At 38.6% G+C, this 513,727-nt stretch overlaps 1 protein-coding gene, 1 long non-coding RNA gene and 1 other non-coding gene across 9 annotated transcripts; 1 reads left to right on the top strand and 2 right to left on the bottom strand.

The window, feature by feature from the left end:
- The first annotated feature begins 89,387 nt into the window (after window positions 1–89,387).
- LOC136286856 (uncharacterized) lies at window positions 89,388–95,611 on the top strand. Its single transcript, XR_010720013.1, has 2 exons — window positions 89,388–89,961; window positions 93,544–95,611. It is a non-coding gene; the product is annotated as an uncharacterized lncRNA (long non-coding RNA).
- Window positions 95,612–135,737: 40,126 nt separating this feature from the next.
- On the bottom strand, window positions 135,738–485,244 carry UTRN (utrophin). 7 transcript variants are annotated; one of them, XM_066178907.1, is made up of 76 exons: window positions 485,022–485,244; window positions 483,957–484,114; window positions 427,118–427,179; window positions 412,070–412,162; window positions 410,583–410,660; window positions 408,768–408,860; window positions 407,734–407,906; window positions 404,236–404,351; window positions 403,067–403,230; window positions 402,250–402,453; window positions 401,088–401,269; window positions 400,227–400,377; window positions 398,692–398,811; window positions 397,871–397,972; window positions 394,864–394,971; window positions 394,108–394,287; window positions 392,658–392,824; window positions 390,214–390,337; window positions 388,373–388,460; window positions 386,404–386,639; window positions 385,953–386,133; window positions 383,214–383,359; window positions 382,481–382,693; window positions 378,541–378,654; window positions 377,522–377,677; window positions 376,476–376,646; window positions 374,010–374,189; window positions 372,331–372,465; window positions 371,695–371,844; window positions 370,153–370,314; window positions 369,685–369,813; window positions 369,075–369,248; window positions 368,368–368,523; window positions 366,839–367,009; window positions 364,770–364,949; window positions 362,986–363,114; window positions 362,666–362,836; window positions 361,986–362,135; window positions 360,710–360,847; window positions 359,753–359,905; window positions 354,732–354,923; window positions 352,720–352,892; window positions 348,594–348,744; window positions 347,097–347,272; window positions 346,093–346,228; window positions 344,929–345,078; window positions 343,662–343,746; window positions 341,932–342,137; window positions 340,663–340,780; window positions 337,307–337,512; window positions 335,587–335,741; window positions 330,045–330,234; window positions 254,863–255,035; window positions 249,365–249,521; window positions 225,475–225,604; window positions 213,332–213,600; window positions 211,135–211,281; window positions 209,658–209,736; window positions 204,675–204,735; window positions 195,115–195,176; window positions 194,032–194,106; window positions 188,066–188,267; window positions 181,036–181,121; window positions 174,435–174,592; window positions 171,845–172,011; window positions 169,321–169,432; window positions 162,891–163,027; window positions 161,218–161,256; window positions 160,914–160,979; window positions 157,416–157,481; window positions 149,701–149,859; window positions 149,065–149,308; window positions 142,713–142,821; window positions 141,169–141,255; window positions 138,470–138,492; window positions 135,738–137,875 (listed from the first exon to the last, which is right to left on the bottom strand). In XM_066178907.1, exons 2-76 carry the CDS (start codon window positions 484,033–484,035, stop codon window positions 137,867–137,869), a joined length of 10,434 nt encoding a protein of 3,477 aa, XP_066035004.1. In that variant the 5' UTR covers window positions 484,036–484,114; window positions 485,022–485,244; the 3' UTR covers window positions 135,738–137,866. The 7 variants fall into 7 exon arrangements, with proteins under 7 accessions (XP_066035004.1, XP_066035003.1, XP_066035006.1 ...); XM_066178906.1 differs by lacking the exons at window positions 483,957–484,114; window positions 485,022–485,244 and adding an exon at window positions 450,763–450,868 and having other exon boundaries at window positions 385,953–386,130; XM_066178909.1 differs by lacking the exons at window positions 483,957–484,114; window positions 485,022–485,244 and adding an exon at window positions 450,763–450,868 and having other exon boundaries at window positions 337,466–337,512.
- A 25,779-nt stretch (window positions 485,245–511,023) lies between these two features.
- On the bottom strand, window positions 511,024–511,106 carry TRNAL-UAA (transfer RNA leucine (anticodon UAA)). Its single transcript has one exon. It is a non-coding gene; the product is annotated as a tRNA-Leu (tRNA).
- Window positions 511,107–513,727: the final 2,621 nt, after the last annotated feature.

The following is a 513,727-nucleotide window of genomic DNA, read 5'->3' on the forward strand; positions in this document are numbered from 1 at the left end:
AGGAAGGGTGTCGTGAGGGCCAGCACTGCAGCAACTTTTCTTCCTTTTTCTGCTCCTGAGAAGGCTTTTTCTCCCCCTTTTTTTTGAGGTTACTTCAAGTAGTCAGAGGGACCCCTGACTGTCCTTTGAAGGTCTCCCCATCCTTCTGGTGCAGGCTGCGGGAGAGACAGAAGAGGATCAAAGGATTTTGTGGGCAGTCCGAGCCCAGGCTGAATTCAGGCAGACTGCAAGATGAAATCCAGGTGCCAGGGATCCTGGCACGGAAGTCCAGCCTCCCTGGCACAGCATATTTGCAGCTCTGACCATCTGGACTTTCTTACACAGGCAGTTTCATCCACCACCTGCTTCATGCCCCAGTTTCTTTTCTGAGGTTGGTCCCATCTGGTTTTAGCTCCTTTTCCTGCACTGTAGGAACAGCACAACACTCTAGCCAGACAGTATGCACGTTTTTACACAGGCACCATCCATTCCCTTAGGAAGAGTAATATTATTTACAGTTAAAATGTTTTCTAATTCATTCTTCACCAAGGAATTGCAAATGTGGAAAATAATGGGCACCATTACTCTCCCACTAAAACCACGCCTCTCTTTACCAGCTCCCATTTACAGCTTTGGAAATATTAAAATTGAAGTTGACCCTGCAGAGATAAGTACATGGTAATATTGTGGTTATGCAGATATCAGTGTTATGTTAATGCCCCAGTACAACAAAAAGCTGATTGGCATTTTCATTGCTCCATGTATAGTTGTTTATTAACATGGAAAGAGGCAGTCCAGGACTATGAACAACATCCTTTTCTCACAGCCACTCTTTCAGAGCACTCAGCCATCTGCTGGCTTGTCTACCTGTGATAATCACTCCTTCTCCCTGCCAAATTTTATGCTGCACCATGCATGACATTTCAAATTATTTGATGGACTAATTTGCATTTTTCAAATAATTTCGCATGCCAATTAATTTCAGTTTATGGTTAATCTGCCCTTCCACAAACAACCTTGTGGAAAGACACAGAAAAACACAAACTTTGCCTGTTCTGAGTACATCAGAGAGGGAGGCCAGGGCTGCTGGGGAAAGTGTGTGGGTAGGGGGGTTGGAGAGGTATGCATGAGGGGTATCTGAACTCGATTGTGATAGCAGCCGGGTATCCAGGAGTATTATGCTTTGTGTGCATGGCTGTCAGGCAGCAGGGCAGGACAGGAGCATGCTGTAACCATGCTGTGCTCTTTTCTGCGGTGCTGGCCTGCCCAGGAGAGCTGAGGTAGCAGCACAGGCTTTTCAGGCAGTGGAAACTGGGAGATTTGCTTTCCCCCGAGACAAGCCTTTGTAAAACCCATCCTTTTTACCTGTCCTGCCCACCTTTCATCTGCTGCCCCGACTGGGTGCCTGTGTCCCATCAAAGGCAGCAAAGGGCAGATGGGAGATCAGCAGTGGGGTATCCAGATGTAGCAGTTTCTGCCAGGAGCTGAGCAAAAATTAAAGGGCATAAAGTCTGAAGTATGACATTCCTGTCCCTAGACATAACTTCAAATTAAATAAATATTAGGTGAGAAAGGCAGAAAGACATCTCTCCCCCATTTTTCAATGTCATTTATACTATGGAACAGTAGATACTCAAATCTGTATGAACTGGACCACTCGGAGCTCAGCTGTTATGAAGAAGCCTTTCTTCGTGAAGAGTACTTCCAAATGATGCAATTAAACCTTCTTATTATGAATTTTCAACAGATTGAAATAGTAAATTGCGTGTCTGGGGGAAACCCCACCAGCCAAAATTCTCCAGCTTCAGACACTATGGATGCTCCAAAAGATTTCCTTTTCTCAGCAGCAACCCTGACCAACACCATGTCTTCCACACCACAAATATTGCAGCCTCTTCTGATTCCATGGGACAGGTGGCAGGCTGTAGGGAAAGCTTCCCAAAATGTTACAGGGGATTTGCAATGGGAAATACAATAACTAATGCACAAAATAGTGCATGTCTGCAGTATCTACAATGTCTTTGGGAAGCTATTGCTGTCTTAACTTTCTGTGATTATAAACATCTTAGAGTTGCTCTGTGCAAAGCTAATTTTGCGGGTTACCTAAACACCTATTTTTATCCACTGTGTTAAAATGTCTGGCTAAAATTAAGGATATATTCTCAAGGTTGGAAGATTCAAATATGACGTATTTTCTGTGTGGAATACACTTCAAAGCCCTTGCACATGCTATACTTATTGATTTTTATCAAGATCAATTTCTTTTTATTTCATCAGTCGACCTGAAAAACAAAGTGTTTGTTTGTGTGATGAAAAAGATATTGCTTTATGAAAATATTTAGTTTATTAGTAGTCTTCCATATGTTCATTAGAGAAAAATGGCATAAACATAATCTACCATAAAGTTCTGAGAAACATCGACCTTGTCCTCTTTCATTTTTCTTAGTTTTAAAAATGAAAATCAGCTGCACTTATCAACATCTCTACACTGAGAGAAGTGGTTATGTGAGGGTCCTTTGTTCACACTGGGGTTTTTTCAGATACCATATGCAAATGGTTGGTGGCTCTGACCACTTGCAATATCTAACAACTTCTGTACATCAGATGAGTGCCAGGCATCTTGAGCAATCACATCTATAGAAATTTATAGCAATCTCCCAGAGCGAATTAAATCATGATTAAATTTTTTATTAATTTAGAGGAAAGCTGGAATTCCTCCATTTTTTCCTTAAGGGGAAACATACATGGCACTGCAGGTTAGAACAAGGATTTAAACATTATGTGTTGGGTTTTAAGCCTTCAGCAGTGAGGCAAGGAGAAACCCTACTGTTCATAAATCCATCTGTTTCCATGGGACTAGTTTATCTCTCATAAAAATGTGAAGCCAAATTAAAAATCCCTTAAGGTATTGGACAAAGACCAGTAGCCTCTAAGTAACATTAACAAGAATTTGTCCCCAAAATGTGACCTCCATCAATACCCTGAAGCCCCTTTATTCATTTGAAGTCCTTAGAGCAATTGCAAAAATTAATATTCATATAAAGTATATAAGGATTTGGAGTGACACCCATGGTATTTTTCTGGATTTCACATTCTTCATGTATTTTTAGGAGGAAAGAAAATCAGGAGACTCAAATATGTGACATGTATACTCATTCAGAATATGAATGATGTTTACAAAATGTTCTTCTTACTAACAGAATAAACAGCCCTATTTAATGCCAAAGGAAATCTAAATCACTCTAATAACCTTCCCTGAGCTGCAGAAACTTGGGTCTTCTCCATCCCATCAGATTGTGGCATATTTCTGTAGTTATGCATGAGGAATATGTAAATGCAACTACTCTATGAAAGAAAAGGGAATATATGCTAAACAAAGCGATTGAAAACATTTCTGCTTAATGCTGCTGGAAAACTGTTAGGTTTTGGGGATAAGAGTAATAAACTGGGGATAAGAGAAATAAATCATGTTTGTTTCTAAAGCACTCACAGTACCATAAAGATGTAGTGACAGAGCCCTTTAAAACCCAGAATGTATTCATCCTTACAACAATTCCGTGAGCAAAGAAAACCACCTTTCTCATTCCATACTGAATGGAAGTACAGAGAAACACCACTATTTACACAGAGTCACATGATGACATTGTGCCTCAAAAAGATTCAAGGAGCAGTCTAGTTGCTCTCCCTTCTTCCCTCCCTTATCAAGAAAACCACACTTCTTTTTCCAGTCAGTAATACATTAATAGAATGTAAGCACAGAAAGAAGACTTTACACGGAGAGCATACCAATGAAATTGAGGGACTGGATCTTTTTGAAATTCTTCTCTAAGTTTCTTAAAAATTTTTGGGACCTTATGCAACCTCTAGGATTGCCTACTAGCATTGCTAAAACCACTGTCCCTGCAGAGTTTTGTAAATTATATGATGAAGCTATCTGTAAAATAGTAAGCAGCCACTCCTGTTAGGACTAATTTTTTCCAAATGCAGCTGGAATTGTGGTAGGAGCAGATAGGGTGCAGAGGAATGAGGCTCAAAGACAGAAAGATGAAAGTGAGTGGAAGGCTTGAAGACCTTGAGCAAAATTGGGAACAAACAGACCAATAATAGGAGGGTTAAAAATCAGAATAGCTATGGACAAAGCAGCAGAAATAATGAAGCAGCAGAGGAATGGTTCAGTGGAGAGGAAACCCCTGAGACAGCAAGAAGACCCTTTCTGCCAGGAGCAGGGAAAGATTCCAAGGAAGTAGGGGAAAAAAACCAGGGAAGAAAATGGGCTAAGTCCAGGCCAGTATTGGACAGAAGAGCCCTCATTGAATATAATTGGAGAAGAGGAGTTTAGTATTGAAAACTTCTTTGATGGCAGGAGGTTGTTTGGATAAAGGGGCCTTCCAGAAGGCAGGAATGTCCTCTCTTCCTGTTGCTGGTTGCCTCTGAGGAGAAACTCACCCCCACCTGGCTACAGCCTCCTTTTGGGTAGATGTAGAGAGTGATAAGGTCACCCCAAGCCTCCTTTTTTCTCCAGGTTAAGCACCCCCAGTTCCCACAGCCACTCCTCACAAGACTTGTGCTTCATGTCTTCCCCAGCTCTGTTGCCCTTCTCTGGACCTGCCCCTGCACCTTCATGTCTTTCTTGCAGTGCAGGGGCTCAGACCTGGACACAGGATTCAAGGTGTGACCTCATCAGTGCCAAGTACAGGGAAACAATCTCTTCCCTGGTCCTGTTGGCCACACTATTTGTGATACAAGCCAGAATGCCACTGGCCTTCTTTCCCCTGCTTTTAAACAGATCTCTTAATTTGCTATTCTTATGCTTCTTTTTTTTTCTGTACTGTAAGCTACTTTCACAATAACGTGGAGACTTCTCAGCTTTCTTAAGCTCATCCTAAGTCACTGCACACATCATTTATTCTGCTCTTCTCATATAATTCAAACTCTATATTAAAATCATCTGTAGAATAGCTTTGTAGAATGGCAAATATCTTTGGTACCTCTATGTTTGGATTTATTTGCCTTTAATATATGAAGGATGGTAGAAGTAAAATTAATCCTTAATATGTGTGTACCTATATCTTTTTTAATAACTTAGCACCATTACTGCCTTTCCTCCAATACCTCTTTCCAATTCACATGTGTTATGATTAGGTTTAATTTAAGCCTGACAGAATTGTCCTGCTGAGGTTCATATCCATACTTACGTGACAGAATACGACTTTTATTGATTTTACAGTATCACACTTCTAGTCAGCTTCAGAGTTGTACAGACTTTTCAGATCTTTTGCCAACATTATTAGTGTACATTCAACATCCACCTAATGGAACATTTTTAGTGCAACTGTCTAACCATGGCCAGCTGTGGGCATGGCACTGCACTTCTGGAAACTGGATACGTGTATTTTCCACCCTTATTCATCACCATCCACACTAAGATGGTATCTCTCTTCTGATTTTTTTTTTTTTAGTGTCTTACACAGTTCTTTTTCAGGAATGCAACATGAATTCTTGGCCCTTTCTGTGAAAGAAAGAGAAATCTGATGCATCTGTTTCCTAGAAATAGCTGTGTACACTCTGCTGAACTTTATACTTAACTGATGCAAATAAGTGAATGTTGTGGCCTCACTTCTACAAAACTTTATAGTGTCTTGAACAGAACAGTTGGAAACAAACAGTTGGAAACAAACAGATCTAAGCAGAAATGTGGTTCTTCTAACCCAGTTTTCTTAACAACATGTAGGGATGCATCCACAAGAGCTATGGAGATGTTTGCCTGTATGTGTGGAGAAGTGAGATACTTTTCAGGGAGGTACCTTATATTTTAAGTTCTCCCTCTTCATTTACTATGGGTCAAGAATAGAGAGATTAATTTTTATATGACTGTAGCCTTAAGAATCATTTTTATATGGCTATAGCTAATATCTGGGGGTTAGGATTTTTTATCCCTTGGTAGAACCCTACCTTCTCATCCTATAATGAGGCAATAAATTGGTTTGAAGGAGGTTCTTACTCGGCATGTTTCCCATTCTCTCTATGAACAGCAGCAAACCAGAGCTTGAGTGTACCAATGATCAGCAGCAATTGTGAAACATCCTAGGAGCCTTTAGAAATACGGATCTAAGGAGCAAATTCCTCTGTTTTGTGCCTCCACCACAGTTGGTAAATATTATAAGAAAACATATTTGATCTTTGATTCCAACACAAGCTGTACCTAGGCATGAGGATTTTTGGAGAAACTCTATTACACTTCTTCACCCTGCTGTTTCCCTGCTGATTGATGAACACTTTTTGAAAGCTATCACTTTCCCAAAATACTGTATCTTCAACAAACCCTATGCAACTGTTGCAGAAACTGTATTTTAACTAGCCAGACATGAATGCCTAAATGAAAAAAAAAAAAAAAAAACAACAAAAAACAGCAAACAAAGCAAACCAAATACAACACTGAAAAACTGACCCCTCTGTGGAGGTTTGGACACCACAATATAAAAAAGATATTAAAATATTGGGAAACATACAACAGAGGGCCACAAGGATGGTAAATCACCTTGAGGGGAAGCTGTATGGCTGAGGGCACTTGGTCTATTCATCCTGGAGGAGATTGAGGGGAGACTTCATCACAGTCTTCAACTTCTTGTGAGGCAAACAGGAGAAGTAGGCACTGATCTCTTCACTCTGTTTTCCAGTGACAGGCCCCAGGGGAATGGCCTGTGTCAGGAGAGGGTTAGGCTGGATATTGGAAAAATATTCTTCACCCCGAGCATGGCTGGGCACTGGCTCCCCAGGGAAGTGGTCACAGCGCCAAGCCTGACAGAACCCAAATGTTTGGACAATGCTCACAGCACATGATGTGACTTTTGGGGTGTTGTACACAGGGTTAGGAGTTGGACTCGATTATCCTTGAAGGTCCCTTCCAACTCAGCTTATTTTATGATTCTCTGATTCTGTTATGAATGTCTCTCATGTCTTTGTCAGTCCCTTTAATCAACTTGTATTGCTGGACTTACCCTGTGTGCACAGAGCTAAGCCTCAGAGTACCATTAAGTGACAAACTGGGACCTGGCCTTGCAGCCCTGCTCCATGCAGGCCTGTGCTGTGTTCACATCAGTCCCTCTGAAAACAAGAAATTTCTGCCTGCTAGTTCATGGTCAATTACAGGACTTGTAATGACCCTGATCTTTCCAGATCTTAATTTTTTTTCCGAGGAATAAAAATAGTAAAGGTATTTCTTGCCTTGTTAACTGACACTGGAACATTTCAAGTAAGATTATATTTTGGAGTGTGCATGATCATGTATTCAATCACTGCTTGAAACATCTCCAAGTGTCTGGGTGCTGACCAGCATGGAAGTCAACAACAATTAAATAATTCAGTAAGTCAAAATAGCAAGTTCATAATAGTAGGAAATATTTTCAAGTGAAAAAAAGAAAAGTGATTTTTTGGCTTATTACATTGCAAAACAGTCCTACTTTTGCTGCATTCTGATTGACATGGGATTGTTTACTGAGCACAAATTGAAATTAATTGTTTAAGTCCTACTTACAAAAAGCACACTGGAACATGTCTTGCAAGGCCTTTTACCTACACTTTATCACGTGCACATATCTAGAAACCTGATCACAGTTTTGGAGTATCTGGTAACCTCTGTCCAAGCCTCCTCAGTGTATCCTTTTTCCTTGCCCTTTTGAGCAAACATGGAAACATAGAACTGAGTCGTTGGAAGTGGCCTCTAAAATCACTGAGGCCCACCACTAACCCAGCCCTGCCATATTTACCACTAAACTATGTCCCCAGGTGCCACATTACATGTCTTTTGAGCACTTCCAGGGTGATATGCCCATCAACAAATACCAGCTTAAATAACCATACTATTTAAATTTGGAGTTTTTTCCACAATCTTGCCATCTCCATGGAGCTAGTAGCAGCTGACAGCATGATTAGTAGGTTGTGCAGTTTTGATTAGCACCAAGGATATTTTAATAGATAAGTCACAAGCAATCTGGAAATGTTTGTTGATAAAGATAATTGGGAATATAAATTCAAGCATGACTGAAGAGAACATGTGATTATCAAAAGTATGCTCTATGTACTCAATTTTAAATTATTCCATGCACTCTTGTAAAACTAATCACATGCAAACATTGCCCAGACTGAAGCTGCTTAAATGATCTGTGACTCCAGAGTGTTTACAATACAGTTCACCTTCTAGCTGAGGAAATGTCATTGAAAATGCCAAGTGAAGCTGAAAGCTTAATAGGTTTGATACACTGATAGTATTAATTTCCAGCATTTTCCCACTATTGTCAAGTCTTTTCAAGTGTTCAGTGACATCATCCCTCCTTCATCCTTTTTAGTCTTCCAGTGCATTTTCAGTTCTTGCAGGGAAGAGCAGTTACAACTCCGTTTTCTCCAATGTTGAATTTGGCTCACAGAGCTTGGCAGTATTCACAGTGCACTGCTTCTGAGGGCACTGTTTGTTCCGAGTATTTTCTTGATTGGGATGTTACAGGGCAGGATGCTGATTTCCTGCTCAATCCTGCATTACAAAAAACACAGGGTCCTTCTTCTGCAATCTTTCACATTTGTTATCTGTCAATAAACACCTTTAAAAAGCTTCCTTCTGAAGGCATAGACACCGGTAAGTTCCACTTCCAAGACTACTTCCAGTTCAATGACTTACTCTCACAGATACAGCTAGTCTTCTTTTCACAAATGCAATAATTGTTTTACAGAGTAACTGGACAGAAATGGCAAACAAGAAATACATTGAAGACAGTCACAAAACCCTGAGCCAATTTGTTTGAAAAAGTGAAAGGAAACTGAGTCCTGGTTGGAATTCCCCCCAGTATGAGCAAGGGGTTAAACTAGGTGACAGAGCTCTTTTCATTACTACTTATTTTATGTTCCTCTATTTTGGCAGCTAGGTAACTTCAGCTCCCAATGGCATTGTGTGCCTAGCATCCCTACTTTCATTTGGCTGTACAACAGTGCTGTACAACAGTCTCTTGTCACCTCAAGAGCACAATCATGCTATACCAAAATGAGTAGTTAGGGCTTCCAATAAAGATTCTGGATTAGGTTTAGAGAGTTGGTATGTGTCACTTTTGGGGACTCTATATGAACTTTTGATGAACTGATTTTTTAATATTTCATGGCTTAAGCGATTTATTCCCTTTTACTTGTTTTAATCTTTTGAACCACACAATCCTTTTCAAAGCTGTCTGATTATCTTATTTGTATACAATATAAAAAAGATAATTGGTCAGATTTCCCCCCCCGAATTAAAACAACTCACAAAATCAATCTGCTTTTGGAGCAATACATCAATGGTTTCTACCAAGCTCAGAATACAAGGAACCATCCATATAAATTTTGTGACTTGCTTGTTTTCTTCTGGTTTGCTTTTTGTTTATTTTAATTTATTCAGAATTGTTAAATGTCAGGTTGAATGAACTAAATTTACATGAGTGCCAAGAAAACAGAAGGGAAAAGTCTTATAGCTAGGATGCAGTTTTTGTCATGGTGTAATAAGTTGACTTATCCTCCCTTCAATAACACTACTCCCAGTTCTTTCAGACCTGCTCCTATGTGTGGACTCTGGCTTGATGCTTCTCTCACTAACATGACTGCAAAGCAGCACAGATATCTGTAAAGTCAATGAAAACTTGAAAGTCTCAAAGTGAGAGTAAAAGTAAAATAGTTCCCTTATTCTTAGCAGTGTATTTGTTTAAACACCCTGGAGAAAAGCCACGAGACATTTCACACTCTAACAAGCCTGTTATTAATACAGATCCTGAGGCTGTTGATACCTCAGTAAAATATTTTCAGCTGTTTATAGCACCAGGATCATTTCATTTGAGAAGAATGTTCTAGTCCCAGTAAATATATTGGTTTATTGTGTTCTCTGTTTTCATATATTTATAGGAACTGCATAATGGAAAACCTTCCTAGAAGTAAAATAGGAAACTAAGAAATGAGCTTTTTAAAATCACCAATCAAAATGAAAAACATCTTCAGTGAAGGAGGATGAGAACAGGTATTTATTATACCACATTTTTGTCTGACTTATGAAGTGACATTGCAGATCTATAATATTTTTCAATGTCTTTTCTGGTCAGGGCTCAAGTTTGCTGGGGACATAGATCTTCCTTTCCCTCTCATAAAATACAAAAGATAGTGGACTTAAATGTCCATCTTTGTAATTGCAACTTGAAAGGAATTTTTTTAGGATCACTCAGCTGGTGGGTCACCATTTTCAGCAATCTAGCAGGCAGAAGAGAGGTGGGATGGAGAGAATGGGCCAAAAGGCAGACTGTCCCAAAAAGACTTTCCTCCTCATATTTTTTGGCACTGAGTGGCAAAGTAGCCTGTGTTTTTGCCAGGGAGTCTCTGGGACAAATAGATTGTGCCCTGAGCCAGAGAGGGGCAACTGGCTGGAAGCCAGAGCAGAGGCCACAGGGACACAAAGAGCATAAGGGAAGCATACGTACATAAATTAATGTGCTTTTGTGAGGATTTAATTACCAGGGAGCTTTGCTCTGAATAGAAGCCTCAAAATGGATAGAAGGTCATTTTAACCTGTGAAATGGTAAAACAATTAAGTGAAATCAGAACATCTTTGACTTTTACTGGGAGTAGCTACCTAGAGATTTTGAAAAAGAGGGACACTGGACATTTTGAAAAATGCTCACTTGGTGATCATTTGCATCTGACTTAAATTTTGTCCATAGATAAATAGTCACAGAATTTCCTCTGCAGCTGATGTCATTAAAGATCAATAGAGATATCGAGATGTCAACCGAGGCATCCACATGCAAGCAATTGCAGCAAATTCCAGTACCGAAAGGGGGTTATGAGAGGGCTGGAGAGGGACTTTTTACAATGTCATGCAGTGATAGGACAAGGGGTAATGGCTTCAAACTCAAAGAGAGTAGATTGGGTATTAGGAAGAAGTACTTTACTGTGACGGTGGTGAGGCAAAGGAATAGGTTGCCCGGAGAAGTTGTGCATGCCCAGTCCCTGGAATTCACCAAAGCCAAGCTGGATGGGTCTTTAAGCAACCTGGTCCAGTGGAAGGTGACCCTGTCCATGGCAGGGGGGTTGAAACTAGATGATCTTAAAGGTCTCTTCTTATCTAAATCATTGTATGATTCTATCAATGCATAGTCAGTGCAGCTGTCAACAGTAAGGCAGTGGTGTGGCTCCCATTTTGCCCTTTCCATAATTTTATATATTTACTCTTTATTCATCCTTCTCTTTTTTGGCATTTTTCAGCATGGGACTGCCATGCATAGTTGGGGCCTCATACTCATCCTCACCTCTCATAACTGTGGGGTGACACAGTTATGAGGGGGAGTCAGTAACCAGTTTGTTTTATATAACATAACATGGCATTTTAAAGCCTTTCACACGTCCTAGTACTGTAGTTAGGAAGTCTAGCAGGCAGTTTCAGCAGGATCTTTGTTGAAATCCACTAAGTCAAACATGATTTAAATAACTTTCTTAGCTTTCTCCATGGTTTGATTGCTTTTGTCACCATAATACTATTCAAAATGTGAGCAATAATGGCAAAAGCAAATTCCTGGAAAGAGATGCTTAGTGGAAAGGGAAATTGAGGGTAAAGGGTACTGCCTAGATCAGTGATTCTACTTATTAGTAACCAGAGGAAATCTAGAAAGTACAAATGTGGCATACATAACTAAGCTGAAACCTGATATGAGAGCTGTCTCACTTCAGATACAGCAGTTCTGTGTCCTGGTTCTGAGCCTACCATGTGATTAACTTCACATATTCAGGGCATGTCAAACAAGATTCATATCTCTAAAAGCAAAAATTTGATAGTCTACATCGCTGGATACAGAGATAATATTAGGTACTGATATAAGATGTTTTGAGTCCACCAGAAGTTCTTCACAGAATTCTTTGTGTTCTTCTTCTCTGGTCGTGTAGGGCTGAAAACAATTTTCTCTGGACCATTTCATTCTCCTGTCAGTGTATGCTTGTAGGTCTGCTAATTCATAAACCAGTAACTGATTTATGGTGCATGACATTACCAGTGCAAGATGAAAGAATAAAGTGGAGAGGTTCTTTGTATCATACTAGGATTAAAATTCTTACAGCAGAGTCAACACTGCTCCTATGCAATTTTTGTCCTCTCTTGCATTGGTAAGTTTAGCTGATGTTTACACAGCACATAAAGTTGCCTGAAAAATTAATCAAAAGTAGAATTCTCATTAATTTTTTTTTTTTTTTTTGCATAAGGTTCACGTAGAATTACCAACTATGATAAAATTACACAGCCTTTTGTTTTCTGGGTATAAAGAGATCACTCTTACTGCTGATATTTGGGTCAGTGAATATTGCATTGTTCATGCAATAAGAAATCCCAAAAGTTTTTAATAAACTATCAGTCTGACATCCTGCTGTATACAGACCACAGAATTTCAAGCAAAAATTTCTGTCTCAAGCATCTAGTTTTTCACTGAGTTACAATGCATTGTCTGGGAAAGATCAGAAGATGTTAGCCACCTTCTTCTAGTGCCATACTAAAAAGTGTCTCAAAAGTACTTAAACAATATCACTGAAGAATTTTTACTACTTTTTTTAAAAAGCTCAAAGTTTTAGAAGACTGAGGCTGACTTAACTTCTGAAGAAACTGCAGAACCAGAAAGACAACGTTTCTAAAGTAAATTAGACACTAAATACTAACTGTTTGTTGTAGCTCCCAATTTACTGTGGGAATATGGAAATTCTTTGCCCAGAGTGCAGAAACAGTGAGAACTAGTCTTGCTTGTGGCACCTTGAAGGTCAATGAGACATATGCCCTACAACACATAATTGCTTCTGAATAAAGAGAATTTTAAAATAGCAATGTCTAGTGAATAATGGATTTTCTAATGCAGAGGGATGAGGTACCAGATTCACATCAAGATTTGAGGTTGATCTGCTTGTATTTCAGTTATAGACCTACATCAAAATCCTTCTCAAAGACTTTGTAACAGTAAAGAGAACTTAAAATTTGACTAAAATGCCATTGATAAAATATAATCTACTGCTATTTCACTGAAGAAGATAGAGAATTAAGCTGCAGGCAGTGGAAATCCACATTACTTACACTTTCTAATGTACATCTGAGAAAGGAGCTGCCCCTTTGCTGAAGCCAGAAGAAGTCTTCATTAAATCAAATTGAAAGAATTGAAGAGTTTAATCCAAAAAGTGCAGGAAACACAGGAATGTAAACAAAGCTGATCAGAGAAGTGAAATACCATATGTGCCGAACTGAAGAGGGAATAATCATAAAGCAATATGAGTAGGAGCATCGTTAAAATTTCTAATGTAGGGGGAATAAACAGACATAAGAAGTGATTAAAATGACGTAGATTGATTTTTCCTGAAAATTTAAGGATAACAAGTAGCGTTGTTGTAAAAAAGCTAAATACTTTGCCTGCACATTTTGGAATTTTGAATAATGTTATCAATGGTTAGGAATTTGAAGACTTAATATTTACGGTTTAAAATAGATGTAGTAATAATAAAAAGAAATTGAATAGTTAATCTGAAGTGCTAACCAACAGCTTCTTTCTATCTAATCAGAAGAACATTTCTTTCAGAGAGAATTTAGCCATGAACTTCATTTAGCAATGAACTTCTTTAGCAGTGAATCTCATTGAGAGGTATCTTATTTCAGAAAATATCTCTTATAGTATCACGTTTCAATTCCTCTGTCTTCAGTTTTGATGACTTTGATTTCTTCCAGTGAATGAAAAAACTCCAGGAGAACCTACAGTCCTATAGGCAAGCTATAACTGTGGGAAGCAGAAGAAAGTGTTTTTCTTGTGTCTTTCTTGTGTCTTTCTTGTACTGGTATCACAGGTGACATTATTGACAGCCAAAGCCTACTTGACTATATTGAATATTTTGGGTTTATGTCTATTCCCAGCTATCATGGAAAGGTAAAGGTAAAAACAATTCCTTAGTGTTTCCAAGCTAGTTCCAGCTGGACATGAAGATTCTGGTCGTATCTTCATGCTGTCCTTCCAGATGACGAAACTGTTCTGTTTGCCAGTAATAACACACAACAGACACACACCAGTGCTACATTTGAGGTATCACCTCAAATCTTGCTTCAACTCATTCATCCTTCCTATTCCTCCTTTCATATTCTGATCAGCAGTCAAACAGAAAACCCCATAAACTGAAATCCCAATTCCTTTTTAATAATCTTATCCCTATGGAGAGCTGTTAGAGTCAGAGAGGGATTTGGAAGAAATGATCGTTAATCAGAATAGAAACTTTCAGTGCTTTCCTACCCTTTGGCAACCCTCTAGGGATACGTTCCAAGGCTTATTAGGGGTATGAAAAACACCTCCCAGTTTTATTTCCATTTTTCTAGAAATGAACTAGAAAAAAATTATAAGAATGTAACTTTATTTTGTATGTGCTTTTCTCTTCTATGCCAATTTAATTCTTTATTCCCCATTGCAGATGATCTTGAATCTAAGTACACCTGATCTGTTGCTCTTGAGGTATCTGCTACATGGTTGTTACATAAGCCTGATATAAACCAAGAGGTTACAGATATTAGCTGGGGAGAAGAGAAAGAAGTTGTACATTAGCCTAGAGAATTATGGAATTTAATACACAAAACTTGCTGAAAGATTCTAATGAATAGAATTATCTAGAATGAAAAACTGGGATCCCATGCCACCTTAGGGTTAAATAGCTTCCAGACCATTTTTCGATAACTACTGTATGTTTTGTTCAGACATCACAGTTTAGCAAAACTTAAAACCACAGCATTTTCATCAGGCACCAGATGTTCATTGCTTCTGAAAAATCTCATTCATTCTGCTTATGCAAAAGCCTGTCTCATCGAATATGTATGTCTTTTCAATGTTAACTTGATGTGTACTGTCTCCAGTGAAGGCTTCAAATAAGTTCTGAGTGTTCCTGTGTGCTGTACAGGTTGCTTTCCCAGTCCCAATAAGGATGGTCACCTGAGAAGGGAATAAGTGACTACAAAATTTTCACAGTGAAATACATCACTAAGCTGAACAGCAGGAGAAAATATAGCTAAGCCAAATGCTTCAGTAGAAGGAACTTCAATTATACTCTCCAGAGGTGATTTTAGAGGTGAGCCATACCATAAGTTACAAATAAAGTTCAGAGTTTACACAGAACAGCTACTCATTTAAAAAAAATAAAAGTCTTTCCATTGCTTTCAGAAAAAAACAAAGCTCTCTTGGGGAACATGACCCTTGGGCAAGACCTCCAGACACAGTAACAGAGAAAACCTTCATTGCATCAGCTGATGACTTGACTCCTGAGTTCTCAAGGTGTTTTAGATATTGGGGAATCACTTAATTCCTCCAGAACAGCTCAGCCTTTCCTGTGGGCAGAATGTTGCAGCTGAAATGCACAGCTGGCAGATGCACAAAACACAATTATGCCAGTCGTGTTGTGGGTGACCAGTGTGCTCAAAAATTTCTTTTGCCAAGTACTGGGTTTTCCCTGACAACTGTGTCCTCACAGACAGATAGTATCATAGAGCATCATACATTCCTCAAATGTGTGAACAGGAGATTCCTCTGACCCTAGAAAACATTTCACAAATGTTGCCACATAGCCATATAGTAGACTCTGAACTTGATCTGTTTGTAAAAGAATGATTTTTGCATAGCAAGAAGTTTTCTTAAAAACACTTTGGTTCCTCTCTGGTAAGTCAAGCAGCCCTCTGACCCTTCCCTTTAGAGGGAGAAGCAGTGTTACCAACTCTCCAAGTCTTTCAGCAATGGAGTTATTCTGTGTTTTTCTTATGTTGATGCCAGGTGGAGGAGGAATTTTTCTTATCAGGTAGCAATTTACTTCTAATTATAAAACATCTTTTTGGATAATTTGATTACTTTCAGTTTGTCTAGGTTTGCAAACTAATTTCCTTCAGATTTCCAGCAGTTTATACATAAGAGATAAATCATAAAACTGTTAATTTAATGGGGCTTTGAAGTAAACAAATAATTACAAGGGTAACATGTTCTGCAGAGATAGATAAATCTTAATATAAATTATAACTCTACATTCTCAAAAAGTCTGTCCCAACTTCTAAGGTAAATCTTCATTGCATGATTACCCATTTTCATAGAATCACTGAATATGCTGGGCTGGAAAGGACCCATCAGTATCACTGAGTCCAACTCAATGTCCTGATGCAAAAGCCTGACCTTGCCTATAATTTTACCAGTGAAATTTAAACCAAGGTAAGATCTGAATAGGATTTTTCAGTGTTCTGTGGTCTCCCAATATCCTACTATTTCAATGCCTGTAATTGCCCATCCCACTATTCACACAATTGTTTTGCAGCTTTAGCACCAGGCTGGTTTTAAACACTGTTTCCCTACCTGCAATTTATTTCATTTAAGCTCCTCCATTACACACTCTCCAGCTCATCCCATCTAAATGATACTGGATGCCCAGTGATCACAGTGATCCCAAAGAATTTAATCAGATTACAGAAAAGAAATATGAATTTGGGAACCACATCAGAAGGAGGACCAGGATGGAGCTATCAGACAGCATTCTGAGAAACAGGATCTGCTGGGTGACTGGCTAGAGTTGGGCATATATGAAAAATTTTTAGTTGGACTTAAGTGCAGCATCTGCCAGGCATTCATTCTGTTTTGTACAGCAAAAGAGATTAATTTTCTTGTTATCTATTCTCCTAATTATTCCAGTTCATTGAGCAAACTCCACTTTTAAGGATCTCCTAGAGATTAATAAGAGTATGTTCAGTGAAACACTAGCTCTGGCCTAGGGTACGATAGCTACATTACCATCGAGTTCCACCAGGGCTCGTTATTGTCTTAACAGTTCAATTTATTCTGGGCACAGCACAACTCTGCTTTTACTCCTGCTTTTAGCTCCATTACTAACTTGGCTGTCTTTCAGCATTACTGGACTACAAAGCACAGACAGGCCCTAAGTACTTTCCACAATTCTTCTGCCTTGTTAGTGAGATGTGTGAACAGAGAAATCCACCTTTTCCTTCCCTCACAACTCCTCCCTCACTGCAGGAAAATTAGTCTATGGGTCTCTCTTAATGTGTCTCCACCTTCTCCTCTTCCCTTCACCTGCTGAACTCTGCGTGGCCTGGGCTGTGCTCACTTTGTGCCCAAAGCAGACCATCACAGCTTGAGAAACATCACAGGTCGTTCCTGGGCTCAGAATAAGGAAGCCATAATGAGACAGGATGAAATGAATGCAATAGGTGGAGGTGCTTCAGGAAGACAGATATCAAAGAGTAATTTAACTGCTTCAAATAATCTACATTTGTAGCCAATTTCGATGCACTGAAGGTACTGGGCCCCTTAGGAAACTGGTGCCATTGGACTAAAATTTATTCTTTGTCAGTAATCCTTCAGTAAGGCAATGCATCTCCTTTTGCCTTGAATGACAGCTTGTATTTTATATGAATACCTTTCTCCACAGAATTCTGTTCTAATTCTTGCACAGTCAACCATGAAACAAGACTACTGTTGACAGACCTCAGATCTCCTTGGCACATCATTCAGAACCCTTGGACATGGTTTTGTAACCAGATGGGGTAGAAGCCAGCTCTGACTAAATAAAAGATTAGCTGTTGGCAATCGTCCCTATAATTTGAAATCTCTTGCTGAATTTCAGTTTGCTGTGCTTTTGTTCTGCTGAGCATTTCAGCCTAGCTGCTACAGTTCTCAGACTATGAGGCAGAAAGAATTTCTTTTGATATGTTGTGCAAAAGTTAATCTTAAAATAAAATAAAAAATACTACAAAAGACAAAAAAAAATTAAGTTTGGGTTTTTTTTCCAAAGCATGGAAAAAACATCTCGTAAATGTTTTAACTTATGTCTTCACATGTCAGCAAAACTAGCAGTAGGAAATTTCTCCCCACATGGCTGCAAGCATGCAAGGCACCAGCTATGTAAACTCCAAGTCTTATTTAGGTAATTGGCAAGAAGGAGTAGTTACAGAATTCCCCAGCAAATACTTATTCACTGGAAAGTCCAGAATAACCCAGTTTAAATTCCATATACTTTCTTTCAGAAGGCATCTTCTGAGCTGTTGGCCCCTTACAGCTCAGTTCAGAGGAAAAATGAAGGCAAATGCACAAAATGCAGTAGCACTGCAGATGTCAGAGTGATGGCCACACAATCTCTAGCAATTGTTACTAGGGCTGAGCTCATCTTCAGTCAAATCACAGTACCAGACAGTGTGTGCATCTCTCAGTCTCCCTGCTACTCTGACTGCAGCTTAAATGCATGACCTTACACAACCTCTTCCACGAGCTAAGCAAACACTTTTCGTCTTGCAGCAGGCTCAATATAATGATGTCTGCAAGACCTGTGACTGCAGAGGTGGCTTGCTGAACCCACTCAGTCACTGCATGGTCACTTGCCTGTATCAAATGGCTTATCTGCACAATAAATATTTTCTGGAGCAGTGGTTTCTCATTGACTTTCTGCATGAACACCTTTGTAAAGATTGTCTATGTAGTTGATCTAATTTAAAATTAAATCAGGTTGCAGCAATATGGATTATATTATATGAATTATACCAGATCAACCTTATTTTTAAAAAGGTGCTTCTGTCTTAAAAACATTGAAACATAGATTTAGAAACCATCCTTCTTCAAATGCTGCTCAAAGAATGACTGTCATCACTGTTCATCTTCTACTGCTCTTCTGTAAAATAAAAGCACATATTATGTTAGTGAGAAAACACATACGTTTAAAAAAGCAACTAGTTTTTCTCATTAACATAATTCATATTAGTGAGAAAAATCTATTCTCCTTACAATAACCTTATTTTAAGAATTTTTCTATATAGAAAAATATTGAACAGAGAAATCATACCTTGTTCAGCCAATAGGGCTCATACCATAATCAGGATTTTGCTTGGGAGTCTAGTTTAAAAATTAATGGTATGATGTTCTCATGGAATTCTTTCTGCAGAGGAGACATGAAGCTACTGTACTTCCCTCATGTCGTGTATATATGAATTTATGTTCTTCTTTTAAGTCACATGAGAGTTTTTGAAGTATAGTCAGCACAGCAATGTGCACAGAGATGTTTATGCACCCTGCCTGCCTTGCAGGTGTGAATTACAGGTTAATGGCTTTTGCTATGATGGAGTATTTACAGCTGTTCCTTGTGGTACTAATAGTTGAGTTACTTTATGTTTTGGTAGTAATAGTTGTGGTTTAATTTCCTTCCGGAACCATGATCAACAAAAAACAACAAAAAAAAAGTAACAGTAAGACAGTGAGAGGGAGATTTGAGTGGTGCCATATCTTGGCCTATTTTCCAGCAGGAAATAGGCACAGGAAATGAATTAACCATTTCTGAAGACCAAAGATTGCTCAAACAGACAAGGGAGAAGTAGAGAACACATGCAGAGACTCAAACAGTTCTTTCTTTATGCCATTCCTCATAATCTGCTCTATGCTTTCAGTGAAATTTAGTAGAATCCTTTTCTGGGAGTGGTTTGTGAGTTGTAACAATAAGTCCTTGGGATTTTGGCACTGTAATTTGCTGCTGTGGCAGTCACAGGGATATTACAAAATAAGCTCCTACAAGGGCTCCATGCCTCTAGACAAGAGTCAGTGAAAGAAAAGGGACAAGAAATTATCTATGAAACTTTGGAGAAAATATGACTTTTCTTTCAAACCATCAGTAAAATAGGTTTTGATGATGTGCTAGCTAAAATCTGTGGGAGTTTTGTCACTGATATCAACAGGAGCAGAATCAAGCACAGTTTGTTATGGAGATTGTTATGCAAAAACAAGAGATGTGAGCAGCAAAACAACTCTATAATCCCTTATAAAAAATCCTTTCCTGCCACTTGAATGTGTTGGCTGTTGTTGACACATTCCTACATGAAAAAGAGAAGAGCTAAATATCATCAGTAAGATGATACTGTTTGTAATCTCTAAAGGATATCATTCTGCTTTCAGTAAGACAGATTAGACTGTTCTCCTCGATTGAGGAAGTCAGATGGTCCCAGAAAGGCTTTGCTTGCAATTATGCTCTCGGCTAAGACAAAGGTTAAAACAGCTGAGTGCCAAGTCATATTAACTCTTTCAAAGGGCTGGAGACCAGATCCTCAGGCTCTCACTCACATAGACAAGTTTGGGAAAGGACCTTTTTCATGCTTAAAATTGAAGGATTAGGCTGTAAAAGAATGAAACTAATCCCAAGAGTCAGCAATTATTTCCCAGTCTTTTTAAGTTAATAATTGAAAAGAAAATTAAATCCTACTCATTGAATGGCACAGCCAACTTCAAGGCAGTCAGAGTCAGGGGATGTTAGAGCACTTAGGATATTTATCTTTTACAGCAAGGGATTATTAGCCTGAAAATAGAGAAGCTCTTATAAAACCACTCATGAAAAATGGCCTGTATATTACACTCCTGCTGCAGGAAGGGAAAGGAAGGCACACAGATATAAACAAGGCTTTCAACATTAAACCGTAGGGGACTGACTCTGTTAAAATACCATGAATACCAGAGCATGTCTCTGAACATCCAGTACACCATGTATGAACAAGAATTGCCTGAAGAGCACCCTGCTCATTAGACATACTTTTGGCATCCAGCGCATTGAAAGAGAAGTCCCAGAACTAGAGGAAACAAAAGCTGACAAGATATTTCATTTCAGTAAGAGGGGAAGCTTGGGTTTGTGCATATGTGTTCTTCCAAAGGAGTCATTGTTATTGTACAGATGAACATGCTGTCTTCTTCCTCACAAACAAAGCCATCAGAACCCTCGAGTTCCGCGTGCACCCCTCACAGTGAGGTTGGTTCTGCAATGAGCACACAACACCAACATAAAGGCAATCCTTGCTCAGCTTTGAGAGCAGATTTTTGCCATCAGTGTTTTAATCAAGTTACAAGTGAAGATATATATCCTATAGCTTTGGCTGTTTCCCAGGTCTGTGGCAGATATTCTATACAGGTTTACAGGGCACTTTGCCATTGTTGTGCCCATTTCTCGCATTTTATATTCCTATACATCATCTTTATTTCAGTAAAGCTTCTGCTGTCTGTATATGATGCTTCTTTCATTCTCAGAAAGAAAATAACAAACTGTAATTTCAAAAAAACACAGAGAACAAACAGGAAGAAAAATGTTTGCAAGGAAAATAGACCAAACCTTAAAGAGAAAAAGAAATAATTATAACCGTTAAAGTTCGGAGACCAGTAAAACATTCTCTATGTTTATCAATTTTGTACAATAGTGAAATAAATCTAAGATCAGAAAGCTCTGTAAAAGATGTGAGAACAAGTACCTAATGTGGAGGAATCCTTGTTATCATTAGGCTTAGAATGTTTGGGGTTTTTTCACCATTACAGAAATATGATACATTAATTTTAAAACTCTTGCTGACCTAATTAATGGAATTTTTTTTCTTATCAAAAATCATACAGCCCTTTTGAGTTGTTTGTAAAGTGAAGAAATGTGTTTAAGTATCAGTTATGTCCATTACTTTGTTTTCTAGGTTGAAAGTTGGTGCTTATTGTTTCTCCACCCTCAGGGCTCCCATCTGTAGGGTTTCCCAGTGCTCCACAGTTCCTTCATACTGGGAACAAGCACAAATCTTTTTCACAAATCTTTAATGCTACAAGTCATTAAAAGTAAGCCACTGATGATGATAATGATGATCAGTATTATTATTTCTAACCATTATTTTTTAAAACTGCAACCTGAAATTCCTGGTCATATTATCTCCACATAGGAACGAGCAGATACTGAATATATTATATTTAGAATGCTCCACCTCACTGAAGTCCATAAGAAATTTAATGAGCGTAGGGCACAATGGTAATCTCTTTCTATGTACCTTTATTTCCATAGTGTTGACATCTTATGAGTAGTGCAGGTTCTGTAGTCAACTGATATTTTAGAAATTAGCATACAGGTGCAGGCTTAGATTTCCAATGCTATACATTACAAGTTTTTCTCATCAGAATCACCTAGAGAAAAATACTTTATATATATTTTTTATTTCCAATTTTAATGTTATTTTATCAGTTAATTACCTGATTTTCTTCCATATCAGGAATTCATTATTTCTACTCTCTTTTCAGGATGATAATTGGGAGTGAAGGGTAAGCCTTTCCTTTGGGTTCAAATTCAGTATAAATAAGAACATTTTCCTCCCCCAAAAAATAACAAACCCCAAGCAAACCCAGAGAAAAGCAAACAGCCGGATGACTCATCTTGCTGAGGATAAATGTTCTGCTAGAAATACTGTGTGGGTGGATCTGATATGCTGTAGTGGGTCTATGGTGCATTGAATAAAAAAACAAGCAAACAAAACTTTTGGCTCCTGATTCACAATGTTACACGAAAAAATACAATAGTAGTCATACGGCACAATGAACGAAAAAGAAGTCAAGACCATTGCAAATTTTGGAACAAAACCTGATTAATAAAGTGGCCCATGACTGGTGCTCTCCACAGAGCAGCAACCATAAATTTCCAACGGACCCCTCCTGAGGCCTGGCACTGACGATACAGAGAATAAAATCTAGACAGGCACAAACTGTTCACAAAGAAACTTTTAGTGTCTTACAGAGAAAAAGACTGACAATAAAATACAAAACATCAGTTAAACTGAACATTACCCAATGTTGCTCTGAATGAGCTCTCAGTTATTTCTCACTCAACATCTCTCAGCTATCAGCGTGTCTAGGAGGCTTCTAAAATTCCTAAATTTCTAAGGCTTTTTATTTTTTCTGGGTTGTGAGAGAATCTCTCCACTTCTGATCTTTCAAGGAAAGGGGTCTTGTGAAGAAGCTAGGGTAAGAATCAGCTGTATAAGAAGCCATGAAAACAAAGTGAAGAGTTGTTTAATGCTCCTCCAGTGCTCAAAATGGAAATGGTAATTCCAAAGTTATTCCTTTTCAACTGTATTGTTTGCACTTTCTGTTACAAACTGCTGGCCATGACTGAGTTGGGGTTTTATTATTCCATGGAAATAACAAACAGTGGAAGCATTCTACGTCTTAAAATAACTCTTTTTATCATTCAAGATGATCAGCTCCAATAAGAATCAAATAATCTGTCTGATTGTCAGATTTTGTCACCTTCCATGCTGACTCTCTTTAACAGAAGTTTTTCTTACCCCACAAAAAACTCTGTAAATCTGGCCAACAACTGTTAAATATTTAATGGGTTTTCCATAATAAAAAATATCCTGCATCTGCCATAAAATTTTTTTTAAAGGCTCATAATCAATCAGACTCAGGTAGCTGTGAACTCAGAGACTGCAATCAATGGCAGAACACCTTATTTATGTACTGGGTTTCATAATAGACCTCTAAATGGATTCAACAATGCATTAAGTTGTTTAAATATTCATACCTGTTCCCCTACAAACAAGATTTAATATGTTAAATTTGAAGGGATAGTCAAATTTATAAACTCCACCCCAAGATCAAGCAGCAGGCCATTACCACATCCTCCTAAGGTAATGTTAGCAGCTCCATGCTATCATTCTGCCAGATGTATTAGCCAGATGTAAGTTAATTATTGGCTTGGAGAAAATTTATTATATGCTATAAAGCTTTGCATGAAATGTTGCTTGGGGAAGTGAAAAATGAAAGAAAAAAGAAAGAGGAGATGGAATAAGTAAACATTAAGCCTTGGGCATTGAATTTACATTTATGAGATTCTCTACGATTTACTGCTCCAGCTTGTTTTCCTAAAAATGCCCTGGGTTTGTTTCAGATAAAATACACTATAATGCTTATAACATTAATTTGTTTAAAGTGTCCTTTACTCTGGGAGTATTCAAGAACAAAAGCGAGTGCCCCACAGCAAAACTCAAGTCATAGTCACAGCTTAGATACAACCCAAGGCAGCTAGAAAACCCATATGTGTACAATCCCTTACCCATCCCCATTCATCAAAATCTGCCCCAAGTCACCATCATAGCCAGAACTGCCTGGTTTTCTCACAGTATCATTTTTAAGTCAGGACTCCATCATACCCTTGCAAGAAGGAGGAAGCCCTGGCACTTTCAGACCTGGACACTCAATACTAGTGTAGCCACATGGTCCCCACTGTGGTGGCTCAAGGGCAGAAAGTTCTGGATAACATTGATCATTCACCTCTGATTTCAGCAATGGTGTGTTAATAAGACTGCTTATAAATCAGAAGTAAAGGTAATGTATCAGTAGCTGACTGACACTGAGATCTCCTGCCTGCCAACACAACAGTCCTTCCCATCTTTCACCACTTCAGTATTCCCTGGCAAGTAGTAACTGCTGGTGAATGTTGACCCCTGTGCACCATATGATATGGGGGAATAACTCCACTATTCCTGTGCTAGCTTCAGAGATCCTGTCTGCTTGGCTCAGTGCCAACTCATAACCTATAAGAGGCAGCAATTTTTAATGTAATTTCTTGTCATCCGTATGCTCTCTCTTCAGAACGAGAAGAAATGGAATGGATTAAGCAGTGATACATGTAAAAAAGATGAATAAATAAAATGGAAAAGGCTTTGTCAGAAGAAGTTATGTGCATGTTTTAAGTTGACAGGAAAGTGCTGACTTAGAGAATTACTGCAAAGCATTCTATAAACAAATATCAAAGAAACAAGAATTTTTCACAATGTTCATATTATTTTAAATTTTAAGGGGAGTGGATCTAACTAAAGAGAGTAGAAGCTCCAAATGACAATTAAATACAAAAATTCATCTGCAAAGAAGCGTTACTTTCCATAACATTCCCATCAGCCTCACTGAGTTACATTTTTGGTACAACTTGTTTTTGACCAGTTCTCATAAATACATAAGAAAACTGGGTTTAGAATTCGAAATTTTTTCTATATTTGTATACAATATTTGCATAAAAAGTGTTTTATTCAAGTGAATGGGGAGGGACAAGCTAGTTTCAGAAACCAGCACGTGAATACAGTGAAACAAAATGGAAAGCGCTTTGAAACAGAATTACAGAGTTTATTGGAACTTGGATAACTCCCTTCTGAGACAGGTTTTTAAAAGACCTTAAAGTGGCAAAGGACTACTGATTTTTTTCCATGAGTAATACTCATAAACTGTGAACTGATGTTGCTAGAGTGAAATCATAAGGAGAACAATTTTGAAAGTGGTGTCATGGGAACTACATACGTAAATCCTGTTGTTTCCTAACAGGATTTGTTAACAGAAGTCCCCATACACTACGTTACAGATTGAGCTCTGAGAGGATTAAACCAGGCTGAGTTTTTCTTTTTCAAACCTCTTTATTTTATTGCTTTTCTTTCTCCCCAGTATTCAAGAGGACACCATCATCACAGCTAGAGGGAGCTGGATTGTTACAAGGTCCCTGTCAGCTGTAGTTTATAGATTGCAGGAAATCAGAGTGTTTTTCTGGAGCTCTGTTGATTCAATGAAGAAAAACAGAAGGCTATCAATGACTGTCGGTTACTGAGTGAAAAAGAGCAATCTAGAACGAGGTGAAACCAGCGAGAGAAAGGAGTTGATCTGGATCTCCATCTGAGTCCCTGGTGGAGCAAAGCTGTCCTCCCTCCTCTGGAGCACAGTGACAGGAGGAGGGAGGAAGGGATGTGAAAAGGGTTCCTTCCAGCAAATGTCCCAGCACCAAGTGTGTGCAGATGGGTAGGGGTTACTTCAGTCACACGTGTTTGCAAAAATATGCCTGTTCACCACCTTGCAAAAAAAGTACAAACCAGTGAGTAATTATTTAGCAATACTTTGATGACCTACCTGATTTTAAAGAAAATGTAACACATCCATTAGTAGCCCTGAGTGCCTTACAACATTTGAAAAATGTTTTATAAATCAAGAGTTGAAGGAGAAAGTAGAATTGGCCCATCTGCCAAAGGCTAGTGCAAAGTCAACATACCATTAACTTTCCCAAAATGAGCTTAAGGGACCCCTACAGTTCCATGCTGGCCTTTCCCAAAAATACAAGCTTCAAGAGCATTCAAATGGAAAATAATCACCTTAAAAATGTATACTCTGATAGAGAAAAAGGAGAGGTTTCTTGATGGGATGAAATATATAAAACCCCCAGCTCATATTACAGAAATAAATGTCTGCAGAGAGTTAAAAAGAGAGGCAGCATGTTTTTGCAACACCACATCCAGGAAATTGTTAGTTTGAAAGAGATGCTATATTCTAAGCAGAAAGGGCCCTGTATATTTTTTAAAAAATGGCAATCTAAACATCATAAACTCCTTTGAAATGTAATTTAATATTTCTTCAGTAATTCCAGGGGAAATAAAAGATTCATTTTAAATTCTCTTTCTAAATACCAGCTAGCTGTTTCCATGATAGCTGCTTAAAGAAGAAAGAGGCAGAAATAATGCTACAATGCTACTGAGAACTTTTTATTCTTAAATGCTGCCCAGCCTTTGGGCGATTTGCCCTTGCTCTTGTCCTCATGTACTTATTTCCATGAAAGAAAAATGCTACTGCTCCAAACTAGAAAGATCTTACATCAGTTTAGAATCTCTATAAAGGACTGTTTCGCAAGGTGTCAGGTTGACAAAGGATCCCAGACAGCAAAAGCCAATCAAGGCTACAAAATACAGCAGAAGCAGATAAGTTATTTTAATTGAATCAGGCTAAATGCTAATGGCACCCTCTTCATTATTGTCATTTCATGTGCATATATATATATAAATATGTATGCATGTTTCAGGAAGCTTTTATGTTAGACCAACAGCTTGAAAGGGGCGTTCAAGTATGTTTGGCAGATTCTTCATCTGCGCAGTGTCATCTATTCAATTAGTCATACTTTGAGGGATGGTTGCTGGTTTTAGTCTGCTTTTATTGACTGCATTTTCAAATAATTATCACAGGCACGTCTCTAAAGTTTTTATAGAAGAACTCCAAACATATAAATAATAGATCTTTCACTTGATTCCAAATGGTAACACATTACCCACCAGGGTCTTACTTGTCTTTCTTTAGAACTTACGGAAACTAACTTCCAGAAAGTTGTGAGAGTACAGATGCACAAGTGAACAGCATTCTGAAGTGATTCTACACAAGGATGCACTTCTAGGCTCTGACACAGACTCACAACCCCTTGCTATGTCACAGAGCTACCACAGCATTTAACTGCATGAAATAGCAGAAGAGGGAAAACAGTGCAAAAAAACCCAAAAGGTTTCAAAGCCAAGCTGTAGCTGCATGAATGTTTGGTAGCAACATAAAATATGGATTGTGAGAGCTGAAAACCTCTGAATTAATTTCTAAATGGTCTCCAGACATTTAAAACTGGATTGGAGACGTAATACTAGTCCAGTCAGCAGTTTTCAAGATTCACACTTAGAAAACTATTGTGGACAAGTTATAAGAATAAACACCTGCAGGACAAAATTAAAATTTTAGAAGTATACATGTAAGATGACCTCCTTTTATCTCAAGTTTGCAATTTCTACATAGCTTAAATATTTGGGTGTCTGCATTTTTTTCTCTATTATTTTACTAGTAATACAAAAGAAAGGAAAAAAAATATGAACTCTAGAATGCATGGGAAATATCATAATACTAGTTCCAGTTTAGAAGCTAATGGCTTTGCTGTTACAAATGGCACTGACCAATTATGCCTCATACCTGACAAGACTATGCAGAGCCACAACAATACAAAGATTATTATAAAGTAGGCCATGAACCTTGTTAGACATAATAGCTCAAACAAAATTGAAACCCACAAACGTCTATTTGAAATTTACCTAAACATTTTTATATTTGACATATCACTGGTCATGTAATTAATATAAGCTTTATTTTTAGATTTTGGATACTGAATAGAGCCTTTCTGATCAGAAAACCACAGGAAAAACCCTTTTCACACAATATTTTGACATGATTTTTATTTTCAGTCTGGCAGATAATAGGAATCTGTCAGTAGAAAATAAAAAGATAGTGTTATCTGTCTCCAAAATAAAGTGTGTGTGCAACGTGTGATTCAAGTTTTTTCCTGTGTCTCTGAACCTGTTTGGGTCTCTACATCACTGTCTTGACATCTAGTGAACAGAAATTCCTTTTTCAAATTTTGTTTTGCCCACTTACGAGGTCAAACATTTCTATCTGGTATATATCTCTCACTTAAAGCTATGGTGGCACAGCTTTGTGTACAGCTATATATTCTACACAAGCACAAGGAACTCAGGGCCATAGGTTCATACGAAAGATCTGATTTAAAACTACTCATAGCTTTAAAAGAAAAGGAGTGACAAGTGCCAGGAAGTGTTTGCCATGGCTGGTTGACAACACCAGGGCCGAGTGTTCCATGCCAATATCCTAGGGAGGCAAAGATCCTCTACCCATTCCCTGACTCAGCAAGCTACATATTACTTTCAGAAATAGGAGAGGCAGGAGTCCATAGGTCTGATGGAGTAAGTATATTAATAGAAGAAAAGTCACCTTGAAAAACTCAGTGGAAGGACTCATGTTCTTATAGCAAAACAAGTTGCTGACAATTTTTTAAAAATACATCGTGCTCAAGGTACGGTCTTGTGGATAATGCTTCTACTTGAAATAAAAGTCAGTACAAGACAGTTTAAGGATAGCAACCATTCTGCAAGCATGGGATGCAGGCAGTGTTACTGCACACAGTACTCAGAAGAAACTAGAGGCTTGTTTATAAGACCATTTTCAGAAAGATTTGCCATGGTGAGCCATCATAGATGCAACTCCTGCTCTTGTGGCTAAACAGAGTTATCTCCCACTTGAAATTTTCAAAAAGAGTGCAAAAGTGAAATACGATTTGTAGCTCAAATATTGTTGTAAAAGAAAAAAATCCAGGCAGGATGTCCACTCACAAAACCATCCTTATCTTTTTTTGGGAGAGGAAAGGTTCATCAGAAGAGTTGTGGGGGTACTCCCTTCCCTTAACAAACTGCCAAGAGTAGGAAGCAGGTGACCCCCCACGTCTTGTTACATCTACTCTGTCAGAGAAGCACTCCTTAAGTCAGTCTAACAAAACACATCCTTTGTAATCTTTTTTTCTCCAAGGTTTTTAATCTGTTTATTTTGTCCCAAGCTGCACCGTCCTCTGCCATTACATTTGGGAAAGTACTCCATGGTCTTATGGATCTCATCTTCAGGCATCTAACCATTCATACTATGGCATTAGTGCAAATATTCAGTAGCAAATTCCTATCTGATTTGAGATTAGGAAACAAAACAGCTTATGGGTCTTTATCCCTTTAATAATAATAGTGTTTACCTCAATAATCCCCTCACAAAGCAACAGAGGATGGAGCCCTAAGAGAAAGATTGTCTTCATTAAACTCTGTGTAAATGTTCCAGCAATATACAAAATCACAGATATCGTCTTTCTATTTAATTTCAGCTTGGAAAACAATTTCAGCATGTGCAGAAGCATTTACAGCTGACTAAATATCCCTGGGCACAGGATGAGACTGTAGAATCTGAGTACACCTCAAAACCACCTGGATTTCAGCCACTTAGTAGGCGGGCATGTGTTGAGCTCCTTTATGGTGAAATGAAACCCTCACTCACAGAGTTATGATTTTTTCCAGGTGCAGCATGTCTGAACATGTCTCACACTTTTGCAGGTGACATTGTAGCCCAGCACCTCATGCTTAAAATAGAGAATCTGAGGTATTGTGCCTGCTCCAATTCATTCCTCTCTCACTTTGAGATTTAAGCCATTCCTGGTAGACAGATCATCTGGGAAGTCTAACACGTTTGTAAAGTGTGGACATCTCTCAGCAGAGCTTAGGCTTTAATCATGAGATGCTATCAGCAGCCTTCTAGGACTGCTGTTGCATTTCAACAAGCACACTTCAGGTGCATCCCTGAAGGTTCATGAAGTAAAATCCTGAGGTCCAAAGGAAAGCCTCTTCTCAAAAATGGGTGAAATTTGACCTTAATAACTCCCATCCAGCTGGAACATTATCAGGTTGCAGTTTGGATGGTGCAGGACCACTCTCTTCACTCCTATTTTCATCTCACCCAGCTGACAGTGACACTAATTCCAAGAGAATTGTTGTAAGATGTAACTATTAATATACTGTATATTTAAATACTGGTTTGTATCCAAGAGCAGCTTTTGACTTTCTTTGACAGGCACGTTCTGGCATGTATTGCTGTACTACAAGAGACAGGATCCACACATATTAATGCATGCACATTTTCTTATCTATAAAAGCTAACACAAATTGAGCTAAATAAAAACCGACTTCACAGTAAGGTAGAGAGGTCATTATTAATTAGAGTATGCAAATTAATATTAGCCCTAAACGATGCAGAAATTTGCCCTTTAATATTTGAATAAATTAAAAATTAATTATACAAATATACTACATGAAATAAGGTCACTTTTTTTCCAGAGGAAAAAGAGGAAAACTTTCCTGTTTAAAAAAATCATGCAAATGGTTTGTTGTTTACAAGGTAACTATTTTGCTTTCATTTTCTATTTTCTTCAACCTGAGAAGGTTTTCTTGCAGAAATACCAATTACTGTTTTATTTGGTGACATCTTATTTAGCAACACCTGGTATACAGCATGCAGGAAGTAAAAATCTTGTTTATAAAAAATCATTACTCCATGTCACAACACTTACGTAGGACGTATACAAGGGATTATCATTTGAGCTGCAGCATCCTCCATCTTTCTGTTTTTAGGAGACCTGAGACTGGCAAAAGGCAAGAGAATCATGCAGGGCAAGAGGAGAGGTTATGATAGAGGTGTAATTTGAATTTGGGAGTTACTGTTTAGTACTCTATTCCTATTCTTTTCCAGAAAATAAATAATGTAAATAACTTTTGAACATTTAGCGATGTCCCAAACAAACAATAAATTCCAAGCAAATTCTGAAACTTTTTTGTTTGTTTGTTTTGAAAGGGTACATATTGTAAGTCTTTGAACACCAGAGATTTAAAGTAATGAAGGTTTTTCTAAGAGATATTCTTGCAGACTGTGGCAGAATTTTATTTAAAAGTTCCTTCCTCTAGCAGACACTCTTCAAATTCTTTTTATTAACTCAACATTTTTGTCCTTATATGAGTAAGTAATGCATTAAAATACATTCTTTTCTTTATAATTGCAAAGTTCCCCATTGAGTTTCCTACCTTTCCAATTCAACATTTACAGATTTCTTAATCTGAATGAAACGAAACATTACCAGTGGAAAGACCCGAAGAAAGAATTATGATGGAGAGAGAAGGCCTACCTGCCTACCTCCACACTTGCTAACACTGTGTTCCTGACCTTGCTTCAGGGGCTGGTCTTAAATGTTAGAAATAGATTTGCTGAATTAATAGGATGCTTTGACTTTGTTAATTATCTGCCTTAGGTAGGCTCCACTAAGGACAAGTCACTTGCTCTAAATCATGGCCTGGACCATATGTGCAGGGACCTTCCACTACATGTTTTTCTCGGAGTGAAAACCCTATGTGGAGATTATATATTCAACCAATAGTTAAAAATGGCAGATTTTTTTTTGTACCCAAGCTAAGGGTGCCAATAACTAATTATGTCTGATTTTGATGGAGAGGTACTCGATAAAATGTATTAAGAGATAACTTCTGAGAATGCCAAGTGCAGAACTATTCAAAGCCTGTGCTGATGTTGCAACAAAAAACGATGCGATAGCAGAATGAGTCCAAGCCAAGTCTGTAGAGGGAGTACTGTGAACAAACGGCAGGAAGCTGAAATCACACCGTATTCATAAGATGTGCTGCTGTTAAATAAAGGCATCACACCGAACAGCTCCCATCTGGACATTGAATTGTAGGCGTAAATGGTTCAAATTGCACATGTTCACCTAGGATTGTCATAGAGATTTTTCTTCAATAAAGATAACTTATAGCTTGAAATAAGGTGAGTTTCACCTACAGCTATCTTTAAGGCTGTTTACTTTTGCAAAAATAACTGTGTTCTTTTCTATTTTCTCTACCAGTCAGTTTGCTCTTGCTCTTTCCTACTTCTTCCAACTCATGCCTTCCTTGCTCTGTTTCCCTGAACAACTCCTTCATCAACATTGCTCCTTCTTGTCTTCTTGTGCTTAAAGGCACAATGTTGTAGAGACTTTATTGATTAACCCTTTCCCTGCAGCATTCCCTTTAGGCTGCTTTTGTTTTTCTTCCTCTTCATAAATAGGGCAGAAACAAACTAGAAGTATTCCTGGAGGTCATGTGTAGGTATCTAGATACTTCTTTGCAATCCAGAGCTTAGATGTAGCTGGAAGCACCAACTAAAGAGCCATCTGATCCTGTAGGTTATCAAAATATTAGACAAAATCTTAAAAACAAAAATAATAAACAGTGCCCTGTATGTATCACATTAATAAATCAGAGTAATAAGAATAGGGAAAAAAAATCACTGTTGCTTTTTTCTTCTGAATTCTATACCAATGTGACCCTAAATGGGACAGCAAAAAGTTTTCTGTCTCTAGGTATTCCTCTATCTCACAGCTAATTTGGGAAGTTGAGAGAATGTAGGATCCAGCTCCTCTTCCTGGTTTAGTCACCAACATCATATTTGTTGCAACTTGTTGACTTTCTTGCCAGATGTGTTTAAACCCAGGCAAAGCAAAGATGTTTCATGCACAGGGACTAAGGGGAAACCACAGAAAATCTGGTGTATCCAAAGTGATACTGCGTCCTGTATTCCCTGAGAAGGGGAAACACTGTTTACCAGCTGTGATTTCTCAGGATGTGGGGGAAGTATTCTCAGCCGCCAGAGTTGGGATACCATTTGTCCAGATGCTGGATCTCAGTCCCCTGCAAACACCTCACAGAGCTCATCTCACTGCTCTGGTGCAGTTATGGCTCTCTTATCTTCTGCACTTCTGTGTAGATCTAGTTTCCTTTAATGTCATGCAAATTAGCTGATTCAAATGCAATTGCCACCTCTCTGCAGAGTATTGAATTATGCTAATAAGAACATATTCTTGTTTTTCTAGTGCTTTATTCAGGATATAAACTAGAAATTCAAATCTTCCTCCTGACTTGTTTTATTTATCAGTGAGGTCATTCTATTCATTGCAAATTTTATACTGTAACTATAATAATATTTTAACCTCTTTTAAAGCTTCCCAATGAACTGGAATTCACCTGTAAGGACAAAACTAATAAAGAAAGTGCAAATTACATTGGTGACCTCTAGAAACCATAAAAAGTTTCAGCTGGAATCAGTGGGAAGTCAATTATGTGACTGTAAAAAATGAAGTACTTTGGTGTAACAGCATATTGATTTCCCCTAGTATTTAGTAATGTATATTGATATCAAATAATGAAATTCATGCTCGTAACAAGAGTTAACTTCCTAGATATATTCAAAAAGATTATTCTAAAGAGAGAAATAATGATAACTGAATACTAAGGTGGAGGAATGTAATATTTCTATTTGATGTTTTTTAATTCCTTTAATGAATATTTTACTAATGTATTGAATTTGACATTAAAAAATCAAAACTAATTATGGTAAAGCTGTTGCTGAGTATCAGAATGTAAAAACAAAGAACCAAACAAATGAATACTACAGATATATTCAGGACTAAGCACCAAAATAATTTCATTAACTTCCAGTTCTATGATTCTGATTCTCTTGTGGGACTTTCCAATGTGATCCACATCTCTAGAAAAATTCGAATCCAAAGTTCAAACCCCATAACTGGGGTAAGTTTGTGGGTCTCTGCAATAAGTAGCTTCCCAAAAAGCAAACATTACATTGATAGAAAACTTGTATCATTATTTTGTCAGATATTTAAAAGAATTGATCATTTAAATAAAGTCTTTCTATAAAATGTCATAATTATTTGCTTTTCTCACTTAAAAGAAAGGCATGACATGAAGTGACAAACTGGCCCAGATAATACAAAAAGGAGATGGAGCCTTTCACTCCATCTACCTGGGTTACCCAAATTCTCAGCTGTGCCTAAGAAAAGCCATATGTTCCTGAGGGAAATCAAAAGCACAAAATTGAAGTGAATGCTGTAAACACAATCTATAGTGAGCTGTGCCACTATAATACAATATTACAATTTATCAATGCTTTCATTCATTGCAAGTGATTTTTCCTTTCTTCTCCTTTTTGTCTTAATAGCTATATAATAGCTATTTTCAATGTGTTAACAGTTTTAGCCACGTTTGTCAGAGAAAGGTGCTGGCAAGAAGGCTGTGCTCATTTGTCCCTCCCATAGGCTTTGTAAGACGTGGATGTCTCATTGCTGAGCTTCATTCAGATATAAAACTGAAGCCCTACTTGCAAATCTCCACATGTGATAGGATTCCTAGTTACTCCTGCCGTATTTTTTGCTCCCTATAAACAAAGGACTTTATGTATCTCAGGACAAAGTGGAACTTTAAATATTCATCTCTGATTATTTTGTTCATTTCTGGCATCTGTGTATGCTATGGGAAACTTTATGGGTGGAGGCAGAAGAAAACAGCAAAAAAAAAAGCCAGCTATAATCTTCTCCTCTGAAAAATACAGCCAACATTCTACGTGCGATCAGTTATTTATGCTAGTCAAAAAGAGCAAAGGGACAATAGCCATTTTGTCTTTGACTCTCACAGACACCCTAAATTCATAGACAAATAACACACACAAGACAAACGAGGCTCAGACAACAAAGAATACAAATTCATAACAATTAATGCCCTATTCTCTTTCAAATAGGTTGTTAAACCTATCTGTTTGCCAAGCATAAGTACTGAAGTTTGCATGCTGTATATATGTTGCCATTGGGACCTTGGGCATACAGAATTTGACAAATAGGGAAAATAAATCAAGGATTTACAACACAAACTCGTAGTGCATACCCTATGAAACACTGCTGCTATGCCATCACAGAAAGTCTATTACAGTTTATATTAAGCAGGATACAGAATGTAAAGATATGAATTCATCAATGCAGGGTCATGAGAAACTGCTCTAGAGTGGAAGCCATTTGAATGCCTAGTAAGAAAATAAGACTGTCAAGGTAAGCACAGTAAGACGTCTGATATTCTTTTCCATGAGCTAACCTCCAGGCCTTTACAGACAGTAATGAATTAGACATCCAGGTAAGGCATGGTTTTCTTCAATTCAGAGTAGAGTACCAAAAGCACAGGAAGCTTTAAACCTTCCTCCTTCATTAACAGTGAAGGTATTCACATTTTCATGCTCTGTACCACAACTTCTGTTGCCTGAAAAAGAAACTGTGACTTTAATTTACAAATTACCCCCATTTCACAGAGTTCTAGCTCTCCTTTCCTTGTTATGTCTAAACCCTCGGCTACACTAATTTATCTGGAAAAACCTTGCAATAAAAAGTTCCATGACTTCCTTCATTGTACCTCTCAGGTATGATTTGACCAAAACTCAGTTGTGAATGAGTGAAAAGAATGGGGAAAAGAAAGTGACAGAAAACACTAGTTTCTATATCAGTGCTAAGAAACCTTAGCTCATTTGTATTTCCCACCCTCAACAGACAGTTTTGGAGACTGATAACATAATTTTCCTAGAAGAAGATGGCAGATATGGCAAATCAACATTCTTTGGATCACAAAGGACACAATAGTATCCAGGATCTTGCAAGAAATTCTAATGCTGTTGTTTCAGAAGAAAATTCTAATTCTGCTCTGCAATGTGAGTGTAAGGAAACAAAAATATCTTCACTTACGGCTTCTGATGCCCATTTTACTTTAGGTAACAGACAACATGAAGGAGCTGGCAGCTGAGACTGGGCAGTGACAGAAGTCATAGCTGTGACTACCAAGAAGTATTAAAGAGAGAGTGCTGCACTAATGGGTGCCCACTGTCCACAAGCACCAGTGCAGTGCGGAGTTTACCCCAGACAAGCTTACACGTAAAATGAGATCTGATTACTATATTTCTAAAGTCTGTCAGTCATCTGTATATTCTAGGTGGGAAATGTTTCACTCACTCCTTGGACAAGAGTGTTAGGAGCGTGCCAGACCTTGATTTGCAGGAATTATGCGAAGAATAAGTCAATACTGATATCACAGTTCGTCTTTGGCCTCACACATGAAAAAGCCCCAACTGAAACAAATCCTAAAACAAAACAAGGAGCTGATAGTTTTAAGGTGGGAGTTCCCAGGAATTAGCATCCATAACCTGAAATTTCTTAGTTCTGCACATGGGCAGTCAATGTGTCAGAATAATCTTGATGTTCTTGTATTCTCTTCACCGTATCTGTACACTTCATTGCTAGTCACACTTCCCTGTTCGGCCTTGCCTTAAGTAGAAGGGAACAAGATTCGTGTCTGCCTTTCAGCTCATTCCATCTCTAGCAGACATCTTGCAACAAACATCAGCTTTGGTTCACTGGCTTAATTTTTAGGAAGCAATTTCTTCTTCTACAACTACAACAGCAGTTTCAGACTAGCCACAGCCCTAACCCCCCCCCCCCCCCACCCCCTTCAAGGAGTCTGGGAGCAACCAGCAGGGCTGGTTCAGAATGAAACACTAATCCATTCTTTGTTCAACAGGAAGGAAACCAAAGTCTGCATACCAAAGCTTTATTTCAGAAGACCAAATATCAGCAGTTTTACCATGATCTTTAATTTCCCATTTGGTTCAAGAAAAAAAAAAAAAAGAAAATGATCAAAAACAATTATTGCCCAGAACAAAGCTCTCAAAGGGCTTTGCATCTCTGAAACAGCCTTGTTAATGACCCATTTGCAGTGGTCTGTCCTTCTTTCCTTTACAACTCTCCTGCACACTCATTTTCAATTAAATTAAACCTTCCTACTTGGTTTTGGGTTTTTTTACTGTCATTTATTGGTACAAGAAATACCAGGAAAATTTTTAAAGAGACTCTGGAAGCTTTACTCTTCATCTGAGTCGCCATTCTTCATGGGACACCCTGAGCTGCATTTTCAGGAGCTGGCTGCAGGCACCCAGGCTCCCTCTCCTCCTTCCTGGCTGAGGTTCTGTGACATTCCAGCTTTGCAGTACTTGTGGAGGTGCTGATTACAGGTACCACACGCCTTTCTGAGTCCTTCAATTCCATTTCCAAAAGACTGGCATAGACCTTGTAGAGTACAGAAAAGTGTCAGGAAAATGTTTATAGCCAAACTCCCATGTTGCTTGTAATACCTCAACAAACATTTTATTGTTTACTGCTTTAAGGCCCACTGGTACATTTAAAACATGTTCCCTTGGGCAGCTGAAGCAATGAAGCCTGACTTCCTGCAGCAGCATCCCTTCTTTAAATTCACTGGTACCCTCTAACAGTGAAGGCACAAAGGGAACCCATGGTCTTTACTTCTCTTTCGTTGCATAAAATTTGTAGAAAGTGGTTTCTTTTGAGACAACTGCTGCACAAATTTGAATACAATTCTTGTAAGTTTGGGGGTAGAGGCTTGGTACATATATGGATAGCATGATACTGATTTTATCTCCTTTGAATAGAGACTAAAATAGTTCTCTGGTACTTCAGACATCCTACCTGGGACAACCAAAGGGTGAAGAAGCTAAGCTGTTACCCAGCACACCATTCAGTGCCAGAGATGACACAGAATAAAAAGAAAATATTCCAGGCTGGAAAGAAAAATAGACAGGACCAGGCCACACTTGCTAAGAGAATACGTCAATGTTTAACACTGAGGATGAATCATAAGTTGTACTGCTTACTGTCAATAGATGAAGCTAAGAAATTGGGTGTTCAGTGGAGCAAATCAGGACCTCTGTAATCAGAGTGCATAATCTAAAACATGTCACTGCAAAGTGGGGAGGGGGACGTGACTAACCCAAGAAGATGGACATTGTTCATTTCAGCTGTCAGGGTGAGTAAGTAAAGATAAAATAAGCTTTTAGATTCACGATAAGCTCTTTCAAGCTCCCGACTAAAGGAAGAAGCATTTTGTTACTTGGATTCTGCCTTTTCAGGGTCTTGCCTCAATTTCACTTGCATGAGCAGGCTGAAGAAGAATTTCAAAAGCTTCAGGCAATTTTGTATATCTGTCTTTTATAAGCATTGCTCATTAATTTTTTCAGGGAAAAGCTGAAGGGTCCTTACATTACTCCTTGATTGAACATTTAATGTCTGCTAATTTGGTAATGCATTACTGCTATAAGTGATTACTTGCGTGGCAGTGGAGAGATGGGTCTGAAATGTCTGCCTGTTCTTATAGCCTTCGCATCCTGTATGCTCATACAGGATTATTAATCTTTGTCAGGAAGGTCAGGAAGCATCACATAGTGATTAATGATAAGTTGCAGGGGTTTCTGATAACTGAGCTCCAGGGATTGTGGTTGAAACCTGTTAGATGGCTATTAATACCTCCCTTGCCCTTCCTGTAATTCGCTGTGACTGCAGATGAATGGTGAAGAATTGCTGGGTTTTCAGCTTGCAAGGACACTCACCACCCATCTCTTTCCTCAGCAGGGTCAACATTTGTAGGCCTTCTGCATTGCCAGTTGGGCACTAATGAGGAAACATCAATGGATCAAGAACAGCTGCAACCACATTTCTTTCCCTGTTCACAGTTCACCATGGTAGGCACTGCCCTCTGAAACAAGCTCATAAATAGCAGGCTCGAGCATGAAAAAGGGTAAGATAAAACATTCCACGTCAAAGATGTGCAAAAAAGTACGAAGACTCTTACTTAGTGAAATCTGCACAGGAAGGGATTTTTGGCGTCAAGTAATTTTAATCCCATTCTTAGAGACTTCATCTGAGACTGCCTACCTGAAAAAAAGAGCCAACCAAAAACATGGAAAAGAAAAAGAAAAGCAAAACCAAACGCAAAGCCAACAAAAAACCCAAACCAAACCAAACAAACAAACAAAACAAAAACCACCCTTTTTTTAAACTCCAAGCTCTGCTCAAAACAGGGTCAGGAAAACTCTGGCAGGCAAACTTGTAGAAGAACTCCAGTGTGGATGCTCATCTTGCTAAGATAGGAAGGAAACCAAACCATATCTTCTGTCTTTGGGAAATGTTTCTGGTGATTCTGAACCCTTGTTCTTTACACTAGAGCACTGACTCTCTGCTGCTTCCAAACCACAGGTAGGGTTTCACAGTAGGAATGCATGGCAAGGTCAGTTAACCTCTCTATCCTCTCTGGTCAGAATGCCCATGCCAGGAGTAGAGAGAGTCTCGCAGGTTGTGCTGGGTGTGTGGAACAAGTTCTTCAAAATACAGTCAGGGGAGAAATAGTGGCTAGAGATTTAAGGAGATATCTTGCTTGGATATTTGAGGATGCCTCAGTGTATAATCTCTGTTCATTATGGTGTAATTTAGGTACAGAAGTGCTTTGAATTCTTTCATGACTGTCTATGTCATTTTTAGATACCCAAATAGATTCTAAAATTTAACTCTAACAGGCTACATGAGGCAAAAGACCTTTCAGCTACGTCTTTATATGATTGTGCCTCTTGTTAATTACTCTCTGTTCCCACATTAAATTGAAACCATAAATTTATAGCTGGTGCAAGCAAAAGTGTGTGCTTGTGTAATCCATAATGTATCTGATTTTAAAATAGTAAATGCAGAGACAAAAGCGTATGTAAATCTTTGGTGAAAATTGCTGTGAAAATGCATAATCTGTAACGGGTCTTTTTTAGGACATCCCTTACTGTGTCCTCTAAACTGTGTCATAAATGCTCTCCTGGAAAACCATTACATCTTCACATAAATAGTCCTTGTGGAAGGATGCTCTAAGTAGTATCAAATTAGCTACCGTAGAATTTGGCCACTTAGTGCTTTTGCTGTCAATGTCACACCTCCTGCTGAGTCACTGTTAAATGATTGAGCTGATATAAGTGAATGCATTGACTAAGTCATTTATTTACATCTTGTTGCCACAAGTCTAAGAAAACTGCTAAATGCATTAAATAATCGATTCACTCAGCAGCTGATGATGCAGTAGTAGAAATGTAGTCTTGTTAGGTTTGGATTATTGTCAGAGATGCTCTTTGGATGCTCTGAAAGTGTAAGCAAAAGGGTAACAATCATAGCTCACATTTAGAAAAGCCTGCATGACTTTTAAAAGAAAAGACGTAATCCAAAGAAACTGGGAAGATAATAGTATAAGATTGTTTGTTTGGGTCTGCTGCATCCTGTAAGACCACTGTACAGGTTTGAAGCTGTGGACTACAGCATGTGTCTGGACTACAGTATGTGTCTGATTGTTAAATACTTAATGCATTAATGGTACAGGATAGTCTATAGGTTACAAATTTTTCACTGACAGAGATATGTGGACAGCATCATTCTGTATTATTTTTTACAGTCACGTGAGTATGCAATATAGATAACTCAAAAATGTCAAAAAATGGTACATTAGGGAGAAGGTAATGCAAGACTCACCAGAATTGCTAAAGACCAAAGGAATCAAAGCATTCAATGACCCATGAAGTTTTGTTATATGCATATTTCAATTCTGTGACTCTTTTAACTTCATCAAAGGTAAGAACATTAAAATCATAAATGCTAGTTACAACCACCATTATTTAATTTTTATGTTAGTTATACTTGCCTGGTGTAAGGCTTAGGTCAATGTCACATCCAGAGTTATTTTCTATGTTAATTCTGAACTGGACCCTGTAAAAGCAAAGATAAAGATGTTTGGGGGATAACAATGCAACATATATCTGATTTTCTGGTTACTCATAGCCAGAGGACAAAACCATGAAGATTCATTATTGTGCCTCTGTTCCACCTGCACACAGGCATAGACAGTTATACAAAATAATATAGAATATAGGCTCAGTGTCCTCTGTACAGGAGGATATTGATATCACACACTGACATCTTGTCAAGAAACTTGACTTTACAGAAGTCACCGCAAAACTCCTATTGATGAAAAAGGGGACAGGTTTCACTTTGAGAGGTTTACTCTCTTTTCTCCTCTCTCATGGTAATAATGCATGTAACGAAGCCCACTCTGAACAAAAAAGTTTTAAAGGTTGGGCTGATATCTTACTTTGGAATAGTGTTTAGGAAATGAGCATTATCATAAACAGCCTGGTTAGATGGAAAATTTATTGTTATTCATAGAGCTGATAAAATAATATCAGAAAGCAAAGCAAAAAAATCTCCTGAAATATTTAATATAATTGGGGTTTTTTGTGAGAAAATTAGTGCATGCTCTTTAAAATATGTCATTTGAAAGTAGTAGCAACACTCCTGTTTCTAATAAAGTGTAGGCGGAATGAAAACACCAGCAAAACAGCACTACTATGGTAAATCTAAAGGGTTTGCCAAAGATGTGCATATTTGATCCTATGATTTAAACAAGAGAAATAGCAAAACAAGAGTATTACAGAGACTTGCAGAAAGGCTAAAAATAACCTGATACAGGAAATATTAAACATCTAGTTCAGAAAGAATTGCGTAATATATCATACCACTTTATGAAGGCCTATAAAAAAGTGAAGCAACCAGTTAGAAACATAAGAGGACATAGAAGAAAGCAAACAAGGTGAAAATCTAGGTCATAATTTAGAAAATATAAAGACATCAGGATGAATGATTAATCAAATTAAACTGAATAGCAAATACAATAATAAAAACATATTTATTATTGTGGAGAGGGACTGTTTAGGTCACTACAGCATGAACAATTCAGCACAGATGGTCTAGAGGGATCGTCTTTACTGCAGCAATATTCCTGTACTAGTTTTGTTTACAAAAATAGTTTCATAAAATGGTTTCATAGAGGGCAAAGAAGAAATTATTCTTCACATGGAATTAGTTTCTCCTGGGTTTGGATGTTATATAACAACAATGAAAGACATGCAAAACATGTATCAGTACTTTTTATTTTTCCAGACAGACAGCTACTGCATGGGATTCCCATTACCACGAGGTGTCCCAAAGCATAGAATGAGCTGACCTCACAAACATGAAAGTTTAAAAAGCAGCCCATGTATTGCAAATAAGACAAGATAAAGGTCAACAAAGTAATTTCCTTTACAAAGCTCCTTAGGCTGGAAGAAAGTTTGGGGCTTGTTTTTCAGCATTGCACTTATCAATGAGAATTAGAACTTTCATGAAATCTCCTTTTTCCCTTGGTTAAAAACATCAACATAAATAGAGTGAAATTTTTCTGATAAGAATTAAAATCTCCAAGAAACAACCATTCATCCCCATTACATTAAATCCCCAGCTGCCGGAAGATGCTTTTTTGTACCATAGACAGCTCCCATTGCTCTCAAATTGCTTTACTGCACTGCTTTAGTCTGTTGATTCACTACAGATTTAAAGGTAATGAGTCTGGCACTGCCCAAAGCATGCCATGATATTTCCTCATATTCAGCTAAACACAATTATACTGGAGAAAGCCAATGCCATTGAGTTCTCGTGGTGATTAGTGTCAGCCTGAAAGAGTCAAGATGAAAAGAGAGCCTCAAAGGGGGCCTTGGCTAAGCCAAATAACCAAGGTGGTTGTAAAGAATTAGCTCCTTATTGCCAGAGTCAAAATTCAACGACACTAAGAGCCTGCTTAAAGCACAATTGCTGAGAAAACTTCCCACGAGAATGCTACAAAGAATCTACCAAGACTCACCTGTCACAGGAAACAGATGATAAGCAATAGAGAAAGGGAGGAAAAACGAGTGCTAATGAGAACATAATAGATTGTGAATGCAAAGAAAGAACTTAGAATTATAGTTTAAAATAGAGTTATGTAACTATATAAATAAACTATAAATAGTTTATGAATGTAGTTTAATATATATCAAAAATATAAGTTTTCTTGAGTTGCCTTTACTATTACCAATGCTCTTCTATCACTTGTTATTGCCTGGGACCCTGATTTGTCACCTCTGTTGATTTTGGCTGTTGGTTCCCAGAGTTTGATTGATTATTGTGAGCAGCAAGAGAATTCTCTGGTGAAAAACTGCCACATCCCAGAACTTATCAAAACAAACAATTGGCAGGATTGGGGATTTACACTTTCTGTGTACAGTGCAGGAATCTAAAGTAAGTATGAAACCCAGCTTTATAGGTTGTTTCTTTAAACTGGGTCAAGGAAAGATTATGGTTACATCATTCAGTTTGCTGCACAGTCAAGCAGATGAGGAAACTGCTCATTTATTTGATATTTTTTAATAACTATGTAAATCTCAACATCAGGCCATGCTTACTGTCAGAGTCTCCAGGATTTCACAACAGAGATTATACTGCACTGAAGTCAGTAGAGGGCTGAATATAAACACTATAGGTGTAGACATAAGGGAGATAGTTACATAAAATTAACAGCAAAAAAACGTCTTTGTAGTCCCTGAAGCAAGCAACAGAAGTGTCTTTGTGAGTGGGGTTCTACACACATTGCTGTTGCCAGCCTCTTGGGCTATGACCTAGAACTTAGCCAACTATAAAACAAACAATAAACTACAGAGAGAGCAACTCTTCACACTGATGATAAGTATTCAGAGGCTAGATCATAAAAAGCATAAAGTTTTTGGTTTATCTTATAACAGGATTATTTCATTATTCTTGATTTTGCTAATATGGACAAAATTAAGGACTGTTAAAAAAAACCCCACCTAATCTGCTTTTATCTAAAGCCTTTGTATGATGAACAATCCAAGAACAGCAGGGTTTGTGAATTCTGGAGCAAGGCTGATACAGAAGATCTGTTTTAATGGTAAAATCACAGCTGCATTGCCTTCATGAACACAGAAGGTTTTCAAGGGGGATCTGAGTACATAGTTGGTTTTTATATGCAAGTGTGATGGGATATGAGAATCTGTTGTAGGTCTGTCCTTTCCAATTACTGAGTTTATGTTCGAGCTCAGACTTTCAGTATAACCACCATAAAAGTGGGGCTCATTCCTGGGTCACTGCATAATTTCTCTGCTGTTGCAGCTGATGATCAAGTACTGCATTGCATGTTCCCTGCATTTATGTCAGCTTTTTCTTTATTTTGCTGCTAATCTCTAGTTGAGAGCTTACACAGTCCAGGAACAGTGTCATACTGCTTGTCCTTTGAAATTCATCTTTTGTTGTTTCTTATAGCCATGCAAAATGGATCACACGGAACTGTTCAGAGCAAGATGATATTTAAAGCTCCTTTTCTCCTTCCAACAGAAGGTTTCTAATCCTGAAGTGCCATCCCACTGAGGTATTCAAGGAAATATGGGAGTAATGGGTATCAGATGCATAACTTTCTGTGGAACATTAAACCCCTAGTAGAACAAGGTTAAATCCAGAAAAGCCAGTTACAACTCTGCGTCTTGCAGACAGAGTCTAGGTTACTCTTTCAGGCTACCTGTGACTGCTCATAAATTTGGAAATCACAACCAAGAGATGTTAAGCACTTCCCTACTCTTCATCAGTGAGAGCTGGCATCAGGCTTTTTGGAGCTCATCCATGGGTTAAAGTGAAAAGCCTTTCCTTTTTCTGTCCAACTCTACTGTGACTTGCAAAACTGCATAACAATCCCAGAGATGCCCATGGGGCCTGATTGTTCACCCCTAAAACCAGCTTTGCAACCAGTCACTATTGCTTGTCTGGCTGTCCCTCTTAAGGACCCAGGGGCAGAGAATGATGTTCCAGTACACTGTGATAAAACATAAAGAAAAAAAATTCCAATAGCTTTTGTATGACCAAAATATTTTGCTGTTTGCAGAGAGCCCTGAGTAGCATACCAACAAAAGCATGACCTTCCTGCAGAAATAATGACATATGGAAAGGCAGCTCCTTCTGCAGGGCAGTGGGAACAGTAGGTTATGAGTGATGAAAGTCTTCAAGGGCACTTTGCTTGAAACGGTGCTCTGTACTTTCTCTGCCCTAGTGCAGACACACCACTTATCACTCTAATTGAATCAGTGACTTATTCTTATAGACAAACATACACATTGGCATTCCTGGAAGGCTGTGAAAGATGCAGGGATAAAGACAAGTAGGTCTGTACTGTCTGGAGCCTTAAGTCAGTGTCATTTCATGTACGTGTTACACTAACACCCATGCTATGGTAGCACACTGAGACAAAGTGACATTCTGATGTATCTAGACGTGTTGCCTCCCACATGAAAGAACCATTTTCTTCTTTATGGGACATAACTTCAGCATGTACAAGAATACATTTCTCACTGGGCTCAGAGATCCATAGTAATTCCCAAAACCTGAACATTTGACCACCATTGTTCTTGTTTTCCTTTATCACTTTTATGTTTTTGACAGCTTTGCATAAACGGCCTGCACATCTCAATGTCTCAGTTCATTGCAATGGCCAAGGGATTATTCTCTTTTAGTGTAGGATACCTGAAGCTCACCATGCAGCATGGCTCAAACTTCAGCAGGGAGAGAAACTGGTGCCCACTCTCTGCCAGCACACCCAGTATTTGGTCATTCAGCCCCTTCTGGGCTGAGAAAAACTTGGCACCTACTTCCCCCTCTAGCAGCATTAAGGTATTTTCAATGATGACTATGTACAGAGCACAAGAATTTCATCTTCTGTCAGGTCCCTGAGTGCCAGGATGGGAAAAAGTTCCAACATACCTTGACAGGTATCCTTTCTCGCTGGTAAGCAGCTCAGTGTGCCACCAGCTCTGTCTCTGTCAAGAAGCACCCAACACTCTGCTGCTGCATACAACACTCTTGTGTGTGTGAAAGCCTTAGTGCCTGACCTGGGTGTCCTAGATCATCACATAGGGACAGCTGCCACGTTGTTAGCTAGTGTAACATTTCGTGCCAGCGCCAGGCCATAGCCTCTCTGCTCCTCCCAGATAAAAGAATCATTTATTAGTAGCTTAGTGTCTCGCTTTTCTTAGACTACTTGTATTTTGAGGTCCTGAGTTTTGAAAATTCAAGGCCAACAGTAATTTGAATATTTACTGATCGAAATATGAGCTATATATATTGAACACAGTGATTTATTTCAGATTCTTAATCAAAACTGCTGTGGAGTATTTTTCCTTGTAGATGGCCTGCAGTCTTCTAAAATCCACAGATGTGCTGCTCAGTGAGTTCAGTTGGTAGAATACTGACGAAAAATAATAAATTTTAATTTAAATAAACTTCTCCCTGCAAAGAATGATAAGTTGTAAGAGAAAATTCTTGTATAATGCTTGGTTATTTTAAACCATTATTTTTTGACAGTCACCCTAATCTGATTTTCCAATGCATTGTTTCCCTCTCAGCCTATTATCATTTATTACAGACATATAAACCCAGCAATTTTTATAGCAGTGTTTTTATTAGTCCATTTCAATTATGTTGTTTGTTTTGCTGACTGTAATGACTTCAATCCTTGTTTAAATACATAAAAAATGCATAATCCAATACCTAATTATTGGAATATGTGGGAAATTATAAATAATTACCCTCTAAAGAGCCATTTTTTCTCATGTAGATATCTATTGTGTATCTACTAAGTATTTTAAAGATAGTGATGAAAAAGCCTTTTGAGAGAACAAGGATAATGCAAATGAGAATTCCTCTTCATTGCAGCTTTGACACCATAATTATCTCACTTTTCTCCCAAAAAGATGATGAGAGGGGCACGTGGGAAAAACATGTTATCTAAGTAGCAATGACTAATAAAAAGAATAGTGAAATAGTGACAGCTTTTTCTGATTCAGAGAGAACTATTAGTAAAAAGTCCTGCTGCTGCACCCCCAGCAGCGGGACTCCAATATTTTTCACTTGCATGCAATCAGAACATGACTAATACCAAAAAAAAAAAAAAAAAAAAAAAAAAAAAAAAAAAAAAAAAAAAAAAAATTTCATTATAATTCTAGAGCAAATTTTCGTAAATTGCCACCAGCTGCTTTCAGACTGCAATTGTACCACTATACCATAAAATTGCACAATAAAATTTTCAGAACAATGTTTGAAATTACTAGATGTGGGAAAACTTGGAATTTTAACAGGAATATTTTCCTCTTCTTTCCTGCCCAAAAGTCTCGTTTCTTTTTCTAGTACCTATAATACCACCAAAGAAATAAAAAAGTAGATTACCTTCAGAGATTAGCAAAATCTTTTGTAAGTCAAACAAATATTTCAGTAGTAATTTCAGTGTGTTTTTTATACCTGGAAACAAAAATAGGTTCGCCAACCCAAAGCAAGGAAATGCAAAAGCTACACTTGTTCAGTCAGAAACAGTTAAACCCTTAAAAGCAGACCAAGACACAACCCAGAGCTTCTTTTCCAGATATTTTTCTGTTTCATTATGAAATATTATTTCTAATGAGCAACAAGGAAGTAAGCCAGCAAGGTATAACAAAGCAGTCAAAACATTTGGATTGTAAACTCTTATGATTTTATTTATAAGTTAACAGGCAAGAAAATATTCTGAGTTTAGCTTTCTGTAGGAATCCTACTATTCCTGCTCGAATATTGAATTTGTTTACAAATATTTACCCCTATGAACACCTGATTTATAACATCTTTCCCGGGTGGGGAAATTCCAGCAAGCCCTTCTGTGAAAAATAGCATATTTTCTTTTATCAAAGTGTGTACCAAGGGCCCAACACATGTATCTCAGATTCATTCTAAATGCTTTTGTCTTTGTTGGATATTATCATATTGGTGGGAATTGCTCTACTCCTGAATCTAATGGCTGCAGGGAAGGAACGAAAATAGCATGTCTCTATACTATGCTGTAACTCTTAGGTAAGACCATGGATCACAGGTAAGATGGAGAGGGAACTGAAATCCTTCTACAGAAAAGCAAGAAATTATTTTGAGGCCTGAATGCTCCTTTAATTCACCCTTCCTAAAATGTACTTTTTCTGGGGAAATTGTCCTCAGGAGGTCTTGTTTGTCTGGACAGCACAGAGACTAACCAGCCATGAAATGATGCTTTCTTCCCTACTCATCCCTACATATGTTCATTATTCAGCCTCCTGGCCTCAGCTCTCTAGGAGGGGAAGAGGGGATGCTCCTGCCTCCACAGGCAAGTGATCAGGGCAATCCATTTGCTCCACATGGTGTCAGTGGCGTGATGTGTGGTAGGAACCTTTCCCTTAAACATCCACCCCAGCACTGGTAGTCGAGGTGCCAGAAGCAGCTGTGCTTCAGTACCAATCACCTCTGAGGTAGCTTGAACTCCTTCATAGGCGGCTAAGATTTCCTTCTCTGTGGGAGTGTAGTTGGCTTCGGATCCTCTGCAGCTTCGGCTCCAGAATCCCAGTGGTCGTCCCCGAGTCTCACCCGGCACCTTCTGCCAAAAGCTCCATGACAGACCGTGGCTCCCGGCTGCAGAACAAAGCACATTCTTCACCTCTGATCCCGTCTTGACTGGGCCAAGGGCTACTACATGAGCGATTTCCTGCTTGATCTGGGCGAAAGCTTGCTGCTGTTCTGGGCCCCAGTGGAAATCGTTCTTCTTGTGGGTAACCAGGTAGAGAGGGCTCACGATTTGGCTATACTTGGGAATGTGCATCCTCCAGAAGCCTAATGCACCTAGGAAAGCTTGTGTTTCCTTCTTGTTGGTTGGTGGAGACATTGCAGTGATCTTATGATCTTATGGTCTTATCTTGATGACCTCGGTGGGAATCTGATGCCGTCCATCTTGCCACTTCACTCCTAGGAACTGGATCTCTCGAGCAGGTCCCTTGACTTTGCTTCTCTTGATGGCGAAGCCGGCTTTCAGGAGAATCTGAATGATCTTCTCTCCCTTCTCAAAGACTTCTGTTGCTGTGTTTCCCCACACAATAATGTTGTCAATGTATTGCAGGTGTTCTGGAGCCTCACCCTTTTCCAGTGCAGCCTGGATCAGTCCATGGCAAATGGTGGGACTGTGCTTCCACCCCTGGGGCAGTCGGTTCCAGGTGTACTGCACGCCCCTCCAGGTGAAGGCAAACTGAGGCCTGCATTCTGCTGCCAGAGGAATGGAGAAAAAGGCATTTGCAATATCAATGGTCGCATACCATTTTGCTGCCTTGGATTCCAGCTCATACTGAAGCTCCAACATGTCTGGTACGGCAGCGCTCAGTGGTGGTGTGACTTCATTCAGGCCACGGTAATCCACTGTCAGTCTCCATTCTCCACTGGACTTACGCACTGGCCATATAGGGCTATTAAAGGGTGAACGAGCCTTGCTGACCACCCCTTGGCTCTCTAGCTCACGAATCATCTTATGGATGGGGACCACAGAGTCTCTGTCGGTGCGATATTGCCGACGGTGCACTGTTGTTCTGGTGATCGGCACCTGTTGTTCTTCAACTTTCAGTAGTCCCACAGCAGAGGGGTCGTCTGAGAGTCCAGGCAAGGTACTCAGTTGTCTGATGCCTTCTGTCTCTAGAGCAGCAATGCCAAAAGCCCAGTGGTATCCTTTTGGGTCTTTGAAATACCCATTTCTGAGATAGTCTATGCCCAAAATGCATGGGGCCTCTGGACCAGTCACAATGGGGTGTTTTTGCCATTCATTCCCAGTTAGACTTACTTCAGCTTCCAGTGCAGTCAGCTCCTGGGATCCTCCTGTCACCCCAGAAATGGAAATGGGTTCCGCTCCCACATACCTTGATGGCATCAGAGTACACTGAGCACTGGTGTCAACCAGAGCCGTATATCTTTGTGGGTCAGATGTGCCAGGCCATGAGATCCACACGGTCCAATAGTTGCAGTTATCCCTTTCCTCTACCTGGCTAGAGGCAGGGCCCCTCTAATTCTGGTCATGGTGTACATTGCTCTCCTCCGGTGAATATCCTCCTGAGGTCCCTTCAAGAGGATCAGTCATATTACCATTCCTATACCTTCTGGTGTTTTGTCCTTGAGAGACTGGAGCAGCATTGACTCCAGCTGGGCTTCTTGTGGTAGTTGTCTCTCTTTTTAGTTCACGAACCCAGGCTGCTAAGGAGGAGGTGGGTTTTCCATCCCACTTCCTCATGTCTTCTCCATGCTCTCGAAGGAAAGACCAGAGGTTACCTCGTGGAGTGTACCCTCTCTCCCTGATTGGGGAACGCCTGCTCCTGATGGTAGACACTCTTGTTGGTTCTGGAGAGATGTGGCAAATTCCTTCCTGAAGTTCTTTTTTCAGTTTCGGATGGCTCTCTTCAATCAAGCTCCGGACTTGCTCAGCCAGCTGTGTCTCCACAGATGAGACATGGGTACGAAACGGGGTGGTGACAGGGTCCTCGTAGATTCTTAGTTTATTGACCAAGACAGCCACTCTGTCCTCGCCTTCCCTCCATTGCAGCGTTGCCAGGTAACAGGAGTACATCCCTGCTCTAAGACATGCGAATTTCAGTCATATTTGTGATGTACACTGGACATCATCTGGACTTTTAGGAAATCTCTCATTTTCTGAGAAAATGATCTCCAGCAAGGCCAGTTCCCTCAGGCATCGGATACCTTGTTCCATTGTGCCCCACACTGGGCGCCAAAATATGTACTAGTTTGAAATCAAACCAGTGGGAGATTGTAAGTCAGAATTATAATTTTATAGGGAAAAAAATTAAAAGAAATAAATAAATGCAGTAGTACAAGAACACTGACAAAGACAGAATACAATCTGACACCCTATGGTGGTAGCAGTCCAAGCAGAGTGGTTCTGTTGAAGCGGTGATCCTGTAGAAATAATGGGTCTGAAGATCCAGCAGTAGCTCTTGTTGTCTGGGAGTCCAGTAGGTAAGCGCTGCTCTGGTGTTCAGAGTCTCAGCTTATATCCAGGCTGGAATGCTTGGTTCCTCCCTCTGGGCGGAGCATCTCACAATGGGATGGTGAGTCATGTGATAAGCCCTGATGGGCCCATTAACAGGAGATAGTCCAGGAGGGAGTTATCTGTGAGTCATGTGGCAAGGTGCTGATGGGCCCATTAACAGAAGATAATCCAGAGTGGGGGAGGCAGGGAGCACTGCCTCACCTGGTTTCAACAGTTCATGAAGGTGGTGATAAAATATACTTCAACCCAGGACATGCCCATATGACTTTGTCCACGGTACACTTACTCTGGAAGTTTATTAGTAGTACTACTGTTCACTCAGCTGTGTCATGGTCAAGTAAATAGTAGTAGTATAGAAAATGGTATGATCAGTTTAAAAAAGAAATTCAAATAAGCAATGTTCAGAGACAAACTGAGAGCACACTAGTACACTAGTGTCACCGGTAGTTACACAAAAGAACCACACTCACTCAGGTTCAGAGGCGAGCAGAGAAAGAGGAAGTTTATTTTCATTTGGGATTTAAATAGGATTTGGGGTTTGATCAAAGATTGGTAGATGAGAGGAACACCTTTCTGACCCTACTGGTCAGTTCACCAGTCCATCACAGACTGGAATGAAAACAATCTACTTGTTTATGTTACATTTGTGAGAGACTCCACTAGAAATATGTGAACAGTCATCAGAAGGCTAAAGAATCAGGGCAACACACTAGCACACATGAATTGAACAGCAACAGCTGGAATTACTTCCATTCTTCTATGTCTACTCCCAGTTTCTGTCCTTACAGCAAGAAGAGCTGAGTGGCACAGAGGATGATTCTGGAATCACCACAGTATTTTTGTCAGTATAGCCAAGCTTATCCATGCCTTTTTCTGAGGCACCTTCACATGTCAGGCTGCGGACAGCAATGGTACAGAATCTGTATCTTGCATGGTGCAGCTTCCAGGAGGTCAGGTTGGACAGCTTGAAATTGTCACATTTTTAGATTTTCTGGTTCAATCCAGCTGTGTCCAGGAGATGATACCTGTGCTCAACCTAAATTAAAAAAAATGTTCAGTCCAGTAAATTGAGATATTCATGTGATGAACATTGAGAAGAGAGACAGGAATAAGGGAGGATCAACTGCTTCAAAGTCATGCTTGAGTCAGAGACATTAGAGAAAAAATATGAAGTGTGCTTAATTTGCCTGCTTAAGTGAGAGAGAATTATGCACACAGAGTACCCTCTAATGAAAAAAAAAAAAAAAAAAAAGAAATCATGTCAGGATTGCAGGTACCTGAAGTAAGGATACAAACTGTAGGAGGAATCTAAGTATCTTAAACATCAGAACTGCATGATTGAGCCAGAGGGGAAAAGAAAATGATAATGAATAAATGATGATTATAATGATAAATTCACAAACACAAAAGAAAAAAATCACATGTTAAGTGTATCCCAAGAGGAAGAAAGAGGAAGAAGTGTTCCCTCTATGCAAACTTTCAATAATGTAAAAAAAAAATTTGAGCTTTTTCCCAGCATATGCAAGGTCTACAGTGCAAACTTCCTTGGTTACCTACTGGAGGGCTGGGGAAAAAAAGTAATACTTGCAAAAATTCCTTGGGTGCACTGACAGGCTAGAGTAACACTATAACAAACAAACAAACAAACAAACAAAAAACCAAACCACTTCCCTCTCCCAAAACCCCAACTCAACAGCTGTGGGCAGCAGGCATGAAAATAACCAGAGCTAAAAGCTAACAATAGATCAGCAACAGGTTCAGCCTCTGCCTAGAATAGAACTCCCAGGCTCAGAGTTCTTCACCCCAGAGCTTCAGAGAGAGCAGAAAAGGCATTGTGCAACACTCTGCAGAACAAGCCTCCACCACAGCAGCGAGATTTGGCTCTTTCATGGACAGACAAAGCCACACTACAAGCAAATAAACCAGGCAATATTTCACACCACTCATGGGTCATAAGCCCAAAATTAAGATATAACCAGTGTCTGAAAAACCTGGGATATAGAAGACGGAGCAGAAGTGCAGAAACTGAATGCAAAAGAGCTAGAAACAGAGCATAGAAAACCAGCCAAAATAGTGTCATAAAGTATGGTTTAGACTTTCCACAGTAGCTTCATTTAAAGTGAAACTTCTTTCTCCCGTGCTTCAGGTAGGAGGACCAGAAGGCCATCAAAGGGGTAGGATTTTCATTTCCACCCCACTGTCACAGAGTTCTGTTTCTTAGTGGACAAAAACGATCTCCATGAGGGATTTTCCCATGCATGAAATGGGTTTGAAAACAAATAGTATCACAAGAGTAGCTGTTTAGAAGATTGTGTCCCCCTGATGGGGTCTTCCTATGTTATCACATTTTTATTCCTTTGCAGCCTCAAGTAGTAAAATATAGAAAATGATGTTTATATATAATTCCTATATATTTTTCTAGTATTCATACTGTTCAAGGTATTCTTACCTACTCTACATATCTTGGCAAAATATGCTGAAATGTACAGGTAGTCATCTTTTACTGCTTGGTTATGACCATTAACCAAATGCATTAGGCAGCCTACCTGAAGTAATTTTCTTTCACTGCAGCATTATTAAGAGCAAAGAGTGTTATATTGAGTGATAAAATTAGTTTAGGAGTATAACTTCAGCCAGATAAGAATTTTGCAAAGCTCTAAAGCACCTAGACTCCTATATTTTTAGTGATACATTTAGTTTATCATTCTCCATGCTTCATGAACAACCAGTATTGCCTTCAGAGTCCTTCTGAGAAACAACATCCCATGAGTAGTAAAACAGTAAAATGCATTGCATCTCTCCCTGGGCTCCAGTTGGGAAGCAGATTGCTTGCATCAGAATTATTTCAGAGATGTTATACTTTCCACTCATGTACATGAAACTTTATTCACATGAACTACCTAAAAATAACATTTTTGGTGACATTTTTCTCCTGTATCACTGGCAAAAGAATCTAAATTTATGCAGGAATAAAATGAATGCAGCTCATTTACATCAGTAAATTGGGGTTGGTGGATTACATTTTGTGTTGATGTACAAAAGTATTACTAGACATATTACAAATTTTCCAGACACTAATGCTGATGATCTTCAAAATGTTGGGGGTTTTTTGGGGTTTTTTTTTCCACAATAAATATTTCTGAAGGTTTCTATTGACATTTGTATCGACAAAGCAATGTTTAAATTATTATTAATAGGATGAGATTTTTAAAAAATTGACAGGATGTTTTTAAAAAGGGAATTATAGTTTTAAAACAAACTAATCTTAGTTCTTTGAAAACTATCTAGATGTTAATTTAAAATGTTAGTTTGCCTATTTTGGGACAAGATTAAAGTATTTTAAGTGTTGATTTACAATATTTTAGGCACAAATCAAGATAAAATGTTGTACTGCATTCAACTAAACCCAAATCTTCAGCAGTTAATTGCTGTTAAAAAAGTTGAAAAAGTTAGACGATCCTTTCTGAATAGAGAAAGACAGTGCTCAAAAAGTTATACAGGAAAAGATGATTGCTGTAAATTCTCAGACAGAAACCTGTTTTGACATAACATCTGGTGGAATAGAGTTTCTAATTAGAAGAAGTCCAAATGAGTGTCAGAGTCAACTAATTATTTCATCAGCCAATTAGGGGAACCAGTGATTTTACAGAGAGATTACAAAATCAATGAAGGGGGAACGAAAACATTTTGATTTAAAGTGTTTCTAATGTTAATTGAAGGGCACATTTGTCACTGGCTACGTATTGTTAGGCAGCCCTTCGTGGTTCCCTTCATTCTCTGTATGAGCATGGCCACAGTCGGGCTCCTCTGAATGAACAGGTACCAGAGGCTCTCTGCTACTCACAGTCTTTCTGTCCTCCTTGACATTAACTACATGTGCTAAACTCCAGGATTTTTCTTGCTAGATGCTCACCTAGCACAACAAAAGAGAAATAGAGGAATTTTTTTTTTCTGAGTTCAAAGCTGAAGGAAAGAAAAATTAACAAGACCACATTTTGCCTTGAATGCCCACAGAAGTGAGCACAAGAAGATGAACACACATAAAGCAGTTAGAAGCCACTACTTATTTTGGACCAAGACTTTGCTGTTTTGTAGCAGTGCTACAAGACTCAATACAGCATTATTTGCTCATGGGTAATTCTCCATGCACAAGCAAATCCTCTGATATGTTGAACTCATGGTCCTCAGATACAAGTCCCCCAAAGTGACTCATGTCCCTTCTCTATCAGCTTCTGATTGCATACCTTATTACAATAAATCAAGCTACTGAAGCAGGAAATCAGATGGCAAACACACACCTCATATTAGCTTTAGAGTCCACCAACTTAAAATGTGCATCCCAGATGTCCCAGACAAGAATGTCTCTAACCTCTCACTGCACTTAGCCCCCCTGCCCCTGTGACAGCATGCAGTTATGCAATTCCTGTGGGTTAGGTCAGTGCTATATATAGAGGCTCTGCCAGTATGCCAAGACTTGAGCTTATGTCCAGACTCCTCTGAGGTGGGTCCATTCATCATGGGAACTTTTTTCCCAATGTTCCAGTAGCAGCTTCCAGCTACCAGTAGAATGTTCACATATCTACTCACAGCTGGGACATGTGCAGTTGGGCTGATGAACAACACCACCTGTGTTCATCTATTTTGATACACTGGAATGGTCATGATCTCATGGGGGTGATAATGTCTGAAAATATAACAGCATGCTGTGTTATGTCAAGCACATGTCCCACATACTCCCTTTATGCCAGTAGAGACTTGTGACTCAAATCCACTCACAGTTCAGAAGAGAATGTAATATCAAGAATTATAAATTATGTAGATAGTCAGTTTAAAAATGTCTGTAATTTCTTTTAAATAAGACCAAAAGTTTGGGCACTGATCTAAGATTTTACCAAATCTCTCCAAGGGTAGTCATAATTTCTGTTTTGATCCATTTGACTTGTTGATTTCCTGTATTTTCCAGAGCTTCATTTCCGCTTAGAATATGAGCTTTATTCTCATCTAGTTTTGATAATATGAATTCAAAATAAACTCACAGAAGCAAAGTTTGAGTTAGGCACAAAGACCATAAAATAGAGAAATGGAAATATAATTGGAAAAGTTGATCAATAAAAAGTAAAAAAAAAAAAAACAGCTGTGAAATTCTAACATACATTTTCAGTTAAAATCAATTTTTATTTAAACTAATCTCATTTCCCATTAATAGAAGTGTTTTCATTATGAACAGCCTAGTATTGGGGATAGCATCCAGATAGAAAAAGTATTTCTTCCTATTGGAAAAGCAAGTGCAACCCTAGAGAGTATCACAAGCTGTAACTGACACAGAGTGCATGTGAACAAATGAGCATTGTGGCGTCATTGTAGCCTTAGTGAACACCTTCATTCACCTTCTTTTCTGGGGGCCAGGATTTCAGAAGCCAGTGCAGAACCCAAGCTGTTATTGGGATGCTACAATTGGTGCTGAGTGGCACACGAGGGCCCGATGGGAACCCCTGCGCTACTGCGAGTCTACTGTGCTGTACATGTAAAATTTAGGTGATGTTGCCAGACCATCTTAAGAGGCAAGAGAGACAAAAAAAAGCATCTCTAGGAGCTGACTTGTGTGTCTTTTGCAAGTGTAAAGGGTAAATGGACCCCTGGAGCTGTTTCTCTCTTCACTGATTAGACCTCTTGAGTACATTATGACTGCCTGGACCTCCAAGTTACACTGAATTAGCATCCACATCATACAGGGGGGTAAATATTTTTATTTATGTTTACATGTTGACTTCACATGAATGAGTGGCAAAAATATGCTGAACCTGAGTGGAAAAAATGCTAATGTTTTCAATATGAGGAACAAATGTTTAGTTACAGAAAAGATGTTTTCTTATTTCGGAAAATGTGTGTTCCCATTTCCCTGTTGCAAAACTTCCTATCCACTCAAGAAAACAGAAGGATTCAATCTGTAGGAGCAAGACCTTCACCTTTGGCTTATGAACAAATGGCAAATTCAGACACAGACATTTTTCCAGATGGATGCCAATGGTAGAATTTGACAGATGCATTCCTCACGACTGCCCCACCATTGACTCAAGGTTCAGAGCGCAGGCACTCAAAGTACAGAGAAAATTTTAAAGGGGATTCTAAAATCTGCCCTTTCAAAATTGTTCAGTTTATTTTGTAGAATGTCTATAAAGCCCATGATAAGGGACTCACATTTAAATCTGGCGCCATTATTTTTTTGCTACTGCAGTACATATTAGAACCTCAATCATTGCCATTGGCAAGTTTTTAGTGCTGTTTCATTAAAGAGATGATAGAACTGTGAATGATTTTAAGAGAATCTTTTTATTAGTAAGACTTCTTATATGTCAAATAATAAAATGCTTAGGTACCCCATACTGAAGAGAGGAAAACTCTAACAAAGTTAATTTTATTGACTTACACTTGGCTGCATCATCACATAGGCTGGTGGATTTCAATCTACACTCAAGGGACCCCTGGGGGCTTCATGACCTTCTTTCACAAGAAGCATATGGTTTCTGCACATCATTCCATAAATCTAATGGAAATATATTGACAGCTGTAAATTAAACCCCATTTCATTAGACAGAGCTGCAGAAGCAGTAGTTTAAAGCCTCAAATGATTGTAATGACCTTCTGGCTGTGGGCTCAATGATCCCAACATTGAACACTGAGCAGAACCCAGTTTGCTGTGCTGTGGGGAACAGTGCCACACAAGTCACTTTGTATTTTTCCTGCAAAATAATCAGTATTGACACTGCTTAATGAAAATTAAGGGACTGGATACATCTGTCATTTGCCTCTTTTCCATGAATAAATGCCTTCTAATTCTGAGCTGGGCTGGTATGGTCTTCTGCCTAAGATAAAATAAACTTAAAAAATATGGGTGAATGCAAGGAAGAACAGACCAGGGTATCATTACCAGAGTACAGACCACTAGTAAATAAAAAACTCCGTGGTATACACAGAAAAGCCTTCCCATCAATCTCCAGTATCCACCATCTTTTTAGTACTTTTAGAGCTCTACTTATGCTTTTTTCATTTTGGTTTTGCTCAGAAAAAGCTGAAAACCAATTTTAAATAAGAATCAGTTGGGGTTTTTGCATCAATGCTCAACTCTTGGTAAAGTAAGGAATAAAAGATTTTTGCAACTCTGCATATAATTTTCAGTGTATTTTCATAGTCTTGCCGCAGTCTTATTTCACTGAGCTTAAGGCCAATACTAGTTGATGCTGCTAGTCTTGCATCAACTAGTATTCCTTCTTATAAGCCACTGCATTTCATCAATTTCTTCCTCCATTGAACCTGTCACTTTGCATCTTTTAGTGTGTATTTTATGTATTTCAGAAAGCCAATTACTGTTGATTTTAAGACATAAAAGAGACCATCCAGCAGGGTTTTTTTTCCTAATTCTTAAGCATCCTCACCATTAAATTATTTTCTCCTTCCTCAATTTCTGAACAGAAGCCAAAAAGCAGCTCTTAGCTATGCTGATTCTTTGTAGACATTAAAGAACCTTTTGATACTCAGTGTCCACTTAATCAAATTACTTTGATGTTATTGATAAACTAAGCAAATTCACATGATCCAGTCCTTTCCCTCTCCTGCCTTAGCCCTCCACACACCCTCCCCAGGACTGCAAAGCCAGCACAAGCAACCAGACCAACCCTTCTGGTCACCTTCTGTCCCTCAGCTGCTTTCTCTTTTCTGCCTGCATGGCATTTAGGTACCTGGGTGGTGAGTCAGTCTAAAATACCCTGGTCCAAAAGAAAAGCAAGAATTAAGGGAGGAAACAATGCAGATCTGAAAAGGGTAGGCTTGCCATTTTTAGGCAGTGCTCTGGTTTAAGCCAGCTTCATGTGCTTGTGCAATGATGGTATAAAGCACTCTGTTCAGCTCAACAGGGTTTTTTTTGTTTGTTTGTTTGTTTGTTTGTTTGTTTTCTTTTGTTTAGGTTTTTGGTTTTTTGGGTTGGGTTTGTTTTGTTTTTTTGTTTTCTTTTGTTTGGTTGGTTTTGGTTTGTTTGTGTTTTTGTTTTTGTTTTCCCTAATTTCTCATGTGAGATATTTCAAAATCACTCTTCAAGTATGGGCTCAGGAGGTAAAGGTCATCTAAGAGTGTCAATTCTGCTAGTGGCACTTGCCTAAGCAAAACCACCTGCCAACTGGTATTCATTATTCTTATATTCGTTATTCTCCTCCTTACATGGCCACAGTTCTCATTCACCTTTTCCACAGGACAAGGACTCAGGTGGAATAGCTTTCACATTGTGATGTTTAAATGGTTTTCAAGGTTACCTGTCTTTTCAAGATACTCTTCCCTCCACCAGTGGAATTTTCTAAATTACCTAGCAAACGTGAGCATATCCCTTATAAAGAGAAATGTATGTTCATAATTCTCATACAGCATGATTTCATAGGTGTGGACATGTATAAAGTTTAGTCCCACTCTCACAGATGTAGTTTAATACAATTGATGTAGGGAATCATTTCTTGTCTCAATATATATATATTTGAAATATTTCATTTTCCTTTTAATCATTTTCATGTGCAGAAATGGAAAATTAAATGTCATAGAAAGCTAGGTTTCTTTTGTGGAGAAATCATTGCACCACACCTGAATATGAAAAGTATTTCTTTCCCCTACATTTTATTGCTTCTGTCCTTTTTGAAAACGGTTTCTCATGTGTTTGAATGATGAATTTTCCCTACTGCACATGGAGAGGAATCTGCAGATAATATTTTCGCAGAAAATATCCATACCATCCTTGAAACTGCACATACTGTTAGGAATGCAGAGTACAATTTTTGTAGACAGACTTGGAAAGAAACTGCCAAGAAGGCTTACACAGACCAACACAGCACCCCCAAGGATGGAGATAAAGGGCAGTTTCTCCTATGTCTTCAGTTATATCAGGCATTCAAACATGCTGGTGAAGAAACCAAAGTGATTGTTTTGTGCTCCACTTCCACAGCGAATGAAAGGAAAAAAAAAAAGAGCAGTGTCATTGCATAAGAAATGACAGGTGTTGCTCTTATAATTAATGTCAAAATACCTTTAAATCAAGGTACTTATAGACCTCTAGAGTTTATGATTTGGCTTTTTACTGGGTTTGTTTTTGTCTCTTCCCCACACTACTCTATAACAACTGACATTTCTAAATAATCTATCTTATTAATTATTACTCAGGTTTATAGGACTCCCTCTAAGTAGACATTCTCTGATTAAAAGCTCTTTTGGTGGTCTTAATTTTTATACATGGAAGCTTTTTAAAAGGCAAACCTGTGCCTAAATGTTATGTAAAATAGACTAGTATAAGTTACTGAAAGAAGCATTTTTATGGGTGTTTTTTAGTCTTACAACAAACCTCAGAGAGGCAATCAAGCGTTATGCATAATTGACATGAAAAGTTTATGTCTGTTGGTGCTACCTGCTACCATATTTAAACAAAACCCACAAATGAAACCTGGTTCAGAAAAGTTCCATCAAAGGACCAGGGTTGTCTGAGCAAAAGGAAAACGCTGCCATGAAGCTGGTAAGAATGGAACTATTCCTCCTGTTTAGTCCCTATCTCACAGGTGTCCCCAGCAGGAGATATGGCTTTTCTTGGAAGTGACCTCAGAACTGTCTTACCATTTCGTCCAGCCAAGGATTCCCTTTTTGTACAAAGGAGTATGAACTGCTTCTCCCTGATAAGAAAAATCCTTCACTCTTCAGGACTAAAAAGAAATTTTATCAGTAGGGGATTTAAGACAAAAAGCAGATGAGAAGCACTGGTACAACTATGTGAGGATTTCATACTGCTTCCTATTGAAGTAATGAAACAGGATTTGTAGAGAGAAAGTGTCTTTTCTTTAGGCAAATTGATAATAAGCAGGAAAAAAAGACAGATAAGAATGAGACCTTTCTTATCTAAAGAGTTTATTGAACTCTAAAGAGTTTATTATCTAGTGGCTCTGCAAATTTTCCTTCTTTCTTTTTTTCCCCCCGAAAACCTCCATCATCCCATCCACATGGAAGAAAATTCCGCAGATCCCCAAAATCAATGACTAAATCTCTGAGCAACATACTGAAGTGTCTCATAGTAACACACGGTTGAAGCCAGACTTTTCAGGGATTAACATTTCGTGTCTCATAGGCTTTGGAATAGAGGGGTGGATGAATATCCTGTTGTGGTGAAAAGACTTCCCAAAGCTTTACTGTACTCTTTAAAAATAGTTCCACATTTCTCCTTCTCATACAATGACAGGAGACAGAGAAAAAAGAAATCAGGTTTTGTTGTTTTCTGATGGATCATAGCTTTAATTTGAAATTAGGAAATAATTTTAATAAAAGACAGTTGCATACTAAATGGAGCAAATAATGACTAGCCCTAAGAGTGGAAATTTATCTATGCAGAGTAGGGCTTGCTGTCTCCATTAACCACCATTACATGAAAGCAAATTCCTGTAATGTTTTTAGTATAGCCATACAGTTTCAAAACAACATGAAAAAAACCCTTGCTTTTATGTGGACTCCCCTGCCAATCTCCCAGACTACAGATACATCAACAACGTGCATTGCTTCCTGGCATGCTCAGCAGTTTGAAGCCTGGGATAGACATTACCGCATTCTCACACAACTCTGCTCATTTGGGACTTGAGGCAAGACATGCAAATAACTTCCACGAGAAGGATTTTCAACTAAAGATGAATTACTGGGAGTACTGAAGTCCACTCTTCTAATTGCTGCTAGGCATTAGGAATGTTCTGAAAATAAGGACGTCAGAACAACAATGTCTTTTCAATGGAAGTTTTATATTTGAATATCTTTGACTTGGATTAGCTGGGAAATTCTGCAAGCATTTTGCATGAAACTTAGGTTTTATACACAAAGTCCAAACCTACTGTGAAATATACATGCATCTCAGGCTATAGGTTTCTTTTTCAGAAAATCATTGTATCAAAATACCCAATCAAATGTCATTTCAGCACTTCATGAATTACACATTTCTCAATTTCATAGATAGGTACATACATAAACACTAGAATTTTTTAAGCCAGTCAAGGGTGGTGATTGTCCCAATCTGCTCTGCACCACCATGGCCTTCCCTTGAGTCCTTGGGGCAGTTTTGGGCACTACAATGTAAGAAAGATATAAAGCTATTTATTAGAAAGTGTTCAAAGGAGGACAATAAAAATGGTGAAGGGTTGGAGGTGATGCTGTATGAAGAGCAGCTGAGGTCATTTGGTCTGTTCAGCCTGGAGGAGACTGAGGGAAGGTCTCATCAAGTCTGCAACTTCCTTGTGAAGGGAAGAGCGGGGGCTGGTACAGATTTCTTCCCTTTGGTGACCAGCAACAGGACTTGAGGTACTGGCCTGAAGTTATGTCAGAGGAGGTTTAGATTGGAGGTATCAGGAGAAGGTTCTTCACACAGAGGGTGGTTGGGCACTGCAACAGGCACCCCAAGCAGGTGGTCAGAGCACCAGCCTGACCGAGTTCAGGAAATGTTTGGACAATGCTCTCAGGCGCTTGCTCTTGGGGCTGTCCTGTACAAGCCCAGGAACTTGACTCCGATTATCCTGATGAGTCCCTTCTAGCTCAGAATATTCTGTAATTCTGTGATTCTAAGTATTTTTGGCGCAACAGAACTCTTGCTCATTTTTGTATCCAAAATTTGCCAACTAGTCTGTAATCATGATTTATAAGGTAAGAAAAGAAACTTTGCATATTACAAAAGAGGAAAAGAGAATGTAAAGGTATTACCTGCAAAATAGCAAGGAATCAGTGAGAGGAAGTAATTATTCACCTTTCACAAAGATGACTTTTACAGAACTACTGGGCGTCTGTTACAAGTAAATACAGAATTGCTGAAATTTTTTTCAGTGACTGCTTATGCTCTCTGATTTTCCTTTCTGCTGTTTTCAGCACAGTAGGTCAAAATCCATGGAAGCTGTCCCATTAACACAGCTTACATGTTATGAAGCGATCTGAAGGAAAATATTGCCATAAAGGCAAAAAAATTAGAAAGCAATAGCTAAAAGCCAGTGAAAGGGGAAGCTCTGTGGGACACAGTGTTACACTGAATATTACAATATATACTCTGAAAGCATTGGACTTTTTTAGCAGCACTTGTGAAACTAAGTGCTCTTTTCAGGTGACTTATTTTATATGATAAGAAATGCTCTAATAACTTGTGCTCTTGAACAAGGTTGGAAGCATGACCTTCTGTGTGCATAGAACTGGATAATGTCACTGACAGAGACAGATGTGGATAAAACTCTGCCAAAAGTCATCCTGAAGAAACTGGGACACACAGAAAGTTTTGTGATAAGGAGAATTATTTCAGTGACAAAGAGTATCTCTCTTTCCATAGATATATAGAAATGCTATAATGCAGATAGCAGATGAATTTCTCTCCTTCCATGGGCTTGGATAGGGTTAGTAACCTGTACCCAAGCATTTCAGTTACTGGCATTACATGGAGTGAAGTGCTAGCTGATGCTAGGGAAGGGATGTTGTAACTGAAGACTTTGAGTTTCTCAGTTGCACATTTGAAGCCCAAAACTCAGGAACTGAATTCGGAATTGCACCCCTGCATTCCACCTGTATGCACTACTGTAATTTTAAGTACCAGTTCATGTATTACTTCCTTAACACTTTTTTCAGTGATGTAACAATTCTGTATTTACTCGTTAACGACCTATGATTTCTGAAGACTGTGCCTGCCATTTCTCATGCTTGCAGTAGTTCCATTGTTACCATAATCACACACATGGTTTTAGTTGCTATTGAAACTTTTGCTACTGGAAATTCTCCCCTCACTAAGGTATGCACTTTATCCATTTGCCCTCCTTTCAAGTGCAAAGGATTTTTGGGTTGATATACATAAATTCAAATCTTAAAATAAACAACAACAAAACAAACAAAAAGCATCACAGGGAAGTTTTCTTAAAAGCCAGGGACAGAACCTGAAAGAAAGAGAAGTTCCACAGTTCTCGCTTCTCTCTGCTCCATTGCAAAGCTTTTCTCTAGAACCTAACCTAGCACAGAGAAGCTTGAGTGTGTGCCTTGATAAAGACTTGCTTGTACTCATTTCAGCTGCAGGCACTGTAGCACCCCCCCCTCCTATCAGAGCTCCACAGCTCCCTCTGGGCAGTTACATCCTGGCACAAGGTCTTGATACTGGGGTACAAAGGTTTGCAAACGGGAATGGATAAAAAGATTAATTCTAAGGCATTCAGCAGTAAGCAGTGAATTGATAGGTTAAGATAGTGATGTAAATGGACTTTGGATTTCATTTCAGATTTTTGTGCAGGATGAACCTAAAAGTGACACAGGTTTTTTAAAAATTACAATTTCTTAAGTTGTTTTGAAAGTGGCCTTAAAGGAGATTTTCCATGGTTACTTCTTCCCCTTCATGACACATTAAAATTAAAAAAAAAAACAAACAAACAAAAAAAAACCAACCAAACACAAACAGACAAAAACTCTGTTAATTTGAAGAACAGTTATATCTCCAGAAAAAAATTCTTTCAGTATAAAGGAACCCATTTGTAAAAATTCTTTTCAACACCAGATAAAGCTTGGATCTACCTGCAGACTGTGGAATACACATAAAAAAGAAGACATTCTGGAAAATTCCCAGTTTACTAATGTTCTTCATCAGTAGATTTCTTCCCCACTTCATATCAATCAAAAGCATTCTGGGATGTTAGAAGGGCCTGTGAGGATTCATTTTGGCTAGAGGTGGGCTGGAGTTTTCCAAACTCTAAAGATTAAATATTGAAATAACATCCCAGCTGTCTTCAAATTTACAGGATGTTGATACAGATAAACAGCATGACAAAGTGAGAAATTAGTTCAAGACAGACACTATTCCTGCCAGCAGGATTGCAGTCTGCTTACAGTAGGATGCCTAAACAGAGGGAAGTTAGAAATAACATAATCAGTTGCCTAGCAGACCTAGGAACCAGAGTAAGTCTGATAGGACTACTGTCAGAATTGCTATGCTTGGGGAATTTAACAGCGGTTTTGTGCCTATGAATGATTACTGTAAAAAAATTTCTGAGCAGCTCTTCACTCTCACTTGGCTTTAATGTGGTAAACCACAGCCTGAATATGAACAGGGATTAGATTTCAAATTAAACCAAAATGAAGACAAAAAGCTGACACATTGAGATGAGACAGTTTTCAATAATCAAGACCTGGCCAAAAGAGACATCCTCTGCTGCTGCAACAGTCCCTCAGCTCCCCATGAATGTTTGACAAGAAACAAATAGACACCTCTGCGTGGTGTCACTGGAAAACGCACTGTGGAATCAATATGTCATGAGTCACAAACAACTGCTAAAATGAGCAGATTTCCAGACAAGAACCATTTCTGTCCAGCGGAGCCTGAGTCCCTGAGGTAGCTAGGAGCTTAGGGGAGGCTGCGACAGTCATGCTAAACCACATTTCTTTTCCCTGTTATTCCCTGGGTTGCTAGAGCATGTCCTACTGGGGGGTAGGAGCAAAACTTACAATTGGATTCTGTATTTGGCAGGTCACCAAGGCAGAGAGCCATGAGCTACTCATAGGGAGCCTTGTTTTCTGAGAGATATTCAAATAGTCTTGAATTTTCCTTTTTCTCCATCCCCTTATGGTATTTGAGAACATCAATGTCCTACAGGATTAGCACTGGTAATCTTACCTGAAGTCTTATCAGGTTTTTACAAGACCTATCAGGATTTTAAAAGTGTCAATTTTTGTTCCAAAGGAAATTTAATCTTTCACACATTTAGGTGGTAAAAACTATTAATTATTTTTAATACCTATGGACAAATAGATAAATGTCATTCAGACTTTTTTTTTTTCACACACATTTAAAGTGACAGGTGGTCAACCACTGACCAAAGTAATACACCATGGACTTTGTGCAAATAAACAGAAATTCTTCATCTTAAGTTCTAAAAAAATCTGGGTTTTTATTTTAATCAGATGACAAGGAGACATATAGGGTCTAGTGTGACCTATAATTTGTCAAATATCTTAACAACAATAAAAGCTGCCTCTTAAAGAGACAGCCTTTTAACACAAATAAATACGTTACTTAAAATCTGAGATGAAGATTCCCAGCAAACTTCTTTTACTTTAGATCCCTGATCTACAAAGGTACTACTATTTTGAACAAAATCTAATGCCTGAGGGGTGCTTCAAAAGTGCCCACTTTAGTACGGGGTAAGGAAAAGGAAAAGGCAGTTGAGGAAGGCTGTACCCTTCTGACAAGAAAGTCCAGCAGCTGTTGATATGCCTGTGGTCTGACTTCATTGCTCACACACATAGGGGTCATGCCAGCAGGGGAAGAGCACAGTTCTGCTTGTTTCTGCCAGCCTGCCACTATGGTGCATCACTCTAGCAGTTGGGAGCCTCTGACAAGAGATTTTTGGTAGCTTGTTTACAAAATGGAGGGAAACGTCTGAGGTACAGGCTGCTTGTTTGTACGCCAGCCTTGTCTGCTCTTTCTGAAGGCAATACCTCAGAGCTATCTCTAAGGAACACAGAGAGGAAATGACTTGTTCTCTTTACTGCTCTTTCCCTTTTTCTCTGACCACTGTCATCTTGCTACATTATTTCTCATTTCTAGGGTTTAAGTTCTTCCACACTGTTTCATTTCTTACCTTTCCCCAAATAAACTTAGATTATTTCATGCTCCTGTTAAGCCACTGGATATGTTTAAGCATAGACATGGACAGCCATAGACATAGCTGAATTTCTTCAAGGCAAGAAAGATTAATTGTAGCCTCAAGGACTTTATAAGTATTAACTTTAGTGAAAACACTAATTCAGATAAGGCCTGATTATTTTATTTCTGTGGTTTGGATAAATTTGTGACTTGATGAAAACACACAGAGGCTGTATTCCTTTTTATCACCAACCATCATTGGGATCTAGCTCTTGTTTTTAGAGTTTGGTTTTGGGTTTTCTTCTTTACTTGCTTTTTTACAGTAAGTAATCATGGCCATCAATTCACTAGTGTAGTCAAGACTAAATGGCACTGGAGAGGATAATCACTGGCTTTTGTTGATAGTTTATTTAAAGAGAAACCTACTGTCAGGTAAGATGTATTCACACAATTGGGAGTGCTCCAGTTCTGTTGCTACAGTGTGTTGAGTACAACTATATTAACTATCTTGTATTTCCCTGTGTTGAATTATCTACAGAAGTGTTTACTACATTTCTCTGGCCCAGGAAGAGTTGGGATGCTGTAGGCAATATCATATCTCTCCTTTATCTGGATTCACCACTTTAGATAGTAAATAAACAGAACTGCGACAGGGATTGCTGTTGAGGACCATCAGACAAGCACAAAACATGAACAGAGGTTCAATAAGTAGTAATGACACAAACAAAAAAACCCAAAAAAACCCCAACATAATGAAAGTCCCCATATACGTTAGAAGAGTATTCAGCTTGAAAAAACAGAAGGAGGAAGTTTTAGAAATTAAGCTAGACTATGCGGGACTCTTCATCCCTTGTGCATCTGCACTGTGATGTAGCTTTAATTAAATTACCATATTTTATTGTTTCCTGTCTCATTCAATGATCAAGGAGTTACTCAGTCTGTACATATCATTGCTATTCATGGTATAGCCTCTGGTCTTATTCTCCACACATCAGTTAAGTCTAGACGGACTAGAGAAATGAATAATTTCTGTATGGATGCCTTCTGCAGTTTAAACAAGCTGTTCAAAATGTATCACAATCATCGATAAATACTATGTTTCTGAGAGTAGGCATCACATCCATTTTACAGGTAGGTAAAGGAGCCATAAAGAAATTAACACTCATTCTATTTTATTTTAATTCGTTTAAATTACAGCTTCAAATTATTCTATCAACTTGTATCAGAAAATTTAATTCTAATTCTACATACCTTGCAAATATTTCTTTTTGGAATATTAAAACCCCATTAACGAGGCATTTTTTGCACGCAATTTTCCAGATTAAAAACTGTGAGAAAAAACCAGAACTGTTATCACCTAGCATCATGCTGACATCATGCTGTCATCAGCAAGGTATGACAGTTTGGATCTCCTTCACAGACCTATGCCTCTGCACCTAGCAGAGTATCTTACATGAACAGCAAGTATCTTTCTCTGCATGGGCCTACATTAGAGGAGGCTGGCAAACGTCATCATCAGGGCTTTCTACATGAGACTGTCTGAAGTGCTTTATAAATATGGATGAGTTTCTCTTGTGAAATTAGGCAGTGTGAATCACCGTAGCCAAGTAACTGGAATGCAGAGACATGGATTTTAAACTCCTCAAATTATTGAAAGTGCCCGTTAAGTTTGCAAGTCCAGCCTTAATTTTCCAGAGCACATAGCTTTTTTTTTTTGCCTTTTTTTTTTTTTTAAATTCTTTCTTGGTCTGAAAGATGCTCACACTGAAGTTAGCTGTCAGCATGTCCACTTGATCTGCTCTCAGAACTGTCTCTTAGGGCACTTGAAAGATTTTGGGGTGCTCACCAGAAACCACTTATGCCATAGATGTCATATAAAAAAATCCATGACCAAGGACGTGAAAGAGACCAGTTCTATGGTGTGACATTTGGCAACTTTGGTCATGAGGCCTCAAGATGTGCCTCTGTCAGAGACATTTATTCCACCCCTACACCATCCAGTGGCAATAGGAATCTCTCCTGGATGCTCTAAGAATAATTTTAAATTTTTGGTCTGGGAGCACTTCTGCCCTTCTGAACATTAATTTCACTGGACACAAACTGTGGGAGGGGTGTCCCTGTTTCAGCACCCACTGTCTACTTTGTACTATGTCTTCCTTTGAAAAGATAAAAACGTACCACAGGCAGAAATGTGCCACAGTATGTTCCAGTCAGGTCCCCTGCCTGGACAAGAGGATCCGACCCTCTCCCTCTCAGACTAGGCAGGGACAGCAATAGCCCTTAGTTAGGAGGTTATGGAAGTTATAGAGAACCCACAGACTCTAATCTCTTCACAGAGATGTTAGGGTACCTGACATTAAGCTCCAGCAAGAGGCTGCCTTTCATCCTAGTGAAACCCAAGTGGGGTTGCATATAAATAAGTAGAAGTGGCCAAACCTGGACCCATCATGAAACAACAGGCCTGTTGGAAACAAGAGCAGAAAGAGCTATGAAGAGGAGACTGTATTGGCTCATTCCCTAAGAATTCCCTCCAACAGCCAGTGTAGATTGGATGAAATTGCTGAAACTTTTCAGAGAGGGGTAAATGGCACATTTGCATAATCGTACGTACAGAGACACAGTTTGATCCTTCAGTACACTCATTGGGGGTTTATATATCTCTGGCACTACAGGAATTTTTATCTAATCATTTTAAACTTATTTCTTCATGTTCTCTACTCTCTGGTCTCTGTTGCTGATTCTCACCTGGATATTATTAAAGAGTGAAAGCTGACAGAAGTTGCCAGCCACTGCTGTTACATTACTTACCACAGGGGGTGTCTAAAAAGGAACACTTTGTAACTTTGAAGATCCTTAAAGAAGATGGATGCTATGAATCTCTAAGCACCATGTTACAACTTTCATGGTCAAGTCAGAGTCTTCTCAGGGCTGGTGAGAGCACTCTGACATCTTCCAAAGGTCTCTCTGATGGCTTCTGGCTTCTGTTTTCAGATACAGTCTCCTTGCTAGCCATAGCAAGCTGTCCTGAAGGTTGATATTTCTTCTTTCATTCAACCATCCACCCTGAATGCCAGCATTTAGTCTAGGTATATCTTCCCCATTTAGAAATATCTCACATTTTGGTTTTGACAAAGGCTTGAGTTCATTATAAAATGAAACACCAATTTGATGTGGATATGATCTTTTACTTAAAAAAAATACTAATATCTTTCCTATGACTTTTAAGTTCTGACTTTGAAAGGATGCAAGATTGATCTTCACAATATTTTAAAAAGAACAGTGACAAAGAAAGGTTGAAAGTTCTCTTTGAGAATTGATTATATATTTAAAATAAATCATATTAGAGATGAAAGGCTTTCTTAACGCACACATTTGAGGCAAAATTCTCACTCCTTTTAAGCCCTGTTGAGTAAAAGGACTCATTGGAGAATGGACAGAAGAAAAGAAAAAGAAAAAATTAATGTTAATGATATTTTGAGATATTTCAGGAAAAAATCAAATAACATAACAAAGTTAAAGAGAAACACTATCTTCTTGTTTATAAGCTTAAATAAATACAATAAACCAAAATAATTTCTTGAAATAAGTTGATAAAAATGAAATTAATTATTCCAACTGGATTTAAATCTAATCACGCTTCTAATAATAAACTCATGAAAAAATGAGTTGACTCAGCCTAATCAGAGAAAGCAAAAGCATACTCAACCCATCCCCTTGATCAGTCAACATTCATCATAGCTCTTCCTGCTCATGTCTACTCACAACAGCACCAATAGGAAAAGAGAAAAAAACAGCAGCAAATATATGCGTCCATCTCACCTAGAACTGTTTTCTAATCAGCCTGAAGAAATTGGCTGGAACACTACCGAATGATTGCATTTTTTATTTTTATTTTTATATGAAAAGAGTGACAGGCTGTTGTAGCTTCACACATTAGTGGTTTGTCCTGGTATGTAATGGGTTATGTACTGCAGAAGGTTAGATAGCCTGCATTAACAGAAAGAAGTGGAACTGAATGTGAACTTCTCTGGAAGTTTAACCTTACTGAATATTTGCTGTTTTGCTGTCTCAATAGACCTGCCTGAATTACATACTACACCCAGACAGTGTAATTTTTTTTATTATTATTTTTTTTTTTTTTTCCCCCGATTTCACAGAACCCCAGTAAGACCAATATCCTTATGGTAACCCTTTAGGATATTTTTCATTTATTAGCAGCAGAGGCAGGACCCTCTTTGCAACCATTTTGTCCAGCTATAGCTCTTCAGCTAGGCTTTTATTGACGAGGACAGGGCTTTCTGTATATGTGAATACTGATTTGGGGATATTTTACTCCATTTACAAGCAAAATATAAACCCAAAAGTGGAACCTGACTGCGAAATTTTCCATGTCTTCAAAGAAAAAATTTACTTTTCTTTTCTGGAGTTTCTAATATCTTCAGGTTTGTGCTTCTGTGCAGGAAGACCTGTGGCTGTAGGCCTTGAAGGCTCACTCAGCAAAGCATCATTACCATTAGGACTTGGTTTTCACTGAGATGCAAAGGAGTATTTTAGACCATCTTCCTCCTTTTCTCAGGCCTTCTGCCTGATTTTTTCTTCAACACTCTTCCTTAGAAATAATATTTTTTTTCTTTTAATTCAAAAGTACTGAACAAGGTTAGCTTCAGTTCTTGCCAGGCATCAGTCTGATGTTTTGTACTTGCAATTTATCATCTGAGTCACTTGCCAGCAGGGACAAGAGTCCCTGAAACTAACCTCTACACATCAGGCTAAATTTCATTACACTATTTTTCCAGTAAAGATTTGCTTCTTAAGAGGAGGAGAAGAAAAGGTTATAAATAGGTTAGACACATCTCAGGCCCTTGAGGGTCATTGTCACAAACTTAGTTATTTCTTTAATCCTGCCTAGCAAATAGCATTTATCATTCTTCACATTCTGCATATTTTAACTAAGTACCTGACTTCAAAATTATTTAATCACAATTTTATTGCTATGAGCATTAGTATCACTCCTAATTAACTACAAAAATAACTGAAATATTCTCACTATAAAACCTTGGGAAGTCTAAGTGAAAAATTTTGTTTAGCACACAAGATTTCTAAATCTTCTAGGTCTGAAAAACTGGCCTAGAAGACTCAGATGAAAAGATTTTTTTCTAATAATTTTATCCTTCCTTCCCAAACAGAAATAGCTACCCTCCTGATGTTCATTCATTTCTGTCCTATGTCCTCAGCAGGTCTAGAGAATTTTGCAGAAAAAATAACTAGAAAGAACAAAAATTGATCACATTTTCCCAAATGCCTTGGAGCACTGGCTTGGTATTTAGTCAGACCAGGTGGATGGCAATATAATATTCCTGCCTGCGGAGGTAAGTAAACAAGAGGCAGTTATCTCTTAATTTAGTAAGTCTTAGCTATTGAGCAGAGGGGCCCAGTTCTTCAACTCAGATGGAAATATGACAGAGCACTGGAGCAGGAATATGGTACAACTTTCTACAGAGACAGCATAAAATAGATAAACTACATTTTTATTTTTGCTTTCTAAGGTCAAATCGGGGAAGTATCAACAAAATGGGAATGACAAAATGTATGATGAAAGGCCTGGATTGCTGTCCTCTGTAGAGGTCTAGCCTGGGTCCTCAAAGCCTTCATTTACAGAGTGAGTTGTCTCCTCACTATATTTTTCTCAAGAGCGATCACTCATGTTTTTAAGGTGAGGATTATACTGTCTCCTAGAAAAACGCAATCTGAAGTCGCTTTTATGAAATAAAAGCTGCCATGGAGAGTTACTGTTTTCTATGATTTTTCTCAGTCAAAGGAAACCCTTCGATGTAACTTTTGAAACTAATGGAATTTTCATACTAGTTCTATCACAATTTAAAAACTCATATACAGCTGCTATCATATGTGGTAGTATAATGCTCTCAGAATTAGCCCCAGAGAGGGGAATAGATAACACCTGCAAATTTTACCTGTAAGCACTACTGAAGATTAAACACATTAAATTTCTTTATCATTACCTTCCTGTCACTCTCATGCATACAGCTGCTCACAGCTGCTCAGGACCACAGCTCGATGCCAGCTGGGTCAGCTGGCCTATAGTATGTCCTCATGTCACATAGTCCTAGGCGTCTGCCATGTAGATACTGAAATACCTGAGAAGCATGTTAAAATCACTTCTGTGATTTTTTTATTCACTGCTAAAAAGGCTTTTTTACTACTTAAATCCTCTTTGGCTGTGTAAATAATATGTGCTGAATTTTGCAATTTCTTAAAACAACTATCCCATTTAAGACAATGTCTGTTTTGGTATCATAAGCTTTTAAATTTGTACAACTATTCAGTGATTAATTATTATGATAGAATGATGCAGTCTTTCATTATGTTTGGTAAACATTAACATCTTGATATAAAATGGAACTGCAGGTTATGTTAACATACAGCATCTGTGTGTTGTATCAGATAACTCTGCAAAAAAGCACATTTTTCATGTGCAACTATGGGACACTGACATATGACCAGCAAGTGTCCTATTATGCTACTGTCATGAAATATATTTTTTCTGCATGTCTAAAGCAATCTGGAAGTATATTTATTTAGCTCTAGGCTCTGTTCTCCTTCATCATAGAGAAGTTCATACTGCTATTGGTCCCCTGCTCTTGGCAACATCACATTGTTGTGCAGATGTACTGACATGATGCTGGAGATCAAACCTTTCCAAAACCTGCTTGTAGTGACGCAGAACTGAAGGTATCCACAGCTACTGTCCCGAAAAGAACAGCTACAACAAAAATACCAACCCTGGGAGCACTTAACCTCAGAAACTACAGCTAGATAAGGCTGATGAAGCTGATTAGAAGAATATTAAGAAGCAGTAGTTAAATGGGTAAAATTCTCCCAGTGCATTTAGTTTTATGTTGTCTTTTACAATATATGTATTACAACTATTAGAAAAGACCACTATGGAAAGCATTCCATTCCCCTGTTCTTCAACATCAGTATGTTTAAGCAGAGGAATTAGTGAGACTTACAAAAGAAAAGTAGCATCTGAGCAGGGAAAGGTGAAAGTAAGTTGCATGTTCCACAGTTTGGCTGTTGGATATGTTTTGAAGCTGGATAAAGGAAAACCAAATGTGATTGCCAGTGGTCTACCAAAATGATGGTGGGGTGATAGATGACCAGTTTTTAGAAAAAATAAGGTAAAATGAGAGCAATAGAGGGGAAATGGCTTTCAGCTATGCTAACATCTGGAGTTTTTCACCCAAAATCTGAGGAAATTAAAATATATGATTGCTAAACCTAATTGCTGTGTGTGGTGTATCATTTCAGTTAACCTTGGTGCTGAAAGGATGGAATGTGCCAAATTTGACAATTTTTAAAGAGGGGGCTCAGGAGAAATCCACGAATTACAGACCAGTAAATTTGATGATGCGGATGGGCAAAATGACAGCAAGCAAAGCTGAAAAAGCCAACAGTGGACACAGCAACACCCACTGCGAAGAGGAAAGACACAGCATCTCTCATACAGTAAAGAGGGCTGTCTGCCCATTCCTGCCAGCTCTCTCTCAGTGTATGACTATGTTATTCTTATGTATCCCATTCTATGTCTCACTGTTGGTAAAATTTGTCTGCTCCTGATTCTTGATTGTAACTAATGTCATTCACATTTTGACAGTTTTGATGGGCTATTCATGTTCCTTCTATTCCCTCTAGGTGCAAATGACACAAATCCAGATGACAAATTCATTTTCCCTCTAAGAGAAAATAAATACAATTCTCTTGCACCCAAGAGACCACAGCTGCATGTTTTTCATTCTAATAATTCAAAGATTTTCTGTGTTCCTCAGCCAAGGAAAAAGCTATTCTTTCTGAGCTTAAACTGTTCCAACTAACTAATTTAGGAATATTTGGTGTTCTACAGCATTTTGCAGTTGCCCTCAAAGAGCAGCTGAAATGCAAACTTTTATTTTAAGTTTGGAAATTTATGCATCTATAAAAAATGACATCGAAAATAATGGTTTAGACACATTCAAGAGCAGTTCACGCATTTGCTATACTCAGAAAAAAAGGAGCCATAAACTATAAAAAGCTGGAAGTAATTTCAAATTATTTTTTTTAGTATGTATCAAATTCTTCTGAAAGTGAAATCCTGTCTTCAACAGGAAAAAAAACCAAAAATTTGAGATTTTTTTTGAATTTAAAATTTTAGTCTACCAGTCTTCTGACACAAGACTTTCACAGAAAATGTCTTTTCTCCTAAAGAAAAGTGTTTTGTCTTGAAATTCTTGAGCATTTTAATTATGTTTGGAATTTTTACTGAAATTTTCGTCCATCTATTTAGTGAAAATATTAACATCTTCATAAATAAAATTTACATGGAGATTTTTTGAGTCACTTCCCACATGTTTTTCCTATCTATTATTACTGTCATCTCAACAGTAAAATAAAAAGCTTATTTTTTTATAATGCATATGTAAATACGTTTTGCACTGCTGGTGTTTAATTCTTTATTCAGTTAATGAATAGTATCCATTGCTATCTCTGTGAATGTTGAAATGAGAAGATTTTGAAAAGCCAAACAGGTGGTGAGATACTGTAACTTCTTTGCTTTGAATTTATCTTAATATTCCAAGCCTTGTTTTATTCTCTGTATAAAGAACTAGCATGATTTACTTCTTATAACTTCAAGAAAATAGAATCCCACAACACAGCATTTCTATTCATAGTGTACAGGATGCATGTACCAAAACTACTAGAGACAGAGAAATCATTGAGGGAGAAGAACAGAATGGGAAAAAATAATATACACATATATATATATGTATATACATATATAATCTACATATATCCTACAGAACTCTTTCACTGCCAGTCTGAACTGCTTGGAACAGTCAGAGAGCTGCCTTTGTAATCCTATTCTGTCAGCCCTTGGTGATCTTGGCCATTTCCTCTGCCACACAAGTCGACTGTGAACGAAAAAAGGGGACACAGCTTCCCTGAGTTCAGTTTTACTGTGCCACAGATACTAAGGAGATTCTCAGCCTGACTGAAGAACCAGTGCTAATATTCCAAAATGAGGGGAATTGCAGGTTCTTTCTTTTGAAAATATCTTCCAGAATAAAGAAGGGAAGCTTACCACAAATGACTGCATGGAATTAAATCCATCGGCTACAGAAGGACAGAGAATTTAGCAACACCTTCTGAGACTGGAATAAATGACACGCAATACAAAACTAGATCCCTTAATATGAAGTTGTAGCAGCAGGAAAAATTATATAGAATCAGTAGTGTACCAAATTAAGTATATCAAATTAAATGTGACCTCTCATCTCACAATCAACTTAGATTATCTAATTAATGATGAGAGTATTGAAAAAGCCTTAGGCTGCAAGTAGGAAAAGACATTTTTAACATCAGTAAATACAATCCTTCTGCAAAGACAGGAACAGAGCAGTTGTGTGCACCAGTCCCCAGCCAGAGAGAGCCTCTGCTCCTGAAACCATGATGAGGCCAAAGGGCTGCAACCATGCAGCTAAGAGAGAGCAGAATGGTGTTCAAACACTGAAACACTGTGAAAGATAGTGGAAGAAAAAAAAATAGATAATTGAGAGAAAACATTGATTTGGCTTGCAAAGCATAGACATATATGGCAGTATGTGTACTTCATTGAAACTAAGTAGAGGTATCAAGGGTAAAGTCCAGTGATTTGTCTCAGTGGATAAGAAAAATGTTATTTAAGCAACATAAACTGTAAAATTGAAGGAAAGATTGGCACATCTTTTGGAGACAAGCTAAACAGGCCTCTACTCAGGGGCCCAATGATCAATAAATGCCTTTCCTGTGTGATGTTGCTTACAACTTAGTGAGCCTTCAAAAATTGTTTCTGCAAAATCTTTCTCAAAGACATTGTGGGATGCAACTTCTTTTATAGCAGGAGTTTTGGAAACGCAGATGCGCCCAACAATATTTTCTGTTAGTTCTCAGCTTTTATTTTGAGTACTTCACCTACATATAAACACAGTGTGCTAAGTTCCCATTAGTGTAAATGATGAATGAAATTCTTTTTTCATAGTGTTTCATACCAATCTTTCCTAGGTAAAAATGATCAGAGAGGTTTCAAATCAGTCAAAAATCAGCCTCAATTTATTCTGTTTTAAAATGTCCCCAGGGACCTTTTCAGTCACTGCCTTTAACACTAGTTCCCCTGCTCTGTCTGCTTCTCTGTAATTCCCTCTTTTTAATAAACATCTTCGTTATCAAAATTGGCTTAGCCTGAAAAAAAATGCAAGTTTTCCTTGGGGACCAAGAAGAATTTTTCTGCCAAGCATAAAGCACATTGCCTAAGCTGTTTCAGAGCTAAAGATCATTAAAAATAAATTACTCATTTTGAATATTTTAAAAGCCATTGCTATAAAGATTAGAGGTAGCTATATGGCTTGCTACAATTTGGAAATCACCACTAAAATGGAGAAATAGAAATAACTGAAAGCAAATGAAGACTTGTTTATAGTTCATGAAAGATTAGTTTGACACATTTAAGTTAACGTGCCGTTTGCATAACATGTTAGTAAGTATTTTGTATGGGTTTGTTTTTTTTTTTACTTGTCTTTTGAGGGGTTTTCTTAGTTTGTTTATGACAGAGAAAAATGGAAATAAAACCAGGAGTTAATTTTTGGTGTACTTGAGCAAAAACCTTTTTTTCTTGGTGAAGTCAATTAATGAGGAAGAATGGCGGGAAAGTATTTTCTCTTCAAAAGTGACCCTCCTTCACTGCTCCATTCCACTCAGGATCATGACTAACTTGTGAAAATAACAGAAATATTCACATGAGTCTAAACCTTCCCTTGGTCATTCCCTCCCCATGCCTGCCCACCTGGGTAAGTTCCCAACAAGCTAATGGTGTCTATCTCCAAATTATTTTGGAGAAATGAACTGACTCAGCCGTACTTGGGATAGTTTTGGCTAGTGAGCATCACTTGCTGGAAAAAAAACTTGAGAAACACACAAAAAAAGTCGTCACTGCCTCCTTCATCTTTCTCTCAATCAAGGCATAGTAAAGAGCCTGTCAGGGATCTGCAGAGGCACTGGTCCTGCTGGGCAGGGATATCTCAGCCTCACACAGCCTGATCCTGCAGTCTGGACTGGGCAGGCAGCTGTGGGAGACACACCTTGCCCGCCCATATATGTTGGAGAAGACACAAGAAGGAAAATATTTGTTTGGTTTGCAACTGGATTGTTTTCCAAGGAAGCAAGACTTGTCAGAAAAATACAAAGAGATGTAGAGAGACAAATAAGGGGCCAAAATTCTTCCCTGCTTTCTTGCCTACCCTTGAATGGAAATAAAAGTGCAGAGACCATTTTGCTCCTCTGCACATTTGAAGGTAATAAACAAGCTGCAATTAGTGAGCTGAATGACAAAACTTCTGACCATCTAACCCTTTTTCCAACAGTCTTACACAAGCTCACTGCCTTTGAACAGTTTATGGTGAGAAGGCTCCAGCCTCGGGCCTTTAAAAACACCAGTGATAGGCACCAAAATTAAAAATACTCATTTCCCAGTTTAATTGCACTTCAGTGGTTCTATTACCTTTCTTCAAGGAATACACTGGCAACATATAAATCAAACTTTAGCTGACTACTTTTCTGGTGTAAACCTTTTTTGTCAATGAGAAAACAAACACAAAGGAAAGATTTAAAGGCCATTTCTTGAGGCATAAATAATGCTTAGACTCATAGTCTATGTAAAATTAAAAGTCACAGAGTTTAAATCACATCAGTGGTCCTCATGAATGCTATGTGAGCTTGTGCTCTAATATGAATGAAGAACCAGATTTCCTTCAGAAAATGTAGCCAGCTAGACAGACAGGACAAGTTTCCTCACTACCCACATAAGGAATGATCATTTTCTGGTAATTGTGGGATTTAAGACTCCAAACAACATCCGTTGACAGCTAGAAGATGCACACAGCTGCCCAGTTCTGCCTCATTCTCTCCCTACCTGCACTGATAACAAGACTTCAGATATTCAGCTTTGTGGTATACCGTTGGGCATCTCTGATGTAGAAAAAAAGCACTGATTCTCCCAGGTTTCTCTTTAGCTTGGCCTTATCCATCAAAGGAAGCCCTTTTAAGCTCATGCCAAATTTGCTGGTGTAACTTTTTTTTCTTTTCTCCTCTGTCCAATGCTCTTCTCCTCCGAGACTAAAAAATGAGTGAGCAATATGAAAAAAGTGGCCCTAGCACCTTTTGTTTCCAATATAATAGTTTCCTTATATGAGTTTTCTTTTATAAAATTGGAAAGTCTGACAATGCAAGTGACCAAAATCTGAAGGTAGGTTTTTTTCTCAAAATTTGAGTTTGATAAGCTTACTTGAGGTTAAAAGGGCAAAGGAGAAATTCAAGTGCAGTTGTATAACTGCTGCAAATAGAAACCCATATATGTATGGGGAAATGTATAGCTGTACAAAACACAGTATAAAACCTGATGATGGGCAAAATATTTTTGCAAGTTTATGCCTTTCTAGCTGTAAGCCTCCAGTTTACTTTGTGAAAGAAAATCTTCAGTTTGCACTACAGCTCTAGGTTAGTGATTAGTAGAAAATTGTTATTTCACATGCCACTTGTTATTAATGATTATAGTATTTGTTTAATGACTAGTCTATTTTTTCCCATGTTGCCATGACAGCAATTATCACATTGTTTTAGGTATTGTGACTAAGGATGGTAATTTTAAAGGGTGTAATTTGCTTCTGATTGCTATACTGTGTCCCATGAATAGCTATACTCCATTATGGTGTACACCATTGTGGCAAAAAAGAAGAAAAGAGAGCCTTGCCTGAGGTCTGGTGAAGGGGAAGGAAATTAATTAAAGAAAGCTTCTGTGTAAACACACAATTGTTTGCTTGGAATACAGCACTCTCAGATGGTCACTGTGTAGTTTAGATAAAGACAAACTGAAGAGAGTGTGGAATCATGTGTCTTCATAAAAATTTTCTTTTAATCCTTGAAAATGAGAAAATTCTAACAGATTTCCTGTTGCTAAAGTTGCCTACCTACAGAAGTAACTAGAGTAATATATGTTTACTTACATAAAGTAATACAGGCAATGCTGTTTGACGACAGTAAACTATTACAGCCCTGTGTGAGGCATCTGAGTTACTCTTATATGTGAAATTTTTTTATTTCCTATCATAAAACATATAACATCATAGGCTAACAAGAACTACAATTCTTTATACCCTCCTATATTATATAGGTGATGTTACAGATGGCTACATTGTATACTCCATTATCCTAAAACATTAATTATAAAAGTTGAGAAGTTTCTGAAGCAGCTATTTCCCTTGTACAACACGGTCTCTTCAGCAAGTCTTTTCGACTTCTGCCAGTCATGTATGTAATGACAAAATGAATTTTTTGTCATTGTATTTACTCCAGCAGTGAATAAGAAGGAGCAAACTTGGAACCCTGTCACCTTTCTCTCTTCCAGCTGTAACCTGGAACAGTAAAGAAAAACCTCAAAATAATATAGATATTCTACAGCCTTGGGACGCAGTCTAGTGACCCTTTCTCTTCAAGTAGTGGAACAGTCACAACAGTAATGACACACTTCCTTTGTTAATACTGGAGCACTTCCTTCGGAGCGCTCCAAAACTGCAGCAGTCTGCCATAAAATTGCCACCTGACCTAGCAAGGCACCCATTATCTGAGGACATTTTGTACATACAACTTTCAGCAGACTGCTTCAGCACTAGAGCAAAATGAAAAAAATAACTTGGATCTTAGTGCTTTCCAAAAAAAGTTTTAAAGCATCTTTTTCTCCAAGCCCAATCCTTCAAGCTGATGAGCTGTTGGCTAAGAATGTGTAAGATGAAAAATCAAATTCCAGTGAAGGTCACAGAAAAAGTTGCTAGATCTTTTGGAACATTAAGAGATAATGAAGAAATACACTGAAGAGTAAAATAATCAATAGGGCAAAAAATTTCATGTTTTGCTCTTTCTTTTAAGACTCATACAGCTCTTGACATGCAGTTGGTGTGTGTGGCTGCCTGCTACCTCCATATTATGAAACGTTATGTGTCCCCCAAAGGCCCTTCAGCAGGAAAAGCTGCTAACTTTCATGCAGAGACAGCAAGAGGTACCACCATATCACTTAATGGACTTTGAAAACACAAGTACCACAAACATCTGACTTGCTCACTGCTGAAGTTTGAATTAAAGAAACATCCTGTTGATGGGAACAAAGGAACCACCTATTTTTTGCTATTTCAGGTCCAAGATGGGGATAAAATCAGAAGCCTAAGTAATGGATTCCCACAATCACCAGAGAACATAATGTCAGGGCAACCTGGCAATGAGAAAAGAATCAGACGTGCTCATTTCTTAAAATTTTTACACTTCAAGTTTCCTGCCACACATTTCAGGCATTTATCAGTGACGAAAAATTATGAAGAAAGACAAAGTCTCAGAGAAGAGAGGCAGAAAAATATAAGAGATTGATTGAGTAGCTTGAAAAACATTGACAATGGCTGAAGGAAAAGGGTGAATCGTAAACCCCAAATTCCATAACTGTTCTGTGAGGTATTGCCAAACACTTTGACACACAGGCAAAGCAGCTACTGCCAAACTACTCTATAGAAATTTCCTTTCCTGCTATAATTGTGGGATGGGATATTTATCCACATCTCAGTAAAGTCTGCAGAATACAGTTATGGTGTGTACACAGGATACATATCGAGATTATTTTCTTAGTACTAGAACTTTCTAACAAGAGGCCTTGACCAGTGCAGCAATGTCACTTTTAAAAGTTGACCAAATTAGTCTACAACTAGTGCCAAGCTATGTCCTTTAGTTTAGGATTTTACTTGCTTGATATTTTTCATGAAAAACTGAGATTACTGAATCAAGGTTTTTGCGTTTTTTCCTTCTTTCATAGAAAGACATCTGGTTTCTAATTATTAAATCTCAGCAAATGGAAATGGGTGGGAACTTTGGATGGCATTTTTTTCAAGAATAGGACACTGAAATTCTTGTTCAGGTTCAAGCTCCCATTACAATTCATAAAGATGCAGGTCTCAGTTCAGATGCCTAAATGTGGACCTCTAGTACTCTTTGAGTTATGTTGTGGCATCCAAAATAGCCACTCCAGGGTTGCACGTGAGAATAGTTAACGGAGTTTAGCAAGTAATTCATGTTTCTCTAAAGCTCACAGCTAAGACTGCAGTCAGTTGTTTGGACAAGGACACACGAAGTGCCATTTCAGAAGACCCAGGTTACCCCTCCCAGCCTTCAGTCAGCTCTGCAGAGGGCCTCTGGTCATTCATAGTTCTCACATCATATCTGACTATGTGAATGTCCGGGAAACTCTAGGACAACTCAAAAAGTACACAGCACCCTTGTCAGGACAACTGTCTTGAATGCAACATCTCCATTGACTACAGTGGGAGCATAGATAAATCCCTTGCATGTAGACATCCAAATAACAGAGGCTTTTTTAGGCATCATAGTCACAAATAGATTCCCATCCTTTGAAGATGTGAGTGGAAAAATCTTTAACTCACATAAGTTCAAGGTTCCTCAAGCACAACACTGGTGGTGTGGTCACACTTGGTCAAATTTGGTTTCCTCTTTTTCCTCTTGTCTTGTTATCTGGAACACAAAATAATTGGTAAATGGTGTTACCAGCACTATTTTTCAGTAAAGCTCATAAGTGGGTTTGGGGTTTAAGCTGAGTTATCCAAATTGAATATTTGAAGAAATGGCAATATTATTCACCTGGTGTCTCTCAAACTTAGCTTTTGCATGATTTCTGGAATAGCTTAACTGAAGTAAGTCTTGGCTTTTTTTTTTCTTTTGTTTATTTTTTTTCTAATAAATAAAAAAAAAAAAAAAGGTGGGAATCCTAGGGTTTATTCCTCCGCAGTAAGAAAATCTGTCCTTAGAAGACTTATCAGTGTCCAGACAACAGCCATTTGTGTCCAAGCAACAGCCTCACTCATCCTGCTCTTTGCCCTCTTCCTCTTAAGTGACTGGAAATGTTCAAACAATGACAAATAGAAACATTGTAAATTCCCTAAAAAAGGCTGACATTGGCGAAGATGAAGCTCACAGTGTGAAGGTCACAGAGCATATGAGACTAAACGTACCTCAGGCAATAATTCTGGCTCTCACAGCGCTAACATCAACCATGGCATTAACAAGACAGCTGCAAAATAAATCTTGTATCCAGCAACAAATGATAACACAAATACCTAAGGACAGGTTGTGGGAGCCTCTTTTCTGGGATGGCTGTTAGCAGAGGCTTCAGTGCCCTAAGTACCCTCATCCAGTGTCTGCTACTGCAGCTCTCCACAGTGAAGATCTACCTGACCTGCAGTCTCAGTCAGAGTTCATGTCTCTCACACTATTCAGACAAAGTATTGAGGCTTCAAGTACATTACTGGGGTTTTCTTTGTGGATTTCTCACCCTTCCTGGCTAATGTCTTTTGCTTGAATAGTAGAGAAACAAGTTTTTGGAATGATGCTGTGTCAATGACTCTTCTAGTCTTAAAGTCACCAATACCATCCACCTCAATCCACTTCAAACTGCAATTTGGGATGGTGTGGAACTGTTAAGCAGCTGCTCAGTTCTATTTGATGTTGCACTAAACATTCCAGGAGCACACAGACTTGGGTTTAGCAGATGGAGCACTGTTAGGCAGATACAACAAGCATGTCTAGTACCTAGGATAATCACAGGACGGCAGTGCTGTAAGCCAGTTGAGTTGGTCAGCTGGTCTCTTCCTCATTTTCTGTTTCTCTCAGGATGAAATTACTTTCATATCAGCTTCATTTCAAAAATCTTGAGTTCTGCTCCTTCCGTATCACGTGTTCAGGGAAAGGAAAAAATATCTAGTAGCAGAGTTATCATTTGAGTAAAGTTCCTCTTATACAAACCAACTGAAAATAGTGAAGTGGATGGCTTAACTTTGGAAATCCACCAATAGAACTGAACCCATTAAAAAACAGGATTGGAATTAGTATAATTCAAGTTATACATCTAAACATTTCTCTGTATTTCTATATATGAAGAGTGGTAAGTCCCAAGGAATTTAATGGTGTGTACTTTAAATGGTTTCCATTAGTTATTTTTCCCTACAGGTTGTGCTAAATGGCTTTACTAACAAAAGATTACAGTTGCTGCATCTTTTACAGTTCAGAAAAGGGCTGTGGTTAATTAACATGTTGTCTTAGTCATATTTTTAATTTGCTTATTTTATTTTATTTTATTTTATTTTATTTTATTTTATTTTATTTTATTTTATTTTATTTTATTTTATTTTATGGTTTCAGTCAAATTATGGAAGAGAAAAAGCATCATACATGTTTATAAAACTGTTAAAATAAACATTTGATGAATGACTAACCCATGCTACACAATGGATACCTAGAAATAGAAACATGCAGAATAAAAAATGTTACATGAACTATTTGCAAACAGAAAAAATGGAATTCTGCCAGCCCAGATGTTAGAAGATAATACCGTTTAATTTGGCATTGATGAGGCACATTTCATTTAAGTTACTCCTATTTATAGAAATGGGATGACATCACAGAATCATAGAGTTTCTATTTTCAAATACAGAGCACATGAATATTCTTGTCTCTACCATTGTGCTATTTTTTAGTATTTAAATAATTTGGAACAATCTGAACATCAAGACTACTCTTGTAATTCACCAGTGTGTTGTTCTCCTTTCGAGCTTCTACAAAAAAATCAAATACTTGTAGGCACTTCTTCTCAGGAAAGACTTATTTTCTAATTAAAAAAATAAATCTGTCCAACATTACCCCCTCTGTGTTTCTGGAGCCACTACTTAAAAACAGTTCGTTCACAATGCTTGATATTTAACCACGGGATAGCTCTTTTGCAAAAAATTCATTCCTTTCCTCGGTGACATAGCACTCAAAAGTCTCTGGTTTCATTACACTAGATCTTGAAGCTGGCTTTCCATCATACAGTATATCCTAACTATTAGAGAAGAATTGCACGAAAACCAATCTTTAGAAAGAAACAGAGGCAAAGAAATGGAAGAAGCTGTTTCCCAAAAGGTAATTGAAACCAGAAAGGAATCATAATTTAAAAATGCTTATAATAATCTGCAAACCTACTGCAAAATATCTGTCCTTTCTCCTCCAGAATATCCCAAGTAAAAGTAAATTATCATTTTAGCTAATGATGCCAGATCAAACTTAGAATTTTGTATTCGTAACAATGCTCTTCTGACGTATAAAACAGGTGAGGCTTGTAAGGAGAAGTAGTGGGAAGCATATCTTATGAAAACTGAGAATATTTTGGGAAGTTGGACAAGGTTTTTATCACTCAGAAAGTAGATGAAGAGGATAACAGATTTTACTTACCTTAATAGAGACTTGCTTCTCCTTCTATAGTGTGTCATTTTCCTGGTATTCTCTTCTTGATTTTTCCACTCAGCTTGAGCACCATAAACAATTAAATCCAGAAACTGTTAAACCTCAAAAAAAGTTTTTCAAGTTCTTATTTTTTACTAGTTGGAGCTGGTTCAAGGAAGTACATCACTATAGCAATATGAAAAAAAAATCTTTGAGTAAATGTACCTTTAATTAATGCACAGGGACACAAAGGGAAAGAGGAAAGCTATAAATACTGAAATGCCACATCATGTTATCATTAAGTGACTAAACAAGATGTGTGAAGGAATAAAGGTCTTTTTAAGTCATGTTACTGAATTGTCTCCTGGGGTCTGTCACAAAAGGGTGCTGCCTACTTCAAGAAATCCGTGACTAAGAGAGCAAATGGAATTCTGGATTCCAGCATATAGAAATATTTGTACCTCACAACTAGATCAAGAAATGTCCATGGGTGAGAACAACAGCAGAATAAATTAGAACAAACAGCAAAAACTAGGTGGTAATTCACTCTACAATCACTTTCTCTCTAGGCGAGAACTGCTGAAGGAGTTACTACTTCTATCAAAGCATAAATCACTTTTGAAGTCTGCCCTGCTCAGCCTTTTCAATTCCTGGTTCCCTTACATTCTCTAAAGGATCCAGGAACATTTAAAGCTTTTCAGAAAATACCAAAGGTCGTCCTGTGAGCAACTATCATAAAAACAGTTTGGTGAAACTTTGATACATGTTTAATATTTTAATATGTCCCTCCCCCTTTTGTTAGTATAGTTGCAAGTAGGGGAAATAAGGGATTGCGTACAATGTAGGTCTTTATTTTGCTTGAAATCATTTTTGTCCCATCGTCTGAGGAGTTATGATGCTTAATGTAACAGGTCACATTTTAAGAAGAGCTAGTTAAGACAGGCAGAAAACCCCCGCCTCCATGGACATGGCCTACTGTTGCATCACCAGTTTAACTTTTATTGGTTGCAGCCAGAATCAGAAGGTCTCATATGCAAAACACTGCCCTTGCATGAGGCTCATCCTTTAGCTTTATGCTTGATCCTGTAGTGTCAGCAATCACCCAAGACACAGCCTCACCTTGCACAATGCAGTCAACATATCACACCCATCCTATTTTCCAGCCATCATACCACTCACATTGGTCTGGAGGAAGTGTCTGAATTAAAAAGGACTTCAGCCTTATCAAGGGGAAATCACTTATTCACTTAATAATAACCAAGATTATGCAATCAATATCTTGAACCCATACAATTGTTTAAAATTTAGTATGCAAGAGATTGATCTGAAATTGGGAGTCAGATCCAATTTAAACACAGCACAATACTTCTGTTCTCTTTGAAACAGAAAATTCTTCAGCTTGACCATTCAGTGTTGACCAGGAAATATCAAGGAATCATGAATTTTTACTTACACCCAATTTCCCTAAGATACTTATAACACCTCCACCCACAGAATTTTGGGAAGTTGCTTGCTGCTATGCATAAAGAGTGTAAGATGCAGCCCTCCTGAATTGGTGAATTTACAAATGTGGATGCTTCTGCAAAAAAGAAAGACAGTAGAGAATGAGAATCTTGTAAATCTTCAAGGCCATGAGATGCCACAGCTTCATAATTCTTCTTCTGATATGGAATCATAACAAAGCAACTTTTCTCATCACATCTCAGCAAGCACAGAAAAAGGAATCTCTTCAGAAACTTTTCTTTCCGAAATATCTTTCAAATGGAGAACGTGTTTCCTGAGGTTTTGTCATCATTAGCTGATTGTACTTGCATTTTCAGCTGGCATTTTCAGTTGGCTATGTAGAATGGATATATTACTGTTAAGAAAGAAGGTCTGCCTTTACTTCAAGAACAAATTATTCTCAATACAATGTCTTTAGAGTTTTGCCATTAGATTGTTTCATTCAGTTTCTGCAAGATCATCCAAGCTCCACGGATTTAGTTTAAAAAGGATGACTTAAGAATAAATATAAAGATTCTAAAATGACTTTTCCATTAAGAACTCTAAATTTCCTGTTTTTGAGAAAATTCTCTTAGATGAATGTCTGCTTTTTAAAGCATACATCATTTTCCCAATACCTTTGTCAATGGTCATTAAAAAAATGGCAAGAAGGCAAAAAATGGACAGTTAAAGGACAAACTTGCCAATAAACATTACTATGAAAATAATTCGTTTTAAAGCCAGTTGAAAATAAGAACAAACAGCCAAAAAAACTATCAGAAATGAAAGCTGATACATGAAATCTCTCCCACTGAGTGCAAATATTTTGGCTGATTTCAAGTCCTGAATAAGAAATAAAAAAAATCAATCAAACACTATACTGGTCAGCCATTTTTCTTTTAGTGGCATCCTGGATTTCATGCAAAATGAATAAGTCCAAACCCCAGGAGACTGTATTTATGGTTCCTGCCAACTCAGAAACACCCCATGTGGGGAAAGCAAGAATAACATTAGGGAGACTTTCTAGAGTAAATATTTGTGTGATATTGCCATAGCTTGTTGTCAGGAGGCAAGAAAGTACACAGAAATGTTGGTATTATCATGTAGGAACACTTACTTGGCAGGTTTTCCAGGTCAGCTCTGAGATCACTTGTGATCACTTGTATTTGCATAGATAGCTCTCCATGTCCATTTCTACAAGCTGAAACTCTCTAAATGGATTTGTCTTTCATTGCTCCATGCACAAGTGTTGCCCCTTTAACTGTGTGCCAGAATTTAGAAGTTTTGTGGCAGAAAGGAGAAATCTGTGATAAAAAACCCCCACATTTAGGTTCCCACTTAAATAGATGCCAGTCTGTACTCTGCAGACTGCACACAGCCAAATGCCCACTCTGACTGCTGTCAAAACAATGTCCAGATCCTGGGAAGCATCCCATTGCAGAAACTGCCCCTTCACATCTGGAGTAGGGAGCAAGCACTCAAGAGTGATGCCTTGCAGTATTTCTTTATCCCAGGCAAAATGTAACATACTGCTTCTCAAAGCGCATGACAGAAAACTAACAATGCAGGTTGGTTTTTTTGAACACCTCTACTGAGGTACTTGCTCCCACTAGGAAGCTTGAAAGCACGGAGAAGAGTAAACATTTAGGGATAGACAAGGACTTCAGTCAATGGTAGCAATAAAAGAGAATGAATCCTGTCTATGTAGCAGGTTCATATAAACTTTTTCCTGTTGGCTTTAAGCTCTTCCCCATTAAATAATTTACATATAAGAAAAAAAAAATTAAAAAAAAAAGGTGAAGAAACATAGTTGCCTTAGGAGGCAATAGTAAGAGTTCATTTCTAGGCAATGGGTGATGTTGCTTGACAGTGCCACCCTAAAAATAAATCCATAGGGAAGTAGCCATCATTCCAATTTGCAGTTACATTTGTAAATAAATGTTATATTTTGAGTTCCCTCAAATTCTTCGTAAGTTATTGAGTCTAGTGCCAGTTCCTACTCTTCCTGTCTTTCTAAGGCCCACAGAAGTAAGTAAAGTTCAGTTTAAAAGAATGTATGATCTGAAGAAAGTTGCTTTTGGAAGATGTGTGAAGCAGTTTCCAAATGACCTTTTCATGTCAGGCACTAACAAAAACTACCAGTAGTAATTTAAAGCAATGGTGAAGAATGTGCTGTAACTGGTGGACAGAAGCAGCTCCAATTGTTCTCTATCTCCTCCACAGTCCCATCAGCAGGTACAGAGGCAGCTGTGCCCCTGAGGAAAGTGAAATTCACTGTATGGGCCATTCACACCTGGTAAGTGCCCCAATGGAAGATGTTGGAGCCAACTGTAGCATGAAGTAACACCAGTTCCTCCAGCTGACCAAAGGTAAAATCAAGAATCTGTGAGGAGCACAAACAGGGCTTGCAGAACTTTGTTCTTGGTTATACTGCATGATGAGAAAATATAATCATAAAGATAATCAAAGTTCTACCAATTGAAAGGAGGAAATTCCATTTGCATTCAGGAACTCTGCTTTATCTACCTCTGCACACTAATAACTGCATGCTAAAAATATGAGAAAAATACCAAAAGAAATATCATTTTCCAGCAAAAACATATTCCTTATTGTTGAGTGACTACTTGATTTTTTCTCCCTGCAGCGTAATACAATTATTGGAAATTGCAAAGCAATAACAAAGGCTCTTTTCCTCATAAAATGGTTAGAGGACAAGAAATCAAAGTCATGAAAAGAGTAACTGCTTGAAGCATAGGTCATCTGTTGTGCTGTAGAATTGTGTTCCAACTGTAGAAATGTGTCCTAACTACATTAACTTCATTGTAAACCTGAAACTTCTAATTGCAAATAAGGCCAGATGTGAGTTTCCTTAAACTTAGGTGAATTCAGAGCACTGTCAAAGAATTTTCTTTAAAAAAGAGGATGTGAGAAGACAGAAAGTCCACAATACTACTAAGAAATGGTTTTCCATTTTCGATTATCTGTTTTTCATTTTTCACATTTGAGCAAAAATGCTGTTATGATAGACAACACCTGCATCCCTGGGAAGTCATTCTTGGATGTTTCCTCCTGTGATCCTCTCCTCTACCAAACAGCTACTGTTTAACTCAGTGCTGCCCTGCATTTCAATGGCCATTTATGTCTGTGCAGTCTGGCTGGAAAATATTAAAAATACCATGAGGGAAAGAATGAAGGATTATCATTTGGCAGTGATTTGTCTACCTTTGTGCCTGATGTAGCTCATGGAGGAAAGGGAAGAAAGGGGCTGTGGCAGTGCTTTGTCAATTTTTTGGATGCTGCTACTGCTGTTATCCACCCCTGCACTTTGCAGAAATGAAGATTGTTACTGATATGTTTGTTCATTAAATCCAGGATATGGGTGACAAGTTAAGTGATAAAGGTAGTCTCGCATAATTTGCGGTTGTAAGCAATATTTTCCAGGAAGTCAGCGATTCTGAGTCTTGAAACGCGGCAGGGGAAGAGCAGACCCCAGCAACAGAGACGCACATGCGCAGAGTACTATTCAAGGAAGTCACGCACGCCGGAAACCGGACTGTATAAGAGGAAGAACTAAAACCCTGACTGGCGCGGCAGTGGCGGGACAATGGTCCCCCTGTCGCCCAGCGCTGCATTACCTTATTGTTACGCTTGCTGTAATTAATAAAATCCTTGATTGGGACAAGCAACGGTGTCAGACTATTCCGTGCAAAATTTCCTCTATAACAATTTGGTGCCGTGACTCGGATAAGAATACGGATCCGACAGAGGGACTAGGGGAGGCGCCCCGCCTGTACAGGCGGCCTCTGGTTCTGAAGTCGGGATCTTGCTCTTACCGACGAACCCAAATTTGTAACAATAAGGTAAGGAAAACCCTATAAGCTCGGTGCACTCGAGGTCCGGACGAAGACGCAGGAGACGCGTAAGTAACTGCCCATTGTGCAGGGGAATCCGTCCGGGCTGGGTTGGGATCCTGGAATACAACGTGTGTACGTGTGAGTGAGAGGAGAACTGGCAGCCAGATTCTCCAAGTGAGTGCGGACCCTTAAGTAGTGCGTTTCCCATCGCCCGCGAGGGACTGGGCCACGAAAAAGGGGAAGTGAGTGAGTACACACACGGCTGAAAGAGGGTATTCCAGAAGATGGGACAGGGGAAAAGCAAGCCCCCTCCACCCATGAGACCCCCTTCGGTTCTTAGGGATTCACCGCTGGGGTTTATGTTAGAGAATTGGAAATATTATCCCACCACGGGGGACAAGGACAAAGTTAAGATGATACACTTTTGTGTAGAAGTCTGGGGAGGACAAATCTCCAAGGCAGTTTGGTGGCCCAGGTTTGGGTCATCAGAATTATGGGTTCAGAGATTTTTGAATCAGTGGGTACGTAGGTAGGTCCCCTTTAATCAGGAAGAGGCTGATTATGCTGCAGTATGGGTTACCCGCCCAGGGGACCAGGGAGTAGCAATATTCAATCTCTCCCAAATGGAGTTTGGGCATAAAGATAAAAAGACTGAAAAATTGCAGGAGGAGGAGGATGCTCCCCTAATACCACCCCCGTATGCACTTCCCCCATTACCACCGGCGCCTCAGATATTACCTCCTCCTACACCCCCTCCCTCCCCTGGAGATGAAGGTATCGGAGCCGCAGTCAGAAGGAGGAGAAGGGAGCAAAGAGAACATGAGTTACTCCCCTTAAGGGAAGTGCCAATAGGAGGAGCCCAGCCACAACTAGGATTTGTATCTGTCCCTTTGAACTCAAATACTGTTAAGAAATACAGTCTATTTTGAGGATTTTGTTTACTGCAGAAGAAAGGACACATGAAAAGAGACTGCAGACAGAGGATAAAGGATGAGGCGGCATTCAAAGAAGATTAGGGGGGTCAGGGGCTCTATGTATTGGGGACCCGTACGAACAAAGAGCCCTTGATAAAACTGAAACTAGGTCCCCAGTCACAGGAGGTAGAATTTTTGGTAGACTCAGGAGCTGAGAGGTCTACCCTCCAGCAAATACCCCCTGGGTGCAAATTATCTAAAGATACTGCCCATGTGGTTGGAGCAAAGGGAAAACCCTTCAAGGTAGGGATTATACAACAAGTTTTAATAGAAACAGAATCTAAATTAGGTATGGGAAATTTTCTCTTAGTCCCAGAAGCCGATTTTAATCTTTTGGGAAGGGATTTGATGGTAGAATTAGGAGTAGGTTTGGAAGTTAAAAAAGGGGAGCTGGGAATTAAAATATGTGCCCTTAGGGTTGAAGATGAACAAGAAATTAATCCCGAAGTCTGGTATACCCCTGAGACCGTGGGCAGACTAAACATCTCGCCATTTAAAGTAACCCTCAAGAACCCGGAGAACCCCGTCCAAATTAAGCAATATTCTATGTCTATAGAAGGGCGGAAGGGGTTGAAACCCGAAGTTGAGAGATTAATATCTCAGGGACTATTAGAACCATGTATGTCCCCATTTAATACCCCAATTTTACCAGTAAAGAAACCCAATGGCACTTATCGACTAGTGCACGATTTAAGAGAAATCAATAAGCGCACTATGTCCAGATTCCCAGTAGTAGCAAACCCCTATACCCTTTTGAGTAAATTGGGGCCAGAAAATTTGTGGTACAGTGTAATAGACTTAAAGGATGCTTTTTGGGCTTGCCCTTTAGACGAAAGCTGTAGAGACTATTTTGCATTTGAATGGGAAGACCCTGACACAGGGCGCAAACAACAATTGAGGTGGACCATGCTTCCACAGGGGTTTACAGAAAGCCCTAATTTGTTTGGACAAGCCCTAGAACAGATTCTTCAAGATTTTACCCCAGACCCAGAAATTACTCTGATTCAGTATGTGGATGACCTATTGATAGCAGGAAAAATGGAAAATCAAGTCAGAAAAGAAAGCATAAAACTTTTAAATTTTCTGGGGCTTAAGGGGCTGAAGGTATCAAAATCTAAATTACAATTTGTAGAAGAAAAGGTAAAGTATTTAGGACACTACATTGAGAAGGGAGAGAAGACAATTGACCCGGAACAGGTACAGGGAATTTTATCTTTACCCCCTCCAGCAAGTAAAAAAACAGGTTAGACAATGGTTAGGACTATTGGGATATTGCCGCTTATGGATTGAAAACTACAGTAGTAAAGTTAAATTTTTATATGCCAAGCTCACCGAGTCTAATCGTATAAGTTGGGGAAAGACAGATGAAGAGCAACTCTGGGCATTAAGGAGAGAATTGGCAAATGCACCAGTTTTAAGTTTGCCAGACTTAAATCGACCATTTTATCTATTCGCCAACATAGAGAATGGGACAGCATATGGAGTATTAACCCAAGATTGGGCAGGGAAAAAGAAGCCCATAGGATACTTGTCTAAATTATTAGACCCTGTGAGTAGGGGCTGGCCCACATGTTTACAGGCCATTGTTGGATGTGCCTTAATGACAGAGGAGGCTCGAAAAATAACCTTCAATAGTACCATTAAGGTATTATCCCCCCACAATGTGAGGAGTGTTTTGCAGCAAAAAGCTGAAAAATGGATCTCTGATTCCAGATTATTAAAATATGAGGGAATCTTGCTGGAGGCCCCGAATTTAACATTAGAAACTACATCTTTACAAAACCCTGCTCAGTTTTTATTTGGGGAACCAAAACCATCAGAAGAACTGGCCCACGATTGCCTCCGAACTATTGAGGAACAGACTAAGATTAGGCCCGATTTAGAGGAGGAGGGGCTCTCAGAGGGAGAAGTAATTTTTGTGGATGGCTCATCCCGGATAGTGGATGGAAGACGTAGATCAGGGTATGCACTAGTAGCAGGGAAGGATTATGAGGTATTAGAAGCAGGACCCTTGAGTCCGTCATGGTCAGCCCAAGCATGTGAATTATACGCCATCTTGCGGGCTCTTAAAAAGAAAAAAAAAAAAATTTCACTGAACTTCCCAAGGTGGGAAGATACAAGTATGTGTTAGTACTAATAGACCACCTCACCCACTTCGTAGAGGCATTTCCAACCGCAAGGGCCACTGCACACACGGTGGCCAAAGTGTTACTAGAACAAATTGTGCCCAGGTATGGAGTAGCTGAAAGTATAGACTCAGACCAAGGGCCACACTTTGTATCAAAAGTTATTAAGGCCTTGTCAGAAGCCCTTGGAATAAGATGGGAAGAACATACCCCGTGGCACCCTCAAAGTTCGGGGTTAGTAGAGAGAGTTAATGGAGAATTAAAGAAACAGCTAACCAAGTTAACTTTAGAAACCAAACTTAATTGGATTAAGTGTCTCCCCTTGGCCTTGTTAAATCTCAGAACTCTGCCCCGATCTGATGTGGGGATATCTCCTTTTGAAATGCTGTATGGGATGCCGTATGATGCAGGTATGCCTCGAGACCATCCCGGAATAATAGATAAGCAAATGAAAGCATTTATAACTGAGATGATGGCCTTTAGGAAGAAGTTATGGGAAAAAGGGCAGATATTGCAGAGACCACCCTTAAATATTACTCTACATCAGGTGCAACCGGGAGACTGGGTCTTAATCCGAACTCGGAAAGAAACTACTCTCCAGCCCCATTGGGATGGTCCATATCTGGTGCTCCTCACAACAAATACAGCAGTACGAACAGCAGAGCGGGGATGGACTCACGCCAGTCGTATAAAAGGACCAGTGCCCGAGCCTAGGTGGAAGGTCATCAGCCCAGCCGGAGACTTAAAGTTGAAACTCACTCGGGGAACTGCAACAGGAAATTAAGAAAGGACATTCTTGATGAATAGAAAATATTGGTATAAAACTTTTAGGATAGAATATCAACTAGAGCGTGAAAGAGATCATAAGGGAAATATATATGCTGATTGTGTTTGTATTAAATGTAATGATTCTTATTGTAATGGGAATTGTTACCCCTTTGTATGTTACCAATGTTTAGTTTGTGAAAACAGGTGGTGGACCCATTGTCACAGAGGCAGGCCCCCGAGAGGTGTTTGCTGCCTCTGTCTAGAAATTCAGCGGGAGCTTACTGATTTGGTATTGGCTCAGAAAGTAGCTCAAGGGGAATTACAAGTAGACTCTAAAGAGTGGTGGGACATATTTGCAGAAGGCATAAATCCCGAACTATATTGTTACCATTCCAATGAACCAGTCCTTTTTGTGGCACAAATAATAGCTGGAGTGTGTCGCCGTCGGGTAAAAGAAGTAAGGTGTGACGCTCCTCAGGTTAAAGACCACAACTGGAACACCTATATCCAGAGATCCTTAAAGAAAGGGCGAAAGTCCCCTCCTGAAGAATATCCCTGCTGCCGAGAAGATGGGTCTCCCCGTGGCTCGCAGCAACCGAGTCGACGGGCGAGGCAGAGGGAGAGAAAACTGTGGAGGAAGTCGCCCTGGGATAGGTGGAACCAGGAGGTCATGGAAAATGAAATGTCCAAGGACTGGGACTAAAATCAGGGAAGAAGAAAATGAGATGGGAACAAGCCACTGTTACAATGAAAAAGCCACCTGTAGACAACTGTTACTGTCACTACTATTATTATCCCTATGGGTAAGGCAGACAGGAGGTCAAACACACCAGCCTTTCAAATGGTCCTTGATTCGTATGAATGACTACAAAATTTTAGACTCCCTTGTGACCAGTCAGACCCCAGCCTTTAAGGCTGGGTTATGCAACATGACAAACATAGAATAGTGCGGGAGAGTTTTGAATTTAACTGGGTTTTATATGTGTCCGGCCTCAAATCCTGGAAAGAGCTACTGTAATTACCCAGGGGAGTATTACTGTGGGTATTGGGGCTGTGAGACTATTGCTTCCGATTGGACTCCAGGGGGAGGTGCAGATCAATTTATTAGAGCAGGATTTGGTCCCACAGGGTGTGCAAAGCATTGGTTAGGACCATCTGGAGAAATTTCTTACTTAGGAACTTGTGAATATGTGTATATAAATCCAGAGAGCCCTGACTGGGTATTAGGAAAATATTGGGGAATTAGACATTGGGAACCTGGGCGTGATAGAGGGAACCTAATAGTGATAAAGAAAGAACCCGCCCCAGCTGATACCTATGGTATGGGACCGAATAGAGTTTTAGAGGAGGATGAAGAGCTAACACCGGTTACAAATTACCCTGAGGCTACAGGCTCCCCACTAACCATATCCAGTCAGCAGAAAGCACCCTTGCATAACTAAGTCAGTACGCTCATTATCAGAAGTAGTTTTACAAAACAGACGGGGCCTGGATTTATTATTTTGGCAACAGGGAGGACTTTGTGTAGCCTTAAAAGAAGAGTGTTGCACCTATATAGATCAAACGGGAATAGTCTTTGACACCCTAGGAGAACTAAGAAAACAACTAGAAAAAAAAAGGGAAAGAGAAAGAGAATCCCATCAGAGTTGGTATGAGAGTTGGTTCAATCATTCCCCATGGTTGACTACCTTACTGTCCACCATAGCTGGACCAATATTTTTACTAGTTCTTGTATTAACTTTTGGTCCCTGTATTTTTAACAAACTTATTACAATAGTAAAAGCGCGACTGGAAGCTGCCCACTTGCTGCTGGTACAAGCAAAATATGAGGACTTAGAAAATAGAAAGGGAGAAACGGGAGATGGATTGGAATGGAGCAGACAAGAGCTTAAGTGATTTAATGCACAACATAAATTAACCTAAAGACAAAGGGGGGATATTGTTACTGATATGTTTGTTCATTAAATCCAGGATATGGGTGACAAGTTAAGTGATAAAGGTAGTCTCGCATAATTTGCGGTTGTAAGCAATATTTTCCAGGAAGTCAGCGATTCTGAGTCTTGAAACGCGGCAGGGGAAGAGCAGACCCCAGCAACAGAGACGCACATGCGCAGAGTACTATTCAAGGAAGTCACGCACGCCGGAAACCGGACTGTATAAGAGGAAGAACTAAAACCCTGACTGGCGCGGCAGTGGCGGGACAATGGTCCCCCTGTCGCCCAGCGCTGCATTACCTTATTGTTACGCTTGCTGTAATTAATAAAATCCTTGATTGGGACAAGCAACGGTGTCAGACTATTCCGTGCAAAATTTCCTCTATAACAAAGATGACTAGGCAAGCCACATTGAACATCAGAACGTAAGTCAAGAACCATAAGATAAAAGGAATTGAATGTTCTGTCGGGAAGTATTGAGATGTTGAATTACTCAGACTGGAATGTAGTTTCTGTATTTGACATACCTGTCTGTTGATGTTCAGACTTACTGCCTTTGGCAAGAGCACTAATGAAAAATACAAGTATACTTAGATGGAAAATGAATGTTTCTGCAGGTTTGGGGTTTTGTTTTTCTCTAGTAAGCTGTTATATTTGCCTTTAAGCTATTAACAGTGAAAACTTAACAAACTGCTCTTTCTGAAGTGCCTGAAACAGCTCACCATTATTAGCATGCATGACATCAGCAACCCTTTTGATGCTATTTCTTATTTTGTCTTCTAGTTTACTGAGTAGCAAAAGGCCACATCAACAAGGCAGCCATGAAGAATGGAGGGGTGAGACAGTGAAAAAGTGAAGGAGTGAGTGAGCACAAAAAGGCAGATACTGGGAAAGTAAATCTTAGCTTTGTGAATTCCACCAGTTTATTTGCACTTGCTTTCATACACAGATCCAAAATTTATGTTGCAGAAGGAATGAGCAAAACCACCATAAAGAAAAGACACCATTGGATTTAATCCTATAAAAAATTGTTCTTGGGTGAGGTTCAAACAGACCTTTGCAAAGATATTAATCTTAGTAGCTCCTAAGAGCCTAAAAATACCATCACTCTAATCAACGAGATGTTGTTAAGCCATGTCAGCCAAAGCTGAAAATTTTAATTGCCTAAATTTCTTCTCTTTAGGCAACTTCACAGAGCACTCGGCCATTCCTAATGCCAGGGACAGGTTTGTTTGCACACCTTGCCCATCATTCCCTATGAAAAACATGTGGGTGTCCCATGCCCCCATGCCTTTTAGTCTGGTAATTCTGTGTGTCCCCTGTGAAGCTTTAATTCATTCTTCAGAACTTAGGACTTCAAATCACTAGAGTAATTCAAAGTATAGTCAAGGAGCTGTTTCAATCCATTGATAAAAATAACTGAGATAGCAATTTCTAAGCTCTTACAGTCCTGTGAGACCTCTAAATTCCTACTGGAACTGACTCTGGTTGGAGCTGACACCATTGGCACTGCTGCAGATCAAAGGTGCACATTATCAGAGAATTTTGCATTGAATACTTAATCTACTTAGCCTATACTTTTAACTCCCTCAATGCATCGCACAAAGTCCTTCTGAGAGAATATTAGAAACTTACATTTCCACTGGCTCTTCTCTATGGATTCTTTGGGTTAAAGGCAACTAAAGAAACTAACAACAGACTATATATGAGAGCATACAAACTCACAGGCATTGCTTTAATTAAATAAGCTGCTTAGTCTGCCTTTTGTTATCTTTTCTACGGAACACAATCAGAGTTTTTTAACTGTGCAAGTGGGAGTTCACTTTAGCATATGCTCCAGTAAGTGGCTGTGTTTCCATTTCAACTCAAATACTAGTAGCAGCCAAAGTTAATTTCACCTTTCAGTAATGTTTTCAAATAGTTTAGGATTTACTCTGGACAAGCTTTTTCCCTGAGCAGTGGAACGTACTATTCTTTTTATAAAGCTTGGACCACATTCTGCAGTCATTTCAAAAGACAATTTTCATTTATTTCTCTTATGTTTTAAAAAAAATATATATCTTTAAATTGTATATTCCTAACAATTTATAGACACTGACACTGCTCTGACCAGCCTGGTTTATTTTGTAGACTGGACTGACAATTAAGAAATTTTTGTAGGCTACACTGACAATGTGGAAAACTACGCAGAGGGTGTAAAAAAATGTGAATGACAGAATATGTTTCATGATTGTCCAGGAGATTCTGCCAGTTGTGGTTGTACATCAACAGTTTTGTATTGGATGTTCCTTTGATGCTGTTTTTCAGGTATACATATCTGGAAGGCTCTCCAGGGCAGAGCATTTTCTTACAACCATTGATCCAAAACACAGCCCCAGAGAGAAACAAGTCTTTGCTCTCTTTTAGAGTCCTGATCTGGCTCCAGAATCACCCTCAAAGGTGATTCATTCCTTACAGATCTGGATAAGATTGTCCAAATCACCAGAAGAAACTGACTGGATAAGGGTTAAAACTAATGCTCTGTTAAGAGCTCAAGCCTTGAATAAAGTCCTGAGTTGCTTTTCAGGATTTTCAGTAGTGACTTACCAGCACAAATTTGCTTTAATCTTCTAATCATTCAGTAAAGCATTTCCTGTCATTCTTATGTATTGTTACTGGTTTTTGTTTGCTGGCAGCTTATTTTTACAGCTTCCCTTCTCAGATGGTCTTCCCGGGAGGAGAAGATGATTCTGAACAAGCTACTAGGATCTGCATTCTTGGCACTGAAGTGACAGCAATATGTTCTCTGAAATATATAGTTGCCACTTGCAAGTCTTTCTCAAGCTCATACTCTTAAAGAAAAACGAAAATATCAGAAAATATCCTCTTTGAACTGATCAGTTATTGTATTAAATTTTCCCTTTTGTTGCACTCATAATGTTATCAATTTCATTTAAAACAAACAATTGTATTTACGCACAGAAGTGAATATGTTTCTGAAGGAAGTATTAAAAAAAGCTGCAAGTTTATTGTACTTTCTTCTTTTTATACCTTTACCAAAGAAATACTTTATAAATAATTCAAAATTAGAATTAGTCTCAAAAGATACAGAGTTGAATAACACATAAGAAGGGGATTATTTTCTGGGTGACTCTGATACTGACCCCTCAGGGGAGTTGCTAAAAATTAAAATACTGCAATCTTTGGAAAAGTTGGAATAGGGTATTCTGTATTTTTACAGATTGTGTCTTTCTACTTGGTTAACCCAAATTAATCTGCCCTTGGTATAAACACTTAATAGGGGAAACCTTAAAAACTCTTACTTTTTTGTTTTGGGTTTAGATCACAAGTTTTGAAATAGTTACGTGTACGAGAGTTGACCCAAGATGAAAAAGATGAAAAGCAAATTCTACATGGGAGATCAGATATTAATTTCTCCCAAGACTCAAGCCATTTGTTTGCAAAAGTAAAAGGGAGAATGTGTTTGATTTTCCCATTCTGTAGGTAGAGTGTTTAGGTAATGACACTCCAGTGGTCTGAACCACAGAAAAGGTAGGTGCTTACAAGTTTGTAGCACACTACTGTGAGTGACATTCGCAGAGGCAACCTTCATGCCCTCCTCACCTTCCTTTTGATAGGATCATGCCCCTTACCATTCTCAAAACTCCTCTATTTCAATGAAATATAACTGACCAAGTTCCAAAAAGAAGAAGAAAAAATCCCTAGACCTCTAAAATAGAACAGGCCAGGGAACAATCAGAGCCCCTCTGCTACTATTTAAAATTAATGTTTTGCTCAGAGAGGAGATAAGAGTTGGAGCTTATCAACCCAGGGGTAACTTAAAAGACTTTCCCTTCTTTGATCTTAACAAGAACTGATTTATGCTTCTGTGAATCATCAGTAAATTTCCTGGAAGATCCATAGCTACTGTCATTGAAGGAGCGACTGATGTTTAAAATTCAAAGTTCACCTTCATTACTAAGTGTCACTGCAGCAAATATACTAAACTTATGGTAACATTGCTTAGAAAGACAACATCAGTTGGTTGCTGGAGGTATGCTATAATACTGATTTGTAATTCAGAACAAAAATGTTTCCAGCACTGTGTGGTAACAGCAATGTCACTAATCCTCAAAAATGTAGGGAGTTTTTTTTTTTTTTCTCATCAGCTGCATAAGTTTGAACCATTACCTTGTATAGTAGGTCTGAAGTTTGAACTGAGAAGTTATCTCAAGATACACTGCTAAAAGTATGCTCAGCCACCTGCATGCTGCTTTTGTTATCTCTTTATTTTTATATGATATAATACAATGAAAGAAGGGGAATATCAAAAGAATAGAAAGAGAAAAAAAGAAAAAAATACCAAGCAAAACATGTGTGGTGGGTGGGAGGAGGGACAGAACCCCAGAATAACCAAAATCAAACACATCCCAGAAGATTCAGCAGCTTATCAGAAGATTTTTAAGGGAAATGGGCATGTGCCTGAGAAGGCATGGAACTGTTCTCTCGTAAGTATATCTGCAATAAGAATCTCTGTTTCAGAGCAAAAAGGAATTTTCAGAGCAAAGCAACTGTGCCATGAAGGTTATCATCATTTCTTGACTTCAATGCAGTGATTTGTATCAGTGACAAATTGATTCCAGACAGGAGACATGCATGGTTATTGTGCCCCAAGGTCGTTACAAGAGCCAAGTTAATTATTAAAGAATTTGAGTTTAACTGATAGCTAAGTATTCCAAATGTCATGCAAAAGATTTGTGGATAAATTTGTTCATTTGATAATTGGGTTCATCTGATAACTGAGTTCTACAAGCATAACTAAGGCCAAACTCTCCAGCACTATCGACAAAATAGCAGTACATTTTACATCTCTTGGCCATCTTCTGCCAAAAAAAAAAAAAAAAAAAAAAAAGTGCAAGCATGAAAAGGATTAGAAATTACTGGGAATATTTTCTTTTTGGTTTTCTTCTTTGAATTAACTTAGAGCATTAACTGTGGCTCTTCATTTCTTCTTAAATAATTATGTGACTTCTTGGTATAGCCTGCTTTTTTTGAACTTAATAAAAATAGCAGATATAAATGAAACCTGCTCTAATCATGATCTATCAGATAGCTGACAGGCATGAAATTAAGAGAGCAGAATGATGGTTTCACAGTTTCCAACAGATCACACTATTGGTAAGTATGTTGTGAACTTCAATGAGTATTGAATTTCTACCAGTTTTTTAGAGTGCCTTTTGCACTGTGGTCCTTTCACTGTGGAAGCTAGAGTAAAAACAAAAAGCCAAAGGGCTAAGAAACATTTTAAACTTCAGTTTAGCAAGCCAAGTTTTGGAAATTTCTTGCACTGTTCCCTTGGCAGTTACAATGTCCAGATGAACTTACACTCAACATATCTTAGTCTGACATGTTTTTAGTTGATTTTACATTAGAAGAACTCCAGAGAGAACTTATCCAATATTACTGCAAGTGAGATAAGAAGCCTGTCTTCATGGACCTTAGTCAAACATCAAGAGCAGCAAGATGTCTACACTTGAACTACAGCTAAATTGTTTTCATGATGGATTGTACTACTTGAATTAATTTTCATGTCTAAGCAGGATTTAACTAGGGTCATATTTGCAACTATCATCCAATTTAGAAATCACCAAAGAATTCAGAAATGCAGTATTTCACAGAATCGCAGAATCACAGAATCGCAGAATCACAGAATCACAGAATCACAGAATTACAGAATGTTTTGTGTTGGAAAGGATCTTACCATCTAGTTCCAACCCCTCTGACATGGGCAGGGACATCTTCCGCTAACCAGGTTGCTCAAAGGCCCATCCAACCTGGGTTGGAACGCTTCAAGGGATGGGGCATCCACAAGTTCTCTGGGCAACCTGATCCGGAGCCTCTCCACTCTCACAAATAAGAATTTCTTCCTAATACCTAGTCTAAACCAGCCATCTTTCTGTTTGAAGCCATTGTCCCTTGTCCTATCTCTGCATGCCTTTGGAAGTGTTTCCTGTATTTTAACTGACAGACTGTAGATGGAAAAATTCAAAAGCGACTTATTAATTTTGCTTGAATGACAAATCTAATGTCTCAGTAGACTGGGGAAGTCTCTTTTTCTCCACCCCAGACAAAGGTTATTGTTACAATATTTATATGTATTGACATTGAGAACCTACCCATATGTTTTGCATTCTCTGGAAAGCAGTCATACATATAAAACTTTTTATGTTTTACTCAGCATAAACAAAAATCTCCCACTATGGCTGAGTGGTACATTTTTATTCTCAGCAGAAAGGTCACAGACTTCACTAGCCAATACTGTGAGCAGTAGACTCTCCAAAATCATGGTTCATTGGGTAATTTTTCTGTTCTGTAGGTGGGATTGGTTGGCAGACTTTGAAATATATTATGCTTTCTCTAGCAATTATTTCTCTTTTCAGAGCTGTCAGACTCCAGCTTTTAACAGGTCCTAAATACATATCCCAAAATATTTTACAATTAAGGAATTTTCTAAAAACTTATTTTTTTTTCTTTAACCTCAAAGTCTGGAATAACAACTTACAAACCATTCCTTGACTTGTTTTTATTGTAGCATCACATAAAACTGCCTTTGTATAGAAGGCAAAGCCTTCCTAAAGACCTCTGGGAATCTTCCAACATGGTCCAGTTGAGGAGTAATCAGAGGGCTGAAAGTGATTAAAGAGACAAACCTAGGTAAAGGAGAAAGAAAGGTTCTTGAGAGTAATTTTTGCTTGTCTGAAAGGGAAGAGAAAGGTTTAACAAACACAAAAGTTGTGCTAAGTGATACAGTGGAAAGAAAACCTAACTACACTGTGAGGAGTGCAGTTAAATGTCTTGAGTATGCTCCAAGATTATACCTTGCCAATTATCATTCAAGCTGATAATACACAGAACTCCTGTTCACCAGAGGTCCCATTCACCTCACTATCCTATTTTCCTTATCTCTGGGCCAAGAAGGACAAAGATTTCCGAAAACATACATGCTAACAAGGTCACAGGACAATCAGTGATAAGTGCGATAATCACTGTTTGCAAAACTGGATTTGAAGGAGCTGAAATTACCGTAGAAATGGCAGATCCGTTTGTATCACCTCTTCTGTTTTATTCATTGAAAACCAGAAATTAAGTTTTTCAAGTTCTTTAGTACAATCAGATTTAAAAAATTCTTGCAATAATCAGCCAGGTTATGACGATAAGACAATTCTGCACCTGTCTGAGAAAGTAAAATATTAGAAAGTCTACAAGTAAACATCATTATACAATGATTTGCTGCTTCCAGGTGTGACAGTGTATTAACCTGGTTATCTAGTAAACTAATCTGATTTAAAATCTGTGTATTTTATAATGCAAAAAGTTGGAAAAAATACTGCAGATATAGTGAACAAAACAGATTTATTTCTTCATCATTCAGTAAATTAATTTGACAAGAAAGCATTCCTATTACTTTAAGAACTAAGGCATCCTTTAGTCTGAAGATGTATAAAGCATTTCCATAATGATTTCATGTGTATGTATTTATATCCAACAATACTTTTAAACTACTTGGGGTGTAACAAATAATTCTTAGAGGAAGGAGAAAAAGTCAAAAAAGAAGGATCCTTGAGTTGAATGTAACCAGAAATACACAACAGTGGACCACACTGTAGGTATAGAAACTAGTCAGATAGAGAAGGGGTATTTCATGTACATATCATGGAAGATGTCTCTGCTGCAAGCATATCTTGAACTGTTTTTTTTTAAAGGATACCTTTCTGAAAGAAAAGACCTGATTGGATATTAGCCTTGTTAATGAGTATATGATTAGAAAGACACACAGAAAACAAGTAAGAATCAAAGTTGGGCCTTTCCACAGTCAGAAAGTCAGATCAAGCAGAAGGAGCAGTAACTTAAATGCATTTTCCCCAATCACAGTAGAGTAGAAGAAAGATAGTTTTGACAATAAAACACTTTGTGTTTTCAAAGGCATTTCACTTTGTTTGTTTGGAGGTATATACATGTGTAAAGTACAAAAGCAACTGTCAAGAGAATTGTGCTACACCTTGTTCCTTCTGAGCTGCAGAACTATCCTATGGTCAGCCACCAGAGCAAGCTGAACTGAGTTTCTCATGAGCGGATAGGTGAGAAATGGCTGACAGTCTCACAGGTAAAATTTCCTTCTCAGTAACTTTAAGAAAGAGCAATTCAATTGCCTGAGAACATTAGTAGAAGGGACATAAATATGAAGTTGTAAGAGCACTGGTTTTCTCTTTTAGCCTTAGAATTCAGGTTTAAACCAACTAAAGTCCAACTCCAAGGGCTACTCAAAGCTAAGATGGCAAGCAAGTATTAAGAACCAACCAGCACTATGAGATATTGATATCTCAAGAGGTCTTTGCACAGTCATATTGATCATGGTATCCAACACAAAAGACAACAGTCAATTTTTTTGACAGCTTCAGATCCACATTATTTAGAGTGAGACCCAAATTAGAGTGAGATCCAGATAACCAAATTCACAGGAAAGGTTAAAGAGAAATAATGCTTAGTGAAAAGGAAGATTTCCATAAGAGCAGGAGCTCAGAAGACTAACAATCACCTGTGTATAAAGCAGACAAAACTATATTCAACAGCCAAATGACCATAATCAGATTCAAAATCAAACATTCATCTGCATCTACTATTTCATATTTTTAAATGTGCAGTACAGAAAGCATATGAGGCAGATGACAAAGTTGAAAGTTGATGGGATAACTATTTCATTTGTCTTTTTAACATACAGTCAATGAAGGGTTTGCTTCAGAGAAAAACATAGACAAAGAGAGTTTTTCCATTTCTAATAATGGAATCACAAGGGAGCTACTGTAATTTTAAATGCTGACCTTGGTTAGAATACTCTACACCTCTCCAATTTACATTTTTAATATTAAATAAAAATATTCTTCCTTCTAAATCAATTGTTATATGGCTTATTTTTCCACTACACACAAAGACTATGAATCATATAAATTTCAATTCAAAATTTTCATTAAGTCACTACAGATATAAAAAGATAATAACCCCAGTGCTATGGCCTTCTCATTCACAGATTTGTATTGCTCTCACAATTCTTAGTGCATTAGGGAACAATATAAGATCTTTCCTGTAATTAAATTATTCAGTGGATAATTTTAAATTCCTAAATGTCTGCACATTTTCTTATTGGATACTTCTTCATTTAATAAATAAAATAACAGCATTATAACAGGAACTAATAGACTTATATGACCAACATTTATATGAAATATTTGGCAGATACTTTCTCTAAGTTTTTTGTGTATTAGTATGTCTTATCTTTCAAAAAAACAAAAAGCTAAGGAATTTAATTCATTATTGCTAGGCATTCTGATGACACCTTTTGAAGTAAAAGGCACATTGAATATTCATTTGGTAGTAAACAGGCCTTTTTAAAATGTTATATTAAAATCTTGATAAAGTTAGTAAAAATCTTAAAATAGATCTTTTGCTTAGTTAGAATATACCCTCCAGACAGGTCACCTTAATAGATCAAAAATACAAATTAGTATTTATAATCATTTGCTTTGGTCTATAAAATTCATACACCTTTACAACACAAAACTGGCTGAAACAAAGTTTCAAATTCATGAACTTTGTAGGCTTAAAAATGAAGTAATTTTAATTCGTTTTAAACTCTTATCACCTAGATGTGCCTTCTTTTCCTCAAAAATGGAAGAAGCCATGCTTCAGAAAGAGTCACAAGAAAATGCCCAGTGCAAAAAGCTTTTGAGTTGGCTACATCCATCCTTCAACAGCAGCCTGCTCTCCAACCTGCCAGGTAACCTGGCATGGATTTTCTGAGCATTTATGAAACCTGATAAAGCAGGAAAAAACCCCAAAGCCTCAAGAGGCTTTATTTTTCAACTTTCCCAGTACAATATAATAAGGGCAGACTATATTTTATACACTGCTGGGAAGTAACTTCCACTGCACTTTTGGCTCTATGAGGTTTAGGCATGATCTCTGTGTTTAACTTTCTGCTCATGTCTTTCCTCCATTAACACAGGGGAGTGCTTTTTCACTTACAAAAAAGCCCTGTTTTTATAAAGAGAGAGTCATTCAATATTAGACTCTCTTATCTCTAGCACTGATAACTGTAGCAGAACCCAATATTTCTAGTGCATAAATGTAAATATAGGAATAAACTTTGGAGTTAATAATAACAAATAAATCTATGTGAAAGTTAGTGTTTGCTTCAAAGATTGGGAGCAATATCATAACTCCAATGAAGCCAGCATATGGTCAAAACATAATCCAACACCTGAGCAATACATTATTCTGGGAAAAGAAGCATTTGACAATGTAATGAAATTGATACAGCCGGAACAAACAAGATTGTCCTCATGGCACTTCCACAGGGAAATAGGAGAACTGTTGTAAGCACATTGGTAAGGAGTCTTTTAGGATTTCTTTCTTGACTTTTGCAAATCCTAGATAATAGAGAAATTTCAAAACCATCCTGAGCAGTAGGGGGTTCTTTATCTTTAGCTGAAATTGTGACTTCTGCAGGCAATTTTAAGCTTGGTAATTTAAGAAACATATGAAAAATTACATAGAATGGAAAGGTCAAGAAATAGTTTCCCACCAGGCAAAACACAAGACTAAAGAGGAAAGGAGGTAGATCTAAATAACTAGATAAACCATTCAGGAGGGAACATCACAGACTAACATTTCCTCTGAGTTTACATAACAACATAAAAGCAACTATTCCCAGGTAAAGAAAAAGGAAGAAGAAGGAGCCACAGATGGAAAATACATCATTTCATATGCAAAGGACAAATCATTTGGGATTTCAAATACTGTTAGAGAGGCTTGATCCTGCATAGTACTATGTGCGAGGCCATCAGGATGCATGACTTAAATTATTTTTCCTGTTTTTTTCTATCCATGAATTGACTTCATTCTGCTTGTCAGGGTCCCGAGGATGCTCCCAGCCCCCATGGGCCTGACCCAGCTTCCTTGGGGATCTCCACATGCTCTGCCCCCATGTCCAGCAGTGAGGGGAGAGTGGCCTGTGCTGGGGTCACCTCAGCTGGCCTGCTCTACTCCAGCTGGCCCTCACCATGCCCTGGTACCTGCCTTTCCTCAGACCTGGTCTTCAAACAGGGTCAGATGTCCTACAGGAAAGCAAGTCAGGCCAAGAGCAATCCAGGAAGCACAACCCAGCTCAGCTCTCATCAGTGAAGTTCTGCCACTGGGGGCCGAAGAGCCAGGATTTCACCTTGGGTTTAATAATCCACATACACCCAAAACAAGCTGATGTTCACAGAGTTGGGTGCACCATACTCACATCTCTGCACTCCACACCCCAAAAAAGGCTGCCACTCCCACATTGCTTTTGTGAGCTCCTCACGAGTTCATGCAAGCAGGACGCTTCAAATTTGTCATATATTTTTGTTGCAGACTAGTCATATCTTTCCTAGAAAGATTAAAACAAGTCTAGAAAAAGAGTGTATCACTCTAAACATTTTCACACTACATCAAAAATATGTCTCTAGCTGAATGGCTTCCCACCCAGAGGGCTGAAAAGCACGCAATGTATCAATAAGTTTCCTGACAACTTAAAATTGAAACACCTAGGCTTCCCTGCTACTTTAATATTTTTCTTTTTTTTTTCCTTAAGTTATGAAATGATAATTACATTTGTTTTGCCTCAAAACCCATGACTATATCTCTTTAATTTTAATGATGTTATTGGAGCTCTTCAATTATAGGGTTAAGCCTTTCCTCTAGCCCAAGGCATCTCATAATTACCTTAACAGAATGCCAATCAGAATGTTCATAAAATGTTAAACATCAAAATGTTGCAGTATTGACGCAGGACTCAAATCTCCACAAAAATATCTCAATACAATATATATTCCTAAGTGGTGTCTCTCCTAGGACCTACAAGCTAACACTACACCTCCTCAGAATTGGCACAAGCTAAGGCAGCCCCGAACTGCCCCAAGATGTCCAAGAGATTCTGTAATTCCATCACAGTAACAGTGAGGTCTATGCAAATGAAGGCTTTTCAAATGAATCAGATATTAAGGCCATTATGTTCTGACTATTAAGGCAATGTTGAATTTATTTTAAAGTCTGGCATATAAATGAAACAGATGCATTTTTCTGTGCTTTCATTAAACCAGAAAAAGCACAAGAGCAAAACCAAGTAGTTTTTAGTTTTTACTCTGAGATGCAGGACTCTCTTTAGAATATAGGATTTAGATCCCTAGAATCCCATCTTTATCAAATTCCGAAGTCTATTGACATTGAAAGATTTGCCAAAACAGATTTGGCGAGAAGATTTTTTGCAACAAGAAATTGTCTCTTCCTGATTTACTTTATAAAAAATCCTGACCAGCTCTACACTACCTGCCCATATGCAGAGTAGCAAATATGCCAAAAATATAACAGTCAGATTCTGCCCATGGGTATGCAGGTATCTGTGGAAAAATGATAAAAAACTCCATAGCACTCAGGAGCAGAATGTTTTTAAAGTTACACTTACTAGCTTTAAGATCAACAGAAAGGCATCCTAATCTCGCCTTACTCTTCTGAGTGATGATGAGACAATCACTTCCCATTCTTAAAGTAAGGACAATAACTGCACTTCTTTGCAAATAGCTGCAGGATCTATTACTGCAACACACAATATTTGACTTAAGTATCAGAGCACTTTACTCCAGATGCACATCTCCAGAAATCACAGTTCACACTGGGAGTAAAGTGAACTGTGAACATTAAAGAAATTGTCAGCACTGATTATGGAACAACGGGCAGCTCTGAAGATCTTAGGTCTTCCAGGGCTTTTATGAGACCAAGGTACACAGAAGGGGTGGTTTGTAGCATCTTAGACATTGACATGGACTGCGTATGTAGGTTATGTTTTGCTGTGTCTGGTGGGCAGAACAGGGCTTGAGTCTCCCTTAATAAAATCTGTGACACTTTCACCTCTCAATATTGGACCGCACAACACAGGGAGAGGGTGAGTGCAGCCAAGAAAACAGCACTGGGAGTACAGGATTGACTTGGAAGTTGCTGCTTCTGAAATGGTTCCCTGGGAGGCTTACCAGCTAGCTCCCTTTCCAGTCATTCTGTCTCAGTAAGTTCAGGGCCCATAATTATCCATTTCTGACAGTGCATTAAGGCAGACAGCCATGTAATGTTTTGGATTCCCTCTCCATATTTGCGTGCCATGTTTCCTGACTACTTCAAGGCTGCTTGCTGCAGTAGACAGCTTCCAAGCCCTTGGTGCAGTCTACATGTCCTTTATTCCCTCTGTCTATACTGAGATCAGCATAGGTACCTGTCTCAAAGACATTTGCTAAAACTGGATTTCTGAGTCATGCCAGATGGCTGCCCTTGTGTAGCTGATCCTTCTTGGACTTTGTTCAGATGAAATAGAGGGGAAAATATGACGTTATAGTCCGTGGAGAAGGCATTGGCTTCATCAGAGCCATTAACTCTCTACACACATCTCATCTCCTTACAGCATCCTGCCAGAGACAGCAGCAACCTAAGCCCAGCAGGGCCAGCTTTCTGTGGTGGGAGGCCTAGGCTGAGGCACAGTGACAGCTGGGGCATTGTGTGGGACACAGGAGACCTACTCGGACACCTTTGAAGGACTAGGACCAGCAGGGCACAGTCAGACCTGGCAGAAGGAAAATCTATACTGTATCCATGTTCAGGACCCCAGCATGCCCTGTGTGCTGGCCCTCACTCAGATTTCCTGTGATAAAGAAGCACCTCCTTGTCACAAGGCTGGGACCCAGACATGGATCAGTGTGTCACACACACAGCACGTGGGATGATCCAACAAGCTCAGAAGCACACAGGTGCTCAGCCATGGGGGATCTGTATCAGCACCTGGGCTGCTGTGAGAAGGGACAGCATCTACAGCTGCCTCTCTGGCAGAATCTGCAGGAAGAAGACTGTACTGAGATTCCAATATATGTGCAAGGGACAGAGGAGGGGAGGGGAGGGGAGGGGAGGGGAGGGGAGGGGAGGGGAGGGGAGGGGAGAGGAGAGGAGAGGAGAGGAGAGGAGAGGAGAGGAGAGGAGAGGAGAGGAGAGGAGAGGAGAGGAGAGGAGAGGAGAGGAGAGGAGAGGAGAGGAGAGGAGAGGAGAGGAAAAGTCTTTGTGGTGTACGTTGAAGTGTAGTTTTGGAGATCTTAATGGCTTCTCTGAGCTCCTCTCAACTATTAGGAAAGTTTATTTCAGAAAGAGAGCCCTGGGGGCTATAAACCAGGTGTTCACATTTACTGTTGTTTTTACAAAATAAATCATTGTCATTTAATGCCTCTGATTGCATCAGATGGAGGAGACATTACCCCCATTTTGAACATAGTTCTAATGTCAAACGACTCCTGGTGTCCATGAAAAACAGTCAGGTGGTTGACTAAGAATTAAGTGCTGGGAATTGGAGCAGAAAAAGAATATTTCAAATCATCCAGGTTTTCACAGATAAACTCCATTTATTGCAAAAGAGAACTTTCTAACAGTAGCAAAGGAATTTTTATTCATAAATAAGTTCACAGGATCATTCTTTCATCATCTGCATAGGTCAGTCTAGTGCTTTCTCTGAATTCCTTGGGGCAGTTTTAATTTTCAATGAATGCAGAGTCATTACCACAACAGCCATGCAGTGGAGGACTGAATCCTATATATTGAGCAGAATCAGCTAAACTGGAGGAGGAGTTTTTCCATTGATTTTTAGAATCTGAGAGTAAGTTGTGCAATAAAATGACTTTTACTTCATCTTTCTCTTGCAATACGGGTACTCCCGTGGCTTCAGTAATTAGACTGCTGGATAAAATGTAATTACAAATTTAAAATTAACTAGCTGAAAACTGTGGCACCATACAAATGAGTTTCTCATAATTTCAGTTACACCTGTTCAGTAATAAATATTAATGAGTGCTCAGCTTGGAAGATACAAAAGCCTGAAGAACTTTTTTCACTTACTAGTAAGTGTTGGTTCTGCAGCAGCATAGAGTTCTGTAAAACCAAAACACATACAGCTTCTGTGGTGGGAGAGTATTTTATATAGATAAGATTTTATATGTGAAGATAATTTTACATGTTTGGGCACAAATGATTTGAGAGATAAGGCCTTAAACCATTCCTACCACAGACAATGGAAAGACCCCCATCTGGCTCCCAAAGACCCAGCACAGCCTGCATGGATTGACAGAGCCCTGACCTTAAGGGAAATGGCAAAGACTCACCTGATGAAATGAGGATCCCTCCTGAGCCATCCAGGAGTGCTTCTGTTGGAGCAATGTTACTTCACCAAGGAAACTGATTGTATACTCTCTCTTTTGGCATTTAATTTTTTTTTATAGTTCCAATCCCAGTGAAGCCATTTAGACACAATTTCTAGGCACCATAAGAAATCTAAATTACTGGGTAACTTCAGGTCCCTCACCATTAGCAAGGCTCACTCTGGTTTTGCATGAGCTAAGACAAATTGGAAAATCACCCCTCGAGGGAAGAAAGTGTGTCAGTGAAAAACATGTCCAAGTGGCACCAGGACTGGCTTGTGTAAGCTTTCCCACCCATAGATTAGTACAGGTAGTCTATCCTCAGTGTTTCCCTCCATCTGCTGTTCTTGTTTGTGAACAATATTGCTTCTGGGCTCTGTGAAATACCAAAGTGAAATCAGGTGCATCTCAGTCAAAGTGACAAAGGCATCTTGCCACACAAACAACAGTAGCCTGGGGTATCACACATATTTGTCACAAAAAAAAACTGAAATGGAAAGCAAAATTAACTTCTTTTTTTTAAAATTAAGACTATTGTTTCACCCACAAAAAAAAAAATTATTAACCACAAAATGCTAACAAGTGTTAACAAAATATTTTCCAGTAGTTTAGTATAAAAAGTATAGAATGTCATAACCCATGGAATTAATCTTGAAGAAATTAAACATTTCTAATTTTTGATTCAAAGTAGTTATAATTTTTTTTGAGAGATCTCCAAGCTTCATACCTGATAATTTTTGCTTGGTAAAATTAGATGGACAGACTTATGATCAAAATTGCTTATGCATCTTTATTCAATTTGAATCCAGAATATGGCAGAAAAAGAATCTTTTCCCCATTGAATTTTTTTCTAGAAGAAGACCAAAAGTCATACAAAAATTTTGGGTTTTTTAGCATTCAAGAAATTTCAGTTAAAAATCATTTTAGGCCAGTTAGGAAATCCATTCTCATTTTATCTGAGTGATTTTAGGCAGAGATGTCTAAAGGTCATTTTGACTTAAAAGGATCTCTGGGAACAGTTCATTTATCAGTAGGGCCCAGAAGGGAAGATGAAATCACAAGTGTACGCCTCTTACTTGTGTCTGCAATTAGACAATATCCCTTTCATGCCCATTAAGGAACCACTCTGTAAGGCAGCTGGACAGAGCCCTTACCAGGCCAAGGGCTACTTGTGAGAAAAATTCATACCTGTGTTTATGCACATTAAAAAAAATAACGAGTTCAGTTTTCATGGAATCTTGCAGCTCGGTTATGATGATCAGGCCCTCATGAAATGATGAGTATCCTTAACAGAGCTGTTTGCTGACCTTTGTAAAATAAGCCGAGAACGCATGATTGTACGCTGCTTTTTACATATAGCTGGTAGAGTGTGAGTAGCAGCAGCAATCCCTGAGTGGGTCACCCACTTCTTCCCACTTCCCTGTTTTCCTCATCTCACTCCCACACTATCAACAGTTCTTATGGCAAGAACCTGCCATGAAGTCCTTTCAGACTCCCCTGGTTTTCCTACTTTTTCTAAATTACTCTGAATGGCAGCTTCTTTCTCTCAACACCATGGTACTGGGTTGGCTACTGGATGCCCTGCAGGCATTAAAGGGTATTTCCTTACCGGCAGCAGTAACTACCAGGAGGGAGATGACAGCAAGAAAGCCCAGTGCTGACCTGTTGAAAACCTGAGCCAGAATGTGTCCCTCATTTCACAGAGATGGGCTGTTGTCTGACAGGTCAGGGCAGAGCAACAAAGGTGCTTGTCCTACACAAAGGATTGAAACAAATCAATGGCTGTTGTCAGCCAGGAACCACTTAGGGCAAAGCGAGCAAGGCTGCATGGAGGGGGCTAATTTATACTTTTCATTCACTGTCTTAGACACAGATGGAATTTACTGAAACTTTCTTCATCGTATTTTTCCCTTACACATCAGCTTAAGGGATGCAGGTATAATTATCTGTGGGCACTTTGACATGTGCCTTGCCATCTTAAATAGGAACTCTGTGAAGGAGAAGAGAGAACAAATTTTTCTCATGGTTATTAACCACTGCACCCACCTACTCTCTTACCTCATTTCCATGCCTGCTTTCTCCCTAAAAATACAATTAATTGATTCATCTCTAATGAATCCACAAGGTGACCTGTAGCTACAGGACAGCTTATTTACCTGAGAGTGAAGGCTATCTGAAAAATAAGGTTCCTTATCAGAAACTGGGGGTGAGATCAAGAAAATATGATACTGAAACAAAAAATTAACATACTTGGGGCAACAGGAGCTTGCAATTAATGTTCTATGTGCTATAAATACCCACTTGTTTGAAAAGTTTCTTTTAAACTCGACTAACAAAGCCCAACTGTGTTGAAAGTATGCTGACCTATTTGCTGCAGCTTTGGTTCACACAGTAAGTCCCATGATGAGTTTCAGTCTTCAGGCTAAACACTTTCTCATTTACTGTCTCTTGTTTCACCAGCTGGACTTCCACATTCACTAGTACATGACATGAAAGTAATTAATGGCACTTTAAGAATTCATAAACCACTTTCTGCACCTAGTATCCTGTGCAAGGTCATAAGAAATGTCTAAAAAAAATGATTATATAATTTTGTAGCAAAGAAAGTAAGAGTTGAACTTTGGTATTTGAAGTCTCAGGTTTTTTATTCTGAGTTTTGAGACTTGGAAGGTGTCTTCCTAGCAAATGGAAGCTGTGATACTCACCTAATCTGAAGATTTAAGGGCTAAATTGAAAAATCTGAAGAAAAATCACCAGAAAAAAAAAATCTCACTCCAGGTAGCATTATGGTTACGGACCTAACTGCAGCTCTTCTGTCCACAGGGTCTGAGACCTTGGACTGCATGCCCTGCCATGGAAGACAGCACAGTAACTGCATGGAGAAAGGCTCTTCTCCCCTACTACAGGGGAAAAGGAGCACTATTTTAAAGGTAGCAAAAAACTTGTAAATAGTTTTAAGGCAAGTTAAGAGCTCCAGTCTCCCAACAAAAGCACCATGTGTTTTGTCAGTGACTTGCTGGAGCATGGTGGACAGCCAGGAGTTCACCAGGGCAAAGGCTCAGTCTGCCATCTGCCCTGTATCCTCCACTATGAAGTGTAAGCTCTCACCCAGGAGGGGTGCAGAGGGTGCCTCCAGGTGAGTGTCAGGACATGGGCTTTATTCCTCTCTGCACTGCTTGGGGCAGTTACAAGTGTCAATCACTTAAGTTCCCATCTGACCTGCCTTTTAGGAGCAGCCAGCCCTCCCTGCACCCTGACACACAGCTCAGCAGTACAACAAGAAGTGTGAGGTGGTTGTGATGCCTTGGGAAGGCTGACCTGAAGAGATTGGACAGAGCTAGAGAATAATAGGTATTTATTGAAAGGCCTCCAGGATCCACTTTGGGCAGGACAGGAGCCTGACCAGGCTACACCCAGGATGGACTAAGAATGGTCATGAGGTCTTACATTTTTATAAGTTTTGGTCCATTTGCATATTGGGGTTTAATTGTCCAGTTACAGCTTCAGATTGTGAGGTCTCATCCTTTGTGTTCCTCCCTTCAGTCCACCATTGTTTATGTTTTTGGCCTGAAAGTTGTCCTCGATCTTCAGCAGGAAAATGATTTGTTTGTCTACCTACTCTGTGAAGCGAGCTCACTAGCACTTAATATGAGGCTCAGAACTACATCCCTAGGCAGCACAGAATCTGAAAATATGAAAGCTAAACCTTTAGGCATCAGTTGACTACACATAGAGGATGTTGGCTTCTAGGGTGAAGGAGATCAGAGCTCTGGTGCCAGGATGACAGTGGTACCCATCCATGGGCCAAGCAGCTCAGCAAGGCTTCAGCCATGTGTGTCTCTACTACCTCTGCTCTGTAGGGTTGCTTGGGAACACATTATGCCCCCCACATCATCTGCCATGTACTCCTTCCCTGCATGCCATGTATTCCTTCCCTGAGTGCCTAGCCATGTCCACAGGAGCCAATCCACCCAGGGCATTGGGTTTAGGAAGGACGTTGAGACACTTGAACACGTCCAGAGGAGGGTAACAAGGCTGGTGAGAGGTTTGGAACACAAAACCTGTGAGGAACAACTGAGGGAGCTGGGGTTGTTTAGCCTGGAGAAAAGGAGACTCAGAGGTGACCTTACCACTCTCTACAGCTCCCTGAAAGGTGGCTGTAGCCAGCTGGGGGTTGGTCTCATTCTCCAGGCAGCAACTGACAGAACAAGAGGACACAGTCCCAAGCTGCGCCAAGGGAAATAAAGGTTGCATATTAGGAAAAAGTTTTTCACAGAAAGAGTAATAAAGTAGTGGAATGATCTGCCTGGAGACGTGGTGGAGTCACCATCCCTGGATTGTTTAAAAAAGGACTGGATGTGGCACTCGGTGCCTTGGTTTAGTTGAGGTGTTAGGGCATTGGTTGGACTCGATGATCTTGGAGGTCTCTTCCAACCTAATGATTCTGTGATTCTGTGATTCCGTGACATATTCATGAATTCTGCTGCTGCAAAACCCATGCTCCTTAAAAGTTGCTGTGGCATGACAGTCAGCACAGATATGCCTAAATGGCTGTGAGCATCTGGCATTTAGGTGATAATGCAAGTGAGAATATGACTTAATTTGGAAGAAAATCAGAGGGATCAAGCAGAAAATTATTGACACACAAAGACTTATTAGTGCTTGTGATGAAACATTCATGAAAAAAGACTTATACATCAATGTGTCAAGCTTTTCTGCTAATCTAGGACACACCATTAGGATTTGCTGTAAACAGATGTCAGTTTTTCTATCAACAGTTTTCCTCCTCAATTATTGGTAGCACATCCATGATCAAATATTAACACCCCAGACACCAGGGCAAAATGAAAGTTCAGTTATAATTGCACAGGAATTTTCCTGTCTTCCGAAAAGGAAACCAAGAGGCAGTATGTGCTCAGAATCAACAGAGGGTCTTGTTAAAATAGTTGAGATTCCCTGAATTCCTGTGTTAATTATTTCTTAATTAACAGTCAGAAGCTTCATATTGATGTCATATCAGGCTCACTAGAGGCCCCATTAGCAAAAAGCAAAATCCAGAGTTCTTCAATATGTTGAGGAGTGAACTACAAAAGACAGAGAAGAGGGGTCTGAAAATATCTCCATCTGCCCTGCAGAAAAGCTTCCTTCAGCAAAGAAACAGGAAAATAAACAGACCAAAGCTTGTTCCTTCCATAACCTTTGGTGGCAAACATGGTTTTGCCCAGAATAAATTAACAGCAAATCATTAGCAGTAATTTAGATCAATTGCTAACAGCATCAGTTCAAATGACTTTTTAAACTTACCTGAAATTTCTCCACTTGTATTAAGAGTCTGAATTAATCTTATGCTTCCCCAGCATGTCTGTATGTTTAATTTGAAGTCAGGTATCACACAGAATTTGTGTGTCTGCACTTGGATTTTTTGGTAGTTTTCTCAGCATGTAAGTCACTGTTTACTGGCTGCTTAATCTCCTCAGTGAAACAAAAATCAACTGGGAGATTGAATAGCACTTTTGTTTTGGGATAAACCAATGAATAAACAAGACAAGGCCATCTCAGAGAGGCTGCCACTCAGTTTAACTTTAGGAAGCACCATCTAACCCAATACCATGTATATCAGCAGTTTCCATGTGAGGACTTCAGAAAACAGAGAATATGCTGCTATAGTTTATTTCAGTGATCAGTCATGTCCTCTGGTAAAAATAACAGTGCATCCTAGGCTCAACACAAGCCACAGAGAACCAAGAAAATAGTGTCACATTGTGCATTCTTTGTGACATGCATTTGTGAAAGTATTTTGATATGGTCCAGCATTGTTAAGAGATTGATAAACAGAGTAATACACTAAAAATAATGAAATCCTTAAAATTCCAAGAGTTATAGAACATTTTGAGAGAAGAATAAAACTCTTGCTAGCAAACCAGATAGCTACAAAATAATATTACTGCAACCTTTAAATCTGTGGCAAACGTTGCCAGTGTTTAGAAAGATCTTCAGAGTAAGCAGAGAAATGAAATCAGGTCTAGGGTTTGATGGATTTTTAAGGCAGTGTGAAAATTTTTCACCAACTTCCTGGAACAAACAACTCTACTGAACATACTCTATACAATTCATAAGTGCATTCCCATCAATCAAAGTCTTTGTTGTAAGCCTAGCAATTGAAGATATGAACTGAATAAAATGCACTCCAACTCCTTCATGTTAATACTTGTGTGCTTGCAATTATTTATAGATATGAAAATTCAGGTCAATTTGAAAAACATCAAAATGAATCTCTGGTGAGCCTTTGCATGTGGCAGTCACTAACAGTAGCCAGGTCAGCATGTGGTGATCAAAATCTGTTTTCCCAGGTAACTATAGTAAATACAGCTGTCAGCTGTTGTAATGTTACTGGATTCAGGAATACTTTCTTTACTGTACTTACTTAAGACTTGTTAAACAGAAAAACACACTTCACATAATAGAGAAAAAATTATTATTTTATGATGGCTGTTAAGAGACACAAAATTCATCCCTAAATTATATATATTGCTTATATGTATATACTTATAAAGTAGGCTTACAGATGGGCACTGTGGGGAATGAATTGCAGAAGAAGGTGTTTCAGAAGTTAAAGGTTATAAATTGAGTTGGTGATCAGAATTAATTCATAAGCTACGGAAAGAACTATCACTTCGGGTAATTCTGAGCAATTCAAAATTGCACCCTTCTGAAGTCTCTCCATTAACAGAGCAATGGGAGAAGATTCTTGCTCGAAAAATCTGTTGCAAGACCATGCAGTGACATGTGATTATGAATAATTTACTACAAATGCTTGTACTGCCTCTATAGATTAAAACAGATTTTAATTTGCCCCTCATCACAGTATTCTTGTTATAAAGATTCAAAGATACTTGATTGCCTCAGATCTGCATTCCCACATCTTATTTCCTCCCACCATTGCAGTGGATTAGGTCTCTTGTAGGAATGTTCTGCATTACTAATGACTGTGATGTTTGAGGTGTCCTGTGTGCTGGCAGCGCCCTGAGATGGTGCTGTGGGAAGAACCTGGCTGTGCTGCAAAGCGGGAGGGACAGAACTGTACATTGACTTGTCTCATTTCTCCCTGCTGGCATTAAAGATAATTGTTTCTCTTGAATGGCTGCCTGCATTAACAGCCTGAGTACACACCAGGCAGTTTCCTCCTCCATTGCACCAAATGTGTCATTGGAAAGCAAAAGGATTTTATGATTTTATTTTGAAAATGTCCTAGAGCAGAAGTGCATTCTTTGCTCGCGGACAAGAGCTCCTAAGTCACAGGGTACTGAGTGCACTGGACAAGAGCCCCTGCTTTTCTCAGCATCCTTGACATACAAACATCGAGAGGCAGCACTGGGGTTTACTAAGCATGTTCACCAGCAGCAGATCTTCACCTGAAGGCTTCCTCCAGTGGCCTTTTTGATAGAGACCACCACTTCCACTGACCCAGAACTTCAGTCTCTCCTCTTCCCATACATGAAGACAGCTGACTGACTAAAGAGCCACTTTTATGCATATTGCAATAAGCAATTTCACACTGAGCTAATAAATTTTGGGGGGTTTTCCCCTCTGGATTCCTCCAGCTGTATTTTTTGCCCTACTCCATAACTGGCTTTTTGAAATTGGGTAAGCATACCTTGAGACACAGGGATAATCTGTTGTGTACAAGGTGATCAAAGTCCTGTCAGAAGCAAACCAGCAAGACAGGTTTGTTTATTGGGCAGACCTTTGCTTATTCTTCTTTCAGGAGAAGAAAAAAAAAAAAAAAAAAAAAAAAAGCAGGGTTCAGGTGTGAGGCTTAGAGCACATTTTTCTGGTAAAAAAATATTAATAGCTAGTCTCTGGGAATACAATCCAATCTTAAATCTCTCTCCAGACTTAACTCTGATGGTTGTCTTGTTTGTAGTAAACAAAACCCAGCAGAGCACTTCTGCTGGCACCAAGACATGCAGGGACACCTTTTGTAGTACTTTTACAGTCAAGCAGGTTACAGACCAGCTTTATAGGCGAGACAGTTTTGATGCAGAGATGTAACCTGATTTCAAGGAACAAAACTTGCTGCACTGATATTTAGTGTTTAATCACCACCATCTTCTCAGTGCCACTGCAAAAGCCTGAGCATCCAAACCCATATCAGTGGCTGATCACATTTGTGGGAAGGAACTTCCCTCAGTTACTCTCTGCCTGGGAAGAGGTACCATAGCTTAAATCTCACTATTGCAAACATCCCGTTTACAAAGGTGAGAGGCAGATTTTCAACTAGGACTAGTTTTACTAAGCTAGTGAAACCAGGACAAGACTCTGAGCTTGGACTTCTTCCACAGTGCCATGGTAGCAACCATGTTCCCATACGGAGCAAAAGCTGTTTCCTGGACACCTCTGACAAATGTAACGTCAAGTAAACAAAAACTAAAAAACAACTGTTAGAAGTTTCATATCCGATGTATCTACTGGCTGAAGGAAATCATACTCTGGTCAGAAGTGCAATTGACTCTAAGTCACAGAAATAGTCAGCAATGTGAGGTACTGTAACAAGAATGAATATAAAACTGTACCAGTCCATATGAATGTTAATGACAGAAGAAATTACAGGAGAATAAGAAAAACAAGTCAAACTTCAAAATTCAGTAAACCTAGCATCTTAGCTCTAAATGTTCAATTCCCCTGATTTCATTGCCTTGCAACATTATCTCAGTTACAGCTTGCATTAATTTGCCGATCAATTAAAATATGAAGTGAAACTATCATGGAAAATGTTTTGAAGTTGAACTGAGAGGCCAAAGCAATTCTAATTTGAGGAGATACTTTCTAAATACATACCAGTAATTGGAACAAAATTGCCTGAAATTAAGCTTATGTTGGACATTCTTCACAAGTTTGACTTGCTTTAAGAACAATTACCTTTTTTTTTTACTTTTTATGGTAATTATACAACTCTTCTGTAGCTATCATTTCAGTCAAAATAATCTCTACAGGAACACTGTTTAAAGAAGAAACATTTAATTATATTAACTTGTAAATCTAATTTGCAGTCTCTCTCTACGAAACCAGGAAGGTAGAACCTTTATCATATGCAAGTGGCAATTTGCATTAACCCTGTGGGTCATCAGACTCTTTAACACTTCAGTTCACCAGACACAGCAACAACAGTGGCTTGAACAGCCTACTAATTTTTATAGCTCATGCTCTGTTAATTCACCTGCCTTTATTGCCCTTGTACGCAGCAGTGATGCCTGAAGATGCTTAAATTAAGTAATTGGCAATCAATATAACCCTCAACTATATCTGATTTTAAAGGTATTTTCTCACAACTCCTTCTGTACAGGCACAGTATGAAAATATATAGAAGAGGGAAGTGACTGACACACACAGCAGCTCTCTAACAGTCCTGTGAGCATTAGCACAGTTGTCACTGCTGATTTATAAGTATTGGTGCAGTCTCACAGCAGAGGGTTCCCAGGAAATGGCAAAACGCTGTCCAAAGCAGAGATGAAATCTCTCAGCTATCCAACCACATCATCCTTAAACTAAAAACCAGGAGTAATGAGAGTCCTCTCTCTGTAGTCATTGCATACAAATAGTGGCTCCAAAAGAGGTTCCTGTGTTAGTTCTTTGAATGCAGAGGGAGTGATACCCTTATCCTATTTACAAAAGCTTATTGACAGAGATCATCAAGCATCTCAAGGGAGCAGAGTATTTGTAACACGTCAGCAGGGAGCCAAACGAACACAGTTTCTCCAAGAAGGATATGGCTTAACTCTGCTGCTCACTGAGCAAGCAGGACTCCTATCATAAACACTACTAATGGTCTTATGACTTCTATTACTAAGTAGAGACAGCACTAACAAGAAATTCAAAACAAGAATTTTGCTCTAGACTGTTTCTTCACTTGGTATCTGGGAAGATGATATATGTGTATAGTGAAACCATGTAAAAATCTTGGGACATCTAACTAAAATTTGGGTTTTACCAGAAAATACCACATCTGGCTTCCTGTTGAAGTCACTGTGAACAATACTACTGGAGCACCTGAGGACTCCAGGTAACATGCAGCTGTTGCTTTGCCTGATACTTTAATTTGGTTTTGTGACATTTTCTGACACCCCCTAGCAGGACAAAACTATGCTGAAGGGGGTGCATGAGATTTGCAGACTTCAAAATAATTTTTAAAAAATCACATGGGATTCTTGTCTGTACTTACACTGGTACAAAAACCTCCCTAAAAATTAAAAATGCAATGCAATTATGTATTGACACGCAGATGACTTCTACTGGCAGTGTGACTAATTGCCACTCTCTGGCAGTTTTGCACTGCTGACTCAAGAGAATACAAGAGATGACTTTCTTCCCACTTCCCTCCCTGAGCTTGCAGAGAAGTAGGACGTCTGTCTGTGCAGGGCAGGCACTGTGAAAGCAAGGAGCAACAGTGCTGGGATCGTCTAATCAGGATGAGACTGACAAACTGCTCTGCTGCAGGCAGGTACTGCTGACATTGGTAATAGAGGCACTGGAGGTCTGGCTGCAGCAAGTCTCTGTTCCAGATCCTCCTTTGCACAGTCTCTACTGCACTTTGGCTGTTTGGGCTTTGATTCCTGAGATGTCAGTACCTGCCAGGCTAACGTGTTGGAGCCCTGGATCTCTGCTTTCCACAGACCAACCCTGCTCTGCCCTGCTGGGTACAGGCCTGGGCACAGAGACCTTGTGGCATGACCATCAATGCATGTCTCCAGAGCCATGCTGAATGCTGAAGCACCAAGCACTGCCTTGCTCTCAGCAAGGAAGTAAACTCCTTTCAAGCACACAGCTGGTCTCCTTGCTGTCTGCTCTTATGTAGAGTACTTGTCCACACTCACCACTCAGGAATTTCTCATTGTAACTACAAAACCTGCATAAATCTTTGACCAGTCCATTTGCAAAATGTAGTATTTCCAGATAAGAGCATTTTAGGCATCAGCAGGCTCCCAGTTTTAAGAGTCTAGGATGAACCACAGGTAAGAACATATTGTTCATGCACAGTAAATAATCAAGATAGAAAGAGGTAATGAATGTTCACCAATTACAACCTGACAGCTCTGCAGTTCTTTCTCTTTGTTCTCTTTTAACTAATCAAAAAGTTTCTTCTACCTAAATTTCAACACGTATCTAATACAATATCTAGCATAAATACCTATTACACCTATGTGAGGAATCCTTGAATAATGGGGTTTATAAATTAAGACACTGACCTAAACTTATCTCTATCTGTCCTACAAGAGCATCTCATCAATGCAGAACAATAATTCCAGCTCTAAATTTTCAGCTGGGGAGGTTTTTTAAGCTAAGGAGAAAATAATTCACAGAAAATGAGAAGCCTTTACTTACACAGCGGAGCGCGGAGTGGTACTCCTTTCTAAACTTTATTGCTTTTGAAAAAAAAATTACACAAAGTGCATTGCCATCCATTAATCCTGCAGGGCAGCTATTTGGAACAGCATGGAACAGCTAGTTATACCTAGCAGGGGGACCTACTACTTTGGAAAAGACAGGGTTGTTTTTTTTTCCCAAGCTATAGTACGTACTTTCAGCTCTGGAGTGACAGGAATAGTGTGCTTTAAGTTCTCAGACCTGTGCAGTCTGCTGGGCCGCATCTGGTTCCTTGCATATACTTCTGGCTTCTGAGCTCCTGCAGAGCATGAAACAAGCACAGCAGACCAGCTCATCTGAGAGCTTCTGAAAATATTAAACCAGCACTTTATTCCAGATTTAGAATAGCTCATCAGATCAGCCTTACCCTGTTCAGAACATTTCTGTAGCATTTTTGACACATCTGAGGGTTTTCTGGCCTGGTGTCACCCAAGGAAGAGTGAAGAAACAATAAACAGCCCCTGGGATGTTTCACATCCCCATGGATGTGAAAATATTACAATGCGAATATTTTTTCTGCAATGTATGTCAGATGTAGTTTACATGATGATAGGGATGACATGTTTTCTTGGAACTTTTTTCAGATTAACTCTGTAATTTTTATTCATTTCTTCACTGCAGGGATTCACCTTTACTCTGCAGCTCAGCCACCAGCTCTCCCTTCCCTCAAAAAACAATGAAGTTGTGCCAGGAACACACAGGTGTCATGGTTTAGGAATGATATTCTCCAATCGAATAACCCCACTAAAACCAGGCCCAGTGCTTGTTCAGTTGGAAGCACAAAAGGTGAAGGTCATGGGTTGAGATAAGAACAATATACTAGGAACACCAATGAGATCAGAAAATTAATAGTATCAATATTAACAAGAGAAGGAACACTGTTCTCCCTGGAAGCTACAGTGAGTCCCCTTCCTCTGCCATGGCAATTGATGAGGTCATACTAAAAAAAATCTGGGTCCTGGCCACACCGCCACAGTCAGGTCCTCTCCTGGCTACTGCAAAAAAATTTTACCCTGTCCTGACTGAAACCAGGACAACAGGAAACAAAATTTTGTTAGAGAAGAGCAAAGATGGAACCAGTACTGCCAGCAGACAAGAGGTGTTGAGGCTCAAACAAGTCCTGAGTGAGAGCAGCTGGCCTGAGCCCAGCTGGGACGGCCCAACTCTTGCCCAGCTGTGCCTGGTGGAGCAGCAATTAGGCTTCACTGGCTCAGTTGGCTCTGTCTGCTCTGGTTCCTACATAAGCTTCCCCTCTAGGGGAATGGAATTGATGATGGTTTTAAGATGGGTCTTTATTGTACTGTGTGTTGGGGAGGATGATAGCCATGGAGTCTGTAGGACTGGGGAAGATAGAGGGGAGCAGCCCAGTCTGGAATAGGATCAGGAGGGATTCAGTGGCTGAAAGAGAAGTTGTGTCCCTGTGGCAGCAACTCTCCCCTTTGTCTTCAAGAGAGAGCAGGTAAGTACTGCCTGCTGTTCTGTCCCTCATTTAAAACGCTTAAGTCAAAGCTGAAAATAATCTCTCACTGCAGTAAGTTCATGCTGTTTGTCACAATGGCTGTTGGAACTTTGTAGTTTTAGATGCCACCACCATTAATGGTTTGCAAGGTTCAAGAATGTACAAAGGGGCTCTGTTTCTGGTAGCTGCCTGATCTCTCACACGATGAAGTCACAAAAGTAGATGATAAACATTACAGGTATCCAGAGATTTTCTGCTGCTGCAGGGCAAAAGCTGATTCCTTTCAGGCTTTTACTAGCAATAGATAGAATAAATAGACTGTACCTAGATCAAATTGTGTTAGATTTATAGGTAGGAGTTGGGATTTGATAATAAATCTAGTGTTTTAAGAATATTGTATTTTTCTCAAAAACGTCCAAACAAACCCAAATCAAAAACCCTCTGACTTGAAAAAAAGAGGTGGTAAGAGCTACTCCTCTGAGTCTGACATTCTTGAAACCAAAGCCACCTGGGAGCACTCACAGCTGTGAACTTTTAATGGTGTGAAAGCCGAGAGACTGTCTCTAATTTACAGTAAGTAAAAGTACTGTAACAATCAGGTCTGAACCCTCTTAAAATTCCCAGGACAGTCAAAGAGTGCTGGGTTTTACCTCCTTTCCATTTTGAATGTGGATATTTGCAGTGCAGGTTCTTCAGTGATGATTCTCAGTTTGCACTAAAGTGGCTGGGGAGTAGCCTTTTCAGTGGACTCTTTTGTGGTTTTGTTATCTTTATCTAAAAGAGCTGCAGCTCACAACTGGCAAATCTGGCAATGCCTGAGGCTTAACGTCATATTAGGTTTCCCAAGAGGACAGCAGAAGTGCAAGCTGAAGAACGTTTTCTCACAGTTTTTTACTAAGTGGTCCTCCAGGGTTTGGCTTGTTTTTGGTCAGCCAGGGAGAAGAGTAGGAGGAACTGAAGGGGTGCTCGTGACTTAAAATGGAATATTTTAATTTATAACACCTTTGGAAAGCAACAGCTCTGTGTGCATGGTGCTGTTATTTCCCCCTTGCCATTTCAATAGAATTCACTGTGAGCTGCATCTTGGTCGTAAGCTGGAGACAGGGTGCTAAGATACAGCCCAGCTGGGCCATTGCAAAGGAAGATTTTCTGCTGAAGAGTTGTCTGGTGCTGTGGAGCCCAGGTGAAAAGGAGACCCTCAAAGTACTTCGTTTTTTCCAGCTGAGCTGGGCATTGCACAAAGCTGCTGGCTTCCCCAGGCTTTGTCCTGATACTGCCTTGAAATGCCTCCCTCCCTCCCTCCTAGGAGTGTCCATATGGCAGTGATCTGGCTTTGGAAGAGAAACTGCTTGAGGGAGGGGCTTGACTGAAAAATAATCTTAGTTTCATTCTACATCAGCACAGTGCATGCATATAGATTTGATACTGAAACACAAAACTGCCAATGTAGATGTTGGAGTCGGAACTGAGGCTTTTATTCAGATTTTATACTTTTATTATCTTGCTTGTAGAGACTTTCTCAAAAACTGGAAGCGTTTTAGGTTTTTTTGTATTGCTATCCCTCTTATATAGTCCTGAATCATTACCAGAGGAGTGACTCTGGAGGAGTGGGTCCAGGAGCTCCAACTGCACCAGGAATGGCTGAGGGACAGGCGGCTGGAAGAGTGTGACTTACTATCGCTAGTGGTGAAATATGTGTATGTGACATAGCAAGCCACCAGCTGGATGGCTGAGCAGCTCTTGAGAACAAAAGGAAAAATAAATCTGAGTCAAGCTCTCCATGCCAAATACAAATGGGTATATGAAAATTATACCGGCAATTTTGTAACTTTGGAAACTGGCTCTCTAGGATGCTGCCTCCTTCCCAGCATAGACTGATGTTCAGGATCTGCTCTAGTGAAAAGGAAGGCAAAGACTTCCCGTGACTAAAGAGCAAGAAAGACAAGGGTTGAAAAGCTGTTGTTTCCTGCTCTATGAAGTCAGGAAGTTAAGATGAAGGAGATTTATTAGAAATCTGGTGCAGTAATTCCAATAGCTGGAGAAAGGTCTGCCTGCCTCTTTCTAGGAGGCACTTCATTGACCAAGGTGATTTTTTCATATTTCGCTATTTTTTAACTGTGTACAAAGGCTTATTTGTAGCATAAAGCCTTCCAATAGTCTAAATAGTAAAGTTTTTAATCTTAAGACACTTTCACAGACTCATGGAGTGGTTGAGGTTGGACTTCTGGAGTTCATCTTATCCAGCATTCCCTCTCCACTCAAACAGTGCCACCCAGAGCTAGTTACTTGTACAGCTTTTAGTATCTCCAGGGATGGAGACTTCACAACCTTTTTGGGCAGCCTCTGCCAGCACTTGGAGACTCTCATGATAAGGACATTTTTCCTGATGCTCTGAGGGGATCTTCTGTTTTTTAGCTTGTGCCCATTGATCTTTGTGTTGTCACTGAGTATCAGTGAAAACAACCTGGCTCTGTCCTTTTGGACCCTCCCATCAGGGATTTATATACATTGGTGCCCTTCTTCTCAAGGCTGAAAAATCCCAGCTCTCAGCGTTTCCTTGTAGGAGAGATGCTCCAGTCCTTTAATTATCTTCTTGTTCCTTGGTAGTATACAGTTAGAAAAGCCACCATGGATGGCAACTCCGGCATCTGATTCAGATTATGTATGTGAGACATACAAACTAGGGAGCAATTAACTTATAGAAGGACTAATGAAGAGAGCTTTAAATCAATGCAGACAAGAAGTGATTGTTTAGTGGACAGTAGGGGACTCTTGGCTGAAGTGGGATTAATTTTTTTTTTTATATAGAAAGTCTGAGCTCTTCAGTCTATGCATTTGATGGATTTTTGGCTTAAGTCTTGCTTTTTGAATTAAGTGACTTTTCCCAGAAGTTGTTTCTATTAGGAAAGAATGCCTGATGGTTGTTGATGTTTAGAGTGATGATTATTTTGTCATTTAAATGTCGTTTATGTTTATATTTATATATTTTAATGGCATTGGGGAATTTCTGAAAACGGACTATAGGAAAATAGCTAGTAGAAAATTTTGCTATATTTAGCAAAGTCTTAAATTATTATCATTCATTTCTTTAAGTTGCTTGGTTAAGCCTTTACCTAGTTGCCTGCTGTATGATTAAGTACTTACTCATGAAATATCCTGTAAATGCTTTATGTAGATTGCTAACCCTGGACAGGAGTGTGTCATTGTAATAAGAATAAAAAAAATCTTTCAAAAGGATAGAGGTGATAATTACTGTCAAAGATCCATTTGTAGTTGCAGCATAAGAAAAAAACTGGAAATATAAAGCTTCTGAGATTAATTCCTTAAGAAAATCTTTTAAGTGCCACCAATTTTGGAGAGAACACCAGAAGTATGAACACACTACCAATGAGAAGGGGATCATTAACAGGTATAAACACTCACAGAGCTTTTACAAAAGATAGGGCAAAGTGTGTAAAAAGCTGAGGGTTAGAGCAAACCACAAGCAGGATTAGTATTGCATTCTCTAGACTTTTCTTTGTTCAACCTTTTCTCTTTCCTGACATGAATATGTCTATACTGTGATATGCATCTTAATTTCTAGATGCTGGCAAAGGTAGAGTGTTTGAGGACCACAGTTTTAGAGTCCGGGCCCTACACTGCTGATTATTTAATCTTGTCATTATAGTTCTTGGTGTGGACTTTCTGTATGTTTGGGGGTTTTTTGGGGGGCTGTTTTGGGGTTTTGGGGTTTTTTTGGGTTTTTTGGGGGTGTTTTGGGGTTTTTTTGTTTTTTTTTTTTCTTTATTATTTCTATGTAAATGTTTTAAGTTGAGAAATTCAATACCTAAGAACTTAATTTACCATTAAGAAGTCCAGTGCCCTTACAGGAAACCTGCAGCCACAGAAGGCAAGTTCTTAATGCCTGAGTACCCAGGACCCACAGCCAGACTGATAGTCTGCTTTTAGAGTCCTTGCAGAAATATCATCTCTCAGAAGTCTGTCCTTCTAATGTCATATCAATGCCATTGATTTACCTTAAATTCAACCTGATTTTTTTTTTTTTCTTAGAGATCCTATTATTTTTCTTGTCTGTTTACAACAAAGACAATTTTCTGGCCTAGAATGTATAGCCTACTCACTGGCTCTCTAGTTTGCTGAAATTTGTCTTTTGCTGACACCTTTGCAGATACATTCGTTCTAAATCTGCTTGAGCCTATTGCAAATGTCATAGGGAGACAGTGGGTTGGCAAATCTATTCCCTGGCTCTGACTAAAGGTATTTGCAGTATAATATAGTGCTGGTGAAATACCAGAGGGAAGGAGGGGAAGTCATTCCATGGCACACACTTGGACTGGCACAGAGTGAGTGTGTTCTCCCCTATATACACTGCAGAAGAGAGGAAGTGGGAGGAGATGCCCATCTATTCCCAAAACATTTTTAGGGCTTCCTGGGGGGGAAGGATAGCAGTAAGGAAACTTTTAGAAAAATTCACTATTCCAGTACATGTTGAAGCTCCTTGCTGTAACTCTAAAACCAGTAGTTTATCAACTATACTAACACTTACATTAAATTTGCCTTCACCCTGCCAAATCAAGGTGTGATAGATGTGGTGTATAAATTCTCATATAAAATATTGTACGTGGTAAATTTATAAATTGTCATTGAAAGTTTGGACTCTCAAAAGCTGCTCAAGGGTGTATCCGAAATTCCAAGGCCCATTGTGCAGCTGTGAAACCACAAAATTTGCAACAGAAATAAGGCTGAACGGGAGATGGCCCGTTCATCAAGGGTGGACCTCCACTTCATGGCTAATCAAGACCTGATATCAATCTTGGTGGAGGATCCGAGAGGATGATCAAATCAGCGCCCCAAAAGGAGGATTCTTGGGACGTCTTTCGTCCTATCAGGAAACCCTTACAAAACCTCACTTGGAAATAAAGAAATACATGAATATTCAGACCTTCAATGGGCATTACCTCCGGGCAGAAAAACTATCTAAAATCCGTACACTGAGATCCAGAATTTGTGGACAAGGTTAGACAGCACCGTTGCTGCTACTCCTCTGTCCACCCAACGTTCGATCGATGTCGTCCAATTTTATTGTGCCTTTCTCAAATTGATTTTGGAAATTGCTAAATAAATTCTTTAATATTGGATTGACTATTGATCATTTATAACAAAGGTGTTTGGGGAACTGAAAGGGCAATTAATTCCATGACAGACCCTGTGCTTATATGTACAAAAGATGGTTTGTGATAACACAAAAATGCTTTTTACAAGTCTGCGCTCACATAGGCACAAATACTGATTGTACTGACTTTATGTATTTGTATGTGTGTTGCAGTAACTCAGGGATAAATTTTCCTAATGCAGATTCAGTTCCTATATGGCACTCTAAATACTAAGCTGAAGGCTGAACATAAATGTTTGCAATCTTCAATCAAGAAACTTCAATGGTGTTGTGGGAATAGGTAATAGGCCAAATTATTTACTGACTTTGATATGAATGCTTATTCAGTGCTTGCTTCCCTGGAGCTAAAGCAGGAGATAATTGCCCCAGCCTTCAGCCTCTGCTCTTTCTCAAGCTCTAAGATAAGAGCACATTTTTAAGGTGATTATTACTTAATTACTGCCATTATGCTGCTAATACCCACCAGATAAACACAGCTTTCCTTTCGAGTGTTGCTGAACTAGAATATTAAGTGGTCCCAGGTTGGGGATGGGGAGCATAAACTGGGATATCCTTCCTGCCTTGCTCCGTGGTGGGGAGGACAAGGCCTTAGAGTGCCTGATGGGGTGGGAGCCTCCAGAGGGGAGACTGCCCTTGTTGGGGAGGGATGGGCCCCAGGGGGAGGCCGAGGCATATGGTGAAGGAGCCAGCTGTGATTTTTTTTCTTTTTTTACATTTAATTTTATTTTTCATAAGTGTTTATTAAACTTTCACTGGTATAATCCTGTCCTTTTATACACAGTTGTCTCCAGTGTGTGTATATATAAAAAAGCATAATATATGTGTATATATAAATGAAATAATGCCATGTTATCTTCAGTGTTGCTATTTGAGGCACTTCTTATTGGAAGGGCACTCCTCAGGACTGATTTTTTACATCTGCCTCATTACAGTATTTTTTTTGTTTGTTTGTTTTTGACCTTTTCATTTCTGCCAGTCTAGGAAGGAAGGTAGATGGGTGTGGAATACCTTGGTTTTAATCACATCATGTAACTAACTAGGTACATTTTGTTTGAGAGGGGCATAATACTACTATTAGAAGCTAGAAAAAAAAAAAAAACAACTCTTTTTCTTAAGCATTTATTTATATCAGCTATCGAAGCAAAAACAGATTAAGAAAAAATACTCTCATTAACTAAACTGCCATACTTTATCCAATCTCTGTGGAAACAGATGTGCTATAAACTTCTCTTTCCTTTGTAACTGGGTTAAAAGCTAATAAATAAATGCAGTGACTGCAGACAAGGCTGACAGGCTTAAGCTTCTGTATGTACAGTGATGTTTTTTTCAAAGATCCTTGAAAGGTGTGATGGATTTTTTTTTTTCTGGATTAGTTTATATAAACCTTAAAGAGTCCTAAAATCAGCAGTGTCAAGAAGATGTGACATTTGAGGGCGTTTGTAATCAGCATTTAAGAAGTGTAACTTGGTTGTGTGTAATGGCATTGTCCCATTCATCAAGCTGCTATTTTAAGTCAAACTTTCCAAGAAGCTTTCTGTGGGAGCCTTGCTTTGGGCAGAGAAATGGAAAGGGTACTGGTTTTGTCCACTCAGCAGTAATTTCTAAGGTACAGGAGATGCCATAAATAATAAAGTGAGCAACAACATTGACAAGCTTATATAACTTTTAATTAGAACACTAGGTGTGGCTTGGTTTTCTGTCTTTTTAATGTTCAAAGGTTGACTGTCTCTAGACATGTGGATGAAAGAAGTCAATCAAACCTACATATGAACCAATGCCTGGGAAAGCAAGGCGTTCTTCTGCAAAAAGAGCAGCTCAATGAAAGTGGCATGTTAGGAAATATTTATCTCCTAATCCCCTTTTTCTAAATAGTGCTACAAGTACTGTGATTTGCAAGAAAAGAGAACCAAACTGCCTGCCGTAACAAGAACGTGGATAGTTATCAGAAGAATTTCTTTGCCAAATGCTTCCAAACTCTGAGTTAAGTGGGTACACCTGGAAGGCAGCAGCCTCATCTGTCACCTACTGCTTTTTCCATGTATGGTCCTTTGTTGTCCCAAGGCAGAGTTCTCAGGCAGCAAAGGGACATCTGCATATCAAAGGGAGTGACTATACCCTTTCATCTGAGGATACTGGGGCTGCGGTCTTGGGTCCAACTTTGGACACCCAGTTCATCAAATGGGTAGCACAATCTGCACTTCGAGAAATCAGATGAAAGCAAAAATAATTCTCTTCTGCTAAAGCTGTCACTAATTTTCCTGTCACAGCAAGCAAGCAGACATTTTAGGGAGGAAGAAATTCCAAGTCTAGGCAGCAGACTGACAAATAATGTGGTGTATCTTTTGCTTGTGTATAAAGTCTGGCTTGTATTTCATAATAAACTCAACTGTTATACTGATAGTTTACTGTTATTTCACTGGTTTTACTTTTCAGCCTGCAAGCACCATCTTTGCAGGAACTGGGATTTAGGGGATGAAATGACAATTGTTATTCTGCTCATGTTTCAGCCACTTGGGTTTTCTATTTGTTCATGTCTGTACTTTTATAGAAAATTGATAAGTGCTGTAATTATGGTATGTTGAAAGCAAGTAGGTCAGAGCTATACTTCCCATTCCAGAGGGGTTGCTGGCACTGGAGAGATAGAAATACAGCTGGATGTTTTTATTTGTCTGGGTGTTGCTGCCATTCATTAGACTTCTCACAACTGCTCACCAAAATACTTTTAGATGTGCTAAACAAAATCAACCAAAGCATCTGTGTTTAAAAGGTCCTCTACTCCTGTATTGCAATTCTCTGGCAAAAGAATTTTTCAGGACATCATTCAAGAATTATACTAACTGTTGAGGGAAAAATTCTTTGAGTGTTCTGGTGACAATTTCTTGATGTAAATGACTGAGAATCTGGTGAGAGGAGAGATCTTGCTGGACCTCCTATTCACAAAGGAAGAGTGGGTAAGGGATGTGAAAGTTAAGGGTTGCTGTAGCTACAGTGACCATGAGGTGACAATGCTCAGGATTCTGAAGGGATTGAGGGCAAAAGCAGTATTGCATCCCTGGGCCTCAGGAGAGCCAGCTTCAGCCTGTTTGGGGACTAGGAAGAACAGATATATTGCCCAGTTCTGCAGGATAGGGGTAGGAGAGCCAAGGCCTGATATGGGATACAGATGGTATAAAGAATTACTTTGAGTACAGCAGCAGAAAAAAGCAGGCTGGGGAAAACATGAGCCCACTGGTGAAGAGGACCTGGTGACAAAGGGCACAGGAGTGTCTGAGGTACTGAATCCCTTCTTTATCTCAGTCTTTAGTAGTAAGACTGGCCAGAAGTCTGGAGCGAGGGAGATGTACTCCTCCTTGGTGAAGAAGAATCAGATTAGGGAACACTTAAACAAACTGGAGGTACTGAGCAAAAACTGCCCATGGGATGTGTTGGGACATACCCAGAAGTGGCTGGTATCATTGCAAGGCTGCTCTTAATTATCTTTGGAAGGCCATGGGAAACAGAGGAAGATCCTGAGGACTGAAAGAAGGTAAATGTCACTTTGATCTTCAAGAATGAGGATCTAGGTAACCCTTAACTTTCCTAATTTCTGTCTGCATTTAAATCAGTGATGTGGATTGTCAGTGGCAGTTACTATTGTACCTTGTCTCTTCTCTTATTTATTAATGTATGCAACTTCATTTGTGGGTTAGGTGTGTGATCTCTCTCATGTCCTTAACTCATGAGCTTTCATTATATTTTTTCTCCCAGGTCCAGCTGAGGAAGGCAGTGATAGAGAGGCTTTGGTGGACACCAGGCATTCAGTCAGGGTTAACCCACCTCCATCAGAAAAACAGACATTTTCAGTATTTATCTGACTCCATAAAGATAGTGACTAACAAGAACATGAATAGTTAATCTGTAAATACAGATTCAGAGATGACTATGAGAGGACGAATAGCAAAGCATAGACACTAAAATGGTGTTTGAGGTTTTTCCATTTTTTTCTCCTGTCTAATGTACTGAAGACTAGCACAGCTAGCAATTCTATGCAGCTCTCCTGGATTCTCACTTTTAATAAGCATACTAATGTAGAGCAGATTTCAATTTAAATGATACCTTTGTGTTTGCTGCAGCGCTGAGATGCCTGGGAAAAGGAGCTGAGCCAGCCCATTCTTGGTGTCTCAGAGGTGTTGAGAAAAGCAGCTGATGAAAACTCTACCTACTACTTTCTGAAGGTGGCTGCTGCACTTGCATGCAGCTGTTCTTTCTTATGTATTAATTTAAGTTGTAAGGAGTGTAATTTTTGCTGGCACATCATGGAAGTGGCACTAAAGACAGAAGATCCCCAATGTTACATAAGCTAAGAATGATATCACCTTTTCCAGCCTCAAGACCATTGTTTGAGGAAAGCAGCAGCTGATGACTACTGAGAAGCAAAAAAGCTCTAAGATGCAAGACCTCTCTTCCTGCTAAAATATTCTTTTCCCCTCTAAAAGTTGGTTTGTTTTTTTTTTTCATACCCCACTGTTATTAATTTACACCTTGCCAGGATTTGTAAGACTGATTTTATTGCTGTTGTTGTGGGAACAGAATTTTCAGCCATATGGCATGACATCTTCATTTCTGCGTGACAGGAGACAGGATCCATTTTTCAGTTTTGCAGTGCTGCAAATAATGCCTTTATGAAGGTTTTACTTAGGGAAACTCTATATTAAAGTAGAGAACAATATATATATATATATATATATAATGAACAAATTCTTTCTCAAGGAATAATTTGTACTGGAAATGCTTAAAAGAATATTTTGGTCTTCTGCATAAATCCAAAACTTGACCATGTACAGTAATACGTTTTTAAATTGGCTGAACTTAGGATGGTTTGGGTTTTAGATGTTGTTGTTTGGTGGGCTTTTTGGAGTTGTTTCTTGGTTGGTTGTGTTGTTGGTTTTTTCCAACTGTAGAAATAAAAGAAGAGAGGACAGAACCCCTGACCCAGGACAGGGAGGTGCCACAGATTGTCATGGCATACTGATGGTGTGTGTCCAGTATTTCTGACCTAGCAGGGCTGCTGTCTCATAATCTAACCATCTTGGTTTTGAACATGTGACGAGCCTTCTCTCAGTCCAAAAAAAATAATACCACCCATTCGAAGATGATTGTTTCACTGTGAAAGTTCCCCTGATGATGAAACCCCAATTGCAGAAGGGTTCCTACTCTCTGATTTTAATTAGATGCATCAATCTTGCATCTTCTCTGAGAAAATGAACTGACATGTTAATACTACAGCTTAAGGGTGTTTTCTAATTAGAATTTAAACTGATTTGCTATCAACCAATGCCATTCATTCTGGGCTGTGCAGGAGGGTATTCCTCCTAATGTTTTGTACAGATGTGTATTTTGGACTGAGACATAATCCTTCTCATGGAAAGTATCAGGTTGGCTTTATTGGGCCTGACAAAATAACAGCACAAGAGGCTGGTTAGTGCTTAAAGGTAAAGGTTGGGTGGAGAAGGGGGGGAGTCCTCACCATTGCATTGTGCGTGGAGGACCAGGGGTGGCCACACACTGTCCCCAACAGCCCTGAGGAAAGCTCTGTCGTTGGTTAGAAATGGGGGCCATTCTCTCTCAACAGCCAGGACCTTCGTGGCACAGCACTGAAGAATGATTATTAAGCTGCACAGAACTCTGGCGCCTGCTGTCTTGGCAATAAATGTACAGAGGGTGCAACTTGTAGATAGGAGCACTTCCGTAAATCATTCCCTGTCAGACTCTGGTACTGATCCATACCTCTCTCTTCTGCTGTCTCCTACTCTACAAACATAACTAAAATGTTTACTATTTTTTTTTTAATGACAGGTTGCATGGTTTAATGCACACTTTAATCTAGTAGTATCTTCCTCTTAAGACATCTTTCTTGTTCTAAATACAGAACTTGATTTGATATATTGCTATTTCTCTAGTTAAAGTCCTTGATAACTGCTGAATTATTTAAATAATGATGTTTCCCTACAACTTATTTGTTAACCATCCTTTCACAAATTGAGGGAAAAGGTCATCCCTTTGACACTTACGTTTGACATTTGTTAGAGTTTAAAAAAAACCCAAACAAAACGCAATAACTAAACATTAAACCAGTGCCAACTGTTATGATAAGGAAACAATTGTTAAGCCTTTGGACTTCTTTATCTATTTTAAGTGTAGCAATGCTAACACAGTCATTAACATAGTTTGCATTAATGCAAATACCTGAAACCAGAGCAAGGTAGAAAATACACTTTCTGACTGAATACCTAATGCTGTGGTTCAGCTATGCATGTTGACTGAAAGCCACCAAAAACCTGAAGACTAATTTACAGTTCTCCTATTTGACAGGGCTTCATGCATTACTGCTGTTCTGTAATACATACACAGAAGATTTTAAAAAAAGCAGTCTGTTTCTCAGTGATCGGGTTTACTATCTGTCATGAAACGGAGCAGGATTCTAGACTAAAATCACTAAAAATGGAAAACTAGAGAAAATATGTAAAATTTATGAAGAAAAAACCCACTGCTTAATCTTATTTATATAAACTCAAACCACACAGAGAAAAAGCTAGGACATAGAAATTGACTATCACAGCTTGCTCATGTTAATCTTCAGAATGAAATGTTCAGCATTTAGCAATGACATGTGCCATCCTTGAAGAAGCCCACAAAATTTGGAAGAACTCCATACTTTTTCTCATGTTACTGCAATATATTCCTTTTATTTATTATTGTCTCAGAGGAAGAATGTTACAATGTAGTGTTTGAAGCAGCATTTACTTGGCAGCAGAGGACAAAAGGATGCATACAAACACAGGCAGAAAAACAACTTTATACATAACCTCATATTCAGAACAAAAATAAAACCCACCAAATTCACTACTGATTTCTTTTTATACTTATGTTGGGAATATTTTAGAAGATTCTTTCCTAGAGAATTATGTAGCTTGATAAAAGACAAGTACTTTGCAGAGAACAGAATATAAAGCTATTTCCAATACTACTTATGAAGATAGGTCTGAGGTAGAAAGGTGGTCATGGCTTTCCTCTTCTGTAAAATGTGGGGTTTTTTCTTCTCAGAATAACTACATTACATTTTAATAGGAGCCAGCATCTTGTCTTCTCATCTTGACAACTTTGCTCCACTTATTCAAGACTAATACTTAGCATTTCTACAGAGCTTTTCAGACACTAAGTCCTACATCACCTTTGAGAGGTAAGCACTATCATCCCCATTTTACAGATGGGAAAACAGAGGCAGAGTGGTTAAATAATTTGCCAAAGGGTTCAGAAAGAACTGGCACTGGTGCCAACAGTTGAAGGTAATCAACACTGTGCCTGAATCACTCCTCGAGCAGCAGCAGTTCAGGAGTAAATACTGTGGGTGCAGGACAGTCTGGTTGGCAAAACTTCACAAAACCACTAGAAATTCCTGACCTGCTCTTCTAATGTCCCCTAGCATTTTTTTTAGTAGCAGTAGAGAATTTTACACCTCTTTCAATACCATTTTGAAATACGGGTTTTTTTCCTTCAGTGATAATTAAGAACAACACAGCTTTTTTTCTCTTTACTATACATGAAAGATATTGCATGCAGTTTTACCAATTACAGGTATGTCCTAGAATTAAAGCAAGTGTCCATGCAGCATTGTAAACTCTGTGAAGGCATTAAAATCTCTTATGGTAATCTTTAAACTAGAGATCAGCTGATCAGTGAAATAACTTGCCCATAATTATCCTTATCAAAAGTACATAAATAAATTATTTCAAAGATAAGGATGATCTGCAAGATTACAATGCCAAATAATATCTAAGTGCATCGTAGTTCTGGAGGAAGTTTTTTTGCTAATAGTATTGGAAAGGGCTTTCTAATTGTCTCTTCATCTCCACGAGGCAGACAAAAGAAAGGGATCTCACAGAAATGAGCTTTACTTCATAGACTACAAATTCCAAATCTTGAAGCAAGTTTGGCCCAGCAGGGAACAGCAAAGCTTTGTCTCTGAACATAGCTGGGAAAGATTACACTAACTTAGATGGTAGCTTAACTTGGTTTTAGTAGGAACTAAGTTCTCTTTTTAGCTATCTCCTGATTCAAAGTAAAGTAAGGCTTAAAAAAATAATCCTCCAAATGGAGTGTTGGCTGGAAATAATGAAAAGAAAGTTAAAAATACCACTTAGGTACATGAGAATGCTCCTTACGACTTGAAATGAGAGTTTACCTTGTTTAATTGAATTAAAATACTGTATCTTGCACCCAATGACAGTTGTTGTTAACCAGTAACAATAATGCAGATTATGGGAACTTCATATGCCAATACTGAAAATAATGCAAGGATATTCTGAAATCTGTGTGGTCAGATGGTTAGCATATAAATAATCAGTACAGAATATTACATGTGTGAGAATATAACTAAGAGTACTTTACAATGCAAAAGCAAAGAGCTGAAAGGAATGTATAAATGTAACGTCTTGCTCCAAACTCCTTATGCAGTTCTTCTCTTTACGATTATCAAAAAGAACGTATATAAAGCCCCTGCCCCTTTTCCCCTGGCTGTATATTTATACAAATCAGTGACAAATATTCCACTGCTCGTTAATTTACAGTTGCATAGAAAGGGAAGAAGGAGAAAAAAAAAAAAAAAAAAAGACACTATAAAAACAACATCCTGGTCTTTGGGTATTCAGTGTTGAACTGTTTCAAGTCGAACACGCGGTCGGAGTGCACGGTGTGTCCCGTGCAGGTTTCTGATGAGGCGGACGCGCAGCCGGCGGGTTGCAGGACGGGGCTGCACTGCACGCCAGGAAGCACTGGCTGACATCCCAACGGACACTTCACATGGCCTGTTGTGATGGGAAACAACATCGTTACCACATGTTAGCACACACAGACTGCTCTGGGCTCAGTCAGCTCACCACTGTGATGTCATCTTACAAAGCGCTATATTTAAAAAATTTACATGTATTGTAAATTACCTGAGACCCAGCAAATAACTGAGGTATATAGTTAAATCTAAGTTTACAATACTGCAGTGTTTAATCTAATGCCTAAGGTGCTGTGTGGCTCCTGATGCCCACAGCTCCTGAAAGTGGAGCTGTGGGCCCAAGGACGTATGGAAGTCTTTGCAAGAACCAGCTTTGCTCTTGCAAGCTGATGCTGGCTTGAAACTAATTGGCCCAAGTAAATGCAAGCTGGTTCCATCTGGATAGTAACACAGACCTGCAGAACCATAATAGGCGTGGCAGTGCCTGACCTAGTAGAAATTTCCTATTACCTATGAAATTGTGGAACCTGGCCTTTCTGTTGCACCAGCCTAGCTCCCACCTCTAGAGAAAAATGTAGACAAAAACCACCCAAGCCCCTTTGCTTTAATGGAACTTTTCACTTGCTCCACTTTGTTTCCAATGCCTAGGCAAGTATGTACAGATGTCTCATACCTGTGGTCTGCCAGTGAAACTTGCTGCAAATAGGAAAAAAAAAAAAAAAGGTTAGAAATTAACATGATTCTTCATCTTGAGAGTTTTAAAACAAAGTTATTATCAGGAAAATACATACTACAGAAGCAAAAAAAGACTTATCTTCAAAAGACTAAATATTTAACTAGAAATGTGTTGTAATGGCTTAATTCTTCACAAATTTACTTTTAACAAATTTATAGCATTATAATTATATAGTTAATATGAACCGTTTCATTTTCACCATTTGAAGCCATAGAAACCCATGAGTGATGTATTACACTATCATATGTTTAAAATGCTCTGTTCTAGACATCACTCAGACGTACAGACAAGACTTCAGCACAGTGTTGTACACCTGCCTACTTCTGAGGACCAATGACATAAAGAAGGAAAAAGGGTTATTATATCCATGATCAGTGGATCTGAAGGACAAAAACAAACAGAACACAAAAAAATAAAATCCACCATTAAAAGCATTGCTGGCCTTACTATATGAATAATTGCTTCATAAAGGATATTTGACATAAATAGAAAGACTGATTTCAAGATGAATTATAACCTGAAAACAAATAAAGCAAGTAAGACAACTATCTCTGTTAAACAGTCAAAATGGGATAAAAATTATCTGCATAAGGCTCAGATGCTAGTAACACCTTGATAGAGCTGTGGCCATAGCAGAGGAGACAAGTAAAGATGAGATTGTGAAGGAGGGAAGGGTTTTTTTGTTGGTTTTTTTTTTGTTGTTGTTTTTGGGTTTTTTTGGTTTTGTTTTTTTTTTTTAAATTGGCCACGAGACGTGGCACAGACTGTTTTGATGAAATTGAGCTTGGGTATAATAAAGAGGCTAAGGATGTTATTCTTTAAGGTTCGGAATACTGTGATGCCTAGAGATTCTGTGGAATCTACATCATTTCAAGTCTAACAGAACAGATCTAACAATTGCCCATCCCTCTCAAATGGCCACAGGAACAGATGATGGAGTTAGACAGTCTGTCATGGTCTTCTTTAGCAAAACTCAGACTCTAATGCCTTTTATTGGGAAGGCCAGACTAATAATCCTCATTCCAGGCTTCTAAAACATTTAAGATATGAATCTGACTGTCAAAAAAATTTACTCCCAAGCAAAAGATGTTATAGAATAACTGAATGAGAGCAAACATAAGTAGTACCTACTAACTGGGGCAAGGTGGTTTAGCCTGACAGTGGGGGAAAATCACGTGAAATTTGGAACTGTGGCTTCTTTTAATCTTAAATGCTCAGATAGACTTCACAATATGAAGGGCCCATGGTTTTTCACTTGGAGTATTCTCCTCTCTCATTCAAGGTGTTTTTCCATGGAATCAGAGAATTTTTTTCTGTTTTCCAGGTCTGGAGAACAGCTGTCATTACCAAGCTTGTGCTGACACAACGCAATTTGCTTTAAATCCATTTGGGCCAAATGACCATGTAGCTATATAGTCACATAGCAAGATAGTAATTTGCAAAACCAAGAACAAATGGATGAGTTGCATTTTATACTGATTTGTATATACACACACCCTGTGTGTGTATGCAAAGGTGTGCTGAGCAACGCCAGTAGCTGTTGACTTCAAATGAGATGCTCCTCAGAATCAAATTCATTAATTTGCAGAACAAGGGGCTCCAAATTGTTGAACTCATCAAAAATCAAAAAAGACAGCTGAAACAAGACTTTTTTGCTAGAACCTGATTTGCTTTTCGTAAATACTCAAGGTGCATCTTCTGCGATGCAGCTTGTCACAGCCAAACAATGTATGTTCAAGAGATAAAAGGGGTATTTTAACAGGGTTCACAAAGTTTATGAAATAGCATAGAGTTGAGTCTTGATGCTTCCAAAAGGACTGGGCATAAACAGCCGCTCTCAGTTTTAAAACTGACCATTATGATTACATTGCATTTGAAACTTTCAACAATTTTGAGAATATATCAAAGTTTTCACTACTGTTTTTCCAAGGCAAAAGAGCTGAATTATATATGGCGATGTATATATGTATAAATGTATTTTACAAAACCCACCAAAATACACGAGACAGCTCCTCATTTTTTCAAGTGCAGTGACACTGGAAGGAGGAGGATCAGTGGAAATCTATGTCAGCTGATACAAGACATGCATAGGAACAAGCTGGTTTTCCTTTTGATCTCTCTTTAATAGACACTGAATAAAATATCAACTTCCAAAGCATTTAAGCAGGGAGAGGTGTGACGTGCTGCATTCACAGATGTCCTCTGGTCTATTTAATAACTAGTTCAGTAATTAGTCTAAGGACTAATTGTCCAAGACTTTTTTTTTCAAGCTTCATTACAAGAACTGCATTCAGAAATTCTGAATCTACATTCACTTAAGTTCTTCTACAAAAGGTTTTTATCAGCAGCTAGTGAGATTCTAGATGTCTTTCCCCTAATGTGGGCACTGCTGAAAATTCCACATTGAGCTACAGGCTTTTCCTACAGTTCTGCTCAAAACAAGAACATTTATCTACCTTCAAAAATAATTTGTAAAGAGGAATTTTAAGGGATAGAATTATATAGCTTACATATCTACACAAGAATTCTCCTCAGACATTTATTTTCCTAGTCAATACCACAAGAGTGATTTTTTTTCTTCAAAAGACCACCTCAAATTCAGTATGATTCTCAGAGACATATTTTGTTAAACTTACAGCAGCAAGCTGGAAATGTGTTGTTGATTTGCTCCATAACATCTGTTAGATCTGTGTTGGTATCATGAGGTGGAACTAACAAGTCATCTGCAGATATGACAACAACAACAAAAGAAATTGTAACAAAAGGAGGAAAAAAAGGACAACATTCCAAAAGCACTCTTAGCCAACCTTCCAGTTAAATACTCTTTTATATTTCAAGGGAAAACAGTACCTGAAGCCTTTGTAATGTGCAGGAACTATCATTTATAATTGCCAACCTTGGGAGAGGATGTGAAACTTACATTCTTGATTTGCAGTCAAACTAATTTCTCTTTTATTAAAACTTAACTATTGCATCCAGGATTTAATTAGAAGTTGCCAGCAAGAAACAGTATATAAAAATCTACAGTTAAAATAAATAAAATAACAAGATGAGGGAATTAAACTCTGTAGCTACTCAATTAAAATTCTGTTCCAGCTGCAGATTTGTCATGTAACTTTCAGAGTGAATACACCATCCTTTCTCTGAAAAAATCCCAACATTTATCTTTTACATGGTCTTTATTCAATATGTACCAGCCATTTCAGTAGTGCTAAAATCCTCCTTGCCATCTCTTTGAAAAATGATGCTTAAAATTAGTCAAGAGAATGGTTAGGGAACATAACTGGCTGTGTTGTTGGCAGTTTTATTGGACAGCATCTTTCATATTGCATCTTTTACTCCATGAAATCAGACTCGAAGAAGTTCCATGTTTTTCCAGATAAAATAAAAACATATGCTAATACTGAATGAAAAATGTTCAGTATGCAAGAGAATATTTTTCCTGTTTTCTACAGAAACAAAATAATATTTAATCTATAACACAAGGCTTAAAAACAAAAACAGGAGGAACTTGTACCTAAGATAATTTGAGAAAAATATTTTCCCTTTTCACCTACTTTTGACCATGTCTGTAGCTATTTCTGCCAACTCCCAGTGAAATTAATGAGTTCTGATACTGGAGAATTTAAAATAATCTTTCAAGAGAGAAATCCCTTTATGTGCAGAGCCTATAGCCATGAATATTGAATTATTCCTAAAGACGTTGTTTCAGACGTGAACCTTTTAGAAGTAGGAATCAAAATACCAGGATAAGAAGAGGCTGCACAAGAATTTTTAAAGCAGATAGCAAGGGTAGATTACATGATTTGGACATTAGTCCTATATCTGACAGATTACTTGGGTCCATGTGTGTACTGTAGGACAAACAGCTCTTGGCCACTTCAGTCCAATGAAGTCTGGTTTCCCTTTCAGTGAGGATGGATTTGCCCAGTAAATTGATCTGGTCAGAACAGATGGAGCCAAGGAGTCTATTGACAAAAGTCTGTAATTCGGAGTCACATGGATCCTTAGGATACCACAGCTCTTCACAAGCATGAGGAACAACACCTCCTACTGCACTAAGCAGAAGCATCACAAAGATCTGCTCCTTTTATTTACAAATCTTTCCAGAAGGTGCCAACAAACCTATCCAGTAGGCACCTATGGCCTCATGAGCACATTATCTGATCAGAACACTCACCTGTCTGATGGAACTGTAAGCTTGTGTCCTGCTCCAGGGGGAAGCCAAGGGCAGAGTGCTGGGGCGAAGCACAGGGGGAGGCACCATTGACCCGGGAGTCTGAGTCGGGCTACATTAAAGACAAGAAGACACAAATTCATGTTACTTGTATCCACAGAATTTAATTGTAGGCTTGCCAGCAGCCATCTTGTTTCTTTCCCTTTTTAGGTGCTCTTTCTTGTTTGTTCTCCAAGCTACTGAAAGTTGGCTTAGGTCTATGCAACTGATGAGGGGTAAAAAAAAAAAAACAAACAACAAAAAAACAAACCAAGAACTTGTTAAAAGAAAATTTAGACTTAAGAATAGCTATTACAAGACTCCAGTTGATGGTCTAGTTAAAAACTATATTCTGTTGCATCACAAAAAAACAGTGTAACGTACAACACCCACAGTATGCCAAGGTTCCTGGTCCAGCTCTGCAGAAAGACTACACAATGGGAGTATCTGGGTCGTATTTATCTGCATGGGTATATACACAGACAAATAGGACATTCACTTAGGGGCCCATAAAAAGCTTTACAAGGATGACTAAGCATGCTCAGAAACAACTGTTCAATCATTAACGGATTTGTGGAACTCTAGAATCAAGTGATGAATCAAGACAGATTCAAAACAACTCCATTAAATCTAAAAAGTGGTAGCCAGCCATCACTCCTGCTGATGCTAGCTGCTTCTCAACCATGTGGAAGACACCAAATTTGCAGGAATTTGTACTATGCAAAAATTTGTACTACATGAACTCCTGAAAATTATGAGAAATAACTTATGTACTTTGAAAAGAAGTTTTTCAAAGCTCTTAAATTCACTTGAAGAATCACTGAAATCGATATTTCATTTAGCTGCAAACATATGTGTGTTTGAGATTAAGTGTACCTATATAGACAGAAAATAAGAAAAGGCCGTAACAGCTCAGAAATATTGAAAGGGACCTTATCCAGGCATTTTTTCCTTCCTTTCCTTCTCTTCCTTCCCTTCCTTCCTTCTTTTAAAAATTCCCTCAAGGAAGACACTAATAATACAGTATTTGAACTCCAGAAGTGACTGTTCTAAAAAACACAGAAATAAGTGAAATAATATTTACATCCGAGGTAGATATATCTGGAATTGTTGCTGCTATCACTTATCTTTTTGATTTCAAATCATGAAATTACTTCTGAACAGCTTAAGGAGCAGGTTATTTAGGTAAATCTATCAAAACCAGATACTGAAGTAATACAAAAATCATTGCTTTTAAGGTCTTTTTGAAACTGAGCAAGCATCTAGAACAGCTACAAGACTTGATGAAGAGTTAGAATACAGAATGGCTGCTAATTTGTGCACAAGTTTGCTCCTTTGAACTTCGCAGCCCTCACTGAAATACTCTATTTCTTGAGATAGCTTCCAACTTAACAAAAACAATCTTCAATAAAATTCCTCTAAATGTCATCTCTTTCAGCATGACAATACTAAAGGCCAGCTTTGACTAAAAGAATGAACTAAGAAATATCAGTCTGCATAGGACACAAAAGAAATGGAAATGTATTCAAGCCAGAGAAGGATCTCACTGTCAAGACACTTCTATGAACAGTGAATTACTATCAAGTAGTTAAGTAATTTCGCTGCTCAGTACCAAGCTTCAATCCAGCTAAAGAATCTAAGTAAAATGAGTGTGGTGATTTTCAATCAGAGAAACCTGGGACAACTTAACCCAGGCAATTCTGTATTTTCAGGAACCACTGTTTGAGATGTTAGACCTGTAATGGTAAAGAGAATAAGGAAATTCTCCAAAGGTTAGGAGTACATTCAGTACAGAACAATAAAACTAATTCCAGCAGCAGAGTCACTGCTTGTCATCCCCACAAATAGGTGAACAGAGAGAATGTGAATCATCCAAAAGGCAAACTTGCACCTGGAGTAAATCTCTGCCTCTGGCCCTGTTCAAGCAGGAACTATGAATAAATTGTGCTCAGATGAATGAGAGTAAATGAGAAGATCTGTGCTGAATGTACAAAACTGCAGCACAGCAACACATAGGCTCAGTCAAGCATAGTGAGGCACTGCATAGTCAAGAGTTAATTTTGATAGACAGAAACTAAATGCCTACAAACTCAGGTGATGAGTTAGTCAAGGCCCCACTTAATAGTTCTATTGTAAGTGATAAAAGAGCACCACAGAGCACAAGGACTATCAGTGGATAAACTGAGAGAAAACAAAACATACTTGGAATACCTTACATTGATGTACCATATATTGCTGCAGCAGTCAGAATGAAATATTGCAACTGGGTTTAAAAACAAGTCAAAACCCTCAAACCCACTAACTTCTAATCAGATGGCAACACCTGATTACTTCATTTTCATTTAAACATACTGATAAATGTTACACTGCGTAGGTCCAGCGACTGCAATAACAAGAAAAGTCTAAACAAACCAAACTCTTCTCGCAAATTAAGGACAATACTGTTAAGCAGCTGAAGAGTGAGGTTTGGAGCAGAAAGTGAAGGTTTGTGGTAGCGGTATAATTGCCTTAATATAATAATCACATACTGGAAAACGTTAAATGCAAGCCAGTTGAAGATACAGATATATCAGCATGTATTTGCATCATTTAACAATTTTATTGTTAGAGAACTTGAGAAAAATAACAGTAGAAAATCACATTCTACTGGACTCCAATTACATAACACCTACAAAATATGAGCACTTCCATCCTGTCCCACTTCAAGCACCATTTATTCATGTTCTCTTATTCAAAACAACTCAGCAGACAACCCCTAAGCCAGAAACCAAAAGCAAATAGCTCTAGATGTGATTATACATCTGCTGCTGCTTCTTGAAGGAAATAAAAGCAAGGATACTGAGCATGCCTCTGTAGGGATGAGGGAGAGATTTCCAACTCCAGTATTAGGGAGTTTTGAAACTTCTTTTTAGGTAAAACCAAGCAAAGATATGACGGGACAAATAAGTCCTTCTCCAGAAAACCCCCAAACTGTGGTTTTGTTTCTGTATTATAGCAATTTTTAAAGCATGTCCAAGGAGATATTTATTTCAACCAGTTTTAATCTACAGTGCCTTATTTCACTATGCCTCCTGCTGGTGTCTTTCCCAAAGAAGAGCCTGAAGTGCTCTGTAGCTTAATGGATAGCTAAGACATGTCTGCTCTTTCCTCGACTTCTGCTGCTTTTGGTAAAAACCAAACTAAACTTCAGTGTCCCCAATCGGAATCACAAGAAACTTCAAAAATGCTGATTTTACTACCACATTCATTACAGACGTTTCTTCTTGCTCCAGAATTTTTCTCCCAGCTACAAAAGAAACAAGCTCTCCTGCACTCCTCTGATAAAGCTCCTCTGCTTTCAGCTGGAGAGGGAGTTCCAGCCCCTATTTACTCCCTGTCTGATCATATAGCTGTTGACAGATGATTTTAGCTCCCACTAACTTCAATATCAAATCCAATATGAAGCCTCTATTTAGTAGCTCAGAGAAAACAGAAAAATTCAAACAGACTTTAAATGCCCTTCATAATAGGTCTCACTTTGACTTTGCAAATGCAGTATCTATAAAGGCTGAAGAAAGAAAAATGAGAATGGATTCTTTGTTTTTTCTCTATCTGATTAACATGTTGGTATCAAAGCTGTCACATGCCAGTTCTGTTTCACCTTCCTCTTTGGCACCCTAATCAATCAGGCAGACAAAATGACAACTTTCAGTGACAGCTACCAATCCTTTGGGCTTGCTAAAATAAAAATAGTATGGCAACCTCAGAATTGTGACCTGAAGTAGACAAATGTGCAGTGAGGATGCATGCATATTTCTGCTAAAGGTGCTCTCTTAAGAATGTCCTAGAATGCTCTCATCTAGATTAGGCAGTTACTACATGAAAGTTTCTAAATTTCATTAACTCTCTACCCCAATATCTGTGTGTAGACAGACTCATTCTAGTCTTTTGGAGAAAAAAAAAAAAAGTCCAAGTATTTTATATTCAGTGGTATAAAACACCAGTCAGGAGGCTGGTGGAGAAGAGGAATGGGGAGACTTGCTGTTGATAGAATAGACAAACAGAGGTGGCATGAAATGCCAGCCATGGGAAATATATAGCTGTAAGATAGTTGTGCCCTTTAATACAAGTAATTATACTGTTGTTATATATTTTGAGATTGGGACCAATGAGTATCTTTCTTGCAAATCATCCAGCGTATTAATAAGAAAAGGTATTCCTTTTATCCACTAAAAATAACTGGGACAGCCAGTAATAGCAAAAGAAAGAAAGAAATATAAATAGCTTCCTATAAAGTCCTTCCCCAAACAGTGAAAGAAATAAAGGCTGTCCTAAAAGGTAGTGGCCAAGCTGATGGAACAGCAAACGGGCTAAAGAGTAGTCGGTTTTTTCAGAAAGGGAGCAGTAACAGAAATCAGTGCTGCTTCGCAATTCTATCAATGTCAAAATAAATTTCAAAGAACATTACTAAAAATTTAAATTATTTATAATTTCTGAATTCCCATCAGGGGAGTAGCTTCAACATTCTGGAAATAGCTTGTAAAACAGCCAGTAAATTAAGTAATGATATGTATAGGAAGGCTTATTGAAAAGCCACAGATAAATTACAAAAGAAATAACGCAGATCTTCTCATATACTTGACTCTGTATGAGCCACTTTATTAAATGACAGAGGAGAAACAAAGACCTTAGGAAATAATACTTGGAACAATCAGAAGCACGGCATGACTCCCACAGAGACAGGACAATGCGGACAGAAAGCAAAAGAGCAACAGTGTACAGTAAATGAGGTGCAAACAGTCAGAAATATTGAAAAAGGTCACCTCTATGCTACTTTACCCTATCTGAACCCAAAAGCTGCAGAATGCCTAAAAAATTCCGAAGGCAGAAATAAGAAAGAACTACTGTTCCTTCTGCCCATTTTATCACAACAGAAATCTATAAGCTAGAGGTGTTACTAAGAATGATATAGTGTTTCCAAAAAGATTACAAAATTGTGAGATAATCCTCAGCTACATTAGGGAAAATAAAAAAAAAAAAGTTTTAAGGGGTGAACAAGTTTCTGCTCTAAGCACTAGGCTGCAAGTGACCATGGGTTTGGCAGAACTCTGTTTTCTATTCAACCACATTTCCTTGCAGATTTTAAACCCTTCTTTGAAAGACTAAGTATTGGCCACTAATCCCAAGATCCTTACTTAATAAATTATTATTAACAGTGCACCAGTTGCTATCTTCCCTGTGAAATATTACAGCTACTCAAATACTGATTAAAATGTTAGAATAACAGTAGCAACGAAAAAATTTACTCTGCTAAAGGGGCAGGGAACAGATCATTGAACAGATACACCTAAATCCTATTCAACCAAAACTGCCTAGAAAAAACGACAAAGTCAGTCAGTGAAACAAACAGCAAATACCTTAATCCCTGTAATGAGAGTATCATCTACAGCAGGAACTTAGGCCATTTTAATACCTGGTTTATGTAGCCTCTTTCTTGGCTTAGTTAAATCCCCTACTACATCTGACTCATGGAAGGCAGGAAACACTTGTCTTATTGTGCTCTGACCTAATGGTAATGACTAGTAAGAAGAAAACATTCATACAAATTTATCTTCATTACTCAATCTTCTCCACAGGATATAGTACAAACTACCATCTCTAACAACACCTGGTATATGTAGCCCCTGTTATTTCCATAAGCCAGGTGTGCATATGCTGACTTCCAAAGCAATCAGTGTTCCTTCTGCAAACAAGGAAACCCTACAATCTCCAGCTACTGGCACTTGCTAAAAACCTCTTACCTCCAGCATTTACTTGTGTGAAAGACCACTTTGCTGTAGCTTATTGGTCTAAATATGCTACTCAAGAGGAACTGGATTTTTAATGTAATTAATTGCTCCTTTGTATTTCAGACACATCTTTGGCCATCTGTCTCTGGCATACTAGGAGAGGCTTGACAACAAAGAAACATATTAAGGAAAGTGTCTGGGAAAATTGAAGTCAAACATGGGATGTGGCTGGCATCATTATTTGGAGTAGGGTATATATTTTCTTCCCATGCGTTTTAATTAATGCAAACCTATTGCTCTTGTTTGTGTTATTCTCAGTGTTTCCCAAGTTCCCATGATCACTCCAGGACTTGCAATCATTTTCTGCTCATTTGACATTAACCATGGGTTATACTAGTGGGTAAGAAAAAAAAAATATCCTGTTAGAAATGATTGATTGCAACAGACCAAGAGAGCATGGTGAAAATACCTGCAGTAAAATGTCAATACCTTTGCTCCACCAAGAAATCCATTGTGGAGAAACAATATGGGGCAAAGTGTACAAGTACCTGCTCAAGGAGCTGCCGTAGCCGGTGAAGCTGAGACTCCAATTGCTTATTGTGATCTTCCAATATTTGCATCCTTGCTTCCAGGCGACCTTTATGTTGCCTCAGGAGTTTAGCTTCAGCAATGAGCTCAGCATCTTCAGAAGCGTGCTGAGGTGACACAACAGAGTCAGGAGGTGATGCAAGAGGGTTTATTCCTCTCCGAAGATGTTGCTCCTTTAGTTGCTCGTATTCTATCTGCAGACTCCTGGGATATTGAAAAGTGGAGGAGAATGATGACTTAATCAAGTAAATGAAAATAAAAGACTTTTTAGATCGAACATCTCCAACTAACAACACAAATAGCTCAAACAAAGACAGTGTCTTTGTGTTTTATAGGGGATTGAAGACTTGTGATTTATGGGGGATTGAAAAAAAGGTGGTGAAGTAAAAGTGAAACTAATTTATCTTTTACAGACACTCCCTGTTCCATCTAACAGAGCCAGGTTATGTGCAACATATGCCTTGATTGTGGATGGTTGTTTGGGGTTTTTATTCTAAAATCATGACTTCTAGGTGTTTCTCGTCTTCAGGATCGTACATGCATGGCTCAAACAGCAACAATTGACAAATCAGACACCATTAGGATGATTACGAGACCTTTGCTCTTCCTCAAGGTCAGCAATGATACGCTCCAACTCTCCCCGCTCTTCTTTCTCCACTGACTTGAGTATCTGAGCAGGACTCTGTGGCTGACTCACAGGTGACTCTCCTCCCAGTGTCTGACAATACTGCTGGATAAGGGCATGCTCATCCTCTCTGAAACAATAAAATAACACAGATAAAGACAGAGCAGTAAAACATTTATTATGTGAGCAAACATCTCTTGTCAAGCTGAGGGATTTTGTTTGTTTATGGAAAAAGACTATGTGAGATGAAATCAAGCCTAAAAAACATATTGAAAGGAAACCATATAAACATACAGTGCAAAGAAAAAAAAAGATTAATCTCTAGTAAAGGATCAGTTTAGTTTAATCTATGCAAAAAGAACAAATGCTGCTAGCGGTTTGAAAAGAAAGAGTGAAAACAAGAATCAGTCAGCAACCGAAAATGACTGATTTGAAATGCCTTAAAAATAAATAAAACTAACAAGCATCTTCTAGATCCATTTTTTAACAATACGTGATATTTTTTAAATTTTTAGGAAACAATTTGGTTTGCTCAATTTACCCAATAAAATTAGAGAAAAGAAAGGTCCCATTAAACTTAGAGAAAAAAAGTTCAATTTTTATCTCTCTATTTTGATATACACATACAATACCTTGAAATTCTGCATTGGTTATAGATTTCCTTCTTAGAGATTCAGGGACAGAAATAAATTATAACACTGTCCTCCTCCTGACTCACATGAAATTACCTTCTGGTAAGGAGATACAGAAGTCCTGACACTTTCAATTATGCTTTAATACTCAAGGGAATTTGGTTTTTTATAGATGTGCCTTACTTTCCAAGTTGCTGACTTTTCTCCATAAATAAAGTCAGATGGATAGAAAGTGAAAGATACTACATCATAAAACTAGTTTGCTTGCTTGGTTACTCAAGAAAGATGAATCAACAACAGAAAAACATATACTATTCATTTTTAAAGAGAGAAATTGCTGCAGCAGTATAAATGCTGAAGAAAACCCTCCTTAAATTATCTCCTTTAATTAACTACAAACCAGATACCGCATACCTTATGATACCATGAAGTATTGGTACAAACCTTACCCTAAGGATCTCCTACAGTTAAAACATGGTCAGATCAGAGAGACACACACATCAGCAGTATATACACATATATTCAGATATTATTTAGAAAACAAACTTTTTCAAATTAAAAATATTTTGTGTGCTTTCTTCCTCCTATTGCTGGAAAATAGCCGCTGAGAATTCTGCTATCCACTGGTTATAGAATGAAAAATATCCTCAAGGACTGCCTTTGAAAGCATATGCCAAAAATCAGAAGTTCATTATATGCAAAGTATTTATTTTCCAAATAAAATTGTAATGGAGATTTTCAAGATGCTTTTAAAAATTTCTTGTTAGTCAATTTAACATCTTTCATCACAGAATTTCCAAATGTACCATCTCATTTGAATGATAGTTATTTAGAAAAGTATACCCTGGAAGAAATAGCAGTTACTTCTGTGGTGAGAGATAGTCCATAGGTAAATGCATGTACAAGTAAAACACATTAGGTGTCTTACAGGCCATGCATATGGATTGGGGATTTCCTCAGAAATAAGTTCAAATTCTTGGGACAAAAGGAGAAAATACACATGACAGGAACAGATGAGAGTTGCATAAATACTGTTTGTGTAAAGAAAAAACATATTTTATTCTGTTGAACCAAGATTTTTTGTTACCTCAGGATATCAGTATCAATTTAAAAGCATTATTAGTATCAGAAGCAACACAAAATAGCCAAAGATTAAATAAATTCAGATTCCTGATGTGTCTCTCTTGGATAAGTACTTTTATCATTTAGCAAAATGATTTGGTTCTTTGTAGCACTGCTTAAGACAAAATTTGTACTGAAGATTAACCTCATGGTAGAACAACACCAAATTATTTATTCTCCAGGATAACTATTCACTGTCTATCCAAAGCTATGGGACTTCCACTTTCCAACCCATCACAGAGACTTGAAAATTTAGACTCGTGCAATCAAAGAAATGTACATCAAGTAGCGCTATACCTGCTGAAAAAAATCCAAACAAGAAAAATATAGCCTGTGTCAATTCTGTCCACTGGATAAAAAGCCTAATTATTGAGTTTTACTTTGAAAAATGAGTAGAAAATTCAAAGAAAATAATATACATTCACTTATTTCTTAGCTGTCTTGGCTGTTGTCAGTACTACATTCATGGGAAGAAATGACAACATGGATCTTCTCTGCAAATGAATAAAACTAATGAATTTTTCATTAAATACATATATATTTAGAGAGAGTTAAATATAATTGGGATTGCATGTACATTTAAGTCCTTAAAAACAATAGCAACGTCCAAGAGTGCTAGCTGAAAAAGAAACAGAAAGAAACAGAACAATGTTCCTTTTTCGCCCCTTATCTACAAAACAAAAATAAAAAGCCTTTAACTGCCTCATCTTCACTACTTGAGTTATCTCAGGGAAATTCATAATCACTATTGTTTTGCATTAATACTTCATGTCTACCTGCTACTAAAACAAAGGCGAGTGCAGGTAATGGAGTTTGGATCAGGTCCCAGTGCAATAATTAAAACCTCACTGTACTTCTCTACCCGTTAGTCATCCTGACAAAAATACCCTATCCCTTACAACAAAATTTTTGCCAAAGTGAGGTAAACCCTCTGGGGGCTTCAAACTCTGCAGGGCACAGGCCTCCAAAAGGTGCAAAGTACCCCGTGACTGAAATGGCCCCAGCAAGCCAAGAGCGCCAGCAGTTCAATGTCACACCTTGGGCGAGCACAAAAACAGAATTAAAGTAGGCAGTCGAGAGAACATAGCTTTATTATCCAGGCTTTGAAACACTGCTTACATGTGAATTTAGGTGATACTGTGTGACTGCACATACAGAGTTTTGTGCAAGGGTGTTGATGTCACGGAATATTCACTTGATCTAGTTCACTCTGGTTATTTTAATTAGGCATCAAAAAGCTGCTGTCTACATTTTGAAATGGTGAAATAGTTTATAAGCAAAATTTAGGACACCTAAACTGGATCTTTTTTTAAAATAGAGCTCTGTAAACTGGATTTATTATATTTATTGGAATTTGTTAAATCTGAGATTCTGTCAAGATTTTGCATTAGGTGTAACCTCATTTTTAATGAAACCTATAAATGCTTTAAAAAAAGTTTTCACAGTAAATGCTTACATACTCTTGACTGTGTTGTGATCCAGTAGATGAGATCAAAACAGCTAAATACAGGTAATTTTATATTTTGGTCTCAAAGTTATTCAGTCTACAAAACCTTCATTTCCCTTCTCTCCCACTCGTTCAGAGCCTCAGAAAGCCTACTGGAGAGGCTGTGAATATTGATTGCTCTTTTTTTAGGCATCACATGTTGCAACTGACAGCACGTTTTTTCACAGGCACTTGATAAAGGAAGTCTTCTGAAGCAAAAGTGTATTTTTACCATGTATTCTACCTGCGGTCTGTCCTGCAAAATTACTAGTTTGAAAAAAACACAGTCTTGAACCTGCACCAACAAACCTCATGACTGTAATTAGGACAGATTCATTAATAGCACAGAAGTCCCAGAACAGGGCTTCAAATGACCTGCAACATAAGGTCATTGTTCAATGCCAGGCAAATACTTTCATTTTGAGAATCTGGGACATTGTTCTGTAGAACTGGCAGGAGACGGCAATCAGCAATCAAAATAAAAGCATCATGCAAAATTTAATTGCTCACTCTTTCTTGGTGGTTATTTTATTGAATACCCTATGCGCTTTGAGAAACAACAAGAAGTACACAAAGTCCTTCGACAGCAGAGGCTGTAGTTCCTATTCTGCATTTCACTACAGTAAAAAGGAGGAAACAAGATAACCAGAAGGCCAGACTAGAAAGAAGTACATCTCAGAGGAAAAGAACACCCCAAAAAAGAAGCCCGGGGAAAACAGCCTTTGAAGTATCCTATTCTCCTTGTGGACATGTATTTTCAAGATGTCTATTCCAAAACATGCATTGTATATAGAGGAACCAAGAGGCAAACAAAGCTGCATATAACTTCCCTTTTATTAGACTATGCTGTAGAAAGAAAAATTCAGATTTCTTGATCACCACTTTCATCAGTTAATTACTTTATAATTATATCTGATTAAGAAAACTGATTGCTAGATTGGATTTAATATAGGAAGATGTGGCTATTTGTGAACTTACTTCATTGACAATTTTCATTTTTGCTGTAGCTCTCATACTAAGCACTATGTGTTCTAGTCCAAATAAAGTGTACCTTGACCTACTGATGCTGTGAAACATACTAGAATAAGGATGAAAAAGGTACTCAAAAATCCTTAGTCTAATTTTGTTGTTCTTCTCCTAATTTTACCATCACATGAAACAAATTTCTTATTGTGAAAAAATACCTTTTAAACACTTATGTCACAGTACTTAGTTACTACATACTGGGGCTCCAGTTTGGCTTATACCACATCAAGTAGCAGCGCCAGGTAAAAGTATCAATGGCCTGCATTTCTGAATCTGTTACTACTTCTGAACCTGAGTGCAGAGTTCCCTAACAAATAAAATTTCAGGTATGTTCCAACTCTGCCTTAGGATAAACGTGAAATAGCATTAACAATGCAATGGATGGGAAGATAAGTGGTAGTAAATGTAGAAAATAGCAATTGAGCATCTGTGTTTATTCTGAAAGTACTTATACTTTCAGAAGTATAATAATATAATTCAGAAGTATAATAATATAATTGCCCAGTGCAATTCACTTCAGTATGGGCTGGATTGGATTGCTCATACATTACAGGAATAGGAGAGTTACACTCTTGTCCTATTTCTCTAACAATTTTTATTTTCATTCTACTACACCATGATTTCTCAAATTGTGAGGCATAGCTTTCTGTCAGGAACACTTTATCATTCTTTGTTGTAAAGACTTATTTTTTTCCTTATGCTCATCTTCATTTGTGAATAGGTAAGTCTGCTTTAAAGATGGAGAAGCTTTTGCATGAATTAAAGCCAAACAAAATCCATCACAACATTCTAGCCTAAACATTTAGAACTGTCTAATCCAAAGAGAAGGCAACATGAAGGGAAAATATTTCTATTCAATGAATGTATTTGCACCAGAAAATTCATGCATGAGAGCATTAGAATTTTTTTTAAAAGGCTGGACAAACTACAGTAGAGACCATGCCATTTATTTTGCTATCTAAAACTGGGGATTTTATTAAGGAAAATGCATTTTTTAATGAAATTCACACATCTTTTGAAAAGGGGAGGGTAAGCAAATCTTAGTCAGAGAGCTAGAAGTCACAATGACATTCAAGAAAACAGGTTAGTTAAAACCCAAGAATTATCTTTGATGAGCGCTTTCTTAATCAAATGGCATATTGCAAAATATTCCTGAGAATAAACTCATTATGTTTAACTAAGAGCAGAAGTTTTCTTATTCAAATGTACATGACTTCTTACATATAATCTCTGAAGCATGAAGAGTGTTAAAAGTATTGTTGCTGAGCTTGTGAACCTGACAAGACCAAAGAAGTAACTTGCAAAATCAAGTACAACACTGCCTCTGTTCTATATTCACAGTAAACTGAAGGACTCTTTAGGACCAATAAAAAAGATCATGAAACAGAAATCCAATTATGAGAAGCACAGAATTTGGTTTCCAAACTAGTAATTGTTTCCTGAATGTTTGAAATAATACTGTATAAAAAAGGAAGTTTGGCTGAGGGATTTACATCTGAACTGAAAAAGCATGTATTCACATTTCAAACTGCTCCTTTGAAATCCATCCATATCAGAATGATTACACCATCCCCATTTCTATGTTAAATGGCATTTAAAAAAATAAGAAGGGATCTGAATGATAATCTTAATTTCCCAATGTTTCAGCAACTTCTGATCCAAACTGGGATACAAACTTCACAGCTCTGTATTTCCCTGGAAAAACCTCTTCATCAAAAAGGGCTGTCAAGCCCTGGAGCAGGTAGCCCAGGGCAGTGGTTTAGTCACCATCGCTGCACATGTTTAAGGGAGGTAGATGTGGCACTTGGGAACATGGTTAATCATGGACTTGGGCAGTTGGATTAATGATAGTACAAGTCTTTTCCAACCTAAATGATTCTATGACAATAGTTAAAACCTTAAAACACAGGCCTTCAGAATTTTGAACACTTCAGTACTTACGCCTTAATGAGAACATGCATTGTAATCAGAAAATAAAACAGAAGGTGCCACTGTGTACAAGGATACTTTCTTACCCTTATTTGTTTGTGTAACAGTCCCCTGACTGAGACCCAAATTCAGAGGTACCTATCACATGCTGGTACACAAGTTTATATGATGATAATTCTTTTTCTAAGGAAAAGGAATGCAGGGAAATTGCTTTAAAATCAACAGCTGATTTGCCAGTAAAAATTAAGCATACATCCCTCCCCTTTACCACTGGGATGGATGGCTGTTCTGTCTTTGTATATGAGTAGGCTCATTAACTTCTAAATACACAATTCAAGTGTATGAGCATTTAGCTGCCTTCAAGTTTCCAGCTTTCCTGCCAAATGACTGTATGTTTGCTCTTCTTTTTTTGTGGAAGGTAAATCAAAAGGGAATATTCTGGCTGCATTTCTCTGACTGGTGAGTGTGCCAATGGCAGAAACACATTAAAACTGTTCGCATGAAAAAAGATTTTATTTGGCATGTAAATAGACTTAATTAATCAGGAAAGAGGCAATATTTAAAGGGGGTCACATGTGCTTCTTTCAAGCAAAGTATTTTTAAATCTCAAGCTGTTAGTACACTCATGGATGGAGTAATTTCACTATTATTTCACCATATTTAAAACAGTAAATGAAACTATTACTGAGACCAGCAGCATTTTCTAACTAAAGCTGAACAAGAACAATTTCAGTTTTCCTCGTTAAAAATGCTGATGGTATTTGTAAATAACTTAGAAGAGGCAGAGTGCTACAATGCTGATTTAATTAACTGAACTAATGATAAAGTGAGGCTAAAACATTTGTTTCTACATTAAAAAAAAGTATTTAGTTCATCAGCAATTCAAGAGGTTCTATGTTTTCCAAGTATAGAACCAATGCATTTTAATTGAGGTTTTTTACAATAAAAGTGACACATAATTTAAAAAAAAAAGAAAATTGGTAAAATTAATGTAGGACTATGTATATTGCATAGGACAATTCCAGGTATAAACAGATGGATCAGCAGCCAGAAAACTTAAATATAAACAAGAAGTAGCAACACTGTTCTGGCTCTGAAAAATCTTCAAAGTACAGATGATTTTTTATTTTAAGAAGTTGTCTAGGGTCTAGCAAAAGCCTAAAAAAGGATTTGTTTTCTTTTATACTATGATAAAAGCAGAAAAGGAATAGAAAGTAGAACGAACAGGGCTGTGGCCTTTTACTAGTCACATGAAATATCCTCATGTTGAAGCAGAATGGCTGACAAACATAGAGTTCCCACACATCGTCAAGTGAACATCTCCAATTTCCACAACTGTGCCTGGAAAAATTAAACTTATGAAGGCATCCTTGGGCTTCTACTTAGTAGCTGCTCTCACTGGGACTGAGTCCTGAGCTAGAACTGCTGAAGATTATACCATAAATCTGTAACCAAACCTCCTGAGAGGTGTAATGAGTCTGAGTTACTTACACGCTCCCGGTGGTGGAGCTGCCATCCATGAGGAAGGAGCCGTTGGTCCTCTCCATCTGTGCCAGCCTGAAAGGCAGGGAAAGACCACAACTTTCAGACAACATGCTGCACAATCTAAACAGAGGCAGTGCGAAAATCAATTCTAGTTCCTAACTGCTCAGATATGGCAATCTTTGTATACACGGTTAGGAATAAACTCCTAGATTTTGTAACAAAAACCCTATAATCCAGAGGACTTTTATGAGAAACTTGTGCTATGATTAATTAATTCTACTTGCCAAACAACAACAAAATCGTATTTTCTAACTCTAGTATAATTATCATTAGCATCACCACAACTCTCATGGCAAAATTAGTTAAAGAGATGTTTTCACAGATGGTTTTCTTTTTGAATTTTCTGAAGCTGGACTAACAAAAGAGGATGAATCCTTTTTAAATATAGCACATGCAACATCTGAAATTATGCTTGGCAAATAATACCACACTGTGGACAGACAAGTCCTGTAAAACAGCACAAAAAGCAGTATAATTACAGGGAATCATTGCCTACAGTTCCTCATTTTGGAAGCAATTAATCTAAAAAGACCAGATTATTAGACCGTGTATACGAGGTCTTACAGTTCTTTAAAACTAAAGCAGAAATTTTCTATCTATTCAAGTTTCCAGGAAAGATGTACCTTATGTACATAAGAGACGTAAATAAAAATTGAGGAACATTTAATGCTTTACACATATATTCAACTGCACCAAATATGACTATTTTCTTCACAATAAAGATATCTTAATTTCACATATATTTTTGCAAGTGCAGTATGCATTACTATAGACATCTTCAAACTTCCTTTTGAAGGGAGTGTGCAAGGCCCTAAAGAAGAGGAAACTGGTGACTTCTTTTAGAATGGAGCAAGTTTGCCCTCCTGTACATTTGTTACTAGTCCTGAGGGTCAAAGAAGAAGAACAAATGAAGGCACACACTGGATGTCATCTTGATTGTCTATTCCACCATAGCAGGGGTAGGACACTGTGATCCAACATCACCCCTGAAGGGAAGAGAATCTCTGAAGTGACTCAGGACAAAACAGATCATCTCTGCTCTAGGGCATCTCAAACAAATCTATTTCACAGTGAGCAACATGCTTACAAGTCACCTTTATAAAGCTGCTAAGCTCAGCATCTTTAAATCTTTTGATGAAACAATTTTACAAATTAATCTTCATAGTCCCTTTGTCACAAAGGGAAGTAGTACAAGCCCCCTTACTCTTAAGAGAGAAGGGCTTGCCCTGAATCCCATAGTGAATTCCAACTCACAAATGCAGATTACAGCATTATTATCACATTTAGGATCTCCATCATTTATGAGGATTTCCTTGGGATAGTATATGGAACCAGCAGATGGCCCTAATCAGGGAGCACAGAGAGAACGGGAAGGGACGCTAGAGCTGCAAAGAGCCTTCATGGTAGGATGAAAACTGAAAGCTGAGGAAGGAAATTAGAAACAACTCAGAGGTGACACAGCACAATAGAACAGGGAGATGGTACCTGATTCCAAGCAGGGGATTTAGTAAACAGAAAAGTGAGAGTTGAATGTTCTCCAAACTGTGACAGTGAAGGCTTTAAGCCCTAATATACTGTTTTTGCTGGGCACTATCTTACTAGGGAAGCCCTGATAATATTTCTTTAAAGATGTTTAGCTGAAAAGACCAGAACAATAAGAAAGATTTACTATTTCATATGCAACATATGCATAACAGATTCAACTAGAAAGGACACAATAGAATTTATATGGAAGACACAGAATGATGTCTTCTTTTGTTTGATTTTATTGCTGGAAGAAAAACAATCCTGAGTAGTTTTAGACAGATTACCTATGAGGCAATTAGCAGTAAGCTTTTGATTTTGCTAAGCAATGTTTGCACATAGCAGGTACAGATTTAAGTTTATGTCCTGAATGATAGTCGAGTAGCACACAGTCTACCTTCAGCCAATCTCATCCTAAGCAGAACTGGCAAGAGGTGAGGGGGAGGAGAGGGAAAACAGCTATTGCACCTAGGATCTCCACTGATCCTCAGTGGGAGTCCAGAGTTGCAGCTTCATCTGGGTACAAAAAGCCACAGTATTGTGGAACCACAGGCTGAAAAAAGGACATAGGTAGACAGAAAATTCTTCCATCTCTCTAGAGAAATTTAATTTGTCTCGTTCGGGGTTTTAATTGATTACAACATGGCCTAAGTTATAGATTCAAAGAAATGTTGGGTGATTTATATGAATGACCTGTTTCAAATAACTGAAAAGATCTATAATGACTTTGTATTTCATTGTGCCATACTACTAATAAAGGATGAAAATATTTGCTGTTGAGGGACAAAAAAAAAAAAAATTGGCTGACTGTAGGTAGCCCTTCAGCTTTATTTCCTGCCCTATTTTCTCTTGCTGCAAAGATCATGTGCAGCATATCCTAGGCATTTAAAAAACTGGTCTGAAGATTTTTAAGGTGCCCATTAATAAGAATGCTATTAATCTAAACATGCACTCTGAATTTTCATTCAAAGAAATGAAAAAGTTAAAATTGTTTTCCAGTTGTGGAGATCAGATACAACAACAAAAACATCCAAAGCAAAACCCAGTCAGTTCCTATGACTTATATTTTGAGAGGGTGCCTCCGGTTAATGTTTCACCATCATGACGCTCTTAACTCCAGAGGAGAGGAAATGGCCTCGAGTTGTGCCAGGGGTGGTTTAGGTTAGATATTACAAAAAGTTTCTTCTGTGAAAAGGTGGTTTGGTATTGGAATAGGCTGCCCAAGGAAGAATTGGAACTACCTTCCCTGGAAGTGTTCAAAAGGCATGTGGGGGTGGGCGGCACTTGGGGACATGGTTTAGTGGTAAACACAGTCATGCAGAGTTAATGGCTGGGCTTGATGAGTTTAGAGGCCTTTTCCAACCTTAATGATTCTGTGATTACCAGCTCTGAATGTACAGAAGTGAGTTAACAAAACACAGAAACACTGAGATGGACCTGGCACAACAGACATTTTATCACAACAGGACTTGGGTGACCCCACAAAAGCCACAACATAAAATATTCATAATTACAATCTACTCTGCTAAAAGCCAACAGTAATGCAGAGTGTCAGCCTATCACAGAAGAAAAAAAAAACCCTGGATCTAATATCCTACTGGGAAACCCTATATATAGAAGTCGTCCAGTTTATTTCAAAGGTTAAAGATGAAGAAAGAAGCCAATAATGGTACATTTCAGAAATAATACAGTTTTGCAACAGCTTCTATTCTGTATGAGAGATGATAGATTTAACACATGTATTTTTACATTTAATTTGGCCACAATCAGAAGCTAATGATTAAAAAACATTCTACTTACTTCTAAGTACAGAGAATGATATCTTTTTAAAAAATAATATCCAACCAGTAGTATGTATTAAAAACTGCAGAAATCAACCACAAAATGCAATGGACTAGTGAGAAACCATGTTTCTCTTACCTAGTAGCATACTGTTCTATCCTGGAGTGTGTGTCATCATGAAACAGCTGTGGAGACTGGGAAGGACTAGTTCAAAAATAATAATAAAATAAATTAGTGGTGTCTAAAGCAATTCATGATATAGACAACATTATTTTTAAATCAAGTTAGACTGATAACAAATAAATACATGTACAGTATTCCTTGTTATTGCTTTGGGTCAGCCATGCCCTATAGTTCAGGGACATCAGATTCGCTGCAACCGAGCTAAAAGAAAACAACTGGCAAATGAGGCTTTCCAGATAAAGGGGTTCTGCATACTCACTCATATTGCTCTGGCCACATACTGATGAGAGTGATAGGACTGTAAGGAAGACGACGACAAAAAAAAAAAAAAAAAAAAAAAAAGAGAGAGAGAGAGAGAGAGAAAGAATGAAACCATGAAACCAAAACTTTAGTACCATTTAAGCAAGAGAAAGCTGGAGAAACACAAAATATTTTAAACAGCAACCCACCCTGAACCAGTAACAATTTATGTAGAAAAGAGACAGCAACAAATACTGCCACTTGTCATGGAGAGACAGAAGACTGACCTACATATTTAATTTTGTTACATAAAAATCAATTCAAAGAAAAATCCAAATCAGAGTTACTGATTGAACTGCAGTTCATAAACCATAATCAATTAATTTAAATTCTGCTCAAGTACTGGAACTTTCATTTTAAAGTTACTAATAAATGTATTTAAAAAAAAAGTGGGGTGCAAAAACCCCACCAATAACAACCCCCCACATAAGTCATAGCAATGCTTCTTCTCCTTATGCATAAAAATAATGAGGTAAATACATATTGTATTACATTCTCACACTAGAATAACTATAAAAGATTTTTTATTTTCTTTATTTTATTTATTAAAAGGAATGTATTACTGTATTATTGCCACCTACAGGTTGGAGAACTGATGCCAAGAGTTTTCTCAGCATGGTGCTGACAATTTATCTGTATATTTCCCACATGACTAGACCGACAGAATTTTATCCTGACTTGTGATTATAGTTTTATCATTCCAATTTCTGTCAGCACTGGCAAACTTTCATCACATTAAAGCAGCTTTGCTTTCCTGTGTTGGTGGCAGCTGAAGACTGCTCTGGTAGGTAACATTTGAATGTACTTTGCTTCCTTAGAAGCCAGTCAATCAATCAAGCAGTTTTCAGATTACTTCCTCCTCTATCTTAAACTGGTAACGAGGAGGTTTTGTTTACTTATTGCAGGCACAGCCCTATAGCCATGAAAGCCCTCAGACCTTGGGCACTAGCACTGAGCTGCTGTGTGAATGCAGTGTCTTTGCTGAAGCCTCACCTGGGCTGTTGTTAAGTGGTGCTGTGTTCAGCCAATGCAGGAGTGCCACAGACTCCAAGATGGGAGGGACAGTCAAGCCATGAAACTAATTCTAGCATCCTGTCAACACATCTTAATTTTTGCTCTCGTAAGAGTGTCTTTTGCTGACAACTGCCAAGTGAGTAAACAAAGTGGAGCACTTGTGTCAGTGCCATAAATAATACCAATGAGATACTGAGAGTGCTCTCTCTGATTAAGTCACCAATATTTCTGAAGCCTGTAGGATCCTAATTAAGTCAGACATTTCTAATTCCAGGAATTTTGACATAATCAAATAAGCAGTGCAGTTCCAAAAATCCAGTCTCCTCAAAAGGACTCTGTAAAACAGCTATTCAGTGCCCACCAAAATTACCTGCTTTGACCATTACCACGGACATCGTAAAGTCCATAGCTTTATAATACAATGCTGATAAAAACCTAAGCATAAAATACGCTACTTTAAAAATAATAGAGATGATCTGCAAATAATGTGAAACAATACAGAATAATATAGCACAAGGCTCTGCAACTTTTGTTGGCCATCTTTTGAGTTTCAGCTTTTTGTTTCTGAAAGAATAGACCAGTGACTCCAGGAGCAGCTGGTCTATAAACCAAGCTTACGTCTCCAGGTTGTCACCCTCCAATACCGTCTGCACAGGTAAGTAGCCAAGTCGGGGATGCTTTGCAAAATACTTCTTTGACCGGAATTTATTCTTCAGCACCTTCGTGAAGTCCCGTACATCCTCACCAGATGTTGTCTTAAAAATAAAAAAGAAACAAAACTCAACATTGCTAAATAGTACTGATTTAATGTCAGTATTATTGATTAATACCGCTGGTACTGTTCTGAAAAAGAATACAAGGAAGAACTTTGAAATTTCGATGATGCTAAAACTGCCTTTTAAGTATCGTGAGATACAGTACAATAATAATGCTAATGCACCTAAAAATTCTCTTCTACTGGAAAATAATAGCAAGGTTTCAAATTCCCAGCAATAAATGCATTTACCAATTACTTTATAAATTAGAGAAAAATTGTCACAGGTTCAAGTATTAAGCTAAGCATTTATATCCAGTCTCTATATTCATCCAGTGCTCTATATTCACAAAGTTTGACAAAATACTCACTGCCTCCCATTCTAGACCTACAACAGAAAACTCTACCACAAGATGGTAACTCTGCCACTATGTATAATATTCCAGAGTCAAAATAATGCACAGATGAAGTGGTGGCCAGTGTACAGGCACTATTCAAAAGCACAGGCAGGCCTGATAAGAACAATTAGTGCCTGAAGTAACAAACTCAGACTGATTCAGTGGTGTCCTTACTACCATGAAGTAAGATTAGGACATAGATTAGCCACAAGATTCCACAAGTCTAAATTTACAAGTTACAATCAATATCTTCCATCCCTCTCCGCAACTTTTTTACTGGTCGTGACTGATGCAGCCTCTTCCAAAACTGCTAAGTGCTTAGCCCCATCCCTCTCTGCTCCCTCCCCGCCCACCACCCTATCCCTGAGAACAAAATTAAAATTTATTCAACTGCTTTTAAAAATCCCTTTAACCGGTGAAAATCACAGCAATAATGGTAGTATTACTTTGGTAATACTATTTGGCTAACTTCTGCTATAAAGCAGGGATACATACAGGCATAAAATACAAGGCAAAAATGGCAATAAAGAGATCTGCAGGAAGAAACAATACTATAGAGTCTGCCTTTAAAGTGTATGAGCTCAGACTGTACTGCGTATTTCAACAGAACATCCCCTTCCAACCAGTACTATTAAGCATTTTCTCTTGCAACAGCAGTAAAGAAAACGTGGCCATTCACCTCCAGAATTACCTGAAGATTTGCAACAGCTTTTACAGACTTCCAGTCCAGCCTTTGTAACAAACTACAAATTGCATTCCTGTACCCTCTGCTTTGGGAGAAGTCTGTTAGCATCATAAGATGCCAAAGCCAAAGGACAACCACATGGGAAATAGAGAGGAAGACTGCAGTTTTGTAATCTTTTTCCTGATGTACTACAAAGAGACCTAAGGGCAGGTCAGGCAAACTATTCTCTGCTGTCAAAACATAAAAAACCTTCCATATTCATCTATATATTTTAATGTATGTATAATATATGCAGTTACAAACTCTGTAATGCACATCAGACAAGCAATAAAAACAGTAAAACAAACTGGCGTTGATAGGAGTTTCTCATATGTGGCTTTAAAAAGTAGAAAACCAACAGAGCAAATTTGTGACCAAGGGTTGTTTGAACCCCTGAATTTTAATAAAAGTGAATCCAGGGAGGGTTCACAAAATCCTTCTCAGTAAGCATCTCTCCAACCGCTGCACCATCCAAAGAAGTAGCATGAGGCAATGCAAAGGGCTGCTTATTCACATGCAATAGTAACTCCAACAGATGGAACTCTGTCTCAAGGCCGAGGAATGAAAATTTTAATACCTACACATTGTAGAAATAAATGTCTACTGAGCTACCAGACTTTTCCTCTGGTGTATTCTTTATTTGGTATGACAACTTGATTCTCAGAAAGAGGACTAACATGACTGTGTTCTGACTGAGCACTGCAAATACTAACCAGTGAAATTTGACCAAATTTGAAAGAACTATTTTGATTTACATGCAGTTAAGGTGCAATTCTTAAAAATGTCTTCTATTTTTTTTTCCTTTGGGCATATAACCACAAAACACATTCCAATCCAAAATCATGCAAGGGAGATGTACTATAACATTTTCCTTTTACAAAAAGAATAGCCAGGCACTGTTGTGAAGAATCTATCCTCTAAATTAAAACTAGCAGGTACCTTGGACACTTCCTCACATCAAGACATCTTGACTATTTCCACACAAATCAATAGGACAAATAGCACCATTGTTACAGAACTACTTCAAAGGCAAAGAAAAAAATACTTTCCTTCACTGAAAATTCAGTCTAAAGACCACGCTTTTGAATTCAATTTAAAATCTCAGTTCCTAGAGTACGACAAAGTTCAGCTGCCACACACAACTAAAAAACCATTGGTAGCAAGACATCTCAAGATGTCACTAGCTATAATCTGTAACAATTGACAAACTGCATCAGCGCTGCACAAAGACAGTTATAAGCAACAAAGATACAATTACTTGTAAACTAAGATACAATTACTTGTAACCCAACAAAAATTTAAGAAACCAGGATTTCACGGAAAGCAGTGAAAAAAAAATGAGCATGGTGAAATATGTTTTCCATATCTTAAAAACCCAGTTGGTATATGCTTTCAATCTACTGGAAATAGAACAAGCCTTCATTAGTAAAAAGTAATACCAAGATTGTAAGAAACTAATTGCAGGGCTTCAGTAAAATTTAATATAAAAATTACAACAAATATATGAAACGTTAATAAATAGTATAGAATAGTCATAATACATACACATTATATATATTCAATTTTATTTATTTCTCACTATTCTCTTTTTCAAAGAAAGAGTAATAATGGAAGCCCATGTTCTTATCCCTTTCACTTCACCGACCTATGTAAAATGATGACTAGTCTCCACCTAAGATATCATTCTCTTGATTACATTTATTATGTCCAACACAAAACCAATTTGCTGTTTTAATACACACAGAAAAACTGATTCCCAGAAGAGATGTGAACTTCACTAATGAATGCTGTCATTAAGCTCAGCCACATTAATAAAACACAAGTGCCACAGGATTTCCATTCAAAAAATCTTAAAAATAAAGGCAGTTATGTAGGACTATTACCAAATTAGATGCTAGGAAAAACTAAGAATATTTTTACATATCTGTATAAAATTCTATATTAAATATCTTATTTTCCCATCTTATCAGAAAAAGAATATGTAAAGGTGAAAAACAAACTAGAAAAACTTTGCATTTCTAGTATTTAAGAGGCAATTATGCTTTCAGATGCTTCTCATACTGATCTCTAAATTCTGGATGAAAGAAAAGACATAACTCATTATAATGGATTTTTTTTAATTTTTTTTTTTTTATTTTCATGACCAAGAAAACGAAATTGCAAGGTAGGAAAGTGCAAAATGGCATTACAGATTAAAATGCACTAGCTACATATAGCTATGTGGGGTAAATGGTCCTAATCTGAAATTAAGAAAAAATCTTACCTAATACAAATATCACAAAACTCATTAAAATGGAGAACATGTTCCTTAACCCAATCTCCACATTATTTTAAATTTGATAAGAACTTACTGTGCTTCTGAAAAATCCCTTTATATTATATGCTGAACTGCTCACCTGAAGACAACTAAATGGTCTTCCCTCCATCTGTGACTAAGCTCCAGTTCTAAATGTCAGCTTAAGTAATGGAAGCATTTTTTTAACCTATTTATTGTGAGTATTCTTGATAAAAATGTATTAATATGCATTAGCAGTAAGAAAGTGAAGCTAGATTTTATTAATGCAGTTTGATGAGTACATGCATTTATACTCTGCTTTTCAACACTGGCCAAGAAAGCAACATTTTAACATCAACAGCCTTTGAATTTAATTGAAAAGGCAGAGTGGATTCCTGTTCAAGCTATTTGTACTGTAATATAATGGATTCTAATGAACAATTCAGTGGCCTTTGGTACTTTTATTTCACAGACCCAGGTCTATGTTATTTTTCAGGCATTATTCCATTTAAACATATAAGCCATTCTACTAACTGCAAAAAATTTTGCGGTTCTTGGCTACTGCATTGCATTTAATGAGTTCAATATGTAGAGAGGTTTAGCAACAAATTGTATACCAACCACAGTGAATTATTACAAATAGTAAGAATAAACAATACAGGATTCTTTTTGTGAAATCAATTCTTCATTCCTAGACCAAATAATACTAGTTAAAATAGATTGCATGTGGGTACTGATTATGGAAGTCTAACAGGCGTCTAGGTCTGTTCATATAATGGGTCATTTCTTTTTACAGAAATGGAGGTAGCAGAGTGTACTCACAGGATCCAAATAAAATGCCAGCTCTCATCTTCAGCTTCCAAATTAACAGAGGTTGATGCTGAATCTCTAGTTTTATGCATCACCTAAATTATACTCCATTTCTTTTATTCTGCTCTACTTAAAACTTTCCCAAGTTCCTTCCTTTTCCCTCTTTTACACTGGCCCTTATCAAGAATGTAACTTTACTCCCCTTATTATCCCATAGTGGATTCACCTCACTCCTCCTATATTTCATGGAAAGAAGTGACTTTTGCCTTATGTTACCTTACTTTACACCTAATATTGCTTTAAAACTACATTCTTTCTGCAGCAGTAACAGAAATTTTCATTATAATACAAGCTATCTCTATTCCCAGGGACAGAGAGGATTCCAGCCATTTCCAGAATATATTTTTCAGTTTGTCAGCCTTCACTTGTAAATGGGATGGCTCACAGTTACATAATGTGAACCTGTTTAACAAGAACTGAAAATTTATCTTAGATATCAAATCTGCTGCCTCAGACAAAACCTGGAATTCATCAGAAATACACCATCATGTTCTAGGAAAAGTACAACACCCCATGTCAGATGTAATCTGTATTTGACTAACTCAATAGGAAGGATATCTTATCCTGCAGACCAGCAGCATTATCTATTTCAACACTCCTTACATCTCAATTTCTGAATTTTCTGCATATTACAGGCAGTAACAAAGAACATTTCTGTTCCACTAAAGATGAGGCTTATAAGGAGAAAAAAAAAAAGTGAATGTTTAATGATGTCTACTCATAGACCTACAAATCCTGAGGTTAGAATGGTCATGTGATAAAATACAATAAACATTAAACCAGCTGAAAAAACAAATCTGCTTAAAAAATATTCTTCAGAGTATACCCTGACATGCCAATTTATCAATAAAATCCTAACATTTGGTTAGAGAACTAATGAAAATACATTAACATTACTCATGTTTTTTTCTGACCATAATGAAGGAAAACCATAACTTAATAGAATTCGAATTCCGTTAGAGAAGACATGCCAGACAAAAAAAGAGAGGGAAAACGCAGGTAGTAAGTCCAACAACTACAGCAAAAGAGTCAAGTAACTCAAGGAATTTTTGCTACGATAAGAACCCACAGTATTGTGCGACACTATTGAAAAATTTCCTCTATTGAATCAGCTCTAGTTACAATCTGGCCTGAATTTTTATGAGCATGCAGACCTTTCACCACTGTCGTATAGAACACATACCAAGTATCCTATTAATTTATTTGTGGCTGAGTTAAAATCTGTGAATGTAAACAAGAATCTGATAAAAAAAAGTGAGAGTTCTATTTGCATGTAGCAACCCAGCCACTCCTTCCATTAAGAAAGACTCCTAGGAATCTCCTTTAAAAATTGCGTTTGAAACATCATTAGGAAAATACAGTGTTATGAAATTACGTGAGTAATGTTAATGCATTCGTCAGCTACTGCTGGTAAATATCTCACACCATTTCTGGTTAGAATCTCTACACCATTTCTCATTAAAAACTATCAATTTTGTTTATTTTTTTCCAGCTACACATCAACTTTTATATATCCCAGTATAGCAATTACAGAACAGAATGAAACACAACCTATTTCTAATCACATTTTCATGAAGCAAGGAAATGCTGGTCTTGAAAACAAAGATAGATGACACCCCCCTAAAAATATGAATATGCATTATTAGAATATTAAATAGTCTTTGCCATAGTATTGCAAGAGTAAAGGGAGTCCTATTTCTCTGACATGTTCTTACCCTTATCATGTGTGTATATATAAGAACAGCAGTTACATTTAATATTCAAACTTTGTTTCACCAATCAGAAGTGAAATTTAAGTTTTCTCAGAGGTGGATACTGCTACCCATTTCTATAGAATCCAAATGCTCCCCACATAAAATCAGCAAAACCCGAAAAGTTCCTGATGCCTTCAAGAGAAAGGTGGGAAGATAAGCCATATTAAACATATGAAAAAGAAATCCTGCCTAGGTAACAACGATTATGAAAGAAATTTAGACCTCAAATCTGGGTTGTTCTCCATTAGAAACACTGAGTAAATTGGTACTCACAGGTATACAATACTCCACCATTGGATAATGCAATTTATGCCCCTTTGCTGTACGGCCAGAAAAGAAACAGCTCTGACAGACATCATAGTTGAAATGTTTTAAGCTCCGGTACCTGTGGGGACATTAAACAAAGTGATTAGAGGTTTACTTCTAATTAAGCCTCACAAAGCAAATTATTCTCTGAAATGGTGCCACCTGCTTTTCAGCAGCAGCAACACAAGGACACAGTGAGTTTGTTGGGATTAGCCCCAAGAGAACTCTGAAGTGTGTGAGTGTGCACAACCAGAACATGGCATGTCCAACACTCATCATGGCTGCAGGCCCAGGGACACCAGTGCCACTGCAGCAGCTGCAGGGGACACAGCAAACCTGCAGCCCTCTCAGTCCACAGAACCTTCCTACTCTACACACCTCACTGAGTATTTAAAAGCTCCTGTCTCCATATCAATGCAGAGAGCCATTGTCAACCACCTGCTGCCCAAGCAGCTTTGATGCAGAAAAATCTTACAGGCATCAGCTTCATTGATAGACTGGGAAGAATTTATAATTTTAAAGTTTTTACTGACTTTAAATTATATTATTTTTGTTTTTCTTCTCCTCTATTTACTATTCGTGTGTTATCTCAAAGAAACTTTTATAAACCAGACTGGTTTATTTTAGTTTTTACACTCAAGAGTTAAATTAAAGGTTTGTAAACCATTTTGATGCTCAGAAATTCTACACACATTTTCATTTCTTGAGAAATTAAATTCTCAATAACTCATGAATTCTAAGAATAGTTTAAAATTCAGTTAAAATATATAATTATTTGTTTACTTTTGGTTGTTTTTTCAAGAGAATGTATGTATAAATAGGATAACAAACTTCTACAGTATCCCTTGTACTAAATGTAATCACCAGGAGCATGATCTATTTCTTTATTTAGCCTAAATCAACAATTCAACTCCAGATTCCACCCACTGTTTCTATGCTATGGTTGTTCTGACTGGATGAGGTTATATCATTTGTATGAAACTAAAATGAGCTAACTGAACCAAACTGAATAGCTACTGAATAGTTAAAGTTTAAATTAAATTGTTTCCTGAGAGTAGTTTTCAGTACCCATCCACAATTTTCCCCTGTTGAGTTTTATGTTTTGTTTTGCAAGAGAGTATGTATCTATAAATGTAAAGGTTCACTTCAAAAGATGCTGATCCAAATTGTTTAAAATTATTTATAATCTTTTCTCAGAGCTGTGCATTAAATGGCTACATTTACCTTCTGTTAAGATGCTAGATGCTCTTGTTGCAGATCTTTAACTTCATTGTATAAATTATTTAAAATGACCCATTCTAAATGGGTCTTTGTCTTCTTTTCTGTCTCTCTGCCCTCCTGCACATAGTATAACATAGCTGAGCTAGAGTTTTGTCTCCCTATGCTTCCTCAAATGATAATAAAGCAGGAACACTTAGAGAGTTTCATCTTCTCTTAAGACAGGCAACAAAGTTTGATCAGATTATTACTTCTGCAAAAACTCACATACGTACATTTATAATAAAAAAAGAAAAAGAGGGTTGCTAGCTCAATCCCGTAAGATTGACTAAAGCCAGCATTCCTAAAACTAAGCAAGATGAATCTGACCTCAGGATTCATTTTATTATCCTCTAAAAAAGAAAGATGGAGAACAGAAAGCACAATGAACAAAAATTACTCATCTGCCTAGATACCTGAAGAAAGATCTTAGAAACACTTACATGATAGACTGCTTTATCTTTTTCCTAGACAATACATTAGACTCCCTGACCACAGCAGAGGAAAAAGCCAGTTTCACTGAACTTTAACTCTAGTCTCTACTGTAGATTTTGGAGATGGGGGTTGCATCACTTTATACACTGCAGCAATCTTTTTAAAAATGCATGTTAATCACAGTAATACTTACTAAGGGTACCAACTACAGTTTAGGAGAATAATATGGAGAATATTCCCCATGTAATATTTTCTTCTAGAATTTACACCTTTCTTTGAAAAGACAAAAGTTAGATTATATTCAGGGACATAGACAGGGACTTTGCAAGTCTCATCACAGCAATGCATCACTGTTTGTTTTCAGCAAGGCAAGACTGATGCTGAAGGGTGTTTTATACTGCCTGGCATAAGTTAGTTTCCAAAGCCTTATGCAGGAGAGCAGACAGACCGTCCACATTTTTTTTACTGATCACCTCCTTTTTGATCTTGTGTTCACAGAACACATGGGGTGTTTATACTTCATTTATAAATTTATACTTCATTTGCTATCTCTTGGATCCACCAATCCAAACCTACATGTACCTCTGTCAGCCACAGGACTACTGGGTGTCTAACAGAGGCACTGCATGACCCAGAACTGCACCAGCTCAGGCCACACTGTGGCCTCACTGTGGGTGACAGATCCCATCTTAAAGAAGCAAAACAGAGGAAGAACAGACAGAAAGAACTTCATTTGTTGGAAGACTTAAGAATGTGGATATTTTCAGAGAAACATTGCACCTAAAACCTCTCCTCTTACCTAAATCCAACAATTGGACACTCTTTACAGATGTTGCACTTGGCCTGATGTTTTGCTGTTTCTGCAGCTGCCACACGGTGTAGAACTGGTAACCACACCATAGACTGTGGTTCTAAGCGCATCCAATCTATAAATTGCTTTACACTTATTTCTGGCTTATTGTGGTTCTGTGGAGAGAAAAACCCATATCCAAATTTTAAAAAAAGCAAACCAAATACCAAAAAAAACCAACCATCCAACAAAAAAGCCCCCACAAACCAAAACAACAGACGCCCACACGTAGATTTTCCATAGGATTCTATGGAAAAAAGACCCCAACAATGTGCACGAATTCTTTTTATGACAGTTTAATCCAAAAACATTTAGAGGATACAAGAACTAGCCTCAATGAAAAAGAAAATAAAGACAAGTCAGTAAGACTTTAGAAGATTAAACAGCTGTGATAGAATAGACAGATGGTAGCAAAGATGGAGGCCATAGTAAAGAAGTAACAGAGTGCATAGTACAGCCATCTTTCAACTGAAAGCTCTTGAAAAATAAGTATGGGCATAAAAGGGAAGCACATTCTGCAGTTTAGACATACTGAAGACATGGCTGTCTTCTGACTTAAGATTGACGACAAAATCCTAAAAGTCAGTAGTGTTTGCATGTCTGTACTGATTGCCCCAAGACTCATGATTTTTTTATTGTGTTATAAGCCCATGGAGTTCTTTGTATTGAGCACATTAAACACAACACACGCATGTAACAAACAAACAGCAAAGTAAAGAGCAAGAAAGGAATCTGCCATTTATAGGCAATCACTAAGGAATGTAGCAGAGCTAATATATTAACACGAGTGTTTTAAGAAGCAAACAAATACATTTCCACATTTTTTGAGTTGTGACCACCAGAGGAGCCTAGCTATAAAGGTATTACATTCATCAACTTCATTAGCAATAACAGAGGTCATATTTCTGAGCTCAATGGAAGGAATAAAATAAAGATTAAAATGAAAGTTATTCTTAAATGGTAGCACATGATGGAAAGCAATGCTTAAGCTTCTTAACCTATTCATGGTCCAAGTCCATTTTTGGCATTAAGAGGGAGAAGCATGAAAAGAAAGGTGTTTCTTCCTCACCAATTTGTTTTTAATGGGTTGAGATAACTGACATGCAGCTACAGCTAGACATTTTCTCTACGCTCTCCTAATGACCAGGGACTGATCTATTCATGTGAGATGAGGGATGCAGCCTCATCATCAGTATAATCGTAATAACACATCACATATTTAAACCCTGTCTGGCTAGTACCCCTCACCCATAATTGAATAGCATGGGAGATGGGGCAGATCCTTGAGGAACATAAAGATCATTCCTCTGTCACACAGAAAGTCTTTGAATAACAAATGAATTATTTATTTCAGCATAACTCAAACCTCTGAAGGCCAGTGATAGATATGTCAAGCACCATCCCTTATTGTCTGAAGCAGCAATGTTAAAACATCAGGGGAAGCTTTACATGGTTAATTGGTCAAACCAACTTCCATGAGTATCTACCAAATTATTCATGACCTGTAAAACACTCTTCCAATCCTAATTGCCTGAATCCAGAAATTAATCCAATAGCTCCGGAAAAAAAAGCCAGCACAATTGCATTTTTCAAAGAACTGGACAAAAAAGTAGAAATCTCTATGAAAGACTGGCAAAAGAAAATCCTCTGAAAGTTCACTAAAATCTTTTATGTTCAATTCAATAAAATCAGAAATATCCAAGTCAGTAATTTTATATAAGCCATGGTATATTTTTAAACCATATACAATTTCTGACAATGCTCAAATCAGCTGCTTTCAGAAAAATAATACACCAAAGCAGCATAGCTATCACTAGCTAACATTTGGAGCCTTAGGCATCCTTGAAAAAGTCAGAGTTAGTTGTGTTCCATTACAACATCCTATTTTTAATTCTCATCTTCTTTAAACAGACAGACACTCCTTGCAGCCTCATTAACCCCCTGCATGTAGTGTGGAGCTGCACAGCAGGCTGCAAGAGCTTTATTCCATGTTCTGATGTGCTGCATAAAGCCTTGTAATATCAAGAATACACTTGAAGTTTCATGCAACTGCAAGGTCTTTTGTCAGTAACATAATGCTAAATAATTTCCTTGTGCACAAGGTCAAAACTTATTATCAACATCATTTTCTTGTTCTGTTGAGATCATGCCTTATTCCAGCTGGAAAAAGCATGTTGTTCTCAGAGCATCAGGTTACTTTCAACAATGCAAAGCAGGATGATTGGCTGCTACATTTTTTACAGCTTTTAGAGCAGCAAACATACCACGGTCAGAATCATGAAGATTTATATATTCTGTTGGCTAAACATAATCTCCAATTTGATCCTCTCCTAAACCGTAAACCATCTTTTACAGCTGCATTTTCACATGAATTTCTCATACTTAGTTGCAGGAGCATATTTATTTCTATTCAAAACTCAGTGGATGTTTTTATATTCTTCTCTTCTTTTTACATCATTGTGTATAAGTGAAACTGGAGACATCAGAGAGGGTTTGGTTTTGTTTTGTTTTGTTCTTCACATGAAGGTCTTTACCTTACCTGTTGGAAGCAGCTGCGCACGCTGGGTTCAATGTTGCTGCCACCGAAGGCTGCCACTTCCCCAAGCTGTCGTGGGATCTGGATAGCATCGTGAAGCAGAAGGCCCAGCTGCCTCTGGTCACACATTTCTGTAGGGCCTGCCACCTCCTTGAAGAGGTCTGCAACATCAACATAAGACACCATCTCATTCCATTTCCATGTACACCTCCTTTCCTTCAATAATGCTGCAGCTCAAGCTTTTAATTTCTGTGTTATTGTCATGATTACAAATGGTCACAGTCCCATTTACAAGAGTTTATCCTCATCTAATCTCAATTTATAACCATAAATAAGAGAAAAGTAAGGTCAAATAAATAAGGTCAAATAAATCTTTTCACCATCAAAAAGTCACTTAACATCCCCAACATCCTTCTCTCTAAATTCAAGAGAGATGGATTTGATGGGTGGGCTGCTGGATGGATAAGAAATTGGTTGGATGGCCACAGCTCAGAGTCCCAATGGACAACAATGACTAGTCAAGTCCCCCAAGGGATTGTAGCGGGACCAGTGTTATTTACTATCATTAATAAAACAGATTAAGGGATCGAGTGCAACCTCAGCAGGTCTGCAAGTGACACTAAGCCAAGTGGTGTGGCAGACACACCCAGAGGACAGGATGCCATCTACACCTGGACAAACTCGAGAAGTGGGTCCCTGGGAACCTCATGGAGTTCAAGGCCAAGTGCAAGGTAGCAAGGTGCTGTACCTGAGTCATGGCAACTCCCAGCATCAGATCAGGCTGGGGCATGAAGGGACTGAGAGCAGCCCTGTGGAGAAGGACTTGGGGGTGCTGGTAGCTGAAAAGCTGGACATGTGCACTTGTAGCCCAGAAGGTCAACCTGGACTGCATCAGAAACACCTGGCCAGCAAAATGAGGGAGGTGATTCTGCACACTCTGCTACTGTGAGACCCCACCTGGAGTACTGAGTCCAGCTCTGGGGTCGTCAGCACAGGAAAGATGTGGAGCTGTAAGAACAGGACCAGACGAAGGCCAAAAAACTCATCATAGGAGAGATGTTCCATCACTCTGAAGAAAGGCTGAGAAAGCTGGGGTTGTTCAGCCTGAAGACTCCAGGGAAACCTTATTGTGGCTTTTCAGTACTCAAAGGGGACTTATAAGAAAGCTGAGAACAAAGTTTTTAGCAGGGCTTGTTGCAATAGGACAAGTAGCAAAGTTTTTAAACTAAAAGAAGGCAGATTTAGACTTGTTATTAAGGAAGAAATTTTTTTACAATGAGGGTAGCAAAACACTAGAACAAGTTGTCCAGAAAGATGATAGATGTTCTATCCCAGGAAACATTCAAGACCCAATTGGACAGGCTCTGAGCAACCTGCTCAAGCAGAAGATAACTCTGCTCATTGCAAGGTGGTTGGTCCAGATGACCTTTAAAAGCCCCTTCCAAACCAAACAATTTTATGATTCCATGAAGAATGAAATAATATTTCAGGTGCTAATGAGTATCAGCATCTTATGCTAAAAAACTATGTCATAGTTCAGTTGGTTAGGGACAGAAGCACAATCACTCTGAACTGAGACCGGAAGTTACCACAAGTCACAATGTGAAATAGCTTAAAGCAAGAGCATCGGACAGAAGGACAACTTGAGCTTAGCAAGCTTAACTTAACAATAATCATATTTTCTTCCTGGATAACCATGTCTACTTCCATGTATTTTTCCTTCACTGATTCCATTTTCCTAAGGTAGGTGTCAAGCCCTGCAGTATAAATGGATGAACAACAATGACTGTAACAATGGAAAAAATTGATGCTGAAAGAGATCAAGAAAATTTTTCCAGATACAGGCACTGGGAAGGAAGATACAGCTTGTTCCTACATTCACAGTAAAGCACCTAGTTGATAGGCCTGTCAGCAGAGTAGTTATTATTTCTGAAGTGCTTTCTTAGCATATTTCTTTGATCGGACAATTTTAACTGTTAAAATTCTCAGCTAATAACGTTAATGTTTCTGCCAATAATTTTGATTTCTGAACTCTGCAGCTGTGTACATAAGCATTTAGTCACCAGATTAATCTTTTCTGAAAATATCTTAAATGCTGAGTTTATCTAAGAAATATTTCTTAATTCGGTGATTTGTACAGATTACAGAAGAAGTGGAATCAAATTCTTATGTTCATTCCAGCTGGTTTTTGCAATCTCCTTTTGCACTCAATGGCTGGCTTGGATTAAAGCTCCAAGTAATCTTAAAAGGAAAAGAATCCATTTATATTATGCTCTTACTTTTTCATGTTTCCCATCAGAACAACCACTAATAAATTAGAAATACATGAAATTTGAAAATTCAGTCTTACTGCACTTCTGATAGAGAAAAGGACAACCTTTGTTCAGAAACACTCATAAGTAACTCTTATTACATGGTGTAAATTGTTTTGCCCTTCATATAGAGCAACTGACAAGCTTTGTCAGTGTGCCTCAGACAGTCTGGGCACATTTTTTTCCTTCTCAAAGGAGGTGGAAGCAGAAGAAACAATCTTCACAAAATAAAAATCCAGATGACTGAACTAACTTTTACATTTTATTGTATTTTTCTCACCCTTCCTTGCCTAGTCAAACAGCAGCTACAGCATCTTGTCCACTCAGTGATGAGAAAAAAAAAAAAAAAAAACCAACACAGACAATAGAGGGGACAGTATTAATATTGTAGAGCTGCAGGCTCCTCTTGGCAATCCCAGATTCTGGCTATCTTCTTCAGCTGAGGATGGGACAGTTTCTCAATTTCTAAGAGTCGGTTTAAAAAAAACTGTTAGTGTTACAAAAATAAAAAATTGTCTTATTCTTTCTGTTTGCATCAGTCTGCAGTGGAAACAGGCCATAAAAGAACAATTCATTAGCTGCTGGAGCTGGGAGACAGATGAAGCAATTTCTTATGCCTTAAAACTTCAGTTGATTGCAGAGCTGGTAAATAGCAGAAAACGATGTGACAGGAGAGGGAATAGTGATCAGCTAGGAGAAAACTAGAAAATACCTTTGAAGAGCTCAAACTCCTCCAAATTATTTGTTTCTTAACACTGGAACCTGTGCCACAACAAAAGACTGTCCAGGTGCAAGGAGTTTTCTTTTCCCAAACCCCTCAATGCCTTCAGTGTGGCACATAGTAGGAGAAGCTCCTAAACTGAAGGCATGGAAAGCAAGGATGCTCCTGTTTTCTGACCTACCTACCCCAAATAACCCATGAGCTATTCCCAGGCAAAGGAGGCATGGCAAGAGCATCTCTCAAATGGGAGATGGAGGAGAGTCTGTTTCAGCTCTGACAGGGAGCACCCAGGCACCCTACTCACCACCAGTGGGAAAGGGGACTCCACATATCACCCACCAGCAATCTCAAAAGTCACAACCTCTTTTTAAAGGAGTTTGTTAACATGTACACACACAGTAAAGGAGTTTCAACATTGCTATAAAGGTTAAACTGTATAAGAGACTCTACCAAATGACAAGAAGAATGACTGAGGAATTGTCTGTGGCATTGTCACAAACAGAATGCACATTCTAATTTTTTTTTTTTTTAGTTAGTTTCAAATGGTTTGAAGATTTACAACATAAACATAAAAGTAAAAAAAATTAAAACCCAACACATACCAAAGATACTGTACATCACTTGAAAACTGAACTGCTTAGAAGATGAGATTTATTAAGTAGCCCTTCTTTTCCATCTCAAATCATGAAGATTTTACTCATTAAATGATATGACCCAAAAGCTACACACTGTAAAAAACTTCATATGAGGTTTTTTTCTGTTTCTGCTGCCAGTCTGGGCTTTGGGTGTTAGAAATGAGTGCAGGTAAGAGTGAAGTGCACACAAACGCATTCTTATGTAGCTCACAAGTGACCCTCCTTGTCAGTAGAGAAAGCAGAGAATAATACGCGTATGGCCAGACCAGGACACTGGCCTCATCAACAGCTTAGAAGCCTGAGACTTCTCGCCCTAAAGCATAGATGTAAGCAGCTCACAACTACTGAATTACTCTTGAAGGTCCATTTTCATTGTCATGAACATTCAGACATGTGCTTGAAGTTAAGCATGTTTTAAACATTTTCAAGAACAGGCATTCTTTAATTGAGGCTTCAATGTTTCCCCTAAAGCAATTGGAACTTTTAAATAAAGATCCATTCTCATGTCAATCCTGAAGTCTAGAATCTTAAAAAGAAGCTTAATTAAATTAAAAAACAAAAATCACAGAAATTTCTGTCAAAACATTTTTTAAAAACAGGTCAAGTGAAAAGATCCTACCTATACTGGAAACGAACATAGAGTCTCTAGGAAGGCTGAACATTTGAGCAGAAAGCATTCCAGTCAAGAGTTTCACAAAAGAATTAAGGATTTATGCAAAAGTTTTTAAAACAAGAAACTTGCTTATTTTACCACCAACTAGTCTAAGAAGCGTGTGCCTCTCCAGGGCTAGTGCATTGAAGGCACAGTCTGTGCTCTGCTGAGGGCTCTAACCACAACCATCCAATGACTGCCACTCTCAGAGCAGCCTGTGACTGCCAACACCTCAGAAATGCTTAGAAGAAACAGCCAAAAGGAGAAGCAAACTCCAAGAACTGGTTCAAGAAAGGGAAAAATCAAAAGGCAGGTAATTAGTATTAAGCACTCATGTTTGGGGATCCTATTTTTTTTTCCAAGTGACTGACTTTCTTGAAAACACTCAGAAATTCCATCACAATTTTCACTCAAGGACTGAAAACTCAGTATATATGACAAACTTTCTCTCAATAAGAGATGATTAGTAGGGTATGACAAAATCAAAGGAGCTCATATCAAAGAGGAGTCTATGACAGCTTGTGCCAGAGGACCCCAGAATGCTGACTTCAAAGCCACTGCAAGCCAAGAACAGTACCTGACACACACTTCCTTCGTTAGCAAAATTTCTTTTGAATTGAGGAGTTCTTCTGTGACAATTTTAAGGTTCATAAGGACAATAAAGCTAACAAAGATATCAAAGCCTGGTACATTGATCAGGGCAGGAGTTACAACAAAAAGGATGCATTATCTGACTATTAATTCTCTGCTTTGAGAATGCAAGCAACTATTTTAATTTCAGACGTATTTCAGGTTGAAGTTACGATCACTTGGTAAAAAAGTCCTCGGAAACTTATTCTATACTAATTTTTTTAGGACTTCTGACAGCATCCTTCAGAGTAAAAGTCCATCTTGTTGACATAAATGATGTAAAATCAAAATGTAGCCACTATAAGCTGCCATTTTAATTTTATTACTAAATGCAAAGAAACAAAATAAATATGAAGCTGACTAGTAATTTCCTTATTCTGCTTCAGTGCCTGTATTTGACAACTATATACTAATGTATTACCAATAGCAATTTAATGGGAGTATTCTCAGGTTTCAGAGCTTTTTTGAAACCATCTTTTCCTAGGGTTATCAGTTTATCATCTACAGCCTAACTCCTACACTTTATGAAAGCTTTTTATTTCACACAGAACAGCAGATTACCTTCTGAATTGTCATTATGGAACAAAGGTATGTCCATCAAGCTCTTTTTTAGTTATGGAATACTTTACATATACTTCACATACATGTCAAAAGTCAGAAGGAAACTAAACACCCCAAAGTCTCAATATGTCATTCAGATGTCAAAGTATGTCCCAATGCATAAAACACCTCTACTTTCGTTCAATGTTAATGACTAAGTTTACAAGATTGCTTAAAAATGTTTTTAAGGAAAGCAGAAATTTTTGCAGAGCTCCAAAGGTACATGGAGCAAATTCAGTCTCTCTATAATCTTTTTCATGTGTTTCCAAAATGAGTCAAGGAACTACTGTAAAGAACAGAAAATTTAAGATTAAGTGCATAATATGTAAATGTCCATCATCTCGAATGCTCTAATATAGCACTTCATCTTTTTCTTCTGTATTTGTCAGAGGTTTTTTTCCAGAAAATTACTCAATTCTCTCCTGGTCCTGCATTTATTTTTTAAAAATATTTTTATATTACTCAGCATTTCTCAAGCTTGTGAGAGTACTAAATTCAACATAATTTAAACTTTCATTGTGCAATTCTGGCAGAAAGCACATACACTGAAAAACCATTTTCAGAGTTCAGACAGTCTTTGTTGTAGACCACTAAATACAATTGCTGGATTTTGATGTATTTCCTTGCTTTATCAGGCATGTCAATCTGATGCGATCAGCACTAACTTGCTTGACTTTTCCCTAAACAATACATATACAAGAGAGAACAGAATCAAATATAATACTTCTCCATCTTCCACACAGCTATATTCTCCTTTTCTTTTAGGGACTGCAGTACTGGGACTTCTGACAATTCAGAATGGACAGTAACACATTCCAGCCAAGATATAAATCCTACTTTAACCATTGCCACTAGTGATAATGAGAAGAATTCTCTTTCACTTACTCAAAAGAAAACTGCCTTGGAAAAGGCCGGAGAAATGTTTTACTACAAATTTTGCTAGGTGCTTTGTCATTATACATGATTTAATTATATAGAGTAGTTTGTAAAAGAAGTTCTTCCTTACATCTGCACTAATGATATAGAATAGTTTGTAAAAGAAGTTCTTCCTTACATCTGTACTTCTCTTCCAGAAGGCCCTTAGAAAGAGACATCAAGCCAATTTTCAGGGACTGCACTCGAATTTTTCCAGTTCGGCCACTGAAATGATAAAGACAGGACAATTTAATACAGTTTCATTTTATTTCATTCCAACTCAAGTCTATTAAAGACATTAGGGAGTGATATTTCAAATATACTTCAGATCTAAAAAAAACCATTAACACTGAAAATCACATAAAGAATTCTTCCCATAAAAAAGCTCAGCTTGCCTTCCAAGTGGTTTTACATGTCAAAACAGCTTGTATTACTACAAAAGAATAGACATTTAGTTCTGCAAAGTTCTGAAAGTGATTTATTAATGTAATATACATAGAAAAAAATACACGAGCACACAGCAGGAAGGCCTATTACGCAGTGTGAAACACAAGGACTGCAAAATAAAACCAAGTTTTTTATATCACAGTAATTAAATATTTTTCCTTTGTTTTGATTATTGTTTTGTTTTGTTTTGTTCATTTGTTTGGGGGTTTTTTGTTTCTCGTTTTATGTTCAAAATGTTCTGACATCCACAATATTGGGACATAAATAAGCAATCACATGCACTAATTTAGTGATTTGGAGGTGTCATTCTTTTTAAGCAATGTCACTCCAGGCTCATCTAGTCCAGCATGAAAAAAAGTATGTTCAAACATAAAGAGCAACTTGAGAACCAATAAGTAGGTTCCAAAGCAAGCAATGTTAAGACTGCAGGGTAAATGCTCTTCAAAAAGATACTAAAACAACAAACCCAGCTTACATGGAAAAGGACAATTTTAAAGTTCAGAAGATCAATGCAGAAACATATTCTTAAAAATTCTTTCTTCTTTCAAACATGAAACACAATTCGACTTTAAATGAGATGTTGAAAAAAAAATCTTCAGAAGAGTTAAACTGTATCTATGACACACATAAGGTTAGTTGGGTCTTTCACCAACAAGTAAGATAACACTAAATTTAATATCACCTCAAACCTTACTTTGGTCCTTTCTGCCACACTGAAGTTATATATACACTTTAATTACTTCTGAAATGGTTATTACACATCTCTTTCTATCCTATCCATTCAGCATATGGTCTGCTGTCTGATTTACATCATAAATGTTGTGCTGAATACAAAATTATTAATTTACTCCTGGTTTCTTGATAAATTAGCTAAGCAACTTACAAATATTAATGCATTTGTCTTCACAACATCATCTAATCTAGTAACACTAGACAGTAGTATCTTCATTCCCTAAGATGGAACAGAGGTACAGAGAAATTATTGCTAAATTAATCAAAAACATCTATTACTTTTACTGCCTAGTTGGAAAATCAGGACCCAATTTTCCAGAATGTTATAAAAGTGTCACCTTTTTATATATTCAAGCTTAGCTTCAAATTACCTCTTTCAATCACAGACACTACATCATTATGGCATACCTTGCCGTCTAAATGGCTCATTTTACACCCTGATAAAGTTATTTCCCTATTCCTTCCTGTGTGTGGTTGTTTGTGTTTTAAATTCATATTCATCAGAAAAAAAGTGAACATTTATTTGGGTTTGATTTAACTCAGGATAGACAACATAATTTGCTTATTAAAGACAGAAACTGAGACTTTGCAGCTAAAAGATCAGGGCACAAAGGTCAAGGCTTCAAGGTTCTCCTGATTTCAGGAGATTTCTGTAGGGTCTTTGAAAAACTTCCTTCACACAAAAAGCATTTTCCCAATAAATTAGATAAATAATTACAAAGCCTGCAACATTTTTCAAAAGAGCAACATATTCACCCCTAGTCTCTTTCCTGGAAACAGATAAATATTACCACTGTAATGACATACATACAGTAATAAAAACCCAACACACAAAAACCAAATGCCACACACACTCCTTCTCTCCCCCCAAACCCATAGACTTTGCAGTCCTGACATTTCCAAGCCAATGGTTTAAGTTTTCCCAACGTAGTGAGTCACAAGACCACTGAAATTAGGAAAGGCCTTCAGCAATCAATGCCCCTGCTCAGTCAGGGAGAGCAGGTTTTCCTGGATCATATCCCATCACTTTAGCATCTTCAAGGATGGAGACTGAACAGCTTCTCTGAGTAACCTGTGGCACTGTTTGGTCACTCTTACATTAAAAACATTGTGTTTCATATGTTTAAGCAAAATTTCCTGGTTTTCAGGTTGTTCCTGCTGCCTCCTGTCCTGTCACTGCACACCACTGAGAAAAGCCTGGCTCCATCTTCTCTTCCGCTCCCATTGGGTATTTATGCACATTGATAAGATCCCCCTGAAACTTCTCCAGGTTGAAAAGTCCCATCTCTCTCAGCCTCTACTGATACATCAGTTACTCCAAGTCCTTAATTGTCTTCATGGTACTTCACTGGACTCATGCCAGTGTGTCCACATCTCTTTCATCTGGGGGGAGCCCAGGACTGGACCCAGGACTTCAGATGTGCCTCACCAATGCTGAGCAGAAGCGCATGATCACCTCTCTCAACCTGCTGGGAGACTATTAGGCTACTTTGCCACAAATCTCTTTTGCAAGGTGCCTCTGAATGGCAGCACAACCATCTAATTGTCCAACGTGTACAAACACCTAAGAATCAAGGCCTTATAGTGGGGAGGTTCAAGAAACTTTTTAATTTCTGAATTCATAAAAATTTATGGGTCATACATGCCACAAATATCAGCACATTATCCAGACTCATTACAACAATATGAGCATGCTTATCATTACAAAATCAATTGATAAGGCTACTTTAAGCAGCTCAGATATTTTTTGCTCTGATCCTGATGAAGGGTAGCCTGAATCTATTTGTTTCTCTAAATAACTTCCTAACACAGAGTTAGGATCCAAAACTTCTTGACAGGAAAACAGTCTAAACCGTAGTCAAAACAAAGGCCTGTGAAACCTGTAAATTATAAATGTACTGATCAGGATATCATTAATACTAAATTGTTGAATGTAAATATAAAAACTATTGTTTACCAACAATGGTATGCAAATATTCTGTAGTACCGTGATGGCACAGACATAATACATAAAAGCATTTTATCTAAGTATGTGAAAGCTGAAAGGACCACCAGAGATGGGCACAGCTGCATACAGGAGTTAGCCAGATTAAAATAAAAAAAAAGCGTAGACAGGCAACAAGATTAAGTATAAGAGATTGCAAACAGAAATACATAATAAAAAATCTTGGAAAACAAAATTATAACATGAAGTCTAGAGGAGCCCTATGACCCTAGAGGAGGAGGGACAATAGCATAAAAACAGCTACCTGCAAGGAAAACTAGAGAATGAGAAGAGCCCAGAGCCATTCACCCTTCTGTTGTCCAAGAGCTCTCAAGCCTAGACAACACTGGCACTGCAGCTGAGGACTACCAGGGACTGCAGCTATCAGTTATCTGCACAGCCCAGCAACAGGAGGCAGCCTGGTAGATCAATGAAGGTCAGCACAGACACCTCCCCTTGATCATCCACAGACAAGTCAGACAAAGGAGCTCATTTTCCTGCCTTACAGAGGGCCAGAACCTTCCCAGAGCATTCTTGCTGCTATCACAGCCTGCTAAGCTGCTCCCACGGAGTGCTCTATGAATCCAAACAGCCATCATAAACACAGGGGATGCAATTGGAGTGCATGCAGAAAACTTCCATCACCTACTGTCAAAACCAGGGCATAAAGCTAAGGCTGACTGAGCAGGTCTCTCATCCTCATTCCTCAGAAGTTCAGATTTTACTGAAACGAACACACTGGTAAGGCCTGGGATATTAACAGCCTGATGTTAGAAGCTGCCAGGTGTATGAGTGCAACAATAAATAACAAAGTTGTGATTCTTCAGGGGAAAATTGGGCCGCAGAGAATGATCATGAAAGACAGCTTTGATCATATGGAAAATGTCAGCATAGATACTACAGATACCCTTCTCAGACTAATGTAGCAAAGAAATTCAATTTAAAAGAAGGCATTACCAAAAGTATCCTAGCATTAAGAAAAAAAAAAAAAAAAGAAAATTTAAAAGTTGAAATACAGAAAGTCAGATAAACATTGCAAAATATTTAAACAGTGCACATGAAAGTTTCTTTATGGGTAATTCTAATTGAAATGAGTCATCACCCTGAATCAGTACATATAGAAACAACTCATTTCAAGGGGTGTTAAGCTTTTCCATTAGTACTGAAAGCTATCAGTCCCTTTTTATATAAATGATGTCTGGAGATTTCAGCAAATTTGACAGTATATAGCTGAAAAGAAAAACCACCAGCTATTGCTCTTGGATGCTTTAAACACAGGCCTAACCAAAGTATTTTAAAGAGCAAAAAATCTCCTTCACAGTTCTCATTGTGTATCAAGATATTTATCCCTAATGTCATTTAAAAAAAGTCTTTGACTAGCCAAAAAAAAAAAAAAAAAAAACCACAAGAAAACCCCAAACCAACTTTAAGTTTGGAAAGTGTTTATAAGAGCAGATGTTGATGTCTGGAACAACCTTTGAGTCCTTGATGTAGCAAAAGTCACCGAGTAATTTTAGTGCTTCTCTCCTCTGCTCAGAATGAATCATTCCTAATGTGTCAGAAAATACCAGAACATAACGGACCTTTTCTAAAAATAAATTGGTTCTTTTTAAGAGCCAAAGACATCTGCAGGTTAAGTCAGGAGAACTATTCAGTTTGCCATTAATCTGTGAATCTGTAATTAAATCTCAGGTTAGCAGAATGTGACTAACAGATGCTTTTTGTTGGCAGTTTAACAACTTGACACATTTTACATGCATTACACCAATGCAATATACACAATGGAAATGCCAAGACACAAATTAGCTCTTTTGTAAAGGCCAGTTTAGAAAACAAAATCAAAAATTTCAGCTTAGAATTGGTGCCTGATCTTTTAGCATTTCTTTTTCTTCCTGGAGTGAATTTGAAAGGGGAACAAGGAAACACACTGTGAAACATAATTTTCTCCTAATAAACCTTCATCCTTGATTTTTCAAAGTTTGAATAACGACTCAATTTAATGGGCTTGAAGAATTTTCTACACTAAGTTTTCAACATAACCGTCAAGGGGAAATGGGAGAAATGGAAACATTGAAAGAAAGGTTTGCTGGTTACTAAATGCATTTTAAATACAAACAGATTAAACAACTGACTTCTAACTGAAGTTAAGATGCAAAGGAAAGCTGAAGAAAATGCAGTAGATTTGTGTTCAGTCTGAAAGAAAACAAAAACCAGCCAGTAACTACAAAAAAAATTTCTGCCATTATTATGTCTCTTATTGTAGATTGCCAATAACATTTAAGTCAAGCAACTCACTTGATCTACTGCTCTCTTTGCAAGTGGTGTGTTTACTTACAATACAGAACTCTTCAAAATAAAAATAAATACAGGAAGAAATCCTAGTCAATATTGACGGACCCTCTAATTTTTCAGCAGTAAGGGGGAGAAGTCCAACTAACAGAAATGTCACAATATTTAAAAGCAATGTTTGAATACCAGTAGCCGGAACATAAATGACAAATGGTTCTATGCACTCTGTTCCCTCCTTCCCTCCCCACTAAAACCAAAATAAAGTAAAATATCCATGAAGTATAGGAGAACTGGTATGTAATCCTCTGAGGGGAAAAAAGCAAAAAGCTATGAACTGTTAGAATTTGGCACTGAGTGAACATATTGAAGATAATGCACACACCTACAAGTAAAAGCTCCCATTTGCAAAGCCAGGTATAAGAATTTTTATTGTTATTCGAGAAATACTTTTGCTCTTTTCAACTTCAAATGGGGAGAAAGAAAATAAATTTTGTAACCACTCTCATGGAGCTTAGAAATTCTGATTTGCAATTCTGTTTATAGCTCTGAACTAAAGCACATATTCAATCAAACACACTGAAGCAATCACAACCTGTACTGCACTACTGAGTCTTTAGTCAGCTCCAAAAGAGTCCTGAAATGCCTTTGTTGAAGCAATGTGAGGAGACACATTTTAGGGCATGGAGGAGCTGATGGAAACCAAGTCTTTCCCCAGTTTTTACTACACAAGGGAGACAAGAATAGTGAATGCCACTAAGAAAAATAAGCAACAAGCTCATGCCTCAAAAGCACAACTAAATAAAAGAAGATTGCTTGCAGGTCATGCAGGCTGACATAGGGCAGGGCAGAGGGCAGAGTTCAATTTCCAGCAGAAGAAAGAAAGGATGAGAAGCTCAGAAAGAAGAACTGGCCCCAACCACAAGGGGCTGCTGGAGTGGATGTTTTCTCTCTCTCCCTCTCTCTCTTTTTTTTTTTTTTTTTTTTTTTTTTTTGTTGTTGTTGTTGTTGTTGTTGTTGTTGTGACTTAGTTCTCTCTCCAGAAACAGCAAACGTGTATTTAAATAAACCCACAAGTTCTTACTGTAAGCATCCCAAAGCATTCTTGAGGCAAACTCAATGCCCTTGGGAAATACAGCCTTGCTGCCAGGACAAGGGCAGGTGGACCATGTAATACCAGCCCTCAGAACTGATCCACTGCAGCTGTATGTCCTGGAATTTAGCCAGAACCAGGACACTGCTGACCCTCCAGAATCAGATAGGCTTTAGCGATGAGATCACAACAACCTCCATTCAACAGAGGACTCAGGGCAGGGAGCTCAGCCAGGATGATGAGTGCAAGTAACTAAGGATAAAATACGTGAAAAAACTGTCCCCAACTATGCCACAAATAGAATCTGATATGAAAGGCAATCAATCTGGGAAACTTGGAATATTCACAGGAGAAACACAGCTAAAGCAGTGTCCGAGCTCTCTACACACACACACACATATTTCTTGAAATCCTTTCAATGTTTCTTTGGTAGTAGTACAAAAGCAGTGTAATCTTAGTTCAGTACTGAGCAGGACAGCATAAGAAACATCTTATTGCATGCAACTTGACTTTCATTATGGAGACAAAAACATCAGAAGATAACTTTTTACTAAAGACATTTTTCAGGCTTTATAGTTTTTAATTCCTGGGGGTATACACAGTGACAAAAACCAACATTTTTCTTACCTATCATACACGTTGAGTAGCCAGTTAAGACACATGTCTACACAGAGAGGAACGTTCACCATATCTTTGTGCTTCTCTTCAAGTCCACTGTAGATGGTAGTGAGACAGCTGATCACATCCTGGACACCAATCAGCTGATCATTTTGACTCAACTTGTGCTGTTTGAAAACTTCGCTTGTTGTGTTCAGGTCCAACAGGTCCACTAATAACAGATTTTAAAAAAACAATAGGATTAAAAAAATAAAATAAAATAAAAATAAGTGTGAATACAGATGCCTGAACATAACATTGACACTAATTGTTCATGTGCAAAAAGTAGCAAACACTGCAAACAACTAGCCCAGTGGCCTTCATTTAGTAACATTATAGTGACAAACCATTCTCTGTGACAAGTCAACAGCATTTTGGCACTACTTATTAAAAAAATAGAATACAAACATCATGATGACACTGCACAGCTCAGAACAACATTAAAATAGCTGCTAAAGTAGTCTTTGTAATTAGAGGACCCTAACTTTAGATGCACACACTAAATTCACTAGGCTCATAGAATTCTTCATATTTACTATAAAGCAGAATCCTATGAAATGACTATCACTTTTGATAAAATGTAAAGCAAAGCAAATTCTTAGGTAAGAATTCTTTCTTAAAGGTAGTAAAAATGTACTGAGGCCTGATTAACTGGACAGCAGTTGCTAAATTAGGGCCTAAAAGAAAGCAGGGAGAGAGACAAAGGAAGGTTATTTATTGTAATTTTCCAGAACACTAAATGCTATGTTTTCTTGAAAAATATTTTTATCTGCTGAATTATAGCTTTCTATAAGGAGTTGGTGATTCAATTGATATTCTACAGGGGAAAAAAGGGTTTTGCTCTCAAAACCATTCAAATGTGATTGTGAAAATCTGGGGTTTGCATGGTGAAAATGAAAGGCCTTCAAAAAGCTCCTCTAACTCCTTTTGCAAAAGGAAGTGGAAAAGACAAAATATAAATGGCAAAATCCTCAGTGACTTTTTTTACAGAAGCAGGACTTTAATTAAAAAAAAAAAAAATTGCAACGTATTAGTATGCTTGCTACAATATACATACCATGCAGTTGAAGTATATTAAAAGCTCATACTGAGCTGTTTGTGAAGAGTCAGTAACACATTTACACTATAAATGTCATCTATCAAATGAAAAAAAGTCCACATGACAATCTCTGACATGTTGTGAAGCATCCACAATTTCTCTGGGCAATCTGTGTCAGTGTCTCACCATCCTCACAGTGAATAATTTTTTCCTAATACCAAACCTAAATGTCTTATCTCTTAGTTTAGAACTGTTTCTCTTTGTCCTATCAAAATCTGTCCTTTCAAAAAAGTTATTCTCCCTATTTTTTATAAGCCTCCCTTAGATACTGAAAGGCTGCTCTAAGGTCTCCCTGGAGCCTTCACTTCTCCAGGATGAACAAGGTCAGCTCTCAGCCTTTCCTCATAGGAGAGGTGCTCCATCCCGCAACCATCCTCACTGCTCGCCTCTTGGCTGCTCCAACAGGTCCATATCTTTCCTGTGCTGAGGACACCAGATTTGGATGCACTATTCCAGGTGGGGTCTCACAAGAGCAGAGGGGGAGAAAAGCAGTGTTAAATAAGGACCCCACATTTGCAGCCTGTGTAAATGGGGTAATTCTATCTGGACTGGAAAAACAAGAACAAAAAAAGAAGCAATACCAAGACAACATTAACTACTGTGAGCAATTATGTCAGGAACTCAATGATCATCTACCAAAAGAAGGTTACATTCCCAAGCCCTTTTCCCCTATCTACCCTTCCTCACATCTTCATTAAGTGAGAAACAATACCTCACACCTTGCCTTTCCTCTCCTGCACTATAATCGGTACATTCTGTTCTGACCTCATAGCATCGGATTTGCAGGGGTTTACATTTGTTTGGTTTTCATTTTGTTTTTTGTTTGTCTGGGGATATTTTAAGCCCTTCTCTTGGGCTTGCAAACAAATGCCAGCCATGTATTTATCAAAGAGGCAGACTGGTAATTGCAGCAAAACACCTTGCCACTAGTTTGATCTGAGGTAGCCAAACTGTTTGGCAATACACTCACTGCAGCATAATCTTCTACAATAGTGATAAAGGATGTGGATACACTGGAAAAGGCTCACAGGCGTATTTTAAAACAACATGAACTCACAAAAAGTTCACAGTGTAACCCTGACTACTTTTTGAGCTGTGGAGGGAGTGGAGTGAAGCCAAGTGAGGTTAACCTGCGATCCAATGACATACATATTGAACTTAGGAAATGGCTACTTTTCATGCCTTCTTTTCATGACTTCAAAAACCTTCATGAGAAAGAAAACTGTCTAAAAATTAATGCAACCAGTTTGCTGTTTTTGTTTTGGGGTTAGTTTTTATTTTAGGTTTGGGTTGTGGGAGTTTTGGCATGTTTGTTTGTGGGGCTTTATGTTTTCTGGTTATTTTGCAGCCTGTTTCTGCAAGGTACTTAATGGCTGGCTAAAAGCATGTAATTAGCTTCATAAAACAGACTGACAGCACATGAAATCTGCCCTTTTTAAAGCTTTGAGATGCCAGGAAGTCGTAGCTTTTGGGTTTGGCTTAACATTACCATCCTTGCACTGAAAAAAAGCAATTCAACAGACACTAAGCCTGCTAACTTCACATTTTGATCGGCTGGCATCAAGATCCCTCATACACATTTCTGCCAAACCATTCCACAAAGACCTGGAAGAGGTACTCCCAGTATTTTTGTACTAAGAAACACAACAACTCTGATGCTATACTAATGCGAATTAAGCTAAACTTACAGTTTTGGATGGCACTATCCATGGAGAACCAGAGGAAATTACTTCCATTCCTGCTTACTTCAGCACTTACCTGGCTGAATAAAATTTAGGATAGACACTTATCCTATCATGCCATTTCTGGCACGATGCCTACACAGGTTGCAGTACATTTTTGCAGTACCATTCTGCATCTGGTTAAACATGCTGAATGACCAATCCTGCTTTTAACCAACCAATGGGCAACAAAGCCTATTTCTCCCCTTTCTGCAGCAAGGTGACTTTCCCAAAGAAAAAGAGAAACCATATTATCCAGCACTTTTAAAGCAGGTATGAGTGACTGACTCAGGAGCAAGTAACTACATGCAGCTCCTAATGGCAAAATTGAGGCTACTCTAACCCCATGGAAAATAGTCAGATTTGTTTTTGTGGAGTTTTTTATTAAAAAGACCTTGCAAATGATAGCAATTCCTGCAGAGAGACTGCACTCTCCCCTCAAAGAGGGAAATGCTTACAGCTCTCTTAGTCCCTGATGTCTAAATATTCCATTTTTTTTCCCTTGTGTGGTTGATATTCCTATTAACATGCTTAAATTTTAAATCACCTAAAGGAACTCAGCAACCGAATTCTGAATATACATGGTGATTTTGTTCCCTTTTTGCCTTTCAGTACTATACTTCAGTATCAGGGGCATTATAAGTTCCTGAAAATGAGCTGAATGCTGCTCAAGAATAAAACTGGTGCTACACAGTTGCCCAGTACATCTCAAACACAGGATACTCTCTGCCCCCATACTTCTGCTACAGTGGGAAAGCACTCTCACTACATCTGCCCCACAAAATCCAAGACGGAGAGGCTAAGAATTTGCTATTTCCAACTTGCAACATTTCTTATATTCTTGCAAAATACATACACATATATATGAAAATGTATGTCTCTGCAGGAATCGACCTGTCAAAAAACAAAACAAGAAAAAACACAACTCTCTCTTTTAAAAGGAGAATGAGGAAAATTTGAGTAAGTTTCCTAGATCTGAGGTTTTTTGACACTTAACAAGAAGAGAGATGGCATTAGCAAAGTTTTCTAAAGTACAGTTCTCAAATGAAGGCTCTAAAGTGCAATTGGTCCTGAATCTGCTTGTAAAGCCCTTACACTGCAAAGTCAAAATTTATCAGGTGCAAATAGAACTGTGCATCCAGCTCTAGCTGTGCTTTTGGGAGCTCCCACCAAAAATGCCTTTGACGTTATACACACACCATGTCAGTGACATCAATTTGTCACATTTTACAGTGATCACAGTTTTTGATGATTTATTTTGCCATTTTCTTTGCCTTAGCACATATGAGCCTTTCTGCATCCAAACACCCTTAAAATGCATCTCCAATTAAAATAACAGGAAATGCAACAGAAAACTAAAGTAACTCAGACCAAAAAATGAATGGCAGTAGCACAGAAGATGACTCTTTCTCCACCTAAAAATAAAACCAATTCTTTATCAAGTACACATATGGAACAAAGATTTTTTGGCTGCTGTCTCTTCCCATGTAGGCCAGAGATGGGATAAACAAACAGCTTCATAGATAATAAGGTAGTTTAGACCTGTAGAGATGAGTTTCACTCCTAGCTCTTTCAAAGTGGAGTATTCTCTTTACTTCTTACTATTTCCTTCTGTCCTCCCTTCCAAACTCCCTCCTCTGAAACTGGAGATAACAGGAGGACACTTCTGAAATCTGTGAATGAGGAGGGCTAACCATGGCAGTTATTACAGAAATTGATTTATTTTGCAGTAAAAGCAAGAGGAGAAAGTATGTCCCTCTTCAAAGCTTATTAGAAGTAATAAAAGTGAGGCTTGATCTATACAGGTCACTAGAAAAGCTGTATGTCTGACAGAAACAGGCAGCGAGATCAGAATCTGTCACATGTAGTCTGGTTTTTCCCACTCTTCCCTGAGGAGGAGCTCACACAAGGAGAAATTTACTCTGCTTTCTGATCTCTTGCTTTGCTTTTTGTTTTTAGGTACATGTTGATGAATACCTTATACCCTGTACACTGATAAACTAAAAGCTCATAATGTTCTTTCGTCTTGCTGGGAGATGAAGCTGTAGTCCTTGGTGGGACCACACCTTATGAAGAACTGGCAATAGGTACTGGGAAGAGCCTGTGCTGTGCACAGATACAGGCCAGCTTTCTGGAGTAGCTAGCTACAATCTCAGGCATAGCTTCCTTTAGTGACGCATATCTGAAGTCCAGCTAAGATCAGACTGCTGTCTTCTAGGCTGGAAAGAAAACCACCTGGAGGGAGGGAAGGGATCCCTCCTTGTGCAAGTCCTCTTGTGCTTGCACCCCTAGGAGGGCTTTGCACTTCTTGTGTTCCTACTCAGACTGCAGCACTGTGCACCCTTTTAGGGCTGAAAAGTCCTTCCATGTCAAGGACTCCTAATTTGTAAGAAGAAAATTTAGTAACATCATACAACTTTCTACCATCTGTTGCCAATATGTTTCAAAAGGTCTTAAATCTACAACCTTTACTCTCATTCACATCTCACATCTTCTTCCAAAAGTGTCTAGTCTCATTTTGCTTTTTCTATTTCACCCTATTTTTTTTTTTTGTTAGATGTGTGTTCTTATGTTTTTCATCTTCCATAGTTTTTAAAATTCAGTTTGCTTTGCACAGGACACTCAACAAGAGCACAGATTCCCCAGTGTGGTACTTGCTGCGTGACTTGGAGAAGTCCCAAGTCCACAGGCCAGGACAAGACCTCCTGATCTATCACTTCGGAGGCTGCTAAAATTTGAATGAACATGGTAGTCATGCAACTTGCTGCTGTATTAAACCATAGTTGTGATATAATAGGAAATGCTTTTAAAATACCTAGCAATATAAATAAATAAATGTATAAGTAAATAGATTTACCTATAGAACAGAAAATTTGAGATACAAACAATTCTTAGTAGGGTTACCATTTCAACTTATCTGCAGCACCTCTCTTTTATTAATTTATTTTATTTATTTGCAACAATGACGCCTACTGTTGGCAATTCTTCTTGTCATTTTGTTGGTTTGACAGTGTGTCAAGGATGTCTCTGGTCAACAGTTAGTGTCGTTAGATTGATGCTGACCCTCCCTTCCCCAAGTAAGCAGAGAAACCATTTCCCTGAAAGGCCCAACTCACAGCACAGTGCTTTCTGCAGCCGGCGGATTTTGATGGCCGTGCGGTAGGCGGAGAAGCGCACGTTGTTCAAGTCAGCTGAAACAGCAGAACAGAAACATGAGCAGCCCTAAAAGCAGAGCCCATTACTTTCCTTTACATATAAATCTTCATATTTTGGAAGAAGTGTGAGATCCCTTCTCTTCTCTGCAATGAATTAATAGGATATATCAGAACAAATTTAAAAACCTGACAAGTTGGGACCTCAGTCCAGTTCGCCTTTGGGGAAAGCCTCCTGACTCTGACAGACCAGGACCCTAAAGAGAGAGGCCCTCCAGAAATGCTGACCCTATCCTGGCACGTGTAATACATACATATATACAGGAGAGTTTTATCTACATTTTAAGCACTGGTACATAGTTCCCAGACGATTGCTCAAATACTGTAAGTTTCTCAAATACTTTACAACTCCATCAGATAACACACATGAAACAGAGGGCAGCAAATTTCACAGTAACAGGAAAAAATGGCTTAAATTATAACTTAAATGCCATGACTTGGCAAACTGTGCTTTAAAAGGGACAGTAACACAGTTGTAAGCTCTATTTTAGAAACTGATTGGTACAGTAACATTTTTTTTTCCTCACTTAACAGTAATTTTACCCCTCCTATCTTTAGAATGGGAGATTTCACAGTAAATGTTGATGCTAACAGGGCATGTTGAACTAGTTGTAGCATAATACAGTGTAGCTTTTACTGAAAAGATAGCTGCTCTATTTTATTACCAAAATTAGTTCCTTGCAGATCAGTGCCCTGGTTTATACATGCAGAGAGCCTGTATCATTGGACAATTCCTTGTGAAGTTAAAAAAGAAAAAAAACACAAGGTACTGCATTAAGGCATATGGTCAGGGTATATGGTTCAGAATTAATATTGCCAAGACAATACATGATGTGACCAAAGCAGGTGGTTTTGGGCAAAGTGTGTCTCATCACAAAGCAGGAAATGCTGTTACACTCAGCTCATGAGAACTCAAACATATTCAGTATCCAAACACAGCTTTTACTCATGGAATAGAAATCACAATGTTTTTACGAATGCACTCACCTAAGGACTGGAAGAGATCAGTCATTTTAGGATGATCCCAACAAGTTGTCTGTGTCTCATGACTACAAAGGAAGAAAGTAATTAAAGTTTCAGGAAACACATATATGCACTTTCAAAGAATAAAATCTTAAAGATATTCTGATTTTTTGCATTAAGGGGCAAGAAATCCCTCAGCCCTAATTAAAATGCATAATCTGTACCATCCAGCTACTTGATTTTATAATCACAAAGTTAGTCAGACAATAGCCCACCCATATTTAACAATATTTACTTTTGATTCTCATTGTGATAGTAAGAGCTGGACTCTGACCCTGCAGCTAAGACGTACATTAACATGGTAAAATACAAAATTTCCTGTGCTGTAAAACAATAAATACAGTTGTAAAAACAATTTGAAAATAAAAATCTTGAGATTTTATTTCAATCTTATTTGCATATCTGAGCACATGCATCAGAACACAGACAATGATGTTAAGCTTCACCTGTAATATTTATTTAATATGTAACATCATCATTTAGGTTGGAAAGGACCTTTAAGATCCTGGAGTCCAATGGGAAGCCTGATCACCATTCACACAACCTATCAATACATCTCTTCATTTAGGGAACATGCTCTACATTACAGTTCACAGAACAGAGACTCCCTTAACCTACTGTTAAGTGTAGTTTCCAATTTATCAGGGTTTCAAGTAGGCAGCCATAGAGGTCAAAACATGCATTATGTCAGGTTCACTGAAATCTCCAACTCCCTTCTACAAGCCACATTTTACTTGTATTTATCAATATTAAATGCTGGAATGATTGCACATTCTTGTCTTACAAAGTATTTACATTTGAATTAGATTTGCAAGGTAATTAATCAGAGAAGTCATGTTAAAAGGATCATAGGATTCCCTTGAAAAGTTAATGAAAATGAAATTATGTTATGTTAGCAAATTTAACAGTAATGCTCAGAGAATGCTAATTTCACATTTGTTTCTATTTAAAAATTCTTAATATACCCATTTTTTTCGTGAATAGAGGGATATTTGGTTGTTAATAATGACTTTTAAAAGGCCACTTTGGCATTAAACAGTGAACTGTACCATCATTTATTATATATAAGCGGATGTACCTCAGTGAGCGCTCAGTAATTTATCATCAATGTTTATTTTTTTTTACCAAGAAACCAACCAAGAATGGACCCTTTTATGCTACATGGTACAAAAAAAAAAAAAAAAAAAAAATTGTAGAGAAAGTCCTTGCTCCAAAGAACTGCAGAAACAGGACATGTACCATAAATGAAGGCAAACTTCTAACAAAGTGCTGAGGACCTTTTTGTGTATGCATTAGCCTCAAACATATACCAGTGGAAAAAGCATGAAATGGGTATCTGTGCATGGGACATGGTCCTCATTTTGTGGTCCATCCACCAGGATAACCCTTTCAGCTTAGAGTCTAGCCTATGTATTCAGAGACAGCTTCTCCCCATCATCACTCTTCACACACTGCCATGGATGTCATTTGTCTATCTGGCACTATCACAGCTTTGTGAGGTGTTTTTCATGGAAGTCCAGAGGCAAAATATGTATTTCCTATTAATACAGTAGGTACAAATCTTCTTTTCCCTCTTTGCGATTACTCCCTAGTCACTGACTGAACATGACTACATTTAAACAAGAGAGATTTATACAATAATCAAAAAAACTTCTATCACACTTTGATTGACTCTCCTCAATTCAGAAGAAAACATTTAAATACATCTTCCTGAATAGAAGCTTTTATTTGATTTCACTTTGATATCATTATCACATGAATTGCATCCATGTTTCAAATTTCCAGTAAGGTGGTTGAGGCTCTGGTAATGCTAAACTCCAAAGCTAATGCACGCCACTAAATCAGTGGGTTTGCACTTTTTAGAAAGACACTTCTAAAACAGCACTATGCTTATCTCTGTCCAGAAGAGTAATTTTGAAAACAAGTAAATTGACAATCATTTTCCCGTAAAAGGCACACCAATAAATCATCATGAAGCCATCAACAAGGAAGAATATATTTAGATTTTATGCTTTGCCATGGTAAAGGCCAGTGACTGTCCAGCATTCTCACCCTGGTGTCAAAAGACTACAGTATATCAGAAAAAAAGAACACATACAGCTTCAGTAAACACTGAAGTAAATAGGAAAAGCGAATAAAATATAATAGTTCATACTGCTCAGCTTATTTAATTATCTCAAAACTACTCTGGAAGCTGCCAAATGTCTGCACTATCATGTTAACAGGATGCCATAAATATCATGTTGTCCATTTAGAATTGTTGACTAAACCCACTGCAACTGCCCACAGAAATGAATACAATATGTGATCAGTTTGATAAAGCTTGTTTTAAGCACATGGCTTTAACTCAAATTCCCTAAGCAGCCACATCCAAAAACAAAAAACCCTAAATCAACTGGTGATTTTACTGTCAACATTCTAAGTGAAAAGGATCTTAGGATATTCTGAGAAAAAAAAAGCCTTAATAAGACACATTTAAACTTTTATATTAAATGTAAAGGTATGTGGAAGCACTGTGACAGACGCTGTAAATACATGTATACAAAGAAATATATTTCCCTCTATTTTAGATGTTGAAATATCAATGCAAACACTGCATGTAAACTACATGCAATTTAGCTGAGTCAAATCCTGTTTACTGCCTTAGAAATTATGATGTCAAAACTAGCTGTGATCATGGGGACTATGTTGAATTGCAGCTAATATTACCAAATTCCCTGTTTTCTGGCATTAAACATATGGTTCCATGAATAAATGTATTTCTGACTGGTGGGAAATATTGTGAGGATATTCCTGAGAGCTGCAGCAGAAGTGCAAAGTTTATTTAGCTAGGTCCAGAGACCTTTTCTCTTTTTTCCTTTCTTTTTTTTTTTTTTAATTGCTAAAAATATAGGGGGGAAAAAAGTACTTAAATACTTGTATAAATCCTTGTCTTTTTTTTTTTATTCCCCCTCTGGAAATATATTCCATTACACATTTGCAATACTTAATTAGGATGTGGCTATAGTTAATTGCAATTTAGATTCCAGCTTGTAAGTAATTTATAAACCCATATGCAATGAATAAGAGCTGATTTTACCAATCAAATGTTATCCCTTAAATCAAGTTTCCAAGAATTAAGAGGAAACAACAGTTTCCTTATTGAAATTGTATACTCTAAATACAGAGTTTAAGTACAGTTTTATCTGAAAGACAAAAATCACTTTAATAGTGACAACATGACATACAAAAAAATACCTTTTTCCTATTTTGTGTTCACTTAACATGAAGCAGAAAAAATGAATGAGATATCAAAAACTTCTGTGTCCTGCACTGTAATCTTGTTTCTCCATTTGATGCAGTAAATACCTGAACAGCTAAACTTTCTCTTTACAGAAAAACACAGAACATGAAATTTATGCCTAATAAAATAATCACCATAAAATATTTTTCTGTTCCCATTTTATTTGCAAAAGAAATACATTTATGCCAAATCACATGAAGATCAAGGGGCTTTTAAAACTTATCACTCAGTTTCTTTCTATGCCACACAGAATTTGTGAGAAAGGAGGCCAAGAAAACATCATCTGGTGCAACTGAAAAAAGGCAAAAGAGAATCCCCTCCAACACCCTAAAGTCACTACTACCTGACAGCTGCTAAGGGACGACAGAGGGTGAACATGACTGTGCCAGCCTAATCCCAGAACACCCAGCAAGAAAACACTGGCAACAGCCAAGCAATTCCGTACAAGGATCCTGCAGAGAAGAGGAATGGGCTCAGAGTGAATGAATCACCAGCTCAACAGGCTGTTCAGGTCAAGGGAGGCAGCAGCTTCACTGTCACGGGCAGTGCTGCTACCATCACCAAATATATCCCATGGGGAAGTTCATTTAGGCACCAAAGCCAGACTTTTCTGGACAAAGCCATGGAAAAACCACATAATTGTAAATTTAATAAGAGCTATAAAAAAATCACCTCACTGAACTTCTGAAAAGATTTAAATTAAGCACTTTACCAAGAGCAGAGAAACCTGCAGAGTCTTCTGTGAGTCTGTTACATCTACCATGGTACTTTTGTCCCAGGTCACAGTGATGACTGTGCAAAAAGCACCTTCTCTTGCAAGTACTCTGCTAATGCCAAGAACTACTCATAGAGAGAGGTGATATTAACTTTGATTGAAGGTGAACAACTGGGCCCATTATTCATCTTGCTTGTAGATGGCACCAAAAAAAAAAAGTTTTTCAAAGTGTACAGGAGCCCAGGGTACAAGATTGCATTCTGTTCGGTGGGTGGCATAAGGAGGGATTTTTGCTGTTACAGAAGTGAGCTGCTCTACAGGGCAGTAACACAAGTTGTATGAACATATTACATATTTTTTCATGGTTTAGTCAGGAAAGAATTAAAAGCATTTCACTGAGAAATTATTTTGTTGTTCTTGTTCCTATCAAAAGAATGAGATATTCAGAGCAAGTCTTCTAAATATCTTCTGCCAAACTTATGGACCCAATATGAGCCACACAGAAAAACATGCATCCGTGAATATATTACTTGACAAAGCAATGTAATTTAAAAAGTCTAAATGCATTTGTGTAAATTTCACTAACAAAAAACCATGATAACCATGAAATACTCCAAACTACAAATCCCCCACATATTAATGAAGTGCTCTAAATCTTACATGACAAACATTTGCCCTTACAATCTGTTTCTCATCCATTATGCTTGCTGGCAGCTTTCTAATTATAATTGGCAAAGATAATCCATTTTAAAAACACTTCCTGATTGTAAATAAAAAGCTGAGAAACAGTTAGCATGTCATTTAATTTCTGCTCTAGAAATAAAAGAGCAGTCTTATTGAAATGAATGGATTAAGTTCAACATCTCCAGGCATTTCAGGATGCTCCTGGAGTTGTGAAAAAAATTCATTTGTTCTTTTTCAGCTTTTTTGTACAAGAAAGAAAACTAGAAACATGTTATGGGTATTTTTTCTCATTTCTTACCATGGACAAGGCCTCTGTTGATAACCACTGGTGAACACCTGAAGAAACAGCACTCTGACATGATGTTAAGTACCTTTCTGTTCCTATAGTAATTTGCACAAAACATTACCCAAAACCAAACTGATCGTCAATGAATTGACAGCACTCAGAACTCTGATTTTGCTACCCTTGCCAAATTTCAAATGGCATAACATCCCCACTTTACATCATGATGTTTTATCTAGATACTGCATATTTTCTTTTCTTTTTTTTTTTTCTTTGTTAAAAGCCCATTAGAAAATACTGTTTTGTGGTGAAAAGAGTTGGCGTAATGCATCATAAGAGTATTGTACCTCAGAGGTTGGTAGAACAATTTATATGCAGATATTTTGCAATCACTCCAGAGAAATGTGCTACTGCATTTCTTTAATTGAAAACAAAGACGAACACAGGAGCTGGTAATTGAAGAAACTCTCAAACCTTCAAACCTGTATTACCTCCTTCTGTAAATTAGATTTTGTTTTCCCTTCTGAGGGAAACATCTAATACTTCTAAGAATAAGATTATGGATATAATTATAATAAGAAAAAAGAATTTTTTTCTCTCACTTCCATTACTTCTCCCCCTCTTCCCCATACAGGCATAAACCAAACCTCAGCAAAGACTTTCTGAAGAGCCTCAAAAAATAGAGAAGCAGAAAGCATTTTATTCCTGTCTCCATAAAGCTGAATAAAATATAGGAGTTGATAAAATAGGATTTCTAAGACACTGGTGATGCCAGCCACTTTGCAGGATTACAGAAAAGGCAAGGCAACCATGGAGTTTGGTATCGATCAATTTAATGGTTGCAACAAGAAATTGCTCTCCCTATGTAATGCCCTGCATGAGATTAAACTCACTGCAACCTCTTCTGTATTACCCTTTTGTTTCTTCTGCACAGCACAAATATCTAATAATTTATGGCATTGAAAGGTACATGACTGAAGAACACTTAAATTATAGTTAAAAAGACAAACAGTGAGAAATGCTAGGTAATTATGCTTTCTGCATATTCATCATGTTACCCTCATGGATGTTTAATGATCATAGTATTTCATTTATTATTTTGTTTCTCTTTAGAATATTTTTATTGAAAGCCCATGTAATATAGGCTTTATTTTTTTCATTTACTGTAATGGAGGCCAACGATATCTTATTTGTATGATCCAAATTGTTATAAATGAACAACAACAGAAATTTTTCCCTATTACATCTCAAATCATTACAAACCAACCTATGAAAAGCGTATTCAATGGCAAGTTTGCCAAACCTTTTGTCCAAACCTCACATATTTATTACCTAAAGTGCACTGGTAAATATTGTGCCTTTTGTGCTGCATTCCATTCCATATGCTCATTAGCTCAATTTAAAAAGTATGAGAGACAGTGCAAGTTTTTTTCCCAGCAGCCTCAAGATTTTGCAGATTAAGTTTTTCATTGAATTTTACTGTGACAGAGAAGACACAGACTACAAAAGTAAAAAATTTTCTATAACTAGAATTCACTTTCTGAATATTTTACATTTCTCATTCAAGGACACTGACAAAAAGCTATCAAAATGAAGTAAAGTTATGAAATCATGGTTGTCTAAAAAAGGTGTTCTTATTCAGAATTTAAGTAATCTGATTTCAATTAGCATTTATTTCCCTTTCAAAATTAATTTTTGAAACTCCTCATTTTTCAGCCACCAATCATTGCATCATACTTCTATTATCCTTTTTCTGCTATACCATAAAATGAACAACTGGTATCATACATCTTCCCTCTGAACATAGAAGTCTCACTGTAAATACAGTCAGTTGCTCTCAAATAATAAAGTTTTTGAGACTTATTGCTGCTGCTCCTTCTACTCATGCTGTACTTTACATCAAAGGCAACTTGAAAGACATTAGTATAATTTAAAAAAAAGAAAATTAAGTCAGTTTCTCCCTCTTTCCTAGCTTTTCTTTCTATATAAAGAAGCCATCATTAAATCTTACTGACTGTTCTCTTGAATTGTCTTACTCATGTAATCACTCCAAACAAGTAAGTTTTTCATGTCAGTATTGTTTTTCTCTGTTCTTTAAATTGTGTCTGAAATTAAGTAACAGACAAAGATTTAAAAGCAAAGAGAACTCTCCAGCCTGATCATAACAAAGCAAATGAAGTTCAGAATCAGCTATTTTCTGATTTATCTTCCACAACCCTCTGATTTATCTAGGTGCTGCTGAAAACAATGTTTAGATCAGTAAGAAATAAAAAATGTAGGAAACTGCAAAGGTCAGTCTGCTTTCTAGACAGTGAAGCTACTGAAATCATCAAGCTTTTTTTAAAAAACAAACCCTACTAGTTACATGTACTTTTTCAAGACACAAGAATCAAGACATTGCTTTAGCAGCATGTATTATGTTGAAAGATTACTGGAAAAGTCTTATTTGAGATGCAGTAGTTAATTCTGTTGACTTCATTAAAGCCATCCTGAAAATAAAACAGTGGTCTCTGCGACTATAAAGACCTCAATCCTACACTTCAGCCCCCCTACCAAACCTTCTCTGAAAGACCATTAAAAACAATTTCTAAGAGATGTTGGGGTTTGTTTCTGAGCCCCAACTGGTTTCATTCCACAATCTAGCTCTAGGGCCACCAACACACTACCGTGGGAGCAAGGCCACTGTACCAGGGGATACTCTGCCACCAACTGGTGTGCTTGAACGATTGCACCTAGTGCACATGCTGGGAAGATTTTCTTCTGAACCACCAATGAAAAAAAAATCTCAAAAACAGAACTTTTGCTGAGCTAGGGTAAAAGAGAGCCTCAGAAACTCAGAAGAGTGTATTAGATAAGAAAAAAAAAAAAAGGATATACATATGAAATATTCAAGTTTAAAATCCTTGCTTTGCCCAGCACAGATCAGAAGGTACATCTTAGTTTGCTCCATCTGTTCCTATCTTTGTTCCCCAGTTCTGAATGAACTGGTGAACTCCACAGAAACCTCTGAGGGCAACTCATGCCCCCAGCTCCAGCTATTGACTCTGATAAGGTAGAACAGGAACATGAATCTTCCAGCATCCACTAAGGACATATCCACAAGAAAAGATGTCAAGTTTAGAGTAGTTTTCCCCTTGCTTTCTGTAGTTTGCCACTTCAGCATTTTCCTTGAATTACTGCTGCAGGTGTGATCATTTTAACAGTGCTTCTGCCTGAGTCTGAGCAGGGAGCGTGCCTCCACATCCAACTTCTACATCCTCTCTTCCTCCATTGGGAGGGAGGCAGCAACCTCTTATCCAGTGTGTCACAGATTTTGCTGCCTCTTACAAAACTTTCTAGCAGAAGCACAAATGCTTTTATAGAGAATTCAAGGATGCTCATAGCAGGTTTTTGCTTTTTCTAGTTACCTACTCAGAGCCTTTAAAGAAATTAATCTTGGTATGGCAACTTAGAAACAACTGCCACATCTCAAGAATGCAAACAGATTTGATCGACAGATTTATTGCTACCTGCTTTTCAAAGCTTTCAAGTACTTGTAAATCATTTGAAGCACAAAAAGTGGCTCTCAGAGTTTTGAGCAATATGCAATAGCAAAAAATCCTCACTTACATTTTTTTTTAAAATGAACTATCTTCAGAACCAATTCACAGTCACCCTACAGACTTAAAAACCCTACTGTTTTCCCAAACCCAAACTGATAACATTTTAAACACAGATTCCCTACAGCCTAAAATGAACTACTCTGGATCTTGTTTATACACTGTACCTTCTTAAAATTTCATTTACCTTTCTAGTAAAGACATATCCTCCTCTCAAAGCTGCAATATTTGACCTTAAAAGTACAGGAAAACAAAATAAACACTGGTAGAGTAAGAAAAGCAAAGATAGGGATCGTTCTTTGTAGAACACATCAAGATCTCCACACCTCTGTAACTTAGGCATTCCTTATTATTTTAAAAATAAGTTTCTCAACCATTTCTCCTGGTAATCAAGGTATTTAAAATTTTTTATAAATATTCACATCACAGTAAAATTTACCTTAATATCAATCACTATAAAAACTTCCATAAAGTAAAGAAGATGACAAAAGGACAGTCAAGGCATGCCTATTTTCAAAGGAATTTTGGCCAAAATGATGAATGGGCTCAATAGATATTAGTCACCACTGTTCCGCTCTAGGTTATGAACTTTGTAATTTTAACTATATTATTTACTCAGGGTTTTTTTCCCTCTACACTTTATACTCTGAATGATCCACATACACAAGAACAAGTCCAGTTTGAACACTGACAGTGTATTACACTGGAGTGCCTTTGCCGTTTCTTATGTGAGTGAGGCGTTTAATTAGTGTCTGTCAGTGACTTATTTTTACATATTTCTAAATTACAAAGAACACAAAGCAATAAACATGACTTTATAGTATAGGCAGCATAACACTACATGGAGAAAGTCTCAATAGCATTTCTGGCAACGACTTAGTACTTATGTTTTTCTGCTAGGTTATGGTGAGAGGACCCTCTGTTATACTTAAGAAAAAAAAGGAATGAAGGCAAACTTACTTGATATAATAGGGCACTTTGTTATGTGAAACAGATCTCTGCCATGGAAACTGTACTGAGGCTGAGGAAATAAAGAGAAGATTGTTATTAGAAAGTACCTGTCATATTTAAAAAATCTAACTATCCTTTATTTATTTTACAATTAATATGGTTATAATAAATTAAATAGAAACAATTAATATTTCCCAGACTACTTTCAGCAATTAGAAAAGCAGCTGAAGAAAATTATGGCAATCTATCAGGATGATTACAGGCATCTTTTTGATGTCATGCTGGAAATAAAACAAATGTGATGATTCTACTTCAAAGAAGGATGATAAATTCTGAGCAAGCAAGCTATCCATTTAGGGAAACTGCAGACACTTGTTTACCTACCTCTATAGGATTATTATCAGTTTATGCTTTTACAATAAATTATTCCACTAGTATAAATAATGTTCTGCAACAGAACAAGAAGAAATATCAATCTTGTTTTTTATTAGTTGCAACACTTAGTTCCTATTTGCAACTCAAATTAATATTGATTAACACTGTGCGGCCAAAAAAAAAACCAAACCAACCAATTAAAACCTGTCTTAGCACTTCTTGCTAAAGAACCGTAATCTTTGCAGAATTTATCAGATATCATCCACAATATCAGGAAGGCTTCTGCACACTGAGTTGAAAAAGGCATGAAGTTATACATGACACGGCAACTCTGCTGATCTAAAGATCCCAAGGGATAAAAGATAAAAAGTGTTTGGGCCAACAAGACTGTTGGTGCTAAACTTAAAAATAGCTATTTACTGAAAAACCATAGGGACACATATCAGAAATTACTGGACTAAAGGCTGGGTAATTAGGGTTTTAGTATGGAAAAAACTCCTTGAACTAGATTCCCTGTGGAAGTGGAGACTGAAAGAACAGGCAGGAAAAAGTGGTCACCACAATGAGATGAATTTACATTGCACACATATGTCAGTGCTTCTGACACAGAGTGCCTGCTCTTGGGTCCTAACAGCCCCCATTTAGAACCCTGGTAAAATGAGACATCTTTGATCCACACTGGATCTCAAGTAATTAAACTCTCAGTTAATGTAATTTTCTGCAAGCTTGGCCCACTTTCGGATTCATCCCTCTCTAGGAAAAAAAAAAAAATCCACTTGAAAGTAACTCTCTTCCCTTCCCTAGAGACCTCTCAAAATTGCAGTGAAGCCTTACAAGCTGTATAAGCCCCATAGGCTGTTGCAGCTACAGACAGAGATAGGTCTTGCCCAGTGACCAGCTGGCTGGTGCCCAAAGGTTTCATGGATGTGACCTCTACCTAAACCACACAAATTATTATGGTTCATAATTTCAGAAATATTCATGTCTTGAACAACAGATTAACTGGGAAGAATATTTGGGAAATTACAGGAATAAAGTAAACCACTTTTTTACCAGAAAAAAAAAAGGAGAAAATTCCATCTTTATTTGAAGAAGATAACATTTGCAACAAAGATGTAGGTAAAGAAAAAACATAGTAAAGGCTAAATGCTCACATAGACATAGCTTGCTAAAAAAGTAATCCTTAGGCCTTCATGAATCTGAAAAAAACAGTAAAATCAACCTGAAAGGTGAAGGTGACCATCAGCTTCAGAGTTTAATTCTCTAGTGTTGCAATTTGGCACCTATGGTGGCTCCTGCAGGATCCTGTTCACATGAATTATGGCAGCTAAGTAAGAATTTGCTTAACTACAATTTATTTGCTATGACAGATGGAGATATTCTGCACTGATATAAATATGAACTAAACAATGTAATCAATTAAATTACCAATTATTATGGAACAAGTAATATTCTTTTTATTTGGGAGCAACCTTCGTAAAACTCTCTGCTGTATAAAAGTCTGGAAAATGAGATTACCATTTTCTTTTAAAAATCACTGATGAAAACTGAACATTGTAGTTATCAACTTGGTATTCACTAGCAGGCCTGCAGATATTAGCACGGCTGACTTATTAGATGCTTTGAGCAGGCCACTGGAGACATAAGCTGTTTGTTAGGGAACATGTAGAATCAGTGCTCTGTGGATGTCCGTGGATTCGTCTTAGAAAGCATACAAGAAACACAACAGAGTAGTGGATCAGACAGTTTTGGAAAATAAATCACTTACAGAAAAATCAAGTTACTATTTCTAAAGGCAGGAGGCAGCAAAAAGCAATCTTTTTGCAAAGGATAATGGATTATAAGGATTTCCCACCTTTTTCTGTGTTAGGGATGCATAAAATTTACTGAGCAGTAAATAACTTGAAAAATGCTTACCTTCCATCTCAAAACCATTGAAAAGCAAATCAACCAAATTCTGCCTCCCAATGAAGGGAGGGGACAAAGAGCTCAGCAAAAAGGGGGATTGTAGATTGCAATGGCCTCCTAATACAGCTTTACCTCAGACTCCTAACGCAGAACATTTTACAAAGGGCTAATATATTGTTTGGTAGTCTTCAAAAAGATCTTCAAGTCCTTTCATAGCGATACACGAATCCATGCAATTGGTGTTCCAAGAAGTCAGACACTAGTATCAAATGCTGCACTGTGTCTTTTTAGTAAAGAAACATTTCTAGCCACTGCCGAGATGAAATCACTGGACTAACAGGGCTGGAACCAGGGTGCTGGATAATCTCATCTAGGCTCCCTTTCCTATAAAAGGTTGGACAACATGATCTTTTGAGGTCAGTCCCTTTCAAACAGGGCTATTCTGTCATTCTTTGAATCTGATGAACAGGCAGAAATAGGTGTTTTGCTAGCAAAAATTCCTGATTATATGGTAACTGGGATCTAGTCAGTTGAAAATGGTGTGATGGTTAAGTTATGGTTCCTTCTTAGTATTTGGCGGAAGAGTAACAGGTAGGTGAGGTAAACTGAAAATTGCTGCTGTCAGATAAGCACAGATAATAGCCTGCCCTCTAATTCAGAAGTGCAACTTTGGAAATTAAGATTTGCAGATGTCATACATACATAATCAATCTTAGTCTTAGGAGTTTGAGACTGTTTTATTCAGACTACTATTCGTTCCTCACGGCCAGGAGTCACTTATCGCTGCTAAAAAGGTTTGAAAATTTTGATTTAGAATACAGAGTCTTTCAACCTGTCAGGATAAAGCCTTCAACTTTCCAGATTTAATGATTTTTTCTATTATTATTTTAGTTCAGAAGTTACTGTCTCTGACTTACATTTACCAGACACTAGATCAAGTTGTAGGTATAGGTTCTTTAACTCTGTCTTCTTAAAGCCCTAGAAAAGGTTTGGTTGTCATTTTTTTTGGTTTTTTGGGGGTTTTTTTAGGACACTTCAGCTGTAGTTGGTGTGGAGAAAGAGATTGCTATTGGCAAATGGTTTAAATGAATAACTACATATTATTTGTTTTTCCAAAACCGTGTTACTTAGGTGTAATTCTTTGTGGTATCTACCAACACGGAAACAATCCTGGAAACTTCCCCCTTTTTACTTTGTTCCGTAACATAAATTGAATGTCTCCTTAAGCCTGAAGAATATTCCCTAAACACAGCTGAGGAATGCTGATACGGCACTGCATAGTCTCTGTGGACATAATTCTATGAATGTTTTAAGCAGCAACAAAGCCGGTTAACCACTCAGACTTGTGAACACGGTGTTTTATTGTGGCATGTTGCAAGCCAATTCAAGGAAACGATCCAGGCCAAGACAAACAAAACCAGACAACCTTTCCTGGCAAGTTTTACATGTGGACTCTTCCACTGAGTCTCTCTCAACTAGAATAAGAGCTACATTCTGAGAAACAACTTCTACATTGCTTCCTAATCTGTTTTGTTTACAGAGACTAGACTGACTAGGCTTACAAACAGTTCATTTGGCATTCTTCAGCAGTGCCAAAGGTAGCACTCCATGATGTTTTGAACAAATTATTACATAGGAGTACTGACCAGGTTAAATGTTTGAGACTACAAGAGCTACAAAATCACTGTGGCAACAGCATGAAATATTTCTAATAGGGCTTTATAAAAGAAATAAATTATATTCTTTTAAAGTTGCTTGTTTATTCTGTCAATTTAAAAAAAAGAATAAATGGCTCCAGGAATTGCTGGTTTGCATAACAGATGTAATATTTTTATACACTGCATTTGGCTTAATGAAAAACTGTCAATTCAAAATAAGAACATGGTTGTAACATAAGTCAAGGAAAAAAAGAAAACAAGATTTATTTAGTGATTTAAATTATTAAAGCAGTTTAGTTATACAGTGACATACATGACAGAATTCTGAGAAAGGACTGCTAATTTTGTTGACTTCCTAACTCTTGCAATAATGTTTTCTTTTTTATAGAAGCTCTCAGTTAAAAACTGGAGAGATGATTGGGTTAAAATTCTGTCTCATTAGCTCTGGTGGCAGGTAGGCAGGAACATCAGGAAATGGACCTCAATACCACAACCTGTCTATGTATAACAATTACATCAGCTCAGCTTTTCCTCTCTTAGTAGATGTAAGATTATAGGCTTATACCTCTGAAATGTTTATTAAAAAAAATGCAAGGATAGGTCCTGAGGAAGCGATGCGTGTTTGCTTTTCCCAGCTCTTGAAGTTCTAGGAACGTAAGACGTGGAGTCTTTATAAAAAAAGAAAAATCTTTTCTTCCTTTGTGCCATCCCAGCAAGTGTGGAAGCAAAAGGAAATAGAAGAAAGAGTTGGCAAAGGATGAAAAGATGTGGTTGCGAACATGCCAAGATTCTGGAACAGTCACTGGTCAGACATTGCAGCAGAGGACAAAGAACAAAGCAAAGAGGGTACAACCACCTCAGAAAGTGGGAAGCACACCAGTCAAAATGTCAATGAAGTTATGAAGATGAAACACCCCTACAAAAACAAGGAGGTTGATAATATCATGGAAGAGGAACTTCCTTGAGCCATAGGGAAACCTGGAGTAGAGATCAGTCAGTGTTTGAGAAAGCCATCATTTCTTACATGTATCTATTAATTCAAGGAACTTACTGGAAAGAAAATGTTGTGATGCAGGTCCAAAATCTCGGTGTGCCTCCTGTAACTGTTTAAGGCGATCCTCTACAGACACCTACACATAAACACACACACTCAAAATTACATTATATGTACTTTGCTACACCAAGGTCATGATAACAAAATCACTTGTTTACATTTCTTTTAGTGAAATCAATTTTTTTGTGTGACTCAGCAATTATTTGACATCCACCCACTTAAGGCTACATAATTTTCTTTCATCTGCTTAATGAGAATCATGTTTCTGTCTTGTAGTGTTCTTGTGTGAGAACTGTAGATCAATAACGAACATCAGTAGTTTCATGGTGACCACAGCCAACTGCTGAAGTTTCTGACCTCTCCCAACCCTACTGTTGTCCAAATTCCCACAGTCAGCAGGTTTCAGTTGGATTGCGTTGCTCTCACAGCTGCCTTTCCAGCACAGAACCAAGAACATTTTGGAAGATACTGCTTCACTGGCTGACAAGACTCCCCTGAGTTTAATTGAAACTGCAGTAGCACACCCAGCAGTACTTTGGTAGCTTGGTTAACTAAATTTGAGAGGACACACACAATACCTGCCCCCCCAACAAAACAAAAAAACAAACCCATAAACAAAATTAGAAAAGAAACCCCATTACCAAATGGTATTAGGAAAGGAAAGGTTTGGTATGACACAATAACAGCTTTGACTCTCAGGAGTAACTCATTCAAAACTACTGGCCGAGACACTGGTGCCCAGGTTTTGAAAATTCACTCCCACCACCCTCACTAGAGATGTGATAAGTATTTCCTACAAAAATAAATACAAAAAAAGGGAGAAACGTCAAAAATTCATAAATGAACTTTTAACTGATGCAAGAAACTTCACTAAATCATTCACTGTGAAACAATGTATGGGTTTCAGCTGTAATCAGGCATGTTGATTTACCTTTCTCAGACCATTTAAGCACAATGATCATAACTAAGCAATATGAATATCTCAGTATATCCTCTTCTGCTTTTTGTGCTAAATTGCTATTGCTTATATCTTGTTAGAGCTCTACTAATACCTAAATCACTTTAAGTGAAATTTCCTACAGAAACTGAACATTCAAAGACAAAATAAAACAGCTTTCACGCAATCTGGAAACACAACAGAAATTTTTACACCAGTTTTTGGTGATACAGATTTATGCAGTAAAATCTATTGCTACAAGACATACAAAAAACCCATGCAGCAATAGTTCCCACTATTTCCCAGACTTTAATGCAGTTTCCCGTTTGAATAAACTGCTGAAGTAGATTGAAAGGAGTAGCTTTTGGCCAGGCTACAGCAGGAAAGGCAGCTCCTTTTGTTGCACTGGTACTAACAGAATAACACCTTAGCGACAGCAGTAATGAACAAATGGCAATAAGGGAACCCTTTAAGAAAACAGAGGAGAGTGAGAAATATCCCTCCCCACACACCAACTGTACATATTCAGAAGAATACCTGTAAAAGTTTCCACCGCATATTAAGATCATCTAGTTGACGAGACATCTTTAAAGATGGATAAAGGTCAAGTGGAGACAGCTGGCTGGACAGATCATTCACTGTTTTAACTTTTAAGTTGATAGGAGCAATTTCTTCTCTAAAAGCCTAAAAGGGTAGGAAACATACACTTATGTTCAACTGACATCTGAGCAGCACAAAAGCCACTGTAAACTCCACATGGTGCTGACCTGCCCAATGTGGTACTTTATGCTAAACAACTGCCCACGAGTCAGTTCTCAGCAAGGAAAGTTCACTCACTTCAATATTCTTATTCTATCACTCACAGCCACCTTTAAGGAAGAACAGTATGAAACTTACTGAAATGCCCATAGGCAAATGGCACCCCTAAAATAATTTATTATTTTATTGTGGTGCTGTATGGCTACAGAGCTTTTCTTTGCAAAAGGAAATACACAGTGCTATATTAGGAGCTTTACCAGCATAAAGCCTGCCAAGTGTTCTTAAGAAAAAAATTGTTCAGTAGCTATAGTTTTCAAGTATTAAGCAGCTGACAAAAATTCAATTTAAAACCTATTATTGAACTAGCAAAGCATGAAGGAATGTAGCTTATAAGGAAAAGGAGTACAATGTTTTACCTGATCAGAACCAGAGAGTAAAGCCATTACAATGACTCAAAAGAAGTAAAAGGTTTATTGAATCAAATAGAACTAAATACAGTATTAAGACAAAACTGATGCAAGTTTTAGTTACAGTTAAAAAGACACATCAAATGTCTCTTTTGCTGGGAGTAGTTAAGAGTTCAATCCTATAAACAGCTTGATTAAACATCATGAAACAAGCCCAAAACAGCTGTAAAGAAAGTACTTTCTTTGGAGAATTCAATGATTTACCTCCCTTCAAAAACCACTCTCATCAGGCCAAGGAACAGAAGGAACATACTGTCAAGAAAGTAACATTAGGCTTCTGGACAGTCAGTAGTCCCCTATTGCTACAGCAGATGTTACTGTTTTCCCACAGCAACAAAAAACTGAAAGACTGCTTTCATCTACTTTACAGAAAAAGCCATTAAGATATGACAAATCATTTCTAAGCATGAGAACAAGGAGTTATTCAGCATTAGCATCTTATTTCTTGCTTTATTAAAATATAAGAGAAGGAGGAAGAGATTCATTACTCTTTTCAAATCAACAGCAGTCTGAATATTAACTCAGCTTTGACTCCTTGTTTTAAAGATTTCGGTTCCATCAACCTTGAAAGTAACAACATAATTTGGAAAACGAGGATGCTTACATTGCTATATATGTAATAATGTAGCCCTGTGAATTCACTGACACTGTATACATAGAGAGAATATCTACAGAAATCTGGTAGTGGCCCATTTTATCCTTCTAAGACCAGCATCCTATGCTGAAGACATGGATGGTCAGGTACACAATGCCAGGGTCTTCTAATGCTTTACCATATTCATTCTTAAGCTTAAAACCTGAAAATCTGTGTTTGTGAAACAGAAGCTTAGCAGTAAATGTTGAATTTGCCCGAAAGAGCAATCTTCTCTGCCTACATGTGCATACCCACACGCTCTCCTGGAATCCATGATATTCACCGTACTGTTTCCAGTCGGCTTTTCTGGACAATGCTAATTATCAGAAAATATTCCTCCTTGGGGAGCTCTGCAGCCCAAGAGTAGGGGATGACTACTACCCATCAGGAGCAGCCATGCCTTGGGATGCTGAGCCCTGCATGCAACCCAGGCAGCAAGAACTGGTTTGCCCATAACAACATTGCAGGGTAGTATGTGTTCTTCAGTTTGAAATAATCCTGATGGGAAGCCAGGCTAAAGTAAAAGCAAATGCAAATATTCACTTATACAAATAAAAATAGGCAATAGTTGTGAAAGTTAAGGAACAGAAATTAAAACTATGTATATATTTCTGTATGATTAAAAAAGCTCTAAATGTTTTTCTAACAGGAAAGTCTGATGGCCAAACAGATCTATGTGTGTATGTAATCCCAGCCAACACTGGGAATGTGGCCCAGAACTGGACTTTATTTGAGACTTCAGATATCTTTAAAGACTTTATACTGCACATGAGCATTTCAGCATACAGTGTATAAATAATATGACTAAAAGGACTAGAATAGAGAGGTCTAGCACACAAACAAACTAAATATTTTCCAGGAGTTCCACACTTACCATAGTTTTCTCAATGTGATCTGGTAATGAATCTATGAGCAAGTCTCCTACAGGTTTCCAGCCATTCCTCACATTTTCAGCCTCCCTCAAATCAGCATCAAGGTCATCCATGGCACACTGAAGGTCTTTCAGTTTTTCTAATGCTTTGTCCACTTGCTTCTGCCAGATACTGGCACTGGCATTTAGGTTCTCCCATTTCTCTTTTACCTCCGATGACTGCTTACGCATTGCTTTGGCAATCTTCAAGGCTTTCTCCTCAGGGGTTAATTCTGCAGAGGGAAAGAACAGTTATACTTTTAATTCCGAAATTTTGTCTAGTGGAACAGATAGTGCTCCTGAAATACACATTCAAGACAGTCAGTGTGTATTTCAGTGTCAACTGATAACTTATTTCAGCAGGTAGAAGAAAGTGTACCTTGCTGTAAACTCAGACCTCAATCACTCCTACTGACAACACAGACCTTGATCAGAAGACAGGAAACTACTCCTGCCTTCCACATATTATGTTACCCACAAAGTAAAAGCAGCTTACTGCTGATCTGTTACTTTTGGAGGCACAGGGAAATGAAATATAAGATTTTTCTTCATTCCTGGAAACTTCAGCCGGAAATCTTTAGATCATTTTACAGAGAAAGAGCTAGGACAGTGCTTTGTTCCTGGGTCTCTTACCATCACCTTTCACTGTGGCACCAGGATGTCTCTTCAGATTCGGTACCAAAACCCAAGATATGCTAAGTACCATGGGTGGTGTGGTTCTGCAGCACTACATCAGTTTTTCTGTGTTAACACCAAAGTCCAAAAAGGCCAATTTAAATAGCTTTTCCAAACCTACAAATGCTCTATGAAGCCATTGACTGAAAAAGAATCAAGCTTACGGTACAGTATGTCTCACAAATTTCAGGCTTATGTGTCCAGATCCCACACAACCCAGCAACCATGGAACACCTTTAGTTTGAGACTGAGCAAAATCCAGTCAGTCAGAAAGCTAAAAAGAAAACTCTAAAATATCCCCAGCAGCTCCTGCTGTCTACTGCACAGGGGGTCCTTGCTGAAAAAAACTCATGGGAAGCTTCCTTCATCAGGGAAGAGGTGTTTCAGTAATGACAAACAAACACAGCCAGTCTCAGGGGATTCCCCTTCTATATAAAAGCAAGCAGAGGAAACCATAATGCAAAAAACAGAGAACAAAAGAAGGAGCAGAGACGTGACATGCACCGAAACTAAGCCAATTGGCCTTCTATTCAGCCCTATATAAAAGCCTTGGAAAAGGTTTATCACAGTACTCTTGTGATTAAAATTCAAGTGTTGCCTATGAATAAATTATACACAATCATGCAAAGATGAAAGTACCATTTTTGTCAGAAGTCAGATGAGACATACAATCTTCCATTTACTGATAGACTGTCTTTAAAATCATTATAACTGGCTGAGCTTGGAGTTACTAATGCGGTGGTGGAGGGTGAGGGGGCAACAGACAAAAAATGGTGTGGGAGGGAAGTTTTTGCTTTACAAAGGCCAGATGAATATCAAAGTAAATGCACAGTTAAGATTGCAAAAGCTACCCTACTATGCCTCCCATATGCAACTGTTTTCCCATAGCACCCAATACAGAAAAGCATATTGTAAGTAATTAACACAAAATAAAACATTGAAATACACTCCAATTTGTTGTTAAGAAGTCACTTTTTTCCAGATAAAAAAGTAACAGGGAGTTGTTTGAATCACAACTAGAGTTTCTGCCTACAAATTCCACATATTTTTATTTTAAAGCTTTTTCAAATCTTGTTAGCCCATACTAATCTTCATATATGCTACACTATGAATACTTGAAGAGTATTCAACAAGACAATCCAGATGTCATCTGGGAAAACAAAAAAACAAACAAACAAAGAAGATCAACCACAATGCAATTATAATTTGTATTACAATTGTTGATATAGGGAGGAGAAGGTGTTGCTCAAAAGCACAAGGAGCTTGTTGGGAAGTGATTATTTAGGAGAAACAAGAAAGGAGGAATGGTAACCAGAGCACAGTGGAAGGCAAGAGTATCAACAAGAGGCAACAGCACCAAGGGAAGGGAGACACACAACCAGCCTGTGGGTTCAGGTGCATGTTTTGACCACCAAAGAAAGCCATTTGAAGAAAGAGTGCAGCTGGGTGACACAAAAGACATTTTCAGCTTACCAAGAGTCTTAGGTTAGTATTTCAGTGACTTGTTGGGTGTCACAAGCTATCACATGAGAGCACTGCCTACGTGCACTCTGCCTGTAAAAGCAGAGATTATACCCAGGCTTAGGGACACTGCAGTGGCAAGAAGGTATTGCAGAAGAAAAATCTGGAATGAAATAGCTGTCAAAAAAACCAGCAGTGCTTAAAAAAACCTGCATCTTTTGCTTAGATGCAAAGAGACATGAACTACGTATGTAACTCTGGGATACAGAGACATGGCAGTAACATATAATTTGCAATACTGACACACCAGAACAAAGATGAAGACCAAAGCTATGCTGTGATAAATTGCACCCTGTCTCTGGATTTATAGCATTTCACAGTAGAATAAACTGCATCATAGCACAACGTGGTTTTGGAATGATCTTTACCCCTAGTTCTGCAAAGAAAATGGTACTTTATTTCTTCTGAAAAGAAAAAAAGCTCACACTCTAAGTAAAACCCTCTTTCAGGAAAAAAAAAATTGCATTTTCTTTCAGGAAAAAAAATTTACACAGAAGAGAACAGCTACAAGTTGCTTATGTAAAGACATCAAAGAAATTGTTATTGTAAGTAATTTTGTAATAATTCACCTTTGAGAATATTAATATTGATAAATGAATGGAAATTCACTACAGTCCAGTGACAAAGGGACTGTGAACAATCTAGAAGTCAAGCTGCACCTAAGGACCAAAATTTAGTATTACAGGTTGGGGCTTCCTATGATACAGCTATAGGTTGTGGACAACCAGACCTCTGGAGTAAAAGCTGCAAGACTTAGAAACGAGGATTAAGGGAGCACCTAGAGGTGGAATACTTTACCGAAGGTAAGGCAATACTGAGCTTTATTGAAAGGGGACAGAAAACGACAGACCTATTGGATGAAGCCTCCTCTGTTGGTATCTTGAACATGTGAACACAGGGGACACTCTACCCAGAAACTGGACTAAGGAGAAGTTCCATATCTGAAAAGCTGCAATCTACCAGTTTGATCCAACATCATGCAGTTGTATTGTTCTTTATCTGTTGTCAGAGCCAAAAGCTACCAATTCTGCATAAATAGTAGAATGTTGCAAGGCCTGAGCAGGTCTAAGCTAGATTATTAGCCAGTTAAAAAGATCAGCCGCTTGACGAAGAGCATGTGGAAAGCTTCATAGCAAGAGCTGAAAATCTTGCAAAACTCTTTGGCTTTCCTTAAAGGTATTGACACAGCAGAGTCAATGCTCCAATGACTGCTTCTCACTCCGACAGGCAGTAAGAAGAAAAGTGGCTATAGCAATAAATAGACTGGATGTTGCACTTGGGGATAGGTTCAGGGGTGGTTATGGTGGTGCTGGGTTATCAAGTGGATTAGATGATCTTGAAAGTCTCTTCCCAAGCTTGATGATTCAGTGATTAGAAGAGGGGAACAGTAGCCTGACTTTGTCTGGCCAGCTAAAACAAGGCAGCTTTATTCACAAAAGAACTAGTCACTTATTTGGGGATGGGGAAAAAAAATCCAGAATGATTGGGGTGATACAAGCATCCCAACAAAACTGAAGCCAAAAACATGTTTGAAAACCATTTGTCAAATCAGTGTTATTGTGCAAGGATATCTACCACATATTGTATTTGAAAAATATTAATTCATTGCAAGACTGCTTTATTTCACAAAAGCTTTGAAAGTGCTTGTAAACCTTGCACTAAAAAGACATTTACTAGGGAAATAGAGCAAAACATGCTTTTATGAGCTATAAACCATTCATTTAAGAGAAATACATCTTGTATAACGTCATGTTTTCCATCACAAAAGCCCAAATTATTAATGAGCAACACATTACTTTTTTTCAAGCAGAGATCACATTCTTCAAGGTACTGGTTGCATAGCATAGAATTGTAAATCTCAAAGAAAGTGAGTAAACAGTAAGATTTTTCTTCTATTAGTCTGGAATTCATCTAACCAGCCTGTCATTACACAAACCAGCAGACAGGATTCCTTTCTGCTGTGAAAAAATTTTATACAGTAGTCATTGCTCTTTTGTTCCCACTTAATATAAAGTCTTCTCAATCACCAGGTTGATCAGTGTCTTCCCACCCCTCTTTTTTTTTTTTAATGGTACTTATTATATTATCTTCACACTTTAGCAGCTGCTCAGAGAGTAAGAACAGCCTATATTCACTGGAATTTTTGTTTACCAAAGAGGACAGATCTTAACCAACCTTGCAGTCAGGGGAGAAAGTCCTCTTCTGTAGTGAAAAAAAAAAAAAAAAAAAAACAACCAAAATCTTGATTTTAATATATATTTTTGTCACAAACAAAGCACTGAAATCTCCAACAGCTTTTCTGTGTCTCTAGCAAAGCCTGAATGTCATAGAAGGAAAACTTTCAGGCCTGAATTTTCAGCATATAGTTTCCTTGCATGCTTACATATATGGATAATACCAGAGAAGAAAATTCTTTTTGCTTAAGAACTTATTTTAGACCTCTTAGACTATTTGGCTGTAGCAGTTTTCATTCTAAGCAACTGATTCATCCTTATTATGTAGCCTTGAACTAGTGATCTCTTTACATCTTGCCAAAATAATGTTAATTTCCTTTCACTTCTGCTAAATTCTTAAGCAAGTATACTGGAACTGGAGATGATTTCATGTTGCCTCCTTCTCACATGATGTCAGACATTGCCTCCTTGGTTCAACCAATCTTTGCAGCAAAAAACAATGCATGACGCAAGCACTGTGCTCATTACCAAAACTTTCGGAGGATTTGAATAGGCACAATGGCCCATTATCAAACTCCTACACAGAAGATCCAAAAGCAGTTGCATCATGAAGTCTTTAGCATTGCTGCAGAGAAAGCATTATCTGAGTTTCTATAAATCTTGACAAAAAACTTAGTCCTGATTTGATGGGAAGAGGAAGTTTAAGAATAAGCAGCAGTTGGCTAAACGCAGCAATTAGTCAGAATCTAAGCATCCAACCATAATCCATCATGTCACCTTCTTCTCCTATCTCCTATCCATTGCATATTCAGTTAAAACAACCAAAGAGCACAGTCATTTTCCTTGATGCCCACTTAAGTTTTCTTATACCAAAACGGAAAATTCTTTAAACTAGAGAAATACAATTAAATAAAGAGTGAATGAGAAAGGCCTCTTCAGGATAAAAGACAAATTATCTCTGGCCTACAGAAGACAGAATTGCAAAAACAGAGCAAATGAAACTGGTAATGTCATGTATGATGAATAGTTCTGGAAAAGGCCTGGAGTATGGATTCCAGACAAAGGCAACTGAGAACACTACCAGCGAATACACATGTCCTTTAATAATGACTGTTGATATTTCCCAGTGGGTGCTGGTGGTGAAGGCACAGAAGGATGAAACAAAGAAAATAGCTTACAGGTAAAAGAGATAATTAAGTCATCCCATAGCATCTCTTCAGAGAACCAATGAAGATTACAGCAAGCCTGGGAATCAGACATCTATACAGCCTAACCAGTGTCATTTGTCAACATAAACAAACCACGCAGTACTTCTCACTATAAGCATGACAACATGTTGTAACAAATGGTGTGATTCAAAGCCAGCTAACAATACTTTTGCATAGGGGAAACCCAAACTTTATGCTGCTCCAGGAACAGAAACCAGGTATGAGTTCAGTTTTAGTTTGCTCCTGCCACAATCCCAGAAAATTGCGAATATAACAGTACTGTTACAGCATCACCAGGCTGTGTCTTCTCCCAAATGCTGATAAAGGAAAAGTATCAATGAAGAGATGATCATTACCCCATATTCTCAGTTACTCAATGCAACCAAGAAATTAATCCTGTTTCTTTTCAAAGCACTGTGACTGCAGATTGTAACAAGCCTTTTATTTATTCCAAAGATCAATAAAGATTTTTTTTTGGCACTGCACATAGAGCAGGTATGCACATTTGGCACATATCCAGCATGACCGCAGCAGACATACGTCCCCTAACAGCATTTAAAAACAAAACAAAGGCACTTATTTCATTCCTAAACATCACAAACCCAGAAAATAGACAAATTAGGCAGCACAAAAGATATGGCTCCTCAACTTAACAGCACCCTATAATGGCCACACAGGACTTAAAAACATCCATGTTCTGAACTTTTCTGACCTTCTAAGCAACTGTTTTCAGCCTGCTTTCTCTTTCACAGACATTACATCTTTTTATTATTATGCATTTCTAATTTCCTTTCTTGAAGCTCATTTACAATGTTTTTGAGCTATGTTTGCTCTAGAGAATAAGAAAGGCATTTTCTTTCACACAAAGTCCTAATCTTTGACAGCCATCAGTCATCAGCACTGCCCGTGGCATAACTGAAAATTCTCTTGCAACAAAGCTTCACTGGTTTCTAGGGCCTTTTAAACAAGGCAACAGTTAAACTTTAAGAACCTGCTTCCGCCCAGAGAACATCCCGTATTTCAGGTAAAACTGGGACACAACTAACCAATCAACCAAAAATAAAATTTAACATTTTGAACTCAGGCCAGCATGTTTCCATTAAAATCCTCTAAGTTTGCACTCCACACCACTCCGCAAGTGGAAACAATTTCCTTAACTTTACTAATATGGCTCTGTGATAGACGTAGTGCATAAATTCGCATATAAAATATTGTACGTGGTAAATTTATAAATTGTCATTGAAAGTTTGGACTCTCAAAAGCTGCTCAAGGGCATCCCTGAAATTCCAAGGCCCATTGTGCAGCTGTGAAACCACAAAATTCGCAACAGAAATGGCAAGGCTGAACGGGAGATGGCCCATTCATCAAGGGTGGACCTCCACAGCTAATGAAGATCTGATATCAGTCTTGGTGGAGGATCTGGGAGGATGATCAAATCAGCACCCCAAAGGAGGATTCCTGGAATGCTTTTCACACTGTCAGGAAAGTCTTTCAAAACCTCACTTGGAAATAAAGAATTCCATGAATATTCGGACTTTCAATGGGCATTGCCTCCAGGCAGAAAAACTTTATAAAAACCATACACTGAGACCCAGCATTTGTGGGCAAGGTTGGACAGCACCTTCGCTGCTGTTCCTCTGCCCACACAGCATTCGATCTATGTTGTCCAATTTTTATTGTGGCCTTTTTTTAAATTGATCTTGGAAATAGCTAAATAAATTCTTTGATTTTGGATTGGCTCTTAATCATTTATAACAGCTCCAAGCAGATCATGTAGACCGTACAGAAAGAATTTCAAAGCTCTACCAAAGCAGGGTGACTAAAAGATCTAACCTTGAAAATGAGAGAGCTAAGAGTTTTATGATTCTCTCATGGGTAACTGCACATTTCTCTTATCATAGGAAGAAAATCTTAAAAATCAAAGAGCTCCAACTAAAACTAAAGCAGCAATTTTGAAAATAGCGTAAGTAGTTTCTGGATATGATTCCACTGACCTCCAGTGGGCCACATCCTCTTCATTCTCCTAACCACTTCTAATTTACAGTCAAGACTTCATGATCAATCCAACTGCACAGCAGAGGAAAAACAAAATTCCAGTGGTGTGTGATAGCTAGAGAACAAACACAAGTGACTGGGAATAGAAATGCTGCCTGCTATGCTACATACTAGAAATATGCTGCCTGCTATATACCTGTTGCATATTAGAAGAGAGTAAATTGCCTATTTTCAGTGAGATCTTCCTTGCAAAAGGAAAAATTATTTCAGAGAAATTTACCTAAATGTGGTCAGTGGAGGTAAGAAAAAAGTTCAGGTTTTATTTATGCCTGAAACAGGTAAAGATATTGTCCCTCTACCATTTTAAATAAAGTATCTACATACATACACTGATACTTATTAATATATTCCTTTTGTAACACAGATGTGATTTATGAGACTTTCTATTCAATAACAGAGATAACAGATGCTAAGTACTTATTTTTAAATGCTGTGATTATCACAACCGCCTTTGCTAATAAGTAGCAGCTTTCAAAGGTAGGAATCTAATTTTCCTAAGAAAAGTAAGTTACTAAAGTAGTTGGACAAAAATACAGACTCTAGAAACATTCACTATTACAATGAGAATCAGTGGAGTGGCCTGTGATAACCTGCTAGGATGTTCCACTGCTTCAGTGGAAATATAAGGACAGAATTTCAGCAAAGCTTTATCATCAGTTCGTAGAACGCGGGGGACACAAAAGATGAAATCTGCTTTCCTTTGTCTTTCCAGTGGCCTGCAACCTTACAGTAAATGGATTTAAGAAGCTAGCTGTAGCTATGCCATAGAGAATTATAATTAACATTTTAAGAACAAAGTTTTCTCCTATACTATGGACAAGTGACAGAAAACGCTAAAAACCTGAGGATTTTCAATTTCTTTAACCTGTCCATCCATGAAATTCAGCAGCTGGCCTTCAGTCAGGTCCACTCAGATACTGAGGCAGCACAAATACAGGAAGCTGTGAAACTTGTGATGGAACCTCTCTACAGAAACATGGCAAAACAAAAGCAGAAGAAAAGACAGATGGGAGATACAATTAACTAAGGAAGTAGTTTCCTGGAAGATAGAGAACTCTGTCTGCATGTGCCAGTTACTCTCTGGTACAGTAGAAGGCAAACACAAGAAGCATAAGGTGAAGACGGGAAAGAAGAAACCAAGGCTTACTCATAACATGAATCTACATTCTTTTCATATGCTTGAAGTTAACAAGACCATTACAGACAATAATGGTTTATCATAAGGCATCCTGTAACAAATGTTCTCTTTATATACAATAAACGTATATATGCACAAGTCCTTCAAACAGGTCTCAGTCAGGTAAGTTCAAAACTGATTCTTATCAGTTTTCTCTAAATCTGTCTCATTCCTTGCCCTTGCAACAATGCCTTCCCTGGCATGAAAAGACCCGTGGTGAAGAAGAAAATAATAAATTAATTTTTAAAAATCAATTAAAAAAAATTAGACTGAGAGGTTGAAGAAAACAGAAAACAGTTTTACAACCTTTATCATGTTCAAATTAGCTAACCATTCTCCCATAACAACCCCTCCCTTATACAAGGTAAGAAATAACCTCAGGAAACTGTGATTTCCAATTAATGCAAGTTTGAGCTAGTAAACCAGTTTTGCTATTTCAATTATAGGACAAGCCAAAGCACTGCTCAAATCAAGACTGTACAGTGTTGACAGTTTTTAGGAAACAGATTGTCAGTTTAGAATCTGTAACCACACTCCACCTTTATCAACATGAAGTGGACTTCATTGAAGTTAACAAGTTAACTTCAATCAACTACAGAGAACGCCAGTGACCAAGAGGTTGACAGAGAAAAAAAAAATTACCATCTTAAAAGCAAATTAAAGCCCACACCCTTCACTGAAAATGGTTAATCTGAAGAAAGATCATGTGTGTCTGGCTGTCTTCTAGTTCAGAGATTAAGTTTTCTGGAGATTGGTGGCATCAGTTGTCAGAAAAAATTTACTAGACTCACTCCTAGGTGAAAATTAACAGCTTATTATATATATATGAGATCAGACAAAATGATTCAAGGATGGCTTTTGGCCTGAAGGTCTATTAATCTACAGAAAGTGCAGGCCTGTTCTGTACAGGGTGTGAGTGCTCACTGCGGGCAGCGGGAGCTTCACAGGGATCTCTGGGAGAAGAGGCTGGGGCTGCCCTGTGCCAGGGACAGCAGACTCCAGTCAACTCACCATGGGGCACACCTAGGGCACTCAGCCACGCTGGTGGCACCTCAGGGAAAGTGCATTTTAGAAACAGAAAGAAACAGAGAGGAGGAGGGAACCAACAGGAGAAACAGCAGAGAGAACACCAAAGTCAGAGGAGGAGCAATCCCATGCATGTTAAGGCAGATATTCCCAACGGAGATAGCACACAGAGGGAAGCCGTGAGAGGAAAGAAGCAGGAGAAACTGCTAGGCTAACCATGGAGTCATCACCTTCCCACCCTCTCATGCCACTTGTTGCTTCTCTGAGCATGACTGGCATCACAACAAGGTGGCAGAAGAGACAGGAATGAGGGAGTCAAGCTGAGTCTGTGAAAGGAGGGAAGAAAGTGGTTTTAACGTTTGTAAGGTTTTTTCTATTACAAACCAACATCATTTAATTATTTATTTTAAATGGAAATAAACAGTTTGTTTTCCCCAAGCTAAACTTGTTAGGTCCCCAAGAGTAGTTTGTACAGGATCTGCATCTGTGATCCATCTGATGCCCATCCTGACCCATGAGCTTTCTCACTCTTGTTCCTCCCATCTCCTGCCTCCATTCCACTGCAGTGGAAGACATAAGTGGATGGCTGGGAGTTTGGCTGGTAGTCAAGACTAACCCATCACATGCTCAAGAAAGAAAGTCCGTGGAAGTACTGGGTGTGAAGAAGAAAGAGTTCAGTGCATATGTATGAGGCTCCCCAGTCTGAACATATGATTGGTTTTCAAATACGATGACTAGACCAGAAACATGCTCACATCGCTTGCAGACCATGGCTGTTATTGCTATGCAATTTACCATGATCATCAAATTCCCTGTTATACTGTTCTCACTGCCATTGGTATAGCACAAAATAATAATAATTTTCAACATAATAGACTGGATAGCAAGAATTTGTGATGCATCTTATAATCTGAAGTTTCCTCTTGCAGTTTGCATTCCGTCAATCAACACTGACTAGATCATTGATATCAAATCCTGTTAGAAAATGAACATTTTATATTGGTTAGGTTTTATGTACTGGCATTGTTTGTGCTGAGAGGTTCTATTTTTGAGGAGAGAACCTGCAATTTCAAACTACTGTATGAAAGAATGAACAAAAATACAGAGAGCATCCTTACTTTTCAACTGCAAGTTTGCTTGTGATTTAGACCAACTAAAACATTAGAGATGCCATATGCAAATGGGTTTGAGAGTAAAGAGAAGCTGATTTTCAGGAGTCAGGAGTTCAAAACAGAAGTAAAGCTAGGGCATCCAGCAGCACTGATCAATGAGAAAAATGGTTCATTGGGTTTAATCATCAGCTATTCAAACTTTGTCACAAAGTTGAACTAGGGAATATGAAACCACTTAAAAATTTGAACAGAAATAACACAATGTATGGGTGCAGGAAAAATAAGTTGTTTCCACTGAACAAAGTTAAGAAGTTTGCAATGGAGATGTATACAATGATGTATGGAAAGAAAAACTAACTCCTGATAAAAGCAGATAGACTGTAATTTTGTAAATTATACAGAACAGTAAAATGTTCACATCTTACAGCAACTGATAATTCTGCAAAAGCAGATTATTACATTTTCTGAGAACAGTTCTTGTGTAACTAAAAGTAAGACTCCACAATCCTGTAGCTTGTATCAGAAATGTAACTGTAGAACTTGGAGAGATAATTTCCTATTTTGTGGTTGCGGGGGACTGGAGAAAAATTATTACCTTCTTTTAGGTCTCTGATACTTAGAGCAATATCTCAACAAATACTATGCAAAAACAGTTTCTAGGAGAGCTGTGGTTCCATTCCTTAGCAAAGATTCACCTAATATACAAATCTTTAGGGTTCTGTACTGACTGCCTTCCCAAAGCTGATTTATTTTACTTCTAATAAGATACACCACTAAATATGCTTATTTCTATTTGTGCAGTAAAACTTTGCAATAGAGATAAGAGTGTTTGAATGGGAATCCTTGAAGTACTCTTCTGACTACATTTAAAGTGCACGTGTTATTGTGTTAAGAAAAAAGAACATAACTATCATTAGCGTTTTGAACCAAAAATTGGAAAAGGCAGAAGAGATGTTTCTACTTCTTCCATTAAAATGTAAGCAATTACAAAGAAGAGAAGTAATCCTTGAGCCTAAAACATTGAACTAAAAGCCATCAGGATGCCATTCAGAAAATTCTGAGGGTCTGAGCAAGTAACTGGGATATAAAATAGGTACTACAGACATGCAAGTCCTTTCTCTCCTTTTTCGATTCTCCCCAGAAGTGAGTATTTTCTGACCTGTTTTTGAATGCAAGCTCCTCCTTGGTTCCTCAGGGCCCTCAATTGGTTGGTCAGCAAGGAAAACTCGTGCCTGGTCCACAGCGCTGAGAATGGTTTGCTCTTTATCCTTCAGTTCACGCCTCAGTGCCTTTCGGGAAGGGAAAGAAGAATGCATTTGTAACTTGACCTTGTGGACCACAGTTTTCTCTGTTTTCACCTCTCCAACCACACCTGCCTAGTGAGTGAGTAATAGCCAATGTTACTCAGACTGCAAGATAAAATGCAAATTTTGCAAAACAGAAGCAGCAAGAAATTGAGGCTGAAAGGGTAATTTTTAGGAAATTGACTTGAAGAAAGGAATACAAGAAAGGTAATGATGGTAACTTTCAAAAGAGCCTAACAAACTGAAACTACTACATTAAAATTCTATTAAAAAGTAAACTTAATGCGTTTATTGCTTTCAACATTGCTACAACAAGTTTACTTTTTTGATAGCTGGAAAAACAGCAAACAGCATCTACTGAAACAACAGAAAATTATTTAAGAAATGCTAACAAGAACTGCAAAAATTGTTAACATTCCTTAGAAAATGAAACATCTTGTTTCTGTCCACTATTTAGTAGTAGTTTTAAAATTTAGCAAACATGTGTCAGAAATTTTATTGTGGTAACAGATTCTGAAAAAGTCATCTTTTAAATTACTCAAAAGATATTTTGATCTCTATTATGCAAAAACCCTTTGAAACTTACATACAGAGAGAAAAAAATCAGTTTCTATGTAAGATTTTTTCATGGTGGTAGCAAAGAATTTCAAGATATTTTGCTTTCCAGCATTTATGACTTTATTAAGAGCTAAGTGCAACCAACCTTTTTTTTAAAAAAAGGTTATAAGTAGTCATCTGTTGTGTTTCTTATGAAGCATTTTCATCCACCATAAAGCATAAGCCTGTCCCACTTAGAAGGAAACTGCTTTTCCTGTTTCATTTTTATTATTTTCTATACACAGAAACACAAAAGAAGATACTTCAGACATTATTAGAATGCTATGTTTATTTTTTACAATGTATTTTTTGGTTCTAATTAAAAAGTCAAGGCTTATTTTGCTGTCATGATTTGCTAAGGCCCCATTCCAGATCAAAAAAAGCAGTTAGCCAATGCTGACAACATTATATAATAAAATGAGTGGTCTAGTACAGAAAACTTTGAAAAACAGATACCATAAAAGCATCACAAATGCTGTCTTATCAATTCATTAGTTAGTTTCTTGATGTCATAACCACAAAAAACATCCTTATTTCAACTTTAACTTAGCAGGAAGCAAGATGGTATTTTTTCTCCCTCCTCGACTTCATTCCTTTATCTTCTTCATCTTTTCAAATCCTTCCATTCTACTGCTTCAGATAAAATAAATAAACATGTAAATAAATAAATAAATAAATAAATAAATAACCCCAACAAAAACTAATCACTGAAAACACACTATATAGTGTTATAGTCCAGCTTTCAGTACTCATTAACTGTTGTATTTATACAAGCACTCCTCAGAACAGTGTTAGCTCTGTATGCTTCTGAAGAGCAATAATATTCTTTGTAGGATTCAGTACATACTACATGAAGCAACAAAAATTGCCATTTAAAAAACAAGCCCTCCTAATTAAAAAAACAAAACACAGAAATGGAAGCATTAGAAAAGTAACATTCCTGAAGAATCTCTTCAGTTCATCACAGTATGTATCAATATTTTAATTTCACATTACACACACTAGAATAAGACACTTGAAATCATCCATAGCTTACAAATCATTAAAGCATTCTCTGTTCAGGAATTTGTTTCAAGAAAGAGGGAAGATAGTATTATGGCTCGAAAAATTCCCCATTTAAAAAAGACTTTTGGTTAGTAGAACCTGTGTGGATACATCAGTAAAATATAATGTATTTTAATTTCAAAAACTTTGTCAGAAACAGAGGGCTGATTGCTACACTTTAAAGTAGGAAATATTTCTAGAATTACTTCTCTCCCCTCCATATAACTTCCAAAATATTTCCAAAGCATACAAGAAAAGGGAGGCTATGTCACATTTCAAGTATCCTAAGAAATTCCAGCAGTTAGAAACAATCTAGAGATGGATCTCTTTTACTCTGTCTCTCCTGTTTACCCTCACATAGTGTGTTTCACCAATTTCTCCTGACCCTCAATAAAATTTCAATCAAGTTTGACCTAAGAGACCTTGGATTTAATTCTCCTACAACCCTGCCATTGAAGTTGTTCAAATTGAGGTTGTCAACACAAAGATTTTAAGAGTTTTGCCCATACAGCTCATCAGCTACAAGTCATCCGTTGCAATCTTTATCAATATTTTTGATAGAAAACACTTTTAGCATGAAATGAACCACACATACTGACATAACACTAAGAAAATCATTTAGCAGTAGGGTACCTTGAACACACCACAGACTTCCTAGATTATGTTTTGTTTTTTCTTATGCCACAGGTGCAAAAAATAATGCACTCAGACTTGCATAACTTTTTCTTAGTAATACTCAATATATTTCTCTGTGTCTCTCTGCCAGTAAACAAGAAGAGCCATGAGAGTACACAATGCAAAGATAACCAAGCATATCAATAATACTATCTCTTGTCCCAGCAAACATCACTGCAATAGAACAGAAAAAGAAACCCACTCATAAATCTGATCTTGAGCTGAAATATCATCTGTCTTGAATGGACAAAACAAAGATTTCATTGGAAAAATCACATCTAGAGGAACTCTACACAATAAGTCATAAAAAGCCCAGCAAGGGACATAAAACCTGCAATGCTGAATTTGATTATTGTAAAGCTTTTTATATAATAAGTGCAATCATATATTTTGGTGGTTTATTTAGTTTTGCAAGGGATACTCTTCCAGTGGCTACTCAGAATGGATGTACCTCCTTCAGTAGACAAGGATATTTTCTCCTTTTGTCATTAAGAATTAAAACAGTTAAAGCATTTGGAAGCTATGAGTGAACCACAGGTTTTAGTAGAGGGAGAATTCCCCTCCTGTTGCTGACTATGCATTTCAGGGAGAAACTTAGGAGGAAATGGATACTAGAGTTTTGGTATAGATTAAATAGGTGAAGATATGGCAGAAAAAAACTTGAGAAGCATCTCAAAACTTGTCACTGAAAACTGTCCACTAATAAGCTAAATACATGGATGCAAGTATTTTTTGAACACTGAGCGCAGAGGTAACATTTATTTTCCCACACTATGTTTTTTTTTGTTTGTTTATAAGGGCACAATAATATTTTAAAGCTATATTGGTCATACAGAAAGGGGCTCTACATGACTTGGGCAGTAATTCATACCACTATATTTCATACAACAATTATAAATTGCAAAATTACTGTATACTTTAGGCAATGGTTTAAAATGAAAGCTTCACTTCCCACAGTAATCTGACAGGTGACAGACTACTAAATCCAATGTCTACAGTTTACAGAGTCCTGTTGCATTTGCAAATTCATTCTTACTTCCTACATAAACCAGAACATGCAAGAGTCCTGGAAAAACCAACTCTAATTTTAAATATTCTTGATTCTTATAAAAGAGGTGGAAAAAAGCCCTGAAAACCTAAAATCTGGTGTGCTGATACAGTGTCAACACAAACTGTTTCCATATCTAACTTTAAACAATACTGGCCAAAAATACTTAAAAAAACCCCTACTTTGAAAAAGGTCTTCCACTGGTAGATGGACATGTGCTTACGAAACTACACTCTTGAAATGTTTTATGCAGCATGAAACAAAGCAATAACTACAATCAGCATTGCAGCATTCATTTTGTAGGTATGAGGTCTCAAGTTAGCCAGCTACGGTGGAGTAACCCAGGACCCCACTAACGCAATCCTCCTCTCAGGGAAGAGAACAAAAGTGCCTCCATGATTTTCAACCATGAGCCAGTGATTTACTCTCTCTTTTGATTTGTCCCTTTTTCCGTGACTGTGAAATACGTGTTACTCCCTTTTTAACTCTGGAAACGCAGATAGACCATTTGCTCTGTTTACACCAAGATAATCAAACCCATTTGTCCTCTCTTCATTAAAGATACATCTGATTTCTTGTATAAAACCCAACTCTCCTTCTAGGCTAAGATTTTTAAAGGAAGTTGCCTAAACCAGGGCATTAAAAAATTGCTGTTGGGAATGCTTTGCAGCTGAAGTCTTTTCCACTTTTGGAAAATTTAAAAGCTACAAAACGTTTGCTATTGGGATTTTTACAGTGTTTAGTGTATCCTGAAAGCACCTATTTCCTTCAGCTGCACCTTAAAATTGTTTTTAGAGCACAGTAAGTGGACTTCCAAAATTACTCACTGTTAATTTGCAGTCTCTTTTTCTCTTTTGAATTGTACAGGCTTGTACAGAATAATTCAAGGAGCAGATCTGCTTAATAGTTTCAACAGATGAAGGCAAAGCTAATTTCAAAGAAAACACATGGGATGTTTCTTAAAAACAGAACATATTTAAATCAGGTCTTATTATGCACTCTTTCAAGGAAGTAAAGATGCAAGTTATTGTAACTCATATCAGTTCAGCACACTGTAGCCTTATGTGCCAATCAGCAGCTCCTGAAGCATTTAATTACTTATTCATCTTTATTCTGTAGCCAGTGCTTGAAAAACTCCTGTTACTTTTATACACTAAAATGGAATGGAAAAAAAAATAATCTGTGGCATTTAATAGGATGGGAAGAATAAGCAGGATGATTGAGCAAACTCAGAGTGAGATGAGGAATTGTTTATAAAGATCATACAGAGATAAAGGTTGTGACTGAGTCTCTGCCAGCTGTCTCCATCACTAAAGAATGAACTAGAAAGAAAATAAGCATAGCATGTTAAGAAACTGTTCCTTCCTGTCAGATATTATTTAATGGAACATGCATGCATAAAATTTAAAGTGTTTTGGTCTCTGTACACATCTCTCTGTAAAAGTCAATTTTATATGTCTACCCCATCTGATAAAGAAAATAGTCAAATAAAGAGCCATTTTTAACTTGAGATTGTGCAGCCCACCATGTATTTATTTACCTTTTATTATTTCATACAAAATCTGTGTGGCAAGAGAAATAATGAAGGAGAAAAAGGGTGCCTAATATGCAACCATTAATACCTAGAGATACAAGGACACATGTAGCACATGGGACTTTAAAGATGAGACTGAATCCTACATGTTCTGATAAATCAGTGACAAACAGTGACCAACACCAGAATAGAGAAAGAAAAGGAAAGATCAGAGTGGGGAAAAAAATCTGAAGGAAAAAAAAAAAAAAGCTGTTTGCCTTACTAATAAATATATATTGGGTATTTTAGATTTATTTTTTAAGAGGTATCTAAATAGGCATTTCAAAAAGGACCAAAAGAAGTGCCAAATGCTGTATTTTTCTAAATGGTCTCTCTGTTTTCCACTTGCCACTTGCTCTCTCTTTTGTTGTAGTGTCAATAAAGAGTGTGCAAATAAGGGGTCAACTACAAGGGTTCAGAGGGAGTGTAGACCCAGAAGTCACACCTATAGCAATTTCCTCTTTTTTGCCTGCATGCACAAGGAAACTAAACTGACAGGAATTTAAAAGCATAGATGTGGGCAAAAGAGAATTAGACTATGCATGCTGGTGATCTTTTACCAGAAGCAAAAAAATGTTAGCTTACTTAAGACTTTCCCTTTGATTTATCAAAATAGATGCTTCAGGCCAAGAAATAGGGGCACTTTTTCACTGAGACTTTCTTGTTCCTTGGTAATTTTCCTTCTCTCTCTGGAGGACTGCATGTGCTCGTGGCTACTCACCGAAAGTGCCACCCACCTCCAAATATGCATTAATAGACACACATCACATAAAATAAGCATCTAAAACATCTCTCAAAGTACTTTGCAGCAGTGCAGCTAAAGAGATAGGGGAAGGAAAGTATGCTGTATCACTACTGCTCAGACTTAGACACGAAACACAAAGCTATTACTGACATTCTCAAAACCGATAACCAATAAACTGACAATCTCAGACTGCATCTGTACATTCCTGTGAGACACTTTAATATAAGGAAGGGTAACTGGCTTTCTTCTGAACTTGTTACAGATCAAAACCAGTAAGGCTATACAAAACCAGTAAGGCTATTTCCTCCATTTTCATCTAACAGCATTTTAAAATCAGGAAAAGATGTTTTGAAGCCTGTTTGGAAAAGCCACACTTAAAATAACCTCGTGAAGACTTTGAAAGGTCTCCTTTGTGCACTAGAAAAGAATCCAGTACTACAGCACAAAGGCAGAAGTAAGCTTCATAGTAACACAGATTGCATAAAAAAAAACATTAAAAAGTTATTCTTAAATTAAAGATCACAGGGCTATGCTTTTTCTTAAAAATAAAACTATTTTTTTTACACAGTTAATTTTCCAAGAAAGAACATCTTTAGTCTTTTCTAAAGCACGAACTGCAAGTCCTGCATTCCCTAGAGATGCTACAGTATCTAAATCCAACTAGAGATGGAAGACACTGCTTAATTGAGCAAAGGTTACAAAAAATGAGGCATAATGATGTTCATTAATATGTCTTCCAGCACCAATAACCTTATGTAACTTGATTTCTTAATTCCTAGTCCACTGAAATGAGACTTTGTGTTTCTAGGTCAACGATAACCAAGACTTTGTTGCCCAGAGAAGTTTGGAAGCTCAACAGAGCAGTCTTTAGGAACTGGAAAACATGGAATGCCTAAAGACTTTTCTTTTTTTCTCTTAAAATTTATGTATTTATGTTGGGTAGGGTATGTTTTAAATATGATTAGGAACTATGTTGAGGGGAAAAAAACCCACACCACACATCCTTTAGCTAATGCCAAAGACATTATCATCAAAAAGCATCTTAAAAATATAATTATTTTCTTAACAAAAGTAAAAAGCCAGGCTTCAGTATGCTAATATGAATTCTCTGCTGAATCAACTACTGAAATCCCCAGAAATAAAACCATTCTGGCCACTGGAACCCTTTTGTGATGGTTTTGCTAGACAGTGCATATCCACTGAACTTGCTTTGTTGGTTCTTTTTCTCTTCTTCAAGAAAGCAATTTTTTATATTCAATCCTTACTTTGCATTTCACCATAGCATGAGTACTACGTATCATACATATATCATATAAATATCATATAAAAAACCAGAACAAAATCTGATAGAATATGCCTATTTTGCTCATCCAGCAAGTTTCTAATATAAGTGAGCATATTTTGGTTTAAATCCATTGTAATATGACAGCTAAAAAAGGGTGTGAGAATCATTAAATTTGATGGCTTGCATAAACTACACAAAAGGAGTAGATTAAAACAGGCTTGGTTTACAATGCTATGCACAGGAAAAAAATGGTTTTAATGGAGCTTTTAGAAAAAAATCTGTTTAACATACCTAATCAGGATTTAATACAAGAATTCATACAGATTGTACCCCAGAGACAGCAAAAATGCCTGAATCAGTGTGGAGACTGAAAGAGGAAGAGAGAGGGAAGCTGTTAAGCTTTCTACTCTTTGTGTGTTGGAGAAAAAGTGTTTACTTTTACACAACAGCAGTAATCATCCTGCCAGCAGTGGAACCAATTTTCAAATGCCAAATTGCCAGTAAAAGCACACTCAGTTTTACATCAAAAAGACTACAGTGTACTTTTGGTGAAGGAAAACTAATCCCACCAAACCCTACTATGGAAGCATGACAGTTATCTAATATCAACAACCTTGGAAGACTTGATCTCTTTTTATTTCTATTTTTATTTATTTTATAGTAAACAAATAATGTCATCACAGGCATTTTCATACATCTCTGATCAACAGAAGGAAGGAAGAGAACTAACCCTTTCTACTTCCTCCATTTTTCTTCTGCCTGTCTCCCCAGACTCTGCTCTTGGCTCCTGTTAGAAAGAGGACAACTACTTATATGTAACTTAGGGACAAACCACAACCTTTAATCTGAAATATACAAGAACTGGTGTCCAGACACAGGGGACTGACAGTAAGAAATCAGTAAAGATAAAATAACATTTTAAATTGTCTGCCAAAAAAACCCTAAAAAAAAACCCCCGAGGAAAAGATCACTGTACAATGCCAGCTAAAACATTGCGCTGAGTCTATTTCAAAGACATTTAAAAAAATTATATCCTCAAAAAAGGAACCTTAAAGACAAGGCAATATACCATCAAAATAAGGATCCTTCCATTTCACATGAAACTGTTTTGAAAAGCTATCTGCAGAACAGAAGTTACATTTCTTTGACACTCTTCAAGGTTGTACCTCCTTTGAAGAAGCAAAGGAAATTTGTGTCCTCAATGCTAACTCAAATTAGCTTCAAACTGTGTGACTGTGCACTGCAGAATGCATAACTGGGTAGCTTTGGATAACAGTTAATACTCAGTTACATAAAACCCAACAAATGAGTTTATGGAGGAAACACTGTCTGAGCATCAAACTCCATCTTTTCTTTACAGGTAGCAACTGGTATAACTTCTGCTTTTTATATCAGAAAATACTCACAGAAAAAGGGGGAGAGATAAGAACACACAAAAAAGCATTGTTCTGTTTATGCATCCAAAACATGTATCGCCTCCAGCCTGACACAAGACACACAAAACATCTGCTGCATATTAAATGGATTATTACTTAATTGAGCAAGAGCCCTCAAACATCCTGTTAGCACTGCCTATTTTATTTCACCCTCAGCAGTAAGCATCTAGCTCTTCAACATAAGAGAGACACATTCCTCTTTCTTTGCTGGCAACAGACTGGTTTGGGTTTGCTCAGACTGTGTGATTGCTGATGAACTGCCATTAGTTTCTTGCTTCAAACTGAAACGATGCCACCATTAACAAGTTGGGTGCTGCACTGTTGTTAAGAGTAGTTAAACTCAGGTCACCTTTTGCTCATTTTGTGTGATTAAGATTTCTCTGCATTTCTTCAAAAAACCACCAATGGGACAGGTCAGAAATGTTTGGTGTCATAAGCTACTTCACTGTTAAATGGTACCTCCTGTATTAATGCAGGAGTCTTGAGAAAGACTTTTAGTAATTATAGTTCAAAGTCAATACACTTAAGAGAAACTTTGTGATATGCAGCACTATGAATTCATTCCATATATAAAGACAGGATGTGCTTTGTGAGCATGCCCACATCTCATGAGAGGCTTCCTCCACATCAGCCTGCTTAGTGCAAGAGTACATCAGCATCCTTGACAATGAATTGTGATCACCAAGAAAAACAGTGAATGTACTGTACAGTATCACCTATAAATTATAAATAATCAGATCACTGCAAAAAGTCTCAAGGGAGCATCACCTGTATGACAATTGTGTAAGGGGATGAATATTCCCTTTAGGGGAGAAGGAAGCACAGGCAACAGAACCCAGCTGAATATTGAAGCAGAAAAAATGCTAGGGACCAGTTGCAATTTGAGGCTACTTCTAGTTTTCCTGTTCTGTATGCATGCAGAACAGGAGAGGACTGCTAGTGGAAATCCTTTCAGAAGCAGAAACCCTGTCAATGTTAATTACTCCTCCTTCCTAGAAACAGTCACTTTGGTTTCTCTTTGGAAGCAAATGGTCCAGACAGACAACTGAATAATCACCAGTCAACAAACCGTCTTCCTCACCACAGTCTACTTCAATCTCCCTCGTAGCTTTTTGCTCTCAACACTTCCACTATGGCTTCCCATTTTCAAAACTATCTAAAATGACAGCATCTTTGTAAAGCTGCTGCCCTACGGTTTGTTACTGTGATGTGACAGATTATGCTGGATCTCTGCTTTGGGTCACTACTCCAAAATTTCCTGTCTCTGGATTGTGTGCCAGTATATTCAACATCTGCTCTGCAGAGAAAGATTACTGTAAAACCATTACTGAATAAAATAAGTAGTGTTTGAAAGAAGCAGCACTCTACTTCAAACAATTTTCCAGGCATTTATGAGAGAGTCATGAGGAAGGAATACCCTAAGGGCAACATGACTTTCCCGTCTGCTTAAGTCACTTCCTTCAGCTCATTCTAGTTGCCATCAGAAGTTAGAGGAACATGAAAACACAGAACCTGGCATCAATGCCATATCTTAAATGCCCGTGGCATTTAAGAAGAAGAAAAAAAAAAAGGCAAAAAAGGCAAGCCCCAAGTGTAGTATTTCATACATTCTACAGCACAGCAGCAACGCAGCTGGTACCACAACATAGTTGTGGTGGGGTTGCATTTTTTTTTTTTTTTTTTTGGGGGGGGGTGTGCATTCATTTCAAGTAGCAGAGAATTTTCCCTCATCATGACCCACAAAGAACATAAATAACATATAGATTTCTGCTGGGAGTTTAAGCCCCTTGTCAAACAGGGGACACCCAAACCTGTGACAACATGCAATAGTGTGTGTTGCTTTATTAGCTCCATTTAAGCCTCTGCAAACTGCACTTGCCCAACACAACAGCCTTGCTCAGTCTTTGCATTTTCAAATAGATGATCTAACAAAGTCTCATTAAAACAGCAGAAAATCCAACTGGACCTGTAAATTCAACTTAGGAGATAGGCAAAAAAAGAAAAAAAAAAAAAAAAAAAGGGTGCTTTCAGACAATTCTACCAATAAGAAATACTGCTGGGCATTCAGTATACATATATTGATAAAAAACATTGAGCAAACACACTCGAAAATTGTCAATGTTTTCCAAATAGTGTTCCATCACCTGGTCACAGGGTTCTTCCCTCCTCCTTTCCAACTGAGTTTGCTATTTGATTTTAACAATTTGCTTGGGGTTTTATTCAGTAGGAAAAGACTGACATTAAAATAATCCAGACAAAGTTCTGCAAAATACCCATGGACAATAAAGACAAAACTTTGCCTTACTTTTACCCACAATAAGTTCTTTTAATAGCTGTTCACATAAACCATATTCCTTGATTAAAAATAATTCTATAAGAATGACTGTTAACCTGGAAATAAAAAAAAAAAGGTCCTATTGAAACTTATTGCAAAGCTGTCATCAAGCCTTTTTTTGGGGATGACTACAAAGTGACTTTCTGCCCATGAGAAAAAAGTCATTTAATATAACTGACAGTGATTAGGGGTCAATTAGAGAAAGATACCAGGACTTAAAAGAATATTTCTGTGAAGCAGGGCTATTAAACTCAGCTCCACAAATATTTTCCAATAGAGGGTGAACATATCAGAGAGATCAGAAGACAGATTTATTACTCATGTTCACTCACTTCATTACCTTCCTCTGCTTTATTTCTCCATATGATGAGCTTTTTTATTTGTAGCTCCTCAGGCAAAGAATTGTAATATTTTACATATAGTAGAAGCAGCATGTATTAAACAGGGTTTCCTTTTCTTTAGAAACAGAATTTGAAACCACAAACAATTTTTCATTAAGGAAAAAAAAAAAAAAAAAAAAAAAAAAGCCCAAAAAAACACCATACAGTCAAATTGTTATTTTTAGTCCTCGTTACTTATAAACAAGCTCTATACCATGGCGAAGTTACTTAGTAAAGGTATGGAGAAAAGTAAAAGCAGTAAGTAAAATACTGAAGGTATAAACAATAACATTGAGAACACAGGGAATGTCTCAAAACCAAAAACTACAATCGGTTTTAGTGACTGAATGCTGAAGAATGCTTCAACACATCTGCAACGATTTCCCAGAAGAGCAAATTGTCAACTTAAAGCCATTTAAAAAAAAGGTAAAAACATGCAAATGTAGCAAGACATCTATATCCTGTTCTCTTTCCCCTGAAACCTTAGTGAAAACTATACAGCATAAATATAATTTTTTTAAAGTAAAGGAATTTCACTTATTTCTTGTATTTAGTTCATTTATACTGTATTAAGCAATAGGGTGCACTAGCTTCTGTACTTTTTAGCTCTGAAGTCATTGCTTTCTTAGAAATCTCTTCACATTTTTCTACAAGTATAACCAAAAAGCAGTAAGCAATGCTTACTTGCAGTATGTAGAGGGTTTTTTAGGCCACACACATCATCTTGGTACCCAAGCTGTTTTCCCAGAACAGCATTAATAATGTGATTCACATCTGACCTGTGTTTGTTTAGTTTTCTCTTTAGCAATAAAAGTCCCTTTGTTTTTACAACACCGTGGGTTTTGTTTATTTGTATGTTTTATATACTGTGCTGTGCTTACCACTAGCCAGTCCCTCATGGATCTAGCATTAAGACAATAACTTCCTCCTTCTCTTCCAGTGTTGCTGCACCAGCACCATGCAAAGCATAAGCATGAAGACACAGGTAAAAAAGGGTTTGAGAAACTGCAGCCAAGCACCCATGCTCATTGGACTAAGAATCTTGTAGCAGCCAGAAATGTCAGAAGGCATTATCTGCATGATCATACAGAAGAATACAAGTTCATCAGAAAATCATCCCAAATGAGGCTGACCTATTGAAAATGAGGAATCTCAACCAAGCATGACTGCTTTGTAGCAGTCTGTGTTTTAGTCAAAGCCTGGGGACTTGTTTCTCTATGAAGGACTGAGGCTCCCGAAAGCCTCTCTATGCAGGGTGACAGCAGGCGCTGACCACAGCGCTGATGTCAGCATCAAGTATTGCTCAGAACCTCTCTCCTACAAATCTTGAGATGAAAAAATCACATGCACAGGATAAAATTATCAGATACCATTGAAATTTACCTAAAAATTACACCCTTCCCGTCCCTTGCATTTATTTGATGACAAAAATATTTTCACAATTAGTGTTCCCTCTCCTTTCAGGGCATCAAAATGTTACCCTTTCAGCATTTTGTTCTGTTGGAGGGTTTCTTCCCCGGCTTGAACCTTATCCCTTCAAGGTAGTGAATGCTTACATAAACTTCTAGCCTCTCTTTTCTGAGGCAGATCCATCACTCAAAAAGAAGATGGAACCACAAAAGAGAAAATGTACAAATACCTGTTATTTAAAAAATAGAAAGAAGACTTCATATCAGATTGATTCCAAGGTAAATAGAGTATATAAAATCTACAATAAGGTGAAAAGAAATTTTAGATGATCTGGAGTAATATATAATTGAAAAATTATCCATTTGTTCCAATAATTTCTTTAAAATTATCTCATTCACTATTCTCTCTTCTATTACTGCTAATATTAAATTCTTGCTGACCTGTTACACTGACTTAATGAAAAATATACTAATAAAAGTAATAATTGGATTCAATCACTCAAGCCTCTGTTGGTACTGAAAATTTTATTTTAGGCCTGTAATAGATACATAGTATTAAATTCGTGGATTAAAATTGTGTGTATTAAAACTTTGCAGTGGAATGCAAAAACCTCTGAATTCCTGGAAACAGTTCCAGGGCATCTCTTTGCATACCACAGTCTTTCACAGTCCAAAGGTGTTACCTCGACATCTGCCAGAGAGATAACCGGGAAACGGCCCATTAAGCATGGGCTGACCACATCTTCACAGTTCATCAGGAGATCCGATACCAACCTGGGCGGAGGGTGGCAGAAACCTTCCGACAGAAGATTCGGAGACTTTTCATCCAGATGTCTTTTCAATTTCTCAGGAAACTCTTTCAGATATCCCTTGCAGACACCAGACATTCCAATGATTATGTTATGTACATGATGTCATGTTCTTCGGGTTCTTTGTTACCGTCTTGTTTTTGCCTCAGGGTAGAAAAATAGTATAAAACACCTACCCTGAGACCCCGAATTTGTGGGCAGTACTCCGGAGAAGCACCCTTTGCTGCTCCCGGATTGCCCACCCAACATTCGAACGATGTTGTCCTGATTTATTGTGGCGTTTCCCGAAATTGCTTTTCAAAGTTGTTAAATAAATCTTTGATTTTAGAAATTGGCTCTGATCATTTATAACAGACCCAAGTAAATCACACAGTTATAAAATACGCATTTTTAAATGACTGTTTATAAAATGATAAGCATAGTCTTTTCATTAATCATGATATTTTTCTTTATATTTTAAGAATTCTTCAAGCATGTAAGTCGCAATAGAGAGGAAGTCTGAGTTTTTAAAAAAATCTATTCTAATAGCTATATTAGTACTTTTAGACTAAAAATTCCTTAGTAACATAGACAGAATGAATAAAATTCAATCCAACATCAAACAAAAGGGAAAATAAATGTACCAGAACATTTTAATGATTTATGCCTTTGGTTTACTCTCTCTTAAGCTTCTAAATATTGTTTTCAAACACAAAATTGCTGACAACAATATTATAAAACCAACTAGAAAATATCATTGGCATATTGTGCTATACCATCAAACATTGGCATGGAGATTTTTTTCTCTCCATTTACATGTTCATTTAACAAGAAAGGTCTGAAAGATTAAAATCCTACCACAAAATACATGGATTACCATTAGCAGCAGCTATTACGTGCTTTTGAGAGCAGAGGCAGGCTACGCTTGCTCATTTAAGCAACAGGCCCCAAGTGGCTGGAAGTTCAGAAGAACTGTTCAGCTTCCCACATCCCCTCAAAATCTGTCCTACAGAGAAACAGGATATTGGGATCACCAACAACAACCACCTAACAGCACAGTCATGTGTCAGTAATAGCATGCCTTTCAGACTACTAAAAACTAGAGCTAAGGCTGATCTTCATCCACTGCGGAACCAGAAAAGGCTGCTCACGTCACAGAAGTTACTGCATTTGCATTGTCTATTTGGCAGAGCAGACTACAAAGTTTCACATCCAGTTAATATACAGTGCTTGAAACCACTTTAGGACACTGTGGCTTTATTACTGGCGCTGACATAATGCTACATTATCATTAAGCAAGATAGAAAGGACCCTCGAGAAAACTTAGGTTTGTATAGGATGCTTTTAAAGTGTCCTCACACATTACAGGGGAATAAATTATAAGATGACCAACCAAGCATATAAAATAACTCATTAGGAGTAAATGTGTGAGGACAACATTGCACTCCTTCCAGAAAGAAGCCTAAAGAACCACCTCAAAACCAAGACACAGACCAAAAGCAACCCAACCCCCACAACCAACATCCACTTCATCAAGCAAATATTTTCTGTCTTAATTACACCATGCTCATAAAATCCAGTAGCCTACTGATTAAAACAAAGTAATCTCAGTAACTCTAAGGAATGACTGCAGACACTGCAGACCTACCAGGCACAGCACTATATTGAGGAATTGTACTTGTATCTTAATACTGAAGCTCAGGGTACCCTAAGTCTTCTGATGTAGACAACTACTGATGATACTTTAAATGACACGGGGAAAGGAATCATATTGCCAGCCTCACAAGATGAGCATTCAGATCCCAAATCTGATTAAAAGAAAAAAAAAACCCATCTTTTCCCCAAAACAACTAACCCTGGATGAATCTGTAAGTGGCCTGTAGCAGCTCAAGGTGTAGGAATGGGCACCAAGACCCAATATAATGCCTTTCTGAAGTGCAACACTGAATTCACTTTGCAGGAAACATATTAGCAAACATAATGTCCAGCAGATTCGCTGAAAAGAAAGATTGAAATCTTTAAGCATCATTTTAGGCTCAGCACCCTTTAGCATCCAAAGTTGAAAGACCAAAGCTTCAGAGAAGAAAACTGCTTCTGGCAACATTCCTAGCAATTTCCTAGCCCCACAGACTAACCACTCTGGAGAAGAGAAATTCACTGAAACCCAGGTCAGAAGATACAGATGTGTGGAAACTGTCTAGGAACTACTATTAGCTATGGTTAAGAGTTCTTGGAAAGAAAACAAAACAGAATAAAATACCTCCTGCGAGATTACCTTGCCTATTAAACCCATACCTACCCTTGCATTCTAAAGAATTCAACAACAAAAAAATGGGAAAACTAATAAAAAAGTGTTGGAGAAAGCAGAATCCCATACCCTTCCATTTTGTACACACATTTTGAATCATAGAATCTGAATCTCTAGAATCTGCATGAAAACAGGAGTGGGTGGCTGCCATGGAAACACAATTTTCCCAATTTATTGCTGATCTTCCCAGGGTGGATTACTGAGTGTAATAACAAGGGATTGAGGATCCTTGAGTTCAGGAGTTAACTGGAATAAATATTCTTCTTCCCTAAAGAGTCTGCCTGCAGCAGCAAGAAGCAGGATATAGATTAAGATGTTCTTAACTGAAAATAAAACAGATTCTTCACCAGTCCCCATCTGCAAATGCAGTAAGTTTCAGGAGGATTTTAAAGTGGTAACAGCGTCTGTCTTACTGCATATTTAAGAAGTGCATCATAAACTTATGCTTCCATACAGTTTCTCCAAAACAGTGATGCATAGGGGACTCTGCCCACTGAGAACACAAGATGAAAGAAAATAAAACTCCCTAGTGTTTGCACAAAATTCATATGGAAAAGTGTCAGTTATATAAAAAGGTTCTTAAAATTCACATCAGTTCCAACAAGCACCAGTCCACACCTCAAGTGACAAGTGAACAGCCTCGCTAAATAGAGTAGGTTTCTTCTTAGTGGTCCAGTTTATCAAAACAGATCACAGAGAAATCAAGGAAATCTGAGCTGGTTTGATTGACTGTACAGAAAGAACCTCAAATTGGTGTCAAAATGAGAAAGGTATGAGCAGGATGAACAGTTTTCACCTCTAGTACAAGCTATGAAAGTGTCTGAAAAAAATATGGCAGTGGACCCTGTATTATTGTGGCTCTCTAGCAGCACTCCCCAGCTGAAAAAACGGATTCACTGTGACTGTGTCAGTGTTTTTTCCTGGCTTTCTGCCTTTGGAAAAACAGACCTCAGCAAAAAACAATATTTGCACTCAGAGAAATGTCCTGTCTCATTTCCTTATACCAGTCCATCTCTGGGATCCAGTGAGGCAGCTCATCTGTTGACATATCATCCTTAGGTTTCAGGTAGCATCCAGCATTTTTTGGTGCAATTCAAACACCAACTGATCATTTAAAAAAGCATACACAAGTTAAAATCCATGAGCATTTTTCTGGGCAGTTACAACTCAGAAAAAATGTCTTGGGGGTTTCATTGCCCAATCCCTGAAATAATTTGCTTAATACGCCACTGAAACCAAAAAATAACCAATAAATATTGAGCATCCTCAAAATGACAAAACAAAAAACCACTGTTGTACTACAGTATCAAACATTGCATTGATGCAACTTCATCCTAAGTATCACATGCAATAGCAGTCACTTTAGTTCCCTAAGAATACAAGTTGAGTCAGAAGAACACAGGAAGATGAACCACACAGGCAGCTAAGAGAACAGAGCAGCTGTCTTATGGGTGGAGATTGAAAATCAGTCACTATTATGCTTGTGCTCCATCACGTTCCCTGGCTGTGCTCATGGCTAACCCCTGAATAACAGGCCACAGCCAGTCATGGTACTGTGGCTCAAGACACAGGAGTGAAACAGATGTCTGCTACATTCCAGCACATCGAGATGTCACAAGATGTCATTAGTTTTAGATGGGCTACTACTAACAATGATGGAACTAGAGTGGTCTTTTGTGAGGCGAAATAAAAAGATACCACAGAAACAGGCATTCGACTCATTGCAGCTTTTTAAGGACAAAGAGAAAGGCTGATTGCTGTGCTGTTTCTGCAATGTAAGCCTCATTTATGACACACAAGCATTCTCCTCCACAGCAATGTCAGAATGACCTCTTAGATATTTGAGGATATCTACAAATCTTCCTCTATTCAGTGGTTTGAAAAAGACCCAGTGAGGTCCTAAAAATTTATATGGGAGTCTTTGATTGAAACAAATGAGACAATGGTTCCTCAGGAAAGAGCAGCATCATCTGTATACATCAAAATGATATTATTAAAAAAGCAACCCCACCGAAATGTTTCATTTATTGTACTGGAAAAGTGTTTATGAATTGTTTTTTCCCACAGTAAGATAACCTGCCTTACTCTGCATTAGTGACAGAATAATTTGTTCTTTCATTATCCAGGTTATTTATTATTTTAAGTACTGATCCATTGCAACTTTCCTGTCTTATCGCAAGACAACCACACTTCTGGGAACAAGATGAAATACAGCCAGGAGAAACAATTTTTTTTTCTAAAAGTTAAAAATACACTGCACTGGCATCCTAACTTAACACTTCATTCTTTGTGGCATGCTTTTGTTTACACATCATTCTTCTGGAGAAAAAGCCCAGGAGAGCAGTGACACACACCTGAATCATTCATGTAGCACACAAATCATTTTAAGTAAATCCTTAGTGAGCAATGCATTTAAGTCTGTCCACTTGAGAATCCTCATTTAACTTCAGGCATTAACTACACTTCCTCTCCTGTAAAAAAATAGTCCCACCCACAATTTCCACTTCTTCCTCCTAAACACACCACAAAGAAAAACCTCAGTTAAAGATTAATGAGTTGTGCTGTCCTTGAACAGTACAAATTTTCAGTGTAGTACAATAGCAGATTTTTCACCAACAATCAACATTCAGGACACTCAAATATGCAAAATTTCAAGAGTTCTTAAAAAACTCTTATCCCTTATAAGTTTTCTTAAGGAGCTCTCATAACCCTCTCAGTAATGCTGATTGACTATTGGGAAGGCTATTCCCCCTCTTAAAAGAGCATGTAGTTTTTGAAACCACAACCTGACTTTAAAGAGCCACTTCAGAGCAGCGCGGTATATTGCTCAAGCTCCTGCTTCCATCACATCCTTGTCCATCAGACCACGTTGCAGCTCTTCCTCTGAGCAAGAGGTTGTATTGATTTTCCTCTTCCAACCACGGACCATTTAATTCTCCTTTCTCACCCCCTCACAGCTCATATTGTAATCAAAACTAATGTTTTAGCAACCACCCATTAACTGACCAACCAATTTAGCTGATCAGCTCTAAGATGCAGAGATTTTGAGTGCTTTGTGTCTTAGGTGATAAGATGAGTAACAAATTAATAAAGCTCTTTCTAGACTATAATTAAAAACATAGCCCAAAGCAGCACCAATACTTTGATGCTTCTCTTTTCATTCTTAGATTTAGTAATTCCTAACATGGGAAGCAGATTCGAATACAGAAAATATCCCAGAAAAACAAATCTAGAATAATTAAGTAGGAATAAATTTAAGAATAAGCTCATTGCCCAAAGTCAGACAGACAAACTGAAAGAGTGAAGAAAAGTTTAAGGCTAGAAATAGATTTTTTCCTCACAGACTTTTCCCACTGTTTAAGAGAATAACAGAATTACAGGCACCCTGAAGGGATAACAACACTTTAAAAGTGGTTTCCAGTTGGCTATGCTAACACTTCTGATGAAACAAAAGTGAAAACAGCTAAGTAAAACAGACTGAAATACTACAACTTTCATTACTTGACTACTTTAACAAAACAAGTCTGAAACATGAAATACATAGACAGCAACCCCAAAAAGTTTGAAGAGCATCTAAAATATTAATGACCTATCCATAGATATAAAATTATCAATCAAACATTCACAGGTCCTTTGCCAATTCATTCTGAGCTCAAATGAAGCTAAGTTAAGCATCTCTTTGATCCAAGATGCATGCATTATTTAGCATTAGCTAGACATTTGTTCATTTATGCAGACACATGCCAACAGGATTTATGCAAGAGGGTACCCATTTCTGCTTAATTTGATATGTCCTGGTTCTCTCTCTGGAATCTAAAGCACAGTGATTTACAGCTTTTAGGAAGTCTTAGTGTTTTAGCAAAAGTACACTTTCAAAAAGCTATAGTCAGAAACTCTTCCAGTAGAAAAGATACACAAAGGTTTCAGTGCATCTCCAAAGAACAAGGTGTCAGCATCTGTGCTGCCTCCTCTTGTACACATGTGTGACTCTAGGTACTTCCATATCCACAAAACCAGCCCACTGACTTTTCATGGTATTTTTGCAGGCTTTCTTTTCTGGCATACTAAAATATGCATGTAGAGGTGGATTTTTGAGGGATAGAGGCTGGGAGGAACAGGCTTGGGGTGGTGTTTTTGGTTTCTCAGTTTTGGTGAATTGGCGTGAGGTTTTATTCCTGATCTATGCAGCTGATACAAATTTGCATCACACACATAAAAATCCTAAATAAATATTTATAAGGAAGACTGGTAAAGAACAGAATGAAAGGGAAACATGAGCTGCTAAGAACTAGCAACAGTAAGAAACTGAAATTATGGGGAAAAAAACTGGCAATAAACACTGAAAAGGTAAGTGCCTCTTTTCCCTATAAACAGTTTCCTGTGTCTCACACTTCTGGATTGTGAATGTAGACTCAGCTATAGGTACACTCCATATGAACAACTTTTCAGCTCAGGTACTTTTAAACTTCTTCTCAGTGTCCCAAATTTTCCAGTATTCTTGGGACTTCTTGCTCCACAACCCCTCTTTTTACGGCAAAGAAATTTTGACAGAATTTATCAAATTTAACAGAAAAAATAATCAAAAGAGGAAATTCATGCATCATTGTTTAAGCTTCCACTTGCCCTGTCCCCTGCAACGCACAGAGCAACACTCAACACCCAGGCTGCATTTAGCATGTGATAAGACTATGAACTACTACAGATGATGGAAGTTTGGCTGAACAACACAAAAAAGGAGTCAAAAAATTATAAATACTTGCCACATCCTGTTTACCTGGGAAATACAGGTTAAATCTGTAGCCCTAATTCAACTTATTAACAGTGCTGTGAGTATTGTTTGCTTTTAAAGCACAGAAGAATGAGTGATATTTAAAACAAAAACAAGTTTAAAAATCAAACAGCAAACCATTTATTTCCTCCTGTCCAAAGAGACCTCAGCAGCACCCAAACAATGTGAGCCAACCCAAACTGTCACATAATACTGTACTTATCTATCTAGCACTGCTGAAGCCAAGCACTGAGTGAGGGAGATACTAACAGAGGGAAAGGCCAATAGAATTAGTGCCCTTAAGTTGAAGCAAACAAGTCATCTCTTGTACCTGAGGGGGAAAAAGAGTAGGTTAATAAAAAAAAATATCGAGTAATTAGGAGGAAAAAAAACCCAATGCTAATACAACAGAACTCAGAAAAACAAAGGGAAGGAGATGGGACTATCATGAGGGCACATCTTATAGAGCTGAGCCACTATTTTACCACTCACATTTTGAAGTACCAGCAAGGACACGATCAGGCAAGCAAGTTGGAAATAAGAGAAAATGGGTCTCGGGGTAGTGGAGACAAAATGAGGTACTGAACCGCTCAATTTGCATAAAGACAACTTCAAATCTACATTCAGGTATGAAACTAAAGGAAAGAGGAGAGCAGAGACACACAAACAGACCTGGGAGAACATTTTCAAGGTCAGCCGATGTGGTGCTGCAGAAACTCAACAAGGGATAAAAAAACCCCTTTGATCAAAAGTAAATCTTACAAATGAAATGTTCAGAAGGTTTAATGCTTGAAGAAGCATGGGCAAAGATACATTTTAAAAAGTATCAGGACTGCCAGTGATGAGAGGTGGAATAAAGGTAGTATTCTTTGGAGCGAGAGAAATCAAGTCATATCTCTGCAACATTCATCTGATACAGTTATACCTCAAATCTGAAACAAAAAAAACTGCCACCTTAACACAGGATATATATTCTAAATGGAACACCTTAAAGGCAAAGCAAATGACACCAACCAGCAATACCCATTACAAGGCACAGAGTAACTGACAACATAGAATTACATAAAGTTTACAAAAAATCCTGAAAGGGCAGTCTTGGAATAACATTTTGATAAGAAAAAAAAATCACAGGAATAAAACTTGTGCTTCTCTACCAAGGACACTTCTTCCAGCATCCTAACCACATCAACCAATCACTTAAGCTTGCTGAGGAAGCAGAAGGACTTCTAACAGATTTGGGTTTTTGTTTAGATGGCTTTCTGTTGGTATGGGGGTTTTTTCCCCTTCAGTTTCCACTTTCTATCTGAAAAAACCACAATTTTTCAGCTTGATCACGTTTATTAGCAAACTGGAGCTTCAGCAAGGAATGAACAGCTCCTGCTAAGAAACAGCAGTGAAGCATTGCCATGAGAATCAAGCCAATAGAGAACTGTGGTTCAGCACCCCTCCTCTGGCAATAGTGAACAAGTAACACTTTGACAGAGTGTGAAATGCCACCTGCTAATAATTTGTATTTGGTATAGCACAGTATCATTACAAGATATAAGGGAATCTCTTGGTTCCCCTTAACAAAACTGTTTGCAAATAGTCATCCAGACATCATCTAAGAAATATCTGCAAGTGTACACAATGCTTTTGCTGGCATAGGTATATAAAAAATAAAGTGATATTCAGGGTTGCTTTAACTTCATGCTGTAGCAGACCATTAAGGCAGCTCGTACTAAATACTTGACTCGGGCAACTATATCCAATACTCCCTGTGACATTGCAAGAACATTGCCTTTTTGAAAAATGAAGGAATAATCTCCAAAAGCTCCCAAATGAACTCACTAGAGTCCTAACCTTCATGCATAACAAAATATCAGTTATTCTTTAAACATAACGGCAAGGATTAAACAACCCAGAGGTGCTCTCTCCTTCATACTGCTGCAGTTCACTAGTGGTCCAAATGAGCCATCCAGCATCATTACTACTAAATTTTTCCACTTCATAATAATGCCCCAATTTCATTAATCAATTTGAGTTCTTCAGATGAGAGGTACTTACTAGTAGTATTTTGCTACTATCATGCACATACATCCTGTAATCTACACAAGACACAAACAAGCCTTTAGAAAATGACCTGTAGAGGTCTATCACCTTCCACTGATCTCCTTCAAAATCATATTTGGCTCTCTTTCAGCCTTTTATTGCTCTTTGGCACTAGTAATCCACCATTTCATCATTATAAAAAAAAATCACAGCAGATGTGCCTACAAACAGAGAGAGCATGAAGTTTTAAGTGGATTAGGAAGAGATGAACTCTCAAGAAACAAAGTTCCTGAGTTTATGCTAATAAATTTACCTTAAAAGACTAAATCAAGGAGAAATGTATGCAGATTTCCTTAAGCACTTCTATTTTGGAGTGAAGATGCAAAAGCGCTGCTCATGACTGACTACATTTTCTGCACTACCCCACAATATTCCAAGTATTTCTGTATTAGTAATTTTTTCCAAACTCCAATTTTGCCCTCACCAAATACCACAGCAGAAAAGACACCAGTGTATCTGGCAAAAGGGAACATATTTATCATACAATTAGCAATACAAAGTGGCATTGTCCTCTTTCCCTGTCTACACCATACAGATCAACAAATGAGATGGAACCAGCTAGATTGATTTTTTCCAATGGCAAAATCATCTTCACTTGATTACTGATCAAAGTTGGCAAGATAGACTCGACATGCTACATGAATGAAGAAATGTAGATGCAAGTGACTTTTTTTACCACCGAGAAGTATTCAGGAATTAACAGTCTATCATGTACAAACTAGAGCAGGACAAGCAAAACCAGAAAAACAGAACAGCATGCTATAGTTACAACAGTACAAGGCACAGAAAAATTATAGTGCTCTAAAACAGTTTTGAGTCATCCTTGCAGTGTAAGCAGCATGGGTAGGGGGCTGCTGTCACTGGTGAGTTCAGTGACATGTAGAAAGGCACTGTTCATGATTTTACTGAATTTACATTCACCTTTGCTTTCATGATTTTTGGTCGCTTCTCACTTTTGCATGCCTTCCTTAACTTTTAGAGTAAAATAACAGTTTCACCCACCAGGATTCACAAAACATCAAGGAATAGTAAAGAAAAAAAGTGTTTAGACTGAACATATATGTCTCAAAAATCCTTTAGATGGAATTTTATAGCGTATCTTAGTTGTGTTTTAATGGGCAAGGCGGGTATGCAAAATGGGTGGAGACCTAGAACTTTTTAATAGAAATTAGTCACTAGGAAGGATTCATAATTTCTCCTGTATAAAAATTTGATTCATTCTATAATTCACAGCAGCATATTTATAAAACTTAAGAAACTTACCTTGCAGTGGTCATACTGATGCTGTAAGGTTGGAACATCCCCTCCAACAGGCATTTGTTTTTTCAGTTCTTCATCTTTTGCATTCAACCATTTGATTAACTCTTCCAGGGATGTCAGCAGTCTGTTCCATTTCTCTGCACTGACCTCCAAGTGAGCCCTGTGAAACAGCATTACAGCATCTTTAAAGCCCTGAATGGCAAAACCAGCATGGGAAAACAATTAACAAAATTACTCCATCAGTAAAATGAGAATGTTTCAAGTGTTTAACTGCAAAGCTACTTTGTGTTAAAAAAAAAAAAATCTCTATTTCAGAACACTTTGCACAGTAAATCAAAATCAGCAGAGGAGAAACAAGGGAACACAGATAAATATATCCCTGATGCTCTAACTCATCTAAAACCTTGAACACTGCATGTCTAAGCAACATAAAATCCCATATTTTGTTATAATTCCACCACTGTTGTGCAACAAGCACAAGCATTGTTTTGTGAGCTAAAGCACGGCAAAACTGAATTCTTTCATGCCAGGACCTTGACTCTCCAGAAGCAAAATCCAGCGTGTTCTACCAGCAGTGATCAACAGCAAATTGCCTGTGCTGCTGAACATATCAGGGACACAGGTTACTTAATAAATCATCTTTCAGCAATGTCAAGTAACTAGACAATTAATATACTGAATCTGTTTTTCACTTTAATTGACACCAGAAGTCCAGTTCCACAATATCTTTTTCTATAATTTTCAGAAATACCTTGATGGGATGTCTTCTCCCTGCAGTGCCTAAAAGATGCATAGAAATCTTCAACAGGGACCAGCTACCCCTCATTCCACAGAATGACTGCAGTAAAACCTGCATATGACTGCATAGAACCATAACATATATGGTATCATTCAAGATCAGTATGTACCTAATTTATATCAGCAAAGACCAGTCTCTTTCTTCACAGACAGGGGAGTAGAGCTGAATAATTTTCAGTGTAGTTTGACACCAGAGTTCTGCAAGTTTCTCCCCTGCTTCTAAAGGATGAATGAACTAAACTCAATTCCCTTTCCTATTTTGCACATTGTTGGTTATCTTTCTTTTTTTTTCCTGATTCACTGTGACTCACACCCTAGAAACTTCCACCTGTCCTGTCTTGTATTATCATTTCAGATGGCATTAGAGTGAATGTTTAGGGCTGATACAACAACATTTGGATTGAAGAGATCACGTGCTGCAAGTTTTTTGCAACACAGGCTTAGGTTTGGCCACAGTCAGATCTCTCAGCAATACTAGGATAGGTGAATCAATGAAGCAGTCAAGAAAGAGTATATAAGGAGGGAAATACAAAGAAAAGAAAGTCCACATTTCTGAAAAGGATAAACTAAGTACCTTTAGAAAGAGGAATCTATTCTCCTTCACTCTTGTGAAGGAAAGCACTTGGGTAACTACTTGAGAAAAAGTATAAAATTTACATACTTGCTAGAAGCGACATTTTATCACTTATGGTTTTGTGTTATGGTTCCTATTGTCCCTTATTGCTCTCACACATACCTTTATCTCAACACTGAATTGCAACAAGCTGCTTGTAGCTCAGGCCTAAACAGCAGAGTCAGCATCCCACCCTGCACTGAAGCACAAGCAAGCTGTTGCGTTGGGCTCAGTGTGCAAGGCAGCAACTTCTGAGTAGAATGTATTGTCTCCACTCTCCTAATATTTTTTTCAGAACTGGCCCTTCTTTCTTGAAGTGAAAACAGAGTTACACTTCTTATTAATCAGGCAGAGGAGAGACATTGCCCTCTCATCTAAGCCAAGGCAGTCCACACTCGAATTTATAGTTTTGCCATTAGTCTTTGATTGTTAAAAAAAAAGGTGTATATATATCTTTGAGAATTTCTACAACCAACTACAATTAAAATGTGCAGATTTATAGCTTTCTGTACCTTTCATAGTGAAATCCCTATTCATCATGACTCATTACTGTTTCTAGTACATATAAGCAGCGCTTGCATCTAGAAACTGGCACTCCCTGAGGCTTCAAGATCCTGTTCCAATTATTTAGGGGAATTCTTGTATGTAAAATAACTTAGAGATTTGTAAGGAGGGAAAAAACTCCTGCATCTAGATAAAGGACAATTAAAGAGTGATTCACCACTATTTAACATACAGTGCAATAATATTAACAGTGAAAAAATTAATCTGATATTAACGTGAATCATATAGTATATGTTAAAGGATTAAATGCATTGTAATTTACCACTCAGTACTTGTGTGCATGCCAAATTAATGTCAACAGCAAAAATAACACTAGCAAGCACATGGTTTCAAAGTCCAGTGCAAGTTAATCCTGCAGAGGTAGAGCAGTAAAGGGTGGCAAGGAAATGGACTACACCAGCAGGGACTTCAAAATTTTCACTGAGCACAAAGTGACCTAACATCCCAAAGAAAGACATTAAAAAAGGAAAAAAACACACAAGAAAAAACTCAACACATCAGCCTGGATTTTCCCAGAACACTACCCTTTTATTCTTATCAAAAGCAATACTGAAAATGAGAGCAAGGTGATGCAGCAGCTGAAGAGCAGACACAAGCATTCGATTTTCCTGGGGAGCAAAGAAACACACATTCAGTAAATCCCAATCAAAGCAAATGGTGCACAGGAGCAAGAGAGTCAAGATATGCTTTAAATTGCATTTCAGTGTAAAGTTTTAGTATCATGTTTACAATTGTCATACAGACATTAGAGACAGAATAAAAGCTATGCAGAAGTTCTGAAATGTTTCTTGGGTTTTTCTGTTCTTTGAGTCAGGATTTCTGGCCTTTGTTTTGGAATTGGTACTTCTACTGATAAACCACCTGCAAACAAAGGTTCAGGTGCTTGTGCCATTGTGACAAATGAATAGGCAAACTCGGGGATTTACCAGGTCAAGTGGAGGCTTAAGAATCTGCTCTGATCATAACAGAGGTCAGTTATAGATGATTGTTTTTGAGCATGAGTTGGAGCACAAACATTCACCAGCAGCAACCACCTGGTATGCCAAAGCACTCCTACGAGAATCCTGGATGAACCTGAAGACAACACAGATGCTCCCATTCAAGTGACCAGACTGAGAGGAACCCTCCCTCCCCCTCCCCATGCTGAGTAAAATCATCCTGAAAACAGTAGCTCTGATACAATTCCCCTTCTGCTGATCCAGAGAGGCTCTCTTCCCAGCTGGAGACCTCCTCAGCTTTGGATTCTCCTATGGAGGTAGCACTTTTCCCACTGAGTGACAAGGGAACACATGGAATAAAAAAAAGGTTGGTGGGTGGTCCAAATATAGAGAGAAACAGAGAGAAACTCCTTTTCTGTTTCTCCCATATTTTAACCTCTACCCTCCCCCAAACACTGACATCATCACACCTCCTGCCCCAGGAGAAAATAATCTCCCATAAGCATTTGCCTTTAAAAAGCAGATCCCCACAAGTCTGCAGCTTTGTTTTCTTCCAGGAAATAAGATAAAGAGAAAAAAAGAAAGAATTTCAAGGAGAGAGGTGTGGCATTATAGACACTACAAGTACAGGTTTAAGTGGCTTCCATGCATTTAAAAATATGTCAGAACACTGCTGCTTTTCCAGTTTGGAACTTCCTTTAGTTATAGTAGCAAGGAAGTAAACTCAACACAGTGACTAGCAACACCAGCTCTGAGGACTAAAGTGGTGAAAAAAAACCATAGTATCTCTGTTTGGGAGTGCAGTACTTTCAGCATTTAAAAATCAGCATAATCGGAATGCAGACATACCTGAAAATATTCTAAAAAGCTTAAGGAAAATTTAATTTCGGAGCACTATCCTAAGCTAAAACCCATTACAAAACAATCAGCTTTTTCATTCTTCAGTCCTAGCATCTAAGAGTTACACATTGTTCTCACTAGAGTCATCCATCCATGCTTTCCAATTCATCCTTGCAAAAAGATACACCAAGAAAGCAAAAAATTGAAGGCAAACAGACTTCATATCAGTCCTGTACTTTACTACTTCCGTATGAAGGTTTTCAGGACTCTTGCACAAGTTAAAAAAGTGAACTGCAATCGAAGAACAGAGCAGAATACATGAACTCAGAAATATTACACTCTTTTCAGTAATGACTGAGATTTGAAAGGTTAATTTGCTTGTCTTAGATTTGCACCAGTATTCTCATTCTTGCCTATCTTCCACTTTGGTCTCTGGAGACATGTGGCTCTGCAGCAGTGCAGGTACCAGCAGAGCAACATTAATGCTGCCCAGTGGGATACACATGCCATATCTATAAAGAACAGAAAAGATGGTTCTGTATTCAGAAAATGTATTCCCAATTTCTGACCACTGACTGCACAATTGGTCTTTCTGCACTATGGCCTTGGAACTCATAGCTGTACAGGATAAGTGGCTTGAAGGCCCTTTTCCATTTCTCCAAAATTATGACCAACCCCAGGACTGGCCAAGAAACCCAATGGTTCTTCCTAGGGACTCCACAATTGATAAGTTATTTTTTAAGAGCATGCTTTTGTCTTTCTCTCAGGAAGACCTGTGAATGGAGCTCATAACAACTCAAGTCCAACAGCTCTTGCATCAGATTGGGTATGTAGTTGAGCCAGTCTCTGCACTCTGCAAGCCCCCAAGTTCTGCCTGTGGGCTTTCAAGTAGCTGATTTACCTGTTTCATTTAACTGTTTAGCAGACTGGTGAAGGGAAAAGTGGATATGAAAAGTAAATATGACATTTCCCCCTCTATTTCATTCATTCAAACTATTGTGCCTGAATTTCAAGGTCATCTCATTTTCCTGGCCTTTGGAATATTCATCTGAATGTTTAACATTGTTCTTTTCTTTCAAAAAGAGCAGTTTTCTCAAACCAACAAGCAAGTAGTTGCAATTAAAAGCTCTAGAAATTATTTTCTATGTAATGCATTTTCATGTAGAGTTTAATTCAATAATGAACATGGCAGTGTCTATTTCAAAAATGGCATCACAAAGATTTAACAATTACTACATGAGCTTGGCACAGATAGGGTAAAAAAACCCTGTAAAATGCATTCCTTGATTAATAAATACTTTAAATTTTTTTTCAGTTAAAAAGCAGCAATTCAAAACCAATTAAAGGGATCAAGATACTTAAGATGTAAGTTCTATTAACTTAGTAATTTCAAAACCATGATTTTGTAAAAACAAAACCATCGACCAACTCTTGATTTCTCCTCAAAGTAATGGCAGATTTGCAGAATTATTTCACTGACACTGCCATTGATTTACAATAAGGGAAGACTCAATGCACTTTCTGGAAATTTTGGTACAAGGTCGGCAAGTTACGACTGTGAAGCTCTGGAGAGAAAGCAAGCTGTTAAGGCTACCTGGTGAACAAGTTCAACAAGTTTCTATTTTTGCACTCGGGGGTCCTTCAAACAAGAGAATAGATAATTTATTTCAATGCTGTGGTCATATTTGTTAAGCCTCTTAGGAGGCAAGAACTGTGCCCCATCACACCTTGATGTTTTCATCACTCACCTGATGTTAGCTGACTTTGCCTTCAGGTCATTCCAGCGCTGGTTCATGTCATCAAGCCGGTGCTGGAGCAGAGCAGCTTCCTCAGAGTTTCCCAAGGCTTTCACCATTTTCTGTCTGTTTCCATCAATGCTTTTAAAGATGTCATTGTGGGCATCAATCTCAGCTTGGATGTCCTGAAATACCAGCAGGAAAAGTTCAAACATAATTCTATAGGTAAGTCTCTAAGTAAAGGAGGGGAGAGCTGACTCTAATGAGTACTCCTAAACACTAGGACAGAGCATGTGTTCCAGCTTTCTTGGGTGGCTCTGATAAAAGACGCACAGGAGAAAAGCTGCAATCCCATTAACGTCACTTCAAAAGGCCTAGCTTTCTTAAGTGTGAGAAAAGGAGTCTGAAAGTCGTCCAAGGCTGTGTAAAAGGAAATAGAATTATAAACACCGAGTTCTGTGATGTTGTGTTTTGTAGCACTGAAGGTAACTGTCTCCTGTTCACCCACGCATTTCACACAGTGTGGCATTTGCAAATGCACTAGAACTCATTTCCTCTCCAGAAATTACACAGATTCAGCCTTAGCTATGTCATCTCTTTCTTCTTTGAAACAAAACATTCCAGAAACTTTACACAGTCTAGTGAAATGCAGCCTCTACCTAGTATTTTAGGTCACACATAATGAAAACATTTAACTAAAATCTGTCCTCTTAAACTGCAGCTATATGGTTACAACAACCAATAGTCCATTTTTACAATCAAATTACATTACAGTATGGCCTGAATATGTGGAGAGGTAGACATAAAATGGCAGGATGTATTATAATCTGAATTTTGTAGTAAATGGTGAAAAGAAAAGCTTGTGATTTCCACTCAGTTGATTCATTTCTCCTCCCCATAGAAATTAAACACATTTTATTCTCTCATCTACCATCTGCCTCAAGAAACACATTACAGATGTTGTCTTCATCTAATTGAGCACAGTATTATTTTTAAAACACATAATAAGAGCAAACAAAACTTCCTGCACCACCGCCAATGGTTTCTAGCATCCATACATCTATCTATACTCCAATGAAGCAATGTAAATGTGTGGAAAGCCAGGAGGTGTACTGGCTCTCTCAATAGGATTAATCAACGAAAATTATGACAGGAACTTGATGCAGATGTAAATAAACTTCTTTTGCAAAGGAGGAAATCAAATAACTGAAATTCCTTAAAGGTTTTTATTCTTCCAATCAACTCCTAAGTAATCACCATCTGTTCCCAGAAGCAGAAAAGGAGGGGGCTTTTGTACCTCCCCATCCTAAAGATGTATTCCTGCAGCCACATACACAAACTGAAGTCGAAAAGTAGCCATGAATTTGAGATAGTATGAAAGCTTTCTTGAGTTAGTGAAAAAAACCAAAAAGTCAGGATACAGGTGAAGAAGTGGGGGGAGGAGAGATGGGGAATTGGGGAAGGAGGTGAGAGGGGGATGGAGGCACTGGTGAAGCTCTGTCTGGCCAGAGGAGCTATGGTGTGACTTTGGACAACTACCTTTCTTTGCCCTGAGATTCACTCCTTTGAAGCAGGTAAAAAGACACTTTTGCTGTCTTTAAAACAACTCAATAAAAATCACCATTCTAAACACAGAAACAAAAATTACATTTAAAAGGAAAAAATAAAATGGAATTGTCTGATGATCAGCAAACTCAAGTAAGATGGTAGAGTCATCAGCTGAATTAGATGCCTATCTGAAAACATTCGCAGGTCCTGTCCTTACAACCCCAACATGCATGCAGGTGCAGTGAAACCCAGCTCAATCCCACACAGCAGGAGATACAACCACTGCACACTAGTTACAATTCTAAATGCAATGAATCTGTGCGACTAAATCTGGGTCATGCAAAAAATTTCTCCTCACCTCTTCAAAGTCACAAAAAACAACTTCATTGAAAACAAACTGATCTCTAATTTTCCATTCTACAATCACAATATTAATTGTAAATCCATTCATTCTAGAACCTTTATAAAGCATTCTTTGATTTTACTTCAGAGGACAATTCAGCATACATGGTCAAAAATGTTCCATTCACAATGGGTTTGATTCTTACATTTTCCTGTCATCATCTTACATTAATTAAGGTACAATTAATCTGTTCACATTCTTGAGTCCCATCTGTAATAACCATGTTGAGACAACTCAGTTCAAAGAATAAAGTTGCATAATTAACTTCTCTCTCATTTCTGATTTCCATTTTTGAGGTAAAAAAAACAACAAACCACTGCCAGCTGATAACCCAAAAGGACTGATAAAGGTAATGAATGTGAGTCTGTAACAGTCCTCAAAGAAAAGATGGAGAGAAATTCAAATAACATACCCACATCAGTGTGCACATGGAAAAAGAAAAGCAGGAAAGTGGGATGTGAAAAATGATTGATAGTAAGAAATGGATGCAATAAGTTAATTATTCCCCAATAATTATATAAAACATCTGGATTTTTATTTAAGTACTGTCTTCTGGATGATAGGCTCCCATCTTATCCTAAAACTGCTATAATTGGTAGCAATTGGTAATACTCTCCTTTACTCACTGTGCTATCAGTCCTTCAATTCTTATTTGTAAACATGTGGTTACCCTCCCTTCAAATTTCTTTCTTCAAAGTGGAAAGGGCTCCATCATTCTGTAAATCTTTCTAAATTTATGTTCCTCCTAACCTATTATTTATTTCTCTTTCACCTGCCTTTTGCTTGGTCTTTGATTCTCCATTGTCCTCTATGTGGCAAAAAATGGGATGGAGAAAGTTGGTTATGCCTGCTCAGGCCCCAGTGAGGATTAATTCTAGTAAGAGTTAACCCACTTTCAAATTTGCAATACTTTAGAAGCAACTCTAAATATTTCCCTATTATGACATGGAAGATGTCATATTCAGAGTCACTGGGGCAACACATTGGAGAATGCAGGAGAAGAGGGAAAAATTCTGTTGCTTTTGCCACATAAAGAGGGGGATACAACTGTGAAACTCCATCATTGCTCTTAGCCCAATGCTTAAGGGATCTAGACCGGAATGGTGTCCCAGTACACGTGAAACAAATCAAAGGTCAAAGAAGAGAAAAACAAAACCACAACAGAAAACAAACAAACAAACAAACAAACAAAAACAAACAAAAAAAAACCATCTAAAGAAACACACTATAAACAGAAAATATCTTCTTGCTTTATCAGGTTTTTTTTTTTTTTTTGAGGCACTACTATAGAGATGCCATATTTTGCAAATATTTATGTGCACCTATCTGTTAAACAGAATTGATAATTTATTGTATGAGGTCAACATATTTGTTCACATGCAACTGCTTGCAGAATTAATGACCTAAATTAAAAGAAAGCTTTTTAAGGAAAGAATTTATCCCATATATAAATCAAGATGAAAGCTCCAAAGTTTAAAAGATAGAAAGGAGAAAAAATAACTAGATTGGCATTTAGATACGTACTTAACCCTAACCAGACAATTAAAACATTGCCGCTTTCCTTAAATTCCATTAAAGTATTAAGACCAAACTCCTGCCTTTTTCCACGTTGGTGTGGTGATTCCAAAATTCTATTTCCATTCTGAATATTCTCTGACTTCTTTGCTTCTCTCCCTCTTTACCATTCTTCCTGCAGAATTCAAGTTTTCATTTTATGTTTGGATTTGATTTTAAACCTTGTCTCCATAATAAAAAACCTACTTCTTGCTTTAACTCCTATCAAATAAGATCAAAACGATCATGCAATGACAACTGAAGAGCATGTGTCTTTTAGGAATGTATAAACATGTGCCACTCAGCAAAGCTGCAGATGGCAATACTGAAAAGGACCCAAAAAACACAGTTGACTCCCTTTGAAGTTGCTACTACAACAGCCCAGGCAGACTGGAGTGACATGCCCAGGGTAAGAGAAAGTACATGACAGAAATTGGAACAAAACCCAACTTGTGAGCCCAACTCCAAGACCAACCAGCTATTAAACTTCTGTCTTTTCTTTCCCCCTTATGGACTGCAAGGATATGCTAAAAGCAGTTACAGCATTAGGCATGACTGTCCTTTGGAAACTATCAGTACTTTATAAAAGCCAAAAAACCTCCAAGTCAAACCAACATCATTTCCATGATGCGTCTTTACTAAATGATGAGTCCAGAGGGCCTCTAATTCACACTGCAACCCTCTAAGCTATTAACAGATCCATTTCTACTCACATTTTTTTTCAGATTTTGTTTGTATTGGCAATATACGAGTAAAAACTGTAACACAGGAAAAGTATTTCCCTTTTCATAGGGCCCAAACACAGAAGTGTTTGGGACCTATAAAAACACAACTAATGGAAGAAAACTTCATGGCCAATTAAAGTGGAAAAAAGAAGCAATGCATTTTAAAATATACAAAATGTTACTGTAATGAATTCTCACTATAAAAAATGCTGGGGTGATAATACAAGGATCTAACACAGGAAAGTTATTTTATTTTGTAAGGGAAATAAGTATTTTCCCATAGCATTAAAAATTCTATTATCAAGAAATTTTAATGAAATTTTTCTTACATAAAAGACACAAAATTCAACTTAGTTTCTCAAGAAAAATGTCAACTGCATTCTATGCCAAATCATAGCCCTGCAGAGGGTTTAAAGGCAGGACTCATCAATGTTTTTACGACATTGTTTTTTGAACCCAGTATATACAGCAAAATTCTGCATTACACTTCAATTATTTTTATGTTTATTAGGAAACAGAATCCCACTGAATTTTCACAAACATCTGACCGCATATCAGGGATGGCAAATTATGGCACACAAACCACATACGGCTTGCAAGAAATGGACGTACAGGTACAATGCTGATGCTGTGCAACAAGCCTGGTAGCATTTTGTGTTGCCACACAGAGTGCTACATGCTTTTAATCCCCAGGGATAAGCCATCTGTTGTGGCTTTCAAACCACATGTTTATCTTAAAAGGAACTAGTGGGGTTGAGGTTGACTCTTCATAAATGAAAATCAGATTGAAAAACTGCATTTTCCCTAGAAAAAGTTACTCCCAGGCTATTTTGCCAGAACAGTTTCGTACTTCTTGCACCCAATACAGATCATGCCTGTGAGTGGAATAGGTGCACAGAATTGCAAGTCCCATGAAAATGATTGCCCATTGCCTTGACTGACAATGTTCAAGTCAGCTAAGACACAGCTACAGAAATGCTGCGCTTGCCTCTTTCACAGGTCAGGAAGATATCTGATGACTGCTCATCAAGTACCTGCAGAAAAATCTTTCAGCTGTTCCAGCTGGAAACAAAATGTCAGTTCGAACCAAAGGACATAACTGCACACCACAGACAACAGCCAGAACATCGTTCTTTGAGGTCTCACAGCAGGTAGCAAAGGAATGGACCTTTTTTTTTAATAGCAGATTGCTTAGTTTATCTTGAACCAGGTACATTTTACCTGCTGCTGCCAACTGCTTCTGGGAACACCGCAGTGGCAGATATTCCTTTTAGCCTCTGCTTTACTTGGAGCTTTTCACTTTCTGATGAATCTTAAGGAAGGAGTAAGAATTAGAGCATGATAGAGGTGTATGAAAGTGGCCATTGTGAAAGGGAAACCGGACTTATATTGGTCTCCACCTTAAAATGCTGGAGGCGGCTGGGAAAAAGACATGCGTGTGTAAAAAGATGGCTAAAAAAATCTCATCTCATCCAGGAAGTCTCTGATGTCAGAGAACAGTCATTCCTTTAGAAAGACTCATCCCATCCGCTGTTTCAGAGGCCTGCCTGCAGTAGTAGTTGCTGTTAAGCAACCCATTCACAATGAATTCACATTCAGAAAACAGTACACATTGAAAACTTAGGTAGAATTGTCGTTATCTTAAATCCACCAGCGCCAGAAGTGTATAGAGATGACACTAAACCTCTCTCAAGTGTCATACACAGACTATACCATTTCACTTTGGCCACTGTGACCATAGTGTAAGATCAAAGCAATTTACAAAGCAATTTGCTGTAGATACGACAGAAATGTATTTACTACTTAAACTCTGAAGAAAAAAACCCCAACTTTTTTGGGGGAAAACCCAGTTCAAGACATTTTTCACTTCTAATTTTCAAAGGCTTGTATTACCAAGAGCCTTGTACCAACACAAGTTTCTAAAAAGTTGACTTGCGCATAAGCCTCTTGGATAGTACCCTAAGAGGTGACATATGGTGTAATTAAAGATTAATTTTATCACAAGAATGATGATGCACTTACAGGAAGGCTGAGAACGCCTTCAACAACCTCTGTGGCTCCATTGCATGGCATAGATTCAACATCTGAGAGGCACCGTAAATGTGTTAATACTAATTCCAGCAGTCACATAATTACAACGGAACAAAGCCAAAGCAGCCCTGCCTACTGCAGTGTAATGTGACTCTGCTTTTGCATAGGAAGGGAGTGTTGTGCAAGCTTCTGCAAATGCCATCTGGCTTCTGCATTACAACCACAGTAACAGCACTCGTAATTCTCTCCGTAGAACATGTATTAATGAATCCAGAGCTGAAAGTAGCTTAGAAGCCAGGATCACTGTCATAACGCTGTTTCTCCTGGCAGCAAACACCTCAGGAAGGACAGGATGGGTGTGTGGGGAATCATAAGAGGGACAGATGAAGCAGGGGAGGAAGGGAGATTGTTAAAAAAAAAAAAAAAAAACAAACCAAACCGAACAAACAAACAAAAAAACCTTGCTAAATAAGCACAGACTAAAGTTTTAGAATTTGTGATCAAAGTCCACTAAATAAAACGTTAACCTTCTCCAGCACCAAAGTATCCTTTTATGTTGCATTACAAATTTCAGCACAGTAGACAACAAAATTTCACACCAAGCTTCAAGCCAAAAAATACAGCAGAGCTGTAAGACCTCTAAGTTTTGGGTTTGGTGAGAATTGTTATGATTAATTTCTTTAAGATAAACACTGGAATATTCAAAGTCACAGGGGAGGGCCTGGAGTTTGCAAATACCAGGGCTTGTATGATTCATAAAATATTAGATACACTGCTTAAAAACTTCTCTCTTAATTAAGTCAGCATCTCAAGAGTCTGGCACGTGTCCTTATCTTTACAGGCTACCACGGTGGCAGCTACAAGAGAAGAGTGAAGCCCAGATGACAGACTGGGAGCAAGAGAGAAGCCAGTGACCTACACAGTGAATAAATCAGATCTCAAATGCTTTTGCTATTACTCTTGGCTACTTTTGGAATTAGGCTTTACAAACTGCTCTCCTACTGTGGACCATTTTTAAGGTGTTTTATCTAAATTTGTAAATAAACTACTTTGTATTACGTTACATACTTGCAGGAAGTTTATATGGTGAAAAAAAAAGACAAAGCAAATCTAACAGTGGTTACAAATATGCAAATGAGGTTTCACTATTAGTGCTGACAAACAGATGAAAACAATCTGTTCTTTAACATCCTCATGTCTCTTGCTCATGAGCACAAACACTGCAAAGCCAAACCTTCTGCCTCTAAGCATTATTGCTACCAAACAACATGGTAACAGAAAGAGCAACTAGTTGGAATAAAAGAAGAACAGATGAAACAGTGGGAAAGTTGCATATTCATTGGATATAATCCTACTTACAAATGCTATCATGAGATCCTCCAATTCAACTAAAATAACACTCAATTAAATTTAACAGGAAATCCCAGGGCACTTGCTTTATTTCAATAGTGGAACAAGGTCACAGGCAGCCTGTAATGTCCCCCAATACCCTTGGCTTAGCAAAGACCAAATTGTTTTCCATTTCCTTTGGAATTTAAAATTAAATAAATAAATTCAAATCCCACAATCAGAGGACATGCTCTAAAACTAATTTTGTAGAACTGAAATGAGGAAGATATGCAACATTAGATTTCCATAAACAGAGTACACATGAGGATATAAACAGCAACACAGAAAACCTAAGTTAAACATCAACCTGGTTTTTTTATGTACCGTGTAATTTTCAAAAGCATACGCAGCCTTTTTCAAAGGCATGCGTGCAAGTGCCTATCATACCTTTTCAAATTTTGTCAGCAACTCACGTAAGCTGAAGTTCAGGCCAATCATCATTAAGCGTCTCCTGTAGCCTACATTTTCCTGGTACGTCCTCCAAGCCAAGTCAATTGCCTTCAACAAAGTTTCTCTCTTTTTCCACCTATGCAGTCTCAAAATGCTCCAAGCGCTCCAGTGCGTGTCCCTCTCCTGGGCTGTGTTCCCCTGGGAACAGCTCACACAGCGCCATCGTCACAGTCTCCGTGTCCCTGCTCCTTCCCATGGGCTGGGCACCCAGGGGTGAGCCGCTGGCACTGGGTGCTGCTCCTTGCAGGGCTGACCTGACCTCATGGCACTGTGGGGATCTCCTTGGCTCCACACCTCCCCAGGACAGCCTCCAGCTCACCTCAGCAATGGCCTGAAGGATCCAAGTGCTTCTTGCAGGCCTCAAGCTCAGTGGTTGGTCTCAGTGACCTTGAGTGAGAGAAGCTGTAACCTGCTGGTATATGACAGGTGGAGAGGAGGAACATGTCCTTCCATGTTGCTCCATTCACAGGGAAAAAGAGAAATTCCCAGAGAAATTTCTGTCCATAGAAAGCAGCAAAACCCAACTTTTCAGACAAGTTAAAAAGGGATGAGGCACACTTCATCCTAGGAAACACAGTGGTGTGACCAGACAGCCATCTCTCCTCTGCCTTCCTCGGAGCCAGCAACATGGGCTAGTGCTGCCATGGCAGCAATCAGGCACCTCCAGCCCTCTTCCCATTGCCCAGGAGATGCTGCACCACAGAAAAGCCAAGGCCCATCAGAAGTTGTCTAAAAAGTAACTTCCTTTGTGTAAGCAAAAAAATAGTCCAGCAAAGGATCCTGCTGCAACCTCCAAAGCTTCGCTGGGGATCTCCTCCTTTGGTGCCGCCTGCTCTGACAGCCGTGTGGTAATCTATCCCCGGCATTTGTTTATTATTGTAATCAGCATCCTCCCTTCCAGCAGCCCTGGTGCTGCTCCGAAGCCAAGCACACTCCCCCTTCCTGGAGGCCTCCCTGCTGGAAAACCACCACCACCCCTGAGGCTGCAGAAACCCCAGACCAAAGCCCCTCACTCGCCCCTTTTCCTTCCCCTGGAAAGGAAAAGTGGCTGTTCAGTCCCTGAGCAAGCTTTGGAGCTGTAAAAGCAACCAGTGCTGCACAAAGCCACCACAGGCTGGGGCTGCTCAGGCGGGCACGCTCCGCCAGCCAGATTGTTTTCCATATGAGCCTTTGCTCGCCCGCGGGAAACCTGACACCCCATGGGTGGCTGTGAGGAAATCATTCCATTTCCAACCATTCCCATTGGAAACCCCGTGTGCATGTGAAGGCCTATTTAAGCTGCTATTAATGCCTTCCGCACAAACACACATTACTCAACCACCAAAACCAGATTCAGTAATAGTTGCCAGCAAGTCAGCAAATGTATAATTAAAACCAAACCAGCAACCCATCACTTGCAAAACCCGTTAGAACTAATTCTCCTATGAACACACTGGGTATCACATGCTGCTTTTACTTTTATTTTATTTCACCCAACCAGCATATGAAGTACCAGGGAATCCACCAGTAGCAAAACTGTCTCTAAAATTACTAGTGGATTATACCGGTATATCTGACATGGGTTAGGATTTCAAAAATAACTCTGAAGGGGGGAAAAAAAATACTGGCATTAGCAGAATTTTTACTTGGTTTATTTGTACTTTGCCTCCTGTCTGAATGTTTTATGTGGGCATATTACACAAACTGCAGAAGTGCTTGCAAAATAAACTCAGGAAAGTTTTCCAAAGGTGACAGAGCTAAACCAGCTTTATAGCCCATATAACAGATCAGCTTAAACAGTCTGAATCTATTCCACTGCTTCTGCAAGAAAAAAGCCTATTTATCATGTTCACATACTATTTGCTTCCAAATTAACTACTTACAGAAGGAAAAATTACACATTAGAGTGAAAAAGTAAAACCATTCTGCAAGAGATATAACTAGAATCACTATTTGAGAATCTCCTTTCTTCTCCTCAAGACAGACAAAGTTTGGATCCTACTTCCCTGCACACTAAGGCTTTCTGCTACTCATGGAGAAAAAACTCCTTGCAAACCAGAAATGAACAGACTTTAGATCCACTTCAGAGATATTAGTGTATATAAATAAAAATGAGTGTCAGGCTGGATTATAATGAAGTTTCATAACTCCAGGACTGAATCCAAATACACAACATTAATTTTATGTTTGGTCTCAGGCTCCATACTCAGATAACTTGTTTTCCAATTTCCATTTGTCATTAAAGAAATCATACATTCTAGATCTTTCAGAACTATTAGATGCAAATTAAATACCCTCTAAGGTGAATAGGTACCATTTTGCATAATTCTATAAAAGGTTATCAAATATTTACGTACATACACAATGTTGGACCAAAGCTTCCAGCAGAACAGCTTTGAAAATTATACTGAATAATGACTTTTTCAGTTGCTTTCTCAGATGAAAGCACACTGCAGTATTTGAGAAATTCTTAATATGTAAAAGACAAAGTAATTGAAAAAAGCTCTACATTGACACGTATTTAATACAGCCTCTGCACAGCCAGCAGTTCTGTAGATACGGCCATGTTAGATTGTAAACTCCAAAAATACAACATACATTTCAAGACAGCTTTACATTACTTACTGCTACTAAAGTTTAAGTTTTCCGGGCAGCTTTATCATAATTTTCTTTAAAAAAGAGCTCTGCATACACCATTGGCAATGAAAATGCAAATTTTATACTGGAAACTACAGCTATTACAAAGAAGAAATATTTGAATTTTAGAGGCCAAAGAAATTCACATTCTAAGAGTTTAAGCTCTCATGGAAATACATAATCTAGAGCTGAAAACAAGCACACCACCAGCTGTAACAAAGCATCCTTCCAAAGTGATCTTGTAGATACCAAGACCCACAACTGGGAATTTAAGACATTGGAAACAACTTACAGCTGCAGATAAGGTGCAGTGAAGCTTTTTGTTACTTTTGTTATTAGAGTGGTTTGGTGCATTTTCTCACGTGTCTTAAATAAGACCATAAAACTGAATAAAAATAAAACAACCGGTAAACAGCATTTTATAGTCATTGGTAACATTAGTAATGGCAGCCTGCAAAATTCAAGGACCATCAAAAGAAAAGCACTTCTATCAATGGTAGGAAAAGGATAGTCAGCACAGCAGCCTGTGACACAACTATGATCACATCTGCTGGAAACTGTTTTTAGGCGTGGGTTCTGCAGTATACACCCCACAAATCCAGGCTTAAGAGCTTTATCATTTAGCAAGGCACAGTGCAGAGATTATAAAACTAATAGCAGAATTTTACATCAAAAACCTTATTACTTCAAAGAGTTAACTAAAAACCCCCTACTTCTATCAAGTGTAAATCCAGAAGCAACTGAATGTTAACATATTGCAAAATAAAAAGAGAGAAAAAAGTTACTCCATGTCTACTGGAAATAAAAATACCTGATCAACTTGGAGATGATCTTATACACACCTCTAAAGTTTCATTTCAGGAAAGATAAAAGCCTGTTAGACTTTACTGTGTGAAACAACATTAAATATGTATGCAATAAAGAATCTGCTTCACACTTGAGATGATGTGCAAAATACAGAGGAAAACTCTCATGCTGAAGACAATTTGATTTTGGAATGCAAACTAAAGAAAGGGGAAAGTTTTTTTTTTTCTTTTCCTGGAAGAAAAATGGAAAAAATAAAGAGCAACAAGAACCTTAAGAGTAAATGAATGAGGTTGTTTATATTAGGAGCGTACATACATCTTATGTGACTCACAACAGCAAGTAACGACAACAGAAAGATAAAAAGAATAGCGTTGCCTTGTGTGACTCAGACGTAAAGGGCACAGAGGTCAATAGGTGGTTACAGCAAGTCAAGACATCCTGTTTTCACTCAAGACATGCAGCATCAGGCAGGAACACAAAAAAATCCAGGAGTTCAAAAGCACTGTTCTATATTCACCTGCCTTGAAAAATACCTGATGTCAATCTGATCAGACCAGGAGATGCCCTCTCCCTTCCTACAGCAGGTCAGCATTTACAATACAGAGTTAACACACTGCTCCAGCAAGGTCAGTCCCACACTAAGGCTTATTATCAATTGAACCCAAGCTAAAGGTTTCAATTTAGCGGAGGTTCACTGATAACCTCTGCCAAAAGTCAAATCACTCAAGCAACATAGTACCCCAAAGGCTAGCAATTCATCAGGACAAATGGACAGATCACATTCTTACAATAAAGAGTTACAAGAGGTAGGATAAGACAAAAGTAACAAATATGATTGCCAAAATTGCCAGTTAGGTATTACAGGGGTGATTGCAATGTAGATCATGAATTACATGAAAGTTCCTAGAGCTTAGAGCAAGGCACTGCAACCATTGAATTTGTCATCTTTTTTCTTTTCCTCTATAACTAAAGGTATTGGTTTGCCTAGGAAGATATTTTTACAAGGATCAACCAGACACATTCAGTGGTTTACCCTGTGCAATAGCTGCCACATTCAATGAGAGAGTTCTGCATGAGACAAGATTTTAAACCTCAAGAATAAAATTTGGTAGAATTCCAAATGTAGCCTTGATGGCAAGAAGTTCTATACTGCCATGAAAGATTTGTGGAGGACTGGGTGGTTTACTGGTGGGCTTTAATGCTCTCTTACTTTTAAGTTGTTTGGACAACACATGGTATTCAGCTTTATGAACTAACCACGATTTTATAACGGTTTAGACTTACATATAAAACTGTTGTGTTTTTTGAACTTCCCAGAAGATCCCAGCCCTAAAAGCAGAATATTTCAAATATATTCAAAAAAAAAGAAGGAAGTATCTCATCCTTGGAGTATTTCAAAAAGAAATTTAATGTCAAAGGGAAGTATGGAGGAAAAGTACCACCATGGTATCTATTTCACACATAGTGCATTTACTGAACGAAGAGAGACCGAGATTTAAATTCAATTAATGGGACTGACCAGAACATGAAGATTTTAATCCTGACCCTAAATGACAGAATGAAGTAGGCAGCAGAGAGTATGGATGAAATCTGGCTTTTTTGCCAAGCAGGAACGTCATCATCGGGTATTACTTTCTAGTTTGCAATGGTGATGAAATAAAATGTTCCTATTTATCAGCTGTCTATAAAGACTTCACTGGGGAAGCCTCCTTCTAAAACTGTAAGTTGCCTTTCCTCTTTGTTTCCTTTCTTCAGGCATGATATACTAGTGCTTCTTTGCAACAATCACACGGGAAATCAGAAAGTATCAGGACACCTTGTGGTCTGTTTTAAATAGCCTTTTTTATGTTGTTCTCTTTGCACAAAAACAAAATAAATGCATTATCTTAGATGTACTCATTCACTTTTTTTTTTTTAAAGGGTAAAACTAAAAAGAGGGTGACTGCCTAGTGGTGATATAACATGACAGACTGCCAAAGCAATACATCCAAAAAAACCCACTCTAAACCCTGCATTCACCCACATCCAGAGTAAATAGCCAGTTTCTCAAGTTTAAAAAATGGGACTTACAGTATTTTGGATCAACCTGAAAATTGTTTGCCTTAAAAATTTTTTTGAATGTAATGAAAAGAATTTCATAGCTTTAGCACAGTAAAAGCCTCGTTAAATCCATGCATATTATACATCTTAAAAAGAATTATAGATGGGCTAAAGAAGGGCTTATTTATATTTCTATTACTTAGTAAAGAGCACCCATCTCTTGAGATCCTGATCAATGAAAAAATGACTAATTTAGTAGTTTTTAGATAAATACTCAATCCAAGTAGTGGAAAGACCGCAAAAATATTTTTTCATTTGAGTTTATAATAAATAATTGATAGAGCATCTTAAATTCTACAGCACTAACTCAGTATCTGTGGATTAAAATCTCATTCAAATAATGTATTGCAGTTTCCTCTTATTTCACTTCTCAGCAATGGCTTTAGACTCAAGTGTCTAACATGGATTCAGTGCCATTTCAGTTACCCTGTGCAATGTATCATTTTGCCACACTCCAAGGTTAAGTACCTTCTGACTCAGTCTGCCCATGCATTACGCTCTAATTTGTCTTGTATTCTCAGATAACTAAGTGGCATTATCTTGCAGGAAGAAGTATTACCCGGGTCTAGTTGATTTGGGGCTTTTTTGGTCTTTTTGAAAGCCACTGAGAATGGGACTCTCTCTGTCCAATGAAAACCTTATTGACAGGAATAAAAATATGCTTCGGCTGTAAGTTTTTCAACAATCAACTTTTCTGTATTTGAATATTAGCTAGGCATTTTAGGAGTTAAAAGCAATGTAATTGATAAGATTTCAAGTAACTTCTTCAAGTCACTATAAAGTGAGTATCCTTAAAACATTTACCAAGAAATGGGCCTCGATATCAGCTTTAACATCACACAAGAGCAGAACAGTAAGAAAGTCACTCTTGGGAGTTTAGCAAGTGCCCATCTACTAGGAGGTTCTATCAAACCACAGGTCTATTTCCCAATCAAGCAAGAAATACCAAAGTATACCACTGCAATTCACCAAAAAGGTAAAGGTTTTGTGTTTGTTTGTTTCCAAAGTTCACTAAAAACGATCAATGACCCTGGACTACAGGGATGTTCCACTAACATTTATTTTAAATCTTTCCATGCTGTTGAAACTGCATCAAAGCAGCAACCCACAATGTTTCACCACCAAACAGAGCTTTTGCTGTGAGTGGAGAAAGAAGAGGATCTGATGGGCGGGCTTACTTTAAAGGCCTCATGACTGATACCATATGACAGTCTTGTCTTGATCTAAATTAATTTTCAAACCACAGAGTTAAACATTAAGAACTGGTTTTAAGATCAGGGTCTAAGTGTTGAAGTGCAGAAAGGGTATTCATTTTTGTCATTAACTGTGTAATGATCTTCCAACTCTGCAGTTAGATAAATGAAATGAACAAATTATATTCCTGTATCCCCATGGAACATATGAAGAGCACTGGGTTTTTAATTCTTTTTTTAATTGAACAAGTTAGTACTTATTAAATCAATAAGTGTCACAGGTAATATAAAAAGCCCTAAAAGTCTAAGTTCTGATCAAGGTCAACAAATACTCAATGCTGTTAAGAGATGAAATGATTCTATTTTGTAGCCAACACAACTGGGAAGAATCATACTCTCATTCATTGTCTAAAGATCAAGCACATTCAAGGAACTTACGAGAGATATCCATGTGCAGGAATGAGTTCTGCTATTCATATATTTTTATATGCACATGCAATCAGAAACTAATTAATATTACTTTAATCAGTGAGGCAAAATCAAAAAATTGTAATGCAACACTGCTAGGTAAAGAATAAAGGTAAAGTAGAAATTGCAGAGTTTCTTTTAAAAACACCTTTGTTTCTAATTAAAAAAGAGTTTCCAAGGCAGTTAGCACTACAGAAAGAGGGGACAAGCCTCCTCTGAAGTCCTTTAGAATTTAAGAAGAGTAAATAAAAGGCTTGACTTACCAAAAGGCATCAAAGAAGCCAATCACTCTATTTTTTCTAGCCAAATTATATTAATTTAATTAACATTAAAGCTTTCAACAACCATTATCTAAGGACTTCCAAGGGAATACCACGTGCTCTTAAATAACAGGATGGTTGAGAGCATTTTTTCACGTAATGCTGCTATATTTCTGGCATCTCCCACAGCAAGAAGTGCTCTCCCCACTGCAATGCCTGAATAATTGGCCTACAGTCTTCGTCTTCACACAGATTGTTTTGGACTCTTACCTCCCTCATTTTTTCCCCTGAATTCAATCTGTGAAATTCATCCTAGCATTTACCAGAGTAAGAAATTATTGTAAAGTCTCACTAAGAAGTACACACTTAGATGTACCTCCCAAAACCACACCATGCAGCTCTTGTTTCTTTTAAGGTAGTTACATGCAATTCCTTGTATCAAATTCATGTTTGCTTAGTGAAGTGTCACACTAGCAAAATAAAAACATATCCTGTCTTGTGTACTTATGTAGTGTCACCCTGTAGCACAAGGTAAGTAAAGCTCAGAAAATGGGGAACAGACACTGCAGACAGGAGGCTGTCCCCACACTCATGGAGAAACACTTGGTACTTGGTCCCAGTGCTACTGCTGTAAGCATGTTTCTCTTTCAAAATACCCCATCTGATTTAAGTTATTCAGCACTAAACTGAATTTCTGCACAGATTTATAATCTTCATGCATTCTGTGTCATTTTGCTAACTGAAAGCTCTCATAGAGATCTTATCACCGGCCTGTTGATAAAAGTAAAGAGCATTTACAATTGAAATTATGATAATATAATATTTATTTTTGAAATAAAATGTAATAAAATTATCCGTAACTGCAGCTTTTGCTCTGGTTTGAACAAGAAGCTTATTTAAATACAACATGCCAAAGGCTTCTCTAGCCCCATTTTATTACAGGCTATTATACAGGGAACAAATTGGTTTTCCAAATTTATTCAGCCAGAGCTTTCATTGTCTAATGTTAGTCAGAAGCTCCATTTCCATTGAATTATTGAATGTTTTTATTCTCATGTAATTCTCATTTAAAGTCAAGGACTACACCTACTTTTGAGAAGCACCCAAGTTTGTGCTGGAAGATGGAGTTGAAGGTCTACACACAAAAGCCTAAAATGAAGGTTAGAGTCAGCTTCACAAGGACACAAGAGGCATGGGATCACCTTACAGCATTCGCAACTCAACGATTTTTGGCTTTTCATTGGGTAGTAAATTCTTGAAAGGAGGCCTTACGTTTGTTTGGGGTTTTTTTTGCTTCACAAAAAAATGAATACCACTGAAAAAGTCGGGTCAGCATAAAGGAAAATTTGAGGAAAATAATTTTAAAAACATCCACTGCCTTACATTCATTCATACTGAGTTTTAAAAACAATTGTAACATTGAAAACTTAGAGAAAGATTAGCAATTCCTGAAGATTCAAATAAAAACTGTTTAACTTTAGGCATGAGAGACAAAAAGTACACCTGGCTGTCATACTGCTGAAGAATTATAATAGTTCATTATATGTTCACTAGCACTTCATCCATGTAGGTCCATGCAGGACCAAATTCTGCTGGGCTTTCTGCATGCTTCAAGTCCCAACAAGGGGAGAAGGAGGAGACAAAGCACATACAATAAAACATAACAGAACAAGAATCCTAATAAGTTGTGAAGGTGGGAAAACCCAAGGCATATTCATGTTAGTGTTGAACAAATAATTACAAAAATTACCATAATTACTACTTACTTAAGAGTAGGAGTAAGTGCCCTAGTAAGGCATGGCAGGTGAGCACAGCCATTTTAAACACACTCAATGGAACAGCTGTGAAGGGCAGAGGCACTGGCCTCTTGCATTCCCTCCACCTGTGGAACACAGCTGGATGAAGGCTAAGAACTGACTGATCCAGAGCAATATGTATTCCTACAACAAGTCCCTTCTGCTCCTACATTTTCCATTTGAGAATATTGTGCCTAGTCAACCACTTACTGATCACGTGAAAAAGGTTCAACATGGCAAGAGGTAACTCACAGTAGAATATGCAAAATGAAGAAACAACTGAAAGGAGAAAATAATAAAAAATAAATTTTAAAAATAAATCAAGTAAAATAAAATAAAAAAATATTTTTAAAGCATACCTAAAGCCTATTCAGCTAAAAAGTCTCATGTCTTTGGTTTATTTAGCAAAATCAAGCTATAAAAACTTCAGGGCAGAAAGGCACAAGCAAATGTGCAAGCTGCCTCTCTCTAAAACCCTTCTTCATCACACATTGCTTGTCTTGCAAAAACACTCTGTTAAACATGACTTGTTCAACATATTGAGCTATATTACTATTCTAGAGCTACTTTAAGAAGAATAGCAGCAAAAAAAAAATCTCAAATTGACCGTGTACTACTGCAAGATGAAACCTATGTCCTTTCACTCTCAGGCACTGTTTTCTTGAAGAGCAAACAAGAGCTATCCCGAGATACCAACTCCAAATCCTTCTTCAGGTCACCGACATTTCCCATTGGTCCTGTCATCACAGACCAACTCAAAACTACCCTGAGACTTCTCAATAACTACCAAGGAATAAAAAATATCCACGTTTGTGCATACATAGTTTCCTCTTCCCTCTGTGCTTTTCATACATACATTGAAAGAGGGCATGCAAGGAGTAAACAGATTTGTAAAAAACCAGATTTGTTAAAAAACAACATTGGATCGTCTGTCAAGGATGCCAAGTACTTGCAGCAACCCTTGAGACTGTGGAACCTAAAAGGCAATATGCTTCTTAGCAAAGCCTAGTTTTTATTCAACTAAAGCTAAAGCAAACATGAGTGAAAGCTTGCCTGCAAGGAAATGAAGCCCATCAAAGAACAGTATTCCATAGATCCAAAAAGTAACTGTAAATGACAAATGCTTCTTTTTATTGTGTCAGACACTTTCAAAATCAAAGAATCCTCAGCTGCTATTACTGCAACTTAACACCTGCTAAAGGAATCTCTCACCTGTAACAACTTTGTGCATTTTCCTCCAGCACTTGGTAAAAGCTGTATTTTCTGAACTCACAGCTCCCTTGAGAAGTGAGCATTCTGGTGTCTTTGGACACCCCACACAAATCTGAAACTGAATGTATTAGTTCTGAGCTCATATTGGGGTCTTACTGAAATTACAACAACATAGAGTAGTTCAAACCCTGCTACACAGAAAAAGTAGCTAGCACTTCGGTCAGCCATTTTTAGATATAACTTGAAGTAGTACCTAGGCCATGCTGTCAGACATGATCACAAATACTCTCATTCAGAGCTACATTATCTGCTGACAGTTGGTGAACTGCAGTTTTCGTGTACAACATTCATGAAATTAAATATACAACAGCTTCCTCAATAACAGCAGAACACTTTTAAGACTGCCCTTTTGCCTACAATGTTTAAAATGTACATCAGGCTTCTACAGAGTAGCAGAAAAGATCAGTGATGGAAATACAAAAACCAGGTATTTCCAGGAATGGGGACTCAAGAGGGACAATGAATTTAAAATGCTTAACATTGTTCAGAAATGGAGCTATCTTAGAGAAGATCTGGAAATAACAAAAGACATTCACAAGTACTGCATTTTTCAAGTTAGTTTTCTCTCTACAACTGTTTACTGGCTGTCTAGAACAGCAGAGAGGAGAGCAGCATTAGCAATTTGGCCTAAGGTCTTCAGGGAAAGAGTCTCTGCCCTACTTTAACAATAGCAGTTGCTGAGGCAAATTAGGTCTCTGACAGGGATAAAATGAAGTTCCACTGTAAGCACAAAAGAGCTCCCATTGATTTTGGCCTCTTTCAGCTGATGTAAATAATCAAGTAACCATAAATTTGGCAAGGAATAATTGCTGCTTTGTCCATTACACAGTGTACTCAAAAAGGCATTTAAAATCACCTTGAGCAGAGGGGGAAAGGAGAAAGGAAAGCTGAGCTCGGACAGTTCTTCTCCTTCATTAAGTTCTATTCTACAATGTCACCTGCAACAACACAATCATCTTTCAGTGAAAGTGTAGAAGGTGGTCTAAACAGTAGGTTTGAAATTCCATGCTCTGACAGGGTCAATGGGCTCTTAATTCTGCCAAAAAAAAAGAATTCATGAAGTTTCATTTAACCTGCAGACCAACTCATTTGAAGCAAAGGTGAACTGTAAGCAGTGGACCCAGTGATGCATGGCTCCCAATAAACTTTTTCTCCAGGTAAACTTCCACACAGCTCCCCTTAGTCTTAATGGAAATTCAGCTCTTGTTCTTGCAGCCTCGACACAAGATTTCTTTCACCTGATGTTCGACACTGGTTTTCTTTCACCTCTTCACCTGTATGCACAGGACTTTTTCCAGCAGTCATCTCCACTTCAGCCAGTACTCCAGTTACATTACAGTGTCCCAACAGGACTTTTCTTTATCGAGACGTAGTCATTAACATGCCGAGGCAGCAAACACCTCTCTCCCAAGTGATACGCCAGAGGCATCCCCCAAGACCAAAAGGACTCACTAGTCAGTTTGAGCTGACATCCATGCTTAGGGGGTGTAGAAAGTAAATACATCTTCTCTGGACACAGACTCTCACTATCACCACAGAAATCATTTTGGCTTCAGAAGCTGCTGTGAAATTTTTCCAGCTTCGGAAAAGTTCACAGAGCAGGCTTGCACAAAGTGTGGGTGTTACCTTCCTATTTCATGCAAACAAGAATCAGGAAGGCATACCCCAAATAAAGGGAGTATAATGATTACATTTGTTATTTCAGGCACTTACAGACTTGCAATCAAACTTTCAACAAAATATGGTACCTCAAGTTTTATACAATGATAAACTAATATTTAAATTTGCTTTAAACGGTTGCTGCAAAAATAATTGGAAATTGACACTTGCATTTCCTATGAATCTAAGTAAAAGGATTATTAGCAAACCTGCATGGGTCATTGCATCATTAAGGGGCTACATTCACTCAACAAAAATTATTTCCCCCATCATCTTACTTCTTTTTTTCTAAGTTACTGTTTTGGTCATCTCAATGGAACTTTAAAACATATTCTGTCCTCTTTAAGTATATAATTTTGCTTGTGAAGAAAATGGCAAGACACACCTAAAATCCATTTAGATTCATTGCTAATTAATATAACAGTATTAGTGAAAGTTCTGAAGGAAAAGAAGGGAGAATCAGAAAAAAAAAAAGGACCATCATGATTTCACAAAGCACACTAAGCACATTTAGGAATGTTAGGTCACTTCAGCGAATTTTATGTCAATTTTAGCTGTTGCCTCAATATCTCTCAAAAGAATAAAACATGTGGAGAAAAACTGCACTGATCTCAAAAGAGCTCAAGTAGTAACAATAAAAAAAGCACTTAAAGTTGTCAGGAAAAGAAACAGTGTTTATACCAGCCTTTATGTTAGAAAGCAATAATGACTGAAAAACATGTACAATGGCATCTGCGGATAGAATTACTATTAAATGCTACTTTTATTAAGTAAGGAGATTAGGGAATGCTCATGAAGGCTCAGGTACCCAATTTAGGTTTATTTGCAATGTTTTCAATATGTCTGAAGAGGCTGGTGCTATGGTAGAACGTTTACAAAAGAAAGCAAAATTAGTCCAAAAGGTTTTTGCAATATCAAGAACAAAGGAAGAGACCAGCAAAAGCTAGCAAAAAAGAATGTAATTAAATTTCATGCATTTCATCAGTGACATTCTGAAAAAAAGAATGAAACAAAAACTTTGTACCCTGACCCCTAGAAAACAGAAAATTTAAAGAGTTTTTAGCTATCTCCTCTTGCATTTAATTTACACTGTGATACTTTTGCAAGCATTGCATGACGTTGCACTGACTGTTAATTTGCTAAAAGTCAATACCTGCTGATGGCACATGACCCTTTTCAGTGTTGCTTTCTTTTTTCCAGGACAGAAAAGATAGTTATGCTGATATGCAGCTGTTCTGCAACAATCAAAATAAAACATCCAAACATCACACCCATGCTGCATAAACCTTAGTCAGTGTTTCTCATGTTACCATCTGCTGATGTTCTGAATGCCTAGATAAGCACCTGGCCTTGTTTAAAACACCACTAAGATTTATGTTTTTCAATTTTTATTTTTACAACTCTCAAAATACCCACTTCCAAAAAGCACCATAGGAACAACAGCAACACCAAAAGAAAATCCTTCAAAAATGCACAAAAATTTTGCAAAATTGGTACTGCTTTCTGAATGAAAGACCATGGAGATCAAGGCATGAACATGCTTAGAAACATCAAAAAATACCCAGAAACACCAAAAATTCACCTACCCTATTCTTCATCTTTAACACATTTACCTAAAATACAGCATGGCAGCTTTAATAGAAATGGAGATTCTGTGTGGAAAAAAGCTGTTGAAACAAATGCAAGAAGAAAATTCTCATTTACCACTGCATTACAGGAACTGAGATACTGTAAACTAATGACTAAAAGAAAGCTACATTGAACTCCCCCAAAAATTCAAATTTGTGGTTTTAAGGTATCAAAGATGAGTACAGAAGATAAGGACTGGAAATGCAGATCAGATCCACCATCATTTAGGAAGTAAAGCAGCAAAACTCAGCTGGCAGACCTAGAGCCTATAAAGAAAATCATTGTGTTGATAGCTTCTATTTCCTTAACAACAGTGACCAAACCACCTCTGCTGGGCATTGTCTGAGGGCTAACTTGACTTTCAGTATTTCAAATTGAAAAGCTAATTCCTGTTGACAAGTATATCAATCTAGCAAATTTCCGCAGTGAATCAAAGGCAGAAACCAACGACAATATTATCTGACATGTGACTAGCACAAGTTTGGAGGATTCATTTATATGCAACATACTTGAATATGCAAAATATCAAGTAATTATTGCTATTTTAAAATAAGACACACACTAGGTCTATTGTAACAACATACAGATTCTGAAGAGGATTAAAGTGATAGCTCTTACAAAGTCCTTTATATATTTCAAATGCTACATCTCAAAAACTTCTTTAAGGTTAAACTGCCACCTTGTTTATGCAAAATCCTTTCAATCACCCCCGAGACTTTCTCAGTACTGTTTTCATTATTCACATCTCTGCTTAAAGATATCTTATTTTAGCTGAAGTTAATTCTGCTGATAATTAACAGTCTAACCAGATTAATCTTAGCTTAACTATTTTTAAAGTATTTAAAATTAATATATATTGTTCAATTAAACTTACTTAAAAATTACAAGTGGAAACAGTGCAGTTTCCTGACAGATAATGAAAAAAAATTATAATATCATTTTGCTGCAGGAGCTAAGAATTGAACTTTTAACCTTTAAAACTACTGTGTCCCCAGGAAGTATTGATATTTATTTTGGAAAATGAAATAATCAAATATATGATTCAGAAACTGTCTGTAATCAGTTGTACCATAACTGTCTTCTACAACTCTAAAGAGAAATAAGATATCCTTCAAGGAACACTAGCAATCAAAGAAAAGTGGCATGTGCTGACATGGAGCAGCATTAGTGGATGATACAAGTGGTCACTGAAATGTATAGTTGGCATTATAGGAATCTCTCTCTGAACATCTGATTATTTGCTTCTGCTTAAAAATACAAATAATTATTACTACATGTGGGGACATTTTAATATAGTCACAATAGATCTTTATTGTTCTTATTGAAATGCAATCGCACTTGCAGGAAAGATGCATTTTGAATACACAATTCTTCATTGCTTCAAGTTGCTTGATACTTTACTTCATAACACTCACATATAGAGGACCCCCCTAATCTAAAAAGGTTACACAATTGTGACACCCAAAACTTTAAAACTGTGTTAGAGTTAATCATGTCAAAGAAGCATGGGGATTTTTGCAACCTACATCGCCTTGATACCATTTTCATCATTTTGTACTTGTTTAGAATTTCTACTGACTTGAGTTATGGTCTTATACCGATACAGAAGCAGGAACCTCCAGAACTGCTGTTGAACCTGCAGTTCAAATAAGTAAGGGTTGTTTGTTGAATTTTCTTTTCATGTATTTAAATTGGTAAAGGAGTCTTCCCTTCTCTGCAGCCATTTTTTTTTTTAATAACTGCTTTTCTATTTTTGGCAAATGTAACCCTTCCATCTGGATATACTCAGGTTTCATAAGAAATTAAAGGAAGAAATGAAGAATACAAAGTGTGCCTTCTCAATTACTTGCAGCAGGCTTCACAATGTTCTCTCTCACCACAGCACCTGTTAATGAGACTATTTTCAGTAATTCACAGACCTAATAAATCACATAGAGGTACCTGTACCTATAGGGCTCATGCTAGTAACATGCTGAATACTAGAAGACTGCAACTTTTTAATAGAAGCACCCCATTTGATCTTATTGAGAAAAAAAAAATCTACTCAAAAATCCATATGAAGTACATATTAAGGATGCTAAAACCAACCCAAATTAAATTATATTATTTTTATTCATCTCCTTTTTTTCTCCAGAGTGTCACCACACATGTCCCAGGTCCCCTTATCTGACCATTTTGATCAAATCAACCTGTTTTGGATCAAGTTTTAACTATACCATATAACACAATTTGAATTTGCTCTTTGAGATATGCAAAATTTTCTTTCGATGCTTTAATTGCCAAAAACATACCCAATCTAATTCCATTCACTTAATCTTATAGAAATGTCTGAAGAAGGCAACAACTCCCATCATTTCTAACACAGAAGGAAGGACAAAGGCTGACTCATGCTATCAGAAAGCACAACTGATGGGTGAATCCCAGTAGAGATGGAAAAAATGCTCTTTTTACAGTAATCACTTAGAGCAGTCTCCTGTACACTTTCTCTTCTGAGAAAACAGAAGCTGCCAGACACATTGGAAAGAAGGAAGTTCTGCTGGAAATCTCTTAGAAATTCTCTAGAGTGAAAAATGATTAATATAAGAAACATTAAACCTAATTAAAAGAAGATTCTTTCAAATACAGTAAACACAACTATAATTAAGTAACTGCATTAGTCTATCAATTTTTTTTGGAATAAAATTTTTAAAGCCATGCCAGATGCTGTATTTGACTTGCTTTTTAAATATTTCTTTCCCAACTTGAAGTATTAACTGAACACATGGGAATTCAAAGCTGTAAAACAACACAAAAATGTGTCTTTCAGGGAGAAGTAGTTTATAGCAATTTTAAGGAAGAATTTCTATTTGAGATCCACTCTACTAAGCAAACAGTATTATTACTGCAAATGTACTTACTGGAAGTAGTTTCATTTTATGGAAGTTTTTAAGGTACTGTAGGTTTTTCCTGCAGTCTTTCATTTAATAGTCTTACTTTTTGGAAGTGAATATTGGAAGATACTCATCTCTAAAACTTATAACAATTGAAAAAATAAGAAAGTATTTCTACAACCTGCAAGATGTTTTCTAATCTCTTCAAGCAATAGACAAATTTTTGGTCTTTTTAGCATGGTGAGGATACTGTAGGCCATACAGCACATAAAATCTGAGCTTAATGTGAGGATGAAAAAAGTGAGAAAAAGTTCAGGAAGTGTGCTCTCCTGACAACAGAATGGATATTGACAGAAGGACAAAGAGATGACAAAATGGCATATACAAATTAGTGCAGTTAAGCTCTGAATTACTAATGAAATGAGAAACATCTGTCTTTTTTACCAGCTACTGCTTAAGCTTTTTCAAAGTCTCAATTGCCCCACATTATTGTTATGTGCAATGTCCACCCAGCAGAGTTTTCTTGGCTGTCCTTCTCCTTGCTTAGCTGCAGTGATGAATGACCCTGTAAGACAGACCCTGCAGAATTTGGGGAACGTTATTGACCACAGACTGGAATACGAATGCCTCTTTAAAAACTAATGATGTACAGCATGATTAGACTGAAACTGGGAAGACTGCACTGAACACACCTACGGTGATGCCTTGTGATGCCATCTGGCAAGTGCGGGCTCAGAGAGCACCTAAAAGCCTCAGCACTTCGGAGCTGATGGGAGCAAGACAAGGGAGATGAAGTGAAGTAATTAATAAGAAGATGTAGCTGAGTTCATGCTAAGGGCCTGGAATCACTAAAAGAAAAACTATTTCTGGAGAATCTTGTTCCACTTATATCCGGAAAAAGCAGTGTGAACTGATATTTAAGGAGCAGCTACAATGGGAAAGGAAAATTACCAGATGGCCGGAGCCCAGGGCCTTAGCCAACAGATCCAGTTGGAAATTAAGGAAAGAAATCCTGTATCACTGAAACAAGGAGAAGGAATTACTTGTGTAACAAAGTAACCAGTTTTTCAAAGGAGTTTAAGCAGGCAGGATACTCCTACAATCACAATTTAACAAAGATATTTGGCTACTCTTTTAATTGTTGCAGATTTGAGATAATACAGGAGCCTTAGACATAGGAATCTCCTTCTCACTGCTACAGGAAAACTACTGGCATAAAAGCTGGGCTACATGGGGCACTGACGTCTCAGGGACCTGTGTATCACAGGTAGAGAGGAAACCGTCCCTTTCAGATAACAAGCTATTTCCTGAAGTACCAGTAGTGCACCCAAACAGATAAAACAGAGAAAGAAGCAAAACTGAAGTAATGCAAAAGAGAGATGCTAAAAACTCCAAAGTGGTAGAAACAGTTAGCGTGTGTCTTTATGGATGAAAGACAAAGGGCAAAGAAGGAAAAAAAGCCAGAAAAAGCAAGAAGGAGCAGAGGAAGTAGGGGTTTTTAATTCTTTTCTACTGGGTTAAAATTTAAAAAAAAATACAAGCCTTTACAAAATGCTACACTGCAAAGCATTATAAAGCAATTTATTCTGCTGCAGGAGGTTATAAAAATGAATTATAGAAATGATTGAAGACACAAAGAAAAAATACATTCCTGCTCCAGTATATTTTTTACTGCACTTATTACTGAAAAATTTTGCTACATATCCTGGCAAGGAGCAGTGAATTTACCTATGCCATAAGCCCTCTGTCAAATCAACTGATCATGTATCAGCATTTATAAGAAATGGATGAATTTACAACAGATCTACAAAGGTGATTCACTGCAGCAAGACAAGCCCACATATTAAGTAATTTCTATACTCTGCACACATTAGCTGCTTGCTGAAATAAGCACTTTCAATAGAAGTCAAAACAGCACAAAAGCAGCATCACAGAAACAGCTGTGGGTTTTGTGTCGGGAGAACCAATATTAATTACAGCAGCTTAAAAAAAAATAGCCTCTCTATTTTGAACATCATCAAACTTAAAGTGCCCAGGGCTAAACTCTGTTCTGGCCACTTCCTTGCCACCAGCACTTGGGTACTTTCATGCCAGGGGCAGTGCCGGCCTGGGAATATACCCACCCCACTGCAGACAACCCTTCTGCTATCCTCAGTAAAGGCTGGAGGAGAGCAGAAAAGCTAATATTTGCAAGGAGTTGAATGACCATATTGAGTGATTTCCATAGTGAAAAGGCTGCCAACAATCAAAGCATAACTGAATTGTTCAGATTGAATATTTTGCATTCCTATATATCATTGAGGGAATGCCATTTGGAGTTACAAGTAGTTCATCAATCAAGATAGAAAAACATTATTGCTAATTCGAGATGTAGAGGGAAGGAACAAGCATCTGTGAAGGCAGCCCAGACAGTCATACCAGGGGATCAAGCAAAGTCAAGTGCCAGAGCAAAAGACAACGCTTGCAAAACAAAGCTCGCATTGCAGATGAGAAGGTAAAAAAAAAGCATTTTGAATAATAATAATATTAAAAAGAAAAGATCTGGTTTAGAACATAAAATACAGTCTTCACCACCAATGATACATAAAAAAAAATCTCTGCTTTAGATTATTACACAAAATAAGCATTGTTTGAAATGCAATCATATCTTCCGACACTAATAAGCTACTTACAGTGTACCATCTCCAAAACTCACCTTCCAGATGAGAGCATGCAGCTAAATCAACAGAATATTTACATTGTTCATGTTTTCTGTCCATTTATGAAATAGATGTTCTCTGTTTTAAATATAAAGTTTCATACTTTTGCTCCTTCTCCTACAACTTTCTTTCTATAAAAAAAATTTCTCTCCTATTTTAGATCATTACAATATATACCAATGAGGGGTCGACATTAGTGTATTACTACATCCACACATTTTGATCATGAAATCCTCTGAATCCATGGAATTCCCAAAATGCCAATGTGAGGCTGGCAAATTTGAAATGTTGTCCTTAGCACATGTTGGGGGTTAGGTTTGTTCCTTCTTTCTCTAAAGAATTTTTTCCCCAAAAGTTGCCAAGGAGACCAAGTGTTGGATACTTGAGAGTACTTAACCAAAACAAGGAGGTGGACAAAGTTTGAAGGGGGGGATAACAGCACGTAAAAGGCAGAGCTTGAGGCAGCTGCAGGCTGTTCTTTTTTCGGGTTCGGGGAGAGAGAACAGCTGGGCTGTTGCTGGCTGGAGGAGTTTCGCTGTGGCCAAAGGGATCCAGTCCTGGAAAAGCTACTATCACCGGTTTGGCCTGAATCCTGAGCCTTCTCTGCCACCTGCGGGAGCTGGGCCAACTCCGCCTCACCTTCGGCTTCTTCAGCATTGCTCCTCTTGCTACAGTGTGACCCTGCACCCCCTGCGCTGCTGGGACATCCTGCCCCTGCCTGCCGGGACACCCTGCCATCCCAGCTACCAGCCCGGGACTTTCCACTGTTTCAGCTTGGTGCTCTGAGGATCCTGCAGGGACACCGAAACCAAACTGCCCTGGGTTTTGTGAAACAAAGCCCTCAAGGTTCTTGGTACTGTTGTCGTTTGTCATTAATGCTGTAGTTGTTTGGGTTTGGGTTTTTTTGGGGGTTTTGTTTGTTTGTTTGCTTTGTAATACATACTAGTAAAGAACTGCTATTCCTATTCCCAAAATTTTTGCCTAAGAGCCTCTGACTATAAATTTATAATTGGAAAAAAGGGGGGTGGTTTAGACTCTCCATTCCAAGGGAAACTCCAGCTTTTACCTGGCAGATACCTGTCTTCCCAAACCAAGACAACACATCACGTATCTGATGTTTCCTGATCAATGTAGTGCCATCAGTGCCAGACAGGTAGATGACTGTGGCATTTTGTATGCTTTAAAAATGTTAGTTTAACACACCCCTTACAAGCAGAAGCTGAGGCTGAAAAAATGCATCCATTATATCAGATGTGTCATGACCTCAAAAAGAAACTACAGTTTCAGTAATTACAACAGTTTATCTTCTTTTTTCTTCTTAAAATTTAAAAAGCATTTATGCATATCATGTGAACAAAAGAATGCTTTACATGCATCTGAACAGGTCAACACACTTTTTTCTGAACTGTTAAACATACTTGTGTAATAAGCACTGCCAGATTCTTTTCTCCAGAAAATAGTTTCACTATAGTAAATTATCAAAAAGGAAGCCGCAGAAACTTCAGAACAGCTTATACATTTGCTCTTTTTTTTTTATTCCAGCTTTCTCTGTGAGCATTCAGTATCTTCTAATAGTTGGTTGCCACCTAAGGAAAAGGTTCTTTTCACCCATGGGATGGTCCTGAATCTGATTCCATTACTACAGAGATATATTCCACTCTGCTGAAGTGAGATTTGCTTCTGTATTATATATTACACAGAAACAACAAAAAAAAAATCTACAGATCATATTTTTTAAAGTGTGATGGATTATTGGTTCACCCGCAAGCAGCAGTCTTAGAAAGAAGTAAATTAGTATTTCGGCCACATATCTTCTGTCTCCTTCAGAAGGACCTAAAATTCACAATGCGACTGTTGTGCCTTGTGTGGCAGCATTGATCTGAAAAACTGCTGCTTGGCTGGACAGAAAAATTCTGCAGTAAAGACTGGATTTCAAAATAACTTTCATTTACAGATCCAACCTTTCACTGCTCTTCGCATCTGTCTACAAACATCTTTTCAACCAGTACTTCAGTAAACCATATTTTAAAGGAGAGAGGAGACAAAGGGCAGACATTTAAAGCAGCCTCTTCTACAGAGCTAATAAGTCAAAATAGTATAATGAGCTTGGGCTTTCATTCCTCATTCTCTCTCTGAACTGGATCTAACAATGTTTCTGAAATGTCAGACACCCCCCTGCAACAAGCATCCAAAGATGAGGTAGAGAGGCATGGTGGATCGAACTGCAAAAGCTCAAAAGCTTACCATTACAATAGGAATTAACACATTTTGAGCTTCACCTTGGGCTGGAAACAACCCCAAGCCTCAATGATAAGGTCCATGGTTGCATCAAGTAAGCCAGCCAGCTTTGCACCCTATATCAGGACTTTTATTAATGAGAGCACCCCCAAGGGAGGAGGACAAACTATAGCTTCCAGAGCACTTTCTGGGCTCAGCTTTCCCCATGCTACAAGCAACCACAGCACTGTGACAGGACGGGAACTGGGCCCAGTACACCAGCCTGTCCCTTTGACAGAGAAGATTCTCTCCTGTTGTCAAAACAAATTCAGCCCTGTTTAAGAAATGAAACACACAGCTGCAGGTAGTATACCTCACCATAAATAAGGAGGTTCTTTAAAAAGCAAAGAGTTGGTCATTCTACTTAAAATTTCATTTCAATCACAAAATACAAAATTTAATACCCTGAAACTTCACAGAATGGATTTGATATCAAATAATCAAAAAACAACTATTAAAAAGTTTTCCAGTCAGGCTCAGGTACAAAAGTATAGATACAATATATTTTTATGGAAGTTGTCTTCATAAAAGTTAACATTGTTCAGTATTCTTATGTTATTTCACATGTGCAGCTGATTGCTCCTAGCCAAGATCCACAACTATCTCTGCACAGCCTTTTGAGTTCTGGCTCAAAGTACCATAAAGTACTTGAAATCTGCCTGATATTACCAGTACGAGATTGTGTTTGGGGGGTCACACATTTGTTTTTATACGCACACACACACACACTTATATGTATATTTATCTCTCACACTGTGTACACTCAAAGAATGTGCATCGTGGAGGTACAGAAAGTTATTTACACTTCAGTATTTTTAAATTTCTTTCATCAACAAGATAATGTTTAACTACATGCTTCCTCAGCACAACCAGATTTTAGCTTTTGACTTATCTTTAAGCTGTAATTGCAAGAGTACTTGAATAAATCTATGGTTGTTTCTTACCTTTTCAGACTTAGAAGGAACCAAAAAACATCTGTTAACTTTGTAGGGAAAAAAACACAACAATCTCATAAATCTGGGAAGACAGTGGTCTGGGGATAGACAATTTGAAACTTACGACCGCAAACAGTATGCCAAAGCCTTAAATCTGATCATAAATATATTTATAGATATATACACACATATTTATAAGCAAAATCTACTTGTGCACCCTTACTTTTCTTGTTGATGTTTTCTTTGACTGCTGTTTCATTTGCCTGTAGGCTGACATTTGATCAGAAGACTATCAGTTGTTCATAACTGATTAGGAGACTTCAATAGTTGTCTGAAGGATTATTTGTTTAAAAACGTATCTAATTAGACTGCATGCACTGTTTGCAAACAAGCAACATCAAAATTCACACATCAATCAGTCTCCAAGCAGGAGAATATGAAAAATAGTTCTCAGGTAAAGAGAATAGTTCTTGGGAGTAAAGTCAAACTAGTGCACCACTTTAGTCTACTTTGTGGCATGCAAAAGTAGACTAGAGACTGGATAAGAGACATACCCCAGAAATTAAGCAAGACCAGCTTTATTTTTATTGCAACTATAACTAAAACCTAAGTTCAAATGGGCACCCACATGATAAGCAAAAGAGGATTATGGCTAAAAAATCACCTTCTCATCATAAATAGCTATGCTTTCCCTCCATCCATGAAGAATGTTTCAGAAAAATCCACCCTTGTGAATTTTCCTATTAATGGGTGGCAAGAGGCACCTATTCTCATTTTTCATTTAGCTTTTTGACTAGAAAGAACAGGTTAAAACGTCATCTTGTCCAAGCCATTATTATACAAGTAATAGCAGTATCCACAGTTTTCTCTATTCTGAAGATCACCCTCCTCTCTGTAACAGAGTTTAAAAACTTTTTTTGCTAAGCTTGCCTATATACATGCAAAAGAGACAGTGACAGTATAGTGTACACTGGGAGAGAGAGAAGGAAAGCAGTTGGGAAAAATCCCCAAACCATCATGGCAATTTTTTAACTGCAATATTTAAATCCACTGGTGGTGAACCATTACAGTGACTTCTAATTGACCTCTCTTGAACTTTTAGAAGTATGTCTGAAAGTGTTCTTGAAAATATGTGGACAAACATTTGGAAATAATACTCACTTTCCACAAGAATGATGTTAATGGTAAAAATGGAAGTAGTGATCACAGATTAAAAATTATTGTGCAAGTAATTTTCTGCTGTTTCTTTATTTTGAGGCAAAATCCCCCCAAAACAAGTTGCTTTTTGTCTTCACATACCCCATTCCACCTGTTGTTTTCAGTTTTCATCATTTGCCTGCTAGGAAGTAGAACTTCAAATTGCATGGAAGTTACACTAAAAAGAGCAGGTCTCCTCTTTGCCAGCATAGCACATGACTAAAGCAAAACTCATGTGCAAAACTCGTAAGACTTCCCTGAAGAACTGAGTTAATGAGTGACCATGACCATTCAACTCCTAATCAGTTTGATACAGTTTTATCAAGAAGTTCCATTTGTAGCATTACAATGTGGAAAGCAGTTGCAGTGTTCAGGAGAAACAAAGAAATTCCACTTTCATAGGATGGCACATCCATCTAGGATGGAAGAAGCTCTGCAGCTCAGCAGGTCAATGCAAGGCTGATCGTAAAGCCCAGGTTACACTGCTGAAACCATTGTGCAGTCCAGTGTCTCCTGTCTTTGCTCTACTTCTCATTTACAATTCATAATGATTCAAAATATGAGGTGTTTTCCCACATCATTTTGCATTCTGCATGCCATGCACTTTTATCAAGGCACATTTAATATATCACACGTTGAAAAAAAACCTAGGTAAAAAAGGCAGCAGTTTTCATTTCTTGTCATCTTTCTCCTCCTTGCAATACATTCACACAAACTGCTGCAGAAAATCTTATTACTTTTAAGTTTATGAGTATGCACTAGGAAGCAATAACAAAATGCTATGGAAAAATGCTACTTGAAAGATATGATCTTTTGCAAAGCAGTATCCTACAAGGCAATTAAAAGGAACATTACCAAAATCTTGGCAGATCTGCACTAAGAATGCCATTCTTTTGATGACAAAGACAAGAAGGGAAATTGTTCATTTTGTGAAATGAATGTGTTGCATATGAATGTGTCAAATTTCAAGCTGTATAAAATTATCATTGCAAAAATGTAGCTTAACAGCTTATTTAACTGTAAATTAGTTGCCTTGCCACTTCTGCCATTCACTTGGAAAACAACTTGTATTTGCAGCAATCTAGCACTACTAAAATTACTCAAAAACCTAATTACATTTGAATTTTGGAGAAAACAATGCACTAACCCTAAATTAAATGGACATTCTCACTTCTACAGAAGAGGACAGTGCAGTATGTACATACAGGGTTTTGAAACTTCAAAAACAGTTTGAATAAACCTGAAGAGGAACTGTTTTACATGATGTTCCTTTTACAAACTAGCTGATTAGACAATGCAAGCAGAAACCAAAACTAGCAGCAATTAACAGATCTATATTATGAATACACCCAAAAGACTTATACTGATTAAAACACACTATAAATTAAATCTTTATTGCCTCTTTGGAAACAGAATCAAGGGAAAACAGCCAAATACTCATGTGAAAAAAAGCTTAAATTTATTTCCCCAGGAAATCTGACTAAAGAAATACAAGTTTTTAATAGAAGATTATTCTTATGAAATTATCTAATCTACTCCACAAGAAAATATGACTGTGATCTGGCTCTTTATCATGCTAAGAACAGAAACCCTTAGAATGAGAGCCTTCAGCACACTGAAACTTTCTGAGGTATAAACACATTTATTTTATATATTTATACACACACACACACACATATATATATATATATATATTTTTTACATGCATATCACAAATGCAGCACCAGAAATGAGTTCCTGAATTAATTGTAAGATAAAAATACACACAAGACTAGGAAGAGTCAACTAAGGACAACATGAAGGAGGCAAGCAATGTGCTATGCTTCTTACAACTTCCTTCAACAGGAGATTTCTGGTGTATTTCACTGCTACAAAAGTTCTTGATTCTCTCAAAAAGCACTGCCACGTGGAAGACATGACCTCTCCTTAGAAGTTTCTTCTTAAAAATATAAACCTATTCCTTCCTTTTGAAACAGCAGTGAAGGAGACCATCATAATTCAAGTTAAGCCCAAAGCCTGTTCACAGATGGGAAACAAGCAAAAGGGAAGGCAGCTCCCCATATCTACTCAATACCTGCTCCTACTTGAACCTCATGCAGTCCAGTAATACTTTCTATCCATTGCAAGCTCCAGTAATTGCAAGACTATTAAAAAAATTACAATATTACAAATATTAATTAAAATAGCAATTCAATTGAGTAGAAGAGATTCCATCCAAGTGCTTATTTTCTTTCTGTTCATATAGAAGGGTTATACACTTCAGAAAGAAAAAATAATTAACTTCAAGCAAGGTCATTGCCAATTATTAATTTTGTATTCAGATACAGTAGTGTAGACATTTTTATTAAAAATATATATGGGCAGTGAATATTTCTAATAGAATAAGTCACATAGGTCTTCTTTAATGAATTAATAGATACAGTGTTTGTTATGCCAGAAGACATTTAATTTCCTCTCTATTCCTACAGACATTAAAGATAAAAATCTAATTCAAATACCACAACTGGTTTAGTTAAAAAGGTTTACAGACATGAATTCATTCCTGTCACATCAGGAGTTTTATTTCCCTTAATTACACTGATTAACATTGCTCCCAAAAATCAGGCAATGGAAGATGTAAAACAGTCTATAACATGGAAAATTCCTGTCCTTGCATGTTACTCTTCTAGAAACATATATTTGCTGCTTTCCCACATGAGATTTACAACATTGTTTCACAATGCTGACACACATGCATACAATCAGCTTCCTAATGAAAATTAAAACAAACAAGACCAAGATCCAAACTAGCCCTTGGAGAGTTTCGATTCATACACCATCCGTTAGCATCTGTTTTGTATACATGATGCAGACCTCTAGATTAGAGCAGCATTAGTAACTGTCCACAGACAGACATTTACAGGAGTTTCTATACTGAAACTACAATGCACAGTGCAACCTTGGGTGATACATTTGACCTTTACCATCACACACAAAAGTAAATTCAATTTGGGAAAGATCCCAACCTACAACTGATGACTTAAAATCCTTGGCACTTTCTACTCAGTATTATTTCAATTTAGATATACTGAAAGTAACACAGGATACAGGATTGGGTACCTCTTTAAAATTCTGCTTTTACCAACATCTACTCACAAGCAGTTAATGCTTTCTTTGCTTTCATTGGGAAATTAATGTGGTTTAAAAAAACATTGAAAAAAATTAAAAGGTAAAAATTTATGGTATTACAAGGTAGTTATAAGGTCTTATTCAGTCAAGGGATCACTTGAGTACTTCGGGACTTGTTGAACAGGTTAGCACTAGTTGCCACATGTTTGTGCTTCCGATCCTCTCACTCCAGCAGAGAATGGGACCCTGAGAAAGTGGCATAGGTGTCAGAAGAAAAACCTCAGCACAGAAGGAACAGCACAGCGTGTTTGTGCCAACCAAATGTGTCATGCCTGCTGCTTTCCTCTCCATCCTGCTGGATGGGGAGTGGCAGTGGCTGGTGAAGGGCTCACTCACAGCCCCCAACCCCACGGCAAAGTTCACACACGTGACAAGAGAACAATCTGGCCAGTGAGGGGTATAAAGAGACTCTATCCTTGAGGTCATCCCATTTCTAGTGAGAACAACTACTCTTGATGACAAGACTCATTCCTAATGAAAATCCTTGCTGAAAATACACCCAGAACAAGTGTTATGGCTTCAAAAAATGCAAACACTGCTCTCCTCAGAGAAGAGATGAGTAGTACCTGTCTTTTGCAGGAACTACTGCAGCAAAGGACTGGAGTTAACGGAACTTCACCTGCAATAACTGCAACTGTATTTAATCACTTCTTTTGTAGTCTTTGATTCAAAGTCAACGTCTCACGATCTTGAGAAGCTTGACCATGGTTTTGCCAGAGATAAACTGTAATTATAACAAAAACCTAGCTGAGAGAAATTATACCTCTTCTTCAAAGAGCAACTATACATTTGTTTTTCACTATCATGTTGCTGTGTCAGTAAATCAGCACAAAGGCATGCATCTCTTTCTCCTTTGCAGTCAATAACTGATTTTCTACAGTCCATAGTTTCACCTGAGGAAAGAAGACGATCAATTACCCCAGCCAAGAGTCTTCAAAATCATTATTAGTAATAAGTGAAATTTCATTCCATTTATCAACTACTTCAAAGATCTATCTAAACATGGAAGAACCTGATCAATACTAAGGAAGTAAAACAGAAGACAGTAGTAAAAGTATTTGCATTAAGTATTTCCTTCCGTAAGAAGGGCAACAAGGATGGACTCCATTACATAAAAGGCAGCAGAGAAGGAAATAGGAAGAGAAATTCATGATCTTGTAAGGCTTTGTAAGGCTTGCCAGTCAACCATAGCACAATTTTATATACACAGACCAACCCTTCATACATTTTCAAATAACCTTAGTTTAGGGGAAGCTTTCTGTGAAAGTCCACATTTTAAAGATACAAAATCCAATGCCAACAGAGGATGACTTTACTGGAATCACATGAAACCATTTCAACATGAAAAGACACGTAAATCAATTCTTTGTGAACATTTAGTTACCATGTCAGGATTTGAAACTAACGTTTTAAAAATACTATTCAAAATAACAGTTGAAAGAAAGTTGTACACATCCCATCCAAAAGTACAATATTTGCAAAATATTCAAGCCAATGGGTAAAACCAAGAAGGCAGCACTTTCCTCACTGGTCCTGGGTACAGTCAGCAATGAAATTAGAGGAAAAGTAAATGCTAATAAATTTAGACTAGGGCAGTACATACTCCATTAAAACAATACTTACTAGATTTCCAGCAATTTTGTAATAGAGGTATTTGTAGTTTATAAAATCTATGTCTCTTTAGGGAAGAAAACAGTGATCATAATATGTATAATTAAGATCTGCATAATTACATTTTAAAGTAATTATGAAATCAAGCTTTTAATAAATTCCCATGTTAAATTTGATTTCACAACCTTTATGTTGATTATACATTTATTGACAAAATAGGGCCATTAGATCAACATTTGAGTGTTTAATATTATTTTTTGATGCATTTCACACACTCACAGTGCAGCAGAATGTGAGACATACCTTGGTTTCTCTAAGGTTAATGCATTAGAATTTTGTGGTTTCTTAATTGGTTTCACATCAGCACAGAACCTAGACTTACAAAACAGCTTATGATGTACTGCCATCTTAGAGGAGCTTGTCTGAAGTGACATTTGAACCATATTAAATCACTTATTTAGTCTAAAAATAAATTTTCAGAATATTTTCAAATAAATACAATTCATATTGGTTTGCAATCTCTTTTCTGTTCAACACTTTGACACCCATTTCTCCCACCACTGTTCCTGAGAAAGCTGGTAGCAATGAAAGGATGTGATTCTGCAATAAATAACTAAGTAAACATAAGTGTGAGTCTAACTTGGAGTCCATGTTCACATTTAAAGTCATAATTTGATCTTCAACAGGTGAAATAACAGCACACCCTTCACCTGAAACATCCATTAGAACTTCAACATCACGTGCATTCCTTTGGTTAGAGTCTTGGATTTCAATCTCTTCAGGCAGATTGATCGCCTTTATTAATTAATTACATTCAATTTTTGTTCGGGTTTTTAGTTTGATAGCTTGAAGGACAAACAAAAAAAACTCCAAAGGCCCTCAAAAACTTGCCCTCACTAATATCCCTAATATTTTTATATCAACTTGTTCCTGTTATAACATTCCATACAAACAGGTTTATAAGGCCATTTGTCTTTTCATGCACTCAGTAACACTTCTCCACATTATTACTATAATGATTATTTTTCTTTAACACAAAACATGAAAATTATCTATATAACAAAGTCATACCAGTATTTGATATTTTCACAGCTGTATTTAAGTCTATGTTGTGAAAAACTACCACCTTAAAAAAAAAAAAAATCTCGTCTGATGACAGCATGCTCTACTGTCCAAAGTTTTACAGAATGGCTGCAAATATGTTTGGGCTAGAATAGGAGGATTTACACTGAAAACCTGAACCAGTCACCATTTATTTCACCAATGGAAACACAGTCTTTTCCAAGGGCAACCCAGAAGAATTGAGTTCTCTTCCTAAAGACTGAATATGAATTATCCTTGCATGGAGTTTGCTCATTTCCATTAACTACATAGGAGAGACAAGGGATTCTACACATCAGAATAATGAAATTCGAGTACACTTTTCTGATGGGAGTGATAGGAACAAACAACCAAGCAAACTGTTAAAAAAAGGTGATACTATTTCACCAAGAAGCTATTTGATCAAGCACAAAGAAATCCTCCACTATACAGGATATAACACTATACCTGTTTTCTAAGTAGCTCAAATATCAACAAAATAGGAACAAAACTCAAAAAATATTAAGATTTAAAGCAAAAAATACAAATAAATTTGGCAACCTTTTGTGATGCAGCCTCTGACTTCAGTCTACAGTTGAGGAAACATTAAAACTGTCCCTGTGTGTTATCATAAAGGCAAAACAAAACTGACTTTGCTTTCATTTACATGCAAACACTTGCCAGGGGAAAATTTCTCTTTAGATTATCTATTAAATTTACATTATTCCTTTCCTAAGCAGTATCTTAGCCAAACACTAAACTGCTGTCATTTAGAAAAATGAGGAGTTTGAAAATCAACATTCTCCATTCAGCGCATTGTAATGGGAAGATTATCAGAACAACTTTTGTTCATTAAAATTGAGTCCTGGGCCTGAACCACAGAAACAAAGAAAACAATAGCACAAATTCAAAATTCCACACTTGTAATCAATGTTTTGCCTTTATCAAAATCAGTAGATATCCTACTGAAAATATGGAAGATAGGGAATGTAATCTTTGTAAGGCTGAATCATACGTGAGAGAGCACAGGCTCTCTTCAGCAGTTCCAAAACTGAGTCTTAAATATCCCTTCTACCAGCCACAATTTCAGTTTTGATTTCCAGGAATTCAGTGAAGAGGTTATTCTATCAGGTTGCCAATGTCAAGTACTAAGCTAAAGATTCAAAACCCACCAGTCAAACATAAAAGCTTAATAGCTGACTGTTTCAAGGGCTTTTAGAATACACACTTTGTTCCCTTTACAGTTTTTTTTAAACACTTTTTAAATACAAAGAAAGGAAGTGAGATTACCACCTCTAATAACAAGCTCCCAGAGGAAAAGTGAAAATGTTCTCAAACTCGCAATGGTGCTGGCAGTACCAAGCTCAGCAGTAACCCAATTAGAAAGGGATTAACTGAAAATATCTGTACGTGCATGCATCCACACTTTCTCTCTCCCTCCCTTCTGTGCTGAGTAGTCCTGAGACATACAGACACCAGGCTGACTTCCACCCAGCAACTGAGGGCTTAGAAATTTCTTTGCTTGATATGGTGCAGAGGGGATAGAAAGAGATAGAAATAAACAACACTCAAGCTAAAGCAAACAACTGAGCAAGTTTGAACAGTTTTTGATAGCTTTTCTGTTTGACTTTAAGAGTATAAGTCAGTGTGTAAGGAACAACAAATGGGTCAGCTCTAGCAAGTGAGCAATCCATTTCTCTGTGTGAGCCTGTGCCAGCATTTCATACACCTATCCTGCCAATGCATGTCTAGATCCCCGCAAGTCCTTTTTCTCCTCTTTTGCCACAAACTGTTTCTCAGTGGTTGGCTCACTGATGTCAATGAAAATACCTTTATCAGCAGAGGACAAAAATCACTCCCTAGCCTAAAGTACAGCAAAAAAACCCACCCCAAACATTAAAATACTTTAACTTGACCAATTACTACTTCAAGACAGAATGTAGTTTTGAACCAAAACCATAGCTCACATTTCAGAGGATCCAAATAGGACAACAGACAATAGTGCCATTCTACCAGATAGAAGTACTTAATACAAACAATGTGAAACCTGAAAAGGTTTTCAGCCTCTTTTCAAGGAAGGAATTCACATTTTACTTCTGCTTCTAAATAGAGGTAGAACAGGTGGATGGATTGCCATCTGGTTTAAGATAAAGAACAGGATGCACAGTCATGAATGTAACCTGAAAGAAGCTGTAAGAGGTCAGACTGCAGAGTACAACACTATATAATAACAGGAATCCTTCCTTTGACAAACTCTACTTGTCTTCAACTATCTCTAAGCTGGGGGACTTAATGAATCAGACACAATCTAAACATCATGTTTAATAACCCTGACGGACTACTTTTTTTGCCATGATTTTGTCCAAACACTCTAAGTTCATTTTTACATCTGACCACTACATCATCTCTCAGAAATAAGTCCCATAATTTAATTATCTGTCATATGATAAGGTATTTTCTTTTATTTAATAACTTACTGCCTTCATTAAATACCTCCTTATTCTCATGTCAGGAGACATAAGAAACAAATCATTCCCTCTCCATCTTCTCCCTGCTATTCAAAGAGTTTATAGACTTCAATGAGATGAGCATGGGCCAATGGCTTTCCATACCAAGAGTCATAATTTACGTACTTTCATCCCATTCTAAACCTTCCAGGACATCCAATTGCTCTGCATGCTTTTCTCAGTATCTTTTGTAGTTGAACTGTACTACGCTATACTGAACTTCTGAGGCTACACTATACTGAACTTCTGAGGCTAAGGCAAATCAAAAAACCATAGTATTCAGCAACACCATTTACCAAGGGCATGCAGTAATATAAATAATGTTTTCATTCTGTTCTCTCTTCTTTTATTAGAAACTATTAATTACTTTCAATTCCTGAAACTATCTTTGCTTGTTTTTTATTTAGAAAATTCTGTGTCTAAAACAACACTAAACTCAAACCCAGAATTATCCTGAAGATCCTTTTTTGAAGTGTAGCCAATTAAGAACCAATTACTGTTCATGTGTAATTAGGACTGTTTCTTCTGGCACAGTCCTTCATATGCCATTTTAATCACCTTAGAAAGCATTGCAACTCTTCACGGTACATTTTAGTTTTGCTGTTTTTAATACATTTGTGCAGGCAGTACACTTGAGCATCCCATTATTCATCCTTTCTTCACAAATCATTCACTAACATACTGAATCATGAAAGTTCATCAAGAAACCTATTCCAAAAGAAGTCTCCTTCTTACACCATGACAGCACAAGAGGATTTGTTTTTTTTAACTACAAAAACATCAACCACAGTAGCTTCTTCTCCCTTTAATATATACATTCAGGGATCCATCAATAGGTTTTGGTAATATAAATATACTGTATTAACTGAATGACACCCTGTGGTGGCCTTTTTATCCTAAATTTAAAGAATTCTGAAATATTTTTGTGGTGTAGCATCTCATCAAAAGCTGGTAACCATTTCTCAAATATGTAACAGTTTTTAAATAGCTACCAATTCTATTTCTACAATTTTCAGCTGAACTATTGGTATGAAAAACAGATTTGCTGTTCTGTGATTTCCAGGACTGGAGGTTTTTTTTTGTTTGCTTTGTTGTGTTGTTTTGTTTTTTTTTTACAGCTACCATAACATTTGCCACCTTTCCACAAATTTATATGCAAACCAGTGAAGGATAAATGTGCACCATAAACACCAGTTCAGCAATGCCCTACAAGGTTTGCATGAAAATACCTCAGCATACTAGTCTGGTTATTACTCATTTTAACACACAGCACTAACTTACTAGAACTGCTTCTACTGGAGTTCTGTTTGGGAGAGATGCTCAGGTTTGCTCAAAATGGAAGATAAAATTTACACCCAGTCACGCACACCTTTCATTCATTACACGTACAATTTACTTGCTTCAAAATAAAATTCAAACACCCAAATAAACTGGCTTTTTGGTTTTGTGTTGTTTTTTGTTCAGAGGTCTAACTTTTGCCTAATTAACTCATGGAATAATTATTAAAAAAATTATTTCCCAAATCTGTTATCAGAGCAAAAATGCACAAGAGCAGAATCCATTTTCCTTCAAGCTTATTTATCCCTGGGTCTCAAGTCTATATCTAGGTCTTGTACATACCATGAGGACTAAATAATAAGCTACATATCAATAACAAAAATAAATATTGTACAATAAAAATGATTAGTGAAATACCCATACTACCTCTCTTCTTAAAATAGCATATTTTCATCTCATATAGATTTTGGAATAAAACTCTCAGCTCTAGAAGCCTGACACAGAACAACTGACTCCAGATTTACAACCAGTTATGGTCTCTGAGGAGTTATATAACAATATTTTAGTGTAACAGAGGTAGCCATAAAGCCAGCACAGTCCTTAACATTACCTGCCTTAACTATAAACTCTTTACTTTTGCTCATCATTTCAGCAAAACTTTACCATTCAAGCTAGAATTATCCATTTTTATAGTTTTTTTTTTCTTTTATCCTAATAAAGAAACAAGAAAAAAGCAATATTTAAAATAACTATAGCAGCATACATCAGAAGCAGGGGTTGGCTCCTCTATCACAAAGTTAAAGTATAAATCAACATAAAAATCCACCAAAATTTGACTATTTCTCTGAGGATTTAAATAAAAAATAGATGTATACATAAATGAATAAGTAAGTAAAAACCAGCACATCCACAGACAGGAGAAAATAAAGATTTGGGAGCCTAAATGCCCCAAATTTATGGCCAGTCTGCGTGTGTTTGAAAACTGGGCACAGGCTTTCCAAGTAGAGTTGCCAAAACAAACATCACTGGCAAAGAAGGGTATAACAAGAAGATAGGCTGGACCACATTGTGGAAACATCTGTGACAGAAAAACCAGAAACTGCAGGTGGGGAGCAAGGAAATTGGATAAGAAACTGCAGAGAATCTGGGACCTAAACCCAAAGAGTAAAGAGAAACAGAGAGAGGAGGAAAGCATGACTGGCAGAAAAGCAGACTGAGTTAGGAAGCCACAGCAGTAACACTTGCACATGCTGAGGAAGATGACTAGGATGGGAACAAGCCACCATGGAGAGAAGACTAAAGGAGGAAGAAAATGGGTCGGGGGGGGGGGGGGTACAGTTGGAAGGATCAACATTTGCAGAAGTGACTGAATAGAAACACTGTGCAAAGCCTGCAGCAAAAGACCAGTATGGGAATCTATCCTTCAGTCAGCAAAAGAAAGGAAGGTTATTCTAAAACAACTGGACTAGATAATTAACAAGAGGATTCCTTTCTATACCTAGTTTCACTTCTGTCAGAAAAATCCTGCAGAATGTTTGTCAAACCACCTTTTACCAATTCCTACATTTGCCAAAAAAAAGCAAAACCACATTCCTCGTGTTCAGATGCCAGACTTTAGACCCCAGGCACCAGTGTGAAGGCTGTGCCAAGAGCCTGCAGTCTGAAATGAAGTCAGTGAAAGGTGTTCCATGAACAGCAAAAGGTTTAAAAAGTTTAGTCACAACACAGATAAGGAAGAAGCAGCATCTTGAACACTTCAGTGATCCAGAAGCTGTTGTATGGTTTATCTACTTTGTTTCTAGTCGCAAAACTGAGTAAAGGGTACACTGCTCAGCTTAGCAGACAACTACACTATATTTGAAACACCTGGGTACCATAGGGCCACAAATAATGCTCTACAGCACTGTAAAAAATGTGTCTAACAAAAAATATGGCTCACAAAAGATTTCAAACAGCATGATCTAAAAAAGGAATTGAGTCCCATATTAAACTACAAGCAAGAGGAAAAAAAAAAAATCCTGAGCAGGTTTTCAGTAAGCAAGTAATGGCTTTTAAACACTAAAAGCAAGAGGAGAGTGGAAAGATAGCAAAAACATGTAATTAAGGAGTGAATCATAACGCGTGCATACAAGGGAGGCAAATTAAAGTTATATGATTGACCTTAACTAGCATCTCCTAACTTCAGTATTTAACAAGACAATATTAATAATGTTTTCCTAATATTTTGTGTGCATTAGAAATTCATAATCAGAATGAAAAAATTGAGTCAATCCTCTTGCCTCTACAATCCTCTGGCTTGCCTTTCAACCACAAAGCCAAAAGAAGTGAATTTGATGCTCAGACTTAACCTACTAAAATTATTCTGCTTCATCAACACAACGCTTGAATAAAGGGCCACAGAACCGTGAGACATGGCAGTTCAGGGAGCACCAGTATTTCTACAGAGAATACACAGACAGATGTTCTCAGCTGATTTCTGAGTTGCCCCAAGTGATCAAGAAACACTTCATATTCAAATCTGAGGAACAGATCTGTACCACTGTAGTACTAGGAACAGCGACATCCTATTGTATGACAATGACATCATTAAATGGTATTTATCATACTCAACTACTTAAACAAGGAGGATGGTGGCCCTGTCCTCTACCACTCTGATTACATACCTGGGTCTATCTACCCATCTCCTACTTTGCACTTTGGATTAATCAATGCAGGGAAAATATTGTTAATCTGTTCGCACAGCACCTGCTTCAGTAAAACTGAAGAGGACCCTGGAAAGCTGTCCTGATGAAGATCACTGCAATAGTAGTGCTGCTCTTGTCCGACTATAATATTGCTCTTGCACAGTACTGTAGCAGACAGGCCATGATACAGGCCACATCTCTATCAGGACACACAGAAATGGAACAGGAACAAACCTAGGGAATGCAAACATTTGCTATGTGTCCTCTTGCAGAGCTCAGGGCTTCAGGCTAATTCTAAAATGACTCTGCAGACTGTATGCCTACCCATGCCTTTGGACCATGATTCAGTGTGCCTTGAGACTTATTTTCTAGTGTAGTTTCATCCAGAACAGTTTCTGCAAGTTCTGCAGAAACTGTTTCTAAGTTCTGCACTTGATGGTATAACCCAAATAGGAGGGACAAGACTGCTACAAGAGATTTCCCCCCTCAAGAGACCATTTCCGATTTGAATACAGACAGCCACATCCCACGGGCACTGAACAGCAGCTAACAGCTCCAGCTTCCTACAGTTTTCAAGATCATTCTCTTCTTTAGTGGAAGGATCGTTCCCTTCTTTCTAAAATTTCCCTTTAGAAACTTTCCAGATTCTGCTGCTCTGCTGATAAAGAAGATAAAGTATGGAGTCCTTTACACAGAATATGAAACTCATTAAACTTCTGTTGCTAAATTTAAATGTACAATCAGGAAAAAAAAAAACCCACATGCAGCTGAACATCATTCTTTACACATGCAGCACTTGTATACAACTGATTAATTTCCATGTGGAATTTGCAGTACTTGTAAAATTAGCCATTTGAATGCCAGAGTCATTTTTGTATGGGGCAAAAACTGTATTGAGTTAATGATAAATAAAATTGTAGTAATAATAGTTCTTGCTATCTTTATATCTGCCTATATCCTAAATTTCTTCATGGATGTTAAACATGCAATTCTCCTTTTTTCTTTTTTTTTTTTTTTGCCTACTGAACAGATGGCGCTTTACTATTAAAAAAGGGAAACAAAACCAGAGATACTGTTGAGAGTTCTGGGTTTACTTGCAGAAACTGGCAGGAGCTGAAACAAAAAAACACCCTATTTCAGTGCAACAGAAATGGAGACATTAACTTTGTGGGTATATTTTAAAGGCAAAGATTTTACTTCTACACCAATTATACTATCCCAAATTTTAAGAAGACGGTCACTCCCAGAGCAGATCTGAATTCAATATTTAGCTGACCAGGACTGGAAGTAATTACTTCTAGACACTTTTAGGGAGATAAATAAAATGCTTTCATTCATAGCACAGCACAGTTCTTTTGTACATGCAGCATTTGGAATTATTTGGGTAATAGATAATAGCCTATAATTTACTCTTCACATAAAGTGAGTGAAATGTAGCAATTCCACATGAGGCTGCAAGATGTAGAATACTTGCAATAGGACTAAGAAATCAGGGTACCTCTAAGTTGAATTTCTTTTCTCAAGCACAAACAGCCTGAGAACTATATTCCATAACACAAAGTATTTGCCAAGAATTGTGTTGATACTCTTAATAAGTGCTAGAGTTCAAGCAGTTACTGCTTTGGAATTTTTGAGTTACCAGAGGTTGTGGCTAAAGGCTATTTCAGTCACACTGTACAGACAAACTACCTTATTTCCACCCAGCAGCTCCATAAACAACAATCTCATTATCCTCTCAGTTTTCTGTGACTATACATGACACGTTTTAAATCAATATTGTTCCATCCCTCTAGGATATTTATGAAGTGAATATATTTCTCATCAGCTGCTAGGAAAAAATCCTACATTATCTTTCTTTCCTGTCAGCAGCATTACCTCTTCTTTTCTGACCACCATATTTAAATTCAATCTATTCAATATATCTGGAACAAAACCATTTCTTCTAGTGCTCCAAAGTTGCCTTATCATTGATTGTCTCAATTTTCTTTTCAAAGCACTTTCACATACTGTTTGGAGACTCCCTTCAATCCCCAATTTATGCCTTACACCTACTTCCTACATGGATATGTGGGAGGGATTCCCCTTCCAGAACACTAAGCTCTCCTACTTGCAACTTCTTGCTTTCTACTGCTAGCATCACCAATTTTGGTTCTTTTGCTAAGAACATAATTAAGGAAGTCTGCCAACATGTTTGCAACCAAGTGCAGAAACAGACACTGCTTGTTTAGAACAGATTCTCTCTGGTCATGTTTTACAATATATATCACTTGCTTTGATTAAGACTGCAAGTTCTTCAGGTTTTAATTTCTGTTTCTGTAAAGTGCCATTCTTATCATGTACTATAAATGCTACATAATGATTAAAACCATTAATCTATTGCCAACAGAAAAATGCAACTGGATTAAAGTAGATTCATTTGTTCTAAACATCGGTCTGACTTGGTGGAAAATAATATCTAGGATGGCTGCTGCCTTTCTAGGTTGGTATGTTTTGTTTTCTCCTTATCCCAGAGATTAGCTCCCATGGTAGTATTTTGTTTTTTCCTGTAAATGATCAACATTTGCGAGAACTCTAATTTTATGATAAATTAGGTTTTTTCAGCAGATTAAGCACTACATCTTCAGCAATACTGAACTCTGTCACTTTCAACAGACATACGGTGGAATAAGCCAAAATATACAAGGATCTTTTAGTTCAGCTGCCCAGCATTTACACATCTCCATGTGCATATTATTCACAAGTGTCTGCATGTACAATGTCATTAACATTCTTGAGCAGAGAAGTATTTTTGCAAGCACCTGTTTTAAAAGCATCATTACAATACTGATGAAACAACAAAACAACAAGCCTCTAAGATGATTTCAAATCAGGTCATGCTCAGGTTCAAAAAGCTGAAAAAGTGTCAGCCCACACTGGTGTCAGCATGGAAGGCACCAAAGGACACTGAAGTGCCTCTGCTAAACCTCAAGAAAATCAGCAGTCAAATCCACTAGCAGACATCGCTGCTGCCAGCTTATTACACCTCTTATATTAAACTTCAATGCAGTCTCCAGTCCTCTCAAGTTTTCCATTAAATTCTATCACTTTTTGCAAATAATTCTTCCAGGCTATTAAGTGACAAGCTATCAAAGACTAATTAGGCAGAGGATTTTAATAACCAGTTGGACAGCTTGAGGACTAAATTTTGTAGTTCTCAGGTGTGCTTGAGACACCTTGATGTTGTTTGTCTTCTTTCCAACACAAACCCTAGGTTTACAACCCTGTCTTATAGAGACATGCACAGAACTGCACATACAGATCTGTATTCAAATTTTGTATTTACTGGTCACCAAGGTACGAAAGATCTATTTGTCAGTAAAATAAGCTCATTAACTCTGCAGTAATATTTAACAGTGATAAAATAATTAAACTGCTTATAGTCATTCAAGAGCTCACCATCAGATCTCCCAACCTCTGGAATCTCAGGACAGATGACCTCCTGACTAAGGTCATACCACAGACAGCTGGCTGGGGTGGCACAAAATCTGTCTCCCTGCACCCCAGGAACAGCAAAACTTGATGCAAGAATCCACACACTCACTGCCAGGCAGCACACTGCTCATTGGAGACTACCTGAGCCTTCCTGCCTCCTGGCCAGGAGCACACATCAGGACAAACGTCTGTCTGAGGCTATGGCGCAGCAAACTCTTGAGAAGGTGCTGTGTCAGTGAGAGATTGTACCAAAGCACTGGGCTAAAGTAGGCAAGAGTGAGTGCCTTGCATGCAAAGTCAATTTCCCTCACACTTAAGAAAAATATATGCTCTCACACACATCTAATCAAAAGCTGTTTTGCCTTTAGGTAAACACAGTAATTTAAAACAGACATTTTATTTTTGTAAGCCAATTCAAATTTTCTTGAAGGATGTCATGATTTCTTTTATACATCTGCTGCCCAGAGAGATCAGGACTCTTTGGAGAACATCCTATGCATGTCTGTTGCACTTGAACTTACTGCAGAAACTCTAATATTGTGGTTTGTCAGTGACCTTTTTGTCAGCTGATCTGTAATGACACAGCAAGAAACTCAACCAGCCTTTACTGAAAGAGAAAACTGAAAGAAAGAGGGTGTCTACAAACACTTCACAATCCAGGTCACTGGGATGCCGCAAAAAACACACAGGATTCTTATGCCAGCCTCACCCTCCAAAGCAAACTGATGTAGCAGCAGAGCAAAGCATCAAGAAACACAATGACAAAAGGACTAAGTAAATTGAGGTGCCAACACTAGGCAGGAAGAACACGTAATTCAGGACTAAGCTTTTCAAATACAGTAATAAAAAAGGCAAAAAAACCCCACCTGAATGATCACCACTCCTTACCTCCAGCCACTCTTAGGAGTGGCAATTTCACAGTTAAAATAGTTGCTATCCAAATCCAAAATCCATGGTTGCAATTAAAATATTGGGCAGTAGGGAACAGGAGAAACAGATTTGGCAACTCTTCCCTTTAAAAATGTAATACCAACACATTGAAAGTTAACACCATTTTGAAGACATCTCTGCTACTGAAAACTTCCAGGAACAACGAATACACTAAAGTTTTATGGAGACTTTAAACAAAAACAAGCTCATTGGCTGAGAAGGCTTTTTTTTTTTTTCTTTTTAAAACACTGACATGTAATGGACAAAGTATAAACACAAAAAGATGACAAGTTATTCTTACAGGAGAACAGGATACGTAAACTGATGCTACCTGCCTGGCAACACCACGTTCTACTCTGCCTAGCAGATGGAAGCACTTAATCTAGTGCTGAACATTTTGGGCACCATCACAACACACATTCTGTCATTTAGATACAGCTCTTGCCTTTAATGACTCTCTCTGTGCTCTCCTGTCGTAGAATAGACAGCGCTTGATTTAGCATGATGTTTTCAACTTCCAACAACACTATGCAAAAAAGGCAGCAGGCTACAAACTTTCAACCTGAAGTGAGCACAAGCATCAAGACCTGACATTTTTGTCAAAGAAAAACACAGTGATGACCAGCTGGACAACCTACTGTTTAATTTGGGTCACAGCAACAAAAATATTTCCAGAACAAAATTGCATTATGCTCTGTATTAAAATGCAAGTAACACTTGTATGCTGCTGAACCTAAGAAACAGATAAGGAAATTAAATCTTATTATTTAGTTAGTGATTATACTTATGATAAAACTAGGGAACAATAAAGTTTCCTTTGGAAGGTGGCAGAATCTCACCAATCTTCATTAAACCATACTGAGTAGAGGGAATTTCCTCTATTATTTTGCAAAAAGTAAATATTGTGATTCAAATTATTATTGGACATATTAATTTCATTTTCAACGGGGGGCCAGGGAAGAAAAAAAAAATCTTTTTATTTCCAAAGGTATAATTCACTTAATAAAGACTTGTGGGAAGAAACTGGCATCTTAAATTAAGCTGCCTGCACACTTTTGCTAAAAGCCGTGTATTTTCTAAACAAATACATATGTCAACTATAACGCATATTTTTTAAATCTTACAAGCATCTTTATTTACTTTAGAGAAGCTGCTGATCACTGCTCAGAGATGGACTGGGCATTGGTCCACAGGTGATAAACAATTGTACTGTGCATCACTTGTGCTTCTTTGACTTGTGGGGGTTTTTTTCCCATTACTATTATTTTTATAGTTAGTAGTAATAGTAGTAGTAGTATATTTTATTATCTATTTTTTCTATATGGATTACCGACATCCATTATTATATTTTACTTTGTTTCAGTTATTAAAGTGTTCTCAACTCAAATGTTTGGGGTTTTTTCCTGATTCTCCTCCCCTTCCCACCAGACGGGGAGAGAGCAAGTGGCTGCATGATGCTTAGTTGCCAACTGAGGTTAAACTACAACTGCAATCGTGCAGTGGAATAAACACAACTTGGGTCTACAGCAATACATTAAAAAATACTTGCTATTAGAGTATAAAGAACAAGCAGAGAGAAAACTAAAAATTCCCCCTTTTCAATGTATTACACAATCTGAGACGAAGTTAAATTATAAGACAAAATCATTGCACATTAATGCCCATGACAAGCAAGGGAATACTTGCTTCAGGAGCCCTTTGACCGTTCTAAGCCTCACATGATGTAAAGACATCCTGAATCAGGTTGACTTTCGGGCATTATCTCGGTCATCATTAATAAGTGCCAATCTCATTTTCTGCTTACTTGCTTCTACTCACACCCAGCCTTCCTGGGCAATACACTTTCACATCTGATCTTTCTCATTTCAGTCTCCCACCCACAGATTTTTCTGCATTCAAATATCCTGAAGAATTAAGCAGACCATGAGATAAAAGGCAACATTAATCAAGATAAACTGGTATTTATATATTTTTTCTTTTCTCTTATTTTCTATGTAATATTGCAGAGACTGTTGCTCTCAAACCTCAAAAGTGTAGAAAAACTGAGAGTACTTTAAATACCAAAGCCAGAATTCAGTGAGTCTCCATCATTGTTTAATCATTGTGTAAAGTTATACCTGGAACAGTACAGAATAGAGGGCCTGTCAAAGAGTCAGGCATTAGATCACCTTTCTTTGGTTCCTTACCGTTTTATCTAAGTTTTCTACATTAAGAGACACGCTGCACACCTACACATCTATTTAAAAATATATTAAATTGGTCTAAGCTTTAATTATGGACATTCGTGGAAAATTTAGGAAAAAGAACATCTATCAAAAGTCCTTCACTTTAGCATCTCCTTTCATCCAAGATAAGTGTCACTATTACTGTTTTATGACTGGGAATGAATTACCAGAAAATCCAGGACGTTTAGCCTTTTAAGTGGCTGATCATCAACTCCATGTGGGCAGGTAGGTCACCCACTATGAAATGACCACAGGCTGACTCCAGCTTTAATGGCAGATGACCTATCACACATCAAACCTATACCATAGACCAAGGAGTGAGTTTTCTCATTTGGAAAGTCTAAAGATGCCAAATGTCTACAAGATGATCCTTAAAAAGGAGAAATCTGCTTACATAAGCCAGGAATCATTAAAAAAGCATGGAAAATAGAGAATCTGGAAGTGGATATATCAGCAATTCATATCCTTTAAGACTATGTGTGACTATTTATGTCACACATTGACAGAAATTGTACAGCTATAGTTCTAAATGGGAAAACAGTCATTTTTATACTTAAAATGTGAAAGTTTACATTATTTAAACATAATCATACGTTTGGGGGTGGTTTTGCTTTTCAGATTATTTTTTTTTTTGGGACAAACAACTTAATCCACAGCCTTATCACTGTTCTGTGCATTTAATCACCATCTTTCATGGCACAGCAGGGAGGAGAATCCTAACCTGTGTAGCCATCACAGACATTTGGCAACCAGTAGGCCACTCCATCTTCATAAAAAACTTTGCTTTATTACGTTTAAAATTTATAGAAGTGGCAAAATGGAGGCAGAAAGTTAGTTTAGATTAATGATGTTAAGTGACTTTCTTATTTGTTTTGAAAAAGCTTTTCATTTACAGAGCACTTCCACCCTAAATTATGAAACACATAAGTAATTTATTATTCTTTATTGAAGCTGTAAAAATATAAATCCCTATTCCCAAGCAAGTCAGAATGATTACAAAAAAGGTAAATTTATTTACCAGATGCTAAATAGTAACCTCCAGTGACACCTCACACATATGTAACCTATATCTTTTTAGATGGCTAACACTACATGCATTCATCATAGAGCTACTTTAACAGAGAAAAGTTTAAGCCTTGCTTTTATTATTTTTATTTTCAATAAATTCAGACATAATTACCATCTATAAATATTGTTATTTCAAAACAGCAAAACAGTAATTAATAGTTAATTCTTAGTACATAAACTGAGGAGCCTAAACTGAGAGCTAAATAGTTCTTTTGCTGTCAACAGTGGAATCCTACTGCTGCATGCAGAGCATTTTAATCATGCATTCACAGACCAACATTTTAAAACAATGTCAAGAAACACCAAAAATTCAACAAAGATAGGCAGAAAATGATGACCACCCTAAGCTGGAAAAAATAGCATTTGTTTCAAGTATGCAAAATGTTATCTCCTGTTGAGAACACAGAAAATACAAATGAGCATTCTATAAATGGATACATGAATATGCGGGAGGAAAAGCACAGAAAATAAAACCACAACACCACTGCCTTGAACCTGCTCAGACACTGAAGCATCCACCCACATCCTTCCACTTTTAGACCAAAAAAAAAAAAAAGACCACAGAGAGACATGAGCCAGGAATTCCAACTGGAGGGCTTTGACAGTTTTTCCCATTGGTACCACCTCATGGTTTAAGCCTAAGACTTTAGCAAAGCACGATCAGCTTTCTATGATTAATTACTTGTGTTATTCTGACAACCAGGAACTTGGAGCCAAGAATACCAACAAGCAGAGCACTGAACAAGCACAGGCTGTGCAGTGGTTGAAGGAGTGCAGAGGTTGAAGGTAGTCTGTAGCCCAAGCAGAAAGTGAAACAGACAACTGAGAGGCTAGAGACTGTCAAGGCAAGTCAGCATGAGAGGCAGCAGCAACAAGCAGCAAACTTCTTTTAGCAGAACAAGCTTTTCTGAGGCATTTCAATCTTTTATAAAATGGATATATATTGGAAACAAAATGAAAGGATACCCTCCTCTGAGATGCACCAAAAATTATCATCCAGCATGTGAAGCAGAAAATGTATGACAGCAGAAAACACCTAACAGGAAAGTATAAAAACAGCAAAACATTTTTACAGTGTATTTGCACAGTTAGGGTTAGGGTTAGGTTAGGTTAATTACTTAAATCTTGTGGATCTTTGTTGTTTATAAATATATTATCCTTTACTTCCCCTTATTTTCACACCTGGACCTAATTTAAACAAAGATTCCATTACAGTTAGCAAGTTCCAAACCAAAGATCCATAGCCAACCCCAGAAGAAGCAAGTATTCTCTGTGCATATACAAGTATTCTTCTTATCAAAAAGCTCATTAAACTAGCCTTCAATTTTTTTCATTATTATTAGGTTTCTTTATTAAACTGTCATTTGCTTTAGTTTTTCATATTATAATTTCCTAAATAGCTGTACGTGTCTAATTTGTATTGCGCATTCCAGAAAAACCCATTCTGTGAGCCACCATGGAGCTTTTTGGAATTTCTCTAAGCAGGCCTAAAAGATGACACAGTGCCCTCAAACATTTATCATCTGCTTAAACAATTTGCTACTTACTTACTAAGCTTCTCATAGTCATTAAAGGTAAAAATGCACAATATCATAATCCTTTTTAATTCCCTCCACTTAAATTTTCCATGCTTAAAGTGATCAGAAGAGAGGGTTTTTTGTGGTTTTATTCTTCTGTATGCCTGTTTTCCATTTACCATTCACTGTCAAAACACATTCCATGATATGCTCAGTTTCCAATAAGCAAAAAATGTTCCAAAAATGCCATCTTTCCCATTGTGAATGTAACTGAGGCAAAATCCCTGCCTTCTTTTCAGTGCCAACTGGACACGTTATTACTTTAGCAAGATCTACACAGACACCCCCATGTAACCAACCTTTCCTGGAAGAGTGACAGGTAGGTCTCATTACTATTAGATACCATTCGTTTCCACATTTGCCTTTAAGTATGAAGACATTGCCAAATCCTTGACCTAAGATAGAGGTGATGTTTGCTCAAAATAGGCCCCTGCTTTCTAGTACCATAAAATCAGGTATTTTTTTAACTGAATATTCAAAATCTGGCAAAGGTGTCTGATATACACACTAATTCAAGCATTCATGTAATAACACACATGCTGAAGTTTAAGGCTCAGATCAGACTGTTTGCATGGTTATTTCTAGACTCACTTCCAGACTGTCCTGCCAAAGTTTGCTGCACTGCCTGCAAATCCACCTTCTTAATAAAAAGCCAAGCTGTTGTTTTTATCAACAACAACAATAAAATTACTATATAGTTTTGAAATTAAACATCCTACTAAGGGAATCGTTAGTTTACTTTATAGAGAAACAAATTCAATAAATGATACCTTAATTCCTGTATTTATCTATGATGTTACTTTTTGAAAACAGCAGGTTTTTTATTCAAGTCACTAACAAGACCACAAAGGGAAGTTATTAAGTAATTATGCTGAAAAGGAAGGAATGTTCAATACCTTCCTCTGCTTCCAATCTCTCTAATGAGGAATATTGTGTTTCAGATAACTACTTCACCACACAGATGAAGCAGCAAAAATCTGAGCTTCAGCTGGAGAGAAAAGGCCAAGAAGTAATAAGTGTGGCTTTCTCAAATTATGTATAACTTATTAAATCTGCCAAATAATACTTAAATAATAGGCCATTAGTGTCTAGGAGCTATTAGCAGTTATCTCTGAGCACCAACAGAAGATGACAGAAAAATACAGATACAACTCTTCTCTTTCAATTAGGAATTAAAGAAGAAGGTAAGGAATTTACTGACCATAAGCTTTATTCAATTTCTGTGAAAAAAGTAGTGTTCACATAAGAAGAAAATTAGTACCAGCCAACATGATTTGTCAAAAATCAATCATGTCAAGTTAACTTCATATCCTTCAGTGACAGGATAACAAACCTTGGGAATAAAGGAATGGTAGTAAGTGTCATTTACCTTAACTTCACTAGTTCTCAGAAACAGTTAAATGAACTGCAAATTACCCAAAGAGTAAATGAGAAAGGAGAAAGCATCATGGTCTTTCAATATATATTGAAATATGTGCAAACTACCATGGGAATACATTCTTGAACTGTAAATTCAGATTTGGGGTGAGTTGAAGGACCTTATATTATACTTCTCTCAGTTAAAAGGAATAAAATTTAGTTTATACAACAGAATAAAATACCAAAAAATGCTTTAATAGCTTGAAAAAGGTGACTCAATTTTAAATTTAATTTTAAAAGGTGACAAATATTCTTAAGTAACACAGGAAGAGATGATCTCAGCATTGGGCTAAGACAAGGTGACAATCAAGTCTCTGTGCTTTTATCTGCACTGTTTCTTAACACTCAGATTATTTCTTTATGTACTAGAAACATGAAGATAACGTCACCTCAAATGCCTACTTGATCTTTCTGTACTGAATTCATATGTACATCTCTGAATTCCCCAAATACAAGGAAAGCGTCTTCAAATACAAGAGAATTATCTTCCAGAATCACTCAGAGATAAAGTTTGTCCATCTCCAATGCTATCTATAGCATCACACAACCCTTGTATACATACACAGCTCATCTTCCCACATGCAAGCCCAAAAATTTGGGGCTTCTACCTCAACAAAAAATATTTTTGACACATTACAAATTCAAAAGGAAATGCCAGGGCAGAACCACAAGTACCCAGCTTATACCTCTCTTTAGACTCCAGGAGCAAATTTAGCACATATTTGCCTATCATCAGGAGCAGATGTTCATAGGAAGGTGGCTTGCTAAATTCTATTTGCAATTTCAAAGGCCCTTTTGGGTATAGTCATATCATATACCTCCACAGCACTACGTCTCTCATTTTAAATCAAATCCATTTTATCACTTAGGCTGAATTTCATAGCTCACCTCATTCACACATCTATAAAAATACCATGACAGACAAGACTGGATAAGGGAGCAGCTTTCCTTTCCATGCACAGCTTCACTGTGATCACAGGCACAGTGCAATTTAATACTTTCTAGACAGTCTCATCCTAAAAGAACTTACATACCAATGGTGCCACAGGAAAACCTTCTGCAGTATTCACTTGACCAAATCTCAGAACTATTATTAGTGAAACCGAATGGCAGTAGCAAATATAACAAGTGGACAAAATACAGTATAACACTACTTTGAAGCCATGGCCCTTCTTTGTTTCTTCAAAACACACAGCGACAAAATGTTTCATTCTACTTTACGTTTACAATTACATCTCCACCTACATTGCACCAGCTGGGAAAGTGCTCATGGAGAAGAGGAAGTAGGACTACCTCCTCCCTCAAAAAGTGAACACCAAGCATTTGTGGTGCCTCCTGCAGAGGAATCAGTAGGTGGCATGAATGAAAATTAATGTCAAATGATCACACAAGGGAAGTTGCCAGAACCAGCTACAGTAACAGGGAATATCAGCACACAAAATTCCCATGGCTGTGATAAAACTATGATGAAAGAAATTAGCCACAAGATATCAAAAGGAACAGCAATTTATTTACTTTCCTTTGTTCTGCTTTCTTCCACTGAGAAAAATTGAAATGTACTTTCTTTTACAAAAAGAAAGCTACAGGCAGTGATGGCCTCTGCAACTGCATAGCTTTACAGCACAAGAGTGAACAAAAAGAAGTTGCAGCTTCTTTTATCTCTTAGTACTTCATGCAAACCCTGACAGTCCTGCTGCTTGAAGCAATCAAATCGCAGAAATAATGCAAAGTCTGAGATCACAAGCTGTACCACAAGCAACAAGGATTTATTTTCTGAAACTTTTAGGGGTCTAGGGAAGGAGGAAAGGATAAAAAATATCAACACAAGTGTCAGTATTTGCCTAGGGATCATGGCTCATTTGCTTCCTGTACTGGGAAATTCTCCAGAGCAGTTATTTCATGTCACCCAGTCTCTCACTCTTCTCCTGCAGCAACAGCAATTTATTCTACTTTCACCTTAGAGCACCTACTAAAATGTTGCATCAGAAGAACAAACTAGACACTGCTACAACAACTGGGGAGATGAGTGATCTCTGTAGCTCAGTGCCTAGTTGTGCTATTTTATGTCTTTTTGTCTTTCCAACAGGTTCATTTACTCTGGCCACTTTGCCTGTAAAAGTCCCAGGCTCCCTTACAAACTGAAGCTACAATAATCCCAGTGCAGCAATGACCGACTGCCAGCTCTCCGTTTCAGAGTGTTGACTTCGACTTCAAAAACCATCCCAGTAAATCACCATTAGGTGAAACAACAAGACCACGAAATTCATACCATCATTATAAACTGTAAGCCAGCTGTTTCTCTTTCTAAAGTGTCTTTAATCTCATTTTATTTTTCCCTAAGTCACTACAGAAATGCCACTGCCAAAGACTTATCTCTTGCAAAGATGCTGGGACAATACCAAAAGAGTCATAAAATCTAAACATATTTTATAATCAAATTAAACAGTGCTAAACAAGACAAATTATTATACTTAGCTTTATGCCCTGAGCTTTCTAAGATGATCTAAATCACAGTTCCCTTTCAACATGTCCTATGCAATTGGACTAAAGCCTGGAAAAGATATAGTGTAGAGCTTTCCTATATCTTCTCATTTCTACTTTAAAATTTATTGCATGCTGTTCTAGATCTGCCATTTAGAGAGTATAAAAACAACTACCAGGTGTAAGTTTCATTTCTCTTGATTTCCTACAAGAAAAAAATAGGGATATGCTATGCATATATGGTTTCTTTGTCCTTGATTTAAAAATGGTATCGGTTGTTTATACACAGACTGACATACATTGTAGCAGCACTCACCTGGCACAAGAAACTTACGGTGGGCATGGTGACAGCCAAGTTAATAAAATATGCAAAAGTAACATCATTAGATGGCTTAATTTCTTCTCTCTTACACCTGTTAATTTTTTGCTCAGCCTATAATATCTCACTTTTTCTAAAATCACGTTCATTACATTTCAACACAACCAACACGATCCACCAGGGAGCATACACCTTCAAAACAATGCACTGGACCTCAGTAATATTAAAGCCTCTATTTGCTCACTAGCAAAATCTTCATTTTCTTCTCAAATTTTGATTTGGAACATTGAGTTTTAAAGATTAACATACTTTTAACCCAGTGAATCATAGAGTCTTGGACCAAAGCATACCTAAATGCTAAATTGGCTTATTCCTAAATTCAATAAACAGCAGGACCTGGACAAACTTGAGATGTGGGACCACAAGAACCTTATAAAGATCAAAAATTCCAAGTGTAAGGTGCTGCACCTGGGTCAGGGCAATCTCAGACACGAGTACAGACTGGGAGAAGAGTTGACTGAGACCAGCCCTGTGGAGCTTGGAGGACCCAGTGGATGAAAAGCTGGATAGGACCTGGCAAATGTGAGTTTCCAGGCTCAAAGGCCAGTAACATCCTGGGGTGCATCAAAAGAGGTGTGGCCCATGGGTCAAGAGAGGATCCTCCCTTTCTTCTTTGCCCTCATGAAACTCTACCTCAAGTTCTGAATCCAGGTGTGGAGCCCACAGCACACAAACCTGTTAGCACAGGTCCACAGGAGGAGGAACACAAAGACAATCAGGGGGGCTGGACCACCTCTCCTTTGAAAACAGACTAAGAAACTGAGGTTCTTCAGCCTGGAGAAGACTCCGGAGAGCTCATTGCAGCCTACCAATAATTAAAGGAGGATTATAAAAAAGAGGGAAAGTGAAACTTTACATGGGCAGATAGTGATAGAAGAAGGGGAAATGATTTTAAAGTGAAAGAGGAGACAGTAAGCTAGCTGTTAAGAAAAAAATTTTCACTATGAGGGTGGTGAGGCACAGGAACAGGCTGCCCAGAGAAGTTGCAGATGCCCTATCCCTGAAAATCATCAAAACTGGATGGTGAGTAGGCCCGAAGGTGCCCTGCCCATGGCAAGTGGGGCTGGAACTAAGGTCCTTTCCAATCCAGGCCATTCTATGATCCTATGATGCCTACCACACATTAGCTAGCTTTCCTTTGGTTTTCATATTTTCGTTTCTTTACTCGTTACTCCACACAACTGGTCTTTCCTGCTTCTTCTTGTATGAAAATTATCTGTAAACCTAAAACCAAAGGTTCATTACAAATGCATGGAAAAAATGAGTTGTTCCTCAAGCCACACAAGATCATTCCACTGAAACACCCTTCTGATCACTGTTACCATCAGCATGTGTACCAACAACTACTTGTGTTCCCAAATGAGTATCACCTCCTATGCCACGGGAACAGGTGAGTAGCTTTAGACAATCTCAACTGGTTGTCATTTCACCCAAGCAGGCAATAGGAGCTACCCTCCTCTTGCAGTCACTGACCAGCAACTTCAAAATAAAACCATGTTGCAAGTTCTAGCAGTGCTATTTCCTCCGACACTTGCCCATCCTTGAACTGACCTAAATCCATAGAGGGAAACTTTTATCTGGTACCGTCAATCTATGAGGCTGATGTGATGTTGGCTTTAGACAACAAAAAACACTCCTGAAGTGCAGAAAGCTAGGCTATACTTCAGACTGCTATTGAATGACAGTTTAAACAAGAGGTTTTTCCAATGGATAAAGCCTGCTATAGTCCTTTGAACCTGATCACAACTTCCAAAGATTTCTCCACAATCACAAAATCCATGGGGCTAGTTTGGGGTTGTTTTGCACTCTTTCCCAATTAAAACAATAGTTGACACCATGATTAAAAGACAACCCATATTTTCAGTGCTTTTTGAAAGAGCATCCCTCACCTCCATCCCCCAATTTCAGTCACAACCAAACACTTGCAAAATGTATATTCAGGTTCTGCTGGCAGTGACAGTTTCTCCTTATGGAAGAGATCATTACCACACCCCTACCACTGAAAAAAAAGAGGAAACACACTTGTTTTCAACTAAAACAAAACTGCTCTCCTCATCCCATGGAGTCTGAGATGCAATGATAATTTTCAAGATTTCAGGTAACAGTAAGACAAACTCAGACATCTGGTAAAAAGGAAGTTTAGACAAAATGAGTGTTAATCAAAATTCTAGCTTAGTGCAAAAAATCTAGAATCCACTTGTCTTCTAAATCTAAATGATTGTAACTAATCCTATGTAAGTGCCTTATCACATTAGCTCATTTAGAGACAATGCTTGCGGAAGGTCATGTCCACATCCAAATTCTTCAACTGAACCTTAATTATCTCCCTTATTTTCATTTAGAACTACCCGTAATACAGAGGGAACAATGTTATAAGGGATGCAAGTCTTCCACAATTGGGCTAAATTATCTGCTTACAGATAACAGCTGAATCATTTAAGACTGCATTCTTCTTACTGAGAACTATGGAAAGCATTTCAGAGTTAATTTATCATTACACTGCTGGGCTATATGAAGTGAAAGATAATGGCCTACAAATTGATATATAGCTATTTCACTGAAACAGCTGAGGGACTGCCTTTAACTCCTGATGTAAACACATAGCAAAGAAGTGAAACATTCTGTCAACATCCTTGACAGGCTTCTCTCTTTTCTTTCTGGACCCATTACCCCCCTCTTCCAAGAGAGGAAATTGTCATGCTTGCTAATAAAGAAAAAAGTGGGGAAATAAGATCTTGTGTAATCTTTTATTATGCTTCCAACCTTCTCAGAGGTGCCCAAGAATTCCAGGTATTGAGTAACTTCCATTTAACCTCTGAAATTTAAAGTTTAATTTCAGTATCAGAAGGAGGAGAAAGACATTTGTTTCAAATAACTTGCTGTGTTGGAACTTGCTGTAAAAGAATACACCTCTTTGTAGCAAAAAATAAGAGAATAATTACTAAGAGACTTCCAGTATTTGATATGGAACATCCAAAATTGAATGTGAAGGGTGAGTGATTATTTCAGTGTTAATAATGCATCCTCTCTTAAAAGAAAGGAAAAACAGGAAAGCAAAAATCATAGTTCACAAACTGAGTCCAAAGACAGCAGGTGACAGAAAGCGGTGACCTCAGATGACTGTTCTAGGACCATATCCCAAAAGCCAGCACAATTAGCACTAATTGATCAGCAGTCTCAGCAGAAATGCCAAGAATTGAGCAAGCACTGAAAACCAAAGTCTCCACCTCTCCCCAGAAAGGATTCTTTCTCCAGGTCAGAAATCTGGAACACCAGTGCAGAGAAACCAGAACTTTCCCCATTACCACAACACTGTGCTCATAAATACAGGACTCATCAGCAACGGAGAAGCATCTGCAGATTCACAGAATCGTTATGATTGAAAAAGACTTCTAAGATGTTCAGTTCCAATTTTTCACCTAAAAGTGCCAAGTCCAGCACCAACCCATGTCCCTACACAACCCATCTACACATTTGTGGTCGTTTAGCACAAATGTGAAGGGTTGTTAGGAAGTTATAGCATGGATTGACAGTTTGGCTGATGAGTAAGAGTGTTGTATATGCCTCTGGAGACCCAGTCTTAAATCAAAGGTCCCAGATGACTTGGCCCTTTTCTTTTCCAGCTGGCAAGGAGCTAACATCACCTTGTAAGTCAGAAGTTCAAGCTAGGCCTCCCTGGGCCAGGGCCCAGCCAGGTCTTGGGGGGGCTGCTGCCTGTGGGAGAGCAGCCAGGGCTGGCAGTGTCCCCTCTCTCCCCCAGCTCCTCCGATAGGAGAGGAGGAGGATTGGAGACCAGCAGTACTGGCCCTGTGCCAGGGGCCACTGCGCGGGGCGGGCGGGCAGCCGTGCTCTTGGCATGGCTGCCGGCGGCCCTGGTCCTAGGGAGGAGAGAATTTTGAGAACTTTTCTCTGGCGCTCCAGGGAGCTGATCCAAGTTTGAGTTGCTTTAGATCAGACATGGGGCGGAGGAGGGTCATCCATCAGCGTTCCTGAGCATGCTCCCTCTTCCCCTCCCCCCACCACCACCTGGGGCCTTGAAATTCCAGGAGTCAGCTGGAGAGGAGAAAAAAAGACTCTGGGCAAAGACATTAACCTTTTCCCTCCACCATGGAAGACAGAGTGATTTGAAATGTAGAGAGATAGCACTGAGACAAAGTCAGCGAAAGAACTGATAAAGACTGTTGGAAGAAGGGATGGAAGAAGTGGACATTTCTCACCAGACTTCTCTGGATGTGAGTTATGGGGAAATGGACTATTTCTTGTAATATCATAATGCTGTTTGGGGGAATGCAAGTTCTAGCCAAAGGGTTGTGTGTACTGATATAAATGAGATCTAATTGAGAATTTTGAATAGAGTATGTCCCCGGCTTCTGGAAAAAAAAAAGGTGGTCTCAGCCTTTGAGATGAAGATGATTCTGGAGAGGAAGTGATTAGGCCCCGACTCCTGGGCATAAAAGGAGATCTCTATTTCTTTTGAGGTAGAGACTATTTTAGAGATAGAAGAATCCTTGTTTTATATTAGAAAAACATTCTTAAAATGATACCTCAAACATGAGGAGGCCCATAAGCAGCTTGCGAAGCTGTTATATGAGTGGGACTGCACATAATCTGCAAAATTCTGGGCAGTTGCAGATTTGTGACATTGAGAGCCACCAAATCTTTTCTTGTGGCGTGTCCTCCATAAACTCTAGAGAGGCTCCTCTCCCAAAGTGATGCAGGATCATGCTTAAATGGTGGCAACTGACTGAAAATCATAGTTTTCTCTCTGTGTTGAGTGGAAAAGTGAACAGTTTGGGGTTGGGGGAAAGGTGTTTGAATGTCTCATTTTTCTTTTTTTTTTTCCCCTCTTTTTTTTCTTTTTCTCTTTCCTTAGTGTATGTTAATAAAATCTATCTGTTTTTACTTTTAAGTTGAGCCTGTTTTGCCTTTTTCTCCCAATATCCTATCTCCCAGTTGGTAAACAAAATTCGGCGTATGCGAAACCACTACCACATTTTTTCCTACACGTCCACCACTTCCCTGGGCAGCTTATTCCAATGCCTGATCACCCTTTCAGTGAAGAATTCTTTTCCTAATATTCAATCTAAACCTCCCCTGGCACAACTTGAGTTGAGCAGCATTTCACTATGTTACTTCACTTGCAGCACCTACCGTATTTACCATAAACCACCAGTAAATGTAATTACTCTGTGACTACGTTGAATTGCTTTCTGTAGCACAACCCAGATATCAATTATCAAAAACACCACTGACATCTTCCACCCACATTGAATTTCCCAGCTATGCAGGGCTGAGCAAGTTACTTTTGCTTTGAAGTAAAATCCTTTGCACCAAAGTGTATCTAGAGTGCCCAGCATGAAAACATCACAGAGCAGCCAGAATGCAACACAGGTCTGCAAGCAGTGGATATGAAAAAGAAAACTCTCAGGGCAACTTTGGAACATGATGTCTCTTACAGTTTGTCTTGATTAAAAACAGAGGGGAAGGCAAAAAGGAGGCCAGAACTCTTCCAGAGTCCCTGATGACTAACAGTGACAGGACATCTTCAAACAGCATTATTTTCCAGCTACCTAGTGAGTGCAGCTCTTTTTAAAAATAAGCTCAAATGATCTGTCTGAAGAAGACAAGAAAAAACTGTCAGCTCTCTAGACACAAACTGGTGCTGTTCTAGGCAACTACTGCTTCACGACTTCATGAATTTGGGATGGGTAATTAAGCCCCAAGGGAAGGGGGGGGGGGGGGGGGGCACGGGGAATTGCTTCCTGAAAAACAGCAGCAATCAAAAAGTACTGTGACAAAATACTATGACAAGAGGGTCTTATATCAAATATTAATCCAGCTCCTGTAAACATGTGAAGTTCATGGAAGTCAAGTTTCCCATTAATGCTACATTCATGCTTTAATAGAACTACCTCACATTTTAGATTCATTTTTGCTGCAGTAAGCAAAATATTTCCAGCTTAAAAATCAGAGTTGCCTTTAAATAAATATAAGACGATTCTAAAAGCATACCTTGAAATATTTCTCTCATCTCCTCTCTCCTTTCCTCCCTTCCACATTACTACAAAATGCTATTAAAAAGTGCCATATCCTAGAACCTATCTTAACTTTTTTTTCCCTTGTTATTTCACCTTAACGAAACCATTCTATTTCTAATACATAGAGGACTAGAGAGCACAAGGGTTTACAATAATGTACCCATTTATTATACAGTTTTATTTGGCACTGATCCTAATTAGACACATGGCAAAACAAAGTGGTTTCATTTAGGTCAGCCCCATCACTCAAGATGTGCAAAACCTTTCTGCCTTCTACTTTAGTTCTGAAAACATTATCGGAAAGTGCAGAAGTGGGGGAAGGTTAGATGACAAAGTTTTATGCTGTATTAAAATGCTTTCTAATCATAGGCACATAATTCAGATATGCGCCAAGTGCTTGACTGTACTGCATTACCACCATGGAGGTTAGGCGACAGCAAAAGGATTTGCACATGAGTACATGCTGTGGCTGTTCAGGAGACTCATGGCAGGCCCAGATTTAGATCAAAATTCAGCAAAGAAATAAGAATTTTTTCACATGGAGTAAAATCATAAAGCTCCTTTTCATAGGAAGTGAGCAACTCACAGCTGAAAACTGCTGCACTATCATTTTGACTATTTTAGTCTTCACTTACAAGCTAATAGGGCACTAGCACAGAGAATCATAGAAAATCACAAGTTGGAAGCTCTGGAGGTCAAACCTCCCGCCAATTCCAAGAACCAGTTTCAAAGCTGGGTATGCTGCTGAGGGCCTTATCCACTACAAGTGTTAATACCACCAGGGATGGAAATGTAACAGCGTCTTTTTTTTGGGGGCAACCCACTCCAGTGCGCAGTTACACCTGCTGTGCAGAACTGTTGCCCTTGCACCCATCTCCCTTGCTGCAGCTTATTCCCACTGCCTCTTTTCCTTCCACATGGCCCCTCCAAGAAGAGCCTGGCTCCAACTTTTATAGTAACAACTCACCAGGTGTGCTGTGACAGCGCAGGAAATTCCTGGACCCTTCTCTCTTCCTAATTAAATGAAGTCAGCTCCCCTGCTGCTCTGCTCCTACCTTGTGTGCTCCAAGCACTGCAATCTCCCCAGTCTCTCACTCTCTGTCAAAATGGGGGCCTGAAACCAACTGTGGTATTCCAGACATGACCTCATGAGCACTAAGTAGAAAAACATAAACACTTCTTCCTGTCTGGCTACAATCCTTCTCACACTTGTACCAATGCATTGGATTACTCCTTCTCAGGTGCAAGAACTGGCTTTGGGTTTTTTAGGGGCCCTTTTTAAAAGTTCCTGTTAGCCCACCCCTCCCTCCTGAGGCCCCAAGGAATGGGAACAGAACTGTTTCTCCACAGTCTATTATCATTCACAAACCTGCTGAGAGCACACTTCATCCCACTCTGGATTCGTAACTATGCTTAACTGTACCAGTCTCTGTTTCATCCCTTGAGGAACACAAATGGCTGTCTTCCCACCTTCTGGCTCTTCTGTCTTGCCCATATCTCTGGTTCAGCTATGAGAGGCTGCATCCAAAGTGTTTCTAAAATGATGATCAGGGAACAGTAGTGCTTTCCCTACATCCAAAGACACAGCAACAACTTTCTCACAGAAAGGAAACAGCTTGGGCACCCTTCTCAAAATCCATGATGGCTCTTCACAATCACCATCTTGTCTTTTATGCTTGGAAGTGCCTTACTGAAGTAAGCCATCGCATTGGGAAATGTTTCCTTTAAGGACTAAGGACACAGGAGTCCTTGGGAAAAGACAGTAAGCTCTTAAGTCTCACTATTAAAAGGTCTTCCCAGTAACTTTACCTACAAGTTTCTCTTCGAAATTCTGCTCATTCTTCTACACTCCAACTCCAATCACAACCAGAATCCACACCTTTCTTCATGGACCAACTTATACTATCCAAGGATGACGGTGGGAATTCTGAGGATCTCATATATCTCTGACCTATCAAAACATGAAAATATCCCTCCAATATCCCACTGATTTTTTTTTTTTACCAGATCCCTACAAAAGTGCAAAGGAAATCAATCAGTAAATAACATGCTAACAGTTAACAATATCTTGCCTACACAGCAAAGCCCCTAATTGTGCTTGCCCATCACTGACAGTATATACAAAGGTGCAATTTGCTACCAATGGAGAACTGAATTCCATTACAGTTATTATATTTCCAAGTGGAATTTAATTTCTTGGCCATATTTCTAATTTTCATATCTTTTGACTCACTGGATAGTAATTTTCAACTTTCATTTACCTCTTTTTTTTAAGGCTATTAAAATTTTTCTCCCTTCAGCTGCTGCGATCATTCTATAATAAAGGCCAGAAGCAAATCAGCTGCCACCTCCCAAGACTTCAAGATGCTTCATTTTAAATGACCATTGACTGACAGATTCCTAGCCTATTCATGTTCCTTCAAATAAGGATTATATTCTGCCACTAAACACCATCCAGGTACCTTGTTGCCCTTGATTAGCTGTATGTTAGCCCTGTTCTGCTCATCAAGAACTCAAGTCACGTTTCAGCCCCGTACATTCCCTCAAAAAATCACACTGAAAACCACTTCTACAATCATTCCCAATACAAACAAGCTGTGGGTGTTCTGAGGAGGGGTGGTTACCAGTTACACTATTCAGTTGTTTTCTAAACTGGTAAATCCTAAATTCCTGAGAGGCTGATCATTAGATATTATTTGCTACATCTCCTTTTTCAAAATAGTCATTTTGTTTTTATCCATTCACTTCTAGCCTCACTGTATTTTAGTAGATAATAGTCATTATTATCCAAGGCTCCCTTTAATTCTGGCTTCCTCCCTTCAATAAGGCTTTTTTGTAGATCTAAATCTAATTAAAATGTCCTTTATACAACTAGAACCATATCAACCAGTCTGGACGTGACCGTCTCTTCTAAAAAAAGAAACTGCATAATTTAGCAAAGCTTTTTGACGACACTTCTTCATTTTCCAATCAACAACCTGCTTAATAGAGTAGCCTACTTCAGAACATGTTTCCAAAATTAACTTTTGTTCTCACTTCTGCTATCCAGTGACTGTACATTGCTGCTCCTCCTCATCCACACTTGGTTATCTGTATTTTATACCTGAATATGTCAAGTGCCAATGATTTATTCTCTAAATGAAGTCAAAGTCATGTAAACATTAAAAAACTTGTATCTTTGTTGAATTCATTGGAACCAGGATTAACTTATACATTTCTCAACAGCCTTCAAGGCTTTTTTTTTTTGCCCTGCCCCCATGACCTTCATATTTTTTTCAAAATTTCATAGGAACAGAGCCTTTGCTGCAACTCTCAAAATTCAACATGATGTAAACATCTTTTGGAATGCAACACCAGTATCACAGCAAAAAAAGGTTTTGGCTGACCCCAGCATTTGCTGTGCTTCTATCTTCCTGCAGTTTTATAAATTTAACACTAGCCATTAAAAAAAAGCATAAAATAAGAAGACTGCATTTTAAGTTACGTATCCTCAAAAAAAACCTCAGGAGACATGTTTCTGATGTGTTTCATAGCCAAGGAAGTCAGGAACTCACCCAAGGTGCCACATGAAGACTCATGTTGGATTAGGTTTGAGACTTGAGTATTCTATACGAAGGGAGTTGAATATTTATTTATTTTTAAAGCAAGTTTTTCTCAAGAATTTATAAAAAAAGTGAGCGATAAAAATGAGAAAAAAGCCCTCTCAGCAACTAAGTATGTTCCTCAGCTTGTTTTCCAGTGGATGAATGCTCCAGTCTGTGAATGGTAGAAGTGTGTTTCAAAAATACCATAGTCAAAGTCCACAAGCAGGATACATATTTAAAGGTAATCATTTAGCTGTCTGCCAGAGATGCACTATTCCTTACCTTCCATCAGGGAAGTTAAAGTTTCACAATTCTCTATTTTTATAAGTAGTGTTGTAATTCTGGTCTCCCAGAAAGGATCAATCAATTTGAACCTCAAAAATATTTTCTCTGTTATAAACCCATTCTAGTCTGAGATAGTTGGCTATAACAAATAAGTCTTTCTTTAAGGAACAATCATATCAGCAAAAACACAGAGCAGATGACAGCTCATACAACAGTTTTCTGATTGTTCATTATCAGCATCAAAGTCTTACACAAGAGTTTTGAAGCAAAGCTGCTAACAACAATAAAGCAAAACTTATTACATACTGACAACACAATGCCAAGTGCAGGCATTTTGCCCCAGTATACCACAGATTTCAAGGTAAAAAAATCAACTAGCAACTGGTGAAAAGGTCTATCTGGCAAAACTCATCTTGGTATGAAGAAATTTGTGAAAGAAAAAGCAGCAACAGAAAAAATTTCCTAAACTTGGGGTTTTGTGGTTTTCAGCCATGCTGTAGTATGGCAACAAAGTGTTTATTTTTGGTTTTGCTACAAAGAAATTTGCAATATGTGGACTGTGAATGCTGATTGCTACTACTCTATGAGGCTGTTAAAAGGAACAATCATGACTTTTCCCAGTGCAGTTAAATAATAAAATCTTACTACTTCTTTCATAAACAGTGCAGCTTAAAACAAACACTAAACTTCAAGAATTTGCCTTAAATATTTTATTGGCCCTCTGTTATGCTTCAGAGTGCACTTCACATGAAACATGTAGATGTAGTGCATGAAGCATCTACCCTGGCTATACAATGCAATAATTTATGCACTGTAGTAAGTAGCTTCCCTTCTGCAGATCTAAACTATACCAGTGTGTCCAGAGAATGCACAAGATATGTACAAACATCTGACATTCTAAAGACAGGAGTATACAGGGCACTACAAGAAATCCTTTCTGACATGCTGTCATGGTTGCTTTTAGTAATTTCCACACATTTTCTCATCTAAGCATTAATATTTCTATCACCAGACTTCCATCTATCATTGCCTTACATTGACACCTGCTGGAAGTGACTGGGATCGTAAAGCATTTCTTTTTTTCCCTCCTCAATTAGTGTCTGATTTAACTCCACAAGAAGACCAACAATTCTATCTTCAGTAAACTAAGCACAGAGATCTGAAAAACTAAGCCACATGACTTTTTAACAAGCAAAAAAAATACACTGTGTAATTTTAAGCAATGTGTATTCCCAGGGCTATTACTGCATGGGTTCTCAATCAGAAAATGTATTTTAATAACAGCCTTTTAGAAGATTTTTTTTCACTACCCCTTGGGTAGATTTAAACTCAACAAATTAAATATGCAACCATTTACTGGGCTCTCAGGCTAATTAGCAAATAATTATTACTGTGAGAGTCACTAAAATAGTGGCTTGACAAACATTTTACAAACAAGTTTACACAAAAAATGTGATTAAATAGGCAATTATAACCCCTATCTTTACATTATTAAAAAAACTGCTATATTCACAAAAGCAAACAGGCTGTTTAGTGGCAATTGATAGACAAGAACAACTGAGGATTGTTTTTTAAAACAGCTTGCGTGTAAACTAACTACTGTCTCTCATTCTTCATAATGAAGATGCATCTATTAGTACAGCTTGGTAAACTGAAGCATGCTGAAACAGCCATTTGAATAAAATATTTTTCTGCATATGCCAGAACTTCATCTACAAGCTTCACTGTTATGAACAGCATCCTGCATGATACTTTTCCCTTACTTTCAAAACCCTGCTCTAAGGAAGGCATCTCTCTCACTTGATGTAATTTTTAAATTCCTCACAACAGAAAGCACATTTCCGATTGAAACAGGTAGGATGAGTTAAGGTGGCTTTGCTTTATAACCAGAACAAGACTTTGGTTCTCACACACCTTATATGCAAAACACAGACATATTTTCATCAAAAAACACAGACGCTTCTCAAGTATCATAAGCAGCAAGAAGAGAAAAACAATTTCAAAGGCAGCCAAATAGAACTTATGTAATGTTATATCATTATTTATACAGCTATATATCAAATTTTATAATTTTGCAAAAGTTTCCAGACAGAATTCTTATATTAAAAGTTCAATAATATTAGCCCAGTATGACCACTTCACTTAGGCATCAACACTACAGCAGTATTAACTCATGGACTTTACAGATTAGTTAGAAGTTTATTAATTTTATTTACTTATTTTAATCTGGTGAGTGATCAAACTACTTTTAAAAGCAAATTTTACTAGGTATCTTAGATCATCACCATAGTATTAAGGTTCAGAACTACTGAGCCTGATAAAAAACCAAAGATGTTAACACCGTCTTTGGAAATAGAAACAATCAGCCACCAAACCAGGTACCATCAAAAATAGCAATAAGTGGTAGCCTATGTCAACATGCTTTTCCTCCAACTTTTCCTGATTTTTTTTAACTGAAAGAGCTCATTTGGTGAAGGCAGAAATTAACAGCTGCGTATTAAGTCTGCTGAACTCATTCCTAATTAAAAGTTTCATAAAGCTCAAAAGAGAAATAACACTGGGCATGGAAAAACACAGTTATTCTACACAATGGGTGCATAGGAGTTAAAGAATCATATTTACCAAGAAGTAAATAACTCCCTGGGAAAAGAACCGGTAGTATTTAAAAAAATTTAAAAAAAAAAAAAATCACCGAACATAACAGTTTCCTTCCAGACACCTAGATGGTGGGCAAGAAAGCACTTTACTAAAAAAAAATGTATCACTCTGACAAGCACAGGGTTGTTTTGTTTTGGTTGTTTGAGGGGGTTTTTTTTGCATTGCATTCTTTAACAAAACACATATGGAGAGCATAACAGGCTTAAAAACACTAGATAGCCTAAATGATTTTGACACTCATCCCATGCTCACTTTCTTTTCTTTTTATCTCAGAAAGACAGAGTTAGCAAGACACACACTCGACATTTAGGGCTTATGTTTCTTACCTTACAAAGCTTCTGGTAACGGGGAGAAGAAACTGCCATCCTCTGTAAACGATGCAACAACACCACAACTTTCTGAAGAGAGGTTCTCACCACAGCCATCATTTTAAGTTTGCCACACTTCTGGAGATACCTCAGAATTTGCATTATAAATGAAGAGCAACTATCATTTCCTCCCGGTCACTGGACAATGATTTGCCAGCTTTCTGAGCATGCTCTCTTCCAGGACTGCTTTTGCAAGCTACAGGCTTTATACGTTTCAAAGGCAAAGAAGATTGATATAGCATAAGTTTTTCTCCCAAAATAACCCCACAAAACAAATGCAGAAAAATAACAGCCTTCCCAGATTCCTCTGATCGGTACTGCTCAGCTCTGCTTTTGCAGAGGGCAAATGAAGTTGAACAGCCGATCGTCTGCCACTGCTCAGGAGTGTACTAAATAGCCAGAAAAAGGTTATTAATTTAAGCCTGAAAGCTGCAGGAACAGAAAAAGAATTCCTTCAGGAAGACGGCTCCAGTGTATCACAACAGTTGCTCTTCCCTAGTAGCTGCTTTCTATCAGCAGACTGAGTGTTTGCTCCCTCACTCTGGGAAAGGATGCTCTCGTTCTCAGACTGAATGCAGCTCTGGCAGAGCTGTAGAGTGAGTGAATAACAGATTGTGTTATAAATCTTGAGAAAGGAGCACAGGGATACCTGCCCTCATTATATCAGCCATACAATAAAGGCTAATAAATCACATAGGCGTTTCTCAAAACTAGATTACCCAACACAAAAGGGAAAACTGCAGGGGGGTAAACCTCTTTCTATAAAAACTCTCTTAAAGCTAATTTAGTCAAAAGGATCTCAAAGGATTCTCACTTGCACCAGGAAGTAGGAATGTTTTTCACAAGCCATTTCCAATTAAATATTTTCCAGAATGGCTTTAGACAAGAAAAAAATAGGGTTTTGACAAAGTAAAAGCATACAGTTGCATCATCAACCCCTTCTCTAAGTCATCCTTGAATTCAAAGAGCTAACAATTTTGATGTATTTCCTGTGACAAAGCAGAATTATTTAAGCCATCCACGGATGACAGTAGGATGTTGAAAAGCATGGAAGTGTTTTGCTACCAGCAAGGCGCTCCTAATGCAATACAGCCAACATACCCCTATGTGTGGCAGAACTGCAGCATAACCAGAGCCAGCTACTCATTGCTTCCAAAGGTGCTTTGATGAATCTACTTAAACCAGTTATCAGAGGGGCAACTGTAGCAAAGGTTCAGGGAGGCCTGAACACAGTAGGTGGAGCACTCACTGATCATATGACTTAAAGTGCATATTTCCACATGCAAAGGTACCTACGTGTTTCAAGCACATCAATCAGCACAATAGGCAGGCAACAGCTATCCTGACAAGTTCTTATGATCCACAGCTTAGATGTCAGTGCATTATACACTGCCTTGCCTCTTCTAAGGCAGTTTCCTACAAAGGAGATGAATGCAAGCTTCAGGTTCTTCATACATGACATTTAAAAACTCTTCCCATCCAATTCTGCGAAGACAACCTTTTCATCTTTATTTTTAGGACTCAATCAATGTTTCTACCACTCCTCACATAAACCCCATTTCCCTGCACTCTGATTTCTTCTTGATCTGTCCTCAACAATAACAACATCATTTTGAGTAAACAGATACACAGATTCCACTCTATATATAGAAATCTTACCATCTGTATTCACCTTGCCAGACATGCTGTCTTTTCTCATCTTCACCACTTATTTGAACTGTTCCTCTGCATGCCATTGCTCCTGGCTGACATCCATTCCCACCAGAAGTCTGCCTCTTTAACCTTCCAGATTAAGCCTACCATGATTAGCTGACAAGCACTTACCAAATATCTTTTAAGGAAACCTATGAAGCAGCAGAACTCTGGAACCATAGAAGTATTCAGAAATGACTGTGCAAAAGCTTAAACCTCTGCTGTGTAAGAGACCCCACAGTCGATACCTTCCTTACTTCAGTTCTGCTTTTTATTTTCCCAGATCTTTCAATCTACAAGTTTGAATCAAGCAGTGAGACAAACAGCTGGCCACTACTTATGGTAACTTTTTTTACAATCTAACAAAATCTTTGAACTGTTTTGAACACCTGCACATCTGTAGGCACAGGACATCACATGCATTGTACTACTTCTAACTATTTCCTAGCTTATTTTCTGCCTCTTTTTTCAAATTAGGTTTTAATCTCTTCCAACTCACTGCTAAACATTTTCCAACACAGACTGCAGCATTTTGGCACTAACCTGAATGGAAAGTCTTCTACAACATTTAGATACTGAGAGAATTAATTGAACCGACTGTTGAAATAATTGTGTATTTCTCCTTTTCAAAAAGACATTGCTATCACACTCAAAGTCTGCATAATTTCCGTAGTGCTGGCCACAGGTATCACAATGGAAGGCAAAACAAGGCTTCAGGGCTTAGATCATTGATTCCACTGTAGAGTGACTTGAACTGCAGCCAAACAAGTTAGACCCAAAATGTAATGGAGGATGGTCCTCCCATGTATGAACAGATGCCAGTTCAACAGATGATCCTATTTTGAAAGTGCATGACATAACAGTAACAACAACAAATTCATCATGTTTAGTCAAGATTCAGCTCATTTCACCTAGAATTTATCACGCCTCAAACTCATAGTAAAGTTCTACTTGATGCCTTTGGGGGCAGATCCCTACATTCTTCTTACAAACATTTACCACTAACCTCAAAATCAATACTTCCTTACATATTAAACAAAGTGCCAAGAGAAAAACACTTATTTTACACCACATAATGGGGGAACAGGAAATGATCTTTGTTTAATCAGATAATAAGCTTAAGAACTTGCAAGGGAGTGGGCTTGATCCTTTGAGGTACAGCAAGATATTAGATCTTCATTTTGTTTTCAGAAGTGCAACAAATACTTGAAAACAAAAACAGTGATTTTGGAGTTTTTGCCAGTGCCATGATATGAATGTCTTCATTTACATTTAAAGTAAGACTGTAAGGGGTAGGGGACTAAGTTCATACCGGAAGTCATTATGCTATGACAGTCTTTGACATGCTCTACTTCATTTTCTAGGGTAGCCAGAAAAGGCTCACAATATTATGTAAGGTCATGGGTGAGTTAAGTGATGATGCTTCATGTGCACAGTGTGTAGAAACATACAGTCTGAGAAAGAGATGGTCAGTATCTGGTACCGGGGTGCTGAACCAGGGGAAACAGATATAAAAATTCCACTCTATATATATAGAAATCTTACCATCTGTAAGATGCCCCAGCACCTCCACCTGTCTTTCCAGTTGTTACAAGCCAAGACAACATGCACAGTCAGGAGTTGGTTATAGACCTTCTCCTTCTCTCACAGCAGGCAGTCTTGCCCAACAGTTCCCCCCTCACGCAGCACAACTCAGGCAATTTTAATCAGACTGCCCAACAAAGAATGGCAAACAAACTTCCACACTCACAGTGCGTCACAGCGCCAACAAACAAACTGTGAAATAAGCTGTATCTTCGTGTGATTGACTACAGAGAATGCAAGATAATGCAGAAATAAGCCTATTTACACATAGCACTGCCTTCTGTTGTTAGCTGCCTGTGCCCTGTTTTACCTCTTCCACTTTCCCTACATTACAGTAGTTGAGAGTGGCGCCAATAGAAAGCATAACGTTAACTTCTAGGCGTCACCACTACAGACTAGTCTCAGCATTTCACAAAAAGCCACTTCTCTACAGATGAGTTTCCTGACCAGAATCATTAGACCATTGATGGGTGACATCTCATCTTCAACAGATACAAGCTTCCACAAAATATTGTGCTCTTCACTATGATTAACAAGAATAGCTTCCTATCAGATACTTTTAACAGACTTGTTTCATTTCAATTCAGTGTAGATATATTCAGATTAAGAGCACTACTAAAAGCAACATCTTTTTTTTCATTATAAGCTGCTCAAACCCACTTAGATCACAGATGACATTAATCCAAACACAGAGTGCAGGATTTAATAAGTGGTGTCAGTTAAAATCCTCAGTCATTTCTAAGGTTTCCAGTTTGGGGCCTGAACAAGAAGGAAGGCGAGCTGGGGAGCTGCTGGGCAGTAGGAGAGGGAGAAGAGGTAATACAAGTACAAAAACTTCTTAGATTGCTGAAGAAGCAGGAGGAAGGTAGCAGACAGAAGTAGGAGAGAGTGCAGCCCAGGAGGGCTTTACTTGGAGGGAAGTAGATTAAATTGTTCGGTTGGACAATCACACAACATGACTTGGTTTAATGAAGCGTACACTTCCTGAATGCAGTCACCCTCCAAGGACATTTAAGAGCCCTCAGTGCCAAAGACATACACAAAAAATATGTACTTCAATCCTGAGGAAGACAAATCTGCTTCCTTCGTACACCTGACTTCTAAAATACTGCTTCAGGAAACACCTTTCAATAGGCTGCAGCTTTCCCCAAGCAAGCAGATAGCTTTTCTTCATAACATTTGCCATTGAGAGAAAACCTGAATAACAGCAATACTATTTAGTTTCTCACCTGCATTTGCTTTCTGAGTTCCCTTACGCAGACACTATCCTGAGCAGTGTTCTCACGCTGGGATGCATCTGCCAGAACATTAACTGTTGTCTCTGCCTCTTGAAGCCACTTGAGGAAGCTCTCCAGATCCTTGTGTGAGGCTTGTACTGTCTTCATCTCTGTCTCCAAGAAATTCTGCCTATCGACAGCTCTGAAAAGAAGACAAGTGTCAGAATACCCCCATAACATGCAGCATTATATACATCATAATGAAACTCCTAAAAGGAAATCTGAAAGATATCTCTAGTAAGAAACTATTCATCTGTACAGCTTGTTTTATCATTCTTTATATCACTGTTCTTAGTGTATCTATAGCTACACACAGATGTCCTGAACTGGTTAGGCATTTAACAGATCTTTTTAAAAAGGCAAGCAGTAAAAACTCAGTTATTAATTAAAAACCTAGATTTTTCTTTTAGAGTGTTACCATCACCAGCTTATGCTACCCCAAACGGTAGAAGTGTTATTTCTGTGTGTGAAAAATTGGCTTTTCCGCATCAACAAAAGCCACATGGAGTAGAAGCACTGACTGCATGGGATATTTTTGTTCCTCTTTTACAGTGAGCAGAAACACCGCCATAAATTCTTAAGAGTTAAAGTACTAAGGGGTCAGATACTTGGTCAGATACTCTCTGCTAGAAGACTTTTGACACTATCACTCAAACAAGCAGAATAATACACTGCCATCATAACAGTCAAGCCATGCTCAACAAATTAATCCTTAAAAAAGACTGGCAGAATATGGTCCAAATTTTCAATCATCCAAAAGATTTCCAACTCATGCAAATACTAAATTTTGTGTCCATAAGGGGATTTTTTTCATGAAATAACAACATAATCCAAACATTTTATGTTATCGGCAATTTCAAACAATTTCCTGGAAAAAATATCACCTTATAGTTCTGCATAACAGTACTGTCTCCTAGTGTTTGAAATGAAACTCAGATGAGAAACTATTATAGTCAGCAATTTTAAAAGCTCTGATTAGCAACATTAATAAAGCGTGACAAACTACATTTCATCCATTTGAGGCTGTAATTCCGCAGCATTCCTTCTGCCAAAGCCATGACAAAAGAAGCAAGCTGTCCCACACCAGCACACTGTAGAGAAACCTCTAAAAGAGCTAACAGTTTCTGCTGAGTAAGTAGAAGTTCAATTTTATCTTCACATCAAGCACTAGATGTATTATAAGATTTTAGGGGTAAAGTGATATTTAATTTCAAGACAAACAAGGCCAAAACACTCAGTATTTGGTATTTCCGTGTTTCTCCCGACAGGCCCAAACTTGTGTCTTCTCCATCCTGCCATCTACTTCATCTTTCTTTCCTCCTTGTCATACTGTGGCACAAGTACTGCTCAGCAGTATGAAGGAATAACGATGTCTAGAACTGTGAATTTCAGAACTAGTTAAAAATATTCCTTTTAGAAATGAAGCGGTGGGTGTTCAGTACCATTCAGGATGACACTTCAAAGCAAGCAGCCTGGTTTACTAGCACATCAGATGAGACAGATGCAAGCAAAAGCTGTTTTCTTTCAAGGACAGTGAGGAAATCTCATGCAACCCAAATTCTGCCAGGCTCACATTCCTAAGTTTTAGCATAACCAACTGAATTTTTTAGAGACAATTAGCACAAAGACAGTGCTGCAGCCCCTACTTTAGGAGCTTAGGTTTTACATTACTTGTTAATAATTGCTTTATCAAAAATAAGAGTTTAAGAATCATTCCTGACTTTGTGTTTGCCCAAGTTTTGGCTACTAGCAAATGACTAGGAGAGCAAGAAACCTTCATTCTTGCTTCTCACTTGCTGCTGGAATGCTTCACCCAGTCTTGGGGAAAAAAATAGTAAGTAGCATGCTAGGGATAACAAGTAGTTTGATATTGTCCAGAAAAGATAATAAGCACCAGCTAAAAATTAGAGCACACCAAGGAACTGTGAGAAAAATGTAAAATAAAAGCAGTTATGAGCTCTAACTTCAAAATCCTCTCCCTCTGCAGGGATTTTTTTCCCTAGCAGGGGGTTAAGGCCAAAGGTGGAAGAACAGGAGTGACAGCAGGAAGAACAGACTGTTAATAAAGGTGACCTTCAAAGAAAAAGAACAGCCCCAAAGGATGAAATAGTAAGTGACCCAGATCTCTAAGTCTAAGTACTGATGTATTAGATAGGAATTGAGTCAACCTGAACTTTGAAGTTATTAACATTCGTTGAAGAGTATTGTCTTCATCCTAAAGTTTTAATTTCTCAAGCTTTCAGCTTGGTTGAGCTTTAAGGAAAGAATGAAATCCTATTACTGACCCACTGCCGCCATATATTTGAATTAAAGCTGAAAAACAATCCTGTCACTAAATACATACAAATTTACAACTAACATTGTAAGATTACATGGGTGTTTTTAAAGAGGACGTGTATAGCAGTAGTGAGCAACACCTCTAGTGAGCTGATGGAAATACTTTCCTACCCTTCTATTAAGGACCCCAGACATAAAATAAGAAATGTAGAATTCTGTGCTGTAGATTAAAAACTACTCCATGCTGTAAAAACATAACTCAGATTTTCAAATAATTCTGACATAATTAGAGCAACCTCAAAGGACAGAGGATCTGTACATCTTCCAGGCTGCAAGAAGTAAATCTGAAGAGAAGCTGGAGAATTATTTTCAAATGCAGCTAACTTAATACAGTGATAGTGGAGAAAGTCTATGCAGATTCTATTGGAAAACATACACGCAAGGAAAAAAAATGTTATTCTATTATTTAAGTTTTCATGGGTCTGTTTCAGGTTTTTGTTCCACCCAATTATTTTTTTAGATTTATACTAAAAATCTGCAATGCATACATGTGTGATCAAAAGAAATTCAGAAACTAACATCTGAGACAGTACAGAAAGCAACTATAATCCATTATCTTGGCAGCACAAACACATAGAATGACTATAGTTTCACCCTAAAGTATAAAAATAGAACATTAATAGCCACTGGGCAAAGTATCCAATTTACACAATATCAAGCAGGGGAGTTTCAATCTCTTAATGGCAACAGTTTTAAAATAAGGTCCTTCACTTTACATGCCATGGCTACAGTCTTCCTGGAGGTGTTCTTAGGGTGACCAGGACAACAATTCTTCCAGGTGATGTTACTAAGGACCCTTTCCACAACCTCCAAGTAGAGGAACAAACTGGTATTTTAAAGCATTATGATATAAATACAGATTTATTCTTCTAGAAGCCACAGGGCTACATGTCCACTCTATGTATAAGCCCCACATGTCCCAACATCTGTCACTAAAAGTAAGCCTCGTCACTGGTATTTCTATTTCTTGCATTTAAAGTAAGTATAAAAATCTTCATCCTGTTGAAAAGGTGTTTTAATTGCACATTCTCTCCTTTTAGTTCTACTGTGCTGATCAGATGGGGTTACACTGAGCAGCTCCACACATTGGCCTTCCACTGGCCCTCAGAGCTGTCCTTTATATTCTGCCACTAGTTAATAAACAAAGCAGATATTCACCTTCCTTAGGCTGCAGACTTCAAACAGTGGTCCCAGTGATAATTAAGGAGCTTCAGTTATACACAACAAAATGCAGTAGCTTATTATTTTAGACTTTAAGCAGATTCCAAACTAATTAGAGGCTTCCAGGCAGGAGCTCTTCTTTCTGGTCACCTTCCCTGAGTAGTGGGCAGTTTTATGCCAGTTCTAGCCATAACACTGCAAAGTCTGAATGTGAATGAGACTACTACAGAGTTTTAGTCTACTGTCAATGCCAATCCAACAAGGATCCAATGTTTCCCTTCAGCCTCTAATTAACTAGGAAACAAGCTGCCACATCCAAAGCACAAAATGACAGAGGAACTGTTTTCCTCCAAGGAAGGATAAGATGACATTCTACTCTGCTTCCTTCATTACCTGCTTACTGAAAACAGTCCTGCTGAGAAGGACTTGGGGATGCTGGTGGGTGAGAGGCTGGACATCAGCCAGCAATGTGTGCTTGCAGCCCAGAAAGTCAATGGGCTGCATCCAAAACAGCATGGGCTGCAGGGCCAGGGAGGGGATCCTGCACCTCTACTACACTCTAGTGAGATCCCACCTGGAGTGCTGCATCCATCTGCATCCCCAGCTTAAGAAGGATGTGGACCTGCTGAAGCAGGTCTAGAGGAGAACCACTAAAATACTCTGAGGGCTGGAGCAGCACTCCCATGAGGAAGGGAGAGTCAGAGTTGTTCAGCCTGGAGAAGCACAGGCTCCCAGGGGACCTTATAGCAGCCTTGCAGAGCCTGAAGGGGCCTACATGAAAATATGGTGAGAGACTTGGCAAGGGCATGTAAGGACAGGACAAAAATAATGGCTCTAAAGTGAAAGAAGGCATATTTAGCTTAGCTATTAGGAAAAATTTCTTCACTGTGAGGGTGGTGAACCACTGGAACAGGAGAAGCTGTGAAGCCCCATCCCTGGAAGTGTCCAAGATCAGACTGACTCACACTTTCAGCAATCTGATCTAGTGGACTATGGTCTCCCTGTGGCAGGGGGTTTGGAACTGGACATTCTTTAAGGCCCCTTCCAATTCACACTATTCCATAACTCCACAATTTCTATAACCTTCTCCTCTCACTCCTCAAGAGTTAACATCTCCGTAAACTTTACTAAGTAGGCTTTTCATTCCTTTAACTAACATCCCATTCCAAAAGCAGCTGCACTTTCCACATGCACATATATACATATAGACTTTAGTTGTCATCTTCCCCACTCTCACATACAGAGAGTCTTCACTCCCTCTAATCACAATGCATATAGACATTCAGAATTCAGAGTCAGACACTATTCTAAATGTTAGTTGTCCATCAACACCAAATACTGAAAAGCATTTCTGCAGAAATTAGATTACCTTGCAGGAAAAAAAAAAAGTATGCAGAGAAAAATATCACATTTTCAGTGAGACATATCTGCAGATACATCTTAAATAGAGGATGAATAGAAATAAGCTTCAATTAAGTCTCAGTTCCTACAGTGCATGTATTTTCCAGATGGGAGTACTGGCAGGATTGCACTCAAGAACCCAAAACACAGCCCCATTCAGGGGAAGTTTCCATTAGATGAAAGGCTGTAAGGAATTTATGCATGGGAAGATGAAGCTGAACACTTAGAGCCTTATGAAAAGAAAGGACAATAACAAACTACAAATACATAAATCACACTAGCAATAAAGAATAAGAGAGGAACTTTCAAAGACACTTAGAGAATAATAGCCACAGGAAAACCTGAAACCAAATATGACAAGTCCCTTCTTTTTCTGCTTAAAAATATACTGCATATATGGCAAGTGATGCAGAAGCTTTCCATTGTGAACTGTGGGAACTTCAGTCATCAAAAGAGCTTGACTGCAATTGACTAATTAACCCCAACAGCCCTAAATGCTGCACTAAAGCACACAGAGAAGAGACTACAATACACAAGTATACAGAGAATGCAAGTTTAAGACACCAGCTGCTACAGAGTGAAACCTTGTAATTACCTTTGGTTCAGATTAACCCAGCAAGTGTTCATTTGGTCAGTGGTTTCCTTCACCTTCCTTGAGTCATCATCACGATACTCGCGAAGCAGTTTATTAGAAAGATCATTGAATGCTGCTACTGTGATGTCACCTCTGTGCAAATCCTGTACTAACAGCTAAAAAGCAATGCCAAATGAAACAGATTAAAATCAGATTATTTCTCACATTATTCATTTTATCACATACTATAAACTCCTCATTTTTTCCTCTTTTCTAAAAAGCAAAATGTGCACATTTTTCATCTAGGAGTAAAACCTTAAAGAGAAAATCTGCAGATATTAAGTGTCCGAATAATGAACTAAAAAACAGAAATAGGTGAGAAAAAGTAGTATTTGCCGGAACTGCCAAAGGTTAGAGAAATCCTCTTTTATAGTCTACTGGCAACAGAAATAAAAACATTTCTGTATTTTGAATAGCATGAATAAGTCTGAATTACTGTAATAGCAATATAAGTGGCACCTAAAAGTGGCATAAATGAAATGTGCAGTATAAAAATTTGATTTCATTCTTTGGGTTTTTTTTTTTCCTTTTGGTTTTGTTTTTTGTTTGTTTAGAATTAAGAAAATATATTAGAAATGTTTGTTTATTGTGGCAAGACATTTACAACATGCCTTGACATTAGAGAATCTAAACTCAAGATTACTTCTAAATAAAAAATAATATTTGCATATCTATCTATCTATCTATCTATCTATCTAGATAGATAGATAGATATGCAGTTACATATTATGGTCTCTAACTTTCTGTTTGGGCATGGGGCTGATTTCACTTAAGAAAACAAAGTAGACATAATAATCCATTTCTATTTCCCTGCACATGTAGAGATAGCCACTAGTCAGATAGTTATGCAAAGCACACAATTTTACTGTGTACTTAAATAGCTATGGATTGGTAAGCAACTCTCACAATCATACTCCCTTGCCTCTTTCCATACCCAACCACACCCCTACATTGCCCCTTCATGAATATATATGTGCATATATATGGACATATTTTTTTTAAATCTATTATATCCCTGTTCTAAATACTGCACTGGTAAGAGCCTCTCCTCACTGCTTTGTGTCTTTAGTTCTCATACTGTACCACCTACAGCCTGCCCTTTTTGTGACAGCCACCAGGACAAAGGACATTAGACTTACAGATTTATCACAGCACGCTTGACATGATATAAAAAGCATTAAAGATTGCATGGAATAAAAAAAAAAAAAAAGAAAAAAAAAAAGAAAAAAAAAAAAAGGCGCAAAGCATTGGATATGCCTGGCACCCACCAGAAGTGAAATTCAGGACTATTTTAAATACCCGAGTCCATTCCTTGACTTACTAAGCTACTTTTAAATATTTCTATGAAGTCAATTCTGTGGCAGTATCGTTAAATTTTAATTGGTCTGAGGGTCAAACTTTTTGCATAATATAATTTTCTTTGATGCTACATTATACTCATTTGAGTTAAGCTTTCAAAGACACACATGCACACATGCCACCTGTTTACCTCCCTGAATGTGGATGCTTGGGAAGTCTGATAAATTGAAAAATATAGACAATTAAGAAAATATCATGTCCAAAAAGATAGGAAATAGTACAACAACTAAATTGCACATTCACTCATCAGTTGAATCCAGTAGCATTACAAAGACTCAGGAATCTGGATTGGGAAAAAAACAATAGGCATAAGTGGTGTTACTTTGCTCTCTGCAATCTGTTTGGCAAGCATCTCCTTTGGGGCCTGCAGGAGCATTCGCAGGCGAATCTCGCACTGCTCCATGAGGTGCTCCATCTCCTGCCTCTGCTCGTGCCACTGCAGGCTGTCTGCCAGCATGTACTTCAGCTGCTGCTGCCGCACCTCCACGCTGTGCTGGGTGCTGTCCCACTGGTTCTTCAGCTTCTCCACTGCAGAGGACATGGAAAATATGAGGGAAATAAAAAAGCAGCCGTAACTACCTCTTAATTTTCAGGGCAAAAGGCAATAATATAACAGTCTCAAATACAGTAGTCTCCATATGCAGTATTTCAGCTCCCCATGTGGCTGACATATTCACAGAAGCAAATGAAAAAATCAGGTGTTTGGGTTCCTCTTGCTTAAGCAGGATAGCATACAAGCAACAACTATTATTTCTGGAATATTTCAAAGTCAGTATTTGCTTTTAAAGTACATACATGCAGGAAACTACACTTCAGAGATATATATGCCAGCAGCAGGGCTCCAAGGAGCACAATTTTACGGTGATCTTAGGGTGACAGGACCAGCAAGATTTCTTTGTGCATCTGTAACTTAAACCAGTACAAATAAAAAAGTAAATAAATACTGTTTAGACAACTTGTACAAAGCAAACTGAACATTCCAGACCACTCTGTCATGGCACCTGTACTACAGCTTTGGCCAAGGTACAAACATTCTACAAGGCAGTAACAACCTACTTTGGCAATTTAATTCTACCACAGGTTTCTACGGAATTTAGTAGATTACACAGGAGAACAGAGAAGTTATTGATTATACCCCACATCCTTCAAGTAGAAGAAATTCTATTCCTCTCTCAATAAACAGTTGTATTAGATGATGGATAAACACACTTAACCTTTAATAAACAAGGAGTGAAAAAGATAACATAAGGGTCTAGAATAAAAATAGCGCATCACAAAAAGCAGTGAATCAGTCTTTGGAGATAAATGCATGGCATCATCCCTTTTCCTGGACACTTATAGACCATTAAAGCAAGTGTATTACTTGAAAGTCTACAGAGGTGGGAACAGGTTTCTCTACCACCTGTCATGACAGTTACAGGGAAAAGATTGTATTACTACAGAATGTGATAAAGGATGTTGTAAAAAAGTGAATGGAAAAAAGCAAAACCAAAAAATACTAAGCCGGCTTTCTTGAGCATTTCGCTACTCTGATCAGAAAGAGGTACACAGTATGTAAGACATCCAATGTATTTATTTTAACAGCAACTACACAATTTTATTATAAAATTAACACCCTTGATGCTCAAGTCACTTCAATTTTCCATGAAGCAAAAATGCCAAAGTTTGCACTTAAATTGAAACCATTTAAGTGGTTTACATCTTTTTCAACCTTTTGCAATTACACAAAGCCATTGTGCTTTATCTGCTTGAGAAAATCTCTTAACTTTAATACATTCAACAATATTCTATTTAGTTCCACAAAGCTCTCAAATGCTGTAGCAGCAAAGCCCACCTGTCAGAGTAAATATCACTCCTCCATATTGATGGACAAACCTAATAATTTGTGCAATACAGATTAATCCATTTCAACCCACAGGCAGCTTGTGGATTAATTTTCAAGCACAGATATTTGACGTTTACATAGTAGTATTACTATTATAGAACCAATACTTATTTATATACTTTTTCTTATTAATGGACAGATTAACCTTACTCTCTACACTGCTGACATATTTACCCTTTTTTCTACCTCCAGCAAAACAGGACAGAAAAATAGTGACATTCCTGGTAACCTCAGGATTCGGTGGGTTCAAGAGGTAAGTTCCTAAAAAAAGTTGTCATCAGCTGGTATCTGTCATGTCTGATATCACAGGCAGAAGGACTGGAAAGAATTCCTGATGAGACTGTTTTTTCAGTTCTCAGTGTCCATAAAGCAATTGGGAAGGGAAGTTCCAGAGAAGGAAGCTTTTCTCTGTTTCTCTGCTCCTATCAATTTGAGTAATTATGCTTCATCTGATGACACACAGCAGACTCACAGAAGGTTGTAGGACATTGGTATATTCTGATATATATTTGGTGTCTATACGTACTCAGTGTTTAAACAACGAGGTGCAAAAGCACTCCTGAGCTTTACCTTTCTTCAAAGAGCAAACTTTTCTTAACAAATCTCAGTGGTAACAAAACCTTCATATTTTCATGTTTCACGAAAGCAGAAAATCTTCACATACATCTGAAGGATCTACTGAAAGTTTAATCCATGGCACCGTATACAACTTCTCTTTTCCCACCATGGAAGCACATGACTATAGGGGAACTCAAACTTCCAACACACAGTCCTTTACTTCCTGTTCAGCTTTTCCGAAGAATCCAGAATGTTTCGTGACTGACTCCATGTCCCCTTGCTGACTGACTCCTATGGACTACATGGTTATTATCCTGCCCCGAGTTTCCACCTCACTCCTAGTTCTGAGTGACTGCAAAACTAAGTTGCTTCTTTGAATCTTACTGCCCCCACCAATCCATAGACTGTGAACCTCAGACAGAAGATGACTTCTCATCAGAGCTCCAGAAAAACAATCCATCTGTGGGCTTTCCATCTGACCACATCATCTCCATCAAACCTTATGGACACCAAAGAAATTCAGGTAGATGAAGTGAGTGAAGGAAAACTACATTACAGAGGAGAATGTAAGAAAATATCTCTCTCCATTTTTCCTTCTTACTATGGTATTCCCCATGGCATGAATTTTCTAATCTTAGCAATCAGCAAAGCTTAAGACTTCAAAAAACAGATTGTCCATTAGTTTCAAATTGTGACAATTGTACATTTCTTAAGTATGAGTAAAATAAAATTTCAGAGGGAGTGGTGGCCCGTAAATTGGAAATTGAATTTTCAAGTACACGTCACTGACTTAAAATCTCTACTCTCAGTCAACAATTTTCAAAGTACACACCCAAAGTCATTGTCCTAATGCCAGTGTTTTAAACTGTCCAGTGCCTCAGAGTTCAACAAGAAAAGAAACATGATTAGCTCCTTTTCTCAATAAATAAAATCCTCATCCCTTTGTCGGTGACTGTGAAGCAACCCAAATTCTTCACAAATTATTTCAAAATCCCAGCAAAACTATTGACCTTCATACTTGAAAAAATGTCCAATCAGAAAAACAAGTGGCAATTCTTATTCCAGGAATTTTCATTAGACTGTTTAAGTGAAAGTCACTTAACTGCCAAGTTCTCTTTTCTTTTCCAAGGAAGGCAACTTCAGCTATTCTCAATAGAGAATTTTAGAAAAAGATATAAAGATTTTTTACTGCCATGGAAAAAATGTATTTGCAAACACAGGATGGAGAAACTTACTTTTTTCTGTGATCTCTGTCCTAATGTCCGAACTGGAAGTTTTATTTTTCAGATTCTGAGCCAATGTGAAAATAGAATCAAGCTGAGGGTGCCGGTGGTCCATATCTGCATTGGTTATCTGTTGAGAATTAGGATATGATTTTTAAGTCCACAAAATATAAATAGTTACATTCATCTATATTACTTAGGTAAAAAAATACATGTGTCTCCACAAGTATACAGCTGGTCCCATCATTACTGTCACCCTTGAATTGTCACAGTATTATAGCACCGCTTCAAAAAGCTCAAATATTGTAAATTGCAGTTACTGAAAATCCAGAGGTGAAGTTTAACCTGAACATAGCTACACATAGTTATCACAGTTGTTGCACAATATTTTCCAATATCTATTTTTCACGTTTCCATAACTTATTTTTCTCCAAACCCAGCTGGCATCATTTATATATATCAGAAGCAGCAAGGGGTGCAGGGGGAAAGTGAAGAGGAACAACTGGAAGGAACAATCAGACTATATAATGGTGCTCTATAAACCACTGTTCTCTACGTGGCAATGTACCAGAAGCTCATTTTACAAGTATTATCCAGTTAAAAGAAAGTGTTTCCAAAGCTACATCACATTATTCTTCAAAATTTCAGACTATGAGGGATACTCACAGAAACAGTTTAGCACTTGTTTAGCCTACAGCTTTTACTCTACACTTAGTTAATTGATATTAAGTCAAATAAAATGAACCTTAATGGCTGCATGCATCTCACTAATACTGCCCTTAGTCCCTGTTGAACATAGCGTGAGCCATCAACAGAAATAAACATTTACATCGTAAGAACTTATGCTACAAGTTTTAATCCTCTTAGCATGTCTCTGGAAATAAGTTAAGCGTAACTACAGCAAACAAAACTCATTAGAAACCAGTAAAGAGTGAATCAAAGGTCACCCACTAAGCAAACATGAAGCTGCTCAAAGTCTTTTGTGTAAGTCAACTATTACAAACCCCAAAAGATGTCAGGAGGTATTCTCCACTTTCTTTGTTTTAAACAAAACAGAACAGTGCTTAGTTCACATAGGGCCACAAGAATAAACAGGAAATGGCTCTGAAGGAGAAAGGAGTGTAAAAATAGCATTTAAAGTTTTACTTTCATGTTATGCATTTAGTTGCAGTCAGGGGTTTTTTCCCCCTTAAACACATTATTGCTGTTAGTTTCTTTAGTGAATGTAAGAACTATTAAAATGTCAGACTATTTTCTATTAGGCTTCACAAAAAAACATACTTTCATTCGTGCAATAGTCCGATTGATCTCTTCAGTATTTCCCACAGTGACTATGTTTGACTTGAGCATCTGGTCAATCAATACCAACCAGTCAGCCAGCTCAGTTCTAGTTTTGTCCAGATCAGCAGGTGCAGAAAGTTCCAAAGCCTGCTGAGTCTGAATAGGAATTTCCAATGAAGAAGATGCTAGCACCACCCTTTGGATATCTGAAACAGAGTGTGGGAATTCTGTTAAAGAAAAAGTAGTCATGGCCACACGAGCAGTTCTTGGAATTACAGAGGGGTTTATGTAATTCCTCTAAAAATGCAACAGCATCTATAGAAAAAGCACAGCAAAAATTGTACTTTAACAACCAGAAGCTAAGCAATCAGAAATTCCTTTTGCACCATTCAGGCAGCTATTTTTTTACTGCATGCCAAAAAGACTCACCCAAATGATTCAGCCTAAATTCAAAACAAACATGAAAACTTGCAAAGACAAAATTACATTAAACCTAATCGAATGAAGCTAAACATTCATTGACACTTATTAAGCATAAAACCTAATACTTTTGTTTAAGATAAACGTCCAAAATTGTATTCATCAGTTTTCTACTATGTAGCAAAAAGGTCTTCTCCACTCTTGGCTCAGAATTCACTCAAGCACAAGTGAAGCTTCTGCAACAGATGCTTCATGGACTTGGCATTACATAACTGTCTGAGGAAGGGACAGATGCCCACTAGTTCAGTCACACCTTTCTCCCTTTTTAACCTGTCACAACAAAGAAGTGAGGAATGAGCTGAAAAAATAGTAAGATTCACTCCAGAAATTGTGTTCCAGTTCCAAGGAACAATAAGTTACATGAAGCCGGAGCATAAATATTTCAAACTTCCCTCAAACAACAAAATACAGGAGTTTTGTTTAACATACATGTATGAAAGGAGACAAAGCTGAACTCAGGGTTTTAAAAGGATTAAACAGAAGTTGGTTTGCCTCAAATTTTGCTTACTGATGCTGAATTAAGAAAAAAAAAATATTAGAGTTAATTCACTGAAGTTTGAGTTGCAAATTCTTCCAGGCAAGGGCTGTCTTCTTTACCTAAATTTCCAAAAGGGAGACCTCAGCATTTTGTTCACAATCTGTATGTGCTGAACTGACTCCAACAACTTGAAAATATGATCAGTGTCAGTGTCTGACACAAGAACATATATTTAGATAGATTTCCCCAAGAGACTCAGGAAGATCACTATCCAGAAGGTAAGGGAGACCCATCTGTCCCCCTAACTGAGCCGAAAGAAGCAGAATGGCCTTCATTTATTGGACTGCAAAAAATCTGCATGCAAGAGATACTTGACAAATAATTAGCTGTATGGAAAGCTTCTAGTGGATCTTAGTCAAAGGCATGACCACAAATCCACAGGAAATAAAACACAGGAAACAGCTATTTTGGTTTTTACCCCATACTTAGTCCTGATGAGGAGGCCAAAGCTTTATAAAAAATTCTCCATTTCAAAACTCTTAGAGGAACTCCAAAAGACTTCCCCTGTCCTGAACAGTAGTGACTTCTTCCCTACCCAAATATTCCCTCTCTCCCGTAGTAATGAGAAGGCAGCCTCAAGTTCAGCATGATGCTTCAACATTTATTTATGTTTGCCTAAGTTCATAGAGTTTTTTCCTTTTTTAATTACTTTTGACTGCAAACAGGGTTACACTCAAGACAATTAAGCAGAACAGAAGGACAAATCACTCACCAGGAGGCTTTGTCTTTGTAACAAGAAGGGACTGCCCAACAAATGCCTCCAGTTCTCTCATTTTGTCAGGCACTTCTCTGAACACCTACAGGCCAGCAGAGAGAAATAAAAACAGTAACATGATCTATATTAATGGCAGAAAAGTAATCTCTTATTGGAAGACAAAATATTCCGCACCATGCCTCAGATATATCTCTATTTTTGGAAGGTATCCTTTTAAAAACAATAAAAACTTCAAGAGGTGCTAAAATGTTTTTTCAACACATCCCAGTGTCACACCTAAATATTGAAAAGAAATAAATAGTTGCAGACAGATCATTTACATGTTTTTTACGGTCTAAGCACCAAAACTATAACTCATTATTTGAATAGACTTTGAAGAAAAGATGATGCAAAGCATGACTTGTTGTCAGTCACACAAAAGTAGAGAAATAGAAAAAAAATTGAAAAAAGAAAGTGTTACAACTCCAGTGCAGTGCAAACAAAATTGTCTATTTGCTTTTTAGAAGTTTTTAAAAGGCAGTGATGAAATTGTAGTGTTCAAAGCAGTGGGGGAATCCCTATTTTCATGGCTGAGTTGGTAAAAACACATCTTTTTCTTTCCCTAAGCTAACAAAAGCCCCTTCCCTCAGTACATTCTTACCTCTGTCATCTATAAAATAATCTAAAATAATTTAATTTTTTCATGTGGATCTCCAGGCTTCGCTTGAAAAAAATCTTGCTTTACTCCAACCAGCTTTGTCAATGAGACTAAACACGAGTTTCTACTTTACAGTAATGTTTAAGAAGAATCTGAGACACACTTGGCAAGATTTTCTAAACTTTACCACAGCTTCATTTATTCTCCTCTGAACTGCTACAAACATTCAACTTTCCCACACAGCAAAGATTTATTTCAATTCTCAGTTTGAAGTTAATACATTACTGTTTGACTCAAACAAAATATTTTTGATCTAGCTGATATTTTTGATTCATCTTGCAAAAAAAACCCCAATACAAAAGGAAAAAAAAAATCAACAGAAAAACCTAAGCTAAGTGAATAAATTCAATCTGATGGAAAAATGTCCATCAGTATTTTCATATGTAACAGGTTTGGGGTACGTTTCCTGATCATGTCTGTATGGTTTCCAAATCATTTTATGTACATGCCACATGTCACAGATACATGAAAAGGAACACAACTATCCCACTTTCCATGAAAAGGAAAACAACCAAGTATATCATTCTGTTTTCAACCTCAGATACCCAGTGCTGAAGAAATGCACACCTTGTTCCACCTCACATTGAGGGACTGCAGGCAATCAGAAAGTTTGTTTTTCTCCTGAAGATCAATACTTTTATCCAATAGCACTTCAGGTTCAGTTCTGTTCAGCCATTCCAGTTTTTCAGCCAGAACTTCCATCTCTTCACTTAAGACCTATAATGGACAGAAGAGTTTTAGACTAAAATGAAATGCATGCATGCTTAATTAAAGGAGGAGGAAAGTTTTCTTTTAACTCCAATATTAGGCATTTCCCTGAACATAAATAGAAAAGCTTCTATTTTTCCGTTTCTATGCTCGATCTAGAAATAATTGAAACATTTATTACCTTTCACTTCTAGAATTTATATTAAGGTAAATGACAAGAAAAATTACTCTTTGATGACAGACAGGAAATACTCTACTGACCTGAGTCAATTTGTTCAGGCAAACACAACTGAAACTACTTTACATCATTTATAAACACTTGTTCAAGACTTCCCACTTAGATATAGTTTTAAAGAGGTTGGTTGAGGTTTTGTTGGGGTTTTTTGTTGCCTTTTTTTAAATTACTGATTTTTAAAAAATGAGCAAGCAGGTTAGTTGGCTGACTACTCCTCTCATTCCTTTAGGATTTCAGAAAGATTTTCTTTCACACATTCTACAAACCAAAGATGTTTTGTTGTCAAAGCCAGACACAAAATAAACAGGAAAGACACATATATATGCACACAACTTACTTTAAATGGCCAAAACCCTTAGAGTTTAAAAAACAGGTTAGATAAAAATCTTACACACACGAGAGATTATTACAACTGCCCAGTAAATGGGACAATGGTGTTACTTACCTTTTAAGGATATCAGCTTTTTTTCTATAGGTTTTAGCAATTATAAAGTTGACACATATGTATCTTCTCCAGGGAAATTCTACTAAGTACATTTATAAGCAGTACATCTAGTTCTCACTGTCTCATACACAGACATCATCTTCTGGTTACGTACCAGTTACCAACTGAACCCAACTTCATTTTGAGGTACATCTTGCCTGTGCAAGTAATCTCACACAATTGTCTAACACGACCATAATATTTCTTTAGCTATTCACAAAGCAAAAACTCCTCTCCTCAAAAGCCATGTCCTGATGCTTTACACATACAGATGCATACATATATACACACTAATCAGTCTTGCCTGTAATTCTTGCAGGTTTTCTTCATGGTTGAATGTAAATCTTGCGTCCAGGGCATTTTCTACATTTTCTAACCAACAACGCAGCTCGTCAAGCTTTTTTCTGCACTCTATCAGCTGCTGGTTCTCTCCTTTTAGCCTTAAAAAGTGAAACAAGAAGTCCAGCACATCAGTCCTCAATTACTTCTGATGCCACGGGCAACTTTTTTTCAGCACTCGGAGCGTTTTAAAGAATTCATTCTATCATCAATAGATTCTACCGTTGTCATTAAAATAAATGCAAATAAATACTACTGTCTTAAAGCCAGACAAATTTTAATTTCAAAGTCATAAGACAGACTTTTAAAAGACTGCAGAAAACATTAAATATAAGTGATAGTAATGACAACACCTTCAGGCCTAATCATTATAAGGTCACTGAATTTTTTTCCTGGAGGTTTTAGGGACATACATAATATTTCCACTAAATTACATAAAATTTTATTGAAATTTCTCAAGTTAATAATTAAGTACGGTCCTGTTTTATTTCTAAATGTAGGAGATGTTAAAAACATGTAATTACATAAAGATCTTACTTTACAGTATTGTGGAAATTCAAGAACAGTACAAGTTGTTTCAATTAGTGCATCTCCGTCAATGATAAAACAAAATTTACTGTAATATACTTAGAGTTCAGCTTCAGCCAGAGAAAGCAGCTGAGCAACTCTTCCTAAAAAGCCTGGCTTCCTAAGTAAATTATTTTTAAAACGAAGGAAAACTGTAAGAAAAATACCTTTGTGGTTGTCATTTTGTGAGTTGTTCTAAACAAAGACTTACTAAGCAGTCAATTGCAATGTATGAGAAATTTGTTTTAGAAGACAGTTCAAAACAGGGCTCTGAACATTAGGAAAATTCAGATTAATGACAGCATGCAACAGAATGCACTCTCTCTCTCTCCCAGAATTTACTAAATGAAATTCTCCTTATTGCAACTGGTCAGACATCCAAATTTTTGACTAACTTATTACCTCTGTTGTCTATCCATGACCTCTGTTGTGATTGCTTTCCAACGTCTGTTCAATCCTGCCAGTTTCTCCTGTAGGAAGCTCCCATCTGTAGCAGACAGTTTCTGTATGATGCCTTCCCCAGTTCTGTTCAAAGCTGAAACACTGGTCTGATGGCTGCTGACTCCTTCTTCAAGTTCCTGTCAGAAACATAAAAGCCACACAGAATTTTATTACTGACCTGAAGTGACTTTGATCTGGCACATGATATGCAGGATGAATCCTGGGTGTATATTATTTTACTAAAAGAGGCACTTAGAAACATCTCACTTAGAAATGGATGCTGTTGATAAAGTTATTAATGTTCTGTTATTGAATCTAATTCAATTTTCTAGATGTCATAAGAAAACAGTGATACAGTGTAGGCTATGAATATTACAAAGAATCACAAGAATTCATTTAAGCCACCAGTGCTAAAATCTACACTCATATTTGATTCCTTTTCTCTTAATGTTACAGCACTTCCTAGTGGTTCTAACAGATAGTTTGACTTTAACCAGGTCTTTTCATAATCTATACCCCAAATATTTCTTTACCTTCAGAGTATTTCAGCTAGGATAATTATGGCAGTGCTGCCATGGTCCCAGATACCACAGAAAATCCATGAGCTAACGAAAGTCAGAAGATGTCAGGATTAAATCTTCAAAAGCCCTAATGTCTACTAAAGTTTTACACTGTTAGCAAAAATTTCTTTGCAACTAGATTAGGAATATGATGATTCAAGAAAGAGAAGTGAAATGCCCTAGAAGAAAACTTCAAGCAGCAACAAGGATAAAACAGAAGCTGTGTCTTAGACAGAACTTACTTTTCTTTCACAACACACACTGACACTTGGATAACTAATACTCTCAAAAGAAAAAAAGTCTGATCCTTAAAGTGATGCTTCCTTCTCCTTATTTAAAAGGAAGTAAAATAAAAAGATATCAGGGAACTAAATCCCAGCACCAAAATCTGAAAAAAAAAAATCAAATATACAACCCCTGTAATTGGAATCTTTATTCTAGACTGTTTATACAAGGCAGTATGTCCAAAAGACATTTGTTTAAATTAATAATTCGCTAAGTTATAAATGACCTCCATTAGGGTCCATTTTTTTTAAATATGAGTCAAAAGTAAGTGAAATAATATACTGGATTTTTTTTATCTGATTAATATATTTTTGAAGTTGTAACAAAACTTATAAACTGAAAAATTATGCCAACATTTGAATTATCAAATTATCCCAAACCACTCCATATCATAAGTGATTATAAAACCCCATACTATAAGTAGGAGTTGAGCTCTTCCCCAAGAATAAATTTTAAACTGCAGCCAAAGTAGAAATGTTAAAGAGTTACTGCTTTCTGAAGTGTAATTGCACAGCCTCTCTGCAAATCCATATGTCTATCTATAAAACTACAATTTTAGATGAAAATCTAGGCTTTTTCCAGCTTGCTCACTTTCTGCCCGAAACCCACGTACCTGCTGATGCAGCCCAGCTGTCTGCAGCTCCAGGCTGCCATCTGGCCCGCGGGCATCGGCCAGCAGCACCTCAGCCTCCGCTATCCAGTGGGAAAGATCATTGAGATCGCAGTGGAACTGCCGCCACGCCTCTATCGCTCTGTCAAAGCTACTGTGGGAAAAAAAAGGATGGAAAAATTAACCAGAGTTTCAGTTAGAAGGTTAGGTACCCCACCTCCAGGGAGTAGAAATTTGCCTTACAGAACCAAAAGACTTAACACACAGCCTGGTTAATCAAGTCCTAGTACTGAAGGCTTCCTGGCACAGTAGCAGCTGGTGAAAGCTAACAGCACGGACTGTCATTAACTTCCAGCTGAAGGAAGAGGGGGCAGTCCGAAGCAAACTTGTTTCTATCACTTAAAAAATAAAGATTGATTAGCTACATCAAATTGGTCTGCAGAACCCTTTCCTCCTTTATCGTGAAACAATTCAGCTATCAGACATTGTGAAATATGGAATATGATTAATTGCTCAGATTTCTTTTCACCTTCATAAGGAGAAAATGGGGTGCCCAGAATTTATTAAGTGAAGGTGATTTTGATTATATAGATTATATATTTGATTACATAGTATTACCAGTGTGCACACATAAATAGGTCTTATAGAATTGAATCACACAATAATTTGCCAGATATTTCATTGTCATCATCTTTGCAGCCTCAAATTAATGTGTTAACTTGAAGGACAACATGTTCTAGCATGGAACAGGCAGAACAACCACAGTCGGAAAGTTGTTTTTAATGAAAAGAGAGTTCTGTTATGTTAACAAGCTACCAAAGTGAGAGCATGAGAAAAACTTGTCAGAAAGGAATAGAGTGGCTTGCTTTCTATTTGTTGATTGTTAACTATTCCAAACTAATAAAAACAGTCATCTTTAAAGACCTAAGAGGCCAAGACTACTATTAATCAGGGGATCCTCTGTTTTGACTGAGGAACTGTCATTTGCAGCCCATTATTGCAAACAACTGCAAACAATTGCAACAGTAAAGACTCCAGGGTTATTGCATATATACAGATGCAATCTAAAATTAGCAGCATAAAAAAGATATCTAAAACCAAACTTTAAAGAGCTACCATTGCAACTAGTTTTTTCACTAATTAAAGTAAACAATCCTGGAGTTCTTAGTGAGAATAATTTCATCAAAATTAAATCTCATTTTACAAAAGATACATATTTCTTGACATATACAGGGCTTATTTGTTATTATTATTAGCCAATTCCAGTAAAGAAGTCTTTAAAATCTCCACTTCAATTTTTCTAACCTTATTTCCTAGTTTTACCATTTTAGTTTCAGCACATACCTTGATTTAATACCCTAGACCAACCTGTACAGTGACCCCAAATCTCAATATCTAACATTTCAGTCTAAGCATATTGTCTCATGACAGTAACTCATTCCACATTTAATGAGAAGATACATTCTAAGCATTTAAAACAGATTAAAAGAAGGCTTTATAGGCTTCCTTAAAAAGTAGTTTTGAGGGAGTTTTGACCACATGACTTTCAGAATACAATATTTTAAAACTCCAGAGAACACAGAGATACAAAGCTTTAACTTGTGCCATTTCTGTTTTGAGACTAAAGCTCCATCAGTATTTTGAGCAATGAGCAAAGTTTCACTCCAGTTTTGAGTCAGATGCATGTGCTGCTGTTTCCCTACAGACTGCCTCATCTGAAAGCTAAAAGTACCAAATTCCTGTGACTATTGCACCAAAACTTGGCTATCATTTGCCTCCTCTGCAGGAATCCACTGTTTCCAATCCATATCTCATTCCCAAATCATCAACACTTTCAGCACTTGGAGAAAACCCACAGCAAAAGGAGCAGACCCAGCAAACCAGCATTGTTACAAAACGTCCAAAGCATTGAGACCATATATACGTACAAAACACACACATTTCACCCTACACATGTTCAACTCCAACTGTAGTCAGCTGGATTTAGTTGACTACTTAGAAGCTTTGCTAAGTTAATTCTACTTGTGCTTGGCTTCGTATGAGCGTTTACCAAAGGTTTAACTACTTAGCTGGCATTCAATCACAAAATCTTTACTACCTCTGAAAACTAAGTCAATCTTTTGCCAGAGGCTTCAGATGCTGCTTCTTCTAATTCTGTCAAAATCTCCACCCACTCCAGAAATAGAAAAAAGCCAAGGATGATTAAGGAGATAATCATCCAGCTTGTACTTAGTGCAACACTAGGAAAAGCAAGATTAAACTTGGCTAAGAATTCTTCCTTGTAACAGAAAGGGTATAAAAATACTAATACCATTTTAATATTGCAATTAATAATGTCTTCATTGACCAAAGAGTGTGCTTCTATTAAAATTGCAGCATTTTATATATTCAAGAAGCTACATATCATTTATCTAAATTAGTAGTCCAGTAGTCCCTTTTTGAATGAAAATGAAGCCCAACATTATTCTCATTAATATGCAGAGCTTTACAAACTTTATGATGTTCAAGATTAATGTGTTTCAGGAAAGTGACTGAAGAGACAGTCTGTTGCATTTTGCCAGTTACCCATAAACACTGAACTTACTCTTTGGCACACTTAACTTTTCAATAAGAAGACTAGGTTTCTGGTTAGCCGTGGCTACTTAATCAAGCAAATTTGAGTAGTAAATTAAACTGTACACATATTACAAAATGTTAACATTAGTTAAAGCTTTGCAAGTAAGTTACAAGTGGAAAAAAAGACATAACTAAAGCTTAGTGCCTACAGTATCTGTGAGGACAATAAAATAGCTACAGGCATATAAATATGGATGGACACCAGATTCTGGAGCAGTTATCTCCAAGTACAGCAGAAGACAGGCACCCAGCAAGGGCACAGAAAGTTGTACATAGCGGGCATCACTGTTGTCTAATTAAAGAACCCACAGTGAAACAACATGGCCTACTGAGTTATTAGAAATCTTGATCCTTCACTGATCCAAGGGCCCAGAATTTCTGGAAGTCTCTATTTAGATGATACCACCAACTGATTTTTATACCCTACACACATATCAGGGCTCTGAGAAAGAGTTGGAAACATCTGCTTATGTAGTACACACATTTCCTAAAAACATCTCTTCAAAATATACTACCACAGGTGTTTGATATCAGATTTCTGGTGCTGCATACATCATGTTCTACAAAACGTCTGCATCATCCATTACCTTACATCATCATTAAAAAGGAAATACCGTAAAAGCAAGTTAACTACAGTATAAGCCTTTGCATTTAATTTTAAATTTCATAGAATATTTTCAGACCTTAAGGTGTTCTGCACAGCAGTGACCTCAGTGTCCACTGCTGCTTGCAGTGTGAGCACCTTCAGCCTAGTGGTAACTTTCTGAACATGTACTTTGACTCTTTTACAAATTCCAACTTAAAATACTCATCTAATACAGTTTTCCAAGATTGTCTAAGTGGTATTGAGTTTGTTTTTAAAGATTTAAAAGTGATTCAGATAAGGTAAAAAGTTTAATGTCTCTTCTGTAAGGGGTGGGGAGAAATCAAACTTGTTGCCCAACTGAAATTACACCTATTTGTGGCAAGGAAATTAAAAATGTGTGTTTCTTAGGTACTTATTTTAGTATTCTCTTGTTTTCCTAACAACAAAATTTTCTTATCAGGTAGTTTCTCATCTTCAAGTACTCACAACAAGTATTAATGACAACTGTCATAGGTGCTGTTTTTTAAAGACTCCATTCTTTCAAACTGCATCTTTCCCTCAAAAATCAAAAAATCAGCCTTGAATTGTTTGTTAAAAGAGGTCCTATTTAACATTATACTTCTAGAACTTTGCTTTGCAATACCTTTCAAAAATCAAAATTTTATTTTCTATAAACAAAACCTTCTATTTCATAAAGTAGGAGCAAGCTTCATAATTCTTAGCATAAAAAAGCAGCCAAACTTTAATTTCCATGTTAATGGTTTCAATATTGAATAATTCTGGAAATTATTTTGTAATACCGGTATATTAAAGCTGATACCTCCCAAACTCATCTTTATCATTAAAGTACATTTGAAAAACACTTATATAAACATGTACATAAAGTATTCACCATACAGTCACAGAGACTGATCACACTTTACTTACCACTTACGATCATTGTACATTCTATTAATTCTGTCCCATTCTGCATTCAGCTGGGTTAGTGCATCTCCTATTTGTATTGCTTCAGGTCCAGATGCTTCCAATATAACATCAGGCTGCTTTTCATGTATTACTGCAATTTGATCCCCAAGTTTATCTAAAATATCTTTTATGTTCTGCAAGCACAGTAATGGCACAAACTATTAGTAAAGTCAACACCAGAAGGAAATAAAAGAAAAATGCCAAAAAATAATATTTTCAAATTTTTTTTCCAAAAATCAGTGTCTGCGATAAGACCATGACCACCAGTATCAGCATTTTACAGTTTTAATCAGTTTTAGCAACTGAACTGAATAGTTCATCACACCCTTTTAAGCATGTGTCCCTTTCAGGTTTTTATGAAAAGGATGAATCCAATTTGTTCCTAAGATAAAGGTGCACACCATACTTCTCAAAACAACAGTATCTTCATCATTAAACAAATCTGCTCATGTCATGAAGATGCTGTAAATACTCTTTCCCCATGTAAAAAAATGGACCACAAAAGGCAACTTCATCATGCTTCATCTAACCTCCCATATGCACAGAACTGCAAAAGCATAAGGCTGCATAAAGGTTTTAGATTTAAATGACAAAGTTAAAGGAATCAATTTCAAATACCATTGAACTATGACGTGAAAATTCCTTTAAACCAGATACTGTTGTAAGACTGCCTTGGTATTCTGAAGACAAACAGTCCATGCAGATAGTGGAATTTACTTATCTTTTTGAATTTAAAACAGTAATGCTTCTAAAAATTCTATGCTCTGCTATTTGCTATTTCTGAAAACATCCTGAGAATATACCAAAACTTCAAAATCAGATGAGACGCCTGCACCAAAATGAAGTATTTTAAACCCATCTTAACATAAACACTCCTAACAGTACTCAAGGCAGCACCGAAGCAGTGTAAGCAGGGACAAGAAAATTTCATCAACAAAATAAAAAAGGGCTGCCCCCTTTGTCAAAGGCTGGCACCATTCATATATTTGCTTTTATAAAATATGTAAAAAAAAAAAAAAAAAAACAAAAAAAAAAAAAAAAAAAACCAAAAAACCACACCCACAAAAACACATGAGAAATGGAAGCATGTACACAGCAGAAAGAAAAGCATGTCAGGAAAGTAGACTGGAAATCTGAAAAGTTTTTAAAGGACCTATGTAGCAGCTGCAGAAACAGCTAATCTAGCTCTTGGTGGGAGGCAAAGCCTGACTGCATTTCAGATATGACACATGGACCCAGCTATGATTCCCAGTCCAGAAAGGTACACCTACACTGCACCATGCCCCATGTAATTTCCACCTCCAATGGATGTTTTCTGAGGGAATTTGTTTCACATTCTTTTGCATGCTAAGAATTAACCAGGACTCAGACTTCTCCACAGTCAGCTCATATTTGACAGCAGGATTCAGTATTTTCAAACATAATCACTTCATCTCCTTTTGAAAAAGGCCAGGTCCTTAACTATTTCCTATTAATCACACAGGTAAATCCACTGGCTGACACTAAGAAGGGGGAGCTTAAAACCGAAAGAATATTGCTGTTTTGATCATCAGAACAGGTACCATCATCTTGTGGCATCATACACAGCTTCATAAAACCTTCAGTCACCTTTCTCCTGTTCCTATTTGAGCAATTGTTTTTCACATGACCTAAGAACAGTAGCTGTATTTAAGCTATCAAGCAGGAATAAGGAGATTGGCGTTAACATTTCTCTAAGTGTCATGTAGGCTATGATGAAAAACACAGGTGTCTACAACAAATTAAACCCTATTCCCTCAACCTCCCACACAGCTACATTTTGTATCTAGACTATGCATAAAAAAAAGTTAGCCAAAAGAACTGTCATTTTTTATTTTTCAGTGCATATTGATCCTGTATACACCAAGCAAAACCATAAATATAGCAATACAGTTGTAAAAGTGCTGGTCTTTCCTCTAATTCCATTCTGAATATAATGCTTAGGCATGCAGTACCTTCAGTGCATCTTCCTGAGCCGAAAAATCCTCATAGATGCCAGTATTCAGCTCTGGTGCATTCAGCAGCAGTTCAACATCAGCCATGGCCAGCAGAACTTTGTTGATTTCAACCAAGTACTCAGCTGAGAAAGGCAAGGTCCTAATTCCTTTAGCAAATTGGCCTTTTAACCTCTGCTGGACAGGGATTGCCTAAAAACACAAAAATTCGTTTTATATTTCAAACAGCAATCAATTTTATGAAAAGATCCTAAATCAATAAACTATATTCAGAATAATTATTTTTCTAAACTAGAAGAGAAAACAAAAGCCTTTTCAGCAAGATTACATAAATTCAGAAAGCTGCAAGTCCTGCACAGGACAGTTTCTTTATTTTAAAAGTTAGAAAATAGATGCCATGCCTCAAAAAGACTCTGTATTATTCTTGATTAAAACTCCAAGCCATGGGAAGGGTACCACTTGTCTAAGACACATACCACTGTGTCCTGTGTATGGTTGTCCTGTGGAAGAAAAGGGCCCCCGTTCCTAAGAAATCAGTCTGTGCAACTTAAAGTATGTTTTCCCTAGCAATATGAAACAAGTCAAGGTAAGAAAAAAACACCAGGATGTTTTCTACAGCACAGCCATTTGCAACATCTTCACAAGGTGTTTTCTCTAACTCCCAATCATTCCAAAAGTCCCACTCTCACACAGATGATAAGACTTAAGAATCAAGACTTCACCCACATGAATAGGTCACTGGGCTTTACTATGTTTCTACTTCCCACACACTGCTTTGTCTCTCGTTAGAAAAAACTTGCACAAGATTTAAAACGCGCTTGTTGGCACACAGCAAACCTGTTTTGTACTTGTGCACTGACATGTTCTGACACTTTCTGCTTTCCCAGTAACACCACCCTGGGCCAGGTTACTCTTTTCTGCTAAGCAGTGAATTCCTCCTGATGCTGCTCCTCCAGAGTATACCTCCTTGCTAATCTCCTCCACCCGCCTCCCATCACTGAGATGCTTCCTCCTCTCATAACCCTGATTCTTAAAGGTGAACATATATAAGTGCTATAAACACATTAGTGCTTTAGTACAGCAGAGTTTTAATTGTTCAGCTGTTCTCTACCTTGCATTACAGACTAGAAGCTTCTAAAATGCAGCAAAATATGCTAAAAAATAGGAGTTTTACGTAACTCTCCCACAGTTACCTGACAAATACCTAAATATCACAGAAGATGGTTTTGGTTGCTTGGTTCTGGTTTTTTTTTTGGGGGGGGGGGGGTTGTTTGTTTTTTTAATTAAGGAAAATAAAACTTCAGGTAAGCAAACTCTTTTCACAGAATCAGAATGGTGTAGGCTGGAAAGGGACCATGAAGATCATCTCATTCCAACCCCCCTGCCATGGGCAGAGACAACTTCCACTACATCAGGTTGCACAAAACCTCATCAAACCTAGACTAGAACACTTCCAGAGATACAGAATGCACAGCTTCTCTGGGCAACCTGTTCCAGTGCCTCACCCTCACAGTGAAGAATTCCTCCCTCATGTCTAATCTAAACCTACCCTCTTACAGATTAAAGCCATTGCCCCCTTGTTTCATTCCTCCATGCCTATGTAAAAAGTCCCCTCCAGCTTTCCTGTAGGTACTGGGAGGCTGCTATAAGAACCTCCCCAGAGCTGCCTCTTCTCCAGGTTACAAGACATCTCTCAGTCTGTCTTTATAGGAGCAGTGCTTCAGTCCTCTCACACTTTTTCTTAAGCGTACACAAACAAAAAGTCAATCTAAGGTTATTTAAGAGGAAATCTGACTGGATGACTTAATAGTCCTTTTTTATTTTAATTTCAGTGTTGATTAGAGCATGCTCAATAAATATAAAACAAATGATTGGGGGAATAAAGAGAATACTGGGTTATTACTGAACATTCTATAAATAAGGCCTCTCAATAACTGCTAAAAATGCTTTTAATTTGGAGTTCAAATAAAAAATTATTTACTCCTATACTCAGCATACTGTTAAACATGCAATTCAGAATTCAGTTTCAGATTCTTTTCCTTCTCTCCTTTTACACTGAAATATATTTTGAAACAAAATCTATGAATGATTTAACTTAAGAAGATTTTCTGACTTGCTTCCAAGTGGATTTTAGAAAATACTGCCCTAGACATTGACATAAAATAATTTGCCTCCTTGGATGTTTAACTATGTAAGCCAGTTTTTAAATCTCAAAATATTTCAGAGCCAGTTTTCTAAAAAAAAAATTCCCAAAGCTTGTGTCCATTTAATTAATGCAACCAGCAAAAAATTGTTCATATTTGAGTAATCCAGTATCTTTCCTATAAAAAGCATGCTGGAAAAACAAGTAAGCTTTCTTTATTACAGAAATAATACTTCAAGAGCCTTCAAGATGATGTCTGCATCCGTTTACAGGAAGAAATGCACTGTGCCTGCAACTGCACATTCACTTACCATCTGCAAAATTACCATTATCACTTCAAAACAGATTCCTAAACCCTGGAGAATTCTCTCAGGAATTTAGGCAACTAATTACCTCTGCAATTTAAGTTTTCGTTTTTTCCTTTCCCTCATTTTGAACAAAGGCAGAATTGTCCAATTTAAATAAGTACTACAGCACTGTTAGAAAAGAAGGACCTCTAGGAGATGCAAACTTCCAGTGAAGGCTTTTCTTGCTAATGGATCTGTGGCAAAACAAGGCTTACTCAAAAGTACCTACTATGCAGAAGGGTTACCAATATTTCAGAGATATTTTAACTCCATAATCCCTAGAAGCATAAATGATGAGGAATATTTATGATCCAGCTACTTCCAGCAAATCAATATATAGATATGACCTTCAAGCACCATAAATAAGTCCTCTCCTCCACACTTGCCTATAAAAGCATAAATAAAGTATTACATAAAAGCTCAATTGAAGTCTACTCCCCAGCTCAGCAGCTGAAATCTTCCTTTCCCTCCCTACTTTGTTCACATCAAACTGCAGTTTCTCTTTCTCTGCTCACTACAGCTTCCTTATATCAAGGTGAGGGCTTGAGCTACCTGCACACCAGAGGGTCAGGAATTCATTTAGTGCTTCTCAGTCCTGAACTGCAATGAGCAGCAAGCACTGCAATTTTCAAGTCTGGTGGCTCCAAGAAAATTCTGGAGCAGCAATGATTATCTAAAATGATATTTGGGAAGACTATTTCTCCCTTTAGCAATGTTATGGTCTCACACCATTTTTGGTGTTCAAGACTGATTAGTAGAGCCAGCGAAAGAACAAGCCATAAAAGTAAAATAACGCCACTTGAGACAAGCTGCCTTAGCACTCAAATATCAGAAATTCAGAGGAACAGGCACATGAAGCAAAAGCAGCAGTTTGGGTTTTCAAGTTTCACACCAGTAATGGAAACTGCTGTGGTCCCTTTCTGACAGTCTAGCTGACATGAGCAAGGATAATGTTTCTCCATCAACAGTCTATTGTAACTGTTACGGTAATCCGTATTAACATGACATTCTGCATTCAGCAACCAGATTCACTAATCCAGGAATGGATCTAGCAGTGACAGGGATTAGCTGCAGTATACCCCTTTAAGAAAAGGGCTTTACAGGAAACAAAGTATCTTCCTTAGCAAAGGACAGTGAGAGGAACAGCAACAAGCAGGACTGGTCTGAGGCATGACTGAACCGCCCCAATTAGCAGAAAGCCATGCAGGTGCACCATTTTTCCATTTCTGTCCAGTAATTGATTCATTCAAAGCATCTGATGGTCAAGCAGAAAAACTGAATAATGTTGTTACTTTAAATACACATTCCCTTCAAAAAAATTCCACGGCATCAGCCAGGTCCCAAGAAGCTTATGTCACCAGAAAAGACTGCTGGAGACCCAACAGAGCAGTCAGATGTCAGACTGCTCTAGAGACCCCAGGCCCTCTCTGCTGCCCCGCTCTGCATGGGAGCCTTATCATGTGAAAGCCAGACCAGTCTTTATAAAGAGCAGCAGATGTAGAATTGATACTGAATGGCCTGTGTGAGGAAGGACAGCACACCATCTATCAGGGGCAGCTGAAGCCACACAGCACTAGCTGTGAACGAAGAGTGCCACATTACGAATTTGTGGGGCGAGCCTCACAGGGAGCCAGAGCATGTTACCCCTGCCTCCAAGGTTATTGGTTCCGGGTTAAAAAAGTTACAGAGCAGTCAAAAAGATTGATAGATGTTAATTACAAAGCTTTATACGCACAAATTGAAGAGTCCTTGACAGATTACCTAGCACTCAAGCTTGTTCAAGAAATTACAAGGTTCTTCACTGTTATGGCCTAAAATATTAATGTAATTTCCACAAAAACACAAAGTCTTTTTAAGGATGGAGAGGAGAAGTAAAAGCGATTCAAAAAACATGAACAAAAAAATATCCACAAAGCCACAACAAAAGCAATCAAAAATATCTCTATCCTCAACAATTAAGACATACAACTTTCTGGGCAGTAAGTTTTATCAGACCCTGATATCACTTGCAAAATTCTTTGTCAAGACCCACACACATTATCAGAAATACTTCAACCTTTGTCTGTTTTATTAATATTTATTGTGTACACTAATATCCATTACATGAGGGCAGTTATCCCTCTCTAAGCACTTGAGACAGGAAAAGACAGCGGAATAGTTACAATACTCTGACCACAGGATGCAGAGGCACTGGATTTAAGCCTCAAACAAGGCTTTTATCATACCTGCACCAAACTGATATTAAATCAGGCTGTTTGAGTTTTTAGAAAGGGTTAAGTGTAACCCTCATGGATGGAGACTGGTAAGACAAACAGTCCTGAATCAGGCCCACTGCCCAGATCACAGTCTATGATTTACTAGCATACGCTGATAATTTCCTAACAAAAAATGAATGCTGTCATTCTGAAGCAGTTCTTTCCACAGAGGTGTGCCAAGAAGATCACTAGACTAGATTAAACTCTAGTGTATGAATCTCCGAAGTTCATACACACCATTAACTGTTTGCTCTAAGAAACAGAAGCCTCATTTACCTGCAATTTTTGTTCATCCTCCACACCTTGCAGCCCTGACAGACGCTCCTCAGCCTCATTCAGCCACTTCATTAGACTATCATGTTCCTTCTTATACTGGGAAAACACTGGAGAGAGTTCCACCGACTGCCTCCTTTGAAATGACCTGCACTCCTACAATCCAGTGTGTTAGGAAAATATGGTGTAAAAAGAGGGAAGTAGTGAACAGAATAGGTCTTCCTTATTTGAAAAACAAAAATACTTGAGGGATTCATTTAAAGCAGCAAATTCCAAAATATGCAAAGTATTAATTTATTTTTGTAATAGCTATATTCTTTCTATCTGTAAAGTCAGCCTGAGGGTCTTGCCCTGCACCTTTGAACTACACCTCAGCTTGCCAACTCTAGCATGATTCAAACAGGTGAGTTAAAAAGGGCATCTTTGTTCTAAACAAAACCATTTTTAACACAGCATGTGTACACAAGCACCACAGCATGCTGCAGTCTACGGTTACTGCTAAAACCCTCTATAGGAAGGAAGAGGAATTTAGGAGCAGGCTCAATCACAGAAAGGGCTTATGCTGAGAGGTCGATACGTTTGTGTACGTGTGTATACAGTCACTCTTCACACAGCCTGGTGGTGGAGATAAACCTCTGTTCAAGGGCCAGCAAAGACAGGTGGAAAAAATGCCCAACCCAATGCACCTATCTGGGTAAATACACAGGGTGGCCCTCTGTGAAGCTGTGAAAAGGACTATAAAAATCAGAACCATTCCCTCAAAACGTAGAAATGGGAAAATTCATATTTTGGAATTGCAAAGATTCAGAGAGTCAGATTGTGTGTACATACATTTAACTCTCTCCCAGAGAATCATGTATGCTGAAAAAGTCACAAGTTATAAACTATGGATTACAGGTTGTAAGTGGGATACTAAAGGGAAAATTGATAAATGAGCTATAGTAACTATCATAACTGTACCTGCACACTGTTGTACTTTTTCTGCAGAAGCAACAACTGTAGGCGGATCTTCTCTCTCCTATGGTCCTCCATAGGCTGCTGGAGCAACTCCCCTCCTCTCTGCAGAACTTCTTCAATCTGAGCTCTTTCTTGATCCAGCTAAAATTACACAAATCTCTATTATCTACAGAAATTAATTTTAGAAACATTAGCTGCTCAGATATTAACAGCAGTTGTACCAAGCTTTTGTTTTATTATCCAAACGGGAACCAAACAAATTCAAGCAGAGATTCTCCTCTACAACTACCAGATCATAAAATCCAACTTGCTCATTCCATAAACTTTATAAAGAGATGTACTGAAGGAAATTTAATGAGCCAGCAGTATGCAGTCACATCAATAGGGTATTATGACTTTAGCACCATTTCTATTTTAGACATTCCTTGACAATAACAAGCAAACTCAGAGCACAACAGCACAAAACCAAAAATTCAATAAACAGAAAAACAGTGTAAAAGGAAGACTATGTTCCACAACAATAGCACCTTCTAGAGAAATCTTTTTAAATTTTCATTCTGTAATATACATGGCATTTTCCATAGACCCATATCCAGCTTTCCAGCTCAGTTTATAGTATTTGAGCTGCTCAAACGGAAGGCAGATAGAGTGGTCTGACAGGAATTTACCCAATTTTGTAGGCAACAAGGCTATAGTGGACAAGATGCTAACAAAACTATGGCAGTTTTATATGGGTGAATAGCAGAGTCTAGATAAAAATCTAGAAGATATATTTTGTTCAAAGCTTTTATTTGGACTTCCAACATAGAGCCACATTACAAGACTCTTACTTGCACCTTACCTTGCAAGCATCCTCTGACCTGGCCTATGCACTGTGATTCATTATCATACCAGTTCATATTTATCATACCAGTTTAAGTTTGAACCTCATTCAAACATCATTCAAATACAGGAAGCATTCCTTACAAAGAGCTAGTTTGAGTAGGAGAAAGAAGATAGATAAATAAAAGTCAGTTCACCACCTGTATTCAATAAAATCGTGATGAAAGTACCAACTGAAGTAAGATTAGTTACTCTCAGCACAACAGCCAAGGGGCAACAGCTATGGGAAAAGTATTGGAAAATTGTGCAGGGTATCCAATAACCTAGTAGTTCCCTTCTTTTTCTAAACTTAACCTAAAGACATTTTCTGAGAATTCTCCATCAAAGTCTGGAGCAATGCAACCTGGGAACAAAATAGAAAGTTATTTATTCAATATTTGTTCCATTGCTTACAAACCTTTTCATCTTCCCCACTCAATTCCAGATGCCTTTCCACAACTTTTAACATATTCTGTATGTCACTCTCAAACTTGTCCAGGTCTAGAAAAGCCACCCCAGCTTCACGGGGCTCTGACATGACAGGAAGTCGTTCTTGTCCAACAAGCATCTGCCAAGCAAAATAAAACATTAGTCAAGCTGAAAGTTTCAGCTGCCCCACACAATCCTCCATGAACAGGTCTATCATTTTGCAGGACCATTAGATATCAGTATAAATCAGAATTGTAAGAGTTGTTTGATCTGAGAGATAGCTTGAACACACTTGGTAGTTATTACCAAGTTTCTACCTTCAAACTTCAATCTGAGTTTTTTGTTCTCAAAATAAATGAAAAATCTCCACTCACATTAGCTTACAGTATTGTTTTGTAGCTCACAAATAGGTACTGCAATATATACAATTTTCTGAACAGTTATTTGTAAATTTTCCCATGAAACACAAGTCATCACCTGCTACTCAGGTTAAAAAAAGCAGCTGGTCTAAATATCAGTCTATTTTTCACATATAAATATCTACACTTAGAAGAGAACTCAAAAGCAGCAAAGTGCTGTTCTGATAAACAGTGATTTATCCACTACAGCCAGTTGCCATCTTCTTGGCACAGACCTCCCAAGCAAGCTCTGGGGCTCGTTCATCCTCACCTTGGCACTTTTGATGTGCTGAGAGACCTTCTCAAAGTTACGGTTGAGTTCTGCGAGTTTGGGTTCAACAAGTTCCCGGCAGGACACTCCCCGGCCATTCATTAAGATGACAGCCTGGTCACGTACGTTATCCACTCGGAGACTGACATCATCTAATTCAGATGTTAAACGCTAAGAAGTGACAGAGAATGGAAATGGTTACCTCCTAGGCAAGGAGTGAAAAATACAACATCTAAAAATAAACAGGAAGCAAATTTGACATCATTCACAGTCCATGAGTTGACTGGAAACGTTTTGACAGATAACACAGTATTTCCCACCTTCACAGTTTCCTCCTTTTGGCTAGCTGACTTTTTCTCAATTTCATCCAGTAAGGCTTCAGCCTGATACAACCAAGTACTTATGTGGGCAACATTTTCATCAAAAATTTCCAGCTGGCCCTGATGATTCTGGAAAAAGATGAGAAAATGAGAAACTTCTAAAAATCCAGCCAAAAAATCCCAACATAAAGAAAAACGAACACAAAAAAAGCCCCTGCACACCAAAAAAACCCCCACAAACTAAAAACAAAATCAAATAAATCAACCCTGTCAAAATCATATGGAGATCGATAAAATGGTGCTATGGACACACTTTGGAATGAAACACTGAAACTTAGATTGTACCTTTCATCTTCAACAGTATTTACAAAAATTCCATTTTCATTCTAGACTCTTTGATAATATCATTTCTAATTCACAGAAAGGGAAATAGAAGTAGCTGAGGCAGTTTGTACAACTAAAGATAGACAATGTATTACAACATTACAGCCAGATCATAATATGTCAGTCAACCAAAAACTCCACAATTTTTTCTATCAGCATTAGCAGGTACAACAGTATGCACTATGTGTGGTTGTTGGGGTTTTTTAAATTGGAAGGGAATTATGTCAAACTTACAAATTACAGCAATCAAATTTTGATATTTTACTGATTACACTAAAATGTTTCTTCCTCTTAAGAAAAGTCACAAAACTGTAGACATGTTAATTAGGTCTGCTTTCACATGCAGTCAGAAATTGTAACATTAGGTGCCCCAGACAGATGGAACATTATTTTGTGTATTAGATTCAGAGAAGTAACAATCTGTTTAAGCCTTTCACCACTAAAAGGTAGACAGATTTGCTCTTTTAGAATAACAAGACAAAGGGAGGAGAGAAAAGAGAGAAAGCCTATGACTGTGCTTTGTAAGGATAAATTGTTCTTCTGTGACAGGGAGCTATTAGTTTCTTGATGTTGATAGAGAAAGCATAGACAATACTTGTCACCAGATATGAAAAGAATGTAGAAGTATTTAGTTATCAGATCATCCTTACAGCATTTACACATAAACTACCTGACTACTCCTAACATGGAATTGGATTACAAAATGAACACTGTCACCTGCAACAGGCACTGGACAGGAGGCACAGGGCTCACCATCCATGTGTACACTAAAATTTCCACAACTTTCACCTTCAGAAGTCCCTGATATGGATTGGTTGTCATAACTAGCTAAACACCAAAATGTTTATATAAAAGCATCAGTCTGATACTAGTATCAGTTGTAGACTGTTTCATGTCCATTTAGCTTAATTAGCAGCCTTAGCTGTATAATATGCTTGGGCTTTCATTTAATCAGCCAAACAGATGCTGCTACCATACTCAAACACCTGCAGTTATGGTCTGTCCAAAAGAGCAATAGGCTGCCATAGTCACAAGTGCTTTCCTGAACACCACTACAAAGTTATTAATTGTGCATTGAATAGCCACCATCTGGGTCTGAAGGAAATCTATCAACAGAAACCAACTCTGTTCATGTTGGACCTGGCACAGAGGCTGAATATTTAGGCTGAATAAAGAGCAGCACATGCAGAAGCCCAGTTTTCCATCTTGCTCATTGTACACCACCTCATGACTTACCTCTCCATCTACAGCGTAAACAAATATCCATTCCACATTCTTTTAAGTCCACAAGGCATCACGGAAGCTTCACTTTACAGTAAAGTGAGACAAGTGAAAGCTCCAACTGCTCCAAAGGAGTGGAAGGAGAGCTACCCTGAGTATTTCTCACACATGCAACTTACCAACAAGGTGTCACACCAGTCCTCAGTCCAGGTTCGAACTCTGCTCCAGCCAGCATTAAGGACACACAGCTTCTCCTCCAGGACAGTCTCACTCCCTTCCACCAGAGACTGGAGTGCGGTGCAACTTTCTGTGATGCTCTTCAGATCAGCCTTCCTCCTCTCCAGCTCTCTCAGCACATTCTGAAACAAGTTCAGTCATTAACACTGCACTGCTCCCAAACACAAGAGAGATTTTTACCTCCACAGGAAACAAATATATTGTAGATGACCTTCACTTGTGGAAAGAATTAAACCAAGTGTAATCGCTTCTGTTTACAGTCAATCTCTGTAGATAGTGATCTCATTTTTTAAGAGAGCACAATGCATGCAAATGTTCTGAACAACTTAGAGACTCTTCTGGTTTGCTGTCTTAGATCACCTTCACCATTTCTTTTCATTATGTAGGTAAAGCAAATGCATCACACTACATTGCATCTCCATTTTTAAAAGGTTCTTTTCTGCACTGTAAAGCACAAAATGCAAATTTCAAGAGACACTCCGGATTCCTCCTTATCTTTTCCTATTGAAATACTTTTACAGTTGGCAACAATGAGAAACATGATAGGCCAATGCTAAAGCTTTTTTTGAGAACCATCACAACTCATTACTGCAGATGTTCAATTCAGTGGCTACCTATTACAGAAACCCTATTGTTTATCTATACAAAAACATGTAAATGTATGTATCTTTAGCGCTACCCTTTTTTTTGTCATCTCTGCTTTCAAACAGTTTTTTTAATTAAAAAAACCCCCACATTTATTGAAAGTATGCATACTGACATGCAAATTAAGCAATATGTCATCCCTTAAATATCAGCACACGATTTTCATGTGAAAAACAGACCTCTTACCATACAAGATCACCAATTATTATTGATGACTTCTGCCTACTAAGAAAGGTCTTTGATGTCAGCGTACAGTGTGGTGAAAATGCACTTAATCACACCCAGCGTCTGGAGCTCCTTGAACCTATTATCTATGAAGTAACTAACTTATTATTTTATCATAACTTATTATCTTAGAAACAGAAACAAATACTTAAGTCACTACATTTTAAAATTGCCTCTAGAAAACTTTAAAACAGAAAGGACAACTTTGTCTGCAACATAAAGGACTTGTCCTCCTGGTGGTGCAGCATAAGAGTCATTATTTGCATGGCTTACAAATGTATGGTAAGTATACTTCCAATAAGGATTCAAAAGTTTGTTTGGAGAGGAATCTTGGGGACATGGCCAGAGCAAAACCCTGGCGCTAATAATTGCTAATCCTGATTGAAACACGTGAGAACCAGGTTATATTAGATGAGTATGCAATATGGTGAACTTTCAAGTTTTAAGACTGCAGACAGACTCATTCCAGAAGTAAAAGGTGACAGAAAACAAAAACTGGAAAGGTCAGTATTGCTGAACTGTAACAACTGACACTTGTTGCTACTCCTAGTAATATCCTAATTTCTGCAGTGTGAGAAAATATAATTACTCTGAAGAAAGTAACTAACATATTTGCTTGTTTCAATAAAAAGCTTCAACTTGTAGGTGAAAGAAAATATGAATTACAGTAGCCTCTTATTTTGCAAAGTCACAATTTTGAAGACAAAGCTGTTTCAATGAAAAGTTACAAGCTCAATTTTTTATTGAATGCACTTTTCATTCAATGCACTTTCAGTTTGCTCTACTAGTAAAATATTTGATCGAGTCCACAATTATATTTGCTGATAATTTCAAGAATAATATACTTGTGAAATGTGTAAGTAAGTATCAAATGATACAGTAAGTATTAAACAACTATTAGTACCAAATATGTCATAATATCTCAAATATTTCACTGGCCATTTAAGGTTGATGCAAGATGCCTAAGATGAAACAGATCAGACTCAGTAAGGTACTGAACATGAACTATTGAATCTACTAAAACTTCAGAATGTGAGATATTTAGGAACAAGTTACAGAGATTTAAATTCACAGCCACTTGTACATAGTATTGCCATAATGTCAAAATTTTTTCCTACAAATGTTTAGTAAGCATGCTTACTTTGGCCCAAGCAATTTCTGCATCTAGATCAGAAAGCAAGCTCTCTGAAGTGGACTTCTGCACGAGGTCAGCTTCAGTGGTAGCCAGCCACTCTGACAGAGAGGCAGACTCCTTCCTCATTTTCCGTGCCAGCTGGGTTGCTCTTTCAAGGTCTTGTTTACCTTCTGTCACCTACAACAAAAAATTAAGAAGAAAGAAAGAAAACAAAATTAGATTTTAAGAGACAGCAAGCACAAAATTGCTAGCCAGCTAAAATATCCACCTAAATGTATACAATCCTTTCATCTTAAAACTGTCTTGTTTTTAGGAAGGACCCTAAAAGGAAAGTTTATAAGCATCTGTATATTACTATACAACACAGAATATATACAAATAATTTTAAATTTAGATACACCTAAAGGAGATAAAGAAACCTGCATACCAATTTATTTATAGCCAGCAATCCCCAAATTGATGTTTATCACTTTATTTTGATCCTTTAGCTGAAACTCAAAGGATCATAGAATCCAGTCAGTCACTCACAAAGGTACAATTCAATTCCTTCTAGTAATTTGTAAGGCCTGTTAGCAGAAAGCTGTAAAGAAAAATTTCACTGAAAATCTAGTCTGCCCTTAAAAACACATCAGTAAAATTAATATGAAATTTGCTGTTTGCCGCAGTAAAACAGTTTGTATTTCACACCAGTTACACAATTAGTCCATTCAAATTTAACACAGACTTGAGAAGAACTCCAAGCATCATAGTCAGAATCAACTGACATTTTAAAAAACTGTGCTCTGTTCTCTGCTCAGAAAGAAAAAAAATCATAACATTATACTGCAAGTAACTCTGCCTTTCTGTCCTTCCCTAATCTGTTGCTTATGTGCCTTCTAGAATCCACGGCTTCCCAGATGTTCTCAACTTTACAACTGCAAAATATTTCCTTGGACCCATTCTGAGATATTCCAGTACTGTAATCTGACTCTTTACCCAATCTTAATTCATGGAACACTGAACCGACATAAATCCACCTGGGATTCAATCTTAATTTAGGTAGAGAGTCCTACCTGCCCTGTAAGGGTTTAACCATTTTGAAACACTTCTCTCGATAAGTAAATATTCAATTAATATGAAAATTATGCAATATTTAATGCAGTTCATGGGAAATACAGCTTTGCCCGCACTTTGTATTTCACACAGAGTAACCACTTAGATGGACTAAAATTTAAAACCATCAGGGCACCCAAAAAACCTCAGATTGACTCACATTTCTCACATGACAATCTGACTATAAATTATCTTAAAGGACTTCCATGAATGGTAGGTCAGCTTTGCCAGGGCAATCAAAACTCTGTGAACCTTCCTTTCTTCAAGGCTACCTCTCCTCCGGGGAGGTATGTGTAATCTTTAATCTCTCAATTGATTGCTCCTGGATGCACCAACTAGTCTACATACTATAAACTTTAGAATCAAACTTAAACCACCATCTAACAACAAAGAAGAGAAATGACATGCAGACAAATATTCATACATTTATTTATTTTTCTTACCTGTGCCCCCAAGTCATTGTAAAGAAATTTCAGTGCTGTCAGTTGCTCATCCATTCCTTTGGGATTATCTGTCTGTTGTTTCTGCACGATTTGCCTTCCCGTCTTGATGACAGTTTCAACTTCCAATTTCACCTCACTGAGGGTCTTATAGAGTTTCTAAAAGCACAAATATTTTTATTGGTAATCAATTTGTAGTGCAGGTTTTCTGACTCTGCTTCCTCTGAGTACCTTAACTTCAAATTGCACTTAAACTCTGAATTATGAGTTAATAGCAATATCTGATAAGAAGATTCCAAACTCCTGATTTCTATAGTTTATTCAAGTTCTTATTTTCAAAAACGAATAAGATCAATAATTTAACAGTGTTTACTCCAAGGCTAACATTGTGATCAGTACTTCATCTTATGCACAGTATTTGTTTTGTTCAAATACTAATGACTGTGATACTTCTTCGGAACATAAGGATGAGCCAGGGAAGGAAGTTTATAAAAAGCTGTTCCACCATATCTATGATCAACAGCCCACTACTTCTATGTCCTATAAGAATGAGGTTTTTAGTTAAAAAGTGGTCTGTTAGAACTTCCCAATGAGCTGCAATAGTTCCATGAAAACTTTAAGCAAAATTTCCTCAGGAGAGAGTTTAAGCAACGAAAACTACACGAAACGGAAGCACCCCCAAGCATGAGTCATGAACATTGCATACATACCATGCACTTCTCCAAGTGAGCTTGGATTACATCTGGGTCAGTATCCTTCACATCCAAGACGTGAAGTTCTGCTTTTACACCATCCAACACCCTCTTGCAATCTAACATGCGCTGCTCAAAATTGGCTGGTTTCTGGAAAAGCTGATACTTTGTACATACCTCACGAAGCTTTCTCTGTTTTAATGAATATTACATTGAAAGATTGTTTTAAATCAGTATCTGCACTTCAAAAAATAACCTTTAAAGCATCTCACACCACAGATTAGAACCCATCATGTCACCACAAATCAATATATATGGAACTCTGGCTTGGCAAATAATGTTGCCATCACCTATTCCTAATCTCTGCCTGAGGTGCAAGAGAGATGTAATTCTGTATCATAAACTTTGAAAATACCCAATCTACTCATGTACAGAGACTTGCTGACTTTCAGCATTTATCCCATGACACTTGTGAAATTTTAGCTTCCTTGTTCAATTCATCTAGGGCTGTTTGTTTCCTTATGAAAGCACATAAAAGCACATGCTATTTTCTTCTGAGGTTCAGCTAAGTACACCAAACAATTTACAGGCTGACACAACAGTGTCTAAGGGTGACTCATGTCTTTACCTGCAAAGCATCCAGTTGAGTTCCACCACGGGGAGACCTGCATTCAGGAGAAGCAGGAGGGAAAGTGCGAGCACTTTTCTTCAGCTCCTCTAAGGTGGATTCATGAGCTGCAATCTCAGCTTGAATTTTCTGCCACATCACAGAAGCAAGAAAAAAATACATTACAAAATTGCTCACAGAAAGAGGAAAGGGAGTTTTCTTGCCACCCACCAGAAGTAAATCTACTCTGTAAAACTTAAAACACCTCCAGGTTTATTTTAAATATTCTGCCTTTGTTGACAACTTGCTAAATTGAAAAGTGCTGTTATTCAATACAACCTTCTTAAAAAAAAAAAAAAAAACACTCCAGACTACAGAAGATAACACATAGTGCACCGGCACAGGACTGAAATTTATTACTAAGTCTAGACTGAGCACTATCATCAAATATTTCCGAAAGTTTTGTAGTGAAGAGCTATACAGAAATACCTGGGCCTCCTGGGGCATCTGAAAGGCATCTATCCTATCAGTCAGGTAAGATGTCAGCTGTCTATCCAGATCTCCTAAACTTTCCTGCAAGACCTGCAGCATGTGGTCGGTTTCTCGCATGGTCTGAAGCTGTTGTTCCAAGGTGATCTGTCGGCTCACCGCCTGAGCAGGACAGAAAGGTAAGACAAGACACAGCAGTGATTCAATACAAATTATAGTAGACATCCTCAAAACAAGGTGGTAGAGACCAAAAAAAACTCCTACACTTGAAGGATTGGCTAAAAAGAATCCTAGAAAGCAGCAATTTTTGAAGTTTGCTGTGGCTTCTGAACCAGTAACTGACAAACAGTGGAACAGGAGAGTTCTGCTGCTAGATACATATGAGATAGTAAAAACACACCTCTCCTACCACCTCGGGAAGAAAGTATTCTGTTAAAGCCACACCAGTTTCAAAAACTAGCTAATAAATAGGAAACAGGAACTTCACAAAATACCACAGATCAATGTTGTTTGATATGTTAATATTCACGTTTCCTTTCAAAACAATGAACTCATTCAGTAATACTGTCAAAACAGAAGTTCACAGGTTTTTTCCCTTTATTGCCTGTTCCTTTAACAGCATCTGAAGTGTCACTACCTGAACAGGAACACAAATTCCCCACTATCAGCACATGCATGCACAGACCAGTGCATATGCACACAGACACGGATGTGGAGAGTTGTCAAATGCCCAGGGTGGCAGTGCTGCAGCTGCCGAAGTAAACAGATTTTTATATGGCAATACTGTTGTAACAGGAAAAACAGTAGCCCATGCTAACTTAAATGCCAGCACATAGCTCCCAGCTGAGGGCACTGCATTCATGTTGCTCATTGTAATGAGGATGAACTGAAATTCCCTCTATGATTACATTTTTTCATCAATGACAGAAAACAACTCCCATCCTACAATTTGGCAGGGGCCTGTATTACCAGAATACAGAACACAAATTACAAACCTGTGCTACCTAAAATACAGCTAGTCTTCCTCTAGTTATTAAATCTATAAAAGACTAGACTGAAGTAGAAGAAGAGGAAGAAGACAACCTAATAGATGAGTAATGAGAAGAATGTTTTCCTTCTGCTCTTTGTTTCAGCATGACTTCTTCCTAGCTATTTCTAAGAGTGAAAATGTCACTTATGCTCCTCAGTTTTACAGTTAGTAACAAAATGAACAGTATTTATGGCAGTAGCAAGGCAATATTAAGTTGTTAATATTGAGCTGTTTCTTGGTTTTGGAATTGCCTTTTTGTCAAAATTATCTGAAAAATACCAGGGCATCCCTGCAGTGCAAACTTGCAAAACAAAACTTGACTCATTCATGAAAAACAAAAAAGCATCTTGCTCTTTGGACATTTTTACAAATTGAAAACAGCTGACAATACTGACAATATTTATTTTTTTTCCTGTATTGCAGTCTGGCATCTTTGAATTCAGCTAACAAGAATCATTTCAGACTTGAGCTGAAGAATCCAGTCCACTTCAATCCTAGACCCAAGCTCTTACCAAGTGACTCAATTCTTCATAGCGGGCATTGAAAGCTTCCAATTTTTCACTGATGATGTCATCGAGAATCCCGCCATCAATCAACGTCTGCCCAAGTTCCCGAATCTGGGTTCGATTGTCAGCTGGGTGACGCAAGACTGATTCCAGGGACTAATTAGAGAAGGTTTTAAAGGTCAAGGCACTGAATCTCACTGTATTTTCAGAGCTGGAAATCTGGTTGCATACACAAGTTTAACACTTCAACTGTCTTGAGAGTGCTCTAAAAGCATAAATTAGTTATGATTTAATTCATAATGACACATGACATTGTGGCACAGAGGTGATAATCAAACTTCACCTTTTGCCTACTCACATAATTTCATACTACTATAGCCCTGGAAGGAATTAACCCATTTATACAGGCCAGGAGAGACCATACAACTTTATCACAGTACCAAGTATGGCACTATCACCTACAGTGTAAGTCCACTTTTGGTGGAGGATCTTACAAATATTCATTTCCAATTCAGAGTAATATGTTCATTTAATGTGAAGAATCAGAATATTCAGCACATTTCAGTATGCTACTGCAGTGCAGAATTTTTTTTAAGCAGAGCTATCTGCAAAATTACTCATCTGATAGAATCATTATAATACCTCAAGAGCATCATTGACAGCATCCAATTTATCAGGCAGATTTCCTGTCATTTGCACCCTTTCTTCCAGATTGTTTAGCCAAGCTGTTTCTAAATCAAGATACTGAAGCAGCTCAATCCAACAGGACCACACTTCCTAGGAGCAACAGAAAAGAAAAAAATTAGCCTTGAATGCCAGGCATAGCTCATATACCCTATGAGCAACTTAAAGATATGTGCCTGAGAAACCACCTAAAAGAGACAAGTAGAAAATATTAAAAAACATGTCACAGTACAGTATGTTCTAGATAGAAAAACACGCAGCTCTATCAGGAAGATAGAGAAAGGAAGATAGTAGTCTATAAACTGCTGTTAAAACTATCACTGACAAAGATTCACCTAACTATGTAAGAATGTAATAAAATGCATGCACTCCTCTGTGAAAGTCAGGACACACACACTCTATCCCAGACCGTAATCTCATGCTCTAGTTATTATTGGATTTAAACCTTTAATTTCTGGTAAGTTCCTTTTGGCCATTTTGGAAGACACACAGATCAGTAACAGTCTGTGAGACAAGTTTACTTATTTGCAGAAGCATTGAATACAATTATAAAAACAAACTTAGATGATGTCCCATGGATTCCAAAGATATCATCTCAAGGGAAAGTAATCTTGGAAAGGAATAAAGTGCATTTATGCTGAAGCTACTGTATTCAGACATTTTCAGTGTCCTTCTTGTGCCACCTGCCTTCATTTTACAGAATCACTTAAGTTGCAAAAGATCTGAGATATCATCCAGTCCAACCTGTGACCAAACATCAACCACCTTGTCAACAAGACCATGACACTCAGTGCCACATCCGCTCTTGCCTTAAGTCACTGTCCCTCCAGGGACAGTGACACCACCACCTTACTGGCAGCCCATTCCAATGTTTAATCATTCCTTCTGTGAAGAAATTCTTCCCAATACCCAACTTAAAACCCCCTCTGGAGCAGCTTGAAGCCATTTCCTCTCATCCTGTCACTGGCCTCAGAGAAGAGGCCAAAACCCACCTGGCTACACTCTCCTTTCAAGCAGTTGAAGAGCAGTAAGGTCACCCCTCAGCCTCCTTTTCTCCACACTAAACACTCCCAGGCCCCTCAGGAGCTCCTCATAGCCGTTGTGCTCCAGACCTTCCAACCAGCTTTGCTGACATTCTCAGCACTCCAATGTCCTCCTTTTAGTGAGAGGCCCAGAACTGGACATACTCTCAAGGTGTGGCCTCACCAGCACCAAGTACATACAGAGGGACACAATTCCTTCCCCAGTCCTGCTGGCCACACTTTTTCTAACACATGCCAAGACGTCATTCTGAGCCACCAGGGCACACTGCTGGCTCACATTCCATGGGTGTGCATCCCCATCATCAGGTCCTTTCTTCACTGGACGTCTTCCAGCTGCTCTTTCCTTAGGCTGTACATGGGGCTATTGTCACCCACGTGCAGCACCTGGCACTTGGTCTTGTTGAACCTCATACCTTTGGCTTCAGCTCATCTAAACAGTCTGTCCAGAATCCTCTGCAGTCTTCTACCCTCCAGCAGATCAATACTCCCACCCAACTTGGTGTCATCTGCAAATTTACTAAGGGTAGACTTGATACCCTCACTCAGACCATCAATAAAGGAATTGAACAGATATTTCTAAGCTATCATTCTTACCTCCAAAGTGTGGCATTTCCCCCGGATCCGATTACACAGTAGCTGGTAGTTCTCCAGCACAACATTCAACTCAGTCGCCAGGTCCTGACCACTGGATGGCACTTTGGTGGCCAGCATCTTGATATTGTCTTTGAGAATCTTCACCCTCACCTCCTTCTGCAACACATCCTCCTTCGCTCTCTGTCAAAAAAACGTATTACACTATCAGCCTTCAATTGCCCTACACTCAGATACTCATCACTCAAATCAAAGATCAGCAGTTCCACATTGGAGGTCTTGCTGCTAGTGTATTTCTTGGGCCTGAACACAACAAAATACAGCACTAACTTGCATGGAATTCAGGTCATGTTTGCAAGTGTTGAAAGATCCTATTTTATTAAGCATACAGATGTACTTACGATTTATACTTTGTTCATTAAAAAAACCTCATGACTCAAAGCAAAAAAAAATTAAGTTCAGTGCTATTTCTATGCTATCATGCAAATACAAAAACACAAATTAACCAGTAGAAAAAAAACCTAGATGTTTTCTAAAAACAAGTACATCAGGAAGAAAAAGGTAGGGTGAATTTACATAAATGATGAGTCTCAGGGCTCAGTAACTATCTCCCAAAGTTATCCAGGAAAGATGATGTAATTACCCAGGACACATGCAACTACAAAACTGGAACCTCCCTCACAGCCGTTGAGTGTGCTCAAGGAACACACAAAAAGGACAGCTAGAAGAATTCCTTCAATCTAACTACACTCAGAGGAACCTGGCAACACATATACAGGATAAGTACAGTACAACTCCCAACACACAGGTCTGGAGAAACTGTATTATCTCTTAGCAAATTTTGCTTTAGCCAGAACTGAGGAAGAAGGATAACTGGAAGACAGATCAGGCAGGCCAGTCTGAGTCTCCCTGCTGAGACAAATAAAAGCCTCCAGAAATAGTCTGTCCTGTATCTTTCTTTTCAAGTTCCAAGAACAGTTTTATGCAGTTGAAATACCTCTGATAAATATGGCATTGCACTATATAATAGAATTCAGCATAATTTTTGTACATATATTTCAAAATGTCTTCTAAATGTAAGGCAATAAAATCAGTTAATAGAAGGGCAAAGAATAGAAAATTTTGGAAATATATTTTATGGCAGGATTTTCCAAAACCACCAAGCCTTATATTAAACCTATTCCTAATAAAACCTACTCCTTAAAACCTTCCTTAAACCTATTCCTAAACTCCTAATGTCAGCAAGAGTTCCACTCTCTGTTCAAATGGGAGCAGAACTGGCAAACTTAAAAGCAAATGCAAAAATGAGCCAAATCCAGAGAGCGCTCTTTCCCAGTCCTAAAAGTAGTCCCAGGATAATATTGTAACTGCAAATGAAAGGGAAGTGGAAGTGTTACAATAAGCTTACAGGCTCACTGACATAACTGCCATAATATACATAATATAATCTGGATTTGACAAAGGTAAATGTGCTAAAAGTCTCACAGATTTGACAGTAAAAAGAAGGCTCTTTCTTTCCTTGGCTTGTGTTCAGCCAGCTGTCAGACTATGTGATCTCAAGTGGCTTCAAAGGACATGAATATATTAAAACTCTTGTTAAGGACTGCTTCAAAAAACCCCTTCAAAAGGCAATTCAGAACTTCAAATGGCTTTGTCAAAGCACTTGTCAGGGAGAATTTTTTTTTTTATGGTCCATGAAGTAACAGTATAGTGGATACTCATTTAAAAAGTGTACAGACAAGTCAAAACATTTATGAAGATAGGACTGAACTCCAAGATTAAAAAGTAGAGAATTATTTACTCTGTACATTTAGCCTAGAAAATTATTTGTTTAACTGACAATATTATAATGAGACAAAAATATCTCCTTCCTCTCCATTTATTTGACCACCAGACCCCAAACTAGAGAAGCAGGGAGCAACATCACTAACTGATCCTTGTGGGTCTCTCCCAACTCATGATATTGAAAAAAGAATCACTGTTTGCAACAGATGATAAACATATGATAACCTTACAACACACCTGTTTTAAAGTGATTTTCTAAATGTGGAGTTACAATATTTAGGGGACAAAAAACTGAAGTCCAACAGATAGAAGCAGAATGTTTTCAAAACCACTACTTTAGATAGAAATAAAGGATGACATTATACCTTTCTCAACTTTCATCTCCTGCAAAATTTTTCCATATTTCTAACATTTAAAATGCTATACATAAGAAATCGGACTCAACAGCTGAGCAAACTTATTTCTTATGAACTCCCTACCCCTCATGGCCAAAAAGAACATCTGCTTTTATAGTTTATGCTTTAAAAATCAAAAATTCCACTAAGTAAAGATGAAAAATATCACTAATCTTGTCATGACCTGAGCTCCTTTCCACAAATATAATTCCATAAAAGGTCAACCCCCAAAGCTGTAAAGTTTTGTTTCTCTTTAATCAGGCCTCTACAATGAGCTGGCATTGCTGACCTTCATTTCCTCTACTGCATTCTCTAGCTCTTCAGGGGACTTGTATTCAAAATCTTTCTCCAAATATTCTTCTTCAGCTTGGGTCATCCATTCTTGCATCTCTGCCAAATCCTTCTTCAGATTTACAGCTTTTTCCTGACTTTCAGACAGGCGGTTTTTCTGACTAATGATCTAGAATCCAAGGTGAAGAAAGAAATGGCAGCTTTGTTATTTAAATGTCCTTGTACACGTGAAAAATGACAAATCTTTGTTAAAACATTCCACTACCAAAACATTTTCAGGTCTTTTTAATTAACAAAGCACTTCCACACACGCACACACAAACTTATGAACCCTCTTTAGTAGATCAACAAAATCTAAAAGTGAGGGAAGGAGAAATATGACTCTTCTTTTTCCCTTCGTTGAACTTAAACTGGTAACAATCCCTGGAAAAAGTCAGACAGAATAAAATCCTCTTCTGATTACAAGTATCATACAGTTAGCTATATCATTATACTGAGCAATAAAACACGCTTCAGGCCTCACTTCTTTCCACAAGCCAGACACTCTGGATTCTATATTAACAGCAAAGCTCTCCAACACAAATTTTCATCGGCAATTACAACAAAAGAAGTATACTTCTACAGACAGCAGAAGGCTTCCACCCAAAAGAAACAACCAAATATACTGGAATGGTAGTCTATTTATGGCCTTTTATTTTTTAAAGGTGCTTGAAAACAGGCAAAAAATATACAGGGATAGCATAATATTCCAGACTTCAGAAATAACAACAGCAACAAAAAAAGTCAGACTTTCCTCCCACACACTCCAGAAAGAGCAGCATAAAGCAAAGTGAACAAATTAATTTTTAATTACAAACAATTAAAGAGTTTATTTTGCTCCTTCCAGTCAGGTACCAAGAAATGTGTGTATTCAAGTTGGATTTCAGCCACTTCAACAGTGAAAGAAGTAAAACATTCTCATCCCACTGTTTCACTGTTTTACTTCCTCACAATCCTCACAAGCCACAGTAATGAGCAAGCACTAGCAACATGTTGAGAACTCACCTGTTTGCTCAGCTTCTCCCACTGAGTCTGGCAGTCTACTAGCTTAGACTTTGTCCAAGTATTTATGCTCACAACAGGCTGAGCTCTTAAAGCAGCCTCTACTTCTTTCATCTCTTTCAGTGATGGTTCAGTTGTCTCCATTTCATTGATAAACATCTGAACACACATCAGAAAAAAATCAGTGTTGTTCTTCAGCAAGATATTACATTAATTTATAACAGCATCAATAATTTTGTAACTTTTAATTATTCCAGAAAAACCTTTTGGAGCAGATCCATACTATGATCAGATCAATACCAGACTGCTTAAAATAATCGTTCAGTGATTCAAAACACCAGAACTATGCAACTAAAGAACAAAGTAGAGCTTGCCGTACACAGAATAAACATTTTCATAAGCCAAATGCCAACATCAAAACAACACAAGTTTGAAGATTCTATGCACAAAATATTCTGCTATTTCTGGTGTACCTCCATTTACATTCTTCTCCTGGAAACAAACATTTCAAGGTACACTGTAATTACTTACTATAAGATGAAATTCTACATAACTGTGATCTTTATGTGCCACTGACTAGCCAGGAATCTTCCTTGTAAGATAGAGACAATTCTAAACTTTAGGACTTGCATCAAAGTTATTTGCGTCTTACTTTTACTATCCTTGGAAATTTAAGGCAGAAGGCACTTTTCACCCACAGATTCAATTCCGTAATCACAAAAATTTGAGAAAAATATATAAACCTATTCTAGAGGAAATAATGGCAAATTGAAGATAGGTATTTGTAACTACAGTGAAGACCTTTGAAAAACACAAAATATTATAGCTGAAAAAAAAAACCCCACACCAAAAAAACCCACCAAAAAAAAAAAAAAACCACGCCAACGTGCCCTGAAGAAAGATAAAACAATTTTTCTGGTGGGCTTAATATGCTATGGACAGTACTTAATAATACAAGCAAAATAATAAAGAAGAAATGCTACTTGTTATTTCAAAAGACTCCTTATTAAATCAAAACTCACTGTGCACTGGTCAAGTTGCCTTTGAAGTCCTTCAGCATCCCCTTGAACAGCCTTTTCTGTCATAAGGAAGTCCTTCACACCATCCATCCACTTCTGAACAACTTTTGAGTCAGTCTAAATCAAATACAGTAAGGAATAGTTGATACACTGCTGTGATGAAGAATGTATGACTGCTGCATTTCAACTTCTAGCAGCTTGCAAAGGGTATTCAATAAGCTGCTGGCATAGTCTTGGTTTTGAATCAGACCAGCTTTTGTTTAATTTTTGGGTTTGTTTGGGGGGGAAAGGGGTGTCCCAAATTTTGCTGTTCTCAAATTTACAGGAATATTAAATTCACAATAGTGATGTTCTTCCATCCACCAGAGCATGGTTTAAGTGACACTGTAGTGCTCCAGGCTATCTATCACACCAAAGCACAGGATCACATAAGGAGGAGAGCATGGCTTCAAGAATTATATAGTTACTCTTCACGTGAAGGACTGGCTAAAGGCTGGAAATATGCCTATGATTAAAAAACGCATGACTGTTTCCACACTTGTTTGAGAACTGCATTCCCAAGGAAAAGAGAGGGCCCTATAAAAACACATATGAGGAAAAGATGAGTGGATAATGCTAAATGTACTTTTCAGGTAGAAACCATGCTGGGAAAGCCATTTGCATAGGTGAGACACTCATAGAAGGAAAAACCACAGAGGATCAGACTACCCACTAAAATTAAAAATACAGCCTAGCTGTTTGAGGCCAATAGCAGCTACTATACTCACTAGAGCAACTCTTGGGGAAAAAAGTAAGCACACATGCAAATTTCAGAATTATGTAATCCAACAACTGGTAGTTGGCTTATACCCTGCAATGAGATAGGAAGGGAAGGAGGGAGGGAGGGAGACAGAAGCACTATCATCTCCTTCCCATGCAATCGTGGATAGTCCAAATGATCCTTACATACAAAACCAACACGGAGCACAAAGAGATTTTCCTTCCCCTGGTTCAACCAACTTATGTGGCTGGCATTTTGTATTGATATAGCTGGACTTCTTTTACTCAACATTTTTGGACTATTTAGTTGGCGTTTTTAATAGATGGCATTTATTTATCCTGACACAATCATCATAGAACAGCTCATCAGCTCCACCTTCTATTCTGCATGTCACAGAGGAGGAAAGCATACACTTCATTTTCTTAAAAACCCTACACTAACAGTTTTTTCAAGATCAAAATGTTACACACTATTTCTCAAAAAATGTCTGCATTAATGAAAACCCATTAGACTAAGTTCATGCTTATTTTTAGATCAATGCTACCATTAGAGGTGAAATTCATGACATTTTCTTCATTCCTTTTCTATTTTGGGGGAATTTCCTGCAGATGATTAGCCTAAAAATCATTTTCCAAAACACAGACCCTAGGACATTTAACAGTGAACCATGGCTTAATGTAAAAAAATATGTATTTATAAAGACTGCCTTTTGACAAGGCACTTTAGCACACAACTAATTTAGCTTTCTTACAATAAGCTATTTACATAAGTAGCTGAAGGGAATTAAATGGGATTACTCAAAGTTAGACACACATTTAAATAACTTGCTGAATCACAAACCAAGCCTACAAAACTTAATTAAGTAAATGCTCTTGCACTACACAGGTAAATAATTATCGGTGGTCAAATAACCAGTGTAGGCTACTGATGTACAAGAGTCACAATATTTAGACATGAACATCCTCATCATAGAATGGTTTGGGTTGGAATAGACCTTAAAGAGCATCCAGTTCCAAACCACCAGCCATGGGCAGGGTCATCTTCCACTAGACCCCATGCAAATGGGCCTTGGACACTTCCATGGATGAAGTATCCACAGCTTCTCCGGACAACATGTTCCAGTGCCTCACTGCCTTCAAAGTAAAGAATTTCTTCCTAATATCCAATCTAAACCTACCCTCTTTCAGTTTAGAGCCTATTATCCCTTGTCCTATCCCTACAAGCCCGTGTAAAAAGTTCTCCTCCAGCTCTCTTGAAGGTCCCACTTAGGTACGGGAATGCTGCTCTAAGGTCTTCCTTATAAGAGCTTCACTTCTTCAGGATCAGTTTTTTACATTTATTCCAGGCAGGAACATGTGCTGAATCTTAAATTGTTCACTCCTAGAAAAACCACATGATGTACAGCCATGCAGCAGATTTAAAATATTTGAAAGTGATACATAATCAAAGACACAGCAAGCCATACATTACTAGAGGTATGATAACAATACAAGATAAAGAAAATTTCCTTAGAAAAACAAGATGCAAAACTGATAAAATGAGCCTTGTCTACTCTTCCCATCACATGAGTATTACAGTCTCCCAGTAAAACATTACTCCCAGTTCATGTCTCTAATGCATGCGTTGTCAGCTTGGGGGAGCCTCTACCATACCACAAATATCAGAAGAGCCACCTAAGCAGCAGGACTCACAGGCAGATCTGCCACTAACATGCTCATCAGACTAACAAGGGCATCTTAGTCATTGTGCACCTGTCTGCTCACGGTTAAAATGAAAATATTTACATTGTTTCTTTTCAAAAACCTAAGTGTGATGAGTGTTGTTTGGGAAATGTCAGTTTTTAATGGTGATTTAGGAAAAAAAAGAAACATTAAAAATAAACTGATACTTGCATGTAGTTGAATATAAACCACATGTCTACCAAGCATTGACATTCATTTTTTTTTTCCTTCCCCATGTAAATTTTTCCCCTTTAATAGCCACGTGCTTCAGTTCCTCTGTTAGCCAAGGAGATCCTGCCCAGCCATTCTTCAAACTAATCCTGTGTCTCTGGTTTGGTGTCTGCACCAGGACCATACACGAAGGCTGCCATACCAACCTTTGCTGCTGTACAAGTTACATCCTGGCGTGCCCAGTGCTGTCCACAGCATTTTTATTCAACCTGTTCTCCAGACAGGTTTATATTTTTATAGTATTAGACTACAAAAATCTCTGTATAGGTAAGTACCAAAGGAAAAAGCAGAGAATATAACACAACTGTCCATCCACTGACAGCTTTACAAAACATTTAAAAAACAGGAATTGTGTACTTAAAAATACAGCTCATAAGAAAACCCAATGTAAGCCCCATATTTCAACTGATAGCATCAGTAGGTATTTCTTTCATTTTCAGTTACTTAATAATTATAATAATAGTTAAATATTAATAAAGCAGCTATTTAATAATTGCTTCCATTGATTCTTCTGCTATAATTTCCTTTTTGGCTTCTGTACTTCCTTTTAAGGTAACAGGAAAGTTTCTAACGTCTTGCTCAGGACCTAATCCTGGTCTCAGAACAGTGGGGTTTTCTGTCTTGCAGGTTATATTTTTATATATTATATATTTAGAAAATAGGTAAGAGGGCTGAGTAACCTTAATTTTTAACTGTCCTTTCAGTCATTTCAGAGGCCATGGTTGAAACTGGAAAACTCACTATATCCAAGCATTTTCTTTACTCCCTTTTCTAACTCCCTTGTACTAATTCTTCATTACTGTTCACCAAAACCCCACTTGAAGGAACAAGTTTTCTGTAGCAGGCATGGAATTACACTTTAAGATGAGTGGGCATCTGCTACCAACCACTCTGAAGATCATCAGCCCTTACTGGGATCAACAGCACAACTGTCATATCCTTGACCTTAGCATAACCTTTGCTTATGGAAAGAGAGGAACACTCGTTTTAAGTGAAAAGTATTTCTGTTAAAAGACAAAATAATATCCTGAGCCTATTTTTCCACTATAATTCTACTTCCACACTGCTACAAATATACTATATGTGCTTTCAGCCTCTGCCAGACCAGTGGATCATCAACATTCCACTTCTCAATCAGTTTCATCTGGACTCCTGCAGGAACACAGAGAAAAGAAAGGTCTCTAAAGCAACTGAGTTTTGCAACCCAAAAAAAAAATCCCCTTCATTTTACCTCAAATAGTCTTAACTTGGGCATAATTTCCTCCAGTAGTTTAACATCTTTGGAAATCTTGAGCTTTAACTTGTCCCAGCGTCCCTGCACGTCCTTGAACTCTTGCATATAGGTGTTTTTTATGTCCGAAGATGCATGCTTCTCCAAAGCCTTTGTTTCTTCAGCAAGTTTATCTACCTTGGGCTTCTGGGCTTCCAGTGTCTCACAAACTGTCTATAACAAAGGGGAAAAAAGCCTCCTTCCAGTATTAGCCATACAATGTGTACACACTTACATACAAGCGCAAGTACATCAAAAGTTTTGTTGTGCAGAGAGTAGACTCAGTGAAGAGTGATACTCCAGTTACAGTAGTTATGCAGCTGAGATGTCCAAACCACCTTCTAAGCAGCAAAACCTGCTCCTCTGTTGCTGAGTGGAGCTGTAAGGAAGACCAGCAGCCGTGATCTGCCTTTCCCTCCCCTGGGAGCTGCACCACAGTCATGCCTGTGCCTGGCCTGATGGGGCCTTCTGTCCTGGGGAGGCCATGTCCTTCCCTGGGGCACAGTGAAGTCTTACAGGCTCAGAGATTCCCAGCCCTCAGCAGCCTAATAACCCAGCAAGCCACCTCCAAAAGTGGGTGCCACACTGACACCCCTCTAAGCAGTGTTAGCTACCCCACTGAAAGCAAGGCAGGAGAACAGGGGGTGACAGCAGTGGAGTAACTTCCTTACTTCAGTGACAAGGGGAGAGTTACCTTTGCCTGCTGCAGGGCGCTCTCCACCTTGCTGGGCTCGCTCAGGCCACTCAGCATGGAGTGCTGCTTGCCCTCCAGCTCACCCAACACATCCTTCAGCTGCTGCAGGGACTCCACATACTCCCGGCTCGGCTGCCTTTCTGCCTCTGGTACCAGGCAAAAGAGTAAGGGGACAAAACACTGAGTAAGGAAATGCACTTCAACCCAAATCATAGGAGATGTGAACATAATCAACTTTCCAAGAGCTAAAAAACTCTTCAACAGATAGCATTGTCCTTCCTTTTAAAAAATTAAATAAATAAATGAATATATAGAATATAATAATAAATATGTAATTACAACCTCACAAATTTTACAAACTCAATCCCATTTTCAGAAATTCTTTTTATACACTTAAGCACCTAAATCTGTTTGGGTGGGTGGGTTAGTAGAACCAATAGTATTTTAATTACATATTATTATTATATCACAAGTAATCCATATTATTTAACATATATAAACCACCCAAATTTAGTACGTTGCATTTTTAAGCTTTAGACATATCTACTATTTATCTACAAATACACACACACAGACACTATATATAGAAAATATAGTATAGCAAATAAAACCGCCATACATTACATATTAAATATACACACTATATATAGAAACTATATAAGCTAGTATTTATAAATATGTGAGTGTATATATATATACAAATAGATAAAACACATATTGGTATGGGCTTGTGTTTTGGTTACTTTTTTACATCCTTTTAACATAATTACCCACACAAAGACATAAAAATAGCAGCTTTCAGCCTGTTGCCAGAACAGACACACCATCTAGGAGGAGTTAAAAGGGAATTAAAGTTTGGATGGAGTATCTGCTTGCCATCTTCAACCACATCACAAATTTTTTTCAATCCAGCCCTCTGTGGAATCCCAGGCAGGAGACAGCACCTCAATTTGAGTAACTGCAGCCAACAGGATTTTGCCTGTAAGTCCCGTACTGTGGTATGCACATTTTCTGGCCCTGGATTCCTAAGGAATTTTGTTACTGTCACAAGTGAAAATTAATCTGACCCTTGTCGTGACTCACCAGGTAGCTTTTCAACAGCTTAATGTCAGAACTGTCTTACCATTTATAAAAATGAGTCAACATTTTTGAGACAGTCAGAGTTATCCAGCTTCCTTTTCTCAAAAAGCCAGATCAATTTAAAGAGGGGGGGAAAATTACTAAAAAGCATATAGGTGCACTGTCACTAAACTACAGAAAATCCTGAAGGAGAAGAAAATAGTTAAAATTGTTTCCCAGTAACAAAAATATTGGGTCAATTCCCATCTAAAACATGCCCATAGAGATGGGATGGAGTAACACTCCATGGGGGAACTTTCAGAGGCTCAAAGATGAGCCATAAGAGGAGCTGGCCTTATGTCAGTCAAAGCCTGCCAAGTTCACAAATGCCTAAGTCACACCACCAGTTGTTTTTACCAGTTACATAGCTCTGGAAGTTTTTACCTGGCAGCAATTCAAACTATACTGTAAATAAACAGGTAAAACCCTGAACTGACATTTCCCTCTATTCTTCAGCAATATAATTTCTCAACAGGTTGTCTCATTCAAAAGACATATAAACACAAATTTAATGTGTTAGAATATATACGGTGTTTCTACCAGGTAATAACTGGTTCAAGTATACCAATAACACCTCAAGTGATGTGTGACACACAAAAAAAAGTATTTTCGTCACATGATATATAGTTACCAAAATACAAACTACCAATAAAACTGCTCACAAGTAAATGAACTCAAAAAAAAAAAAAAAAAAAGCTGTAAAATAATAACTTGGCACAGTAAAAATGAAAACATACCCTTGTAATATGAACACAGCTGACAGATACTTTATTCACACAGTTTTCTACATGGATATAATTGAAGTATGCAGGCCTCGTGCAACACATTGTATAGGTGGCCTAACAATTTAGTAATTTTTATTATACACAGAATAGAGTGTTAATGCTCTTCCATTTGGGGCTGTTAATAAAACATTTCCTCAAATTCCTCTGAAACAAAAACTAAGAAAAAAATCTGTTACATGTCTGTGCTGTTGCTATTCAGCTGTAAAGTATTGCCAGAATTACATATTTCATGGACTACATTTAAAATTCTTTAGAAACCAGCATGACTGGTTTGAATGCTCATAATGAAATTTTTAATGCAACAACAATCCAAGTAGAAACTGCCTGAAAAGCAAGTCAGATTCCAAATCACTTCAAAGATGAAATTTCCAAAAGGAATTATGATTAATGTGCACAAAGCTATGAAAAAGAATAAATTTCACATGCACACTTTCATTTTACAAGGTTCTCCTAATCTTCTACGTTTCATTTCTAGAATTTCATTACAGAATATTTATTTCTGTAAGTGCCAGGGAGAGACAGATTTCTGTGCTCTATTATCCACCTTAAATATGTCTCGCTAAATAGTTAAATAAGGTTTCAGAAACGTTACATCCCTGCAGAACCATTTTAAATACCATGGAATGATAGATTTTTGAATTGTGCACAGAGAAGGCCATATTCTTCCAGGTGAACAAAATTATGTTGTCAGTTTGACAGAAAGCCTAGCATAAACCTTAAAAAACTCTACCAGAATCTACCAGAATTTTCAGTTAGCTCAAAACAAGTTACAAAAAAATCAAAACACAAGCAAGCAGGAGGCATTATGCTAACATACATATTTATGTTTATTTACCTTTTCTCAGCTGTTGGTGTCGCTCCTCTAGTTTCTGATGAGTCAATTTGAAGTGATCAAGAAAACCACTCAAGTTCTCCTGAATGAAATTTGGAGGCATTGGCTGAGAGGTGAGTGTCTTGCAGGTGGCTTTCAGATGTTCCAACTGTGGACTCAGGCTTACAAGATGAGTTAACTGCTGCTGTAAAAGATAAAAACCAAAACCCAAATTCACATTTGCCCTGTAGACACAAAGGTTTTAGTACACTACTGCAGCACAGCTCATCCACATTATTAGGGTGACAACACTAAAGTACTTCTGTGACAGAGATTCCAAAATCTTCCAGTCAAATCAGGTGCCCTGCACGCCTCAGAAATTGAGTTACCTTACTGACTAAGGCCCCAGTTCTTCTGGGGCATCCTGTGCTTCTGACAGCCTCCAATCAAAATTAACAAGTTTAGCCAGACTTACCTGACATAAGTCTTTCAGGACTGCTGAGGACTGGGATGCTGAAGAAGTGTCATTTTTAAGCCAGTCATCCTTCTCAATTAAAGTTTTCTCAAGCTCATTCATTTCCTTTAAATAAGCATTTATATCTTCCTGGTACTTTATCTTTCTGGCCACTTCTTCTAGATTTTGAACCACATCTTTCCACCCCAACAAAATTTTCTCCATCACAGACTTTATATCCACTGTAGGAAGTCCCTCTACAAAGATTATACAAATTATTGTTATATTAACTGCAAAACATTTTCATTAACAGCCATTTAACCTTTCCTCTCTTCAAATACAAGTGCACTTTCACATTATTATACAAAATGGTCTGATTCCAAGTCCAATGTCTATAAATCTTTACTTATTACTAGCACCATTTCAGCTTTATATTTCTAGTAAAATATAGAGTGAGATACTCTAATTTTGGGGACAGACACAGGGAGGGTTTTTTTGCTGAACCATTCTAGCACAAGTAGAGCCCAAAGCTCTGGTCAGGGCAGCCAGCCAGCTTCTACAAGAGCATTTGATGACCCTGCTCCATAGATACCCCTGTGATAACACATCGGCCACAGGCTGGGCACACCAACACCACAGCAGCCACAGGGAAGGAGAATGCACAGGGACCAGTCCCTGCCATTATGGCACAGCTTGTACCTGTCCCAGGATAGAAATGGACGTAGGCACAAATGTGCCAGTGCTGTCCATTATTCCACACAGGTGTAGTCTGAAAAAGGCTGTGAGCCCGAGCTAGACAGAACATACCCTAACAAAACCAGGGGTTGTAGATTGGTTATTTTCTGTAGATCCCAGATGACAATCAATTAGAAAGAAAATTCTTGACCTTACTCTTTGCTGTTACAAAGCAGCTTTTCAACTATGGTTAACAGATGCTGGTTTCATACAATGACCTATCACAGCTAAAAGCACTTGTAGAAGAAAAAGGAAGAGAGGATTGATTTCTGTTTGGGTTTGAAAATAAGGAACATTTAAAAATTTTTATAAACCAAACTCCAGGTCAAATCAGTGGCTTCAGTCATCAGCTTCAGGGCAATGGGCAATAGCACCCACTCTAAAAACTTCAACTGCAGTAGTCAAGGAGGGGAGGACTAGACATGCTCAGTAAATTTGGGCATGTGAGCAAAGCCTCACACTACAAAAAAACAAGTGATTGCTGAGAAATCCAATGGAATTCAGCATTTTCCAAAAGGGATGCTGGTCATTAGGCAGGACAGTGATACCATCCTCTCTCCTGTCTGAATGCTACCAGCGATAACTTCAACAGAAGTCAAGTGCACCGCAGATTTAAAAGACTGCCTCTAGATGATGTGAACATCTCTTTTATAGAGATATCATTTCACTGATGGAGTTTTTTCAATATGAAACAAGATTTTGGCAAGGCTTAAAGATTCAACTTTCATGGATGTCAATTATAAGATTCCATATATAAGGGTTTTAATTGGCAATCATTTTCCCCATCATACAGACTTCTCACTTGCTTTGAGCCAAAAATTGCGACTGTATCATTAAAAACACGCTGACAATCTTTAAAAAAATAGATAAAACTATGGAAAAACAGATTCACGCATATGTATCAGGTTTCAATTTGGCTTCAAAATTTTCATTTCTCTATAGCAGTTGTTTTAAAACTTTTACTTAAAATCAAACCACTTCCTTGAAAGCATGTAACTAGCATTGTTACTGAAATAATTTCTTAAAATACCCCTTAAAAAGACTGCAAATGAACACATGCACATTAATGAATAATAATATTGTTTTTCAAAAAGCTTTAATTAAAAAAACCCACATAACTGACTAGTAACAGTAACAATGAGTAATGAAGGAAAGAAATTAGAGGGAGAAGGAAGGAGATAATGTATTTCAATATTATTTCCCAGCAACTCAACTGATATAAACCACAAAAGAGAAAATCCTCCAAGTTGCTTACCCTTTCCCATTTGATCCAAAAGAATGTGTCCACTTCGTTTCAGTTCATCTAACTTCTGGCTTTTTTCAGCTCTTTCCTTTTCAATCACCTTCAAAATGAATCCCAAAAGAATAGAGTGGCAGCCAAGTTATTTTCCTTGACTTCCCTCTTTCAATCCAGTAATATCTGTTTTCCCACTACTACCCAAAACACATCATTGTCTTGCATACACCACCTTCTGAGGTGCACACTAGTTCTGCTTGTGCAGAAAAGAAATGCAAAAGGAGTCACTTCTCACAAGCACCAGGCATGTGAGACATTTAGTACTACAGCACCAGGACCAAAATACTGTTTAAAGGCTTGATGATCGCACAGTGTGAAATAAGATATTGGGGGCACCAGCTAAAACAAGGAACTTGTGATCAAAAATTCAGCTATAATTCTCTAATGTGAATCAGTGGAGAAAAGATCATCTTAATAGTCCTTCATTTCTACAGTTTCTACTGTGATTTCCAGTAGAAGGGAACAACAGACCTGCTCCCCAGACATCCAAACAACAAGAACTATAGGACACCAGTAATCCACTCTCATAAGCTTTAGTGCTTTACTCTCCTTCATAAAGATTTGGAGAGGGACATCTCTGTGACTCCAAGATTTTTAAAGGAAAAAGCTCTTCCCACAAATAATACATATTGGTGAATATTCCTTTGTGAATCAATAGGCAGAATACATCCACAGAGGAAAGATGATCCTTGGCCACAAAACCACAACCTCCATATCCTCTGTGATTACAACAGAATATCTCCAAACTAAAATCTTTTTGAACTTCATGTCAAAGGTCATTACTCTGGCTTAGACTTCCTACAGTACATTCAGAAGCATGCACTTATTTGCACAGCTGGGAAGAACAAACTCTGTCCTATCCACTTACAGTCCAAACATTTAAAAACAGTACTGTTCATGGGAACCTGGTGTTCATCTCAGAGCCTCTTTTTTAAAGAGCTATAAACATTCTTAAAGATCTATAAATAAAATATTGGGATAGTTGTTTTGGTTTTTATTTCCAACAGTACTGTCATTCCAAACATTCCTACTGGCACCATTTTCCACAAGAGCACTAAGGAGGAGCCTCTTTATAGATTTCTTTAAGTATTGTTTTTGATTTCAAAAGTACAGTCTGGTCCTGCTAAAGCTCCAGTAAGTCTTCATTAACAAAGAATGCTCAAGAACCAGAAAAAGGCAAGAATTCATTCCTGAAAAGGAAGGAATGGAAAATAAAATGGCTGTTTCACAGCTTCCACAAAACTCTGTAAAAATCACGCAGTCTGTCTTGCAGGCCAGCAATACTGTACACAAGCTGTAACAATCAGGTTTTCTCCAAAATTAATAGAGCAAACAACATGTCCAAGCATTATTAGAACAAACCACTTTGGACCCTGGGCGGTACAGTGTTTGAGGAGTGTCACAGCATGATTCAAGGGGTCTCTGAGCACCCCACTGGCCTATCTCTACCAAAATTACATAAGTACTGTCAATCAAGGCCACTTCCAACTGTGAAACATTAAACCAAAATATGCTACTTAGTGTAAAAGATAATAATCCTGAAGACAGACATTTTTCAGAACTCCAAGGGAGGCATCAGTAATATATATTTTTAAAATTTCCTGTGGATTATGCAACAACACCAGCAAAAAAATGTGTCCAGCTGGTCAGAGATTTCCATGTATGCTCAGTTCTGAAACTGTTTAACTGAGGGACTTAATCCCCTCAAAGCACAGGGATCAGCTCACACCTCCAGCTGACAGCCAGCTTAGATACAAAGTAGAGTATTCACTGAAATATGCTCTATCTCCCCATTTTACCTTCAATTTTTCTTTCATGCTTGAAGTCTCTCTCATCTTCTTATATTCCTTGATGTCTGCGGCCTGAATGGCAGATTTTGATTTTGAAATCCAGTTCAAGAGCTCAGTACTTTCAGCATCAAACCTAGTTTAAAAGGTCAGATCAGACAGTGGTTTGTTTTTTGGTTTCAGTCACTGTCTTAAAAATCAAAAATCTTAAAGTTCAGCACATTATTCGATCCCAAACCAGCAAGGCAGTACGTAAAATTCACGCTCCACATGTTACTATTCACAGGAAGTAGGGTAGAGACAGACTTTCAAAAGCCTACCATAATAGAAAATATACCCACAGTGTCAGCCTTCAGGAACTAATTGAGAATACATGTTGCCATTTATTTCTCCTTTCTTCTTCTACATACAGCTTCACACAAACTATAACCATTTCTTTTAGCATGTTATGGAATAGATCTCTCAATGCCAAGTATTTCAAAAGTAATAAAATGGACCTCAGGAACAAGACAAGTAAGAATTGCAGTTCTAGGTTTCAAAAGTCTGCAACGCTATTTTGTCTGAAGGAAAAGCTAACAGTGACAGCTGACAAACATTTTTGCACACTTAGCTGACAAAAGATAAACTTATAGCTTACTGGTTTTGTCCACAGTGGACACATCTATACTCACAACTTTCTTACTCCTACAACACCAACAAAAAAAACCCCCAAACAACCCTCAAATTAAGCAGTACTGTACAGAACTTGAGAGATGGGCAGATACACTGCACAGACGACAAGTCAGGTTCTATTACAATTACATTATTTAACAGTGTGAATCCTAACATGGAATAACAGCATCCCAGTAAATGCAATTGTTAATCACTCAAGGTTTCCATGGAAAAACTGGCAAAATTCCACTTACTGGTCATTTATTGGTTTCACCATAAGTAATGGAAACACGCAAAAGTATCAGAAAGTTTATGAACTATTTTTACTACCCCTGGTTTTAATACAGTTTGAACTCTAGGAAAACATAACAGATAAATCAATTTTGCATTCAAAATCTAAAATAGTTTCTACAACTCATGAGACACAGAGAAAGAACTTGCTTGCTGACTGCTTTACTGCCCTGGCACATCCAGAAGCACACATCACCCCCACCAGAGCTCAAAGGGTCTGACGAGAGTCCTCAAGAGGGTTTGGGCAGGTTCCTCATCCCTTCAAACCTTCATTCCTCCTCCAGAAAAAAAGAATAAAAAATTCTTCTTCATTGTGCAAATACACATCTCCTAGCACAGTGACTCCCTAGTCCTGATGCAGCCTCTCTTGTATCTCTAAATGACCTGACAAAGATTTAAACCAGTGACACTTCAAGGAAACACTCATTACATCAGCCAAGCACAAAAAGCAAAATACCATTTTACATGCAGCACACAGCACTTAATTTCTTAATTTATATCAAAACAATTCCTTTAATTTTAGGTATGTTATTTAATAAAGTGAATTCAACACAAGTTATTAAACACTGTTTAGCCTAAGAGGAAAGAAGGTTCCAGGAAAACTTGATAGCAGCCTTCCAGTACCTGAAGGGGGACTACGAGAAAAACAGAGAGCGGCTCTATGGGGAAGTGTATTGATAGGATAAGGAGTAACTTTTAAAGTGAAAGAGTATATTTAGATCACATATAAGGAAGAGATTCCTCAGTATGTGGGTGGGGGGATACTGGAACAGGCTGCCCAGAGAAGCTGTGGATGCTCCATCCCTGGAAGCCCACCAGACCAGGTTGAATAAGGCTCCAAACAACCTGAATTAGTGGAAGGTGTCCCTGTTCACAGCAGGGAGGTTGGAATGAGATGATCTTTAAGGTCCCTTCCAGCACAAATGATTCCATGAGTCTATATACGCAAATGAGCCAGCCACTCCAGAAATACTTGTCAAATGAGACATCAATGTAGTATTATTCTTATTACTAAATACAAGAGAGATGAAAAATGTTTGAGCCTCTTTTTTGTGCTGTTTCTCCCATTTTTCTCATATATTTTATGAAGATTAGAAATAAATAATAAATCAATCAAAATGCTTGACACTTTCACACCACCTCTTGAACAAAGATGAGAAGATGTTTTCTCTAAAGAAAATGTAATTCTGTCTTTTCAGCAAAGGACCTGAGGTACAAAGGACTAAAGATTTGCTTTTATGAGAAACAAAACATCCCTGTTTTCCTTTGAAATTAATGGAAGCTACAGGTTTTCTGCTGCTCTGAAAACAAGGCTGTATATAATATTCCATTCCAAGAATCACAGAAATTTTAGGGTTGGAAGGGACGACTGGAGATAATCTAGTCAAGCCCACAAGCCCAACCTCACAACTGCAACTTAAGTATTGCTCACTTGCAAAAAAGGAGGATCAAAAGTCAAGACAGCGTGTGTAGTATCCAATGAGCAAGGGAAAACTGCAGTGACATATACTTACTTTTTCTTTGCTTCACTGTCCCCTGGAATCTGTCTTTTCTTTGGGAGTGGCGGTGGGGGCAATTCCTGTCTGGAGTGTTTAACCACTGCCTGTTCTCTCAATGGTGTTTCTGCAGCAGTCTTCTGTGAAACCTGTGACACTCCTATGCTTCCTACAGCTTGAGTTACCTATACAAAATAATTTAGGGCAAGGATTATGTGCCATTTTTACACAAGCTGAGTTGCTTTTTCTTATTTTCTTTTATTCAGTCAAAAAAACCTGTTCATTTACTCCCATGAATGACCACACCGAGCTGTCATGAAGCACCTTTATCATAGATACACTCCAGAGAAAAATATCATTATTCTCATTTTACAGATGGGAACCAAGCATCAAAATTCTCAGTTCAACTAGAATTGTGCCAGTCTAAGTGAGCTAAAATTAGGAAAAGGAGCATTATATGTATATTTTCTTTCCTTATTTCTTCACAAAAAGAACAGAGGTACTTGGAGTTTATTAATAGCAATTCTACATTTTTTACTTTTACTCCATAAAACAAATCCTAGATCTCACAAAGAGCTAATACACAGTGAATTTGACCTAAAAGCTCACTCTAGTCAATACAAACCTCCCATGTTCTTTATCGGGTTATAAGGTAAGTCCCAGGAGACTCAACCTGTAAGTCCTAAGAATGTGCTTGATATTTAAGGGAAGTGAAAGGATAGAGACAGGAACTGGCATTCTCTAGTGCTTTGACTCAAACACAAGAACAAATTAAAGCCACATGGCTGAAATGAACCCCTACTCAGACTGCACAACTCATTCACAATACACTAAATGGATCATGAATTAGTGCCATGGTTTTTACCATAACAACGTATTAATATCACCAGAAAACGCACATATGAGTTATAAAGCTGTCAAATAAAACCCTCACAGAATCCAGTAGGAGTTCTGTCTAAATAAAAACATTACCAAGCACTCAAAATACTAAAATAAACATGGAACAATCCAGCTTGGCTATCATCGTTACATGTCAAACAAACAACCACTCTATTTTCAACAGATGAGAAATCACTCACAGAGCATAAATACTTGTATGACTCCCATTTATTTATCTATTCTGGGGTTTGGGTTCTGCCTTTGTTTTCTTTTAGTATCAGATTTAACCCAGACCCAGCACTCTTGTAATGTTTAAAGGCATTTGCATTGACTGATAAATACATGGCAAGCCTGCTTTACTCATCAGAAAAATGAAGCTTAATCTGTGTGAGAAAGGAGTAATAGTACTAGTCAGGTTAACAACTTGGGCCTTTGTGAGACCAAAAACGCAGGCAGCTTCATCAGCCCCATGTGAAAAAGCACCCACCTACCTCTCTAGCCTGATGCCTGGACAATTTTGCTGACACAGTGAAGTTTGTATACATACAGCCATATAAAAAGCTAAAAAGTAATAAAGTCTGGTAAATACCTGGTTAGAGTAATCTTCTAGCTTCTGAACCAAACTGTCCCACCTCTGAGTTAGTTCTTCTTGATCCTGATCAATTTTACTGGATGCTTTGCCATTCCCAAGGATTTGGGCCACATCCTGACCTAGTTCATTCAGCTGGTCTAGTGTTTGTCGTTTCATGCCCATGTCTTCTTTTAAAATCTGTAGTTAAAAGAAAAGATTAAAATATGACATCAAGTATTCTACTTCCCCTAAGCTTTAATTCGATGGATAAGAGGCAAAGTGGGTTGAAAGGGTGGTGACAGGGTGAAAGATGTACTACCTGAGCCAGATGAACAGGTAGTGCTTTTGTGTAAAAAAAACACTAACAGACACTATTTTTAAAGAGCACATCCTTGACACATCTCCTAGAGGAACTAGCAGTATTTCTTCAGTAACAGTTACAAATGATTGGTTCAGGTACAAGCTGCTCCAATGAAATAAAGAACCCACACCACAAACCTACACTTTGGAAGGTACAGCTGACTGGTGGCCTGCAATAACATCCAAACCCTCTCAAAAATCTGGGATAGCTGTTTCAGAGTTTGGCACACTAAGACAGAAGGACCATGGAGTAAGTAGTACATATTTTTTAAATTCAAGTGCGAGAATCTGGCAAGGAGAGAATGTTGGCCTGGCTTCTGTCAGGCATTCACAGCTCCTACTAGTCAAACTAGTAATTTGCCACTAATCTAGTCTAGGAGATTTGATGGGATAGAGCAGGATATCAATACTCACTGCTAGTTTTCGAACATTCACACTCAGGTCTGTTTGATCTTTAAAGTTGCTCGTCTGGACCTTACTCAAAGCCTCTTCTTTCTCAGTTAACCAAGCTTTCAATAAGCACTGCAGATCATAAGAAAAATATTACAAAAAAATACCAAGATTGTCAAACAGCTATTGACAATTGCTTCTTTAAAATTTTTGCATTCAAAGCACAGTTCTGCAATCTTTATATGCTGGAATTTCAGTTGACTTTAACAAAAATAGTTCACATAAGAGGACAAAAATATCAGATTAGGGAAGTAGTACTTCCAGTGAAACAATTTCAACAAAACCATTTCTCAGTATATCAGAGCACACCTCCCCCAGAGTTATTTATATAGCAAAGAGATATCCACCATAAAGCTAACACAGGATTTATAAATCATATTAGAATATATCAAAATGGCATGTATGTGCTCTTTTGTTTTCCACCCTTCTTCCTCTGTGACTCAAACACAGCTGTTACAAACATTTTGTCACAGAAGTGACACCACTGGTAATTCATATTTCTTTTGGTCCAGGCAGTTGATCAAAGACTCTGATAATTAGCCTGACCAGGTGACTAATTAGTCACCTCCCTGCTTATGGTACCTACTTTCAATTGCAAAATAACTTCAGCAAATCCTATTTCATTAATTACTGCAAGCTGGAGTGGTCTGCTCTGAATAGTTCTAACTCAGGAACCTCTAATTTTTTCCATTAATTTTTCTAGGAAACCTGTCCTGGGTCTCACTTTTCTTTAGTCACACAGCAATCCTGTAGTAACACCAGCAATAACTGGCATCAAGTATCAGGAAGGATTTTATGTATTCTGTATTATGTTCCCACATAACGCTGCTTCTAGACAGTGATCTCCATGGACTAGAACGCCCATGTCTCTATCAATCTCAGTTGCCCAGCCATTGGTGCACTGCTGTTCGTCTCTGTTTAAAAATAAATCACACAGCAAGACAGACCTTTTTGTTCTTTGAACAACACACTTTATAACAGCCATAGGTTCCCCATCCTAGCTGTATATTTTTGGCATTGTGCCAGAACTTACTACAGCAACTTTGGGCCACAGGACTAAGGCAGTTTACAATCCCAATGTAAACAAACATGTAAAATCTACAGACAGAAAATATGATGGTGGTTGAAATGGCATAAGGCTGTGAGAAAAAAAAATACAACACCACACACTCTCTAGAAAAATCATGCTGGCATCCCAGCCAACGTATTTTATGCATAAGAGGAGCTCAAAAACCCTTCATGCGTTCAGTTAATTTCTGCTAAATCAGCAGTCAAAGATAACTCTCCCAAGAAAACTGAAACATAATTACCACAGTGCTAAGAAGTCCCTGGCACTGATTGAGGAATTTGTTTCCTGAGTGGTAAGGACTGTGTTGACTCGAAAATGTGGTGTACAAAAGCTTTCTAGCAAGCCACAAAAAGGCTGATGCATCACTGTTGCTCATCTCTCCATGCGGTTGGGCAAAATAGAAAATGCTTGTAACAAAGTCTTTTAGTTACTTTTGTGTTATCAAAGTGTTTGTATTCAATTTTTAAGTAGTTTCAGATTGTAATTCTTGTAAGTCACTTGATCATTCTTGTGGATTTGTAATTCAAACCTGCTAGTAATAAATGCATTGTTCAGGTAAACAATTAGTACAAAAAGGCTCACCTAAACCACGTAAAACAAACTTCTATTTCCTCCTTATTTGCTATTTTATTTGTAGAATCTGACATTCTACATTAAGCACACTGATTGCTTCACTTTTATAGAGCAACATAGCTACACACAAATTAAAAAAAAGCTGAGTTCAAATGTTCAGCTCCAACAGAATAGGGCACTTTTAAAAGTATTGTTATAGTCAATGAGTGGTCTCCAAACAAATGCAAGGGTCGAAGAAGACAGAAACATGTTGACATGATGACAGAGTCATCAAAACTAAGAGCACTTGAAGTCCATAACTTGAACATACACAGCAAGGATTTCATTTCTCAAATCTGTGTTACCATGCCCAAGAGTTGCCAGAATACATTAGCACAAAATTTTCTGGATCACATACACAGGTGACAAAGCATTATTTTAAAGAAACATATATAAACAGATACTTGTCTGCAATAAACCCAAATCTTAACCTTGGGACACTATTAACAACAAGGTCACATGAGCTACAAATTCAGCGTATCAATGTACTACAAACAGATGTGGAAGGGGTAAGAGAGAAACACATGCAGCCCCAAAGAATGCAGACAAAACATCCTTGTCAAAGAAACCAGGCTGCAGCTGATTCCAGTAGCTATACCAGCACTGTTCTACTTCTTTCAAATATCTAAACAATCTGAGTACTGCTTTGTTTAAACAATAGCTTACAGTGATAAATATCATCATTCAAAAAAAAAATTCAGTAAAACCTTCAAAGAAAAAAACAAAATATTTTAAGCTGAGAAATGAAACAAGCTCTAGTTCTAGGCATACAAACAGCACATGTAGTTGTGTTGCCATATTTTTTATGCCATCAGTTACTTGTGTTTGAGCAATATTTTGTATGTAAAATATTGTGATATCAAAGCAAGAAAACACTTCAGTATTGCACAATTGTGTATATGTGTTCATGCTGAAAGAACATATACATTAATTAGGAAGATTTCTGTAATTACAAAACTACCAGATAGAAAAATGACAATGAATTTTCTAAATATCACAGATATTCCTACTTCTTTACCATTTTACAAGATACCTCGGAAAATATTTTATAAGAAAGCTATAAACTTCTACTCTTAAGCTTTGGAAAAAAACTTCTCTTGCACTTCAGAGCTACTCCTGTCCTCAAAAAACACTGGGAACCCAAACAATAATGAATTCTAGGCTTTCTAGGTTTCTTTTCCATGAGTTGATCAATCCTAGTCAGAACTTTGACTGTTTGGGTTTTTTCAGTTTGGTTTTTTCCCCTCCACAAATTGACCAGTCAGTTTAAGAAACTGGACAGCTACTCACCTGTTCTTCCAGCAGCTCCTGCCATAAAAGCTGAATTTCTTGGAGCTTGACCCGCCGATCCTCAGTCCAACGACAAACTGCTGTCCACCTCTCACCAAGTCTCTGCAAAAGCACAAAACACTCAGGGAATGATCAAGAACCACACAGAAACTCCAAAACCAGATATTCAAGAGTGTGATTTCTACTTCACATTAACTTCTTTCTACATTATATCTACTTTCCTTGTCCATCATTAATATTGCTGTATTGCACAGAGCTGGAGATTGACACTTTCAAAACATCCACATAAGGCCTAAACTGTGGTTTTCCTCAAGTCTTTGAGCTATTTGATTGACTTAAAATGGAATGAACAAAGTAACATGAATTCTGTTTGAAAAAAATTCTGTCTCATGGACTCACTGTACTTCAGGTTACAGTCCTAAGTGACAGAAAAACACTTCATATGATATTCCTTAGATTAATTGTGTTCATGTCTTCAGGTATTTCTCCTATCAGATTTTAGCTTTCTAAGGAAAATAACTTACATGAAATAGGAGTTGTACTATGCACCTTCCCTCATTTAATCAAACTTGTGAAAGGAGACACTACCAAATTCCCCAAGTCATTGGGAATGTCAACAGCTTGAAAGTCACCAAAGCACTTTTGCAGGTTTTAGATTGATGTGACTTAATAATTCTTTAAGTTATTATTGCTCCTAAAGAAAATGTTATTTTAAATTACTTTCTAAGATAAATTGTCTTTAAACACAAAGACGTTGATTAACAATTACATGCAATTGTGACTAATATCACAGTTTAAAAAAGAGGACTCTAAGATTTTACCTGCAATTGTTCCTCCAGAATCGCTGTTGCACCTTCCCCACTGCTTTCATCAACAATGACCACCATGTGTGTTAGGGAGTTGACCTTCACCTGTTCTGCCTCGAGGTCACTCTGCAGGCTCTACAAGAACAAATCAGAGGTTACCAACTTTGAACGCCTTTGCTAATCTGCTATTTTGGCCACAGAGACTATCACAGCTGCTGTGGCAAAGGAACTTTGGTATTTCAGATTCAACAGCTAAGCACAGATTTTACCACTAGGAATCACTGCACAGTTTAAAAATGGTAAGCAAAAGACTGCTAGAAATAAACCCAAAACCAGTGTGTTAAAATGCTGTAAAAGATGGAGTGCTTTAAGTTGGATGCCCCATACTTGACTAGAAGAATCGCATGACAACTGCACTGACTTTCCATATGTCTGATGTTATACATGGGAGAGCTTAAGTGTTTCTATGCAGGGCTGCTATTGTTAATAAGCAAGCAACACAGGGTATGCCAAACAGAAATCATTAAGAACACTCATTTTTCAAGAGCTGACAATAGGTATCAACAGTGCAATAAGTGATCATGATGTTCCTAAGAAAATAGTTGAAAACTGCAGAAAATGTGCAGCTCTGATTGGTTTAAAACAATCTGTAGATTTAAATATTCATATAACTCCTAAAAGAACAGATTCAATGGTTAAAGCCTACTACAAAATACCTCTGCAAGATCAACACACCTTTACAGTACTGTAAATGTCACTTTTTATCCCAGCATATCCTAAGCTACTCTAAGAAACACACGCCTCAAACTCTCTAGACTTTGAAAACAAAGGAAAGAATGCAAATGTGGGACAGGAAACTACACAGACTAAAAATACTCCAGTGTTCTTGTTCTGTGAGGTATGTCCCATGCTGGGGAGAAGGTCAAACCTCAGCACTGAGCATGAAAACTAAAGCTGCACCACGACAAATATCAAAAGGACATCTTTCTCCTTCACAAAAACATTGCAGGATAGAAAGGCTGGATTTGCACCCAAAAACTCAGTTGAGAGAAAAACCACTTCCAAAATATTACACACATGAGAAAGCAGCATCTAAGCACTCCCTTGGGATGGGATCCCTGTAAAAAGCAGAGACTGGAATTGGTGACTTGGAAGGCCCTCATCGTTTTAACTCCCACATTATTTTAATGTGCAAGTCTCAAGCAGGCTTTAGCAATGCCTGGCAGTCATTAAGTCTGTTCACAGTGCCTTTCATACTGTTCCTCGCACCAACAGTTTACCAGGAGAGGCCTTATTCTCTGCACAAAGTAAGGGTAACAATTTTCCCTAAAGGTTTCATTTCTCACATGAAGCAAATGTAATAGTTCCTGCTAGTCAACAGTGCTCAAGTGTTTGCCTACAGCTTCTAATTCCTTTCTACACCATCATCATCCTTTTCCAAACACCAAATGCGGCCATAGATGACTTCTGACACAATCAAGGAATCCACCAACATACACATCTTCCAAATATTTCTCCTATACATATTATATAACAGGCAAAAGACTTACCTTATGTTCCTCCAGCTGTTTTTGAAGTGACTCCAAATCTTCCACTAGGATCTGAGATTCCATCTTCTGAATGCGCTCTTCTGTGACTGTCAGCCAGTCAGACAGCTGCTGCAACTGCTGCTTCTGGAGCTCCATCAGCATGTCATGCAGGCTGCAGGGGGAAGCACAGAGTTACTTCAGACACAGCTTTCCTGAGTGAAGGAACTAAATTCTAGTTCATATTGGAAAGAAGCAAGGCCATACATAAAACTGTTATCTATCATCAAATAAAATTTTCACCATTGAGCTGTTAAGAAACACAGATACTCTTTCTCAATAAAAAAATGTTTAAGAACTATGCAATTTATATCAGGGATTATTTCTTCCAGTGGGGGTTTGCTGCTAATGAAGCCACTGTTGAAAGTCACAACAAAGTCACAGTTTCTCCCTTGATATGCAGCTCGTACCTTGGTAACCCATATGTAGGAAAAAATTCTTCTGAAAGCTTTTTAGTTATGCAAATACCCATAGATATCCACATCTACTGTAGGCTTTCTTGAGAAACTTAAATGTGTTTCTAATATTGTTTCAGTAGTTTATGCAACCACTGCATTTAAATAACCATATATTTAGTCTGGTACATCTACATAACAATTCACAAAATACTTTACATAAAAGTAAGACCAAAAAAAACCCCCAATCCATCATCCTCATTCTTTTGTTTCACCTTAGAAAGTATGAAGGTGGATCTTGTGTCAAAACTGAAATGCTAATTCTAAAAAAAGTGTCTTACAAACAGATGCAAACCAAATTCTCCAAGACAGAGCAAGCTCCAGAGGTGAGTCCTGAACCTCTCCAAGAGGTTGTGTGTCATGAACTCACCGGGACTGCCTGTCCATGCTCTCCACCCTGAGCTCCTCCCAGCGGGAGTTCAGCAGCAGCATTTGCTCCTGGATCTCAAACTCTTCTTCAGGTGACAGATTCCCCTGGGCCACCAGTTGGTTTCCAGCCTGCAGAACATTGCCTACACTGCTCTGGTGCGCAGTCAGTTCCATCATAAAACCCTGGATATGGTACAAGCACACACATCACTGTGAGGTCCTATCAGAGTTTATGACTTGGTAAATATCCTAAAAAATGATCATGTTTGAAACAGTGCTGTAGAAGGAGCTGGCACCATCAAATGCATGAGGATGGCAAACCTGTTCCTTTCTTTGACATAAGATTTTTCCATGGGCTAAAAAAATCTGGATCCAGTAAAACACGAAAATAAGCTGACCACCTCAGAGAAAGACCTGCTTGAGAGACAAGAGCCTTCAAACAACCACACCAAGAATATGAAACAGGAATTTACCTATGGGCAACAGAACATAAAACAACACCTGAAACGTATTGCAGGAAAGCAATTAGAACCCTATGAGTTAGCAACATATTTACTGTAAATCCAGAACACCTCTTCCTTTGCTTCATGGCTTTAAAACTGTAACACAAGGGAAAAATTCCTCCTAATGATCAGCATTCAAACTCTACATTCTATTTTATACAGTAAGATGACATGGGAGAAAAGTAAATGTGTAACATGACACTTCTAGCAACATTAGGACATTTATTCAGATTTAGAACAAAGTCAAATCAAAATTTAGAAAAAGATGATTTGGAAGCATCAACACATGTTTCTGAAACAAACTATCCTAAACATCACAGGAAGACCACTGAACAAATTGACATGATTATCAATTTCAGCCTTACTCTTATTTAACAGCAAGTGGCATAAGGCTGACCAGGCCTTCTAGTAATTGGCAGCAGGGAAGTACGACAGTCTGGATCAGACTGCCTTTGTATTATGCACATCAGTAAACCAGCCAGCAAAGGCTGATTTTAAAAAAATACATTAAGGTTTCAAAGCATGCTACATTCTAGGTTCTTTAATTAGAAGAAATTTGCCTTGAATAAAGACTAGGAAATGGAAGTTCTGCAGCTTATTTAAACACACACACAAAAAAGAAGCCAAACCACAGCAAAAGAATTTATAAGAGAAGCTTACTTCATGGGTGGAAAATTGTTCTTTGACTTCCTCAACATCACCAGATATTTCCTCCTGTTCCCGAAATGTATCCTCAGCTGACAGCAACCATGTAAGAACTTCTTCCAGAGCAACTTGGTAGCTATCCAAGTCCATATCCACCTCTGTCACTGTGCTGGGAGTCTCTGCTCTAGAACTGTCCTGGTCTTCTTCAAGTGCTACAGTCTAGGCAGTCAAGAGGAAAGAGATGTCTTAATAGCGCACAGAAGATGCCCTCCCAAACGGTACTAAAAATAGAATAACTAAGGTATCTTTCAATCTTTCATAAAACGTTAAAAATAACTGTTGGATACATTTTAACGAGAAAGGCAAAAGTCACTATATTAAAATGCAAGTTCATTACTAAAGAGCCTGGACAGAAAATACAACTTTCATCTTGCTCTGTCAACAGTGAATCTCAAAACCAACCAAAGTCTCATCACTACCACTAACCACTACAAGTTCCATGGCAAATTCAGTTAAAGATTCTGGACCACCTCTTCAGCTGATCAAGATGTATGAAACAGAGAAGGAAAAAAAAAAAAAAAAAAAAAAAAAAAGGAGCATAACACAAATGGAACTTTATACCTCAATACACAACATTTGGTACGTGTTTCAGAAAAGAAGAAGGAAGACAGAAAGACTGAAGTTAATGACAAAGATGTTGCAATGATTTCTTATATTTTCTCAGTTGCGTTGCCCAGGACAGAAGGCACAATCCAGAGGTAACTGACAAACATAAAGATCAGCTAAAATTACAACTCAAGAAAAGAAAGGCTGGCTTTGATGACAAACATACCTGCTGCACATTGAATTCTCCATCCTCACATTCCTGCTTGTATCTCCTTGGAAGGGTTTCCACCTCCCGAATATCTTCCATTGTAACTTGCTTTGGAAGGACCTCAAACAAAGAAGTTAAATACATAATAATGGACTTTTTGTCTGGAAGTTGTACAGCAACATCTGCATCAAAAAGATAAAACATGGGGAAAAAATAAATGAAGACCATTTTTTAAATCATTACATAGAATACAGGTAACAATTCACATATTCTCCTGTTAAATAGCCTTTCATATGCTTAGAGACCAGGTTTGACATTCATTAAAAGTAGCATGAAGGAAAAAAAAAATTTAAAAAAAAATTCTACATTTGGAAGTGAATACACATTAAAAGTCTTGATTATGTGAAGTAAGAACCCAGACTTGAAGTTGCTAAGGAATAAAATCTATTTGGGGAAAATTGTTCTGAAGAATCTCCCAAGCAGAGATGCAGTTCAAGGACAGTATCCTACATAAAAAAAAATTTTCACTTAGGCCCTATCCCCTTTCCCATTGTTAGGTAATTTTCTCATTTTCCACAATGGAAAGTTTCACCAAGCCAGGTTCACTTCTTCTGGGTCATGAACAGTACCCATTCAGTTAATACCTTTTTTTTTTCATAAGAAGGTGGTGCTTGAAGCTTGAGGGCTTGTGTTACAGAATTAATCTTTAGAGGCTCACTTCAAATCAGAGCAACAGGTCAATATTTTAAAAAGGAGTCATAAAGGTTTCCTGGTAAGCATTCCTAGGCAGCTACTGCTACTCAGTGTGTATGTAAAGAACAATAAATTATCAGCATTTAAACTGCTCTTAAACATAATGCACTACTGCATCTGAAAACCACATACCCTTGCAGCACAACTCCTACCTAAAAGGAAAAAGTCATACTACCAACTTCACCTTCCTTTTACAGCCCCTGGATGGAAAGCCAACCCGAACCTTAATATTCAAAACACCAAAGCCTACACATCTATATTCATACCCTTACCCTAAAAAATGGCACTTGTTTAAATCCAAATTTCAAGGCTTGAAATTAAATAGCATTGCACAAAGCTGATAGAATTGTTATTCATACTTAGTATCAAGAGAAGAAATTTCCTTTAAGAGAGCTCAAAAAAGCTTCTTGCTGAGTAAAATAATTGTATCCCACCTTCAGGATCCAGCAGTTTCTCTATTCCTAAGTGGTTCTTGGCTATGTTAAAAGCATTTTCCAGTCTCTCAACCGGGGACATCTTTGTAACTTTATCCCAGCTGAACAGCTCCGGTCTAAAAGTGAAAGGAAAAAAAAAAAAAAAAGAACAAAAGCAAACTTTATCCACAAGAAAATTCCATACCATTTCAAATATCCAGTTATGCATATGATAATAGCTACCCAAATAATATATTCATATACATATATATACCAAATACCAACATAAGTGCATATCCACAAATGCAAAAAAAAGCAATCATAAATTAATTAATGACTGCATGCCTACTGCAACATCCACTTTCCATTCTGTGTCCTAAACATAAAGTCATTGACTGCAACAGGAGATCAAATATCACTAGCAAAAACACATCAACTTCGCTTAAAATTCATCCCAGAACCAGTTTTCCTCAACTGTTCCTTTTACAGCATTACTTTTACTACACATTTTCTGCATCAGGCACTGCTGGGTAACGAAGAGTCACTCTGTTCCTGGAAAACCTCATTCCAAACTTGTGATGTGGCTCAGTGACCACCCCAGGCCATCACAGCCAAGAGAACAAGTGGTCTCTACCCCACTCACTTGCTCTTCCCCATGGTCTTTTTCCCCTAATAACAAGAAATAGCCTACAAGAAAACGCCCCATCACAAGTGCTCATGAGTCCCAGTGTAAATCAGGCCAAGGAACTGATCAGTTTGCAGTGTCAGCAGCCTTCATCTAAGAACAGTGTTAACCCAATCTCCAGTCCAGCTGTGCACCCAAAACACACTGGTGGGTCTCAAGGGGAAAGAGCAGAGCACACAAGAGGAAGCAGAGGGAGAAAACAAGGCCCATTCCTAGCAGGACCTACACCTGTGGGGCGTGATCAGCCAAGTGCTGCAGCAGCACAGCTGCAGAGCCATTAAAACACCTCCCATTCTCCTGCAACAGTGGCTTCTCATCAAAACACTGCTATTGATTCTGCACTTTATAGAATGTGGGGAGGAAGAGACGGGCTTGCCTTTAATTCTTTTAATATTTGATTCAGTTGTAAATTGACTTAAGAGTCAATTTAAGAGTGCCCTTTATCATCTGTCAAGTCATTATGTTTGTGAAATAGGAAATCCCTAAGTCAATGGAGTCCAAGAAGCAAAAAGCCAGAAGAAAGCAAGGTGAGCAGGAACAAAGATATACATAGAAGCTCATGGAATACTGTGCATCCATGCAAAAGCAACAAGGATAACCACAGATTCATTTAAGAATATACATGGATAGTAGACATTGACTTTGAAACCGAAGTTTTAATAAATCACAACTAGGTACTTAACTAAGAGTGCGAAAATGGAACCATAAAGCAGAATTCAATTAAAAGAGGAACTAAGCTAATATTAGTAAATGAAAGAAACCAGTTCAGTAAAATGCTAATAAAATTATATGAGGTAATAGGTTACTTACATGCTGCAGGAGTTACAAGTTATTAGATATTGTAGCCAAGAGGTTGTACAACTAACAATTGTTGATAGATACATAAAGAGAACAGAAAGATATTAAATCTCTTGATGGAAGCCATGAAGACTCCATTCTCGTCTTTTAAGTGTCATGTTAAACTAAAATAAAAATGCAGTACTGAAAAATGCCCCTTAAGTAGAGAAGCACTATTGTCTGGGTAAGTTTGTTGTCCTATCACTTCTGCAACCTGCCCAAATCTCCTTGTTCTTTGCAAATGCTTTTAAAGTCTCTCCTTCAAAGCTGAAAAGAGAAACCCAGCTTAAGATTTCTTAAAAGTATGGGGAAAATGGTACTTCTCTGACTAAAGGACCTGTGCCTAGGGACAACAAAGCTGAATTCTGTCATGACAGCAGCTGTCAGGCTCCAAGTAATAGGGAATAAAAGGCTCAGACCCAGATTTTAGGAAGTCACAGGAAAGCACAGTTATTCAGTCAGTTTTCAGCTGGGGCTTTTGCTACTTAACAGTGCTCTGAAAAGGGCAGAGCTCACAAACTTCAGATCCTGCAAAGCCTAAGCACATAGTCATAACAAAAAGGACAACAAACTGTCTAAAACTTCTTTTTTTTTTTGCCTCTCTTAGGTCACCTAGGTTTCATTTGTGTCTAAAGCAGGCACACTCTCCATCACAAAGCTTCACACATTCAGCAGCAGAGCAAGGCCACCACAGGCTGTTGTGCTGGTCAGAAAAAATCACAACTGCTCACACTATCTAGGGGAGGAACTCAGTAATACTTGTGATAAATTCCAGTGAGATGTTTGTAGTATTGCTCTGTCCTTGAATAGCAGTCCTTCCAAACCTACAGAAGCCCTCAGCATGGCGCTGGCCCTCCTTTCACACCCATACAGGCCGAACACATGCCAGCTCTGGTTCACAAGACACAGAGACAGGGCATGCCAGGGCAGACATGTCCTGAAGCCAAAGAGCCTGTGACAGAGCCTACAGAAGTTACCACAGGCCAGATGGGCACTTCAGAGCAGGCTCAAAGTGAATGTATGTTCTGCAAACACTTTGCAACTGCTGGGTGTAAACATGGATGTTTGTAAAGCAGTTGCTGCGTCAAATATCTGATGACCAGGAGGTCTGGTTAAATTCTAGAAATTATTATACCATTTCCACATGAAAATGGTTATTTATGGACAAGAACAGTCAGACCTTGCAAAGCAATGAGCTGACTTCATTTAAGAAACATTGGATTAGATTGCCTAGTAGATCTCAAAGAAGAGATTTTTTAAAAGGAAGTAAAAAAGGTATGCAATGTTAATAGAATCCGTAATGATGATTTATTTAAACTTCTGAAGAGTTCTGCAAAAATCAGAAAGAACACAAAAGATCTGTGCAAAGAAACTTTAATGCTATTACTTATAAAGTATAATGAACAAACTAAAGGACGCTCTACAGATACCTGAAGTGCTCTATTACCCTTTCATATTCTGCCCCACAGTTCTCCTGAAAGAACTGCATACATTGTCTTTCAAGCAAGAGACAATAAAAAAAAACACAAGAAAAGCAGCAGAGTCTCTCATTCTTTCATTTTGAAGCTTCTGTATCTTCTTATTGAAATTATATGGCAATCTCCAGTGGAAGAAATGTTTCTATTTGTAGAGGAGGGCAGATAGAAGAAGGAAGCACAGGTGAAGCAGATGGTCATCTCTCCCTTCCCCTGCTGAGACCCTGTCAATATATTCACTGTAGAATGCATACCAAGTGGGATGTAAATCCACTCCAATTAGCAAATGTTTGTGCATGTGCAGGAACTCAATGTTACACTCCTGCCCTGGCCCCTGCCTTTACAAGGCTCTGGCAATGTCCCTATCACTGCTATTGTTACCACAAAAAAAGACAAACAAGCAAAAAACCCGGACAATGAATCACTGAAATAGGCCAGAAGCTGTCAAATGCTCAAGCATGAAGACACAGAAAAAAAGCTGTTTACTTCATTAGGGTCAAAGGTAAGCTGTTTGCTACTTACTTGTGTCTGTGAATCACAGCATTAAAGGCGAGTCCATCAGCCCAGCTCGTGGTGAAGTTCAAAACGTTGACCTGACTGTAAGGTCTGGTGGACTGCCGAACCCAGCTCAGCAGTATCTTCTCACTGTTGGTCTGCTGCAAATCTGACATGATGTTCTTCATGACATCCTTCACCTGCAAGACAGCAACAACTACACCTTACAAAGACATGACCAACTTTTGCTCCTGACAAAACCAAATTACTTCACAAATCATGGAAGGAGCTTCCCCATGAAAAGCTATGAATCAAACTCCAATTCCTCGCATGAAATTTGGGAATAGCAGTCTTCAGGCCATTTTTGCCCTCAGCTTATTACAAGAACCAGTGATGCTTCATGTAATAACACATTACTCTTATATTATGATTCTTCCCCTCGCCTTAGTGCGGTCTGCTCTAAGCATAGGGAATAATACCCATCATTGCTTCTTGCTATGGTTCCATCAGTAAACAAACTCCAAAAATCCAGCTTGAATAGGTTTTCTGCAAGAAGAGGCTATCTGCTCATCCAACAAAAGTAGTTTGTTGTTTGGGTACCAGTTGTACGCATGTATCAAAGTCCCTCCAAGTTAATTCAATGATCTTCCCAGATACTTGATAAACCAGGAGCAATTCAATCTATGACACTAACAAACCTAACAAAGCAGCTGTAAGATGCAAGACAAACATAGCTACCTTAAGAGTAAAACACTACCTGCCTCAAGCCCTTGAGGAAGGAAAAGAAATACAATGCTCCAGCCCAAAAAGCCTCTCTGCAATTCATAGCAGCAGGAACTAAAGTGAGCAGCTGAGCACAACTGGGCACATACGAGAATACGGGTCATGGGAAGCAGCCAATAGACTTCCAGCAGAAACCGAATACTGGCCTGCCTTTATTTACCAGCCCAAAATAGAAGCAGTATTTTCTGCCACCAAGAGCCTGGGAAGGTTTGCGAGAATCACAGCAGAACAATGTACGTGATTCCTGGAAAGGAAGAGATCTCAGAGCAGCCTCTCACCTGCCAGTGCAAGATAATGCTCCACAGCAGCCCCAGCGTCAGCTTGTGATTTCCATCAACGATGTCAGTTCCTCCAATATTCACCAACTCCACCTGGAGAGGTTGAATCACTCTCTATTACACACTGTTATCACAGCCCCAAGTCTCAACCCCACCCCACATCCCTAGCTGTCCAGCCAAGTATTACGAAGTGCTCTGAAATTAAAAGTAGTTGAAGAGAAAAGCAGAGTTGACAGAGAACTGTTCATATGAATTCGTCATGACAACTGTTTAAATAAACTTAATGTTAACTGCTTCAACTGCATGACAAAAGATGGCACCAAAGAAGATATTCCATTGGAAGAGTTTTATTCTCTCCTCTAAATATACAGGTGCATACCAGCAGTCAAAACTGAACAAGAGAAATGCAAGCATGAAGGATCTCATATAAAAATAAAAGTTTAGTAAGTTTGGACCTCAGGTTTTTTTAATTTTTAATTTGATTGACAAATCAAAAAAGTTGACTTTCCTTACTTGGAACCATTCTGTGTAAAGGATGAGGTACACAGGATCACTCGATCACCTACACCCTAGCTTAGTCTGATCCTTGCAATATATATTTAATCGTTTCTATAAATTATTTCATGAGTTATGAATATTGCATAGCCCACAAACTCTCAAACAACAGAATGCAACTGCTTCTCAGTGGATGCCTTTTCCCTACACCATAACACACAACACCCTTTCTAATGAAGTTAAGCAGTAGGCATAAATCAAGTACATGACCTTAACCTTCAGCTAACTACGACCATCTGTTTACTTCCAGAAACCCAGATGCTGTCAGCTTAAGGAAGAAATAATTAATTATTGCAATTCAGTATTGTTTCATTTATTATTATAATAAAATAAATCAATTTCAAGCTGAAAAATTCATTATTTATCCTTTAAAAAGTTAATATTTACAGTACCTCAAAGAACAAAAACAACCTACTGCCAGCTTTGTCTGCTTCCAAGAAATATGACACTAGTCCACCAGCACAGAGGGGAAATTGCAGTATAATACAGCATGTTGGTATCACTCTTCAATCAGCAGTTTATATAAATATGCCCATGCTTTCTTGTATTTGATGTATTTTATTGCCTGAATGTTCTTATTAGGTTATTTTAGTGACCTGACATGCACAAATAGAAATTCTAAGTATAGAGAGCATGCTTATGAGGAATTGTTCGTCAAAAAAGGAAGAAAAACTAAAATCACTTTAGCACTACTGTCTTCCAGGCAGTAAAAACAAACATGAAGCCAAATAATTATTATTTTTATTTTTTCTTAGAGGAGGATTTGATTTTGTTTGCTTGTTTGTTCTTTTGATCAGTTACCAAAGCTGCAAATCAGAAACACTTTACATTTGACAGAAGTCAATGAAATGACCCTCCTGGAAACAGAGAGCAGGATAGAGCCATGAAAACCTGCTGTCCCCTCACAGATTTCTGCACGAGATATGCAGCATTACTGGAAGTTATTTTTTTGTCTTGCTGTGTTCATCAGCTATGCAATAGCAAAGCTTCAAGGCACCTTTTTCTTGGGAGCTGCACACTTTTCAACAAACCAGTTTTGTGATTAGTGGTTTAATGCCATTATTAAGTTTTCATTTTAAGAACTCACAAAATTGCTGGACACCAAAAGTCTACACCATGTAAGAAACTATGAACAGTTTATCCACCTCAATGAGGTCTCATTTTGAGTACCAAAAATCTTTACTCTCTACATTCTGAACTCATTTACATACAACAATAAACTAAAGAATTTCTCAAAAAATTGTGGAAAAACATGCTCACATTATTCTGATGCAAGACTTGCAGTACTCGGTTGACATTGTTTAAGGCATGTACTCGTGTGGAACCTCGTTCTTTAGGCTGAAAAGAAAATGTTACAATCTGTTCAATATCAGAATTAATGGACATAACAAACAAAATTAGAGAAAAATTCTCCAGATTTTAGCTTTTTCTTCTTTTAGGAGTAGTATGAAAAACCAAGATCATCCACAACAATTTCAAAACGAAAACTGGGCAGAAAAATATTCCCCAATTCAAGGCACAGGACAGGCCTCAGATTCAAAATGTGTTTCAGCTCATCTTCAGTAAGTCCAAAAGTTTTACTCCCAGCATCTACAGAATTATAAACTGGTAATGCAAAAGCAAAGGGAGAGTTCCTGGGGAAAATCTGAGGCTTTTGAACATTTGCCAGAGTACTTGAAATTTTCTGGCTCCCAAGAGAGAACAAGCAGCAATTTGTTTTTCTGGCACCAAAAGCCTGCTAAATCTTTGCATACTGGGAAGAAGTTACGCTTCCTGACTTTCCCTCCCCTTTAATATCAGGGAAAGGAAAAAAAAATAAAAACCACCTCTACAACCACAAAAAAAAGCCCACCAAAAAAACCACAAACATTCAACTCTTGACAATACCTGCCACTCAGTTTGCTTTTAATCACCATAATTTAATTCCTGTGGCAGAAAGTGATCATACTGCAAGAGCACAGGGCTGAACTTGGAACACAATAATCAACTTCGAAACAAAAAACCTGTTGTTTCCAGCATACTTAAATCACACCACAAATTTTTAAAAGTACTAGTAAAACACATCTGCTTACAAAAAAAAAGTAAGCGTGCAACTAATATTTTATATGGTCCATAAACAAGTTTGAGACTAATATAAATAGTGAAATTAAGAATTTAATTCCAATTAATTAACAGGCTTCGTCGCATTTCATGCTTCTTTCTAAAGAGCCATTAATGTTAGCATGGGAAGAGTTGTCAGCTACACACGCTTTCCCATACACATTTCAAGCAGTTTTCAGCCTTTTCCTGTCTGTAGATGACAAAATTTTTCAATGGAGATGCAGATTTTTGCCTACTAGCTGCTGTCCTTTTTACTTTCCTTTGTCTCTTTAAGGGATCTTTCATGAGCCCACAGGGATCCAGCTGAACACAGGTCTACCTGATCATCCAGAAACAGACTTTTAAAAGATCTCTCAAAAACATACTCTATGTGAACGACACCACTGGTTTTACATGCTTTGTTAAAGAGTATGTAAATCCTCAAGAGAGGGTTACACAGTTAATCTTCAGCCTGACCCTGTATCTCATGAGTGGAGTTCATGGGAATTTCACTGGAACTGTAAGAACAAGTACACACTACAAGGAAAATCATGCTTTAAATAAATTCAAATTTAAAGAAAAAATCACATGCCTCAGTTTGTGTTTTGTTTATTCATTGGTTTGGGTTTTTTTAATAAAGGGAAATATGACTCAGATGTTTCTCTTACCAGAGGCTTCCCCGTCAGACCCTCCAAAAGGTCCAAAAGCTTCCTTCCATCTTTGAGATCTGTGAACATGTCTTTCACTGGGGCCTTCCCACTCTGCAGAAGAAAAAGCAGGAGTAATGAAAACAGTGTTTAAGCAGAACTTCCCTCAAAATTGTATCTTTTAATTTATTCTTATTTGGCACTAAAAGCAGTAAATGAAAGCTAGGGGACTGCTACAGTGATCAAGAAGGAACCCTTCCATTTTTAAGAGGGTTTTTTTATTTCCTTCCTATCACTGCAGTTCTGTGCATCAGCAGCCTTGTACTAAGGAACCAAATCACTGCATCCTGGCTGAGATTAGGATGGATGCATCAACACACAAAGATGGCAAAGAAAGAAAACTTGGCAAGTTTGAGGAGTCATTTGAGAAGGAATGCTTTGGTTTGGCTGCATCTAAAGGAAGAATAAGCTGAGGCTTTTCAGAAAGAAGCTATTGGGACAAGTTCTCTCAGATTAAAAAAAAAAAGGACAAAAAATGACTTGGAATTGAACCCTGTGTAAGAAGATGCCACTGTTCTATAAAGAGCAGTAGATCAAAAGGTACAATATTTATTGAAACAAATTAATCACTTTCTCTACCATGGAAAAGAAGCATAATCTGAAACCTAGAGCAACTCTAAATTGTAAGTTTCCAATTTTTACTTTCTTTTGGAGTGGAGGGACTCTGTACAATAATTGTGGCAGATGAGAGTGGAATCATGCTAACCTTTCCCATGCTTCCTTTTTATCTTATCTTATCTCTTCTTGGACCATAAGAAAGTTACTGTGGGACAGTTCTACAGGGCAAGGGGAGAAGGCACAGCCAGCCAGCAACTAAGTGCCTTTGCTTCATAATATTCACCTGCTGGCTACCAAGAAATCAATTAAACTACTGCTTTCAGTGTTCCTTTCAAGTGCCAATTTGAGGAGAAAAAAAAATTTTTTAACTACCACAAAAAGCTCCAGTATCGTCTTTTCCTATCACCTTAACTTTTCAACATTGCTCTTCAGAAAGAAGGCTGTCAGAGACCCACCTTATATGGCATGAATTAGCTGGCATAGATCTCTCCTGTCTTTGCTAATCTCCTCCTGCCCTGCAGCTGCTGGTAATTGCCAAATACTGGCTAACAAATCAGGAAAAGAGAACTGAACAGCTCAATGAACCCTGTTTTTTGGCAAATGTCCGGTTTTCCCCAAAATTCACATGGCTTTTCCTTAGGTGTCCCTTTAATTAGATTTGATACTACTAAAACTACCAACACAGAAAAAAAAAGAATTGAACAGCTGCAAGAAAACATTTTAGTTTCTTGTACAAAAACATAACTAAATGTAACAATTTCAACCAGCTAAAAAGTGGTAAGTATGATCTTCCTCTCAGAGCATGTACTTTTCACAGATAACTCAGATACTTCACCGCTGCACAGCAACTTAACCAAGATTTTAAAGCATGCTGAAGCGTAAACTGGGAGAACTGGCTGGAGAGATGAAGGGAGACCAACGGCTGTTACCTACCTGGACTTCAGCATATCTTTTGACACTGTCTCCCATCATATCCACATAGGCAAACTCAGGTGTGTGAACTAGACAAGTGAAAGGTGAGGTGGATTGAGAACTGCCTAAATGGCAAATCCCACAGGGCCACTATCATTGGCACAGGGTCTAGCTGGAAGCCTGTCACTTGTGGTGTCCCCTAAGGTTCAATACTGGGCCCAGTATTGTTTAACTTCCTCATCAATGACTTGGATGGAAGGAAAGATGCCTCCTCAGCAAGTTCACAGATGACACAAAGCTGGGAGGCATGGCAGACACCTGAGAGCACTGTGCAGCCACTCAGAGGGACCTCAACAGGTTGGAGAGATGGGCAGAGGGGAACTGTGTGAAATTCAACAAATGTAAGTGCAGGGTCCTGAACCTGCGGAGGAATAACTTCATGCACTGGGTACAGGCTTGGGCTGATCTGCTGGAAAGCAGCTCTGTGGACAAGGACCTGGGAGTCCTGGTGGACAGCAAGCTGTCCGTGAGCCAGCAGTGTGTGTCCATGTGGCTAAGGAGGCCAACGGTGTCCTGGGGGCATTGGGAAGAACACTGCCAGGAGGTCAAGGGAGGTAATTCTGTCCCTCTACTCATTCCCAGCAAGGCCACATCTCACTAGGTTTGTGTGAGACTCACAAGTGCTGTATCCAGTTCTGGGCTCCTCAGTACCAGAGAGATATGGAGCTCCTGAAGCAGCTCCAGCAAAGGGTAACAAAGTTGATCAAGGGACTGGAGCATCTCTTACAAGGAAAGTGTCAGGGAGCTGGGCCTATTCAGCCTTGAGAAGAGACAACTGAAACATGATCAGTGTCTGTAGGTATCTGAAGGGAATGTCCCAAGAGGATGGAGCCAAGCTCTTCTCAGTGGACCAATAGGACAAGAGGCAACAGGCAGAAACTGACAGAAGCTTCTCCTGAAGACAAGGAATAGCTTCCCTGTGCAGGTGACCACACAACAGAACAGACTACCAAGAGAGGTTGTAAAATTTCCCTCTCTGGAGATATTAAAAAAAAATCTGGATGTAGTCCTGAGTAACAGGCTCTAGGGCTCCCTGCATGAGCAGGGAGGCTGGACTAGATGATCTCCAGTGGTCCCTTCCAAACTTAACCATTCTGTGATTTTATGAGCCAGAGAACAGGGTAACAAATGGAGATGCAGAGAAGCCTCTTCTACAGTTTATGGTGTAGTGCAGGAGTTGTTCAGCCACAGTACAATCAACCCAGATGCCAGTAAAATTTAGTTTACATTTGGTTTGCATCACCACACTGAAGACAGTAAAAACAGGTTGCTAAGGGTGCAAGGAAATTGTTCATATGACCAGAAAAGCAAGCAGTAGGAGCTAACAGAGGTCTCTGGATGCAATAATATTCAAACATTCATTGTGAAAGCAAAAACCTAAAAAAACCCCAACCAAACAAACTTCTTAGTCATTGAAGTGTGGGCCTTTTCAGAGCAGAGGGGGAGAACCACTTCCACTGACCTGCTGGCCACACATCTTTTTATGAAGCCCAGGGTATGGTTGGCTTTCTGAGCTGAAGCACGCAGTGCTGTCTCCTGCCCAGTTTTTCATCCACCAGTACCCTCAAGTCCTTCTCCTCAGGGCTGCTCCTAATCCATTCTTCTCCCAGTCCGTACAGAGATTGGGGAATGCCATGATGCAGGTGCAGACCAGGACCATGTACCTGGCCTTGCCAAACTTCACGAGAGTCACGTGTGCCACTTCTATAGCCTGAAGTCTTCCTGGGTGACATCCATTCCCTCGTGCAAACCAACTGCATTTGCTCAGTGTGGTGTCATCCACAAACTTGCTGAGGGCATGCCCAAACCCACTGCATGTCACTGGTGACATTGAACCCTACAGATCACATTAGGGACTCCTGAGGGACAGCACTTATTTCTGATCTCCATTTGGACATTGAGCAGTTGACTGCCAATCTTTGAATGCAGCTGTCCAGGCAATTCCTCATTTATTTAACAGTCCATTCATCAATCCCCTATGTCTCCAATTTAGTGACAAATGATGTTGTGGGAGACACCATCAAAGGCCCTACAGAAGGAAAGCCTTTATAATTATACAATTAATTATAATTATATATAATTAGAATGGCATACACATACATAACAACAAAACTGAGAATGTTAAAGCCATATATCCTCAATGAATTTGTTGCCTTAGGTCCAAAAGTTAAAAAGGATTTGGAACTACTGAAAAGCAGAAAGATACTTCACTTAATACAGTGCAACAAAGGTATTAAGAGGATATAGCCATCTTTCTTTGCTTCCATCCCCTAACTTCACATGCATGAAAACAAGCTGAATGACTTCCTGCTTTCAGTTACTCATTTCAGCAGGTCATGGTATGTTCCAGCCCTATGCAATGCACACTGCTGTGATGGTGGAAATTATTTAGATCTGCTTTCTCAGGAGAATGACTTTTCCATTTTGCTGACCATCAGAGAACCATGTTTGCTGTCAGTTCAAAGAGTCAACAGAAGAGTATTAAATTGTTTCTGCAATCTAAGCTACTTATTCCTGGTTTGAAAAAGTATCCACTATCCTCAAAAGCCACTGTATTTAGTGAAGTCTGGTAAATGCTCTCTGAGGGAAAGAATTTAGCTTACAGAATAGATTTTCTCACATGCAAGCTGACTCAAGTTTGCTAAGAAAGGGTTGCAGCATCCACCCCACCAAGCCTATCACCACCTCCACAGAAGCACACCCACCAGAAAAGCTGGAAACCTGATTCTCCAGCTTCCCACACCCACCCGAATCACATGCACACACCTGGTGGCAGCTGCCACCCAGGCAGCCTCAGCTGTCCCATCAGGGCACAAAGCCAGCCCTGACAGTCAGCTGATGTCCCAATGGAGCAGAGACTGCACAGGCACTGCATCCTGCTCTGTTTACACTGCCTCCTGCCACTCATGCATTTTCCTCATACCTGAATGCACATTTCCATGCAGGACCTGCTATGTGAACCGTATGGTCTGCAGTCAGAAACATCACTGCTCTGTCCTCCAGTGCAGCTGGATACTGGACTGCTTTCTTGGGATGCAGTTCAATAGCAACCCACTGTGCTTCAGGAAGTCTTCTACTTTCTCCATGCAAACAGAACAGCTATAGATCCCAGCTTCTGACAGCCACGACTCTAGAAGTTCATTAAGCATAGAAGGGTGCAGGAAAATAATTTCTTTAAATGGCAGTCCCAAGGGATAGTCCCATACCTTTATCTTCCAAGAGATGACAAGAAAAAGCTCTGGGACAATGCTGGCTAAGCAGGCATGCATGCCCTCCTCTTCCAGGCACGAGCCAGCCTAGCTGCTGCCATCACCCTTCTCTTTGTGATAAAACCCATGCAGAGCCCCACCACCTCAGCAGTAGTGCCCACCACCCAACCTACTGGGGCAGCTGCTGTGGCAGTGCAAGGGCAATCTGGGAGATGCAACACATGGCCTCAAAGGCTGGACCTGTGCTTCTTCCAGGGCCAGGAGCACACTTGAACCCTGGCCCTGACGCAGCAGTCTGACTCCCATGAGGGCACCTGTTCCATGCAGACTGCACTGGGGTGAAGCAGGCAGCCCTGAGACAGACCAGCTACGTGCTGGGGCAGGCTGGTGTGCAGGCAAGAGCCTGGGCTCTGGGGGAGGGCAGAAGGCCTGCACAGAGCTCTGCAGCTTCCTTCCTTCACCACACCTACCCACATCCATACTGCTCACTCCTAACACCCAGAAAATAACCCAGCCTTCTGAAAAATAAAGTCTGTACCCACAGTTACACACATACAAATAAATACACGATCTGCAGTATGCAAAAAGCACATGTATTTCTCTCTCTGTAGCGTTTCATCTGGCATACAGTATGCTAAGGCAATCTAAATTTCTCTTTTTCAGAACTGACATTTTATTCACTTTCTAAATACTTAAAGACTACACAAGTACAAAGTAGTTCAGCCCCTTCCAGCATCCTGTAAGGAGCAGTCCATCGCTGAGCATAATGGATTGAGAAATTTAAGTACTTGTCTTGTAAGAAAGAGTGACAGTGACAAACCACACCGAGCCCTTCCCAAGGGCAAATGGCTAGTCATGGTTGTGTTGGTAAGTACTTAAAGAGCAGCTTTCATTGTGCTAAGCACTGTACAACTACGAGGTAGCTAATGGGTCCTTTCTCAAAGGCAAAACAGAGTCCAGTTTACTTACAAAGATAGTATAAAGAACAGGCAGGGACACACTTCCTACCAGAAGATCTGTGCTGGTTCATGGTGTAAAGCATTCACATCCCCCTCACTGAACACTTTATAATTAACAGAAGGTAGTTCTTCTCAGCTTCGCTTATGTTTGCTATAAGAGCAGAAAAAAATCAAACAAAAAAAAAATCCTGGCAGAAATCTTTCCCTCAGCCTGTTCAAGAAGGCTTTGCCAGCAGAGCTGTACACACAGTTACTGTAATAGACACAAGGGCTTGATAAAACAGACAAAATAACATAATAAACAGACTTAGAAAGAGGCAGTGTTGTTTCCCCAGTGCTTTAAATTAGCACTGATAGCAGGAAAGGAGTTGATTCACTTAACAGGACTGGTGTAAGGGAAAGGGGAAGAGAAAAAAGGAAAGGGAAAGGGAGGCAGAACAAGAGAAAGGAAAGTAAAAAAGTAAAAGCTAGAGACTGTACATAAACTGTGGGCTAGACTTGCTTGTGTTCTTATGAACTTTGCATGGTGATAACATTTGTTATGCACCACTAGGCACATACACAAGAATCAGAACCAGATCAAATCCATCATGTTACATTTATTCCAACAAATATTTTGGTGCCAGCCTTTGTGTGAACACAAGTAAGGGAAGGAAGAGACAAAGAACTTTTGCTAGTTATCCACAGCAGAAACCACTTTTTCTGTTGATTTACGTCATGAGGAAGCAGCAGTTTATTAATGATCTCTGAGCTGGAGACCAGATGCTACCATACCATACAAGACCAGGCAACTCAGGCATCAGTTTTGCACTTTCCAGCAAGACACCAGCAGTGTTTGGGAAGGAGGTACCACACAGTGATCTCCTCACACCAGCAGTCCTCATATGCCCCTTTGGCCATCTTTCAAGTCCTTCTACCTGGATCAGGTTTAAGAGGGTGACTCACTTCCTTGTGTGCATCTAGAATTACTCACAACCAAGGGTCATACAAGCCAGCCAACATGACTGTGCAGAAATCATTCCTTCTCTTTGCCAAAAAGCGTTCCCAGGAAATGGAGCTTCCATAAACAAAATCCGGATCAGATTTTTTTAAGTCATCCAATGCTGCTGACAGCTGAAAGCCCAGTCATCCACACTAACAGTTTGTTCTACTGAAGCCATTGCAGCTACAAGGCAGCGATCATTCTTGATTATGTTCTACAGTAGAACATTCTTAATTGTCCCTTTATTATCAGTAGGGAACTGTATCAAACTGAGCCAAGTTAGAGAAAAAAATGGAGTCAACAAATTCACAGTAGGACAAAACCTCCTTTTTTCAAACACCAGCTATTACTTATCATTTTACCATGACTATTTATATTCTTTATTCTTGAACAAGAAGATGCAAAGCCAATCATAAAAGTTTAAATGTTTACCTAGCTGTTTAACCAGAAACATGAAATTTTCTCATATCAGTTACCTGTAGCAGAAAAATTATCTGTGCTTTAAATCAATAATTATTGAAGCTACATTATTAAACCTAACTTTTCCAATTAATGAATGCCAAAGAGATTGGAGAGCAAGAGATAAGCCACCTCCATTTCTCATCCTCCTAGGTGATACTGATTCAGACCTTGTAGTCACAACATCAAAACCAGGATGAAAGGTCCTCTCAGTTTCACAGTTAATGAACACTGGCTGTCACCAGGAAAGTAACACATTTCATAAAACCGTACAAGTGACCTTCACCAGCCACTAAGGGAATGCAGCAGACAAGCTCCAGCTGCTCAGAGCAGTTCTGGGAAAAGCCCTGGTTGCCATTTACATAATCTGCCACTTCAGGAACACCAAAACAACCTGAAATGACATAAGAAGCAGTACATACTGATTTTCCATCAGATTCTTCTGATGCCACTTTTACGAAGTTAAGAGTTGTTTTAGTTTATTATTTTTAACCAATACATGACAATTTTTAACATCTAACAACATGCTCAATACATAGGTCAAAATAGTAGTAGAACTGCAAAGACCCCTTTCCTTTGGGAAGGGGCAAATATTGGACAGGTTGGACTCTTAAATGAGAGTATTAACCACTCCTAATGTACAAGTACATTCCCAGGAAACTCACAGTAACCAGTTTAAACTCAAACAACACAGGAGGAAGAACTACACTTTATCATGACCAAGACCAAGAAAGAAACATGTCAAGTACTGCTACATCATAAGGCCAGCACATGGGAACTCAATGTGGGAAACAAATCAGAAAGCAAAAAGGTCATTGCATAAAGTAAACAATCATGTCAACAAATAATCTTGCCAGTTTCTAATTTAAGACCATAGACATTGTTTACAGAAGTATTTTTATTAAAATTGATACTTTTTTCCATTCTCCTTCCACTAACATGCAGGAGTTACAGAACATCATACATAAACACTAGCTATACTGTGACAGATATTTCACTGAGTATAGTCTACTCTGTCCTGAATATTTCCAAGGAGTTGTGGCATCTCAACATGACACTAGTACCAAAACTATGATTTTAAATACCAATTTAAAAAGATACATTAAAAGTTACAATCATAAGAGAAAGACACCTTTTAGATCAAATTATTTTTAACTACTGGTGGTTCAAAAGTAAAAAAATTACAAGCAACTAAATAGCTATTTAAAGCCCTAGACTAAAAGGCGGCAGCAGGGGGAAGTAATACTCATCACTGAGATATGCTGGAAATTTTGATTCTACTAGATGACAGACATGAATTTAAGGAGCAGTAAAGGTGAAAAGCTAAAGATAGTTCAATTCACAGAACATCTAAAATACTCTACTGATAACACGACCGAAGGAGGGAAGAAGATCTATCAGTGCAAACAGCATAGCAAGGCATCAGTAACTCTGTAGGTCTCTCTCCAGTGTATTTATTAACACATTTACATAAGCCTATGTTACAATAACATGTTTAATGCAACAGTACTAACCTCAGCTTGCAATTAAATCTCATTACATAACAATACCAGCAGGGACAGTTGGGACCCTGCTTACCACTGTCAGTTATCTCACTTGTAAGACTGAAGGGTCATCCTTATAGTTCTTCAAGTCAGATAACTTCAACTGGACCCTTAAAAAATATTCCTGCTTACCAGGTTGACTATTCTCATTAGCAGCAAACAGGTAAAGGAACAGATGTGCTCTGATGCCTCTACCAGGTTCAGCTATAGTGTTTGAGAAGGTCCCACAAATACTCCAACAATTAGGATGATAACCAAGTCCAAGAATCAAATTCTGTCCCAAAACCAGGGCATTAACCGAGCCAGCAATACTAACAGTTTACATTACTACACCAAGCTTTCAAGTCCAGCAAGGGAGATGCTAACCACACCTTGTTCTTAGAGCAGAAAGCAGCAGAAGTTGAAAGGAGGGCAGAAAACTGACAAATTTTTGCTGTGGCTATATCTGGGAGAGATCACAAACTGCTACATATTGTTGCTTTTATGCTAGAAAGTAGTCATCCTTACCATAACTCACAACCTATTACAGAAGAAAAGGTTACTTTTGTGCTTCTTGGCTAATACATATCTTAGGCCTAGAAAGACTTATTTGGTCTTGTCATAAAAAGAGACTAAGAAAAAAGTAAACTAAAAATTGATTTTTTCAAGGCCGGCTCATGCAAAAGCTAATTCTATTTACCCAGATTATTCCTCTTTTCTACCAATGCTGTTGCTTTTTAAGCTTTGGCTATCTTTAAATGAAGTTACTTTTTAATTCAGCATTGAAAAATATTAGAAGCAATTAGACTGTAGAATATTTCACCAGCCATTGAGTATTTCCTTGGTTGCACCACAAAAACTGAGCTGCAAAAAGGACTAGACAGCATCTTAGGTGATGTCACCTTGGACAGACAAAATTGCCTAATCAATCTTTTTGATCTCTTTTGTTGCATGACTAATACAGTGAACTCCATAATCCTCCTTCCCCCCCAAAAAAAAACCCTTCTGAAATGTTTTTGACCTGAGGTACCTCGGGTCATGTGAAATTAATTGTCATGCACAGGTATAATTTTGTCTTTAAAAAGATTTATCACACTTGCTAAGGGTCAGCAGTGGAGCTACAAAATGTCTTCAAAAGTACAGGACCTGACATTTACTATTATGACAAAACAACCCTTAGAAGAAAGAAAATTAAGGAGCAGAAATGGAGGAAAACATCTATTCAGCACATCACACAAAAACTAAAAGACAACTTTGCAATTAACAAATTAATTAATGCCTGGTATAATGAGGAATTAGCTGTTTCAGTTTTAAGATGCATATAACGCCTCAACACCCCAAAGCATTCTAAGTACAACTCATTGGTTCTCCTATTGGCCTGTCCTCTCTCAACGCCCTTTGGTGTCCTTCCACAGGAGGGGACACAACAGAGCCCAGGAGAGGAAATGCATAGGAGCCCCACACTGAGCACTTGCCTCCTCAAAAGCTAACTTGGAGCTCAGCCCTGGAGGATGCATTCTGCTCCCAAGCTGCACCTCCACCTCTTCTTTACCTAACCCTAAACTGAAACGCATTTTTGGGGTTAGCACTCTAACCCTAAAATGAAATGCATTTTTGGAAGATCACAGCATAGGAAAAAGAGTTTAAGATGCTGTAAAAGTGTGGGATGTCTGGCTTTATTCACACTGGCAGATCCTGGCCTGGCTCCAAGCCTTGTCAATGCTGGCCAATGCAGATGTCAGGGCACCAGCACAGGACCTGGAGGAGCAGAATCACAAATGCATGCAGAAAGAACACTGCAAATGCACAAATAAGACTGTATAAGGTTTCTGTACATAAAAAAAAAAAAAGAAATTGAGCTTGGATTGGAAAGCAATGGGAACACATGATGGAAAGGAAAGGGAGGCCCAGCGCTCAGGCATGCAAGGGCTTTGAATGCAGTTCCTGACACCTTGGAACAATGCCCCAGCCAGCTCCATTCAACAGCCTCCCATATCCAAGACTTATAACTGAGGGGCAGGGAAATCTAGTGTCATTTTCACTAAATATTGCAAATCTCTAGGCCTTTATGCTCTTTTTGCAGAGCATAACCTTCCTAGCAATAAAGCTTTTTTTTGCCATCCCTGTGGGAAAATTTCCCAAACACAGTGAAGAAACAAGTTCTTGGTAAAAAGACAGAGCTTCAGTTTGCCAGTGCTGGATCTCTCAACTTCCTCTAGTGAGTGACAGCATTAAGTTCCAACAGGCTGTGACAGACCTGACTCCATGGGTCTAAATTAAGTTGGGGAATCATGTTTCTTGTGCTGACTCTGTGTTCCACCTGACAAGTTCAGGAATAGCAGAGGAAGAGAGGAACCAATCTGAAAGCAAACTTGGAAAAGTACCACCTTGGAAAATAAGAAAACTAAAGCCGGCAACGACCAAATCCTGCAAGAAGGTAAAGGCAGGGTAAGGTTAGTACCACTGAGACAAAGGGAGATGCAAGAATAGGACTGACCACACAATCATCAAATACTGTAAAGGCGGGAGAGGGGAAACGAAGAGCAGATGGAGCAGGTCTGGAGCTTTAAAAAGAAAAACTGGGTCTTGATGGGAAAAAAGTATAGTGACAAAGGCAAAAGTGAAATAGGCAGGGCAGTCAAACTCCAGATTTGCAAGGATTTGCTAGGCAGGCAAGGCTTCTGATATGAGAGGGTGTAACAGTAAGTGAGGGGAAAAAACAAACAAACCAACCATAAACAGGGTCAGAGAGTAGGAGTAAGGAAAGAAAATAGGGCAGAAAGAATTGTACTTGCAGGGTTCTAAAGTGGGACACAAGACTCCTGAATTCCTTAACATGCCTATCAAGTTTCTAGAAACCTTCTGGAGTTGCAAGTGCAAGCATCCAACTACTTTGCTCTGTAATTAAAAGTTGAAGCATCAGAGATTTGCAAGACACAGTTAAAAATCCTGGGCCTGCTGACAAAACATGTAAGTAGATAAAGATTGAAGCTATTCAGATATTTGGACAAACTAGGGCTGATTACAAAATCTTTGTTCACTTTTCTTATGTGAAACAAGTAATATATGGCAACTGGAGCACTAAATTATCCTCCAGACTTGAATTCAAACTTCACTGTTAGCGAGAAGATCCCCTGTAACTCATCAGAATCATTTAAAACACAATTTTACATGCAGTTACTAACTGTGTGCTAGATTAAGAGACTTACTTAGATCTTTAAAGCCAGTCCTTGCTGACACAGGCATAATCATCTTCAAGTCCCTTTTTTACGATGATCAAGCTCCATCTGAAAACCAACTAGATATTTTGGATGATTTGACTGAGTTTGCAGAAGAGATGAACCCTCTGAATTCTGTCATAAGGATCAAGAGTTCTGTTTTATATTAAGAAACTTCAAAGAAATGTCAAATCCTCTGGGATAATTTAGCTAAAGTCCTAGATTAGGCACTCAAATTTAGTAGCCAGTACTGATGTCTACCTTTATTTGCAGTGGCTAAAAACCACTGTGACAAGATAGCACTTTTTCATTGCAGAAAGGTGTTCTGAAAATAGCATATGTATGAAATGGTAAGAATTAATGAAGATGAATATAGAAAGGGATAAAGGGATAGAAAACAATTCTACAAAGTGTAAAGAACATATATTAGCTATGCATACAACTAGATGCTTTAATTGATAAGGCTATACCACAGGAAAACAGCTAAACCTGACTCTCGAAATTAGACTGGACAGGGCAATGGAAAAAACACAGCAAGTAAAAATATCACATGGCCTTATAAACATGTGCTGAAATTTATTTGAGTATAAGCTTCCCTATTGGTTAAAGCTTGGTAACAGACAGACTATTTCTCTAACACTTTTTATTCCCTTTAACAAAATATCCTTACAACACAGCCATCATAGGCTTGTGAATTGTAATGTGTACAGCTCTCATAAGGTATGTCTAAGGGAGCACTAGCACTCAGCCTTGGCTGACTACGTTTATTGACCTTAAGAATCAATCCACTTTAAATGTCCGTGTCTTGATTTCAAACAAGACATGCAAATAAAAGGCATCCCTCTAGCACAGGTTAAACCAAGAGTGCAAAACCAAGTTACTGTACTGGGAACTACACCAAGGACTCTTATCTCACCCATCAAGGTACCAAAGCAGGCACCTCACAGCACACTTGAGATACTTGAAGTGTTTTACTCACCTACCTATTCCCTGATGAGAGAATGGAAGGACACAGCACTCTTTCTAGATCCTTTGTAAATCCTTATTGAATTACTTAAATCAACTCAGCAATATGCAATTGCAATTTTATGATTTTGGTATGCTAAGCCAGTTTATAAAGGCTCAACAGATTACTTTCTATTTGCTTAAATTAAGGGCAAGTACAATATAATTAACATGGAAGAACAACTAAAATTCCTGGAATGAAATTCACAATTCCACACAAAATACCTGAGTTACCATTTTGATTTCTGCAATGTAAGTCGGATTACATTTAACTAACCTCTAAAATCTTTCCACCCTACTAAGCAGCTAAATCAATCTAGTTAACAAAAAAGGAATTTTAAACAACCCAAATGACTTGGTACATTAAAAAACTTCGACACGACAGGACTAAAATCAGTCCCTTTCTATTTTTAAGGTAGAGCTGATACTAGACTCTTACATGAGGTGATTTCTACTTAACATCATCATTTTTCTTGCAATTTGAACTTGCCAGTCTTCACAAATATGTGCCTTGCCATGCCAAAATAGCCATGGTCAAGTTTGAATAGGACATACAGCAGCTGGAAGTATGTCCTTTTATAGGAGTCTCTTTAATCATTAACAGGGCTTTCATTGCTTCAGGTGTTTAATGGGCCATGAAGTTACAGAGTTACAAACCTACAGTTACTTCAAACCCTGGGAGTATCAACCATACCCTGTGCTTGGGAAATCCAGGAGCAATTTTAGGAGCAATCCTGAAAACAATTTTACCTTCTTCAATGCAATGCCCACAGCACTCACAGATAAGTCACCCGGCACGTTCTCAGTATGATTGCCTTTCATTCTCAATATCACTGTCATTTCCATGTTCATGACAGCTACAGGACTAGAGTCAGTCCTTTTTGTCTCACCACATTTTACTTCCTTACATAATTGTCCTGATTCTCCTCCTGCAGGACCACCACTCCTCTGGGCAGCATTGAAAAGCTGAGCATAGAGCAACCAGCTGCCCACACACACTCCTCCTCTGAAGAGCAAACTAGCCAAGAATGCACTGGATAAAGAGTGCAGGATATCAACTTTCAACCAAAACAAACCTAAGCCAAAATGATTCAACCAAGGTCGCAAGCCTTGCATTGCCCAGTGTCCTATTGCACAGGAAGTAAAGGAAGGTAAAAAGTCCTTACATTACTGATCAAGAACTTCAGAAGGGCAGCGCTCCAGAAGTAGCCATTCATTGCTCAAGCACAGTAGGAGCTTCATTTGGGGGGGGGGGGAGGAAAAAAAAAAAAAAAAAAACCAAAAAAAAAACCCACCCACAACAAAACACATCCCCTTCCTTTAATATTTATGTCTGCTTTCAGGGTTTCACACACATGCTGCTTTTCAATAGGAGCACACAAAATAGTAGTTACTCTATTTGCAGCACCACGCTAGGCAGAAAAAACCATGAGTTTTCCCTAATAATATTCCAGGTTCTTTCACATATTCAAACTACAAAGTAAGAAAAGTTTCCACAGGCACTTACACTCCTGGGCAAAGTGTCATTTTTCCCTATCAGCAGAACAGTGTAAAAAGCAGGCTTTAAATAGCATTTCAAAGCAAACTGCACTTCCTTTATCATCCCAAACTGTGAAAGATCCTCAGTAAGTTTCAAGCCAGTAAAGAGAATTAAAATGAGAAACGTACAACATGAGAGCCAAGGAAAATTCAAAATGAGCAAGTATTTATATAAAATTTCAGTTAAGACTTAAGTAGCAACACCAGGTGGCTTCAACTAGAGGTTTGCAGAGTGAGCAAAGCTGACTCAGCAACAGAGTAAACACAGCGATGAAGGTTCAAAATCTGCTGCAATGCACTATGAAAACTGCATGTAGAAATAAACCAAACCAAACAGACATGCTCATGCAAATAACTATTCTGATATCTTAATAAATAGAATATTTCATTTTTTCTTAAAACATAGTATCAAATGTTTATGTGGAGGAAATTGGGGGAACAAACACTACACTATTTTATCTATTTTCACTACACACTGATTTTACTAGGAATATTCAACAAGAGTAAGAGCAAAGTGTATTTAAGCAAAATTATTCTAAACAGTGAACCAAACAAAATAAAGTAGTACATCCAAACCAACATTACCTTGGAAAACCGAGCATTTATCCATTTTGTAAAGGTTTTTTTCTGTACATCATTGTGTTCATCTGGAGAGAGAGAATAAGAAAACAATGAGTAAAAATGCATTCTTCTTAATCCTAGATTGTTCAGTACAGGTGACATTAAACACTGTCCTGAGTAGTGGGAGAACTTTCTGCCTTATCTGTCAATAAAGCTGTTCAACCATCCACAACACTTTGGTATTTGCAGAGTCACACAAATGTTTTGCCTTTGCTAGTAACCACAGCAGCTCCTTTGCATTAGAATCAGCCTCACAGCACCTCCCAAGCAGGTTTCTGATGCATAAAATTCACAGGCTTCCCATCTGGTGAAAAACAACCTATGAAACCATGGGCTTTTAATTAACAGACTTTGTCAACACCTTTTTGCCTGAATGCATTACCCCAAAAGGTGCTGAGGCCCTTATTCAAGCTTCTGATGCAGATAATAGCCTCCTTCAGTACACAGCACAGCAACTGTGGTAGTAAAGCTGCTGGGACAACCCTTGAAGCACTGGCAGCCTCACCCAGCCGCAGCCTGCTTTTGCACCTGGGTTCAGAGCCCTGTTAGTGATCAGTCACTGACAAGTTCAGCTGAGGTGTGGGAAGGGCTGCTGAGCCCTTCCCTTCAGCTGCCGTGCTGATGTGACACCAAAGTACCACCACCTAGGGTCTGCGAGACAGCCAGAAGGGCCCAGCAGGACAAGGAGGAAGGGCAGGCAGAGGGAGGAGCAGTGGCCTGCAGCTGTGCAGAGAGAAGGCAGCTTCCCAGGATGCCTAAGGAAGCCATTTGGGAGTCACCTGCAATTTTACAGAGCCTGTCCCACAGAACCAAGGTGAGTGGCCTCCAGCACAGTACAGACTTTCCTGCCTGTATCACAGGGCACATCTTGGGTAAATTGCACTGAGCACTGCTAAAGGTGAGCCTGTGCTACATCACCTGTACTTAAATGACAGTGAAATAACTGCTGACAACCAGACTAGGCAAGGGAGGTTCACCCAGTATGGATTTCTGCTTGCTGCAGACAAGAAAACACATACATGCAGCCTGTCAAAGGCTTTAACCTCCAAATCCCTGCACAAACCATGATTAGGGCAGTCAGTGCCTTACACCACGCAAACTTTGGACAGCTGCAGCCACTGTCAGGAGTCCCCAAGAGCCCTTCAGGACTCCACCAGCTTCTTGGCAGACAAGTCTCAAGACACTCTTGAGGTGACCACAGCACGCTGCTGTCTGGAACGCTCTCCTGCAGAACCTCTTGGTGGCAGCTGGCATCAATTTTTCCAGAATCCATACCACAAAGCAGCAAACCACCATGGTATTCAGACTAACTGTCCCTGCACTTGGAATGAAGCCATAGAAAAAGCCTGATTGCAACTCAAATTTTTTACTTCATGCAATCACGAAAATGTATGCACTGTGAAGCAATATCAGATTATGACTAAAAAGCACCACTTACAAGATCATATACCTCAGCAGCAATTGAGAATGTTGTACAAGAAAATTTTACCTATAAAATCCAGATTTAAAAAAATAAAAAATAACAGAATAAAACCAGAAGATTTCTTATATAGATGACCTCAGTATTCCTCATTTCTGGCCTAACATGCATCTGAAACTGACACTACCTATTCACATCTAACATACCTAGCCAAAAAGCTGTTACAAACAGAAATCAACAACCAGGTAGGTTTTATCTAACAGCAAGGAATAGTGGCTACAGCTCAGTCCAGGTACAAGAAGTCACATCAGTAAGGAAAGTGTCATGACAGTTGAAAAACCTAAACTGTATGAAATTTTTCATATCCACTTAAAATAAAACCTCAGCTCTAGGCTTCTTTTAGGCTACAGCTGAAAAACCTGCTTGGGACACAGAGGGTACATGTCAGCCAGGAGCTATTGCTTTACCTTTCTGTGCTTCTCCTTCCTCTTTGGCAGCTAAAGCTGATCCAACATACCCTACACTGGAGTCACCTCGAGCTCAACCAGACATCAAAGACAGCCCAATGCATGAAAAGATTTTTCTGAGCAAGCTTCAAGATCCCTATATCATGTGCACAGCATGCCATGCTCAGAATGTTGAAACTCAAGATGTTGTTTCAGGGGAGTACAATTACCTAAGAAATCTTGTTAACCCTGTCTTTTCCCCTCAGTGGTACAGAGCTCCTTGCCATCAAAGACATAGAACCAAGTAACTTCCTGGTAGATCCTAAGTATCCACCTCACAGGAGCCTGGCAGATAAGATGAAACTCAAAAAAAAAAAAAAAAAATTAATCCATTTCTCCCCCTACACGTGTCTTTTTTTTTTTTTTTTGGGGGGGGGGTCTTTTGGGTTTTTTTGTTTTGTTTTGTTGGGGGTTTTTTTGTGGGTTTTTTGGGGGTTTTTTTTTTTTTTTCCTTTTAAGACACAGGAATGGACTAGACTGGTCCAACCGTGACTGTTGGACCAGTATTTTCCATAAGAATTAATTTCAGACATTATTTGTACTGAACATAGTGTTATTAAAACATGTTTCTCTTTTTAAATATCATTCATTAACCTGCCTGCCCCTTTTGTGCCAACAGCCCCCAAGGACACAGCAATGTACCATGATGCTTTCTTAAAGTTCCATCTGCCTTTTTCCTTCCTTAAGCATCTGTGAGAATGAAGAGTAATGCCACAGTTTGAGGTATCAAATCTTTTAACATTATTACTCCTTAGCATGATAAAGGCAAAAGAACAGAGGGAACAAAAACAGTGGTATGACTGCGTAAAAGGAGAGCAACAGTTATGAAAAGGGTCCTGGATTTAGATATCCTGCACAGTAGGAGGAACTCTACACACCCCACTTTTGGAGGATTCAGCTCCTTCCTGAGCACATGCACAGCAGGTGACAGCCCTCCTCAGTATTCTTCAGCTTGCCAGGATTCCCTCAGCAGGCCTTGCTCCTACAGCTGCTCCCCAACACACCTCAGTCCAGTTTGTGGCACTGCTCCTGCAGAAGCACACAAGGCACTTACTAAAAATCCAGCCCCTTTTCTCTCCTTTCAAAAGGAGTGTTTTCTAGGAAGGGGAAGGAAAAAAGTCCACCAAAACCCACATCTTTGATAAACACAAGCTACTTAGTATTGATAAAACACTCGGTGAATAAAAATATGTTAATTTACGTACCCCTACTATTCCCTAAGGAGCAAAGCATCCTTTCTATTTCTTAAGGAAGGAATGAGAACCCCCCCAACTCCCATCTTCCTACAACATTCTGGTCGGTTATAAAATACGTAGACAACCCTTGCCAGTCAGGCTCTGCTTTTATGTTTGCATTATAAAAGCCTCTGAAACTAGGATTTTTGAAACTGTCCATTACAGCTACAGTTTTGTCAAGCTTTCTGCTATAAACCCCTGAAAAAATAAAACAAAAACAAACAAACAAAAAAACCCCCCACCAACCTGAAATGCTTGTGCTTTGATAGCAATGCTGACAAGTTATTTTATTCCTCAAAGTAATTTTCTATGGATTCCTACAAGTCTGTAAGGCTAACCCCCAGAGGCTGACATTATGATTCAGAAAACAAATTAGCCACATTCAGTCAAAAAAACAATGTCACCATTCAGCAAAGCACACAGTAATCCAGCCAATGTCTTCTCAACACAAGACATTAAAAACGTCAGCAAGTTACAGCCCAGTGAGAAACAAATTCACCAAGCTGCTAAAACATTTGTTTCCTTTCACACTGCTGCAGCCTGACAATAAAAGCCAAGGACTGACTCGGGGCCAAATTCTGCTCCATTACCTACCGATTGTTTCCTCTGGCCAGTGTGGCTCTGCCTGCCCTCCAGCCACTTAATGGACTGCTAATGGACAATGTCAGAACAGTTTGTTCCTTTAAGAGGAAATAAAAACAAACCTAAACACACACACACAAAATTAAACTCTTGTGATGACAAAAGAGAGAAGAAAAACTTCTTATCCCGGATGCCTGTTTGCTGAAGCCTGCTTCTGTTACAGAGGATGATCTGTGTCCATCCCAAATGGAGCACACTCGAAAGAATCCCGAGATCAGATGCCCAGGCTGTGTCCCGGCATTCAGTCGCCCCCAACAGCCACTTTCGGAGCCTTACATACCTCCTCCACCCACAACACTGTCCTTTAATTCTGTTTGAGGCACCTGAACACAGTTCAAGGTCAATCCATTACCTAATGAATATCATGTTGGAGAGCAAAAAGGAATCTAAATTATCTAAAATTAGAGGTAAAAAACAAAAGCCTCACAAAATTGTGATTTGTCCTCTACTCAACCTCTGTTTCATGCTGAAAGAGCTCTCTTATTTCCCCAAAACACATTACATGCTTGCATGACAGAACTGCATTATTTAGCTTTTGAAAGACAGAAGTTATCGCACCCAAAACAGCTGGCAGAACAACACTATAATGAAAATGCCCTGGAGAAGCACAGACTTGATTGGCAAATAAAGTACAGAAATTGCCCAACCACTCCAGCACAGTTACCAAGGGTCATCTCACATTTGAAGACTTAAATTTGCCTTCACCACCTCGTTATTTAGGTTCTCAGCAAAGGAATTTAGAAATAAAAGAAGGAATTAGCCTGTGGGTTTCAATTAGGACACTTGGAATGTAGGGAAGTTAAGCTAAGCCTGTAGGCAATCGGGAGTATCTATGGTAGATACTGCCCCACCCAAGAATAGCACACCTATGGAAACCTTGACAACAGTAGCAAAAAAGAGGAATAAGGTTTGTATTTCTGGACAGAAAAAGCCTTTTGAAAGCAACCATCTTTTTGTCTAAGTCCGACTAATTCGTATAGCAAAACACACAAAATAAGCATCTAAAATTTTACATGGAAACCAGCACTGTTTTTATCCCTGTTAGCAAGAAGCAAAAAGCTCAGCCAGCCATGTAGCACCAGTTTGTGACCACCAAGCTCATAGAAGCACCCCTGAGCTCATTGGGAGTACTGGCCCCTGACTTTATCAACACAGAATAATCTTCATCAGCAGGTTTTGGGTTGGGTCTTTTTTAAGGACTAGGGTGGGGAAGGGGGAGGTAAGATGTTTAGTCTTTTTAAAGGAACAGAAAGCAAAAGTTGTGATTGTTGTGAAGATTTTCTCTTCTCTTGCAACACCATGGCAGAAAAAATAGCTCCAGCAACACATAATTTGCTTGTAAACTTTCACCTTTGTGCCACAATTTTAATTCCTGCAATCAGTGGTATGCACAAAGCTTTCCCTCATTCTTTTTCCTTCTCTCTCCAAACTTCAGCAGATAGTCAAACCCAGAGTTATATAAACAGTGTCTCTAACAAAAAAAAAAAAAAATCTGCCTACAGCAACTGGCAAATAAAATGCAGTTACCTAAATTTTAAGTTTTCTATAGAGACCAAACTATGGAATATAAGCACTAACAAAGAAATAAAAAATAAAATCATGCAAAAGGAAAAGTCATGCACCTCACTACCTGGTGTTTCCCAACAGCAGACACCACCAAAAACAAGACACCACAGACAAGTAATGAGGACCACCCTCTGGTTCTCACCAAAGTGTACTGCAAATTTAAGCTAAAGTGTGTTTACTTCACAACAAGAAGTCCCCCAGGAACTGATAACCTAGAGGAAGGCATCCTCACAGCTGAAGGAATATTAAAATAGCTGTTTCCATACCTCCCAACAAAAGCAACCTAACATGCCACGCTGTGGTCTCAGCACATTGGAATGATGATTAAAAGGAGGTAGAGATAACCAAGCTCTCAGGAGACAGAAATAATGCTCAACACGAGGCCTGACCAGCCCACGCTGCTCAGCCAGTGACCCTGCTTTTTCATGGGATGACAGTGCAAACCCAAGAGCTGTAAGCAGTGTCCCGAATATCTGCTGCTCCAGAATTGCAGACAGTACACAAGGCTGCTCCAGAGGCTCACCAGAGCCAGAAACCTCACATGTCACTCCAACAGTTTGCAATGGGTCCCTAACACGGGATCCAAAGCAAGCAACACCAGCTCCCTGTGCAAGACATCCCTATGAAGTTTTCACGTACAATACAAATACATTTGAGCACATATTTCACAAGCTGCCCAGCACATGGAAAGAGAAGAGAAAGGCAGATAACTCCTGCCCAAAATCTACCAAAGATGTTTCTAAGCAACACACAGGAAGGCACTTAAAAAAGACAAAGTAAATTTACGAACACAAATAAAATCACAAACTAGATTTACTACAGCTGGTTTTGTTATGAGCACACATTAGGTCTTTGAATTTCTAAGTGGTTATAAAGAAAATGGAATCCACAAGTTGGTGTTAGCCATCTGCTCCTTTTTCTGCGCCCAAATTAAAACTCACTAGGCTCACTTGCACTTGTGGAGGTGATTTACAGGATACAAGGTCGGAGGGATCGCTGTGATCAACCAGTATAATCTTCTGCATAACAGAAGAGCCATCCCCACAAAAAGCTCATCTGCATACCAGAAAGGAAGCAGAGACAACAGATGTCAGAGACCCTGCACAGGCACAAGCAAACAAGATTGCTTGGACAGAGAAGGAAACCAAGCCATAAACTGTATTTATGCAAGTAGCTCTCTCTTCTAGTTTTGGCAGAGTTTCAAATCAGGCAGACATCACAAATAACCTTGTCTGAACATCTTAAGGAAACAATGTTCAAGTACGAAAGACAATGTTATTTTGTTCTCTGTGACAGGCAGGTAAAGACAGTAGCACTGAAAAGTTATTCCCAACACTAAATTTTACTGCCCACTTGTATTCCAGTGTCTCTTCTATCCCAAATCTTTCAGTTTGAAGTTTTCCTATTTTTCTTTTTCAACAATCCAAAGGCTGCCATCCTAAACCCTCCTCACTCCATCTTTTCACTCCAAATATTAATACCCTTCCTGATCCACCCCCTCAGAGCTGCCTCTCTTTTTACCCAAACTCCTAGACTCTGTCATCATTCCTGTCTAAAACTCTCTAGGTCAACAGCTTATCACAAACAGAAGCCTGTTCCTGAGATTTAAATGGCAATACCTGGCTCCCACACATAACTACATGCTCCAATTTCCTAAATAGAAGAATGCTTGGCCTCCTCCATATCAGTGGATGCCCAATTAGTGTCAACTCTTCTCTGGCCTCTCACTGTAACTCCCACCCCATCCCAGCACACAGGCAGAGGCTACAGGTACTTGTTTATGCACCAGGTTGTCCTTCACATGCACATGCTGACTGGCATATATAACTAGTATGCTCACACAACCTCTAGCTGCTTAATTAGCTTTATAACACACAATTAGGTTTATGAATGCTGGATTAAACTTCCATTAGTTACGACAAGTTGAACTAGTTGTGCAGAGGAAAAAAAAAGATGGGAAGAAAAGTTTAATTAGAGTATCCTACTTTCCTTGTGAAAATGCATTAAATCAACAGATTTCAAGAAACTGTATGCTGTTAACATTTTCAAAATTACACAAATGCTATTTAGATGTTTCTGAAAGGAAGTTAACCAAGCATCTCTGGATATAGACTGTGTAGGACCCATTTCAGTGACAGCAGTGTGCAGAGTACAGTTATTTTAAAAAACGGAATTTACAACCACATGTAATTTAAGTCTTTCCTGGCAGTCCAGTGTAGAAGACAACCATAACGTAACACCTTGAGCATTTGAGATATGCAAAGGCAAGGTGTTAGCATTCTGGGTTTGATTGCTTCAAACCTCTGACAGTATTTAGATGTCTAGCCTTAAAAAAAAAAATCCAAAAACAAAACACTTGCTTTCACAGTTGTGTTTCATCTATGGAAGGTAATAAAAATAAACTTTACAATGATAATTAACTCAGAAATTAAGGAAAAAAGTAAAGAAGTGTCCTTACAAAGTCCTAACACACTATCACTTGGAACAAGATTTCTAGACCAAAAACATTGAACATGTATGGTTTATATACTCATTGCAATTTTGTGACTCTTATAATCACTGTAATATCAATAGAATCATTGGAAATTTCATGTGGCTGTCTCAAGGATTAAGCAAGCAATTAACCTGTATGGATCCACTGGTTTTTGCATTGTTCCCAGAAAGTTTAGTAAAATTTTGATAGAAGTGTTTTTTTGTAGAAAGTACAGCATGGTAGATGTCAGAAGGCATCTTTAGAGATCATTTGTCTAAACCAGTCCCGCAGCCAAAGCAGGCTGCCCAAGGCCATATCCAGACAAACTTAACATCTGCAGTGACAGAGACTTCACAACCTCTCTAAGCAACCCAAGACAGGGTTTCAACAGAAATGGAGTTTGCTGTGTTTCAGTTTGCTCCCCTTGCCTCTTGTCCTTTCAATGGCCTCAGAAGAGCCTAACAACCTTCTTTGCACCATCCTTTCAGATATTTATAAACTTCAGTAGCATCCCTTGGATTCTGATCCTCTTATTCTGGCTGAACAGCCTCAGCTCTCAGTCTTTCCCCACAGGAGAAATGCTCCAGTCCCTTCACCATCCTCATGGTCCTCACTCCAGTGTGTTCACATCTCTCCTGTACTGGGGAGTCCAGAACTGGACCAAGTATGCCAGGTGTGGTATCACCAGTACTAAGAAGATGAGAACACATCCAAGAACATGCAGCATGCTCATGCCTTAAGGAATGACAGAGAAAGGAAGCAAGCTCCTTTCTCACAAACTTGCCAGCAGTATGCCCAGGTAGCCAAGAAGGCCAACGGCATCCTGGTCTGTGTCAGAAAGCGTGGTCAGCAGATCCAGGGTAGTGATCATCTCCCTGTACCTGGCACTGATGACAACACACCTCAAATCCTGTGTCCAGTTTTGGACCCAGCACTACAAGAAGGATACTGAGGTGCAGGACTGAGTCCAGAGAATGGCAACAGTGAAGTGTTTAGAGCTCAGGTCTTATAAGGAGCAGCTGAGGGAGCTGGAGGGGTTTGGCCTGGAGAAAAGGAGGGTCAGGGGTGACCTTATCACTCTCTACAACTGCCTGAAAGAAGGGTGTACCCAGGCAGGGTTCAGTCTCTTCTCCCAGGTACCAAGTGACAGGGCAAGAGGAGATGGCCTCCAGTTGCACCAGGGGAGATTTAGACTAGAGATTAAGAAAAACTTCTTCACTGGAAGGGTGGTCAAGCACTAGAACAGGCTGCCCAGGGAGGTGCTGGAATCACCAGAAAAGGGCATGTGAGCAAAGCACTCAGCAAATATGGTTTAGTGAAAAGCTAAATAATTTTACCTAACAGTCTGTGTAACAGAAAGCTTCTTCACACTTCTGTCCAGCTTAAAACAGTTTACTGGAACATTTCAATTCTTCACATCTAAGACTCATATCAAATGATGGTGCTCTTACAAATTCCTGGGCAGGCAACGCTTGGAAAACAGGACTGGAGGAAACTGTTGCATGCCAATCTTGACAACAAAGTTAAGCTCAGTCTTCACAGAAATCAAACAGACAAAGAAAGTTCAAAAAAGCAGAAATTGTTTATTTTGTTTCCAGACAGGCCAAGTCTGAGCTTCATTGGCTATTCCGTTATTTTGTCAAGGATCAGTCACTGATGCCTGTAAATTATTTACTTTAGCCTATTAATCTTAGTAATAACAAAGATGAAACCTGAAACATAGAAGGTTTAAAGGAAGCCCCTGAAAGTCACAGTGTAGTAGTGCTCTAAAGACGAAGGAGAAGCAAGCAAAAAGAATAAACAGGATAACTGAAAAATTTAAATCCAAAATATTTTCTAGTGCAAACTACACCAAATACTCTCATTTCTATCCCTAAAACAATCCAGAGAGTTCACTACAGAAATGGTGACCATAAGTTTGCCTGCTTTTAGCTTCACATTACCAAGCCAAAGAATGCTAAATGTCTTATACTGCCACCCAGCCCCAGTGAAGATGATTAAGTGAAAGGCAAATCCAATCCTTTGGATAGATTATTTCCTTTCCCAGTAACAACCCTTTGCTGGCCAAGGAATATTGCACCACTGGGGAAGGTTCTGTACCTTTGTGCAGAAACTGAAATGCTAAGCATTTGAGCACTTCGCTCATGACAAAATTACTGTTCTTCCTCTAGCGGTAAGAAGAAACAGTCATAAAAACTGTCTTTCCTGGCAGTCACTTTGTGTTTTTAGTGAGACATCTTAATGGAGAAAAAATAAAAGAAAAATTGGAGTAAAGTATTATGAATGGTCCCTTCTTATGGCTTCTGGCAAACATAAGATTTTCTTTTGTCATTTGATCGGAATAACAGTAAGTTGAGGCACTGCTAATCCTATATCCTAATTAAATTCTCATTTCCTTCCCTGGCTTAGACATTAATTAGTCCCCAAAGCTGAACCCCCTCCTGATTAACTGCTTTGAAAGTACATAAATTCTGTTTGGCAATTGCAGGATAAATATCTGGAACACATTAAACCAGGTATTTATGCAATCAAGCAAGCACTGACCACCAGTGTGAGCCCACTGAATATTTCCTACTTCAATACAGAAAGATCCTTAAGGACATACCACTCTCAACAGTGTGAGAAAAACTGGAGAAGACAGTCTGCTCTCATCAGACTCCACTTGGAGTACTGCTTCCAGCTCTGGGACCCCTAACACAGGGGGGACAAGGACCTGTTTGAGCAGATCCAGAGGAGGCCACAAAGATGATCGGAGGGCTAGAACATCTCTCCCATGAAGACAGACTGAGAGAGTCAGGGTTGTCCAGTTGGAGAAGAGCCTTCCAGTACTTTAAGGAGAGCTACAAGAAAAAATGGGGAGGGAGACTATCAGGAACTACATTGATAGGGCAAGGAATAAATGTTTGAAAGGGAAAGAATATGTTTAGACTACATATAAGGAATCAATTCTTTGCTGTGAGGGCGGTGAGGCACTGGAACACATTGCCCAGGGAAGCTGTGGATGCCCCATCCCTGAAAGCATTCCAAGCCAGATTAGACGGGACTTTGAGCAACCTCATCTAGTGGAAGATGTCCCTGCCTATGACAGGAAATAGAAGGTCTTTAAAGGCCTCTTCCAACCCAAACTGTTGGTTCAATGAAAATATAGCAAGAGAGCAGTCAAAACGAGACCAGCCAAAGTTCAAAGCCTACCAAACCCTTGGCAGAACCTGAGCCATAGGCTTTCAGCTGTCCATTGGTTAGGCAAAGGATTACATGTACACATCCCATTCCCCGTGCTTTTATTATTTTATTGACAAGCTTGAAGAGAACTGTAGTAGAGCCTGTGCAAATATAGAGTTTGATTTCTGTTACTCTAACATATCAAGTGGGTTTGTGTACAATTTGGAATAGACACATCACCTTTATCTTTGTAGAAACTGGCTAAACAACAGAAAGATCACCTAACAAAAACAGATAATTACATGTCATATTAGGACTGCTGCCTCTGGCAACTATTCCAGTAGATCAGTCACACTCACGGGTATAATCCTGTCCTGGGTGCTTTTTCAGAGAGGGTTCTTCTGCATGCCTTCCCAGTGCTAAAGAGTCAGGCAACAAGCAGGCTCACGATTCACTATTTTTGCCCTCTGCCAAAGGTCAATGTCCCTGCAGCAGACAGGTGGTGTCTGTGCCTCAGCAAGGATGGAGCTTGCAGCCTGAATGTTGCTAGCCTGAGGACCAAAATGATGATAACCACCAGTGAAACAAGAAAAACAAGGGAACTAGTATAAACTGGCTAAAAAAGCCAAGACAAGCTTACGGAATTAAGAGTCCACAAAGAGACATGATAATTTATGGCTGAAGAGATCCCTGAACTGCAAACCAGAATGCGAAAATAAGGTATTTTAGAGGAAGTACCATTAAAAATGTGCTTATGGAAGAAGTATAAGCACATGGTATCTGCCTGTGGATGCCACTACAGGAAATGATGAGGAAATGATGGCAACTGCATTGGCAGATCAACCCTTTGCCAGCAAGAAAGGCAGGCTATACAGCAAACCAAAATACCAAGTACACCCTTTGCAGCAGACAAAAGAATTTGGTGCAATACAAAATCATTTCCTCAATTCAATGGTTTATCTTGAAAGTCAGAACACTTGGTCTGATACTTTTTTTTAATCAATAAAAATACTTATAACTTTCCAATGTCTACATAGTCGACTTAAATCAGTCCTTAACCCCCACCCCACGAAAATCCAGGACAAGATCACCATTGCTGGATCACATAAGGCGAGGGGGAAATTCTTCTAAGGCTTTGACACTCCCACCCTCACTCCACCCCAGAAAGAAAAAGCTATTTCCAAGTAGTATCAAATAATATTTCTAGCTACAAACAGTTTTATGAACAAGCATTTCCCAATCTCCCAAAATGCATGCTATAAGCATAGCTAGAATAAGAGCTGTGCTTAAAGCTGGGGTTCAGTATAACATCCCAGCCTGATGTTACCTCTCAGCACCTTCTCTGCAAATCCCAGCACTCCAAAGAGCCAGGCTCACATTAGTTCTGTCAGACCCACCCATACAAACACTCCCAAGCACCAGACAGCACTGATGAAGCAAAGCCCAACTCCAACACATTTGAGCAGCTGGTGAAGGATCTACATTGATGTGCTATTGCTCATCAAGAGTAAAGGGTCAAATGAGGGAGAGAAAAGAGATGGGGTAAGGCCAAGACATACTTCCAGAAACATACAAAAAGACTGGCTCTGCGTGAAAGAAAAACTCATATGGTTCCTCAGAGGGGGTAAGAGAAGCCTGCTTTCTATTTAACATGTTTTTGCACTTCTGAGTGAGAAAGCTACTACAACAAATTAGCTTCATACACATTTACAAGAATTTCAAAGTCTCAATAAAATGGTGCATTTAACCTACCACAAACTATAAAGCTTAGTGGCAAAAAGACCCCAGCAATGCATTCCACTCTCTTCAGGTCACGCAGATAAATGTAAGACCTCAATGAAGGTAATAAAAGTCATTCTTATTTCAGAAACAATAACATTACCTTCACAGAAAGAACAGGTGTTATGAACTGAGTCAAATAAACAGAACAAATCACAAGGTCATCTCCTAAAGATGCTGCTTTCATCATATAACTTGCCTTTGAATCCTTGGCTTTGTGTACTGTAAGTGTGATGTAGGGGGAAAGTGGGGAATGCATCTAGAGAGTACTTTTAACTTAATTGTTTTAATTCATTTTTAAAATTAAAAAGCAAAAAGTTTACCTTCAACACTCTGCATTGCTAACTATCACAAATAACTTTAGTATTTCTCACAGTTTTGCCTGCATCACACAAGGTAAAACCAAAAGAAATGTGATTGATGAAATTTGCTACAACTTTAAGTTGTCCCACTTTAACATATCTTAAACCACTGTAATATAAATATACAGTTGAAAACCTTTAACAGCTTTAATATTAAAGTTATTACAAGATTTTTCTATAGCTGTTTGTTCTTTTGAACAACAGTCCTAAAAACTAAATCACAAAATCACTTACTACTTTTAAGAAACATCCCAAACACCATTTTCATCCCTGACACAATGACATAAGAAGCTTAATCCACATAATACAGATTAGACCTTCATATCCGAAGACCTCTAATTTCACTGATGACAATTACCACTTCCAATTTTCCACAGTATTGCTACATTAAGGCAACTCTTTAAAAGTTAAAATATTTTCTTGTCCAGAACACAATGGCAAAGCAGCAGCACAAAGAAGAAAAAAAAAGAAATAAAACTTTAAGCTGCAAAGAAGCCAGGAGGTGGGAAACAGTAGTAAGGACGTATACAAGGGCATATGAACTCAGGCACAGTGCTGTCTGAAGATCGTGGAACAAGCTGCAGTACAGGGTTCATATTTCAGGCTGTCCACCACCGACACACAAGCAACCTGTGGCAGAAGAATTATTCTTCACAAAACCCAAGTATTCATGAAGCCTACCACAAAGGGGAGTAAGGAAAGAATTCCTGCAGCTGTAAATGCATCTTCAAGATGGTGTTGCAGAACCAAGTGCATCCTAAATTTTAGTCACATGCTACTTGCTCAAACAGCACAAGAGACATCATCACTGTCCAACAGGTTTGGAAATGAAAATTCACACTGACAAGTTACTCAAATGGCCAGAAGATACACATTCTTCTTTTTCTTCATAGAATGATTCTACTAAATACTGCCATGATGGGCCTCAAAGCTACACAGTCCAGTTAAGAGCTCTGGGAGTGCTTAGAAGGCAATACAGACATGCTTTATCCTGTAGCACCTTTTCAGTCCAACTATGAACTGGCATGACTGGCTTCACAAAACAGCATTTGCAGACTTCAATTTATTCCGAAACAAGCTTCAAATTTTGTAAATGACAAGTGAAAACTGAGTAAAAGGGGAAAAGTGCAAAGGAAGAATCAGAGTGGGCTTCTTAAAAGGCTAGGGAAAAAGCATTGTATGTGAAGATTTTTGTTCTCAAAAGAGTTAGCGTAATTAACTGATGACTTAGCAACCTTTTATGCTTATTTCAATTTTGGTGCATTTAATAATAGCCTTCTACATGTGAGAGACTTGTCTGCAGCCCTGCAGAGATAAGTATATAATAAAAACAACAATTTTCTTAAAACTAAATAAATAAAAGCTCAGAAACTTTAATCTTGTCACATTGTTCCACTCTTTCTATCCATGTCACAACACTTCACAGTAATTCCTCAAGTCTTTATGTGGCTGCAAAAAGGAAAAGCAATTAATCCTGACTACCAACCTTCTAATCCTTCAAAAGCAGAATGAAATTTGGGCTCAGTAAGGGAGCATTAGAAGATAACAGAACTCCAGCTGCTCAGTTGTAATAAGTGCACCTCTTAGACATGAACATTATAGAAAAAAAACATGGAGATCTTCAAGAAAAGCTTGCATTTCTACCTTTTGTTCTCTAATTTTAGCATATTAGAAGAGGCCATGTAAGAAAGCAGTATGTGAGGACACTCATTCTTGGAAGAGAAGAAAACATTAGGAAAGACTAAGAGCACCCAAGGATGAAACATGAATGTTTGTATTTACTGTATCAATTAGGACACACATTCTTCATCTGGATCATGTCAGTTTTCAAACCTCAGGACAGCAAAAAAGAACTAGGGAGGAGGAAGATACAGACAGAAAGCAGGGACCAGTTAAGACAAAACTTTATGAGTTAAGACACAAATACAGAAGTGTCATATTATAAAAGATCAGGAAAAATAAAACAAGCCTGAGAAACTGAAGATACTTATCAAAGAGGTATCTAAGCATAACAAAAGGAGAAAAGCTGAAGGCCACACAAAAAACCACCACAGTATCAGAAAAATCATAATTGCACAAAGTTTAAAAACACACACCGTGTCACTTATCTATATCAGGGAAATTTCCCCAAACAAAACAGTTTCTTTGACAACCTAAGATACTGGTTTGGAACTTTAACTTTCTTAACTGCACATTTGGTTTGTTTCTTGCAAAAGTGAAGGCTTAATAAATCACTTACATTGGCATGAGAAGACAATAGGAGAATGAATATGCAAAGACAAACAAGAAAAAAGCTTCCTTGATTTATTAGACAATTTTTTATTGCACTTTTCCACTGCAAAGCAATGGAAATAATAAAACAAGAGAATCAGATTATCTGTTTGTCTCAAAAGTCTTCAAGAGCTACTGCTAAACCAGTAGAGCATTTTCCCAAGACCTGTTGCTGTTTGAGCCATTTTACAGAAACTTCTACCAACTCTAGCATCAACTTTGCTCTGCTCCCCCCAGACTACACTATGAAAAATAAGATAGCTACAGATTTATTCATAGTGTCACATCCAATTTTGAATTGAACAAGGAGCAATGGCCTTGGCAGGACTGCATGCTAAACTACTGAGCTGATGAAGAATATTTTTCCTAATTCCTTCAACGACTGATAATTTGTATACACAGATATGTTTGGTTCTGTTTGGATTTGATAGGGCTGCTTTTCATGGGGTGTTATGTTCAATGGCTAGAGTAATTTTTTTTGGCTAGTCCAAAAGTCTCCCATCTTACAGAAAAGGAGTACATTCATACTGTCAAAACAGCAGCCAATTATTTACCTGATATGACTGCTGTGTATAGTGTTCAAGGACATTAGGCAGGAAAAGGCTGTTAGAATATACACGTTGTCCTTGAGATCTGACTCACCCTCTATCCCTCTGGAGGGTGACAGATACCAAGCATGCAGAAGGGAACTGGAGACAGGGCAGCATGCAGAAGTAAGGAAGACTGTGCCAGGACTTCAGCAAAAGGGGCTAGAAAACATCCACTGCTCCAGCTGACGCTGGATGTGACCCAGCCTCACTGCTCCTGCAGGCTCCTTCAGGTGATGCCATCAGAAGCAGGAGCAGTGTCCACAAACAAGCAGCAGAACACTGCACGTGCTTAGCAGCTGGCCAGGACATTTCCAAGATGCTGCAAGTGCTCAGTGAAGGCCTGCATGCCTCAAACATTTCATTGGTGCAGGTTTGAGAGTCACACAGAAAGGCAAAAGGACTCACTGTCAGCCAAACCCTGCTCCCATAAGCATTAGCATATTTGTAAACCAAACTTTGAATTATTTTCAGATATATTTGTTTATTTCAGACCAAGAGTTCATTTTTACCATCTGAAAATTTTTGGACCACAGGGTTTTTAAGCTCTTACTCTTGCTGAGAGTTGACTGCATGTGTCTGCTAAGAAAATCCAGCTTTTCTCTCAAAAAAAAAATCCAGTTGAAGATGTAATTTAAATAAGCAGGCTTTTTCATTCCCATTGGGAAAGGTGTGGCAAGGATTTGAGAATTAAAGAGTGAAATTGAGTCTGGGAAGATAGAGACAGGTAGGTAGAAAGTTTTTCATTTTTCCTCCTTGTTTCACTCAATCCTATTCTAATTGTCAGTAAGTTGAAAAAAAATTCCCCTCAATCAAGTCTATTTTGCCCACAGTTCAAACTGGCAAGTGATATATATCCCTACCCCTATTTCAACCCATGAGCTTTCAGTCTTATTTTTCTCCCCCTGTCCAATTGAGAGGAGAGTGAATGGCAGCTACCAAAGTCAACCCATTACAGGGGCTGAACACCAAACTTGTTATGTAGAGTCAAAGACAATATTAACTGCAAGAAGGCACATTTACAGCAATTTATACAGAAAAATCTTAGCTCAGAGAAGAATGTCCAATAAGATAGGAAGCTAGTTTACCTGGCCATAAAATAATTCCAGCTCAACTCCTGAGGACAAACTCTTAGAGTTATTTTTATTACCTTAACAAAAACAATAAAAAGATGCACAAAAACCCCAAACAAACAACCAAATACATTTAACAAAAACCAGAGAAGCAAGGTGAATGCTCTATATACAATAAAGTCTATTATAGTATTGCTCACTATAACTCAAATCATTTGACCATAATAATGAGTTAAATAGCACTGTTTTCTGATATTAATCCATTGTAAAACAAAGTACATTGGAAGGTTAGCATCTTGCATTATCAGCAATACCTTGGTTTCTCTTTCAGATGCAAACCTAAAAAAAATATTTGGTTAAAATTAGCACTTTTTTTCTCCCCTTAGTGACAGACAAATAAATGACTTAAACCAAAAAGCACCTCCAACAGAAGGCTGGCACTGTGCAGTGAAGTGGGAATAACTTGTGACAAATGACAGTTCGATTATTTTCAAGAATATACCACATAACTATATTGGATACAGGAATGAAACTGCATCAAAATCAACTAAAAACACAAGAGGTATACTGTGACTGGTTTAATTCTGTCTAGGTATAAGGACTTGCAACTCTTTCTGCTAACAACTTCTGTATAATCAGTTCTGTTCACAGATCAAAAACCAAAACTAAAACAGTTGCTTCCATTTAACTGCACAGCACATTTACTACTTGATTAATACAGCAAAGTACACCATCAGTACATCATCACTGGATAATCAAGGTCACCAACTACAATTTCTCTCACTTTTATTAATGAAAAATGAGCTTGAACATTATGGGAGACTACCTACATTCAAGAGCACTAAACAAAAGATTGAGGCATGTTCCCACAGGAAAGTTATCTGTGTAACCCACACTTGGAACTTTTTTTCAAGCTACTGCATTTACTGCTTGTAGATAAGGAATTCTTGCATGAGATTTTATGGCAACAGATATGGAAATGATGGTAAGACATCAGGTGACAGAGTTTTATGACTTTCTTGTACACAAGGCTAGGAATCTCAGCATATTATCCTACAATCTCAAACTGTCATCAGCAAGCAAAAGCTTACAACTTAGTCACTGAAAACTACAACAAGAATTAGTAGCAAAATGTTTGGGAAAAAAAAATACAATGCAAAACCTACATTACAGAAAATCAGAAAAACAAACTGGATGCTATTGTAATACAGAATAGCTTCCAAACATTCAATTCCAAGTTTACATGTATTTACAGCAACTAAACAGATCATAATAATTTAATTTCTTCATTAGAAGTGGAGAAATGGCAACTAGCCTTTTAGAAAGGAGTGTGCCTGACAAATTTGGCAGAAGAATCTGTATAAGGACTTAGGGGAAAAAGCTTTAGAGGGGATCTATCATCCTGCTTTCAGAAAGTAACAACTTTACTATCTCTTTGCTACCTTAAAAGCAGCAGTGGAAATATTTCCCTTGTATATAAGGCAATTCTGGTCTGCCACAAAAGCCAACTAAATATTGATTTTACTATAGCTGAGCTGGGAGCTGAAGTTAATTTCAATGGTCTGCACAGAATGTTTTACGAATTGCTTTAAAAATATTTTGCATTACAAGGTATTAAACCAGCTAAGAACCTTTTAAAATAATCTGAAGCTTAAAATGATTGAGCTGTACAATTTTATCAGGGTAAAAAGTATAGCTGAGAAAAAGAGAAACAGTATTAAAGGCTGCACTTCAGCAGCTCATAAAGCCAAGCAGGACACTTCCTTTCAATCCAGGGCAGGCAGTCCTGAAGCTGTGATGTTGGGGTACAGCTCAGGGCAGCCTTGCAAAAGCACTGGGCTAGAACCAGCCACCAGCACAAGACGGAATGGGCAGGGATAGGACCTATGTACTCCAAGTTAGCATATCATATCACAGGCCTTAATTTCGAGTTAATCAGACCCAGGACAGTTAACCCTGAGCAACACTGTATCTCAATAAAGAGGAGATATGTCATAACCACAGTACAAAATCCACGCTGTAGTGAAATTCATCAAGACAGACACAACCATTCTGCTTCCATCTGCACAAGGGATCCGGAATGCTCTGCTGACTGACAATTATTAGCAAGGGCTACCAGTGCACGCTTGTGTGACAGCTTTGATTCGGGCCGACACAAGGGCAAAGTTGTTGACTGTCACCGTGCACCGCACGGAACCCGGACAGCACACCTCTCCATTTCTGCAGAGAACCTTCGAACCATTCGCTGCTTTTCCTGAACGCTTCGACATAAATTCATCTCCGCACGTAACAAGTGTCAGAGTGAAGGCATCTCCTTGCCCTGCAGCACAAGCCCGGGTTACCGCTGGAAGGATCAGCCAGGGAATTACTGCAATTCGCTTTCTCAGCTGCTCGCTTAGCGAAGATTAGGGCGCGCTCCACCCAGACGCCACACAAATGAGGTCACATAGCTGACCACACACTGCTGCCAATTCCTGCCCTATTCATCAGGGACGAGGGCAGGAAGCAGATGGAGCCCTCAAGTTAAGGGTCGCAACATTTCAGTAGGAACATAAAAGCGAAGCGGCGGCAGCCAATTCACCGCTCGAGGGAACGCGGTTTCCCCGCGTGGCAGAGCTGAGTCACGGGCACCGCTCTGTCCCACGCTGTGCCCAGGGGCACAGGCTGCGTCCAGCAGCGAAACACTCCCCGCCTACAGCCTAAAAGAGGGACTCTACTACAGAACAACAGAAAACACTGTCCGCTTTTTCAGTATCTATGTGCATTTAAGAGTTTAATATACATAAGAAGAGTTTTTTAAAGTCCTTCAGATTTTGGAAATAAGTTCACTTGAAGACCCAAAAGGCAACGAGATGTCATTGCTATGCAAACCTGTTTCTACTTACAACTGTGCTGTATTTCAGAACGCATACTTCATCACCTGCTGCCAAAAAGGAAATATACCATTTTCAAGTGTTTAAAAGCTAGAGTTGTTTGAAATCAAACAGATTTGAGGTCCAACACGGCTCTACTAAACAACTAACAAGACCACAGTTTACAGTAATAAACAACATGATAAATATTTCGGCTATTGTAACAGGTTGTGCGTGGTCTCAATTTGAAGCTGCTATCAGTGCATATATCTTGTGGCAACGTTCCCACCTGAAAGAAAGCTTATCATTTATAGGCTACTGCTTCTGAGACACAAATGGTAGCAGAAGCTAAATGTAGAGTTTCAAAAGATACGCTTTCAAACTATCTGTTTGCAAAATACCTCAGTCACGTCATTGCCAGTGCTTTCTAGTGCTATTGAAAAGTAACATTCATTTAAATCACTGAAACACTCGTTTCAGTCACTGAAATGATGGCTGCACAATTAATTCACATCAAAATGTGAATTAAATGTGAATTAAAATGTAACTTGATCTCTTGCTTCTGTTGACAACTGTGTGAATAAAAAACCAAAACATCAAGTTGCATAATGCTAAGATGCTCACATAGATTATTCAATTACTGCAGAATGCTTTACTGGCTTCAGGAGTTGACATTTTACAGAAAACGATTCACAAGGCAGCCCCTTGCAGAAGGTTTCACAGAACCGGCATCTTTTTCTGCCTCTGTAACATAGGTTAAGTAGCCTCCCTCCAGTGACCGTGATTTCCATCTGGGTAATGAGGCAACTGAGGTGAAAAAACCATTTTATTAAATGATCACATCAAATAGTGCTACAACAGTGGAGTATGTATACGTAAACACAAAATAGCCCGATCATTGTCCTGGAACAGTTTCAGAAATTTTACTAGAAGGACATAGATCATCTTCCATGGCATGGAACAGCAATGAAGAAAGCCCTTTTGTTCGAAGAGGTGAAGAAAGTACAAGATCCCCTCCTTTTTCTCCTCTCAGATAAAGAGTAAGTTTTGTTTCCAGTTAGGCACCAGTGCCATCACACTCCCAGCACCTATCACCAACTTGGAAGTTTAGAAGGTTATTAAGAGAGGTTAGACTGTTATAAAGAAGGGCATCCCACCAAATGAGCTAAATTATTTAGTATGTTTTAGACCATAAATCAACCTCTGACAGAACTTGTGTTGTTTAGGCTTCAGAGAACAGAAGTTAGTCTTATCCATTTTAGTTTCACCCAAACTAATTCATTTACAATCAGATACTTTATCAGGTATGAGCTTCAACTTCCCTTCCTCCAGTCCCTGCCAATTCTCACAGCAAGTGTACAACCAAAAAAGCCAAAGCCACACCTCTGCTGACTGAAAAGTGTCCCTGTTATTTATATTATAGATTTCTGTGAAAAGCAAAGGACATGAAGAAACAATTACATACACACCCCTTCCAGCTTCTCCACCCATTTTTTCCCTGAGTATTTCCAGTACTGAATCATTAAAAATCCTGTCCTCTCAGAGAATGGCCTCTCCACCATAGCATGCTCACACACACCCAGTTTATTTTACCTTCAAGCTTTTTCCTCATTTTCCCTTCCATGCCTCTTACCTCCTAGCTTTTTTCAAATTTTTTCCCTCCTATGTGCATTTCCAATACACTAAAAAGCGTCCAAAGCCACAACTCCCTCACAGTCTCCAAATACAGAGTTTTAAAAAAAGTGAGGGGATGACAATGAATGTGAAACTATGACTCTCTTGGAAAGCAAATCTACAGTGCTACACTTTACGAACGCTTAGGAAGATTATAATTAAACAAGTTTCCTGAAAAAAATCCTGCTGCTTGATTAAGAAAAATTATAATTGCAACATACCAGCCATGATCTATGCTCTTTTAAAAACTGAAGACCCAACTCCCCAGGGATTTAAACAGGCTTCAAGAAACAATCACTAAACACTGTGCTCAATCATTTAAAGCACCTGAGCAAGCATGTAGCTGCTACTCACCTAGGAGATTTACACCTTAGCCTAGCCACCTGGAGCAAGAACCAGAGAAATCATCCGTAGATACACAAACATCACCAAATATTAAGTGTGCACACATCAGCACTTACATGTTAAAAAGACCTGAAGGATTGAGACCGAAAACCTCAGAGAAATTGACCCTCCTATTATCCCACAAATGAACATTTCAGAGGTTTCACAACTGCAGTGTTCATCAGTTAGCTACATGGCTGCTTGTAATGCCTGTCCCAAGTTTATGCTCTTCTAAAAATATAACAAAAAAGAAGGAAAAAAATTCCAAGAAATATTCCCAAAAAACCTACACCAATACACACAGAGCCAGAATAAACAACTTCCATGAACAGCAGCTCAGGATAAAAACCAAGCAGATTGATTTTCTCCTACTGCTAACCTTCCAAGAGTGATCAACGGCAGCTGTCTCACATTTGAGGGCTGAATACGTGCAGATTTTGAAGAACACTAGATCTCTCCAACCTATAATTTACTGAGCTCTCCAGAGCCAGTCAAAAGCAACTCCACTCACATTACTGAGTTTTCTTGACATTTTTGTCAGTTTCTTAAGGAAGTTTGGATCGAGCCACAAAGGAAAAGTTTCTGCTCTCAGCTAAACTGGCGTATATCCAAATCCACCTCATTGTTCTAGAAACAAACATACGTGAAATCAGAGTCCCAGCCCACCATTTTATTCTAAAGTTAGCTATTACATTGATACATCTTCAGAGGATTTTAGTTTCTCTTTCTAAAAACCCATATTCAGACTCCAGTTTCGTAAAAAAAACACCACATGAAAAGTCAAGTGGACCAAATTCTTTACTGATCAACAGGTTCTGCTTTCACGAATCTGCCACCAATTCACAAAATAAACAGTTCCCATCTGTCAATAACTGTATCTACATAGCATATACACAGGTACTAGGAACGATCAAATTGTCTTTTCCCTGCCAATCTGTACCGTTTGGCTTCAGTCAAAAAACAGAAGAGACAATCCATGAAATTTCAATCAGAATAAGTATGAAAGATGGCAAAAGGAAGAAGAAAGAATAATATCCCAAATTTCTTCTTTTTCAAAGCATCCCTCCACAAAACATTCTTTCCAAATTACAGGAAATATTGTTCTCTTGATACACCACCAAAATGAGGGGGAAAACTTGTGGGGCGTCAAGGAGCTGCTGTAAGTTTATACATTCAATAGCACCAGAAAGCACACTAGGCAGAACTGTAAAGAATCAAAACAAGTAAATGCTGAAATCAACGTAATTTAATGCATAGTTTAAGAAAACTGGGGACATTAGGACTTTCAATCAGACAGAACAACGCTAAAACTTCTGCCATGAGCAAGTTACTGTTATAGGTGAAAGGGAAGCCCACAGCACAAGCATTACCAAGAGGATCTTGCGGCTGCAGGTGTGACGCAGCCAGAGCTCACACAACACTTGCAATGAAGCAGCGCCACAGAAAACAGCCTTTCCCTGCTCCGTTTCCTGCCCTGCCTTCCAACGACCTGCTCTGTTAGAGTAAATAAACTTCTGCAAAGTTAAGAAAAGCAGCTTTCATCAGGTGTGGAAGATAAAGACAGACCCACATGGCTGGATCCTTTCATCTACCACAGCCTTCAGAGCACAGGGAAGAACTCACCCAGCGAAGCGCAACAGGTCTGCCGGTCGGTATGCCGAGGTGCAGCCACCTTGGACTTTTTCCACACAACTTTTTTGGCTGTCTGAACGCTCATGATCAAGCTGACTCTTTGAATAACAGGAAAGTGAAGATGCAGAGGAAGTATACGCTAGTACCCACGCAAGAACTGCATGCTGGGATTCAAGGGGGAGGGAAGCGCTGGTTTTCCTCAGAGGGTTTGACACATTCAGCCACACGCTGACTGACAAAACCAGTCAGGAAACAAACCTTTGAAAAAGCTGCACTTTAGCAAGTAACAGACTTCAAGCTAATTGAAGTATTTTCTCTTTAAAATAAGATAAATATGCTGCTTTGCTACTCCTTATGAAAACAGGAGGACATTCCAGCTTTCAGAGAACTGGCAAGTTAAATTCTACAAACTGAAAATAGGAAGGCTAATGATAATTTTCCTCTTCTGTTGAAATCAAACTCTCTAGTCAAACACCATACTCATTTTAAAAATCCTAAATATTTTTAGCATCCATTCCATAAAAAGTTTACAGTATCACTATAACACGTTTTTCACACATTCAACAGAACATAAAACCAGAACAACTGCAAAGTAACCATCCACGTTTTTATTGGCCTTTCAAAAAAGTGCAACAAATTTTAAATGCATGATTACAGCATAAAAAGGAAGTTGTACAAATAAACCTCCTAGCTGAAAATTACAAACTCTGATTAGGCATGCCCACTCCACTGTGCAGTAATTCCAAACAAGACAGAGCAAGGAACAGTAAAGCAGAAAGTTGGTAATGCAAGGCTATGATAGGATCAGAGTTATTTTCAAGTGGGCCTTTAAACTGTGCTTACAATCAGTACAAAAAGCAAATCGAATCCCTCTGTCTTCAGCCTGTTGCCAACTTTATAATCAAATTAAGATGACTCCAAATACTGTAGTTATCCCACATATATTCCACACTTTCAGGTACTGAACTGTACAGAATGTCAATAGTCACAACAAAGTGATGCAAGGAGAGATTAACTACAACACGTAAGTACAAGCACCACAACCAGAGGAGCGTTCTAAACCACAGAATTGGTTTTGAAAGCAGAAAGGTGAAGGCTGTTTGATTTGTTTGCCTGTCTCATTGTATCATGCTACAATACAAATGTTCTAGATACAGCTCTCCTCTCTTCATTGATATCCAGTCAGGACAGTTTACTGTTTCACACTCCAGACACCACTAAGAGGAGGGAAGGAAGGAGAAATCAAGATCAGATTTTTCTTCAAATTTTTGAGGAACATAAGTTGGTCTTACTTAAATTTGTGGGTTGGATGTTTATTTCCCCCAATTCAAGAATTCCCCAAAGTTGAAGGCTGAAAGGCTTCACACAAAAGGAGTTTTGTTTCCACGAATAAAGACAACCATACATTGAGGGGGCTAAATCAGACATTTGTATCCAAACATTTCTGAGAACCACGCAAAAAAGAGCAAAGTGGAAAGGTAATAAAAGTTTTAAAGCTAGGATTTCTATTTTAGAAACAAACAAGGATGTATTTTGTAAATACAAATACAAAGCTTATTATGCCAAGCACTTTCCAAGCACAAAACAAAAAGACACTGCCAACTGCACCAAGCAGACTATGTGAATTAGCAGACAGTCCTGCACATATGCCAGAAGTCTTACCAACAGCACCATGTTCCTTTTTTCAAGGTTTGATGACGCTGGTCTGAATTCCCTAAGAATGCTCTCCTGTGTATCCAATACCTCACCTCACCTTAGTCCCTGCCACTCCAAGATAGGGCCCACCCACACTTGGCAAGACTGAAGAATAAGCACAAGTCAGCTGGTTTGTGACAACATTTCTGGGTTTACCACTTCTCAAATGAAAAAGTGATTGCAGTCAGTGAGAGCCGTTAGAGAAACATCAGTCTGACTCCATCAGTCCTGAGAACTTCATTCAATGTGAAGCTATTAACAAAGCTGAGTAAATCATTCATGCACTAGAGCTTCGAGAGAAGCTCAGCTCTCAAGTTCTGCCTGCCATCAGCATCTGCCCCATGAACATCAGAAAAAACCACTTTTATCTAACAGCAGGTTTTACCTCAGAAATCCAACATTTCAATAAGAATATACACTGAGAATATTTATTAACTTGAGATGGGGGAGGAAGGCGGGGGGGGGGGGGTGTTGCACTATGTTTGAATTAAAAAACAAACATCTCTTGCCTAAATGGAGATAGAATTACTGGCATGAAATAGTTTCATATCAGAACCCATCTGCAAAGAAGTTAGCTTTAGGATGGCAGGAATATTTTTAAGCTAAATTTTAAAAGTGAAACCATGGCCTCTGTGAATGTCTGAATTATTGGGTGTGAAATCCATACATTAACTGCAGGAGCAGATAAGCAGAAGAGAAATAGAAATTTCTGGTAAAGTAATCTTTGGAGAAGGCAAAGGAAAACTTTTAAAAAAATTTTAACCTAACTCCAGAGCTCAATGTACTAGTATACTCTGCACCCCTAAACCACTTCATTCATTAGGAGGAAGATGGTCTTATTTCTACTACTACTGAACCCAACAGGCCATTTATTTAGTAGCTCTCTGACTGGAGTACGTGCTCTCTTCTATTCTCTCTGGTGTTGACAGCAGTAATCAAATTTTGTACATGCCACTGGCCCTATTATAGTTCCACAGCAGCTGGCTGGCTGCCTAGGCTTCTTATCATATATGATAAAAAAGACCAGCTGAAACTACTGTGGGAAGACAGAAAAAAGCCTAACTAGAAGCCTAGTAAGTAGAAATCATGTCTTTTTATGCTTGCCTATGTATTACAAAGCATGAAGAACAAGGCTACACTCAACACATGACAAGCTTGTTTTAACAGATTTCAGAAGGACAGGAGCTTGGATGACAATTCAGCCCTTGTTGCAGAGTAGGTCTGAATGCCACACTTCATATGGGAAACACTACTCATCTATAGCTCAGTCCACACAGCAGGGAATGGGAAAGCAAAAAAGCATCTAGAGGTGGGGGGAAAGGAAAACAAGAGGGGGAAAAAAAAACCTCAGATAAACTGTACCCATTCATTTGAAGGTGAGCTCATAAATACTTAAGATCACTTTTCTATCACAGGCCAGCATATACACAGTCAGCACTGGGCTCAGAGTAAAAGTAAAGTTCACAGAGGCAAACAACAATGGGAGCAGAGGGCAACATCCTTTAGTTATAAAACTCCCCTGTATTGCAAGACAATCTATAATGAGGTTGGTTTCCATTTCTTCCTTGCCTTCTGGGAGCCTTCCAAGAGCCTTGAATGCCTTGACTCTGAGAAGAGGAAACTGGCTTCTTTTTCACAGTCTGCCTCCTGCCAGCTGTTTTCCAAGTAGGCCTTGGGTAGCCCTGCTCTGAACTTCCACTCTTCCATACAACTCCATAGAGAAAGTCTCGGGTTTATGGCAGAGGAAGAAAACAAATCTAAGGGACTTCTGATGGGAGCAGAACAAGAAAGTACAGAGACTCTCCTTCACCTTCCTTCTCCAAGGTGAGAGCCAAACAAGCCAAGAGCTCTCCTAGAGGGGGGAAGCTCAGACTTTCTCAAGGTTCCTGTGCTACCTGTCTAGTCCTACCCCTTATAATACTGCTGTAATGAGCATTTAGTTAGGAGCCACTCATGCTGTGAGATTAACACCCCATAATTTTGTTCAGGATGTTTTATTTCACAACAACCTGACAACTTTTTTTGCTGGCTTGCCAAGCATAATTTGAATTAGCAGGCTACACAATACTTTTTTCAGCAAGCACACAAGTGCTTCCAAGGAGATGCTAAGAAGGATGGTGGAAGGGCAACTTGAACAGAAAGTCATGTTTCAAATGCCTGTTGCATTTTGATGGAAACTAGTTATTAGTTTAACCCCTAGTTCCTACAACACCAGCAAATTCAGATGGAGAACAATGAGTTTTTAGCATTTCTATTGAAACCTCGGTTTCACACAGCCAGGTTCATGTCAGCATAAAGTTTTCTACTGAAAAGAACATTATCAATACAGTAAATGCCCTCACTACTGTGGAAGAGGAACAGAGCGTGTGGCAGCTAGTGGTGCACTGCAGTACAGATAACACACAGATATTCTCTCAGTGCTCTCACAGGCAGCTCCAACACAAACCCTTCCAGCACACAGCGCTTCAGGCACTTGACACACAGGTCTCGTAAAACAGCATGTCTGTGGCTGCCACAAATAACCGACTCATCCTGCAAAGGAAATAATAGTAGCAACTGTACATAAATTGTAATACCTCTCAAGAATCACCATAATTTTAGTCTTTTTTGAAGTTTCTCTTACAGCTTCCCTTTTCCTTTTGTAAAAGGGAAATATTTTGAATGTAAATACTGAGAAAATCTGTGGAGCACATTAATCTTCTGAATGTGTTGTTTACGTTATAATCACACCTGTAAAACCCAACCACATCCAAACAGTACCTGCTTTTCACAAAACATCCTGGGCCACCTGTTTACAGCAACTCAGGAGTGACTGGAAGTCCACAGGTAAAGTAGAAGCCCTCCGCATTTTGCTTCTCATTTAAAAAGCTGAGCACGCCTTCCAAGACAAGGCTCCTGCCTATTCACAGGTACCTTTATAAAACAAATCCCAGTGAATCCATGACAGATGCACTGCTCAACATCTGTGTGCTCATATGCTCGGGTGTAATGTGTATTTCAGCAGAAGCCCAGGCACTGAGCCCTGAGTGACAGCAGGCAAGCCCAAGCACAGGAGAGGGACCATCACTTGAGCTGTCCCAGCTCCTCCAACAAGCAGTCCTGGTAGTCCACAGTTTTCAAAACAGCTTGCCCTGCTGCAGGGGGACAGACTGGGTTCAAGCCAGTAGCCAAGCAGCTGTAAGAGCTTCTGGTAAGCAACTCCGCCCAGGACAGGCAACTGCCCTCAGCATAGCTCACAGCACCAGGGACTACTGCAGAAAAAGGCACTGCTTCCAAAAACATCTCATTCCTCTATCCTATATGCCAGGACACAATCCAAAGCTTTGGAAGCAATGGTTTAGGCAAGAATATGAATAATTTACTTGTACACTTTCTGTCACTCATTTTGTATATGTCTGTTTGTACCTCCAAGAACATAAACATCTCAAAGCTTCCTTGTAAACCCCACACCGTTTTTTTCCTTAGAAAGTATCAGAGGATACTTTCTAAGGAAAGGAAAATTCTAAGGAAAATTCTTTTTAAGCTCTTCTGGCTTTCCCCATCCAGACTTTACAGGGCTGTGCATTGGTGTCTGCCTCCAGCTGGGCAGAGAGGAAGGAATGAGGAAGCCTGGAGTGGAGCTCTGGAGCAAGCACATCTACCGAGTCTTCACACCTTCAGTCTATCAGGTAGGGCTGCAACCACCACCTTCATCCCAAAAGCTAAAACTCTTATCTCCTGCCATGGTTAGGAGAAGGAGAGGACGTAATTACAGTTAAATATAATCACAGGCACATTTCAACAGTGGTGCACCCTGGCCAATGACTTTGGCCAATGAACAGCAGGGTTCCACCAACACTGCAACTCCAAAGATCTGAAAGTTTGGTTTACCTTTTTTTAATGACCTGTAACAAGGCATGGGTGATCAGACAGCACCCTCTAAGACATTAGCTCTTCAGCTGTACCATTTAGAACAGCTGTTTATTTCCAAGCTGACACTGCGTATTGTAAGTATACCCATAACCAGTCTTATAAAAATTAGTGATCAATTTCTTCCACCCAGACAGTCTACTTCCCTTCCTGCTTGAAACAACATATTCTGTTCATGCTTTCCCACAACAAAAAAACACAGAGGACAAAGAGGGACAGCACTGTGCAGAGCTGCCCTGCTTTCTGCGGGAGCTATTAGAAAATTCTTTGGACTTCCCAGTCCAAAGATGGAAGATGCTGGGAATGGAAAGTTTTGTTCACCAGGAAAAGAGGGATATGCAGAAAGCCTGCATTAGGAGCCCCGAGTTTCCCTATTCCTTCCTTGAACAAGAATACTGAAGAGAGCTCCCCTAAATTAAACAGGCTATCTTTTCCTAATTCAGAGAGCTAAAAACCAGTAAGAAACTATTAGAGGCATTCTAAAACTAAGGAGAATAAAACTAAGTATTCCCTATGGAACTTGGCCAGGTCCAAGACAAACATTTCCAGTTAAACTTCCCACTCCTCAGAGGACAAACCTGTCTCCTGCCAAGGACCCAAGGCAAACATCCCTCTTCCTGAAACTGCATTGCTGTTATCAGAGTCAAAAAAGGGAAAAAAGAGAAAAATCAACCCAAAACACATCTACTCAGCTCTAGTGTGGGAAAGCTGCACTGGGTGTTAAGGACTTAAACTGAGTGACACAGCACCCAGCCCGGGTACAGGCTCTAAGCCCACAGACCTAGCTAGAGCAGCCAGCTTGCTGAGGGCAGGCATCACACCATTCCTTCTGCATGATGCCAGAGCAACAATGCAAAATTTTCTAAACTACAGAAAACCATCTCAGAATTACCTACACTGCTGGCACTGTATAAGCCTTTACCTTCGTGAAAGGCCCCTTTACCAAAGGAGGGGAAAAAACACACACAAAATATGCTCCTGTTCAATCCTCTTTAAGCCTTCCAGTTAACTTAATCCAGACTTAATATATTTCTTGATAATTTGTCCCAATAGTTGAATTTACACTCACTGCTAAAAGCTTACACAGCAATCACAACCTTTTGCCACTGATCTCCTTTTAACAGCTACAAATTGCAAATCATTGTGTGTGTATAAGGTTATCAAGACTTCAGCAAGGTCAGAGTATATTTCAACAGATAATCCAACATTCAGACATTTTGGTAGGTATAACATTCTACAAAGACTGTATTTAAAAAAAATCATTGCATCAATTGTCAGGTACTAAAAGAGAATCATTAAAAGTGGTAAAATTAATGGCCTTCTTTCTCTCCTCCCTCACCAATTAGCACAGAAGAGAAAGAATGAGGTCAAATCACGTGCTTTGTTAAATATTGAACCTACTGGAACCTGCAAAATAACAGATTAATAAACTACTCTGAGGCTGAGGTCAGTTTGCAGAGGAACCATCACTCAGCAGCTATGGCAACACAGACTCACCACACTGCAGTGCCAACTAGCAAAGAGAAACATAAGAACAAAGAGCAAAGCAACAAACAGTATCAACCTGCTTTCTTAGGGCCAGAGAAGTGAGAATTAAAGCTCTCAGAGGGAGTGCTCTTCAGTTTAGCACAGCATTCCTGTGTATCAGGGAACTTGGGAAGGAGTGCGGGAAAAGAGACCCACACAACTAAATATCAAAAAGCCTCAAGTCTCTGACAGTAATGCTACACACAGAGTCATAAGCAGAAATCCAACAGCAGTGAAAGTGATAGTGCATTTTATTTGGGACAGAATGTGCATGTATCTATCTCATCCACTGGCCCAGGCTCCTAAGCAGAGACTAGGAAGCAGCCCAGGCTGAAGAGGCTAAGTAATAGCTGGGTTAACAGGCACCTCACCCAACTTCACACTAGCACAGGGAAGCTCACACCAGCCACGATCAGCAGAGATGTGGTGAAAAGAGGACTAGGCACTGGTAAGCAGCTGAGGGGCAGCAACTAATTCAATTTTGCAAGCCAGTAAAAAATTGCATGTTTACACCCTCGCTTGTTTTCAAGAAATTTTCAGCAAGCTTTCTGTGTGTATACTTGCAGGCTTCTGCCAGGTCAAATGGAAAACACTGGGCTCAGTTATTTAAGATCAAGTGTGTGGAGGAGTAATTACCAAAGCTCCACTGGACAGAAGGATTGCATTCTTTTATTCTTCAAATGCCACCACCCACTAAGATATGATAATAAAACTCTCAGAAACCTTGTAAGCAAATCGAGCAAACACTGTGCAGAAGTTAGCCTGCAGTCACATGGTACCCATCTCAAAAACTCCATCTGTGCCTCTCAAAGTAGAGCAGCACAATGAACAACTCCACTACTTGCTGCCACCACCGTCATTGTTTTTGTCCATAACCAAGTTTTAGTCGGATTTAAAGCCTAAATCATGTGAAGGTTGAGATAGAGGCCACACGTACAGTATATTCTAAAAAGTCTTTTTGTGCAAGACTGACTGGCAAATCATATAATTTCCTAAGCCAGACAAATGAAGCTCCAAAACACAACTGCTCCTTCACAATTACTGTGATGCAACAGATGCAGCACAGCATTCCCACATAAATATTTAATGTCAATATTATACATGTTTACTAGCTGATTTTAAAACAACTTCAAATTTTAAAAGGGTTAAAAACAGATGCACACATAATATTATTGGTCACCTTACTGAAGCATCACACCTTGAACTTGATGTGTGAGCAGGCATAGTCTCATCCACGGTCTGAACAGCAGCTTTTCAGCTATTCATTTCACACCCCTATTTTGTACTACTGGTTATGAAGCCATTTAACATTGCCTGCAATAACCTTACAACCAGCTCAATAAAATTTCACGTTACTTTAACAAAAACATTTTAAGGCTCAAGCCTTTAATAATTGCCTTTTCCCCCCCTTGAATGTTTAAATGAGTGTTTAAATAAACAATCACTGCTTTTATGTATTTCCAATATTTATATATCATGGCTATACTTACAATGAGAATGTGAATATGTAACATAAGCACCTTTGTTCAAAAATTGTTACACCAAAGTGGACAGATTGAGATTCTGAGACACCATGCACCATCCTGCATGTTTAAGACCCTCACCCTATTTAGCAGATGAGCTTTTATAACCCCCCAGACTCCCTAGCACAGGAAGCAAAGTGCTCCAAATGGAACACATTTACCAGTTGCTTCCTTATGTTGCCTTTATCTTTCCTACTATCCTACTTGCTTTTGTCGCTGCTACCAAACACTGAATACGTTTTATCACAGGGTTATTTTCTTACTAGTTTAACTTCTCTTGTTTGAGCAGCAACAAGTTGCTACTGAGAAGCAAGCCTTGTTTCTCTCTGCAGGCCTGCCAACACATCCAGGCAACAACCACTTCAACTTCATAAACTTAAGATTGAGGAAAGTTGCATTTAACTTGTTCATGGGTCTCCTTAAAAAAAAAAAATTCTTTATAGGTTGGTGAAACTAAATAAAGGAGACGGACAACAAAACACAAACAAGTTGTATGACAGCTGTAATTCACTCAAACATGAGTGTGGCACTATCTTTGTCACTCTGCCTTCAACTTGCCCTAGATTTCAGCACTTCTCTATAATACCTATATCCAACCAAACATTATTCACTCATTACCAACGATTTCATATCTAACTGTAGTATTATCACAGTTAACTGCCACAAACTTTTCTATTTATGTGCAGTTTCCTTACTTTAACTGGACTGGTTTAACACAGTTGCATGAACAAAGCATTATAAAACTTCACTACTGCTTGACTTTGGTTGGTGGGACTTTTTGGTTTTTTGTTTTACTTTGTAGCATAACCACAGCATTGATACTGTTTGTTTTCTTTAATCTGCTTGTAGGTGACTTTGTTTAATTTTAAATTACAGCATTCTGACACATTCTCCTCCCTCTAACAAAGTCTGTCTCAAGTATTTCAGGTCAGCCACAGAAAAAAAGATAAACCCTTCTTACATATCTTCATAAATATGGTTTGAAAGAGGGGATTAACAGAATAAAGATCTTTACAGCTTTCACTGTGAGATAAGCAAGACAGTTTAGGATATAGGTGGCAAGGTTCAGAAACAGAACTTCATACAGATGTAATTAAAGTGTTTGTGATGCTATTTAAAAACAACCTGCTACAACCTACCTTTCTGGGAACTTGTGCTACTAAGTACATGTGAAACTCTAGGTCACTGAAAAGTAGCTCTAGTGTAAATGCAGCTATATGACCACAAAGAGTCAAGAAGTTGCATTACCCAGGGCTTTTCAGAACTTTATTTTACACTCAAATAACTTCCCCAGCCCTGCAGTTTTCCACCACCACCTTTCTCTTTCCTTGCCTCCAAATACTTACTCTTCCTGTAAATGATCAAAACACCATTACTGTTAAGAAAAAAAAATGATCAGCTCTCAAAGCAAATCTCAGGACGGTTCATTCAGTCTTCTCACTCCCACATGATCATCAGGTGCTGTCACACTAACAATTTTATACCTACCATTCCACCATAATTAACTTTATCTTCCTTCCCTTGTTCTACCCCTGATCTACACAGCTGTTCATCAGTCTTTTGACTCTCTGTCAGAAGGGTCAAAATCAATGAGGCAGCCCAGTTGATTGCATTCCATCCAGTATAATCCCAGTGAAGTGAGTATGAATCCCCACCAATACTGCATAGAAAACATGCATGTCTCCTGTTTTGTCTCTTACACCCAAGATCAGGCAGCTGGGACGAGGAAGCAGCAGTGAACAGGACTTGATCCTGGTCAGGATCAGAGGAAACCACTGAAATTCTTCCACCGGCACGCAAAAGCAGGAACAAGTAGACATGGTGGGAGTGGGTAGAAACATTTTCACATGAAATCTAACTTGCATCAGATATCCCTGTGATGGTATTTTAGCTACCAGCTGGACCATGACTTATGGATCCCCCAAAACCAGGCTTCTGGCTAAGCCCAGCTCAGGCAGGGAGCTTTGCTACCTCCATCTGACAAACATGACTGGAGGACTTCACAGGGTCTGCCCCAGCCCTTGTTGCCTCCCCCAGGAATTAGGAGGAATTGCTCCAACACATTTCAACCTCTATACTTCAGTAATTGTTAAAGAAGGAGGACAGTACAGGGATACTCATCCAACTGCAGACAGCAAGAACTTTGTGACTACCACTGTCATAGCTGGAGCACCTCTCAGTTCCTACCATCACCATTCATTCAGTTCCCCATACACCCTACAGTTTGTTCTGGCCAAAAACACCAAGAGGACTCCTAGGATGTAGCTCGTTTGCCATTTAGTTCACTGCTTCAGAAAACCAGTCTCACCAACAACCTATTTCCCAACTAAAAACAGGAAGTCTGCTGGGAAGACATGCCAGGATAGCAGTGATGACAGGAGGGAATTCCTCAGGCATCATTTCTTAGCCATGGCGTCTGGCCACAACCAATTCTACAGCCCATCTGTCCCTCAAAACCCAGGAATGGATTGAAGACATAGTGAGTAAATCAAAGAGTTCTTTTGGCAGGTTCTTCCCCTCCCTTAAACCCCATCTTCTATAATGAAACAGAAGAGCCAAGAGATTTGTTATGATTTGGAAGCATACAAGGCATGTTCAGGTTCTGTGGCTGCTGGGGAGAAAGAAGGTTCAAACAGTAGCAGCAATCCAAAACAGTGCAGAGCTTGGGAAGTAGAAATAAAGAAGGTGAGCGATTCCAACCCAGCCCCACTGGTTACAGAAATTATGCAGAGCTCCTGAAGACATCAGAAATTTGACAGCTTCAGCCAGGCTTTTCTCTGAAGATAAAATGGTCAAATTTTATAATTAAGTTTCATGGCTAATACCACTATGAAATGCAAATTTCCTTCATTATCTCTAAAAAGTTTAACACATATTACATTCCACCCTAAAGAGTGCTGTATCAGCATAGAAAAAGAAGAAAAAAGCCACCACAAATCAGAATAATGTTAGAAAGGCTTGGTAAACATTGCAAGTACAAAACAGCACTCTCATCTACAACAACTTCACAGAAATGCAGCAGAAGTGTTTCAGCACTGTCAACCTGAGCATAAGTTCCCAAAATTATTTTGGAATGCCTTTCAACATAACCCAGGTTCAAAAATAAGCTTTGCCAAGATCCACTTACTCAATCTTTTAGAGGCACCACTGTAGCCCCCAAGTACCTTCCAGCTAAGCACCGCGAGAGTTTAGCCCTCTATAATCAGTCTCTTCTCCTTTTCTGGCACTGCAACAGTGCAAAAAATAGCAAACAACACCTGGTGTGGGAAGGACAGATCACTACATATATCACAGAACCTACTAAATTGGAAGGGACACATCAGGATCACAGAGTCCAAGTCCTGGCCCTGCCCAGCACACCCCAAGAATCACACCATATGACACACACCCCTTGTGGCTGGATACAAAATCCACTATGAAAGTGAAAGCTAGGTAGAGTAGAACCAAGTGTCTTGTGTTTGCATTAACAAGTTATTGACAGACCTTTGACTGTGATTTATGAACAATATATGCAGGAAATAGAACAAAAAAAAATCATCAATTATCTCTAAAAAGCTAAAAAGTCTAAAAAGCTGGGCACATATTGGTGAAATCCCAATAAAGTATAAAACCACGAGGAAACTATATACATGACACTTAAAGGCTGAGTTAAGTTTTTACTTCCACAAAGCCAAGGTCACAGGAACAAGCCCAGTGCAGTCACCAGCACAGAACTGCAGAAGCCTCCCCAGCTGGGTGGGGACCTCTTGCTGAGAGTGAAACTAAAATTTTCCAGCAAGTTCACAAAACCACCACTATCCCTCTCCATTCAGTGAGGCTATTCAAACAACTTCCACACTCATGCACACAGACAAGGAAGGAGACAAGCATACAGAAAGACAGGAAAATAAAGCTACAAGCTTCCAAATTCAGACACTGACCAGCAGGACAGCCTTAGAGTACCTGGGACCATGTGAAGTTAAAAACAAACTACCAGCTTTTCTCCAGCCGAGTTGTAAGGAAGCAGTGAATCTACCTGCATTTTCAGAGTCCAAATGCCAATATCCAGACACTACATGTATAGGAGAAACTGACGGATGTCAGAAAAGAAAGACACCTATGAGAAACCTATACCAAATATCCAGAGTAGCTCGGCTCAACGTCCATAAGCAGTCATGAGAAGTGTTTGAGATTGCTTCCCATTTGAGAGTGGACCATCAGAGCTGACCTGGAACGGGGGTGGGTTGAGGATGGAAGGGAAACAAAAGGAAGCAGCAATAAATTTTATCACACATAGGCTGAATTACCTCAGTTGTTTGCCTGAAAGGCACTTTTTCTGTATCTACTACATGAAGTCTCTGATCTCATGAAGCAGCAAGCATGTCCTCTGCCACTTCTGCTCTGAAAATCTCTGCCCCTTAAAAACCTTTTACTGGTTGAATCAGAAGATTTACCTTTAGCTGAGTTATGGCATTGTTTTTTCAAAAAAAATTGAATATGCAAGAATACATATTGTCAACATGGCATTTGCTCATACTTGAGAAAATTATTCCAGTCACAACTGAGAGAACTACCATTCAAAAAAATCCAAAGACTTTAGGACAACATACACCAATTCTTATACCAAATTCAGATAGTTAAACAAAAAATACAAATCACCATGTTTCTAGGAATTATTGTCACTCAAGGTTTTCAAGAGTTATCTTCTATATCTCCAATGCCCAGGACCTCCCCACACAGTCTGGATGTGACAAGAAAACAAACCCATCCCTTAAGAGTGGCCCAGTCATGTGAGTGATCTATTCTCACACGTGCCCACACACACTTGCTGCTAGCTGCCTCCAAGCCACCCTTTGTTGGCCGGGGACAACTCAGGGGTGTGTTCAGCATGGGTTGCAAGAATTCCCATCCCAGCATGTGATGGAAGAAGTACAGATATATGTTTTAGTATGAGGCTTTACCATACTCCCAAGCAACTGACCAGAAACACCTCGACAAAGACAGACTTCTAACAATCTCAGATCCACACATTGCTGTATAATTATTCTCAACTTGAAAGGGCTGCATAATTTCCCAGGAATATCACAATGTCTAAATGCAAGTCCTGGAAGAGAAAAGTAGATAGAGGTCTACACATACATATGTGTACACGGGCACACATACAGCTACATATACCTCCTTCTCTCTTATCTTTGAGTATACACAACAAAGATGACAAAAACCCGTTCCATCATTTAGAAACCACTGCCTTACCTTGTGGCTGTGCTTTTCTGTACCAGGAAGTAACATCCAAGCCAGAAAGGGCATAATTACATTTCTATTTACTTTACCATTCACTTTATGAGGGGGAGGGGTAGGAACAGGAGCAGTTGAAAATATGTCCTTCCCTGAGGGCTGAAACTCATGAAACATGGCTTTTTTGAGAAACAGTGGGTTTGTTTGTTTGTTTTCCTTGGAACTCTACCATCTCCATTCCCTAACCCTTATAATAACTTCAGTGGCAACATCTAATCACCTTGCTAATCCCCAAATAATGTATTTAGTATTCAGAATTTTACTTGAGCAATTACTGCCACTCACAAGAAATCTTGTTGCCTTTCTCTCAATATTAGTCACAAGTGACACCTACCTAACTAGTGACTAGTTATAACAAAGAAAGCAAGGTATAGGAACATACTAATCTTTGAAAGTCTACCTTCTTTCAGTTTTGAAGGCATTACTCCACATCTGCAGTGAGAAAACAGAGAAAGGAAAAGAAAGTCAGGGGAAGTTTTTTCTGTTTTCTTTTACAATTTGTTGGTTTTCTTGAAGAAGATTAGGCTATAGTGCTAATTATTAAGGCTGACCTTCCTGGATGGTTTTGATATTTCCCCTGAAAGAAGCATAGATCTAGTTATGGATACCCCAAATGTTATATTCATCTGTCAAGCCCAAGATCTGTGATGATCAACAGCACTGAAGAGTGACAAAGATGAGACCAATTTTACAGTTTTTCCTTCTGACTAAGAGCAAAGGAAAAAAATCCCAGTTCTGTAGCATAAACAGATCTCATCCACAGATACCTTAATAACTGATACCTACTATTGTAATATGGTGACCCAAAACTATGGTATAAAGAGGCCTTTACCACGTCAAATTTCATCTGGATGTCCATCTTAGGAACACCCTGCCCTAACAGGATAAAAGATCTTTGATAAGGTGGCTCTGATGTTAGACTGACTACAAGTTTAAAAAAAAAAAAAAAAAAAGTTAAGCCTTTGATCTTATTCACAGTCATTCACTGAACAAACCCAAGACACAGCACTCAACATGGTAACAGCAAAAATGAACTCTTACAGGCAGTTGGCACTACAGGCAGATTACACCCAAGTGAAACAAAGGTTTATAAAGGGCTTCACTGGTCCAGGAAACATCACCAGGACACCACTACTGGGAACCAAGTTCAGGAAAACTAAGCACATGGGAAGTTACAGCTCCTTTTTTACTCTTACCGTCTCTCAACAGAAAAAAACGGTAAGAAATAACCAGGGAAAATGAAGGACAAAGTAGCAGAGGGACAGAAGGACACCACACTTCAGGAAAAAAAAAAAAACACAAAACAAAAAAACCCACACCCAAAAAAAACCCTAGCCATGCTGAAATACAATACTTAGATTTAGCTATAGGAGAAATCAAGGGTATTCTTAAATAGTAAAGGGGATCTGAATCCATTAGCTAGAATTTAAAAACACACTACAAGGATGCAGTTCATATGAGACAGCTCCATCCCCTAATACCTACTAGACACAACTCCTTACTAAATACTGTGTGTCTTATGTGTAGAAACTGCCTTTTTCTCAGCCACTGTGTTTTTATACTAAGCTGAAAGATGTCTACAGTTTTTCAGCATTTCCACCTACTCCCTATTTTTATGCATCAACACTGATTCTCTTGCAAGAAGTCATCTCTTGGGGTTAAATTTTAACAGATCATGTTATATTTGCATAGGTCTAGTTAATGAAGTAGTGACTGGCAGAGAATATAATATCCTGACCTTCTGTCATGAATTTTAATTGCCTACTGGTGGTTAAGTTTAGTCTTATCTTCCCACATGAACAGATCCAAATGGATAATTTCTCTCTCGCCTTATATAGCGCACTGGCACTTCATGGAGCCCACTGCTGTGCCCATGAGTTACCTGCAACACATCCAGATAGTGGGTGAAGTGGAGCAGTGGGTCAGGTGTGACCCCTGCATGGAGGAGCTGAGGTGGGTGCTAAAGTGAAATTACACTGCCCAAACCCAGTTGAAGAATTCTGCCTGGTAATGCCATGGCTACTGTAAACAGAGCAATTTCTAAACCAAATCAGTTGTTCTGATTTTTATGATCTCCTCTGATCTTCTAAATTTGTCACATTTCTTCGAAGAGAATTATTTCTCATTCCTAACATAGGGTGCCAATAACAACTGAGAAGGACCAGCAGATTTATCAAACCTGAGGTCAACTTGCAATTTTTGACAAACCTTTAATAAGGTCTACCTAATTCAACTGGGGAATTTCAGTAAAATTTAGATATCCGTTAGAGGAGGTACAAAGTTTTTCCCCTGTATAAGGAATTTTTAAAATAAAGGTTTCATTGAATAAATGACAATCCAAAATAAGATGCCTTTGCAAAAATCACATATTGCCAGATTCAACTCTCAGCACCCTTACTCAGCACATTTTAGATGTGGCATTTGGGGTTTTTTTATATGTGTTTTTGCAACGAAACCACTAACTTTGCATGCAGGAACTTGCAAGATCCTCAAAGATTTTCTGACAAACCTCCTCTACACTACAGTGTTAATTCACCATATAAATATTCAAAGATATTCTTGAATACCTGCCAGAAGGGAACACACTCCTCTGTAGCTACACAGCCACATCCAGGCTTACTTAGCTCACCATAGTAATGTTCTGCCCTAGGGTGGAAATGCAAGGCCAGGCAAAAAAATCTCTACAAAGACAGAAAAAATAAAAAAACTTAAGAAAAAAAGCAAGGCATCTCGGTCATGCCAGGACACTTTTTTCCTTTGATATTTAGCTGCCTAGAGCAAAGCAAGAACCCCATAAGTTTCCTTGTACATAATGCACAAAGTTTCCTTTGCCTACTGCTCCCACAGTTTTTACCCAACAGTCCAAGAGGGCCTGAAAAATTCACGCCAGAATGAGTTTCTATATCAGTAGTTGCAAGGGGACAGAGAGACAGGTGACCACTCTCTGTGCCTCATGTGTCCCTCAAATACTGGTAAAACCACTGAAAAGCTGTCACAAGAGCTCACCATGTAACATCTCAGCTAAGAAGGGAAGCTCATCAACCCTATTCTCCACAGCTGATGACCAAATACAAAGCTAAAAGAGTTTGGGAACAACCAGGCTTGCTTTACACTAAATAAAAACAGGCTCTGAGGCAGAAGTAGGCATGAAGGGAAAAAAACCAAGTGGGATTAGATTCTGTTTTGGTCACATTTTTCATTTGTTTCAAGAGGCTAATTTTGTCATTTAAGAGATCAAAGAACTCAATGCCAAGGTGGTATTTTGGACCCTTATTTAACATGGTTTTATATTAAATAAATATATTTTCCTTAAAGAATTTAAAATAACCTACAAAATAAATATATGGTTATTCAAATTTAATTTAGTTGTTTATTCTACAGAAGAAAACTTGAAATAGGACTTTACAAACTACTTAAAGCTGAGAGAACATATTTAACTAGTTCTACTTATTATAAAAAGAAATTACAATTGGTGAATCAGCTCTTAGTAAGGTTCTAGCAAAGAAATCCTCTCACCTTGTATTAATACACAGCCCTTCATTACTGAGATATAATTTGACTAGTTGGCAAAAAGTGCAGGGCACTATCTTTACACTTGAATATTAGAGCAACAGGCTACCTATTTACGCTACAGAGATTTAAATAAACAGCAGATTATTATTTATAACAAGCTGGATGATTTTGGAAGACACGATCTAACTGACTCACCCATTCCTGAGCTGTACTCTCACCATTCCAAGCCCTGCAGGACTGAAGAAGGGTGGGGGAAAAATGTCTAAAGACTGTTAAGGAAGGAATTATTTATGTAGTAAAACCTGTATCTGGTTCCCCTTGATTAAGATACATCAAGGATGTCTTAGTTTAAAAATAGTAATTTAAACAGAAATTCTCTCTTGTTCCTATTTTTTTGCATTATTTCAATACTTGGGTGCAAAAATAATTGTCTGCAAAATAGGGTTTGCAAGTCTTTTAACTATATCCACCTTACACAGAAAGTGCAAGCTCTACATCATACAATCATTTTCACTGAAATTATATTTTACCATTTGTCAGCCTTCCCAAAAAGGCTTTTGTGATACCTTGCAGATTCCAAACTGTAGTCGAGTTCAATTTATTCCTCCAAAAAAGGAGAGGGATAAAGAGAAAGGGAAAAAAAATATAACCTCTATTAAGTATACCACAATACAGATACAAAGCAGTTTCAAAAAAAGTCTCACACAATTGACACACGTTACTTTTCCCCTACTTACACCACACTGCATCCCAGATAACAGATCCAGATCAAAATCCAACTCACAGCCACAGATTCTCACCAAGATCAAACAATTAATTTAATTGCTTTTTAAAGACTTCCAGTAACACTAGTTATCTTAATTACCATTCATCTACTCTGTCAGATGATAACCTTTTGGCTCTGCTAAATTTGGGAGTGCCAAGAACCTACCATTTCCTTTTTTCCATTGTATTGTAGAGGAGAGTTGAGTCTCCAGCTTCTACATTTTTACGGTTTTTTGGCAGCACAAGAGGTTTTTAATAGGATAGCAAGTTAAGGTCCTTTCTGAGTGCTGGAAGAATATGAAAGGAACCTTATTACAAATGAGAACACCAGGCACACATATCTTAGGAGGAACAAAACCCTTTTTTCTGCTTTGTGCCCTCCAACACTAGGAGAAAGACAATTGTGTGCATTTTGGTATGAAGGGAAAAAAATGTCAGTGTAGAGAGCATAAGGACTCAAATCCATAAGAAAACAGACTTCTCCAAATGAAATAAACTAATTTAAAGTTTCAATTCATTTCACAATTTCTCTCCTCCTTACCATATCCACACAAATTATGCAGAATACTTTCATAATCAGGTTGCACTTCTCTCAGCAAATATAAATTTTTGTTTCAGATGATCACTACAGTACATTACCATATATCAGCATTGCAGTGTATCCCAAGTACTCATGTTCTTTAACCCCTTCTTTCTTTCTCCAGGCAGCAAAATGAAGTTCAACTGAACTGAACATTACACTTTCAATTTTTTATTATATGGGGATAAATATAAGTTAAAGCCAGAAAATGCAAAGCCAAAATAAGAAGCTATAACAAAAGGAGGTGAGAACTAGCATGGAATATAAATTAATCAGCAAAACATTTCTAAGCAGTCCTCATTTTTCTTAGCACTTTATTTTAGCATTATATAGATGCAGTCCATTTTTGCCACCTAACTAATGGTTTCTGCTCCATCCCAGCTTTCTCTGCCCAACAGCAGCATGGAAGCTCAGTGGAAGAAAGGATGCATCAGGCAGCAGCAAATTTAGAGATTTCATTTTCTTTCTGCCCAAATCACCCTTGAACCAAATTCTCCACTGAATACATTACACAACATGAACTAATTTTTCCTAGCCAGCTCCAAAGTTTTGCAGTGTATCCCATTTCCTTTAAAGATCTAAAGATTCAACAGATCTGGACTACTTCAGAGAAGATTCTACTGTCAGTCACAGACTTAATCCTGAAACTAAACTTAATCAACTATATTAAGGATAGTGAATCCTTTAAGGATGAATACAGCAGAGCAAGACCTTTTCAACACTATATTGCAGAGAGAGTAAAATCAAATTTGACATGCCTACAACAGGTCAGGGCTCTTAGGACCTTTCACACTAGTTTTCTTATTGCTAAGGCACCCTGCCCACTTAATAGGCAAAGAAACCTCTACATCACATGTGATACTTGGCCCAGAACGGAGAAAATAAATTAGCATTTAATTATGTTCTTAATACATAAAGCCACAAGCTATGGGATCCACCAGGTACTATCCACTCCTCTTCTACCCTAATTCCTACTGAAGAAAATTTATCTGCCTCAGAAGGGGGCATTTGCATGCTAGAGTGAACCCTGACCTAACCCAGTAACCTCTAATTTAGGTGTAGCATCAAGTGAACCAGTAAGAACAACGTTAAAGGAGCTGCAAAATGCAAGAGCCCCTGCAGTGTCAAAGTGCCCTGGAGTAGAAGTACCGCATTCGAATTCCTCTTGGGGAAGAGCTGCACTTACTGACACAATACACATAGCATGAGATTCCTGTGGGAACTTGGGAACACCAAGGACAGCAACCTCACCCAGGAAGTAATCAAGAACCAGACCTCAAATGGGCCAACCACAGCATGCCACATTGTTCACTTCAGGATATGAATGAATGCGGCACAGAGATCATAAAGCTAGGAGACATTTAACCAGGATAATCCTACATAATGCCCCTTTAAGCACACTTATTACCTCAATTCCAGAGCACCACCATGCCTGAGCTAGCACACTCTGTACCGTGCATACATCACAGCTCAGCATCCACTTTTGCACCAGGCAAACCAAAGAAATAGCTCCCCATATGCATCCCCCCACATTTCCTCCAGGCAAACATGCACTCCATCTATTGGCAAAGGGTCCATCATTATCTATGTGGTGACATATTTCCCTTCTGTAAACAACCCTAAGCTCTCCTCCTTTCTAAGCATCCCAACTATTTGGACTCTGACACAAATGTAAGTATCACAACCATTATCTCATCTCAGGTAAACTACAGAAATGACATCCCTCTTTTTCCTGCAATGGGTTTTTTTTTTTTAAAGGAATGTATCAGAACTGTCCCCTGTGTGCTAGCCAGCCCCCCTTGCAACACAATGGCTGTTTATCATGATAACACCACATCCTTGCAAATATTGCCAAGGCTGGGGGCCGGATGGTTGCCAATATGGGCAATGTAGGCATTTGTTGTGGTTGCCTTATTTTGGAGAAGAAAAAGGAGAGGAATGCTCCATTTCTCTAGCTCTTAATGTCCTTACAATGTCTTTCTCCTGGAGGAGGGGTGGGAATCAAGACTTACTACAAACCTGCTCTTCCACTTAGACCAACATCTTTTAGCAGCAAGTTTTCCAGAATTATAGAATCATTTATGTTGGAAGAGACCTCTAAGATCATAGCGTCCAACCAGTAAACTAGCACTGCCAAGTCAACTACAAAATTTCTTTTTTTGGCCTAGGGCTTTGGACACAATCATTGAGCAGTACCTATCCAGTGAAGAAACACATACAAACACCCTGGCCCTGAAGGTTTTGGGACTTCCCTAATTTATTACAAAATGCCCTCAATGCTCTTTGGCCCCTCACTCACTTCCTGGTACACCTTCTCTCTGTGCAATACATCAGGAATGGGCCCCATCTCATCCTACATTGCAGTCAGGAGCTCAGTGGAATGGTCAGGGGTTTGAACTCCTTGAAAATTTGAACAGTAACAGAAACTTGTCAACAGTGACAAGCTGGCATGAGGGCTTTCATTATGAGGCAGTGGCAGGAAAGACAGGTAGAACTCCAAATATGCCCCCAGCCAGTTTTTGGAAAAGGTGATCCCTTTGGATGTGCATTTCTCACAGTGGCCAGGCCAGGAACCAGGTGCTTGCACAGCAGGCAGATGCTGACAGCCATGCAGTCTGTCCGTGCCAGCATCCCGGTACACAGCTCCACCATGGTGACAAACCAACTGCTCCAATAATCTATGGGGAAGATGCCTTAAAACCCCTTAGCCTTTTGTGTTTCCACTACCATAACTAAGGGTTCTTTCCCCACCAAGCTGCTCTGGAAGCACCAGGCCCTCAAAGTCTCTCCCCAGTAATTACTACTTTCAGTTCATCTTCCACCGGGTCTTCACTATACAAATATTCACAGACATACTTCTGCAAACAATCCTGACCACTGGAGTTATGTTCTGTGAAGATGATCTAAAACAGCAGCTAAATCCTTGAGGATTCCATTTTTTTCCCTGCAAATACCTGCCAGGACAGGAAGGTGAAGCCAAGGAGGCAACAGAGTTCAGCAACAAAAAAATAGTATGACATTTTCCACCTGTTTCACTAGATTTTTCAGACTGTCTCTAATTGCCTTCTGTTCATGACACAGAGGAGATGCTGTCTGAAAAATAGAAGCACAGGGGGCCTCAGGTGTCAGCACACAGCCCCGCTACATGTCAGGACATGTCCCAGGGAAGGGGGAACCAGCACTGCCACATTCATCCCTTTACCCTTCCCTCATACCAGGATGACAGCAAGGGGAAAAAAAAAAAAAAAAAAAAATCTCCAGCTCTTTTGCTCTTTCCCCATACACTGCAGCACACACTGAATCAATCACAGCAGTCTTCTTTCAGCTGGGAGAAAAACCATGAAGTTGAACAAGGTAAAGGAAGTAACAGGACATGCGCACACACAAAAAAGAACTTCTGGAAAGAACACAAGTATGTTTTTCAGAAAGAAAGGCTCAGGGCTTTTTAGTTTATTTTGGATAATTATTTTTAACTGCATATCATGTTCAAAAATTATTATCTTTATACTTGGAATTGAACAGGACATCTATTTTTAAATATTATTCATTCAGTCACAAGTCATCCCCAGAGACAAGACAAATAATAATAAATCAATGTCTCCAGCAAGCAGAGTCACCCTGGCTGTAAATTAGCCTGGCTGGCCATTCTATGTTGCATTCTATGTTCATATTTTACATGCATCCCTGGATTGTACATGCCACAAAACCTTTCTAATACAGGAATCTTATCAGACTCAAGATCCCACATTTTAAATCCAGTTAAATGCTCCAAAGCATCTTCTTTCAGGCCCAGATTCTGCCAGCGAAACTAGATATATACATTGAGGCAAGTTTAAACACTCAGACAGAGAGCAGGCTAGTAAATTTTATCTTTATGAAATGGAGTCTCAATTTGAGAAGTAAAATATCCCAGTCTCACAAGTGATAGTAGACCACCACTAGTGCTAACAGGAGATGGATGAGCACAGGGTTTGCTTCAGTCCAGTACACACTTCTCCAGTTTGTTCCACCAATTTTGGGGACTGTAATTTATACAGTGTGACACATGAAAAGGCACATTACCACCAAGACACTGTCCCACTTGATGCCTCAGACATGCCTGACCAAGGGATCCCACCTTCACCACTGCACTCCCAGCATTAATTTCACTGTTTCTGCAAGAGGGAGAATAAGTCTCAAACTAGCAAGGGTTAATCACCCTCCAGAAGCAACCCATTTTGCAAGGCCAGGTATTGTTCTTTCACCCCATTGCACACGCCCTTACCTAAGGGAAGCAAAAATGCTTGAGTGAACACATTTCCTTTCTTTAGATATGGTACCCTACAACACACAAAGAGTTGTCACACCACAACCCTGTTGTGCACCTTGCACAAAAATAACTGATCTTGTAAACCAGGGAGTATGGGGGGTTTTGATTAGACTTAGTCTGGTTGTTTTTCAAAGTCAGAAAAGTTAGTCTGTCTGTGTTTTCTTCAAGGAGATGAACACACCCAATACTGTTAGTCACTATGTAAGCAAAGTAACTACTATCTTTTACCAATGATGAAATATTTAGCACTGTCTGCTGAGAAGGGGAAGTTACTCGCCACGTAGAGACAGAAAACCCACTCCAGCAAGTTACAAATAGAAAAGGTCTCAGTCTGGAAATTCTTAGTTCAAAGATTTAGAAGACAACCTTAATGATCTAATATAGAAATTATTTCCCCTCTTAAAACAAATATGAACAAAATGCAGTTTACATGGAGTTCATCAAGTTTCCCAAGTTTTAGCAACCACTTCATTATAGCCTAAATGAAGACATTTCTAAAGAGCTGGTTTAGATTTTAAAAAAAAAAAAAAATCTAAATTTTGGTTTCTCAGGTCCATGCCTCACTTCTCTCCAGAGAAGGATCTACATAAAGACCCCAAGAATTTAGTCCTGAGACTTCATTGCAGGTTCTCGTGCTCCTTTCTGCCTTGATGTGTAAGAAAGATGAAGACAGTGCATTAATCCTTCTGGCTTAAAAAGGCCTTTGCCAAACTCTGCAGAGGTGTCATTCAAGGAGAGGCTCTGCAGGAGGACTGAGAAGTAACAGACACCACTGAGGCTGATGCAGCAGTCACTCTAGGTCTGCATCTCAACAGCCCTCAAGTCTTGACTGATCTAGGGTTTTTTTGGATAAGAAAGCATGTTGTCCTGGGTTGAAGTATATTCTATCACCATCTTCATGAATTGTTGAAACCAGGTGAGGCAGTGCTCCCTGCCTCCTCCACTCTGGCTTATCTTCTGTTAATGGGCCCATCAGCACCTTTGCTACACAGCTCACAGATAACCCCCTCCTGGACTACCTCCTGTTAATGGGCCCATCAGGCCTTATCACACGACTCACCATCCCATTGTGAGATGCTCCGCCCAGAGGGAGGAACCAAGCATTCCAGCCTGGATATAAGCTGAGACTCTGAACACCAGAGGGGCGCTTACCCACTGGATTCCCAGAGGACCCGAGCTACCAGACCTTTCTACAGGATCACTGCTTCAGGAAGACCACCTCATCTGGACTGCTTCCATCACTCTGCTCAGGTTGTATTCTGACTCTGTCAGTGGTCTTTTGTATTATTGCATCTATTTTATTTTACTTTCTTTCCTTTTTTCCTATTAAATTGTATCTCTGACTTGGAGCCTCTCATTTGTTTTGCCTTCAAACTACTACACATGTACATGGAAACAAGTTTTCCAAGCAGTGATATGATGCACCTGGGCAACAGAAGCTTCTTGCTAACACTGGAGCATATTTGCAAAAATTTGACCTCCTCACCGGAGAGCGAAGAGAACAACAGGGATCTGCAGAGACAGCAGTGCAGAACACCAGGATAAGAGCCTGACACCTATGGACTCTGAAAAACACTTCACTAAAATTATGAAGAGCAGAGTTCTCTTGATCTCCTTTCTTTCAGTACTGACTCCTGTAACCAAGGAACTTTCAGTTAACATTCAGCAGGCAAATAATGAACTTGAACTGGGTTTCAATAGACTCCACAGCAGCAATATTGTATAATTTCTGACAATGGACAAAACTCCATTTGAACCCTCCCCTTTCCTTTCTTCTTTTCCATTTTGAACTTGCTGATTATGCACATAAGTATAAAATCATTTCCACATAAATACAATTGCCAACCTTTAACTTGTCCTATCAAGATAACAATGTAATCTTCCAAAAGTTTGTTTCACAACTTTAATAAATTCCCAGATGTCTGGTGAAGGCAGAACAGTGGTTGGCAGGGGTGGAGGTGGGCGTTTCTTTAAAAACGTCCTTTTGTCCTGAATTAGCTCAATGCTCCCAACCTAAGTGTGCCAGTGAAACACAGCATCCTCACCAACAAGTACCAGGGCACTGTGCAAGTGCCACTGTCAAACAGATCTGTCTTCTGCACAGACTATAAAGTGTGTACTCAATCAAGAGTGTACTTAAGTACAAAGACCAGAGTGAATATTTTAATAGCTCCCTGATTAAACTTAAACTCTATTCTAAATGAAAACTGTGTTAACTAAGTTAAGAGAATTAATTTTTTTTAAGTTCAATAAAACAGACCAACAAGCTCTAAATTGGACACAACAGCCAGGTCCAAGACAAAAATTCCTAAGCATAGACGAAAAGCACTCAAAACAAAGCAATTACACATCACTCTTCCAGGGAGAGCAAAACTATATTCAGAAGGACACCACCAGACTTTCTTGACAAAAGACTGTGGAAGCTGAAAGATGCACGGTGTTAACACAATATGTTCCCATGAATTTCCACAAGGAGTCTCATCCAAGAACAAGATGTACATGTAGAAACCAGGAAAATAAGGATGATGAACTCTCTCTGGAAATGATTTATGCTGACCATAGCTGTTGTTCATTATAAAGCTGTAACAGAAGTAAAAGCCTGGAAAGAAGCAATAGAAAGGCTTTGGTCTGTTGACCTTTAAATACTACTTTATTTATTCTCTTCTGTTAATACAATCATTTTATAATATAACTATTAAAACAACACAGAAGCCAAAAAAAGCTTTGCTCTATTCCCAGTGTACTCCCCTAAAATATTCAAATAAATCCCCATTTGTTATTTATGCACAGACTGCTGTTCTTTGCTCATCCAGGATAGTGTGGTAAATTAAGAACAAAAATAGCTAGCAAAACATTTCAGAACTTACCCATCATACCACTTTTCTCTGATCAATAAATTGTTGCATAACATTTTAGGAGCATATTCCATCTTTGGTCCTCTGCCATGATCTAAATTAGGGGGAGGGGGTGGGGGGAGGGCAAAAAACCACATTTCAGTGCTCAGAAATAAAAGCAGAGCACATGGGAACTAACTAAAGTTATTTGTGGAATGAATTACATAGACCCATCAAAGCATGTTCTTCCATGGCTTAATTGCATGTTTCTCCACAGCAAAATGCATAAGCCATTGACTGTCCTCATATGTTTATCTAATCCCACTACAAAGTCTTTCAGTTTTTGGATGGTAGGTCCTCCTGGTTTATAACAAGGTGATGTTGAAGTCCAGAAAAGAACTTCATGATCAATGTATGGCTGAAAAGTACTGCTGTACATTCCCTATACTGATCATCAGAATAACCTTAAGAACACATATCAGATCTAATCTCTGTCATTTAGCCAGATCCTTTCTTCCCATCATGCGTCCTGTGCTTTTGAGATAGAAGCTGGTCTTTTACTGAACTGCAGTCACCATCTTCCACCCGAGAGAGTTTCAACAGCTCTTCACCACTTCTTCCATATCCAGTAGAAGATCCACACACCTGAAAAGATGCTAGGCTGCCAGAGAATGCTTCCCCAGCACAGGAGCTGCCTCCTTACAAGAGGAACTACAATTAAGCTACATAACTCTCACGTTATTCCTCTCTGGAATCTTGACACGTTTGATAACGCATCTGTCCCATGCACTCAACAGATTAACGAATACCTAAAAAACACACTTTAATAAAGAGTGAACACATTTCTGAAAGAAACCTTCACAAGGTCACTGCCATAGCTGTAGATGTGGAGATGTCCCCACTGATAAACAGCCTCCTCTGCGTGGCTGCAGCTCTCATCCAGAGCAGTCCAGAACGCCAGAGGTAAGATGCAGCCCAAAACACATCCAAACTCAATCCTGCCCTTGGCTGAAGGGAACTGGAACTACCCACACCCTCTGTTAGAGCTGAGCATCTTCCAGCAGTCTTACCACTGACAACCAGCTCCCAGCCCAGGCCCAGCCTCTGCAGGCATCATCTACAGCCATGTCAGTATCTCCCAACTTCTAGGATTGACCTGGAGTCAGGGGCAGTTACTTTGTACCAGCCCCTACCTGCTGGTCCCACAGATAAGTGACAACAAAATACAGATGCAACTATTTGTATTTCAGTTAATCTTTCTTTTTTTCAGGCTTCACTCAGGGCTTCGCCCAACTCAGGCCCAATAATCAAAGTTTCTCTTTTTACTGTGTCCAATGCAGTATCAGGTGGATGTCTTTTTCAAAGAAAAGGTTCAGAGACATCATATCCTAATAAATAAATAAATTAATTGCAATTTGACTCCTCCTTCTCAATGGCCCATGTTTCACTGACTTTGCAGCTCGGTGTATTTACAAATCTGTAGTTCCTTGCCTCATTCCCAAAACTAAAGCTTGCAACAGAGCCCTACCATTGCTACTGTCAAACCCACAGATTCCAGTGGACTGTTCTGTTTCCTTAGGCGGTCATTTTTGTTGCTACCTTTAAAACTCCCAGTTTCTTCAGTCACTTTCTGAAATTACAGCTCAGCTGCATCCCCAGAACACACTGGGGGAGGGGACAAAGACATAAAACAGCCTTCTGATAAGGTACAGGGCATTATAACTTATTCTTTCATCAACACAATAAGGAGTCAGGCAACGGAACTCCTCCCTCCCACCTCACAAAGTTTAAACCCTGTTATTCATTCTTCAGACTGTTATTAAGGCATCCAAATAAATACGGTTCTCCACAACTTCATGCTAGGAGTGCCTCAGTTCCCAAAATAAGTGGCATCAGCTGTGCTTTTCTAATTGTGGATTTTCCTTTGAAGGAGGGATACCGTGCGACACTCGAAAAGCAGATCACGCAGGCTCTAGGCACAGCAATCCACACTGCTACCTGGCAGCAGAGCAGCTACGCTGTCCTGAAACATCAGCTCAAGTCCACATGCTCTTCCCCTTCTATGCCTACAGTGATTCCTTATTTGTATTCAAAAGATTTTAATAACAATACTTCCCTGCTCACATGAGTCAACCCCAACATACACCATGGACAAGTGATTCTGCTAGGAGAAACTGTCTAAGGGAAAATCAAAACTAGGAGCAGTTATTAGAGGTGTTAACACAGCCCAGCTAGTTCTTTGCTAAGTTGCCCAATGTTGTGAGCTTTAAGAATTTATTTGCACATTATAATATTTTCATGCTACTGTATGAGAGTCTTCCTTCCCCAGACCTGAGAGGAGCAGGGGGGACAGAGACTCAAAGGGCACTGGGGAAGACGTAGAAAGAAACTCCACCTTGCTCCTAGTTTGCCTCTCACCTAAGCACCCCTCCTCCACAGGATCCTCATCAGTGAGGGGCTCCCACAGCACCAACCCCTCCCCACACCAGCTTTTAGACCTCTTTAGAAACATTTAATACACTAGACACAGTGCCTCACATAGCAGCTCTTGCTCAGGGTTACATCCTCCTTTCCTGGCAGAGCACGTGCAAATCCATGGGCTGCTTTTATGGTTTGGGTTTTGGGTTGGGTTTTTCCCCTCCCTGAGGAGCCTCAGTTTCTATTCCAAGGCAGAGTCGTGCTTCAAACACACAGAGCAGCATATGTTATTTCTTCACCTACCAATCAAGATGCGAGAAGGAAACAGCCTGGTACTTCTATAGCTGTCATTTCATAAATGCTAGGCAATACCCTAGAACTGTCTTCATTGCAGCATCCAATCTGTCCCCACCAGACAGCCCAAGAAAAAGAAGTGATACAGTTGACAGAAAGGAGCCAGGCTACAGCAACCTAAAGGCTTAGTCTTAAAAACTCATTTCAGTGGCTAGAAACAAGGAGAGCAAGTTTGTCACTCACCTTCAACACCCTGCACAAACGTCCCTGAAAAGTTCACACAGTGCAAATTCAGCTACACCAACTCTGCACCCACTTGGCAGAATCCTAAGGGTCCACATGCAGCTATGACAACTCCTGACAACTTCACACCAGCAGAGCCAAAATGCAAAAGGAGAAGCAGCACATTTGGCCTGTAGTTATCTGGCAGCGAGAGACTGGAAATGGTTCCAAAGGCAACATGTGGCATCATGGGGCAGGGAGATCCCAGGAGCCCCCCAGGAGCAAGGGGGTTGCCAGCCAAGTAAGTGTTGCTTCAGGGGGCAGGGGAACAGACAGACAGGAGCAGCAGTTCTCAGAATAAGCCTTGCCCCAGAAGTCCAAAACTAAGTTAAAATTTCTCAAAGCGGTCTTTCAGTCAAATATATTTGAGGAGAATTAAGTTCCTCTTGATTTAGAGAGAGCTCATATCTTTAAATGCAGCAGAGGCGCAATCTTCTAAAAATGTTTTTCCTGCTATGTCTTACTGTTTAATTATACATTACCATTCCAAGCTACCGTGACAGATTTTAAGTGAGTTTGTCTTTTTTCCATAATTAATCATAGCAAAGACTCATCTGTTTTTCAAGCCCATGATGACAGCACTGTTTTCACCACTGTAAGGCAATCATCCCACAGCATTCCTTCCCGAAAGCTATTGCAATGAGAAAAGCTCACCTATCTGCCCAAGATGCCTTTCAAAGATATAAATCAGCTCCATATACATTACTTCATACTACAGGTAAATTAATCAAAAGGAAAACTGCTTTTCCATAGCAAGCCTTTATAGAGATGCACAGACTAATAATGCTAAATAATACCAATTATAAATATATAAACCTTGCAGTACCATCCAGGAACAAGTATCCTACACACTAAACACCACTGAGCCATCAGCATCCACCACTGGTGCAGAAAGAAGGAAGGCAGACAGATCATTGGTCTTTCTGAGAATAAAAAGCAGCTTCCTTTATAAACACAGTAACTAAAATTTGTTTTATAGGCAGTTTTGGTCACCATCAAATACTATTCTAAGTGCAGAAGAGGTCTCTTCAAAGATAACTTGTAGCTATATGTAGATCAGTACTAAGAGACTACTTAATCAAAGAGGAGCTATATCCAAAGCAGAAAATAAAAAAAGCTAATTGGACAACAGAAAAAAATGTTTTATTCTTTCATCACAAGTGACAGAAGTGATATTAAGGTCATGGAAGATCTCTGCTGTGAAAAAATCAAGCATTTACCACTTAGAACAGATTATAGCACATTCATCTAGTGTTTTTGCTGACCATTGAATTGAAAAAGTGTTTCCAATATAATCAATAACGTACAGAGATGGCCATTCAAAGTCTTTTATCCTTCATTCTCTTAGTTTCAGAGGAAAGAACAAATGAGATACTTGCAAAATTAGTTTCTCCTCCCATCTGTGAAATCCTATGGCGCACCACTTCTCTCTCTTTTTTTTTTTCTTTTTTTTTTCTTTTCTTTTTTTTTTTTTTTTTTTGGTAATACTGTCAAATGGAAATACTGTTAATTTCTTTTGATTGGTCTATAGAGAAATCATGATTTACTGCAGTTCTCCTAAATCCTTCATGTAGCACACTAGTAGCTTTCCAAGTACAAGTTTAAGAAAAAATTACATAGTTTGTTCTGTTAATAAAAAGAGGCATAGATGGGCCCCACACAGCCGTGAGCAGGTGTTAAACTTTATGTGTCTTCATACAGTCTCATGAGAGTGACTTCAGATTAAAGCTCAATAACCAACACACTGCCTGTATTGGCAGTGCCACCTTTATGGCTTTCTAGCTGCTTCACAAGGCAAGGTAACTAAAGCAGCAATGGCTACAAAAAAAAAGACAATATATTCAGTTGACAGGCTGGTAAAGACTAAAGTTTACATTAGTATCCAAATATTTAGAAACATTTTTACTAGTACCACTCTTTGTTAAGGTCTAATCCACAAAGATTCTGGCATTGCAAATCATAATTTCTCCCAAGTTGTTACAAGAAAAACAACAAAAAAGACTTCGCCACAGATCCTAAGCATCACTTCTAGAACGTGAATGGTTTTAAATAACCACAATATCCTGACAGCTTGGTGATCTGTTCAGAAAAGATGAAGATAAACATTGAAATAGACAAACAGACAATTGCCCAGGAGAGCACTGAGAAAGTGATCTTTACACAGGACATTATACATTTATCTTCTTTTATTTACAAGAATAAAGTAAACTGCTTTCAGTGCGCTTATTTTAAAATGCACAGAAATAATACACACTAAAAATATATTATGACATATTAAATCACTTGATCACATATTACATCAATTAGAGAGTTTTTCACCCACTGTGTTTTTTGTATTTCATTTATTAAGTGAAAATATTAAATGCGCATTTGCATGTGCTCCCTAACCAATGTGTTAAGAGACTTCCCACATCACTGGTGCTAGGAACTTACAGAGCAGGAAGAAACAGAATAGCCTATTTTCTTTGACAGAAAATGATTGTCTTTTTCTGATCTCTTGAGCCACAAAAGCCATACAGATGCCTTAGCTACCCTGAATATTAATAATTTATAACACTTCTAGTGTATTTCAAGTCATTTATGCTGGAGAAACCTTCATAGCAAAAAAAAGCTTCTCAGCTTTCCTTTCTAAGTATCAAAATTAGCATTCTCTTTCCAAAATAGCAAGGAAAATTAAAATATATTCTCCTCAATCCTGACAACTAGCCTTTAATTTGTTGTCACCTGTGCTTCAGGAAACTTCAGTCCTTTCATTAGGAAAACCCTCCCACAGATTTACTTGTGGTGGATGGTTCAGATCTGAGCTATAGTAGTACAGTATTTTTTTTGAAGAAATCATACATCCAGATTCAAACCAGCATAAGAGTTAGAAAAAAATTATTTAAGATCAGTCATCATTCACTATTTTTCATTTAGTGCACAAGTCTTTTGGCCTTGTATTTGAATTTACAGCATTTTCTCATGCACACTGAATAAATTTAAAGTGGAAATTTACAAACTGCCTCAACCAAAACAACAGAACTTAGTATGCAATTTGTTCATTCATTAAAAACCTCCAATACATCCATGTTACCTCACACATCTTATAAAACTATAGTACTTACATACGTGCATACAAATTGTCTGCAAGCTATCCCCACACCCAAAGCCCATAAAGATACTGACTACACACTTACAATCAAATGAATTTATGTCTAAAGGTTCCAAAGTAACAGCAGAAAACAAACCAACACTACAGAATTCAAGATGAAAAACCCACAAGCACCTGTTTCATAAACTGCCCTTCCAGAAGAGGAAGACTCAGAAAGTGAAGTCTAAGAAACAAACTATTAAAACACCAATGGGATCCAGATCAAACCCACATCCTTTGCAAGCTGACATATCAAATCACAACCAACTGAGACCTACAGGTTTTAACATGTGGAAAATTTAAAAAAAAAAAAAAAAAACACCACCAAACAACCCACTGCTAGGTTTGCTAGGTAACACATGAAAATCTTTTGATAACAGGAGCATTTTGCATGTAAGAAAGAAAAGGGAGCCTAGTGAGGCTGAGGAACTAAGTATCCAGTCTCTGAAGGGTGCACAAATTTCTACCAAAGTTTAAAAAACTCACAGCTGTCCCTCCAAAACCTCTGTTCTCCCAGTGCTAAAGTGACAGCACCTCATTACCCACCCCAACATCCATCAGAGCCTCAGGAGACCCCAATACGCTACAACCAAACAAAATCCACATTTTCCCAATAACCTTCAGATCTGTTACACGAGCGTTCTTTTGGAGGAAATGCCTGAGTGCGTAGCCTTAGACAACTGTTTCACATTACGGAGGAAGCACAGTAATTCACTGCATGAGTACTACCGCGATTCACTTTCAAGAGGTACAATGTTGCAGCCACAGTTGCCATTTTCAGTGTCTGAGAATAAACAGGAAAGCTACCAACACTAGCTTGCATAAGAGCGCTTTAAGCACGTGGCAATTTACAAAAGTAGAGCTAATTATGATGCCAGAAGTAGATCCCAAATAAACATACTTGACTAACACTGACAAAAAACCCAAAACAAACAACAAACCCTGAGACCTACAATTACTATGACATGGTAACAGGAGGGGAGCGGCATGAACAGCCTCAGTCACTCGCTGTACTACCAAGATATGCCCAAAAAAACAGCTGGACAAAGGTGCTGTTTAAAAACGTGAGCTTTTGTCAGAAGCTGTGAGTAGAGGAGAAAAGAGGAAAACACCGTTCCTCTCAACAGTTTACCTGATCTGGACTTGATGATGTCGCTGAACTCGCTGTGTCCCCCGCCAGGTCCTTCCTCCGCCTCGGAGACACGGGCCATGCTCGTGGGCTGCGGTGTGCCACGGGCGGAGCCTAAATCCTTCGGGAGAATGCTCCCATGGAGGGCCACGGCTCAGCACCTACAGCACAGGACCAGGAGCAGAAAGGCACGGTAACTCCACGGGCTACGCCAGCTGTGACTCCGCGAGCGATGGGAGGGATGAAGGCTTCCTGGACGTGCCCACGCGAGTCGCGGGGCAGCCGACCGGCCGCTCGCTGTGCCCCTGCTGCGGGACACCTCATGGTGGCATCTAAAAAGTGGGAGGGCCCTGAAGGTGCAGCAGCACAGCTGAATCCTCAGTCGCGAAAGCCAGGCTTCACTCACCCTTGGGCGACAGGGCGTCCCGTGCCCAGCCGCGACCCCCAGAGGGGCAGGGCACAGCCCTTGCCGCAACAGCACCGCCACCGCCCGTCACCCGGCTGGCTCCGAGCAGGACAGCCCCGCAGCGGGGGTGGCACAGCGAGGGCGCTCGGCTCCCGCCGCGCTGGGGCGTGTGCCCGCGGCAAAGGGGCACGGGCAGGCGCCCTGCCGCGGCCGGCCCAGGGCGAGACGGCCACGTGTGGGAGAAGCCACGCAGTCCCTCTCCCGGGCGGGGGAAGCGGAGCTCGGCGGGGCAGGCCCCGGGCACAGCCGCCCCCGCCCGGCCGCCCCGGCAGAGCGGCCGCGCCCCCGCTCCCTCGGCGGGGATTTTGACCCGGCAGCCGGCCGGGCGTGCCGGCACCTCCTCCCCGCGGGGTACGCGGCCGCAGCAGCGGTGCCGGCGCCCACGGGCACCCCTACGGCGGAGCCGCTCCTCGCCCCGGCTCCCCGCGGCCGTTCCGTCCCGCCCGCAGGTGCGCCCGCCGCGGGTCCCCCGCCCCGCGATGTTACCGGAGCCGCGGAACAAACTTTCCGCGCCGAGCCCCTCCCGGTGCCGCCGCCTCCCCGCGGAGCTGCCCCGCTCCCGGAGCTGCCGCCGACAGCAACTCTCCTCGGCCGCCACTCACCTCTCGGGCACGGCGGCGGGAGGCGGCCGCGCTGCCCCACGGCGCAGCCCAGCTCCTCCTCGCACCCCGTCCCCCGGTAGCGACTCCCGCAGCGCTACGCTGGCTAACCCACAACTTTCTGTGCGAGCCGCCGCCGCCGTCCGTCCTCCCCCTTCTTCCCCGCCCCTGGCGGCCCGGCCCAGCGGCGGCCCCTCCCTCCGCCCCGGCGCCCCCTTTGTTGGCCGGGCAGCGCCGCGGGTGCGGGAGGGCCGCCCCGGCCGCGGCCCCTTCTCGGAGAGAGGGGCGGGGAGGGGCCGGGCTGGCGCGGAGGGGAGGGGAAAGGAAAAGACGGGAGGGGCGGAGCGGGTCCTGGCCGTGGCCCCGCTCCGCCCAGGGCCCCGCCCGAGGTGCTGGTGGTGGAGTGCTGCCCCGCTCCGCTCCTCCCCTGGGGCCTGGCCGTCCGCACCTGTGCGCTCCCGCCGCTCCTTTCCCTCCCCAAATAAGCGCAGTCGCGCAGCACTTTGGAGGTGAAGCTCCCCGCGGCGCCTCATGAACACCGAAATCAGGAAGTGTGACAAAATTTGAGAAGCAGTTAGGAAATTTACAAACAGCCGGAAACAACTCTCCCGAAACCCGCCTGCTTTGGGCAGGTGTCCGTGCCTCATCTCACGGGGTCACTTGGCAGTAACAACTCCCGGGTGGTTTTCGGCCGGGCAAGAAAGGAACAGTTATGGATCGATAAAAATGTGCTGATGCTGGGTGTCTGTAATCATATTTGATGTATGAACGGACATAAATGCTAGTAAAATATTTAGCTGATACTAATTAACTTATTGCCACATTTGCAATCTGGGAATGAATTTACTCGTGTTTGTACAGGCAAGTAATCCGTGCTCACTTGTACTGTGAGGCTGCAGAACACGTGGCTGTATTTATCTCGGTAAACATTAGTCTGGAGTTTCAGCAGTATCAGAGAGAAACTGTAGCTGAGTAATTCCTCGGTGTTACCTACCAGGCCTCAGGCCATGCAGCCCAAAATGTTTTCAAGGTTAGATACATTCCCAACACCGAGTACTTCACCACCTAAATAAGAAAGGCCAGCAATCTGCAGGAAAGGAGGTGCAGAATTTATTAGCTAGCAGAAAGCCCAGACTTGACAACATACTTATTCTGTATCTCCAGGTGAACAGAAATTGGTAGCAATGTGACACAAGAAAGATTTGTCTTCAAAAGTCCTTTTTCTTACTGGTACACAGCTCATGGATTTACTAGACACTATAGATAACAAGAGTAAACAATGACTATGAGCATATTAGCCTAACCTAACTTTGATATTTACGCTTACTTTACTATTTCCTCCTAGGAAAAAAGAGATACCTCAGAGAAACAAAACCTGGTACCTGTAAATTATTGTACCATAATTCTAACTGCATTTAACATTGTTTTTCTCAGTCTTTGATTGGTGCAGTACACATGGAACAGGGACTAGGTCTTTTGCTTCTCTATTGCAGGATGGAAGGCCTGGCTGATAGTGTGCCATATTTTTGCATTTCAAAGAAGCCTAAAAATGAAGATGCTTAGTTTGGATCATTCCATAGATTTCCTTGGTGATTCAGTGCAAATTATTTAATTCATCCTTGATCTGCTTAATCGAAACCACTGCATGAAGTCATTAATGGTTCTTACTTATAAAAGGATAATAATAATGTGTCAAAAATTTGATGACTGGAGCTATGAATCTAATGAGAATTGCAGCTCATGGATGACAAACTCTATAAAAACATGGACATCAATACCTATCCATGTCTAACTTTAAGGCAGCACTGAGCAGTAACCGGATTTATTGCAAAGGCATGGTTTGTGTTTATGCCTATTTATTTACATTACACTGAAAAACTTGTACTGCAAACATAATGTTTGTGGTTAGAGGAGCATCACTTGTTCCCTGCTGCTCTTGACTGGCTTCTCTGCCCCATCCCATGCATTCCCTCTGTGTGCTGGATTTTCAGTACCCAGTAAGGAAAAACATCCAAACACTGGAAACCCACAATCCAGACCCAGCTGCTTTTCACACAGTTCAAGGGACATAAACCCCTGTGTAACCCAGTGCCCACTCAGGAGTCAGCACAGATGGAGATTGTCACTTCCCACTGCTGGGTACCCAGCAGCAGTGCAGGGATAGGCATCCCAAAGCACTGCATTGCCTTGCCTAATGCAGGGAAATGCTAAGTGGGAAAAAAAGCCCTTTCTTTGTGGGCTGCACTGAGGGGATTACTCCTTTCACAGAGGTTACCCAAGACCGCTATCAAGTAGCAGTAACTTTGATTGGCAAAAGCTGCAGTCCAACTGATAAGCAGGAGGGGAGAACTAGTATATCCCATTTCAAATCACTATGTCTAAGTCCAAGGTCCCAATTTTTACAATCTTGCTCTGAATGCACCTACAAATTATTTCTCAAAAAGATACTCATTTCAGTTTAACCTTACAGTGTTTCATCTTTTTTCCTTTTTATTTCCCCTCTTTTAGACAGAAGTAGCATCATTATGTTTGTTTGAACTGCAAAGTGCCAACAGAAGGGTAGTAGAATAATGAGACTGCACACTACCTCCAGGAAGCAGGTTAATATCTTCCTATCAAACATGCCTCTCTCCAGAGCCATCCTCACTCTACTGTTGATCAAAGCCTGAATTTTCTGAGCTACTTGTTTAGACTATAGGCTTCTCAAGCAACAGCTATAATTTAGAGACATACAATTATATATACATAATATATGATTTTTATAGGGTCTTTAAGCACATCTCCATCAGGGGAAAAAATGAAAATAATCTAACTTTAATATTCTGTACATGTATATGCTTTAGGTCTCTAATTTTTTATTCTAGTGACTGGCAGAATTAGCAAATGGTGACTAGAACAATTTTAAAGTCAAACAGCAGTCTCCACTCAGTTGCATTTCTAAAATCTACATTCACCTACAAATACCTACTGACCATTAATATCATGTGGATTGTGTGGCAAGGTTACTTTTCTGTATATGCAGAATAAAATAGAAAAATAAAGGAATAGTCCATTAACCCCCTAGATAATGTTTAAAAAGACAAAGGGAATACAGAAAAGAAAGAGGGCTGAGAAGATGTGAGGCCCTTGAACTTTGACCAAAGTAAATAAATACTTTATTCCTTGGTGCATGAAGACAATGCTGTTGTGAGGCTTTGAGCTCATTTTACCTTGTCTCCTTCTCTTTTCTTTGTTCTTAGCATTTCTGGTTTTAGAATACACTCATAATTGACAGGATTACAATATAACTAGGAATTTTGTGTATCTCATTACCTTGAGATTGACTGCTATAATAATACATGTGCCCATTCATCAATGTTTTGTCATGATTTCAGAAAACCATTCCATATTCAGGAAGACAGGAGATACCAAATAGATTGCTTTGTAAGTAGAGCATCTTTATTGCCCCTTTCTGCATAGCCCATCATGTTGTCAGTCTCAGTTATCAGATCAGGCAAGCTGTTACTCAGCAGACTTTTTTCTTTCCCTGCAGAACTTGCATAAGAAATCAAGTGCTTTGGTGCTGACTTTGGTGCACTAACCAGTTAGTACAAGTACCTTAATATTTTCACTTTCTCTAATCCAAGGAGAAAAATATATATTAAAAAATTAAATAAATATTCTCTCTGTATGTTCCTCTTGTGAGAAAAATGACCAAGTTTTCTAAATGTTTGGGTCAGTTTTATCTGCAACTCCTCTGGCAGTACCTTTGAAAAACTTTGGTACATCAGGATACTATAGTTTGCTGATTTCTCATCCTTTCTTTTTCTGTAACTTAAAATCTTTGGAGTTATCTTTGTTGTTCAAGCATCTCACACTAAAATATCCAAAGTCAACACAATTTTTAAAGGTGGGTCAGCATTTTGTACCTCTGACTTTTTAGGATGGGATCTGATTTTAATGTTAAATTGTTTATTTTTATTTCCAGGTCAGCTGCCTTTGTGTGCAAGCTCCTTGTGAGCTCCTCCAAGAATATAAACATAGCTTAATATATTCAACACTGTTCTGCTACACCAAGTTAACCACGCATCAGGAGCTACTAGGTGCAGAGAATGGACCGAGGCAGAGGGTGGCAGGAATTCTGATAAAGACACCAGCCCAGGGGGCAAGATGCCCTTTGAGCAAAATGCCTGTCACATGTACCACCACAGGTCCACCTGCTTTAACCTAAAGAGAAAGCAGTGTAATCCCCTTGTATAGTTCCATTTCTACAAGTTGGAATCTGTATCTTCAGTAGATTCTTTCCACTCTATTTATATCTTATTAGATTTGATATATCTATCGATTAGATCAGATTCAAGGGAATATTGTGTGCATAAAGTATAGTGGAGACTTGTACCTTCAGTTTCAGCAATTTTTTATAGCTTCATTATAAAACCCCAGAAAACTGCTCCATATTAATAGAAATGCTTACATCCCTTTAGTTGCAGTGACATTAATTTGAGTTACCATAATTTGTCATCATTCTGAAGAATATAACCTCTCAAAGTACATTAAATAAGAGTGCATTAATGAACAATTATAATAATCAATTTACCCTCCCAACATAACTCTCTTAACTGCAGCAGAGGATTGAAAAAAGAAAACCATCGACAACAGAGATGCCTGTGCAAGACAGGTGATGTCTTGGGAAGGCTGACCTGGAACAGAGATTGTACAGAGCTAAGAGAATATAGTAGATATTTATTGAAAGGCCTTTAGGATACACCTTGGGCAGCACAAGAGCCTGACCAGGGCTAGACCCAAGGTGGACTTAAAATGGCCACAAAATGGACTCCTGGTCATGATGTCTCACACTTGTATAAGTTTTGGTCCATTTGCATATTGGGGTTTAATTGTCCAATTATAGCTTGAGGTTCTGAAGCCTCATCTTTCTGTTTTCTTTCTTCAGTCCCCTGTTGCTTATGCTTTTGGGCCTGAAACTTGTATTCTTTGTCCTTGGTCTTCAGCAGGAAAAGGATTTGTTTTGTCTACCTACTCTATGAAGAGCGCTTACTAACATTAATATGAGGCTCAGAACTATACCCCTAGGCAGCACAGAATCTGAAAAGCATGAAAGCTAAAACTTCAGGCATCATTTCCCCCCTCTCATAAAGGAACTTTTGACCAATACCATGAGACAATCGCTTGCAAGGCCAGGTGCAAATTCTTAGTCAAAGTCACTCCTAACAAAAGTTGATTTCTGTTTATTTATTTCCTTTTTCTGTTTATTTCTTTCCTTTTTCTGTTTATTTCTCTCACTCCTGGCTATTTTTCAGTGCTGTTCCATTCCCTTTTGAATAGCCTGTGCAATATATTGGCATAGGTTTTTTTAGCAGCTAGACACACAAATACCTAATGCTTGTACAATTATAGAATATGTACACTTTTTCATCAAGTTTATCAGTTAGGCATTAGGCAAAGAAAAAGAATTCCTGTGTTAACACAACACTTGGGTTTCACTCCTTGTAATAACTTGTTTCACTCTTTGTAGTAGAGAAAAAATTAGTGTCTTCCACCATGAGCACATTATCTATTGAGTGAAATAATATGATAATTGGACAAAGACAATCTGGAAACACTTTAAAATGAAAGTTCTCACCAGTCTGCAAAAATAATCAGTGGAAAGGATGTTTCTTTGTAAGTGCCTTTATTTTAAGGGTAGGTAGTGGGAGAAGACAGTTTATTCTTGCTAAAATTAAATAGTTGCTCCTTAGTACTCCATGAGTGCTCCCAATATGGAATGACTACACATCAAATCTGGGGAAATGAAACAAAACAAGTGTTCACAAATTCACGTTCTTTTTTACATTTATTACCCTCACTTTAGATCAATTAGGTGTGTCACCTTTTCTTTGCTGTTTCCTGTTAAATTATCCATGTGGATGTTCTCTACTTGACCCCTTAAGATGTTCCCTAATTAGAATTTAAGGTTTTACATAGAAAATTGCCTAAGTGTTAATAACACGTCTCTCTGCTGGAAAATACAACTCATTAAGGTCTTTAGTGGGATAATGGCACCCCCTGGGACACCAAAGGCACCAGCAAAAACCTGTGCTGTGGATGTCCCATTTTCCCACCCACTAAACACTTTCCATCCAGCTAAATTCACCCATAGCTTAGACTTGACATCCTGTGCCTTTTGCATCCCCGAATCACATAAGGACATAGGTGGTATCTGGGACTGACAGATGCCAGGCTTGAAATGCTTCAGCATTGAACCCTCCAGCTGCAAGACCACAGCAGCCCAGAAGATATGTAGCAGCACTCCCACTGCTCTGAGCAAATTCTTGCACATTTGGCTTTCTGACCACAGATGAACAACTTATGACCAGAAGGCTTGTCCAGGTCTTGCTATATTTGCCACTGCAAGCATGCCCTGAGAGCCTCTAGAAAGCTCCTCTCTTAACTAACTCTGTATGAGTTAGCAAGACTGCCACCATCCTCCAATTTCCATAATCTGTAGATGCTAATGTGCTGAAAGCTTAAATGGTTTTTAATTACTACCACTAAGTGGCTTTTTCTTTCCCTGAAATGACAAGAATTTTGGCTTTAAACTAAGATAAATAAAAAGTCACTGTGATAACTCTAGATCTGAACAGGTCAGATTTACAGATGTGTACAGAAATTAATTTAATTCTAAGCAAATGAATAACCTTTTTAGTCAACAAGATAAATCACGCAAATTTAGTTTCATACCCACCAAAGACTTTAGTTAGGAGTTTGTTTTTCGGTGCCTGGTGTTCTGCGGCTATGCCTGTAAAACAGGAGATGGTCTGCAAGCTGTGGCATCTGCCAAAGCCCACTTGTAGATCTCCACACTGCCTAGGTAAACTCCCTCTTGGTCACTTTGCATTTTCACGTGCACTTTACGAGGAGTCAGCCTGAATGAGGTCACTTACCACGTGATTTAGTCAAATGTATTTCAGCTAATGCTCTAAATCATCTTGATGAAGCCTCTCATCCCCCTCCCAAGTTCCTCCTGGACTGGACAGCAGTGGGGCTGCCCCCAGTGAGGTGCAGGACAGAGATCAGTGGCTTCACTGCCCTCCCTTCTCCACATGCCACCATTTGGCTGGCCGCGTGCTGGAATGTCTGTTGTGAAATTTCCCCTACATGAGCAGGAAATCTTGGCTGCTCTACTAGGGCAGTCCCGTGTCTGCTTTGCACAGCCACGGCCAAGGCTGTGGTCTGAACTTAGTCAGTGCTGTGGGTTTCCCAGAGGGAAGAGCACTCTAACTGTTTTTAGGGGGGTTTTTTGGGTTTTGTTTTTTGTTTTGGGGTTTTTTTTTGGGGGGGGGGGGTGGGTTTTTTTCGGTTTGTGGTGTGTTTTGTTGTTTGGGGTTTTTTGGGGGGGTTTTTTGTTTTGTTTTGTTTTGGTTTTTTTAATTTAGTGCAGGGTTCGAAATGATAAGATTTCCAGAAGTGATGGGGAGCCACAACACCCAGCACACAGGGCAGTGTTGATGGGGGTGAGCTTTCCACCTCAGACGGACAGGAATGCCAGTGGTGCCCTTGCTAGTACTGTTGGCACACAGGAACTATGCCTGCTGCCTGACTGCCACAGGAACTATGTGCCTAGTTCAAGGAAAAATGTTTGGCTCAAAGCACACAGTTCTTCAGGGAACAAGAAATTCGCCTGTACCTTAAATTATTTTGCAGCTACTTAAATAACTGCTGTGCTAGAAGTTCTGCAGGCAGTAATTATTCTTCCATTTTCTTGTATTAGGCAGTCCTGAACTGAGCCATGAAAATCACTTTGAAATCACAGCAGACAAAGAGAAAACTTTTGGATGTAATTTATTTTGGGATGTTCCAAACCAAAGCTAACGTCCAAACCAAAAAAGAAGTCCAGCCCTGCCAAGTCCTTAATCATTGAAATGAAGAGACCACAAAACTGAATGAAAAGAGGATTGAAACAATTTTCTTACTATGAAAAAGTCCCTTTTTTGGAGTTACTGTCAGAAGAAAATAAGAGAGCAACAAAACTCCTTAATACATTACTGATGTATCTAACTGGAAGTTACTTGCAGAAGCCAAACCTTTGAAATGGGGGCAATGCTGGAGTTTGTCCTTGCTGGGAGAGAGCTCATATGTGGACTTTGCATTTCAGAAAATAAAGCCTTAGTAGCATTTCAAGGGAAATTTCCAACCATGTGAGAGCAAGAGTTTTCTTAAGAGTGTCCACAATACTGTGATATTAGAATATACTTGTTACATAATATCCAAACTCTTACACTTCAAGCACTTACGGACTCATCTAAAAAACATTTAGCAGGTACAGGATGATCTGTACCAGGTACCGGTATTATTTCTAGCACAGAAGTAGCAAAGAGCTGACTCCATCAGGATCAGGTGCCTTTGAGCTCAACAGAATATAAACACAGAGCAACAAAGTCTCTCAACCATACAGCTTAAATCTGGAACCAGGAACAAAGGTCTATTTTTAACCTCTGTCAAATCTGTCAAATAGTGTAACTTCTCTTAAAAGAACCAATGTATATTCAAAATACAAATGTATCTAAGTTCTGGAAAATTCAGGGTTTAAATCTAGTCTGGAATATGATGCCACAAACATGAAGAAAAAAGACAACAGCAAGCGAAATTGTATGACTGGGAAAGCTAGCTGGAAATGAGCCTTCATTTTAGCAAATCCTGTGTTACATTTGTTATGAAATATAAAATCATGTGTACTATTCCTCAAGTGCCAATCACCATCTAGCAATATTGGGTCAGCGTCAAACCAGAAAAAGTTCTGATGGGGATGCAAAGAAGCAGAGTGCAGTACAAAACAGGTTTCATCAAGTGCATTTCATCTTGGGATGCAGCACAGTTTTGCTCAAGTTACTAAATACAAAAGCACAGTCCCTGGAAAAAAGCCCTGCAGGCTCACCCCTCATCCCCTCCCTTCACTGCTGTTTGCTTAAACCATTTGTGTGCATTTAACTCTCCAAGACATGTTCCTTGGTGTCTCTGGGTGCGATTCAATGAGCACACAGACATCCCATCTGAGCCAGGGACCCTGCAGTCCCAGGCACCCATGTCCTATCCCTCAGTGTATTTCTGCTTTCTCAACACATCCAGTAGAGGCCAGGAAAAACACTTTTACTCCTGTTTCATCTGTTACATACACTAACTTGTTCTTTAACAACCTTTGAAGCTTTTTCTTTTTTTATAGTGTGTCCTCCCTGTCCTATGCATGGCGCTAAAGCCCCAACATAGCACTATTCAGTAGCATTTATTTCCTCAGGAATCATGAAAGTTTACTTTTCCACAGAAAGAACTTTGCTATTTTGAGCATGGAATGAGGTGCAGGACTGCTCCTGGAGCTCACACTCCCAAAAGGAAAGTAAAGCAAAACCCTGGATGCCTTCCAGTGTAGTGCCGAGCCTGAAGGGTTCAGAGAAGAGACAAAAAGAATTTTTTCTAAAATGGATCAGCAAAGCCTCAATTAGATGTTCTTAATAAAACAGAAAGAACTCTTAAAATTTTGTAAGAGAATTACACCAGGCTCTGAGAGGGATGTACAAGATACCTGCAGCCCACCACGCTGACCAATACTGAGGTAGATGTGCTGCAAGTGAGACTGCCCGGCCTCCAGGAGTGTTTGTGGCAAGATGTGCAGGGAGCAGGAACAACTTTGAGATGTCTGCCCAGTACAGTAGAAAACCAGGTGAGTTCTGAGCACAAACACATCTCTTCACATCCTGACATTTTGCTGTTTCCCTGTAATCCAGTACATAGCTCCATTTGTTATTTCTCATCAGGAAAAAGCTTTGGGCCATTTCAGTCGTACGTTTCAGCAATGCCCAGACCTGAGCTGCCAAGGAACGTGACTCCTCCATCCTACAGTTACTCCACGAGTCATGAATAATAATAACACCAAGGACATGGGTCTCTGTTACAGCTGCAGCACAGTGAGCCTTTTTGTCCTACTTTTTTCTCTATACCTCCTTGGACATAAATTCTAACTACAGCAGGTCAAAAATACAAACCAAACATTTAAAAGTCACAATTCTTAACTTAGATGCCATTAAAATATTCTGCCCACCTCAAACAATAGGTGATTCATTTGTGAAAGCTGATGATTTATTTATAAAGATGCAAAGTGAAAAGCTGCACCAAGATCTCAGGGCAAGAGAGTGAACCAAGGAGTGTGCTATGAAACCCTCCACTGACAACTGCAGAAGATAAAGTATTCAGCAGAGGGATAAATACAACAGGAAGAACGCCCTGAGCCTTAGAACTAAAGCTGGTAAGAGTTTCCTTGGACTCCTCCATTTCTGCCAGAAATAAATACTTGAATAGCAATTTTTAAAATGGTGATTGGCCTCACTTATAATATTATCAAATTTCACGAATCTTCCAAGGGGCCTTCTCTTTCCCCCACTCCACATCCTTTTTCCTCAAAAGCCAAAGCCTAGATTATTTTTCAGAATGGTAACCAAGAAACAGAGGAACAAGAAAACTATCAATGGGAAAGAAACGTTACCGAATTCAAATATGAAAAATGAAGGAAAACAAAACCTTTTTAACAATGCCTAAGGAAGTCTACAAGTCCTAGGACTGGTCAGAAATCCTGTTAATCCAAGGACTGATTTTCAAATTTAGGATACACTTTCAAATTTGGCCAAATCTGTCATTATTCATTAATGTAATACTAATTTCTGCATGTTCTCCCCTATACTTTCAAGATTAACCATTCCAGCATGAAATTTATAACTAAACAATACGACTTTATTTGTAGAGTATTTCCATGGGTGGTGAAGTAATTCAGATGCTCTATGCATTCTCCTCACGGGGCATTCTCTCCAAACAGTAACCATGGCCAGTTTGGTTGCTGAGATATGACATTTTCATGAGCTTCACCTGCTGCAGAGAGAAAGCAACAACCAGAGAAAGCAGTGCAGATCCCTGACTCACCATCCCCTGTCCTGACAGCAGCAGAAGTGCCCCAGCATCCCTCACAGACAACAAGCTGCACCAGCCCATGCCCTGATCTTCCTAGGTATGGCCCCAGCCCATCACTACAGTCTTTACCAGAGTTAAGCCTCTAGTTTTCCTTCCTTAGCAGAAATTTTCCATCAACAGTTTCAGCTGGAAACTATCCACCTTCCCGCACCAGAAGAGGCAGAAAGCAGACAGGGAGACCAAGCCCCAAACACTACTTAAGGTTTTACATTTGCCATATGCCCCAGTAAGCTTGCCAGTCTCCCTCAGCTGCGGGGATGGGGTCTCAGATCCACAAGCAGAGCCAGCCACTCCTCTCTCACCAGAGAGCCAAACCAGCAGGAGGAGTTGTTCCCATCGGCACCCATAGTTCTGCTGCCTAAGAATTTTCCAGCCCTTGCAGACTGGAACAAAGAGGCTTTTCACAGAGATCCAGATTGCCTCCAGAGCCTGTCCCTTCTTTATTTACAGGAAGGCTCTTAGGTTTAGTCTGGGGAGGTCTGCAGATGGCCAGGGGCCTCTAGGGGAAGAATTCTGTCAAAGAATGTATGTTGCAATGCATTCTCAAAAGCGTCTGCTTTCTGATTCATTTAATCTTCCCTGGAAATTAACTTCACAGCCCCAGCTCCATTGATTGTGCATGATTTATCTTCAGATTACGTTTGCCTTTCACACCTTTATGATCTATTTTTTTCCTGAACAGCTCAATTACTTTGGATTTGTAGAGCCAAAGACAAGACAACTTGCAGGGCCAAGTGGGTACCTAGCTAGGAAGTTCTGTGACAAAGCTGGGTCGGAGGGTTGACTTTCCCTTCTCACTTCCATGTTCCTACCAGGTCTGCATCTCCAGCACTGCTGTTCAGCTGACTCCAAAGCAGGCTGCTTCAGCACTGAGGGAAGCAGTGGCAGCGTGATGCCAAGGCAGAGAAAGTAAACATACATTGCCCCTTCTGACCACCACTATATATCTCTACTCCAGCATAAACTGCACCACAAAAGTATGACAAGAATGAGGGCCCAAAGCAGATGTGTGTATGAATCCAGGTAACACTGCTGGCGACCTCAAACTGCTCATCTGAGCATATTGTTTTCAGGGAAAGGATTTAGTAATATACACATTGGTATGCAGTCCAATTTAGCCACCCAAGATAGTACATATAGGACTGATGAGTAAGTTCCTGAGGCAGCAAAATTCCACCTGAAGCTTCAGATATCATCTGTCAAACATCTGGATGGTCCAGGACTGAGCAAAGTTCCCTTGCAAATGGAGGAAGGGCCATTGCCTCCATCCATCTGGTTGCTGCTGTATACAAGGGGAGTGAAACAGCAATATTATCAGCTGATAACATGCTCATATTTATCTTACCTATCATATACTAGTTTCCCTCTAATTATGCAGAGAAGGCAGATACCTATTATTTGTTTCATCTGGCACAGGCCTTCTCTCTCTCTGCTTATGTACATGTAGGCAATGGGGTCAGCCACTCAAGGTAGTATTCTTAGACCCTACTTTTATAGATTTGCTATAGAAAAATACTTGCGGTCCCACTCCCCAAGAGGTGGAGATATCAAATAAGTAAGATAGCACTGTATCCACATCACCCATCTTCATCAACCACATCAGGCATATGCAGGGACAGGACTGTATCCAAGCTAAAACAATAATGGAGTATTGGGGGCATGGAGCATAGCAAGGTATTTTTAATTGGGATAGTCTCATGATAGAAAAGGAGGAAGATGTGAAGTAGATTTTATTGGGTGACCTGATACACATAGTAGACAAGTTTTCACACACAAAAGAATCAGGAAGCAGTTGCTTTAATGACACAAGAGCATCTGGTACAAAATGCTAGCAGCAGCAGTATGGAAATGAGATGAAAAAGCATCATGGAAGAAATTATCCAAAGATTCTCATCAAATAAAAAAAATCCCGCATTAGCATGATGGGATAACTTGGGATACTTTGGAATTTTATGATCCATGCACATGTGTGATGAAATTGATACTTTTTAAAGATGATCCTGTTATCATGCTAGGATGAATTCCTGGGAGGGTTTCTTGTGAAAAAATACAGTGCAGCCAGAAAGAACTGCAGCACTAAGATTTTAGTGAAATCGCCATTAACGTTTTTTGCCTAATGTCAGCCAATCTTCTCCTTCACTTAGAAAAAGATTTCCCTTCATATCCTATATTTAATTTGATTTCATGAACAGAATTCTATACCAGCTGCTCAGAGCCAATCAGCAATACCTTACTTTTGTACAACAGACTGAAACACCTGTCTCTCTTATATGATTTTATTTTTGTAAATAGCAGTAAAATAAAGACAGTTAAATACTAACTTGGTTGAAAGAAATACCTTCGCATATGAGGGACAGTAACAAATAGTTTCATTGCTTATCTCATCCATGGATTAAGAGTCACCCTCATGCTGAGGTTAGTTTGGGTGGGACAGCATTACAAATGTTTGAGCCATGAGAACAGCATTCTTGATACAGTTGTTTCAGCTAACACAGTGGTTGGGTCCCAGAGGAAACTATAAAGTAGCTTTACCGTATGTTAAAGTTACTTCAGTTTTAAAGCCCCCAGAGCTATAATCATTGATAGGACTACCTACAGAAATGAAGTGCTCAGGAAACAGTTGTTTCAAAGATAAAATCTTCACAGCAGTAGTCATCAAATGTTCATATGAGTACTAAAAAGAAGTGCAAAAGGTTTTATAACAAGTAGAAAACAAAAACAAAGGTATGTTGATGAATGCAAAGTAGTACCATGCAAGGTAAGTTATATTCTGACTATCATTTCCATTGAGATACCAGGATTTTCCAGTATTTCTCCCTACTTATCTTTAGAGATTGAGCATGCAAGGAATGCAAAATGTTTTTACCTAGAAACACCAAATCTCTTAAAATACCAGACCTTTGTTCTCTCTGACCTGAAGCAAGAGTATGAGAACTTAAGAACAGCTAAACTAGCAGTCACTGGTGATAACACATGTGCATAACCAAAGTATGAATGTACTGCAGTTCTGAATGACTCAAAAAATAAAACAAGGGTGAGACTTGGTTTGAGAGCAGAATCATACAGAATCAAGCTTTTTACTAAAGATGGAAAATTAAATTCCTATTTTAAAAAATGCAAGAAAGTTGTGTTTTATAGAACCTATATCAGTTAGTAACTATGAGGTTAAACATAGTGCTGTGTCTCTATTTAAACTGTCACTTATGGATATTATTCAGTCTAACCCTTTAGATTTTCTTGAGAAAATTTCCCAGCAAAACAGTATTTGGCTAAGTTGGAGAGTATATGCAAAAACAGCACATGATCTTGACAGCTTTGGCACATACACTTAGGCATTGTCTGTGACAATTAGACACACAAGGACTGGATACATGGAAGAGTCACATGCCACACCACCACCCCTCCTCACTTCTGTGATTCCCAGTGCCACCTGACTCAGACTGCAAGGAAGGTAAACCTCCTCCATTGCTCTCTCGTTGGCAAGGTATTTCAGGATCATGGTTGTGCTGAAGAACCTGAAGCCATGGGGCATCACACAGGGCAGAATCAAGCAAACCACAATGTCTCTATCTGAGGGCAGAAAGAAGGGGTCTGGTAGCTGGCAATATTTAGGCTGTTGGTCATCTACTAGAAGCTACCAACACTCAGTGAGTGAGATGATCTTCAGTATGATAAAAGGAGGTCTACATGCCAGGAACAGACATTCCTCTGAGAAAACGGCAGATTTGAAAATCTGGGAAAGTTATATTTGAGTGTGAACTGATAGGGCTCAGAGCCTGGGTGAAAAAGAAACAACATCCACAAGTCACAAGAGAAAACAGACAACCTCCCATAAATAGTTCCACTTTTAGGGCTGCTCTCTGGCTCTGTGTAGGGCAGGAGATGCCTGAAGCTCTGCACGATTCCCAGACTTTGTGTCAGCAGTTTTCATATACAGGCAGCCTCCAGACCCCTTGACACCTTAAATCACAGGTGATGTTACCAGTATCACCACCTCACACTCTGCTCATTCCTCTCATAAAGTCATTAAGAAACAAATAGTTCAATAAGGCTGGAAGCTAGACACTGCTTTCTGCTCATGACCAGACTCCTGTCTGGTTTTGCCTGTCCATTCCCTCCAACCACATTTTTGGGGCTGTCCAAACTGACCATGACACTGCTGGACTGCCAGAAGCTCCTTTAAATTCCTATACATTTGCCTCCTGCACCTGAGGGCTTCCACCAGCCAGGGCAAAAAAGAGAGAGCATCGATATGACAAAAGTGAATGCAAGCCATGCCAATGAAAACACTATATAAATGGGTGAATTGTCCCACCAACTTTGGAGAGAGCAGGGTCATACAAAGAAATGAAGAACAAATAGACAACCTGCTAAGGTATGAATTGTAACTATCCCACCATCCTGCCTAGAAGATTCTTCCCAGACATGGTAGCTAAACCATGACATTTATCTCCTGATGCAAGACCCTGACAGAACTACACTTCTGCAACCTAAGAGAATGAGGAGAATGATTCAGTAATTGAATCACAGAGATGTAACTCTTAAAGCACGCAGTCACATCACCTAGAGATCCAGACCTGCCCACCTCTGCTCAGTTTTGCTCTTTGCTTAGCTCTGCCCTGCTTCTTATATAGCAATTGGTTGCACCGGTAAAGAAGGTAGGATTGCTGGCAGTAATCCACTTTATTCTTTCCTAAAGCCGTCTCCGTACCTATAGACTAAAACTGGTGTTTACTACAAGGTATCGACGAGGATGTATCAAGCCTTTGAAACTCAAAGTAAGCAAAAGGGAAGAAAAGGATTCCCTCAGAAGTGGTGAACAACCCAGATATGTTTGCCCACTCAGAGCCTGACCTTTCCCACCCTTAAATAGCACGCACCCAATCCCCATTTAACCCTGGGAGGACATTCACTCCACACTGTACCCAAGGAATTAAACTCCCTGCTGCAATTCCGAGGTGCACACAGCACGGTACAAGAACAGGTGGAAGTGCTGTGATGTCACTTAGAAGGACCCAGTCCAAGATCAGTGGCCTGTAGAGGTGCACCCCAGCCCCTGTAGTCCAAAGGGGCCCCTGCAGGCCCTATGGCCACAGAACTGGGTCCTGGCTGCTCCTCCACAGGCTCTGGCAGCAGTGTTGTTTCACTGCCCCTGCACAGCCATCACCCCAAAATATCCTTTCTCCACAGCAATTCAGTGCTGTCACAGCCACCCCTGACACTGAGGCTGGGTACAGACCAGGCTCCTCCAGGCACCTCCAAGCTGATTTAATTTGCAAAAGACACATAAAATGGACACTGTAACTTTGCAAAACACAGGCGGAGACAACAAGGAACACTATTGCACTCCTAATGAAGTTTGTAGTAAATAAAGTTGTCAAACTAAATATACAGTCCATCTGTGTAATTGAGGACTACAAGATCCCATTATGGTTAGATTTAAGGTCAGTCATAACACTAAATAGCAACTACTGTTTAGGCAGTAAGATTATGTTTGGTGAGAAGCACTCATTTTAGTAAGTTTTCCTGTCACTGGTAAAATTCATCTTTAAAGGGATCTCTTTTAAATCCACTCAATAATTTTTGTCCTGGAAATACACAAGGTATTCCACAAATATTTGTATGAAAATTTTTTATTCTTGAACCTTTTTTCAAATAAAGTCTTAAATACAGAGTGCAAGAGTGCAGCAGTTACCTAAAACATTACACTTTTTTTTTTTTTTTTTGTAAAACATTAAAAAAGGATACAAGTGTTTTTCCAAAAGAAATCATCCAGTTCAACCTTGTTAGTGCCTTTATTTTCCAAACAGCCATGTTTAGATAGTTGCATTTAATCTATCACTTACATAAAGTTATGACCAGGCTAGTTTCGCAGCTCTAATATTCCCCAAAGAACAGTCTGTGGTTTAAATTACTTGTTGGCACAGGAGAAGGGCTTTTCAAAGTGTTTACAACCTATGTCTCTTCTTCTGCAGAAGCTAATTGCTTATGCATAAATTCACTTTATCCATATAGATTTATGTCCTTTTCCATCACGTAATATTAAGATGACTCTTGCAACTTTCCTGTGAGATAAGAAAAATGTTGTAGTCCTGCCCTTGCACTAGAAGACCCATGGTAACCCGTACTCTTTGCTACCCTTATTTTTGCCTGAATGGCTTCTATTTTCAATTTCATTTTGTGCTGGTTTAAAGTTCAATAGAGGAAGGTGATGCCAAGGCACAGTAATTTTAAGTATGCAACTATTGTGCAGATGCTACAACTTTAATTATACAAGCAGGCTTCCATGCCTGTCCAAACAAAAAGTGATAAACAATCTGCTTCCACAACGGCAGCAACAGGATCAAGATCCATAAATTTATGTCCATAAACACTGGCTGCAGTAGCAGAACTAATTGGGTATATCCTCAGAAGTGCATCCCATATAGCTACCTTGCTGAGGGAAATCTACCTTGTTAAGAATTAACTAAGTTATACCGTTTCACATGGATTTTTACATGGATAAAACCCAAGTCTTCAAGTTGATTTCTCTGGCTCCTTTTTTCTGTTTCTGGCTGAACATATCTAATGCACTAAAAAATAAGATTAAAAACCACAGCATTTTTTATAGATCAGTTTTTACCATTGCCCAAGTAATGACCTGTGGATAAGTGGGGCTCACTCTAAATACAGATGTGGTGTGGGATGGTGATTCAGAAAGACAGCAGCTCAGGTACTGGTTAACAGATAAACAGCAGTTGGCAAATTCTGGGGCAGTTCCAGCATCTCCCTCCAGAGATACCATCTCTGAGGTTTTGCCTGCAAAGGATGTGGAAGTGCTTTAATTATGCCTGAATGTATTTACTGCCTGGGAAGCAGTCATGCCAAGTCTGTTAAAGACAAACAGTACATAAAAGGAAGCAAAGTACAATGCAAACTTAATGCATCCCAGTTTGACAGTTAAGACTACCTTGATATAACATTTTTTGTTAAAAATATAAAACATTCTAAGATAGTTAACATTGCAACCCAGGCCCATCCCTGGCTATGGAGGAAAGTTTGCTAAGGACTTCCAGATGAATACGAGGCATATCCTTTAACTCTGGCTATAAAGGACTCCCAGAGGCTCCATTTGGGGGCTGTGGGTACCACCATGCTCTTGAAGATCTCCTGACACATTCTCTGCAGAGCTCAACCTAAGACAGGAGCATACAAACTCTACCTAAACCCCTCTTGGAGACAACTTGACAAGAAAAGCAACAGAAACAGGCATAGAAATAGAATCGCCAACCACAACTTCTGGATTTACAGCATTTTAATGACAGTTTCCAATCCCATCCCATTATCTCATATACTCATGCACTTCAAACATGCTCAATTTTGTCAATATTTCAGCTGGACACAGTCACACTACCTCCTTTGTCATACTGGTCCTTTTTCTTGTGCTGATGGCTGACCTTTCTCCCTAACAACAACTTCATACAGAGCAGAAACCTTATCTCATCCATGATGTCTCCTTTACTGTCTGTTGGGAGGGATTAACTACTTCCTTCTCTTAAAGAAATCTAACTTAAGCATTCATGCCATACAATTATTCTACTTGGTAATTCTTTTTTTGTAGAAATATATTTTGTTCAGAGACATTGAGCAGGCAGAGACATCACAAACACTGTATCTAGCTGCTTTCAGTATTCCTTCTTTACTGATGTGTCAAATAACTTCTGGGGCAGGTCACCCAAATGAATGCAGCACAACAGGTTGGGCATGTCTCAGTCTGTTTTCAGTCACAGAACACCATAGGAATTGTTAAGCGGCACAGATACAGCCTGCACTATCATAGTGCCATCAAAACACAGACTGGCGAAAGCATGGCTATAAAGCTTGCTACATAAACATTAGAACTACATTTAACAACAACAACAAAAAATTATTCTCACAGCAAAGAACACTGCAAAAGAAACAATAAAAATCCAACATATTATGATAAAATATAGAAGTCACAGTAATTAAATACACAAATTACTTCTATTCTGGATTTAACAACAAAAGCATTTGGAAAGTTTTATTTAAATCTAATTTCTAAACTATATTGATGCTTTCCAAGTCCTTATTCAGAGACAGCCTCTGGTTCTAGGATTCACAGAATTCACAGAATGACTAGGTTGGAAGACACCTTCAAGATCATTGAATACAACCCATGCCCCAACACCTCAACTAAACCATGGCACCGAGTGCTGCATCCAGTCTTTTTTTTTAAACACATACAGAGATGATGACTCCAGCACCTCCCTGGGCAGGCCATTCTCTTTCAGTGAAAAACGTTTTCCTAATATCCAACCCATATTTCCCTTTGCACACCTTGAGACTGTGTCCTCTTGTTCTGTCAGTTGCTGCCTGGAGAAAGAGACCAACTCCCACCTGGCTACAGCCACATTTCAGGGAGTTGTAGAGAGTGGTAAGGTCACCCCTGAATCTCCTTTTCTCCAGGCTAAACAACCCCAGCTCCCTCAGCTGTTCCTCACAGGGCTTGTGTTCCAAGCCCCTCACCAGCCTTGTTGCCCTCCTCTGGAAGGACTCAAGTGTCTCAAAGTCCTTCCTAATGGAGGATGAGGAGTCATTAGCCACAGTACAGGATGAAGGTGAGTGCTATCACTTGCATTACCTCCCCTTAACTCAATAGATGGATGTCATTGGTTTGCACTATAGCTACCAGACTATTCTGAAGGAAAACCTAGATCAACTTACAGTAGTCTAACCTGCAGAGAACCCTTATTTTTAAGATATCAAGAAAAAAAACATTTTTTCTTACCGTGAGAGTGTTCAAATACTGGCATGGGTATTCAGAGAGGCTGTGGTGTTTTTATCCTCAAAGATATTCAAAACCTGACTCAAATTGACCTTCCTCTGAGCTAGGAGGTGAACTGGATAACTCTCAGAGGGGCCTTCCGGCCTTTGCCATTCTGTGATGAATAAAAACACTGGATCTATATTGCCTATGTCAAGGAGCTCAAAACATGTAAAAAAATTGTCTCCAATTCCTCATTGCTTCACAGAGAATTTCTTATAATATCAGAGATTAATTTTAGATCCAAGTAACATGAAATTAATTGGGCCTTTTGTCATGTATTGGTCGACAATCAAAACTGAGGGACACAAGAGGGAAACAGTAGGAATGTGCAGTTCAGCCAGGGCAGAGGAAAGGCAGTATCTGTGCCTCTTCTAGCACCAGTTAACTGCTAGACCAGCTGGATCTGTTTCTTGGTATGCACACAAAAAGCAAAAGGTGGGAGTGTGACAGAAAATAATTAGAGATATGTAAGGACAAGTGAAACTAAAATACATATGCTCATCAATCATCAAACTTGGATTAGTTGCAAAGCAGTACTCATTAATGCAGTCCATACTTCCCAACAGGGATTCCACTCTCACATGAAAAAGTTTGCAACACATGATGAAATAGCAAGAGACGGGTGTCACAAATCCGTCAAGTCACATGGTCAGTGAGTGATCCCCTGCCAAGAATTGCATGAACCACTTCAGCAAGCAGTTAGAAATGAGGCAGATGTGGTCTGAAGGAAAGATCTTGCAGCACTTCCAAGCCAGAAAGAAGGTCACAGTTGAACAGATGGTGAAAGAGAACAAGCAATCCAGGAAAATGAAGGATTCTGGAAAGTGCATTCTTCTCTCAAAATATTTAGGGGAAGGAAGGCATTTTTTGTTATTGCACATTTAAGAGCACCATCTTCAGAAGAGTGTGCACATTTTCTATGGTCTTCAGACAAAAGCTCTTCCCTGGCAGCAAGAAAGAATCTGTTCATTTAGGTAAGTTTAATGCAGCCAAAAATATACCAGACAATGAATGCTAGCATGCTTTAAGCCCAGTGATCTAAGATCCCAGAAATGTTAGCTTCAATATTCTGCATTATGCTGCCTTCATTTTAGGGCACTCAGGGCTCCTCATTAAGTAGGTGCTCTGCCAAACCTTCCTGCTGCAGTGTAAATTATGACTTGTCTGCTCTGTCTTTCTTATAGTGGCTGGTACCACCACAGCAAAGTGAGCACAACGGAAAATGTTCCCAGACTGGAGGTGCTCTAGCACACAGACCAGTATTTTGACATTTACAGCAATACACTTGAGTAAACAATGCTGTGCTGGTGTAAAGTGTTACCACCTGCGTGCATTCCTCCTGATGAGAACAACTGGCAAACGGGAACGCGTGCCCTTTACCCCAGGGCAAACCTACTGCCCTTCACTCTGCCAGTGCAGTGGCTTTGAGCTAAAATGCCAGACACCAACCTGGGCAGCTGAGTGAGCACCTGGTCTCTTCTGATGGCTGTCTTGGGCCTGCTGGGGGTGCTGATGCAATAAATGACCATGGCAAGACTTGCCAGGCTCATCAGTCAGCCTTAAGAGTGAACCTACCTCTGCCTGCACTGTAAATAAATTGAAGGGCTTTGCACTCCAGTAAGTGATATGTAGATTCCTCGTTCCCTTCCATCAATGTTCTACCAGCACAATTCTCCAGAGCTGGCTGCTTGGACTGAACTAACCAAGCAGAAAATCCCTTCATTTTCCTTATCGAAAGAGAGAAAAATAGTTCAGAAATAAAATGTTGCAAGGATCTGTTTGGGAGTGTGTGTTGTAATGTTCTAGAGAAGGAGGCGGGATTAGCTCACATTGCTAATGACACTTGGTTGCTGTGGCTATCAAGCCCAATAGAAATTATTCTAAGAACCTGCAGGTAAGATCGGAGGCAGTCAGCAGATGAGCAGCCCAGCAGCTATTAAAAATGAACCTGTATAAACACATGTATAAACAGAGACACAACTGTCTGCATTAAATAGTGGTAAATTTTGAACAAGTGTCCTAAGAATGACGGGAATCCAGAAAATAGAGTCTACCCTCTTATTTACCACAGAAGTCCCAAAATGAGAACAGTTAAAAAATTAACAAGTAGGTTACATGTAGTTACTCCTGCTAACATAAGAGACTAGTCCTACTTTACAGACTTTAAATTAGTCTGCAAAATGAATAAGAAGAGGGTTTATTGATCATCCTACATACCAGATTATGCAACAGATCAAGAACTTCACAGCCCATTTATCACAACATGATATAGTGGCCACTGATTGAAGAATGTTTTAACTCAAGTAAAAAATTACATGTTTCTATCACACGCTAAAATGCAACAACAACAACAACAACAACAAAAAGAAAGCTGCTGAAAGTTTTTTTTTTTTAAATATTAAACTATTTTGAAATATCACCTAATTATGTGACCAATAGGTTGCCTTTTTATTGATTTGAGCCCATTCTGTTTTGAAGTGAGACAGAATTTTGAGTTATGCTATGGCTTCTTGTTTTCCTATAAGACTCCCACCTTGTTCAGCACATTTCATAAAGCGCTCACTGGCTAAGCAGTTGTTCAACACTTTGCAAAGTCTTCACAGCTCAAAGTGTGGCTCTGTAGCTTGTTTCTTTCATGTTATTTTTTGAATTCACTAATAGTCTACTCATGGGCTTGTCTAACACGACCAGATTACCAAAGTGTCCATCTGAATTCTTTGCAAACAAGAATGAATTTATTTCACAGCAGCCCATTTTGCAAACCATGCATTTTTATTACTTCCACTTTATACAATTGGAAATTGAGGTGTGGAAAGATTCATATCAAGTATCTCCAATAAATTTGACTACTCAGAGTCATAATTTTTTTTTTCAGAAAAAAAATATTTCAGAGACTGCTTAAAATATAGATGATACATTGATTTCACCTGTTTTTGCAGAAGCTCTGCATTTCTGCAAATCAGATTGAGGTTCTCAAGACAGAGACATCCAAATAAGGAACATGAAAATGAATGATTGCTTTTGAAAAATCTGTTTTAAATGACTGGCTTCTCATCAGACAGGAAATATGCAGAGGCATGAAAAACACCCCTGGCTGATCAGGGTAGCATTCAACTGTCTGCATATGAATCTCCTTTTTTTTTACTTCCACTTTCTTGCACTAGTCAGTATACTTTTTCCACTTTCTTCAAAAAACAAGGCAAGGTTCCTTCAGATAATGACATCTTTAGAAAAACAACTCATTCACAGAATGGAGTCCAACAGAAAGCAATATTGTATAAACTAAAGGCCAGAATATAAAAAGTGAATGTAAGAATGTCAAATTGCAATGGCAACCACCAAAAATTCATGAGGGTTTAGCAACGAACCAAAGAAAGGAACCTGCTCAACAAAATAAAAATCTTAAAATAATGCTCAGCTCCAGAGCTGAAATACAATACATCACCATGTCACTCCACCTAAAATAGAAACCAATAGCCCCAGCAGATATACTTTCCTTTATGGAGAAGCGTGGGAAGGGATTGGGATACACTTGTTGCAAGGAGATTCTGTGGGTATTTCTTGAGAGCCAGAACAGTTAAAAAAATCTTCTGTTCCATTTCAGATCAGCACATGCTCTAAGAAGCTGTTTTAAGAAGCAGGGAACATAGGTTCACCAAAGGACTGAGGGAAGTTCTCTGCAAAGCAAGTACTTTCAGGAAAGAGAAAGGCTGTACCTGAAACAGGAACATTTCTAACCAAGAAATTCAGCTTTCTCTACTGCTTTATCATAAAAACTGCCTTTTTTTTTTCTTTTTCTGTTTAGCAATTACTCTTCTGGTAAAAATTGTGATTATTTTTACTTTTCTTTTTTCTTTCTCACAGTGTAGAATAGCCACCACTAATTCATCCCTGTAACTCACACAGCTAGAGCCAAGTTTTCATCAAAATCAGCACTGAATCTACAAAATCTACACAAGCACCTATTGTACGTTCAAAAATGCCTGTAAATAAGCACATAAGCAGAATTACACAATTTGTATGCAAAGATGTAGGTTTCCAGAGGCAGCATTTTACCATGACAACATTGCAGGTGAAATGCACCTTCAAACATGCACAACATTGCAGGTGAAATGCACCTTCAAACATGCACACATTTTAACTAATTTGTACCTAAATGAAGAATAACAATGACTGTTTACTTCATAAAACATCTGAACCTGGCAGTACCACTTCTTAATGAACAGTTCTAGAAAGTGCGGTATGGTTTGCATTTATAATTTTATTGTGGTAACACTCAAAAAAGACAATGTATATACTTGCTTTCCTAGAAATTCCCCACAGATCAGGCTTCCCTCCATAACTCTTGAACTGTAATATTTCTATGTTTTTACCATGCTCACATGTGTAATGCCGGATCATCTAATGTGGGCCTATAATAAAATATCCTGACATATTTCACCTTCTATTTCATATTACGTTGAAGGCTCACTGTGAGTTGTTATCCCTTTCTTGAGTGTTTATCCTTTAATTAGTCTGTCTCATCACATGATATATCTGGACTGAAAGTTTAGAATAATTTTTCAGGTCAAATTATTTGGAGGAGGGTAGCTGGGAACAACTACATTTACCTGTGTTAGAATTTGACCAGCATGCTCTGACAAACACTACTATTTACAGAATCACAGAATCACTAGGTTGGATGAGACCTTCAAGATCATCAAGTCCAACCCAGCCCTAACACCTCAACTAAACCATGGCACCAAGTGTCACATCCAGTCTTTTTTTAAACATGTCCAGGGATGGTGACTCCACCACCTCCCCGGGAAGACCATTCCAGTACTTAATCACTCTTTCCAGGAAAAACTTATTCCTAATATTCAACCTATATCTCCCTTAAAATTTAAAAATGTGTTGCTCAGTGCTTGATTTATACTTCCCACACCTTCATTTATATTAAACATAAGAATACTACTCTTTCAAAAAACCCCACAAAACCCAAAACCAGAACCATGCCCCAGCAAATTAAACACCTCAAAACATACAACTGCTCCATGTATCCTACCAAATGAAACAAAAACACGAGGTCAGTGTGAAAATTCGGCATGCTCCTTCTGCTTAACTTCTAGCTTAAGCCCTGGCACAGTTTAGGGTACAGCCAGCATGAGGGACCATTCCCCCAGAAGTGCCTTTCCACCACCCTCCAAGGTTGGCCAGGGACACCTCAGCAGGCTGGACACCTGCGGACATTCCATAACTCAGTGCATGCGGAACTACACCGGCTTTCACGTTGCAAAAAGCACTCTGATGGGCTGACATGCAGCCTTTGAAGGGATGGAAGTGGAAAAAAAGGAAAACAAACCTACACAAAAAAAATAACCTAAACGGCAAACAACAAAGTCACCGTCCAGGGGTGACAAAGCTGGAGATGCCTGTTGCCCCTGCACGAGGCTCCACAACTGAGGCCATGGCTGAGTGTGTATAAATATCTACACATATCTGTATATATACATGTGTATGTATATATATATATATATATATATATATATACACATACACACACACACACACATATATATATATATATACATACATATATATATATACACATGTGTATGTATATATAAACATACATGTGTAAATGCTTGTATATGTATTTATACATGTATATGTATATATATATACATACATGTATAAATGTGGGTATATGTGTTGTCTATGTATTTATGTTTATGTGTATACACAAATACAAACGTATATTATACATATGAATACGTGCAGACATTTATACACTTATATGTACATTTATATACATGTATTATATATGTGTGTGTATATATGTTTCTCTGTGTGTATATATATACTCACATATATTATGCGTGTCTATAAATACATACATTTATACAGAAACTCTTTTTTAAAACACTGTATTTAAACGGCTTTAAAGCTGAAGAAACGCTGGCTGCAGGAGCCTCCGGCGGCCCCGCGGCGCTTCCCCCGGCTCGCACTGCCCCCGCCGGCCGCCCAGGGCCGGGACACCCGCGCGGGCCGCCGGCTGCCGCCATCGGCGCGCTCCGGCGCCGCTCCCCGCCCCTCTCGCCCGCCTCCCGCCGTGTCCCGGCGGCCCCGGGCTCCCTTCGGCCGCGCCTCTGCCGGGACACCGCGCCCTGCCCCGCGTCGGGAGGGGGCTCCGGACAAAAAAACGTCAGTTACCAGGAGTGGGGTTCGAACCCACGCGGACATGCGTCCATTGGATCTTAAGTCCAACGCCTTAACCACTCGGCCATCCTGGTGCAGATACCGGGACCGCTCTCAGCCGCTCCTACATTCATGGCCGCGCTCCCACCCGCCCCCCGGGCCGCCCGCGACCCTCGGGGATGCCCCCTCAGCCTCCCCCCCCCGCCGTCGCCGTGCCCTCCCGCCTCTATTCCCAGCGCGGCGGGCGCCGAGCCCACGGGGCGGCGCGCGCGGGCGGCCTCTCCCGGCGGCGGGAGGCGAGAGGCGGGCGGGCAGGGCCCGGCGGAGAGCGCTGCCATCGACCGAGACCGAGCCGGGCCGAGCCCCCCGCCGCCGCTGCCTTGCTGCCGCCGGGCGCCGGGCCGGTAGCGGAAGAGGGAGGCGGGGGAGGTGCGCGGCGCTGGCACGGGCCCGCCCCTGGGGGAGAGCGGGCGGGCGGCGCTGGGCCGGGGGCAGCGGGGTGCGAGGGCTGCGGGCAGTGCGGGCTCGGCCCCCTCAGAGCGGGCAGGACCGCGGTGCTGGCGGGCTCGTCGGGCGTGAGAGGCAGCGGAGAGGTTGTGCCCATAAGGCGCCCCCACTTTATTATTTCCGTCCAAGTGTTTCCTGGAATGTACCTTCTCTCGATCGTAGAAGGAGAACCGAAACCAACAAAACTATATGCCGGCTCGACGGAAGCACCTATCGCAATATTCCCGGTTACTGCCTGCCCTGGGACCTCCCTCTTCTTCCCTTGATCAGAGGGGAAATAGGAATGTGTCACTTGGCTGGCTTTACCCCTGGCACTGGCTCCCGCTCTCGCTGCTACTTTCCAGCGGAGAAAACGGACATCCTGCATGGCACCAAACTTCGGCACCTTTGAGGTGTGAGAAACACATTCCACACAGCGCAGGCTGAGGACACGGGCCTGTGCCAGCCTCCAGAACACGGGGAGGCAGGCGGAAGGCGTCTGCTTCCCCACAAGCAGGGCAGGAGCACACTCCCTGCCCGGGTGTTGGACAACCTGGCTGTCCCTGCCCCTCTGCAAAGGGTCTGGGGCTCGAATTTGCGGGTGTAGGTGCTGCCTGACCTCCTCAGCTCTTAGTGCTCAGGGACCCCCGGGACACTAGGCATGCCTGTGAGGGAAAATACTTCTCGCGTACCATACAAGTGAATTGTTAACGTTTTACATACATGTTATTCACACGAGGGACCTCATGAATAAAAGAACAGCTCTTCCAATGGAACTTGCAATGCTGTATCATTGCCTTGAAATGAGTGGCACTCCGTAGTTCTCTATTCAGTAGGGTTGTGTCTTTCAGCAAAGTATTGAGTAGAGAAACACTGTCAGTTAGGTTTTCCCCTTTTCTGCTCGAATCTAACACTGTTTCTAAGAAACACAGTAAAATGTTACTTTTTCTTGTTCAAACTTGGTGCCCTAACAATGTAGGCACGGTAAGGTGTGATGGGGAAGCTGTCTTCTGCTGGCTCGTACTTGCTTTGGCTCAACCATTCTGAAGACACTACCTAATATGCTAAAAACGTGAAAGAAGATAGGTCTACTGTTGCCTTCTTACATATCAGAGAAACAAACAGCATGGCTCCATGTGACAATCTCATTGCATTGGAAATTTATTAACCAGAATCACCACATACGGTATCTATTAAATTACACTGTTTCCTGCCTTCATTATATCTGTGATACTTTCCTAGTCATAGAAGCACAACCACATGTAGCTCTATCCTTTTTCAAATCAATATCAAACAGCTACCATGGTTCAAAAATGTAGAAAACATTTTTTTGTTTTCAAGAAATAATAAAAATACAACTTGAGCTGTGCATTCAAAATATCCTTAATGCAGGTTAGATTAGAAAAGCAGCAGTTTAGCAAAGCTACTCAGTTCAGCCTCCAGAAAAAAAGGTATCTGGATCTTATGAGCTATCCCTTTATTTCTGGTCCTTCATTTTGAGGAAGCAATTGTCCCATTGCCATTAGTCTAAAATGAAACCCATGATTAAAAAAAAAAAAAAAAGTCCCTCAAGATCAAATGGAGACCCATATGCATATCCATTGCATACTAAACACTATATTTTGTAATAGGGGAATTTTTTTGTCTCTTTTATATCCATGCTGTGCTGTCTTACATTTTTTAGAAGGAGCAAAGTGCCCCTGGTTGCCAATTCTTTGTCCTCCTCAGAAAGGACTGGTTGGTGATGTGGGTTGTGAAGCTTCAGCTTCAGTAGAAAACAAAACCAAAGTAACTGCAATCCTAAATCCTAAAACATCCCCTGACAGATTTTAACTTCTTCACCCTCAAACCCAGTTTAAGTGTTTGCCATACGAGGGAAGTGGGGGGAAAACTCCCTACCAACCCATAGAATGTGTACAGACATCCACATAGGAGTTGTGCTGACTTTCAGAAGGAAAAGGCAGCCTTCCTCAGAAGATGTCCATTCTGCAGCATCTGTTATTGGTACACTAACATATTATCAAGCAACTTTTATCATCTTCTTCCAGTCATCCTGTGTGGCATGAGTCCTTGCAGCTACAGTGTGATCAGTTTTTTTTCAAAAGTCTGTTTAACTGTGATTAAGCAAGTTCATGGGCTGGCTAAATTTGAATTCTTACACAACTGAAGGGTGCAAAAAACCCCAAAGTATTGAGCAATGGATGTGAGAATGACAGAATGATTGCTCCAG

The sequence above is a fragment of the Chamaea fasciata genome, unplaced genomic scaffold, assembly GCF_029207755.1.
Source record: "Chamaea fasciata isolate MVZ Bird 193981 ecotype frontalis unplaced genomic scaffold, bChaFas1.0.hap1 SCAF_3, whole genome shotgun sequence".
Lineage (NCBI taxonomy): Eukaryota > Metazoa > Chordata > Aves > Passeriformes > Sylviidae > Chamaea > Chamaea fasciata.

Excerpts from the sequence above, each read along its gene's own strand:
- UTRN (XM_066178905.1), bottom strand. The coding sequence starts at position 450,856 with ATGAGCGTTCAGACAGCCAAAAAAGTTGTGTGGAAAAAGTCCAAGGTG. Across the intron at positions 394,288-394,863 it reads TGAATGTTCGAAAACTAGCA|ATTTTAAAAGAAGACATGGG; the intron begins GTGAGTATTGAT and ends TTTTAACTACAG. Across the intron at positions 160,980-161,217 it reads ATGTGGCCAGAGCAATATGA|TCCTTCCCAGTCTCCACAGC; the intron begins GTGAGTATGCAG and ends TTTTTGAACTAG.